The sequence below is a fragment of the Callorhinus ursinus genome, unplaced genomic scaffold, assembly GCF_003265705.2.
Source record: "Callorhinus ursinus isolate GAN/ISIS: 27379988/994484 unplaced genomic scaffold, GSC_fseal_2.0 scaffold26, whole genome shotgun sequence".
Taxonomy (NCBI): domain Eukaryota; kingdom Metazoa; phylum Chordata; class Mammalia; order Carnivora; family Otariidae; genus Callorhinus; species Callorhinus ursinus.
The window spans coordinates 5,337,509-5,848,614 of NW_027397088.1; the positions used below are offsets into that span (position 1 = coordinate 5,337,509).

At 41.2% G+C, this 511,106-nt stretch overlaps 3 protein-coding genes and 1 long non-coding RNA gene across 10 annotated transcripts in view; 1 reads left to right on the plus strand and 3 right to left on the minus strand.

Annotated features, from left to right (window-relative positions):
- Positions 1–147,926: 147,926 nt before the first annotated feature.
- On the minus strand, positions 147,927–201,888 carry LOC141370086 (uncharacterized). The gene is made up of 3 exons (XR_012373805.1): positions 201,796–201,888; positions 175,852–175,900; positions 147,927–148,831 (listed from the first exon to the last, which is right to left on the minus strand). It is a non-coding gene; the product is annotated as an uncharacterized lncRNA (long non-coding RNA).
- On the plus strand, positions 192,638–421,092 carry CDYL (chromodomain Y like). 7 transcript variants are annotated; one of them, XM_073877531.1, is made up of 10 exons: positions 192,638–192,783; positions 201,561–201,701; positions 213,680–213,769; positions 310,063–310,131; positions 350,100–350,766; positions 402,266–402,522; positions 403,829–404,001; positions 409,613–409,823; positions 418,417–418,560; positions 419,458–421,092. In XM_073877531.1, exons 2-10 carry the CDS (start codon positions 201,699–201,701, stop codon positions 419,614–419,616), a joined length of 1,773 nt encoding a protein of 590 aa, XP_073733632.1. In that variant the 5' UTR covers positions 192,638–192,783; positions 201,561–201,698; the 3' UTR covers positions 419,617–421,092. The 7 variants fall into 7 exon arrangements, with proteins under 7 accessions (XP_073733632.1, XP_073733636.1, XP_025746705.1 ...); XM_073877535.1 differs by lacking the exon at positions 310,063–310,131; XM_073877530.1 differs by lacking the exons at positions 192,638–192,783; positions 201,561–201,701; positions 213,680–213,769 and adding an exon at positions 272,801–272,920.
- Positions 421,093–453,103: 32,011 nt separating this feature from the next.
- On the minus strand, positions 453,104–462,385 carry RPP40 (ribonuclease P/MRP subunit p40). Its single transcript, XM_025891239.2, has 8 exons — positions 462,229–462,385; positions 460,511–460,655; positions 458,955–459,023; positions 458,269–458,364; positions 457,221–457,346; positions 455,325–455,523; positions 455,043–455,177; positions 453,104–453,323 (listed from the first exon to the last, which is right to left on the minus strand). Exons 1-8 carry the CDS (start codon positions 462,349–462,351, stop codon positions 453,125–453,127), a joined length of 1,092 nt encoding a protein of 363 aa, XP_025747024.1. The 5' UTR covers positions 462,352–462,385; the 3' UTR covers positions 453,104–453,124.
- Positions 462,386–471,251: 8,866 nt separating this feature from the next.
- The window catches only part of LYRM4 (LYR motif containing 4), a 264,652-nt gene continuing 224,797 nt past the window's right edge, over positions 471,252–511,106 (minus strand). Inside the window, exons 3-5 of the transcript XR_012373806.1 lie at positions 472,382–472,595; positions 471,620–471,788; positions 471,252–471,491 (exon numbers count right to left, since the gene is read on the minus strand). The gene's annotated coding sequence lies outside the window, so the exon portion shown is untranslated. The remainder of the gene's footprint in view (positions 471,492–471,619; positions 471,789–472,381; positions 472,596–511,106) is intronic.

Below are 511,106 nucleotides of genomic sequence, written 5' to 3' on the forward strand. Positions count from 1 at the left end.
CTTAAAAAAAAAAAAAAAAACATTTTTTATTTTTCATTTTTAGAGTCATATTTTATCCCTTCATAGTAGTTACCCTTATTTTTGGCATATATATATATAAGTTGCTCTCTCTTTAAAATTTTGAGATACAGTTTCTTCTAACAGATCAAAATATACTCTAAATCACTAGTGTATGGCTTTGTTCTAGTCTCCTGCCTGATCACATTCTCTCCCTTTTTTCTTTCTTTTTTAAATCTTCTTCTTTCTTTTTTCAAACAACTTATCTTATCAATTCCTTTTATAAAATCTTTTATAATTTTCATCTTTACAGTCATCTTCCATCCCTTCATTGTATCAACCCTAGTTTTGTACATATATGTCTTTCTTCCTTTAAAATTTTAGGAAGTACTTTTTTCTAACAAACCAAAATATGCCCAAAATCTAGTGTGTGGCACTGATCAATGCACTAGCCTGATCATATTTGATCATATTCTGCTTTTTTTGTATTGTTCTGTTTTTGTTTTTATCTTTTTTTTTCTTTTTTTTTTTCTCTTTCTTTTTTCTTTCTTTCCCTTTCTTTTCCCCTGCTTTCAGGTCTTTTCTGAATTGTATACAGTATATTTGCTGGGGAGGTTGTTAACCTGTTAGCATTTTGTTCTCTCATTCATCTATTCTCCAATGGACAAAATGACAAGACGAAAAAAATCACCTCAGCAAAAAGAACAAGAGGTAGTACCGTCAGCCAGGGACCTACTCAATACGGACATTAGTGCGATGTCGGACCTAGAGTTCAGAATCATGACTTTAAAGATACTAGCTGGGCTTGAAAAAAGCATGGAAGTTATTAGAGAAACCCTTTCTGGAGAAATAAAAGAACTAAAATCTAACCAAGTAGAAATCAAAAAGGCTATTGATGAGGTGCAATCAAAAATGGGGGCACTAACTGCTAGGATAAATGAGGCAGAAGAGAGAATCAGCGATATAGAAGACCAAATGATGGAAAATAAAGAGGCTGAGAAAAAAAGAGATAAACAACTACAGGATCATGAGGGCAGAATTCGAGAGATAAGCGATACGATAAGATGAAACAACATTAGAATAATTGGGATCCCAGAAGAAGAAGAAAGAGAGAGAGGGGCAGAAGGTATATTGGAGCAAATAATAGCAGAGAACTTCCCTAATGTGAGGAAGGAAACAGGCATCAAAATCCAGGAGGCACAGAGAACCCCTCTCAAAATCAATAAAAATAGGTCAACACCCCGACATTTAATAGTAAAACTTACGAGTCTCAGAGACAAAGAGAAAATCCTGAAGGCAGCTCGGGAGAAGAGATATGTAACCTACAATGGTAGAAATATTAGATTGGCAACAGACCTATCCACAGAGACCTGGCAGGCCAGAAAGGACTGGCAAGATATCGTCAGAGCACTAAACGAGAAAAATATGCAGCCAAGAATACTATATCCAGCTAGGCTGTCATTGAAAATAGAAGGAGAGATAAAAAGCTTCCAGAACAAACAAAAACTAAAGGAATTTGCAAACACGAAACCAGCCCTCCAAGAAATATTGAAAGGGGTCCTCTAAGCAAAGAGAGAGCCTAAAAGCAGCATAGATCAGAAAGGAGCACAGACAATATACAGTAACAGTCACCCTACAGGCAATACAATGGCACTAAATTCATACCTTTCAATAGTTACCCTGAATGTAAATGGGCTAAATGCCCCAATTCAAAGACACAGGCTATCAGATTGGATTAAAAAACAAGACCCATCAATATGCTGTCTGCAACAGACTCATTTTAGACCCAAAGACACCCCCAGATTGAAAGTGAGGGGGTGGAAAACCATTTACCATGCTAATGGACACCAAAAGAAAGCTGGGGTGGCAATCCTTATATCAGACAAATTAGATTTTAAAACAAAGACTGTAATAAGAGATGAAGAAGGACACTATATCCTACTTAAAGGGTCTATCCAACAAGAAGATCTAACAATTGTAAATATCTATGCCCCGAACATGGGAGCAGCCAATTATATAAGGCAATTAATAACAAAAGCGAAGAAACACATTGACAACAATACAATAATAGTGGGGGACTTTAACACCCCCCTGACTGAAATGGACAGATCATCTAAGCAAAAGATCGACAAGGAAATAAGACTTTAAATGACACACTGGACCAAATGGACTTCACAGACATATTCAGAACATTCCATCCCAAAGCAACAGAATACACATTCTTCTCTAGTGCCCATGGAACATTCTCCAGAATTGATCACATCCTATGTCACAAATCAGGTCTCAACTGGTACCAAAAGATTGGGATTATTCCCTGCATATTTTCAGACCACAATGCTTTGAAACTAGAACTCATTCACAAGAGGAAAGTCAGAAAGAACTCAAATACATGGAGGCTAAAAAGCATCCTACTAAAGAATGAATGGGTCAACCAGGAAATTAAAGAAGAATTAAAAAATTCATGGAAACCAATGAAAATGAAAACACAACTGTTCAAAATCTTTGGGATACAGCAAAGGCAGTCCTGAGAGAAAAGTATATAGCAATACAAGCCTTTCTCAAGAAACAAGAAAGGTCTCAAATACACAACCTAACCCTACACTTAAAGGAGCTGGAGAAAGAACAGCAAATAAAGCCTAAACCCAGCAGGAGAAGAGAAATAATAAAGATCAGAGCAGAAATCAATGAACTAGAAACCAAAAGAACAGTAGAACAGATCAACGAAACTAGGAGCTGGTTCTTTGAAAGAAAGATTGATAAACCCCTGGCCAGACTTATCAAAAAGAAAAGAGAAATGACCCAAATCAACAAAATCATGAATGAAAGAGGAGAGATCACAACCAACACCAAAGAAATACAAACAATTATAAGAACATATTATGAGCAACTCTATGCCAGCAAATTAGATAACCTGGAAGAAACGGGTGCATTCCTAGAGATGTATCAACCACCAAAACTGAACCAGGAAGAAATAGAAAACCTGAACAGACCTATAGCCACTAAGGAAATTGAAGCAGTCATCAAAAATCTCCCAAGAAACAAAAGCCCAGGGCCAGATGGCTCCCCAGGGGAATTCTATCAGACATTTAAAGAAGAATTAATACCTATTCTCCTGAAACTATTCCAAAAAATAGAAATGGAAGGAAAACTTCCAAACTCATTTTATGAGGCCAGCATTACCTTGATCCCAAAACCAGACAAAGACCCCATCAAAAAGGAGAATTACAGACCGATATCCTTGATGAATATGGATGCAAAAATTCTCACCAAAATACTAGCCAATAGGATCCAACACTACATTAAAAGGATTATTCACCACAACCAAGTGGGATTTATCCCTGGGCTGCAAGGTTGGTTCAACATCCACAAATCAATCAACGTGATACAATACATTAACAAAAGAAAGAACAAGAATCCTATGATCCTCTCAATAGATGCTGAAAAAGCATTTGACAAAGTACAGCATCCTTTCTTGATCAAAACTCTTCAGAGTATAGGGATAGAGGGTACATATCTCAATATCATAAAAGCCATCTATGAAAAACCTACAGCGAATATCATTCTCAATGGGGAAAAGCTGAGAGCTTTTCCCCTAAGGTCAGGAACACGGCAGGGATGTCCACTATCACCACTGCTATTCAACATAGTATTAGAAGTCCTAGCCACAGCAATCAGACAACAAAAAGAAATCAAAGGCATCCACATCAGCAAAGAGGAAGTCAAACTCTCACTCTTTGCAGATGATATGATACTGTATGTGGAAAACCCAAAAGACTCCACCCCAAAACTGCTAGAACTCATCCAGGAATTCAGTCAAGTAGCAGGCTATAAAATCAATGCACAGAAATCAGTGGCATTCCTATACGCCAACAACAAGACAGAAGAGAGACAAATCAAGGAGTCGATCCCATTTACAATTGCACCCAAAACCATAAGATACCTAGGAATAAATTTAACCAAAGAGACAAAGGATCTGTACTCAGTAAACTATAAAATACTCATGAAAGAAATTGAGGAAGACACAAAGAAATGGAAAAACGTTCCATGCTCATGGATTGGGAGAACGAACATTGTGAAGATGTCAATGCTACCTAGAGCAATCTACACCTTCAATGCAATCCCCATCAAAATACCATCCACTTTTTTCAAAGAAATGGAACAAATAATCCTAAAATTTCTGTGGAACCAGAAGAGACCCCGAATAGCCAGAGGAATGTTGAAAAAGAAAAGCAAAGCTGGTGCATCCCAATTCCGGACTTCCAGCTCTATTACAAAGCTGTCATCATCAAGACAGTATGGTACTGGCACAAAAACAGACACATCGATCAATGGAACAGAATAGAGAGCCCAGAAATGGACCCTCAACTCTATGGTCAACTTATCTTTGACAAAGCAGGAAAGAATGTCCAATGGCAAAAAGACAGTCTCTTCAACAAATGGTGTTGGGAAAATTGGACAGCCACATGCAGAAGAATGAAAGTGGCCCATTTCCTTACACCACACACAAAAATAGACTCCAAATGGTTAAAAGACCTAAACGTGAGACAGGAGTCCATCAAAATCCTAAAGGAGAACACAGGTAGCAACCTCTTCGACCTCAGCCACAGAAACTTCTTCCTAGAAACATCGCCAAAGGCAAGGGAAGCAAGGGCAAAAATGAACTATTGGGATTTCATCAAGATAAAAAGCTTTTGCACAGCAAAAGAAACAGTCCACAAAACCAAAAGACAACTGACAGAATGGAAGAAAATATTTGCAAATGACATATCAGATAAAGGGCTAGTATCCAAAATCTATAAAGAACTTATCAAACTCAACACCCAAAGAATAAATAATCCAATCAAGAAATGGGCAGAAGACATGAACAGACATTTTCCCAAAGAAGACATCCAAATGGCCAACAGACACATGAAAAAGTGCTCAACATCGCTCGGCATCAGGGAAATCCAAATCAAAACCTCAATGAGATACCACCTCACACCAGTCAGAATGGCTAAAATTAACAAATCAGGAAACGACAGATGTTGGCGGGGATGTGGAGAAAGGAGAACCCTCCTACACTGTTGGTGGGAATGCAAGCTGGTGCAACCCCTCTGGAAAACAGCATGGATGTTCCTCAAACAGTTGAAAATAGAGCTACCATATAATCCAGGAATTGCACTACTGGGTATTTACCCCAAAGATACATATGTAGGGATCCGAAGGGGCATGTGCACCCCAATATTTATAGCAGCAATGTCCACAATAGCCAAACTGTGGAAAGAGCCAAGATGTCCATCGACAGATGAATGGATAAAGAAGATGTGGTATATAAACACAATGGAATATTATGCAGCCATCAAAAGGAATGAGATCTTGCCATTTGCAACGACATGGATGGAACTGGAGGGTGTTGTGCTGAGTGAAATAAGTCAATCAGAGAAAGACATGTATCATATGACCTCACTGATATGAGGAATTCTTAATCTCAGGAAACAAACTGAGGGTTGCTGGAGTGGTGGGGGGTGGGAGGGATGGGGTGGCTGGGTGATAGACATTGGGGAGGGTATGTGCTATGGTGAGCGCTGTGAATTGTGCAAGAATGTTGAATCACAGATCTGTACTTCTGAAACAAATAATGCAACATATGTTAAGAAAAAAGAAAAAGAAGAAGATAGCAGGAGGGGAAGAATGAAGGGGAGTAAGTCGGAGGGGGAGACGAACCATGAGAGACGATGGACTCTGAAAAACAAACTGAGGGTTCTAGAGGGGAGGAAGGTAGGGAGATGGGTTAGCCTGGTGATGGTTATTAAAGAGGGCACATTCTGCATGGAGCACTGGGTGTTATGCACAAACAATGAATCATGGAACACTACCTCAAAAACTAATGATGTAATATATGATGATTAACATAACAATAAAAAAGAGGTGAGTCAGTACTCTCTGATTCACAAGAGATGATGTCATGCCATCACACAATCAATCCATCAATATACTGCTTATGGAACCACAATGCTGTGCCCAGTACATGGGGAGGTCATTTACTCCTTTAGGGCCAGGGATACAGAGAAGTTGGAGCAAGATGGGAAAATCCTCACTGGCCAGAACCATGCATGCATCTTCAAGTTCCCTTCACAATAGTTGCCTCCAGAGAGTCAATACTTTGTTCTATCATTGAATAAAATATTTCTAAACACCTCATTTGGCAACATTTTCAAGCCAGTGATAATACTTCAGTCTCACCACATTTTAGACCAGAAGTGGTATTAAACATCATATTCACGAGGCTTGGTGCCAAGGACTTTGGGTTGTTTTCAGAAGTCAAGTTCCCCGTCAAGGGGTAAACACTGCAGTTTCAAGGACAGCTGAAAAATCTGTCTCTGAGAACAAGAGGTTACTTCTGATTGGAGCCATCAATAATGCTTTGTTTTTACTTGTGTGCAAGTTTCATCTTTCATACCTAAAGGGAACAGGATAGAGCAGTGGTTAAATTATAAGCCTTGATGGCAAAGTATCCCTGTCCAGCCACTTTTTAGTTATGTGGCCTTAGGCACCTTCTTGCAGCCTCAGATTTCATCCATAAAACATAAATAATAACCTTGATTATTTCAAAAAGGATTGTTGGAATAATTAAACAAAATTGTGTGTACAGGATCTGGCACAAGATAAAGCTTCAATGATAATAATAATAACAGTTATTATTACTATATACTTTTGAGAACAAAGACTTTATGTCCTTAGAATATACAGGTCAATGTCTAGACACTCAGATATTTCATGAATAAAGAAATAATTCTGTAATTCTGTGGAACAATTTCTTCCCCAAAAGATTATCCACTGGTATATCCATTTTAGCAACAGGCTAGCATTTAACTAATTAGATATTTTTCAGGCCAAAGAAAACTATGTAACCATGATAGAATTATTCTTGAACCTGTCATTTGTGAGGGCATTCCGTTCAGGTCAGAATTTACAATTATTTCTACTGAACACAGAAATAAAACGAAATTCTTTCCCAGTAGCAAAAAGAACACTCAGAGACATCCTACCAGTTTCTTTGTCTCGTTTTGATCTCATAAAATACAAGGAAAAGAAAATAAATGAAAATAAAACACTTCAAATGTTCCATTGCCATGAACTCCAACTGTGTTAAAGAATTGAGCAGAATAGAAATTGTTGTCTCACTTGTCCAGCTCTTCCCAAGGCAAATAATTTGGAAGCAAGAATCATGGAGTTCCTGTGACATTAGACTCCCAGCACCCAGCAAACTATAAATCCACCGAAGACCTCAAGAAGTGATCCTCAGTAAAATCTTACTATTTAATGGCCATTCATAAAACAAAACAACAACAAACAAAAACCAGTGCATCACCATTGTGTGCCAGAGCCCTGAGAAGGCAAGATTAGCTTCCTCCCTCTGCCACATCTCCTCCCCAGTGCACTCTACCCCCGGAGGGGCAGCCAACAACCACTACCTCAACATGTCCTATGAGCAAGAACTTGGCAGCATTTTTCTTGTAAGGTGCTCAGTTTATGATGATGAGTGGCTCCCAGCTTCTACCTGCTTTTGCTCAGAATGCCTGCTCTTGACAAGGTGGGGCTTTCTCATCCCAAACATGTCCACAGGTCTTCAGGAAGCAGCCTGATGCATGTTGCCATGACAATAACCAAACCTAAAGGAAAGATGATGTTAGCATTCAGAAGATTGGGTTTCTCTGACTGTTGGACATTGTTTTGTATCTTTTATGTGGGAAGGGGCAATTAGGTGATATCTTAGAGGTGAACTGTAAGATACATCTACACAGCTGCACCTATCCAGTTAATTCAGAGTGAAACATCTGGTTTAAGTACCTCCCCCAACTAATAAAAGTCATACCAGAGAATCTCTGTAGTATTGGCTCTGGGAGGGCAGGGCAAAACCACGATACTGTGGCTGGCACTGTCCTTCTGGGTTTGAGCTCCCCTTGGTTCTCTCTTATGAGTCACAGATCAGTTCTCAGTTTATACTGGAGGTGTCCGACCCAGAACCTATAGATCAAATCCAGATACAGCTGCATTTGCTTGGTCTGCCTGGTGTTGGCCCATGTGGGGATTTTCAGAATTTTTATTATTTGCCAATACATTTTTTTAAAGATTTATTCATTTATTTTAGAGAGAGAGAGTAGGGGGGAGGGGCAGGGGAAGAAGGAGAGAGAATTCTCAAGCAGACTCCCTGCTGAGCTTGGAGCCAGACTTGGGGCTCGATCCTAGGACCCTGAGATCATGACCTGAGCAGAAACCAAGAGCTGGATGCTCAACCAATTGAGCCACTCAGGCCCCCCATATTATTTACAGATACATTTTTAAATTAAAATATCTGTATTAAATATCCAAACATCTGACTTCTCTTGAAGGCCCAGGAATTCTGATGATGTGGGGTCATTTCTCCTAAACAGCGGTAATCATTTGGGTCTGATCAGTTGCTATCTCCTTTAGAATGAGCTCTCCAGCCCCCACCACAACCTGTTTTTCACCCATCTGACCATTACATCCATGTGTACTACTTTCTGGGTACCCACATGAATATGCTGTATGTGAATCCTACCATGAAACATTGATTTGGTCACAGTGTTTCAGGCTAGCTGTCCACCAGGTAGGACTCCACTTCACTGGGGTGGTGTTGTTGCCTGACTCTGACACACCGGAACATAGATCACAAGTCTGAAGCACCTGGAACCCTACCTGGACTCTACCATACACACCCCTTGGTCCTTGTCCCATTGAATGTGCCCAGCAGGCTTGGCAGCTCTCAGCAATGACACCAGTGAGTAATCCCTTATCCCTGGGACTTTTAGGAATCCCCAGGACATCCTGAGAAAGAAAGTAACCAATTTCAACTTTATGAACCATTTTGGTCCTCAGGGGCCCAGAGTGCCAATGGTGGATAGCACTCACAATTTCAGCTATGCCATCTCTCTGGCTTCAAGTTGGGCTCCACTAAAAATTCCCAACAAACAGGAAAAGGCCTCTAAGAGGAAAAATATTCAAGAGCTTCCCTTGATAGCACATTCCAATGCCTGACAATCCTCCTTTATGAGGGACTATTTTCATATCCAACCAAAATCACCCTTGGAGCAATTTAAAGGCATTTTGTCTTAGTCGGTCAAGAGAAATGGGGAAATACTACTCACCACTCCCTGCAAAACATATTCCTTTTGTGGAAAAAATACTATTATTAAATCACCATGCAGCCTTCTCCTCTAACCACTAAATCCTATTTCTCAATCTTTTAATCATTCTTGAAGCTCTCACCTGAACTTCTCTGAGTTCTCTCCATCTTTCTCAATTCATACAACTCAACACTAGATGCCATATTCCAGCTAGTTTCTAAATAGTGCTAAATATAACGGGGCCTGCTCTGTGGTTTCTGATTGTGTGGTTTACTCTTATACTTGATTTCAAAACCAGAGCACTTCTCTTGCCAGTTCATGATCAACCCAAGATCCACATGATTTTTAGATATTTTTCAGCTCTACATGCATCTACCTTATCATCGCTCACTGTAGATTTGACAGGTTGGGTCTTTCCCCTGCAAACACAATGCCCTTTGTCTCTTCTGAACTTTGCTTTTATTGGTTTCTTTCCATGTCTCCAAGCTACCAAGGCCATTTTGGATTCTGAACCCATAACATGATGCTGATTCTTAATGTCCCCCATCCCAGCTTGATGAAGTCATGTGGCATTTGTGAGGTATGCTCTCTCTTTTATCACTGTCTGCCTGAGAACCCCTTTCCCACCTGCAGCAATGACCTTGTTAGCTCTTTGTCTAAGCTCTTCAATTCCTTATGCAACCCAATCTTTTGTGGACCTAGAACTTTGCTAGTCAGATTGTTGTTCATGGATAAAGGGCATCAGCCTTACTTGGAATCTTGTGAAAAATGCAGAATCTCAGGCCCCACCCCAGATCTACTGAGTCAGAATCTACATTTTAACAACACTATCAGCTGATTCATATGGAGATTGAAGTTTGAGAAGTACTGGTTTATATTACAGTTTTATTGATATAATCTATTTTGAAAAAAAAATGGAAATGTTCACCAAATCATAGCTAATAATAATGCATCTTATGTTTTTGCCACATTCTAGTTCCACCAGCCAGTTCTTGGAGTTACTAGTTTTATGAGGCAAATTTGTTAGAAAGTAAAGATTATATAGTTCTGATGAAAATTCATTTTAATTCAACATTTATTAACTACTGTGGACTGAGTTATTTGTTGTAGGCTATACAAATATACACAAGACACTTCCCATCTTCGAGTAATTTATAATCATGCAGTATGCATACATCAAGAACTCTAACATGCGTTGAACTATGGTAGGTGGGTTAAACAATGCGCTGTGCACTCAAAAGAAGGAAGGATGTAGCACGTATTAGCTCCTAAGGAAATATTTTTTTTCTCTTGGTGTGTTCTCAATAAAACATGGCTGGTTCTCCAGTATGTGCTACACAGTCCTGCCCCCACACAGATGGTTGATTTCACTGAGAAAGACAAGTGTAAGAAGAAAACTAGCACCTCCTTCCATCAGCAAATCTACCACCCAACCTGCCTCTATGTCCTCCCTCCTGCCCCAGTGGATGAATTATCTCTGCTGCCATCCAGGGCCTCTCACTACTGAATCCCATCTCCTCTTGCCTACTCAAGAACTTTGCTCTTGCAATTATCTTTTCTCGCTCCAGAATGATCAATTTTCTTCCTACTCTATCAGTACTTTTCAGCCAAGAATGATTTTGCACCCTCCAAGAAATATTTGATGATGCCTGGGAACATGGTTGGTTGTCATGACCAGTGGGGGAAGGCTACTGAGATATAGGCGGGTTAAGAGTGCCAAGGTTGAGAAACCCTGTATTAGATCATTCTCATTCAGCACAGAAATATGATGTAATCTCCCTGTTCTGGACTGAATCATGCTCCCCACCCCCAAATTCACATGTTGAAGCCCTAACCCCCGCAATATGACTGTATTTGGAAATAGGGCCTTTAGGGAGGTAATGAAGATTAAATGAGATCCTAAGGGTAGAGCCCTGATCTGATAGGATGGGTATCTTATAAGAGGGGAAAGAACACCAGATTTCTCTCTCTCTCTTTCTTTGTGCACAGAGAAAAGGTCATATGAGGACATAGTAAGAAAGTGGCGTCTGCAAGCCAGGAAGAAAGGTTTCACCATATACCAACCTTGCGAGCACTTTGATCTTAGTCTTCCAGCCTCCAGAACTGTAAGAAAATAAATTTCTGTTGTTTAACCACCCAGGCTGTGGTATTTTGTTATGGCAGCCTGAGCACAACGATACCATCCCCATCTTCAATAACCGTCTTCCACAATCCAAATACACAGCAAATGGTGAATGGAAAGACAAATCTGGTATATCCTTCTGATAGAATACCATTCGGCAGTAAAAAGAAACAAATAATGATACATGCTACAGCATGAATGAGTACTATGCTAAGTGAAAGAAGCCCAACGTGAAAGACAATATGTTATATGATTTCATTTCTACAAAATTCCCAGAAAAGGCAAATCTATAGAGACAAAAAGTAAAGTAGTGTTTGCCTGAGGATGAAAGAAGAAACCGGATTAACTGTAAATGGGTACAGACTTTTATTTGAGAGATGGAAATATTCTAAGACTAGCTTATGGTGATGGTTGAATAAAAGGGAAAATTTACTAAACATCATCGAATTGCACATTTAAAATGGTTGAATATTATGGTATGCAAAGGATACCTCAACAGAAGTGTTTAAAATAAAATAAAGTAAAATTATATCAAATTGAAAAGATGGTTTTTAAAATATTTAAAATCTCCTCTAATCCCTTTTCCTCTGCAACTAGCAGCATGTTTCTCAGCTCCAAACCCCTCCAGAGTGTTATGCAACCCACCATCCCACGTTCTCAATTCCATCCTCCCAGCCCACACCAACCTTCTCCTACCCCGCTCTTATACAGGCTCCAGCACCTCCACATGGCCAAATGTGATGGGCAACTTGCATTGTTATCCACAGCATTTCAGAGTTGAAATAGCTAGGCTTGGCTTGACTTCCCTCCTGACTCTCTCCTACTGCTACCCCTTCTCAGGCTCCTTGTGCTGGGTCTTCCCATCTCCTGACCTCTCAGTATCAGAGGTACCCCTGGGATCATCCACAGACCTCTTCTCTATCTACACTCACTTAAGTGGTCTTAATCTTTCATGCATTCAAATGCCATTACACACTGAAGAGCCCCAAATTTGTATCTCCACTCTGCACCCTTCCCTGCATCTCAGGCTGCCAAGGCTGATAAAGCTTCCCTTGGTTGTCTAATGGGCAAATCAAGCTTCAGTTGTCCAGTGTTGAGCTCCGGATCCCCTGTCATCTCTGACTTGTGCCTCCTCCAATTTGTCATGTCCCAGTGAACACCACCACCATTCACCCATTTGCTGAGGCCAAAACACTGGAGTCTTCCTTGACTTTGCACACCCACCCCCATCAGTGGTCCTGAGAACGGTCAGGCTCAGGTCAGCTTGAGGAATCGTCACATGTTCCCAAGGTGCCCGGGGCCACCTTTCCTGAGAGCACTGTAGTGAGAGAATCCACATGCCCTCACGCAGACTCTGCACATGGGACGCCCAGCGAATCTGCCCCTCGCGCAGTCACCAAGCGCGCAGCTGTGGCCACGGGCCTGCACGTGAGCCACAGCAGGACCGGCCACGGGTTCCACAGCCCCCACCTGTGCAGGCGCGGGACGCACCCGGGCAGCAAGGACAGGAGCAGCCGCCCAGGCCCAGGAAGGGGAAAAGGCAGCACTGCGGGAGGAGCAGTGGCACAGCCCGCCCCCGCCCGAGTCCTGACGCGGCCGCCAGATCCAGGAGGGAAGCAGGGGGAGATGGGGACCCCCGGATGGGGAGCTCCCCTCACCACAGGGCAGGGGTGCACACGACCCCCGCAGCCATCCTGCCGCTGCCGCACCAGCGATGACAAAGGGAAAGGCTAGAGCGGCCCAGGGGTAGCCGACGTGGCTCCCCGGCGCACAGCACCCCCAGGCCCCCGAGTCTGGCCATTCCCCAGCCGTCGGGTGCTGACACCACCCATCCAGGCCCTGCGGGGGACGGGCCAGCAGCAACTGCTCCTCCTCGAGGAAGGTCAAAGCCAGCCCAGGGCAAAGCGGTCACGGGCCCACCATGGCTTGAGGGCTGGCAACCGTCTAAGGCCGTGCGGCTGCACACGGGCCAGTGAGGAGACAGCAGAGGGTGGCCGGGGCTGACGTTCAGGACCAGAGGGCGGTGACCTTGGACCCCGCAACAGGAGCCAGAGCGGGACTCAGCGGCGGCCGGGGCCAGACAGTGTCCCCAGAGCCAGTCAACTTTCCTTACTTCGGGTCCGTGAAGGAACCGAGGTCAAAGAACCTCCGAATGAAACACGTCCTCGGCTGGAGTCGGTGTCCCACAGCCCAGCGGTGACCAACACAGTGGATTCCGTGATGTCGCCGCGCTGCAGCCCGAGTCCCCAGGCTCCAGCTGGTCTGAGAGCCAGCGCCAGGGCCCCGCCTGGCCTCGCTGCTCCCGCTTCGCCTCCCTGGGCTGCTGGCGGGAAGCCTCGTCCGCACTGCCTCCCTTCCTCCTCCTCCCCGTCCCGGGGCCCCTGACCGCAGACCTTCAGGCCACAAGCAAGGGCAGGACTCCTGTCCCCTCGGGATGGTCAGGGAGGGAGGGGGGGATGCATCTGACCTGCCAGCCAACAGAACCGAATCTTCTGTCATGCAGCCCCAGCGATTCCAGAGGTCTGTGCTCTGGAGAAACGCTCCGCGTGTTCCGGGACACCAGCGGGGGATGCTCACAGGAAAGTCGTGCGTAGCAGCAAACTCCGGGAGCGCCCACGTCCCTGAACAGAAGGACAGAGGAAGAACGGACGCACACACAGCGGGACCCAGACCGCAGTGACAGTGAGCACAGCCCGGCACAGAAGCGAGGCTGCACCTCACCTAACGCCGAGTGAAAAAGCAGGTCACAGAAGGAGACGCACAGAACAATTCAGACAGAAAATACATGCTGAGGGCACATGTTTGGAATCACAGTAGAGAAATGAGAGCCGGGAAACACAGGAGCCAGGAGTGGGGACGTCTGCAGGACGGGGAGGAGGGAGACGTGAGCAGGGAGGCACACACAGGGGCCTCAGCAGAGCTGGGGACTGTATTTCTGAAGCAAAGCGCTGGTACACAGGTGTTTCCTCTCATATCTTTTGACATTTTAATATCCCTGAAGTCAGGATGGTCTTTAAGTTGCTGTCAGCCAGGCAGCAGCTGTGATGTAGTTACATTGTCTTGGAAATACCTTACATAATTTCTGTCACTACTGCTTTCCTATTTTATGTATTCACAAGAGGAATATATCACAAAAATCTGTTCTGGTCTGAAGGATCACTTTTAATATGGATAAAAAAATTCTAAATGACAAGAAAAACAGGTAAGTTTGACCACCTTGCTCTCTCCTGAGAACTTCTCAATGGCTTTCCATCACATTGAGCCCCAAATTAAAGCTCTTACAGCGCCTTCCAGTCAGGATCTTTTTCCTTCCTCTTGGGGTCTCATCTGTGACCCTCCTCCCGGCTAATGGCTCTTCAGCCCTGGCCTCCTCGCTGCTCTCCAAGCATGCCAGCCACAGTCCTGCTGCAGAGCCTTTGCACCTACTATTTTCCTGCCTGATGTGCCCGTCTGCTAGATATCCCATAATGTTCTCTCTCACTTCCATTTATGAAGACACTCAATGAACCTCAGAGTCTCTTGACGTTGATGCCAACTTCCCCAATGTAGAAAATTCTAGAAAGAAGATTCATCTCAATTGAAAATTTCATGATCTGTCTAATTACGATCCAAGCTGATTTTCAAAATTGATTTCTTGGTCAAATGTTGCATCACCGATAAGAGAGAAGCTGACCTCATAGGCTTCCTGGTGTGACTCAGTGGGAAGTTCGAACTTCACCTCGGAGGTATTCTTGCCAAAACTGTTGTACTTCAATCTAATCATGAGGATAATAATAGAACCAGATTGTGGTACATTTTACAAAACAACTGGCCTGAATTCCTCAAAAATGTCAGGATCATGAACAACAACAAAAGAGGAGGAGAATGTTGTACATCAAAGAAAAGTGAAGAAATGTAATAACCAAATACACGGAATGAAACTCCATTGAATTCCGGAGGAGAATCTACAAGGGATCATTGGGAGACAATTAGGAAAATTTGAACATGAAGTGTACGTGAGGTTATATTGAATTATTGGATTTCTTAGGTGTGATCATGACATTGAGGACACGTCGGAGGACGTTGGTGCTCTTAGCATGTATGCATAGAAGCAAATCAGAGGGCAGATCATGACATAGGCAATTTTCAAATGTCTCAACAAAATAACGGGGTGGGGGAAACAAATGAGGCAAGATGTTAACAACTGACGGATCTGGGTAAAAAGCTTTTTGATGTTCATGGTATTATTCTTTCAACTTTTCTGTATGTTTGAAATTTCAAAATAAAAATATCTTAAAAATCAGTTTCTTCTGTATTAGAAACAAAACAAAAGAAAGATTTTTTAAAATATTTTATTTATTTATTTGACAGAGAGAGACACAGCGAGAGAGGGAACCCAAGCAGGGGGAGTGGGAGAGGGAGAAGCAGGCTTCCCGCCAAGCAGGGAGCCCAATGCGGGGCTCGATCCCACGACCCGGCGATCACGAGCTGAGCCGAAGGCAGCCGCTTAACTGACTAAGCCACCCAGGCGCCCCCAAAAGAAAGATTTTTAAAACCCAAAGAACATCATTGCCCTTTCAATGTTTTAAGTAACTTACATAATATAAAGAATAACAAAGAAAGTGTGTGTGACAACCACACAAAATTTCACCCCTGAAATTGACTGAGGAATATAGTGAGGGATAGGATGTTGATAGGACCTGGATACATGGTGTCAGAACTAAAATCCTTAACTTGCTTTCTGAAACCTAGGATGTCTCCCACTGAAGTTCTGCAATTTATTTCCAGCAATAATCAGCTGGATACATTTATAAAACTCTGTAGCTAGCAGGCCCTATTTAATTTTTGCCAATATATGCCATTAGTGGAGAACAAAAGCTTCTCAACATTAAAATATATTTTAAAATGACTTAAGTCAACAATGTCATAAGAAAGACTATAAAATATGGCAACCATTTCTATAGAAAACAAAATATGGAAACTAGTAAACATCGAAAATATTCCTCAAATTGGTTTCCATGACAGTGAGACATGTAACTATTTTATAACAAACAATTTAATTCAAAATTTTCTAATTATTATGATTTAAAACTTGAACAATCATTTTATGTTCGATAATCTGATTTGTATAATTCACTTAAAATGGCTTTGTTGCAAGTATTACTTGTAATTATTACTAATGAGAAAAAAATAATATACTCTTTTTTTTTCTTACTCGAGGAATGACCACTGCTCTCTCATTCACACAAAAGCACTGAATCATTATCAGTCCTGATGAGTAATGAAACAATAATAGTAAGGGTGATTACAAGAATAAAACAAAGAAGTTGTTGCAGCTGAGGCCGAAGAGGTTGCTGCCTGTGTTCCCCTTTAGGATGTTGATGGACTCCTGTCTCACATTTAGGTCTTTCATCCATTTTGAGTCTATTTTTGTGTGTGGTGTAAGGAAATGGCCCAGTTTCCTTCTTCTGCATGTGGCTGTCCAATTTTCCCAACACCATTTGTTGAAGAGACTGTCTTTTTTCCATTGGACATTCTTTCCTGCTTTGTCGAAGATGAGTTGACCATAGAGTTGAGGGTCCATTTCTGGGCTCTCTACTCTATTCCATTGATCGATGTGTCTGTTTTTATGCCAGCATCATACTGTCTTGATGATGACAGCTTTGTAATAGAGCTTGAAGTCCGGAATTGGGATGCCGCCAGCTTTGCTTTTCTTTTTCAACATTCCTCTGGCTATTCGAGGTCTTTTCTGGTTCCAAACAAATTTTAGGATTATTTGTTCCATTTCTTTGAAAAAAGTGGATGGTATTTTGATGGGGATTGCATTGAATGTGTAGATTCCTCTAGGTAGCATTGACATCTTCACAATATTTGTTCTTCCAATCCATGAGCATGGAACGTTTTTCCATTTCTTTGTGTCTTCCTCAGTTTCTTTCATGAGTATTTTATAGTTTTCTGAGTACAGATCCTTCGCCTCTTTGGTTAGATTTATTCCTAGGTATCTTATGGTTTTGGGTGCAATTGTAAATGGGATCGACTCCTTAATTTCTCTTTCTTCTGTCTTGTTGGCATTTTTAAATTAAGTACCAATTAGCTTTGTAATCTTTGAAATACTGCTTGCATGTTTTGTCTCCTTCTTCAGTCATTTAAAATAACCAGAGTACTTGATAATATTAGATTTGTGAGCACCTAAATGAATTTTGTAATCAATATTTAAATGCGGGGAAGATCCAATTTGGTAAATGTGTAAGTTCTTTTTCATTTAATCATTATGTAGCTAGTGTCTGAATATTTAGATAAATATTGATGGTTTGAAGATTAATAAATTGGACATTCAACTAAGTAGAAATTGTATCAAATGTTTCTCTCCATGCACACACATACACGCACGCACACACACACACACACACACACACACAACAGGAAAATTCCAGATTCTGCCAAGATTCACCACATCCAGCAACAGATGCCTGGGCCATATATAAAGGGCTAGTGGTCTAGGAGGGACCCTGGCATGAGAAGTCTGCCTAAGAGAGACATTCTGCACTGCATAGTGACTAACCAGGGCAGTCAGATCTCCTTTCCTACAGTTTGACTCTGAGATAAACAGAGTCAACCGTCCATGTGTAAAACACAGACAGAAATAGAAGAGCAGAGAGACACTTGTTTGCAAGGTGAGTGAAGTCACTGAGCTAAAGACAACACCTGTTTCCAGGGAAGAAGCAAGGGGGTGTGGTCACGAGAGGTGCTACCAGGTCCCTCCAACCACTGCTGGGTCTTGAACACCAATGAGCAGTCATCCAGGGCCCCATAAGCCCCTGCCGTAATTTTCTGTACCTTCCACTTCTCTCCAGAGCCTGCATTGCCATGGAGGTTCCCAACAGGACCAAAGTAAGGTAGATTGTAGCCTAAAGCCAGACAGGAAACACGGAGGGACATCTACCATGGTCACCAGTGCTGTTTTAAGCACCGAGGGTAAATAAAACATGGTTTCTTCAACCTTGAGACACTTGTAATCTAGCACTTACAACATAACATCCTAGGGGCGCCTGGGTGGCTCAGTCAGTTAAGCTTCTGCCTTTGGCTCAGGTCATGATCTCAGGGTCCTGGGATCGAGTCCCGTGTCGGGCTCCCTGCTCAGCAGGGAGCCTGCTTCTCCCTCTGCCTCTGGCCCTCCCCCTGCTCATTCTCTCTGTCTCTCAAAAAAATAAATGAATAAAAACCATAACATCCAAAAAGCATCAACAGTACATATGAACCAAGAGCTCTGAGGGCACCTGGAAGGGAATAATGAATGCCTTAGAGGCCAGAAATAGGAAGAAATGTGTTTGGGAAAGAGTCCACAGAAAATGGGCCATTTAGGGTGGCCTCGAAAATCACCATAAAGGATCTTACCAAGAGGCAGAAAAGGGGAGGGAGCTCACAAACAAATGGTATGGGGGCAGCATAGCCTGGGGGTAAGAACACAGACTTCTGCCCAAATGCCTATTTTCAAATCTAGACCCTACTACTTACTAGCTGCATGATCTGGAGCAGACAATCTAGCCCCACTATCCTTCAGGTTTCCCAGCTGTAAAATGGGTGTAGCAATAGTATTTACTCATAAGATGACCATGAGGAATAAGTGAGGTAAAATACTTAATGCTCCTAGATCAGTGCCTCACCCGTGATGGGCATTAATAATGTTAGCTACTGCTAGCACCATTTCCATACCACATGCTGATATAAGAACATACAACTTTCCCTCCTTCCTTTTGCTTTTGGTAATTTTGAGGACACTTTATTTTTTGTGTTCTGAGCTTCCATGAGTGTGTATTTTGGCTTGGCATGTCCAGGCCCCCTGTCTGCCCAGCATTGCACCATGCTCACATATGTGTTTTTATGCCTATCCCATCTGCCGACAGTATCTTCCCCTTCTTTAAACACTTTCCAAGGCAGGTCCATGGTCCACCTCAATGGGTCAAAGTGGTACCCTAACCAGGAACTCTTGATCTCAAGATGGATTCAAACTCAGCTCTATCCTTTGATACTTTTTGCACAACAAACTCACTGAACCTTAGTTCTTTAATCCATAAAATGAGGGCAACAACACCTACCCCATGGGGTGATCACTGTAAGGCTTACATAAAAATAAATAAGTATGCAGAGCTGTTTGACCCAGTGCCCAGCACATAATAACTGCTTAACAATTAGTAGCATTAACATATAAAAAATAATAACCTTGTAGCACTATACAAATTATTATATATTTGTTCATTTTTCTGAAGGGAGTCATAACTTTTATCAAATTATCAGAGAGATCCTTACTCCTGCTTATTATTTTCACAAATAGAAAGAACCTGTGCTCAGACCGGAATGCATATCTTCTACTGTTGTGCTAGGACTCTCCCTTAAGCATATAAGCTCTGTAATGAGTAAAACATGGAAGAGAAGCCTCCACAGACTTTGTCTTCCATTTATGGTGTCACTCACCCTGAGGAGATTCAGAGACAATGAATGTGGTATGGAAAAAAAATTGGAAAGTGGACTAACTCACCCCACCTTTCTTCTTTCCTCACACCCTCATCCCCAGTTCCCAGGGATCTCAATTTGGTCAGCATCCTATCCCAGCTAAAGTTATTTCCAGGAAAGGATCTGAGAAATATACTGGTACTGAGACCAGGATGAAAAAGAAGACAAGACTCCCAGGGATATTTGCATTTGAGTAGTTGAGCAAAACTAAAATCAAAGGGATGAAGGTCTAATTAGGGAATTATGAGCTTCAGGAATGTCAGCAAGGAAAAAAATGTTGTGTTACCAGGAAATGTTCCCAGGGCCACTGGGCTGAGAGTGCACAAGGCTTGTCCCAGGTGTGGCAGTCTGTGGCTGGCCAGAACAGGAGTGGAAAATGGAAATGAAATCTCATTGTTTGAAAAATTAAACTAGGATGTAAAAGACAAGACTAACAGCATTGAAAAAGAATGAAGGGGATATATATGAGTTGATATGGAAAGAGACATTAGGTGAGAGAAGAAAGATACAGATCAGTATGCCTAGAACGAATAAACGTATCATATGCTTGCATATACATGGAAAATTCCAGAAAGATACAAAGCAAACTGGTAACAATGGCTATCTCTGGGGAGGGAGCCTTGGAGAATTGAAGTCTGGGGTGGAAGAAAGACTTGTTTCTGCTTGTTCACTTATATTATTTTATATTGCTGAGTTTTGTTTTGTTTTGTTTTACCATATGTATGTATCACATTTTTTATTTAAAAAAATAAGTTTGAGAAGACAGCATGAGTAAATTCAGGGAGCCATGAAACCTTTTGCTAAAACCGACAGCATGAAATATTATTTTTAAAAAGACTGATGAGAGACCATAGTTAACAACAAAACAGGATGCCATGAATGAAACCCCTAGCCAAAATATTTCACTAGGATTCAGAATTCAGGTTAAAGTCTGTGATACAAAGTGTCATTAAAGGCAACAGAAGTACCAGGAAAATTGAGAGGAAAAATCCCCAAAGCTTGAGCTGGCTTTCTAAGCGATGTAGGTTTTTATCTTAGAAAGACCACCCATTACATTTCCACACCCATTTTTGAACAGAGAAAGGGTTTCAGGATGTTGTATTCCTCATTAGCCAAATTGGCCCCCTTGCCAAGCCTGCCTTCACTTGTGAGCCTGGGAACCAGCACTACACACACCAGCTGCCTTGTTCATTATAAATAGAATTTTCCCCACTAGCTTGGAGTGATAAGTACGAAGGCGGATCAAAATCAAAAGCCATAGAACATGTAGGTATTTGCACATTCACGGGACTCATCATCATACTCATGATTCTAGGGACCGCTCTCAGAATTTTTGCTCAGTTTCTCATGTTTCTGCTTTTGGGATTTGATGATTACAGTTGTTGATGGAGAAAAAGAAAACAAAAGCCCCACAAGTCCTGAAAATTAGAAAATTTCCCAGTGGAACACTCTATTAAGAAGTAGGGAAAAAAACTCACGTCTCCACCAGCCAGATACCACCATCAATTCCCAAAGGTGTTGAGAACAGCAAGAGAAAGTACTCCTGGAGAAATTACTTAGAAATATTCTGCTTCACCAAATACTACACAACTCAAACCAAAAAAAATGTTTTTTTTTAAGTTGGCTTTGAAAACACACTATTAACATCCAAAATACTCACATTCCTTCAGCATCACAAACGTAGTAAATAAATTTGTGAACTAAAAAGGCAACTGAGAAACTAAAAAAAGCAATTGATGAACATGTAAAGGCAGATGGATCTGTAAATTGGACAGTAGGTTTCACATTATAAGCAGTTGCCCGGTGAATTTCTTTAAGCATGTTGGCTCAAACATGCCAGTGACATTTGTTAAGATATAGATCCAGAGAACCAAATTAATCCATCAGAGAGTCTACTGTGTTTGGCACCATGGGACATAACAGGGAGATACTCCATCCTTAAGGAATTAATTTTTTGAGAGAGACACATATAAATGCACTGCAACAATCAGAACAACACAGCATAGTGAGTGAGATCAAAGGGAAAGCCTTTATTTTTTTTTTCAAATTGACATCTATGAACAGTTTACAATATGTGCCAGGCACTATGCTTAATGACTCAAATGTGTCATTTTACTTTCTTCTCACCCCATCTCCACGAGGTAGATGCTACTACTTTCTCCATCTCACAAATGATAAAACAGAGGCTTGGAAAGTTCAGTAATTACCACGTCCAAGGCTCAGACCTTTATAAATAATCCTTTGCCATTTTTGACAAACCAGACATAAGACTCAGCATCTTCTTGGCCAGAAATGAAGGGGAAGCAAGTTGTCCTGCCATGTAATCTTTAGATTATTCTTTTAATGTTAGGAGGTCATATACAATTTTATTTCTCTTCCTTGCTTTAAAATGTTCTGTTACTTATACAAGGAAAATTACATCAAATCAAAATATGTTTATTTCACATAATAAATCTGTTTAAGAAAGTGATGTACAAACAGAATAGTAAGTTAAATACACTGGGGGAGTAAATACCCAGTAGTGCAATTGCTGGATCGTATGGTAGCTCTATTTTCAACTTTTTGAAGAACCTCCATACTGTTTTCCAGAGTGGCTGCACCAGCTTGCATTCCCACCAACAGTGTAGGAGGGTTCCCCTTTCTCTGCATCCTCGCCAACACCTGTCATTTCCTGACTTGTTAATTTTAGCCATTCTGACTGGTGTGAGGTGATATCTCACTGAGGTTTTGATTTGGATTTCCCTGATGCCAAGTGATGTTGAGCACTTTTTCATGTGTCTGTTGGCTGTTTGGATGTCTTCTTTGGAAAAATGTCTGTTCATGTCTTCTGCCCGTTTCTTGATTGGATCATTTGTTCTTTGGGTGTTGAATTTGAGAAGTTCTTTATAGATTTTGGATACTAGCCCTTTATCTGATATGTCATTTGCAAATATCTTCTCCCAGCCTGTTGGTTGTCTTTTGGTTTTGTTGACTGTTTCTTTTGCTGTACAAAAGCTTTTTATCTTGATGAGGTCCCAATAGTTCATTTTTGCCCTTGCTTCCCTTGCCTTTGGTGATGTTTCTAGGAAGAAGTTGCTGCAGCTGAGGTCAAAGAGGTTGCTGCCTGTGTTCTCCTTTAGGATGTTGATGGACTCCTGTCTCACATTTAGGTCTTTCATCCATTTTGAGTCTATTTTTGTGTGTGGTGTAAGGAAATGGCCCAGTTTCCTTCTTCTGCATGTGGCTGTCCAATTTTCCCAACACCATTTGTTGAAGAGACTGTCTTTTTTCCATTGAATATTCTTTCCTGCTTTGTCGAAGATGAGTTGACCATAGAGTTGAGGGTCCATTTCTGGGCTCTCTACTCTGTTCCATTGATCGATGTGTCTGTTTTTGTGCCAGTACCATACTGTCTTGATGATGACAGCTTTGTAATAGAGCTTGAAGTCTGGAATTGTGATGTGCCAGCTTTGCTTTTCTTTTTCAACATTCTTCTGGTTATTTGAGATCTTTTCTGGTTCCATACAAATTTTAGGATTATTTGTTCCATTTCTTTGAAAAAAGTGGATGGTATTTTGATGGGGATTGCATTGAATGTGTAGATTGCTCTAGGTAGCATTGACATCTTCACAATATTTGTTCTTCCAATCCATGAGCATGGAACATTTTTCCATTTCTTTGTGTCTTCCTCAATTTCTTTCATGAGTATTTTATAGTTTATAGCAACAATGTCCACAATAGTCAAACTGTGGAAAGAGACAAGATGTACATCAACAGATGAATGGATAAAGAAGATGTGACACACACACACACACACACACACACACACACACACACACACACACAATGGAATACTACACAGCCATCAAAAAGAATGAGATCTTGCCATTTGCAATTATGTGGTTGGAACTGGAGTGTATTATGCTGAGCAAAATAAGTCAATCAGAGAAAGACATGTATCATATGACCTCACTGATATGAGGAATTCTTAATCTCAGGAAACAAACTGAGGGTTGCTGGAGTGGTGGGGGATGGGAGGGTTGGGGTGGCTGGGTGATAGACATTGGGGAGGGTATGTGCTATGGTGAGTGCTGTGAATTGTGCAAGACTATTGAATCACAGATCTGTACCTCTGAAGCAAATAATACATTATATGTTAAAAAAAAAAGGAAGAAGAAGGAGAAGATAGCAGGAGGGGAAGAATGAAGGGGGAGTAATCAGAGGGGGAGATGAACCATGAGAGACTATGGACTCTGAAAAACAAACTGAGGGTTCTAGAGAGCAGGGGGTGGGAGGATGGGTTAGCCTGGTGATGGGTATTAAAGAGAGTACATTCTGCATGGAGCACTGGGTGTTATACGCAAACAATGAATCATGGAACACTACATCACAAACTAATGATGTAATGTATGGTAATTAAGATAACATAATAAAAAAAATACACTGGGGGAACTAGGTATTGGAAAGAAGGCTGTAAAGAATGATCCTGTACTGCAAAGAACCCTTTTGTATGTATTTATTTATAATCCACCCCATGCCAAACACAGGTTTCAGGCAGCTTAAAAAGGTGCATATAATCCCAGAAAAAATAAAGTTCGAAAACAGCAATGGATTCAAGGCAAAGAGAACATAATGGTAGCCAGCAGTGAAATGAGTGCCCCAAATCTGTGAAGGTCTTTGCATTTCAGAGTTGGGACCTAAAGTGTGCACTCAGCTGTCTAGTAGCCAAAGCCTAGCATGAAACATGATTGGTTATATAGTGTAGTCGTGTATAATTTTACACAATGGGTTGATACTTTCAGAATGATTCCCACACTTCTTGACCTTGAGGAGACCCTCCATCTGCTCTGTGACCATGTCCCCTACAGTCACCTCCAGTGGAGGGTGCCCTTACCCCCGCTCCCACTTACCTCAGGATGCTCAAGAGTCAGTGTCATCCCCCACAGTCACTTGTATTTCCAGACCACTTTTTATCTACATTTTTTCTAAAAGCCACCTCTCCTTTGTCATCTTCCAGCCTCCAGGCACTTCCTCTCATCCTTCAAGGACTTTGGCACCTAACTCTCATTCTTTCACAGCACACCCATGCGCATCCGGAGCAACTCAGGACCAAAATGGATGCCCATTGAACAATGAGCTGCTTGGAGCCTGTCCTCATGATTTTCCGCATCCTGTTGCATTTCTCCCCAGCCATGCACTGTCATCTGCCCCACCCTGCACTCTTCACACTGCATTTCTGGAATTACCACACCAGACCTTCAGTGCAGCATTCTCCACCCTGTTCGCACACTAAAACCAAACGCTCACCAAATACCAGCACCTAGGCTCCACCCTCTGAAATTCTAATTTAATTGATTCAGAGTGGACCACAGATACCTGGCCATTTTTATAGCTCCCCGGGTGTTTCCAATATGTAACCAGAATTGGAATTAATGTTCTAGTAGTTAACGAATGTAGTCACTGTTCTTTCTGCTTCATTCGTTTATTCCACCTATGGCCCTGCCTTTAACCTTATTGGGTTTCCTGATTCATTAACCATCTCCTTGGCACATGTCCACCCATGCCCCTCCTCTTTTCCTTTCTCATGCCTTTTGTCTCCCTACCTAATTTCAATTCCATGCCTCATCACCTCAGCCACTTTTTGTCAGTATCTTAACCTCTGTTGCTCCACTGTATTTCTATTAACAACTTCCCAAAAAACTCCATGTTAAATGAACCCAACTGTTCCCTTCTCAGTGCCTACACCAAGACTTCTGAGAAATGCTTGGTGAAAAAAGAATCAATATTCTTCATGTACATTAAAAATTAAAAGAAAAAAATCTAACAAATTAAAAACAGAAAGAACTTCCTTAATTAAAAAAAAAATGGATGGTGTGCCTGGGAGGCTCAGTCAGTTAAGCGTCCGACTCTTGATTTTAGCTCAGGTAATGATCTCAGGGTCAGGAGATCGAGCCCCATGTGGGGCTCTGCTGTGAGCATGGAGCCTGCTTAAGATTCTCTCTCTCACTGCTGCTCATCTATCTATCTCTCTAAAAAAAAATTTAAAAATAAATAAATAAAATAAAATCTTATTAAAAATGGAATTTGCAACACACCATTTATACATAAATATCCCAAATGAAGCAATGTTAAATTTTTAGAATTAAATAACAAATTTAACACATTTTCTGGATAGATTATCAATATACCAAACTCAGTTGTATTTCTCTATCTTAGCAGCAAAGAGTTTGAATTTGAAAAATGAAAAAACTTTTAGGATACCATTTACTTCAATATTACAAAGCTGTAATCATCAAGACAGTATGATACTGGCACAGAAACAGACACATCAATCAATGGAACAGAATAGAGAGCCCAGAAATGGACCCTCAACTCTATGGTCAACTAATCTTCGACAAAGCAGGAAAGAATGTCCAATGGAAAAAAGACACTCTCTTCAACAAATGGTATTGGGAAAATTGGACAGACACATGCAGAATGAAACTGGACCATTTCCTTACACCACACACAAAAATAGACTCAAAATGGATGAAAGACCTAAATGTGAGACAGGAGTTCATCAATATCCTAAAAGGACAACACAGGCAACAACCTCTTCGACCTCAGCTGCAGCAACTTCTTCCTAGAAACATCGCCAAAGGCAAGGCAAGCAAGGGTAAAAATGAACTATTGCGACTTCATCAAGATAAAAAGCTTTTGCACAGCAAAAGAAACAGTCAACAAAACCAAAAAACAGCCAACAGAATGGGAGAAGATATTTGCATATGACATATCAGATAAAGGGCTAGTATCCAAAATCTATAAAGAACTTCTCAAACTCAACACCCAAAGAACAAATGATCCAATCAAGAAATGGGCAGAGAAAATATGAACAGACATTTTTCCAAAGAAGACATCCAAATGGCCAACAGACACATGAAAAAATGCTCAACGTCACTAGGCATCAGGGAAATCCAAATCAAAACCTCAATGTGATACCACCTCACACCAGTCAGAATGGCTAAAATTAACAAGTCAGGAAATGACAGGTGTTGGCGAGGATGCAGAGAAAGGGGAACCCTCCTACACTGTTGGTGGGAATGTAAGCTGGTGCAGCCACTCTGGAAAACAGTATGGAGGTTCTTCAAAAAGTTGAAAATAGAGCTACCCTACGACCAAGCAAGTGCACTACTGGGTATTTACCCGAAAGATACAAATGTAGTGATCCGAAGGGGCATGTGCACCCCAATGTTCATAGCAGCAATGTCCACAATAGCCAAACTATGGAAAGAGCCAAGATGTCCACCAACAGATGAATGGATAAAGAAGACGTGGAGTATATATATACAATGGAATATTATGCAGCCATCAAAAAAACGAAATCTTGCCATTTGCAAAGACATGGATATAACTAGAGGGTATTATGCTAAGTGAAATTAGTCAATCAGAGAAAAACAATTATCATATGATCTCACCGATAAGGAGGAATTTGAGAAACAAGACAGAAGATCATGGGGAAGGGAGGGAAAAATGAAACAAGATGAAACAAGAGAGGGAGACAAAATATAAGAGACTCTTAATCTCACGAAACAAACTGAGGGTTCCTGGAGTAGAGGGTGGTGGGAGGGAAGAGATGGCTGGGTGATGGACATTGGGGAGGGTATGTGCTATGGTGAGCGCTGTGAATTGTGTAAGACTGATGAATCACAGACCTGTACCCCTGAAACAAATAATACATTATATGTTAATTTAAAAAAATATACCATTTACTTCAAAAGATATCAAGTACTTAGGGATATTTGACATTGTATGCAATTGCCCATCTGAAATTAAAACACACACACACACACACACACAAATCTACACAAGAGGGGCGCCTGGGTGGCTCAGTTGGTTAAGCGACTGCCTTCGGCTCGGGTCACGATCCTGGAGTCCCAGGATCGAGTCCCGCGTGGGGCTCCCTACTCGGCGGGGAGTCTGCTTCTCCCTCTGACCCTCTTCCCTCTCGTGCTCTCTCTCTCTCAAATAAATAAATAAAATCTTAAAAAAAAAATCTACACAAGAAATTTTATAGTGGTTTTATTCTTAATTGCCAAAACCTGGAAATAATCCAAACATCTCTCAACTGGAAAGTGGATAAACTGGGGTTTAAGCCTTTAGTGGAAATTTTACCAGCAATATAGAGAAATTAACTGGATACACACAAAAACATGGAAAAGTCTCAAACGTGCTGTGATCATAGAAGACAGATTCAAAAGGCTATACACTGTATGAGTGCAGTTACATGACATTCTGGAAAAGGCACTACTTTAGCAACAGAAAACAGATCAGGGATCACCAGGGGCAGAGGTAGGAGGAAATATTTACTAACATGTAGGACAGGTAGATCAATGGGACTGTTCTATATCTTTTTTTTTAACTTTATTGAGACATAATTGACATATAATATTGTGTGAGTTTAAGGTGTACAATGTGATGATTTAGTATGCATACATATTACAAAATAATCATCACTATAAAGTTAACTAACACATTCATCACCTCACAGTTACCTTTTGTGTGTGTGCAGTAAGAACTTTTAAGATTTACTGTCTTAAGTTAATACAAGGATAGCTTTTGTATCAGCCCTGCTTCTAATGAAAAACGGAATTCTATCCCAACCAAGAGGATTGTAATGGTAGACGTATTACAAGTGGTGTGGGCCAGAAACAAGGGATACTGAAGCACCTAGAGACTAGCATCACCCAGAAGCCATGACCATTTTAAATTGTAAAGGGGCAAAGGATGGAAAGAAACTAGCGTCACCAGAGCCCAATAAGAGCTTCTCTCATGGAGGAGAGACCATCTCCGAGGGGATGTTGTCCCCACCAGAACTGTGGCACCAAACTGCTGGTGCCTCCCTTTGGAGAACCCAACCAGATACGATCTGCAGGTTAGCCCAGGTGGGCACAGAGAAAGCGGAGAGAAGGTCTGGGTGGAACCAACGGATAATAAGCAGCACGGTGTTTCTTTTATTTCTGTAAATTCCTATGTAAAGTCTCAGTATTAGAAATAAACTTATTCTACTAGTTAAAAGTTAAATAAAAAAAAAAGAAAGGATTTACTGTCTTAGCAACTTTCAAGAATAAACTATAGTATGGTAACTCTAGTCATCATGCTGTACATTATATCCCAGAACTTACTCATCTTGTAACAGAAAGGTTGTACTCTTTGACCACCTTCATCCATTTCCCCCATCCCCTGGCAACCATCAATCTATTCTGAATTTGATGTTTTCTTAGATTCCACATATGACTGAGATCTTACGGTATTTGTCTTTCTCTGTCTGACTTATTTCGCTTACCATAATACCCTCAAGGTTTATTCATGTTGTGTAAAAGTCAGTATTTCCTCTTTTCTATGGTTGAATATTCCATTATATATATATATATATATATATACACACCACAATTTCTTTATCCATTCATCCATAGACAATTAGGTTATTTCCATGCTTTGGCTATTGTATATAATGCTGCAGTAAACAGGGGGTGGAGATACCTCTTCAAGGTAGCAATTTCATTTCCTATTGTCCTATATCTTGACTGTGATGGTTGTTACACAAAAAAATGCATTTGTTGAAATTCATAGACCTGTATAATTATGAGTTAATTTTGCTGGATGTAGATTATACCTTAACTGTATAGTTGGTTTTGTTTTGTTTTTTAATTTTTTATTTAAATTCAATTAGCCAACATATAGTACATCATTAGCTTCAGATGTAGTGTTCAGTAATTTATCAGTTGCCTATAACACCCAGTGCTTATCACGTCACATGCCCTACTTAATGTCCATCACCGAATTACCCCATCCTCCCCCCCACCTCCCCTCCAGAAACCCTCAGTTTGTTTCCTAGAGTTAAGAGTCTCTCATGGTTTGTCTCCCTCTCTGATGACTTCCCATTCAGTCTTCCCTCCATTACGCTATGATACTCTGCATTGTTTTTTATATTCCACATGAGTGAAACCATATGATAATTGTCTTTCTCTGATTGACTTATTTTGCTCAGCATAATACCCTCCAGTTCCATCCACATCGATGTAAATGGTAAGTATTTGTCCTTTCTGATGGCTAAGTAATATTCTATTGTATACATGAACCACATCTTCTTTATCCATTCATCTGTTGAAGGACATCTCGGCTCTTTCCACAGTTTGGCTATTGTGGACATTGCTGCTATGAACATTGGGGTGCACGTGTCCCTCTCGATCACTACATTTGTTTCTTTTGGGTAAATACCTAGTAGTGCAATGCTGGGTTGTAGAGTAGCTCTATTTTTAACTTCTTGAGGAACTTCCATCCCGTTTTCCAGAGTGGCTATACCAGCTTGCATTCCCACCAACAGTGTAAGAGTGTCCCCTTTCTCCACATCCTCACCAACATTTGTTGTTTCTGTCTTGTTAATTTTAGCCATTCTGACTGGTGTAAGGTGGTACCTCATTGTGGTTTTGATTTGTATTTCCCTAATGCCCCAAGTGATGTGGAGCACTTTTTCATGTGTCTGTTAGCCATCTTTATGTCTTCTTTGGAGAAATGTCTGTTCATGTCTTCTGCCCATTTCTTGACTGGATTATATTTTTTGGGTGTTATTTTTTTTTAAAGAAAAAAGAAACATTATATTCCACATGGAAGTTAAATTTTTTGAAATCTCAATAGTAGAATTATTTCAAGGGAAAATTGTGACAATTCAAAATTGCTATTGTGTGTCTATAGTACTATGTATTCCTGTGTTTAAATAATAGATTTAAAATAAGCTATGATATGTGTTATCATTGTAAGACAAAGAAATAGAACCTGCATTATTCAAATTTTACCATTCTATGAGATGGTTTGGAATTTTGATAAGTGAATTTTATTTCATTTATTATTATTTTTTAAGTAGGCCCCACACCCAGCATGGAGTCCAATACGAGGTTTGAACTCACAACTCCTGAGATCAAAACCTGATCTGAGATCAAGAGTTGGATATTTAACTAACTGAGCCACCCAGGTGAATTTTCAAACTACAAAAAAGAATAAGAAGCATGAGGTCTGTCCTTGATGGATGCAAATTTTAGTAAATATTACAATATTTTACAAAATTTGATTAATATTTTTAAAATTGAAATTTACTCTTTTTAATTATGATTTATTAAAAAATAAAGAATAAAATAATAAAACAGTATTATATCAATGTTACAATTTGGTAGGTATCTAAATTATACCTTTTGCATACTGTTCAGATTTATTAAAATTTATTTATTAGTTACAGGTCACTTTTAAAGGATTTCTGTAACTATTTCTATATCTGTTGTTTCATGAGAAGGGAAAATTTGAAATTAAAAGTAAAAATATTCTTCTATCAATTATTAGAAAAGGTAAATAAAAAAAATCTGGCAATGCTAATTTGAACATGAAGACACCAAGATCAATTTGGACAGTCATTGGCAAACTTGCAGAAGTAAGGATTAAAAACAAGAGCAGTGGGGAAAAGATAATTTTTTCAACAAATGATGCTAAATTGATTGAATATTCACATAGGAAAAGAAAGAAAAAAACATTATTCCTCCTTTGTACATAAAAGTTCATTTCAGTTAGACTGAGACCATAATGTGATAAATAAAACAATACAGATTTTGGAAGATAATATAGGAGAATATGTTCATTACCTTGGGTTAGAAATCAGTCTGTGCAAAAGAAAAGAGTGATTCATTTGACTTAGTTAAACTGAAATCTATTCATCTAAAAATATCATTAAATGAATAGAAAGAGTGAGCTTAAGACTCTAAAAACTGATAAGATAAAGTGTTGACAAGGATGGGATTCTCAAACATGACTGGTAGGAGGGTAAGAGACACTACCTGGCAATATCTAATAAAGATGAAAATAATATATCCTATGATGGTATGGACTTCTAGTTATAGCAGAATAAAGAGGTCAGCAAATCCTTTCCTCAAAAAACAAGTATAAAACTGGGCAAAATAATTTAAAACAACAATTCCATGGCTCTGGAAGTTTACCAAAGGTAAACAACAAATGGAGAGATATTTATTCATGAAAAGCTGCTAGAACTTTGGGGAAAGAACAGTAAGCATCTACAAACATACTGCTAGAGGCAGCTCCGATCCCCTGCCACTTGGTCAGTCAGTTTTTATCAGGTAATGAAAAACAGTAGTTTTGCTGTTGATTATTGATAGGTTTAAAACACACATAGATATTATATGTAATATCTAAATCTGCATTTTATCTATGTTATGTATTATTATATATAATATAGACATAAAGTACGAAAAGCACAAAGGAGAGAAAAGGGGATGGATTTATAGTAAAGCAAAGTTGCTATATTTTACTGGAATTAAGTCAATATTAACCTGAAGTAGACAGTAACAAGTTAAGATGCACATTGTAACCGCTAGAACAATTACTAAGAAAATAATTCATGAAATATAGATAAAAAGTCAACTCAGGTGATATAAATGGGAATGGAGGAGTAAGGACATCCAAAAATCCTCTCCTCCATAAAAAACACAAGAACACCAGCAAAAAGTATCAAAATCAACTTTCTCAAAACTGTGGAGATTAATCAAAGGCTTGGAGGAGTTCGGGAATGTTTATTCAAGAAAAACAGCTGAATCTCAGTAAGAACAGTGAGTTCTCTGGCATTTTTAACTTGCCCTATTGTCATCCCCCTCTCCTCAGCTCTATGGTAGCCTTAAAAACCAGCAGCCCAAAATTGCAGTAAAATCTATCATTCCAGCAATCACTGGAAAAGTTGGAGCCCTTTCAAAATCCCATTCCCAGGAAATTGTCATTACTTGACTTGCCTGGTGGTTCCCTGGAAGATCCCACTCACAAGGCTTGTTTTTATTTGACCTTATTCAGAGCTTGCCCAATCAAAACAACCATTCCCTAGGGCCATCTGTTAAAAAAATCAGTGGCAATCATTTAACATTGCAGTTGCCTGAGATAGTAATAAGAGTTTGGGACAAATAAATAATTAAAAAATATATATATATTAAAAGAAAAGCTGGAGAATGAATTGTTCACAGAGGACTTTGAAAAATTCCAATAAATTGCTAGAAATTTGAGAGTCCATGGGCATGTACAGGGCTATGTCATGCTCAGAATTGTGTGCATCTCAGAAAAGACTGAGGAGGCCTTATGCTTTTATTTCTGGTTGACCTCGAGGCTCTACACAGCAGGAAGTGAAGACTAAGGCAGAGTTGTAAGAAATCTGGGTGAGTCCTGAGCCCTTCAGCAAAAGATGGAAGACTTATTGCTTCCAGGTATTTCAGGAAATCTCTTTCCAATTATTAGCTGACCAATAAGCTAACCATGCAGAGACTTTGGTGGCCACACATGACAGAGAATACAGAATTTGTAGAATTAATTCAGGAGAATCACTAAACAAACAGCAACGACAACAACTTCTGCACCAATAACAAAACAACAACAACAATGAGTGCCAGAAAGGAAGAGAATCTAATTTCCAGAGGTACCACATTATATTATTTTAAATTTCTAGTTTTAAAAAAAAGTACAAGACATGCAATGAAATAAGAAAGTATGGTTTATACACAGAAAAAAAACAAGTAATAGAAACTGTCTTGGAAGAAGCCCAGATGTTAGACTTACTAGACACTTTAAATTAGCTTTTTAAAATATGTTCAAAGACCTAAAAAGAGAAATATTTTAAGAACTAAAGGAATGTATGAGAATAATATCTCACCAAATAGAGAAAATCAATGAAAAGTTAGACTTAAAAAAAAAAAAAAGAACCAAATAAAAAATCTGGAGTTGAAAAGTACAAATACTGAAGTGAAAATTCACTAGAGGAGCTAAATTCAGATTTGAGTAGGCAGAAAAAAGAGCCAGAGAACTTGAAGAATAGGTTAACTGAGATGACTCTGAGAAATAAAAAGAATGAAGAATGAAGAAAAATAAGCAGAGCTTCAGATACCTGTGGGACACTATCAAGCATACCAACATATGCTCTGTAAGAGTCCCAGAGAAAAAAGAAAGGATCAGAAAGAATATTTGAAGAAATAACAGCTGAAAATTTCCCAAATTTGATGAAAATCATAAACCTACACATCTAAAAAGTTCAACATACACTAGGTGGAGATAAATACAAAAAGATCCACACCTATCCTCATTAAACTCAAAATTCTGGAGGACAAAGTCGAAGAAAGACTCTTGGAAGCAGCAAGAGAGAAGTGACTCATCATGTTCAAGGTATCCTCTAAAAGATTAACACCTGATTTCTCATCAGAAACCATGGAGGCTCCAAATCAGCGGGCTGACATATTCAAAGTGCTTAAGAGAAAAAAAAAAACAACTGCCAATTAAAATTTCAGCAAGACCAGCAAGACCATCCTTTAAAATGAGGAGAAATTAAGAAATTGCCAGATAAACAAAAACTGAGCGAATTCATCCCCATTTGATCTGCCCAACAAGAAATCCATCCTTCAGGCTGAAATGAAAGGACTCTACACAATAACTTGCATCCACATTAAAAAATAAAGGGCATTGATAAAAGTGACTACATAGATAAATACAAGACAGTATGAATGTATTGTTTATTGAAAGTGTTTTCTTTCATCTTATTTAAAAGATAATGGCATAATGCAATAATTATAAATCTATGTTGATGGGTATGCAATGTAAAAAGAGGTAATTTGGGGGCACCTGGGTGGCTCAGCCACTTAAGTGTCTGACTCTTGATTTTGGCTCAGGTCATGATCTCAGGGTCACAGGATTTAGCCCTATGTCAGACTCCACGCTCAGCATGGAGTCTACTTGTCCCTCTCCCTCTGCTCCTCCCCCCTACTCATGCTGTCTCTCTCTCTCTCTCTCTCTCTCTCTCTCTCTCTCTCTTAAATAAATAAATAAATAAATCTTTTTTTTAAAAAAAAGAAGTAATTTGTAGGACAATAACAGCACATAGGAAGGGGGAGGGAATGGAGGTATCTAGAAGCAAAGTGTTTCACACTATTGAACTTAAGTTCATATTAATCCAAACTAGATTGTTATAAATTAAGATGTTAACTGTTATCCCCAGGGCAACTAGTAATAAAATAAGAAAATAAAAATGTATATTAAAAAATGATACAAGAATTACAATAGTACACTAGAAAACATCTATTTAACACAGTATTGGGCAGTAATGGAACAGAGGAACCAAAAAGACATAAGACATATAGAAAAAGAAGCAAAATAGCATGTATAAATTCTATCAGTAATCTCATAAATTATAAATGGATTACATACTCCAGTCAAAGGCAAAGATCAGCAATACATATATTTTTTAAAGAAAACAAAAACATGATCCAGCTATATGTTGTCTATAAGAGACACATTTTAGACACAAAGACAGAGATAGGTTGAAAGTAAAAGAATGGAAGAGATATACCATGCAAACAGTAACCAAAAGAGAGTTGGAGAGTCTATGCTAGTATTGCACAAAATGCTTTTAGACAAAAGTTTACTAGAGACAAAGAAGGACATTTTGTAATCATAAGTGGGTTGATCCATCAAGAAGGTAAGACAGTTAAAAAACGTCTGTATATATGTGAAAACAAAGCCCCAAATTAGATGAGGCAAAAACTAATAGAATTGAAAGAAGTAGAGAGCCAACAATAGTAGTTGGAGACTTCACCCATATATAAACTCCACAATAACATCAAAATATGTGTTATCTTCAAGTGCACATGTAACATTCCCCAGGCTAGATACTACGTTAGGCCAAAAAACAAGTCTCAATAAATGTTAAAAGACTGAAATCATTTAGAAGATGTTCCCTGAACACAATGGAATGGAATTAAAAATCAATAACAGAAGGAAATTTGGAAATTTTGGAATACGTGAAATTAAAAACATACACTATTACATCACCAATAAGTCAAAGAAGAAATCACAAGAGAAATTAGAAAACACTTTCTGATGAACAAAACCAAAAACACAACAAACCAAAATTTGTGGAATGCAGTGAAACCAGTGCTCAGAGGGAAATTTGTAGCTATTAAAAGCTTAACATTGGAAAAGAAGAAAGATCTCAAACCAATAACCTAAGCTTCCACCTTAATGAACTAGAAAAAGAGCAAACTAAATTCAAAGCAAGCATAAGGAAGTAAATAATAATAAGGATTAGAACATTAATTAACAGAGCAATAAGTAAGTAAATAAGTAGAGAAATAATACAGAAAATCAATAAAACCAAAGTTGGTTCTTTAAAAAGATCAGTAAAATTGACAAATCTTTAGTTATATTGACCCAGAAATAAAGAACATTCAATTACTAAAATCAGGAATGAAAGAGGAAATATTACTACTGATCTTAAAAAAATAAAAATAACTGTAAGATATTAATATGTACACCAGTAAAATGGGAAATTCCAAGAAGGATGCAAGCTTCCAAAACTGAAGAAAAAATAGAAAATCTGAATAACCCCATAACTAGTAGAGATTGAAGTAGTAATAAAAAAAAAAATTTCTCACAACCAAAGTTCAGGCTTTACCACTAAATTCTATTAAAAAATTTCAGAAATAATTAACATCAATCCTTCACAAACTTTTCCAGAATATAAAAGAGGAGATAGTTCCCATCTTATTCTATGGAGTCAAAATAACCTGATACTGAAATTAGATTAAGGGATCTCCTGCATGCATGCACACACACAAACCACATTCCAATATTCCTTGCAATCATGGATGCAAATTCTTCAACACAATACTAACAAACCAAATTGGATAACATAAAAAGGATTGTGAACCATAACAATGTGGGCTTCATTCTAGGAATATAAGGTTAGTTTAATATAAAATCAATTAATAAGTAAATCATACTAAAAGAATAAAAGACAAAAACCATGATCTTTTAAACAAATACAAATAATAAAACATGACAAAATTCAAACACTTTTATGATAAAAAATAATAAACAAGTACACAACAAGCTGGGAATAGAAAATAAATTTCTCACTTGATAAAAGGCATCTATGAAAAAACCTTTAATTCTGAGATCAAGACAAAACAAAGATACTTGCTTTTGCCATTTCTATTCAACATCATATTGGTGGTTCTAGCTAGCACAATTAGAAGAGATGATGAAATAAAAGGCATTAACATTGGAAAGAAAGAAGTGAAACCATCTCTATTCACAGATGACATGATCATTTTAATAGAAAATCTAAAGAAATCCAAATATAGGTATGCATGCATACATGAAACACAAATGTTGCAGAATAATAGATCAATATACAAAAATCAAGTGTATTTTTATACTGGCAATGAACCATCTGAAATAAAATTAAAATAATTCCATTTATATAGTATCAAAAATAATAAAATAATTAAAAATAAACAACAAAAAAGTGAAACCAGAGAGAGAGACAACACATAAGAGGCTCTTAATCTTAGGAAACAAACTGAGTGTTGCTGGGGGGGCGATGGCTGGGTGATGAACATTGTACACTGAAAACTACAAAACATTGAAGAAATTAAAGAAAAATAAATAAATGGAAACACATTCCATGTTCATGGATTGAAAGATTTAATATTGTTAAGATGACAAAACTTCCCAAATTTGATCTACAACGTATTTTTGTAGAAATGGATGAGCTGATCCTAAAATTCATATAGAAGTTTGAAGACCCAGAATAGCTAAAAATTTTTGAAAAGAAAATACAAGAAAAAGTTGGAGTACTTACACTTGATTGATTTTCAAACTAATTGTATAACCACAATAATCGAGACAATGTAGTATTGGTGTAAGAGCAGAAATCAACTCTTGTGTTTATGGTTTATTAATTTTTATAAAGTTGCTAAGGCAGTTTAAGAGGAAAAGCATAGTTTTTTTGGTTTTGGTTTTGGTTTTGGTTTTTTAACAAATGCTTACAGGAAAACTCCTTATCTCACATACATGCATGCACACGAGCATGCATGGGTGCATGTGTATGAGCTTAGAACTTTATCTCACACCATATAAAGAAATTAACTCAAGATAGATAATACATATAAATATGAAAGCTAAAACTAATATTTCTAAAAGAAAACATAGAAGAAAATCTTTATTACTTTTGATTAGGTGAAGATTTTTTAGATATGATGACAAAAGCACAATCTATAAACAAAAATTTGGGAAATTGGTTTACATGAAAATTAAAAATTTTGCTTTTCAAAAACCACCATCAAGAAAATGAAAAGATAAGCTACAGGCTGGAAGATATTATTTATATATCTGTCAGAAAAGCTATAAAAGAAGTTGAATCCAGAATATATAACAAACTCTTTCAATTCAAAAGTAAAAAGATAAAAAACCCAATTTAAAAATGGGTGGAAGATCTTCACCAGCACTTCACCAAGCAAGGAGGCAAATGAGCATACAAAATAATGTTCAACATCATTAGGGAAATGCAGATTAAAACCTCAATAAGACACCATTACAATCCTATTAGTATGACTAAAATACTTGATAATCTCAAGTGCTGATGAGATTTCACTAGATATTTCACTCCTGCGGCTGGAAATGCAAAATGGTAAAGTCATTCAGAAAATAGTCTGGCAGTATTTTATAAAGATAAATATACACTTAACACATAATCCTGCAATCCCACTCCTAGGTATTGACCTAAGAGAGATGAAAAGATGTATTTACATAAAAACCTATATCATTTTTATAGCAGTTTTATTTATAACAGTCAAAAACTGGAAACAACCCACATGTTTCTACCAATGAATGGATTGAATGGAATACTACTCAGAAATGAAAAGAAAAAAACTATTGATCCATGCAACACAATGGAATAAATTGCAAATGCATTTTGTTAAATGAATGAAACCAGAACCAATAGGCTACATGTTACATTAATCCATAATATGACTGTCTGGAAAGGCAAAATTATATGGATGAAGAACAAATCAGAAGGTTCTGAGGGCTGGGCATGGGGTAGAATAAGGTTAGTTATAGTGGGTGCAGCAGAAGGGAACCATGACATAAGAATGGAATCATGACTCTACCATTTTCGAAAACCTGTAAGACTATACACTACCAAAAGTGAATTTTACTGTATGTAAAATTAAAAGAAATCAATCATAATGTGAGAGAAACCCAAAATGAAATAAAAATTGTAATAAATGAAGTTAACTATATTACAAATGAATAAAATAACCATGCTAAAGGGAACAGGGAGGAAAAGAACCTAAGAAAAAAGAAACTAAGCTACTTTAGGAAACTGCATTTTGTGCATATATTTTAAGGTTAAAGACAAAAAGAACTTTTATTATACTGTTAAAATACAACACTATATTTTAGTTAGTAAATTTGTTTCTCACAGGGGCATGGGTTAGCAATTCTGAAACTACTTTATGTGCATATTAAGGGTGAACAAATAAGTACATATATTTTAATTAATGAGAGCCAGGTCTCTCACTGTTGGAGAGAGATGTTACAAATAAAATAAGAGGAAGACCAAGATAAACCCTGGGGTGTTAATTAGAGTCAGAAGTATCAGTATGAACTTAGGGTTTCTAAACAAATACACATGTGTATGTATTTGCAAGGTAAGGGTAAGTAGATATACATGTATTTCCAAAATCTGTCCCCTGAGAGGACATACAAGTAACGACACCCAGAGAAAATGAGCACACCTAGTGCCTGATTTTGATTTCTAAATACCAATCTCCAATGAAAAAGAAATGATGAACCATCTGTGAAAAGGTATTGACTCAAGAACTAGAGTGGGGAAAACACAAGATGAGCATGGAGCGTTTCATAATGCCCAAAAGCAAAAAAGTGTTCAAAAAGTATGGCAGCCTGTGGAAAGGACACGGGGCCCAACCTGAAAGAGTTCCCAGGGGCCAAAACTGGAAAAATGAGTAATAAAATAAATAATGATACTACTGAATTATAAGCCATAGATTAAAATAAATATCCATGAGCTCACACTGATATAATAACAAATAAATGAGGGAGAAGATTTTTATAACAGAAGAATTATGAATAATAAATATAGAGCAATGGAGGGAATAAAAAATTGCCACCAGAAGACCACCATAAACATTGTTGCAGGCAAGTCTCCAATGGATACTAAAATTAGTGGTGAAAAGTTTTAGGAGAAACAGGAGATTTGCCTAGTCTCAAAGTATCTTCTCTAAGATACCTATTAATTCTAGAGGGGGGAAATAGTTATAGTGGAGAAATCCATCATGCACAACCTCAACCAAAAGATCAATAATAATAAGACCAATTATTATCATCAGTAAGAAGACATATTGACATCATGTAATCCCTAATATGATCCACTGAGAAAGGCACATCACTCTGTGAAATACTGGAAAACCCAAATTAAGGGAAATTCTATAAAATAATTGATGAGTGTTCTTCAGAAGTGTCAAGGTCATGAAAGAGAAGGAAAGACTAAGAACATTTAGAGCTTAGAAGAGACTAAGGGGACGTGACCACTCACTGTAGGGTGGGATCCTGGAATGGATCTTAGAACGGAAAAAGGACATTAGTGGGGAAAGCGGTGAAAAACAAATAAAGTCTATAATTCAGTAAGTAGTATTGTATTAGTGATAATATCATACTTTTGGCAGCTATACTACTGTGTATAAGATGCTAACATTTGGGAAAGCTGTGTATAGGTGATATGTGAATTCTCTGTACCATTTTGTAATTTTTTGTAAATCCAAAATTATTTCAAAACAAAAAGGTTTTTAAAATGCAATGTTGATATAATTTTAAAATGAAAAAATATATGAATTCTGATAAGCATCTGAAATAATGCTCAATATCATTAGTCATAGTCATAATGTAATTTAAAATTACAATGAAATACCGCTACTAATCCACTAGGACCGCTGAAATCCAAAACACTCACAACAGACAGAGAAAGAAAGCTGATGGGTGGTTGCCAAGGAATCACACTGGCTCTACCTTCAATACATTTCTACATTCAAGTATTGGCAAGGATGTGGGGAGAACGGAATCCTTATACCTTGTTGGTGAGATTGTAAAATGATACAGCCACTTTGGGAAACAGTGTGACAGTTTGCTGAAAAGTTAAGCATATACTTAACTTATAACTCAGTAATTCCACTCCTAGGGATTTACCCAAGAGAAATAAAAACATGTCCACGCAATACTCTGCACATGAATGTAGCATCATTATTTAAAATAGCCCCGAACTGGAAATAACCCAAATGTCTGTTAATTGGAAATGGATACACAAATTGTGGTGTATCCATACAATGGAGAATACTATGCAACAATTAAAAGAAAGAAACCGCTGATACATGCTACGACACAGATGAATTTCAACACACCACACACAAGAGCACACATTATATAACTTATATAAAATGTCCACAAAAAGCAGATCTATAGAGACAGAAAGCTGAGGAATGGTTGCCAGGGAATCACACTGGCTCTACCTTCGACATATCCTCTACATTCTGTCATTTCTTGCCTCCTCCATTCCACTTCCCTGGTCCAAGTGCCCATTATCTTCCATGTTAATTTCCATAGTCACCTCCTGAGGGATCTTCTGCTTCTACCTTTACCTCCCATCAGCCACTTTCAGCACAGCTAACACTTAGATCCAATTGTCTTACTATTCTCTTAGAATTCTCCAGTGGTTTCCCATTTCACTCAGGGAAAAACTGAAGTCCTCGGACAGCCCTGTATCTTCTCTCCTCTCCTCCAAATCCCCCATTACTCATGATGCACCACTGGTGCTGGCTTCCTTGCTCTTCCTCAACCATACACACTCAGACCTTTGCTCCAGCCCTTTCCTCCACCTGGAAGGCTCTTCCTGGCCTTTCTGCTTCTTCAGGTCTTTGTTCAAATTCCATCTTCTCAATGAAGCCTTATCTTGGCATCTTTATTTAATATTGTAACCTGCTTCCTCCATCTCAGAACTCTTGATCTACGTAGGCTGCCCTCCTCTTTCTTTGTTCCTTAACACTAACCACCTTCCAACACACTAAATGAGTTACTCACTGTGTGTATTTTAATTTATTATTATTGTTTATTATTTTAACTCCCCTTGTGAGAATGCAAGGTCCACAAGGGCAGACCTCTAACTCTACTTTGTTAACTGATACGTCCCAAACATCTAGAACAGTGCTTGGCACTTGGTAAGGCATCAATAAATATTTGTTGGAATGAATGAATGGCGCAGTTATATTCCATTTCTGTTATGTTTTGTTTTTCTTTACGTTGACATTCACGTGAGATGGTTGAGATCTTTTAAACAGAGGACTAGGACCCTAGAATTATAGCTACAAAATAACTGCATTCACTCAGGGCCACTACTAACTCAAGAAATGCCTTTGTGTAAGTTAGAAAGGATGTCCCTTCCTCCTGGGAGATGCACCAGGGTGACGGCTTGGAAATTGAAGCGTGGCCTGGATTTTGTCCTACTCACACCCTCAGCCAGGTGACGTTGTACAGTAGAGATCTGCCCAATTGTAGATGAGTTTGTACCCACACAGACTTGCAGAATCCAGCACGTGCCACTAGCTCTCTGCTCCCTCTACCCTATACCCCAGGACACACACAGCCTCCTCACCACAGCTGTGCTTAGGTCGTCCTGTAAAAACTTGCCACTCCCTGATGAGTGGCTCCTGTGGGCTCCCCCTCACACTCTCCCAAACCTAACCACTCAGAACTCCCTGGGCACCATGGCAGATCCTTTGCCCCAGATTTAATTCTTTCTCACTGCTCACTATTTTGCTTTCTAAATCCTTGCCTGGGACATTGTCTCTGGACCCCATTTGCTCAAGATCACTGTACTGGTCCACCATTCCTCTCCCAGCCTAAAATTCTCTTCCCCAAACCAGTCTAAAGTCAGTACTAAATCCTTCCTGATCTAGACTGCACTAAATCTCATCCCCTACCCCTTGACCCCAACCATGGTCCGCAAGCTGTGCTCCAGAAACCTCCGAGCTGCCCCTCTGTGCTGTTATGGGGTTGGACGATGGGGAAAGCGAGACTACGACACAAGGTCCCACAGCCCTGCTTTAGCAAATGCACCTCAACTCACAGTATTTATTGTTTTCAAGAACGACCTTTGCCTGGGGGGAAAAAAAAAGTTTTATGTTTAAACCACATTAGAATGTTGATATTCTATGCCTTTAAGATGGAGATTGTCATTTTAACTCAGAAAAAACTTTCAGCCCCAGTCATATTCTACTTAAAAGCATTTTAATAGAGCACCTATAGAACGTCTGGCTTTGAGTGATGGAACTACTTGGTGAGCCCTTCAAGATTAAAGGCTACAACATGCAAACTTTGGTAAGTTACTCTAGTATTATAAACCAGATTAAAGTTAGGGCAAGCCTACCACAGAAAATGACTGATTTTTAAATGCTTGATCTGCAACAGTTCTTTCTGAATGTAATTATATAGCAGAGCCAGAATCTCCTTGTAATCTAAGGATTCACTCCCTAGTTTATCTGTTCTGGAAGTCCCCCCATCTTGGTATGTTTGATGGGGCACACCTATACTTACATGGGACCCAAAATGTAAATGATACAAGTGACTCATGGTGAATAATATTCCTACTTGTCTGTTTACATTTGCCATCAGAACAGTGGGCAGATGCTCCACGAGGGCAGGTTGTTTGCCAGACCCTGAGGAGGCGGTAGGGGTGGGGAGCAGAGAATGGGAGTTGCAGAAGCCTCTAAAAATATCCTCTAACTCAACAATCAAAAATAAACAACCCAACTTAAAAATGGGCAAAGGACTTGAATAGACATTTCTCCAAAGGAGATACACAAATGGACAACAAGCATATGAAAAGATGTTCAACTTCTCTCATCATTAGGGAAATGCAAAGTAAAACCACAATGAGATAATACATCCTGCCCATTAGGATGGCTACTATTAAAAAAAATAATAAGTGTTGGCAAGGATGTGGAGAAATTGGAACCCTTGTGCACTGCTGGTAGGGATGTAAGATGATGCAGCCACTAATGGAAAACTATCCTCAGAAAATTACTAACACAATTATCATATGATCCAGCAATTCTACTTCTGGGTATAAACCTAAAAGAATTGAAATCAGGAACTCGAAGACACCTGTGTTCATAGCAGCATGATTCACCATAGCCAAAAGATGGAAACAACCCACATATCAATGGATGGATGAACGGATCAACAAGGTGTATCCATACAACGGAATATTATCCAGTCACAAAAAGGAAGGAACTTCTGACACATTCTATAACATGAATGAACCTTGAGGACATTATGCTCAGTGAAATAAGCCATTACTAAAGATAAATACTATATAACTCCACTTAGATGAGATACCTAGAGTAGTCAAATTTATAGAAACAGAAAGAATGGCGACTGCCAGGGGTTGGGGGTAGGGAGTCTGGTGACTTAGTATTTAATGGAAATGGAATCTCAGTTTGGAAAGGCAAAAATGTTCTGGTGGTAGATGGTGGTGGGTGGTTGCACCACATCATGAATTACACAGCGCTACTGAGCTGTATACTTAAAATTGGTTAAGATGGCAAATTTTATGTTATATGTATTTTACTACAGTACAAATATTGCAGGGGGGGAGGGGAAATGACCCTATGAACTTAAAAGGGAAGGCAGCTGTGGCCTGGGAGAAAAGATAAGTGAGAATACCTCATTTTGGACCCAAGTTTCAATGAGGAGCAGATCTTTTCAAAATCTGGTCTAGTGTGTGATCAGATGTGAAGAAGCCAAGGCTGGCAGGAATGTCAATTGGTCTGAACTTCCTGGAAGCCAGTGTGGAAATATAGATGAAAGGCCTTTTATATGAGCATGCCCTCTGATTAGCAATTCCACTTCTTGGCATTTTCTCTTAAGAACTAATCTTAGATGTTCACAAGATGTGTCTACAAGGATGAACGTTTGCTTCCGTAGCAAACACTTAGGAACACCTGAAGTATACAACAGTGGGAGATGGTAAAACAGATGAAGGTGTTAATCTGCCGCCACACAACTAATAAAAGCAATATTGTCAAAGAATATGCAGTGGCACGAGAAATGTTCTCAATCTATTGCTAAATGTTTAAAAAAAATTACAGAACGGTTAAGTACACTATGCATATATTTTTACCAAAAAATGTCACACATCTATTTAAAGAGAAGAAGTTACAGAACCAGTGATTTTATCTTCATCTATTTCTTTGTTTCCTCAATTTCCCATACCGTACATGTAGTGTTTATGTGATTAGACATAAAAATGCTACATAAATATTTTTAAGTTAAATGTGAGTGCCCTCAATTTCTAACTGAGGAACACTGGGCTCAGGGTTGATTGAAATGTGCCCCTGTCGGATTCAAAAAGGGGTGCAAAAAAAATGCCATTTATTTATTGTCTTAAGTCAGGTTTTACTGTCAAAAACCAGATTGTAAGAGGGGATTTAAAATGTTTAAGAGAATAAATTTTGCAATCACTTCAAAAGCACCTATTTGCATGCAAGCCATTGGTATGCTAATTTCCAATCATTCCCATCTTATTCATTAAAACCAGTCACCCAAGGTTCTCTCCAATCAATAATTGAGGGTAGGGATGGGGGGAGGGAGAGTGGAAAGAAGATGGGAAGGGCCTCCGGAGCCTGGAATTAGAGCTGCATTTCCTTTAACATCCATTCGGTATTTCAGACTTTCAATTCAGATGCTCATTTCCCTTATTCAATCACCCAAGAATGTCCACGCGGCAACTTCGATCCCCAAAGTTCATCTGAGTGAGCTAGTTCCCTGCTTGGACATTCAGTGGAACTTCTTATTTTGTATCTGTCCCAACATTAGTGGGGATTGGGTCTTGGAGCCACATTCTGGAACCCCTTCCCAGACCTTAACTGAAATGTGTGCCCTGTAATCCCTGCCAGAGAGAGAAAACTTAGCTTCGCACAGTCCAGAAAGAGCCTACCCGTGAAGTTCCCTCGGCCCGCCAAGGGGCTGCGGGGGCCCAGAGATGCTTGAGAGCCATGTGAAATCTTAGTTACATTCGCTTCAGAAGTGAACTCCATGTGATTGTATGCAAGGCTAGCAGTGTGTGAAAGCTTCAGGGCAGGGGAAAGAGAAAGAGATGACCCCTGTTGACTACGTTGGGGAGGCTGACTAGGCGCTTCTCACAGGGCAACTCTGCTCCTCAAGCATCCCCAGGACCTCCCATGGGTCCTGGCTGAGGAGCAGACAGGATCTGCAAGGCTCAATTCTAGCCATCCCCTGCATCAAAGTCTTCAAGGACTCCTGTGAGCTCCAGGATCATGGCTGCGCCCTAGAGTGTGTGCCTCCAGACCTGCAAGCAGGACTTGTGGTGGTGCAGTCAGGCCCTGCTGTCAGCTCCCCACCTCAGCTCCTGTTCTCACTGCCCAGGATACACCTTTCTCCTGTGTCTGCCTGAGAAACGTCAATGCCAGCTCTAAAACCAGCTCCAAAATCACTTCCTTCAAGCTCCTCAGACCAAGAGGTAAATAGGGTATGAACCTACAAACCAAGAAGATCCGAGTTTGATTTCTGGCTGTATCACCCACCAGCTGTGTGTACTCAGGCATGTTACCTTGTAAAGCCTTGTGTCTCTACGGGGTCAACTAGGAGTCCTAAAATCTACTCCATGGTGCTCCTTGGGGAAGTTGATGAGGATGCTGCCTTCAGGCTTCCCCCAAACCGTGAGACCCTGAGAGGCATCGTATTCATGTACATCCCCCTCGCTACTGGGGTAGTGGTGGGCCACAAGTCTGGCACACCTATCGATGGCTTTAGAGTGGTGATTCTCCACATGATGATGCCTTGGGGAGGTTTTTTTTTTTTTTAAATCCTGTTGCTATTTCTTCTTCCCTCCACCCCCCAAGCAGAGACTCTGCTTCTGGGGGAGAAGCACAGAAGAGGACAGGGCCTTGTTGATAGCGCCCTCCTCCACCCAAGGGATTGGGATTGCAAAGTACATCGGGGCTGGTTCAGAGACACAGATATGAACCACCCCACCTTCTAGGGACAGGAGTCCATGGAAAGTGGGAGGAGGAATGAAGGAGCTTTGGACAGGAAGCACCGTAGCTGGGGTGACACATGACCCACCCTGATTAAAGGACCGAAGGGCATATGTGTCAATACAACAAGCAGATGTATACTGGCAGTCGCGGATGGTGGCAACTGTAGGAGTGTATTCCCGTGCAATCAATCAACAGAACAGTGGAGCCAGGACACTCCCCAGGCAATGCCCTACTGACCATTACATTTGCATAAACAGACCACACTGGGCAGGCCAGTCAACTCAGAGCCTTTGAGTCCAGGGACCTGGGGTCCCTGAAAGGTCAGCCTGGCTGGGAGGCAGGAAGGCAGCAGCAGAAGCCTCCAAAAGCACCACCTCCAGGTTCAGCCCTGGCTCAGGTTACTTCAGCCCCCAGATCCCTGCCTCCTTCTGCCGAAATCCTAGCAAGGAATGTTCTCACGCACTTGCACTTGGGCTCTAGGGAAAGTTGTTTGTGTGTGTGTGTGTGGGGGGTGTCAGTTAACTCACCCAGCCACACCCAGGAGGAAAACCACAGAATTTGGCTGACACATTCCTCTTTTGTCAGACTTTGGGACAACGTGCCAGCCACCTACTCCCAAGAAACTGATAAGGATTCTTTAAATGCGGAAGAGGAGGCAGGGCTCAAGGGACACTCCAGGGAGAAGGCAAAGAGATTGTCATGGCCCAACCCCCAGGAACTGGTAGTGTGAGCCACACAAAACCATTTTCCTGCCTCCCTCCCTCCTTTCTTCTCTGCTCAGGCTCCCCATCACCTGCTCACCTGGGTGAGGCCAACTGCCACTGCTCCTGCCACCCCCTCGCCTTCCCACTCCTAGGAGACAGCTGTCACCACAGCTCCACCCTCCCCCCACCCCCTCCTCTCTCAAGGTTGGCAGGAGTGATTTTTCTGGCCTGTGTGTGGGGAGATTTAGTTGGCCCACCCTGGATTTGGAGACTTCTGGCTCCAAGTGGATGATCTCCCATCTAGACTCATTCTGTGAGCCTGGATTCCTCTCCCTTCCACTTCTGGGCCCGTTCCAGACACAAGCATCGCCTTTATCTGCCTCCCAATGACATCACCTCCCCACATTCTGAGAGCTTTTCTTCTATTGTTAGACTGTCACTGAGCTCTGCCCCAACTCTCACAATGCCACAGTTGGGCAGCATCCTTGAGCTCTTGAAAATGTAACAGAGAAATGTCTTGTAGAAAGAAATCAATATATGGGAAAATACGTAGGAAAAGTAGCCTCACAGAATTAGGGAAAGCCCTAGTTGGTTTAATTTTCACTGACCCAGTTTCATTGCTCAAAGCACAGCACATAGAGTAAGGGACAGTGACTTCACGCACACAAAAAGCTCCCTATGGTTCTGCAAATATCTTCTCTCTTCTACCGCCAATCCATGGATATTTAACTACACATGAGTGGGTGACAAAGAGAATTTCTCACCCTAGGAAGTAGCAGTTGAGTCTGCTAGTGACTTAAGACAAGTGATTTTCATAGGTACAATGGGGTAAAAAAATCACTCTACCTCATTTTTATACAAGAATTTAATGGAAGGGGCGAGAAGGGAGTTCTGGGGTGGTACATGGGGCCAATCACGCCTACATGTAACTTCCAGGAATCCACTTCCTCTGATTAAGCCCCTGAGTGAGCAGGAGGGGGATGCAGATCACCTTTCTTAGTGGACCCCAGTTTCCATGACAATGCACATCGGTAAAACTGTGGAAAGAAAGTATGAATGATTGTAAGAGTTTTCTGTTGACTGATAAAGCTGCAAATTTTACTATGAAGGAAGTAAGTGGTGACAGCTTCACCAATATCCCCAGGAGGAGGTCAATGCATTCATCAAGGGCCTGCTAAAACACTGACTCAGGAAAGATTACAGGAACTAATCATATCATCTACAGAAAACCAAGGTGAGGATGGGAGGGCCAGAAAGTCAGACTCTTGAGAGGCTTCCAGAAGAATCACAAGTAGTGAAATACTTGAGCAATTAAATTTTTAATATCATAACCTCTGTGGAACCAAAATTGTTCTGTATCCCCAAATCTTTAGTAAAGTCTGCTATCCAAGCAAAAGAGTTAGTGAGGCTTTTTTTCTACTTGAGAGCAGAGAGTTTGGGAAAATTACCAAAAAGCCTGATTTGCCATCTGGGTCAGGGTTACAGGAGCATGGGGTGGTGAGATTTGGAGCCAGAGGTGACTGGGGGTAGGTGAGCCCTCCAAAATTTGCATAAATCTTGAAGAAGGCATTAGACTTCGCATAATTTGTGGCAGAATAAGGCAATTGCATTTAATTCTTAAGGGTCAGGGTTACCCAACTAACATCTGGGTTACATATGTAATGTGAATTGAATTTGCATTGCATTTATGTTGATGCTTCTGATTTTCATATAGTGATAGAAGAGAAAAACATGGCTATTTAAATGTTCAGATCTGTGGTGTGTACTAGTCTACTAGCACAACATAAGTACTTGTGGTGTGCAAGGTTCCATCCTAGATGCTCCAAAGTGGTGCTTCACCATCTGAGATGAAGGCCCAGCCACTGCCATTCCCAATCCTTGCAGACTGTTGCATGGCCCTATGTTCGTGGCTTGTGTATGATCTGCACATGGGACTTGATACAAGAATTCAACAGCACCCAGTCTGGTCTAGTTCCCATTCAACCAGATGTTTGGGTGTGGATGTCATGGTAATGGCGCACTGCATGAAAATTTCTATATCTTACTCTCAAATTGCTGTGCTTACCGCATCCACTTCCATATGAGTTTGCTGATGGATACTGGCTCTGCACTCCAGTTTGAATAGCACCACTCTAAGACATGGACAGAAATACAAAATTCCTGCTCTCATACAAATAAAACAAAATTCCTGCTTTTTAAAAAAATATTTTGTTTATTGATTTATTTTATATATATAGAGAGAGAGAGAGAGCAGGGGCAGGGTGAGGGACAAGCAGACTCTGTGGCAGAGGCTGACATGGGGCTTGATCCCATGACCCTGAGATCATGACCTGAGTGGAAATCAAGAGTTGGGTGCTCAACTGACGGGGCCACTCAGGCACCCAAATTCCTGCTTTTTTGTAAAAAAAAAAAAAAGCTTACAAACTTTCCTTTAAACTAGTACACCTAGAAGCATGTTCATTACAAGACAAGGCAATCATAAAATTAGCTTACAGTACAAGGATGATTAAATCCAAAATGAATTAATACATAATATAAATTATGAGTTTTTAAAACAGAGAAATTTAAGGAAACAAGATTAGGAAAGAACGGAAGAAAACCAGGCTGTGGGATAAAAGAGAAGAGAGTTTTGTGAAGGGGAAAAACCTTAAGGGGGTCTTGAGGGCTGTTTAAGATCCATATAGTTGTAGAGAAATCCAGAAACATGTGAACAGAGGCACGGAGGTTGGAACTTTTCAAGTGAGTTTAAGGAACAGTAAGCAGATCTGGTGGGCGGGAAAGGGGAGTTGGTGCAGAAATGTAATGGGAAAGCAAGCACGAAGGACAGGTAGGGCCGGAATGTAGAAGACTTAAATGCCAGAAATACAGAGCTTAGGCTTCATCCTGCACATTTATAGACAACAGAACCAGAACCCAGCATTTTATGATGACTCGATTAGTCCATAAATTGTTCAATAAACACTGCAGGTACAAGGGACCGGGCTAGATGCTGAGTGACATGCAGGACATGCTGGAGGCAGGCAGATGAGCTCCTAGGCTGCAGCCCAAGGTTAAGGTATGGCTCTAGAGCCTGAACTAGGGCAGTCATGAATAAGGAAGAAATTGGATTAATCCAAGATGTAATTCCAAGAAAAAAAAAAAGGAGGGGTTGTCTTTAATTACTATTTGCGATTATAAATGAGAAGTACATTCCTCCATGTCCCCTACCCCCACCTGGCAATTCTCCATCATCCTTCAAGACAGCTCAAATGTCACCTCCTCTGCAAAGCTTTCCCTAAGAAGTGTTCTTTACTTTCTCCTCTGTGCTCAGCATACCGCTTACCAAGTTCAAACTTCTCACTAACAAAGTGAATGAATGAAAAATGGAAAGAGGAGTCACAGGTGACTCTGACGTTTTCAAGAAAAGGCAATTTGGCAAATGGTCACATGGGTACCATTTCTGGGCAAGGTTCCTATCAGAACCCACCCCCTAGGAATTATGCTGACAGAACGGCATCTTGGACCCATGTTGCCAAAACAATAAAGCAAATACTAAATAAATGTTAAGTTCATATCAGATAACAAAAGTATACACATATATGTATCTATACATATATCTATCTATATAAAAATCATTTTAATGTACTCTCTATCTATATAAAAATCATTTTAATGTACTCCATTTATTGTGACATTAGTGCATTTCATCAATGGAGAAATACTAGGAAAAAAAAATGTGGCTAGTTCAGTAGCTAAATAGTTTCTCTATCATGGTAAACCCCATCCCCAAACTGCTCCTCTGAAGGTGAATGGTGGGGTATCATCAAATTACCATGTCACTCTCATGGAGTATATTCATTCATGGACACAGTCTGGGTCAGAACATCATAGATACTAAGAGTGAGAAGAGAACTAGAAGCATAAATTGTAACAAAACAGCAGTGAATGGGGTGAATTTTTTTGTAGACCATACTTTTCTATTTATTTAATGAGAAAATAAATATGTACAAGAAATAAACATGATTTATGTAAAGAAATTGTTTTACATATATGAATATATATAACCCTACTTCTCAAAAATGTTTATATACATACATATATGTATGTATAAACATATATATATTTATAGATATAAATGAACTCTCATTAATAAATTTTAAGATAACTCATTGGATTTTTAAGATTAAACACTGAACTATAATAAATTACATTTAGGCATTGAAGACTTATGTTAACATAGTTTCATATTAACACAGAAGGAAATCTTCTTTTCCTATATAAAGTAGCGGTTGTCCCAACCCTGGGGGTAGGGGTGAAGGAGAGATGCACTGCAAGGGAGGAGTAAGGGGTTGTCTCTGAGATTGGAGTGGATTCTAAAGTACAAGGAGAGGGCAGAGCTGGGAGCTGACCTTAGAAGTCAGGAAAGGAGTTCACCTAGGTTCACCCAACCAAAGGGCACAAAGCTGGAATGGATGCTGAGGAACACAGAATGGACCCCTGAAATGAGTAGGGATAAGTCTCGGACAATCTCTGGAGTTCATTGTTAAGCACATGACAAGGCATGTCGTACTGTAGGGTGGCATAGTTTGGGATGGTATGGCATGGTATAGTGTGGTATAGTCTGGTATTGTGTAATGTGATATAGTGTAGTGTGACATGGTAAGGCATGGTACAGTGTAGTGAAGGATGGCATGGCAGGGTGTGGGACAATCTGGTGTGTCATGGTGTGGTGTGGTATAGTTTGGGTGGCAGGGCCTAGTGTGGCACGCTATGGTGTGGCATGGTGTGGTCAGGTGTGGTGTGGCAGGGCATGATGTGGCATGGCTCATGGTATGGCATGGAGTGACAAGTTGAACCAATATGCAGATATAGGATGGACTGCAGAAATGTCCTGTAGGCAGCTAGAGAGAGATGCAGGAAAAACACCCAAGGGAAAAGTAAGACCTGGACACGTGATGTGCATCTTCCTCTAGAGGGGACAAGTAATTCCATAGTTATAGGAGGGCCATCTGCTAAGCACCTATGTGCAAGGATGCAGCCACATGCTTTACATACATTATCTCACCAATCCTCATAACTAGATGCTGTACAATAGCACTTGAGAAAGTGAGGCTCAGAGAGGTAAAGTACTTTCCCCAAAATCACACAGCTAATAAACGATGGAGGCATATGTGAACCCAGGTTTACCTGAGTTCCGTCAGTGTTTTTCCAGGGGGACTCCTATCTAAAAAAGGCTTTTGCAGAAGTTTCCAGAAGATGCTGTACATGTATCCAGGGAAAAATAAGGGAATGATTCCAATGACTGCAAACCACTTGTACCAGTTAGCAATAATATTTGGTGGTAGATGATAGAAAGCCCCAAATGGTGGCTTAAATAAGATGGGGTTTATAAAACCACTGGGTGGCCTATGCCTGGGAGAATACTTCACACTGTGCTCTGGAGAAGCCATTATAGACACCAGCTGCCCTTGTGGTTTGTTTTTCTCCCTTGTGATGAGAAATCAGACAAGGACAGGCCAGGGCTGGTATGACAGTCCCCCAAATCATTAAGAACCCAGGTTCTGTCTAGATTTTCATTCTATCATCCGCATGCTCATGCTTACAAGATGGCTGCTGGGACTCCAGCCATCACATCCATGTTTTAGATAGGAAGAAGGATGAAAAGGAGCAAAAGGAACAGACCGTATGAGGCAGCTCCCTTTACATTGCTTTTCTGAAACCTTGAAAACCCACCTGGTCCCCTCCATTCATACCTAATTGGCCATGCCTGTATTCCATCCTTCATTCTTACCTAAGATAAGAGGACAGGAAGTGTAGTTTTTTTTTTTTTTTTTGACTGGGCATATTACTAATCCCAAACTGAACTGGGATTCTATTAGTAGTGAGCAGGAGAGAAGGGCACAGAAACCAAGAGTACAAGATCTGCCACCTTACTTCAGTGACAGTGACCCAACTCTGCCTGGACACTCTATGGCCAAGTGCTGATCCATTCACAGCATCAGCCCCAGGCACAAAAAAACCCAACCTCTGACCAGAGAATTTCATACGAAATCCCAGAAATATTCGTAGAGAATATGGACTTCATCTGAGACTGGAGACAATAGACTTTAAACCATGCACGTCCTCACGAAGGGAGTGAATAGAGGGAAGGGTTCGAGCTACAGTCCTGTTCTATCACTAGGACCATGACTCGTCTTTGAGGAATTTGGGGCTTTGTGTCCACAGACGTACCCACTTTACCGGATTAGGTTCTGAAAGGAATAAACCTTGATAAGGCGGTATTCTTCAAGGGGACATTGCTTATCTGCTTTGTGTAGCCTGGACTCCAGAATCCTGGCAGAAATTGTCCCTTGGGTACAGGCCAACCAGATATCCATCCTTAACAATACGTGGAAATGTCCTGTTATGGGTTGAATCATATCCCTCAAAATTCAGATGTTGAAATCCTAACCCTCAGTACCTCATATGGGACTGTGTTTGAAGACAGGTCCTTTAAAAGAGGGAATTGAGTTAAAATGAGGTCACGAGGGTGGGCCTTAATCCAACATGACTGGTATCCTTATAAGAGGAAAAGATGAGGTCACAGAGCCATGCAGAGGGAACACCGTGTGAGGACACAGGGAGAGGTCAGCCATCCCCAAGCCAAGGAGAGAGACCACAGAGGGAACCAGCCCTGCCAACACCCTGCTCACGGACTTCCAGCCTCCAGGACTGAGAGGAAATAGATGTCGATTATTTTATCTGCCTGGTGTGGGGTATTCCTTACGGCAGCCCTAGCAAACTAATACAGGTTCTTTCACAAAAGAAATCACTAAGAATGATTGAACCAAACATGAAAGAATGCAAAAACCATGCCATGGACTGAAGAGTTAACTTAAGCATAATGTTCACATATCAAGCTACAATTTACACGCTGTGGAGTTGTTACTAACTTTTAACCCCTCTTGCTGGGAAATTGGACCTGCCTGGGGTAAATGCCTCTGTCTTAGTTTGGCTCGGATACGTTGATCCTCTCCTTCTGCCTCGTCTTTCTTTGATTCTGGATTTTTAATACCAGTTGCAGAGCCTTTCATCTCACTCTCTGCTATTCTTCAAAGCTCCGTTTTTAAGTGCAGTTGCCATCAACTCTATTTCTAGACTCTGGTGAAAGCAAGACCTATACGATGCTGAAATGCACAACGCTCTCCTTTCCTTCCAGGCACTGGCTCCTCGGTGTTCTGGCAGCAGCTGCTTGTGAGCTGGGAAATGGCTTCTCTATTCATGCTCTTTGCATGAATGTCCTGTGATGGGGGAGGGCGAGGGGGTAATTGATACAGACCCTGAGGTTTTGCTGGAAAGAAAGACACTTCCTATTTGGACACTGTTACCAGTCAAACAACTTCCCATCACTCCTCAGGCTTCCTTGACTCAACTGATACTTCTTATTTGACAATATCACACCCCGCCTCCTGTCCACTTCCCAACTTCGGTCTTTAACTATTTTATACCCATGATGTGTAGGCTCCGGGAGGTTCGTCAACTCTTCCTCGCTGGTGATTTTTGAATCAAAGCAGAGGAGAATTCTATGAAAGCAGGCCAGAGGGACATGGCACAGCTCCGGGATCCCCAGGGCCCCACAGCCTTCCTGCTTGAGAGGGCCCCCACCAGCGGCCCAGACATCCCACCCCCACCCCCATTCACTGCAAAGCCCTGACCTCTTGTTTGTCATTTAGGGGGAGACATTGGTTAAATAAAGAGATTAACATTAGCAAAAAGAATACATTAGAAAGAGAGCAAATACACTGTGAAATAATGGAAAGCAGGATGAAATAAACAATTATAGATAAAAGCTAGAAAGTTTTGGGGCGCCTGGGTGGTGCAGTCAGTTAAACGACCCACTCTTGGTTTCGGCTCAGGTCGTGATCTCGGGATCTGGGGTGGAGCCCCGACTGGGGGTTGGTGCCCAGCGTGGAGTCGGCTTGAGATTCTCTCTCTCCCTCTGCCCCCCCACCCCATGCTCTCTCTCTCTCTCTCTCTCTCTCTCTCTCTCAAATAAATAAATAAATCTTTAAAGAAAAGAAAGCTAGAAAGTTTTAAAAGTAAATCCCTAAATGTTATAGGCTGAAGAATCACGTTAAAAGGGTGAAACAGGATTATCTAGTTCTTTCAGATTCAATGTTGCTAAGAGCATCCACTCAAAGAGGGTGAAGTGGCAAATACAAGAGGGAACCCTGGGAGCAATGGGGCCTGGGGCTGGAAGAACAGCGTGGAGAGGGGCGCTGATACGGGGAAAGCTGCAGGCCTCTCTCCCTCAGGGACAAGGCCTGAGGCCCAGGACTACTCGTGATAGGGCAAAAAGTATCCACCAGCCATGCCTCTGCCCTGTAGGCTGAGAAGTCTGAGGAGCCCCTTAACTCCTCCAGATGATTTCCCTGTGGCCCAGCTAGCATGTAAATCCAACACCCAGTTGGCAGGCAGGATAATTCCTCCTCAAACAGACAGGCCACCTGCTAGAACAGGGTGAGCGGCTCAGAGGAGCTAACCAAGGAGAATATAAAATCTGCTAATGAGGCCATTTCTAAACACACAAACTATCTTGGAGAGGGGGGAAAAGGGCTGTAATTCAACGAACAAATCAGACTTCAGGAAGAAGGATATGTAAAAAGGGTGCTGGGCAGGATTCTATTCCCAGCTCATCCCTAACCAGCTGTGGGACTCTGGGCAAGTCAGTTATTTACTACGTGTGACTGTGTCCTCATAAGTAAACGAGGAGAATAAACCACAGGAGCTCTACGGTCACTCTCAGCTCCTATGGCGCTGGGCCAGATCTGCTCATCTTCTTCACACAAGGCTGGCTACCTTTGCCTGCCCCACCGGTGCACAAGGCCGGCGCTGCTTCCTGCCCGTGGGCCAGAGTCCAGCCCAGAGCTGGGAGGCCAGAGCCTGTCCTGTCTGCCCAGGAGGGCAGGCTCACCACCGGCAGCCAGCACCAAGGAGCAAGGCCAGAAACCCAAAGCAGGTCAGGCTCCCAAGAGGATGCCACAGAACCGTCTAGGCCTGGGCTGAGAAGGCAAAGCGGAGTTGAACTTGACTGGGATTCAGGAAGGGGTCTGCAGGGGCCTTCCACGGTGAGGAGGATGAGCCCACAGATGGAAACTACAGGCAAAGCTGAGTTCCAGGACAGGCGGGGACCAGGTAAGGGACAAGAATGCTCCAGGTGGGGGTGCCTGGGTGGCTCAGTTGGTTAAGCGACTGCCTTCGGCTCAGGTCATGATCCTGGAGTCCCAGGATCGAGTCCCGCATCGGGCTCCCTGCTCAGCGGGGAGTCTGCTTCTCCCTCTGACCCTCTTCCTTCTCGTGCTCTCTATCTCTCATTCTCTCTCTCTCAAATAAATAAATAAATAAAATCTTTAAAAAAAAAAAAAAAAAAAAAGAATGCTCCAGGTGGTTCTCTGAAGACAAGAAGGGGCTCTCTGGGGCTCCTGCTGAAAGCTCTAACCACCACCCCCCCATCTTGTGGCAGGGGCTCCAAGCTCTGACCTGGGTGTGGTTGTCATTGAGATGCACTACTCAGGTCCCCCTCTGAAGAAGGACTTGCTACCGAGCTACAGTTGTGCCAGCCCACTTGTCAGCTCCTTCGGGATCTATTCTGAGACTGAACCAGGCAGGGGTATAAAGACCTGGCTGTCTCAGTCCCACACAGGACAATTTTGGGGGGCCTGTGTCATAGTTTGTCTTCTCCCTCTGCCCCTTGCTGCTTCCTCCCCAAACTCCATCCGGAGCCTGCTTCCACAGAACCCACTCTGCAACTCTGAATGGTTCCATGATGACCCATGGTCTCCAGCTTGCCTGCTGTATCTCCTGGGACCTCCCCTAGTGACAGGTCCTATGCTAAGGTGTGCTTCAGCCCATTCATATGGGCCGATAAGAGTGCACATCCCTTCCCAACTCAGTGATGGAAGTGCATAGCTTGAAATTGGCCATGGTGGGAATATTTACACTATAGAAATCAGCAAACACTGCAAATCAGGCCTTTTTTTTTTTTCCTGGAGAGATGGTTGTTAAACATTTATCAGCACACCATTACTTTTGGATAATAATAGCACTAGACTATTCATAGAGACCTACTTTGCTCAATGGCATATCGTGCAGAGAGCAGAAGTCAGGGAAGAGAAAGGAAAATCAGAGAAAATGCAGAGTCAACTTGCACAGGAATTATTTTAAGAGCAGACATTCTGAAGAGGGTTCTTGGGTACCCTGCTCTTATGGGGCATGGAGTTGAGCTGGCAGAAGCAGCATATAGAAACCCCAAACATAGCACTTCCCAACACCTGGAAGAAGTCTGTTCAGGTCCTTGGCATCATGGGTGCAGCTAGGCAAGATCGTCTCTCTAATTCAGGGATCAAAGACTTTAGCATACACCTCAAAGGCAGTTTGCAGGATCATTTCCTTAGTAGTGTGCAAGGCAGCCACCACCATACTAAAGACCCTTTCTGCTGTCTTGACAAGTCACTATCCACCCTCCATATCCTGCTAGTAAGGTAAACACATTATTTCCTTTCTCCCTTTCTAATCCCTAACAATTTAGAGAATCATTGCACACGTACCTCCACACATCCCCAGTGTGTCTCCAACTTGGCATCTCATTTTTGAAATATTGCTGACCGATAATCCAGGATAAGACCTGTGGATAGTACTGAACACAATTTCTGGAAGGAAAGTAAAGTCTTTTTAGTGAGGAATACACATTTATTTGACAAATACATATCCAGTGCCCAATGCAAGGCATTTTGTTGTCATAGTCTATGAGTGTAATGAGAGTTACCCACCGAAAGGGTCTGACTGGTGGGGTCCATGTACATGGAAGACAATGAAACTCTGGGCACTGGTAAAGGGGTGGAATATATTTGCTGTCCTTTAGGTGCAGAGAGAAATTTTCCATCAAGCTAGTACGTTCACCTTTAAGAAAATTATTCATAAGGAAGTGATTCGCCCATTTTCTGATGGTGTTTAGATATTGCTCATAGTGGAAACATCATAGACACTTGTTAAATGAATAAATAAGCCAATCTTGACTTTCAGATAAACCAGAGATGATTAATTCTGCCTTAGGATATGTAAAATAAGTAAAGACTTAAAAGATAGTCAAAGGGAGACCATATGTATGAGCAGAGAACATGCACATTAACTGAGAGAATGTATATGTTAAGAAAAGCAGGAAGCTCACCAGGGAATCAAATAAAAAATGGAAAGAAGATGTTCCTATCAGCTCAGGTGGACCACTTAAAGGTGACAAGGTAGGAGTGGACTTACCCAGTTTCCCATAACGTTTCCTTGAAAAAAGCAAGGATAAAGAACCTAAACTTCCTTGAAAGTGGGAAGATACAAGTTTTAAATTAAGGTCTCCCACAATTACATATTAAAATCTTTCATAGAAACCTAAACATCAGGGTCCTTATTTTTAGAACCTCAAATATCCAAGAAAGAACTCTTTAATCCTTGAGTGAGTGGTAGAAAATCAAAGGAAAGTCCTAACAGGGGAAAGCTGAATGAAGAAGATGATGTTGTCATTATGAACAAGACGCCAAAAGTTAGCCACATTTTCCTTCAGGGACTCTAACTTCTACAGAAGAGTGTATTCTTCCCTTTTGGGGAGATAGATAAGAAGCAAAGAAAGCTTGTGCTTTAATAATTCTGCCAAGGGGCCCAGTGGAGAGGAGACCTTGGTCTCTCAGTCCTGCAGGTGCTCACATCCAGGTGGACCTTGCCCCACTTGGGTCTTGCCAAATGGAGAAAGCCATTCTACCCAGCAAGACTGCAGCAATTCTGGTGTTTAAAGCCTGCTCCAGAAAAACCTTTGCCCTAGCCGAGTTCTTAAGCTCAGGAGAGAAAGCAAAGGAGAGCCATACATTAAGGGAAAATGTTCTACTGTGCCATTGAGAAGGAGAATGGTGAATTTGAAAATAAAGAGGGGTGCCTGGGTGGCTCAGTTGGTTGAGCAGCCAACTCTTGGTTTCAGCTCAGGTCATGATCTCACAGTCATGGGATCCAGCCCCCCTAGCTCTGCACTCAGTTCAGAGTTGGCCTCAGATTCTCTCTCCTTCTCCCTCCCACTCACTCTCTCTATCTCTCTCAAATAAATAAAATCTTAAAAAACAAAAAAAAGGCGGGGGGAGTAAAAGAGCAAGTAATGTAGGAGCCCAGCCTGGGAAAGAGCATGGTGAATCTCACAGAACAAGAAAACCACCCAGCTCTTTACTGGGTCAGGCCAAGTTCGTCCTGCTTTCCCTCCATTCTCTCCAGCCTCATGGCATGCTAGGCTATAGATGGCTCAAAGTACAAGGTTTATATGTATTTCATTTCCCAGAGAAAAAGCTTAAAAACCAGATGTTTCTGGTGGGCTGAAAATAGGCAAGGAAGGAAAGTAAGAGGAAAGATAGGGGTTGCTGGTTCTCTGGCTTTTTGTAGCCTTCAAACAGGAATGAAATGGTGGATAGAGTTGGGACATATTAAAATACAAAACAAGGGATCTTCAAAACTATCTGCAAAGAGGGCTTTGTAAATGTGATGTTATCGGGGCTTCCATAAGCATAAATAATCATCTTTCTTATCTGGTTTTATGGCTATACCTGGGTCAGCAGAATCCCCAACCCACCTCCACATCCCCAAATCCCCAGCCAAGATCTTCTTTTGTCATTTCAAACTTTCCCCTACCAGAGTGGTGGGAGGAAAGTGGCAGGGTAGGACCAGAAGAAAATGCTATCTTGGCCAGGGATTTAGCCTCAAAAAGAGTCAATGGCATGCACAGAGCTAGAACTAGAAAGATTTGAAAGACTCCAATAACAAAAATAGCCATCAATCAAGGTTCAGCTTAAAAATTGTTAAAAATCCGTATGCTGGGCGCCTGGGTGGCTCAGTTGGTCAAGCGACTGCCTTCGGCTCAGGTCATGATCCCGGAGTCCCGAGATCGAGTACCACATCGGGCTCCCGGCTCAGCGGGGAGCCTGCTTCTCCCTCTGACCCTTTCCCCTCTCGTGCTGTTTCTATCTCTCTCTCTCTCAAATAAATAAATAAAATCTTTAAAAAAAAATAAATAAAAAAATAAAAATCCGTATGCTGAAATGTAATGTAACCATTATGCTTGACATTGAGGCTTATATATTACTGTCACCATGTGCTATGTGTTAGCAAGTAGCAGGGCAGTATGGCCCCATTTTTGCAAAACAAGCATATAAATATAAATAGAATTTAGAATGTTGAACTAATAGTTGCTTAACTTTGATTACCCCCATATTATAATAAGTAATTCATTTATATATATAGTATACTGGAGACCTTATACAGAGAAAGAAAAGTTGTTCCAGTAAATCAAGTACTTTATCTGCACAGAGAAAACCATAGCCTTGAGAGTATTTAACCCAGGAGTTTCCAGAGTCCTCCAGAGTGGAAACCCAACCTTAATGGGCTCTGAGATAGCCCACTGGCAGGAACCAAGGGGGCAGGGTGACAGCCTGGTGGTTGGAGGGAGGGGAGGTGCAGCAGACACAAGCTCTACCTATAAGTATGTTTCCTTCACACCACCACTTTAATGCCAAGCTTCTAAGGTTGAGTCTTAGTCTAAAAATTAAGAATAAAAGGACTAACAGAAGAAAAATACTTAGGTAAAATCATAAATATGAGGTAGGAAGATTTTTCTTCCTACGTGAAAGACTAAACGTGAAAGACTAAAAATTTTTAATGGAATTATTATTTTTAAAAATTGAGTTGGGGGGAGGAAAAGATGGCAGAGGAGTAGGGGACCCTATTCCAACCAGTCCCCGAAATTGAGCTGGATATCTACCAGACCACTCTGAACATCCAAGAAATCACCCTGAGATGTAAGAAGATATATCTGGATCTCCACAAACAGAATACTGCAGGCGGTTGGTTTAGAGGTATGAAGCAGGGACCTGTGATTCCACAGGCACATATCCAAAGATAAAAGGAAGGGGGAGGGAGCCGTGGGGATCCTACATCATCAGTGAGCGATAGCCTCCCACGTTGGGGACAGGGCACAGACTTGCAGACCGGTAGCAGGGGCGGGGGGGGGAGACTTTAGGGCAGCCCTGGGACTGAAACCTGGAGCAGTGGGGCCCCACATGCAAACTGGGGGTGGCTGGCAGTTTTAGAAGCACAAAGGGCAGAGATGTGCCCCCAGGCGCCGATCTGGACACAAGGACGGGGAGCCCTGCTGAGGGGCACACAACCCAGGACACTGCAGTTTATAGCAACATAGACAGAAACAGAGATAGTGTGGCCTGGAGAGCTCAATGAAGAATAGAATGTGATCTCTCTGTTCTGAGGCAGAGGGTTGGAAATGATCTCTTCTGCTCTGACTCTCAGAAGAGACGCAGAAAGCCGCCACGGAAAGCCGCCAGAAAACAAAAGCCCCAAAAAACTGGTTTCCACTAAGCCCATACCCCTCCACAGGGGGCAGGGCAACTCTGCCCAAACAGGGTTGCCTGAATAACAACATAGCAGACCCCTCCCCCAGAAGACAGGCTGGGCAAACAAGAGGTGACAACCCTAAGGTCCCTATAAAACAGGTGCATCTTGCTTGGGTTCTGGTCAATAATTTGGACTCTGTACATTCCCTCAACCACCCTTCAACAGAACTAGGAGGAGGAACCCCCCAGATAGGAAAGACTCAGAGAATGTGACTTCTGCCACAGATTTACAAATGGATACAGATATAACCAAGATGTTGGAAATGGAATTCAGGGCAGGAGTTGTGAAGACAATAGCTAGAATGGAGAAATCGATTAATGGCAGCATAGAGTCTCTAAGGGCAGAAATGAAAGCTGAACTGGCAGAACTCAAAAATGCTATCAATGAGATCCAATCTAATCAAGATAATCTAACAGCTAGGGTGAGGCAGAAGAACGAGTTAGTGATATAGAAGACCAATTGATAGAAAAGAAGAATAAAGAGTAAGCCACAGAGAAACAACTCAAAATCCATGAAAACAGAGTCAGAGAAATAAGTTACACCATGAAACATTCCAATGTCAGAATTATTGGGATTCCTGAGGGGATGGAGAGAGAGAGGACTAGAAGATATATTTGAGCAAATGGTAGCTGAGAACTTCCCTAATCTGGGGAATGAAATGAACATTCATGTCCTAGATGCAGAGAGGACCCCTCCCAAGATCAAGAAAAACAGGCCAGCGCCCCAGCATGTAAAAGTAAAACTCGCAAATCTTAGAACCAAGGAAACCATCTTAAGGGCTGTTACAGGGAAGAGATTCCTTACGTACAGAGGGAGGAGCATCAGAATAACATCAGACCTAACCACAGAGATCTGGCAAGCCAGAAAGGGCTGGCAAGACATATTCAGGGTACTAAACAAGAAGAACATGTAGTCAAGAATACTTTATCCAGCAAGGCTGTCATTTAGAATGGATGGAGAGATATATATGCCCCCAACATGGGAGCAGCCATCTACATAAGCCACTGTTAACCAAAATAAAAAGTCATATTAATAATAATACATTAATTGTAGGAGACCTCAATACTCCACTCTCAGCAATAGACAGATCATCTAAGCAGAAAATCAACAAAGAAATAAGAGCTTTGAATGACACACTGGACCTGATGGACCTCATAGATATATAGAGAACATTCTACCCTAAAACAATAGAATACTCATTCTTCTCGAATGCACACGGAACTTTCTCCAGAATAGACCACATACTGGGTCACAAATCAGGTCTCAACTGATACCAAAAGATTGAGATTATTCCCTGCATATTCTCAGACCATAATGCTTTAAAACTGGAACTCAATTACAAGAAAAAATTTGGAAGAAATTCAAACACTTGGAAGCTAAAGACCACTCTGCTTAACAATGTTTGGGTCAACCAGGAAATCAAAAAAGAACTTAAACAATTCATGGAAACCAATGAGAAAGAAAACACATCAGTCCAAAACCTATGGGCTACTGCAAAGGCAGTAAGGGGGAAATACATAGCCATCCAAGCCTCACTCAAAAAAATAGAAAAATCCCAAATTCACCAACTAACTTTACACCTTATAGAACTACAGAAAAAGCAAAAAACAATGCCTAAGCCACGCATTAGAAGAGAAATAATTAAGATTAGAGCAGAGATCAATGAATTAGAAACCAGAAACACAGTAGATCAGATCAACAAAACTAGAAGCTGGTTCTTTGAAAGAATTAATAAGATCAATAAACCACTGGTCAGATTTATCCAAAAGAAAAGAGAAAGGACTCAAATTAATAAAATTATGAATGAAAGGGGAGAAATCACGACTAACACCAAAGAAATAGAAACAATTATTAGAAATTTTATCAACAACTATATGCCAATAAATTAAGCAACCTGGGAGAAATGGATGCCTTCCTGGAAGCCTATAAATTACCAAAATTGAAACAGGAAGACACTGACAACCTGAATAAGCCAATAACCAGTAACAACATTGAAGCAGTTATTAAAAACCTCCAAAAAACAAGAGTCCATGGCCTGATGGATTCCCTGGGGAATTCTACCAAACATTCAAAGAAGGAAAAAATACCTATTCTCCTGAAGCTGTTTCAAAAAATGGAAACAGAAAGAAAACTTCCAGATTCATCCTATGAGGCCAGCATTACCATAATCCCTAAACCAGGCAAAGACCCCCATCAAAAAGGAGAATTTCAGACCAATATCCCTGATGAATATGGATTCCAAAATTCTCAACAAAATCCTAGCTAAGAGAATCCAATAATACATTAAAAGGATCATCCACCACGACCAAGTGGGATTTATCCCAGGATGCAAGGGTGGTTCAACATTCACAAATCAATCAATGTGATAGAACACATTAATAAGAGGAGAGAGAAGAACCATATGGTCCTCTCAATTGACGCAGAAAAAGCATTTGACAAAATACAGCATCCTTTCCTGATTAAAACTCTTCAGACTATAGGGATAGAGGGAACATTCTTCAATTTCATAAAACCCATCTATGAAAAACCCACAGGGAATATCATCCTCAATGGGGAAAAGATGAGAGCCTTTCCCTTAAGATCAGGAACACATCAAGGATGCCCACTTGCACCACTATTGTTCAACATAGTACTAGAAGTCCTAACAATAGCAATCAGACAACAAAAAGAAATAAAATGTATTCAAATTGGCAAAGAAGAAATCAAACTCTCTCCCTCTTCTCAGATGACATGATACTTGATGTGGAAAATCCAAAAGACTCCACCCCCAAATTACTAGAACTCATATAGCAATTCAGTAATGTGGCAGGGTACAAAATCAATGCACAGAAATCAGTTGCTTTCTTATACACTAACAATACAACTGTGGAAAGAGAAATTAGAGAAATGATTCCATTTACAATAGCAACAAAAACCATAAGATACCTCAGAATAAACCTAACCAAAAAGGTAAAGGATCTATACTCTAAGAGCTACAGAACACTCATGAAAGAAATTGAAGAAGGCACAAAAAGATGGAGAAACATTCCATGCTCATGGATCGAAAGAATAAACATTGTTAAAATGTCTATGCTACCTAGAGCAATCTATACCTTCAATGCCACCCCGATCAAAATTCCAATGACATTTTTCAAAGTGCTGGAAGAAACAATCCTAAAATTTGTATGGAATCAGAAAAGACATCGAATTGCCAAGGAAATGTTGAAAAAGAAAAACAAAGCTAGGGCATCACATTGCTTGATTTCAAGCTATATTACAAAGCAGTGATCACCAAGACAGCATGGTACTGGCACAAAAACAAACATATAGACCAATGGAACAGAATATAGAGTCCAGATATGGACCCTCAACTCTGTGGTCAAACAATCTTCGACAAAGCAGGAAAAAATACGCAATGGAAAAAAGACAGTCTCTTCAATAAACGATGCTGGGAAAATTAGATGACTATATACAGAAGAATAAAACTCGACCATTCTCTAACACCATACACAAAGATAAACTCAAAATGGATGAAAGACCGCAATGTGAGACAGGAATCCATCAAAATCCTAGAGGAGAACATAGACAGTAACCTCTTCGACATCGGCCACAGCAACTTCTTTCAAGATACTTCTCCAAAGGCTAGTGAAACAAAAACAAAAATGAACTTTTGGGACTTCATCAAGATAAAAAGCTCTGTACAGCAAAGGCAACAGTCAACAAAACAAAGAGGCAACCCACAGAATGGGAGAAGATATTTGCAAATGACACTACAGACAAAGGGCTGGTATCCAAGATTTATAAAGAACTTCTCAAACTCAACACCCAAAAAACAAATAATCAAGTCAAAAAATGGGCAGAAGACATGAACAGACACTTCTTCAAAGAAGACATACAAATGGCTAATACACACATGAAAAAATGTTCATCATCATTAGCCATCAGGGAAATTCAAATCAAAACCACAGTGAGATACCACCTGACACCAGTTGGAATGGCAAAAATTGACAAGGCAAGAAACAACAAATGTTGGAGAGGTTGTGGAGAAAGGGGAACCCTCTTACACAGTTGGTAGGAATGCAAGTTGGTACAGCCACTTTGGAAGACAGTGTGGAGGTGCCTCAAAAAATTAAAAATAGAGCTACCCTATGACCCAGCAATTGCACTTCTGGGTATTTGCCCGAAAGACACAGATGTAGTGAAAAAAAGGGCCATATGCACCCCAATGTTCATAGCAGCAATGTCCGCAAGAGCCAAACTGTGGAAAGAGCCAAGATGCCTTTCAATGGATGAATGGATAAAAAAGATGTGGTCCATATATACCCTGGAATATTCCTCAGCCATCAGAAAGGATGAATACCCAACTTTTACATCAACATGGATGGGACTGGAGGAGATTATGCTAAGTGAAAGAAGTCAAGCAGAGAAAGTCAATTATCATATGGTTTCACTTATTTGTGGAACATAAGGAACAGCATGGAGGACATTAGAAGGAAGGGAAAAAGGAAGGGGGGGAAATCGGAGGGAGAGATGAACCGTGAGAGACGATGGACTCTGAGAAACAAGCTGAAGGTTTTAGAGAGGAGGGGTTGGAGGGATGGGTTAGCCTGGTGATGGGTATTAAGGAGGGCACATACTGAATGGAGCACTGGGTGTTATACGAAAACAATGAATCATGGATCCCTAAATCAAAAACTAATGATGTATTTTATGGTGACTAACATAATAAAATTAAATGAAAAAATAAATATAAAATAAAAATTGAGTGTGGGATAATGAGGTAAAATAAAGAGGAAAACTAGATGTCAATGAGATTTAATTGTTAAAAACACAAAATTAAGCACTGAAAGCTAAAAGTCATTGAGACAATATGTTTATAATGTAAAAGCAGACACTATTGAGGATAAAGAACAATAATAAAAATATAAAAGCTATGAAAGTAAAAAAGATTTCTGGAAAATGTCTTTACAGCAAAAGGCTTGAAAATTAGAGATGGTGGAAGGGGGAGAAGGAAAATATAGGAGGAATTATTTAAGCATAAATTGAGATACTAAAACAAGCTGCTACTTGAGCAAGGTTACAAGCTAACTGGAATAAGTTGAAATTCTCAAGGATTCCCTTGGTAATTTCTATTGTGATTTCCTCTTTTATAGTTTACAAATACATGAGTTTATCTCTTGTCATATTTTTTATTGTGTATTTCTAAATGAATTGCATTATAGTCAAAGAATATGATTGTGTTAACAAAGTCAGTATTTATAAATGTTTAAAGTGTGCTCAAAAATAATGTCTGATCTAATTAAACCAATTGTTTAATTGTGCTGCTGAAATCCTTTATATCTTTATTTTCTATCAAGTTAATCTTTCATTTTCCTTATATATTTTCCTTGTAATTCTCTTGGTTTTTGCTTTATATGTTGACATGTGTTGTTAAGAACATACAAACTTATGATTATTACCTCTTGCACAATTGTTCTTTTCTTTTTATGATGGTTCCTTTTTATCCTTTTTATATATTCATTTATAATGAATCTCTGTCCTAAAATTCATCTGCCAGTTTAATTTTTCCAATTAAATTTTCAGCTTAATTTTTTACTATTCTGTGTCATTTCTGAAATATGTTTCTTGTTAATAACACAAAGTTGAATTTAATTTTAAAAATCAAATTTGAAAGTCTATGTCTTTTAAAAGGCCTACACCTTTTTACATTTATTGTAATTACTGATCCGTTTGGACATATTTCTACCATCTTATTCCGTGTTTTTTCCTTTGCTTCCTCTTTTCTCCTTTCCTAACTTCCTTAAATTTTGTTAATGTTTACTTTATTCCTTCTTATTTCTTTTGCTGCTTTGGAAGGATATATTGTGTTCTGTTCTTTTACTTGCATTTTTCAATTTTTAACAATCCTAATTAATCATAAATAAGAATGTTAAATATTCAGTGTCTTTCTTCTTCTTTCAAACACGATAAGAAATGCTTCAACTACCCACTGAAAATATTCTTCCATGTGATTATTGTCTAGAATTTGAGTTGCACTGCTTTTTTAAACATACACACAAAAATTAGATTTTCTTCTTGTTGATTTCCTTTGGTGAAATATATTTAATTAATGATTTATGTTCACCATTGCTTCTTAGATCCTGCCCTTCCCTCTTGCTTCACATTTCCTCTGTTGAAATACATCTTTATTAGGTCTTACAGTGAGAATCTGTAGGTGAACTCATTTAATCTTTGTCTAAAAACATTTACTTTGCCTTCATGCATAAATAATAGTTTCTAGGTATAGAATTCTAGGTTGTCCATTTTCCATTAACCCTTTGAAAATATTACTCCAGTGTCTCCTATCATCCACTGTGGTTAAGTAGATGTCTTATGTCTTTCTAGTTATTTTTTTATAGGTTTAATGTTTATTTTTTCTATTAGCCTTTAATATTTTATCCTTATTCTTGATATTCAGTGTTTCACTACAGTGTGTCTAGGTGTGCAATTACTTTTATTGATTCAGTATACACTTTTAGTCTGAAAACCAATCGCTTTCTTCAATTTTGAAAAATTATCATCAATGTAACTTCAAATTTTGATGTTCACCATTGAGCCAATTCTTGCCTTCTTCTAGAACTCCTATTACATGATTGTTGAAGCCCCTTGATTTCCCTTCTGTGACTCTTAACTTGTTTTTCATATTTTCTGTTTCTTTTTCTCTTAATACTGCATTCTAGTGATATTTCCAGTTAATCAATTTTCTCTTCAACTGAGTGGTATAGAGTTTATTTCATTTATTGTGTTTTTAAATTTCATTTATTATTGTTTTAATCTAGGATTTCTAGTTGGTTCTTTTCCTATTTCTGCCTGCTTTTCATTATTTATTCATCTTTTATATAAGTTTTCTTTCCTTGGTTCTCTTTGAGTATCCAAAGATGTAATGGCTCAACATAATAACAGCTATTTTTTAGTCAGGTAGCAGTCCTGTGTGGGTGAATGGGTTGGTAAGCCAACTTTCCTCCAAAGAGGAAAAGGACCCAGCTCTGCCTTTCTATATGTGCTTCTGAGGGTACAATGGATGTCTCTATCGCAATCAATTTGTATGTGGAAAAAAATTTTTAGGAGAGTGGCTTGTAGGAAGTTTTTGTGGGCCAGATATGCAAATAGCACACCTCATTTCTACTGACACTTCTTTGGATGATATGGTCACAGTTAACTGCAAGGAAGGCTAAGAAATGTAGCCTACCTATCCGCTTAATAAGAACAGGAAGTAGAATCAGGAAGAAATAGAAAATTTGAACAGACAGATTACCAGCAATGAAATTGAATCAGTTAAAAAAAAAAAAACTCCCAAAAAACAAAAGTTCAGGACCAGAGGGCTTCCCAGGTGAAATCTACTAAACATTTAAAGAAGAGTTAATACACATTCTTCTCAAACTATTCAAAAAAAAAAAAAAGAAGAGAAAGAAAAACCCAGATTCATTCTACAAGGCCAGCATTACCCTGATACCAAAAACCAGATAAAGATACTACAAAGAAAGAGAACTACAGGCCCATATCTCTGATGAACATAGATGCAAAAATCCTCCACAAAATATTAGCAAACCAAATCCAACAATGCATTTAAAAAATCATTCACCACAATCAGGTGGGATTTATTCCTAGAAAGCAAGGGTAGTTCAATATTTGCAAATCAATCAACATGATACATCACATCAATAACAAAGGATAAAAACCATATGATCATTTCAATAGACAAAGAAAAGCATTTGACAAAGTACAACATCCATTCCTGATAAAAACTCTCAACAAAGTAGGTTTAGATTAACATGCCTCAACATAATAAAGGCCATAATATGAAAAACCCACAGCTAACATCATACTCAATGGGGAAATACTGAGAGCTTTTCTTCTAAGATCAGGAACAAGACAAGGATGTCCACTCACACCACTTTTATTCTACATAGTACTAGAAGCTCTCACCACAGGAATCTGACACCAAAATAACATAAAAGGCATCCAAGTTGGTAAGAAAGAAGTAAAACTTTCACTATTTATGGTTGACATGATACTATATAGAGAAAACCATAAAGACTCCACCAAAAAACTGCTAGAACTGATAAATGAACTCAGTAAGTTCACAGGGTTCAAAATCAATATACAGAAATCTATTGCATCTCTATGCACAAATAATGAAGTAGCAGAATGAGAAATTAAAAATCAGTCCCATTGACAATTGCACCAGAAATAACATAAACCTAGGAATAAACTTAACCAAGGAGGTGAAAGACCTATACTCTGAAAACTATAAAACACTGATGAAAGAAACTGAAAATGATACAACAAATGGAAAGATATTCCATGCTCATGGATTGGGAAAATGAATATTGTTAAAATGTACATACTACCCAAAGCAATCTACAGATTTAATGCAATCCATATCAAAATACAAACAGCATTTTTCATAGAACTAAAACAAATAATCCTAAACTTTGTATGGAACCACAAAAGCCCTAAATAACTAAGGCAATCTTGAAAAAGAACAAAACTGAAGATAGCACAGTCCCAGACCTCAAGATATACTACAAAGTTGTTGTAATCAAAATAGTATGGTACTGACACAAAAATAGACACAGATCAATGGAACAGAATAGAGAGCCCAGAAATAAACCTGTGATTATATGGTCATTAATCTTTGACAAAGGAGGCAAGACTATGCAATGAGAAAAAGTCTCTTCAACAAATGGTGTTGGGAAAACTGGACAGTTACATGCAAAAGAATGAAACTGGACAACTTTCTTTCCTACACCATACACCAAAATAAACTCAAAATGGATTAAGGACCTAAATGTGAGACCTGAAACCATAAAAATCCTTGAAGAAAGTACAGGCAGTAATTTCTCTGACACTGACCATAACATTTTTCTATCTATGTCTCCTGAGGCAGAGTAAGCAAAAGCAAAAATAAACTATTGGGACTACATCAAAATAAAAAGTTTCTGCATAGAAAAAGAAACAATCAACAAAACTAGAAGACAATCTACTGAATGAAGATATTTGCAAATGACATATCTGATAAAAGGTTCATACCCAAAATATACAAAGAACTTATGCAACTTGGGGCCCCTGGGTAGGTCAGTTGGTTGAGTGTCCTACTCTTGATTTCAGCTCAGGGTCATGAGACTGAGCCCTGTGTCGGGGAGTCTGCTTGATATTCTCTCTCTCCTTCTCCCGCTGCCCCTCCCCCACACTCTCTCTCTCTCTTTCTCTCTAAAATAAATAAATGAATCTTTTTTAAAAAAGAACTTATACAACTTAACACAAAAAAAGTAACCCAATTAAAAAATGGGCAGAAGACATGAACAGACATTTCTCCAAACATATCCAGATAGCCAACAGACGCATGAAAAGATGCTCAACATCACTCATCATCAGGGAAATGTAAATCACCATGAGCTATCACCTCACACCTGTCAGAATGTCTAAAATCAAAAAAAAAAAAAAGAAAGAAAGAAACAAGAGTTGGCAAGGATGTGGAGAAAAAAGAACCTTTATCCACTGTTGATGGGAATGCAAACTGGTGTAGCCACTGAAAGTATGGAGGTTCCTAAAAAAATTAAAAATAGAATTATCATATGATCTCATAATTGCAATACTGGGTATTTACCCAAAGAATATGAAAACACTAATTCAAAAAGATATACGTGCCCTTACATTTATTGCAGCAGTATTTACAATAACCAAATTAGGGAAGCAACCCAAGTGTCCATTGATAGATGAATGTATACACACACACACACACACACACACACACACACACACACACACGAATATTACTCAGCCATAAAAAAGAATAAAATCTTGCCATCTGAAACAACACGGATGGATCTAGAGAGTATAATGCTCAGGGAAATAATTCAGTCAGAGAAAGACAAATACCATATGATTTCACTTACGTGGAATTTAAGAAACAAAACAAATGAACAAAGAAAAAAAAAGAGACAAACCAAAAAATAGATTCTTAACTATAGAGAACAAACTGATGGTTCCCAGAGGGGAGGTTAGTGGGAGGATGGGAGAAATAGGTGATGGGGATTAAAGAGTATACTTAGTATGATCAGCACTGAGTAATGTATGGAATTGTACATTGTACCCCTGAAACTAATATAATACACTATGTTAACTCTACTGGAATTTAAAAAATGGGACGGGGTGCATTTTCACTAGCTAACTAGTCTTCTATTATTATTGTTTTGTCTAGAATGATTAATCTCCTAGGAGCTTCTTTTGTTCGTAATCTTCCTTAGTGTTCATTTTCAATCTGTTTAGAAGCTTTAGTTTGTATGCTCACTGGAAAGGAAGTGTCTTTCTCCTCGCCTCTCTTCTCTCCCTTCACCTACAATCCTTGCCTAGCAGTTTGGTGACACCCTTATGTGCCCGTCTCTCAGGTGTCCCAAACTTGAACCAGATATTATATTGGTGGCTCAAGACTTCCATGTTACAGAGAATGAAATATCTCAGATTAAGTCATTGGGGCAGCAGGTTGTTTGATCCAGATCCTGGTTACAAGATTGGGTCTGCTTCCTCTTACCTCTCTGCTATTTGTATAAGCCAGGGGCTCCAAAGCAGAATAAGCAATCAGTAGTGAGTTCTTCAAACTTCTATCAGTATAGGAGGAATCCCATTCCAGCACCTAGTTTCATGCAATGAGCTTAGCCCAGATCCCCTGCCCCAAGTGATCTGTTTTTAGTGCCCGTAACTTTGCAAAATATAAACTCTCATCCATTTTACCTACTTCAGGACTTAAGCACAGAAGGCCCATGACTTCAGCACATCCCTCTGAGTTGTGTTTCTGTTACACTTCTGGACCATGAAAATTTTGTGTTGTTTTCTAATGACTCTATAATTTGTTAATGTCTTCTTTTTGTATGATATCTATCACTGATATGTGATGTCTTTGAAGAAGATTTATTGTGAGAATAGTAAATTTACAATATCATTTGGACCTTGATAAAAGAAGAAAACAAAAGGGGCAGGAGTAGAAAAGGTGGGTGGAAATTAACTAAAAGTGGACAAGTAGTGTGATTAAGCCCATGGTTTCACTGTAGGTCACTTTTCATATTGATGTCCTGCATTCATGGAGAAGTAAGAGACACAGATAACACAGTGCTTCTACTCATAAGACCAGAGCATGCTCTTCAACTCCCAGATGTCTCAGCTTTTACCTCTAATGACAGGGGATTGTCTGTATACAAACAGCCCCAGGGCCCCAGAAGAGAATAAGTGGTAATTATTCTTGATTCCATAAGCTTCTTGATAAACATACTGATGACCAATGTCCATTGTAAAGTGCCAGTGTAGCATGGTGGGTGAGTGAAAGCATGGAATTTGGGCCAGATAGCGTGGGTTCAAACCCTGTCTGTGCCACTGTGACCTGTGAGATCTTGGGCAGGTTGAGAAACTTCTCTGAGCCTCCCCTCTCTCATCTGCAAAATAAGGGTAATAATAGTATCTTCCTCAAAGTTTTATTTGCATTAAATGAGTAAATATTTGCAGGGTGCCTAGCCCATAGCAAGGGCTATATAAGTACTTGCCAAATTAAAATATATACATAAGATTCAGGACTTTTTCATTACCTGTTTATCTCATCCACTGTCAACCATAACCATAGACTGGTAGAAATCTGTATCTTCCAATTTAGACCTTCTCCAGAACCCCAGCTGTTTATTTACAACTGCCTGTTGACTGTCTCTACTTGGTTGTCCCACCAACACAGCAAATATAGTAAGTCCAAAACTAAATTACCTTGCCCTGCTGATCTGCCTCTCTTCTCATGTTCCCTTCTTGGTCATCAGTATCATCATTCACACTAAAAGAAACCTGGAAGTCCTCCCAGATGGCACTCTTCACTTCACTTCCCCATTCCCCCAGCTTCCTTGCTCCCCTAACACACACCACCCCCTACTTCCAATAAGACCAAACCTTAACCACTGTTCCCCTTCCATACCCAGCCTCTGTTTCCATCCCCTCTACTACTTACTGCTTTGGTCCCAGTCCTCTTCAAGTTTCTTAGGAAAGAAGAGAGGAGAATGGATGCTGACTTCACAATAGTAGTGCCCACTAAAGAGCAGAACAAACACATTCCCGTTACTGATAACAACTCATCCCAGCAACCATGTCACACTGAAGGCAGGTCTCTCACATCATCTTCCAATGATAGGAAGCACAGTTCTTTGGTGCTGGAGCCAAGGGACAATGTTGTCTGACTGCTGAGAAAAGACCAATAATATAAACAGCCACCATGAACAAGAAACTATGTGAACAAGGATTTTGGAGTAGAGCCCAGTCAGGGCAGAATAAATATATTCTGAAATCACAGCCTATCTCTGATCCCTCCCTTTCCCTTTCCTGGTATAATTATTTGAATTAAAGAGTATGTGAATTTAAAATGTTAAAGATGTAGACAAAGTTCACTATCAAAATGTTGGATAAATTATCACTCCCACCAAAGTGGTGATAGATGCAAATTTCTCCAACCCTGGGCCCCCCGGGGCCAATGTTGGCTATTATTGGACTTAAGTTTTTGCCAATCTGATGGGTAAAATCTACATGCTATGTTGTATTGATTTGCATTTCTTCAATTATGAATAAAGTTGAATGTCTTTTCATATGGTTAAAAGTCATTTTCATTTTTTCTTTGCATGCCTACTTACACCCTCTGTCCATTTTCGGTTATTGAATGGATGATTCTTTTTTTTCACTGATTTGTAAGAGCTCTCTCTATATTAAGACAATTAACTCTTTGTGATATGAATTCCAAATACTTTTCCCATTTTGTCTTTTCCCCCCATTTTTGTGGTAGATTTTTCAACACAGTATTTTTTTTGTTTCTATGTTATAAAATATATTAATCTTTTTCTTTATGATGCATTGATTTTGTGTTTTGCTTGCTTAGAGCTTTGATGACTTGAAGGATTAAAGTCTGTATAAAGAGTGTTACTGGAAACAGCTACCTCTCCTCTTCCTCAGCCCATCCAAGCAGTCTGGCTTCTCTCCGCATGAGCCGAGCACCTCCTTCAGCAGGGCTGACACTAAGCTGAGGACTTTCATGATCATCCCTTTGTCATAAATTTAGAGTTCATCATATACCAGGTACTTTTTGGGCTCTGAAGATCGTAAGATTTAGAGGTGAAGAAGATCTAGCCCCTGCCCTCCAGGAGCTTAGTTTAGTCATGTGAAATAATACATAATATAAAGTACATGATAAAAGTCTGCACGGGTAGAGTAGGGCCAAAATAAAACATAACAAAACCAGCTCAGGAAATTTTATAAAGGTGGTGCCATTTGATTTGAGTCTTGAAAGTGGAACAGGGTTCCACCAGGTAAAGGAAGTAAAATAAGAAGGGGAATTGCAGACAGATGGACTGTCTGACTGCAGCAGGTGACTACAGTAATGGGAAATTGATTACATATGGGGGATTAATCAAATAAACTAATATAATGAGAATTATGGGGGGCATGTTTCTTACTGATGGAGTAAGACATTACAAATGTGGAAAGGGAGAAACTAGTTTGAACCCTGTGGTCTTATTTTGGAATTGAAGACATTAGTGTGAACTGGAAATATACATAGAAATAGAGATAGAGAGCTATATAGGGATACATACCTATAAAAAGGGATACATATCTAGATACAGAAATATACATCTCAAGGTTGAAGTAAATACAGTTGAAAATGTAAGTATATATACCAGGTACGTTCCCTTGTCCTGTCTGCTAAGAGATTCTAGAAGTCATGACACCTAGTAGCAATAAGAACACTTAGTATCTAAACTTTGGCTTCTAAATATCATCCTGCACTGAATGGAGTCAGGGTTTCTTGGAGAAATGACTGATTTGATGACTCAAGCCAGGAAAGGACAAGATGAGCCTGGAATATCTTTTTCTATCAGAAGGAAAAGAAGTGCCCCCAAAATTAGAGAATATTTCAAAAGGACACAGAAGCCAGCTTAACAAGGCAACCGCTGACCAAATCAGGGATAATCTGATCATCAAAATAAATAATGATAGTTACAGATCACACACGATTAGATAAAATAGAATCTCATGAATCCATACTGACATTATATACATAAATATGTTGAAATTTTGATGTGGAAGTATATATTCACGTTGTCTCAAAGTACATCCCTACAAAATGCTTATTAATTCCAATAGAAAATGGAGTAACTCTGCAGTAGAAAAGCCTGGCAGGTAATGACTTTAATCAAGTGATCAAAATAAGCTTTTCCAATGATTAAACAAACTGAAATCATGTGCCAGATGATAGGATGCAAAGAGACAAATACAGTATCATTTTCGTGCTATTTCTGCCAAAGATGCAAAGCCTGAATCCAGTCATGAGGAAACATCAGATAAACTCAAGCTGAGGGACATTCTACAAAATCACTGGGCTATCCTCTTCTAAAATGTCTAAGTCACAAAAGTCAAGGATTCTATAAAGGACATCATTGGGATGAGTAGCAAAACTTGAATGGAGTCTGTGGGTGAGAATTCTTTGTTCATAAGAAATATGCACTAAATTATTCTGGTGGATGGAACTTCAGGTTGACCAATTACTCTCAAATAGTTCAGAGGAAAAAAAGGCTTCATACTGTTTTGCAGCTTTTCTGTAAATTTAAGACTGTTTCAAAAACAAAAAATAAATAAAAGAAAAAATGTGAAAAATGTTGTCTTAAGATACAAGGAGATCATTGCAGGTGACTTCTAGAAAAGTTGTTCTTCCTCCTGAATAGATTCTTTCACTTCTGGATAATGTTGGGCATTGAGGTGAAATCCAGAATGGTGTCACTACAAGTCTGAAAGGAAAGCAGAGCCAAGAGGAGCCAGGCACATGGGTCCAGAGCCACTAGATTAAATCAGCCCAGTACCGAGCCTTCCTCTGAACCATTCCAGTTACAGGCATCATTAAAATTCCTTACCATTCAAGCTAGTTATTTTGGGTTTTCAATGATTCGCACCAAAAGCTTCCTAACTTAGTCATTGAAAAAGGATTCCAGTGTCCTCCAACAATGAATCCCACTCCCATCCTAACAAATACTTTCCATTTATAAGATACTTAAGTGGAAATCTTGCTCATGGGTAAATAAAGTGGATCCTGTTTACTAACAGGAAATGTGTGCATTGAGTATCTTCTAGAGCCTGTGACTTTCAGATTCCAAGTAAAAAGTGGACTAAAGAGTAAAGGAATATGCTTAGTTTATCACAGTGCGGCACCTCAGTAGGACAAGAATGAATACTGAGTAGTCATGTAAGTAAGTTGAAAACAGTTCAAGACAATTTTTACAAATCTGCAAGAACTTTCTCCAGTCTTTCCTTTTACCTACCTAATCACCTTATTTAATTCTGTTGAAATTTCTATAAATTTTATTCTTCCAGTAATTTCTTATTTTTTCCTCAGAAACCTTGAATAACCCCCCTTGCACACCTAAAAGATAAAGTCATGACACTTGAGATCCTTCCTGAGCAGATCCTCTCACATCTGTCCTTTCTTTCACAATATACTTTATTCTTCAGCCATGCTGTTCACATGGAGCTATGCTATATACTTGATGTTTGTGTCCCCTGCCCCCAAAATTCACATGTTGAAATCCTAGTCCCCAGTGTGATGGTATGAGGAGGTGGGGGCCTTTGAGAGATGATTAGGTTATAAAGGTGGAGCCCTCATGAATGGGATTAGTGCACTTATAGAGAACCTTTGCCTCATTCTGACATGTGAGGGCGCAGCAAGACAGCTGTCTATGAACCAGGAAGCAAGCTTTCACCAGACACTGAATGTGCTGTCACCTTGATCTTGGACTTCCCAGTCTCTGTAACTATGAGAAACAAATTTTGGTCCTTTATAAGCCACCCAATCTATGATATTTTTGTTATTGCCTGAACAGACTAAGGCAGACTACATTCCACCACTGAAGAAGAAATTTACAAGTATGGAAAGGGGAAAAAACTAGACCAAACCCTGCGGTGTTGTTTGGAATTGAAGACATTGATGTGAACTCTTAGATTTCAATATGTATAGATGGATATAGAAATAACTACAGACATAAGTGCAAGTATGTATCAGGATCTATTCCCTGTATACTGAGAGGACCTAGAAGCAATAGTACTCTAGTAATCAATGAGAGCACCTGCCCCCAGGAATCATCATGATCTTTTACTTCTTTCTGGTCATATATGCCCAACCCTACCATTTCCTGCATTAAAACACCTTTGTTATGCTCAGCCTATCAAAATTCCACTGAAATGAAATTATAAAATATAAAGCACCAAATATATGCCATCAATTATTATTTATCCCTGCCCCTCCATCAAAGGCTGGCTTAAATGTCATCTCTTTTGTGAAACTTTCTCTGGAATATGCAGGCAGAATTTACATTTACTACCTCTGCACATGGAAGTTTTCCTATACCTTCATGTAACATCAGTTTACCCTTCTTTGTAACTGTGATAGTTGTTTACAGGCTCATCTCCCCACTATATTGTGAATTTATGTGAGTGGGAACTGACTCTGTTTTTCTTTATCCCCCGAACCCCTAGCACAGGGCCTGGCAAATATTAGGTGATCAGTGAAGGCATTTTGAATGACTGAAGTTAATTGGCCTGCCTACAGAGCTAATGTACCTGGAGCTGGCCTAATTAGCACTGGGCTCTACCTAAGGAAACCATTCACAGGGACAAAGCCACCAGAGCCCTTTGTTCCAGCCCTATTTCTGTAGAAGACTATTTCACTTTGCTGAATAGGAGGCAGTCTTCAGAGAGGTGACTCACCTACTTAACAGGTCTTTCTCAGAAACGTTTGATTGGATTCTTTGCTTTTGCTGCAAAATAAGCCATACTCTATTTTACAGCTGGAGATGGTAAAAGCACAAAGTGAATGTTCACCTTTTTTATGACAGCTTCCTTGGAGTCTGGCTGGGCTGGGCAGGATCCCCAGCGTGGTGATGAAATAACCAAATTCTTGCTCCATAGGAAGGCTGTGGGGTTCCAAATATGTTGTACTAAGGAAAGCTCCTAACCAGCTCCTGGGGTTTTCTTCACTCACTAGGCAGACGAGGACTAGCTTCAGAGAAGTGCTTTGCAGTCCGAGAATCTTGGATGGTAGGAGGAAATGGTGAATCTTCCCACAGATTCTGACCTTGACAAAGGTCTCTATTAGTTTTCTATTGTTGCCAGAGCAAATCACATGAATTTGGTAGCTCACATTTATTATCTCACAATTCTGTAACTCAGAAGTCTAGGTACAGTGTAGTTTGGCTGGGTCCTCTTTTTAGAGTCTCACAGGGGTGAAATCAAGCTATCAGCAGAACTCCCATCGCTTAGGGAAGGCTCTGGAGAAGAATCTGCTTCCAAGCACAATCAGATTGTTGGCAAACTCAGTTCCTTAGGGTTTCAAAAATGAGGTCCCTGTTCCCTTGCTGGCTGTCAACAGGGGGCCACCCTTTGCTCCTCGAGGCCTTGCTTGAGTCTTTGTACATGGCTCCTACACCTCAAAACCAACAAAGACACACTGAATCCCTCTCACAACTGGAATCTGCCTGACTTCCCCCTTCTACTGTATGTCTCTGACTCCATCCAGAGAGAGATATCTTCTTTTTAAGGGCCCAGATGATTAGATTGGGCCCAACTGGGTAATCATCCTATCTTAAGGTCAGTAAGTTGAAGTACATCATCAAAGCTCCTTTTGCCATGTAAGTTATGCCCAGGTTCCAAGTATTAGAATGTGGACATCTTTGAGGCACCATATTGGATCTAATGTTTGACAGAGCCCTACATTTACATCACAGGAGTAGGAGCCCACCTGGCATAAATACAACTGGGCTTTCTCTTGCTAGAGCACAGCCGGTCTTTGATTTGCAATATGTGGGGAAAAAAAACCTTAAATCTCCAAATATTAAAAAAAAAATCTAGGCCTTTGCGCATTTGTATGAGACACATTACTGTTCATCTTTAGGCTTATGGAATTGTACCTACAGCCCATCCTTGACATTTAGGAGCTGCTGAGAAGCACAGGTAGATCCAGGAAAGTCCAAGAGGTGCTGAGGACCATGGGAAACCCGTTATTAGAACACACGGCAACACTAGGGGTCAGTTATTACAAGACTTGAGCTTAGAGTTAGGTCTAAAACAGGCTGAGGAGGGGATGCAAGGCAAAATTCCCATTTGGTGATAGCTCAGATGAAGCCTAGGCTCTAGGGTCATATCTAACAAGTGCTATAAGCAGATGATAGACACAATTTCTAATGTAGGCAACCAACTTTCATTAGCATCAGAAATGGGGAGATATAGCTGTGGGTATCTGATACAATCAAGGGAAATTGAGGTCCAAAGAAAGGAAATGCATTCTTGGGAAGAACATGGGTAGTAGGCAAGCACTATATAATGAATACATGTAGGAAGTGGGTTTCTAGGATCAAAGCAGGTCCAACAACAGAATCAGTGGGCTAAGAACAGATAAGCTCTGTAGTGCCTGTGCTTTGAGACTAAAACTGATCCAAAGGCAAGGTCAGGGGAAAGGTCAAAACTAGGGAGAAAAAAAGGGAGCCAGTTGCACTGTGGCAGGCCCTGTTCCAGGCACTGGAGATATAACTACACATGTCACATTTCTTTTGTCAAGGATCAAATGGTCTAGGAGGCAATAATTCAATTACATGAGAAGAGCCAAGAGAAGTAAGCAGCAAGGCTGTGGTGGCATATAGGAGGAACAAGAAAGGATTCTAGAAGTACTGGTTCCATGTTGAGACCCAATGGTCAAAGAGGAGTTAGGTAGTCTCCAGATGCCTCCAAAGCTAGGACAAGACTCAGAACGTGGAGAGATTATGGCCTTTTAAGTTTAGCAAGTAATTTAGTAAAACCTGGGTATATGGCATATGAGGTCTACTTTTCTGTCACTAAAACCTCACTGACCAATGTTTCATTTTCATTCCTAGCATTTGAAGAATATTTTAAGGATGTGTTACTTCAATGAAAAGGTCTGAAATTGTCTTCTCTATTTTGGCTAGAAATTTCGCTCTGCCCCCTCTCTCCACCATGGAACAATGTCAGAATTCAAGACTTAACCTATTAACCTGACATTTTCTTTCAGCACTGAAAGAGTTAGAGCCAAGACTGGTTCTTCAGACCCTTTTTCTATTTGCTGGGTTCACTTACTTCTTAGCTTCCTGGTGGCTCCAGGTGCAGTCATGACTGGTACTGTTCTTGGGCTCATGTCACCTGCTTAGAAATGATTCTCAGACTATCTGGCACAGCCTTCTGTTTCTCAGAAATGACTTCTGGCCAGAGAGACACATACTTTATTCTCTCTACTGAACATACTTCAGCAGTCTATATCCCACCACCACCAATTTGTCCAGCTATGGTCCCTGCTCAACTGGAACTGTCAGGACAACCATTCAACCAACATGGTCCAAAGCATAAAGTTATGCATTGCATTGCACCAAGTCAGGGATGCTAATTGGCTGAAACTTTGTTGAACCAGAATGCTAAGATAAGCTAGAATACTTGGGGTTTAACTATCTGCTTCAGAGTAATGTTAATTTTTGAAGAAAAATGTTGTTCTAATGTTGTACCCACTGTTCCATATGTGTTTTCTAATGTTGAGTGAAAAAAATCCTATTTGGCAAGTAATCAGCATTCCTTCCTTTATCTAAATAATGTTCAAAGATCCCCTAATAAAGGTAGCAAAGATTTCTTTGAAGTTTCAATGTACTTAAAATTATATATGGCTTGAGCTCATCCAAGCTTTGCGACCAAAATAAGCAAGAGTGACGAACAGAGTTAGTTAGGGATACTAACTCTGAGGAGTTAGCATCTGCTAGTTTATCTATCCTCCTATCTTGGTGCAATCATGGGAATGGAAGTACAGGCAAGCTATAGAACAGCCATAACTTAGGCTCTGTACTACTTAGTGTTCTTCAGGGAAACGGAACCAACTGGACGTGGTTGGTATATATATTTATTTATACACATATTTATTATATGCTTGTATTTATATAAATGTATATATATAATGTATATTTATACATATATACATGTATTTATGTATAGATAGATTTATTTTGAGGAATTGGCTTACATGATCATGGAGACTGGCAAGTCCAAAATTTGCAGAGTAGGCTGGCAGTCTGGAGACCCAGAGAAAATCCCATGCTGCATTTCCAGTTTGAAGGTGTGGAAACCCAGGGAAGAGCCAACGTTGCAAAGGCCATCTGTTGACTGAAGTCCCTCTTGCTTGGGAGAGGTCAGTCTTTTGTTCTATTCAGGCCTTCATCTGATTGAATAAGACTCACTCACATTATGGAGATCAGTCTGCTTTACTCAAAGTCCACCAATTGTTATGTTAATTTCATCCAAAAATACCCTCACAAAAACATCCAGAATAATCTTTGACCACGTATTTGGGCACAATGCTCCGGCCAAGATAACACATCAAATTAACAATTACAGCTTCTAATTAGGATGTTTTCCTTTTCCTTTATTGACAAAGGCCTCAGGACCAGCTGGTTTTCCTCTCCTCTTTATGGCTGTCCCACCTCATGATCCCCTCTGGTTCTTCTGCCCCCAAGCCTCGTCGAAGAAGGGCCAGCCTCCCCAACTATATTAAAAACAGGCATATAGGCCTATTTTGTTTGCAAGGTTTTTCTACTGATCATGACCAGGAACAAACAAGATACAATAAAAAATACAAATGTGGAGATTCCAGGCTGTGTTCTTCCCATCCTCGACCTAGTTCTTGATCCCCTTTCTGAGGTGGTAACTGAAAATGCCAGTCTTCTCTTGTCTACGTATATCCTTGAAGGTAGATCTTAACTAACCATTGGTCTTTGAACACCTGAAGTTCCAACAAGGTAAAACATAACCCAATGCAAGAGCCTTTAATCTTAAAAAAAGGATTGTTTGCATGTCTAAGGAAATTTTCAACTCCCTGCTCTTCAAGCTCTGTTCTTCAATCAAGAATACTCCTGTGGGGTATATTCTCCCTGGAGTCTTATCCCTAGAGAGGAGTTTATAAAATCCTTAGAACACTGGGTGTAACCATTTCAAAAAGCCTAAGTAGTCAAGGTTTCTAACTGGGGAGAAAATAAGAAGCTACTCCCCCTCTCTTCTCTTCTGCCTCTCACTGCATACCAGTAAAGTCAGGAATTTCCACCTTTTCCAAAGAGGAGAATGCTGTGGCAACTGTGTGAGGCCCTGAGCACAGCCCTCTGTTCCAGCCTGGTCACTGGCCCAGACCCAGTGCCCAGGGATCCCCATTATCCTGGTCCACTCCCCTTTCCAAAGCCAAGCCAGATGGGCAAAACAGTGGGAAGCTGTGACTTTTTCTCTCTCCTCCTCTTAACTGTTTGGAATCTTTTACAGTTATTCAGGAGAGGGAAAAAATAGGTAGTCTTAAGAATGGCAGAAACCATCAGAAGTGACCATAGTGTTGTTTGTGAAGCCCTTCCTTGTTTCATTCACTTTTTGACTGTGCGTTCTTTTCTATCTCATCTCCACCGATAACAGATGAGTCTATGGTCTCAACATTTGATGCCTCCATGATCCCAGCTACCTCCTCACTGACCTCCATCTCACTGCTCTCTCTCTACAAATCCTCTGCCCTTCAACCCATCTTCCATATGGTGCTCAAGCTACTCTTTCCTAAAACATCCCCTTCAGAGAGATATATCCCCATTCAAAACTTACAGTGGGTCCCCAGTTCCTACCCCAGACCTTCCACAACCTGATCATTTCCAATATGTCCACCCACTCTCTCATTGATTCATTGACTCATCCATTCAATATATATATTGAGCACCTACTATGTGTCAGGCCCTAGTGATATGAGTCTCTGCTCTGTGTGGGCTTACAGCCTCGTTGGGAAAATGGAAACCCCAATAAGTCATTTCAATGAAGTGTGATGAGGATGACAAGGAGGAAAGACAAGGCACCAAAATCCTCTCCCACATTTGTGTGGGCAAACCCTCTGTTCCCACTTGGCTGATCTCCTCTTTGACCACCGAAAAGGCAACACATTCCTTCCTCTGAGAATTGGCTCAACCATTTCCCTCCTCTATGCTGCCCTCCCACCCCAAACCCTATGTGTCTTTAAAGGCCCAGATCATATCCTGCCTGCTCTGTTGAGTTTTTTCTGACCTATGAAGCTCACAAGGAACTTTCATTTCTGTGTAGCCACAAACATAATGAATCCAAAGCATGGTTCTAAGCATCATCTCTGATGCCTTATAACCTGTATTCTGCATTCCAATTTGTCATAAGGGGATAGTCATCCCCAGCCCTCGTAGCCAGGATAGCTCATGTTGGGGGGCAGCAAGAAATACATCCCTACCCACCCCTTTTCCAATCCTCAATGAATGCTCTAGGCACTACACACATGCTGCATTGTTTCTATAACCACTCTGCAAATCTTTGTTACCTCTGTTTTACAGAGGGGAAAAAACTAAGGCTATAAAAGGTAAAGTAACTTGCCCATATTCACCCAGGTAGTCTGGTTGGCTGCAGATTATGGCCACAGGTCTGTCTCCTGCAGCACTCACCTGCTTTCCCTGCCACTGCTGCCTCCCTGGTCAGCACCCCTGAGGGTCAGGAGCTGCTTCCTCTCAAGGGGTAAAGCATGGTGGGAATCCCAGAGCCCCAGACTTGCTGACTTTCTAATTAGAGTCAATTATCCCTCCAGCTTCTGGATTGCAAAATACAGGCAAAGTTCCCGTGCCTGAGCACGTGAAGGCTCAGGACCCTTACTCAGGCTCCCCCAGCCCAGCCTCCCAAGCCTGTGATCTGACTTGTGTTGTTACTCATCTTCATTCAAAGGCAGGCAGGGCGGCGTGATGGCAGGTTGGCTCACAGATGCAGGGAGCCCAGAAGGATGAAAAGGAGTAGCAGCCGTGGGCGTGTGCCGGGTGGGGGAGGCAGATGATGACACTGCGCTAGAGTCAGAGATTCAGATTCCAACCCTGCCTCTGCTGCAATATTAAGAGCTACTGCATGCTTATATGTGGGGCACTGAGCTAAACACTTCACATGCCTGTCTCATATAATACTCTAGTCACTAAAGGCTAACGTGGAAGTAACCGAGGTAGCTCTTCCAGTGACATCTTATTTCATTGGGTGCAGGGTACAAGCTTTCTCCGCTTCTCTGCAGAGCCCTTGGGACAGGCTGTCAGGATTCCCTGGGCCCCAAGTAAAGCATGAAAAAAAGGCGTGCCACCGAAGGTGAAGACCTGTCCAGATGAGGAGGGATTCCAAGCCAGGACAAAGAAGTTCTTTCTCCACTTCCTAAAAATATACACATACCACGACTGCTGGCCCTCCCTTCATTCTCTACTAACTCTTACAGCTTCTTAGCTGTTTCCACGGTGTCTCTATTATTCTACTGGGCCATGGAGAATGTGCTGATTTCACCCCATATCTACACATACACATGGATGAACACACATGCACACACACACAGTCTTACTCTGAAAAGTGCAGAGTGGGAGTGCTGGAGGAGTCTCCAGAGATTCTCTAATGCGGCAATAAGAAAAATATCCTTCTATATCAATAAGTGTTTCTCCACACTAATCCACTCATATAAAAATAAACCTGGGAGTTTGGACTGGCCTGTCATTTCTAAGGTTGTGTCTCTCCCTACCCTTCTGATCCCTGGCTCCCCAAGATTCCCGAAGGCAGGACAGTGACATGCTTCTTGGTAATGCTTCACAATTTACTTTTCACATTGATCAATCTAACAGAATGCTAGCCCACCCCAGGAGGCCAACTTGCAAGTTGAAGGTAGGGTGGAAGGAGGCCACTCCAGCAACCACTTTGCCTCCCATTATCTTTGGATTCAAGATAGGTTTTTTCCCCCAGCTTTATTCACAAATAAAATTGTATATATTTAAAGTGCACAACATCATGATTGATACACATATACACTTTGAAATGATGACCATAATTTAGTTAATGAATGCATCCATCATCTCACATAGTTACCATTTTGTGTGTGTGTGTGTGTGTGTGTGTGTGTGTGTGTGTGTGGTGAAAACAATTAATATCTACTCTCTTAGTAACTTTCAAGTATACAGTAGTGTTGTTAACTATAGTTACCATACTGTACATTATATCCCCAGAACACATTTATCTTATAACTAATAGTTTCTGCCCTTTGACCAACCTCTCCCTATTTCCACCCCTCAGCCCCAGGCAACCCCCATTCTACTTTCTGTTTCTAGGAGTTCAATTTTTTTTTTAAAGATTCCACATATAGGTGAGATCATACAGTATTTGTCTTTCTGTGTCTGGCTTATTTCACTTACTTAATGCCCTCAAGGTTCATCTGTATTGTGTCGTGAAAGGCAGGAGTTCCTTTTTTATGGCTGAAAAATATTCCAGTCTATGTGTGTGTGTGTGTGTATAGATGTGTGTGTGTGTGACATTTTCTTCACCTTTTCATTGTTGGTGGACACTTGGGTTTGTTTCCATATCTTGGTTATTGTGAATAATGCCGCAATAAACAGGAAAATGCAGATATCTCTTGGAGATACTGATTTCATTTCCTTCAGGTATGTATTCAGAAGTGGAATTGCTGGATCATACGGCAGTTCTATTTTTAGTCTTTTGAGAAATCTCCATTCTGTTTGCCATAGTGGCTGCACCCACCAACCTATATTCCCCCCAGCAGTGCACAAGTGTTCCTTTTTCTCCACATCCTTGCCAACACTTGTTATCTTTTGTCTTTTTGAAAACTTTAGTCTTTTGAAATAATGGGTGTGAGGTGGTATCTCATTATGGTTTTGATTTGCATTTCCCTAATGATTAGTGATGTTGAGCGCCTTTTCATGTCTCTGTTGGCTATTTGTATGTCTTCTTTGGAAAAATGTTTACTGAAGTCCTTTGTCCATTTTTTAATTGGTTCTCTGCTTTTATGGCAATTGAGTGATAGGAGTTCCTTATATATTTTAGAGATATCAGATCTATGATTTGCAAATGTTTTCTCCCATCCCATAGGTTGCCTTTTCATTCTGTTGATAGTTGTCCTTGCTCTGAAGATTTTAGTTTCATGTAGTCCCTCTTCTTTATTTTTGCTCCTCTTTCTTGTGTTTTCAGTGTCATATCCAAAAAAAATCACTGCCAAGACCAATGCCAAGGAGTTTTTTTTCTGTTTTCCTCTAGGAGTTTTATAGTTTCAGGTCTTACATTTAAGTCCTCATTGAATTTTGAGTCAATTTTGTGAGCAATATAAGATAGGGGCCCAGCTTTGTTCTTCTACATGAAGACACCCAGTTTTTCCAACACCACTTATTGATTACCCTTTCCCCATTGTGTATTCTTGGTACCTTCTTCAAAGATCTGTTGACAGTATATGTATGGGCTTATTTCTGTGCTCTCTATTTTGTTATTGGTTGATGTGCCTATTTTTTATTTCCCCTACCATATTGTTTTGATTTCCATAGCATTGTAATGTGCTTGAAATCAGGAAGGGTGACATCTCCAGCTCTGTTCTTTCTAAAGATTGCTCAGGTCATTCAGGGCATTTTGTGGGTCCCTATGAAGTTAGGTTTACTTTTTCTATTCCTGTAAAAATACCATCAGAATTTTGATAGGGATTGCATTAAATCTGTAGATTGCTTTGGGTAGTATGGACATTTTAACAATATTAATTCCCTCATTTTGGAACATGGAATATCTTTCCATTTATTTGTGTCTTCTCCAATTTGTTTTATCAAAGTCTTACAATTTCAGTACAGGCCTTTTACTTCCTTGGTTAAACATATTCCTACATATTATAAATGAATTGTTTTCTTAGTTTCTTTTTCGGATATTTTGTTATAGTACATATAAAGGCAACTGACTTTTGTATGTTGATTCTATATGTTGCAACTTTACTAAATTCATTGATTAGTTCTAACAGTTTTGGGTTTTATGTTTTGTTTTGTTTTGTTTTTTGGTGCAGTCTTTAGGGTTTTCTATATATAATATTATATCCTGTGCAAACAGAGGCTTTTACTTCCTCCTTCCTGTTGTGGATGCCTTTTAGTTTTCTTCTTGCCTGATTGCTCTGGCTAGGACTTCCAGTACTATGTTGAATAAAAGTGGCAAGAGTGGGCATCTTTGTCTTATTTCTGATCTTAGAATAAAAGGCTTTCAGCTTTTCATAACTGTGTTACCTGTGGGCTTTTTATATGTGGTCTTTACTATTTTGAAGTACATTCCTTTTACACCTAATTTGTTGAATGTTTTCACAATGAAAGTGTTGAATTTCATCAGATGTTTTTTTGCATCTATTGAGATGATCATATGATTTTTATCCTTCCTTCTATTAATGTGATTTAAAATTGATTTGTGTATGTCAAAGCATCCTTGCATTCCAGCAATAAATTCCACTTAATTATGGAGTATGATCCTTTTAATGTGCTGCTGAATTCAGTGTGCTGATATTTTGTTGTGGATTTTTGCATCTATATGCATCATGGATAATAGTCTGTAATTTTCTTTTCTTGTAATGTTCTTCTCTGGCTTTGATTCACTTGGTAGTTTGTATGTTTCTAAGAATTTTTCCACTTCTTCTAGGTTGTCCAATTAGTTGGCATATAATAATTCATAGTGGTCTCTTATTATCCTTTGTACTTCTGTGATATCAACTGTAATATCTTCTCTTTCATTTCTGATTTTATTTGAATCTTCTCTTTTTTCCTTAGTTAGACTACCTAAAGTTTTGTCAGTTTTGTTTATCTTTTCCAAGAAACAGCTTTTAATTTCATTGATCTTGTTTACTTTTTAGCATCTATTTTATTTATTTCTGCTCTGATCTTTGTAATTTCTTACTTCTATTAACAGTGAACATAGTTTGTTCTTTCCTTAGGTACTTGAACCACAAAGTTTGGTTATTTGAGATATTTGTTTTTTCTCAATGTAGGCATTTATCTCTATAAACCCTCTTAGAACTGCTTTTGCTGCCTCCCTTAAGTTTTGGTATGCTGTTTTTCCATGTTTGTTTGTTTCAATATGTGTTTTAATTTCCCTTTTGATTTCATCTTTGACCCATTTGTTGTTCAGGATTATATTAATTCCCCATATTTGTGAATTTTCTAGCTTTCTTACTGTTACTGATTTTTTTTTGTCCCATACCATTGTGACCAGAAAAGATACTTTATATGATTTCAATCTTCTTAAACTTGTGAAGACTTGTTTTGTGACCTAACATATGATTTATCCTGGAGAGTGTTTTGTGTGCACTTGAGAAGAATGTGTATCATGTTGCCATTCAATGAATATTCTGTTGGATCCATTTGGTCTAAAGTATACCTCAAGTCCAATGTTACCTCATTGATTTTCTTTCTGGATGATCTATCCTCTGTTGAAAGTAGGATTTTGAAGTCCTCTGTTATTATTTCATTACTGTCTATTTCTCTCTAGATTTGTTAATATTTGCTTAGTTATATTTAGGTGCTTCAATCTTAAGTGCATATATATATTTACTGCTATTACATCCTCTTGATTAATTGACACCTTTATCATTATATAATGACCATTTTTGTCTCTTGTTACAGTTTATTTTACTCAAAATCTATTTTGTCTGATATAAGTATAGTTACTCCTGCCCTTTTTGTTTTCCATTTGCATGAAATATCTTTTTATATTCCCTCAGTTTCAGCTTATGTGTGTCCTATTATAGGCAGCATATAGTCGGGTCTTGTTTTTTATCCATTCAGCCTCTCTGCTAATTGATTGGAGAATTTGATCTATATTTACATTTATACTAATTATTAATAGGTAAGGACTTATCATTGTGGTCTTATAAATTGTTTTCTGGCTGTTTTGTAGTTCTTTTGTTTCTTTTCCCCTCTTATGTCTAACTTTGTGACTTGATAATTTCCCATAGTGGTATGCTCAGATTGCTTTCTTCTTATCTTTCATGCATCTACCATAGGTTTTTACTTTGTCATTACCACAATACCTATGTAAAAAAATCTCATGGTTATAACAGTCTATTTTAAGCTGATAACAACTTAACTATCATCACATACAAAAATTCTACCCTTTTACAAACGCTTCCATATTTTATGTTTTCAATGTCCCAATTTACATCTTTAATACTGTATATCCATTAACAAATTATTATATCTATAACTTTTTGATATTTTTGTCTTTTAACCTTTATGCCAGAGTTAAGTGATTTACATACCACTGTTATGGTATGTAATACCATACTAGAATTTGAATTTGACTACTTAGTTTTACCAGTGGGTTTTATACTTTCATATGTTTTCATGTTACAATTTAGTGCCCTCTTATTTCTCCTTGAAGGACTTCCTTTAGCATTTTTTGCAAGGCAGTTCTAAAGGTGATGAACTCTCTTAGCTTTTGTTTTGTTTGGGAATCTTTATCTCTTTCTCATTTTTGAAGGATTGCTTTACCAGTTAAAGTATTCTTGGTTGGCAAGATTTTTTTTCCTTTAGCACTTTGAATATATCACCTCACTCTCTTCTGACCTGTAAGGTTTCATCTGAGAAATCCACTGATAGCCTTGTGGGGATGCTTTTGTATGTGATGAGTTTCTTTTACTCTTGTTACTTTCAAAACTTTCTTTTTGATTTTCAAGTTTTATTATCATATATCTCAGTGAAACCCTCTTTGGGTTGAATCTCTTTGCAGACCTATGAGCTTCATGTACCTGGATGTCCATCTCTCTACCCTTGGAAAGTTTCCAGCCATTATTCCTTTAAATAAGCTCTCTTCCTTTCTCTCTCTCTCTTTTTCTGTCTCTTTCTCTCTCTCTTTATCTCCCCCCCTTCTCTGTCCACCTTCTGAGATGCTCATAATACATATATTGTTTCACCTACTGGTATCCTATAATTCATGTAGGCATTCTTCACTTTTTCATTCTGTTTTTCTTTTGTTTTCTGACTGGATAATTTCAAAAGATCTGTCTTTGAGTTCACAGATTCTTTCCTCTGCTTCATCAAGTCTGATATTGATGCTCTCTTCTGCATTTTTCATTCATTCAATGTATCCTTAACTTCTAAATTTTCCGTTTGGTTCTTTTTTTATGATTTTTATCTCTTTTTTGAACCTCACATTTTATTCATGTATTGCTTTCCTGGTTTCATTAACTTGTCTATCTGTTCTCTTGTAGCTCATTGAACTTCCTTAAACAATTAATTTGAATTCTTTGTTGGACAATTCATTGATCTCCCTTTCTTTGGGCTGGTTTACTAGAAAATTGTTGTGTTCTTTGGCTGGAACACACATTTTCTTTGATTTTTTTTGTGTTCCCTGAAGTCTTGCAGTGGTCTTTGCATTGAACAAGGTGTCACCTCCCCCAGTCTTTACTGACTGGCTTGGGAAAGAAATAACCTTCACCAGTCTGTCTGGTTAGAGAATCGAGGCTTTCATGGAACTTTTCTATGCTTGTAACCACTTCACAATTTTTGTTGAAATGCACAGAATGTTGGAGGTCCCCATGGGCCAGTTAGGTGAACCACAGGTAAGGCATCCCCAGTGGCTTGTGGGTGGATTTCCTGATGGAGTCTGTGAAGTATTTAGTAGGATGTATGGCAAAACCGTTAGTAGCATTCTTTTAATTGGTGCTGAGCCCCAGTTGTTGTGCTCCCAGCCTCACCCAACCCCTCAGTTATGCAAATCACCTCATCTGAGTGGGGTTAAAAAGAATGGGGCCTCTTAGGAAGTGTCCTACACAGCTGGGGAAGTTGGTGCCTACTCATACACTGTTGCCTTCCCCCATGGGAGAAATGCAGCCAAAGGAGTCGTTTTTGGCACTAATCAGTGCCAGCTTGGGAGAAGGGTAATGCAGGAAAGTGAAACTGTTTTTCTTACCTTCTTCAATGCATCCAGTCTTTGACTTTTTTTAATCCAATAGTATGCTGGAACTTCCTTGCTGGACTCCTAGACTCCCACAAAAGTAGTTTCACCTATGGGTGATTGTCAAACCAATGTTCTATGAGGGGATGAGAGTAGAAAACTCCTATTCTGCCATCTTGCTGGCATTACTCTCCTCACAATTTGTTTTAGATTTCATGATTCTCAAGTACCTTATAAGCCTTCTTCTCAGAGATGGCTTCTGCATATCTTTAGGGGAGATTGGATCAAAACATCATTAATTCTAGGGGAATCTTAAATTCTCCTTTACTCTTTAGGATGTAAAAACCTTCTAATGACTTTATAGATTTGGGGACTTCTCTTCCTGTCAGTTCAAGGTACCTTTGATAATTAACATTTTCAACTAATTTTCTTGAAAGTTCCCTCCCTCTTGTCTTTCTTATATTTATTTTTTTAAGATTTTATTTGTTTATTTGAGAAAGAGAGAGAGAGAGCACAAGCTGGGGGTGGGGGAGGCAGAGGGAGAGGGAGAAGCAGACAGTCCCTGAGCAGGGAGCCCAACATGGGGCTCCATCCCAGGACCCTGAAATCATGACGTGAGCCAAGGGCAGCTGCTTAACTGACTGAGGCACCAAAGTGCCCCTCTTTCTTACATATATACTTTTGTTCCTGCTTCTTTTGTTTTTCTCTCAGGATAATGTAGCAGTTAAAACCAAGGGCTTTGGGACTGAGTTGCTTGGACTCCAACCCCTGCTAACTAGCTTTGCTTGCACTGAGAATCCATTTCCTTTTTGTTAGATGGGAAGATGTTAATATCTACTCAGATGGATTAAAGATTAAGTGGGATAATGCTCACAAAATGTTTAGCAGAGTGACTTACACATACTAAGAGCTTTGTATTTGTTATTTATTGTTCTTTTTCATGCAGAATTATAGGCATTCATTGTTCATGAAGGTTACCACCCTCTTCCCCCACCCCTCTACTCCCCACCCCCACCCATCTGTTACAGGTTTTAGCTATAACCTGCAACAAAGACAAATAGCGTAGCAGAAGTCTATTCAATAAATAAGTTACCTTCTTGGAACCACTTAAACCTAGAAATGATGGGTTTCCTTACAGAACCCAGGGCTGACCCAAACCTGATTAGAGCATAAATAGCTCTGACTATGGGAATCTCAGGGCTAAGTGAACACAGCTAAAAATCAAATAATTTCTTCATCTACAAAATGAATAATTTATATTATCCTTTGATTCTGGCTCATGATGTCTTCTTTTTCCTTCTTCCTAAACATGTGCCTTTGCTAAACTTTGTCTTCTCTTGCTCCACACTCTTCCCTCTGGGGCCAGTCTACATCCAGGGCTCACTGCCAGGTCTTTGTCTCCTGAAACTGTTGCTTCAGCCCCAACCTCTTTCCAGACTTTCAGTTCCAAATTTCCACCTGTGGGATGCTTCCACCTCGATGTCCTACCAGCAGCATCTCAGACCTAGCAAGTAGAAAATAGCTCATTATCTGCCCACACACATCAGCTTCTTTTTCCATTTGTGGCATCCTCATATCCCTTGTCACTGGGTCTTAAGAACCTCAGCCATCTCTGTTTCCACCTGCACCCCTCAATACCTATTTTTCTCTTTCTTTGAACATCAGTTGCCCCTTGCTTTCTGTGCTCTACCAGCCTTGTCTGTCTGGCCCTTCTCACTCCAGCCTAGATCTCCTGTCCCAACCCCCTAACTCATTCCCTGGGCCACAGCCAATCATTTGTCCAATCCAGCCTATATACTGCCACCAGACTGACCTTTGACCCAAGCACACTTCTGTATCAAATCATTCACCTTCCTCATTGCCTACGAAGCAAAGCACACTGTTTCTGGTTCTAGCATAAACCTCCTCAATTCCACTTCAACTTAACTCTCTCCTTCTGATTTTCCACAGACTCGGCCAAACAAACATCACCTCAATCTCCAAACATGTTTTGTCCTTGTTGCCTTGTGCATTTGCAACCTTGCCTCTCAAATCCAACTTCATCCCCCATCTCTATTTATTCTTCAAGGTCTAGCTCAGCTTCTTTCCCTTTCATGAAGTCTTCCTCCACCTCCCAGTCAGAAATACTTGCTTAGAAAATTTCATTCCTTTGAGTCTCCAGAGCTCTTTGAACTCCTTTGGATGCTTTCAAGAATTTAATTCAACAAACACATATTGAACACAAATGAAATGAAAGAAAGGTGTTCTTAGGAGCTGGGGGAAGGGAGTGGAGGAGCAGTTCCTCTTCTCTCAGTATCTCAGTCATCAGACCTATGAGTCAACAGCTCCAAGATATAACAAAGCTATTATAGAGTTGTGAAGAATGTGTTATTAGAGTAAGGAATTACTCAGCATCCCTTTCTCTCTCACAGTCCCAGTGCTGGGTCCCTCCATTTTATAATGAGGTTATAAAACTCCATTGCAAGAAGCCCAGGTTTCTGTGGGAGCATGCCAGGTTCTATGGTTTGTTTTGGAAGAAGAGGTAAGCTTTGGATATTTCTGTCTTTGTTGATATTTTGTGAGATTTTATGAGATTGTCTCCCTTTATTATGTTTTATAATTGTGATAATATCATTTCTGAATACAATTCCTTTCTCTGCCTTTATCCAAATTATACCTACAAATACTCAGAAAATGCTCATTTTCTCCCAAATACAAAGACTGTGCTAAAGAAGGAACTCAGTGGAATTATCACCAATCAGGGGGAAATGCATTAGATTTGTCATATTGTGGCTTAGGTAATAAACAATGTAAAATGAATAATAAAATGTTATTATAACTCTTCAGAACCTCTATTCCTAACCTGAATATATCAATATTTCATTTTTATCATCTTTTCTCAAATGCTCCTCTCATGTCCTCACCCCAACTTTACCTGACTGTGTTGCCAGATCAACCACTGCTCCCTGCTCCTGCATAAGACATGCCACAATGCCCGTGAAACTGGGCGACAAGGAAGCTACTCACTGGCACACCCACATATACTTTTTCTTTTTTTATTTTTAGTGTGATTTATTGCATTGAGATTTATGTACTTTTATATGAATAAAACATACACATAGAGCTTAATGAATAATAAGAAAGTGAACTCCTGTGTAACCCTCCTTGAGGTCTCTCTGTCAGTACCCAGGAGGCCCCCTTGGGCCCCTCCCCAGTGCATACACACCTAACCCCCACCCTCAGTATCAACAGTCTGTCTTGGCTGCTAAAACAAAACACTGTAGACTGAGTGGCTCAACCAACAGACATTTATTTTTCACAGCTCTAGAACCTGGAAGTCTGAGATTAGGTCACCAGCACGTTTGGGTTCTCATGAGAGCCCCTATCCTGGCTTGCAGATGACCATCTCCTTACTGTGTCTTCAAATAGCAGAGAGAGGAAGAGGAAGCAAACTCTCTGGTGTCTCTTCTTACAAACCCATCATGCAGGCTCTGCCCTCACCACCTCACCAAACTAGTCATTTCCCAAAGGCCCCACCTCCTAATACTATGACACTGGAAGTTAGAGCTTCAATGTGAATTTGGGATCAGGGTAAGAAATACAAACACTCCACCCATGACACCCCCAGAGGTAGCCAACTATGTATCCATCCCTAAATTGACATACCAGAGTTCCATTTTACCTGCTTTTCCACCTGAAAAAAAAAAATGTGATCAAATTGTATGTTTTGTCTTGCTTCTTTTGCTCAATATTATGTTTTGGAAATTTACTCCTCTTGTTTTGTGTCTGTAAATTTGCTCATTTTCATTGTTAATATAGGATTTCATTATCTGACCATATTAGAATTTATGTATCTATTTTATAGGTGGTGAGTATTTGGATTGTTTCCTAATGCAGCTGAGGTTAACAATGCTGCCATGAACGTTCTTGTACATGATACCCTGCTGCACATTTGCCTAAGTTTCTCTGGGTACCTAAGAGTGGAATTGCTGGACCATCTCAATCTCACTGCATAATGCAAGCTGCTTTCCAAAGAGGTATTAGCAATATGCAACTTTCACCAGAGTTCCTGCTGCTCCAAATTTTTGCTGACAACAGAACTTTATTTTTTGCCTATCTTACATGTAATAATATCTTAGTGTGCTTTTCATTTGCATTTCCCTGATTATTAATAAAGTTGAGCCTCTTTTCATATTTATCAGCCATTATGATTTCCTCTTTGGTTTTATGCTGTCCAGCTGTTAAGCCTGTTTTACCATTGGGTTAGTTCTTTTTCTTATTGATTTGGTTAAGTTCTTTATATATTTGACATCCCAGTCCTTTGCCAGCTTATGTCTCATACATATCTTCTCCCACTTTATGTTTTTTTTTACTATGATAAAATACACATAACATAAAATTAACTATTTTTAAGTGTACAAGTTAGTGGCATCAAGTACATTCACATTGCTGTGTAACCATCACCACCATCCATCCACAGAATTTTTTATAATCCCAAACTGAAACTCTGTACTCATTAAACAATACGTCCCATTTCCTCCTCTCTCAGCTCCTGGTAAACACCCTTCTGCTGTCTGTCTCTATGAATTTGCCTATTCTAAGTACCTCATATAAGTATAATTATACAGTATTTGTCCTTTTGTTTCCGGCTTATTTCACTGAGTATAATGTCCTCAAGGTTGTAGAATGTCAGAATTCCTCTCCTTTTTCAGGCTGAATAATATCCCCATTGTATGTATATACATCACGTTTTGTTTCCATTCATCCTTCAGTGGACACTTGGGTTGTTTCCACCTTTTGGCTACTGTGACTAAGGCTGCCATTAATATTGGAATGCAGTTGCCTGTCTCTGCTTTAAATTATTTTGGGTAAATACCCAGAAGTGGAATTTCTAGGTCATATGGTAATTCTCTGTTTAATTTTTTGAGTCATGCCATACTAGCCAGTATTTGCTTTTAATATGAAGGTTCTATAATTTCAGAAAAGGAGCCCCATCCCCTAGGCTCCAGTCATATATGCCATACTTTTTCTTGAGTTCCTTAGAAACCAGTCTTGTATCATAGAACAACCTGATGCCAAGCTAGAAGGTGCCCTTAGAGTTCATATAGACCAATTTCCTCATTTTATACAAATGAATAGGCAGCCAGAGCAGTGATGCAACTTGCCCATAGCCACACAGTCTACTGGGAAGAGAATCAGGGCAGAGCCTACACCACAGCCTGTACTGTACCCGCTGGATCACAGAAGGTGCACCTGTGAAAGGTACTCAAATCTTTCTCTTTTTTAAATTATTTTAATTAATTTTTTTTAATTTTATTGTGTTGTGTTAGTCACCATACAATACATCATTAGTTTTTGATGTGGTGATCCCCGATCCATTGTTTTTGCATAACACCCAGTGCTCCATGCAGTACGTGCCCTCCTTAATACCCATCACCGGGCTAACGAATCCCCCCTCCCCCCTTCCCCTCTAAAACCCTGTTTGTTTCTCAGAGCCCACAGTCTCTCATGGTTCATCTCCCCCTCCTATTCCCCCCTCCTTCATTTTTCCCTTCCTTCTCCTAATGTCCTCCATGCTATACCTTATGTTCCACAAATAAGTGAAACCATATGATAATTGACTTTCTCTGCTTGACTTATTTCACTTAGCATAATCCTTCTAATCACAAGGGACACAGGGCCCACAAAGAAGGAACTGCTTTGAACTGAACTTGCCCTCACCCAGCCTGGTTACAGAATTTCAGCCCTATCCCCCAGGGCAAGTCAACTTTCCCAAGGCCTGGGTGCTGGATCTGGCAGATGCTCCACTGGCCCCATAAGCCACCACACCTAGGGCCCACCCTATGTTGTCCATTGCCAGTCAACCAGTTCACCTCAAAAAAGGCCAGGCCCAGTACATGGCTTGTTTCTTTATTTTCCTTTAGGGTGTGTCCTGCCCTGCCTGTTGGTCTGTATTATTCTTTCTCAGTGGTCTGTTCTCCTACTGAGTATGAAATATGCACATAGGAGCTTATACAGGGTTTGCAGTTTCTCTATAACCTGTCTCAGTGGTGGGCTGAGCTAGCACCTAACAAAATGTGAAGTAAGTGAAGTCATCTTGAATTTTCCATTTAATTTTCTCTCCTTCCCCACTTAGGCTGTCTCCAGATCCCTAAAACTCTGAGGTCGTACCCAGGATATTGGGAGCTTCTCACTGCAGCACCTGACCTCAACAGGACCTCCACAGGCAGCACCTTTTTCTCCAAACTCACCCTTTGAAACTGCCTTGCTCCTTGTCTCCCTCACTGTCAGGGAGCTACCATATTGGAAAGTGGACCAATACATTTGTTTTTTTAACAACAGTAATAATGAAACTATCTTCCACGCTGTCAAATGGGCTTTGTTGTACAAAAATCAATTTCTTCTTCATTACCTCCAATGATCCCAACCATAGTCCTATAGGAAGTATGTGAGGAAAAGACAAAAATCTTCATTTCATTGATGAGAGCACTGATCCTCAAGAAGATAAGTGATTTGCCCAAGAGCACACAGCTAAGAGTCCAGACCTCAGGATGCTTTCATTATTTATTATGGAGCTCTGGAGTGAGTAATGTCCAACAATAATTAAATGGATAAATTCTCATAAGGTTGATCTAATAAGGTTGAAATCAGGTTAAATAATAAACATTTCAACACGGGGTTCTTGGAGGTATAATGGTTTGGCAAGGGAGTGCCTTTTAAGCTGAGAACATTGGGGACTTGGGAAGACCTGTGGGACCCAATAGGAGGTTCCTTTTATATGGCCTTTCAAGTCCCACCATGATGGTAGCTGCCTAAGACTCAGGAAGTCAGAACCGTACCACAGGCTCTCCTATTCCAGACCGCAAAATCCCTCATGCATATCGAATTCCCCTCTCTCCATAATAGAGACCACCTCCTGTACAGCTGGCTGACCCCCACCAAGCCCTTGCTACAGAAGCCATGAGGGAAAGGACAAAAGATTAGCAGGTTAATATTCTTCTTCTTATAATCCAAGAGAAGGCTATCAATCAATTTATACCCATTTTAATGTTGCCATGAGAAATTAAAGAACTGTTCTATGTGTTATATTCATTACAGCCCTTTTACAGTTTATAATTATCTCAACTGAATCTCCCAGTAGCCCTGAGAGAGAGAGCACACCACTATCTCCATTTATCACAGATAAGAAAACAGAGCCTCAGAAGATTAGGTGACATGCCTAGTTCCAGGATGATTCAGAGGCAGAGCCAGGCTGGAATTTGGTCTTTGACACTCCTGTGCTTTCATAAGGCCAAAGTACTCTGGGGAGTAACATGTCTGGGGGAAACCTTCACACAGTGATGTCTGTCAGGACTCTAGGCAGCAACGTGACCATGCTCATTCATGCCGCTCAGAGCTTTATCCTGGTTTGTCTGGGACTTTCCGGTTTTCTCAGGGAATATAGTTGAATATATTCAACTATTTGATACATTTCAACACACACAAAAAGGAATGCATGTTTCCTAGAAATTAGTCAGATATTCTTATGCATATATAGCTTCCAAAATATACCCAGATAATCTAGACAAATCTTTCCTTGGTAATGTGGTCTATTAAAAATCAGTACAAACCGACAATCATTGAAGATTATTGTACAAGATACCTTATTGTGCCTATGTATATTTCATTCTTACATTTTGCCCTAATTGGGTATTCCATTTACAAATAAAATGTGTTATAATATTTGTGTTTGGCTTATTTATTCTTTATTTGTAAAAATGGAAAGATTTTGCTGGTTGGTCATCTCTCAGTTAAACCCTTCTATGGACACTGGGTTGTTCAGGTCATGGAAGCCATGACAGGGGCAGAGGTTCTTAACTCTTTAGGGCCATGGATGCCTTTGGGTGTCTGGTGAAGCCCACAGTCTCTTTCTCAGAGTAGTGTTTTTAAATGTACAAATGAAAACATGGTGATGAGTATAAATGATATCCCAAGACATCTGCAGTAGCGGCAGTGTCAGATAAAAATATCTGACTTCTACTGACCAACTACTACTGAGAGTACTGTGGTTGGTTGCCTACACTCATAAATGAAAGAAATGAGAAATTTAATACAAAGATAGAACTTCTCTTCTCAGCCAAGGGCACAAACCCCTTGCTATCATATTAAGAATTCCTGACCTAAGGGTTTTACCATGTACCTGGTTAGTGAATCCTAATTACAGTTCAAGTTCCTGGGACAGCATTTTCTAAAATGCGTTCATTGGAGATACTGGTTTTAGAAAATATTAATAACTATCTGTTGTGGGTTGAATTGTGTCCCCCCAAAAGATACGTGGAAACTTTTATCCCTGGTACCCGGGAATAGGACCTTATTTGGAAATAGGGTTTTTGCAGAGGTAATCAAGTTAAGAAGAGGTTGTATTCAATTAAGGATGGTCCTAATCCAATAGGACCGGTGTCTATGCAGCTGTCATAAGAGAGGAGAAGAGACGCAGAGACACACAGGAAGAATGCATGTGATGTCTGTTCAAGCCAGACACAGGAATGACTGATGCGTCTCCAAGCCATAGAACACCAAGGGCTGCTGATAACACCAGAAGCTAAGGAAAGGACATGGAACAGACTTTCTCCCTAAAACCTTCAGAGAGCACGTGGCCCCGCCAACATCTTGATTTTTAATGTCCAGCCTCTAAAACTGTGAAAAACTAAATTTCTGTTGCTCTAAGCCACCCAATTTGTGGACTTTGTTGTGGCAGCCCTAGGAGACGAATACGCTATCTTTAGAAAAAAAATTATTTGAGGTTATAAAGTTTGGAAACCCATGAGCATTAAGTTTCCCTTGATAGAGAACATACCCTAGGATATCAAAGATTCTGGAGAAGATGTACAGGTAACTTAGGGTGCCCCCCAAAGTATATTTAGCTGAAACACACTTTGTCTGTGGCACAGCTAAAGAATGTTATTTAGTGGAATACTAGATATCCCAGGAGTACAAAAAACAACAGTCAAATTGACAAAGGGACTAAAAACCGTATAGGAAAGTGTGAGGAAATCATGCACTAGCAGCCCAGAAGCATAGAAGGATAGAACAGACAGATGCCTTAAAGATCAGTTCATCTCTGCCGCTCATTGCTGCACATTAGGAACGTGAGGCTTAACTAAAAAATGTGTTTGCCAAAATGCAGATAACACAGCCCTAACATTTGCATAATTGGAAGAAAAACTGATCATTACACACTGAATTCTTTCAGTTGGGGTCACAAGAATTTCCTTCCGAATAAACCCATCTTACCACTCTACAAACCCATCCCGCCTAAAAGCTGGTTCTACCTTCCAAACAATTTAACCAAATTTCTACTCATGGAGACAGGTGTTTTAAATTATTCATGGGGCAATGTGACAACCCCTCGACAGCCTCCACCCCCCACCCCAGCAGATAAGCAGCAACTTCCACTGCCACTCCACCTGCCCCCGCCCCCCACCCCAGCAGGAGCAGATAGCCCCTATGTCTGCATGAGCAGTGAGCATGGTTGATGGTACAGCAGGTTCGTGAGGGCATCTCTAGGAAGATCTTGGGCTCTGGGTGTGACTGAGTGGGCACAGTGTTTCAGGTCAGGTTGCTGAGACACAGAGCCTAGGATTGAGATGATTGTCCCAAGTGAGATTTATCCAGGGAACATTCTTAGGAGGAAGGGAGGGTGGCAGGATAGGGAGGGGATGGGTCTGCCCTGGGACACTCACTTCCTCCACAGGATCCTTACATTTCAATCTCTGTTCACAAATTTCCCCAACTCCAATTTGTAAGCCACCAAGCCATGCTGCATTTGAGCCAGTCCATACAGGCTCAGGAGAGATTGTCAAACATCCAAGAGTTTTCCAAGCTGGTTGTTAAACTATTGGTGGTTTGACATTAGTCACAGAGGGAGTATCTTTACACCATGGAAATCGGCAGACTTTGCAAATCAGTGTTGTTTTGTATTTTTGCCAGAGTACTGGCTTCCCGGTACACCCCTACCCCCGGACTCTATGGAAGTCCTTGCTTCCCTCCGACACGCTCTGCAACATTCATGCTGAGACTGTGGACCACCACCCCATCTGTCTTTCTAACTTCAGCTTGCTGGGTCTGTAAACCTGCTGAGGGAATCAGAGTTCTTCTGCCTGATTTAGGCCTTTTGTGAGCTCGTTTCACATGAAGTGTGAAGGGAAAATGAAGGTCTTATTGCCAGAAACAGGGGCTCTGAGAAACTCTGGGTGCAGCGCCTTAAAAACACAGCTCTTCCAAAGCGGCAACCGCAGGAGTTTTTCAGCTTCATCATTTCATGCCTGATATCCAGTGGCTCACAAAAGCACCTTAGAACCAGAAAAGAAAGTGCAGGCTGCACCATCCTCATTTCTCTGCAGCCTGCGGGAAGCAGGAGGCTCTATTTCCCTGCAGTGTGACCACAGCCCGTCTGCCAGCCTGCCCCCACTTGGAGCTCGGCCATGCCTGGTGGGAGTGTCCTGATTTCGCTCCAGATGGTGGGAAGCCTGGCCAGTGGTGCAAGTTTCCAGCTTCCGCCGCCGTAAGAATGAATGACTCTAATGTGTGCCTCTTTAGCCACTTGACTCACTGCCCCCTTCCTTCAGTGTTGACATTCGGCCAAGATACCCTCCTGATTTTCTAATCATCCCCCTGCAACAGCCTTGTAAATCAGCTGTCTTCCACTCACCAGAACACATGAATTTACGCCAGATGAATGGAAAAGAATACTGATTTAAGTCCCTTTTCAGGCAAAATGTGCAGCAACAAGGAGCCGGTTAGACCTGTTGCAAATTCTTGCAGGCTGCCCATTTGTGAGTCATATTTACATGACCCTGAATTGCCGGGTTTGAGTTAATTGCACAGTTTGGCCTACTGCCTCTACAATTGGCTCCATTTGGTTATGAGGCCACTAAATTAATGATCTGAGGCCACCAGCCCATTCAGATCAAGGGGCAGAAAAATTGAAAGGAAAGCAACCAGCCGAATTAACCAACAAAAAGACCAATTTGATGCTGCCTGGGAAATGTAACCTCTATAAATTTGGGGAGATGGATTAGTTTGAAACATGAAATCATTGATATTTGACTATTTTAATCTTTTTAAAAAAATGGTAGTTTTTAATACTTCAACCTAATAGTTGTGTCCCCTTGATTTTTAAGTTATGGCTAATATAACATCTCAGGGTTGCTTAGGCTGAGAGTGGGGCCGAGCACTGCCAGTCAGTAGGAGAAAGAAATAGATAATCTCTTCTATCTCGTGCCCTGGTTCGAACATGTTCTTCTCAAGTACAGTTTAGTGAAAAGAGCTGTGGTTTAGGACTCTCGAGACCTATATTTTAGCCCCAGTTGACTTCCTCTGTGGCCTTAGACAAGCCATTTCTCCTTTAAGCCTCCCTCTTTTCAACTAAAGCAATATCATAAACATTCTCATGATGCCAAAATGAGCTGAATATGGGAACACGGCTTTTTTTAAAGTGAAAATTCCTACATAGATAATTTATAAAGCCTACACACAGTGTGGTTAGCAACCCCTATTGCTATGTGAGTGTGTGTACTCCCTAGGAGAGAATAAATTTTGAATGCAATGGTAACTGATTACCCTTTTGTTCCAGTGTCATTTCTGATAGCAAACAATGCCAAAACAGTAACAAATTGCCATTGTATTTTCCATTAGTCATCAGAGTGTAAAAGATTTGATAAATAGCAAGAATACGCATTGGCTCTCCGGGGTGGGAAATTTGTGTTACTGACAGGAGCAAATTACATTTCTGTGAGAAAGATGGTGTCACGGTTCTTACAGATTATTTGCATGGCTGCTGAGACATAAGAAAACACCAAGAAGCTTTCAGAGGCCACGTCTGTGAGATGAATCGTCTGGTGTCCCCAGCCAGTGGCCCCCTTGTTCCAGCATTTGTGTGACATGGCTGGGCATCTGCTCAGGCATGAGCCTCTCTGTCCAAGAATAGCTTCAAATAGCTTCCTTGGTATTCCCCAACTGGCCGGGGGGCACGATGCTTTGGGGATGGGAGCGCAAGGGTGTCATGGGTGTTCCTTGGGCATCCTCTGCTCTGTCCTCTTTGCTTCCATGCAGCTGCCTCCTATTTTTCTGCTCTAGTGGCAGCCCGAGCAGATGTCTCCCTCCAGAGCCACTGCCAACCCCACTCCATGGCAGCTGTCCCAACAGCCCCCGGGAGAGCAGCATGACCACGGGCACCCACCCGTGAGCACGGCACATCTGCAGAGCGTGCCCTGCCCCTGGCTTCGCGCCTGTGGGCTCAGCTCCCTGCTGGATAAGAGGTTCCCGGCAGGGACCACTCCGCCACGACCCCTCTCCCTTCATTAGGGAGGCTACGGTCCATTTGATTTTTCACCTATGCGATGTTCCACTCTGCTATAAGCAATATGTCTTTTCTTGAATACACACTGCTTTTTAAAATTTCCAGGCTTAAGGAATATTATTTAAGTCCTTTTGATGACCTTTCCAATATTAGAATGGGTTAGCCCTCAGATGTTAAGAGGAAATATTATTTTAAAGATGAAATAAAAGAACACCGAATCTTTGAGGACATTATGCTAAGTGAGGTAGGCCAGTTACAGTACAAATCCACCTATAGGAGGTACCTAAGATTGTCAAATTCATGAAGACAGGAAGCAGAATGGGAGTTGACAAGGGCTGGCGGGGAGGGAGAAGTGGGGAGTTTCTGTTTTACACATAGAAAGAATTCTGGAAATCAGTTACACAACAATGTGAATACACGTAACACTACCGTACAGTTAGAGGTAGCTGTTACGGTAAATTTCATGTTATGTACATTTTCCACAATTAAAATTTAAATAAAAATTTTTAATTTTTTAAAATATTCTTTATTTTATTTATTTGAGGGAGAAAACAAGTGGGAAGAGAAAGAAGCCAGGACCCTGGGATCATGACCTCAGCCAAAGGCAGACGTTTAACTGACTGAGCCACCCAGGTGCCCCTAAATAAAACTTTTTTGAAGTATACCAAATCTAGGAGTAGTGATGTCCCCACAGTTACAAATATTGGAGGGACTGAAAGTAAGGAGGTGTAAAAAAGAATCCTTCAAACAGAAATGTCCAAGATTGTCTAAAATAAGTTGTCCCATTTTTACCAGTTGGAAATTTTCCCTAGGAATCCTGGTATTCCTAATTGAATTTATAAAATTATTACAAAAGCACAAAGCCAAAAAGAAGGTAGATGCTCTGATCAGAGCGTTCGTTTCCCTCCCTGAAATTTATATTGAAATCCTAACCCTCAAAGGTGATGGTGTTCAAGGTGGGGCCTGTGGAAGGTGATTGCATCCCAAGGGTGGAGCCCTCATGAATGGGATTAGTGCTCTTATAAAAGAGATCCCACAGAGCTGCCTCACCCCTTCTGCCAGGTGGGGACACAGCAAGAAGTGGGCGAGCCAGGAGAGAACCCTCACGTGACCAGACTTCCAGCCTCCAGACCTGTGAGAAATAAATTTCTGTTGCCTATAAGCCACCGAGCCTGTGATATTCTGTTAGAGCGGCCCCCAACAGACTGAGACAGCTGATGTACATAATACCTAACAACACTTCGGTGGGGAAAAAAAAAAATCCAGCCCCTTCTCACTGTGGCTTTCCTCACCTACAGAGGCTTAGATTTAGAGATGGGACCTGCCCCAGAAGTTCAAGGCACAGAGTCATTCAATCTGTAACAGGATACGCCTCTTCATTCACAGGACAGATGAAAGGGTAGCCTAGTTTTCCATCTCGCCCTGCCTCCTTCAGGATCAAAATTATAATTATAGTTCTCCTCAATGCTGGATCGAACTCTTTCATCTCAGTTTTGACCAAAATGGAAACCAGCATCATGAGGATTCCTCAGGACTGGTGGGGAAAGGAATTTCCCCTGCTCTTGCCAGAGTCCCAGGGGGAGGGGAGCATCCTCCCAGGGGTGAGTAATCGCAGTTCCATGGCACAGAACAAACAGCATCGCTTTTTTCTTTTTTTTAAGATTTTATTTATTTTTTTTGACAGAGAGAGACACAGCGAGAGAGGGAACACAAGCAGGGGGAGTGGGAGAGAGAGAAGCAGGCTTCCCGCTGAGCAGGGAGCCCGATGTGGGACTCGATCCCAGGACCCTGGGATCATGACCGGAGCCGAAGGCAGATGCCTAACGACTGAGCCACCCAGGCACCACACTCGCTTTTTTTTTTTTTTAACGTGGAAGGAAATCAGCTGAAGAAAATTGAGATGGAAGCCAGTCCACAACACAGCAGCCCAAGGTGATGTCGTTTCTTGGCATTTTGAGGGCTCTCCAAAAACTGAATTCCTCCAGAAGTTAATAGGAAGACTCTGGACCGCACTTCAAGAAATCAAAAGCAGCAAAAGATGTCTTGGACTAAAACCAGACAGGTGCCAGACTGCCCTCGCTTTTGCCGGAAACAACTCCCGAACTGGCCCGCTCGCCACTCCCACCTGCCCCCTCTAGGCTCACAGGGGGGCTGTGCCCAGCAGCAGGAATACCAGAGGCTGCTTTTGTTGCTTGCATCCTGCTGGGTCTGGGCATTTCTCTGCCCTGTTCCGGCAGATGGCCACCTCAGTCACGCTCCTTGGACTTCCAGCCAACCTCTGGTCCCAGACCACCTTTGGGCCCTGACTTCCAGCCAGGCCTGGCCTGGGGATGGCTGCCTCCGACTTGCCAGTCAGACTCGGGTGTTTCTCTGGACTCCGTCCTATCCACACCTGCTCTGAAACCCTGGCCTTGCAGTGATAGACTTGGTCCCAATTCTATGAGCTAACTCTTGAAAAGGTGACCACAGTTCAGTTTCTTGTTGCAGAGAGACAGGAAAAAGAAAAAAAAAAAAAAAAAAAAAACAAGAGCAGAGAAAGAAAAGAGGAAGTGATAAAAGAGAGAAAGCAAGACTCTACGATGTTTCACATGAGAACTTTCTGGGTGCAAGTATAGAAGCAATGGTCAACAGAGTTTTGAAGAATGAGCACCAACAACTAACCACACCAACTACTCCCTGGGCCAGTAAACAACCCCTCTGTGTTCTCAAAGAAACGAGGTGAGTGTTCTCCTCAGCCTACCACTTACCCCAAAATTGTTGGTTTCTTGTGGGGCTCTACACCCCTTGAGAACAACGTTCTCCTGCTGTATCCCTAGCACGTGCCGAAGGAGACTTGGAGGAGCCACCCATGCTATACCTGTTGAATGAGTGAGGCATCCAGGGCAGGGGGTTGGAGGGGTGAGCTGCAGAAGCAGTGGGTGAGCCCGGGCTGGCCCTGTCAGTCATCCATGTGCCTGTAGCAGGCAGGCTTGGGTTTTCCCTGGAAGGACCGTGAGCCCGGGACCTACTAGTGCCAAGGTGTTTCTGTCAGGGCCAAACAGCCTGAGTCCTGTTTTCCCTGATGATGAGTTTAAGGGACTAGCAGATCTGCATGGCTGCCGTTTTCCAGTAAATGGGCCAAGTACTCGCTTCCCCTCCTCCTCTTCAATCTCACCCCCCTACCCCCCGCCCCGCTCCCAGGGAGCCGTCAGTCAGGTTGTGTATATACTGTGCCAAATAAGGTGGGTCGTTTATGAGGTGGGCTTATTCTCCAAGCACAGAAGCAGATTCCTGGGCATGTAATTGTGATGAGTGTAATAAATGAGCTGCTCTTCCTGCCGAACTGTCCAGTGAAATGAGATCATCACCTGCCAGACCGGGCCATTCACACCCAAAATGGATGGTCTTCATGCAGTCCCAAACAAAGAACCATGTGACTCAATGCTCTCCACAGAAGACACTACCAGAGTACAGGTTGGGATGTGAGAAGCTTTGAGTCAAAGTACCATTGCAGTTTTTCCTCTTCTTTCAACTCCTAACACTAGTTTTGTAAGTTTTCTGTTTATCCAGATTAGCATTTTTGAAGCAGCGTGTCTTGTCACCCACGTTAGCAATCGCTTATGCAGGCCTGAGTGCTTGCTCTCCGGAAGTACAACGATGGGAAGCAGGACACATGTGGCTTAGATTCTGCCATGGGGATAAAATGCTCCTCCTCCCTTTCAGAAGGAGCTACCTGAATGAGAGGGGAATGAGGAGGGCTAGAGAAGGAGCTCTGAGCTCCTGGTAACAATATTGTGGAATCATCGCTCTAGAGAACACATAGGGAACACAAACCTTTCATAGATTGCATCCCATGCCATGAATACTTGGATTAACCTGTTTGTGAACTTTAAAAACATTTTCAATGACCTGGAGACCATGCCGTGATGCTGTGCATAAAGTAGTCAGCATTGCCATAAATGTGGCCTCGTCATCTGAGTTCAAATCCTCCTGGTATATTCTGCAGACTCATCACTTAAGTTAGGCAACCAGCTAGAAAACACTGTTGCAACACAAAAAATCCATTCCAAACCTCCACAAAGTGTTGTTCATGGGGAAGATCCAGCTGTGAGTCAAAAAAAGATGAGCTCAAAGGATTTGGGGGTTGACATTGCCTTTGTCTTCCCAGAATGTAGCTGACTGCCTGGCAGATAACATTGTAGCAAGAGCTCTGCCTGTAGCTGGTCCAAAGAACTGTTGTTTCTGCTTTGAAATCTTGGCATGACCTGCAAGTTTCCCTCACTCTCTTCCCCCATCACTCAAACCGCAGCCAAACCGGCTTTCTCATTTTTCACGTGGCTGCTCCTAAAATTCCGATGTTCAAATCCAAGCAGGGTAAAGTACCTGCTGGACAGGCATCAGCCTCAGCCTTCTCATTGTTCTCCCAGCTCTGGCCCATCTGTGGGGCCTCCTCCCATGAAGAGGTCCCTTTTTGTCTTTGACCCAGACCAAAATCCTCACCAAGGAAGAGGAAGGTCACTGTCATGGGCAGGCTCTGCTTTTGTCATGGGAAAATGGCCCCTGAGCTGACCTCAGCTAGGCTGGACAGCCCATGAACCTCCAGCTGGGGCACTGAATCACCTAATAACTCCCTCACCTAATGGCCTCCTCACCTGCCTGCCTCTCAACCCTGTCCTCTTTTGCCTAAGCAACTCCTGAGAGCCCCTTTCTCAAAAGACCAAATTCTGTTCCTTACCATGGGACTCGGAAAACCAGAGCCAGATAGCCTGGTGTTCAAATTCTGACTCTGCCCTGGTGTGACTTTGGGCAACTTAGTACACTTCTCTGACCCCTCTCTGATCCCCAGAGAGATACCATGGCAACACTAATAGACATCTCCTGAAGGCACCTACCACAGTGCCTTGTCCACCAGGGCCATGCTGATCACCTGCCCATTTCCACCTAGTGCCCAAGCTTCTGGGCTCTAGTTAATGCACTTCTGATGCTACAGCCGGTAGAGGCTTCTTGCTTCATTCAACTTTAATTTGCCTCACCATCCCATGTGTGGCTTCTCAGCTCTCACCATGTAATAAATTCCTTGTATTAAATTCTCTCTGTTGAAAACATTTTGGATGACTTCTATTTTCTAGCTAGACCATGAGTGATGGAGTGGCCACCTCCCATCTCCCCAGTCTATGAATCCAGTTCATTAGGCACTCCCAACTCCTGAGAACACTGCACCTGAGCATGATCCCCACCGTATCCTCTATCTGCTATTCCTGACCCTAAAGCCCCTTATGCATATCAAATTCCCTCTCCCCATAGTAGAGATCACCCCCTGCATGGCTGGCTAACTCCCTACCAAGCCCCATTCTGCCTTTCCTGGCTAGGGAAGCGTTAAACATTTTCCCACCAGGGAAAACACCCCATTCTGGCCGGACAAATGAATCCAGCCACCGTAGTGATGTAGGCAAACAGGAGCTGCCATTATGCTAAAATATCAAAAGTAAATGACTTCACGTGCCCTCTGCCTCCAGGGACTCACTGAGTTGTGTATCATGGCAGCTAAGAATTCTGGCTGGAAAGGGATCAAGATAGAGAACTGAACGCCAAGACCCAAGCTGATACTTCTTCCTTGGAGCTTTGACATCATCTGTCCTAGAGAACCTTGGATTTTATACAGTAAGTTATACAGTAAATTTATACAGTAAATTCTTGCACCCCCAAGCCTTCAGTCCACCTGACAATACAGTCTTCTCTGAGACAAGGACAAGCTGATGGCAGTGTTCTCAGCAAAGTCCCCGTGCATTGCACAATAAGGACATATTGCTCCCTAATCAGTTCAGAAACCTGCTTGGAGGAGTCTGATATGTCTCCATGCCCACACATCCCTTGTCAAGGAGCCTGGTAACAACCTGATAGCTGTTTGAAACTGTATTTAATACATCCTCCATACTATTCACAAGGATCTGGAATGATTCCCTAACTGGTCTGGGCACATTATTTTTCCATGCACCTCCCCTTTAGAAATAATCCCTTTTCATCAAAGAAAGAAACAGTTTCTTAAACTCAGCTCTAACCATGACAAACACTGGTTCAGTGGCAGCCTGTGATGCAAGCCTAAAGAAAGCTTCCCCGACATCTTTAGCATTAACAAGTTTCCAATTCTCTGCCCCAGCTGTCTTCACAGAGGCTCCTCACTGGTCAGACACCAACAGATGGTGAGCAGATTGAAACCTGCCCTGGCCACTGGGGACCGGAAATCTGGGGGCTTGCTTTCCTGACTCCTGCCTTTACTGAGATGGAGGGCAAGCCAAAAATATCTTGGCACGGTTAACAAGAGAGCATCGTAAGTGGCGCTCAGTGGAGAACACTCAGGAATTCACTACATTCAAGTGCTTGTTTTCAAGAGAATCTACTACAGGTCACAACAGATGCCTGGTAATGTTTAACCCTAAGGCCTATCATGAGGCTGGGTTTCTGGGCTGTGGTTGTTGATTCCATGGCTTCGGGGAGTGGCATTGTAGAGACACCAAACGCCACTGACATTTTGATAATTAAACTCTAATTCTGTGATCTCTCCTATGATATCTTAGAATTTTCTCAAAATGGAGTCCTTAATGATTAACTTTGGGATAAAGACAGTCTTCAGAGAAGAAGTTCTGTGTCCAGAAAACATTAAATCCTGCCAAAATCTGTATTAGTTTGCTAGGGCCGCCATAGCAAAGTACCACAAACTGGGTGACTTACAGAAGAGAAATTTTATTGTCTTACAGCTCTGGAGGCTAGAATTCCAAGATCAAGGTGTCATAAGGATTGGTTTCTCCTGAGGGCTGCAAGGGAGAAACTGTTCCATGCCTGTCTTGATGGTTTGCTGACAATCTTGGCATCCCTTGGTTTGTAGATGTTCTCCCTGTGTGTGTGTCTGTGTCCACATTTCCCCTTTTCAGAAGGACACCAGTCATATTGGATTAGGGCCCATCCTACTGCAGTATGAACTCATCTTGCTAATTATAACTTCAATGACCCTATTTCCAAATAAGGCCACATTCTGAGCTACTGGAAGTTAGGACTTCTACATATGAATCTGGAGGGGACACAAATAGCAGCCCCCGCTCTGGCTCCTTTAAATGAATGTCATCTTCACATGCAAAATATGATCACTTCATCCCAACATCCCCCAAGTCTTAAGCCATTCCAGCATCAACTCTACGTCCAAAATCTCAACTAAATATCATCTAAATTAGATATAGGTGAGACTTGGTGTATGATTCATCCTGGAGCAAAATTCCTCTCCATCTGTGAACCTATGAAACCAGACAAGTCATCTGCTTCCAAAATACAATGGTGAGACAAGCATAGGATAGACATTCCCACTCCAAGAGGGAGAAATTGGAAGGGATAAAAGGATCATGTATCCCAAGAAAGTCTAAAACCTAGCAGGGTAAATTCCATCAGGTTGTAAGGCTTGAGAATAATCCCCTTTGGCTCAGTGCTCTGGGGTGATCCCAGAATTGCCAAGGCCATTTCCCTCAATGAATGAATGCCTTAGCTGTGTCTAAAAGGGCCCCTTACCAGGCCTCCCAAATATGGATCCATAGTCCATTGACTTTACACTCAACACAATTCTCATGCTTCCAACAACCCATAGCCTGGGTTTGCAACTCGAACACTTGGCAGAAGCAGCACTCAGGGTTTAGAGGCAACCAGTAAACCACTGCCTATTGCCACACTCTGTTAAAGCTATCAGGGAAATCAAGATTTCCCAAGCATTGACAAATCTATCATTGGCCAAGCTGCAGGATCTCAATGTATAACCAATGCTTTCAACACTCTTTCAGAGAATTCTTGCTTTCACCTCCAGAATCAGAGTGGGAAACACTGTCCTTCTGAAGAAGCAGATTGCTATTTTAAGTGGTGTGAAGTAGATCTGTGCTCTGCTTCTTAAATTCAAAGATTTCAGAGACTCTTTAGGATGAAATGGATGCATTTGCTCTCATCACAACAAATGAAAAGGAAGCATCCTTCTCTACACTATGAGTTAGCCCAGTAACCATGATCCAAAAGCAGCTGAATGTACTAACCATATATTGTCAGAAAGAAGTAAATACCCATCACTTGAGCAGGACAGTCTAGCACAGGGCTTCTCAAAACATTTTCCACAAAGCACCTGCAGAAGAATCACCCCAGTTGTATGTGAAAAATGCATATTCCTGGGCCATCCCCTAGATCTACTGCAGCAGAATCTCTGTAGTTAGAGCCCATTTTAAACTAGCCCCTAGTGATTGACAATTCTTATGGGCGATTAAGTTTGAGAACTACTGATCTTTTAAGAGCCCAGCTTCAGGGGGCACCTGGGCAGCTCAGTTGGTTAAGCATCTGCCTTTCACTCAGGTCATGATTTCAGGGTCCTGGGATCAAACCCCATAGGAGTCTGCTTCTCCCTCTCCCTCTGCCTCTCCTCCCCACTCGTATGTGTGCGCTCTCTCTCTCTCTCTCTCTCTCAAATAAATAAAATCTTAAAAAAAAAATCCTTTATTTAAAAAAAAAGTCCAGCTTCTGGTATCCAACCAACTAAGGTCTCAGAATCGGCTCTGCCCATAATTAATTATTTGCCCTTAAGAAGACTATTGAACTTTCTGAGCTTCAGCATTTTTTTTTCAGCTGAAGAAAAGGAATAATAATATTCTGCACAGAGTGCTTGAGACAATTAAATGAGATAATGTATATGAAAGATAAAAAATAGATGTTAAGAGCATTTGGGATTCATCAGATGTGGTTTTATATTCACAGGGCTGTTTTCAACAAAGGAGATGAGACATATAAAGCACTTTAGGGCTGGAAAGATATAGTTTGTTGAACTTATCTCAAAGGACTATTCTGAGACATAGATGAGACAGGGCACGCAAAGCCCCTAGCACAATGCTAAACACAATCTTAGGAGTCAGTAAATGTTGGCCCTTTTTACCCTGCCCCCTGCCCACCAGCACGGTAACAGCTGGGGAAACCAGCAAGTGTGCAGCTCAGGCAGATCCAGCATACAGTGTGTGGTGAAAGGTAGAGGCAGAAAGGTAAAGGCAGGACCATGGGACGAGAGCCAGACCTACAAGAGGGCCTTGAGTCCCAGGCAAGGAAATCTGTAGTTCATTGTGAGCATATTAAGTATCCACCAAAGTTTTCTGAGCATAAGAATGATGAAGTTAATCTAGGAGAAGAGACAGAAAGACTAGGTTAGGAGACTATTGTATAGGTCAAACAAAAATTATACAACTTTGAACTAAGCAGGAGTCAGTCCAGACACAGCTAGCACACAAGACACCACGTATCAACTAGAAAATGGTGCCCCCTTCCCTCCATGTTGGGCACAGGGCCTGGAGTGTAGAGCAAAAATAAGAGGTCGGTCCCATCTGCCCCCCTGGCCAGGGCCTGAGTGTGGTGATCAACACACATGACCATCTGCAATAGCTTTGATGTCAGTAGGAACAGAAGGAAGAAAGATGAAACATTTTCAGGCTAATATATAAGCTATTAACTTATATATTACCCTGAGAATGTTTCTGCCCTTTTCTCTCATGGTGTTATCAAATTGTCTTAAACTCTTCTTTGGTTGCAGCACCTTGGCATGCAAACCCCGGACAGTCTGTTAGAAGATGTCTGGTTGAGAACTTTTTATTGTAGAAAATGCCACAGATTACAGTAGCATAATAATATTTTAAATGGCTGGACATTGTCCTTTAGGTAAGTATTATGAACTAACTCCTTCCCAAGACACTTGACACCACAAGGACATTCCTTTAGCCTAAGATGAAGTCAGCTAGTCAACAAATACAGTATTTCCCTCATTATAAGGAACCATCATTGAAATTATGCACAAGGAAATATACTGTAAGTGAAGTCCTTACAATAGTCCACATGCTAGGAGTCCTTGAGGCTGGGTGGGGACAGCCTCTGCCTTCAAGGCTTATAGTCTAGTAGGCAGACAGACAGTGAATGCATACAATGACTATGAAAGTACAAGAGATGAGTAGACATGCTGAGAGGTGGTGAGTCATTGAGGAGTTGGGACAGGGACTCCATGGACCTCAAAGCCAAAGATATTTACTAGCTGGCCCTTTATGGAAGTGTGTCCACCGCTAATTTAGAGGATCAGTTTTCTTGAAGAAAGTTGCTAGCTGATTTGCCGTCTCTCTTCTACCTCCTTTCTGGGTAGATAGGGCCAGAAGAAACGTCACCAGAGGAAGAACACTTTGGAGAGTTGACTCTTTAAAAGGAACCTGTGAAAGCAAAATGTGGTCTATACATTCAACAGAATATAATTCAGCTTTGAGAAGGAAAGAAATCTTGCCACATGCTATGACATGGATGAACTTTGAGGTCATTAAGCTGAGTGAAATAAGCCAGTCACAAAAAAGAAAAAAACAAATGTTGCCTGATTCCACTTACAGGAGGTACCTGAAGTAGCCACATTCATAGAGACAGAAAGTAAAATGGTGGTTACCAGGGGCTAGAGGGAGGGGAAATTGGAAGTTGTTATTTAATAGAAATAATTTCAGTTTTGCAAGAGGAAAAAACCCCAGGAGATCTACTGCACAGAAATGCAAAGATATCTAACACTGTTAAACTATACACCTAAAAGTGGTTAAGGTGGTAAATTTTATGTTATATGTTTTTCATCACATTTAAAAATTTTTTAATTAAAAAAATGAATTTATGGAATCTGGAGCTATGATACAAACACATTTAGGGTTGTTTAGGGATTCATATGAAGCATCAAGCTAAGTTTGACAATTTCTAATTCTGGATAATTTATCTGATAAATCTGGATAATTTATCATGAAAATTGGATTGAGAGATAATTAAATCTCTCTGTATTCTTGCACAACTCTTAAGAGTTATGTTAATGGTAATAATCATTATTAGCAAACAATCCCTTGGTTTTACAAGCACACTTGAGTTATCATTGACCAGCCTGGCCAATGTACACTAAAATCTCACCAAAGGACACTGTTTAAGGTCAACACTGCTCACCCCTCCCTCCTTCTTAAAGCTCTCACCTACCTGGACTCCGTGGCACTGCTTCTTCCTGGGTTTCCACGTTTCCACCCACTGTTTTAGCTGAGCTTTTGTTTCCTTTGATTGCTCATCTTTCTCAAACCCAGCCATTAAATGTATGAACTCCTCAAGGCTCTATCCCAGACCACTCCTCTTCTCATTCTCTAACTCTCCCTCTAGATAATCTCACCCACACTCATGGCTGCCATGATTTCTACACTCAAATATATATCTCCTTTCCAGACTTTCCCTCTGAGTTCTAGGTTCCCATCTGCAAATGCCTGCTTAATATCTCCCCTTGGATATTGTATGATTAAGGTACAGAGAGACCCCAAAATAAATATCTTAAAAGAGGGAGAAGTGTAAAAACAAAAAAAAAAAAGAGGGAGAAGTGCAGTTCCCTCTCAAACCACGATCCAGAGATAAATAGACCTGGACTGATAGAGAGGTTCTGCTGTCCTCCATATGAAGTTCCCAGCTCTGGATCCAAGATGGTTATTCCAATCCCATCATCACATCTATATCCTGGCCAGCAGGATGAAGCAGAGGCTGAGAGAAGCATGAGTGGTTTCTTCTTAAGGACATCACCCGAAAGTTGTACACATCACTTCCACTCACATTCTGTTGGCCAGAAGTTAGTTCCATGGACACACGTAGATGCAAGAAAGGTTGGGAAATATTGTCTCTAAGTGGGCAGCCCTATGCCCAGTTAAATTCAGGAGGACTTATTAAAAGAATCAGAGGAGAATGGCTCTTGGTAGGATGTTATCAGTCTCTGCTGTAGATACCTCAGAAGTGTTTCGTGTTTGATAAATCCAAAACCAAAGTCATGATCACCATGCAGAACTTCTGTTCATGTTTGATCTGGATGAATGACCACCACCATCCATCCTGTTCCTCCAAAACCTCAGCCCCTGTATGCACTCCCGTCTTCCTCACCTCTAGATGCAATTCATCACTAAGCCCTTCCATTTCATACTTGTAAAGACTTGTTCTCTCCATCTCTCCTGTCATCCCAGCACAATATCCACTCTCTCTCACCTGGACCACTGCAGAGGTACCTAAATGGACACCTGACCTTCCCCCTGGTACCCTCTCCCCCACTGTTGATACTACAGCCACGATGATCTTTCCCCAGTGCCAGTAAGGTATTTCAGTCTCCCCATTAAAACTACCCATTGATATTTAGTGCTCTTAACACAACCTACAAAACACTGCATGTTGGGTCTCACTTTACTATGCAGCCCCATCCATCTCCATGCCTCTCCTCTCTCTGCGCCGAGTCACATCCAACTTCTTTCCACTCTGCCTGTAGCTTGTTTCTTCCAGTATGGTCACTCTGGCTAGAATCCTTCCCTCCCTGCCCCATCCCTACCTGTGATGGTTAACACCTAGCTTCCTTCAGTCCACAGTGCAGCGATCACCTACTAAAGGAAGGTGTCACCTTCCCAACTGGGTCAGTTTCCTCTTTGAGGTTCTCACAAAGCCACATGAAGCCACATGACCATTCACTATGGCAGGTTCATACTTTGGTTGTGGTTTTCTGATGCCTGTCTTTCCCATAAGACTTTTTAGCCACATGAAGATAAACACTGCCTTTCTTCCTTTCTTTCTTCCTTCCTTTCTTTTTCTTTCTTTCTTTCTTTCTTTCTTTCTTTCTTTCTTTCTTTCTTTTTTCTTTCTTTCTTCTTTCTTTCTTTTTCTCTCTTTCTTTCTTTCCATTATATCTCCACACACACACAGCACAGTACCTTACAAATACTAAATTCTCAAGATGAATGAATGCAATAATTTAGAACAACTGAAAGAAAGTGAGTCTGAATTACTTAATCTGAATTATAACATTTTATGAAGAAATTCAATATTATTGCTAATAAGTAATTTGATGAAAGGGGTCTTATGGAGCTTCTTCTATGTACTCAGCTTTATTACAACACTGAAGACTAGGAGGGGAACAGAAAGAACATAAGACATGGTCTGCCAGCATTCAGTAACAGTTCATCAAGCACGTGCTATGTGGAACACATAGAACATAGAACACAAAGAAGAAAACAAAACATCGTAAAATTATAATTTCCAAAAGATAGCATATGACTCAGAGTCAGATAAATGTTAACATAGATTCCAGTGAAGCCCAGATGAAGACAGATCAGCACAGCAGAAGAACTGGAGAAGCCTGTGAACCAGGTCATACCTGAACTAGACAATGAAGGGTAAGGAGACAAAAGTTGGGTGTAAAGGAGCGGAAGGGCCCTCAGCAGGAAGGACAGCCAGGCACACTTGCGTGGGGGAGAATGGCCTTCCAAGGGTGGGAAGGGATGCCCTGTCTACTAGGGCACAGTGGGAGCTAGGTTAAGGACAAGGTTATAATATTACTTGAAGATAGTGGGAAACTTCTAATATTTGTTCTTTATCCAGAAGATAGTGGGAAACTGTTAATAGCTTAAGAGGAAGTGGCATAAGAGAAAGAGTTTTAGAAAGACTGGTTGGGAATAGTGTGCAAAATGGACTGGAGGTGGTCACCTGGGTTTTCTCAGCTATGAACAGTTACCCCAGCATGGAGAGATTGTGCCAGGCTGGCTTCAATCATAGGGTAATGTATCCAGGGGGCAGGAAAACTAAAGAAGCCACACTAGGGACCCACACTGCTGGCTGAGGAGGGAAGGGGGTATTGTCTTCCTCACAGGCTTGAGGTGGAGGAAGGGATCATTTCTGCTGCAACTGTCCAGATTCCAAGTGCTGAACTTATGACAGCTGAGCCTGGGCACCAGGACCTGAGGCTTTCTGGGCATGCAGTCAATGAACAGGGAAAGACTTGCCCTCTTTCTCACAGTCAAAGGATAATGTTTCATAATCGTGGGCTAATTCAATGCACAAAACACTCCAAACTCAAGCACTTTCTTCCAGTCTTGAGATGCATCTGCATCCCAGTGGGATTTTTATGTATGGATAATTCTTGATAAAGAAACTGCCAGGTTCTCTAATGAGTTGGATATTTTTTGTGAAGAAATTACCCCCATTAATGAAGTTTCAGGAGCCCTCCAATTCCCCAATTCAAATACACAGGAGGATTAACTGGGGTTCAGAGTTGCAGAAGCACAAGAAACATCCAGTATAAATAATTGAGATTTTATTCTATTATTAATGAATAGAATTTTTTCCCAGTCATATAGGAGTGACATTGATCTAGCATCCATGCCACATGGCGATGTCTTCTTGGTTTATTATTTCTAAAAAAAAAAAAAGTCCCCCATATACCATATCTAAACATCCGTACTACGGAATATAGCATTTGATTTGATTTTTACAGACTTGCTTGTATATTTTCATTTTTAAGTGAAGGTATATCTGACTCATCAGAAATTAATGTGAAGTCAAAAAGCAAGAACTTCTTTTCTGATAACTGTTAACAAGTTATAAATTCCCCATGGGGATTTACTTTTAAAGGGCACCAGGCCCTAGGGGCTATTTCAGAGAGGTCCATTCAAGGACTACAATAGTGTTTCTTAAATAGAGATAGTAAGAAAGGTGACAAAATAATTTTCTAATAACAAAATAGACGATACACCAACAGCTCTGCTAAGATATTGTTAGGCAAACTGAATTTTTGAAAAGAAAATAACCCCACAGGAAATTTGGGAAAGGATATGAACAGGAAATTTACAAAAAGGTAAAATCCCAAGTACCCTGAAAAAGGAAAAGAAAAGGATGGTCAATACCTCTCGTAGGGAGAAAAATGTAAATTAAAATGGGATACTATCTTTCATTGAACGTGTGACAAAAAGAGTGATAATATACAGTGCTGTGGATGATGCAGGAAACATATATTCTTATATACTCCTGGAGGGCATGTCTTTCCTTTATTTGAGCATTTGTTAGAGTCTTTGACAATATCTATTAAACTTTAAAATGCCCATACTCCCTTGAACCAGCATTGCAAACTTTGAAAATCTACCTTTTCAGAAATAAAAGCCCTAGTATATTTTTTAAAAGACATAAAAACAGGGGCACCTGGGTGGCTCAGTCATTAAGCATCTGCCTTCGGCTCAGGTCATGATCCCGGGGTCCTGGGATCAAGCCCCACATCGGGCTCCCTGTTCTGCGGGAAGCCTGCTTCTCCCTCTCCCACTCCCCCTGCTTGTGTTCCCTCTCTGGCTGTCTCTCTCTCTGTCAAATAAATAAAAATAAAATCTTTTTAAAAAAAGACATAAAAACATGTGTATAGAAGCCATTTTTGTCAAAAAGAAGAAGTGTTTTAATGTCCATCAAAGAAAACTGAGCCATACTATGAAATATTACACAGTTATTTAAAAGAATGGGCTAGATCTCTATGTGCTGACATGGAGCAATGTCCATGATACACTGGTAAGCACAAAGAGCACAATACATGTATAATAATAACACACTTTTGTTATCACACACACATACTCACACTTATTGAGTCTTAATTGACTTACAATAAAATATACTCTAAGTGTACCTTTTGATGGATTTTAATGTATATATCTCTTCACCACCACCCCAATGTTCAAAACTCAATCACGCAAAAATGTTCTTTTGTGCCCCTTTTCAGCCCCAGGCAGCCACCGCACCGCCTTCTGTCCCTATAGATTAATTTTGTCTGTTTTAGGATCTAATATAAATGGGATCATACAGTGTGTGCTCTTTCATGTCTGGTCTCTTTTGCTCAACACAATATTTTAAGTCATCTGTATTATTGCCTGTATCAGTCATTCATTCTTTTCTATTTCTGGGTATGATTCTATAGTAGGAACATTCCACAAGCACCTCTTGATAGATGTTTGAGTTGTTTCCAGTTTATTATATAAGCTATTATGAACATTTGTATGCAAGTCTTTGTGCAAAAATGTCTTCATTTTTCTTGGGTAACTATTTATGAGAGAAATTCCTGAGTCACATGGTGTCTATTTAACATTGTAAAGAGATGCCAAACAATTCTTCCACCACCAATAATGAGTTTTCCAGTTGCTCCATATTCTTGTCACACTTGGTATTATCAGTCTTTTTTCACTTTATCCATTTAATTGGATGTATAATGGTATACCATTATGGCTTTAATTTGCATTTCCATGAAAACAAAGGATGAGCATCTATTCATGTGTTTATTGACCATTTGTATATCTTTTTATATCTTTTGTGAACTGTCTTTCCAAGTCTTTTGCCTGTTTTTTAGTTAGATTGTCTTCTTATTGTTGAATTATAAGAGTTATTTATATGTCTGGACACATGTTCTTACATGCATATATTGTAAAATATTTTCTTTAAGTCAGTACTTTAAGTTTTCATTTTCTTAATGGTGTTTTTGATAAAACAAAATTGTTTAACTTTGATGATAAAACCCAACTTTTTTAATAGTTTCTTTTATGACTAGTGCTTTTTCTGCATTCTATTCAAATGATCTTTGCCTACCCCAAGTTTGCAAGAATTTTTTCCTATGTTTTCTTTTAGAAGTTCTAAGTTTTACATTCAGGTCTAGGATCTATTTCTTTTTAATTAGTGTGTATGATGCAAGATAAGAGTAGAGGTTCATTTTTCTTACAAGATATTCCGTTGCTCCAGCCTCATTTCTTAGAAAAACTATCTTTTCTCCATTGTATTATATGTACTGAATGACCTATTTTTTAAAAAACCACACAGGAAAATATAGAAAGATATATATACATCAAATTATTTTTTTAATTTAATTTAATTTTATTATGCTAGTCACCCTAAAATACATCATTAGTTTTTGATGTAGTGATCCACGATTCATTGTTTTTGGATAACACCCAGTGCTCCATGCAGTACATGCCCTCCTTAATACCCATCACCAGGCTAACTTATCCCCTCACCCTCCTCCCCTTTAAAACCCTCAGTTTGTTTCTCAGAGCCCATAGTCTCTCATGGTTCATCTCTCCCTCCGATTTCCCCCCCTTCATTTTCCCCTCCTTCTCCTAATGTCTCCTAATGTCCTCCATGCTGTTCCTTATGTTCCACAAAGAAGTGAAACCATATGATAATTGACTTTCTCTGCTTGACTTATTTCACTTAGCATCATCTCCTCCAGTCCCATCCATGTTGATGTAAAAGTTGGGTATTCATCCTTTCTGATGGCTGAGTAATATTCCATTGTATATATGGACCATATCTTCTTTATCCATTCATCAGTTGAAGGGCATCTCGGCTCTTTTAATGTGGCAGGATACAAAATCAATGAACAGAAATCAGTTGCTTTCTTATACACTAACAATGCCACTGTAGAAAGAGAAATTAAAGAAACGATTCCATTTATAATAGCACCAAAAACCATAAGATACCTCAGAATAAACCTAACCAAAGAGATAAAGGATCTATACTCTAGGAGCTACAGAACACTCATGAAAGAAATTGAAGAAGACACAAAAAGATAGAAAAACATTCCATGCTCATGGATTGGAAGAATAAACATTGCTAAAATGTCTATGCTACCCAGAGCAATCTATACCTTCAGTGCCATCCCAATCAAAATTCCAATGGCATTTTTCAAAGTGCTGGAGCAAACAATCCTAAAATTTGTATGGAACCAGAAAAGATCCCGAATCACCAAGGAAATGTTGAAAAAGAAGAACAAAGCTGGGTGCCTGGGTGGCTCAGTTGGTTAAGCAACTGCCTTCAGCTCAGGTCATGATCCTGGAGTCCCTGGATCGAGTTCTGCATCGGCTCCCTGCTCGGTAGGGAGTCTGCTTCTCCCTCTGACCCTAACCCCTCTCATGTGCTCTCTCTCATTCACTCTCTCTCAAATAAAATAAATAAAATCTTAAAAAAAAAAAAAAAAGAAGAAGAGTGAAATTTGGCCAGAGGCACCTGGGTGGCTCAGTTGTTAAGCGTCTGCCTTCAGCTCAGGTCATGGTCCCAGGGTCCTGGGATCAAGCCCCGCATCGGGCTCCCTGCTCCACGGGAAGCCTGCTTCTCCCTCCCCCACTCCCCCTGCTTGTGTTCCCTCTCTTGCTGTGTCTCTCTCTGTCAAAGAAATAAACAAAATCTTAAAAAAAAAAAAAAAGGAATGAAACTCAACCATTCTCTAACACCACACACAAAGATGAACTCAAAATGGATGAAAGACCTCAATGTGGAATCCATCAAAATCCTAGAGGAGAGCATAAGCAGTAATCTCTTTAACATCGGCCACAGCAATTTCTTTCAAGATACATCTCCAAAGGCTAGTGAAACAAAAGCAAAAATGAACTTTTGGGACTTCATCAAGATAAAAATATTCTGCACAGCAAAGGAAACAGTCAAACAAAACAAAGAGGCAACCCACGGAATGGGAGAAGATATTTGCAAATGACACTACAGATAAAGGGCTGGTATCCAAGATCTATAAAGAACTTCTCAAACTCAACACCCAAAAAACAAATAATCAAGTCAAAAAATGGACAGAAGACATGAACAGACACTTCTCCAAAGAAGACATACCACATTGAGATACCACCTTACATCAGTTGGAATAGCAAAAATTGGCAAGGCAAGAAACAACAAATGTTGGAGAGGTTGTGGAGAAAGGGGAACCCTCTTACACAGTTGGTGGGAATGCAAGTTGGTACAGCCACTTTGGAAAACAGTGTGGAGCTTCCTCAGAAAATTAAAAATAGAGCTACCCTATGACCCAGCAATTGCACTCCTGGGTATTTACCCCAAAGACACAGATATAGTGAAAAGAAGAGCCATATGCACCCCAATGTTCATAGCAGCAATGTCCACAATAGCCAAACTGTGGAGAGAAGTTCTTTATAAATCTTGGATACCAGCCCTTTATCTGTAGTGTCATTTGCAAATATCTTCTCCCATTCTGTGGGTTGCTCTTTGTTTTGTTTGACTGTTTCCTTTGCTGTGCAGAAGCTTTTATCTTGATGAAGTCCCAAAAGTTATTTTTGCTTTTCTTTCACTACTCTTTGGCAATGTATCTTAAAAGAAGTTGCTGTGGCCGATGTCGAAGAGGTTACTGCCTATGTTGTCCTCTAGGATTTTGATGGATTCCTGTCTCACATTGAGGTCTTTCATCAAATTGTTAACATTGATCGCCTTTAAGAAAACGGGATTGAAGGGGAGTTGAGGGGTAATTAATATATTTTCTTTCTTTCTTTCTTTCTTTCTTTCTTTTTATTATTATTATTATTATTATTTTGGTAAAAAAAGAAAGGTAATGTATTATCATCTGAAATAAAAATACTACAGAATTGCAGTGGTACTGCAGAAATGAGGCAATGGGGCCTGGACTAGAGAATGAGGTGATAGAGACAGGAGATGTTCTGAAAGTGGGAATGGTGGATATGGTGGCTTATTGAATATGGAGGAGGAAGGGGGGAGGAGGAAAATGAAACTGAATCTAAGTTTTGAGCATGGAAAAATCATCATGCCAAGAAGGAAACCATTAAGAAACTGGGCTAATGAGCTGATTTTATAGAATGAAATGATGCATTTAGCTAAATTTGAGGAGACTGCAGGATATCTGAGTAGGAATGTCCAACTGGCAATTAAAGATAAATTAATGACTTTGTCTAGAATAACCAAATATATCCAAACAAAAGTCTTTGGGATATATTTGTAATTTTCACATTTTTGAGCACCCTCCATGCACAGGCACTGTGTCTCTGGGCCAGGCACAGGGGGCATAGAAACGGATATGGCACGACCTGCCCTTGAGAGCCTACTGAGTTGAGGAGAGAGATTGGTACATGTCTTAGTTTGCTCAAGTTGCAGTCACAAAATACCACTCATGGAGTAGCTTAAAAAGCAAACATTTCTCACAGTTCCAGAGGATAGGAAGTCCAAGATCAATATGCCAACAAATGCAGTTCTTGGTGAGGGCATGCTTCCTATCTTGCAGATGGCCCCCTTCTCACTGTGTCCTCACAAGGTGTGGGGGGAGGAGGTAGAAAAAAAGAGGGTGGGGGGAGAGAGAGCAGCTCTGGTGTCTCTTCCTCTTCTTATGAGAGCACTAATGGCAAGATCTTATGTAACCCTAATTGCCACTCCTAATACCATCACATTGGAGGTTAGGGTTTCAACACATGGTGGGTGGGGAAATGACAAAAACATTCAGTCCATAACAATACACAATTCGCTGTAATACTTGTTAATAAATGGATATGAGTGGTTCGGAGACCTCAGATAAATTGTATTTAAATGGTACTTCTCAAGTATTTAAGCATGCTTGGAAATAGTTCCCTTAATTATTTTCAGCCCTCTTCCCAAGTCTTATTTACACCGTTAATTTATTTCACAAACTCTTTTTAGCAAATAATGCAAACAGATCCAGTGGAACTTAGCAAGAATAAGTGGAGTCTAAATTAAAGTAAGCTTCGTGCATTGATTTTCATTTCTGCTTTTTCAGATAAGGCAACAGAGAAGCCATCAGGTATGAGAAAGTGTATCTGTGAATACAGAACAACTGGAGAACTAACTATTCCTCATTTTCTTGAAAAAAGATAATGGAAATGTCCTCATTTGTGGGGAAATGGACCCTCAGAAGAAAATAATCCATGAGGAAATCATTAACATTCATGGAGGGCTTACTACATGCTAGACACTGTGTTAAGATAGCCTTCGTGTATTATCTCATTTAATCATCACGAAACTGCTGAGGGCTTTATTACATTGCCCACTTTACATATGAGGGCACCAAAGCTCAGAGAGGTTAAGGAACCTGCCCCCATAATAAATGAAAGAGTGGGGACTAGAACTCAAGTCTCTTTTACTTTAAAGCTCATGCTCTTTTTTTTTTTTAAAGATTTTATTTATTTGAGAGAGTGAGAGAGAGAGAGCATGCACGCACACGCACGAGTGAGAGGGGAGGGGCAAAGGGAGAGGGAGAAGCAGACTTCCTGCTGAACAGGGAGCCTGACACAGGGCTCCATCTCAGGACCCCGGGACCATGGCCTGAGCTGAAGGCAGATGCTTAACCAACTGAGCCACCCAAGGTGCCCCAAAACTCATGTTCTTAATCAAATAAATAAGAATAAGCATATAAATTGCCATCACTTACTGAGTGCATACTACATGCCAAGAGCCATGCTAAGAATCTCTTAATATACAAATCATTATCTTTTTCCAAGTATTCTGACATTAACTCACCTGAACTTCTTGATGAGATCTGAGGAAGACAGCATAAAAGAGTGAGTACATAAGAATAAGAAAAATGTGTGGAATGAGGTAATTTTTGTTTCAGTTGTTATTTTAATAATGCATTTTTCCATTGAGCAATGTTTTGTCATGGGAAAGAGTAGGAGTTTGTTTACTACCCATCCCACATACTATTAGATACTAAATGAACAGTCAAGGGCAAAAAGCCCCTGACTTTTCTGAGCCTCAGCTTCTTCATTTATAAAATGGGACAACAACAAAAATAAAAAAAAAAACCCACTTTGACCACGTTCCTCTTCGAGGTATTATAAGAATCAAGTGAGATGATGTCTGCCAAAGCATGTATATATGTGTGTAGATATATATATATTTTTTTAAACTATATGTTTAGGTCTAAGGCCAAAAATGGCTTCCTCACACTGTGATATTTACATGAGTTTGATCACTCAGATGCTATAAACACCATGTAAAAGAGTAGGCATTAATCATTAAAACAGCTTGGTGTTGGCATATGAATACACAGATGGAGAAATAGAGGAGCTAGAAATAGATCAGCCACAAATGGGAATTTGGTGTATGATAAAGTGAATTCCAGGCACTGGGAGAATGAGAGATCAATGAAAATATCAGACCAATTGGGCAGCCACATGGACAAACCACAATTTCAGTGCCTACTTTATCACTTAAGCTGACATAATTTCCAGATGTTTTACAATTTTAAATATAAAAGTAATCAAACTTCAAATTCTTAAAAGACAGCAAGGAGAATCGACTTATTTTTGGAAATGAGGATCTTTCCAAATAAGACACAGAGATACAGAGCCATAAAAAAAAAAAAAAAGATTTCTGGTTTTGACTATATAAAAATTTAAAATTCCTTCAAGGGCAAAAAAAATTTTTAATCAAACAAAGTCAAAAGACAAATGACAAATTGGGAGAGAATACGGCAACATATATATATGACAGATAAGGGGCTAAATCCCTTAGGATTAATTAGTTAACAAATATTTAATGAGCAACTACTATGCACCTAGGCACTATTCTAAGCTTTGGGGGATTCAAAATAATTAAAACTCCCAGCCTTGTGGAGCTCATATTCTGTTGGGAGGGATGCAAAGTGATCTTGGATACTAGTGGAAAAATTTTAAAAGAACAAAGAACATAAATAATTCACATAGCTGGTAACACCAATGGGGTTTAAACATGAAAATACATGTACTCTCCCTCATAACAAATAAAATGCAAGTTAAATTTCAATAGGATACCATTGTCATCCATCACACTTTCCAACATCAAAAGTATGATAATATACCATTTGGCAAAGGTATAAAGAAACAAGCATTCTCTTGCATTTGAGGTGGGAGTGTAGCTTGGTTCAACTTCTTTGAAAAGCAATTTGTCAATATCTATCACAATTACAGATGCATGCACTCTGCCCCAGCAATTCTGCCCGAAAAATTGGGCTACAGGCATATTTGTATATGTGTGCAACAGTATGTATATATGAATGTTCACTGTAGCATTGTTTCTAATAGTGAAGGACTTATAACCCATACAGATACCCATCCGTAGGTGAGTGGTAAACAAATATGGAAGATATTTAAAATGGTACAAATTATTAAAAACAATATAGTTGCTGAAAAGAATGAGGCCAATGTATATGTATGAAGGACTCTTCAAAATATATTGTGAACAAAAGTAAGGTTTTGAACAGTTACATGCAATACTGAGCCACTAAATGTTTAATAATATAAGCAAAATTGTAAGAATATATATATGTACATAAAACAAAAATTTTACAAATATGGAGCGCCTGGGTGGCTCAGTCAGTTGAGCAACTGACTCTTGGTTTCAGCTCAGGTCATGATCTCAGGGTCATGAGATTGTGCCCCGTGTTCGGCTCCTTGCTGGGCATGGAGCCTGCTGAGATTCTCTCACTCCCTGACCCTCTGCCCCTCCCTGCCTCCCACTCACATGCTCTCTCTCTCTCAAAAAAAATTTACTAATATAAAAGATGTATTGTGCACAATTTACAAATAATAAAATATGCAATATTCTTCTTTGTAAATTCCATCCTCTAACATTAATGTGACCTGATATTTCTTACAAAATCCATTGTCAGTTTGACGATTCTATCACCAACAGTCGTGTCTCAAAATTGGACCATGAGTAAAGCTTGATTACTGTTTGATCAGCAAAAAAGTCACTCATATCACTGACGAAGGAGTGTGGTTCAAACATTAAGATTGGTTGATATTTCATTTTTATCCATGAGCAAAATGGAAGTGAAACAACAAATATATATGTTGGAACTTCACTTGTGTATCAATGACATGAGCAACTTTGCTGAATCGGATCATAATTTTGGAGAACTGGAAGAATATTTCCTCAACGTTGTGCGCTCTTCACAACGTAATGGAGTCAGACACAACACTTTTACATTAACCTGCATTATTACATTTCCCCACCACTTTCTTAATTCTAGAACAAGAGTCAGAAAGTGACAGCCCTCAAGCCAAATCTAGCCCATTGTCTTTTTGTATATATAGTTTACAACGCAGCCACATCATTCATTTACCTCTCACCTGTGGCTGCTTCTGCATGATGACAGCAGAGCTGAGTAGTTGCAACAGAGATCATCTGGCCCACGAAGCCTAAGATATTTATTATCTGAGCCTTTACAGAAAGAGTTTGTGAGCTCCTGGTCTAGACCATCAAGAAAACAACAAATCAAGCTCTGATTCGTAGTGTTTGCTGATTTCCAAAGGTGCAAGTATTTCGATGACAAATTCCAAGCCACCAACATGTCCTCACTGAATGCACAGTTGGAAAGAGATGCAAATACCACATCATTATATTACATAGTATTTCCACACTACATATACGGTAGTCATAAATAACCTCAAGAATATAGAAACAATAAAATGTAGTAAAATAATTAAGACACCATGACTTTTGAGTATTTGTTTCTAATGTAATTTATTTAATTATAAGTCATATAATATAATTTTTAAGAATGGCCATGTTTAACAACCAGCTCCCAAAATTTCTAAAAATTTAGTAGTTGGCTCCTATGTGCCCATAGGGTCAGGTCCAACACACCACTGGATATGGTATGCTGTCAAATGTGTGGAAAACGTGCAAGCAAGGACATGGTTGCATATCCATATCAGCTTCTAAATGCACAGAGCATCTCTGGAAGATGCATAAGAAGCTGAGAACAGTCATTGCCTCTAGGGTAGCAACGAGGGGTCTAGGAGTTGGGTGGGGTTGAGATTTATGTTTCATTCTATATTATTTTGTAAAGGGTTTGAATTTTTTATCATATGCCTGTGTTACCCTTCAAAACTTGCTGTTTTTTTAATAAAGTAGGTTACTAAATCATTTTTCCTCAGTTTCCCTTTTGCCCTGGAGAGTCTCTGCCCCAGTAGAATTCTCTGACACGACCCCACCTCTCACGGGGTCTGGAGGACTAACCTCCTGAGGCCAAAGTTCATCAAGGCAAGGAGCCCTGGAGGCTCAAGGACAGTCCTGGTGAACCAACGTTCCTCCTAGATGAAAACACAAGCCTGAAAGCAACCTCAGGAGATTTGGCCCCATTGCATTGCCATGATTGCTCTTCTTCCTCCTTCTCTGTTTGTTAATCTTTCCTGGAAAAGTTAAGTAAGCTTTTCCCTTTAACCAATTTCTCTGGCATTTTGAAGGGCAAGCCACAGCACCCTGCCTGCCAACTACTTCCAATGTGCCAAGTCTTCCTGACTATATTTACCTCTGTGCTCCAATGCCCCAGGCTGCATCTGTGCTCACAGATCAGCTAGTGAAGTGACTGCCAGCCCAGGTCCACACACGGTCCGCCAGACTGCTGACCCTAAGCATCTGCTCTGTGTAGACCAGCCTGGCTATGATACGGACTGCTTCCACAGGGATCACCTAAAAGACTAGCCAAGAAGAGAAAATGAGACCTCATCCAACAAGACCTCCAAAGGTCACAGAGCACCCCATGTGTGTAGTTGCTGTTTTGTTTACTCCAACCAGTTACATCAGATTTCTGGCTGTCTACCTTGGGCTGTTTCCTGGTGCTTGTCCTTGGTTCTTTTCTGTTCTTCAGGTTTTTGAACCTCTTTCTGCCCTCACCTGATCCTAATGTATGACCTGCCTCACATTTCCCAGCATGGTCCTGACCTGGACACTGGCCCTGTGATGATAGCTCGTCTCCCATACATCCAGTCTGCCTGGACCATTCCTATCCAGATGTCCAGCTTGGCTTTCATCAGTCCCCTGGTCTGTCCTCCAAACTCCAGCCCTAGCTCCTTTCTTCCCCTTGAATCCATAACCAGATATGCTCACACCCTCATCACAGACTCCAGACTATTGACTCACATCCAAGTTCCAGCAGCTAAGGACACACCCAGGTGTTTGTTTTCTAGGTAAGATTTCCTCAGTGATGATGGGCAGCAACAGGTATGTCGATGGTCTTCCTTCAGGTTTCTGACAGTTTGTTTTCCCAGCCCCAGCTTCTAGGCTAGATGACAGTAGGGGGTGTCTTAGGTAAGGTTCCCCTGAAGCAGACCCTGAGATACAAATTAGTATGAATTTGTATCTTGAATGTGTATGAATATGTGATTTATTGGGATTTGTTCCCAAGAGATATTGATAGGAATACAGGGAAAGGAGGACAGGGAAATGAAATAAGCCAAGTAAGAATGCGAGATTTCGTGTTCCAGCTGTCTATTACTGCATGACAAATCACCCCAACTTGGTGGTGTAAATCAACTGCCATTTTTGTAATGCCTGCAGATTCTATGAGTCAGGAATTTGGACAGGGCAAAAGGGACAGCTTGCTTCTGTTCCATGATGTCTGCGGCCTCAGCTGGGATCACTCAAAGTCTGGATGACTCAGCAAGTATAGGCTGGAACCATCTGGAAGCTTCTTCACTCACATGTATGGCTCTCGAGCTGGAATAACTCAAAGCTGGGCCTGTCAACCAGGGGGCCTATGTATATGTTGGGTTTAAAAAGCAAGAAATCCAAGAGGCAATGTCTTAGAGAAGAAGCATTCTAAGAGACCAAGGAAGAAGGTATAAGACTTTTTTCTGAGCTAGTTCAGAAGTCAGTGACAAAATCTATTGATTCAACTGCATTCTATTGGTTATAAACAGTCACTTGGATGAGCCCAGATGCAAGAGGAGGAGAATTAGGCTTCAAACCTTGGTTATAGGAGAGCATATGGGGTGGGATGTACTGCTGTGGTCATCTTTGAAAATACCACCTGCCCGTGGAGGAAGCCTTTGACTCAATCCCAGTTGAGGAGGTCCACAGAGAGTATTAGGCCATACCTTGGAACTGTCCCAGTCAGAAGCAAAGGAACTGGGCTGTTTATACCCGCACATTCATTTGTCATTGGCCACAGGCTACCCTTGGGAGAACATAAATATCTAGACACTTCTATCTCTCTGTGAGTGCAGAAAATCAGTGTGGGGGCAGCCCTGTGATGTGTGTGGCAGAGACACAGGCACTGGCCCTTGGAATTGAAAACAATGTGGGAACAGATGTATATAAAACTGGAAAGGGTTCCCAGGTGATATGAACTGTCTTTGTCCTTTTCGGCTGCTATAACAAAGTACCATAGATAGGGTGGTTTATAAATAACAAATTTATTTTTCAAAGTTCTGGAGGCTAAAAGTCTAAGATCAGGGTGCCAGCATGATGAATTTCTGGTGAAAATCCTTTTCCAGGTGGTAGATTGTCATTTTCTGGTTTTATCTTCACATGGCAAAGAGTAGAGATGAAAAACAATCTTTCTAGTGACTTGTAAAGGCACTAATCCCACTTTGAGAACTCCGCCCTCATGACCTCATGTATTCTTAATCACCTCCCAAAGGCCCCACCTTCAAATGCCATCACATCGGAAGGTAGTTTCAACATAGGAATCTGGGGCAGGGCAGTGGGGGGTTGTGGGGGGCAGACACAAACATCTAGGACACAACATGGGCAAAGAGCACTGACATAGTCTGCTACAGAAGGAATAGAAAACGCTAACAGAGTATCTCACATCATCACCCAGCACTCATTTATTCACTCATTCATTTGGTTGAGCAGGTTCTAGGACACAAAGCTGGGTTAAGATAGACCTGAACCACCTAGTAGTTCACAATCTGGCAGAGCCATAAAAACGTAAAGCTATCCATGGGTCACCTGGGTGGCTCAGTCGTTAAGCATCTGCCTCCTGCTCAGGTCCTGATCCCAGGGTCCTGAGCTCCCTGCTCAGCGGGGAGCCTGCTTCAACCTCTCTTCTCTCTGCCCCTCCCCCTCCCCCGCTCATGCTCGCTCACTTTCTCTCTCAAATAAATAAATAAAATCTTTAAAAATCAAAAACAAAAACAAAACCCATAAAGCTGTCATTGCCATCAACTACAACATGGGCTGAGATCTCTGTATGTACCCGTCGCCTAGGCAGCAGTGTGAAGTGATGGTTGTGCCCTGGTGCTTTAGAGTCGAACAATTCCTGGCCCCACTCTGGCTATAGTGTAACCTCTTTTGTAAAATAGGGATGAGTATTTACTCTATAGAGTGGTGGTGAAGATGAAATGAAGTTATGCGTGAGAACTATTAACACAGTGCTTTTGGCACACGGGCAAGTGTTATAGGTGTTAACAATTGTCATCGTTATTTTAGTGAAGGCGCAAGAAGGGGAATTATCCACCTAACAGGGTGGAGGGAGGGACAGACCAGGGGACAAAAGATCTGACACCTGAGCTGGGGTGTGATGGCAAGGGCAAAACTTTGCTTCTCAGAGCTATTTATGATATGTGTTCTTCATGCTTAATCTGGGACACGGGGCATGGCTGGAGAGAAGCCACCCAGCCTGACAGGTGGCTGCTACTCTACATCAATGGTCTGAAAATTCAAACTAGATGCTCAGTGCAGTCTGGCAACCCTCTTGTCTTTCTCTAGTCAGCCCTACTACCTGCTCTAAATATCCCTCGTTCGTTTCTTAGCTGCTGTGTAATTTAACTCTTGGATTTCTTTTTCTATTTCTCTGACCACAGTTGTTATTTTTTTAATAAGATATCTCCCATAACTAATAGACATATAATGTATATGTATATATAGCACAGATCTATGCAGTTTTTTAAAAGATAATAAAATGAACACACATCTGCTTGCTACCCAAATTAAAAATAAAGAAAATGTTACCAATATCTTTGAGGTATCTATGTTCTAATTGTATCTCCTTCCTTCTGCCCAAGAGGTTACCACTATCCTGAAATTTATGTTTATCATTCCCCTGCTTTTCTTCTAGTGTATATTGTATATTATTTATCTATTGCTGTGTAACAAATTACCCCAAAACTTAGCAGCTTAAAGCAATAAACATTTATTACTTCACAGGTTCTGTGTCCAGAAATTTGGGAGAACCTTCACCGGGTGGTTCTGAATCCGTGAAGTGGTACTCAGGACTTCTACCAGGGCTGGTGTCATCTGAAGGCTTGACTGGGGCTGCAGATACATTTTCAAGATGGTGTGCTCACATGGCAAGAGACATCAGGTCCCCTTTTTTTTATTCCCAAAGATTTTATTTATTTATTTGCCAGAGAGATAGAGAGCACAAGTAGGCAGAGAGGCAGGCAGAGGGAGAGGGAGCAGCAGGCTCCTGGCTGAGCAGGGAGCCTGATGCAGGACTCGATCCCAGAACCCTGGGATCATGACCTGAGCCAAAGGCAGCTGCTTAACCGACTGAGCCACCCAGGTGCCCCCATCAGGTCCTCTTTATTGGGTTATCTGAATGTCCTCAGAACATGACACTTGGCTGAGGGGAAGGAGGATACCTCACTGTCTTTTATGACTTAATATCAAAAGTCACACACTATCACTTCCGCTTTATTCTATTCATTAGAAGTGAGTCATTAAGTTCAATCCATATTCAAAGGAAGGGGAATTAAGCTCCATCTTTTGAAAGGAGTGTCAGAATGTAAGAACTGTGTGTATCCCTAAAATATATATATCCTTTTTTAAACCTCTACCTAAATGGAATCACAGTCTAAGTGTTCCTCTGTGACTGGCAATTTGATTCAATTTGAGTCAATCTTATATTTTTGAGATCCATTCATATTGATACATTGTTTGCAAGGGCTGCCATAACAAAGGACCACAGACCGGGTGGGTTAAACAACAGAAATTTATTTTCTCACAGTGGTAGAAGCTAGAAGTTCAAGATCAAGGAATTTTACAAGGACAGAAGTCAGTCCATAACAGAGTTGTAGTTTGTTAATTTTTACTGCTCTATAGTATCCTGTTGTGTGAATAGACAAAAACATATTTGCTATTCTACTATTGGCAGATATTTTTCTTATTTCCAGTTTTCTATCGTCATAAGCAATACTGCCACATGCCTCCTAGCACCCTTAAACATGTAAAATATATGCATTTTCATATTTACTAAGTTAATGCCTATTTTTTCCAAAATGTTTGCACTCATTTGCTCCCGCACCAGCAGCATACCAGAGTTCTCATTGCTCCACATTCTGCCAATATTTGATATTGTCAGTCCTTCTAAATTTGCTAATCTCATAGGTGAGAAATGGTATCTTTTGTGGCTCAAATTAGCATTTCCCAGATTTTCAACAAGGTTGAGGATCTCTTCATTTCTTTTTTTTTTTAATTTTGTTTATTTATTTAAGAGGGGAGGGTAGAGAAGGAAGGAGAGGGACCAGCAGACTACATGCTGAGCGCAGAGACCAAATCAGGGCTCCATCCCACAACCCTGAGATCATGACCTGAGCGGAAACCAAGAGTCAGATGCTTAACCAACTGAGCCACCCAGGCACCCCGATCTCTTCATTCTTAATGAACACTTTTTCATTTCTTTTTGCCCATTTTTCAATTGGGTTGTTCATTTTTTCCTTATTGATTTGTCAAAGTTCTTTACATAATGGTATTGCAAATATTTCCTTGTGGCTTGTTTTTTTACTTTCTCTTCCCACATTTCACAAGTCTTGGTTCTTATTCTTTTGCCCATCTCTTGATTGTGTTTCTCTTAGGTCCAGTTCTCTCCTCATTCTACATACCATCCTTAATTGATCAGACCCATGAATAAACTTTTCACCTACATATGCTCCTGAATCCTAAATCTATACCTTCAAAACAGCTCTGCTGAACACCTTAAAGTTCACTGAACTCTCCATGATTTTTCTACCTTGTGAACTTTTGCACATGCTAACCACTCTTAGTGAAATATCATTGCCCACTTCTTGCCTCCACTCCCCCATACACTTTATATCACTAATTCTTACCAACCTGCAAGTCTCAATTCTCAGGTCTCAGCTAAGGGACTTCACACTGTGCTCGCACAGTGCTGCCTAATTGCCCCACCATCGTACTCAGCACATTGGATTGTGATTATCTTTTTCTTGGCTGTCTCCCAGACCAGATTGTAAATCCTCATAACATTGAGCCTAGTACCATGTCTGTACATACTTGACATGCAATAAATATTTGGTGGATTAATTAATTTCTGTGGGTTAAAAATTATGCTCACCAGACACATAAGTATGCAAATCATTTGTATTTTAAAACATGACCATAAGTTGTACATATTAATCATCCAAATAAAGTTGAAATAACCTCTGAGCCCTAGTCCTCCCAAATAAATATATTCTAAACATGCAAAACAATAGTTAAGATTGATCAACAGCCTCTGTTCAGCCAAGACCGCAACCCTCTGAAGGGAAAATCCAGACAGAATTTTCTGGGATCCCCTCAGGATTATTTCATCATGGACCTCTGTCCCCCCGCAACCTTGACCATACACACTGCATTTCCTTCAGAGAGAAATGGGAACCGGGAGAATTGTCTAACCTGGTCACACCTGGGAAGGTGGGAGCTCTTGACACACCCAAGGAGAAACTAAACAAATTAAAGGATGACGACACTACTTGGCAATGATTCAGTGGTATGGTTTCCCTGAAGTCATTTGTTTGGCATTGCTACATGTATGGTCAAAGTCAGAAATGTCAGCTTTGTACGGAATGAACAGCTGCAGGGCATTAAAGGGTTGTCAATGGGACATTCTAATGAATGAGCTGAACTCTTTTTTTATTTCATTTTCTGGTCCAAATGTTGTAAACTGAATTGTTGTAAGTTGCTATTTTGTTTTCCTTTCCTGGAAGGTAAATCTTTCCAAGCAACCTTCTCTTAACTGAGTATCAATCAGTAACTTCTTAGTTTCTCCAGTGCAGGTTTCTCAACCTCAGCATCATTGACATTGTAGTGCACATCATTCTTTGTTGTGGAGAGACTGTCCTGTGCACAGTAGGATGTTTAGCAACTTCCTAGAACCACTAGATGCTAGGAGCACCCTCCCCCCAAGTTGTGCAAACCAAAAATATCTCTAGACATTGTCTCTGGGATCCAGAGTCTAGAGATATTTTGATTTGCCACATTTCACAAGTCTTGGTTCTTATTCTTTTGCCCATCTCTTGATTGTATTTCTCTTAGGTCCAGTTCTCTCCTCATTCTACATACCATCCTTAATTGATCAGACCCATGAATAAACTTTTCACCTACATATGCTCCTGAATCCTAAATCTATACCTTCAAAACAGCTCTGCTGAACACCTTAAAGTTCACTGAACCCTCCATGATTTTTCTACCTTAGCCACTGGCTAAGGTTGCCTTGGCTTTAATCTCCTTCTCGAATAGGGGGGCAATAAATAAATGAATACTTTTTAGGTCCTTTTCAGATGTCCTAGGGAAAAATAATAAATAGGTGGCATAAGCTTGTTATACTGAATGTTTGAAAATGATTTTCTTCTCATAAATTCAGCCTTGGTTCACACTTAGCATTTTGTAACCTTACTCAAAAGTAGGGAGTGATTCCCATTAACTGAAAGTTCACATTGCTAAGCCACATATTTGAGGACACTTATAACCTGTGTTTGGAATCTTGGGGAGAATTATGCTAAGCAGAGAAAGAGGTTGGACATTCTAAATGAGAGGAATGGCATTGGCAAAGATGTGCTGGGGAAAAGGGGAAAGGAAGGTTCACAGCACTGTGGCTGGAGCAGAGAGTGTCTATACAGGAATATCCAGAGATACAGCTCTGCTGTACACCAGGTCACACCATTCTGGGGAAGCCTTCCCTGATCCCGCCCACCTATGTGATTATGCCTGCCTCTGAATTCCTGCATTGTGTGTGTTTCCACCTCCTTTATCACAGCTAATTTACACTGCTTTGTATTGCCAATCATTTTCATTTTTGTATTGTACTCATAATGTATGGTCCCAGTTCAATGGTGAATTTCTAAAGGACAGTGACAGTATCCAGTGTGAAAATATACACAGAGTAGGTGCCTAAAAAGTGTAAATTGAACTACTGATTCCTCAGAAAACAGGGAGGGGATGCCCAAATTACACAGTTGGGTTATGGTCACCTCTGGAATGAAAAAGACTGGTTAAACTTAGCTGTAAGTCACTTACACTGATCAAGAGCAGAGGAAATAATAAAGAACTCTAACAGCATTACTCAAAATTTAATTTGAAAACCATTCCATCAGTTCGGATTATTTGAACACAGTCTGGTGGTATTGAAGTACTTTTCACACTAAGTGAGGGAAAAAAATTCTTTTTCCTATGTAGCAGACAGGACCAAAGAAATGCCTACAGCTGGTCACACGTGTATTACCGTCCCCATTTAGACCCAGCTCCGGACTGAAGTTAATGTCATTTCATCCAGGCCCCAATCAGTCAGCCTCCCACACATAACAGCACGTAAGTCTGGACCTGTTATTTTGTAATCTTGCAATGACCTTTGGAATCACCTCTTTTTATTTGAGGAAGGCCCCTGTAAAGCAAGGAAAGCTGATTGTAAATGTTGTGTTCGGGGACCTAGGACAAGTTCATCTTCATACATGTCCCTATCCTAACATTAACAAACCTGAAATAATTGCTTCACGTTGACATTCTGTCAGCGAAGAGTGCATTTAAATCGACAGGAGTGGAATAGGGTGGGAGGTCCCTGAGATGCGACAAACTCCACCCTACATTAACAACCTCTGGGTCTGCCTTTATGCCAGTGCCTTCCTTTGAACACATTATGGCCCTCTCCAATCTCATTATCTTGGGTTGAACTCCTTGACCCAGAACAGTCCCTCCTCACAATTATGGTGCCTCAAGACACTTGAGAGTGAGCCAGTCTCCCTTTAGAGTACATTAGTGCTTTTTTAAAGTAAATAAATATAATTGTTTACTTTGTCAAACAATTAATTAAAAATGATGAAGGCAAGGGAAAGAGTGATAGAAAGAAAAAATATAGTTTTAAGGAAAACTTGTTGAAAACTTTAGGTGGACAATTACTCATTCTTCCATTAATTTTTTATGTCAAAAACAGATTTGAGGCATTTTAAATAAATGACATGTGAACTATAAAAATATTAAATTAAAGAACAAGCAATGAGGCATGAAAGGGGAACAAAAATTCTATCAGAAAACCTAGGTAAAAGGAAATATCCTAGTCCAGTCAGGTTGCTATAATAAAATACCATAATAGACAAGGGGGCTAATAAACAACAGAAGTTTATTTAGCACAGTTTTGCAGGCTGGGAAGTCCAAGATCATGGCGCCTGCAGATTCAGTGTCAACTAAACCAGTGTCAGATTCACTTCCTGGTTCATAGAAGGTCATCTCATGCTACATCTTCACATGGTGGAAAGTGTGAGGGTGCTCTCTGGGGTCTCTTTTATAAGAACACTAATCCCATTTACCAAGGCCCTCATGACCTAATCACCTCCTAAAGGCCCCACCTACAAATACCATCACATTGGGCTTAGCATTGAACATATGGATTCTGGAGACACAGACTTTCTGTCTCTTTCAGGAAGCACAAATCCTAGCTCCATCATACCAATCGGGGAAACAAACCAACATACCAATCAGGGAAACATTCCAATCAGGGAAAGCTGATGAGCCCCATTAGAGGTTCCCAACCCTGGCTGTGCCCCAGATGCATGGAGGGAGGGAGCATTTAAAAAAATCAGTTATCTGGGTGCCTGGGTGGCTCAGTTGGTTGAGCGACTGCCTTCGGCTCAGGTCATGATCCTGGAGTCCCAGGATCGAGCCCCGCATCGGGCTCCCTGATGAGCAGGGAGTCTGCTTCTCCCTCTGACCCTCCCCCCTCTCATGCTCTCTCTATTTCATTCTCTCTCTCAAATAAATAAAAAAATAAAAAATAAAAAATGAAAATCAGTTATCTGACCAAACCCAAACTTACTAAATCAGAGTCTCTAGGTGTTAAGCCCAAATATCTGTCTACTAAGAGTAAACATCAAGAGAGACAACCTTTTTCTTGGCTCTGAGACAAATTTATGACATACAGTTTCTTAAAGGTCACTGGACAATGAAATGCTCCATATTCAACAACAGTGTTTATCATGTGGCTATTTCTCACACTGACCTTCAAAAAGGTTGAGAACATAAGGCTACATCATAGCCTGGGAAAGACCTTTCTACTCTGGAGGCAACCTCATGCTCATCTCATCTGACCGAGTATCAGGACTGCAATAGAGGAAGGAAGATATAGACTATACCTTGGGCAAAAAATAAAACAAGATGAAACCAGAGAGGGAGACAAACCATAAGAGACTCTTAATCATAGGAAACAAACTGAGGGTTGCTGGAGGGGAGGGGGGGAGGGATGGGGTAACTGGTTGATGGACATTAAGGAGGGCACATGATGTAATGAGCACTGGGTGTTATATAAGACTGATGAATCACAGGCCCGTACCTCTGAAAACAATAATACATTATAGGTTAATTAATTAAATTTAAATTTTAAAAAGTTAAAAAAAAAAAAGAATATACCTTGGGCTTCTCCTCCCAGGCTTGTAGCGAGGAGTAAATATATGAGACCATGCACACAGTAAGTGCCCAATAAATGCTAGCAACTATTACTATCATTATTCTCAAAGATCAGTGTTGTTACTGGACTTTGGCTCAAGCTGAACATTTAAGATAAGTAAAAAGAAAAACAACAAAAACAACCCCTTCTTCTACTACACCTCCCTTGTAGTACCACTCACTAGCACAGAGTAAGGTTTTGAGTGCTCAGCATGCTTCATGTCACTAATTTTTACAGCCACCCTGTGTGTAGATACTATGATTGTACCCATTTTATAGATGGAAAGACCGAGAAATGAACATGTTAAATGTCAATGGTATGTGGCAGAATTGAATGTCCAACTTCAGGCTCTCTGACTCCAAGTTATATGCTCTTAACAACCAGGTTTTCTACCTCTGTTAGAAGGTACCAACATAGGTTGCTTGTTGAGACAGGAACCACATGCTCCAGGTTTTCAGAGGGAGGCGTCCAAGCTATAGTTTTGTTCTGAAAATTAAAGCCTGAACCACATCCTATCTTATCACAATTGTCCCTATGTCACACTTTTCAAAAAGCAGCTTTGAATGAGGTCAGATGCCAAACACACACACAAGTTTTGCTCTGATGTTGGCCTTTGGGAAGAGGATTTGTCACCTATCTACATATTTGATGAAAAACCTATCAGAAATCTCAGCTAATCCCCCAGAATCTGAGTCATCAGATAATCTCATCAACTTTCCCCTTTGCTCAGAACATAACCTGTGACATCCTTTTTTGGAAATTTTCTCAACTCTTTCAAAAGGGGCGTCATCCCAGAAGTCATTTCTTTTAAAGTTTCACGTTCAGGTGAGTATAAAGGTTGAGAATGAAATACGACTGGTTGTCAAAACTTGAGTCTAGACAATAAGTATTTATAAAGTCACGCTGGAGGTGACAAAGGATCTCCTGGGTGGTTCCACACTATTCCTGAAATACAAGCCAACTAGCAGCACAATGGGCAAGTTTTGATGATGTTAATGCACACCACCTTGAAAAGAGTTGGTACCTGGATTGTTTTTATTTACATTCACAAGGACAAGTCACTAACAGGGGGAGCATCCAGATAGAACTAATATTCCCTAGACGTCCTCCTCTGCAGGGATGTTGTCAATTTAGGGAGAATGATGATATTTTTAAGACGACACTAAGGTGAGATCTGAAAGCATTTGAAATTCTGGGACTCTCCTGGCAGCTGCTGGACACCAAACTAGAAGAGTCCTTAGAAGAAGCAAGGCTGCGTGGGGATGCAGGAAGCCAAACTGCTCAGGCAGCTGCTGGAGCCAAAGCCAGCCACTCCCCACCCCCTCCCAGCTCCGGGAAAAAGCACGAACTCCAGAAAGAAAGGGACAAAGGGAAAACGTGGAGAGGTGGAATTCAGGAAGGGAGCTGTGGCTAGCCCCCGATGGGCCAGAAAGGGAAAGAAAGGTTACAATTGAGTATGGCATTGGTTTTAGAAATAACTGTAGGAATAATTGAAAAGCAAACCTCGAATGCCATCTTTGGGTGTGAGATAAAACCAAAGTCTCTTTTTAAACTCTCTTTATAAATACGTTTGATTAAAATGGTTTTGACAGTAGTAATGTCCTCAGCAGGTCATATTCATGGCTGGAAAGACTAGGAGCGAAGTCTGTCATTTAAAATGAGCAAATTTTCTCTAATCCCTAAAATACTTTGACTACCAGGTCCAGAGAAAACCAAGGAACACACCTTCTGTGTGGAAACCATATGCAAATTCTAGGACACAAGTGCGTCATTGATGCTTACAGAAATTCTAGAACAAAAGACCTATCGGCTGCTGTCAACCATTTCAGAGCATTTAGGAAGAAATGGTCACTAGAAACTAGCATGGAGCAAGTCATGTCAACCTCTTTTAATAAAGAAAGGCTTATTTTTCATTTAATTATGTTAAAATCATATTCTTTTTAGGTTATAAAAGTAGTATCTCTTCATTATTTTTTAAAAAGCACTAAAAATATTAACAAATAGGTTAATGTCTCACGCCATGATCCCAACCCTTAGTGATGACCACCATTAACTACTTGATAGACATCTCTCCACATTTTTCTCTGCATTTATACTATTTTACAAACATATATAGATCATACAGCTGTAGCCTGATTCTTAGTGATTCAAGTCACTGGACGATGATCTCTAAAGTAAATTAATTTTTAAGTAATTTCAGTCTAACTTCCATGTTCACATATGCATGTCTTATTTTTTTTTTGAAACTGAGCATTCCACTAGGAAAACTTAACATCATCATTTTTGATAGTGAGCCAATATGACTGTTCTCATATACAAAAAATAGAAAGCATGAATCATTAAATAATCTCACAGTTATTTGTATAATTAACAAAAATGATCATATGATTAAGCAATTATTGAGTCCATACTAACCTCTAGGTACTGTAATAAACATCTTACATATGTTAACTCTAAAGAACAACCCTATGAGGAAAGCAGTAATATCCTATTTCAGATAGAGAAAAGAGGCTCAGATAAATTAAATAATGCTCCCAAGGTCATGCAGCGAATAATTGTAGTATAGTCTATATCCAAACCTATTCAAACCAAAATCACTATATTCCGTCCTGATACCTACCATTCGAGTAATCAGGTTATAGTTATGAACATATTCAGATAAATAAATCAGCATACTTAAAATTGTTTTGTGATGTGACTATGTATATATGGAATTATTAGCGGAAGTAATAAGTTTAGAGTCCACCCTCTGGCACTTATCACCAATGTGACCTTGAGCAAATCTTTTAACCTAAATTCAGCTACAAAGTGAAGATACTATCTATCATAACACTGTGGGGCTAACATGAGGATATGAAATTTCTCTTTGTAAACTATAAAGAGCTATCTAATAATATTATGTTTGGATATATTTATGTGGCAACCAGAAGCTTGATCACAGCAGGCTTTCTAACTTCTACCTTTATAATTCTATCAGAATAAAAGCAAATGAAGGATTTTTTTTTATTTAAATGGAAATCAATAGCATCTTTTAGCAATATTCTAAGTCAGAGGACTATACCTTGAGACCAGTTCTACACTCCCTCCTGGGACTCTCAGCTGCTTCCCTCAAATTATTCACTCTGTTTTGCTTTTACCCAGGATGTCAGCATCGAGAGCAGTGGTGGAAAAAAAAAAAATTAGCGGCCTTTCCAACCTTGTTTCCCAGCCATGCTTTTTCCTATTCTGATAATAAAGTGTTAAATTAATTTTTATTTTATCAATATAATGCATGCATATATTTTAAAAGTCAAACTTGAAAAAAAACCTTTTTGTGAGAAATTGTAATCTCCTACATAACTCCCCACTTTCACCTCCTAAATACTACAATTTCACCTCCTAAATACTACAATTTTCAATTCCTTTAGCTCTTTCTTCCAGTATTTACCCTCACATTTCAAAGTGATATGCTTATTCTGCAGTTTATTGATTAATCCACATTAGTCTATTATTGACTTCTTATTATGAAAATTAAGATATAGTTTTCATAATCCACTTTCCTTATCTTTCAAAGAGGGATTCATAATAATTTTTAATTGTGTGTTTTTGAGTCAATATTAAACTAATATGACTATTATTGTCAAGACAAAGAGCAAACTATGAGTACTATTTTCTCTCTTTTAAAAGAACAGAAAATGGCAAACAATAGAGAAAAATAATGAAACCAAAAGTTGGTTCTTTGAGATGAATGAAATTGATAAGAATCTAAGAAGACTGGCCAAGAAAACACAAATTGTCAACATCAGGAATGAAAGAGAGAACATTACCATAGAATTTACAAATATTAAACACATAATAAGGGAACAGTATGAACAACTATATGCCAATAAATTTGACAAATTAGATAAATGGTCACATTCATTAAAAAATACAGATTACCAAAACTGATACAAGAAGTAATAAACGATATGAATAGGCTTATATCTATTAAAGAAATGGAATTGTAACAAAAACCCTTTATATAAATAAATATTCAGGTCTAGATGGCTTCACTGACAAATTCTATCAAATATTTAAGTAAGAAATAATACTAACCCTACTCAAATACTTTCAGAAAATAGAAATGGAGAAACATTTCCATCTCATTTTATGAGGCCAACATTACCCTGGCACACAAAAACATTATAAAAAACAAAACTATGGCTAATATTCTTCATGAACATAAAGATAAAAATTCTTAACAATATATTGACAAAACAAACCAAACAATATTTTAAAAGGGTAACACATCACGTCCATCATGTTCAAGTGGGACTTATCTCAAGAATTCAAGGTTAGTTTGACATTTGAAAATCAATCAATGTAATTCACCATATCAACAAAATAAAAGAGATAAACCATATGATCATCTCCACAGATGCAGAAAAAGCATTTGACAAAATTTAACACTCATTCATAATGTAAACTCACAGAAAAGAGGTAAATTCTTCAATCTAACAAAGGGCATCTATGAAAACTTAGAGTTAACATCATCCTTAATGGTGAAAGACTGTTTTCTTACTAAGATCAGGAACAGAGCAAGGATAACCCCATCACTCCTATTCAGCATTAAGCTGGAAGCCATAGCCAGTATAATAAGGTAAGACAAAGAAATAAGTCATACAGAAATAAGAAGAAAATAGAGATATAAATAAAGAAGAAAAACTATTAACTTGCAGACATGATTGTCTACACAGAAAATCCTAAGGAAAATATGAAACAACTACTAGAATTACTAGAACTAATAAATACATTTAGCAAAGTTTCAAGATAGAGGGTTAATATTTAAAAAATCAATAGTATTACTAAGTATGATCTGAAAAAGAAGGTTTTTTTTTAAATCCCATTTATGATAGCATCAAAAACAATAAAATACATAGAAATAAATTTAACCAAGAAAGTGAAAAATCTATACACTAAAAACTATAAGACATTGGTGAAAGAAATTGAAGAAGACATAAATAAGTGAAAAAAATATGTCATGCTCATGAATTGGAAGAGTTAAGGTTAAAATGTCCATATTACCCAAGGCTGTCTATAAATTCAATGCAATCTCTATCAAAATTCCAGTGCCATTTTTCACCAATAGAAAAAAAAAATCCTAAAATTCATATGGAACCACAAAAGACCCAAAATAGCCAAAGCAATCTTAAAGCTGGACGCATCACATTTCCTGATTTCAAGCTACATTGCAAAGCTATAGTGATCAAAACAGTGTGGTATTGGCATGAAAATAGACACATAGATCAATGGAACAGAACAGAGAACCTGGAAATAAATCAGAAACAATCACATATATGGTCTAATATTTGACAAGGGAACCACGAATACTCAAACGGGAACGGATAGTTTGTTCAATAAACGGTGCTGGGGAAACTGGATATTCATGGGCAAAATAATGAAATTGAACCCCTGCCTAACACCATTCACAGAAATCACCTTGAAGTGGGTTAAGGACTTAAACATAAGACCTGAAACCATATATAACTCCTAGAAGAAAACATAGGGGAAATCTCCTTGACATTGGTCTTGGCAATGATTTTTTGGATATGACACCAAAAGTAAAGGCAACGAAAATGAATTCAACAAGTGAGACTATATCAAACTAAAAAGCTCTGTACAACAAAAGAAGCAAACAACAAAATGAAAAGGTAATCTAGAGAATGGGGAAAATATTTACAAACCATGTACTGATAAGGTATTAATATCCAAAATATATAAAGAACTCATGCACTTCAATAGGAAAAAAAATAAAAATATTAAAAACCCATTTAAGAAACGATCAGAGGACTTGAATAGACATTTTCCAAAGACATACAAATGGCCCCCAGGTACATGAAAATGTTCTCAACATCACTAATCATCAGGGAAATATAAATCAAAATCACAATGAGATTATTACCTCACATCTTTTAGGATGGCTGTTTCAAAAAGACAAAAGCTGGTGTGGATGTGGAGAAAAGTAAACCCAGGTGCACTGTTGATTAGAATGTATGTTACTACAAGCACTATGGGAAATAGTATGCAAGTTCCTCCAATATGAAAAAGAAAACCACCATATGATCCAGTAATCCCACTTAGGGGTATATATCTAAAGGATATGAAATCACTATCTCAAAGAGATTTCTACACTTCCATGTTTATGGAACATTATTTATAACAGCCAAGACATAGAACCAACCTAAGTGCCCACTGAATGATGAATGGATATATATGGTATATATACATGTGGCATATTTGTGTGTATACATACACACAATGGAATATCATTCAGCCATCAAAAAGAAGAAAATCCTGCCATTTGCAACAACATTGATGGACCTGAGGGCATTATGATAAGTGAAAAAAGTCAGATAGAGAAAGACAAATACTGTATGATCTCACTTATATGTGGAATCTAAAAACAATGAATTCATAGAAACAGAGTAGAATGGTGGTTGCCAGGGGCTGGAGGGGCAGGGGTGGGGGGATGGGAAGATGTTGGTCAAATAGTACCAACTTGGTGACTATAGTTAACAATACTGTATTGTATAAGTTGTTATGAGAATAGAGCTTTAATGTTCTCACCATAACAACAACAACAAAATGGTAATTATGTGAGGTAAAGGGCATGTTAACTAATCTTATTGTGGCAAACATTTCACAATTATATCAAATCATTACATTGTATACAATGTTATATGTCAACTATATCTCAATAAAACTAGGGGAAAATAACATTTCTATATACCAGCAATAAACAATGGGAAAATGCTTTTTTATTTATTTATTTGTTTGTTTGTTTGTTTTGGGACAATGATTTTTTTAAACCTTAAAATGTAAATACAAAACCATTAAATGCCTATGAATAATGACATGACACTGAAACTACAAGACATAGCAGAGAGAAATAAAAAGAAGGCTTAAGTAAGTGGAGAGATATATCTATTTGTGAATAAGAAGACTCAATCGTGATAAAATGTCAATTGTTCCAAAGTGATCTATAGACACAAGACAGGCATTTTTTTGTAGAAAATGATAAGCTGATTCTAAAATTCTGAAATTTATAAGGAAACTCAAAGAACCTAGAACAGTACAATTTGGGAAAGAAGAAAAAGTTTGAGAATTTATACCACCAGAGTTTAAATCTTACTAAATAGCTACAGGAATCAAGATAGTTTGACATAGTTTAATGGAACAGATTAGGGAGCCTAGAAATAAACTCATGTATAAAATGCTCAATTGATTTTCAACAAAATCAACAAAGTAAGAAGATGCCAAAAGGACAGTGTTTTCAAACAAATAGTGCTGGAACAACCAGATATCCATATGGTCTTACTTCAAACTATAGACAAATGTTAATTCATATACCTAAATGTAAAAACTAAAACTATAAAACTTCTGAGAGAAAATATATGCTATCCTGGGGTAAGCAAAGATCTCATACACAGGACACAATAAGCATTAACCATAAAAGAAAAAATTAGTAAATGGAACTTTATCAAAATTAAACTCATCTTTTTTTCTGAAGACATTGGTAAGAAAATAAAGCAGGCCACAGACTGGGAGAAAATATTTGCACTATGTATGTCTGAGGAAAAAAAATCTGTATCCAGAATACACAAAGAATTCTTGTAATTCAATAACATAAATATAAACAACCTATTTTTTAATGGGGGAAATATTTGAACACTTTAGAAAGAGAAGGTACACAAAAGTTTGTAAGCATATGAAAGGATTCTCCACAAATTATTCATCACAGAAAGGTAAATTAAACTAACAGGAGACATCACAACATGCCCATTAAATTGGTTAAAATTAAAGATTGAAACATCAAGCATTGACAGGCATGTGGAGCAACTAGAACACATATATTTTTCATAGGCATGTAAAATGGTATGGCCATCTTGGAAAACAACTTGGCAGTTTCTCATATAGTTAGACATACACTTAGCATATAACCTATCAATTTCACTCCTATACACTTAGCCAAAGGAAATGAAAATATATGTCCACATAAAGTCATATCACCTGTGTTCATAGCAGCCTTATCTAGAATTGTCCCAAACTGGAAGCAGCCCCAATTTTCATTCAGTAAGTGAATAGAAAGCAAACTCTGGTACATTCATAAAGTAGAACTCTACAAAGCAATAAAAAGGGATGAATTACTGATATATGTACCAACATGGATAAATCTCACAAACATTATGCTGAACAAAAGAGGCCAGATCCAAAAGATTATATACTGTATGATTTCACTTATATGAAATTCTAGAAAAGATAAAACTATAGTAATCGGTGGTCACCAGGGTCCAGGATGTGGAGGAATAGAATTGACTGTAGAGAGGTTCAAGGAACTTTCTCAGGTGATGGCAATATTCTGTATCAGAATTGTGGTAGTGATCACACGACTATCTTCAAAACCAGGTTTTGTCAATCTTGGTGGTACTGACATTTTAGGCAATGAGGTTTTTTGGGGTTTTTTTCTTTTTGGTTTTTTTTTTTTTTTTTGTCTAGGGACTGTTTTGTGCATTTCTGCATGTTTAGCTTCAACCCTGGGCTCTTATCTTGTTAGGTGTAAGTAGCTTCCCCTCACTCCCAAGTTGTGACAACCAACAATGTCTTCAGACATTGCTGAGTATATCCTGGGGGGTCAAATTAGCTCTGGAAACCACTAATCAAAATTCACAAAGTAGTAGATTTAAAATTACCAATTTCTATTGTACATAGGTTATACCTCAATAAAACTGATTAAAAATATGTAGGAGGCAACTTGGGACTACAAGCTTCACACCTAGGGGATACGATTTCACTTTTAAATATTTTAAATATCCTTCAGTCTCTATATTTACTGAAATAATTTTTATGCAGATTTTTAAAAAATATTATTCTATTATTGTCTAATATTCAACATTGCTATTGAAAAATCATATGCAATCTTAATTCCTGCTCCTTTATGAACTTTTTCATCTTTCTGAAAGTTTTTACCCTCTTTTTTCCAATCACTGTGCTAGGTTTTGTGGGCCTTTTCAAATTGGAAAATTGTGTTCTTCAGTTCTAGAAAATTTTCTTAGAGGATTTATTTTAAATATTCTTCCAGTCTACTTTCTGGGTTTTTTTTCCCTCAGAACTCCAGAAGGATGTTGGACTTCTCAACCACAGTCTTTGATTTTCTCATCTTCTCTCTCAGCTGTCCATTCTTTTGTCTTTTTATTATTTTCTAAGAGATTCTCTTTGTCTTTCAAGTCCTACTGGAAATTTTGTTTCAGTTTCCATATTTTTAATTTCAAAGAGCTCTTGTTCTAAAATTGTTCCTTTTTTCCAAGGACATTATTGTAATTTCACTTTTTTCTTCTGATTCGTGCAGGTGTGTCTCCTCCAGAGACAGCACCAGCTTCAGTCTCTTGTATTAGAGGCTGTGCTCAAATATGTGGTGATCCTTAGCTGTTGACCCATATTTAACTGGAAATATGAAATTCCTAAGATTGAGTGTCCACTCTGTAGTCATGGGCAAAACATGCTGACTGCAGTCTTCTGGAAATGATCAAGCAGTAGAAAGCTGACTTTTCTTTTGGGAAAATACCAATGTCTGAAGGTGTTTTCTCTGGGAACTTAGAGTTCCTCCAAGGATTAATTTTCCATCCTTAGGTAAAAGGAACATCTCTGGTTTCCAGTATTCTAGACAGAGGGCAAGGGAAGCAGGCTGGTGGGGGTCTGATCATCACTTTTCAAACATTCACTTAATGTTCCTATTTTAAGCTTGAATCTCATCCTTGGCTTCCACTGTGTCTGTGTCCAAGTCTGAATCCAGATTTTAAAGAAAATGATTCTTCCTCTGAAACAGAATAATAGAAATAAGATTGTCACTTGGTGAGCACGGTGGAGATAGGCATCAGGGAAGTATCGTCAAACTCCAACTACAAGATGAATCATTCTATCTGCCCCCCCCCCCTTTATCTCTTCTTTCTAGGGAAAAGAAATTGGCATCAAGGTGGAATAAATTAGATGAAGAGTTGCTGCAATTTGGGAGAAGCTCTCTAAAGCAAGTCTTGAGTTGAATGAAATGTAAAATTTTGTGGGATAAAGGAAAAGCTAAGAATTGATAAAAACTAAGTGGAGCCAAGTAAGAAAAGGCCAAAGCTATATAGCCCAAAGGTGTAGAGCAGAGATCCTTAGAAGGACAACTTGGCTGGAATAAAGTGTGTGAGTCAGAAAAAAGGAAACATTTGAGATAGAGAAAGTGGCTTAATGAGATTTGTATCAAGAGTCTGTCAGTCTCAACTACAGACAGGCTCTTTCCACTAAAGTAGCCCCATGAACTGGAGAAGACATGCACTTACAGGCACTTTATGAGCCTCTGGGATGAAAGGAAGTGCTTTTATGGACATGTGTCTGTGGGAGGAGGTGGCTTTCCCTGGAGCAAATGGATAAAATGGAGAAAGAACTATTGGGGTTTTGCTCCTGCCCTAAACTCTGGTTCATTTGTCCTCAGGAGTAAAATCAGACTTTGCAGAAATTCAATGTGGGTATAAGCTAAAAAAATTTAAGTTGATAATAAAATCCCTCAGTTGCTTGCCCTCATCCCTCTTCCTCCAATCCCCTAGGGCTGAGGAATTACATTTTAAAGAGATCTTCTCCTAATGCTGCTTCCCAAGGAAAGGCAAAACTAAAGTCTTGACTTCAGGAGTTGTTTTTCAGGGTGAGGTGCTCTGCACCCCAGGGTTCATTCACCCCTTCCTCCTGAGCTCACTGGAACTGACACAAGCTGGACTCTGGTACACTCCTTGAAGAAACGCTGAAACCCTCTGAGGAGACCAGCTCAGAGGCCAAATCAACAAGACAGTTGAAGAACACTACCTCTTCAAAAGAAAAACAACATACAGGATTTAAGATTCCACCAGAATATTAACACACAAAGGCAAGAATTTAAAACTAGCCTCATACGCATACTTTTTTAAAAACAGAAAATATTAGCAATGTGGAAGGAAAGAAAATATCAATATATAAATAATAGGTACAAAAATACAATATTTGAAATAAAGATGGTATAAGGAACAAAATAGAAATAGCCAAATAACAAATTAACAATTTGAAAGATCAGATTGATCAATTCTCCCACAAGGAAGAAGAAAGGCCAAAGAAACAGAAAATTTAAGAGAAAAGTGAGGTGATATAAATCAGGTCAGAAGTAAAAATAACTAGTAACATATAAACAACAAAAGTCCTAGAGAGAGAAAATAATAAAATGGAAAGGAGAAATAATTTCAAAAAATAATAGACTAAATTTCCCCAAATTAAAAAAAAAAACCTTCACACCTAGATATGTTATGAAAATTAAGAATTCCAAAAAGATGATTTTAAATGTTTCCAGAGGCAAAAAGCAGATTCAGTCTGAAATCATATTTTCCAACAGCAACAATGGACGCAATAACACAATAGAATTATATTTTTTAAGTATTGAAAGAAAAGAACTTTAAAACCTAAAATTTTGTAACCAACTAAACTGCCATCCAAATATATAGGCCTGGTTTTTAAAAAATTTCTCAGGCACTTGGGGCGCCTGGGTGGCTCAGTTCAGTATCTGCCTTTGGCTCGCGTCATGATCCCAAGGTCCTGCTATCAAGCCCTGTGTCAGGCTCCCTGCTCAGCGGGGAGCCTGCTTCTCCCTCTCTCTCTGCCCCTCTCCCGCCCTAGCTCGTGCGCAAACTCACGCTCTCTCTCAAATAAATAAATAAAATCTTTAAAAAAATATTCTCAGGCACACAAGCCTCAGTTGTTTCACCAAAAGACTGCATCAAAAATAGTTTTATATAAAATACTTTAAAAAGAAGAAAGACAAATATAGGAGATGATGCAAGAGATATATAAAGCAGAGGGGAAACAACTTGGAAGAGTTGTGTTGTCTAAAAAAAAATACCTAAGATTAAAGAAAAAGATAAAAATATCCATAATAGCCCAGACTTTCAGTATAGATAATGACTATATATGATAGGGGTTGGCAGAGGTTGGGGAGAGACGAAAGATGGAAGTTTTTGTCTTATTGAGAGGGATATTGACATAAGTTTTTTTCAAAAGCAAGAAAATATTTTAAAATATATAGAAAACTTGAGACAAAGAAAATATAAACAGATCCAATTATATCAATAATAAAAATAAATGTATTTGGACAAAACTCACCACTCAAATGACTAAGAAATTGAATATTTTAAATCCGGGTGTATGCCATTTATAAGACACCTCATTAAGAATAAGGACATGCAAAGGTTGAAAGCAAAAAGATGGAAAATGGCATTTTAGACAAATAAACCAAAAGACATGTAGCATGTTAGTATCATTTCAACTAAACTCTAAGAGCACGAGCATTAGGGGATTGAGAGGGCTGCCATAAAATAATAAAAGTTTTAATTCACCAAGAAAAGAATAACTTTAAGGATAAGTGCCCATAAAATAGCCTCATATATATTTAGTAACATTTTTAGAATTAAGGCGAATTTATCATGACTTTTCAGTTACTGGTAGATCAAGTTGACAAAAAAAAAAAAATCAGAGAGGATGCAGAAAATACGAACCACTCAATTACAAGTTATGATGAATTCAAATAATCTCTCATTTAAAGTTCTTCCAAATAATAGGGAGTTTACATCTTTCTCAAGCACACACAGAATATATTAGAAATGTAATCATGTACTTGGTCATTAAGAAAGTCTCAATAAATTTCAAACTTAGGTATAAAGTAGACTGGGAACTCTGACCACAGTGAAATTAAATTAGAAGTTAAAAATATAAATTAAAAATGTCCACACATTTAGCAGTATTGCTAAACAATTCATGGATAATAGGGGAAATATCAAAGTGAAAACTTTTTAAGTATATAAAACTGAATGACAATAAAAACACCATATATCAAGACTTCTGGGATGCAACCAATATGTACTTTGAAGCAAAATTATAGCTAAATACTTATATTTGAATGGAAAAAAAATCTCAAAATTAGTGAGCTAAATGTTATTCTTAAGAAGTTTGGGGTGGAGGGAAACACAACAAAATCCAACTCCCATTAGAAAAAAAATCAAAAAATAAAAATAAAAGCAAAAATCAACACAAAAGCAAAAATTCAATAGAAAGGAGATAAAAGGCTAAGAGTTGGCTCTTTGCTAAAATGAACAATATAGATGAATTTCTCAAGATTTATCGAGATAAGATAAAATTACAATAAGCAATATTAGGAATTAAAAGGGAGAATAACTACACATAAAGTAGACATAATAAATAATAAGACATTTTGATGAAAATGACGTGCCAACAATTTCAGGAACTTAGACAAATTCCTACAAAAACATAACTTACTAAAACTGATACAAGAAAAAAGTTTTGAATAGTAGTATAATTATTAAAGAAACTGGCACACTGGCTAAAATTATTCCACACACACGCACACAGTACCTGACCCAGAGGGATTTACGTGTGAGGTCAAACTTTCAAGGAACAAATGACGTCAAGTCGATACAAGTTATTCCAGACCATAGAAAAAGGGAGATTACTTCCCAAGCCCTTTTACAAGGGTTGACATTGAAGAAGAATGGGCAGTGGAGAAAAGAAAAAGAAATCCCTTCCCTCACGGAACTGAAGTTCTAGGATAGCTGCGGGAGGGATGCACAGTAATTAAGTACAATATGTAGCATATTAGATGGAGAGACAAAGAAAGACACACAGATGGAAAAGGGGTGGCACCATTTTACACAAAGGGTCAGGGCAGGCCTCTCCCGTGAGGAAGAGCTGAAGGAGGTAGAGAAAGTGATCATGGCTGACTGGGGAAAGGACAGGGCAGTCTGAGGGCGCAGCTGTGACCGTTGACTTTAAGGAATGAATGGAAGAGAGTGTGGCTAGGATTAGGTGGCCAACAGGGAGTACAGCAGAAAATGAGGGGCCAGGCCTAGACTTTGACTAGAGAGAGAGGCAGAGGGAGAAAGAGATAGAGAACTTCGGCTATAGCCCTCTTAGGAGAGCGGGCCTCACCTCCACCATCCCAAAGTCAGCCATGACACAAGCCCCCAGGGGCAGTTTGAAGGGACACAGAAACAATCCTTCTCAGATGGGCATGATGCAGGAGAAGCAAGAAGACAATTTGCAGACAGTACCACAGAGACGGTGCACATAGCCAAGACGGGAGTACATTTTGATAATAGCTGTTTTAATATTGCCTAAAAAAAAAGTAGACTTATAGCCCTCATTGAGGTTGGCAGCATGGGGATGTAGGTTAACTTATAGATGGAAAAAATTGAAGCTCGGGATGCCTGGGTGGCTCAGTCGGTTAAGCATCCTCCTTCGGCTCAGGTCATGATCCCAGGGTCCTGGGATGGAGTCCTGCATCGGGCTCCCTGCTCAGCAGGGAGTCTGCTTGTCCCCCTGCCTGCCACTCCCCCTGCTTGTGCTCTCTCTCTCTCTCTCTGACAAATAAATAAATAAATAAAATCTTAAAAAAAAAAAAAAAGGAAAAATTGAAGCTCACAAGAGTGACGTGCCTGGCCCAAGGTCACACAGCTGGGAAGTGACAGCTGGGATGAAGTCCAGACCTTCCGACCTGTGGTCCAGGCCTGTGCCCACTCTGCCGTACCTCCTGGCTCAGAGTCTGTGGGATGCACCCCTCAGACCTCACCTTATTTCTACCTGTAAGTCCTTATTCTCTGTTATTCTTTTTTCCTTCTTGCAATTCGTCTTCATACGCCACTTGTCTTAGGGTTGCTTTTATGAACAGCCTGAGTTAACCTCAAAGCTGTAATTTCATTGACAACAAAAACAGCCTTACTCCATGCATCTCTTTCAACTCTCTGAACATATTTTTGTTCAAAATAATGTCTTCAGCAGTTGGGGAAGAGCAAAGTCCACTACCCTCCCCACCGCCTCTAACACAAAATAAGCCGCAGCCACGGATAACCATGGTATTTGAGTCAGTTTGTGAGACTGGGTGTCTCTCATTGCTGTGAGCCCAGCCCAGGCGTCCTGCCGTCCTGTTCCTGCCTCCCTAGAGCTCTGGGGCCTGCCATGTCCTGGGAGGAAGGAGCCCCCACCAAGCCGAACATGCTGTGCCGACTTTATAAATAGCCCTTCAGAAGAACGGGCTCTCAGATTAAGCTCCTGCCAACTCCCTTCTGGTAGCCTTATTTTATTTTTTAATATACAACAGCCACCTTGTACTGACCCCACCCGATGGAAAAAAACAACAATAACAACAACGCTGTGTGGGACTCAACAGCCCTGCATCCCACCCACCTGCCCTCCTGGGCATGCCCCACAGTTATTCAGGTGAGAGCTGGTTGAAAAACCTTGAGACCGCTCTGGAAGAACACAGGTGGGTTGCTGAGGCAAGAAATTTCACCAAAGACCCCTTGCAGGGTGTGGGGGTGAGGGGCACCCCCAGCCCCCCTTGGTTTGTCCTTTCTCTCCTTCTTCCAGCAGCTCAGTCTCCAACAGGTAGAATCTGATCTCCTCCCTGCCCCATACCCAAAAGCTGCTCTTAAAAAGGGGAGAAGACATGATTTCTACAGGTAAGAATAATCCACACATTGGACTAATATTCACATTTGTATACCACTATACAACTTACACATGGAATCTTCCAGCAGCCCTGTGGGACAAGCTGCGTGGTAATAAGTCTTCCTCCCAAACTCTGGCCAGGCGTCTACCAGGTCTTGTGATGGGCAACCACCCACTTGCTCAAGCAGCCCAACCGGTCTGCAGGCAGCGCTCCTGCCAGAAAGTTCTTTATATAAAGCTGAATCCCATCTCCTCCGACCTCAGCTGGACCCCCACCAGGGGCTTCTGGCTGAGCTCTCACTGAGACTTAGAAGCTTCCCAGTCCTGTCATGGCAGCCTCCAGACATCACAGGAGGACCAGCGGCATCCCTGGGTGCCCCCGGACCAAGCCACCTGGTTTCTGTCAACCACTCCCCTGTGTCTGAGTTCGGAGCTTTGCATCAGTTTCTCTCTCTTCTCTCATTGTCCGTTTGTACAGAGTTCCCCGTCTGATTAGTTAGAACACGAGCTCCCGGGCCAGTGGATGTCTCCTGCCTGGCACTGAGCATGTGCTCGTCCGTGGTTTACCTGCACAGGCCTCCCAATGGCCCCATGAGGTCTGACAGCTGAGGGTGCGGAAGCGCTGAATTGCACCAGGCGATCTGACTGCCGAGCCAGCATGCCCTGCACTTAGAAGGCTGAGTGCCTGGCACCTAGAAGGCGCTGAGCTTCCATGAAAAGCTGTGGCTGGGGCCAGTAAGTGCCAGAAGTAGTAGCCACAGCAGATAGAATAGATGATCCCACACTCCAAGTTCATAATCGGTTGAGGCCATCAAAAAGGAAAATAAAGGAAGTGCCATTTACGATAGATTAAGGAATGTTTTGGATTCCAACTGGGTCAGACAGGTTGGGGGAGGAGAAGCATTCCAGGAAGAAAAAACAGAACGAACAAAGGCACACAGGGTGTGTCTCGGGAACATCAGCTATTTAGGGAAAAAAAGAAAAAAACGTAGGAAAAGGAAAAACTAGGAGATTGGGCTGGATGGAGGGTCCTTTAACAAATCCCCATGGCAGTCTTGCTGGCCTGGGCTCCCCACCAGGCCAGGGTCATGAGTTCTAGAGCTCTCAGTGGAGGGAGGGGATCTGGAGCTGTTTCCACATTGACATCCATCCTTTCCCTCCATTCACCTGCAACATGGCTCCTGGAGGAGGATGAGGCTCTGGCAGCCCGGAGAGGTGTCTCCTGATCCTCAGACAGCCCCCTCCCCTTGACAACCAGGCCCAGCGTCAGCCCAGCCCATTGCCCTAGACAGCTGTACTTTGGCACCAGCTCACCCTTTTCATTCATTCCTTCTTGCTTCAGCTCAGATTAATGCCAATAAAATCTTAGCCACGAATGGAACAGATACACACAAGCATTTTCACTATTAAAAGAATGTCTTCCTTATATGAACATTCATAATTGAGGGTCAAATACAACCAATAAGCAGACTTGAAGCCAGCCATCCCTGGTTGACTCGTACAAAATAATTCATAGACAGTTCTCAGGCCTTCAGCCACAAGGCTGTAAACAAGCTTCCAGTTTCTGAATGAACCATAATGGACACCAAATAAAACCGTTCATCTTAAAAATCATCTCAGAACCTGCGAGTGCCTTCTAAAGCACTCAGATTCAAATGGTCATGTGCTATCGCACAAAATGCCGACCATAAAACACCATGTTTCTGCTTTTTTTTTTTTGTACTTTTTCAATGAAGTGTCTGGGCATTTCAGTTTGGCTGAGAGAGTCTTGGGATGCTAGTAATTATGTTGGGTAAACCAATGCCCCAGGAAATGTCGCAAGCCAGCTGTGCTATTATTTGAAAAGTTCCTCTAAGTTACCCTCTCTAGCTTTGTAGGTTGGCAAGTGATAACAGTTATTCAGTCCCACTGCAGACCAACAGGATTAATTGAGTTTCCATCATGTTTCCAGGATTCCACTCCAGGACATTCCTGAAGAATGCCACTACCTAATATTTTACCCAGTTGATCCTGGAACGCACACTACGATTTCTCAGACCACACATCCTGATTTGGGATGTCAGAACCTAGAGTTACTGTAAGTATGGGGTGAGCAAAGAAAACTATGAGTTCACCCTGCCCTGTGTGAGTTTGCATCTACGGAAGGATGGAGGAATTTCTATAACTGTTAACAACCATAGCACAAACAGCAGATAAAGAGTGACAGGGTCTGGGGCAAACAAATTACAAAAGGGGAAAATAACTGTAACTCAGAGAAAGGCTCCGTGGAAAAGACAGCATATGCCTGCAGCTTGGAGCAGAAGTAGGATTTCAAGAAGTAGGAGGGAGTTAGGAGAAAGAGTGTTCTTGCTTACGAGGGAAAATGGAACGTGCGTGGTGTATGGGAGGAACAGTAAGTCATGCTCCCCTGTGCCTTGGAGAAGGGTCAGACTCCAAGAAGGCAGGAAAAGTGGGCTGGTCTGATTTTGCAAGATCTCGAATGCCATGACCACAGAGACTGGTTAAGGTTTTCCTTTCCTCCTGTGACTCAGCTAGCCTGCATTCCCCAGCCTCTCTCAAAATGAAGTCCTGCCATGTGACTCAGTTCTGGCCAACAGGATGTAACAGAAGTGATGTAATGTACTCCGCTTCCAGGCCTGGCCTCAGTCCCACCTCCTGAGGCCGCAGCTGGGCCTCCATCCAGGGGCTTCTGCTCTGTCTGCTGGTTTGAACGTCAGCACCCATGGCAAGCTTGGAGCCACACAGTGGAGATGGCCTCACCCTTGATTGGTTGTGTGATACAGAGCACAATACCACCTCCCACACCAGCCTGCTTCCAAGGGGACTTTTCCTGAGCAAGAAGGAAACTCACATGGTGTGGGGTCCCTGAGATTTCAGGGCCCATCGCTGAGCTCTGAAGTCAACATGTCTCCACTAAAATTCCAGGTTTGGGGGTTGTATGCTCCTCCTCAGGCCCCCGAGAGCTGGGCTTTTGGATGGTGAGCCCTGTGGCAGTGTGGAAGCTGGTGTTGACCATGGCAGGGGGCCTTGCTCAGAGACCACGGAAGGGCTGATAAGAGACAAGATGTGAGCTCAGGCAGTGACGTGGGAGGAGGGAAACCAGGGGCTGATTCTCATCATCCACTCACTTCTTCCTACTCAACTTTTATGCCCCTGGTTATTGAAACAGATTTCTCAAAGGTCACCACTGACCTCCTCGTCCTTAATCCAGGATTCTTTCTTCACTAGCATCGTCAGCCTGTGGCGTGACACCTTGAACCACTGCCCGCTTTCTCGGCCTCTCTTACCCCTCTGCCTCCCTGGCTCTTCCCATCTCTGAACCCTCTGTCTCTCTCTCCATCAACTCTTCTGCCTCCACCAGACCCTCACAATAAGTCATCCTTAAGCTTCTGGCATGGAGCCTGCACTTCTCGCTTCTAGATACATGGAATCCCTGGGGGGGTCTCATTCACCATCTGGCCTCTACCTTCCTGCTCATGACCCCTGGAGCTACCTCACCCACCCTGACTTTTCTGAGCTCCGGATCAAAGTGTTCAGTTTGCTGTGTGAACAGCCCTGCACAGATGTCCTGCAGGCACCTCAAGTGCAACCTGTCTAAAACAGAATTCATTCTCTTGTCACTGCCCTTTCACTACTCCCCATCCTCCAAGTGATTCTGCGCCTTCTCCATCTCTGGTTGTGGGAAACCAGCGGTGAGTGGTTCAGCGGCAGGCGTGACATGAAGAGCTTGACTATCTTGCCAAAATCAAGATGTGACATCCAAGTTTTAAGAGCTCCACCTTGAATCCCAACCCTTTTGGAAAACTGATCTAATTCTTATTCCAATTTCCTGGCCTATCATCCCATTGTCTTGATTCCCATAAAAGCACCCCTCTCCAACTCACATGGCAAGGTGTCTACTCCACTCACATTTCAAGGCAGATGGCCCTTTCTTGTCATCTCCTCACTTACCCTGGGTTTCAATTCCTTCCTAGTCAAGTTGCTTCTCACTTTTCCAATCTGAAGAAGTTTCCTTTTCAGAGAGCAGAAGCCAAAGATCATTTGAACAATTTTGCTCATTCTCAGTCATCAAAGGGCATCATGGCATTTCCACCAGGTTGTAAGCCTATCCCTTCCTTGATCTTCCTGCTCAAAACATAGCTTTCAACCCTTTTCATTCCCTTCATATTTTCACATATTTTAAGTTCAATCCATGCTCTACCTGAATTAGTCATGACTCTTTTGGTCACAAGTGGCAGAAATCCAAGCTAAGGAGGGATTTAGGGGTTCGTGGGACCAAGCCATAGGCAGAAGGCAGGCAGGAGTAGAGAGGGCTTGTGGATGGTCACTGGGCCATGTCAGGGCCATGTCAGGGCCTCAGAGCCCACTGGGTTCACCCTCTCTGCTCTGGTCAGTTTCTCTGGTGTGCAGACTTCTTCCAGCCAAACCCAGTTCTTTGTGGGGTGGATTCTTGTCAACAGCAGCTCTGACTCATCCTTGACAGCTCTTTAACCAGAAAGTAAGGGCCTTTCTCTGGGCTCTGGTGTGAAAAAGCCCAGGGAAAATTCTGGTTAGCTCAGCTTGACTCAACCTGATTATACTTCTTAGAACAGTCACTGTGAACAAATTGGTGAGGTAATTTACCCATCCTGGGTCACATACCCATTTCTGGCATCAAGGAAATAGAATCTCTGCCCAGGGTGCTGGGCAGAAAAAATTAATAGATGTCTGCTCTATTAGCTTCCCTGCAAACATATTTCCTTCAATGTGTGTGCCTTTCCTGACCTGTTCTCCATCTCTAGTACGGCAAACCGTTGCCAGTTACCAAGTGGTCTGTTATGAACGCAGACCAGAGAAATCAATCTTCTCCTTGCGCTGTGAAGAGGAGAATATTACAGACTTCCAGTCCAGGAACTCTGCAGGGGACAATGATCTCCAGTGATCACTTCTGGCCATAATTGTCTTCATTCCTGTGATCCTAATTCAAGGCTTGCTGCCCTTTGGCACCACCTCAACTCCTTTTCTGCACTGCTCCCCACTGACCCTTGCTCTAACTACCAACTTCCCAGCTGCCAAAGTCAAGCCCAAAGTTCCCCTTTTCTCCTAAATTCTCAGTGATGACACCTTACTTAGGAATATCCTCCCCCAAAGTCTATTCTGCAGAAGACTAAAACCTTATGTAGTTAATAACAGCTAAATGCTTGGGAAGAAAGCAGACTGACAAGTAATTCACCCCCAAGCGTGAATGGCAATTGCCCTCCAACGGCATCATTAACCCTACGGGATTTCTAATGGGTCGAAGATCGCGATGGCCTGCATTGCATCCCACCAAAAATCTGTAGTTTGAAGTCCTAACCCCTTCAGACTATGCCTCAGAACTCGACCATATGTGGAGACAGAGTCTTGAAAGAGGTAATTAAGTTAAAATGAAGTCATGAAGGTGTGGCCCTAATCCAACATGACTGGTGTCCGTGTAAGAAGAGGGATCAGGACACAGACACACACGGGGAGCAGACCGTGTGAGGACCCAGGGAGAAGCTGAGGAGAAAGACCAGAGAGGCTCTGCTGACATCTTGACCTTGGACTTCCAGCCTCCAGAACTATGAGAGCTAAATATCTGTTGTTTCAGCCTCCCTGCCCTCCCAGTCTGTGCTACTTTATGGCTGCCCTTGCAGACTAATGCCTCTCTCTTCCCACAGGCCTAGAAAAATGGCAAGCTGCCTTCTCTCTTCAGAAAGGCTGCAATTTCCCCTTCCGGCAAATCATTCCTGAAGTGGATCAGGGAACCCCACTCATACTTTCAAACACACACGGAAAAACAGGATGTACATACCAGAAATATTTCGCCTCCTTCACTCTCTCAGCGGAATCTTTATAACGCAGAATTGAGATGATCCTTTCCCAAAATGATGAATAAAGTTGTTAAAAAAAATACACAATCCAGGACTTGAGGACTTGGTTTATAAAGTACGACGTGGCATGCGGGTGCTTTGTGATGGCCTGGGACCGGACGGGTGCCCCAGAACCAGAGTGTGTGCACCCTGGGTGGACATTTGGCTATAAACCACGTGGAGAGCACAAGTCGAGGTTGGCTCTGACCAGAATATCAAGTAGGCTGCATTTAGCTGCCAGACCAAAGGTACTCATCTCTGTCTGTAGGGAAATAGACGTTTCCAACTTAAAGTTTGTAGCACTCATAATCATTTTGGTGAGATTTTCCCCAGACGGTCCCTGGGAACCATCAGCACAGATGTTTCCTGCATGTTGAAGGCACGGATATGGAATCTTTGAACTCGTCCAGTGACGAGGCAGGCTGAGACGGCCAGAGGAGAGCAAAGTCGGCCACCGCCAGCCGGGCAAGGATAGGGCTGGGCAGCCAGACTCTTCGTGGACAGAGCCAGCTGTCCCTTTAACACAAGGGCTGCTTCTTTTTTCTTTTTAAAAGAAAACACTAATAAACGATGGACAGGACACAAGGGTCTGGCCAAAGCAAAACCCTGTCAGAACAATCAAGACCCTCACCTGGCAGGCCCAGGGGACAAGCTTGGGAAGTTGGGTGGTGAGGCTGGATGCTGAGAGGGGCCTTCCAGAGCCCTCCCACGTTGCAGCGGGGGACAGGTCCTGGGATACAGAGTGACTTGGGTTATCTCACACAGTTAAGAAGAGAAAGACTTAGTCAAATCCAGACTTGAGCATATTTTCGCTAATTCACACTTTCAGTTCTCTGCTTACTCTTGTCTTCTGGAATCCCCCTGAGCACTTTTTGCCCAAACATGTGTCCCGTGGGTGCCTTCTGACTGCCTCTGCCTGCACCCCAGCAACCTCAGGGGCCTGCCTTCCCACACACACCTCCTTCCTTCCTTCCCTAACCTCACTTATACTGAGTCACTCTCTCTCAGGTTTGCTCCCTCTCGGTCACACTCTGTCCCTGGACACTGTCACAACTTCCTAGCTCCCTGTGTTTTGGGTCACATTGGCTCTCCCTTATGCATGGATGCCTTCCAGAACCATCTCTCTGCTACAGTACCTCCGCAGCTAGCATGTTACCCTTTACAACTGAGGCAATGGAGTACAGTATCATGAGGCAGGACTTTGGGATCAGAAGATCAGGTTCAGGTCCTGGCTCCGTCAATCGCTGGCTGTAGGATCTTGGGCAAACCTCTTTACATTGTGAAATCTCCAATATTACGTAAAAGACACCATAATTATCCTTACTGTTAATGTATAGCCGACTTGGAATCAAACCCTTGGATTCCTGTTCTGACCCTGTCTCTTATTAGCTGCATAACTTCGGTCAGGTTCCTGAACCACCTTGGCCAGTTTTCTTTCTGTACAATGGGGATGACAATGATAAAACCTACCTGATGATCATTCCGTACAATGGACTTAAAACAGAGTCTGGCATATAGGAAATACCTTAGAAATGTTTGGTATCACCATTTGCAAGCTATAAAGTACAATACAGAAGTTACTTATATAATTTTAAATGACCAGTTGCCCTCCAACATTGCCATATCATACGGGGAAGGTCTCTTTTGGTTGCAGAGAAACCTAACTCCAAGCATCTGCAATAAAAGAAGGACATCTGGGGACTCATGCCATGGCAAAGTCCAGAGGTAGCTATGGTGTTGGACTTTGTAAAAATCTTGCCTAGAATGGGAGGAGGTAGAGAAGGCTGCAGAGAGAGGCAGGTCCAGCTCTGTGTTAAAGTTATCAGACAGAGACTTGATTCCTGCCTAAGTTTATATGCCTAAGTTTATAGTCAAAGGGCTCAATTCAGAACAAGAATATGAGATAGTACAAGTAAATGGATATGGCCCATGCTGTTCTGATTGTAGCCAATGAGGTTTATCCGAGGCGCGATTATTGCTAATTGAAAACTGATCACATGCAGAGGACATGCACCATCTGGCACCCCGTGCTTTTTTAACCTACGTGCTTTCTGTGTCCAGTCCTATCGGGAGGGCTGTCAGAGGCCCACCCCCCACACACGCACTTTGCAGGGAGACACACACTGATGCACAGAAATCCTCCCACCGCGTGTAGGGAATCACGGGGCCCTCAAGATGGGAAGAGCGGCCTGGGAGAAAAAGGGGGAGAAAAGAGCAGGAGAGAGCGTCAAGGGTGGCAGTGAGAGTCCACGGGCTGCTCAGGCGTCTGGCCACTGTGTCCGCTGGAGACACCAAAAAGAGGCGATGCTAAACTCCCGTCCCTCCAGATCCCTTGGCAAGTCCACTTATTTCCAGCATAACTGAGATGTTTATTTCAATTTCTGGAAAATTACATCCTCTCTACCTTAATCCACCCACCCTTCGCCAGCCCACCCTAATGTGCGCTGTGGTTACAGGATGTGAAGCCAAGAACTGCCTTGGGGTCCAGAGGACACACTTCATTTGCTGGGGAATGAATTCATCCACGTGCTTCATGTAACAAATGTAAGGCTCTTTCCAAGCGATGGCATTGCATGCTCTGAAATTATTTTTGCCTGTGCAAGATCATATGGGCCCAGAGCTAGGCATTTTACCACGGAGTGACTGGGGACAGCTGGTCCTGACTTCAGGGTCAGAAGAAGAGATAGTGTGATGCAGGGGAAAGCGCGGGACCTTTCAGATCAGTCGCCCCTCTTCCACTGACTGGAGGATGACCTTGAACAAGGCTCTAGGCCACCTGAGCCTCAGTTTCTTTATCTGTGAAATGGGGATAAGTGTGTCTGCTGTGTCTACAGAGATGACACCCAAAAAACAAATCATGAAGACTAGGTTTATGAAAGGTGTTTTCTGTTAAAGAGCCTGAGCAGGTGGTTCTGGCTCTCCCACTTGACCCACTCCCCTGCCCACCTCCCCTGTGACTTCTCAGCCTGGAAGGCCACTTCTCTTCCTTTAGAAACAATAATGAAAATAGTAATATCCAACACTAGTAAGTGTGAGGTGGTTTTACATGTAATCACTCATTAAATCCCTGCCAGAGTTCTAAGGTATCTATTATCATTCCCATTTTACAGCCTAGAGAGTCCAAGTAACTTGCCCAATGTCACACAGCTAGGATGGGGTGAGCCTTTATGAGAACCCACGACACGGGAAAGGTGCCCCACAGCATCCTTGAGGAGCTTCTGGGCTTTCTGCCTGAAGCAGGGCAGTTTCATTTCCCTGATGAGAGGACCAGTACCTTGCGCGCAAGCCGCACTACCTGTCCTGGGGAGCCATGCAGGTAATGGCACCGAGGCCACGGTGAACCCCACTCCACAGCGCCTGCTTCTGTATTTTCTCTCACAATGAGAACAGAGTTTGAGATGCTTCGGCCACATGCTGAGTCAGCTGGGAGGGGGGCGGGGGTGGGTGGAACCATGGGCTCAGGGTCAGAAAAGCACACAGATAAGCATCAGCTGAGCACTCTGGCTTCGCTGCCACCTTCTCCCAAAATGTATTTCTAAGTAAATGATGAATGGCAAATCTTAAGGACGAGGACCTGGTTTAAGGGCAGTAGATTTACTAAAACACCACCATGGGAGGAAGCAAAGGTTTCTGAAGGTGGAAAAAACGAGAGGAGTGGAAAAGAGCAGAGATTCTGTGACTGATGGAAAGAGTATCTGACCGATGGAACCGTGGGCGGGGGAGGGGATCAAGAGCGTCCCATCCGAGGAGAATTCCACCTTCAATTTCCTGTTCTCTTGCCTTTTCTGACTCCAAAAGGTAGTTCTCTCTTTTACAGAGTATTTCCTCACACCCCAGTCTCTTCCTGCAAAGTGATTTTATAACTTCAACTTGTGCCAAAGGATATAAAACACCCTCCCAGCCTCCCCTTCTTGCTCGGCAATGTGCTCCGGTGGAGAAGCTGCTGTATTAAATGTGCCGGTGCGGAGGGCATGGTATAAATCCTAGGAGTGCTGTAGCCTAAGCAATCGTGCTTTTCCATTACTAAAACAAAGTTAAGAGATGAGAAAGTAGTATCCAGGGTATAGGACCTCTACATCTTCGGCAGTGAATTCAAACCTCAGCGCCCAGACTGCATTTTAATAGTATCAAATTAGCATAAAGGACTTCCCCCCCCCGTCTGTGGTAAATAATTGACCCAATTCTCCCAGGCACATTTTTTAAAACGCAGAACCCATTTGTGTTCATTCAAGGCGACACAAAACAGTCTATTTTATCTAGTAATTCACGGTGTCTCTTCACTGCACTCCTGTAAACTCAACATCGATACAATGTACCCTTTGCAGTGGGAGTTCCCAGATCCGCCAAGTTCTCCCTTAACCTCTGCAGTGCAAAAATGTCCAGCAGAAACCTCGCCAAGAGCTACTCAGGGGTCAGCAGGTGTAGACCAGATGCAGGCTCAGCCTTCCACCACCGGCTCATTCACGCATTTTGATAAGGAAAATGCAGGGCAGGTTTTCCAGTTTGTCTTACCTTGAGATTTGCAAGGTGGGAAACTCCCAAGAAAGGAGAAAGAAAGCAGAGCTGAGGAAGAGAAACCACGAAAAGCAGTTGTGACTCAGCTGTGTTTTGCTTTTGTATAGCATTGCACCATCTCCCAGGGGCTTTCCTGCGTTTTGTCACAGCAGCCTTCTGAGGTCAGAAGGACGAGTATATAGACCCCTATGTCACTGATGACCCAGCCGGGTGAAGCGCCCTCCCACTCAGCCACACTGGTGCCCATGGGTTCCCACCCCGGCTTCAGTGCCTGTCCCCTATGGTGCACTGCAGGGCCAGGGGGGGTAATGCCAGGAAAAGGATGAGTCTGGCCCTTGCCACCTACCCTGGTAGAAGTGAGAAACTTCAGCTTCTTCACAGCCTAAGAGCCCAACAGCCCCACTGTTCCCCAAGCATCACATAAGCCAGAAGGGTCCCCACATCCAGCGTAAGGGTCATCTTGCGTTGGGTAGCAGGAGGCCTGTGGCTAGCCATGCATATCCTTCAGTCACCTTTAAACAGTTGTTGGAGGCCTTCTGTCACTAAAGCTCCCTGGGTGGTCCCTTTAAAGTTCTTTGCAGGGGCACCTGGGTGGCTCAGTTGTTAAGCGTCTGCCTTTGGCTCAGGTCATGATCCCAGGGTCCTGGGATCGAGCCCCGCATCGGGCTCCCTGCTCGGCGGGGAGCCTGCTTCTCCCTCTCCCACTCCCCCTGCTTGTGTTCCCTCTCTCGCTGTGTCTCTCTCTGTCAAATAAATAAATAAAATCTTTTAAAAAAATTTGTTTTAAATAAAAATAAAGTTCTTTTCCATTTCTGCAGAATAAAATAGTAAGTTGTGTTGGTCTGGATCCTACAAAAAGCAGTGGCCAAGATGGAACTAAATAGAAAGAGGAAGGGGTCCAAGGAAGGTGTGGGGACTGTCTTCATGCCCCCACCACCCGCAGTCATTGAGGGGAGCAGCCCATGGGAGGTGTGGCCTCGGCACAAACCCAGCACAGGACTTGGTGCCCCAGCTGGGGTCTTAGTCATGGATGCTCCCCCACTACCCAGAGCAGGGGGTCTGCAGAGCTCACTCTAGAAGCCACCATGAGGTAGATAACAGTTTCCAGTGTAGATAATGCCCTCTTGCAACTGTCCTATCCGTTCAGAAAGGCAGAGAATGACTAGGTTTTTCAGAAAGTGTAGAGGGCTCAGTCACCATGTAGGTAATGCCTTCGACATCAACATCCAGAGCAAGAACACAGGGTAGATGCCCAAACAGTGCTAAATAAATGTTCGCTGGTCCTCTGCAGCCCAGGGCCCACCTCCACACACGCCGCACCCCAGAATCACAGCAGTTGCAACAGTATCCTCAAGAAGAGGACATAGTTGTCCATTCCATACCTGGCGTCAGTGGATGGTGCCCAAGACAGAAGACCAGAACTTCCCAAAGAAGGGAAATGCAGAGCAAGAGTCCCCATCACCAAAGGGCAAAAATCAAAAGCTGACTTCATTTAGGTCACTAACTGTTGTAGCTTGGGAACCAGTGACCTTTGACAGAAGACTCTGAGATGTGGCCTCCAGTTGAGCCCTGAGCCAGCCTCCTCCGGTGGGACGTGTGTGGAGCCAGCTTTGGTCCTCACTACCCCACAACCACGTGCACGCGAGCCAACTCCTTCCTCCCCGTGGACCTGTGGCTCCAGCAGGGCCCGGGCTGGGCGGCACCAAGAGAGGCAGTGAGCATGCAAAATTTCAGGAGGCGTTGCTGTCAGAGTGGTGTGACTGCAGGGCGGCAGCTGGGAATGAGGACCCCTCAAACGCTCCGCCCGGGAGGCCTCTCTTGCCTCCCCTGGCGCAGCAGTCAAGCTGGTGTACTGGCAGCCCCTGGAGTGCCTCCTTCCGGTCCACCCCACTGGACTGAAGCCCACCCACCCTTCAGGGCTATCCAAGTCACCCTTCTCCACTGGCCCTTCCCTCAGCACCCACCAACTCCCGTGCCCACTCCTCCAAGGTTCCACCCGCCATCGGTTCACAGAACTTTTCCCATGGTACCTTTGCATTGTCCCTTTTCGTGTGGACACCCCCTCTCTCCCCACTGCCAGTCTGCAAACACCTTACAGACAGAGCCTGTCTTCCCAGCTCTGCTCCCCCTTCACACCCTCTGCAGCTCTGGCTGCCAAGCGATTGAGGAGGCTCCGCGTGCCTCTTTCTCCGCAACTCTGACAATTTGCCAACAGGGTTCCGGCGACCCCTGCGACCTAATCCCACTGTACTTACAGCTTGGTTCACAAGGGGGAGGATGCTATGGATTAATCACGAGAAAGCACATAGCAGAGTAGAAGTGAAGCACGTGGGGGCTTGCATCCGATCTGGCGGCATTGTCGAGAGAGAATCCCTCTGGGAAATCAGGTCTCATCTCTGAGGAGAGTCTTCTGCATCAAAGCCTTTTCACTTAAAAATGCTGCGTTACAGGAGAACTGTCATCTTGACTCATACCTGCAGCAATTACTCTACACAAATTCCAAGGGACAAGGTAGCATCAAGGTCGACTCTCCCTTGTCTTGGAGGCCGTGTAAGGTCAAGCACGAGTTGACAAATGGTGTCCAAATCAAGAGGGAGGAAAATGCCCCCAGTGCTTTGGAAGCATTTATCCCATGAAATTCCACTGGGACTTTGCACATTCTCCAGCACATCAGAAAATGGAACTCTAGCAGATTCTGTCAGTTCTATCAATTGCAAGAAGGGGAGCAGAATTGGTTCTTTATTGGTGTGCAGCAAATTGGCTGCAGGTCATTGGGGCTCTGTGATCACTTCTCAAAGAGGTGTGCAGGCTCCCCTCTGGATTTCCTTGCAGTTTTTTTTGTTTTGTTTTGTTTTGTTTTGTTTCGTTTTGTTTTTGTTTTTACTGTGACAAAATACACATAAAACTTTACCATTTTAAAATGTACACAGTTCATTGGCATAAGATGCATTCTCAGTGTTAATGCAACCATGACCACCATCCATCTTCCCAAACTGAAACGCTATACCCATTAAACAAGTCCCCGTTCTCCCCGATGCAGCCCCAGGCAACCCCCATTCTGCTTTCTGTCTCTATGAATTTGGCTACCCTAGGAGCCTCATCTAAGTGGAATCATCCTGTATTTATCCTTTTGTGGCTGGCTTACTTCACTGAGCATAATGTCCTCAAGGTTCACCCATGCTGCAGCCTGTGTCAGGATCCCTTCCTTTTCCAGGCTGGATTGTATTCCAGTGTATGTACAGATTCCTTGTGTTTTGCATATGTCCCTAAAGTCAAGGATCTCAAGATATCTTCTGCATGAGAATCCCAAGGGGAGCTTGTGAGAAAGGCAGGTCTCCTGGTCCCACCTGCAGAGATTCTCCTGCAGCGAGTTGGCGCTGGAGGCTCGATGCTGCTGGTGCATCAAGCGCATTGAGGACATTAAGAAGCACTGCTGGGCAGATGGAAGGATGAGGGGGCTGAGCAGAGAGTAGCCGGGGTGCCCGGCCAGGGCAGGGACCAGCAAGGGAAGCCAAGCTGCTGAAGTGTAAGATGCAGCAGACACGACCAGGCAGCTTGAAGGAGTTACACCGGGACCCCTCCTCCAGCCCTCAGCCAGCAGCCTGGGACATGATGGCACGTGCCCCTCCGCCCACACTGCCAGTGGGTCATGACCTATCGTGTGCATCACGGGCTCCGGCTTTGAGTCCTGACTCTGCTTCTCACGAGCCGCTCGACCCTGGGCAAGTTACTCAACCTCTCTGGGTCTTATTTTCTTCATTTCTAAAGTGGGGTTAAAAGCATAGTACTCACCTTACGCTACAGCGTTGCCGTGAGGATAAAATGAGCTGATCGTTTACAATGCTTAGTGTGGATCTGAATGCACAATAAGTGCTCGTGAACAGTAGCTTTCCTCCTGCTAATGTTTTCATCTCTTCCACTTATCTACGGCTGCATAACAAACTACCCAAAATGTAGTGGCTTAAAACAATAAAGGCATTTATGTTGCTCCCAAATCCGACATCTGGACAGGTCTCGGCAAGGACAGCTCCTCTCCAGTCCATTAGACATCAGCTAGCGAGGCTGGAAGGCTGCTGGCTGAAAACACCTGGAAGCTGGGGCCTCACCTGTCAGGTGTTGCTGGTTGTCTGCCGGGGCCTTGGCCAGGGCCATGACTGGAGCACCCACGTGGTGCCTTCCGTGCTGCCTAGAAACGGGAGCAAGCATCCCCAGAAAGAGAGAGCCAGAGACAGAGAGCCAGAGGCAAAAAAAAAAAAAAAGACAGAGAACCAGAGACGGAGAGACAGAGACAGAGAACCAGAGACAGAAAGCCAGAAATGGAAAGCCAGAGACAGAGAGCCAGACACAGAAAGACAGAGACAGAGAGACAGAGAGACAGAGACAGAGAGCGAGGCAGAGACTGTATAGCCTTTGAAAGCAGCTTTCCGAAGTCATCCAGTGCCATTTCTGCCACATTCTCTCTCTCTGCAGTGAGTCACCTGAGCCGGCCCATATTCAAAGAGTGGGGAATTAGAGCCCACCTTTCAATGGAGAAATGCCAAAGAATGTGTGGAAATGCTCCAAAACCACCACGTTACCTGACACCCGCAGGGTGGGCCAGTTTCTTCTGATCTTGTTTCCCAGCTTCATGGGGTAATGAGATCCAAACCCTTGCATTTACTGTGCCTTATCTACAATGCTTCATCAGTCCTTCACAGCCTGGTCCAGCACCCCTGAGGCCATGTGACTGTTGGGCAACCCCTGGCCCCATCATGATCAGACACACAGGGGGAAAGTTGGCATGGAAAATCACATCAGGAGAGCAAGCGTGTGGGAAGGGAGAAGACAGGAATGGAAGACAGGTAATGTCACAAGCTCCGTCCCTCCAACACTTTCTGCACTATGCAACCAGCAGCACTCTCGTGCAAAAATGTGCCACGAGTAGGGTTGTGAGAGTCCAGCCCAGCTCAGCTGCCTCGGTGCCCTGTCTGCAATTCACCTTAGCAGGTGGGGTCTAAAGCTCAGAGGTGGGTACCACCCCAGGGTGACAGACACAGAGAGGGGTATCCACAGTGGTGGGGAGTCATGGGTTCCCTGGGGACGGGAGGGCCTGAGCAGACGGCCTCCTGGCCACCCCAGGCAAAGGAGGGAATTCCAGACTTCTGGCCTGCGGCGCTATGGTGGTCGGGCTTCTGAACTGTGTCCAAGAGCCCAGGGAATCCAGGACTGTGTGACAGTGACCGAGGAACCCCATGGCCCACCCGGGCAGCACTTGTTTCTGCAAGTCTAGTCAAAATGCTAATGTGAAGCCTGGTGCCTCTGCTTCCCTACCTTGGGTCCGGAGACCAAACCTTTAGGAGGGGTGCTTCAGTTCTTCAGGAAACAGGAATCCCGCCTGAGCTCAGAAGGAAGCAGATCTTGGAAGTGGGCCTCTCCCATTAACACGGTCATCCCCAGCCACAGGGAATTTTGCTCCCTAAAGGACATTTGTCAACAGTTGGAGACATTCTGATCGTCACAGGTAGGAAGGGGGTGCTTCTAACATCTAGTGGGTAGAGGCCAAGGATGCTGCTAAAATCCTACAATGCTGGCGCGAGCCCCACAACAAAGGGTTACTGGGCCCAAAATGTCAGTAGTGCTGAGGGCTAGAAACCCCACATTAATTTAAACTCCCCCTCCCAGGTAACCTGCAGCTCCCAAGGCTGAAGAAAAACCAGGTCCAGCTTACAGACCTGGGAGCCTCTTTTCTTTTTCCTGCCTGAAGACCCCACTCCAGAGGTGAGGCAGCTTTTAAGACCATTCAAAGGTCATAACATGATGTGGCCTACCTACCCTGGCCTTGCAGGGGACGCCCTGTCAATGATTCTTCCTACAACAAGGACAGCCTGATTTTCCATCCTGCTTATACCTTGAAGCAGTTGCCATCTTCTTCACAGAAGGAAAAACGGTCCCAAAGTGAGGCCTCCCTCAGGTAAGACCACCATGACACATTCACTGAGTGCCAGCTACATGGGAAGCACTTAGCACCCCCTAAGTTTATGCCTCCCCTGTCCCCACAGGTCTCATCCATAGTCCGGACCACCATTGTGGCCCTGAATCATCCAAGAATGTTTCAGTTAGGGTCAGTGGGATCTATTTATTTTGACCAAAAAGGGTGCTATCCTTTAGAAAGATTTGCACCAAAGGGTTGAAACTTGACCAGACAACTCAAGCAGCATAGTCTATTAATTAGTCAGGGTTCTCCCGAGAAAAAGAATCAATAAGATGTGTATAGAGAGAGGGAAAAAGGTTTTCTGTTTGTTTGGTTGGTTGGGTTTTTTTTTAAGGAATTGGCTCACACGATTGTGGAGGCTGACAAGTCCGAAATCTGCAGGGCAGGTGGGCAGGCTGGAGACCCAAGGAGGAGTTGATGCTGCAGCCATCTGGAGGCTGAATTCCCTCTTCCTCAGGAGACCTCAGTCTTTTTTCTTCAGGCCTTCAACTGATTGGGTAAGGCCCACTCACATCAGGGAGGATAATCTGCTTTACTCAAAGTCTAGCGACTAAAATCTTAATCCCATCAAAAAAATACCTTCACAACAACATCTAGACTGGTGTATGACCAAACAACTAAATAGTCTGGCCGAGTTGACACATAATTAACCGCCACAGCTACTTACATAGAAAATTCATTGTCATTAAAATAGATTATTTTAAAGCACTTAGTTGTAAGTACTGAGCAAAAGAGTATACATTCTTTAGGATCTTGGTTGACATTCTTTCTATATAAACTCCTTAAATGACCCTCTGCAGCACTAAGCTCTTTAAGTTAACTAAAAAAGGTAGCTTATAAACCTGACAGGATAATCTTGGATAATAATAATGGTTTTTTAAAAGCCTATACAGACCTAGAGAGACAAATATGAAGAATCCTCCCGTAGCCAATTTCAACCACCGTCAATGTTCTACCTTACCTGTTTTATATGCCTGCTCTTCACAAACATACATAGATACTTTCTTCTGCAGCTTGAAGCAAATCTCAGCCATCATGTTGTTTTCCTCATAAATATTTCAATATGTATCTTTAACAGATAAGACTTTCGAAATGTAGCCATAACACCACTGCCCCACCCAACAAAATCAACAGCATCTAATAACAGATTTGATGTTAACTTTTCCCCAATTGTCTGAAAAATATCTTTTTCCAGTTGGTGGTGGGATACTCTGAAAGGAATTGACCTTCTGGAGAATCAAAGTAGAGAAACAAAAGAGTTTTTGCCTTTGGACTTCTCAGCTGAAATATTCCTTCCTCCCTACCTCCACCCCACCCGCCATTCTCTAAGCAGAGCCAAAGGTCAAGGGGACACTTTCAGAGTGTGGTGAGGAAGTGGGGGGGTGTAGTGCGGACTTCTCCTCCTGGAGATCCTACCTCCTTGGACAAATAGCCTTTTCTCTGTCCCCATTCTATGAGGAGCCAAGAGATCAGAGGGCACCCCTTGACTGCCAGCAAGACCCACTGCAGAACCTCGGTGACTCTGTATGGGCCACGAAAGTTCAAGGATCTTCGGACATACTTAGAATGGGCTGTCTCCAGAACTTAGGTCTTGCGGGGGTGAGGAAAAGAGGCACACTCGATTATTTACAGGTACAAATACATAACTATCTTACTCTGAAACCCTTTGAAGGCTCTGGATGTGCAAAATCATTCATGTACATATTTTTGAGCAAAATTTATGGAGTGACACCCAGAGAGGTTGGGACCTTTGTGGGACAAGCCAAGGCTGAATGTAACACAACCTGTCAGTCTCCCTTCCTAGAGTTCTGTGCACTCAATATTAGGATCTGTGTCCAAGCTACAGGTTCTAACAGAAATAACACTATGTGTTAATTACAGGGTTTTTTTTAAAAAAGTAATTTTGTTTCAATCCTATTAGCTCTGCAGATAAAAATAGTTTTTCATACTTTTATTAAACTTAGTTTCCCTTGTGTTTGCTTCCCCAGGTATAAAAATTAACTCATCTGCTTATAGACATTTTAGGAATCCCTCCCCATTTTTATAAAATAAGTTTTGGATTCCAGAAGGATGATTTTTCAGGCAGTATCACTGGTTTTAAAATCAAAGCCTCTGGAATCGGATCCCAACACTTATATTCTTAATAGCTATCAGCCTGGGGCGCCTGGGTGGCTCAGTTGGTTAAGCGACTGCCTTCAGCTTGGGTCATGATCCTGGAGTCCCAGGATCGAGTCCCGCGTCAGGCTCCCTGCTCAGCAGGGAGTCTGCTTCTCCCTCTGACCCTCCTCCCTCTCATGCTATCATTCTCTCTCTCTCAATAAAAAAAAAAAAAAATAGCTATCAGACCTCAGACAAACTCATTAGCCTCTTTGATGTCATTTCCCCACCTACAAACAGAGGACAACAATATCTCTGTCACAGGACTATAATGAAGGGGTAACAAGATATCACATTCCCATTCAACAAACACTTATGGAGTGCCAGGCACTGTCCTAGGTGTCAAAGATACAGCTGTAAACACGTCCTACAAGGTTCTTGCTCTCAGAGCTTTCATTCTGTTTAGGAAAGCCAAGAATAAGAGAAAAGGAAATATCAGATAGGAATAAGTTCTACTCTGAGAATTTGGTAAAACACTTTGCATTAGAGAGGGTCTAGGTGACTCCAGGGAGGCTTTTTCAAGGAGGTAGCCATTAAGCAGAGACCTGTCATATGAAGATCTTGGGGAAAAAGCATTTTAGGCAGAGGGAAGAGCAAGCTCCAATGCCCAAGGGCAGGAACAAGTTTAGTGTGTTTGAGAGGCAGAAAATGAAGGTGGGAAATATACAAAACATCCACCGTGAGGTAGATGGGGGCTGAGCATGAGTCTTGTAGGCTTTGGAAGGGGTTTGGATTCATTGTCATTGACGCCCAATGCATTAGTAGGTGTATGCTGCTCGCAATGATCACTGTGTCCACTTTGCAGAGAAATGACTGGAAAGCGGTAGGAAGAGGAGCAGTGGGGCTGGGCAGAGACTGTTAGAATAACCCAGCTGAGACAAGACAGTGGCTTAGAGGAGGATGTGAGCTGTGCCATCGGGGAGAAGTGGTCAGATTTGGAAGACACTTTCAAAATAAATCTGCCAAGACAGGTGGATAATAAGGAGCAATAGAAAGAGATGCATCAGGAATGATTTCTGTGTTTAAGGTCCTGGAGAGTGTGTAAGATGGTGGTGCCTTTTACTGAGACAGAAAAGACTCAGGAGAAACTGTCATGAGGAAGTAGAAAAGCAAGAGTTCTGTTATGGCCACATAAGTCTGAGATGCTTAATAAAGAGCTAAGTGAGCATGTCAAGCTAGCAGGTGGGCTTAGGCATCTAGAGAAATCAAACTATTGGGAGTCTTCAGTATATAGATGGTACTGAAAGCCAAGGTTGCAAATGAGATCATTAGGGAGAAAATAGGAGTAAGCATCGACAGTGGGGCTGGGAGGGGGATCCAGAGCTGAGTCTTAGAATATTCCAAAATCTAGAGTGGGATATACGGGGAAGGAGGAGCTGATAAAGTGGCGGGAACTCTAGAAGAATGGAATGGAAGGAAAGCTCAGAGAAATGTTTCCAAAAGGAAGGAGTGGTCCACCTTGCCAAATATTGCTGAAAGACACAGCAAAAAGGGATGGCAATGGACCATGGGACTTGGCAAGACACAGGTCTTTGTTACCTTTGGTAACAATGGTTTCAGTGGCACTGTAGGGTGGAAGGCCTGCCTGAGAGGATTCAGGAGAGAAGGAAAGGTGGAAAAGTGGAATAGACAATAGGGTGTCATTCTTCTGGGAAAGAGAGCAGAAAAATAAATCAGTAAGTAGAGAGGCGCGGAGATGACAGAAGAGTCAAGGACATTTTGGCGGTCCCTTGGGAAGAATGCAGTAGAGACGGAGAAATTGGCTGGATAGAAAGGTGGTCTTTGTAAAAGTTTTCATTTTGTTAATAATCCGTGTAAATATGCATTTATTTATACTGTTTATTTCACCTAAGGATTCTTCAGCTTAGAGTCTATTTCTCCGGTACTACTATAATACCAGAGATATATTTAAAAGTTACACTTTTTAATAAGACGACTCTCTAATCCTCCATTTGTGAGAAAATGTCCCCAAAGGACTGGCTTAATTGGATATATGAGATCCTTAGACATGCAAATGCTCACAGCCTTAAAATTATTCATTTCCACTATTCTCTACTACACCAGATAAAACACATGGTCACTCCCATTTACGACCTCAGCTCCTGACAAGCTGAATTACTCACAATTCCCCAAAGGCCACATTGTTCCAGACTGCTGCACCTGGGACCCTCACCGCCCCCATGTGTCTACCCCAGGAACACCCCCCCGTCACGTTCTCTGGAAAGCGTCCCTCCCTTGGGTCTGCACTAACCTCTGTAGATCCCTTCTCCTTGTTTTCTTTTCATAAAGGGAATGTGGGACCCAAGAGAGCATTATGAACCAAGGATTAGGAGGAAGCCAACTCTGAAACTGAAGTTCGTTTAACAAAAACAGTAATGATTTCACAAAAATCATGTGGATGCTTGTAGAAACTACAAGCAAAACAGAAAAGAAAAAAGAAGAAATCAACATTCAACTATGATCACACCCCCAGAAACAACTACCGTTACCATTTTGCTCAATGTCCTCCAGACTCTGTAATCCCGCATTTTCCTGCATAGCAATGAGCTGTCCTAAGACAGCAGAATTACTCCTAGATAACTCTGTCTTTGGCTTACTGCAGTGACTACCACAGGGGGCTTGCTTAATTTTCTCTTGTATTCTCAGTGCCTAGCACAAACACCGGCACTGTAGCAGGCCCATATAGGTTTGTGAAGTTAATGAATAAAAGCATATCTGGCCACAAAACAGCAACATCAAGAATAATGCAGTTACCTGACATCGCTGGCTGATGAAGAAATAGAGACTCAGGAAGAAAAAGGAACTCACCTATTCTGAAGGGGGAGGATGGAGTACTGGATGGTTTGTGTTCTTTGTTCTAAAACAGATCCAAAGAGAAGTGACATTTCAAATCAATGTGACAATATATATTTTTTCAGTTTTTATTTAAATTCCAGTGAGTTAACATACAGTGCAATATTATTTTCATGTGTACAATATTGTGATTCAACATTTCCATACATCACCCAGTGCTTATCATGACAAGTGCACTCCTTAATCCCCATCACCTATTTCACCCATTCCCCCCACCTACGGCCCCTCTGGTAACCACCAGTTTGTTCTCTAGAGTAAAGAGACTGTTTCTTGGTTTGCCTCTCCTCTCTTTTTTTCTTTGCTCATTTGTTGTGTTTCTTAAATTCCATATGTGAGTGAAATCATTTGGTATTTGTCTCTTTCTGACTTATTTCACTTAGCATAATACTCTCCAGGTCCATCCACATCACTGCAAATGGCAAGATTTTATTCTTTTTTATGGCTGAGTAATATTCCATTGTGTGTGTGTGTGTGTGTGTGTGTGTGTGTGTGTGTGTGCGTGTGTGTATCACATCTTCTTTATCCATTCATCAATCAAGGGACACTTTTGGCTGTTTCCATGATTTGGCTATTGTAGAAAATGCTGCTATAAACATTGGGGTGCATGTATCCCTTTGAATTAGTATTTTTGTATACTTTGAGTAAATGCCTAGTAGTGCAATTGCTTAACCATAGGGTAGTTCTATTTCTAACTTTTTGAAGAACCTCCATATTGTTTTCCACAGTGGCTGCATCAGTTTGCATTCCCACCAACAGTGCAAGAGGATTCTCCTTTCTCCACATCCATACCAACACCTATTGTTTCTTGTGTTGTTGATTTTAGCCATTCTGACAGGTGTTAGGTGATATCTCATTGTACTTTTGACTTGTATTACCCTGGTCATCAGTGATGTTGAGCATCTTTTCATGTGGCTATCGGCCGTCTGTATGTCTTCTTTGGAAAATGTCTATTCATGTCTTCTGTCCAGTTTTTAATTGAATTAATCATTTTTTTGGATGTTGAGTTTTGTAAGTTCTTTATATATTTTGATACTAACCCTTTATCAGATATGTCATTTGCAATTATCTTCTCCCATTCCATAGGTTGCCTTTTATTTTTGTTGATTGTTTCCTTAACTATACAGAAGCTTTTACTTTGATGAAGTCCCAATAGTTCATTTTTGGTTTTGTTTCCCTTGTCTAAGGAGACATATCTTAAGATAGAAGTTGCTGCGATCAGCATCAAAGAGGTACTGCCCATGTGCTTGTGTTCTCCTCTAGGATTTTGATGATTTCAGGTTTCACATTTAGGTCTTTAATCCATTTTGAATTCATTTTTTGTGTACAATGTAAGAAAGTGGTTCAGTTTTATTCTATTGCATTTTGCTGTCCAGTTTTCCCAACACCATTTGTTGAAGAGATTGTCCTTTTCCCATTGGATATTCTTTCCTGTTTTGTCAAAGATTAATTGACCATATAGTTTTGGGTTCATATCTGGGCTTTCTATTCTGTTTCACTGATCTATGTGTCTATTTTTGTGCCAGTACCATAGTGTTTTGATCACTACAGCTTTGTAATATAACTTGAAGTCTGGAATTGTGATGCTTCCAGCTTTGCAAATCAATGTGACAATATATTTTAAATAAATATTGCTGAGAAAATTGGTAAATAATATAAGAAGAAACTAAAGTTGGAGCCTTATTTCATGCCTTATAGAACCATATAAGAACTAGAAGACCATGTAGGTAAGCACAGAATAACAAAAACGTAGGTATAAAAGGAAGCATCAATTGCTTGACAGCACAAAATGAGAAAGACCTTTAGAAAATTGAAAGACAAATGGAAAATTATTTGAGTACTGAATCAATAGCCTTGATAGTTCCTGTGAATCAATAAGATAAAAACACAAATTGGTAATAGGCAAAGGAAATGAAAAATGTAATTCATAAAAAAAGAAATACAAATTGACAATTTATATCAGATTTTATAAGACTATATATATTACAAGACCTAAAGTCACTAGGATTTAAGAAAGGCAAATTTTAAAAAGACCCCCTTTTTTTGTCTACAGGGTTGGCAAAAACATAAAAAGAATACTAATCATTTTGATGACAATATTTTTTAAAAAATAGGTGTTCTATGCTGATGGTTGAATTGTACATAGGAATAACTCTTCTATGGGTCAAACTGGCAGTATGTGTCAAAAGTCCTTAATGTCTGAATGCTAGTTTACTCATTCCAAAATGCTAGTTTACTCATCATTTCCAGAATTAAGAATTTGTCACAAATATTTATTTTTTTATTTTAATTTAATTAATTAACATATAATGTATTATTTGTTTCAGAAGTAAAGGTCTGTGGTTTGTTAGTCTTATATAATACACAGTGCTCATTACAACACATACCCTCCCCAATGTCCATCACTCAGTTACCCCATCCCTCCACCCCCTCCCCTCTAGCAACCCTCAGTGAAATATTTAGACTTATGTGCAAAGATGTTAACTGTGGTAATCTCTGCTGATGAGATTATGGGTTATGTCTCTCCCTTTGTTCTTTTCATTGTTTTCCAAATGTTCTGAATTGAACTTACATCTCATAAGAAGAGTTAAAAAATAAATGAGGACTTTCAGTTAAAGATGGCAGATTGAACGTTAATGTTTACCTCCATTTCCTCCCTAAACCAAAAAAAGTAACAATAAGGGGATTTTTAAGGCATAGAACCAAAAGGATAGAAAAAATAGGGGATGGGGGGGTGGTGGTTTAGCTAACCTGAGCCAACAGTAAGGAAAGCGAAGGGGCAGCCTGATTCATCATATACCTTCAAAGGGCTCAGGAGTTGGCAGAACCAGTTTTCTTTAAAAGCAGAGAAAAAGACAGGACTAACAACTGAAGGTTTGGTTGAGAGTTTGTTTGAAAAGCATTTAGACCCCACCAGCTTTTCTTCCCAACTCCACAAAGGGAAAAGACCTATAGGTCTTTTCTCACTAGTGAGGTATAACTGAACATCTCTGGACTAAAGAGCATGAGGCAGAAGTGAGGGCAGGGAAACTATGGAAGAAAACAACTAAACAAAAATGTACACATTTAATACCTGGGACCCTAGCCTTCTTTCTTTCCTTTTTTTTTTTCCTTAAGATTTTATTTATTTGTTTTAAAGAGAGAGAGCACGTGCATGCATGCTTGAGTGAGGGAAGGGGCAGAGGGAGGGAGGGAGAGAGAACCCAAGCAGACTCTACACTGAGCCCAGAGCCCAATGTGGGGCTCGATCTCATGACCCTGAGATCATGACCTGAACTGAAACCAGGAGTGTGACGTCCAACAGACTAAGCCACTCAGGTATCCCCTTCCTTCTCTTTTTGACTCTGGGAAGACTGGCAGCCAGGCTTACAATCTCAGTGCAGAAGATTCAAAATTCTTCTCTTGAGAATCCAATCAGCCCAAAAGAAAATAATCATCAGAGAGTTTCCTAATGAAATAGCCAAGCCAAATCACCTTACAATAAGACCCACTGTCAGTAAAGCCTTGGGCCCACCACCACCACCATCACCATCCTAGAGAGAGCACTTCAAACAGATTTTTGGTGCACACTCTTAAACTATGAGCAGAGTGGCAAGGATCCCCAAATGTTTGAAGAAAATATTTATCCTGTTCCATTGATTCTAAAATGCAAATGTTTGACATCTCTGAATGCACATTTCTAAAGTCCAGATAGAGTTACAAATTGATGGTATTGTAAAAATAATAGCCAGGAGGCAATCATAATACAACTGTACCAAATAATTTCAAGGACACCTTCTCATAATGTCAAAAATGCATGAGCATGAAGGGTCTTAGAGGCAATAAAATATGTTGATCTGAAAAGCCAGAGACCAAAACAAACTAAGAAAAGCAAGTAAGAAGAGAAAACATCTCCCCAAATCATCATTAATATCTTAGAGAGAGTGTAGAAAACAGTATTCTGGTTTGTTTAAAAAAAAAAAAGTATGAAAGAACATTCAAATAATTCTTGGAAATTAAAATAAGATAGCTTAAAATAGAAATTAGGATGAGAAAAATTCCCAGAAAGAAGAGCAAAAGAGAAAGAAGTAGAGAGGAAAAAAATTAGAAAACTCTCCAGGATTTAAAAAAAAAAAAAAAAAAGGAAACAGAGAAGTCACCAGCAAAGTGATCTTTCTCCCAGTGATCAATCTCCCAGAACTGAAAGATGGAGTTTCTAGATTAAAAGGGACCCACCAAGTCTCCAAGGAGGAAGCAAAATAGATCCACAACAAAACACATCATTGTGATATTTCAGAACACTAGGAACAGAGAATAGACCCTACAAAGTTTAAAGGAGAAGAAAAAAAAAAACCCACAGGTGTCATGTAACAAGCCAGAAAATAATGAAGCAAAGCCTCCAAATTTCTGAAGTAAAATGTTTTGAAACCTAGAGCTTTATACTCAGCCATCAACTAAATGAGATGGTAAAATAAAGACTTTTTCAGACTTGCAAGGAAAGAGGTGAAAGAATTAATCAAGATAATAGATGAACTCAGATATATACTGGTATACAGAACAACCAGTCCAGTTTGGAGGTAATCAGAAGATCCAGAAGAGATTCCTTTGAGAAGCTGAAATTGAATATATCAGAAGAGTTGACATCAAATTAGTGACAAGTATATAGAAAACTAAGCAAATGGGGGTACCTGGGTGGCTCAATTGGTTAAGCGTCTGCCTTTGGCTCAGGTCATGTTCCCAGGGTCCTGGGATTGAGCCCCACATTGGGCTCCCTACTCAGTGGGGGTCTGCTTGTCCCTCTCCTTCTGTGTTCTCTCTCTCTCTCTCTCTCTCTCTCTCTCCCTCTCTCAAGTAAATAAATAAAATCTTTTTCTAAAAAAGCCCTTTTAAAAAAATAAAAGAAAAAGAAAACTAAGCAAATAAAACAAGATGGCAATTATTAACTCTCAGGAAAACAAAAAGATATAACAGAAAGAAATAATTGTATATTGCATGATTCAGCATCCATTGTCATAATAAACTCTGAATAATGAGCTAACCAAAATTATAATTTAATTATATTGGAAGAATGGAGAGGGTGAATTGTGTGCTAGGAAATAGGTGGGTAATAGAGAATAAAGTCCTTGTATTCCATGTGTGAGGTAAATACTTAATTTCCAATTTTTTTAAATAACAAAGAAATAGGTTACTTACAAATTTAGAAATGAATGTCAAAAGAATCAGGTGGGCATTGAAAGTGGATGCTTCTGGAGAGTGGGACAGAGAACTGCTGTATCTTATAATCACCCATGTAGAATTAGTTCTATATTTGTATCCTTATGCATCTATATCTTTAATAAAAATAAAAGCTAAATTAGAAAAAAAAAAGAAAAAGGAATGGATGAACATGGGCTTCGGAATTAGAAGTGGGTTTGACTACCACATATGTTTGTCATTAGCTGTGTGACCATGGCTAGTCACTGTCTAAGTCTCAATTGCCTCATTTGTAAAACAGCAATTTAAATAATCTATCACCTAGGACTGTTGATGGGATTAACTGAAATCATACCTTTAGAATTGCAGGCACATATTAGTCACTTTGATAGTTCTTACACACCCCTCCACCAGTTGGATCTGATCACTACCTTCAACGAGTTTGGAATTTGAGAAAAGAAAATGGGTATGTTAGATACTTTGGAAATAAACCCATGCTTTTTGTTTTTAGGTTTTAAAGGAAAGTTTATGGATTCATGGTTTAATTTCTGGATTTTAAATATTGAGTGCACCCAAAAGCATATCATAGCTTCGATAACTTCATCCATTTCCTGTTAATTCCCTACCACCTGCTCTAGCCTCACTTTTCCCTGGCTTCAGCAGCAGCAGTCTAAAAGAGGCCCCGGGGCCCACACATACCCCATTTAACAAAGTGAATTTTAAGAGCCTTTGTGGCTATAAATAATCAGGAACTACATGGAGGTAAATAGAGATTTTGAAAAATATTTGTTCCTCACTGGAGGTGATTTCTGATCTAATCGTAAGAATAAAAGGGAAATGTTCAGAAAAGGGGAGGGCTTTGGAAGAAATATGGACAGTTGTAAAAAGTGTTTTGGGTTAGGAACAAATATTAAAGGAATTTTTAATTCCAAGCTACCAGTAGAAAGTGATAAGTCCACTACTACAGTAACTTATGCAGTTATGAGGTCCAGACCCTGGCAGACACTCCATCTGAGTTTCCCCTTTGCCACTCTCCTACTGTTAAGTAACCAATGATCTTCACTTGCCAAGTGTGATGCTCACTGCTCCATCCTAACTTTCTGAGACATTTCAGCAGCAGTTATCACAATGGGCCACTCTCTCCTTGGAACACTTTCTGTCCTGCCCTCATGACACTTGCTCCTGGTGGCCCTTCTTGACCATCACCCTGCTAATCATCCTCCTTGCTTAGACCCTGCAAGTCTCCTCATGGTTTCCTGATGGCATTCTTGCCTACCCTCCCCCTTCACTCTTCCCTCATCAGCTAGAGCTGATCATTAAAAACATAAATCAGATCACCTTCCTCTTAAAATGTTCCAATAATTTCCTGCTGCAGTTAAACCAAAGCCTTACACCAGGGCCTACCCAAAGGTGTTATATAATCTGACCCTTCCCCCATCAATCACCCCCACTGTTGTCACATTGCTGGTGTCAGGTCAACAGTCCCATTCTAAAAGAGGTCTTCCTGACCACTCACTCTACAGGGTCCCCAACTCATCACTCACTTTCAGATTACCCCACTTTATTTCCTTCATGACACTTAACTACAAACTAAAATTCCTGTTTATCCATTTATAACTTGATAATTTTCACTTCCCCTATAGTGCAAGCCCCATGAGGATGGAGACCAGGTTTGTCTTGCTCAGTGTCTGGCTCAGAGTGAGAACTAATTAAAAATTATTTTAACCATTCAACTGATAATCAGAAGAAAAAATAACAGCCCAAGAAAGAAAGAATAAGACAAACAAAAACAAAATATCCTAGAGGAAACAGACAATAGGGGCGCCTGGGTGGCTCAGTCGTTAAGTGTCTGCCTTCAGCTCAGGTCATGATCTCAGGGTCCTGGGATGGAGTCCCGCATCAGGCTCCCTGCTCCGCAGGAAGCCTTCTTCTCCCTCTCCCACTCCCCCTGCTTGTGTTCCTGCTCTTGCTCTCTCTCTGTCAAATAAATAAATAAAATCTTAAAAAAAAATGAAACAGACAATACAGGCAACAGAAGAGACCTTCAAAACTTCCTAATCAGTATCTAAGAGAAAAGTAATCGATTATGCACTTATATAGTTTATACAGAAGAAGAGAGAAGGAGAAAAAAAAACAGGATGCTCACCAAAAATATTGGGTAACATGAAAATATTCTTGAATTTTAAAAATTTAATTGACAAAATAACAGATTCAATAGAAGGGCTAGAAGAAAAACATTGATCTCTCATAGTATAAATTAAAATGCAGAGATTGGGGTACCTGGGTGGTATAGTTGGTTAAGCATCCAACTCTTGGTTTCGGCTCAGGTCGTCATCTCAGTGTCCTGAGGTCGAGCCCCATGTTGGGCTCCATGCTCAGCACAGAGTCTGCTTGAAATTCTTTCTCCCTCTCCCTCTGCCCCTCCCCCTGTTGCTTTCTCTCTCTCTCTCTCTCTCAAGTAAATAAATCTTTTTTTTTAAATGCAGAGATTTAGGGAAAAACAGATTTAAAAGGTAAAGACTTAGGAGAATCAATTCAGAAAGTTTATTATTCACTTAGTAGATGTTCAAGAAAAATAGAACAGAAAGCATGCAAGACAGAAAATTATTAAAATTTTTCCAGAGCAAAAGAAAGATACCAGTCTATAGACATCACTAAGTCATGAAAAGGATGAATTAAAACACCACACACACGGGGCGCCTGGGTGGCTCAGTTGGTTAAAGCGACTGCCTTTGGCTCAGGTCATGATCCTGGAGTCCCAGGATTCAGTCCCGCATCCGGCTCCCTGCTCAGCAGGGAGTCTGCTTCTCCCTCTGACCCTCTTCCCTCTCGTGCTCTTTATCTCTCATTCTCTCTCTCAAATAAATAAATAAATAAATAAAGTTCTTTAAAAAAAAAAAAACACACCACACACACTCACTCACACACACACACACACACACACACACCCCTAAAGCCATCATCTTAAAATGCCAAATATAAAGTTTCCAGAAAAAAAAATAAGCTTCCTACAAATGAACCAGAATCATATTGGCATCAGATTTCTTATCATCAACATTCAATGCCATAAAAGCATGGAGTATCATCTTTAAGTTTTGAGGAAAATTTATTGTAAATGTAAAATTTTATATCTTACTGAGTTGTCGATCACAAGTAAGAATAAAATCTGGACATTAATGTATATGGAAGGAATCAGATATTTATCACACAATGATTGTCTCTGAAAGCGTTTTTCAAGTATGCACCATAGTAAAACAAGAAAGGAGTGTAAGACAGTGACATGGTATGCAAGGAATAGTAGTCTCAACCTCACAGAGAATGAAAAGAAACCCCAGAATGATAGCTGTGCAGCAGGCCTAGAAACAATAGGTCTAAATTAGAACCTAGGAAAATGAGAAAAATTCAGCAAGCTCTAAAAAGTGTATTTGTAAAGAAAATGGATTCCCTGAAAGAAATGGTATAATTTAAAAGTTGGATAATTATATTTACAAGACAGATGCATAAAGTAATAGTAAAAGTAAGTAGTTAGAAATAAGCTGTCCCTCTTCCCCTCTCCTAGAAATTATTTTTCCTGATGATTTTTTAGTTTTCTTCTCCTTCAAGAGCTCAAATTTAACCTAGGATCTCATTTCCTTCTCTAGTTTTGCAATCACATACGTGGTCTTCACTGAACACATATTTATATAATCTCAATATTATAAACTCTAGATGTTGGCTTTTGGTTTTTAGGACCAACCTACAGGCAAAGCACAAAGGGCATATAAGGTTATAGAACAGAATGTATGTTATAAACCAAGACTTTGAAATGTAACTGTACAGATCACGGGGGTCAGAAGATACGAGAAAGTGGAAGGGAAATGCTGAGGAACCAGTTTTCTCTCTCATATAGTGAGAATTCAGGGGAATTGCTAAAATTGATAGGTTGAGATATAAAGTTCACAATATTTTTTAAAGATTTTATATATTAAATATTATTAACATTGTTAAATATAATTACAGTAGTAACTAGGAGAAACTAAAAATAAAATGTGACTAACAAAGTAAAGAAGAATAAAGGAACGAAAGAAAAATTCATCACTGTTATGGTGGGTAGACAAAAGATACTGTCTAAAAACTTATAAATCAAGAAATAGATGTAAATTCATATCATTTGGAATTGTGGCAGTGACTCCCCAAATGGTAAAAAGAGATAGTTTAAAAAGTTGTCTCTAAGGAGAACAGGATGAAGTGACTAGAGAAGAAGAAAAATTTTGACTTTTCATTTATCTCTTTCATACCATTTAAAATCTCTCTTGTACCATTACCATGAGAAGGTATTATTTTTGTAAATTAAAATACACATGCAAAAATGAACATGCTGTTAAAATTGAGATCATAAATTCCTAGGTATGAGTTAAATACCTTCTTGGCTGCCGTTCCCCATTGATTGGATGATCTATGAGAGCAGCCGTGACATTCCATGAATCAGTGACCTGGGCCCTCTCCAAAGCTCTGCAGGAGAGGCTACAAATTTGACTTTGGAAACTTCCAACACCATCTCCTCTGGAAGTACACTGTCATGTTTCTGACCCCAACCTTATAAGGAGAGAAAGTCTCAGAGCATTTCTGCTCCTTCATCTGATTTGCACTACCAGAGAAAGACTCTGTTTTGGAAATAATCCACAGGACAGTGTTTTCCCTAAGGCCAGCTTTGGCAGAGGTTATCTTACTTATAGGATTTATACTGCATTTTTACATAAAGTATCCCATGTAATGCTCATGATAGTGCAACAACCCTTAAGGTAGGGAGAATGTGTATTACTACTTCCACTTGACTGATGAGGAAACCAAGTCCCAGAGATTTAAGTTACCAGCCGAAGAGCTCTCAGCTACTAAGTGGTAAAGATGAAAGCTCAAACATGTTTCTGACCCCAAGGACTGGTCTGTCTTCCAAATTGGCTGCCTCTGGCATCTTTAAAAACCCATTGATTCAACCTTATACAAATCTTTAGAGGACAGAAAAAAAGAGGAACACTTCCCAGCCTGATTTTATGTGCTATTGCAAGCTTGGAATAAAAACTCAGTGAAGGACAGTATTGGAAAGGAAAATTGAAGACTGATCTCATTCACCATTGTGAATGAAAAAAATCCTGAACAAAATATTAGCACACTGAATCTAGCAATTGAAAAAAATTCATGACCAAATTGAGTTTATTCCAGAAGTAAAAGGTTAGATCAACACTAGAACATATATTGATTAAATTTATATCATTAGTAGGAGAAAAAACCATGTTGTGATCTGAATTGATGTAGCATAAGCATTTGATAAAACTCAAAAGAGCATTCATAAGACAAAAAGCAAATAACAATAATGATAATCCTTTACAAACTAGAAAGAGAAAGAAATGTCCTTAATATGAAAAAGGATATCTTCAAATTAACAAAAGCAAACCTTGTTCTCATTTGTGAAATACTAACACATACTCTTTAAAATCAGGAATAATATAAGATTACACACCATCCTTACTTCTACTCAACACTGTATTAGAATCCTAACCTGTGCGCTAAGGCAAGAATAAGGAAAAGAATACAGATTCAAAAAATAAGAAACCAGACTGTCATTATTTGCAGACCTTATGTTCTATATAGAAAACTCCAAGTATCTATAGATTATTAGCATGAGTTACAGAGTTTAGTAAGTTTGCTAGGTATAAGATCAATATGAATCAACTGCATTTCTACATACCAGCAAAAAAAGAAGTTAGGAAATGAAGTTTTAAAAAATTCTTACAATAGCAACAATGAAATAAGGTACTAGGAAATAAGTCTAACAAAAGTTGTGCAAGACCTTTTGGAAAAAGATATAAAACTTGGATGAAAGACATTAAATAAGACCTAAATAAGCAGAATGACATAATGTTTCCATGGATAGGAATATTGAGTATCTCAAAGATCTCATTTCTCTCCAAGCTATTTTATAGATTCAATGAAATCCCAATAAAAATCCCACTAAGATGTTTTGTAGAATTTTATAATCTAATTCTAAAATATATAAAGAAGAGCCAGAAGCCAAGTACACCTGAGACAGGTGAGTGTGTTCCACCAGAATCAAGATGTATTATAAAATTTCAGTAATTAAGACTGTGTGTTTAATAATACAAGGATGAAAAACAGACCAATGGAACAAAGAGAGCCCAGAAACTAATCCACACTTAAAACACAATCTATGATAAATCTGGCATTGCAGATCAGAAGGGTTATCCTACAAATGAAAATGGATTCCTGCCTCACACCATACATAAAAACCAATCCCAGGGGGATCAGGAACTAAAACAGGAGAAGTAAAACTTGGAAACTTTTTAAAACAATACAAAAGACTATCCTAATGATCTTTGGATAGGGAAAGATTTTTAAACAAGCAATTGAAGCACACACCTTAAAGAAAAAAATTAATAAAATTGACAAATAAGGACTTCTGTTCAATACAATCACCATTTGAAAAATGAAAAGACAAGCTTCAATTGTATGATATGACAAACAAAGAATTTTTATCCGGAATATGTGAAGAATCCTAATGAATAAGAAACAAAAAGGACAGGAAATATACAGAAGACATAAACAGGCATATCTGTGAAAAGGAAACATGAATGGCCAATACATATGAATGTATACACGAAGATGTGCTCAACCTCATAATTAACCATGGAACTGCAAATTAAGATGACAATAAAATAGCTTTTCAAACACAAAAACCCAACAAAAGCCAAAACTGGCAAGAATGTAGAAGCACAAGGGGTCTCATGTGGGGCTGGCAGGAGCACACGCGGGCTCCATCAGAACAGAGAACAATTTGACGTTCTATGAACTAGTTTGCTCAACTCTTGTTCCAACCTCCTTCTAGTGGCCACCATACATTGCAAAGGGCAGAATCCTAAAATCTACATTTCCAAGACACCTCTATTGCTGGGATTCCAGATACGACTGAGGTTGGACATGACCCATGTGCTCAGTGAGACCTGAACAGAGTTCAGTGGGGGAAAGATGGGGCTTGGGGCATTTGTTTTGTTGGCAGGAATTATAATGGTGGTTTCTCAGTTTTAAAAAGGTGGTTTCAGAGCAGAGGCAGCTTGGTTTTGGAGCCAGCAGTTCTAACAGTGGCTTCCTGATTTAGCTGAAGTAGCTTCCTAATTGTACCTAAGGCGGTATGGCTTTGGAGCCAGAACTACATTGGCAGCTTTCGATTCAAAACATAGCTTCCTGTTGACGGGATAAGCTGTAGCTTTCTTGGTGGCCAAGTCTTTTGATGTAGCTTACGAAATCATTCCAAAAAGCTCAGCCTACAATCTGTTCCTTCTACCCTCCTAACAATTCTGTAAATGATCAATAACCTATAGCAAATCCCTTTCTCTTTTAATGAGTCAGGGTGTATTGTGTTCTTTGTAATTGTACCTTGAACTGTACCTAGCAAAGTTGTACTTGCATAAACCATACATCTGTGCAATTATACTCCTAGATATACACCCTGGAGAAAATCATAGATACACAGACCACAAATATGCATGAGGATATTTACTGCAGTATTGTTTCTAATAACAAGAAACTGGAAGCAATCTAATGTCCATCAAGAGTAAAATGAATAAATAAGTTGTGGTATAGTCATACAAGAGAATACTATACAGATATGAAAATAAATGACCTCTAGCTTCACTTATTGACATGGATAAGTTGCAAAATTAGCACTGAATGAAAATAACTCACAAAAAAATATATCCACTATGATTTCACTTATACAAGTTTGAAACTAAACAACATATTGTTTGGAGATACATAGGTATGTGATAGAACTGTAAAGAAAATCCAGGACGTGGTCAATAGAGAATTCAGGATAATCACTGTCTCTGGTGGGAAAAGGCAGGGGTGGTATTGGAAAGGGAAACACAGACTCTGCAGAGGTATTGGAAGTGTGTTGTTCTGAAACAATATGAAGTGCACATTATCACTCATGAAGTGTTCTTGACAAACCTGTTTAATTTTAATCTAATCAAGCTTTTCATCTTTATAATTTCCAGATATAGAAATACAGAGAACAGAGGAACAAGCTAAACAGTACCACAAGGAAACCATCAGACAAACCCACAATGTGGGACCTTCTTAAGAGAAGTGGTCCAATCACTTCAGCACATCAATATATTTGGGAGAAGGGGGAGGAACGACGGTTCTAGAGAAAGTGGGATGTTCTTGGTTGGATCTTGTTTTGAACAAACCAGATATAACAAGACATTTGGGGAACAACTGAGGAAATTTAAATATAGTCTGGAAAATTGTTAGTTTAGTTAGATGCAATAGTGGTATAGTGGATATGTGGAAGAATGTCATTTTTAGAGAGGTTTGCTGAAGTATTTAGAGGTGAAGCTTCTGCGTGGATGTAACTTAACTTTTAAATAGTCTTGAGAAATATTATATATGTGCATATACATATAAGATGTTTACATATAAAGCAAATATGGCCAAATATTAGGTATAGATTATATGCACGCTCGCTGTACTTTACTTTCTACTTTTCTGTATCATTTGAAATATTTTATAATAAAAAAAATTAAAAAGAAGGATAAGAATGCAAAAAAATAATGGAAGTGCTAAATAATACAATCAAAAATTTTTCAATTAAGCAAATATTTGACACATACATATACACAATATTTTTAATATGAGGATAAAATTGTCCTGGTCAGGTGGTTCTCAGTATAGATATATGTACTAAGCACAGAAAAAGAGAAAAAAGACCAAGTTACCAATAGATAGAAAATGACATCAGCTCCTGAACAGACCTATTTGCACATTCCTTTCACAAAAACATTTCACTCTGAATCCGTTGTTTCAAGCCTTTCTAGGTGGTTTGGGATCAACCCACCAGATTCTGAGTCTTCTGGAGACATTCCTCTTGCTGGTAAGCATACATCAAAAGAAATGGTAATTTGAAAGTACCTACTAAACTACTAAAAAGTTCAGAAGTAAATTCTTCATCTGAACCTCAATTACATGTAAGATTAAAGGTTGAAAGATTTCTTTTTCAAGGTAATTCTTTTCCCTAAAAAAGGAGTTGAATCTCCCCTTTGAAGGACCTTAACTCTCAGAATCACCCACAATAATCCGTGTTTCTAGGTTTCACCCATCTTTGTTAGGTGATTAGATCCCTTTAAAACTAGTATTTTCTTTATAAGGCAGGAGGAAGATGGACAGGAGGCTTTCAGATTGAAATTCTCTTTGTAGAATCCCTGAAGGGAAAAGGGGACCTCTCACTTCCCATCAGTGCTCAGGCCAGCAAAAACAATTCTCCCCAGGATACATACCCCTAAAAAATTGCAAGGTAATCCTGAATTCCATAGTCCCTGGCCTCTGCTCACCCCTTATCCTTCTCAGTAACTGCAGTTAACAGTATCAGCCCCATCGACCACCCACTCCCTCCTTCTTGAAGCTCTTCCCTCCCTGGACCATGAGACTGCACTTGAGCATATGCTATCTCTCTGGCCACATCTTCCACCTCCTTTACTCACCCTGCTTCCTTCCTCCGGAGACCTAAGGCAGGCATTTCACAAAGACTCAATCTCCTCTTCCTTAAAAGGCTCACCTCCTTTTATGGTACATATACACCGTGGAATATAACTCAGCCATAAAAAATAATGAAATCTTGCCATTTGCCACCAACATAAATGGAGCTGGAGAATATAATGCTACGTGAATGAAATAAGTCAGTCAGAGAAAGACAAATATCGTATGATTTCACTCATATGTGGAATTTAAGAAACAGAACAAACAAGCAAAGGAAAAAAAGAGAGAGAGACAAACCAAGAAACAGACTCTTAAGTGTAGAGGACAAACTGATGGGGGTGGGGGGATGCGGATTAAAGAGTACACTTCTGATGAGCACTGAGTAATGTACAGAATTGTTAAATCATTATAGTGTACACCTGAAAATAATATAACACCACAGGTTAATTATACTTCAGTTTTAAAAAGAAAAAGAAAATTGTATTTACTACTTTATTAACTGGAAGTTCCCACAACTTCTTCAGGACCACAGCCAGGCAGTGATGAAGTGTCCACTGGTCTGTAGACAAGTACAAAAAACACAGTGATATTGTATTGATTTAAAGGACTTTCTTGGGGCGCCTGGGTGGCTCAGCTGGTTAGGCGTCTGCCTTCGGCTCAGGTCATGATCTCAGGGTCCTGGGATCGAGTCCTGTGTTAGGCTCTCTGCTCAGTGGGAAGTCTGCTTCTCCCTCTTCTCCCTGCTCCTGCCCTCTCTCTCACTATCTCTGTCACTATCTCTGTCTCTGTCTCTCAAATAAATAAATAAATAATATTTTTTAAAATTTTTAAAAAGACTTTCTTTAAAAATGGTAATTCTTTATTGCTTTTTGTTTGTTTCAAGATGCTCTTTCTTTTCTTTTATGATGTAACAATTGTAATAAATGGTAAGGTTGTTTTTTTTTTTTATTTTATCACTCAGGAAAATGTAAACATGGCAGGACTATTACAATCTCCCCTTCATTTTTATCATGTTGTAAGTTAATTTTTATATGGACAATAATTCATGTTGTTAAACAATTTAAAAATAAAGAAGGAAAAAGTGAATGGTCTCCCTGGCATCCCACCTACCTCTGTAGTATTTTTGTAGTTCCTTTATGCATAGAGATATATATTTTTCCCCTTCTCCCAACCTCTTTAGACAAAAGATATTATTTTACAGCTCTACCCCTTGTTCTTTTCACATGAACATGCTATCCTGGATTTTATTTTTTTCTATTGCCACATAGAAATATTTTTTGTTCTTTCTTAATAGAAGCATAGAATTCAAAGTAGGAATAAACTATTATTTATTTAATCAATCTTCTAAAAATAAAATCTCACCTCCCTTCACAGCTCTACCTATCTCCCCCGTAAAGATGACTCTCAAACTCACAACAGTCTAGACCTAATCTCATTCTTGAGTCGTGGACCCAAATTTTCATCTACCCGCTGGACACCTGCACCTAGCTAGCTCACAGGTGTTTTAAATTCCATCTGCTCAAAATTGAAAGACAATCCCCTGCAAACTTGTTCTTTTTCCACTCTTTAATTCATTTCTTCATAAGAAAAATATATTGTGAATTATGATATATACATAGAGAGCTATCATAGTATTATGACTGGGTATCACCATTGACTTAGTTTAATGTCTCCATCCTCCTTCACTGTTCCTAGTGCTCATTTTATTGGTTCTCAACTCAGGAGGCTATTTATAAACACAAGTTCCAAGGCCCCATCCCCAGGTTTGGAAACCACTGCTCTGGATATAACATTTTCTAAATCAATCAGACCCAGGGAGTGCTGGTAGCACATTGGATAGTCCTTATAAAACTGCTTTTGCAGAACTATGTTTGTTGTGATGGTCTCAGTTTCTCGAAGGATGCTACAAGAAGCAGCCTAGTCAAAACTGCTCTTGTGCTCACTACAGCGGTGTGGTAAAAATGCTCATATTACATCACAGAGGGGGCCTTTTATGAGGCAGAGTCCCTGCCTGACAAGGAAACAACCAGAGGAGAGGCAGACTAGAGGCTCAGCAGAGGGAAACACATGTTGAATTTAGTGACCCACTTGTTCCTTGAGGAGAACATCTATTTCTACCTAAGAGCATTCCTGGAAGGCTATGGACTTCAAACAACATTCTGAACAGACTCATCTCAGGGGACAAAGCAGGTAGGGAAGGAAAGGAGGCAATGGGAGGAAGGGAGAGGAAATCAACCCCATCCCTACTTCAACCAAAAGCTCCACTCACATGCTGTACATATGGAGCTGCCATGTTTTTGAACAAAAGATTCCATCTGAACAAAAGGTTCTGTAACTTTAAAAGAGTTGTAAAAACTACTATTGTAGGGAAGCAGAAAGTGGCAAAGTAGATTGGGAACAGACTGCAGAAAGCCTTGAATCCTAAACCAAGGCACTGAGATTTTTCACTTCAGGCCAATGGGGAATCCCTGCAAAGTTCTATGGAAGGAATAGAATGGGGAGAGCAATGTTTTAAAAGAGACTAACTGCATTACAGTGTTCACAGTGGAGACCAGAACTGGGAGATAAAATGTAGGCACCAAAGGACAAGTATTTCGTAAGGGCCTGAACTGAAATTTTTTTAAAAAGAGAGAAAAATGAAAGAGACATTCCAAAAGGAGAAAATTTTGGACTCCAATTCATCATAGATTTGGAGATAAAGGTACAAGTCCAAAATTACATCCAGATTTTAGATCAAATGACAATGTCGTTAACAGATACAAGTCATGTCTTAGACCACTTAGGCTGCTATAATAGAATACCATAGACTGGACAGCTTACACAACAGACATTTATCTCTCACAGTTCTGGAGGCTAGCAAGTCTAAGATCAAGGCACTGGCAGATTTGGTGTCTGGAGAGAGCTCACTTCCTGGATTACAGACAGCTGTCTCTTTGCTATGCCCTCGCGTGGTGGAAGGGGAGAGGAAGCTCCCTGAGGTCTCTTTTATAAAGGCACTGATCCCTTTCAGGAGACTCCACCATTGACCTAATCACATCCCAAAGGCCCCACCTCCTAATACCATCACATTAGGGGTTAGGTTTCAAAATATGAATTATGGAGAAACAAATATTCCATGGACAGCAAGCCAGGTGGAGATTCATGGAGAAAAGATGAGGCAGCCTATTTTAAGTCTATGGAGTTGAATTGACAACAGGACACAAGGGTCACCACTTACAGGCAGTCAGTCTTCACTTTCATTGATTCACATCGTCATTTCTATTTTGTCACCGAAGACGATCAAATCTGCTTCCTAAATCTTTGGTTTACTTCCATTTCTAGGACATCGCATAGCCCAAGCTACCGTCATCTCTCTCCTGAACTAATCCCTTCTCTAATCTTGTCTTTACACAGCAGTTACGTGATCCTTTCAACGTGAAAATCTGATTTATTTTACCTCCCTGCTTTAATAAGTTTTCAATACCATCTTATTGATCTTAGGGCAAAGATAAAGTTATGCTAGCTAGATGCCTTATTCCATTCCTTATCTATCTCTCCAAACTCCCCTTACACAGTGCTAGTTACGTTTTGAGTATTTCCAAGCTTATAAGGCTGAACACTCTCCGCCCACCCTGCAATCTCCAACCCCGAACCCTGCCAGGGTTAGCTTCCATTCTCCCTCCCAATATGACATCAATAATCTCTTCCTTGGGACCCTCTTGAACCACTTGCCTACTTTAATTCCCCCTATCTTGGGACCATGTACCTAAAGTCAAGACAAAATGGGGATATAAATAAGATACAAGGAATATTTTGTTCCTTCTTTCAAGGTTTGATGACAGTTATCTTCTCATGATAATGTGATAGGTAGCTAAGCATAAGTTTTCTGTGGTGGCATGTATGTGCCCCAAGAAATTGCCTGTCCAGGAAATGAGCAGAAACTGGGGTGCAGCCCATTCTGGTGACCATTGTTCCAGCTACCTAATCATGCTAAATGAATGATATCATGGTTTCATGTTTATTCTACTCTGTCTGGCAGTTCCTGGTGTTATAAAAAAGAAGAATCAGCACCTGAGTCTAGGGATTTGTATTAAGAATGAGATCTAGACTAAGAAGTGGTTGTGGGTCTCAGGCTAGAAGATCCTAAAAGAAAGATGAAAGCTTTTATCCGAACAGCCTCTGCCACAGTGGAATCCCACAGTCAGCTAGAAACCCCTAACCTTTCCTAAATTGCAGCTACCAATATCACCACTGAGTCAGCCAGAAGACAAAGAAGAGAGAGGCCACAGAAAGCCTTCCAGGAATTGTTCCTTAAACGATGAGTCAGGGAAGTGGAGATGCATTTATCTCTGTATGAAATACAGGGGCTCACTCAAAGTAGGCCTGAATCAATGTTTGCTTGTTGATGAATAAACAAACATTAACTAAAACCAAGCTCATCACTGTCCGCTCTGAATCAAATCTTCTTCCTGGTCTCCACACTCTGTCTTTCCACATTTTCCCAGGCTTCTAGGCCCAATGAGTGCTCTTGTAGACTCACAGTCCCCAGGTAGAGCCCTAATCATGCCATTTCCCTGATCAAAAGCCTGCCATGGCCCCCAGGGCCTACACCAATGATTTGAAACTCTAGCTGTACATCAGAACCACCTAAGATACTTTTCAAATATTCAGGGAATATGGTCCTTCCCTTGAAGATTCTGATGAGTAAAATAGAAAGTGAACTCATACCCCTATGTCTTGGAATATGGTCCTTCCCTTGAAGATTCTGATGAGTAAAATAGAAAGTGAACTCCTACCTCCTATGTCTTTATTATGTGCCAAACATTTTATAGACACTATTTTATCCTTTTCACATTCCCCTGGAGATGTAGTCCTATCATGGTTGAAGATGAGAAAATGAGACCCTGAGATCAAGTAATTTGTCCATGGTCAACATACTTGGCAATACAATTCAATGCCAAGTCTGTTGGATTTTTTATTGCACTATATGAGCTCTGGCCATCCAAATCCCTTATCTTGGCATTCAAGACCTTAAAAAAATCTGACTTCTTAAATGGGTGAATTTTATTTATACAAATAATACCTTAATTAAAAAGTTAATATTATTCTAACAACACTTGTTATTTGCTTTTTTGGTAGTAGTCTTCCTAATGGGTGTAAAGTAGTAACTCATTAATCTTCAAACTTTCTTGTTCATTAATGTGTTTATTTAAAGCTATAAGTTGGGCTTTCAGTACTGCTTTAGCTATGTTACACAACTTCTATCATTAGTGTTTTATTTAGTCCTAAATATTTATTTTTTAAACCAAGTGTCACTTAATCATATGTCACCTAGTTTCTAAATATGTGGGATTTTATTTTAGCTATCTTTCAAAAAACAATTCCACAGTTGCATTGTCTGAATGGGATTGATTCTTTGGAACTTACAGCCTAATACATGTCTCCTGTTGTAAATGTGCCATGTATATTTAAAAAGAATGTGTTGTCTGGTTTTTTTTGGATACATGTGTCCTATTTAAATTGTATTTTCAGCTCATTCATATCATGCTATTTTTATTTCTATTTGATCCACAGTTCCTAGAGATGCATGTTAATATATTTTCAACTACAGTTGTTAATTTATGTATATTTTTCTGTTTATTTACTTGATACAGTACATAAGATTGTACTGTTAGGTACATCTATGTTTATAATAATTACATCACATTGATTATATCTACTATTCTTTAATTAAACATTTTAAAGCTCTAAGATAATATACAAGCAGAAAACTGATAAACTTTTATGTGTATTTAAAGAAATACTTATAAAATGAACACTCATTTAACCATAACTAAGGACGAGAAATAAAACATTGCCAACATTTAAAAATCAAGAGGGAACAACCCAAAAAATCTAGTCTTTCCCAGCAATAATCTACCTTTCTCACCAAGCCTTCCACACACCATGTGCCTCTTAGGGATCAGGCTGCTCATGGCCATGCATTAATTCTGCCCTTCATTACACCCAGCTGTCTTCACACATTTTCCTTCACTGTGACTCCCACTGGGGGACCCCTCCCCCCAACCCCACCTGCTGATGCGTCAAGCTGCCACTAAATGGGACCTTTGTGGAGAACTTTCTTCATTGTGTCTGCTAGATGGACCCTCTACCCCTCTCCTCTCTATATATCTTTACACCTTAAAAACATTTCCCTTCATCCCGTTTCCCTATTCTCCTTGTATTATAGTTATTTTCTTTGTCATCTACTAGACATTGACTCCTTGAAGGCAGGACCAGGGTCTTGCCATCTGATTTTCCTATAGCTTCTGATTCAGTATGAGGTATATGGTAAGTGTTCAACAAATATTTTGAAGAAATGAATGGAATCTCTTTTTAATTCCCTATGTTTCATTAGCATGGCACCTGGCACTTTTACCTTTAAAATATGTCTTTATCTTAATTTCTTCTCCATTTCAGTCGCTACTGTTTTATTTCAGGCCCTCACCCCCTCACATTCAAATAGCTGCAGGAAGAAAGAGAGGGAAAGGAAGGAAGGAGGGAGGCAGGAATAGGAAAAGAAGGGACTATGCTCAGAATTTCTCCCCAGACAAAATAAATCAGAATTTCTAGAGAAGGGGCCAAGGGAGCCATAATTTTTCAATGTGCCACCAAGGTTGAGAACCACTACTTGTTTGGTCCCTCTTAATTTAATCAAATTTACCTCTAAACCTTGATACCAGAAACAAATCTTTTAAGAACAGAACTCTCAGTGCACACTTTACTCCTAAATCTCCCCAGCCAAAGACTTATAGATGTCTTACATAATAGATATTCAGTCAAGATAGATGAATGAATGAAAGAAGGAAGAAATCGAATGGCTTTCAAGCCTTGCATAATGGGCCCCATCTGTATACTATATTCAGCTACTTCTTCCAGTAGGCACCTCTTCTTCACTCCACACATTCCCCTCGGTTCCACAGACATGCTCTGTTCCTATTTTTGTTCTTCGCTTCTCCCACCTGGAAGTTTCCTTTCTCCTCTTTCCTTTCTCCTCCTTACATTCTAACCACACTTCAAGGCCCTTCCCACATTTTACCTCCTTCAAGAAGCTTTTCCAGACCTCTGCTCTCACCCCTTTCTAAATTCCCATGGTGGAAATAAGCCTTGCGATTCAGCACAAAATCCCACACAACAAATTTATCACCACTGCTAGTCCATGTCCTGGTCTCCGAGACAAGATCACAAACTCCCCAGGGCCAAGAACCACAGCTGAGGATTCTCTCCCCTCCACCCTCTACCCCAGTCCCCAGCCTGTGTGGAGAAGAGATGGTGTGCTAACTGAATGCTTTCTCTAGAAGGGCCACTTTAACCCAACCCTCTCCTGTTGCAGATGAGGAAATGATGAAAGTGATTTATTAGAGGTCCCACACCTAGTAAATGGCAGAGTTAAGATAAAAATTACTCAAGCCTACTGAGCCCCATAGCTCTTGTTGTTGCTTAAACATGACTGTTTCCTTGTTCTCTCCTCCTGGGTTCCCTCCTTGCTGTGTCTTGTCACATTAGGATCTCCTCAGATTCCTACGTCTTTCTCAGGGGTGGGTCATTCACCCAGTAGATTTGGTGACAGAGCCCAGAGAACAGCCCAGAACCGCAGTGCTCAGGGTAATTCACACACTGGGACTATTTTCTGAAAATCTTCTTTGATCATTTTTTTGTGTGTATGTGGGTTTGTCTTCTGGGAGGATGGAGGAAGTACTTATCTGAGCTGGCCTGGTGAGAGGCTTCAGCAGAGGCTATAGGAAGGCAGGTCATCATTACAGTAGAAAATTTGAAAACAACAGTTTAGTAGAAAGAGACTGCTGCCATCAAACTGAAAGATTTCAGGCTAGGAGCGTGTGGCAGCAAGAGAACCAGAATTCTGCACTCGAGCAATAATATCTCTGTTATCCCAAGTCACTGGCAGATGTTGAAGTAATTTCCATTCCTGGGGAGGGGCAAGGGGGAGGCAGAGATGCCAGAAATTCCTCTGAATTTCTTCCTGGGCAAGGCTGTTGGCAGAGTCTCAGGTGAAGGTAGAAATAAAGAAGGGGAGTGAAGAAGACAGAAAGGGTTGGGTCTACACAAGTGGTTGCTATCCCCATTCTCAGCAGTTGATGGGTTTGATTAGAGAGCCAGGACAGTTGTGGATGGGTAGGGCCGCCCTCCCAGGCACAGCTGAAGGGCAGTTGTGACCAAGACAGCTGCTGAAGGTGGGTTCTCTCATGCCCTGTGTCCTGTCACGCTGGGATCCTCCAAGCCAGGCAGAAAGAGGCTTTATTTATATACTCACTCACGCCTGGGACAACTCTGCTTGTCTCAGAGAGAGAGAAAGAGAAGTTTTAGAGTGGTAAAACCAGAGGGTTGGAGAACTTAAAATGACTCCCGTTTATGAGAAATGGGATGAGAGAACAAAGAACAGCATTCACCACTCATTTGTTACAGCTATCCAGGCCCTGAGAACTAGGAGTAGGGGGTTCTTTCTAGTCTTAGCTCTACCACTAACTAAGTATGTGACCCTGGGAAACTCCATTAGTGTGGAAGTGGTTCATCATTCCTGCATTTATCACGTGACGACATCAAGCAAAATGGCCCCTGGAGGTGGGACTGATGATTCTCTAGCTTCAAAGAAAATGAGGGTTTGTAGCTTCAAACCCTCATTCTACAGTCAGGAAGTGAGGGCTCAGATCACATAGCCAGCTGCAGACAGAGCAGGGTTGGAACTGCCTCCTCAAATCTGGTACTTCTCTGCCTACCAGACACCTCCATTCCTTACATACATGACCCCCAGCTGTGCTTTTAATAGGAGCAGTGAGAGAAGGATCCTTGAACAATATGGCTGGAGGAAAACCAGCCCCCAAGAAGGCAGACTACATGGCATCACTCCCAGGTGCCAAGGAAGGACCTCTCTGCCCCTTTCACAGGGCTCCCTCACAGAATTGAGGAAGAGTCATATTCCACCATGTGGGTGATTAAAGACAACCTGGTCATCTGTATTATTTGAGCTTCTCACAATTGAGTAGATATTTGCATATTATTTAATTAAAAAAATAATTGAGTACAGATTCTTACAACTTCTACCATTAGAGTCATTTCTTTCAGCTTAAGTAGTACTTGATTGGTAAAACACAAAAATCCCAGTGGTGGACAATGCATACATAACTCCTCATGGATAACAACAAGAGCTCACGTTTATTGAGAACACACCATGTGGCAGGGCAGGTATGCCATTTCATTTCACACTTCGGACAATCTATGAGGGACGTGCAGCTCTTAGCAGCATCTTACAGATGTGGATCCTGAAGCCTGCAGGGTTAGGTCATTTGTCTGGTCACCCAGGGAAGACAGGGAGCCAGTGTGCAAACTCATGTCAGGTTAACCACACGGTCCGTGTCCCGAACCCCAACCTCACATTGCCTCTCCATAGGTACCTATACCTGGCTTCAGTATGTCTCTAATGCCTTTTCTGAAATCAGGTTTTGACAGTGGAAGGGGGGGGATAAGAGTAAAAACATCAGAGTGCCTGGATTCAAGTCCCAGCTTCACCACTAACAGCATTACTTCAAGGAAGTTCACTTCTATAAAACTACAATTCCTCATCTGTCGAATAAGAATTATAGAATCTTGCTCACAGAGCTGTTTTGAAGATTAAATTAGAGAATACGTATGCAATGCTCCATGTTATGCCTAGTATATAATAAGCTCTCAATAAATGTATTATCATGATGGTTCAAGAGGCCAAAGACCAACCTGGGCCCCTTTACAGCTTTGCTGCTGGTAAATCCCGGCGGGAGGGGTCATGCTCTGTAGCCATCACCACCTTCAGCTGAAAGCTGAACATTCCCTGACTTAGAGTGGGAAGGCAGCTTCCAAGAAAAGCACGATTTGGTCTCAAATTAAACTATGACGTGAAAGATTAGGTGCCATTCATATGGAGCCCAGTCAGGATAGTTGGACAAGTTGGGGGATGATATTAGCCCATTAAGGTCATTGTCATACATTTCTCACCAAACCTCAGTACCAGCCAGGAGTGTAGGGCAGCGTGGACTACCACTGAATTCCTTAAGCCTTCTTACTGATTTAGGGAAACCTCATTTCTCCCAGTTCCCTGTGTTGGCAACAGTGATCTTAATGTACCATCTGAGTTAGGGTTCTGCTCAGCTCTATATGACCTGAGTTAAAATAGTTTTCAAGATGAGCGTCTTAAAAGTCGAGCGGAATGACCTCAGGTTTTTCTATTTATCCAAAACCGATTCCAAAGGGTATAGGCTTTCCAGCACCATCTCCGACTACATGTTTCCATATACTCTCTGCCACAAGCATGCCAACCCACTCCCTGTTCTGAAAACACAACATACTTGCCCATGCCCCTGGATCTTTGTTCCTGCTCTCCCTACCTCAGAATGATGCACTTCCTTCTCGCTGTTTGAACACCACTTGACTTCCTCATTTTCAGAACTTTTGTGTGAGATGTTCAGCCATGTCTTTGTCACCCTACTACACTTGAGGACAGGGGCCATCTCTTGTCATCGTTACCTCCACTAGTCTATTAGAAAAGGTAAAGAGAGGCACCGAGTTGGTCCTTAAGGTGTTATGCCAACAAATATTCATAACCGCAAATGGCAGCCTTCTGACCCTCATGGTGAATATCAGGCCACTTGGCTTCCTAACTCTTCAATATATATTACAATACTTCATTACACATGGCAGGCAAGCAAAATATTGACATCTACTGTGGTGAAGAAGAGCAGGTTTGACAATTTTGAAAATTGTGTTTTATCCTTTATCATTTTAAATGCATTGCTACTTTGATGCAGTGCTTAATGGTATTTATTGCTTCCGCCGACACAAACACAGAATGCTGGCTCACTCTCAATTTCAATATGGACCTTGAGAAAGTAGTTAGATGCTGTAAGACTTTGTTTTCCAATTACTTTAGTAAATTCCCCTTGTGGGGATTGTAATTGCAGGTGGTGATCAGAGAACGCAGAGACCCCAGAAGAATTTTATGGCATTCCAGGCAGGACACAGACCAGCCTGGGGAAAAGCAGGAATAAGAACGGGCAATACAGGGAGTACTGCTAGGAAGAGATTTCTGAGGAGAAACAATGGTAAGACCTTCCAGCACCCGAAGCGGTTCGGATGCAGTAGGGCAGAACTCCTAGAGGGACCCCTTTTATTTAAAAGTAGTCATTGTACTGGTACCTGTGCAGAAATGGCTGGACAGAAGCATTCTGGTTATTCCATGGCCGTCATTCCGGAGCTGTTCCGGCGCCGACTCCTCTCCTGCGTTTCTCCTTCCATTCTCCGAATCTTCTCCCATCTGGCTTCTCTAAATTAATTTTTTTTTTTTTTGTAGCTAGAGCTTCCACTTTATTGCAATGGTTACTTTAATGTCTCTTATTGCTTTCTTTAATAACTTTTAATGACCTAAGAAATAGTTGGCTGGGTTCCATTTTCCACTTCCTCCAAGTCAAATGATAGCACATCCTACACCCTGTGTTTACAAGTATTAGAGAAGGCAGCACTAATTCTTTCTGCTTTATCTCCACTAAGGCATGCCTGGATTTTTTGACCGGGCAAAATAGAACGAGAAAGTGGTTTTCTAGCTTGCTAAGAAATAACAAGCAAGCCCTGATGCCATGAGAGCTAGCCACCTGCAGAAATCATCTGTCCATTCTTTCATTGATTTACTATATATGGTTTTGGGTGCCTCCCATCAGAAAAGCATGGACCTTGGGGCTTCAGGGGAGACAGCCAAGAGTAAAACAAAAACACTGCCTCAAGGCGCTTTCATTCTGCAAGCGGAATAAGACAGGTATCCAAATCAATATGATACAGGTTGCCGGAGACAGGTGTCCCAGTAGAGGCTACAAAGAACTATGGGAGGTCAAATGAGGGAGAGCTTGCATCCCATCAGAAAAGAGTGGGGATCCAAGTCAGTTTGGGGAATGTTGAGTTTGAAATCAGTGGGGCATTCAGATGTAAGCACCAGAAGGCAGTGGGGACATGAGTCAGAAACCAGGAAGAGAGGGGTGGGTGAGAAGTAGAGTCCAAAGTCCTGTTGGAAAGAATGTGTTCTCAGTTCCCTGACTCCTGTCGGACTACAGGGATGCTTTTACTGCTACAGTTTCCAGAGCCCATGTGCAGCTGGGGCTTTTATTTTCCTACCAGAGAGACTTCCTGCTGCGGCTGAGGCACCCATGACCTACAGTCAAGGACTTCTGCTTAGGCACAGTTGTCTTCCAATTTTTAAAATGGAAAGTTTTTTGGTTTTGTTGTATTTCTGATTTTTAAGGTAATACCTGTACAATTTTTTTATCTTAGAAGTATCAAACAAGTTTTTAAAAAGTCATTCATTCATATTCCTACTACCCAGAAATAATATAACTTAAAGTACCAAGTTTGCTATGTAATTAATGCAATTAATGCAAATTAATATCTACATATTAATTGTTTTTTTACTTGAATATTTTTAAAGATTTTATTTATTTATTTGTGAGAGAGTGAGAGCGAGAGAGAGAGAGAGAGGGTGCATGAACAGGGGGCAGGGGCAGAGAGAGAAGCATACTCCCTGCTGAGCAGGGAGCCCAATGTGGGACTCGATTCCAGGACCCTGGGACCATGACCTGAGCCGAAGGCAGACACTTAACCCACTGAGCCACCCAGGCGGCCTACTTGAATATTTTTTAAAAACAATTGGATGATGTTAGACATAACTTTTGGAATTATTTCCTCTTTAACTCTGTAAATAATACACCCTGGTCTTCCTTGACATACACAACTGCATCATCATTTAGGGTTCTGGCAGAGAATTCCAACCCCTTATTGATAGATACTCAGGTTACTTTCACTTTTAAACTGCTTTTAAATGATACTGTGATAAACATCCTTGTGCATACAATTTTGTGCATGTATTTTGGCATTTTTTTCCTTAATATACATTTTTTAAAAGTGGAATTCCAGGATCAAAAGATATGTGTCACTGGATTAATACATATTGTCCTTGGATGAAATTTAACATCAGTTTACACTTTGTCCTCATCTTGCCTCTTTTAAGAACCCCTCACATGTCAGGTGGTACAGTCCCCATCCATACACCGATCTTGACCTCCATTCTTACAAGACCTGAGCTGACTATTACCTAATTGCTTTAATCAATAAGATATTCACTTTGTATGGCTTTTAATGACCCATTTTCGTGAACATGAAAATGACATCTGGAGCCAAAGGAATGATGCTGTAATGAAGACAACAAAGCCAGGGGAACTCTGATGGGCTGACCCTTGGCTGATAAACCTCAAAGCACACCATTATTAGCCAGGATGAGGCATTTTAAGTTAAGATCAGATAATCTGTCCATCTGCAATGTGAGATTTTCTTGATCTTTCATTAGCACAATTTCTTGACTGAAATGGTCACCAAAATTTCCATTTTCAAGATCTTTTGTCATTTTCCCCAACATACCTTCTATTGCCATTATGAAGAAAGAAAACGGTCTCTGCCACCAAAGAAAATTTGGATTTGGACCAAATCCTCCCCTCTGTTCAACAGAAGCATAGGTTCTTTGGCTTCTGTGTTCCTTTCTGCAGTCTATTTCAATGACAATAACAACTCAGGATTATGACCCAATAATTACTAAGTCCAGTAAAGCTAAAGTCCGCTGCATTTCAGCCACAAGCATCAGATATTAATCTTGCAAAGCACATCTGTGGGCAAGCCATGGGAGCTATGGAAAATTTACTGTGGGACTCTAGGATCTTATTTCATGTTCTCACCTTTCTCTGAAGAAAAAAAAAAATGTTACTTATGAACACTGAGTAAAACTCTTACAATTTCACAAGGTTACGAAAGAAAAAAGGAATCCGATCCTGAAAATTCAGTCTAAAAATATCTATACGCTTAAAAAAATGTAACCAAAATGAGTGATTACTGATTGTTTTCTTTCCATTAGTTTGATGTTTGAATTCGTACCTTCCTATTGTGAAATTTGATTTTCTATTATCATCTTACACATAGTAGGCATTCAATAAATGTTTATTACAATGAGCTGAAGTTCAGACACTTAGGTCGATATCTTTCACACATGCCTGATAATAGTTTATAGTTGGAAAACCACGTTGACAACAGCCATTTCAGTGTAGAGGTAATACCGAAGGGAGCTCTCCTAAGACACTGGAGGTAAATTATTAAATTCTAATTTAACCACAGCCAATATTACCAATTTGTTTTAAATAACTTGTCCAACTCTTAGAAGGGAACAACGATTAGGGAACAAGTAGATCAAGAAAACGGAGAGTAAATGGCAGGAGTAAAGGGATACATATTTGCAATTCTGGCTTCCTGCAGTGAATAGTCAAAAGCTCTCCTACCAGAAAATAATATCTTGAATTGAAAAGCATTCAGCTCATGGTGGATTTCTAACCCTATTAAATTTCCTCCTCCCAGGTAGCCTATTTACTAAAGCAGTGTGAGAGCTGTTCATACTGTCATTGAATAAACACGTTTCTCTTGGAAAAAAAAAAAAATAATCCAACTATATTCCAACACGTAAATAAAGGTTTCTTCTTAAAATGTTAGCTTTGTTTGAGGTTGTTGCTTTTCTTTTCTTAGGAATTCTCTTCCTTAATTCTGTTAGGAATTAAAATATACCAACAAATGGAATTAGTTACACAAATCCATAAAATATGCTTTTCATAATATGCAAATATCTTCCTATGTTCTCAAGATAACAGCACACTGGAAGGATGGGGATACAGAACACTATCATTTAAAATGCCCAAAAGTGTTTTTTAAATCAGAAACCCTATTCAAACAGCCCTGTTTCTCACTGCAATGTACTTTGCCACTCTATTCACTCAAAACTTCTTAGTGAGCATTTATACATCACTCCTGATGTCTCACTAGTTCCTTGGGTGACTTCCTCTGGAGAGTAAACAGAGTTGAACAGACAAAACAAAATAATGCATCCTCTGTCCATGTTATACCAATGTGCTTTAAGAGAAGCATTTCAGACATACATTTTCTCATTAGTGGGAAATAATCTAGTTAGTATAATAACTTTAGCTTAAATATGATTCTAGAAATCTTTTCAAAGATAAGGTAATCTTTTTCAAAACCAATGGGAAATTTTATTTTTTTCTTTCCTTTTTTTTAAGATTGTATTTATTTATTTGAGAGAGAGAATGAGAGAGAGAGAGCACATGAGAGGGGGGAGGGCCAGAGGGAGAAGCAGACTCCCTGCTGAGCAGGGAGCCCGATGCAGGACTCGATCCTGGCACTCCAGGATCATGACCTGAGCTGAAGGCAGTTGCTTAACCAACTGAGCCACCCAGGCGCCCCCCCAATGGGAAATTTTAAGAGTATATGCTACAGTGACCAACTCATCTGGTTTGCCCAAAACAAAAAGTCCCACATCCTGGGAGCTCCCCTGAGACCCAAACAGGGACAATTGGTCACTGTAGTATAAATAATCTTTAAATGCAAATATCAGAAGGGTCAAGACCACTCTTTTTCACTGAATTTAAAAGTCTTTATTGAGTGCCCTGCTGTGTATAAAGCCCCGTGCTGAACAGGAGCTGGTCAGGGTTCAGGTAAGAGACAGATGGTACAGCCAAACAGGGTGATTTGAGGAGAGTTTCATGAAGAGGTTATGTACAGAGGTATGGGCAGAGTTAGGGAACCCAACAAGATGTCGGGCAGGATCCTGGGCTAGCAATAGTGGCAAGACGCTAGACCTGAAGAGGTAAGGGAGGGAATAATTATCAGAACTCAAGGCAACTGCTCAGTGAGGGCAGTCCTCCTGAATTCACCATAACCGGGAGGAAGGGAACCTCGACCTCTCTCTGCTCCCACCCTCCAGATTTGCAACAATGCCTCCCCTTGTCTGAATCCAACTAGAAAGCAGAGGAAGGAAGCCTTCAGATGGAGTTCTCATCTGTCAACATGCCAGGCCATGGAGCAGAACAGAGAGTGGGTCTGCAGGGGTCCAAAGAGACATAAGCCTGGTCTCTGCTTTTAGCAATTTAAAATATGGGAGAGGGGTGCCTGGGTGGCTCAGTCAGTTAAGTATCTGCCTTCAGCGCAGGTTATGATCTCAAGGTCCTGGGATCAAGCCCCCGTGTCGGGCTCTCTGCTCAGCAGGGAGTCTGCTTCTCTCTTTCTCTCTCCCATTCTCTCTCTCAAATAAATAAATAAAATCTTTTTAAAAAATTAGATTTTAAAATATGGGAGAAATCTTAAAGCATTGTTTTTTGTTGAATTTTATTTTAGGTAGGCTAAACCCTAATGTGGGGTTTGAACTCACGACCCTGAGATTAAGAATAGCATGCTCTACTGACTGAGCCAGCCAGGCGCCCCTTAAAGCATTATTATTTTATTATATTTTATTTTTAAAGATTTATTTATTTGAGAGAGGAGAAAGAGAATGAGTATGAGGGGGGAGGGGCAGAGGGAGAGGGAGACAAGCAGACTCCCTGCTAAGTGAGGAGCTCAACACAGGGCTCAATTCCAGGACCCTGAGGTCATGACGTGAGCCGGAAGCATGAGTCAGAAGCTTAAATGACTGTGTCACCCAGATGCCCTTTAAAGCATTATTTTAGACACACGCATACCATTTCCCTGAGATAACTTGCTAGTACCAAAAAACTGAGTTTTGAGATCTAACTAGTCCTTGTTGAAGTAAATAGAAATTGAGTTTAGTTCTTTATGCCTCTGGGCTTGGTCTGTCTTTAGTTAAATTAAAATGAATGAATCCTAAGAGTTAAAGAGATATTTGTCTAAATATTAAAGTATTTACCTCTGCTACTTTCATGATTGGGCCTGAGTTTGAGTCGTGCATCTATTCGCTCCCTTAATAACTCCAACAAAATAATGTAAGGGTATCTATTGGGTGGCATGGAGTTACACCATTGGGTTGGCTCTACAGTATTCTGCCAACATTTTTACTCTGAAGCAACCTGCTCTTATTGAAAGTGAGAGTCTTCATGCTTTTCCAAAGTGTGTCCATTCTTTGTCAAAGCTGGAAACAAATGGGCAGATCACCCAGTAATGCAAATAACTGTATTATATACTGTCTGCAGCATCACTTTTCTACGTGGCAACTTAGGTTTACAGAAGAAACATTACAGGAAATCATTACCAATGTGATCCCCAAAATGCTTCTCTAGTATTATCCCCTATGCCACCATTAGTCCAATTTCTAGAGGTTAAAACACCAATGAATGGGGGCTCCTGCTCAGGTCATGATCCCGGAGTCCCGGGATAGAGCCCCACATCGGGCTTCCTGCTCAGTGGGGAGTCTGTTTCTTCGTCTCCTTCTGCCCCTCCCCCCGCTCATGTGCGCTCTCTCTCTCTCAAAAAAATAAAAAAAATTTAAAAAAAAAAATGAATATATCATAAAATTAGCTCTCATTCTGGTAATATTCAAACTGCTGAAATTCCTCACACAATCACAGCATCATGGCAGCCAATGTCTCTCGAAAAGACCTCGAGTTCTCATGTACAAGGTGCTCATTATCCTTAACGTGATTTTGAATGGGTTACTCTGAGACTCCATTCCTTCCTTCATAAAATGAGGGAACTAAAGGATAACTCAATGATTGTCGTAAGGATTTCAGAGTAACATAATTTCAAAAAACACCTGACAGGAAGTAGGCCCAAAACTGATGTCCACACTCACACTCCCTGCCTTATCCTCTTACACATTATATATACATTTAGATACAGAATTTTAGTATCTTTATATTTTAGTAACTTAAGAAACGTATGCCATAGAATCTCTGAATGTTATCTGCTCATCTCTGCTCTTTGACACTGAGTAGCCATCGGCAAATATGTGGGATGAGTTGAGACAAGTAGGACATTCCGTCGAACAAAGGGTTTTCAGAGAAGTATGAGTTTTCTTTGTTTTAACGCAAGTAATGAAGTTTAGCCCAGCAACACGCATTCAGGTGATGGGGGGAAGGGCAGAAATCTTACATATTTATTGAGAAGAAAATTTTAGGGGTCCTCTCAGACACAAAAAGAACTTCTTGCCCATCTGTGAGGTAGATTGGCAATACACATCCCTTCAGAGACTCAAGCTCACCTGCTGTGGAGAACATGAATCAATACAGAACAATGAGGAAAATGGCCAAGTCATCCAAGTCATCCCTCTGACCAAATATCGTTTGTTTTTTTTTTCCAAAGCTTGGTGTTTTTTTTTTTCTCCTTCTCTCTCCATTCCATCCAGTCCCCCAGCCCCACCAAAAGAAATTAAAATTTTCAAGTATCTCTATTTGATATTGTGTTCAACGTAAGCCTTGAGTAGTCATGGATTCTCTTTCTTGAATTTTCGCTGACAAACTGCTTCCAGCTGCCCTCTTGGGTGGGACGCCACCACAATAAAATGCAGTGTTTGCTGAGGATTTCAGCGGCCACCTGGGGGCTCAGTGCACTCAATGAAAGCTATTTAAGCAAGGCTAGTGGTGAAATGGTGAAAAATGGTATGTTGACGTTTTTTCTGGTGTTTGTGGTTTAGGACTAGTTGGTTTCAGTCTTGCTGGCTCTTCCCTCCGTGTGACCAGCCTTTTCCACATTTAAAGCCTGTTACTGCCTCCCCTTCAGGGTCCTGGCAGCAAGCTCTGTGCTGTTGACAGAAGCCATTTGTGGAGTAGAAGGTTCATATTTTAGACTACTGGCGAGGACTGATTTCACAGTTAGTCCATGGCTCTGAATTTATGTTTAATTTTTTTTAAGGGTTTTCTTTTTCAACTAGCTAAAAAATGTTTCTTCATTAGGTTATCACTCCACCTCACATGAAATGTCCCTTGACTGCTCCTTCTTTATCTCCAGTCACACACGGGAAAATGAGCCGTGTGTCCATATGATTAGCCAGAGACCCACATCTGAGTCACATTTGCTCGCTCAACATCCCAGTGGCTTCACTGGTAAGATGGACTCCGTCTCAAGCTCAGCCCCTCATATGTCACCTTTCCCATCTCTGTAGTCCCCTCCCTAGGCTTGGTGGCAGCTCTCAAAGACAGGCATCTTTGCATATGTCTCTCTCACCCCAGCTTTATTCTGTTCCCTCCCTCTCCTTACACTGCCTTCGTCCTTATCCCTTGTGGTTTCTGGACATTTCCAGTTATTTCTGCTTCAAGGTCCTGAGCAAACTATTGGCTGAACTAAAAAAAATGGCTGCGCCCGAAGGTCTGAGAAAGGACATTGTCCACTCTACTCCTGATGGGGAGTCCTGGACTCTTGCTTATAAGGGGAAAGGAAGTACATTTCACTGAGGACTTGTCAGGAATTCCAGCAAGCCCTTGGACAGAGGACTTTGGCCACTGGGAGAGCTTTCTGCTTCCAACTGTAAAGAGATCCAAGAGCTATTCATCTTTAAAGAGATGTCATGGGTTCAGGACCTTTCCGTGCATTTCACATCTTGTCCACTCCAAAGCAACAAGGTCAGGTGGCCATTTGAAGTGGAAAAAAAGATTTCTCTCCAATCCAAAGCAGGCTTGGGTACAATCTAGAAGTGACTTAAACAACTTGGATATCCCATTAATTTAGTACAAACCCATATGTACGCAGGCCTGGACCTGGTCTCAGTTCTATTTCCCAAGCCCAGTCCCAGCTGTGAACCTTCCCAGAGCTCTTCTTTCCTCCTAAGTCCCAATCTCCCTCGAAGTATCAAGTCCATTGAAAATCAACTTTATTTAATATCTATTGTGCAGCTACTCAGTCCAGTATGGTAGTCAGCCACGTAAAGTCATAAATTATAACACACAGTGATCAGAATGATTGAAGTGGGACAAAATTCCCTCTTCTCCAAACACAAGAACCCCACCTCTGTAGCATCCTTCTTTCCACCCCTGGAATGTCCCCAAACCAGACTCTCCCTTCTGCTGGCACACAGCCTAGATCAAATATCTGAAAGAGGCCCTGCTGCCTCTTCTTGCTCAGTCCTCCTTCAAGCTTTGTGTAATCTACTTTCCCTGAAAGCTCATTTTGCGTGGCTGCACTCATGCATGCTCACACACACACTCACACATGCTCACATGCAAACACACCAGAATCAACAAGTCATGCTGAGAATATGGAACCCATATGCATATTTCCAGACTATTCTCAGACCTCTTGTATATCCATAGTCCAAACAGACAGGGTTACTCAGTCTGTTCACTGTTTTGGAGGAAGGAATGTTTGTCACACCAAGACGTAAATATCAACATGCAGAAGACTCAGTCCTTCAGGAATTATGGATCCGTCATTGAAAAAGGTGAATGACCCAATCACCTTTTGACCATTAGGATTAAAAGGTAGAGATAGTAGTACAGATAACCTGAAACATCCAAAAATCCAAAAGCTTTTCTGGTCTGAAAGCATCAGCCAATTTTCTTCCAACCAACATATTTTCCTGATGATGTTTGGATTGAGATGTTATTAGAATAAGTCTCTACAACCACGGGTAGTCTACAAAATGATCAAGGAGAATTCTGGGTGGCACAGTGAAACCAGCATGAGATAAAAAGCATCTGCTGAAGGTAAACTCTAGAATTGAGAATGGAGACTTAATTCTGTGTTTTTCCAAAACTGTGTCCAGATAATATAACTTACATGCTCCCGAGTGAGGGAAGGAAATTCTTTGGGAGACAAAGCTGAGTGGCTTTGGCACTGGCACCAAATGTCTTCTTGTCCAGCAAGTCAATTTTAAGTCTTGTTCATGAGCTACACTGGATTGGATTACGGGGGCCAGAAGTAAAGTCAGTGAAACATCCATTGTGTTTCCCGTAGACATTCTCCTCCACTAGGCAGTCAAAGAAGCTAACGTGCATTCACAGTGTGTCTGTCCTCAGATGGAGGAAAGGGGCTACAAAAAAAATTATATATATATATAGCATATAATTTAAAAAAGAATATAAAAATATGTAATACACAAAATATATATGTTAAAAATATAAAATATATAGTATATCTAGCATAGTGTATATATATTTATATTTAAATATATATTATATTTATATGTTATATAAATATATATCTCACAGACTCCCTGACCTTAAGGAGCTTAACATCCAGACAGATGTGCAAATCCAATGCCTCTGTCAAAGACAAACTGCTGAGTGAGAGCAAAGGAAAGAGTATCACCTGAGCCAGAGGACTCAGGGAAGGAAGGTTCCAGAGAGGCAGTAACATGTGAATCCGATGCTGAAGAAAGAAAAAAAAAAAATTCAATGAGACAGAAGGCAAGGAAAATCAGTCTGGTCATGGGCTCTGTAAGAGCAAAGGACTGCGAAATGCACGTTCTACAGGATAAAAGAGACACAGGCTCTCTGATCAGGCCCCTGCGTGCATGAGATGTCTGTCGCTGGAGATGTCCCTGGAGTTGAGCGGAGATTGGAATCTGTCGCCAGGCCATGCAGGACTTTTAATGCTGGGCTAAGAAGTTTCGTGGTTACCCTGAAGTCAGAGGAGCCTGCATCTGTTTTTCAGGAGGAATGTGACATGATCCCATCTGTGCTACAGGAAGAAACCTGGTGACCCCGTTGTAGGAGGGTGGGAATGGAGAGGAGCTAAGAACATGGAGACCACGTAAGGAAATGGGCCTCCGGCAAAATCCAGGCCTGCCGCTCTCCGGACCCAGGCGGGCCAGGGAAACACCCGCATGCCTCACCCCAGGCTGACGGCGCTTCTGCGTGGTGGGTGCTGCCCCTCTTCATTTGTAGCTCCTATTTGGCAAACCTGCTGGGAGGCTATTTCCCCAGAATGTTACATGTGTTTATTTGCAGTTGTGAGATTACCGGAGAGGGGTATTTTCTTCATCGTGTGTTTTCCAAGTTTGGGCATTGACCAAGCTTGACTTTGACCACTCCAACTTGATGTTTTGCATCGCGGGTGCTCTTCCGGCTGTCCTGTGAAGGCAGCATTTGCGGGTGTCTCCTGTGTGTGGAACATTGCACTTTCGCTAATACAATCTGTGATTATGCTCATTTCTTTCAAAGCCACTTAACACTTTTGGCTGATATAAACCTTGTAGTTAACGAAAGCTCCCAGGTTATCGCATGAAGTGCTGTTAAATCATGAATCTCCCATCCTCTCTTCATTTTTAGGAATAGCTTAGATATAAGTCCTTCCTACAGTGGTAAGGGGTACTAATGTATTAGATTTCCTAAACAACCAGCATGGCTTTTAAAGGGGGCTGTCATGATCTAATTCAAGTGATGAGAAACCAGGGTCTGGGCCAGGCATCAGTCTAAGGTATATGCTTTGTGAGCAGAGAGGGGCTTTTTGACCTTGGCACCCTCTACCTCCCAGACTTCCATCATTAATCCACAAAAATATTCCTTGGAGTATTACCTCTTGCAAAAATGAATATGTAAAAAAATTCAGGGTAGCAGTAATGTGTGGAGGGGAAGGAGGGAGATGGTAATATTTATTTTGGGTGTCAAATGCAAGGAGACCCTTTTATTTTATATCCTCTTGTAATGTATGGAGTACTCCATGATAAAAAATTTTAAGTATATAATAACTTAAAAGGGATATGTGGGGTTGGTTTAAAGTGGGAAGAAAATTCTCAATATTCCTTCAGTTTTGAGTTTAAAAAGAAAGAGGTAGTGGAGAAAAATGAGAGAGAAGGCATTAAATAAGCAAAATGAGAGGAAGATAAAAAGATTTAAGATGGAAAAAGTAAAAAAGAAAGAAAGTGAGAAAAAAGATAGAAGCTGGGAAGACAGGCGGAAATGGTGGGGTTGGGAGGAGGTTTTGTTTGGCTGGTGGGCACAGAGGGAGGCAGGAGATGGGCAGATGAATATGACCAAGTATCTACACCACTGAGAAGAGATGGGGGTTGGGAGCAACGGGAAGATGCCTCAGATCCTCCAAAAGCTCTCAGCAAATTCACCCCACCCTTTGGCTAATGGCCTCAGCCATCTGAGGTAGTCAACCTCCCCCTATTGCCCAGACCATGGTCCACAGGCAGGAGGCACTGAGCCAAGGTCCTGCCAAAGTGTCCCACCAGGCGTTCCCTCCCAGCTCTGGTGCAGATTCTTGGTAGGCATTAAGTGTCTCCCACGTGACTCAGACTGCTGTCCTTCCTTCCCTCCCCCAGGGCCTGAGCAGCAGCCTGCCAAACTATAATCAACAAGAGCCCTACAAGTCTCAGGAGGAATGGCGACATGTTTCCAGCGAAACCGGCCAGGTAGGTGTGCAGACTCTCCAGGACTTTCTTGGTCACAAAGGGACTCCTAACTTCAGGGTAAAAGTCATGCTCCCTCCTCCCCCACCCTCTCCCCAACCCCCAGCATGGCAAAATTCCACTTGAGTTAAAGAGTTACGTGTTTTTAAAAAGTGAAACCGTAAAAATGTATGTGACTCAGGTAAGTAAGGTAAAACAAGTGAGTTGTGTTAAAAAAAAAAAAAAGAACAAATGGATAAATAGGTGCATGAGACCAGTACAATAGACAGTCTAAACTGTGTGGTGGACACCATGAAATGGCTTTTTTTTTCTTCAACCTCTGCCTTCAAATCTTCCTTTCCTGTCTCTTCTTGACTCCTTGGTCTGAACACACAGCTCTTTAGTCATTCAGCTTCAAGAGCAGCTTCCTTCTGGTCATTAAGACTCTATTTTGTGTATTAAAGCCAGGCTAAGTCAAAGAGTAATTTCACATCCATTCACATCCAAAGACTTTTCCCTTCCATCCATCCCGGGCTAGACTTATGGCCCCAGGGTCCATCTGGGAGGGAAGAGGGGAGTTCTCCTTTTGCATGGTTCTCCCCTTCTCTCCCTCTCCCTGCTGCTTCTAACCCCTCAGGAGTTGGGGGGATGGAGGGCGAGAATAGGGCAAAAGCACTTTCACTTGACTCTTGCAGCCTCCTCCTATCTTGGTAGTTGGTGCTCAAGTGCCTAGAGGGCCCACCCACGTGAATTCTTCTGGGGGCCCAGGAGTCTCTCCGTGGCACTGTTGTCTGACGCTGGAGATGCACCCAGGGTAATCTCTTCTCATGGGCTCACCCCCAGGCTCCTATCCAGCGATGCCCATCCCAGCCTGAGGGTGGGGGATAGGAGACTCCTCCCCAACCAGCCACCTTGGGTGGGGCACCAGCAAGATGGCAAAACTCAGTTTCTACTAGCGACAACTTTGAAGCTTCTCATTTGGCTGTAAGGGACCAGTAAGTGAAGCACCCCAAAACACACACTCTCTTTCTAGATCTTTCTTAGGCATGGATTCTTTTGGTAGTCTTATGTCAAAAGACTTACAGACCCCTCTTAGAATAATGTTTTTAAATTTATAAAATAAAATATGCAGTATTACAAAGGAGACTTCTTAGATGCGGCTTGCAAAAACATTTTAAAAATTTGTACTCTGGTATGTATGCTGCTTTATTAACACATTATGTAACAAGTTCTAGCAGTGATTTGTAAGTGGTGATGCATATAAATGATATTTTGAGGTATCTGCCACAACTGTATATAATATGAAAACATCTATGGTCTCTACTGGTGCCAAAATTATATTCGTTGCCACACTACTGTGGTCTGTTGCCTACATTCATAACGGAAGGAAATGCTATATTTCAGCCAGAAGATAGTAAAAATAAGAACAGGCCATTTTTCCCATGCATGTTCATAAACCCCCTGAATTCTATCCACAAATCCCTTAGGACTCCAGATCAGGAAATCTTGCCCTGGATGGGGACTCCTGCTCTGGAGAACCCTCCTCCCACAGCCTTCTGCTTATATAGGTCAGAGAGGGTAAAGGGAGGTGGCTGCAGGGCCGGTTTGGTGGCCTTTTGGTGAGGCTTGCAGCTCCCTTGAGATTGGAGAAAATGAAATCCAAGAGTCGTCAGCTTTGGGACACATAATTCCAAATCGACATGAACAAGTCCACTACCTGACCTGTTGCTGCAAGTGTAGTTTATGTTCTACATTCATGCAGATATTCTGGGATTGGTACCCAAGAAGCTGTCAAGAGTAAATACCTCCAGGGAGTGGAGGTGGAGGTTGGGATAAAGGGAAGGGAATTACTTTTCATATTAAGCTGTTTAGTACTGTCTGAAAAAAAGTTTAAGATATTTTGTTTATATGATAAAAACTGACTTTAAAGCAAATTTTAAATGCTTTTTCTAAAGGAAACTATTTGTGATTTGAACTGATCTAAGGCTGGTAAGGATTTTCTAAGCATAAAAGTAATAGGAAAATGATGGAGCAGATTGACAGATTTGGCTACACACAAAGATAAGGGAAAACATAACGATATCACAAGCCAAAAGAAAAAAACACAAACTTGAAGAAATATTTGCAATAAAAATTACAGAAAAGGAGATAATAGTCTTATATTATGAAACAATCTTAGAAATCGATGGGAAAAATAGTCACGTGCTATCAACAGCTGTTCTGGACTTTTCAGTACCCTTTTTTCTTTCTGCCCTGATTCCACCATATCCACCTACGGAGAATCCTAAATATATAGATGAAATCCCAAGATTCCATGGTGGCTGAGGCCACTTCCACTTCTCTTTTATTCCCAGTTCAGTCCAAGATTTGGTTACTGACTGGGCGCCTGGGTGGCTCAGTTGTTAAGCATCTGCCTTTGGCTCAGGTCATGATCCCAGAGTCCTAGGGTCGAGTCCCACATCAGGCTCCCTGCTCAGTGGGAAGCCTGCTTCTCCCTCTCCCACTCTCCCTGCTTGTATTCCCTCTCTCGCTGTGTCTCTCTGTTAAAAAATAAATTAAAAAAAAAAAAAAAGATTTGGTTACTGACCACTGGTGCTTCAAGGCAGATAAGGCTTGGAGAACCCTGGACCAAACTGGACCTGAACTTCTACACGGGAAGGAAAATAAGTTAATCTCATAATCTCCCATCTAGGATATACCTAGAGATAGGTGATACCCTTCCAAAAGGATGCAAGAAAATTTCTTGAGAAATAAAATGCTATGTTTATTAGAATCTGGCTTTCTGGAATGGCATCATACCACATGCTCAACAGAATGGCCTTTGGAGACCAAACAAATGGATTCAAGTCCTGGCTCTTCTGCCTTCTACTACCTATGAAACTTGGCCAAGTTGCTTATCTAAATATTGGTTTTCCCATCTGTGAAATGGGAATAATGCCTACCTCACAGGGTTCTTGTAAGGTAGATAACATGAGATAACACGTGAGATCCTTAGCTCATAGCATATATACAAAAAGACTCCAGAAGGTTCAAAGAGATAAGGGTTTAAATAAAACATGAAAGCTTTTTGAAATATAAGCTAACGTCTTTATGAGCTTGGATTTCTTAAGTAAGGTCCAAGAAAAGACAAATGATCAAAGAAAATATACCTGAGTTAGACTACACTGAGGTTTAAAACTTCAACACAAAAAGAGATATCTTTTAAAGAGTGAGGACAAACAAAAACTTGGAAGAAGATATTTGTAATATATAAAATAAGCAAAGCATTAGTATGGAACATACAAAAATTCTTCTAAACAAACATTTTAATGAAAACCCAATAGAAAAAAATGAGCGAAGGGCATGAACAATAACCCACAGAAGAAACCGCCATAGCCAACAAATAGAGGAAAAGAAGTGCAATTGCACCAAAAACATGATAATGCAAATCCAGAGTGAAACATTTCACTCCCATAAGATTAGATAAATGTTTAGATTCTGATAAAACCAGGCACTGGAGAGGATTGTGGGAAATCAAGGATTTTCATGCACTGCTAGTGGGAATGTAAATTGATTCAATCACTTTGGAGAACAATTTGGCATTATCCAGTAAAGTTAAAAATAATCACAGCCTCCGATCCAATAATTCTACTTCTGAAGAAGCCCCTATACATGTTGCCCATGTGCACAGAGAGACATATAAAGATGTTTACCATAGTCTTGTTTTATAATAGAGATTTACTGGAATCAACTCAAATGTCCATCTGTAGAAGGATGAATAGAATAAATTGAGGTACATGCCTACAATGGAATACTATATGCAAGTTAAAATAAATTAACCAGACTTACACTACATCCAAAACTAATGATGTAATGTATGTGATTAACATAACAATAAAATTTTTAAATTAATTAATTAATTAATTAACCAGATTTATGTGTAGCATAAGGAATCACAAAAAATATAACTCTGAGTACAAAAATGCTACATATACTATGATACCATTTATGTAAATATTCTTAAATACTTAAATACTAGACAATACTGAATATTGTCTAGAGATGCACATCTCCATAGTAAAAGTATAAAAATATGAACTTGGGGCACCTGGGTGGCTCAGTTGGTTAAGCATCTAACTCTTGATTTCGGCTCAGGTCATGATCTCAGGGTCATGAGATCCAGCCCTGTGTTGGGGTCCGCACTCAGCAGAGTCTGCTTGAGATCTTTCTCTCCTTCTCCCTCTGCCTCTCCCCCTGCTTGTGCTCTCTCTCTCTCTCTAAAATAAATAAAATCTTTAAAAAATATATGGACTGGATACATACCAAATTTCTAATGGAAAGGAAATCGGGCAGGAAATATAGAAAAATGATTATTGTACTTTCCCATACTTTTTTTAAATTGAGGTATAATTGATATATAACATTAGGGTAGTTTCAAATGCACAACATAATAAATTGATACTTGTGTATATTGCAAAATGATCACCACAATAAGTCTAGTTAGTATCCATCACCACATATAGTTAAAAAAATTTTCTTGTGATGAGAACTTTTGAAATCCACTTTCTTAGCAACATTCAAATAAGCAAGACAGTATTATTAACTATAGTCACCATGCTGTATAAGTCACCATGCTGTATAGATAAGTCACAACCTCATGACTTATTTATTTTATAACTGAAAGTTTGTACCTTTTGGCCCCCTTGACTCATTTTGCCCATGCCCATCCCCCACCTCTGGCAACCACTAACCTCTTTTCTGTATCTCTGTGCTCCAGGTTTTGTTTTGTTGTATTTTCCTATATTTTTTAAACACTTTTCCCCCAAAAAAGTAGTAAATGGAAAGTACTAAAGAGAGTGCATGACCTTTATTTATTAGGTCCTTATTAAATTATAGCAATTTTTGAAATTTTCTATCGGTACAGGTAACTAAAATGTACTTTGGCCCTGTGTCACAACTATAGGAAGCTGGTAGCTTTTCCCCACCCAGCACACCAGCTAATGGCAGGCTCCGTGTTTTGTAAAACAACATGAAATTAGTGTTGAGCCTCATGTTAATCCAATGGCTCTCAACTGAGGGCAATTTTGACCCCCAGGGGACACTGGGGATGTCTGGAGACATTTTGATTGTCACAACTGAAATGGGGAGCATTGCAACTAGAATGTAGAGGATTGAGGCCAGGGAAGCTGCTGAACCTCCTACAGTGCATAAGAGAGCCCCCTGTGGTGAAGAATTATCTGGTACAAAATGTCAATAATGCAGAGGTTGAGAAACCCTATGTAAGCCCGTAGAAAGTAAAATAAATATCCATCGAACTGAATATATTAAATTTGACCACTTTTCTGACGAGTTTTTTTTCTAAATTATCAGACCTGTGAAACCACTCCTTCTTTCTAATACTGGACACTAGGGCTAGATCAGAGAGCATGGGTACCAGAGCTGCTCCTCCCCAGACCATAACCCTTAATTTTTTTCCTCTGTCTCCACAGTAGGCAAGATGCCATCTGCCAGAGGGAGTGTACTCTCTATAATCATTTTAATTGGGCAAAACATTATGGAATTTTTTTCCAACTCTAAAAATTTATCAGCTTTGCATCCTAATGCAGTCCAACCCTGGCTGCTTCCAAGCTAAAACAACATAGGCATTTCTTTTCAGCTTCCCAGGAATAGTTTAGCTGGTCAGTTGGCCAGACCTCAAATCCACAACACTAAACCAACTACCTTCTATTAAAGTTCAACTGGCCAAATCACACATAGAGAGTATATCAATCATGATTAAATTCAGCTTCATAGTTCAAAACCCCAAAATACAATGACTTAAATAAGATAGAACTTTATTTCTTTCACATTTAAAAGATCTAAAGGTAAGGCAATTCAGGGCTAATTTGCTAGTTTCATGACATCATCGTGCTTCTCTGAGCTCTTTGTGGCCCTCCTTCTCATAGTCCCAGATGGCCACTGAAGATCCAACTAGAACATCTACATTCAAATCAGCACGATGGAGAAGGGGGATGGGCATGGCCCTTCCCTTGTCAGGAGACATCCAGAGGGTTCCTTGCAGCTCAACTATTTATCTCTTTGATCAGAACTTAAATACTTGGCTATACCTAAATGGTAAGGGAGGCAGGGATACAAAGATTTCTAGCTGGGCAACAATGTGCCAAGTTATAAATCAGGATTTTTTTTTATTAAAGAAGAGAAGAGTGGACTGTGGAAGGCAGCCAACAATTTGGCTTCCCAAATAATCATGCATATGCCTTTTCCCCTACATAGACACATGCATCTCTATCTGCAAAAGAGATGATCCCGAAGTCTCATCCAGTTATTGCATTTCACTCAAAATCCAGAATCTCTGGGTAATGTCATTTCCATCACAACCAGATGTGGCTCCTCATGGTCTGATAAATCACAAACCAAAAAATAAGTGATCTGCGTTTACATGCAATTTAATTGCTGAAGTAGGAGCAGAATAACCACGATAAAACTCCCTTCAGAAAGGGTAGGAAAAGGAAGTCCTGTGGATATGGATCTATAGCAATTATTGAATCCTGCTGGATAGGAATGACAAGCACTCCCTTCCTGGCAGTGAGTACATGCTTTGATTGGCCCCGCTGGTAGCTGCTGCTTTGGAGGAACTCCCTTGTCCAATGTCCACCATGACCTCTGGCTTTGCCCTCTGGGAGATTCTTCCTCGTCCACTTTCCTCCATAGCTATATTTGAGTCATGGACATTGGAAGATATGATCTTCTTTGGAGCTGCATGGTTTCCACAGCCATTTCTCTCTTGTGCAGGTGCAGGAACCCAGGGATTCTTTTAAGAATTGAATAATTAGAAGTTTTTGCAAGCCAAGCTAGAGATTTCTGTCCAAATGTAGGAAGCTTCCAACCTATTTGCTTCCAGTCAGTTCCAAGTGTGAGTTACTACAGCCTAAAACTGTGTCTGGAAACTCTATGCCTGAAAACTCTGATCTTTTATTTATAGGTCTTTATGCTCTGCCAACCCTTCCTTCTCAAACTGAAGTTGACTCTTCTTGAGACCTTTCAAAGCAAAGAATGAAAAAGTTGGGTGGGATGGCAATACCCTTCATCTGTCTTTATGGCCAGACTTGGCACTGAATACATAGGGAAGATGCTTGAAAAGGGCTTGTGGCCACGTTCTTATCTCCTGCCAAGGCTGGATGAGCTTGCAGTTGCTTCTTACTACTGCTTCAGTCTGGGCAAAAAAGTAATTGGATTTTTCACCCCGGCAAGACTCCCAGTTATAGGACTCATAATCGATTTAGATCACGGGCAGAGACAATCCCTTAGCAAAGCTGTATTCCCTACCATTTCTGCTGGCAGGCAGGATAGCTCCAGCCCATGTTCCTATCTTTATTGTAGTAGCTGGTTAAAAGCCACAAGAAGCAAACAATACAAACCGAAGTCTTATATTTCCTAAGTTTTCACCTAGCTACACCTTCAGTTTGCATGCTTTCTTTATGTGATTCAGCAGGTGACAGTTGGATCAAACAATTTGCTACAGCATAACAAGAGTCACTAACTTTTCAGCCAACAATATCCGTTTCATCACTGCTCAATACCTGAACTTCCCCTTCTCTACTAAGCCAAAGACGTTGTTGGATTTTATTGCTTATATCACCCAATTCCCCGGTGCCACATCTCATATTGATAAGGATGAGGTTTAGCTATATCAAATATTAAAATGCAAAATAAAAGTGGTTTAAATATAGAACAAGATGCTACACCTAAAGATGTGACTAGTCATATGTAGAATATCATAAGTAATACATATTCACTTACTAATTGTAACGGTTCCTAGAAATAACATAAACCTGAGAGTTAGATAACTTAGATAGAACTTAGATAAAACTCCTTTTCCTATATATAATTTTTAAGTCTTTTCTCAAGTTGGAACAGGATTTGAGATGATGTTCCTCATAAGGAGAACTCCAAAGATTTCATGATTATGTAGACTAATTCCTGACTCAGACCAATACAGATTGGCCATGGAAGGGTGGGAGACGTCATCATTGATGCCCAGGACAAAGGTCAGATGGGAATTGGAAGGGGGACATTGGGAGGAGGGGAAGGAGAGAGGTGGCTGGAGCCCATCAGTTCAGAACCTGACTATAAATTGCTAAATTGTGAGAGAAAAAGAGAGATGTTGAAATAAATCAGTCTTTCAGAGTCCTGCTGCCACTGGTTATTATAATAACCAACATTTTTTGACACTGTGTAGTAAATGGCAATGTATTAAGTTCTTTATATGCCATAATCTTCAAAAATTTATGATATTTGTATGATGACCGCTTTACAGATAAGGAAACTGAGACTTGGGTTAAATAATTTACTGAGGGTCATAGCAAATGGCAGAGCCAAGACTTGAACTCAGGTCTCTCAGAGATCAGAGGTAGACTTTGACCACTGTGGTATATTGTTCCTGAGGGATTTTGAGGTTTTAGGGTTTTTTTCTCAAAGGAATGACTCTTAAGCATGTTAAATTTTCAGTACTAGACAGTCTTTCATCACCTATATAATAAGTCTGGTTTCATCAGGAGGAAAGTCACTCCAGCTCCAGATGATTAACTGATATTTTAAAACTATGTATTATGGTCTTGATGAGCAGAAGGGGAGAGGCAAAAGGTTAAGAAAATGAATAAATAGGCCAAGTATGGTTTTGAACACCTTTCATCCTACTCTCAGAAACCCCTTTTCTTCCTTGTTCCTTCCTCATCAAATATTGAGTGTCCTCTCTGTGCCAGTTAATGCACTTATGACTGGAAATGTCACCAGGCTCAAAGCCCTGCTCTACTCCCAGAACAGGACATTAAGTGCTGGGAGGGGTGGGGTCAGGTGCCGCATAAGCACGTAAGAGGCATGTCATGCCCAGTCTTGGGGGGCAATGGGAGGAGAAAAGCCTTCCTTTAGGAGAAGTTGCCCAAGCAGAGACCTAGAAGGATAAACAGATGTTAGCCAAGTGCTGGCAGGCAGGAAGACCACCTCAGCCAAGGAGACAACATGTGTAAAGCCCAGAAGCAAGATAAAACATGCATTCAGGGCATTGGTGGGTATAACTCAAATTTAGAGGCCACTAGTAGGGATGGGAGAAGAGTCAGCTTGAGGCTGGGTTCAAATCCTGAAGGTCCTGGTGTGCCTCACTAACCGGTTTGGATTGTATCCTAAGGATAATGGAATGTTGAACACAAGAGGGATACATCCAATTTGTGCTTTAGAGAGTTCACTCTAGTTTCAGGGTAGAGGACAGTTTGAAACATGATGTTAAGTGGAGAAATCACTGAGTAGTCTATCAAGCTGATGGAGTGTTGAGATGGTGATGACCAGGTCTCAGGTGTAACAACAGGAATGGGCAGCAGCAGACACACCAAAGTGCTGCTGTAGAGGGGAAGACTGCAGACTGGATGCCTGCTTACAGATGGCAGGTGAGCCACAAGGAGGAGTCTAGCTCCATACTTGGTTCCACTTGGAAAATTAGGTGGGTGAGTGGAACCAGGGACAGGAAGAAGAGGGGCAGGTCTGGGGACAGATTAATATCAAATAGAAGTCACAGGAGCCCAGAGTTCACCAGAGAGATCCGGCCAGGAAAAGAAGGTGTATGGTTGTGTGCATGCCAGTAATTAAAGCCAGGGAAAGGATGAGCTTATGCAGAGAGTAAGGTTGACCTTCTTCCCTGCAAGATGTCACAGGCCTTCCTTACCTTGTGCTGCACTCACACTAGCCAGGTCTTCCCACTGTGGTGGCCCCCCACCCAGTCTACTCTTTGGAATCTTACCCCATTCTAGAATAGTTGCCCTGATCCATCCCCAAAATTAGATTCTTTGTCTCAGGATCTCTCTCCTAGCTACTCTAATAAGTGATTTAATGGTAAAAACTCATAGACATTAATGAATTATTACCTGAAACATTTTTGAATTTTAATTAGAGAATCAATAGGATTTGAATCCACAGAAATCTCAGAAGTTTCTTTCTTTCTTCTTTTCTTTCTCCTTCCTTCCTTCCTTCCTTCCTTCCTTCCTTCCTTCCTTCCTTCCTTCCTTCCTTCCTTCTTCCTTCCTTCCTTCCCTCTCTTTCTTTCTTTCTTTTTCTTTCTTTCTTTCTTTCTTTCTTTCTTTCTTTCTTTCTTTCTTTTTCTTTCTTTCTTTCTTTCTGAATAGGTGGTTATTACTGAGGTGTACTGCCCCTTAGGACCCCACCACTACCACTGTAACTCCCATTTCCACAACCATGGATTTGCCAAAAATTGAGTATTTGGTTTTTTGCTTTGAAAGCACAGGTATAAATTGCCTTTCCAAATTCTGATCCTTTTTGTCAAAAAGAACCTGGATAAGCATTTACTGTATTTATTTGCAAAATGGCAACTCAGGTTGTGGCTATTTTAGTGCTTAACATTGCCAAAACACAATCAGAACATGCAGCTACTTTCCACCAATGCAAGGCCCGTAAGTTAGAAACACAGCAGGAAGTGGCAGAGAAGAAACCACGGTGTTTTGGAAGTCAAATGTGATACCCCAGAGAAGCTTCGGTACAGCAACCATTAGGGGCTCCTACCCCATGTTCTTATCTCATTTTTCATACTGCATTGTAATTCTTCTGTTTGCAAATCTTTCTTCTTATATGTTATGTTTCAAGAAGAGAAAAATCATATCTTGTCCTTCTTTGCAATCCCTGTCCCTGTGCTTTGACACAATGCTGTTTATAGCAGGTGCTTAATAAGTATCTGTTGAGGGGCGCCTGGGTGGCTCAGTCAGTTGGGCATCTGACTCTTGATTTCCACTTAGGTCCTGATCTCAGGGGCATGAGATTGAGCCCTGAATTGGGCTCCAGTCTCAGTGGGGAGTCTGCCTGAGATTCTCTCTCTCCCTCTCCTTCTGCCCCCCAGCCCCACACTTTCTCTTTCTCTAAAATAAATAAATCTTTAAAAACTATCTGTTGAGCAAATGAATGAATGAATCTGCAGAAAAATAAGCCTTTCAGAGCATGTCAGGTAGCTTCTTGATACACCAAATCACATGGGCAGATTTTCCAGGAGGTAGACGATTTCTACCACTCCACCTTCCACTGGGAAAAAAGTATGAAAAATGTGTACTAATAACACATGTTATGTGGCAAATATCAAATGGCTTCTGGTGAGAAAGAGGATTGAGTGAACAAAAATGGAAATTGATCACAAGGGTTGAAATAGAGATGGTAACTAGTCATAGTGGTGACCATTTCACAGTATATACAAACATCAAATCATGCTATCCCCATACATTCTATGCCAGATATCTGAAACAAATATAATATTATAAGTCAGTTAGACCTCAATACATTTTTTAAAGAAAATTTAGAAGCAAAACTGAGGTAGGATGGCATTGAGAGATGTGAGGAAAGAAAGTCAAGAGGATGAACAAGCATAGGAGGGGGAGCTGGGAAAGGAAAAAGTATGTGGTTGGGTGGGAGAGATTAATGGCGAAGATGTGAACTTGGTAAACTGTGAACTGATGATGGAGCTGAGAAAGATAAAAAAGAAAATGTGCCAAAAGCCAAGAAGTCTCTTGGCTTTGATGAACCATCCCTAAAGGCTTCTACAATCTTACTCTCTCTGCTATTCAAAACTTTCTAAAATTCTTCTCTTCCTAGAAGTCTTTAATAGGAAAGGAGAAAACATTCTAACGTCTCTAGTAGAACTGTAAGACTAGCAGAGATCTTAGCAATCACCGAGTACCTTCAATTTGCAGATAAGGAAATTGAGGCCTGGGGGATGGAAGTTACTTCCCCCAGGGTTGGGCCATTATTGGAGCCTGAGCCAAAAGCGCCGTCTGTGTATTTCCAGATCTGTGCCCATTCCAATAGATACTCATTTCCTGTTCCTATTTCTCCCAACATAGGACATCTCTGTCATCTGAATAAACTGAAAGAAAGAACGTTTATTTTTTAAAATGAGTCAGCAAACATTTCCACGTGAAGAAATAAACAAGAGGTCTAGGAGGGAGAAGCTGTGCTTTGATTGCTATTGTACTTCTAGGACCTAGCCCAGCACCTGGCAGCGTGATTTTCAATAAGGTTTGAATGGATGGCTGGAGGCATGGACAGATGGACAGAAAAGATGAGTGGATGGATAGATGGATGGATGAATGTGTTCTACCAAGACTGCTGCTGCTACCCAGATATTTATTGAATAGACATGTTTTCTGATCTTATGAGCTATTTGAATCAATCTGCAATTGTATATGGACAATGACCCCAGGTTGTTTTAAAGAACACTCAGTATATATTGATAAAGTGAATGAATGGGATGCTCTCAGATAAGTTATAACCTCATCAAAGACCTAAGATGTAGACACAAGTAGAAGTAATAAACAATACAGAACAACAGTCTGCTAAATGCCAGATAACTCTACAAGCAGGTACGGGCTATAAGTAGAGTGATTCTATTATTTATTTTTTAAACTGGGACCCTTTTGAGAGTGAAGCGTGGCTACCACTTTGTCTTCTTAAAATGAATAAGCATGATACACTAGATGGCTGTGAAAAGTGCATGTAAGAGACAGAGACTAGAGAAAGAATGAAACGGAGATTTTGTATGTGCCATACAACTGTAGAGATGAGTTTGCTATCTCACCAGAAAAAATCAAAACTGTCTTTCTAGCATTTTTAATTACAGAAGCAAAATGAGCAAAATGCCCTTTTTACTGGTCAAATGAGGATAGTGCAGAAAGCTCTTTTTAGTGACAGAAGTGTTGCTAACAAGGGTAGGTCTACACCCTTCCTATGTGAAGTGTAGTCTGCGGGCCAGCAGCGCAAGCATCCTGTGGGAATGTGTTAGAAATGCAGACTCTCTGGCCCCACCCCAGACCTACAGTCCGACTCTGCCTGTCCATGAGGTCCTTGGGTGATCTGTAGGCACCTTAAAGTTTGAGAAGCGTTGGTCTACAGCGCATTAATCCTTCCAAAAGAATAACATTTATTTAAACATTTCAATACATTTTTCCTTCTTTGTTCCTGCTTCCCTTTACAAAATGTGTTCAGAGTGTACTTCCTTTAGCTTTTCAGCCATTTCAGTGTCTGGAACTTTGATGATGATAATGAGGAGAGGACTGTTGTTTACAAAAAAAAAAACAAAAAAAAACCAGGAAAACTGTGGATGAAACACCCTCTATCCCCTCAAAGGCACTCTCCTGTTCAGGGCTGAGGAGGGAAAACATTCACATTCACAAGATAAACTGCTCCATTTTGGTACAAGACCAGCTTTAGCGTCACTCAACCAATTCTGGTTTTAAAACTTCTCTCAGTAAGAGGGGGAAAATGATAGAAGAGGAGAGCATTCTTGGAAATGCAAACTAATCCGGGAAATCGTTACTTTCGTTCATTGTAAATGCTTCACAGAGGCTTTATCTTTTCATAAGTTGAAGGAATAGTCACATGCTATGGAGGTGGCTGGCTCATCTTTCCTGCGACTGCTTTGCTGGCTCTGGGCCCAGCGTGAATTTGGTAATACTGGGCAAGGCCACAGCTGTGTGCCGGCCTGCGTGGCATCTCTATTTTTGCAGCCATTAAATCGCTTCTCCTATCTCCAGCATGTGTTGCTGTACATGTGACCCGATGAATCCCCTGTAGAATGAAGCAACAATAATGGGCAGGGCAATTAGCTCAGGGACACCAGGCCTTCCTAGCAGCCTCTTGCCCATGTTAATATGTGCAATGTATCCTGGGCGGGGTGCTTCTGAGAATTCCACTAATGCCCCATTACCATCCCTGAGGCTGGGAACTGTGGGGTGAGAGCTTCGTTTCCTTCCTGCCCAAGATGAATGTTGTGAAGGGTGATGAGGGGGTTGGGAGTGCCTCCAAATGAAGGTCTCTTATGGCTCTTTAAAGCTGTAAGTCACTCAATCCTAGTCTCTTTTGCCTGCTGGTAGGACAACTTTAAAAATGTACATTTCTGAATTTGCAGTTAAGCAGGCTTTCATCCTAACTTCGGTGAAGAAGAATTAGAACAGGGAAGATTTCAGTGTAGGTGTGGGCTGAAATCAAGATGAAATTGACTAAGCACCTTCTTGGTGCTCCGCTAACATAAGCCATCACCTGCCCACTAGAATTTTGTATTTCAAAAAGCATGGGGGAATCTTAAACAATCGAGGCTGCCATCCCGAAAGGTCAGATAGACAGGATATATCATAGTGAAAATCATGGAATCTCAGCCCTCAAAGAAGATCTGTAGAGCTCCCCTCTCCCTTTTGAGGGAAATGGTCTATAAAAAGAGGACTGTAGCTGCCTGCCTCATCATTGTGCAGTAAGGACCAAGTCAGACAGGATGGGAGACTACATTTGAAACTCCACAAACCAAAATAATACATATTTTTAGTGATCTTCGTTATTATTTTAATATTTTTTAAAAGATTTGTTTATTTATTTGAGATAGAGAGAGAGTGCGCTCAAGTGTGGGGGAGAGGCAGAGGCAGAGGGAGAGAGATACTTAAGCAGACTCTGTGCTGAGCTGGAGCCCCACGTGGGGCTCAGTCTCATGACCTGGAGATCATGACCTGAGCCGAAACCAAAAGTTGGATGCTTAACTGACTGCGCCACCCAGGAGCCCCTTTGTTATTGTTTTAAACTAAGAAAACAGGCTCCACAGTCACTAGGTGCTGAACTCCCCCTTAGAGGTGCTCGCCCACCGTGAGCTCAACTGGACTGGATCATTTTCACAAAAGAAACTTGTCCTTCCCCTCGATCTGCCAGTGGTCAAGGCACATGTGCTGGAGAATACAATCTCGAACTCCCTACTGTCCAGGCCATTAGCAAATACTGATTTTTGAAAAAATAGTGTTTATGGGACTACCTGTAGGGTATGCAAATTATTCATTCTGCCGGATACCCTAAAATTTACGTTGGGACCAAACCTGATTGTCAGAGTACTTTGTGTTCAGATCACAGGTATTTGCCTCCTTGTAGAATGGACTTGAATGAACTGTGCATACATAGAGGGTTGCTATCAGATTCAACCCAAAGAAATGTATCACTGTATTTAACACAGAATTTTTACTGATAACCTAGTCTGCCGCCTTGCCGGATTCCTCCTTACAAGGACCCAGAAGAGAAATTCCCCTGGGGTTGCAGCTTCAGGAGAACCATGGCTTATACTAAACATCCTTTTATCTTATGAACAGAAGCACTGATTTCATAATTGGGAGTGTTTTCTTCTTTGCTCAGGCCACTAGGAAACTGAGAGCCAAATTTGTTTAGCAAGTGGAATACATTGCTCTGTAATAATTTATTCTTGGCTTTGATTTCCTTACCCTCTTTTCCCTTTGACAATTTCTTTGCTTTTTTTTTTAAGATTTTTATTTATTTATCAGAGAGAGAGAGAGCACAAGCAGGGGGAGAGCAGAGGGAGAGGGAGAAGCAGGCTCCTCACTGAGCAAGGAGCCCGATGTGGGACTTGATCCCAGGGCCCTGGGATCATGACCTGAGCCGAAGGCAGATGCTTAACGACTGAGCCACCCAGGCGTCCTGTCTTTGACAATTTCTTTTATCTCTTTGTATTGCCTATGTTTTGTAAACAACTCATTTTTTTAAAGATTTATTTCTTTATTCTAGAGAGAGAGAGAGAGTTCAGGGGACGGGCAGGGGGAGAGGGAGAGGAAAAGAATCTCAAGCAGGCTCCCCACTAAGTGTGAAACCCGCCTTGGAGCTCGATCTCATGACCCTGAGATCATGACCTGAACCAAAACCAAGAGTCGGACGCTCACCCGACTGAGCCACCCAGGCGCCCCTGAACCAACTCACTTTTATAATTCTGTTGTGGTAACTTTGTAAATTTCAGTTGGATTGAATTGAGTCCTTGGTATCATTTGCCAATAAAGCCTCAGCTAAAATCTTTATTCGGGGTACTTGCAGCAGCTGGGCATTGGGGATGATGCTCAACTATGATTTTTCAGAAGCATATATAAATCATGAATGTAAATAGATCACATTTCCAAGACCATGAAGTTGACAGATTTTTATATCAGAAGATGTATTTAGCTCCATAAGATCTCTTGAACTTATAATCAGATATTCAAGGTTAAATAAGGCACTTGGCCTTTGACATTTAGCTCTTGGCCTCATCAACATGCAAAATAGTAAAATCTCTGTTGGACTGTATCATTTGGATTTTGTGACAATTTGGACAAAGACTGTTTGAAGTTTACTTTTTGTTCTCTGGATACTTTAAACAAATGAGTATAACTTGTAAGAAGGAATATTTGAATATTAAAGAGTTATTTCTGAACTACTTTTATTCCTATGTGCATATTAAAGTGTCATTAGATTACCTTCATAACCCAGCATTGGTCTGGCTAGTACTTTGATATGCTGATTACAAACCTTTCCTATTTACTAAATTAATAATTGATTACTCTAATTAGAAAGTCTAACACTGATGGTGATAAATCTGTACTCTTGAAAAATGTCCAGAACGTTTCTAATATGTATGGTCTTGACAATCATGTCAGCTCTTGTAATTGCTCTAAAATTTAAGTAATACATGGTAGGTGCCTTTTCTGAAACATTTGGAGATATTTGCTACTTTTTTGTTGAAATCCCCATTCTCTGGAATTCTGTAATATCGCACCCTCTTTCTTGTCTTGTTCCCTCTCTGATTAAGTCTTTGTCTTGTCAAGCATCTTCTCTTCCTCCTAACACCCTTGGACTGAAAGAATTTTCCAAGTTCAGCACTCGGTCTGACCGCTTCCTTCTTCACGCTTGCTAGTGTAACTAATCCTTCTTAAAGCATCAACTATCACTCCTAACAGCTGACTCTCACTTTGAATGTTCACTTGAGTTCCAACTGCTCAGCTCAGATTATTTACTGGATACTTCCACTGACACTTCAAATTCATTGGGTCAGCCATTAATAATTACTGTCAACTTTGTTAGTGCTATCATTACACTTAACAATAACAAAAAAAATCTTTTGTATTGATTGTATATACTACATGTTACAGTAGTTGCTTTAAAAACAAATTTCATTCCATCCTCTGAACTGTCCTATGGGTGGGTTTTATGACCTTCACTTTATCTATTAGGAAACTGGGAATGAAAGAGATACAGAAGCTTGCCCTGGTCTTTCACCAAGTTTTTCTCAACATTACAAAAATAAAATTTGAACTCCAGTCTGTCACATTAAGCCGCCTTCCAAACTTATATCTAAAATTAAATTCTCTTTTTTTTTCCAAAATAAACTTTTGCGAATGTCCCTATTTTTGCCTACAGTACCGTAATTCTCCTACTAAATATAGAAGCTTAAAACGTTGGATACTTATTTGGTCTTCCCCCTCCTTATCACTCTCCATATCAAATCCATCACCAAGGTCTGTCCTGTTGCTTCTTTCTAGCCTTTCTTTCTTCCATTCTTCCTTTCTCTACTTCACAGACTTATTCATTAATGTCTCCAATAAATTGCTCTCGTGCATGCCTTCCTTCCCTGATTCACTACTGTTGAACCTTCCAGAGGGTAGCCTTTGCCTTGTCATTGGCTGGTCCAAAGAAGCCTTCAGATGACCACATTGTCTTAAGGTCCTTTGCCCAACAGGGTAGGACTTCCACAATTCAACCAATTTTTACACTTTTATCAGCCTTCATTTTATTTTCATTTCAATCTTCTGCTCTCTTCATTCTCCCTGAAGTAGGCATTTTATTTTCCTTCTAAATTTTGTTCATAGTCTTTCCACTTCGAAATATTCTTCTCCCACCTCTTGCCCTTGAAATGCCTAACTCAAGCTTTAGATTTGGTTCTGCAGTTTTTACCATCCTCAAAATTTGCCTACTGTATTTATTATTACTTATTCAGCACAATTATGTTGCCTTATGTTGTAAGGAAAATTCTCGTGTGTGTGTGTGTGTGTGTGTGTGTGTGTGTGTGTGTTTAAAATCTGTGGTCAGATTTTAAATTCCTAGAGGGCAAGGATGGATTTCAAACACCTCCTATATCATTTGGAGGTTTGGAATGAGTTATCATATAAATCATCTACAAACAATATAATATTCAAGGAAAGCAAATTACTTTGATAGAGGAAATGAAAAGAACATGGATTTTAGAATTTATAACACCTGAATTCCAATCCAATCAACTGTGCAAATTCAATCACTTCAAATTCTTTAATAACATGAAGTTACTTCTGTCTACCTCATAGCTACAATAAGCTATATAATACAATAAGCTAGATATTCAGTGAAGTATAGAGTATGTATGCCAGTACCTGCCATCAGTGTGTACTGAAAAATGAAATTATTATGGTTATTTGATAACTGAAGAGAATCACTGTCTTTTTAAGCTCTGTATGAGCATAAATTATTAGTTTGGGCCACAACTGTATCTATAATTGATTGACATGAATAAATATATAGAATATAAACTCAGACTATTTCAAGTAAGTTTGTTGCTTTGTTAATAGGAACTTACATAGAAATATGCTCACCATGATGACTAGTCAGTTTCCCCCTGCCACTCTTCCCCTTCTTGCTTTTTGTATTTTGAGGGTATAGAACTAGGTGCATAAAGTTATGTATCTAATGACCTCCCTGGTCAATTAGACTTTTTGTCATTAGATATGCAGTTTCTCTATCCTTAATAAAGTCAATTATTTTTATAGTAAAAAAAAATAAGGTTGTTGCATGTTTCTATACTTAGAATCATACTATTTTAGAGTGGAAATGGTCCTCATCTAAACCATGATTCCCCAACACAGGTCTGCAAGAAAATGAGAAATACATTTTTTTTAAGATTTTATGTATTCATTTGAAAGGGAAAGAGAGCATAAGCAGGGAGAGGGGCAGAGGAAGAGAGAGAAGCAGACTCTCTGCTGAGCAGGCAGCCCAACTCGGGGCTTGATCCCAGGACCCCGAGATCATGACCTGAGCCAAAGGCAGACACTTAACTGACTGAGCCACCCAGATGCCCTGAGAAAAACATTTTTATAATGATTTTTTTTTGGTAAAACTAAATAATACAATTTAAAGGATTACCCTACATTTTGTGATTATGACTCTCCTACTTCATGTATGCGTTAAAATTCCTTTGTTTTATAAAACAATGTTGATGATACATAGTAGAGGGTAGCAGTTGTGAGTTTTGTGGTGACTGATATGACTTTCCTTGATGAAACAGAAAGTTGGCAAACAGATGATGATTTCCACAGTAGTTTTAAAAAGGTTACAGGTCCAGGTTATCCCCAAATGCTTAGAAACCCTAATCTAACCCAAGCTCTTTGTTTCAGAGTTAAAAATTATTTGACCTACAGAAGTTACATTACTTGTTCAAGGTCACATACCTACTGCAGACCCACTGTGAGAATTCAACTCTCTGAACTCAAAATGTGCCTCATCCTTTAAGTGAAAATTGATCTTTTCTACTGATAGAAACAGGAAACTATTTGCCATTTGACTTTTGAAGAAAATGCATTGTGTAAATTTTATTCATTTATAATAAACTTATTAAAATCCTCCCAAAGGATGATTTTATCCCTAAATGGAAAAAACTTGATGATAAGCTATAAACCTTTAAAGGATATTTAAAATAGTTTCCCAAGTTTTTAAAAATTTCATATTTTCCATTTATTTTCAAATAAAATTTATTTCCACCCAAAATAAATTTTCTTACATAAAAACTATGGAAAATATAGGAAGAAGGAATAAAAACTGTATTATTCCAGAATCATGTTAATATTTGAGCATAATTCCTGCTATATATTTTTCTTTTTTTAAGATTTATTTATTTATTTGAGAGAGAAAAAGAAAACATGCAATTGGGGGAAGGGTAGAAGGAGAGGGGAAGGAAAGAAACAGACTCCCCTCTAGGCAGGGAGCATGACATGGGGTTTGATCTCACAACCCCTGAGATCATGACCTGAGCCCAAATCAAGAGTCAGATACTCAACCGACTGAACCACTCATGAGCCCTCTGCTATATATTTTTCTATGTACATCTTTGTATAGTTGAAATTATACTCCAGGCTGCCTGGGTGGCTCAGATGGTTAAGCATCTGCCTTCAGCTCAGGTCATGATCTCCAGGTCCTGGGATTGAGCCCCACATCAGGCTCCCAGCTCAGTGGTGAGTCTGCTTCTCCCTCTGCCTCTGCCTCTCCCCTTGCTTGTGCTCTCTCTGTCTCTCTCCCTTTCAAATGAATAAATAAAATCTTAGAAAAAAAGAAATTATACTCCATGTGCAATATTTATATTTCTGGGTTCTTTATTTTAATTATTTTAAAATTTAAAAAATAAGTAATACATTCATATAGTTTCAAGCTCAGAAGGTACAAATGGCTATAAAGTGAAGATTCTCCTCTGACCTAACCCGCAGTCACCTACTTCTCTTCCTTAACAAATATTAACATTTCCACTTTTTTAAATTTTTGGTATGTGTATCCTTCCAGAAATATTTTATGCTTATGCTCAGGTTCTTTCATCCCATATTAAGACATAAGCATTTCCTCAGCTTTTTAAAAAATATTATTAAGGGCTATATAATATTTTATTTTGTAGATATTCCATAATTTATTTAGTCATGCTTACATATTACACATTAAAATTGTTTTCATTTTTTTATTTTTAATAAGTTTGCAGATCCTATAGCTTAAACTAAATGAATCATTGATCTTTTTTATTTTAGACATTATAAGGCTTTAACAGTAACTTTCCTTGAACAGATCAGTTTTATTTTACCTCTATTCCCAAAAGCAAATCTATTGTTTCTTCAATTGAAGCTAGTCAATCAACCTGGGGTTGAAACAATCTTTTGTCTACATGAGCTGATTTCAGCTGGATACAGTCCTATTCTCTCAAGAAAGAATACCCACTCCCCTAGGTGCACTGTAAAAACCTACTGTAAGGATGCACCAATAGAACAAACTTTTCAGTTTAAGATGAACAAGGACTGAGATCTAATGTAAAAAGTATGGTGAATATAGTTGATAACACCGTATTGTATAATTGAAATTTGCTAAGTGAATAGAACTCAAATATTCCCACAAAAATTTAAAAAAGACAAATTTGTGAAGTATTGGATGTGTATGTAATTAAGTAGAGTGGGGGAGTCCTTTCACAATGTATGTGTATGCATATCAAATATGTCTATCAAATCACCACTACGTATGCTTTAAATATCTTACCATTTTGTATGTCAATTAATACCTCAATAAAACAAATTAAAAAGAAAAGAATGCACCAGTAGAGTTGATGGTATTTTGGCCTCACTATCCTCGCTGCACCCTATACTGGGAGCTCAATGGGTTCACAGTATAATTGGCTAAAACTTCATTCGGAGCTCTCTCTCCAAAGGAGAGAGAAGCGATGCATTCAAACATAAACAAGGCCAAAGACATGAAAAACAGCATGGCAATTAAAAAAAAAAAAAAAAGATTATTCAAGCGGTAAACATACCAAGAATAAATGTTTATGCTGCTTTCAGAGGACTGTGCAGTGTTGATGGGCTTAGTGCTAAATACTGATGTCATCGGTTCTTCACGAATTGGTCAGAAAAAAGTTTTGCTTCATTTAGAGGAATATTCATGGCAATGCATAAAGAAAGGAGAAGTCTCGGCAAAATAGGGGACAGGCCATCCATTTCTAGTATAGAGGAAGGTATATGTGAAACTGAGCTATTCAGGGTGAGAAATCTGAACCTAAGCTATGACAAAATTAGCACAAAGAGTCTAAAAAGAAACCTGGCAAGAATGGAAAATACCTGGTAAAAAGATTTGTAGTAAAGAAGGAAAAACATGGCTTTACTATAGACGGAAATATCAAATATAAGCTAACTTTCAGAAAAACAAATAAATCAGCAAAACTTCACTTTATGCTTTTTGCTGTAATTCTCTCCCAACCAACCCAAATCCCATCCCTATCCTACCCTTCATAAATAAAGTCCACTGGCCTTGTGCCATTCCTTGATGTGGAAATTTAACATGTTCTCAATTTGGTGTAAAGTGTTATGCAATTGCAGGATCTAGCTCACCCTTCTGACTATATTTCCAAATATGTGTTATAATATTAAGCTAAAACTCTCTTTTATAGAGATGTTCAAAGTGACTTTAGAAAAAAAAGTATAATGCAGAAAAAGCACTCCTGGAGACTGAAGCTCAGGTTTGAATGATCTCAATCCATGATATTGGCTTTGGGTGACCTTCAAGTATCTGAGCACTTAGGGAGGTGGCAGAAGCAAAGATAAATCCTCCTTGGAGAAAGATAGCATTATCCTGGACTTCAAACATTTCTACAATTTTGCAAATACCATATCTCGTCCATAATAAAAAATAGACACGTAAGGAGTAAAATAACATGAACTGAAATCAATAGAAAGAGCAGACAATAGAGACAGATTCACAGAGACTACAAATAGGAGTTTGAGACATTAACTTCAAAGTAACCATATTATTACGGTCAAGGAGATTTTTACAAATCAAACAAGATTGAGGATTTTATCCAAAACAAAGAAACTATTAAATCAAATGGATAGTCTGGATTAAAGAATACAACAACAACAAAAAGATTAAGAGCAGGTCAGACACAAATGAAGAGAGAATTAGTAAACTGAAAGATAAGTCAGAAGAAAGTGTCTAGAATGAAGTAGAAAAACAAAAGAATAGAAAAATCAGAAAAAATAGCAAGTATATAGGACTACAGTGAAAAATTCTAATATATGTTCACTGAATTTCAAGAAGGAAAGAGACTGAGGCAGCAGCAATGTTAAAAGATAATGGTTGAGAAAATTTCCCAAACTGGTGAAAGATGTCAATCCATAGATTAAATGAATCTTTTGAACCCTAAGAAGAATAAATACACAAATCCTTAGACACATCATAGTAAAACTGCTGGAAACCAAAGACAAAGAGAAAATTTTTAAGATAGTAAGAGAAGACAGATTCCCTTCAAAAGAAGAAAAATATAGCAGATTTCTCAGTGGAAACAATGGAAATCAGAAGACAAAAAAATATGTAAAATACTGAGAGAAAATACAAAATAAGAAACACTCTCTCAAACAACAAATCCAAGCCAAATAATGTTTTCCACAACATTTGTCCCAGAATAGTCAGAATTTGGACTGCCAAATCCCTGCATTTTGCCCCCCACTTCCAACACAGAACAACCAGAAAAACCAGAAAAACAACCAATTCCAAACCAATCACATAAGATGCTCTGCTTCTAGCTAGCCCGTTTCCAACTTCCCCATGCCAACAACCTCTAATCAGAGCACACCTGACTACTTCCCTTTTTCTCAAAATAAGTTTTCACATTCCTTTGACTGCCTTTGAGTTTCTTCCCCATACAAGTGATCGTGGCTAACTTCCTTGCTATAGCAGCTCTGAACTGTTCTCATTTGAGTGGTCTTTTGATTTATTCCCATACTTCTAAAAGTAAAGCCCCAAAACAATCTGAGCGTTTTTTGTTAATTGGGCTCCAATTAATCAAGTTCTTGCTATACTTTAATACAGCCCTTAGTAATTGAAAAGGAACCATTTAAGATAATTAATATACTAATTACCAATCATTCTAATATGTCCAATAAATCAGGTCTCTTAAGGAGCTCCTATATAACAATAGACCAGTTTCTGCTTTGTATATTCTTAATACTGAACACACATGTGTAAGTCATTAGACTTCTAAATGCCTAATACATATGACCTATGAACTTCATATATCTATTAATGGTCAAGTGTTTGTAATCTTTCCTTTTCAAACTAAACTGTAACATCATCAAAACCAATCATCTCAACGATTTAGACTTCCAGTTATAAGATGAATAAGTTTTGGGTACTTAATATACAGCATGGTGATTATAATTAACAACACTGTATTATATATCTTAAGGTAGCTAAAAGTAGATTTTAAATATTATCGTCATGAAAACACTGTATTTATGTGAGGTGGTAGAGGTGTTAACTAACTTTACGGTAGTAATCATTTTATGATATAAGCGTATCATATCATCATGTTGTACACCTTAAACTTACGCAATGTAGATCATATCTTAATCAAACTGGAAGAAAAAAATCTTGATGATTTTATATAAAAAAGCAATTGCCAACCTGGAAGTCTACACCAAGTGACATAGCCTTCCATAAAAAGGTAAAATAGACATTTTCAGACAAACAAAAGTGAGAGAATTCATCATCAGCAATCTGCAATAAAGAATATATTAGCTGTTCTTTAAGCACAAGGAAAATGATTCCAGATAGAAGGTTAGAACAACAGTTTTTTTTTAAAAAAAAAAAGAAAAGCAGCAATAAAAATGGTTAAATATGTGTGTGAATCTAAATAAATATTGGCTATATAAACCAATAATTATAATGCCTTTTGGCATTTGAAATAGAGAATTAAAATACAAAACTACACTTAGCATAAGATATGGGTCAGGAGGATATTGAATAAATGGTGTAAAGTGTTCTTAGATTATTGTGTTATCCAGGAAAAGGATAAATGTATTGATACTACACTTAGTTAAGAGAAAGATGAATATTATAATTTCTAGGGTTACCATTATATATATAAAGAACATATGACTTCCAAGATAATGAAAAAAATGACAGAACATTTTTTTGAAGTTCTCAATCAATCTGAAACAAATTGATGACAGGGAAAAAAAAGACATATAGAATGAGCAGGATAAATAGAAAATACTGAATAATATGATAGTATAATAATATTACTACACATATCAGTAATTACTTTAAATGTAAATTGACTATACCCCAATTAAAAGACAAAGATTGTCATACTGGATTTTTAAAAAATCCTGTTTATAAGAGACATACGAAAAATGTAATGATACAGAAACTTTAAAAACACAAAGATGGAACAAGATTTATCTATCATACAAACACAAATCAAAAGAAATTTGGTTGTAAATATCTTAATATCAGACAAAGTAGACTTAAAGTCTACTAGTGTTAATAATACTAGCAATAATTGATATACTAGCCTCTTATTGATATATTAGTATTATATTAATGCATTAATGTATTTTATTAATATAATACTAATATATCAATAAGAGGCTAGTATATTGTCTATTAATACACTGGTATTAATAATACTAAAGTATTATTAATATCTTTATAATGACAATATGCTTCATTTACCAGGTGGTTAAACAGTTTAAACTTGTATGCACCTAATAGAGTCAAAATATATAAAGCAAAAACTAACTGAACTAAAGAGACAAAGACAAATTCACAATTATATTGGAAGTTTTGAACACATCTGTTCCAGTAACTGACAGAGGAATTGAACATAAATAGAACAGCGTAAATTGTAAACTGAAATATATGTGGATATAACAGTTTAAATTTGTATGTACCTAATAGAGTCAAAATATATAAAGCAAAAACTAACTGAACCAAAGAGAATAGACAAATTCACAATTATATTGGAAGTTTTGAACACATCAGTTCCAGTAACTGACAGAGGATTTGAACATAAATAGAACAGCATAAATAATAAACTGAAATATATAGATATAGATATATCTCCATATATAAAAGTATATTATAATGTATATTTTTATATAAAAATACATTATTATTACTATTATATATACTATACTATTACTATATTATTATTATATATATTTATAGTATTATATAAATAATATAACATATAATTTATAGATCATTATATAACTTACCTAATAAATTATATGTTATATATATAACTTATATATAACTAATATATATATATATATAAAACACTGTATATAACAACTGCAAAATACAATCTTTTGAAGTACCATATAGAAAATTAAGATATTTGGGACATAAAATAAGTCTCAACAAATTTCAAAGGACTGAAGTTCTACAGATCATGTTCTTTGACTACAGTGCAATTAAGCCAGAAATCAAATAACAAAGTAATGAGAAAAATCCCAAAATTTTGAGCCTAAGAAACTTACTTCTAATAATCCACAGGTCATAGAAGAATTCACAGTGGAAATGGAAATATATTTTGAAGAAATGATAATGAAAATGTAAAATATCAAGACTTGTGGGACATAGAGTAATTTATAGATTTATATACATACATTTGAAAAGAAAGACAAAGTCAATAAAGTCATTTAAAGAACTAAGAAAAATAACAATAAATAAAACCCAAAGTAAAAAAGAAATAATGGTAGGCACGAGCCTAATGAAATAGAATAGACACTTCCAAAACACAGAATCAAAATGTCCAAAATTGGTATTTTCAAGCCTCATAGATTAATACAGCTCTGGAAAGACTGATAAAGAAAAAGGAGAGAAGTCACACATAATTTGAAAAATGGAAATGGGACATTACTACAGACCCTACCCATATTAAAATTTCTGAGCAATTTTATGCCATCAGATTTGGAAATTTAGATAAAGCGGGTAAATTGACATAGAAAGAAACCTGAATATTTGTTCATTAAAAACTTGAATCTATAAAAGAGGATTAAAGAAGAGACTTATCATTTAATGATGTACTGTATGATAACTAACATAACATAATAAAAAAGGAGTAGATTTATGATAAGCACTAAGTAATGTACAGAATTGTTGAATTATTATATTGTACACCTGAAACTAATAACACTGTATGTTAATTATGCTTCAATCAAAAAAAAGAAAAATATTGAATCTATAACTTAAAGCCTTCCAACAAGAATGTCTCGGGACTAGATGGTTTTAGAAGCAAATGCACACAAATAGTAAAGGAAGAAATAATGGCATTCACAAACAAACTAAAAATTGAAAAAGGGGAAGTATATACCAATTCCTCTTATGAGATGTGTATAACTTGAAATCAAAACCCAACAAGGACATAAGAAAGGAAAATTTCAGGCCAACCTTTCTCATAAGTGTAGATTCAAAATCCTAAACACATTATTAGCATAACAAATTTAACAAATTATAAAAAGGATAATGCACCAAAGAAAATGTGGCTTATTCCAGAAAAGGAAAATTGGTTTAAAATGAAAAATAATAGGGGTGCCTGGGTGGTTCATTCGGTTAAGTGTCTGCCTTCAGCTCAGGTCATGATCCCAGGGTCCTGGGATCGAGCCCCACGTCAGGCTCTCTGCTCGGCGGAGAGCCTGCTTCTCCCTCTGCCTCTGCTGCTCCCCCTGATTGTTCTCCCTCTCTCTCTCTCTCTCTCTCTGCCAAATAAATAGATAAAATCTTAAAAAATAATAATAATAATATAAAGTCAACATGTTTACAAAATGAAGTAATAAAATCTTGTGATCAATTCAATAGATGACAAAATTCAATATCCACTCATGATTTAATTAAACTTTTTGAAAATTAGTATTAGAAAGGAACTTCTTTAATCTGGTTAAATATGAATACAAAATTACTTTAGCAGTTATCATTTCTAATGGTGAAAACTTTCCTTTTGTAATAAAAATCAAGAAAAGATGTCCACTCTCACCATTTCTATTTAATGTTGCATTGGCAATAAAGGCAGTGTCCACAACCACATGGGCATGCTGAAAATGTGTCTGGCATCAGCAAAGCATTCATGAGAAATTTATTTTGAAATAATTTGATATCTTAAAAAAAAGTATCAAAATTAATGCAATAGTGCAATTCCCTAACTACTCTGCCCCAACCACTTGTTCTTCATAGAGCTGTGCTTTTTAAAAATACCAATTAGATTATTGCTTAAGACACCAAGGACATTGTTATGACCCACCAAAGTCACCTGCCTCTTAATCATATTTTATGTCCCTCTTCCTGTTCTTTACATTCCAGCCCTGCCAGCTTTTTTCAGATTTTCAAAGATGGGCTCCTTATATATCTAGGCCCTTCCACAGGCTTTTACCCCAGGCTGGGACCACCTCCTCCATCCTCTTACCTAGCTATCTCACTAGTTTAGGTATAACCTAGTCAAAACCCAAAGATGCCACAGTAGCAATCAGCACATTAGTGCCATATCTTGCTTTCTAAGATGATTCTTTAGTAAAAGGAACCAGAGCTACATGGAGAAATGGCTGATTCTAGAACTGAGGCAGAAAATATACAAGATGAGGCTGGAACATCTTATAATGTCAGAAAGTAAGGAATTGGTCATGTACACATACTTACATACCCCAACCATGATTAGGGTATGTCAAAGGGGCACAGGAGCCAACTGAAAGAACTCCTACCGGCCAAAGCTTATGATTTGTAATCCTAAGTATAGAATAAATTTCCATGAGTCCATATGAATAGAAGTGATTGAATAAATTAACAAATTGACAAATCTCCTACACAGAATTCCAAATAATTTTTGTAGATACTCTGCCCTCAAGGAGGAGGAGGAAGATAGCTCCTCATTACTTAATGTGGGCTTTCCATTGTAACTCCCTCCCAAACAGTATAGAGTAGAAAGGGGGTGGGGGGAGAGCAACTTTACGTTGGAGAAACCTGCCAACCACTACTTTAGCCAGGCAATCAAGGTCAACATCAACAGTGGTAAGTCATGTTGATAGTACATACCTTTGATCTGAAGTGATGAGGAAGGCATTTTACCTCCATGGTCTTCCTCTCAAAAACATCTAACAAACATCAGACAAATCCCAGTTGAGGGTCACTCTACAAAATATTCAATCAGTACTTGTCAAAACTGTCAAGGTCATCAAAAACAAGGAAAATCTGAGAAACTGTCATAGCCAAGAGGAACCTAAGGAGATACAATCACTAAATGTAATAGAGTGTCCTGAATGAGATCCTGGAAGAGAAAAAAGACATCAGGTAAAAAGTATGGAAATCTGAATAAAGTAAGGACCTTGGTTAATAGTGATGTACCAGTATTAGCCTCATTAATTGTGACAAAGGTATCATACTAATGTAAGATATTAATAGCAGAGGAAACAGTGTGGGGTGTATGGGAAATTTCTATACTATCTTTGCAATTTTTCTGTAAATCTAAATCATTTATTTTTTAAAAAGTTTACAAAAACAACAATGAAAAAATCCCAAAATACTGAATGGAATATAGTATACTCTCTACCTTCCATAAATTATTCAAAAGTTTGCCAAGTACTGGCTTGAGTATAGAAATATTATTCTTAAGCTGGGGAGTAGATACATAGGCTTTTGTTGTATTCTCTTATGTCATTTGGAAGTTTAATACTTCATTTTTTAAAATGCTAAATTATAAAGCAATTACATGGAAGTTGAGATGTTGATTCTCCTATGATGGCTACTTAGATGCTTTTTTTTAAGGTATCAAATTATTTGAAAATAATTTTTCAAAGATCCTGCTTTGCTGGTATCCAAATATGTCTAGAGTAGCCAAGGGATGATGACTCTGTCTTTGGGGAAGCAGCTGACCAGGCTCATCTCCAGATCATATGTGCTCACAGCTTCCTGAAATTTTTCTTGATTTATAATTGAGACTTTTTACCTGACAATTTAATGTCTATCCATCCCAGTAGATTATTAGCTGCCTAAGAGCAGGGATGATTGTATATACCTTGGTTAGCAAGGGGCCTGGCACACAATAAGTGGTTGATAAATATTTATTGGGTGAATGAATGACTTTAACTTAATGGTTCAAAGCTCAGGCCCTAGAGTTACCTGGGCCTGAGTACAAATTTCAGTTTGCCCACTTATTAGGAATCAGGCCAATAATAGTGCCTATTCCCAAAAGTACATTACAAATGGACATGCTAGCTTAGGGTTCTTTGCAAATGAGCTATAATTTTTATTAGGTGTTTGTTGAATTAAAAAGGTTAACATTTGTAAAATGCTTATAACAGTTCCCAGCTTCTTGTTTGTGTTTATTTTTTTTTAAATGTTGCTGTTGACCAAATTAAACTGCATTCACTTTGTGCAATCTGTTAGCGATAGTCTTTGGAAATGCGTTCATAGTCTTTGGAAAGAAGATGCCTAAAATACATACTATAAGTCCTCATTAGTTCCAAATATATTATTCTAGAATATGTGATAATTCAGAAAGGAACCTGGTCTGAACACCTCTGTAGTATTTATGGAGAAATAATTTGTACTACCAAAAAGGGATCATTAAACCATGTAATAAAATGGTTTTTTGGCAATACCATTCATATATGATTAGCAATCCAACCGTGCAAGGGTCTGTCACCCATCTCCCAAATATTGGTTTTCAAAATTTTTGATCTGGATGAAAATGTAAGAAACATATTTTACATTATGATCCAGTATGTAATAATATGCATGTATACGTGTGTATGTGTATGCATGTGTTTATATATATACATTATATGTATATATATAAATATGTGTGTATGTATAATGGAAACAATAGTCACTCTAGTCACCCTAGTAGGGTAATGAATGCATTCTGATTCTTTTTCCAAGTCCCCATTCCATTCTATCCATTCCATTTTGTCTCATTTAAAAAATGCTATTCAAGATCTCCTAAAATGATCTAAAGATCCGCTAATGGTTTGAAATCTGTAGCTTGATAAAAACAATAACAATAAAGAAACAAACAAAACTGTTCTAAACCACTGCTTCTCAAACTTTAGCATGCATCAAAATCACCTAGAGGACATATTAAACAGATTTCTGGGTGCCAGTAGGTGGGTGGTAGGTAGAGAATTTGTACTTCTAACAAATGGAGAGTGAGTCTGTTGCTACTGGTCTGGGGACTACAGTTTGAAAACCTTTGCACTACACAATACTAGTGATTGAAAAAAAACAAGCACCAATACATGGTTCCATATGCTTGTGTGGTCCCAGCTTTACTTTCTAGTTCATTTTGAATCTCTTATCTCTGCTTTAGATTCAACCCCCACCTCTTCTGGTCCTGGGCTAATTCTGGGTTCTACTGATTTTGATGGGCCCGGTGTTTCTATTTTCTTTGAGCCAGAATGTCCACACTCATCTCCTGCTTAGTGGCTCTCTCTTACTGATGATTTCTCTCCCTAGAAAAGGCCAGAAGGTAATGAGTTTACTGGGATGGTCTCACTTGAGTGACAAACATAATTATCCACCACAAGAATTCAAGGGACATTTACATTTGATGCTTTTTTGAAGAATCCAAAATGAATTAGTTACTGCCCTGGTAAAAAGTCGACCAGAATGTCATGCTAGTACCTCAAGGCTGTTTCCTCTCTATGACTTTTGGTTATTTTCTTTTTCCAGAAGGCAGGGTAATATATAACATTATAAATGAATACTTTCTCAATCTTGATTGTTTCAATCAAAAGAAGGTAAAACAAATACATACTAGAAGGGTTCTTTTGGTAGAATCACCATTAGCTAAATAGAAAAAGGTACAGCAATGGGACGCCTGGGTGGCTCAGTCCAGTGTCTGCCTTTGGCTGGGGTAATGATCCGAGGGTCCTGGGATTGAGCCCAAGTCGGGCTCCCTCCTCAGGGAGCCTGCATCTCCTTCTCCCTCTGCCCTTCCATTCCACTTGCACTCTCTCTCTCTTTCAAATAAATAAAATCTTAAAAGGGGGGGGGGAACAGCAATTAAACCCCAGATCTAGTTGAGAAAGAAAATAACCCTTAATTGTGAATTGATGTTTGGGCAATGGTGGAACTTTAGCCTAAGAAGAAATTGGTGGAATCAAATGTGAGGAAGTCTCAGGATTGATATCACTAGGGCAGAGATTAAATAAACGGTGGCATTGGGCCAGGAAACAACAGTGTGGCAGCTGGATTACATACCAGAGAGAATAATACCTGGGACCAAGATGGATGTGGAAGGGAGAATGGGGACATTGACTATTTGGCCAGGGGAGGAAACAGGAGCTGCAACCAGGAATCAGAGATTATTGGTTGTCCAGAAAAGAAAAAGGGCAATGGTATCCAATTTAAGTTTTGGGGGAAGGAAGAACTGGTTGGTTCCAAGTTCAGTAAGGGACCGAGCATCTGAATTCATCTTATGACTGGTTCTCTATGTTTCTCTTTTGCTTCGCGGGCTTGAAATTTCTTACTTACTTTTGAGTCGGTGATTGAATTAGGAATTTCCCCATGTTTTGTGGAGTGAATGTTCTATAATAAGAATGGTATTTAATTTCTCTTTGGCTACAGTGTGCACAAACATAGGTCACTTCATAAAAACCACAGTTAAATTTGGGGTTTTGGAGAAGGTAGCCAAGGTAGGTTATGCTTTTGGGGTGCAAAATTAATGAAGGGAATCATTAGCAGCAGCTTTTCCACAGCCACCCAACCTGTCTTGGGCTGAGAGTAGTAGTAACTGCTAGATTTGGGATTCTTTTGTCTTTCCAGCCCCTCCCTCCACCCCCTCTTGGGCGCCTTGGAATTCAAATGTAGATGAAATGCAGATTCTTGGGAGAATGGAAGAAGTGGTTGGTTGGTTGAATGGGAAAAGAGGAGACCCTCCAATTTGAGATTAGTCATTGTCCGGCTGAGATGGGAAATGGCTTCGACTCTGGATCTGAAGAGCCTTCGGTTAAGTGGTGCTGATAATCTATTACCAATTGTTCAGATAAATTTGGAAAAGGAGTAAACTGCCTTATGTTGGTCTCCACCGCTGGCTCGAGTCAGGTAAGAGCTGAGGCTTATTGTCGTAGATGTGTATTTATGTGTGTATGTCATCTCACTTGTTGACCACATCTATAATCCTTAAGGTTTATATATTTTACCAGTACATACTATTGTGCTGCATGTATTTTTGGTACAATGCAGATATCTTCCTTGATGTGTTTTGGGGATGTGATTTCACTTTTATTCTCAATTCACTGAGAACCTATTTTCATAGCACCCACACACGTGGTCATGGTAACTACTGTAAGATTCACTATTTCATGAAAGGTTGTATAAATTCAAAGACATTATATGGTCTTGGATATATTTACTTCTGTTATGAGCACCGATAAATGTTGATTATTTGAAAAAATGAAAGAAGAAAGCAAAATCTGCTTAAAAGTAAGACAGTTTGAACTAATTGAGGCAAAATAGATACATAAGGAAAATAGTATTCAATAAAGTGGTGGGTGTTTTCTGTGGAGGGCAGATGAGAAGGAACAACATGGACAGTAGAAAACTTGCTCAAGTTCTCAGTCACTGATTTGGATATCTTAGTACTGGTCCCCTCCGCCAATGTTCTTAATTACGATGGAAAGCAACTAATTGTTGGAGGAGAGAGGTAGCTGGAGCTGAGTTTAGGAGAATGGCTTACTCTCACTTTGTTATGGAGGTGATCTCTACCCAGTGGTTATTCTTTTAATATTGATGACTAATCATAGCAGCATAAATAATCCAGGTCACCAGGATTAAAGTTCCCTGTAAACTGGCTTTTTGGAGTTACCTTTCTTAAATCTGTAATCCCCCCCCCCCTTTTTTCTCCACATTGACGGAAGTCACCTTAGCACTATGATTGTATATATACGCTAAATGCACTAGCTCCATATCTGAGTATGGTTGCTGTGGATGTCTTCCTGTCCTTGTTTCTTCTTCCCTTCTCCTGGGTAGCAGTGGTAGTATGGGAGACTTTAGAGACAAGGTATTTAACATTACAGACCATTAAGCACTTGGTGGAGCAACTTGAGAATGTTTAACAAATTTTGTTTGGATGGTGGCAGTAATTAGGGTGGTGGCCCTGAGAGAAGAAATGTTTATGTTTATATTTGTATCATCCCACTGCATATGGGTTTATATATGTGAGATGTGTCTGTTCATTTTGTATCGAGGATCCCTTTTTTATTTATATTTTCTTACACTTGTGTGACTTTTTAACCATCTCCTGCAAGTACCTGGGCACTTGCGGTAGGTAGGTGAGCAAATTGCTTTGAGACTTCACAGATTATATTTAAAGTCCTAGTCCTCGCCTTCAGGGAGTTTACAACTTTCATTGATGAATTTGTGTGGCTAGAGAGACAACAGTTAAATGCAGCAAATACTGGCAATGTTAAGCGAGAGGAAAACAGAGCAAATATTTGGAGGAGACAGAGAGAATTTGACTGGGCCATGAGGGAAAGGGGCAGAGCTTGAGAGGGTAGGCCATTAATTTGTGATTCTGTTATCAAAGCATTTGATAATGGAAATTGGATGTGTGGGTGTCAGACTTTGTTGTGAACATTGGAATTCCAACTCACTGAATAAAACTTATTTCGTATGTGGAGAATGGTGCTAGGGTTGGAGAGTCAAGTTTGCAGATCTGGGAGAAGGTCACAGTCTAGAAATGGGGGTGGGAGTGAAGAGTGGACGAAACAGTTAAAACACACTGAGATGAACCCTTCCCTGGGGCACACCTGAGGGCTTCAGGAGCCCCTGGAGAGGGAGTAACTGATTTTGCCCTGGAAGGCAGAAGGCTATGTTTTGAGGTGACGTCGGAGCTGGAGTTTAAGGTTGAAAGAGAGCATTCCGGGCCCAGGGAACTGCTGGTAGAGGCACCGGCGGGAAGAGAATGGTGACTCGACTTCAAGTGACTTAAGGGCAAGTGCTGTGCTTGTTCCCGGGAGTGGGGAGGGCAAGGAAACTCCGCGGAGTCTGTGAAAAGCCCTGTGGTTATTAAACTGTATGTTTGGGGCCCAATCGAATTGGGTTTTAAAAAGAAAAGGTGGGAGGAGCGCGGTGAGTGGAAGGTCGGTTAGGAACCAGCGCTTGATAGAGCACCAGGAACGCAGTGGCAGCAGAGGACCCTTTGGGGAAAATGTAGGCTCTGGAGGTGGCTTCCAGGCGTAGGGAGTAGGAGAGAATGTGAAACGATGTCTCTGTAGTGTCCTGTGGAGAAGTTCGGGAGGACGGTTTGGAGTTGCCGGCTGTTTGGGGGAGTCAGGCCAGGAAGCCCCTTCCTCATTCAGCACGGACGGGGAAACGTCCAGTCTCCCGGCAGGTGTGCCCTGGGAGCTAGCCATGCGGGCCGTCCCCACTTTGCCCATCTCTCCTATGAAGTGGAGGAAGGGCCAGCCCATGGCTGTTCTGACCCAAGGGAGTGTCGTATCTGTTGTCCTCACCGTTCCCCCCCAAGGAGAACCACCATTGACAGCTTCGTTCCATTAGAACTCAGACCTCCCCGGAGCCCGGATTCTGGCCCCTCCTCCCAGCTCTCGGTCCGAGGAGGTGGACGCTCCAAGAGGAACACGGAGGCCTGGCGTGGGGGAAGCTGCGGGCAGAGTGGAGGCAGCCGCGCCCTCGCGCCGCCCTCGACTGCGCCGGGCTCCCGCCCCCGGCTCCCACCCCCGGCCTGCGGCCCAGCGAGCGTGCCCGGAGCGCTCCGGGCCACACGGAGGGGCGCGTGGTTCGGGCTCCGGGTCTTGGCGGCTGCCGCAGGGGAGGCGGGCACGTGTTAGGGCGGGGGGTTCCACCTGGCCACGCCGCCCGCCCCTGCGCGTTAGCTTGGCCCGGGACGGGCGTCCGCGGCTGGCGCACGGAAGCTGGAGCTCTGCGCTGTCCTGTAGGGAGGCTGCGCATTTGGCGGCTCAGCCGCTGCCGTCGGGGCGGTGGGCTTCAGACGCGAGGAGCTCGCTCCCACGGCCCCCTGCCCAACTTCGGGCCCGCCAGTGCCTGCCCCACTGAGCACCACCGCCGTCCGCCTCGACCTTCGAGGCCGCCCAGTCCCGCCCGGCCCAGGTCCTGGCACCCACGTCGAGGCGGGCCGGCCGGCAGCGCGGCCGCCGAGTCCGACCCCCCGGAGAGGACTTGTACAAGTCGGGGCCCCGCCCACCGCACCCGCGGCCCCGCCCACGCCTCGCCTCGGCCCCGCCCACCGCTCCCTGGCTCCTCCCCTTCCTGCCGGCTCGCCCTAGGCGGCAGCCCGCCCGCCTCGGCCCGGAGCGGAGCCCACTGCTCCCCTCGGCCGCCCCGCCCCGCCTGCCTCCCCGCCCCTCCCGCGCGGGCGGTCCGAAAACCCGGAGCGCGGGAGCGCGGCTCCGCCGGGCCCGGGCGGCCGCACTGGGCATGCTCAGTAGCCGGGGCAGGTTTTTTGGTCGCAAGTAGGAAGCTTTTTGCACTACACCGGAGAGGGGGAGCCACGGAGCCAGCCGCGCTGCCGTGCACCGCCGCCGCGCCCGCCCCAGCCCGGCCCGGCCCCGCGGCGGGGCGCGATGAGCCCGAGCCCGAGCCGGCCCGCCGGGGAGTGAGCGCGGGGCGCGGAGGGCGCGTTGCGCAGCTGCTCCTGCGCACAACCCCGCCGCCGCCGCCGCCGGCCCGCACTGGCAGTGAGTGTGAGAGGCTCGTCCGTGCTGAGCTCCCGGCGCTGGGAGCGGGAGCAGGAAGCGCAGGCCACGCAGGGACCCAACTGAAACAAAGTGTCGGCCGCCCGGCGGCGGCGGCGCCTCGCCCCGACCCTGCCCCTCCCGCCCGCCCGCAACTCCGCCGCCCACCATGGCTTCCGAGGAGCTGTACGAGGTACCTCCCCTCCCCCTCCCGGACCCTCGGGCCGCCCCCGCCCGCCGCCCCGCGCCGCCCCGCGCCGCCCCTCCCCGGCCCGGCCGCGTCCAGCCCGACGGCCCGGCTCTGCCGCGGGCGCCCGCCTCGCCCCCTCCCCCTCCGCGGCCGCAGTTTGCTGGACGGGAAATGTGTGCGAGGGGAGCCCGAGCCACGCTGCTCCGAGGGGCCCGGCGGGCGGGGGGGCTCCCCGGAGTTGTCGGGCGCCTGGGGGGGCTCCGGCCGTGGGGAAGTAGCGCTGACACCAGTGACTTGCTCAGACTGAGCCCAAAGTGTTCTTGGCGAGGGCAATGGGTGTGAAGCCCCTGTTACAGCTTGGCGGGGTCTGTAGGCGGTGCGGGGGTGTTTTTCCTGTCCATTTAATAAAGCATTTTGGAGAGGGTTTTGCCTCCGGTTTGGGGAGTGGGGGGCCGAGAGGAAGAGTGCAACTGTCTTCGACTCTGTTGCTAGCCAAAGCGATGCATAATAACGCACCGAAAATGCTAAACGTTGACCACATGCTTTAATTAGGTTAGCATTGTGGCCAGAGCCAGGAAATTTAAATTTAACGCTGATACACCGTCATTCATTTGCGTCGCAGCGTTGCAAGTAAGAAGGGGCACAATCAGACCTATAAGTTATGAACGATAGGTTTGCCAGCTTCAGCTTCAAGTTTTGGAGTTATCTGTTTGGATCTTTAGACATATTTTGTATGCCTCGGTGTAACTTCTTGACGTATTTCAAAGTAGACTTCCTGGGAGTACAGAAGCTTGGAAGGCTTTCTGCTCTTTTGGATAAATGATTTTCTGTTTATATATATTTATAAATATATTTTCGGAAGAGACTTAAAGCTTCCGTATACTCTCTGGATTCACCTTTATGATGCGTTTAGGGACCTGGGTGTTTAGGGGCTTAAGTTAGCGCATGTAACAAGTAGAGCCCCATGGCCCTTGTCAACCCCTAATACGTACCAGGTGAACCTTCTGAGGTGTCATTATTGCAATTGGCGTAGAATGGCACTCTATTCCCGACAATGATAGCCTTCTAGCAACTTTTTGTTGCTTATTAAAAGCAAGTGTTTGCAGAAGTTCTCAGGAGGAGGCTGCCTTCTGCAGGAATAATGGTAAGATTGTTGCCTCCCCTTACATTGTATGTGGTCAGTGTACCTTAGCTGGCACTGAAAACGTTCCGTTCTCCAGCCATTTTATACATTAGCTGTGCCCTAGTGTATTCAAGATACTATTTTCGGTCATTTGGCTATTTTAGTAAAGGGGAAAAAAATCTTGTCAAGAAGTTTCCCTTCTAGGAGGGAAAGTGGTGTGCATGGGGAAGGTCCATAAGCAGAGGCTAAGATAGATGCAGGTCTTCCAGGCTGACAAACAGTTGGAAAAGTACAGATGAGGGATTTTGGTTTCTACATTAGATTGTTCTTTGCTAGTTTAGGTTTGAGTATTCACTGTATTAATTTTTGTGATTATAAACACATAATCACTTAAGTCATTCCATTAGTGTTTGGGTGAGGGTAGCACCTTATACATCAGTTGTATCTAATGTGTGTAGAAGTATCCCTGAAGACAGTACATTTACCACCAGTGCTTTATGAACTAAATTTAGTTCTTTATTCTTATCTTCAGGTTTTCTAGTCACTACTTTCCTGGCAGAATTCATGTATAAGTCACATTTTGTTGAAAATTTGTGTTCATTCAGCATGTTCATTGTCTTCTCTATGGTGATTCCATAAGGGGAGATAGGGAGGCCTAAGGTATGAGGATGGTTCATTGTCCTCAACATTTATTGGGGAAGAAATAAGTACATTGCAAAGAAATGATACTCGCGTACAATTGACCTTCGGATTCTGGGTTTTGTGTTAGTTTTGAAAAAAAGTGTTATAGAAGTATAGTTGAAGTGATAGTAAATGTTGTGATGGTATCCTTCAGGATAAGTTCTCTAACTTCTTGATCTTTACTTGTAGGCAACACTGACTTCACTATGACTAGAGTACAATTGAAAGTTGATATTTGAAAGTTCTGCATAGTGGTTAAGAGCCTGGGTTTAGAGTCAGAAAACCTAGTTGTTGAATTCCAACCCTGTCACCTTGGGTAAATTACCTTGACAGCTTTAGTTTCCTCATCTGCAGAATTGGGATCAGTGCTTACCTCACAAAACCGTGAAGTTTAGATGAAAGAAAATGTAAATCATACTCCACAGTTCCCACAGTGAACACTCAGTAAGTGATGGTTATTGTTTTATTTTAACTGATCTAACATGCCTCCCTGAGGCCTGGTTTTGTTTCTAAAGATAGAGAATTGTATTGTTTTAATTGAGGCAATATTACTTGTGAGGCAGAAATGATATGCAATTGTAAATAAACACTACAGTCTAACAGGCTATTTGACAAGGCTGGGAAGAACACTAAGGTACATTAGTAATAAGGTCATGGACATTAGTTGCCTTGTTTTGTTTGGTTCTGCCTAAATTAAAACAGAAGTTTCATGTTTGGCCTCAAACTCTACAATTCTGTAGGGATATATTGACAAAGGAGGAAGTTCAAAGTCTTGCTTCTTGATGTAACCTGGTATAGTAAGAGCACAGGTTTGCAGTAGCTGTGTGAACTGGGGTGAATTATTTGATTGCAAAACTCTAGGTTTTGTCACCTAGAAGAAATGAGATCTCCAGTACTTAGCATGGTGCCTGGTATATGGTAATAGGTCCTCAGTAAATGTTTAAAGTGGTTATTGTAACTGTGTGAATAAAAAATAAGGGAACAAGATGGGGTGGAGAATCAGCCTTACAAAACTGGAAGAGTGTCTGTTGAAGATAGAACGGATTTACTAACTGTATCTCTAGCATCTGGGATTAGGAAAGACAGATTTTTTACTTACTCCTGCTGAGTACTTCACAACTTTCACAAAAAGATAAACATCGTATAGATCAGGGGTCCAGACTTTATGTAAAGGACCAGGCAGTTGATATTTTAGACCCTGCAGTCCATGCAGTCTTTGTTGCAACTACTCAGCTCTGCTATTGTAGGGCAAAAGCAACCGTAGACAATACCTGAACGAATGAGTGCCATTTTCCAATAAAACTGCTTATGGACAGTAAAATTCAAATTTTATGTAATTTTTACATGTCATAATCTTGTTCCCCTCCCCAATCACTTAAAAATGTAAAAATCATTCTCAGCCAATGGGTTCCATAAAATCCACGGGCTGGATTTTGTTTTCTCACCTCTGCTTTAGATGACCAACTGCTCAGGGACTGAGATTGAGGCATGTGGATTGTGGAGCAATGAAAGTCCTCCCAGCTCCAATCCCAGCTCTAGACTAGGTTCCACTCTTTCCTTTTGTATAATGAAGGTAATAGCTATGTGTCTTCAGAAACTCTCTCTCCTGAACTTCTCATCAGTAAGATGTGACGCTTATATGACCTTAGCATGTAAAAGCAATTTATAGTTGATAAAGTGCTATACCCAAGGGTTAAATGATTATATTATTCAAGGAAACATCTTTATGTTCTTCCATTCTGGTTGTTTTTTTTTTTTTTTTTTGTAAGATTTATTTACTTACCTATTTGAGAGAGAGAGCATGAGCAGGGAGGAGAGGGAGAGGGAGAGGCAGACTCCGCTGATCAGGGAGACCGATGTGGGGCTCGATCCCAGGACCCTGGGATCATGACCTGAGCTGAAGGCAAATGCTTAACCGACTGAGCCACCCAGGCACCCTATCTTCCATTATTAATTAAAGAAAAAAAAAAAAACCTATCTAGCTCTCACACCTGAAACCAAACATATTTTCCTTTGATATTTGGGATTTCAAAGAATCAGGTAAATTGATTATATCACCAAAGAAAACTGAGATCAAAAGGACTTTACCTACTGGTCAAGTTACCACCATAAGACTTCATTCATTTGGGACTGAATAAGGAATCCACACTGTGGGAAAATGGAGATGCATTCTCCTTATATGTATATCTTAATAGTTCCTTCTTTCTCAGTGGATGTGGGGTTTTTCCCTTGAAAACTATTATAATAGCTAATTTAAATTTTAGTAAGATCTCAGTGATCTAGTCCTGGCCTTCTGAGAAATTTTTATCTAATACATGCATATTCCAGTCTATCAAAAATGGAAGTAAGTTTTTAAGAACGAAATTGTATTTGGCTTATTTAAAAAATGTCTTAAAGTTGATCAGTTTGGAAGGATAATCAGGATTTGGGGGAAAGGTAAGTCTTGAATTTTTCTTACTGCTTTGGGATATCATTGCTTCTGTCTCCTATGCACCACATGGATTTTATGCATTGACCAAAAGCACAGTTATAAATAAAATCTGCTTGTGTAATTCAAATGGAAGTCACAAAGATCAAGAGACCTTCTTCAGTGGATGTTGGTCAAGATAAACCCACATCTGTTGTGTGTGTGCTGGCTTTTAAAAAGATTGACCAAGATAAGAAGAAGAAAAGAGAGTTGTTTGACTTCTGGAGTTGATTGTGGGGCAGTGAAGTCAAATGTGTATTTTGAAAATTAACATCTTGAATGTGAATTGCTGAGGATATTATTTATTTGCCTAAACAGTGTGGAGACATCCCACGTGCTTAACCTCTGAATTTGCTTTCAATTCCTGTGTACTAGAGTAAGTGTTTTTCTGTTCTTGCTATATCTAAGAATCATTAAATTTTTTTCATGCTCTGTAATAATTTGTAATCAAAGATATTTTCATGGTGTATAGGAAATACTTTATTTGCACTGTTCTGATTCACAGTTTTGAATATCTGTGATGCACAAAGCCAGTATGAGTCAAATTTTTGTGAATAAGTAGTTTTTATATTGTGTGTGTGTTTCTAGGTGCAACAGCATCATCTGGGGTCCTTTTAAAATACAGATTCTTGGGCCCAAACCATGAGAGTGTAGTTTTCAATGTTTGGGTGGAGACCAGAATCTATATTTCCAAAAAGCTGCCTTATGAAATGCAGGTGGATGTAGGAGCCTTTCGATTGCAATGGTCTGTGTTTCTGACACTGAGGCTACACTACACATTGAGGTGGGGAGGGGTTGGGATCTTCCTTTGCAGAAGAACTCCAGGTGGACCAGACGAGTCCTTTTTGCAGGCTCTTTGTTGCTGGTTGTTAACTGAGTCATTCCACGAAGGGAGTATTAAAAACACTAGGTAGCTAGCTAAGGGTGCTTTAATGTCTATTTTGTGTCTTCGTTGTATGACATACTTGTCCATCAGGTTGTAAGATTGATGCTTACAATCTTTAAAACTAGGAATTTTTTTCTCGTCGTTATTTTCCAAAGTTCATGTATTGCAGTAATTGCATAATTGTTGAATTACACTTCAATAAAAGAGTGAATTTTAGGACTGACTCTCCATTCTTGACCTCTTCCCTCCAGAATTCCCCCTCCTCCCCCAGACGTTATGCCTTGTGCTGTTCCTTTTACACTTGTTTCCTCCTCTGCATATGTGGTTTCAACTCTTGGATAGGAGAACTTCTAACTTTACTAACTTTCCCACACAAACTTAATTCTCTTTAGCCTTTTAAGCTGTGCAAGGCCTTGGGGATCTGTGTTCTCTGGGAGTCTGGGAAAAGTCTTTCCCATTTGTATGAAAACTTGTACAAGTCTGTGAGAGTTTTTCTGAGGGAGAGGATCAGTAGCTTTCATCTGTTTCTCAAAGGGATCTGTGGCCCAAAACAAGTATTAAAATTGTTCTTGAGATCTTTGAGCTAAGATTTCACTTTGACTGCCCTTCATTGACTGTTCTGACATTTTTTGCCAAACTCAGCTCGGCCTTAGCCAGAGTCCACAGTAAAATCTTATCAAAACTTCACTGATTGGATTTGGAAGTTGTACACTATTTCTTTAAGTGGCTGTTCTCGAGAAATTATACATCCATGAAGTCTAAAGTTAATCCAAAGGGGAGTGGGAGGTACAGGCTTCAAGTTATGGAATGAATGAGTTACAGATCTGAAAGATACAGCATAGAGAATATAGTCAATGGTATTGTAATAGCGTTATATGGTGAAGATGGTAGGTACACTTAGGGTGAGCATAGCATAATGTATTCACTTGCCCAGTCACTAAATTGTACACCTGAAACTAATGTCACATTGTGTGTTGACTGTATTTCAGTTAAAAAGGAAGTTAAGCAGTATTTTAGCTTCACTTCTGACAGTATAAAGACTTTAGAATCCTTTAACTCTGATCCCACCCCCCCAAGTTTATTTACATGCTGTTATTTTCCAGTGTTTATTTGTGTCTATGGAAAAAACCTTAACAATAGGACATTATTATTGTATACAGACAATATTTGTTTAGATTTACTTATATCTTTACCAGTTTCTTTGATCATCAGAACATCTGGGATTCCTTTCTTGGGTATATCCTTTATAGATTTCTTTAGTGAAGTATTATTGGTGGAAATGTCTATTTTTTTTTTTTTATTGTGCGGACATGTCTCTATTTTGCCTTCATTTCAGGACAATAGAATTGATTCCAAATAAAACCAGTTAATTGGTTAATTTCTTTAAGCATTTTGAAGATACTTTTCCATTGTGTTCTGGCTTTCCCATTGTGGTGGAGGAGGTTGTTGTCAGTATAGGTGTAGTTACCTTACAAGAAATCTGTCTTCTGTCTCTGGTTGCTTTTGAGATCCTGTGTTTGACTTTGGTGTTCTCTAGTTTTATTATAGTGTATCTCTGTGAGACTTTCTGTTGATAAGGTTTATATACGTTGTGCTTCTTTGGGCAATTTGTGCCTTATTGGTGCTCAAAGTGTTGTCCATTTTATCATAAAATACTGCTGTTCTTCTATACACTTCTGGAATTTCACCAAGTGGTTATTTATAAGGTCTTCTCATTTTCTCCTCCCTATCAAGGGGTAAGAACCCTCTCATTTCCATCTTTTTGTTTTAGCTTTGTTTGCATTCTGGGTTTTTCCTTGGATCTGACTTCTAGTTCACTGATGAAGTGTGCCTAATCTGCTATTTAACCCACCCATTGAGTTTTTAATTTCAACAATTATATTTTTTACTTCTACATTATCTGGGGATCCCCTACCCCAAGTCTGTAGCTTGCTTTCTTAGTCTTTGGTATTTGTCTACTTTTATGATTGAATCATTCTTTATGGTTGGGTTGGAGAGAGTTACGGGGCATTTAGATATTTTCCTTGCTTCTTGCAAGCTCAATAAAGCATTAAGAAATACACTTTATTGGGCACCTGGGTGGCTCAGTTGGTTAAGCAACTGCCTTCGGCTCAGGTCATGATCCTGGAGTCCCGGGATCGAGTCCCGCATCGGGCTCCCTGCTTGGCGGGGAGTCTGCTTCTCCCTCTGACCCTCTTCCCTCTCGTGCTCTCTATCTCTCATTCTCTCTCTCTCAAATAAATAAATAAAATCTTTAAAAAAAAAAAAAGAAATACACTTTATTGAAGATCTAGTTATTTTGTAGTGAGAATGCCCTTTTGGAATCTTGTTAGCTTTTTTGCCAGAATTGGAAGAAACCTTATTGCTTTTGAATATGTGGTGTCATGCATGGGGATAGAAGGCTAGAGCCAACACTTGAGATTTACCTAGAGATACTGAAAATGCAAATAAATTATAAACTAGATTTCAACAGGACTGATTATGAAAATGGATATAATAGTTACAGAACTAATGATTCTAAGGCAAAATGTTCAACATCTTTGTTTTGTCAGCCTTGATATATAAGCATGTTTTTTCTAACTTTTTTTAATCTGAGGTTGGCCTGTTCATGTGGTCTGAGATACTAAAGCCATAGTTGTCGCCTTAATTTGTCCATACCTGCACGGCCCATCCCTTCCTACCTTTGTGTTGCCATTTTTCCAATAGGTGGATCACCCAGCTCACTAGCTTCAGTGTCTGTCCTCATTCAGGACCTCATTAGAGTTCACAACTAGCAGGAATCATCCCCTCCAAACTCTGTGTGAATAATGTACTTTTTTCTTTTGCACTATTGACTTACTAATTTGCACTTTAAGTGTTACTTTCTCTAGGTATTAAATAATATCATAGGTATTTTTTTCCAGGAATGGTTGGCTATTTGTTGTTTTGTTGCAGTGCTTAATCTGAGGACCTGAATGTGACTGGAGTTCTATTGTTTGAAATTATTCCATATATGTGAGAATTGTGCATTTTGTTTGGAAAAAACTGTACATGGTGTTTTGGAGGAAAATAATGTTCGTCATAGTATTTGTGTTTAGCTGTTGGTGAAAAGTGTTGGGGGGAGATGTCCAAAAATACTCTCCAGTTGGAGAAGTTAGCCACAATATATTTAGGAAATGCCTTTGTATTTTGTCTTATTTTCGTTTATAATGGACTGCAATGTGAAGTTTTTAAGAGGTTGATATTTTCTTAGTGTTTGTTGATAAAGCCCAACAGTGTTGATGTGCAGGTAATGAATATCTCTGGTTACAATATACCCATTTTTCATCAGTAGTGTGTTTAGGATTAGTATGTTTAGGATTTTAGGGCATCATAGAGTTGCATACAGAAGCATTTCTTATTTTAACATGTAACTAATTTGGGTGCCTCAGTTCTTTAGAATGCAAGCACCAGGACCAAATAAAAGTCTTCTTGGCTTGTAGAATGGGGTCACACCCCTTAGACATTGAACAGCTCTGGGTCTCTCTTGGAGACTGTTTTCCTTTATTTTAGACATGATATGCTTGGACTTCACCAACTTCCTTATCATGTTAGGAACAGATACGTGGTAAGAGAAGCAGAGCTGTCAAAGGCCTGTGGGTTGACAGTAATAAAATTGCTTGGGAGATGAGCTGGTGACGGCACCTCCGGGTCATGGAAAGCAGGGGCTCCTGAGCCCCACAGAGTATGTGAAAGGCATGCTTATGAAAAAAAAGGCATATGTTGAAAAGAGCTGTCAAAAATGATTTTTTAAAAAGTTTTGGCATGTAAATAACAAAATTCAATTTACTTTAATGGTAATTTTTTCCCAAAGATTCCACCCAACTATTCCTAACAACAGAAGCAAGAGATCAGACAGCCTCATGAGAGTTGGAGGTGGAAGTTGGGGATTGAATGGCCTGCTGTAGTCCTGGCCTGTCTTCAGATTTTCACGTTACCTAAACCTTTGTGAAGTTAACAGTGTCTGCCATAGAAAATTTTTTGGTTTGATATTAAATGTCTTAAACGTATCTACCAGTACATACTTCTCCATAAAACTTTGGGTCAGGTTGATGTTTTGGGAAGATGAGTTAGTGTTCTCATACAACTCTTGATCTCCCGCTGGGCATGTGCATCCAGTGCAGGAGCGGGGGCTTGCTGTGTTATCTTCCATGATGACGCTAGATAAAAGAATTATTTCTGTTGGAATGGGGGCCTGTCTGGCTGTAGAACTCTTCCCTACCCATGGGCTAGGCCAATACCCCCTTAGTAAACTTCCTGTCTTTCATCTCCTCTTTCCCTCTTGAATGTTCTTGTCTGCATGGCCAGCTCTGGTGCCTTCATCATTTTCATCCCTCTGCCACATCCCCTTTGAGTTGAGGCTTCGTTTGTTTTGACTCTTGACCCCAGCCTCCATACTTGCTTGTTGCCTTGGTAAAGCTCTGGCCCAGGAAGCAGTAGTCTGGCTGCTCACTTTTTCTTACTTCGCTTTTTGTGTGTGCAATCCAGAGGGAAATCCTCTGTCCGTCTTACCTCAGACATCTCTGGTGGAGGTTAGCCACCTCTCCACCCCTTGGCCAGCAAACAGGTCCCCTGTCTTAATCCTTTAACTTCTCTCTTGTATGCAGATGAGCTTTTGAGTTTAAAGCAAGAGGTTAATGATTATTTTATTATCATTTTTTTAAAGATTTTTTATTTATCTATTTGATAAACACAGCGAGAGAGGGAACAGTGGGAGAGGGAGAAGCAGGCTTCCCACAGAGCAGGGAGCCCGATGTGGGACTCGATCCCAGGACCCTGGGATCATGACCTGAGCCGAAGGCAGACACTTAACAACTGAGCCACCCAGGTGCCCCATTTTATTATCATTTCTAAGGATGGAGAGAGAGTGAATATGGCAGAGGGTGCCAACTAGAATATGATTTGTGGCATTCTTCCCTCAGAGTGTAGATGTGACGAAAATTTTCTCCAGAATTATTTTATATGCCATCATTCAACACCACTAGCTTCAGCTCATAAATGAGATTTTTGAGAATGTCTTGATTAAATTGATGGATACATACCTAAAAATGTATTCCTAGGGGGGACAATCCTAAGTAACTGTAGGTTGGGACTGCTTAAAAATGATGAAGTTGCAATGATTATGTAGAATGAGTTTAAAAGATTGTGGAATGAGGGGCGCCTGTCTGGCTCAGCTGGAGGGGCATTCAACTCTTGATCTCTCGGGGTTGTGAGTTCGAGCCCCATGTTGGGTGTAGAGATTACTTAAGTAAATAAGTATTTAAAATAAATAAAAGATTGTGGAATGAGATCTTATCAAGATGTGTGGGTCCACCTTGGCAGGAGGGAGTTAATGTGTTAAGACCAGACACGTTCAGTTTTTCTGGGAACCTGATAAAACCAACAGAAAAGAGATTGTGGTCACGAGTGGACAGCTTTACAGCAATGCTGCACCCCTGCCTTTGTCAGAAGATGGCCTGGGAGAGAAAAAGACCAAAACCAGGAAGTGGAGGGTCAGGTGGAGAAAGGATTGTTCTAAAATCCAAGTCCCTTATATGCATAATCCCACTAGAAGGAAGGCTAAAACCTCGAAGTCTTTGTTTTGGCTGATTTCTGTTGCAGTAGAGGGACATGCCTTAGAAGTTGGTAGCCTTTTGTTTTGTTTGTTTTTAAGATTTTATTTATTTATTTGACAGAGAGAGAGATAGCGAGAGCAGGAACACAAGCAGGGGGAGTGGGAGAGGGAGAAGCAGGCTTCCTGCTGAGCAGGGAGCCCGATGTGGGACTCAGTCCCAGAACCCTGGGATCATGACCTGAGCTGAAGGCAAATGCTTAGCGACTGAGCCACCCAGACACCCTGAAGTTGGTAAGCTTTTACAAAGCCTTACCTATCGTGGAACAGGTCTCCCCTTGAAGAAGAGTGTTCCCTTAGAGCTTGAGAAAGAAACATTGGAACAAGTAAGGACATTGATGTGACCAACGCTTTGAGAACTTCAGTTTTTCCTTGGAGGCAATAGGCAGCTGAGCCCCTCACTCTCCTGGGTGATTGGGGTGGGAACTAAAAGTAAGGTGGAAATTTCCATCCTTCATGTGCTTTTTCACCACTTCCACCACTCAGAAACGTGACCCCCCATTTCTCCAGAGCCCTTCTACCATACAAACAGGAGCTCCCTTCCTGCGCCCCCCTGTTAGGGTTAGTTCCAGTCTGGTTCCATCCCCCCTCCAGGCATCTCTCTGAATCCCTGTGGGCAGGAACTCTAGTGGTTCAAACTGTAATACCTACTACCTACAGAGAAGGAGTGGCTTAAGACCCCTGTGCAGTGATTTCTCAGCTTTTGCGGGGGGAGGTGTATGTCAGAAGCTCCTGTCACTGAGCATGGTTGTAGGATAAATTAATGATCCAAGATTTGTTTCCAGATTAGTTTTTCTTTTGTTTCTTTAGCTCTCTTGCATTTTTGGCCTTTTCTAACTCTGGGTCAAGGGCAATGAGACTGAGAGTTGCTATCTTTACCACCTGCCCACTCTGTCCTTCTCATCCAACCCCTGTTGGAGAGCCCTACCCAGCTGCACTCCATGTAATACGGAATCGAACTATTCAGAAAAGTTTAGTTTCCTGTTCTTAATGAAAAAGCCAAGTGAACATAGAATCCTTCTATCTTTCTAAAACAGTAAACTTTCAAACTAAATTCAGCTACTCTTTGCTTGCCCCTCCCCCCCACTTTTCCCTGTGGTTTGTTTGAAAATGGATTTCTCACTCCTGCTGTATACATCATTATCGATTTAGGACATGCCATCCAGTCAGGTTTTTGCTTATGTATCATATATAAAGCATCAATAAAGCCAAAAGAGCAACAAACAGAAAGATGTCTTCACCCTCCTTATCTGTTTTGGATCTATGTTAGCAAAAAACTAGTAAACATCCTTAAATGATTTGTTTGTTAGAAGTGGCATTTGAAAGATTTCTTCAAGAAAGTTTACAAATGATACTCATGAAATCTTTTAAATAGGAAGATAAATTTAAAAATCTTCTACCTAATAAATTTTAATGAGCATTTGATAGTGTGACTCAATACTGTATTTAAGTATGCATAGGTGACCTTTTGTATTAGCATGCTGTATAAAAACTCCGAGTTCAGGAGGCATTACCTCTGTGGTTTAGGGTTTACTTTAAGTTGTGGGAGATGTTATTGTCCTATAAGACATACAGCTGCATCTTAACCAAGAGAAACCCACTCATTTTCCTTGCTATGAGGACTAAAATTATAAGGTTTCTTAAACTCTTTATAGTATAAGTTAACAGATGATGGTAGCTCCATTGTAAAAGATAGACAGGATCCTGTTCAATATTTTAATCTGCCTTTTCTTCTATGGTCACCATACTTGAGATCATTAAGCAGAACATAGAGCAGATGTGACTTAAAGCAATGACATTTTCTGATAGTTTGTGGAAGCCGAACAGGAAAGCTCAACTAATTACCTGTAATTTCAAAGGCAGCCAGTAGGCTTCCTGTGCCCAGCTGCTTGAAAATCTCCTGTATGGGCCTAAAAAATGAGGGGCTAATTATAGGGTAGAAAATGAATAAGCTTTGCATGAGATTAAATAAATTTGCGAGGAGAATGAACCTACTGCTCTATCATGGATAGTGATTTTTGAGTGTCATCAAAGATTTCAAGTTAAACAGGTATTTATAATGAAGCATAAAACATTGATGAAAACAGAAAAGATCAGAGATTCCATTTGTCCAATATTTTTGTCCACAAAAAATAAGCAGGTGTTCACTTTGGAAGAGAATTTGAAAGTTTCCTCAGAGATGAATGTAAACGATGATTTGACGTTTGCTATGATGCTTTTTAAAGAAAGAGAACAAAGTAAAGGGTTTGGAGGCTACATTAAAGAAGACATGTCCAATATAAACTTTAAAAGACTCATGCACACTGGAAAGCAGTAACATTCTCAGAAACAAGAAAGGAACAATGTCAAATAAATGTGATTTTTGTCACCAATAGCACCGTTCATTGTATAACTGATTCCATAGGGATCCACATAGATTTAATATGTGGAAATTAGAAAGTTTGAGAATCATGAGATGCAGAGGGAACAAACCTGAGGCCTGAGTGATGGGTTTCTTTATTAGGATGCTTCATATTGTTTGTGGGCAGCCACTTTTGATTTACAACATATCATCAGCATAACTCACTAGACTTATAGTTCTGAATTATGTTAGTTCATTCCAAGATTCATTTCTCCCTTAGGGTGTAAAGAATTGGCGCCATGAAGGATATTCAAAAGACTGTGTCTGAGGGCAGTCGTAGACAGAAAGTTCTGGGAATGTTTTCTGTTAACTGCCTCTTTGAAATAAGAGTGTGGCCTCTTAAAGTCAGTACTTGAACCAGCTGACATCCGCTTGGCAGACAGGTCCTTTGAATTTCATAGTGTCAGAAATTACATGGTCTCCTCACCTTAACTTGTGGTTTGTGTGTGAAGACCCTACGTATGTTTACTGAGAAAAGAAGAGGGAAGTCTAAGAGGGAAAGAAAAGTTACTCTTTGCTCTGCCACCCTAATCAGCTACCACCCTAATCAGGACCACCATTTTGGACATCTCTATGCATAAGTACAGTTAGAAGAATGGGTGTATACAGAGAACAGTTACTTCATAAAAATAGAATTCTATACATGCTTTTCAGTAGAAGAAAGGAATATGAAGGAATTGTAGAATTTTATATAAACACCTTTTTCCCCCATTTGTCCATTTTTCTTTTGCCTTTTTCTTACTGATTTGTTGGAGTTCTTTGTAATGGATGCTATCTTTGTTACATATCTTGAGGACATTTTCTCATCTGTGATGTGTCTTCATTTAAAAAATTTTGAGTCTGTAACAAAGTTACATATTAACTAAGCTTTACATTTTAAAGTAGACATTTATTTTCCCCATTTTGTTTCTTATTGAAGACATCCTTCCTTCCCCGGGTTCATTATCTTCTATCTTCATCTAGGAGTTTGTTACTTACAGGATGAACATCCACCTGCTTTTATGTATGATATGAAGTTGGGATCTGATTTCTTTTTAAAAAAAAATTATTTATTTGACAGAGAGAGACACAGGGAGAGAGGGAACACAAGCAGGGGGAGTGGGAGAAGGAGAATCAGGCTTCCCACCGAGCAGGGAGCCCAACGTGGGGCTCGAACCCAGGATGCCAGGATCATGACCTGAGCCAATGGGATCTGATTTCTTTTTAAAATGTGGGTAACCTATTGTCACCATTTATTAAATAGTCCATCCCTCCCCCACTAGTTTGCCACCTCTGCCATAATGTAAAGCTTTCATTTACGTGTGGGTTAGTTCTTTCTGCTCAGTTGGTATTTGGCTTTTTTTGATCACACCACGCTGCCATAATTAGTATGGGCTTATAATACGTCTTGGAAACTTGCCCTACCAAATATCTTTATCTTGTTCTGTTTTTCTAAAAAATGTCTTAGCTCTTCTTGGTGGCACACTCTTCCACTTAAACATTGGAATCGTCACGTTGAATTACACAAGAAGCCACGTTGGGGTTGGGGTTGATGCTGCAGTGGACCTAACAGATACAGTCCCTGCCCCAGGGGCCTTATATTCTAGTGGTGGCAGCGGACCGATTAGGGTACTGCTGGTGGCTTGGGGTGTGTGTTATTTTTATGTAAATTGTTAGAGAAAAGCCTCATTGATAAGGTGACACTTGGGACTTGAAAGCAAAGGAATTCCCCCCTGAGGTCGGCATGTGCTTAGTAAGTTTGAGCAGCAACCTGGAGGCCAGTGTGTCTGAAGACGGAGGGAGAGACTGGTAGATGAAGTCAGGGTGGTAGTGGGAACCGTGCAGGGTCTTTGCAGGTATGCTAAATACTTTGAGTTTTATTTTTACTAAGATGAGATGCCATTGGAGGAATGATGCAATCAAATGAACATTTTTAAAATGTCATATAGAGAATAAACTGCAGGGGGACCAGGAGGAAGCCAGGAAATTGATTAGGAGGTTGGCAGAATGATTCGGGCAAAAGATGGTAGTTTGAAGCCTGGGTGCTGGGATAATGGGGGAGAAGGGGGTAAGTGAGCAGTGATTGCACTGGGGGTGTATTTTGAAGGTAGAGCTGAGCAGGATTTATTCCTGGATTGGACATTGAATATGAGGGAATGAGAAGAAAAATGGGAAGAACCCGGGTTTTGGGACTTGAGTAACTAGAAGAATGGGATTTGCTGTTTATTCAGGCAGGTGTCACTGCAGCTTTGGTTTTATTGGGGGTGAGGGCTGGTGTTGGATAAATGGGAGTTGGAGTTTAAACACGTTAAATTTGAGATGCTTTATAGACGTGCAGGTGGAGGAGGGGTTGAGCAGCGACAGGCTCTACAAGTTTAGAAGTGAGGGCGTTATGCTTCGGTGGGGATTTGGGGAGGTATCAGTGTACGTATGTGGTTTTGAATCTTCAGGGAGTAGAGCGTAGGTAGAGATGTGAAGGTTGAATCTTGGGGGCAATCATGTGTAGAGCTTAGGGGAGATAAAGGTAAAGTAGAAGGAGACTGAGAAGTGAGGTGGCCAGGAAAGTAGAAGAAACGGGAGAGAGGCATCCTGGAAGCCACGTGAAGAGCATTTTAAGAAGGAGGGAATGACCCTGTGTGTTCTGTGCTGCAGCTACGGACTGAATTGATTAAGATTTGGCAGCATCTGTTTGGGGGCGTCCTGGGGATGAGAGCCTGGCCTGGGCTCATGAGAGAAAGGGAAAGGAGGAATTGATGATTGTAGGCAACTCTCACGACCAGTTTTGTGAAAAAGGGAACCAGGAGGGTGAGGTAGGCCCAGTTTGTTTTTAAGATAGGAGCACTTAGAGTGTGTTGTGTGATGATGGGAAAGAGCTAATAGGAAGGGGGGAATGAATGAATCAAATCGGAAGCAGGAGGGAGGGCACTAACTGGAACTCTTTCCCCAGTTGGCAGGAGGGAAGCAGATCCAAGAGCATGGGGCGGGACGCACGTTCTGTCATTCGGTCTCTCTCGCCTCCTTTTCGTTCTCCAGTAACGCTACGAACTTTTTAAAAAGTTTCTGCGCAGGGGCGCCTGGGTGGCTCAGTTGGTTAAGCCTCTGCCTTCGGGTCAGGTCATGATCCCAGGGTCCTGGGATCGAATCCCGAGTTGGGCTCCCTGCTCAGCGGGGACCCTGCTTCTCCCTCTGCCTCTATCTACTGCTCTGCCTACTTGCGCTTTCTCTGTTAAATAAATAAATAAAACTTAAAAAAAAAAAAAGTTTTGTACAGACTTTCTTGGGTTTATTCCTAGAAACCATACTTTTTAATCGCTGTGTTGATAGAATCTCTTTAAAGTTACATTTTTTAAATTAATACTTGTTCACAGAAAGGCTATTTATGTCTGTTTTAGATCTGGCAACCTTGTTGAACTATCTTGTTGTTTGAAAATTTGTAGATTCTTTTAGATTCATATGTAATCATATTGTGCAAATAGTGGTAGTTATATTTTTCTTTTCACACTCATACCTGTTACTTCTTTTTCTCTTATTACATTAGCCTGGGCCATCCAGTACAGTTTGAATAAAAAGTTAAAACAACAAGCATTCTGACTTTATTATTAATCCTAAAAGTCCTATAAAATTTTATTAAGTAAAAGCTGTAGGTCATTGCTAGATACGCTTTTTTAAAATATGGTTAAAGTTCTTTTATTTCTAGTTTGTGAGGAGTTCTTAATCATACATGGTTAATGAATTGTATTGAATGTGCTTTCTGCATTTATTAGAGATTGTCATTTTACCTCCTTTACTTTTACTATTTGATATGGTATATTAATATATTTTCTGATGTTGAGCTATCTTTGGCTTTCTGAGATAAACCCAGCTTAGTCATAGTGTATTACGTTATGTACATCGTTACATTCTTTTCAGAATCAGTGTTGGAAGAGTCACTTGAAGGAGAGGTAACCAACTTTATTTTTTTTCTATTCTGAAACAGTTGCAGAATCTTTGGACTTTTTGTTTTTTGAGGATTTTGGTTTACTTGCCTATAAAATCATCTGGGCCTCTGTTCAGACTTTTAAGATAGGAGAGGAACCATTTGATTATCCATTTAAAAATCAGCTCTCATTGATTAGTAATGCTATTTGTTAAGTCAGTTGTGGTCTAAAGTTTTTTATATTAGAATATTCTTAGAACCTTTAAAAATCGTACTGATTCTGTGATTATATACCTTCAGAAGAACCACTTTTTAGTTTTATTGATTATATCTCTGTCATCTACTTTATTTCTTGCTCTTTATTTCATTCTGCCTCTAGGTTATCAGATTCTCTTCCTAGGTTATTGAGTTGAACGATTAGCTCACTTGTTCTTTAATGAAGGCTATAAAATGACCTATAGTATAGTTTTGGCCACATCATAAAAGTTTCATTTATTTTTTCAATCTGAAGTCTCTTTAGATTTTCCCTTTGTTTATTAAAACATATTTTTGATTAGTATATTCATGTGTTTTTTAAATATTTCAGAGAGAGCACTAGTGGGGGGAGGGGAGAAACAGATTCCCTGCTGAGCAGGGAGCCTGACGTGGGGCTCAATCCCAGGACCCCGGGATCACAACCTGAGCTAGAGACAGACGCTTAATGGACTGAGCCACCCAGGCACCCCTATTCATATGTTTTGAAAGCCAAAAAGTATTTTAAAAAAAAAAAAAAACTTAGGAGCATTTTTGTGTGTATTTGAGTACTTAAATGTATTAAATATTTTAAAGGTAAAGACCTTTTTCATTATTGGTTTCTAATTGAAGTGCATCATGATCAGAGAATGGTCTTTATGAATCCTTGAAAATCAGGGAGGTTTCCTTTTGTGATCTTGTAAAAAAAAAAAAAACTATTTTGGGATTAGAGTTCAGTATTGGTTCAGGGTTCTATTAAGTATTGACTATACTGTTCAATATGTAGTACTCCTCTGTTAATGAATTTTTCCCTTAAAATTTGTTTTTAGTGTTTTTTTTTTTTAAGATTTTATTTATTTATTTGAGAGAGAGAGAATGAGAGATAGAGAGCACGAGAGGGAAGAGGGTCAGAGGGAGAAGCAGACTCCCTGCCGAGCAGGGAGCCCGATGCGGGACTCGATCCCGGGACTCCAGGATCATGACCTGAGCCGAAGGCAGTTGCTTAACCAACTGAGCCACCCAGGCGCCCAGTTGTTTTTTTTTTTTAAGATTTTATTTATTTATTTGACAGACAGCAAAAGAGGGAACACAAGCAGGGGGAGTGGGAGAGGGAGAAGCAGGCTCCCAAGGAGCAGGGAGCCCGATGCGGGGCTCGATCCCAGGACCCTGGGATCATGACCTGAGCCGAAGGCAGACGCTTAACGACTGAGCCACCCAGGCGCCCCTAAAATTTGTTTTTATATGTTATATATGCTTGCTTTAATTATTGTATTAATGTTGGCTAGTATTTACTAGTTATCTTTTTTCCCTTTTAACTTAAAAAAAACTCTGGTTTTGTTTAGAAGTGTCTTGTAAGCAACACATAGCAAGTTTAAAAACTTCAATGCGATGTCTTTTATGAGTTTCATATATTTGTTACGATTTATGAAATATTTGGACCTGTTAATGTTTGCTGTTTATCCTTCTTTGTGTATTTTTTTCTTTTCAGCTGTTAGTTTGAGAGAATATTCTGTATGGATTTGCTGGTTATTCTTTTGCTGGTTTGGAAGATACAGATTCTTTGACCTTGTGGTTACCATTAATTTCTTTAAATTCTGCTTAACTGTTTTCCTGAATAATCAAATTATTCAGTAATTTCTCATCGTCTGAAATGTGACAAGGATGTCAGCATTCTTTACCTTTTGAATATATCTACTCCTTCATTTTATGCTCATCCAGAATTTTAAGGTTTTTCTCAGTGTACCAAAAATGAGATCTATATTCAATAGTTAAGTTAGCCTTTTTTGAGAATATAGCAAGGACACAACACACTACTAACTACTGAAATCTCCAATTTCACCCCCACTAGATTAAGATTGTTTTGTATTTATTCTAGCCTTGAAAAATACACCAATATTTTTTTTTTTGTAAATCCCAGGTTATTTAAATTTTCTAACATTACATTTGAATACTTGTTTATCCCTTCCCTTCTTTGTGGGCTCCCCCCCTGAATTTTATCTTTTTTTTTTTTTTAAGCTATACTTCACATACCATAGAATTTCTCCTTTGAGTGTACAGTTCAGTAGTTTTTAGTATATTCACAGAGCTGTGAAACCATTATCATTGTCTAATTTCAGAACGTTTTCATTAGCTGTCAATTCCCATCTCCACTGGCAACCATTAATCTACTTTCTGTCTCTATGAATTTGTCTATTGTTTTTATGTCTTTATGAGTTTGGACACTTCACATAAATGGAATCATACAGTATGTCATCTTTTCTGTCTGATCTCTTTCATAATACGCTAATAACTTAGCATAATATGTTCGTGGTTCATCCATGTTGTAGAATGTATCAGTACATCATTTCTTTTTATGGCTGAATAATACTCTGTGGACATAGCGCATTTTGATTATCCACTCATCAACTGACACACAGTTGTTTTTACTTGTTTTCTGTTATGAATAATGCAGTGAACATTCATGTAGAAGTTATTACATGGACATAATACTTTCAGTTCTCTTGAGTGCATATCCATGAAATCAAGTCTTTATAATGATTATTTTAATGAAGATTTGGGATAGTAAATTCTTGGTATTTGTATGTCTGAAGATAATCTATTATCACTCTTGATGGCTTTTTAGCTGGGCATAAGTTTTATTGGTTGACAAATAAGTTTTATTAGTTTTGTAGCTGATGAAAAATTTTTCCTTATTTCCTTTATAGGTCATTTGAGTTTCTGGTAGTTTAAGATTTCTTACCTTTGATAATTCTGCTGTTTTATTACAGTGGGTTTAAGAGAAGATGTGATATACTTTAGATCTGAGTATGTTTAGTCTTTTTAATGTTTATGCCTTGAGGAATTGTTGTCAGTGTTCATAAGTTATATAGGTCTGTAATTTTCTCTCCTTGTTTCATGTCAGAATTATGCTGGCCTCATAAAAGGAGTTAGGAAGCATTTCCTTATTTTCTGAAATTGGTTGTGTTATTTTCTGAAGTTGGTTTTGATTCTTACATGAATGTTTACTAGAATTTATCAGTGAAACCATGTGGTACTGAAATTTTCTTTATGGTAAATTAGACTATAAATTCACTATTTTTAATAACAAAGGTATTCAAACTTTATATTGAGGTTTGGTGTTGCATCTTTTAAGGAATTTGCTTTATCTAAAGTGCTGAATTTATTAACAGTTTCTGCTCTTTATTATTCGTCTTCCACTTTCAATTTTTCTTTTTAGTTTTGTAAGATGAAGTTTAGGCCATTGGTTTAAGACTTTGTTTTCTAAGATGAACATTTAGTGCTGTACATTTCCTTAAAGCCCTGTTGGTGTATCCTACAAAATTTGATATGCTTTTATTTTAGTTTAGTTCAAAATATTTTTTAATTTCCCTTGTGTTTTTTTTCTTTGATCCTTGGGTTGTTTAGAATTTGGATATTTAATTTTTAGATATTTGGGGGTTTACTAGATGTTTTATTTTTGATTTTTGATATTTGACATTCTGTTGTAGTTAGAGAACATTTTCTGTAAGATTTCAGTCTTTTGGAATCGTAGACAAGTGTAGTGGCCTAGAATATAATCCATCTTGGTTGAATGTTCTGTGTGCCCTTGAAAAGGTTATGCAATTCTTCAGTTGCCGGCAGAGTGTTTTATAAGTATCAGCTAATTAAGGTTGATGTCATTTAGATCTTCTTTATCTGTACTGGTTTTTGTCCATTGAGAGAATCTGCAACTATGAAAGTGCATTTGCCTATTTCTTCCTTTATTTTTGGTTTTGTTTCGTATATTTCGAAGCTCTGTCATTAGATGCATGCATATTTATAATGTTGGCATATCTGCCTATTAATCTTTTTTTTTAAGTCATTATGCAGTGTCCCTTTTTGTCTGTAGTAATACTCCTTGAAGTCTTTATTTATTTGAAAGATTTATTTGAGAGAGCAAGAGAGTGCTCAGGGAGGGGCAGAGGGAGGAGAGAAGCAGACTCTGCTAAGCGTGGAGCCCGACGTGGGGCTTGATCCCTCAACCAAGAGATCATGACCTGAGCCAAAATCAAGAGTTGGACAGCCAACGGACTGAGTCACCCAGGTGCCCCTACTTTGTTTTATGTTAACATATTAATTCCAGTCTTGGTATGTGTTTATTCAGCTTCTTAGTTTGTTTTTGTCTTTATATTTAAAGGGCTTTTTGGGAACTAGAATATAGTTGGGGTTTGTGCTTTCTTAAATCCAATGTGATATCTGTCTCTTGATTAGAAAGTTTAATACATTTATATTTAAAATAGTTATTGGTATGGTTGTATTTGGGTCTTTCATTTGTGCTTCTTTAGGGAGAGAGTTTCATCATTATCCCTCCTTTTTTGGTTTTTGTATTAAGGTGTTTAAATTCTATTTTAATTCTTCTCTTGGTTTTCTTTGCTTTTTTGAGGGGGTGGTGTATGTTGCTCTCTAGGGAATACAGTATGCCTCTTAGCTCTACTCCAGTCTACTTAGTAGTAATATTGAATCATCTTGAGTAAAACACAGGATTTTCCCAGTAGTATATTTCCATTTTCTTCTCTTATTCTTAGTGTTATTGTCCTAATACTGTATTATATCCAGTAATACACTTCCATTTCTTCCTCTTATCCTCAGTATTGTTGTGTGTTATGTCCATATACCTTGTTAACCCGACAATAGTGTTGTAATTTTTGCTTTAAGCTGTCATCTTTTATAGAAACTAAGAAATTACATATTATATATGCCCACATAATTACCATTTCTGGCTCTCTTTTTTCTTGTAGATCCAAGTTGCCATCTAGTGTAATTTCCATTTGGAATAGAGAACTTTCTTTAGCATTTCTGGTAGTACAGATCTGCTGGTGATAAATTGTTTTTTATTTGAAAAAATGTCCTTATTTCACCTTCATTTTTAAAATATTTTTTTTCTGGGGCGCCTGGGTGGCTCAGTCGTTGGACGTCTGCCTTCGCTTGGGTCATGATCTCAGGGTCCTGGGATCGAGCCCCACATTGGGCTCCCCGCTCTGCGGGAAGCCTGCTTCTCCCTCTCCCGCTTCCCCTGCTTGTGTTCCCTCTCTCGCTGTCTCTCTGTCAAATAAATAAATAACATCTTAAAAATATATATATATATTTTTTCCTGGATACTAGATTCTTTGTTGATAGGGTCTGCCCCCCACCCCATGTAGCAATTTGAGTATATGGTCCCAGTGTTTTCAGACTTCCATAGTTCCCAATGAGAAGTCAGACCATATTCTTAATGATTTTTGTCATTTTCTTCTTTTTCTTTTTTTTTTCTTTTTTTTTTTTTTGTATATGACATGTTTTTTCTTTGGTTGCTTTCAAGATTGTCTTTGAATTTTAGCAGTATGACTAAGATGTGTGTGAGTAGTTTTATTTGTGTTTATTTTGTTTGAGGTACACTGAGCTCCAGGGGGGGCTTCAGAGGTTACATCCTCACATACTTTTCTCTCCTTTCTTTCCTGGGCTTCCAGTTATCATGCTGCCCTCTATTGTCATGCATGGTTTTGAATGCTATTCATTTTTCATCCATCTCTTTTTCTTTTATTCAGATTCTTCTGTATTCACGTTCATAACAGATGGCAGAAGAACGCATCAATCTGTTTAGCCAACCTAGTGAGTTCATTTTAGTAAATGTTTTATTTATTTCTCTGTTGATACTGCCTTATCTGTTTACTCATTGATACCATATTGTCCTTCAATTCCTTCATCAGATTTTTAAAATTTTTGAAATATTTATGGTAGCTGCTTCAGAGCCTGTTAAATACAACGTCCAAGCTATCTTGGAATTGGTTTTTATTGACAGTCTTTTTACCTGCTCATGGGTCACACTTTCCTGTTGTTTTCCTTGTATAGTTGAAAATTAGGTATGTTATGGTGACTCTGAATTCTTGTGTTCTTCTGAGGATTATTGGGTTTTATTGTACAGTTAACTTGTTTGGAGTCAAATTGTAAACTTAGTTTTCCCTGTGTTATGCAGCTGCTTAGATCTCTGTTCTTATGTCTTTCTGCTGATGTTTCTTTAGCCTGATGCTCTGTGGGTCTCTCCCGTGTCTGTAAGATTTACAAGTCAGCAAGCATATGGATAGAGATGGACTTAGTCTCTGAGGTTTTCTTTCTTTAGGGGATTTCCCTAGTTTCTAACTGTTCTATCAGCTTTGGGCTCCATTCTGATATTTCAAGCTTTCTACTACCTTAGCTGAGCACAATTGGGAAAAAGCATCAGATTCACAGATTTGGCTCCATGTTACTCTTTCAAAAGAAGATTTCTTTCTGGTCCCTGACTGCCTTTTCAGCAGGCTGTTTGTGGTTTCCTCTGAGCATATGTAGTTCAGCTGTCAGCCGGCGATTTTAGCATTTTATGCTCTGAATTTGAGTGTCATTTTTGCAGTTCTTGTGTTGTCAGAAAACTAAATTTCTGGTTGCTTCCCCAACTCTAAACTCTTGATACCTGGCACCTTTAGTAAGGCTTTGGGTTTTTTTTTCTGCCACCACTTTTGCAGTTATAGTTCTGGGGTTTGCGGTGCTCTGAAGTCAAGAAACTGCATACTCAACAGTTGTTACCTCTTAGGGTTATAGCATTTGAGATTTACCCTTTCCCTAGCTTTTGTAAACACTGTCTTTAGATAGTTTTTTTTTAATTCAGTTTTCATGAGTGTTATCTGTGGGTGTTCGTATGACCTCTTCACTCTTTCTCCCATTATAGAAAATTGACTCTTTTCATTTGTTTTGAAATACTAGGGTACAGTTTACCTGATTTATGAGCATGTCTTTCTGCTGTGCTTTCATTGCTGGTGGGTCGTTGTAGTCATCATTCTTTTTTTTTCTTTTTTCTTGTAATTTGTATGAAGTTCAACTATCATCCTTTTTCTATTCATTTTTATTTGAAATTAGTCATTCTGTATTTTAGGAAGGGGGATGGGTCAGGAGAGGTTTTCTAACGTCACAGCTCCAGAGCTCCCTCTTCTGTCATATTTGAAAATACGGCTTGGGACTTCCTGAGGTCTGGCTCTGTTCTGTGGTCCTTATCCTTCCACTATCATCTGGACTTTCTCTTTTCATTTTCCCCACTGTCTCTGTCCCTCTCAATTTGTATTCTATTCCCAGCAGTTTTCCTTAGTAGAGGGGGAACTTTAGCTTGCTGGTTTCAAGAGCTCTTCGGCCTAGACAGCTCTAGGCCCCTTGGATGTGACTAGATTCCTTATGTTCACCTGCAAATCGAGTGTGCAGAAGTTCTTCCAGTTTTGACTGCTGTTCTCACCATGGCTCCATGTTTTCCAGTGAGTACCTGTTGACAGGGTTGAGGTTCTTCTGTTCCCATCAGTCAGATGCCCTGTTGCTTCCCTCTCTTTCTTCCTGCACGGATCCTGGTACATCTCAGTCTTGCAGCTTTTGGTGATTTGTCCTTTCTCAATAGTATTCTGTAGTTGGTGTGGGGTACCTTGTTTTCTTTTGGCTAATAACTGAAGATTTTTGGTTTTTATTAGGGCATTGGAGAGATTGAAAACCTGTCCTCATTCTGCCATAGTTCCTTCCGTCTTGAGGTGAAGCAGGGCTTTATCCTGCTCTGAAGGCTGGAATGTGGGTGAGACTCCTGTCCCCTCCTCCAGCTGAGACTGATGGAGATGTGTTTCCTTATTCTGTTCTCGAGCCACTCTTTCACTTGAGAGAAAGCCTGCAATCTCACCTCTGTATGTGGGCCTCTGACATAACTTCCCATGGGCTGTCTCCTGATCTCTAGATCACCAGGCATCAGTGGATGCCCTTGGGGATTTATCTGGCTTCTGATTTGGCTTACCTTTCTTGGTTTTTGGATTCTTATCTTTATGTTCTTGAAGGTTTCTCTTCTTGCCAACTTGTGAGTGATGCATTCTAAAAAGTATTCTTAAAATATCTTAGTTTTCTGTTTGTATGTTTATTGTTCGAGAAGGCCTTTGTAAGGTATTTTGCTACCATTCTGCTGAAAATGAAAGTTTCATTTTTTTTCTTGAAATTAGTCTCTTTTTTCCATGTTTTGTCTGTCTGGTTGCTTAGCATACATCTTTGCTCTCTTAACCTTTGTGGTTTTTGAAATACCATTGTTTTCTGTTCAGGTTCTAGGAGTTTGCTGTCTTCCCCTTTAAGAAACCAGTTCAAGATCTGTAATTTTCATGAAGCTTGGGTTTTTGGTCTCTTACAGACTAGCCAGTACAGATAAAAGGGAGAGAGGAAGTATAACACTTGTGTTATTAGATCTAGGAAAATACAGGTCACTCCCCACGTTTCATGAGTTCGTAGAATATCATAGCGAGAAAGGTCTTTGGCAATGATCTTGCCTCATCCACTTTTGACTTTTACACACAAGGATACTGTAACTGACACTGAGAAGCTAACTGTTGAATTATGATGAAGTGCAAGACTCCAGGAAGGTACCTCAGATTCCTTACATCACTGCAAGGCAGATGTCAATCACCTCTGTTTAGAGCTGAAGCAAAGAGTTAAGTATTGAAATGGAATTACAGCTCAGCTCTCAGAGACCCCTGATACCACCGTTCTACTTCTCCAGGTCAGTGGTCTGAGAGCCAGGGAGAATGGAGTTCTGACCCCTAGTACCTTGTAGGCGTACTCACCTCCAAGGAGGTGATGGGTCATGCTGCTTGATTTGTTCAGATTTTTAGTAAAATCAAATTGTGTCTCCCATGATTAATCTTAGTGGGACCTACCCATCACTCTCTCCCCATCCCTGTAAATGACACACCGCACTCGCTCCCTCTGATCTTTTTCTGGCACTGTTTCTCAGACTTGACTAACATCCAAACAGCTGGTAAAAGAAGAATTTCTTATGCTCATCTCTAGATACATTCTCCATCCCTTACTAATTATAGAAATTCCCAGTCCTTTGAGAAAATGTCTTTCAGTGGCAAATTAACCCTCAAGAAGATTAATTAGACTTAATAATTGGATTATTTTTTAGTTCATCACTTAAATGAAAACATAAAATTGAAAAATGTTATAGAACTATTGGCCCATTTAGCATATATAGTTGTCTCATTTCCATGCTTTATCCTGTGGTCCAAGTTATTCTCCATACTCTTTTCCTACCTTTTTTTAGTTTCCTTTTAGAAAAGGGATGATAGAGATTTTCCTTGACTATTCTGAAGGTAGTTTGTACTCATTCGACATTGGGTTGCACATTAAGTTCTGATTTTTTTTATTATGTTAATCACCATACAGTACATCATTAGTTTTTCATGTAGTGTTCCATGATTCATAGTTTGTTTATAACACCCAGTGCTCCATGCAGAACGTGCCCTCTTTAATGCCCATCACCAGGCTAACCCATCCCCCCAAGTTCTGTTTATTTTGAATATGATTAAAGAGAGAAATTGGTTAACAATGGTTTTAGCTAGAATAAAGATTTGAATCAAAATGTCAGACTGCACACAAAAGTAGACTAGAAAGTGCTTTTGATTGGGAATAACGTATCTAAACTAATGCGTATCACAAGACACTAAAACTATTAATATGCGAATCGGCCAGCGAATTAGCTTTTTTTTTTCCCTTTAAACTGATAAGTTAATTTTGCTTTACTTTTTGAACTTCTAAAACCAAGCCTGATGCTGCCGTTAATCCAGCTGTTGCGGCAGTACAGATGTATTCCGCTCCTTTAGGAAAAAGAAATATGGTTGGATAAAGGACTGTGATTGGTGTGACGGCTGGGGGGCGTGGTGCTAGGACCTGTATCAGGCATGGTTCGGCCAGGAGGCCAGGAGGCCAGGACTCAGAAGTCGCAGGGGTCATCTGGGGCGGGGAGTTTCATCAGGAGTTCCATCAGTAAGTGGTAAGGGCTGGTGGAGAGGACGACCAGTGCCCGGGGAGGCAGCCGTGGCAGAAAGCAGCTCCTGCCCCGTGGGCTGACCAGGAGGGCATGGAAGGAACTTGGCCTGATGCCCACCTCTGAGGAACGGTGTGCACCCCCTGTTCCCCAGCGGGTGCCTCCCCCGCAGCAGGAGGAGGAGATGGGAAGAGGAAGGGTACCTTCCGGCAGTGGCCCTTCGGCTCCCTCTGTTGGCAAAGCCCGAGCACGGCAGCCGGCGGAGGAGGAATGCAGCTCCAGCGTCAGAAAAACAGGACAGAGCAGAGAGTGACAGTAAGTTAATAACTCCTCCATGTTGCTCCCGAGTGAGCTTTCTAAAATTTAAAACTGTTCCTAGCATTCCCCTACCCAAATACCTTAATGGCTCAACATTTTTTAAAAAATTCTTTTTAACGTTCTATTATGGAATTATTTGATCCTTACAGAAGAGTTACAAAAAATGGTCAAGGGTGCTCCTATACCCTTCACCCAATTTCCTGAATTTTAACATCTTCCATAACCGCATAACCACAGCACAGTTATCAAAACCAGCATCGGGACAGACTACAGACTATATTCAGATTTTGCCAGTTTTCCTATGAATGTCTTTTTTCTGTTAGGATTTGGCATTGTATTTCGCCGTCAGGTTTCTTTAATCTGTGATAGTCTTTCCTTTCTTGACCGTGTCACCTTTGAAAAGTATTTGTAAGTTATTTGTAGAGTGTCCCTAAATTCTAGTTTTCTGTGTGTTTTTTCACGATTAAATTCAGGTTAGTGCATATTTTGGCAAGGATTCCGTATGAAGAATGTTGTGTCCTTCTGTATTAGTCTGCTGGAGCTACCATAACAAAATACTACCGACCGGGTGGCTTAAACTACAAATGTTTTTCTCGCAGCTCTGAAGGCTGAAGTCCAAGATCGGCAGGTTTGGTTTCTTCTAAGGCTTCTCTCCTTGGCTTACTGATGCCTGCCTTCTCTCTGTGTCCTCATACGGTCTTTCTTCTGTGCATGTATGTTCCTGGCTTCTCTCTCTGGGTCCGAATTTCCTGCTCTTACAAGGACACCAGTCGGATTGCATTAGGGCCCATCCTAACAGCCTCATTTTAACTTAATTACCTCTTTAAAGGCCCTGTCTCTAAATATAGTCACTTTCTGAAGTTATAGGGGTTGGGGACTTCACCATATTAATTTGGGGGGGGGCACAGTTCAGCCCATACCACCTTCTCAGTGCATCATCACATCAGGAGGAGGGTATGTGATGTTGTTACCTTATTACTGGTGATACTAAAATTGATCACTTGCTAAGGTGGTGGCTGCCAGGTGACACTTTTGTACGTTGTAATTAATACATATTTTGGGGGAGGTCACTTTGAGACTATGCAAATGGAACTGTTGCCCACTGACTTGAACACTCCATTGGTGATTCTTACCTGCCGTGGTTATTTCTGCAGTGTTTAATGGTGATTTCTATTTCCCTTGTTTCTTTCTTTTCCCATTTATTAGTTGGGAGTTTTTCTGTAAGGAAGAGCTGTTGCTTTCCCCCTGTATACGTTCGGTTGTCTGTGTCTTTATGGAATCACACATGTTTTAAAAATTCCATGGGCTATAATCTTACACTCCCATTCTGTTGTTCCGTTGTTCTGGTTTTGGCCACTGGAAGTTCCTGTGTTTGGCTCCTGTGTTCTTTTGTCACGGTCCCTCCCTCCTTCCTTTTTTGAGCACTTCCTTACTTTTCAGCCACCACAAGATGCTCAAGGCTCATGTTGAATTTTCCTTGCCCCCGCACTGGAATCAGCCAGTTCTCCAAAGAGTCCTGATTTTAGTCTCATTGGAGAATGACATTTAGAAACCTGGGTCTGGGTACAAGATGTGCTTGGTTGCTACTGAGGCATCATTGTGTCTATACCCTCCTAGTGGACAGAGCTGTATATGTATGTGTATGTATAATGTATATATTATATATATATATGTTTGTACACTTGCGCAACAGACCCACACATCTTTACATGGATCTGTGTGTGTATTGAAAAAACAAATTCATACTGATAACCTCCATTTCCAATCCAGCATCATAGCATTCACTGTAACTATACTTTCCTTATTTGTGGCTTCTTCCTCCAAAAGTGAGAAACCTGGTCCTCCTTTATAATACATTCACTCAACTTTAGTAGTTTGGAATTGCTAGCCCAAACAATGTGAGAAACAGCTTTACTAACTAGACCAGACATTGGTGGACTATGGTCCATGGGCCAAATCCAGCCCACTTCCTGTTTTTGTAAATAAAGTTTTATTGGAATACAGCTTGCCCATTTGTTTGTATAGCATCTCTGCTTTCTCCTCACTACAATGGCAAGAGAGACCATATGGGCTGCAAAGCTGAAAATATTTACTGTCTGGCTCTTTATAGAAAAAGCTTGCTGACTTCTAAACTCATGTATGGATTTTATATACAGTTCTTTTTGTCTTTGTCCTTACAGTGTCCTAGTAAGAATAACTGTTTTCCAAAGTGACTTTTCCCTTCCATCTCTTTCTGTGTAGTAAAGTTATAGGTTAATAATTAGTAACATAGTTAGGTTCATCTGTTCCTGCACGTATTCCATTTTAGGTTCCCCCATATCCTAGTTGATTGTAATTGTTTATTTTGGGGGTGTATGAAACATTACTTTGGCTCTAGGAGTGGGAGCTGTATGAAAGAGGATGCTGAGAGATGGCCCTCCCCACTCATTCCTGCTACCCCATTCCCATTCTGCCATGCTGTCTACTCTTTTTCCACCCACCCTCTGTGGGTGACCAGTCTCTTTAGTTTCTGATTTTCCTTCATGTATGTCTTTTGTACAAGTTAGCAGATACATGTGTATTTTCTTACATCATCTTTCTTACAAGAAGAGTAGTGTGTTATAGGTATTCTTTGTGCTTTGCGTTTTTTCACTTAGCGGTCAGTACATCTTGGAAGTCATTCCAAATCAGTTCACAGAGATCATCTCCCCTTTTTAGAATACCTGTATAGGAGCTCCATTGTGTGAATGTTTGATAGTTAATTCAGGCACCCTTCTGTGTGTGGCATTTAGAATGTTTCCAGTATTTTGCAGTTACATACAGTGCTTCAATGAATAACCTTTGCGTGTGTAGTTTTATATGGCCTTCAGCCATATAAACCTTCAGTATAGGTTCCTAGAAGAGGAATTGCTGGGTTGAAAGCTAAGCTAATTGCAGATGTGATTTTTTTTTTTTTTTTAAGATTTTACTTATTTATTTGACAGAGAGCACAAGCAGGGGGAGCAGCAGAGGGAGACGGAGAAGCAGACTCCCACTGAGCAAGGAGCCCGATGCGGGGCTCGATCCCAGGACCCTGGGATCATGACCTGAGCCGAAGGCAGACGCCTAACCATCTGAGTCACCCAGGTGCCCCACAGTTGTGATCTCGTTAGCTGTTGCCAAATTCTCTTCAAGGAGATTGCCCCACTGTGCATTCCCAGTGTCAGGGTCTGTGAGGGCCTGTTTCCCTGCAGCCTCACCAGCAGAATGTATTGTCATACTTTTTTCTAATTATTTTATTGGTGTTATCTCCATGTTTTTAACTTGAATTTCTCTAATAATGAGTTTCAATAATTTTTCAAATTTGATATTTTGTATCTTTTAGTGACTTTTTAATATGTACATTAATATTTTTAATATCTTTTTATGTGAATTGCCTGTTCCTGTCTTTTTCCCATTTTTCTATCAGAGTTCGGTTCTACGTCCTTTAATTTTTAAGAGTTTTTCTGTATTGTAGGGATGTCAGCCCTTTTGGTGATATTTTTTGTCAACGACCCCTCCCCCCAACAGACACATTGTCTTTTGACTTTGATTATGGCATTTATTTTTACCCTAATGACTCCCTCTTTCCTGGGGGTTGAGGTCTTAATTAATATACTGTTCTCTAAACACACAGTTGCTAAACCTTTGCTGTACCCTGTTTGCAGTGTACTTCCTAACAAAGTCTCAACTCAGGTATTGGCTCCCAAATGATTCCTCAACTAGAATGAGTTAGTTTAAAGAAAGAAATTATCTTCTGCTTTCTCAGAGGGTGCTGCTTTTAAAAGATATTTGATCCTCACAGTACCCTTTGATGATTCTCTGTGATTATGTGACTACTACTAGTTAACGAAGTCACAGTTTCTTTCAAATTTCATCACTGCCATGTCTGTATGGAATGATTAACTGTTAGACTTGAGACTTAGTTTTCCCAATTCATTATGATCTCATGAATGTATTTCCACCAAAATCTTTCTTTGCCTTAATAAAATTTATAAGGTATAATAAAATTTGTAAGTCCCGATGTTAACTTGAATGGCCATTTCTGTACATTCAATTATTGCAGACAGCTCCTTCAATAAATAGCGAAATGGTTAGTCAGTGCATACCATCTCTTGTCAGGTCAGCCATAGAGAGGCCAGTTTCCTGGGAGCTAATGAAGCTTCAGATTCAGGTCCCCTCACTTGCAAGGGCCAGGCCTGGAGACTTTTTCATAGTTGTCATTACAGAAAGGACATTTCTGCATGTTCATTAATTCTTTAGTGATTAAGAAGGATTTCCTCTGGAGGGATTAATTAGCAAGTATATGTGGTAGAGATGAAGCCTAGTAGGCCATGTGAAAAACTCCTATGTTGCATGGATATTACTTCAGGTAGAAATGGCAGTTGTTTATTTTTAATAAACTTATTAGACTTAAAAAGTTTAAGACTAGAACGCCAGATTTAAAATGGTGTTTTTAAAAGCACCTCTGCAGTGGTGGCGGGCTGTCACCACCAGGTTATCAATTAACTTCCCTCAGCTGCTGCTCTCTTCCAACCAATTACTGAGTAGTAGTTGAAGAGCAGAGGTGGCCAATGGTAATTGACCCTCTCTGTGTACTTGCCACCTTGCGATTCCTAGAAGTCAGTTAACTGTATACTCAGAAATGGTCTACTAGCTTTTAATACACAGGACGTGTAACCACATTATTCTTGTTCAACAATTGAAAATGCTGTAGGTAAGGCTTGAAGCCCCCTTTTACTCCTGCTCGTGATCTCACTGCTCTCTGTCGTCTCCCTCCCACCACATCCCACTTCAGTCAGTCAGCATTGGTTTCCAGCTCCTCTGGAGCCTTCCGGGTCATCTGTGCACCTTTCTCTACACAGTGTGGTCCGCAGACCAGCCGCAGCAGCTCCTCGCTGGGCCCTGGTTAGAAATACAGAATCTCAGGCACCACCGCAAACCTGTTGAACCAGAATCTGCTTTTTTTTTTTTTTAACATAACAGCTTTATTTATAATAGCAAAAAAACTGGAAACAACAGAAATATGGCATATCCAACAACGGAGTGCCGCTGCAGGGGATATATGAACTATATACATTTGTCAACCAGAATCTGCCTTTTAACAGGATCCTTGGGTTTTTGGAAGTACGTGGTTTTATATTACTTGTATTAATGAACATAGAAAATGCTGCCAGTATGTGTTGAAAATTCACACAAATGGCCCGATGCTGTAACATTTTTCCATCAACAAGGTGCCCTAGAGACAGTCTCTCCACGTTGGTGTTATGGTAGTCCTGTCTCATTCTTTTCTTAGCTGCCGCCTGACTTCCCTTCTGTACTGTTGTTAAATGGCTAGTCATTTCCCTATTGAGGGACATTTAGGTTGTTTGCAGCTTTTTGTTTTTTTGAGACATCCAGTGTTGCAGTGAACTCTCCAGGGCATATCTGGTGTGCATGTGTCAGTGAAATAACTAGATGGAAGGGTGTGAACATTTTTAATTTAAAGATCCTGCTAGGGGCGCCTGGGTGGCTCAGTCTTTAAGCATCATCTTTGGCTCAGGTCATGATCCCAGCATCCTGGGATCAAGCCCCACCACGGGCTCCCTGCTTGCCGGGAAACCTGCTTCTCCCTCTCCCTCTGCCCCTGCCTGTGTTCCCTCTCCCTCCCCCTGTCAAATAAATAAATAAAATCTTAAAAAAAAGATCCTGCTAAATTTGCCTTGCAAAGTGGCTCTATCAATTTGACTTATTTTGTTCAGTGATCAATTTGCATAGTCTTTATTCTTTATAGCATTGTTTTAATTACTGCAGCTTTATATGTTTTCATATCAAGTTGCCCAATTCCCCACTTATTGTAATATTAAATTATATTGGCTTTAAAAGAAATTTAAAATTTGTCTTCTATAGGAAATGTAAAATAGTTTGTCAAGTTCTATGAAAAATTCTCTTAGAGTTTCCATGACAAGACATTGATTAATTTGGGTGGAGAAGTTAAGCCTTCTGATATTTATTCCTGAACATGGTATTTCTCTCAATTTATTGCAGCCTTAAGTCCTTTAATAAAGCTTATTACTGGTTGCATATATGTATGCTTGTATACATATGTGTGGGTTGCATTATAGTTTTGCTTGTTTTCTTTTAGGTTTATTCTTTGCTAATTTTCCTAGGTATTATGAGCTGGATTTTTGAAAATATTTTTTATTTGTTTATTTTGAATTTGTCTATTATATATATTTTTACTGAAGTATAGTTGACAATGTTGCATTAGTTTCAGATGTATAACATAGTGATTCAACAAGTCTGTTAGGCTATGCTTCCCGCAAGGGTAGCTTAACCTCTGTCACCATGCAATGCCATTAAAGTACTATCAACCATATCCCTGTGAAAAGATTGATTTTTAATTGATTCCCAGTGTATAGAAAATTATCTGTGGGAGGTGTTTTTTTTTTTTTTATGTCAGTCTTGTACCTGCTTCTTCTGCTGGACGCTAATAGTTTTAATTATCTGTTAGATCTCTAGGATTTTCTGAGTAGGCAATCATATGCCTTCTAATTAATTGTGGTTTTATACTTTTTTCCTAGTATTTATACATCCCTTTCATTTTCTCATCTAATGGAGGCTGAGAATTGCCAGGACAGTGTTGAATAAATAGTAGCATGATAAGATAACACTGCTGTCATCTTCTTCACTTATTGGGAGTACTTATGATAATTCCCCATTAAAGTATGATAGTTTCCAAAAATACCTTGTAGTAGATATTCTTCTATCCAGATTTTCTAGCAAAGAGGCCTTTATTACTTCTTAAAATTATGAGTGGGTTTTAATTTGATGGTATGCTTTTCTAGCATTCACTGATAATATGTTTTCTCCTGCGTCTTGATGGCAGTGATAGATTTTCTGATGCAGAATTATCCTGGTATTCCTGAGGCACACTCTTACTTGGTCACCGTTTATTCTTTTGCCAGTGATGGATTCTGTTAGCTAAATTATTTGTTTAGAAAGGTTAAGTCTCTGCTATAAGTGAGATTGACCCACACATTTTTTTTTCTTTGTGCTATCCAGGTTTGGTTTGATACCAGTTGTTCATAGAATGTAATTATTTGATTTCTGACCTTTTGGTGGAATTTGTCTTCACATTTCTGCCCCAGACTCAAACAGGATTGTTAGTGCTGTGGTTCGTTAAGTATTTTTATTTCTAATAACAATGAGCATTAGCTTTTGGCAGGTCTGTGTGGCATTCAAATTGTCTTTATTTCCACATTTAGTGGAAATAAATTTTTCTTAGCAAAGCTTTGGGAATAAAACAGCATTTCCTGAAAATGTTGGAGTAATACATTTTCTTAAAATTCGTGTAAACAACTGTTTTTATGTTTAGTGAATTATTTTAGAGTTGAAATAAATTGGTGGAGAAAACAACCCTTAAGGAACTGACTTGAACCTGTTAGAAAATGAAACTGGGGGTTTTATTGTCCTATCAAGTACAGACAGTGCTAACCAGAGACAGCAAAGGAATTTATAATTCAAGGAAATTCTACTTCAGCTAGCTATGACGATTTAATATTAGAAGAGTAGGGCAGACAGGCAGATTTAGGATTGGGAGCAGATCCTCTGGATCTGCCATGTGGGATTCATGTCAGCTTGTTCTGGAGTTGAGGTGGAATCCATTTGAAGAAGTGGGAGAGAATGAAGAGAGCAGCCAGGTCCGTGGTAACAGACCTCAGTCCCGTACTTGACACACATTCCCAGTTTCCCCTTTGTGTCACTGTTCCATCTGCCCAGCCTTCGATCTCAGAATCACCGTTTTAAGCCTGTCAGTAGGAACTCCAGTTTGGGTAGTACTCGCTCATATACACTAGTCATAATAAATGTTTGCAGATGGAAAAGGGGACATTTGTTTTCTCCTCCTCCCTCCTAAACTTTCACAGCATACTTGCATTAGCTCACTAGGTTGCCTTCCACATAGTCTAGCTGTGCACACTCAGATTGAATACCTATTTCCCTATAGCTAGATCAATGTTGATTATTACCAGCCTTTAAGTTTTGTTAATCTAATGGACAAAAAATTGCTTTGTGATTGTTTTAATAATGAGATTTAGCATGTTTTTTTTTCTTTTGGTCATTAAAATTTTTTTCTTTTCCAAGGCATTGCTCGTTAATGTTCTTACCAGTTGGTAGGCATTCTTCATGTTATAAATAGTAGTCCTATGTTGACAGTGTCTTTTCCTAACCTGCTATCTGTCACAACTTAGATATATGTATCTTTTGCTCTACAGAATGTTTTGATAGTTAACTGTCTTGGTCAAGAAGTTCTTTTCCTACGGCGACGTGATAAACACCCTCCTGTATTTTTTCCCTAATATCTTTATAGGTTGGTTTTTCTTTTAGCTAGTTTATTGTATTGGGGAATAATATTTACAGTTTGGGAACACAAGGATTGCACTTAAAATATTTTCCATATGAAATAGCCAGTTGTCCCGCTAGGTTGTTGAATTTCTGCTGTTTGAAAATGCTACCAATTAGCATATATTAAGTTTCCATAAATTTCTGAAGTTTCTATTCCGTTCCATTAAATAATTGATCTGTTCTGCAGCAGCTTCACAGAGTTGCTTGCATAGTATGTTTTGATAACCTAGTATGCAAGTTTCCCTCAACTTTGTTCCTTTTGGTCAAAATTCTTTGGGGCATTTTTGTGGGTATTTTTGTATGTGTATGTAAGTTCATTTTAAGAGTTTTATTTTGGAATGGGGCATCTGGGTGGCTCAGTCGGTTAAGTGTCTGCCTTTGGCTCAGGTCGTGATCTCAGGGTCCTGGATCAAGCCCTGCATCTGGCTCTCGGTTCAGCAGGGAGTCTGCTTCTCCTCTCCCTCTGCTGCTCCCCCCGCGCGTGCGCTCGCTCTCTCTCAAATTAAATAAAATCTTTAAAAAAAAGTTTTATTTCGGGTTTTGTAGGTAGTAAAGGGGCTGCGTTTCATCTTCTACAAAGACAAAAATACAAAGCTCCCTGAGAAATTAATACTTAGCCAAGATTTATTTTTATTTTCCATGGGCTGGATATTGTTTTAAGTGCTTTGCAAATACTGTTACCGGAGAAGCAATTACAACCTTCATTTCTCAGTGAGCAGAAAGTTAGCCTGATGGAATGACTGTAATGAGAAAACATTAACAAGCCAACAACTGTATATTTTAGTAGAGACAGTATAAGTGATATACAAGGATAGGTCTGAGATAGACCTGCCGAGGTTCCAGTCTTACTCCCTCCATGTGCCCATCCAGTTTGCGTACAGCCACATTTAACATGATTGTCCTTACGTATCTGTGTTCTGCTTTCTGCAGATTATGAGCATTTCCCCATATCATTAAAGTTATTTTATAAATGTAACCAATAAGTGTTTTATATCATACTTACAATATTTCAAAATCTACTTACCCCTTATCGGCAATTTATTTTTTAATTACATTTTCCTTTTGTAATTATGATACCTGCAAAAGAGTATGTCACATATGAATTATGGAGTGTAACAATCATGGGAACACCTGGGAACTACCTAATTTCAATGAGAGCCTTTCTAACAGTCATGTATGGAACTGTATGCTCTTTCCATAAAGGTCTTTTTTTTTTTTTTAAGATTTTATTTATTTGACAGAGAGAGACACAGTGAGAGAGGGAACACAAGCATGGGGAGTGGGAGAGGGAGAAGCAGGCTTCCCGCGGAGCAGGGAGCCCTGATGTAGGGCTCGATCCCAGGACCCTAGGATCATGACCTGAGCCGAAGGCAGATGCTTAACAACCGAGCCACCCAGGCGCCCCTTTCCGTAAAAGTCTTAATTAAAGTTACACAGTTTCTCTGATTGTCCTCCCCCTTTTAAGAGAGGTTTTTGTTTGTTTGAAAATTGTGTGAAATTACTGGATCAGAAGCCATGCACATTTTCAGCTTTTGTTGGAGTCAAGTATCCATCTCCCCAGCAGTACCTGAAAGGGTATCCCAGCATTTCCTTACCAGTGTTGGGTATTACACATCAAATCAAATCAAGAACGTAGCTCACCTGATAGAAAAGTTGTCTTTTAGTTTGTATTTCTCAAATCCCTGGAAGCTAAATGGTTTTGAAAATTTTGGCAGTCCTTTTATAGTTAGATTTTAAAATATCTTTTCTCTATTAACTCTTCATATTAAGGACATTCACCTTTTGTGGCAAATATATTTTCTCTGTTTTCTTTATACTTCTTTGCTTTTTATTTGAGTTTTACTTTTTTAAATGTAGGCAGATCCATGGCTTTTTCTTTATAATTTGAACTTGAACAGTTCATTCCCAAGTGTAAAATTTCTATTTTTATCATCTTAAAGCTTTATTTTTAAATAGTCTCTGTCCCCAGCATGGGGCTCAAACTCATGACCCCGAGATCAGGAGTCACAGTGCTCCACTGACTGAGCCAGCCAGGTGCCCCAAGTTTTAAACCTTTAAGTTTATAATTTATCTGGAATTTATTTTGCCCTATGTTGTGTCTTGATGGTCTAAATTTCGGTCAATTAGGCAATATTTCCAGTGTTATTTATGCCTCATGCCCATTTACCAGAAGTTGAAGCTTCCGTGTGTGTTAGAATCTTTTGGACAAAAGCTGTCAGATGTAGATGAATTTATCTGTCTCATTTCTTGGGACAAAGCATTTCTCTAAAGGAACTTTGAAAAAATATCTTTGTAATATTTTGAAGTGTAGATTTAAACACTGTCAGTTCTTGTCTAATGGCTACCACTAATGTTACATTTTCTCAGCCTTTATATCTTTGAGTAATGTAGTAACTATTAAAATTTAAAATAGGAAACACCAAGAAAGGGAGTGGGTAGTATAGGTGATATTGATAAACCTTTCTAGGAAAGAGCATTTGTTCCTAGGAAAGGGAGGGAATCTTGAAGCCTTTTAAAGGACTCTTTGAGACCTTCCTCCCTGCGTATAATGTATAATTTATGGACGGTATGCAGGTGAATTAAGTTGCAGTCTTTTACACCTAGTGGATTGTGTGTTCAGTGGGGGTGCTGCTACTTTCTCTAGTGTAAATCTGAGGCTGGAGATGTGTTCATTAGACTTGCAGAGTTTACTGACCGTCAGCCATAATTTGTCTTCCATGAGCAAACGGATCTTTCTTTTATTGGTGCCCTGTTTTCCTACTCATGTTCTGCTTATTGTACTTTATCTAGGGGCTTTTATTACCATATTAACTTTTCTTTTTCAAGAGCAAGAAAGCAGTTGTATTCTTTAGTAAAAACACTAAATTGGGAAGATAATAAAACCAAACTCTTACCACAGGTTTTTAGCATTAAAATCACAGATTTTAAAAATCATATTAACTTGAGTGTCATTCTTTTACCAGGTGGCTGGAACGGGACCCCAGGACTATGTTTGTTGTTTGTTTTCTAGGGATTGATCCCCACCTGCCTTTAAGTCCCAAGTGTCTGTCTGAAGATTAACACAAGTGCTGTATAACTGCCGTGTTCTCTGTGTCCATCCCTGTGAGTTGGGAATGCAGCTTCCCCACCCCCACAAAAATGTCCTTAAATCTAAATCTAAATATACTTTGGTAATCATAGTACTACCTGGATTTTTCTTCTTTAAGGTTTTCTGTTTTTGGTGTGTGTAGGTCTTCAGAGTTTTTTCTGAATAGGGGACTTATTCATGTTGGATTTAGTGTTTTATAATAAATCTCGGTCATATTCTGAGATTTGGTGATGCTTTGTTTATAGTCAGTTAATAGAAATACATGGAATTATTTATATTTTTTTATTTTGGGGTCTAGAGCTTCCTTTGCTTAGGTAATACCGGTTTTCAAGCTGGAAGATGACGTGATCTTCTCGTAGTTCACCGTTGGACAGAGAGAATTGGAGGCCTGGTTGAGGGGTTTGCCCAGAGTCACACTGGTCAGGCAGACCTGAGCCCAGCTCCTGTGACATCCCCCACATAGTGGTGGCTTCTGTCCCTTTTCTTGCTGCTTAATTGATAACCTCCATGTAGTGGAGCTCCTCCCTTTAAAGGTGTCGTCATGACAACATCATGAGGTTTGAGATGGACACAGTTTATAGATAAGTATCAGAGAGTTTAGTCACAATGCCATTTCTTCCTTCACCTCTGCTTCTCGTTTCTCCTCTTATATAATCTAGCATCAAGTGTTTATTCCAGTGGTTTTCAAGGAGGGAGGCAGATCGTGTTTATTCTCCAGAGGACATCTGATAATGTCTGGGGACATCTCTGATGGTCCTCACTGGGTTGGGGTTGTGTGCTCCTGACATCCAGCGGGTAGAAGCCAGGGATGCTGTTTAACATCAGACAGTAGAGAACACTCCCCACAGTAAAGAATTCCCCAGCCCAGTATGCCAGTCATGCTGAGGTTGATAAAACCCAGGTTATGGGAATGTACCAGAGATCAGTGGTGGAGTGGGAGGTCCAGTGTAAGGTGAGCAGGACAAGGGGGTATTAATATTAAGGCTGTACAATGTCTACAGTAGCCAAACTGTGGAAAGAGTCAAGATGTCCACTGACAGATGAATGGATAAAGAAGATGTGGTATATATACACAGTGGAATATTATGCAGCCATCAAAAGGAATGAGATCTTGCCATTTGCGATGACATGAATGGAACTGGAGGGTGTTATGCTGAGTGAAATAAGTCAATCAGAGAAAGGCATGTATCATATGACCTCACTGATACGAGGAATTCTTAATCTCAGAAAACAAACTGAGGGTTGCTGGAGTGGTCGGGGCTGGGAGGGATGGGGTGGCTGGGTGATAGACATTGGGGAGGGTATGTGCTATGGTGAGTGCTGTGAACTGTGCAAGACTGTTGAATCACAGATCTGTACTTCTGAAACAAATAATGCAATGTATGTTAAGAAAAAAAAGAAGATAGCAGGAGGGGAAGAATGAAGGGGAGTAAGTCGGAGGAAGAGATGAACCATGAGAGACAATGGACTCTGAAAAACAAACTGAGGGTTCTAGAGGGGAGGGGGGTGGGGGGATGGGTTAGCCTGGTGATGGGTATTAAAGAGGGCACGTTCTGCATGGAGCACTGGGTGTTATGCACAAACAATGAATCATGGAACACTGCATCAAAAACTAATGATGTAATGTATGGTGATTAACATAACAATAAAAATTAAAAAAATACTAAGGCTGTAGGCAGGGAGACTGAGGAGAAGGGACTGTTATAGGTGAGTAGTGGTGGGACGGCAGGCTGACTGTTATTGCCTCCCTCTTATGTTCTCTGTGGTGGCTGGTCCTGCAATCGTACAGATACACAGAAACCTCCAAGAACCTCAGTAACCTGAGAGTGCATAAACACCACCAGAAGTGGATGAGAAGTTTTCAAGTCATGGCACTTTCCCTGTTGCTCCAGGGCCCTTGAATATACACCTGTGACGTGGAAGTGATTACTAAAGATACCCAGTCCACTCTTTGCCGGGGGGGGGGGAGGGGTCAAATAAAAGATGTTAAAGACAAACCTTCACCAGTGGTTGGCTCTAACGCCAAGGATTTTCCCTTCCCACACACTGTGACCTTGTGCGTATTACATACCAGGCTGACAGCATTTACTTAGCAGTTCAGTATTCCAAACCCATTCCTCATCGTGGAAATAAAGAGCAGTTCCTCTGGTGGCTGTATTCTGCTGTTCCCTTTTCTCTTTCTGGTAGCGTCAGACTTCTCAGGGTGCTGAGATCAGGCACTGGGCCTCCCCAGTGAGGGAGATGGAGCATTTAGCACTCTGTGCAGTCCTTTCTAAGAAGAGGCTGTGTAGACAGGGAGACTTTCAGGAGCTAGGTGAAGGAAGACAAGATCAAATTAAACCACCAATTCCCTGGTGAGGGCATCGGCAGGTGATTAGAAACCATGTCCACGGGGTGGCTGAGCTGCCTTACTTGCATGGATGGACGTCGTCCCCTCAAACACCTGTGAAGATAAAAATGCAGTAGGTAGTAAGATACAGAGGCTGGCTTAGAATATGCCAAATGACCAGAATAATGAAACATCCTAAAATCTGTGTAAAAAAACGAAAGAAAGGGAGGAAAGAAAGTTAATAAAATCCAAAAGGTCTTACCTCCCATCCAGAATGTAAAGTCCATAGTGAGAACTACCTTACATCTCATTTAGCTCTTGGCACAGAATAGATACTCAGAGTTAATAGCAGTCGAAGCAGTTTAAAAATTTTCTTATCTTTCTTTTGATTGTATTAATCTTATTAATAATGTAATGTAGATTCTCATTTTACCTTATCACTATTCATCTCTTTCTCACCTTTTCATCTTAATGAATTGTAGTGCCTTTGTGGGCCAAGGGAAGGGTCAGAAAGACAAAATGTGAATCACAGAGGGGAGGGGATGATCACTATCATAGAGTAATTCTTTATATAAAAGTGCTCCTTGGGTTTTCATGTGTTCTTAAAAGGTGTGGTTTACAAAACTTGATAAAGCACACTCCTTTGGGATTATACAGATTAAAATACGCATGTGGATCATCCATTAGGTGATCACAGCCATATCATAACTTCCCAAACTTTACTTGTTAGCTGGTTTTTGCAATACATGTGTACCACCAACACAGTTGTTTCTTTAAATCAGCTTACTTTCCCTTTTAAAGGTGAACTTTCTCACTGCCATACATGCCGGGGTCATTTAGCTTAAGTAGAAGTATAAAAACACAAAAACAAAGCAACAGTATTAGTTTGGGGGAAAAATACAAAAGCCATAGCAAATTTATTTACAAAAATGTATACCTGAAGATGTTTTTTTATCAATGGGAATATAGTTGTTTCATAATCAGTCAATAATAAAGGGATAAGAATGCTTAGTAGTCCCTAGTGAAAGCAAAAGTGAGATGCTCTGTGTCAGTAATACTACTGAATGATTAATAGTTTTGTAATTTTGTCAGCCAGACTTAGAGCCGGTTCACATGTACACAGTTGGAAGTATGTAAGATATTTAACCATTTTCTTTGATAGAGTTAGAATACCAAGAATTTCTAAAACAGGTGATGAAAGCGACTTTGGTTTCAACGAGCCACAAGAAGCCATCCTCCATGAAATAGTCTGAATGTGTCAAGTTTTCCAGGTAGCAGTCAGACAGTGGAAGGGGGTCCCATAGTCACTCATTGTTGCCATTCTGGTATGGAAAATGAAACCTTTATTATGTCTTTCTGGTTCTCTTAATATGTAAAATATTTTTACTGGGTCTTTCAATTTATCTCTAGATCACACAGATAACAAAAGATCCCCATATGCTTTTATCAGTCTCTAGGCCCAGAGCTCTACTTTTGTGCTCACGGGGGAGTTCATTTCATCTTACATGTAGAATACTACCTTATGTAAGGATAAATCCAGATGGCTTAAATGAGCCAATGTCTTTGCAGGGTATGATGATTTGTGAAGTTTTGCTTATTTGTGCCTAGGCTGACATGGACCTATCTGTCCACCGGAGTGAGTCTCTCTCTTCTTGCAATGAGTATAGTAGTGTAGACTTTCAGAGCTTTGAAATTTCAGTATTAAATGGCAGTGGGAGTCACTACCCATCTCTGTAGAAAGTAGAGACAGGAGGATTCAGCATCTTTCTTTAATAAGTGTTAACATTTTGAATTTGCTTCTCTGTCTAAACATGGAGTAGATTTCATAAGTTCCCACAAGTGTTCATATTTTCATGATGATCTTTACCTTTAAGATTGTTTTTAATAATTTAATCTTATCCATAATAAGTTTAACAGAAAGAAGAGATATTCAAAGAACAGTGCCAACTCCATTTCCCAATTATGTATACTTGCATAATAAAGTAGACCGAAAGTTACTCCTAGAAGTCGGCAGTATCAGTGATGAGTGCATTCATACATGTTGTGAGATTGAGTGTTCAGAATCTTGGCTGGCCTTTGGGCATACAGAGTGTCCCATCTATGTGTACTTTTTCTTCCCCTTTCTTACGATAACTATAATACAAAAGTTGCCACTATAATCATTTTTTTTAAGTAGGCTACACACCCAGCGTGGGGCTTGAACTCAGGACCCTGAGATTGAAACCTGAGCTGAGATCAAGAGTCAGGCACTTAACTGACTGAGCCACCCAGGTACCCCTGCCACTATAAACATTTTAAGTGTACAACTCAGCGGCATTCAAAGTGTTGTACAGCAATCACCACTATTTCCAGAACTTGTCATCACCCCAACAGAAACCATAACCACTAAGTAATAACTTCCTATTCTTTTCCCCCCACTTCTGGAAACCTGTATTCTACTTTTTGTCTCAATGAATTAAGTGGAAATCATATAATTGTCCTTTTGTGTCTGACTTCCTTCACTTAGCCTGCTGTTTTGGAAGTTCATGTTGTAGCATGTGTAAGAATCACATTCCTTTTTTTGGCTAAATAATAGTTCATTGTGTATATATATTCCACATTTTATTCACTCATCTGTTAGTGGTCATGTGGGTTGTTTTCACATTTTGGCTGTTGTCAGTAATGCTTCAATTAACATTAATGTACAAGTATGTTTGAGTCTATTTCCAGTTGTTTTGGTTATATATCTAGGAGCGGATCATAAGGGTTGCCTGGTGGATCATTGTTGGGTCATATGGTAATTCTGTGTTTAACTTTTTGAGGAACCATCAAACTATTTTACACAGTAGCAACACCATTTTACATTTCCATCAACACTCACCAACACTTATTTTCCTTTTCTAAAATTATAGTCATCCTGGGCGCCTGGGTGGCTCAGTTGGTTAAGTGACTGCCTTCGGCTCAGGTCATGATCCTGGAGTCCCGGGATTGAGTCCCGCATCGGGCTCCCTGCTCAGCAGGGAGTCTGCTTCTCCCTCTGACTCTCTTCCCTCTTGCGCTCTCTCTCTCTCATTCTCTCTGTCTCAAATAAATAAAATCTTTAAAAAAAATAAAAAAATTAAAATTATAGTCATCCTGATAAGTATGAAGGTGGTACCTTATTGTGGTTTGGATTTACATTTTCCCAAAGATTAACGATGTTGAGCATCTTTTCATATGTTTATTATCCATTTGTGAATCTTTGAAGAAATGTCTAGTCCTTTGCCCATTTTTTAATTGCCTTGTCTTTGTTGCAGTCTTTGTATATTCTGAATATTAAACCCTTAACATACATGTGATTTGCAGATACTTCCTATTTGGTAGGATGTCTTTTCATTCTCTTGATAATGTCCTTTGAAAATAAAATCTTTAAAAAAAAAGTTTTAAAGTTGATGAAGTCCAGTGTGTCTATTTTTTCCCTACTGCCCATGTTTTTTGTTGTCATAGCTAAGAATCCATTGCCAAAATCCAATGTTGTGAAGATTTATCTGTATTTTCTTCTAAGAGTTTTATGGTTTTAGCTCTTATGTGTTAAGATTATTGATCCATTTTGAATTATCTTGTATGTGGTGTGAGATATGGTTCCAACTTCTTTCTTTTACTTGTGCATATCCAATTATCCCAGAACCATTTGTTGAAAAGACTGTTCTTTCCCCCATTGAATGGACTTTGGCACCCATATCAAAAGTCAGCTGGCCAACAGAGACATGAAAAAGTGCTCAACATCACTTGGCATCAGGGAAATCCAAATCAAAACCTCAATGAGAGACCACCTCACACTAGTCAGAATGACTAAAATTAGCAAGTCAGGAAATGACAGATGTTGGCGAGGATGCAGAGAAAGGGGAACCCCTCCTACACTGTTGGTGGGAATGCAAGCTGGTGCAGCCACTCTGGAAAATGGTATGGAGGTTTCTCAAAAAGTTGAAAACAGAACTCCTGTATGATCCAGCAATTGCACTACTGGGTATTTACCCCAAAGATACAAATGTAGGGATCCGAAGGGGTACGTGCACCCCGATGTTTATAGCAGCAGTGTCCACAATAACCAAACTATGGAAAGAGCCAAGATATCCATCAACAGATGAATGGATAAAGAAGATGTGGTGTGTGTATACACACACACACACGCACGCATGCACAATGGAATATTATGCAGCCATCAAAAAAACTGAAATCTTGTCATTTGCAACGACGTGGTTGGAATTAGAGGGTATTATGCTAAGCAAGATAAGTCAATCAGAGAAAGACATGTATCATATGACCTCACTGATACGAGGAATTCTTAATCTCAGGAAACAAACAGGGTTGCTGGAGTGGTGGGGAGTGGGAGGGATGGGGTGGCTGGGTGATAGACGTTGGGGAGGGTATGTGCTACGGTGAGTGCTGTGAATTGTGTAAGACTGTTGAATCACAGACCTGTACCTCTGAAACAATACATTATATGTTTAAAAAAGAAGAAGAAGAAGAAGAAGAAGAAGATAGTAGGAAGGGAAAAATGAAGGGGGGGAGATCAGAGGGGGAGACGAATCATGAGAGACTGTGGACTCTGAGAAACAAACTTAGGGTTCTAGAGGGGAGGGGGTGGGGGGATGTGTTAGCCTGGTGATGGGTATTAAAGAGGGCACATATTGAATGGAGCACTGGGTGTTATATACAACCAATGAGTCATCAAAAACTAATAATGTAATGTATGGTGATTAACATCACATAATAAAATTTAAAAAAAAGTCAACTGGCCATAGATGTATAGATTTATTTCTGGAGCCTCAATTCTATTCCATTGGTCTCTATGCTTACCTTTATGTCAGGACCACACTGTTTTGATTACTATAGCATTGTAATAAGTTTTGAAATTGGGAAGCTTGAGCCTTCTAACTTTGTTCTTCTTTCTCAACATTCTTTTGGCTCTCTGGGGCCCTCTGCAATTCCATATGAATTTGAGTATCAGCTTTTCCATTTCTGGGGAAGAAAAAAAGGCTGTTGGAATTTATGATAGAGATTGAATCTGTAGATCACTTTGATTATCTAATGGTGTTGTATAGAAACATTGATTTTTGTGTGTTTATCTTGTGTCCTGCAATTCTGAATTTATTAGCTCAAGTAGCTTTCTTATGAATTCTTTATATCTATTTTCTTTATACAAGATCATGTCATCTGTGAATAGTGATAGCTTTATTAATTCCTTTACAGTTTGGATGCCTTTTTCTTTTTCTTTTTCTTGTCTAATTGCTTTGGCTAGATCTTCCAATACAGTGTTAAACAGCAGTGGTGAAAGTGGGGCATCCTTGTCTTGTTCCTGAAACTTTGTCTTCAACATTGAGTATGAAGTTAGCGGTGGTTTTTTCATAGATACCTTTTATCATGTTGAGGAAATTACCTTCTATTTCTAGTTTGTTGAATGCTTTTTATCATTAAAGGGGCATTGGATCTTGTCAGTGTCTTTTCTGCATTGATTGAGATGATCATGTGTTTTTTCTCTGTTCTATTAATGTGACATATTACATTGATTTTTCTATGTTGAGCCACCCTTGCATTTCTGGGATAATCACAGTTGGTCATGTACATAATCCCTTTAATATGCTGTTAGATTCAGTTTGCTTGTGCCGTCAATTCTTCTTTATGGATTCTGCATTTGTGAATTCTCCTACATTCTGATAAACTTTATTTGTAACCCCAAAATGAATATAGGGCATTTTCATGATTATTCATGGATATGCCTGTATTTGTACCTTCCCATTTGAAATTGACCAAGGAGACAATGCCTTCTAATTTCAGCTCTCATAGAGATGACCGGAGGATGGAAACAGTAGGGGGCAGTGCAACATAATGCAAGAAGCTCTGACTCTGGGGCCAGTTGGAGTTTGAATCCTAATTCCAGCACTTGGTTGTGTAGTCTCAGGCCAGTCACTTAACACTTCTCAACCTTACTTTCTCTTTGGCAAAATAAAATCTGTCAAGAAAAGTCATTTTAGAATTTAAGATTATAATCTATGGGAAGGGTACGTGTGTGTTTATACTTCTGGAGGAACAGTGAGTGGTTCAGTATTCACTAATTCAGTATTTGTGGCAACTTCATAAAACATAACTACTGTGAATATTGATAATCTGTATTTTGTTCAGGATTTTTGCATCTATATTCATAAGAGATAGTGACCTGTAATTTTTTTTTCTTGTCTCTTCTTTATCTGGATTTGGAATCAGATAATGCAGGCCTCATAGAATGAGGTAGAAAGTGCTTCCGCTTTATTTTTGGGAAGAATTTAAGGTTTGTTGCTAATTCTTCTTTAATGTTTGGTAGGGAAGCCACCTGGTCTTGGACTTCTCTTTGTTGGGAGGTTTTGATTGCTGATTCAGTCTCTTGTTATAGGTCTGTTGATTGAGATATTGTGTTTCTTTTTGAGCAGTTTAGGTAATTTGTGTATGTTTCTAGGAATTTTTTTTTGTTTCACCTAGGTTATCCAATTTGTTGGTATATAATTGTCCAACGTTTTCCCCTAAAATATTTTTGATTTCTGGAGGATTGGTGGTAATGTCCCCACATTTCTGATTTTAATACAGTGCACTCTATTTATTTGAATCTTTTTTTTGTCAGTCCAACTAAAGGTTTGTTTATTTTATTGACTCTTTTTAAAGAACCAACTCTTGGTTTTATTGGTCTTTCTCTGTTGTTTTTCTGTTCGTTTTATTTATCTCTGCTCTAGTATCTTTTTATTTTCATTCTTATGCTATCTTCAGGTTTAGTTCAATCTTCTTCAGTTTCTCAGTTTTGTAAAGTTAGGTGTTACTGATTTCAGATTTTTCTTCTTTAGTGTAGGCTTTTAGAGCTCTAAACTTCTAAGTACTGCATTCACTGCATCTGATACATTTTGTATGTTATGATTTTGTTTTCATTTGTTCCTGAGTAACTTTTAATTTCCTTTGTGATTTTTTTGTTGTTTGTTTTAACTTCTTCCACGTATTTGTGAATCGTCTAAGTTTACTGTTTGCTATTGATTTCTAGCTTCATTCCAGGAGATCGTTTGTATGACTTTGATCTTTTAAAATTTGAGACTTGGGTTAAGGTCTAGTATCTGATCTGTGTTGGAGAATGTTCCATATGCACTTGAGAGGAAGGTGTGTTTTGCTGTTAGGTGGTGTTCTATAAATGTCTCTTAGGTTTGGTTGGTTTATAGTGTTGTTCAAGTCTGTTTCCTTATTGATCTTGTGTCTGGATGTTCTTTATGAAAAGTGGTGTATTGAAGTCTCCAATTATTGTAGAACTGTCTGGCTCTTTCTTCTGTTGATGTTTGCTTCATGTATTTTGGTGCCCTGTTGTTTGATACATATATGTGTATAATTGTTGTATCTTGATGAATTATCCTTTTTGCCAATGTCTCTTGTGAACAGTTTTGACTTAAAGTCTGTTTTATCTGATATTTTGTAGCCACCTGGTTATGATTTGTATATGATATCTTTTCCTATTTTTTTCATTTTCAGTCGTGTCCTTGGATCTAAAGTGAGTCTCTTGTAGATAATATATGGTTGGATCATGTTTTAATATCCATTTTGCCAGTCTTTGCCTTTTGATAGGAAAGTTTCATTTACAGTAAAATATATACTAAGAAAGGACTTAATTCTTCCATGTGCTGTGTTCTGTATGTCTTACACCTCTTTTGTCCCTCATTTCCTTGATTATTGCTTTGTGATTAGTTGATTGTTTTTGTAGTGAATGATTTTGATACTCTTCTCATTTCCTTTTGTGTATGTGCTATTTAGGTATTTTCTTTATCACAAGGATTACATTTAACATTCTAAATTTATAATACTGTAGCTTGATTTGTTACCAACTTCCATAACATGTAAATGTCTGCCTCTATGCACCTTCCTCAGCCCGCTTTATGTTGATGTTATGAATTATATCTTTATTCATTGTGTCTCTAGTAATAGATATATAGTTGGGTTTTTTGCATTTGTCTTTTAAATCATGTGTGAAATAAAAAGTAGACCATACAACCCCAAAATACAGTAATACTGGCTTACATACACACCTTTACCAGAGAGCTTTGTTTTTCAGACAAAGCACCACCACTCCTAGTCTTGGCCTATTGGCTCTGTGATAGGGCACTCCTTCAACACTTAAATAGTTTTGCACTGAAGTAAAAGTTAAAGGTCTTCTTAGGTCTTTCTGAGCATGCATCTTGCCTTGCGCCTGTGCATGGCTTTCTGTCTCCCCATTTACAGTGCTTTTGACTTTCCTGATTTCTCTCCCCCAGCTTTTTTTTCCCTACGCTTTAGCGGGGAGTTTGTTATGTGTCACAACTGTAAACTTTTGTCCTGGGTTTCTGTGGGGTTGTTGGTTTACCTTGCAGTGTTTCTGAGCAGTGACCACCACTTTTCTGGCCTAAGTTCAAGCTTCTTGTGTCACTCCTTTAGGCAGCCCACCCTCTCAGATTAGACCATACCTACATGATAATTTGTGAAGAAAGTCTGCTCTGCTCTGTCTAGAATCAGAAACCGGGGACCACACCAGGAATGCAAGCTGCCTTTGTTAAAACTGCTGCCATGCTGGGGAGAGGGTGGGGCAAGACCAGGTGAAAACACCACAAAGCTTTCTGTTTTGAAGTTAACCTTCTTCATTATTCGGTGTGTGTTCACTGAATTGCTGTAAGCCTTTGCCTTCTTTCCAGAGTTCTGACAAACTTGGTTTTAACAGTCTCTGCTTGTTTTTTATTTCTCTGGGGGGATGAAAAGTCAGAGCTGCCTACTCTGCATTTTCTCGAGCCTGTCTGTACTTCTGAATGGTTATGGTGGAAAGTCATTCAAGATTTTAAATGTTCAAGGTGTGCACAAGAGTGTCTCTATAGCACAAGGGCCCGTATAAGTTGGGACCACATTACCCCTGTAAATTTATGTTGGCGCTAGGTATGGCTTTTCTGATACACATTGAAATATTAATGTTAATAAATTGAAATGGTCATCCTTATGCCACCTAGAAATTATCTAGGGTCGCCTCCGTAGGACATATATTATGCTCTGGGAAGTACTTCCCTACCATACATATGGAACTCGGATGGCACTGGCTATTTTGTTTCATCAGCCCCTGCTGCGTTCTAGATTAGGCTGCACTGTTATATATCTCGACAGCCACCTTTACTCACACTTAACGACTCATGCATGCTTTGTGGTCTTAAACTTTTTTAAATTGGTGCTTTTGAATCTGGGAACTTTTTTTTTTTTCTTAAAGAGGGAGTCAGGAGGGGTGAAGGAGGTGGGGGAAAGATCATAAGCAGGCTCCACACTCGATGTAGAGACCAACACGGGACTCGATCTCACGACCCTGAGATCATGACCTGAGCCGAAATCAAGAGTCAGATGCTTAACTGACTGAGCCACCCAGGCGCCCCTGGATCTGGGAACTTATAAATCGATGTTATTCATAGCCTTAAGTTTCCAAGTCTGCTACAAATGCTACCCATAACTATGTAAAGTAGAAAAGAATACTATGGAACCAAAAGGAGGTTTTAGTTAATTTATTTTATACATGTACCCCCCCCCCCGCCGAGGGGTTGGTGTGATAAACCGGTGTGATAAATTCTCAGTTTGATTTAGTTTCTTTTTGTTTTTTTTTTCATTTGTGTATCTCCCTCAAGAGTCCTAGGAATTGGGCCTTCTACTTCCCTTTTCCCATGATATCACTTGTCACGCATTCACTATGGAGCATGGCTCTCACTGTCTCCTTTCCTGTTTCTGCAGTACAGTTTGTTCTTTACAAGTCTTTTAAAGGGCTTCCCATTGAGAAAATATTTTAAATCTGTTAACTATAAGAGGCTTTTTTCTCTGCACACCACCATGCAGCAGGGAAAAAATAAGTCATACGTATGTTATGCAGAGGATGGAAGGCAGCAAGAACTACCCTTAGTGACTTCAGGGCGGGTTTGGTCGTTGGTGTGCCTGAGAGAGAGAAGCTTGGGATGCCACCTGAGAAGGTGCTAGTGCTGGATGTGGGGAGCAAGGTGAAGAACAGAAGGGGAGCACCTTCTCTGCTCCTGGCTCCTTGCTAGAGACAGCCCTGGGAGGTTATAGACCTTGTCCTGGATGTATCACTAGAGCTGGAAACCAGAAAGCCTGATGGAACAAATGGGGTTTGTGTTACGGTGCCCCTGGCGTGGAGTGGGGGGCGTGGGTGTGTGCGTGTGCTTGCTCACACATCTGCCCACATTCAGCTTGTTCACCTCTCTATCCCCAGTGTCTTGACATTCCCTTGTTGAATAGATCAGTATCCAGATCAGTTAGCTGAACCATTCTGGGAGGCGTGCACCTGAGCAGGCACTGCCACATGTTCTGGGGTATAAATTGGCGGTAATTTTATTTTACCAATTTGACTCCGTACACACTCCTCACAGACTTTTATAATTAGAGCAACTGTATAATTTATCGTTCAGATGGAGGTGCGTGAGAGGAAAAGGGGACTAGAAATTGTTATATAATCATCTAAATATTTTTGACCAAATTTATTGTAGGCCTGTAAAATAGTTCTATTGAAAAAACTATTTTCAAAAATAAAATTATCTGAAGTAAACTTTCGTTTGTTAAATAACTAAATTGATCATTCGAATATTTTAAGAGTTAGTAATTATCCTTGGTATAGTCTCACATACTTTTATCACGTACTGTGTTACTGATGTTATGCTGAAGGTTATTTTTCACCAACATGATTTTATTTCCAAATTCTCATTATACGGCCTGCAAACTTCTTCAGAGTTTTGTTTTTTGTTTTGTTTTGTTTTTTCAGTAATAAGTTTGAGATTGCCAACATTTTGAGTTTATTTTCCATGTACCATACTTTTTTTTTTTAATTGAAATAATACTCTGGGTACTAAGGTAGCTAGTAAGTTCAGAGCAACTTGTGCTGAAGGAAGGATATTTTCAGTCTTTTTTTAAAAACTGAAATGAGAAATATTTCAGCTCAAATACTTTCACAAGAACAGTTATTTTTACCTCCATTCAGAATACCTCTGTTCAGCAAATAATTTTATGAGATAAAAATTGTCAAATAAATGGCCTCTGATTATTTTGATTGTATTTGTGAAATTTAGATATAAAATTTTTACTCTGTTTATTCTGTTCCATTTCTTTTTACAGAATATGAATTTAATTAAAAATGAGAGCTCTATAAAATGATTCTTTGTATAAATTAATATATTCCAAAGCACTCGATGAATTTCAAAATTATTATACACCTTCTTAAACTCTGAATGTCTGATATTTTTAATCCCTTTTTTAAATTAGGGATTAATTTCATTGTCTTATTTGCAAGTTTTGCTCAATAATTGCAGTTTGCCAAAATCTTCAAAAGCTGACTTAAAAAAAATTGTTTGGTAAAGTTTTTGACCAAAGATATCCAGCTGATTTTGAGCATAATGCAACCAAAATTTTATATTCTCACCAGAAAAAAAATGTCTCATTTTTGTAATACTGCATTGATTTTCAAGGTAGCTTCTTAAAGGTTTAAGCAAGTGAGCAGCAAAAAGAGAATGCATGGTGCCATGGTGAAGTATTTTTTAATTCAGCTTCAGCCTTTTAGAAATTTGTTTTCACTGTGTATATATAAAAATCTGTATTCATATTAAAATCAGTGTTCTACATTGAGCTTTTACAGTATTGTTCACAATAATACCAGTTGTTTAGGTAAAATTCAGCAAACTTTTTCTTTTGTATAGGGCCAGATAGTAAACCTTTCATATTTGTAGGGCCAAGGTCTGCTGTAGCTACTCAGTTCTGCGGCTGTAACCTGAAAGTAGCTAGAAACGATATATAAACAAATGAACACAACCGTGTCTCAATAAGACTTTATTTATGTACCTCGGAATGTGAATTTCCTATAATTTTCACATATCACAAATTATTACTCCTCTTTTGACCTTTCTCTAACCACTGAGAACTGAAAAGAAAAAAAAAAAAGTCTTGCAGTCCATGACAAAAGAGGTGGCAGGCTGCATTTGGCCTGCAGGTCACACTCTGCTCAACTTTGTGCCATGAATTGGATTTAAGAAAAAAAAAAAGAAAAAATAGAACCACTAAGGAAATTGGTTTTCTGTGTGAAAACTGGTTACTACTTGTAAAGTCCTCCCATAGCTTTTAAATGAACCGGTGTTCTGTTGACTTTTTTATGTCCAGGAGAAAATTTAGGGAAAAAATGAGGACAGTTAATTAGAATACTTATTTGATCTAAATGAAAAGTCATGCTTCAGAAAGAAGCACACTTTCTGTAATTGCGTAAATGGAAGTTCTTCTGTAACGCTGCTCCTGAATTACCTCTCTTTGGGCACTCTTTGTTTTAAATAAAAAAAACAGGTAGCTTCTCAAGTGGATGCTATTGCTTGTTGAGCATATGTCTGCACATGTTTTTTAAACACCCAGTTTGGTCCCATGGAGCATGACAGATATGGGCACACCTTTGCAAATCACACATTCATCGTGAACTTTCTTAAGTGGCAATGAAATACTTATGAGATCTTTTTATTAAATCTATATTTAATTTTTAGTTCATTGCTAATAAAATGGCTTATTGCAAAATACGTCATCAATAAAATAAAAAATTATTTACACCATTTAGTGAATGCCAGAATCATTGTAATAAGAAGGATCAAACTTACTGTCTGTATGTAACTCCTTCCCACAAACTTCATGTGCAGGAGTCATGACACTAGCATACCTTGTTCCATCCGTGAGTGCCTCGTATGCTTTAAAGGAAGCAGTAACTGTAGACCTAGAAAAGAGTCTGTAAAATAGGTGGTTTACTGCTGGTTGACTTTTTTTTTTTAAGATTTTATTTTTTTTTTTGAGGGGGGGAGCACAAGCAGGGGGAGTGGCAGGCAGAGGCAGAAGGAGAAACAGACTCCACAGAGCAGGGGGAGCCTGATGTGGGACTCGATCCCAGGATCCTGGGATCATGACCTGAGCTGAAGGCAGTCGCTTAACCAACTGAGCCACCCAGGCGCCCCTGCTGGTTGACTTTCATGTGCAGCCACATGGTAAAATGGGAAGTCTGTTCACTGCCTGTGTGTCTTGCACTCTACTAGATGAGATTGTAGCAGAAGCAAGATACAGAAAATAGAGGCATATTGAACCGGAACTGGATTATTTTAACGTGATGGTGAGCCGTAATACTTAATGAAAGATGAAAAATGGACATATGCGAAACCAGATTGGACATTGAGACAGGCGTAAGCCAAGACAGTCTTAAGCAAACCAGAACATATGGCTCTCCTATTTCAATACATAAATTGAGCTTTTCTGTAACTTGGATGGCTCTTCTCTTTCCTTTTCCCAGTTTGGCCAGGAGAGTAGCTTCCTAAAAAGGTCCACTTATTCCACACGTTACTTTTATACAACCCCGCCATGCAAGCTAACAAGACCCAAGCCCAGTCACGTCTATCCCATGCTTAGAAACCTAGCATTGACTACCCACGGATGTCACTCATGGTCTTACAGTGATTGTGTGCACCACAGTCTTGAGTGTGTGAGGGTAATTGCAGATGTCTGGTTTCTGTCCCAGAGACTTAGATTCAGGACCGCTTGGGGAAACACTGGCTTGTGGGAAGTTGGGGCCCTTATCAGCCTGTCTTCAGTCTCACCTCCCATTGCTCTCCAGTGCCACAGTCTGAAACCACTCAGATGTTGTAGTTACCTGTGCCTGTTCCATGGACCTGGACATCCTCTTCATACTCTTGCATCAGCCAGGAGGGCTGTTATCATACACCTTTGAGTTGAAATTATGTCTGTTGCTTTTTGATTCCATTTTTCTCTAGACTGAGCATCTTGTGATGGCAGGTTCTACGTCTCTAATCCCTCCCGTATTCTTAACCTGACACCTGAAACTCCTGGCAGCTGTTTAGTGATGATGATTATAGGTATAAAGTTCAAAGTAAGGATCTTTCCGTTGTTCACTTGTCATGAGCTGAAAGTTAAGAGTGAATCAAAGTAGGATTTGTGTAGTTACTTCACGTAGCTCATTGTACTTATCAAGTTCTGCCTTTAAAACGTCAGCTTTCCCTAAGATTAATCAGTGTGCTGATTATTAATTTCAGACTTTAAAAATTGTGCTTTAGAGCAGATGAACACCCTTAAATGTTAACTGCTGCTTTATCTTAAAATGTAATAGCAACTATGTCTTTCCACATGCAGGATAGGGCTCAGCAATGACGGCTGGAAAATGCTGGAAGCCTCCAGCCCTGTGGGGATAGCACAGGGGCTGTCAGCGGGAGTTCTTGAGTTTTTTCCGCAAGTCAGGATTGCTGTCAGGTTGGTTAGGGAATATCTGCTCAAGCTTTCCTGAGAGTCTGTGCCAGTGGGATATGTGTCACAGTTTGAATTAAGTTCTGGTAAGAGTCTGGTTAATAACCAGTGTTGGAACTGCAAATTTCCGTTACTTGTTTATGCTGTTGCTTACCAGTATTAAAGTTTTGTAAAATTTAACCATCATTACCTAATATCCTTCTAAATTCAGTAGGCTTTCTCCAGGAAAAAAGCAATCTGTATAAGATAGGATTTTTTTGTCTGGGTGTAGGGGGTGTATGATATTCCATGATCTCGAACAGCATCTGACAAATAGTAGGCACTCAGTATTTGTTTAATGAATAAACGAACTTTATGGTAAAGTGTGAGTATAGCAAATTGATTCTTTGATGCTTTAATTTTTTTCTTACTGGCAAATTCTTACAGAAATTGGAGAGTTTTGTGAAAATGTTTAAATAGCCAGAATTATCTATGGTATCCTTTCTTAAACCATCAGTTTGAAATCAGTTGCTAGTACTTAGAACTAGATTAATACCTCCTGTTACGATTTAGAGAATATTCTCTCTTTGACAAATGCATAAATGAGCAAGCATGTAAGAACAATGTGCAGCTTCTTGTTTAGAATGATAACAATGAAGGTCTTCCCTGCAGGAAAGCATTTGCATCATGAGTGGCTGGCCTGAATTTTTCATTCAAGTCAATGAAAAGGCAAATATTTTGATCAGGAGAATTCTTATAGTGTATATAAATAGCCCAGGACAGCTTTGGTTGTGGCTATTTATATCTTCCCAGTGGTTTGTGTTTTCACTTTTATTTGATTTTTAGGATGCACTACGTGTTGAGGGTCTTAAGCCTCAATTGTGTGGGTGACAGTTTGAGACAGTTACTTTGAGGCTTCTCTCTGAAACCCCTTAGGGCAAGGGGCAGAAGATTATTGCATATAGGATATCTGAAGCTTATTGTTTACTTTGTTAAGATTTGACTGGTTTTCCCCAACCTTTCTTTGTAACCTCAGATATTAAAAAGATAGTATTTTAATGTGTTAGGCCCTAGTTGTTGTTAGTGTATTGTGTCCATATTTTTATTGATCAAATTTTAAATTTAATCATGTTTACCTTAGAAAAGTGGTCTTTTTTTTTTTTTTTTAAAGATTTTATGTATTTGTCACAGAGAGAGAGAGAGCACAAGCAGGGGGAGTGGCAGGCAGAGGGAGAAGCAGGCTCCCCACTGAACAAGGAGCCCAATGCGGGACTCAATCCTGGGACCCCGGGATCATGACCTAAGCTGAAGGCAGATTCTTAACCAACTAAGCCACCCAGGTGTCTGGAAAAGTGGTCTTATTTCAGAATGTCCTGATTATTTGGGGTCATCTAGATAAAACTCTGTTTGACTTACTCTTAATCTTTTCTTTGAATTCCCCTAGCCAAGTATTGGTATTTCTTAAAATCAATAATTGGGTAAAGCACAACTTTATGGGTGAGGGGGCTTTGTATTAGTGTTGAAGCTTTTTTTAAAATGTGGGGTGATACGCCAATTACTAGAACAGATAACACTGATTTTTGACAAAATGAGTCTTCGTTGGAAGCGTATATTAATGATTATCTGTCAAGTACAAGTGCTTTTTGAGGGTAACAAAATTATAAACAGGAAGCTACAGAAAGGTCAGTACTGAGCAACATGGTATTTATGCAGTATGTTTTTTTCGAAGATTCTCAACAATCAGGTGCTCTCTGCGTGGTATGTTACTCATTTATTTGGGGCAGTCATCTAAATAAGTGTTCTTATTTTCTTTCTCACATCAGTGCTTTTGGACATAAACTTCACTGTTCAAAGAACTTCATCCATTTATTTGTTATTTTTAATATAAAATTTCCCCCAAATGATAAAATCGATCATGCCAGAACGAAGTCCCTCCCACTGAGTTTAACCAGTTAGGTAATTCCTATGATTTTGCACCTGCTAAATGCTCGACACTTAAAAGTTTAAGGGATACGGCAAGATACAAAACAGGTGGACTGCCTGCCCTCATAAAGCTCACATGTAGACCCCACAAGATCAGGAAGAAAGACATTCCATGATAGAGAGAGAGGGTGCTACAAAAATAGTACATGTTCAACCTACTTCATAAGATTGTGTGGGTAGAAGGAATATTAATAGTGTGAAAAGGCCTTATCAGTAGTTCATACAATGATAACTGGTAACCTTTTTTTAGGATTAGTTTATTGAGTCCTTACAGTGCGTAATCTAGTGCCATTATTGTGATTAATTCCTTGATTAATTCAGCAGATTATTACTGAATGTCTTCGTTCTAGACACTAGTGATATAAGCTAGGTTTTAAATAGAGAAATCTCTGCCCTCATTCTAGTTGAGGTGTAGTTGAAGAGATGTAGCATTTAGTAGTATCTCTCGCAATTGCTACTGTATATTTTATTTAAAAGTTCAGTTTGGCGATCTTTTGCCAGTTAACAGAAAAGTTTATATTTTAGTGAAGGCTATGATAGGAAACTCAGTGTGGTTTCATTTTCCCATTAATTGGTCTTGGGACCACTTAAAACAGCAATTGCTTTTGCTCGGTAAGTATCAATTTTAAAAGTACTCATGGAGTTTCTTATATTCCTTTCCTTATAAAAATTCTGTAGCTCTCAATTTATAATGGTGTTCAGTAAGAACAGTAAATATAATTTTGTGATGACAGTATAGATCAGGAAGTAGAAATATGTCATTTGATAATTGAAAGCAGTCAGGTTGTGAAAATCACACACTGGAATTTAGCTACGTTGATGAAATGCTGACTGGTAAATGAGGTAAATAGTTCTCTATCTGGGAAAAAGGAGTGGAAGAGATACAAGTAATTTGGATACTTAAAAGATTATCAAGAGTTAAAATGTTTGAAAAAGGAGTAATTTGCATTAACAGGCAATACAGAGTTCTTAATTGAATGACTAGAAAATCCTGCTGATTGGCGGGGAAAAACCTTATGATTACTGGGGGAAAAGTAATAGGAATCAAGCAGTGTCACAATGACTTATTAAGATCAGCTGTGTACTAGGATCTTTGGCTAGTGAAGACTTGACTGACTAGGTTTTGTGATTTAATCTTGAGGCCCTTACAGATTTCATGCAGCCGGCACTGTCTGCTCACGGACTCAAAATGCTGACATTCCTTTGGGGGACATAACTCCATGAGTGACAGTGACAGCACTTATTTGGATGCGTGGGCATAGTTCTTACAGAGGACTTGGGGTTCACTTTCAAAGCCAGAGGACATCATGTTTGTTAGAAGGTAACCTAGGCCTAGCACCTGTGAGTGAGCTCAGTTGCTAATTCTCTAATGTTAGGCAAGTCACCCAGCTTCTTGGTGCTCTTAGTTTCCTAAGAAATGGATATTAACAGGAGTGTAGGACTCCTTGGAGGTGATTCAAGACCTAACCCAGTGTTTGCACACAGATACATGAGGTGCACAATGATTATTAGCTGTCAGTATTGGTATCGCTGAAGGTTTTTCTCCGAAGTGTGAGCACTTCACCATATTGTAGGGGCTCTGCTCTTGGAAGGGTTTAGGCTCTTCCTGTGGTTGGAGTGAGCCTTTGCATTGCCTTCACCGTGGCAGGCAAGATTCACGGCACTTCCTCCTGTCTTGTGGGTGCAGGAAGCTAGCTAGAGTCTGGGGATTGTCTCTTGCTACGGGGTCTTTGAGAAGGTAGAAACACAGATATCATTTGTTTGCACTCCCCACCCCCCGGACCAAGCAGGAAACTGTAATCCCTGTTGAACTCTTCATTGCCTTTACTGATGCTTTGCATCCACCTGCCTCTGGACAGTCACTGATACTGACAGACCTGGGAATGTGGCTCTGCATATAGTCAGGCTTTCTCAGCCTTGTTTCAATAGAACCCCGCAGCCATCATTCTTCATATTTAACCGTGAGAGACTTAACAGTCAAATGTAGAGAATGGTCTGATAGCGGGGTAGACGGTGTTGAAACCACCCACCAGCAACTGAAATGATAGACTTAAGCTGTGGTGATAGGGATACTAATGAACAGAGTGCTATTTTATACCCTTTTCTAGAACAGTCCCCCTAACTTTTATTTGTTTGCTTTTACATTGACTTTTTGAGGTGCTCAGGCCAGTTTCTCGTTGAATGGCTTGCCTCTTGGATTTATCTGATTGTTTCCTGTTGGTGTTTTGTAACTCATTTCTCTACCTCTTGTGTTTTCTGTAAATTGGAAGTTTGGGTTAAAGGCTAGCTACTCTGTGCTGTCACATCCCATTACCAGGCCCCCAGTGACAGGTTGTCCCGCTGGTGGATGCTGACCTTGATAGCTTGTCGCCATTGAGAAAGGGATGCATTCCCCTCTGTTCTTAGTACATAACCTGGCAGGAATGTACTTGGCATCAGGCAGAAATCCCATTTCCATTAATGTTTCAGCCTATGAATTTGGCATCCCCTGATGGTCCTTGCTGAATCTTCGTGGGTATTGCAATATAATGACTTTCTAATCCTGTCATTTCTTCTGTATTTAATAGGTAGAATTATTTTGTAAAGAAGAGCTTTCTCTCCTCAACTGGGGTGAACTACAGTTTCTCCTGGAAAAGGCAAGGCTTAATTCTCTTTTACCAATTTTCCAAGTTTAGATTTGGTGTAAAAGTTAGCTTCATTGATAATAAGTGCAGGTTTAAAATTTCTTGTGGGTCTCATTGTGGGCTCTGGATTTTTACTCCATGATTCTGATACAGTCATTCTTTTTTGTTTGGATTGCCTCAATTTTCAGCCAGCAGGAACTGTTTCTAGTGGGTTCCTTTGTTCTTTTGACATCTGCCCACACCCCCTCATTAGTCTTTGAGTTTTCCTTGCATTTTGGCACAGTACGGCTTTCCCTGCATTTCCTCCATGTAACTGATGACAGTAATTGTAGATAACCATTGCCGAGCACTTACCGTATGTGAGGTACTGCTTCATATTTTAAAAGCATTACCTCATGGAAACTTCATAGCAGCCCTGAGGATGGGTACATTTATTCTCCTCTGTAAAAGGAGCACCTCAGACCTCAGAGAGCTTAAGAAAGGGTGATATGATTTATCCAGAGCCAGTTTTTAAGTGGCAGAGCCTGCATCTGAATCCACGCTTCCAGCATCAAAGCCTCCAAAGCAACCAAATCATGTGTTACTGACCCAGGTCAGTCCATATCCAATCCCCCTGCCCCTGTGCAGTACCAGAGGATTGCTTGAATCATTTGTCTAATCAGCCTGATTACTTTCTTGCTTTGAGTCCTTCTAGATTATTGCATCGACTCTCTGCCAAGATCTTGCCTTTCTCCTTCCAATATCTATATTCCTTCCAGAAGCATTTTTTTTTTCAAAGGCAACTGTCACTTCTGCTTATAAAGTCCAACCTCTTCTGCCTGGCACACTGGCCCTTCAAGGTTTATCCCCTGAGCCAGCCACACAGGCCTTTCCCCCACCACCACCCGCCCACAGCATGCACAGGTGCAGAACAGAGCAGCGTGCAGTTCTCAGAACCCTTGCTCACTCCTGTGCCTTTCTTTGCACACCTGGTTTCTTCTCCTTGGAATCCTCCTTTTTTTTTTTTTAACTTGGCACAGGTGGGCACCTGCTGGGAATGTGTTTTCCTGATTCTCAGTGCAAGGTGTGTCTGTTCCTAGTATGCCTCTTGAAGTGTCTCCCTTGGTTGCAGTCCGCTCTGTGCACATGGCCTCCTCCAGCAGGGCCACTGGAGAGCAGAGCTCTGCCTGACCTGTAGCCCGGCTCTTCCAGCCAGCAAATTGGGTGTTTTAACCCTCACTACAGAAGACCCTTGATACACATTTGAGCAGATTTATTTCTGGTTCTCCTCACTGGGATTGTCACTTGGCCTCTGTTTATTCCAAGTGACTGCCATCTTGCAGGGTGTAGCTCAGAGCTCATCTTCAAGACATTTTTCCTCTTTATGCCAGTTTTCTTAAAAAACTCAGCATCTCCAGTTCCCACCATCCTATTTATGTGATTTTATACAATTTGATATTTCACCAGATCTCACAGTTGTAACGTGAAAGTTCTTTCCATTTCAAAGAACTCTGTGTACCCCATAGGCCCCCAGTGAATCATTTCCATTGAAGAGGTGACATGGGCCCATACTCAGCTGGGAGCTGTGTGTGTGTGCTCTCGTTTTAGAAGTGTTTTAGAGAATAAATACACCAAGTCTTCCAGCATGGTAAGTGTTCTCAAGTGGTGAGAAATTGAGTCACCTGGGATAAAATGCCAAGCACTCTCACGGCCCTTTGTGAGTAGAAAAGTAGTTCTAAGATTGGCAGGTGAAAGCTTATTCCATTCAGCATATATCTGCTGAAAAGGTAAGGTTGGCCTCTCAGTGGCAGAACCCGGAAGACTCAGTTCCAGGAGGTCATCACCCCCCAGATCTGTTTACCCTCAGGGTGTATGTAGCAGGCAGGTATGTCTGAGGCACCCACACTGACTTTTTTTTGCTTTGGGGTAGAGTCAGAGAAGTCACAAACCCCTCTGAAAGTTATTTCTGGACCCTTCTTCTCAGAAGTTTTCTTGACCACAAACCACAGTTAGAACTGTATATCACATTCCACTATACACATATATAAGTATATAAAATGTAAAGTTTCAAAGAACATTCACCTCTCTGTGTATAACATACTCTGTTCTATTTTGGTTCATTTTATAAAAGGTCATCAATGGAATTGATTTAATGAGTCCCCACCTGCAGTTAGAAAAATATAACTCTCAGTGTGCAAAGTTGCCAAGTTGTAGAACCCTTGTTTCATCATAGTCAAGTTTAGCATTGGAGTGTCTCCTGTTGAGACATAGCTTTTATGCCCATTGTCCATTTGTTGCTAAGAAGGACAGGTTGGGCCTGGGCCACATGCTTATCTTAGGCAGTTAGAAGAAGAGAGTTAAAATTTAATTTCTGACTGATTAAAAGTACTGAGATCTGAACCACATTATTCATATAGGCCATAGGCTTCTCACTTGCTCTGTGAGCACACAGCCTCTGTGCTCACAAACATATACAGAAAGCATCAGGGTATAGCAATGAACCAAATAAAAATTTTTGCCTTCTGTAGAGGAGATAAGCAACCAACAAGGTTATAAACTAAAATATGTGGTATGTCAGGTCATGATAAATGCTAAGGAGAAAAAATAAAGCAAATGGGGGGATATGAAGGGTTGAGATACAGCTTGAAATTTTAGGTAGCATAGCTGGGGTATTAAACTCACTGAGAAAGTAACTTCTGAGTAAAGATCTGAAGGAAGTGAGGCAGTTAACCATCAGATATTCAAGGACGGGACTCTACAGAGAGACAACAGCAAGTGCAAAATCCCTGAGAGAGAAAATGCCTGATATGTGGGAAGAGCCGAGAGCCGCCTGGTATCAGGAGAAGAGTGAGGGGTGCCATTGGAGGACTTAAGCTCTGTAACCTGAAAAGTCTCAAGAGCAGAAGCAGGAAGACAGGTGGTAACATGAACCAGGATGATGGCCACGGGAACGTTGAGAGGTGCTTGGATCATGGAAAGACTGGAAGTGTTCTGAAAGAAAAGAGCCGAGGATGGCACCAACCAGAAGAGGAATTGGTGACCAAGTTGGGAGCTTGGAGGTTGCAGCTGGGGTCGATGGAGGTCCGGGGAGCATCAGGAGCTCAGTTTGGGGCAGGTGAAAATTTGATATGCCTTTTACACCAATTGGAAAAGTCAAGAAGTTGTTTAATTTTCAGGTATTTCCTCATTATAGTTTGAAAGAGAAACTATAAACCCTTTCTGACAAGTATAGTCATGATATTTTTTGTCCATGGCATTCCTCCATGCTTTCATTTGGGGCTAAATTCTTGGCAGTTCCTTTCTCAGCCACCCTGGAGGAAGTCTACTGAGTTGGAGAAAAATTAACAGATGTTGGTGAGGATATGGAGAGAAAGGACCCCATGCTCTGTTGGAGGGAATGCAAACTGGTGCAGCCACTATGGAAAAACAGTGTGGATGTTCCTCAAAAGTAGAACTATACTGCAATCCAGTATCCAGTAATTGCACTACTGGGTATTTATCCAAAAAATTCAAAAATACTAAATCAGAGGGATACATGTACCCCTGTGTTTATAGCAGCATTATCTATAATAGCCAAATTATGGAAACAGGCCAAGTGTCCATCGACTAAGGAATGGATTAAGATGATGTGGTGTGCACACACACACACACACACACTGGAATATTACTTGGCCATAAAAAAGAATGAGATCTTGCCATTTGCAACAGCATAGATGGAGCTGGAGAGTATTATGCTAAAGCAAAATAAGTCAGAGAAAGCCAAATACTGTATGATTTCATATGTAGAATTTAAGAAACAAAACAAACCAACAAAGGGGAAAAAAAGAGAGACAAACCAAGATACAGACCCTTAACTATAGAGAACAAACTGATGGTGAAAGAGGTGATGGGGATTAAGAAGGGCACTTGTTGTGATGAGCACTGGGTGATGTATGTAAGTGTTGAATCACTGAAAGTAATTCACCTGAAAGTAATATTACACTGTATGTTAACTATACTGGAATTTAAAATAAAATTTAAAAAAAAGACCACCTCTCTGGTGAAATGGCATGATTTAAAAATATAGGTTTATATCTGTTCATCTAAATACTTGTCTGTTTCACAAATCAGCTGGTCCCATTTCCTTATTTTGTATTGTACTAGCTCACTGTTCCTTGTACCCTTCACTGTTTTCCATATCCTTCAAAAATTACACTTATTTTTTAATGCAAAAATTTCATCTAGAAGCCTTATTCAGTTTCTTTCCTGACTCCTCTTATCTCAAAATATGCTCCTTATCCAAAGTGAGACTTTTATTCCTCCCTCAGATATAAATAGCTTTTTTTTTATTAAAAAAAAAAAAAGCCATACTTACATAGAAAATTCAAGCAGTAAAGTAAGTTACAGTAGGGATGGGGAAACTCGTGTAAACTCTGAATCAGACCCAACCACTGTTTGTTTCCTTGATCATTCTTCCCAGTGATCTCCTTATTCATATGTAACAATGACTGACATAAGTTCGGTCTCAGCAGGTGCCAGGCACCAGAATGCTTTACACCCACACACATCAGTTATTCCCCACAGCAGCCCTTGGAAGGTAGCTACCCACTGCTACCCACCTGCCCCGCCGAGCAGCCAGGCCCCTCCAGCCACTGTCTATGGAGTTGCCCCCTACAGAGTGTCTGTACGTATCATACATGTTTCTGTGTAACCTGCCTTTTTTTTTTTTTCAATTTGGGGATATGGTAGAATTCTTTCACTGTTTATACATTGACTTAAAATTTAAGGCCAACAGCCTGAAGGTGGGAAGCGTAGACTTTGGAATTAGGTTGCCTTGGTTTACACTAGGACTGCCTCAGTTCCTTCCTTGTCAAAAGGGGATGGTAGATAAGATTTACCTCCCAGGGTTTTGCAAGAATTACATAAGTAAATATGTGTAAAACGCTTAAAATAGCAATTGCCAAATAAGCAATAGGTAAATGCTAATTACCTGCGATGGTAATAGTATGTTATATGCTCACATCATTCGGGGCTTACTCACTAGGGAATCATTTGTTAGAATGCTCTCAGACTAGTGCCAGAGTTCAAGTACATTTGTACATATTTTTACTGATGATGCGATTTCTTGAAGTCTTGTTAGGTGTTTGATTTGGTTACTGGGCAGTGTCTTGTTACACTTAATAATTTCTCTTTTGTGATGTTTTCATTGAGTCACAAAAGTCACACAATAAAAGGCGTGTTCTGTGGAACAGACCTATCCTTGGATTACAACAGCAGGATAATTTTATTGCAGTTGTGAGCTCAGTTCTGTGAGCTGTATGCTTCCACATGTAGTCTTTTCTTCCAATTACAGTCATCTCGGATGACTTGCTCTCGTGTGTTGGGGGTCCTGTGCTCTGGGTGCACTGCTGAATGTAGGATACACTTCATTTAACCTTCTCAGCACCTCGGGTTGGTCGTCCTCGTGTTATTTTTTTTTTTATATTTTTTTTTTTTTTTTTTGACAGAGACACAGCAAGAGAGGGAAGGTCGTCCTCATGTTATTGATGAGGACATGGGCAGGGTTATGCACCTGCCATGCTTTCCTGGTGGAACCAGTGTTGCTGTCCAGAGCTTTCTCCCTCCCCTTTACCACATTTCTTCTCACTGTAAGGGAGGCTTGATTTCATGGTGGCTCTTTTCTGTGCCTGTTACATGAAAGGACCATTTTATTATGGATTTTATTAGATGATTTTGATTAGTGCTAGTTCTGAAAACTTGCATTTTCAGGGACTCTCTGCCTTATTTAGGAGATCGTTTTTTTTTTTTTTTAGGTGTCTCCATTTATAGAGCGCTTTTCAAAATTTAAGTTTGGTGTTCGCTGAACAAAAGGGTATCTATCTGTTCACTAGCATCACCTCTCCTGACGCTTTGCTTGTCCTCTTAGCACCTTACGCTCTGACTGCAGGGAGCAAAGGAAGGTCCTAAATGTCTGTGTCAGGGCTAGACTGATACTATGACTTTTGTAGACACAAAATTAGTAAGAATCTTAATAACAAGTTTATACTTCCTGTTTTTTCTTTTGAACTATAGCTTTCAAGTTTTATGACACATACCTAATGCATATGGCTGTTATTGCCACTCTTACAACCACATTCTCCCTCCCTCCCTGTCCCCCCACCTACTAGGTAGGAGCTTACGTTAAGGGCTCATGATACTGTAACCTACAGGTGTTAGCATATGGGTGGTTAGGAGCTTGTTGCCAGTAATTAGAATGGTATAGAGTGGGATTAATTCATTAGCAGCAGTTACTTATTTTTCTGACACAGAGGACCTAAAAATACAAAACAGTTAAGACCTATAAATGTCAATGAAGAACGTAGTGCTATGAGCAAAATGTTATGGAAGAATATATGTATTCTTTCTAGTTATGTGTATCGGTGGCTTCTACAGTGCTTTGATTAGCATCCTCCAGGACGTTCACCCAGGCCTGAAAGGCACTAAGGTGTGAACAGGGTTGTAGTTGTCTCGGCCAGGCAGGTGCTAGAGAGGAGGTGACCTCAGAACTCCTTCCTGGAGCTTGGTGTGTCACCCATCCCTAGTGGTGTTTGTGGTCATGCGTGTACCCGAGCTGGGGCTGCTGTCGGGGCCCTGGCCACATTTGAGCTCCACTTTTCTGCATCTGATTCCTTTGAGGATCAAGAGGGCCAGTACATTATGACTCCCCTCTTTCTCCAGTAATAAGAGGAAGCTTGTAGGATAAGAAATGGAAACCTACATCTTCGGACATAGTTCACACTCTGTGTAATGTGTCTAAGGATATATTTCCATTAATAAAGCTATTACTACATTATTTTGAAGGTATTTAGTTTTATGAAACTGCTCTCTAAAAAGAATAGAAAGGAAAGGTATGCTTCTGGGTGCCCTTGAAAACTGTTCTGTTGAGTTGGGTTTGTTGCCGTGTGCTGTTGGAGATCTGTCTCTCTCTGCTCAGTGCGGAGTGGCTCCCTGGTGTGTTTCTGTCCCCAAGCAATTTTGTCCCTCCACTCAACAAAACTTTTAAGCACCTGGGTTACAGGTACATGAATCTGGTTAAGTTATCTTGACCATCTCTTAAAATCCAGCAACGAACACTTTAGTATATATTTCCCTATTAAGTCACAACAAGCTTTCCATAGCTCTGGTAATAAACAGAAAGTAAGGGAACTCTTAAGAACCAGAGACGAAAGAACTGTCAGAGTGCTGGATAGCCCTCCTTGGGTTGGTTACCAAGCAGGTCTGAGTCTGTGCCTGGTCTGTGTTGTTGTTTTAATATCTCAGGTTAAACAAAACACAGTAAGGTGATATAACACTGTAATTATCCTTCGATTAAAAAAAAAACCTATATGGTGGGAAGTAAAAAGTCCCCCTTCCCTGCAATTACATCTGATTTCCTGGTGTAGTCTGTACATACTATCTTTGAAAGAAATGTTAAGTGTTTGTGTTCTTGTTTGGTGTGTGTGTGTGGAGGGGTGAGCTTATTCTGATTTTGGCTTAAACTTATAAAGTCGGCTATAAGACCATGAATAAGACATGAACAAGATTCATCTGGTGACAACTTACCCTAATTGTGTTTACTCTGTCCATGTAAACTTAAAATGCACAGTATAATAGTAAGTATTATATCAGAGCATTGTTTCATGTAACTAAGCTTATAGCTATAAATGTGATCTAATAAATAAGGATCTCAAAGTTTTCTGCTTTTGGGGGCAGTCCAGTTAATACATGTGAATATGTACTATCAGGCATTATGCTCAGTAGACTAAGTTTTTGGATCAGGACTGTTAACCTAATTTGCTCATCCTTAGTTTATAATTCCTAGATCGCTTATCATTCTTGGCTTCAAAGAGAAATTCCCTAATGGTAATTTTTTAGATTATCTATGGCAACTCTGGTTTAACTTGGTGCTATAGACCCAGCAATTCTCAGCTAGTCAGTGTCTCTTGGTCTGAGTGAGACATCTTTTCAGATAGACTGCTTTTAGTAAAAACATCTTTCCCTACTTTATTGAGTCAGGTGATTCCTTATGCTTTTTGGATTAGAAAAAGTCAATTTTATGCTCATAAAGGATGATTCTCCCAAAGGAATTAGCAGCCACTAGGTATTGCTTGATATTTACATTTAGTGGCATTCTTCTACAAATGATCTAGCTTCAATGCAACCCTTTCCTGGTGCAAAATGATACTTCTTATAAGCATAAGGTTATGTTGTTCCCAAAAAGCCATTTTGTGTCACAAACATCTAAATTAGGAAAACAATACACTTTGCAAGTATTTATAGGTCTGTGAAACAAATATTTAACACAGAAGCCAGTCTCAAACTGAATTGGTTTTTAATGTTTCTGTGTTGGGATAAATTCAGATCTTACTTCCTTGCCTCATGCAGACCCCCCAAAGCCTTGTCTCACGCCAGAGAAGGTCCAACTTAAGTCAAATATGTTTTTCAGAAAAGTGAACTGAGGGACTGGAGAAATAATATTGGAAAAGTTGGAAAAGGTATGTCCAAGAAGGTATCAGTATTGATTTTTTTAAAGATTTATTTATTTATTTTAGAGAGAGAGCATGAGCAGAGGGAGAGAGAGAATCCTCAAGCAGACTCTGTGCCAAGTGGGGAGCCCAGTGCAGGGCTCAGTCCCAGGACCCTGAGATCATGACCTGAGCTGAAATCAAGAGTCAGCCACTTAACGGACTGAGCCACCCAGGTGTCCCTTATTATTATATTTTTTTAAAGTTCCTCAGATTGAAGCATTAAAACCCAATCGAAATTGAGCCCAGACTCTGACAGAGTAAACTGCAGAACATGAAAGGCAGAGGAGAAGATCTTGAAAAAACACAGAGAACGCACGGGGAAAGATGACCTCAGAAGGACTAACCAGGGCACTGAGCACAGACGCTGACAGCAAGTGATTAGTGAAGCCAGAGGCTGGAGCTGAGAACGGAGCTGCCAACCTGCCCTGCTTTACTACTGCAAACTATCATTCAAGAAGCAAAATGAAATGGACGCTTTCAAACGAACAAGCCCTGGAAGTTTTACCCACTGGTAGATTTTCACTAAGAAGATCATCAGAAGTTATTCTTCAAAAAGAAGATAGGTGATCAGAACTAATGCTGTCTTCTGCCCTTTTATTACTTAGGAGGGAGGAAGTAACTTTAAATTTTAATAAAACAGATAAGCATGTTCAAGTTTTAAGGGTAACTACTAAAAATATACAGAATGTAGGAAAGAAGGGAACGAATGATAGGAAAAGCAAGGGCAAATAGAATGACATGGTCAAAGTAACTATAAATACAAATATATGTGTAATCACAATAAATAAAAGAGGATCATGTCTTAAAAGTCAGAGCTTGTCAGATTGGAAAATATAACTTTAAGGCAATAAAGGGACAAACATAGAAGGGTCATTGTATAACAGTGATAAAAAGAACAATTCTCCATGAAGTTATAGTAATTTTAAACTTGCTTGCCTTTGGTAATAGAGCTTCAAAATATAGAAGACAAAGCTGATGTAATTTTAGATCTGCAGTCAGTGGGAATTAAGTGACTCTTCCATAAGTTATTAGTAGATTGAGCAGAGAGAAATTAGGAAGGTTAGAAGATTTGCATACTAGAGTTTCGGTTGAGCTCTGCCTTTAATAAGTAGATAAACATTCTTTTAAAATACAAGAGACATATTCAGAAGCTGCCTACATAATAAACCACAAAGCTGCAAATAGGAACCAATGCCAAATTACATTGTACCATGTGCTCTCATAATAAGTAGTTTATTATAATTTAAATTAGAAATATTGATTAAATTAGAAACTACATTTCTAATTTTGTGCTTTCTGAAAATTTAAAAATTGTCTAAATAACCTACAGGTCAGTGAGGAAATCACAGTGGAATTAAGAGAACACCTAGAAATAAATGGTGATCAAAAATTTTGGAATTGAGGGGTGCCTGCGTGGCTCAGTCAAGCATCTGCCTTCGGCTCAGGTCATGATCCCAGGGTCCTGGGATCGAGCCCCGCATCGGGCTCCCTGCTGCACGGGAAGCCTGCTTCTCCCTCTCCCACTCCCCCTGCTTGTGTTCCTTCTCTCGCTGTGTCTCTCTCTGTCAAATAAATAAATAAAATCTTAAAAAAAAAATGGAAATGAGTGAAGTGTCCAACTTCTGAGTTAAAGAACAGCAGAGTAAAAGTCAAAGAAAAAGAAGGGGATGATAAAAATAAGAATAGAAACTAACTCCAAACAAGAATACCAGTCCAAAAGTTAGTTCTTTGAAGACATGACATGTGACAGAATTTATGCAGTAGCAGTAGGAATGAGCACGCGGTTATGTCTACAGGTGTTTTTAATATAGAAAACTATAGACAAGTTGTGTGCCAGCAAGTGTGAGAAGCTAATGCTTTGTAATTTCCTAGAAAATCTATAATTTGAAATGGACTCAGGAAGAGTAGGAAACCATTAAAGAAATTCAGTCACAACCATCTGTACACCTCCCACCCTACCTTGATACCAGGCCCAGGGAGCTCACTGATGTGTTCAACCAAAAATTCAAAGAAATGGAGTCTCTACATTTTGTTTAGATATTTCCAGAGAAAAGAGACTGGATTGATCTTCTGGTCTGGTTTTTTCTTTCCATTTTAAACTATTTATTATGAGAAGTTTCAAATTGTATCACAGTATAAGAAGCTCTTGTGAACCCATCATCCATCATTCATCATTCATCATACAAGAATAGGTCTCATATTTTAAAAAAACGTATCTGCTTACTAAAGGCAGGGTTCACTAGCTCAAACAAAACTCCAGTATGCAAATCTTGTAACCTTTCCAATTTCTCTCTGCTTGATCGACTAGTTACTTACGGGGGCGGGGGCGCGGGGGCGGTCACTTAACAATTTCCCCTGACCACAGATCTGAGATTACATCAGATTTGTCTTCCTCTGCGTATTTTGAAGGCTGTGTTACCTACCAAAGGTAAACAAACCTGCAGTCAACAATTAGAATATTTTGTCGTTCATGTTTTGTCTATAACTCCTCACGTATATACCTTTTTGGTTAGTTTTGTTTGTCATTTCTGGGATCTTTTTTTTTTTTTTTTTTAAGATTTTTACTTATTTATTTGAGAGAGATTATGAGAGCAGGAACACAAGCAGGGGGAGTGGGAGAGGGAGAAGCAGGCTTCCCGCTGAGCAGGGAGCCCAACGCAGGGCTCAATCCCAGGACCCTAGGATCATGACCTGAGCCGAAGGCAGACCCCCAACGACTGAGCCACCCAGGCGCCCATTTCTGGATCTTTTAAAGGAAACCCAGGATTTGTCATTTCTTTCATAAATACTTCAGTAAATATCTTAATCTATAAGGATTTAAGAACATAATTATAATACTGTTACTGTACCAACAATATTGACTAAAGATTGACTTTAAAATGCCATTTTTATAGTTGGTTAGAATTAGAATTAGAATTCAGATTATGACTCTACTTTGCATTTGGTTGACATGGCTCTTAAATATTTTTCAGTTTTCCCTGTCTCTCTTTCCCTCATCCTACTCATTTATTGAAGGGACCAGGTCATTTATCTTGTAGAATTTCCCAAGTTTGGTCTTGTAGATTGTATCCTTGTTGTATCATTTAAATTCATTTCCACCTCCCCTATATTTACTACAAACTGATAATTACTAGATTTAGAGGCTTGTTAGATTTGAGTAAATCACTTTGGCAAGAATACTTAAGAAATGGTACTGTGTCCTTCCTATTGTGTCATATCAGGAGGCACATGATGTCTCATCGTCCCACTCATAGTAATGTTAAGGTTGATTAGTAGATTCAGGTGTTATCATAGCTATGAACACAGACACAAAATTTTCCAAAGTATGAATTTAAAAATTTAGCGATATATTAAGGAAAGATCAGGAACAAATTGAATGTATTTCAGGAATGCAAAGATGGTTCAACACTTGAAAATTTAATGTAATCTCAGTTAACATAACAGCATCTTGATAGGTTAAACACTTTTTAAAAAAATCTACCACCGTTTCTTGATAAGAGCTCTTAGGAAATTAGTGATAAAGATTAGCTACCCAGCCTTACTCTAAACATAGTAATAACAGAATGTTGGAAGTATCCTAATTTTTAAAATTGGGAACAAATGAAGGTAGAAGCCCTAAAAAGCAAGAAACAAAGCTAAACTTATGCACAAATATGATTTCATAGAAAAGATAGATTTTTAGAACTTAAGAGTTTAGTAAGGGTAGACAAACAGATAATCAACTGCATACCTATATCAGAATACCAATTTGAATACATAATTTTAAAAGATTTACAATAACATCAACACTACAACCACAAACTTAAAATATGCAAGATCTGATAAAGCTTTATTGGAGGAAATTAAAGAGAACCAAATAAATGGAGAAGTTCCATGCTTGTGGATGGGAAGGCTTGTTACTCTAATGTCCAGTTCTCCCAAATAAATCTATGAATTTGGAATCATTTTTATGAAAATCCCAGTCAGGTGTTTTATTCTTGTTTTTTGCTGCCTTCTCCCCCCCCACCCCCTTTTTTGGGTTATCATTGTGTGATACTAGTTGATCTTGTAATTTATATGGGAGAACATTGTGCCAGAAATAGCCAAGATAGTTTTCAAATAGAACAAGGTAGAATGACTTAATGAACAAAATGCTTATTATAAGGCCATTTTAGACAGTATGATATTGGTGTTGGAAGCAAACAGAACATAAAAGTGAGTCATGTAGAAACTTGTGAGAAAGAAACAAAGTTAGATTTCCTGTCTCACACTGTACAGAAGCCATTTCTATGTGTATTAAAGACTATCTTTATGACCTTAGGGAAGGGAATGAATTTTTTAAGCAAGACATCAGAACCAACCAAACACTATAAAGAAACAACTGAATTTAGTCAAAGTAAAACAATAACAAAAACCTCATAAAGGCCACCATAAACAAATTGAAAAAGATAATCCACAGAATGGGCAAAATATGTGAACTGGGCTTCACAGAAAAGGAAACCAGAATAGAAAATAAAGTTTTATAAGAATTCTGTCCTCAGCTGTTATTGGGGAAGTGCAAATTAAAACAAGTTAGCATTCTATACCAGTCAGATTTTAAAATAGTGGTTTGCTGGTGAGGGTGAGGAAACTGTGTTGATTTGGAGTAATAATGGATAACCAACCACTTCACACAACAATTTGATAATACCTAGTTGATTTAAAAGTGCTTCTACCATCTGATTTAATAATTTTTCTTCTAGATATATACTTTAGGAGAATAGTCATGTGCATAACAATTATTAACAAGGGTACTTGTTACATTGTTTATAGAGAGAAAAATTGAAAGCAACTCAAATGTACATGAGAATGGATATGTAGCTGAGTCAATTATTCATACTGTGGAATACTGTGCAGCCTTGAAAATGAATTAGCTAGGTGTACATGTATGAATATGGATTACTTTCAAAAACTGATGAAGATTATAAAGTGTATAGAGTTTGAAACTATGCAAAATAATACACACACAGTAATACACTTCTTCAAAAATGTATGAGAATGATAAACGTCAGATTTGAAATAGTGGTTACCTCTGAGGAGTGGATGGGAGATGAAGTCACAGAGGGATGCTCAGTGGGTTTCAACTGTATCATACTACTTTAAAAAAAAATCCTATGTCAGATACGGCAGAATGTTAGGGTTGATCAGCTAGATGGGCAGTCAGAATAATAGATAATGCATTCCCCCCCCCATTTTTCTGTATGATTGAAATATTACTTTTGGGGAGGCCGGAGAAAACATTGCCGTGAAATGAAGCAGGGGTAGTCTATCTGGTAAGAAATACTCCTAATGAAGTATAGACTTTTAAAACATTATTGAAGGGCAAGGGCTGGGAGTATAAATCTGTTTGCAGCTGGAATGTCACACGACTACATCACCTGTACCAGAGCTAAGGGGTCGCTACTGGTAAAGCAGGATTCCACAGCCAGGAACTGCTCCTGGACATAAGCCAAAATGAAAATACTCAAACTTTCTTTTGGTCCCATTCAGACTGTATTCTCTGTGCTTCTTACTTGAGCGGGGGCCAGTCTTAGCATGTGGTTGGCTTTGGTCCTGCAAGTGAGCAAAATATTTATAAGGCAAAATCAGATTAATTCACCTGGAAGAGAAAACTTAAGGCTTATTCATGGACAAGTCCTGAACCTGTGTTGACCTACGGGTTTTCTAAAATCAAATGGTGCTATTCTCCACTTTTACTGCCAAACTTGTATGGTTAATGCTAATCTTCGCTTCTTCACTATCTTCACGATCTAATCTTCACTAACCAACCCTTAGTGCTGCTTGAGGGTGGTATTCTTCTCCAGCGTGTTAGCTGTATACCTGGTCCACAAGAAGGCAACAGAAATCGGAGTCTGAAGCAGTGTTTCAAAGACACAAAGCACTGTGGCTTGCTTCCCCAGAATGAGCAGCTTTGCAGTTAGTGACTAGTCGCAGATTTCAGCAACATCATGACCCCATACCACATTGTATTTGCATAAGAAGTATTTTAAATTCTTCCATATCACCGCAGTCCTCAACCTTAAACCCTTCCCTCTCCCAGCTTCCAGTCTTTGAAGAGGCACCCAGAGTACTGGTTGTCTGTTTTCCACTGGGCACGGGAGGACCCATCACTTTACAGATCTGTCCAGTTCCTATAGGCCCCATTTTTAATTTCTCTCAGTAATGTTTTGAAGGTTTCAGTGTAAAATTCTGGAACTTCTTTCATAAGTTGATTTCTGAGTATTTTCTTCTTGATATTTTGAATGGGAATGTTTATTTTCATTTTTGGATTGTCCGTTGCTAGCGCATAGAAATACAATTGATTTTTATATACTGGTCTTATATCCTTCAGCCTTGCAAAACTCATTTAATTAGTTCTCATAGTTATTTTGTAGATTTCTTAGTTTTTTCCTGCACAATCATATCGTCTGCAAAAATAGAGATGCTTTTATTTACTTCTTTCCAGTCCATATTTGTTTGCCTCTTTTGTGCTATGTAGAGCCTACAGGGTGATGGACAATAGGAGTGCTAAGAATGAAAATCTTGCTTTTAGTTCCTAGGATATTTAGGGGAATGTCTTCAGCCTTCCGCATTAAGTGTGGTATTAGCTGGGTTTTTGTAGACTTCCTTATCAAGTTAAAAAATTTCCCTTCTACTTCTGCTTTGTTGAGAGTTTAGTCATGTCTTTTTTTTGTCAAATGCTTTATCTGTGGCCATTAAGATGATCATGTGGCTTTTGTTCTATATTCCATTAGTATGGTGTATTGCATTCGTTGATTTTCAGATTGGAACTGACCTGCCTTGCATTTGGCAGATAAATTTTGCATGGACATGATGTACAATCCTATTTATATGTTGGTGAATTTGGTTTGGGATTTTTGTGTCTATGCCTATAAGAAATACTGTTCTCTAGAGGGTGCTTTTTGTTTAGTTTTGTTTTTATGATGTCTTTGTTTGGCTTTACTATTGAGTAATACTGGCCTCATAGAATGAGTTGGGAAGTGGTCTTTCCTATTTTTGGACAGTATTTTTGTAGGATTTTTTTTCTTTTTTTAAACATTTTGTGCAATTCATAAGTGAAGCCATCTGAGCCTGTACTTTTCCTTGTGGGAAGACTTTAAATTACTAAATGTACTTATTTACTTGTTAATCTATACAGATTTTCTCTTTCTTCTGGAGTCAGTTGTGATCATTTATATTTTCCTGGAATTTCTCTATTCATCTAAGTTTCCTACTTTGTTGGCAGCATTGTTCATAATACCCAGTATTTCCTTTGTAGTCCTTTATTTAATTTCTGCCAGATAGATAGTGATGTCCCCTCTTTCATTTCTGATACTACTTGTGTTCTCTTTCTTCTTTTTTTGGTTAGTCTAGTTAAAGGTTTATCAGTTTTGTTGATCTGTTTGAAGAACCAACTTTTGGTTTCATTGATTTTTTTTTTTGGCTTGTTCTTGTTTTTGCTGTTGCATTGATTTCTGCTCAGATCTTTTATTATTTATTACCTTGTGCTTGCCATGGGTTTAGTTTTCTTTTCTGTTCTTGTTTCCCAAGGTAGAAATCTTAGATTATTGATTTTTTTTTTTACTTTATTAACTTCTTTTCTGAATAGGTGTTTAAAGCTATAAAATTTCCTCTAAGCACTACATCAGCTGTATCCCGTAAGTCTTTATTTTTCCCATTTTCTTTCAATTCCAAATACTTTGGTTTCCCTGTACTTTTTTCTTTGACCTATTTTTAGAAGTGTGTTGTTTGATGTCCAGTTTTGGGAAATTTCCAAAATTGCTGATTTCTAATTTAATCCCTTGTGGTCTGTGAACAAGATTTTTCTGTCTTTAGCTTTCAGTAGTTTGACTGTTATGTGTCTTCAGTAAGGATCTCTTTGTATGTCTTGAATCCTTTCCAATTTATTAAAACTTGTTATGTGGCCTCAAACATGGTCTGTTGTGGTAAATGTTTTGTGTGCACTTGGAAAGAATGTGTATCTTTTTGTTCCTGGATGGAGTTTTCTGTAAATGTCATGTCATATAGCACTGGTTGATAGCATTCAAATTTTCTACATCATTGCTGATTTTCTCTTTCATTCTATCAGTTATTGGTAGTTGGATATTAAAATCTCTAACTATCAATGTAGAATTCTCTATTTTTCCTTTCATTTATATCCATTTTTGCTTTATCTATTTCAAGACTTTCAGATATACGCATACATTCATAGTTATATCTTTCTGAAATATTGACCCTTTTATCATTATAAAATGTTCCTTTTAGTCTCTAGTAATATTTCTCAGCTAAAAGTCTGTTTTGTCGAATATGAATACAGTCACTCTCATATGGTTACTGTAGGCATGATATATCTTTTTCTACCCTTTTACTTGTAAGCTCTTTTCTCTTTGAATCTAAAATGAATCTCTTACAGATAGTGTATAGTTGCTTTTTTTAAAAAAATCTGGTCTCTGACAACCTCTACTCTTTGTTGGGAGTGTCTAATTCTTTCACATTTCATGTAATTATTGATTTGGCTGGATTTAGTTTATCAATCTGCTAGTTGTTTTCTGTTCATCTCATTGTTTTGTTTTTGTTTCTCCTTTCCTATTTTCTCTTATGTTAAACTCTTTTTTTGCCCGTACCATATTAATTTCTATGATTTTTAAAACTATGTCTTTGGATTATTTTCTTGATTGTTCTAAGGATTATAATATGTATTTTAACTTATCACAATCTACTTCAGTTTAATACGACCTGAATTCCAATCAGCCATATCACCTGTACTCGGGTATATCTCCACCCCCCCCTTTGTGCTGCTACAGTCATATGTAATTGTATCTAATTTGTTAGGTGGGTGTAGTGCTATAATTTTTGCTTTATACAATCTTCTTTCATTTAAAGAAATTGAGTAAAGAAACAATTTTTAACCAGTCTTTTATATTTACCCACATATTTACTGTTTCCAGTGCTCTTACTTTCTTTTCCTGGTTTTGCATTTCTGTCTAGAGTCTTCTTCCTTTTAACCTGTAAGACTTTCTGAGTATTTTTTTCAGGCAGTTCTGACAGCAGTGGATTTTCTCGGTATCATTTATTGGGGAATCTCTTTGTTTTGCCTTCATTTTTGGAAGATAATTTAGCTGGATATGGAATTCTTGGTTTCCTTATGGTGCTTTGAATATGTCATTCCCCTGTTTTCTGCTTTCCATTGTTTCTGATGAAAAGCCAACCATTAATTGTATTATTCTTCCCTTATACATGTTAACTTGTTATTTTCCTTGTTATTTTCCCAACTGGTTTTAAGATTTTTTTTCTGTCTTTAGCATCCGCTGATAATCAATTAAGGAGCTCTTTGGAGATATAGTATATTAATTGGGCTTTGTTGAGCTTGACTCTGTAACTAATTGCTTTCCATCGTATTCAGAATGTTTTCAGCCATTATTTTAAAAATATTTTTGTGCACCATCTCTCTCTGTGTCTCTTTCATCGTTTTTTCTCTCTCTCCTTCAGTTTGGATAAAGTCTGTTTGGTCTCTCATTCTTCTCCCATCTCAAATCTGCTAATGAATTTTTCATTTCAGTTGTTTTTCAACTCTAGAATTTTTGTTTTATTTGATTGTCTATTTCTTTGTTATTTCCTATTTGAGTCATTTTCATCATGTTTTCTTTAAACATGTTTTTTTTCCAACTTTTTAAATGTATTTTAATCAACTTGAAGTATTTTTCTGCTAAATCCAAATTATGGGTAAACTGAGAGACGGTTTCCTTTGGCAGTTTTTACCTGAGTGTGACTCATACTTTCCTGGTGTTTTACATTTGTTTCAGGGTTTTAATTTTTTTCTGGGAATTTTTTGTCATTTTGGTTTTGTGTGTGTGTGTGTGTGTGTGTGTGTGTGTGTTTTAAGCCACTTGTTTGGATGTAATCTGAACAATCTTATCAACCCTACATTGTGTGGCCACTGATTTCTCTGCTCAGCTGTCTCCTTCCCAGTTCTTATCTTTATTTTTTGGCCAGACTTTCTAGGGGTCAGTCCTCTGTCTGCATAGTTTATCTGTGAGCCAAGTTTTGGTCTGGATACCTCGAGCCTATAAGGCTTCCACCCTCTGCATTAGATTTATGTTTGGTTTGGGCATACATTCACAGTTCAGACAGCTTTCAGGGCTGCCCCTAGGTTTGACTCTGTGCTAGTTCTCTCGAGTGTCCACTGTATGCAGGGCATGTAGAGCAATTTCTTTCTTTAGTGTGCATTCCAAATATCTGAATCAAGTGGCCTATTCCACATCTCCTCTGAATGTCTTTAAAATGAACTCTTCTGTCTTCTCACTCCCAGTAAATGTCAGCTCCCCCTTTTCGTTTACTCAGGCCAGATATCTTGGTTGGCCTTCACTCTTCATGTTCTTTCATATCTTGCATTCAGTCCATCAGGAAATCTTATTAACACTCCTTTCAAATAGACTCCAAATCCAGCTGTACCGTATCACCTAGTCCACGTGACACCATCTCTCACCGGGGTTATCACAGTACCTAGCAGCTGTTCTTCCTAATTCCACAGAGTTGCTGGAGTCATGATTCTGAAATGTAAAATAGATACCATTCTTCTGCCCAAAACCTTTCCATAGCTTCCATCTTACTGAGAGCAAACCCCAAATATATAATGGCTACAAGGCACTACGTAACCCCCTCCAACCCTCCACTCCCAACTCTAGCCTTCTTGACCTAGTCTTCTTCATTCGTCCCTTGTTACCTCCACTTGAGCCTCCCTGGCCTTCTTGCTGTTCGTCACTCACACTGCAGTGGCTCACCTCCTCCTGAGCACCCTCTCTGCCATTACCTTGTCCTCTTGCTGTGGTTTTCTCTTCTTAGTGCTTATATATATGTAATATATTCCATATCTATTTATTTAGTCTGACTTTTTCACTTGAATGTAAGATAATAGAGAGAAATACTGTTTTTGTTTCCTTCTGTATCCCCAGTAAAAGAAACAGCCTGATGTAGGGTCTCCATATGTACTGGTGGCATTGATGGGATTGACTGTGATTAGTGGAACTGGATTTTAGAATCCATCTGGTTCAGGGGCCTCCAGCCAGATTGTCACGGTCTCGAGATCAGAATCTCTTATTTGGCAGATCTCAAAGCTAGTTTGTCAGACTTAGAATCTGCAAATATTGACTACTACTTCCATGATAGTTTGTAGCTTGTGTAAAAATTACATTTGCCAACGTTGCTTCTCCCCTTAAATAGTATTACCTAGATGGGCTTTGGAGGAAATATAAAGGGGTACTTTCTCACAGAAAGTACTCGATACCCAAGTCTGGTTCATGCTGTCTCTAACATTCATGCTGTCTCTAATGTTCATGCTAATGGAAGAAACCAAGGTTCCCATTACCTTCCCGCACTGACCCTGAATTCCTCATTGGCATTATGACAGATGCTACTAGGAGCCTACATTGTGGAGTTGGAATATGACTTCCATAACAGCACCTGGGATCTCTGTGCAGGAGTTGAGATTTGGGGTTTTGGCCAGAGCAATTATATTCTGGTTCCTAAATGCTTTATTTGTTTTTCATTGGTCTGAGTATGTGTGTGCAAGAGTATTCTTGTGTAGTTTTAATAGTCTTTCGTGGGCTATAGAACAGTTTGCTGCATTTCATCCCAGAATGGGTTTTATTCCTGTGGTGGATGTACTCATTCCTGTTAGCAGAGGACTTAGGAGGTTTTCAACACAAAGGTACCCTCTTGATGAGTCAGCTTGTAATTTATGAGAAAGATTTTCATCAAACTGCATCAGTGAAATCTGTCACAGATGTTACTTTTACTGTGTGCCTGGTATATTCCAAACGTATTTAACTTAATTTTGGCATGTCTTGGCATTTAAGTTTGGCTTTTTTGATAGAGCATTTAAGGTTTAAAAGTGCACACTTTGGCAAGGTTTTTATAATTTAAAATATGTGGAGGCTTGCCTATAGCATTGTAGTTTCTAACTTTGCTGTTTTGTTATGAAAATAGGACCAGACTCCCAACCTCAGAAATCTTGGTTTATCTATTTTCAGTTCCTGAACAGTTTCATCTTTGTCTCTATTCATTTAATAAAGCCAGACAGTAAAGCATAGCAGCAAACATTCTGATTCCGAACAGAAATTTCTTTATTATTTCTTCAAGCTCCCTCTTTAGCATTTTTGGTTTGTGTTGTCAGTGAAAACAACAAATGCTTTATTCTATTTTGAGGTATCTGAAGAATAATACAGTTGTTATGAATATGTTTTCATAGTTTTTCAGTTGTAGCAGCTGTGCAGGAAAAGTTCTGATTCACCCTTGTTTATACAATACACACATATAGATTTGATTCAATTTGTGATTTGTTTGTCAAGTATGCAAGAAGCAAGTGGTTTTATTTGTACCAGATACCATCCTACTCTTATTCAGAACAAAACACCAGAGATGTGATTTATTGGTAAGATTTCTAAATGACTTAACCTTTAAAAAAAATTTTAATCCATGTTTACTTGTGTAAGTCACATAAGAAGTCACCATAAGATATGGTGAGTGTTGCCACTTCTAGTAAAAGGAATCCCTTTACTCTGTATGCAGGTAGAATTCTGAATCTCATGTTGAGGAAGAAGATAGTAGATATGGTATCCACACACACACACTTTGTGTGTGTGTGTGTGTGTGTGTGTGTGTGTACCGAGAGGCATTACATTGCTCAAGTATCTGGTGTTCTTATGGGAGGGGGAAGATATGGATAGTGATGATACTCCTGTGCATTTTTTCACGGGGCAGGTGGAAATCCACATTTGCTAATAACCTAAATCATGCATTTCTCCTTTGTTTTTCATTAGAAAACTAACTTACCATTTAACTCCTTTGGAAAACATGGCCACTGAAAATTCCTATACCTTAATTCTGTCACCTACCTCAAGAATGAATTGATGAAGACCTCATAACAGGATTCTGCCAGTCATTATTGAAAGAATTCAGAACTGAGATGCAGTGTGCCTGCAGGTACCCATCTTCCAGTGAGCAGGGCTCTGAGAACCTGGTTGAAGCCATTGAGTAGGTACCTTCTCCAGGGGTTGTGGTCACAGACTCCACAGCCTGCAGATTGCATCTCATCTGCTCCGCTGTGTGTGCCTGTGAGCATCTGTGAGCATTTCTTCAAGTTATTTCCTTGAGTTTATTCCTTAGCTAAATTCTCACGTATAGAGTAAGGTTGTTTTAAACCCTCCTGATGTTCATTGTTCAATTGCCCTCCATAGAATAATGCATGCAGCCCCTCAGCAGTTAAGCAAGTAGCTTCTAAACACCCTTGTGAGCCTGACAGACAAAGTGACCTCTTACTTTGGTGAGGTTAAACGTTGTCCTAGGCTTATTGCCGTTTGTATTTTCTTACACGAATTGCTTACTCACAGTTCTGCACCTGCTCTATCACAATGCTGACCTTACTGATTTGAAGGGGCTTTTTCTGCAATGAGATTAATAGCCTCTTAATCCGTACTTCTCATAGCTTGTCAGTTTTATTTGATGGTGGTTCTTTATATATATATATATATATATATATATATATATCTAGTCACATGTGTTTAGTGCTTCTGCTCAGACCCACCACTGCCAGCCTTGGGATTAGGCTTGGCAAGGCCTTCCACACACCTCTGCTGTAGGAACTCGCGGGCTCTGTGCAGGGCAGGGAGCGCTGCCTGTGAGGAGGATGTGGGTCTCTGAGAGCCCAGCAGCAGTTTCAGATGTTATCTGCCAGAAGCATCTCTTCATTCCCTGACTCATCCCAGGCTGAGAGCCGCCTAGGTTTTTTCCTGTTAAGTTGGTTCAGTGAGGTACGACTTCCATACAATAGAGGCATAAATGTACAGCTCGACAGATTTTAACAAACGTGTGCATCTGTACCACTGCCGTCTTGCTAAAGATAGAACATTTTCACTTTAGTTTCCTTGTGCCTCCATCCCCCTCCTCCCCCGCCTCGCTGCACACCCCACCATGGCCCCCACCCCAGCCACAGGCGGCCCCTGACCCATAGGTTGGTTTTGCTTCTTCTGGGGCTTCCTACAAGTAGAATCCTAAGAGGACAGATCCTGTGGCATCTTGTGTCCTTTGCAGCATGATGGTTTTTGGATTCATCCACGTTGTTGCATGAATCAGTAGTAGTGCTTTTTTATTGGGAATGGCAGTCCATGGTGTGAATGTACTGGATTTTGTTAATCCACTTTCCTGTTGACGGGTACCGGGGCTGATGCATTTTCCTGGCGATGATGATAAAGCTGCTGTGAACATTCTTGTATAAGGCTTTTTGTAGACCTGTGTTCTGGTGTCTCTTGGGCAAATCCCTAGGAAGAGAATTGCGGATGTAGGAACCGCCAGTTTTCCAGAGAGATTGTGACATTTTCCACACTCACCCGCAGAGCATGAGAGTCCCAGGTGTTGTGCATCTTCATCAACATTTACTCTTGTTTTCATTTTAGCCATTAGAGTCAGGCTTGAATTTAGATTAACATAAGCCATCCAACTTTGGGCTTCTCTTTCAGGATTGTTCTGGCTATTTTAGGTGTAAAATTTTAGAGTCAGGTTTTCAATTTCTATTTTAAAAAAAGCTTTGGGGATGTTTGTATTGGAATTGTGTTGCATCTATATCAATTTTGGAAAAATTGACAACTAAATAATACTGAGTCTGCCAAATTATGAACATGATATGTCACTCAATTTATAGGTATTTAGTTTCTCTTAGCCGTGTTTTGTCATTTTCAGTGTAGATGTTTTAGGCATTTTTATTAACTATATTCCTAATATTTTGCTTTTTGATTATATTATAAATGGAGATTTAAAATTTTTTCATTTTCTAACCATTTAGGACCATTATATAAAAATTGATCGGATTTTTTAAAAAAATTTTGATATTCACTTGATTTTTAAAAAATTTAATCCTGTGACTTTTATTAAATTCACTTATTTTTCCTAGCAGTTGTCTGTAGATTCCTTTATTTCTGAGTTTTTAAAATCAAGAATAAATATTGACTGAAAAGTCACCTCACCATTTTTTAATTATGAAAAATTTTAAACATCTAAATTGAAAGAATTTTACAATGAACATTCATATGCCCAGTACATGCTCTTCCACGAACATTCCATTTTTCAGCCCAGTTTCCATCCATCATCTCATTTGTTGACATATTTTAAAGTAAACGCTGACTTCAGGGCACTTCCCCATAAAAAATTTCATTAGCATGCGTGTCATTAACTAGAATTCCATATTATTTATAGCTTTTTTCTTTTGATACAAAATTTTCCAACAAGGCAATGCACAGGTCTTAAATACGATACCAGTTGCTGAGCTTAACAAAGGCACACATATACCTGTGCATTCCAGAAGTGCTTATTAAGCTAGAAAGCTGTCAGCCCAGGAAGTTCACTGATGTCCCCTCCCAGTCAATTCCCTACCAACCTTTGTTTTTGCTTCCATTTTTTTGTTTAAAGGGGTGTAGGGTTTTTTTGGCTCTTTCAAGAATTTCCATTTAAATGGAATTATGCAATGAGTGTTCTTTTGAGTAAGATTTTCTCATTCAGCATGTTTTTGAGGCTCAGCCATGTTCTTGCATGTATCACTAGTTAATTCCTTTCTGTTATTATGTGATATTGTCTGTACTTACCACACTGTGTGCAGTCACTTGTTGGAACTTTGGGCTGTCTCTGGTTTGGGGCCGTTATGAATAGAGCGGCTATAAATAGCTTTGTACAGATCTTTTTGTAGACATATGTTTTCATTCCTTTTGAGCAAGTAATTAGGATTGGAATTACTGGATCATAGGTAAGGTATTTGTTTAGTTTTATAAAATGCTGTCAGACCTTTTACCAAAATGGCTGTACCTTTTTAAAATCCTCCCAGCAATGGGTGAGTATCTCAGTTGCTCATCATTGGTGTGTTTTCTTGTTATCCATTTTAATGGATGTGTGGTAGTATCTCATTGTATTTTTTAATTTGTATTTTCCTCAAGAACGATGATATTCATCACTTTTCAATGTGTTTATTGGCCATTCATGTGTCTTCTTTTGGGAATGTGTGCCCACATCTTTTGCCCACTTCTTACTTCTGTATTGCCATTATTGAATGCCTGGACTTTTTTATTAGACATAGGGACCAGTCCTTGAAGATATCTTTAATGGATAGTATATCCCAATATATGGCTTGTTTTATACATTTTGTCAGTATTGTGTTTTGATGAAGTCTGGTTTATCAGTTTTCTTTCTTTCATGTTAGTGCTTTTTTGTCACCTAAGGAAGCATTGCCTTCCCCGAAGATGCAAAGTTGACATCCTGTAGCTTTTATAATTAAGCCTATAAAACATCTTGAATCAATTTCTGTATATAAAAGTCGTGATAATGATTGTGATTCACTTTTTTTTTTTTTAACTTGTGGATAACCAGTATCCCAGCACTGAATACTGAAAGGACTCAGCCAAATGGATTGCTTTGGAAGCCTTTCTCACCAAAAGTAAATAAACGAATCCTTTGGCCGTGATCTGTCAGTGAGAGTCTCCTTCGGGCTCCCTTGCTGTCCCCTGTTTCATTGATCTCTCTGTAGACCCTGGATCAAGGACCGTACTGTTGCTTTATGGTAGTAGGTCTTGAAGTGATGACATACGGCTACTTTTTCTTTTTCAAGATTTCCTAGGGTTTCTTTTCAGGTTTGTTGCCTTTCCGTGAGTGTTAAAATCTTTTTGGCAGTTTACACACAAAAGTTTGCTGGGATTATTATTGGGATTGTCTGAATCTGAGAAAATGTATTGTTTAACAATATTTATTTATTTTAATTCATGAACATTTTTTCTTTTACTTTTATTGAGATAGAATTGACATACAGCAGTGTATAAGTTTAAAGTGCACAGCATAATGACCTGACTTACTTATTTTGCAAAACGATTACTGCAGTAAGTTTAGTTAACAGCCATCATCTTATGTAGATGCAAAAAAGGAGAAAAAAATTCTTGTGATGAGAACTTCTAGGATCTACTCTCTGAGCAACTGTCAGATATACCATACAGCAGTGTTAACCACAGTCATGTTATACATTAATTCACCAGTATTTCTTTATCTTAAAACTGGAAGTTTATACCTTTTGACGACCTTCATCCAGTTCCTGCACCTCCCTCACCCCCTGCCTTGAACATTATTTAAGGATGTCTGTGTAGAGGACAGCAGCAGTAGTTTCTCTTGCCAGGGGTTGGGGCAGGCACACTCACTGACCGTCCTAAAAAATTGAGCTTTCTTAGCTCAGTGTCCTCTCCTGTACCATAATCCATTGTATGGCCTTCATGTGTCCTGAGGGAACTGGGGGCTCAGGGAACTGTAAAATAAGATGCTGGTACTCTGACTATTCCAGTTGCTGTGAGTAGTCAAAGTCCTGTTATCTAGGACTCCAAGTCTCTTGCTTTCTGCCACATCCATGAAACTTGGCAGGCTCATTTGTTAGCTTGCAAATAGTGTAAAATCACAGGTCACAGTTCTTAACAGTTTCGGTTATGATGACAGGACACAGACAAGGCTATGATTTTCTCAAAGGGGAAGATGAAAGCCTCCTGGGTCAACTGAGGAGATTTGAGGAAAATCCAGGAATATCAGTAGCTTGACATGTTGACCAAATCCCCAACCTGGCAATAAATGGTCGTCTCCTTTAATTGTGTGATAATGAGGAAGAAGTGGGAGATGCTTGCAGACTGACTCCTGACTACATGGTCATGTTTGAACATGGCTGCCAAACACCACTCAGGTTATGGTACCTCCTTACTGGGCAGGAGGACATCCTCATTGGTTTGGTGGGCAAAAAGCTAAAGGAGGGAAAGTCACAACCACAATGGGCAGAAAGCAGGCAGATTGTTAGGACTTTGGCTGGTTTCCTTGGGAGATGAGGGGTTGGGACTTGTTAAAGCAGAAACAGCTGGGCAGCCTTGCTACTCCGTTTCTCCAACACTGTGTCATGCCAACCTCCGGTCCATTGGAACATGACAATAAAAGGCTCAGGTTTTTTTGCAGAGGGTCCTGGCTGCCAGGAGAGAGGTTTGGCCCTCTCAGAGAGATTCCCCAGAGACAGACAAATACCAGTGGGAAAACACTGATGATGCATTGACTAGTACTCGTTGGGCTTTTGCTGCCTCACATTGGATTTCCAATGCTGATGAAGGTGATGCATTAGAGAAAGAGAAATCCTAAAAGTTTGAGATAAATTGTTACCATTCGCCCCACTGCCTGGAAAATTCTCCCCTGGCCTTTCTGCTAAAACCATGTGAGGTGTCAGGATAGTGGAGCATCGAATACCCATAGTTTAGTCACACGCCATGAAGTTGCTGCTGAGCAAGTCAGGCCTGAACCAACCAAAATGTGCAAACTCTATTGCCCCAGCCGGATGAGACTGCTGAAACAGTAATGGCCTGCCACCTGACACAGGGCTTAATTACAGTGGACTGAAAACACTGGAAGTGTGGTTGAGCCAGGAGCAGCCACCATGCCACTTGAATGGAAGGTGAATGTGCTTATTTACTGGTGCAGCACCTGACCCTCTCTCCACCTCTACTTTGACCCCAGCTGCTTTAGGGAGGTCTGGCTGAGCCTTCCCTGTCCCCAAAGGGGACTGCAGGCCATACACACCCATCCTGGTATTCTAGGGAACTTTGGAAAGGGGAGGAGCTCAAACATTTGTGACTCTCTTGGGTAAGGCCACCCAAGTCACCATCCTTTCCAGTCTAGCAGGAGTAGGTGGTATCTGAATCAACTGATGGGCTTTCGCCAAGCTTTGTACAGTGGGGAAAGAAGTTAACATGATCTCCTGGGTAGAGCCCATTGGGTCAATTCAGTGTACTGTTGCTATATATCCGAATGTATAGTAGGAATTGATGTGTTGTTATATACTTTGGACTTCCCTGTCCTTGTAAGTTTCAAGGATTCTCCCAATCAGACAGAACTGTGTGTAGATTGTATGTAGTACATCTTTGGGGGTATGTAAGTTCATCCACAGTTTGCCAGTAGTGGGTGGGTTAGGATTTAGACTGAGTGATCCTGCCCTCTGAAATCACAGCGGGTGGTGTCCTGTTGGCAGGCATGTCAGAAGCCTCGGTCTCCAAAGCCCTGTCTGGGTTCTCATCACCAGCAAGAGTGGCTCATTCGCCCCCAACAAAATTGAGAGGTCTACTTGCTATGTAAAGGTTTTTAGGACTCCATGGGCAGACGCGTGGTCTGGAACCCCGTATGCACTCGACAGTAATTTTTCTCTCCTTAGCCTCACATGAAATAGGAAGTCCAGCACTTTATTGGGCTTTGGCTATTGGAGACAGTGTGCGCCTCACTTGGGCATTATTCTCCTTGGCCCTTTATATAGGCCAACTTGCAAATCAGCATCCTTTGAGGCCAAATCTAGCAGGTTGTGTTGGAAGCTGTCCAGAGGTGTGCAGCTGTCTTGGCTGCAGGCACCCCCCTTTTGAAAAGCAGCTAGCTATTATTAGCTTGTCTTACCTTGCTACCAGGCTCTTGTCGAAATTGAATGCCTGTCCCCTGGAGGTCTTGTGACTCTCAGGCCCGGTACTCTCAATTTGAGGTGGTGAATTTGGAATCAGTGACTAACCCAACGGGAAGGACCCAGCAGGCCTCAATTGTTAAGTGGAAATGCCATGTTGAAGAACTAAATGCCTGGTCCCAGTGGCATGTTAACTTTATGTGAAGTGGGAGGAGTCTGTATCCCCCACTCCTTCACCCTAAGCTTGAGCCACTGGCTCAGTGGGACCCTTGCTTCACAGGGTTCCCTGAGATGCCAGGCCTGGTTCACTAATGATTCAGTTGAGCTGAAAACCGGTGGTGTGCATCAGGTCCCGCTGCTGCACCTGCTCTTGAGGTGGGACGTGGCCTCTCTGCTCATTAGGCATACCTCAGGGCAGTGCTCGCGCTCTGCTTGGTACTCCCCTTGGTGAGCCGTGAGGTTTGGATGGACTCTGGGGCATGGCCTAGCCTTCCGTCTGCCGCTCGGAAAATGATGGACTGTTTTGAGCTCTTCAGGTCGACGCCCCTGGTAAGTGCCTGCTCTTGATGAGACTGGCTGGCATCCGGCTGCTAGGTGAGCTTGCACCGTCCAGGCTGTCCTTGTACCAGACGTGACCGCACATCCACCGTCACTGACTGGACTCCTTGTAAAGACTTCTGTGTTTCTGGCGCACACCTGACTGCTGCATGTCCAGTGTATGATTCCTGCCAAATGTTTACCCAGTTTCCCTGACAGAGGGGAGCCACATCACGTGGGCCTTTGTCCCACCTGCCCCACTGGCAGGCTGATTACAGGAGACCTTTGCGCCTTCCTCACAGCTAACAGGTGCCTCCCCACTGATGACACTTTCAGGTTATGGTGTTGCTGTTCTAGACTGACCATCCAGCTTTGGTCATACCATAGTGACCCCTGAAGCTAATCTGTGCCGTGTTTCCAAGCTGTCCAGACCATGTGCAGCCTGGCAGTGATGCACCTTTATCTCAAATGCCACTTAGTAGTAGACTTTCAGTTAAGGTGTTCGGTGGGCCTTCCATGTTCGCTACCATCCACAGATGGTGTGTGGCATCGCGGAGCCCTGGAGTAGCCTCGTCGGAAACCCGTGCAGAAAGGTTTCTGACTCTGCCTCCTTCATCTCGTCCCCTCCTCCTCTACACATAGCAAAGCAGTTGGGTCACTGAATACCGCTTTCCCCAGGAAGGGATCATTTCCTCTTAGCTGCTTCCTGGGTTATGACTAGGACAGAAGTTGTGAGACATTTTATATACACCCATTTTGAAAATTCTGAATTCCATCCTGATCATTCCTGGGTATATTTTTTCCCATAACAGCAACCGCAGACTGCCCTGGGTGACAGCCCAGCCAGTGGGGACTTGGGAATTTGAATTTAATTTTGCCGTGGTCCCCTGAATTGTCTTGTCGGACTGATAGGGGGAGCCTAGATTATTAGGATAATGATCACTTAGTTTAGTCCTCTGGCCACTGAGTTCCCAGCAGGGCACACGTTGGCCAACGTAGAAGGACGTAGTGGATCTGTGTAAGCTGCATAAAAATGCCCTCACTTCTCCAGCACATGGCCCTACCTTGCAGAGGACTGGGTGTGGGTAAAGTGTGATTGGCAAGCAGGTGCTGTAATGGGAACATGTGGTATTGGAGAGAAGGCACCAGTCCTGACACGTGGGGAGAGAGCACTTTACATCTCCGGAGGTACTGGAAAGGGAAGGACATTAAAGATCCTTGTCCTTCAGAACCACCCCTAGAGTCGTCTTCAGTAATGGAAAAGCCTTGGTGTGGTTCTCCCAAATTTTTGCAAGGGACTTAAGTGTAACTTTTGGATCTGCCTTCCCTGGCCAGAACATATTATGATGAATTGGTGCATTCCTCGTAACCGCACTGAGAAGATATCAGAAGCCACGTAGAACAGTTCCTGCTCCACAAAACACCTGTTAACACCTTCAGATGTCAGCCCACCTCCATTCTTAGGGCCATCACTGTCATTCCATGAGTGCAGATGACTGCCACCTGGCTGGTTGACTAGACATACTGGACAGGTTGGACTGACTGTTCTCAGGCAGCCCCTCCAAAAGCAAGGACAAGACAGTTACTTGAACTTAACCAGCTGGAAAGCTATGTTGGAGGCACTTTCAGCCGATGCCGCCATGATAGAAGGGCCACTGGGGGAACCCCAGTCACTGTAAACAACACTTTCCAGGACCAACATGTGCACCGTTGCGACTGCGCGCGTGTTTCTCTCCCACAAACATGGTGACTTACACCCTGAAGGTGATCACTGAAGACCTTGAGGTGTTTAAGGAAAACAGCCAGTAGTAGGTCATAGAGCCCTCATAAGACCGTGGAGATCTCCAAAATGAGGCTCCTCTTGATTACTCAGAGCAGGTTGCTGGAGGGATAATTGACTTACTGTGTATATAGCCTGCAGACGGCCCTACTGTCAGAACCATAGAAAGGGCAGTAGGAAATTTGTCGCTGCCTTTCTCTGAAGTGAGCAGTAAAAATGCCTTGGCTGGAAGATACTCAGTCAGCCTCAACTCACTAGTCAGGGTTGTATAAATGCTAGACTTACTCTGGATTTCCTCCTTGTGGGCCAAGACAGAGCTCGTGCAATTACTAATGCATCCTGTTGTACCTGTATTAATGCCCCAGAGCAAGAGGAAAAATCAATTCAGAAACCTAAGGAGAAAGCCATCTGGCTTTCTGAGATAGATCCTGAGAGTTTATGGGATTTGTTCAGCCAGCTGGGTCCAGGACACTGGAGGCATGGCTAAAGACAGGACTGCAGGGTAGCTCATTCTGATGCCTGGAGTCCTGCAGATAGTAGCTTTAATTAAATGTTGTATGAGACAAATTGAATGGATTTGGTCCCAGCCTCTAATGGTCAGATTGATCACAGCAGCTGATGGAGTGGTATACTCAGGAAAATTTGCCAGAAGCCAAGACACTGTGAATACAAGGGATGGATACTGTTGAGGGGACAGTTCTCAAGGGATCTCCGTATGCATTTTCCTCTGCGTTTCTGTATGTCTTGGGAACAGAGACTGTGCATTTGTCCTTGACTCTCTTCAGTAATGTTGGTATAGCAACAGTCTTGGAGATAAAAATAGTGTCTCCCTTCAGACCTTAGGGTAGATTTGCTTACAGCTTTGGATGATCATGTTAGGCCAGGTAGAATTCACCAGAGAAGCAGTCTGGTCCTGTGCTTTTTCTTTGTGGGGAGTTTTTGTTTTGGTTTGGTTTTTTTGTTTTGTTTTTGTTTTTTCACAAATTCAGTCTTTTTATTTGTTATAAATCTATTCAGATTTAGTTTCAGGAGTTTCTGTCTTTCCTGGAATTGCTCATTTCATCTAAGTTATCCAAATCATTGGCATACAGTTGTTCATTGTATTATAATTCTTTTTATTTCTGTGCTGTTGGTAGTTCCCGCTTTCATTCCTGATTTTAATAATTGGAGTGTTCTGTTTTTTCTTGATTAATATAACTAAAGTTTGGTCAATTTTGATCTTTTCAAGGAAACTTGGTTTTGTTGTTTTGTTTTGTTTTTTATATTGCTTTTCTGTTCTTTGTTCCATGAACTTCTACTCTAATTCTCATTTTCTTCCTTTTGCATGCTTTGGGTTTAGTTTGCTCTTTTCCAGTGTTTTTTTTTTTTTTTTAAGATTTTATTTATTTGAGCAGAGGAGGAAGGACAGAGGAAGAGGGACAAACAGACACCATGCTGAGCACAGAGCTGGCCCCGGGCTCAATCCCAGAACCCCAAGACCATGACCTGAGCCGAAATCAAGAGTCTGACACTTAACTGACTGAGCCACCCAGGCCCCTCTTCCAGTGTCTTAAGGTGAATGGTTAGGCTACTGATTTGAAATTTTTCTTCTTTTTCAGTGTAGGCAATTTACAACTATAAATTTCCCTTTCATCACTGTATGTTGTGTTTTTGTATTTATCTTTTGGGATTTCCTAATTTCCCTTGTGATTTCTTCTTTGTCCCACAGTGGTGAATTTCTCAGATTTTTCTGTTAATTTTCATTTTCACTCAACTTTATTGGCAGTAAGACTGTATGACTTCAATCCCTTCAGATTTATTGAGGCTCATGTTATGGGCTGGCATATGGTCTATGCTGGGGAATGTTCCATGTGTGCTTAAGAAGAATTATATTCTGCTGTTGCTGGATAGAGAATTCCCTGGATGTCTGCTGGATCTCGCTTGTATATGGTGGTGTTCTGGACTTCTGTAACCTTGTTGATCTTCTGTTTACACTATCCATTACTGAATGTGGACAATGAAGTCTCCAACTCTTACTGTTGAATTGTCATTTCTCTGCTTATTCTTTTGTCAGTTTTAGCTTCATGTATTTTGTTGGTTCTTATTAGATATGCTTGAAACAGTTACATATTTCTATATGTTACAGATCCAGCAGCACAATTGCATATGTGTTGTTTTATACAGTTGCTTTTTAAGTAAGAAGAATGCAGAAAAATATGCATTTTAAACTTTTAGAATTACATAATTATCTTTACCAGTCCTCTTTGGGTTTTTGTGTGTGAATTCTGGTTGATCTCTTTCCAGCCTGAAGAACTTCCTTAGGTATTTTTTGTAAAGCAGGTCTGCAAGCAACAAATTTTGCTTTTATTTATCTGAGAGTATCTTTATTTTGTTTTCATTTTAGGAGAGGGGGTGGTTTGTACTCTTTTTTTACAGCAGTTTTAAGATTCACAGCAAAATGGAGCAGAAGGAACAGAGTGTTCCCATGTACTTCCTGCCCCTATGCAAGAACAGCCTCCCCCACTATCATGGACATCCCCGACCAGAGTGGATGGTGCATTTGTTAAAACTGATGAAGCTGCACTGATGAGTCCTATCACACAAAGTCCATAGTTTACATTAGGGTTTACTCTTTGTGTTGTACATTCTGTGGGTTTTGACAAGTCTATAATGACATTTATCCCCCATAATAGTATCATAGAAAATAATTTCACTGCCCTACACCTTTTCTGTGCTCTACCTCTTCATCCCTCTTTCCACAGTAATCCAAACACTGATCTTTTTACAGTCTCTATAGTGCTGCCTTTTCCAGAATTGTCAGACATTTAGAATCACACAGTATGTACCCTTTTCTGTTTTCAATTTTGTAAAAGAGCATTGCTGGATATAAGATTCTTCACTGACATGGTTTTCTTTTAGTACCTTGAATGTTGTCCCACTGCCTTTTTCTTCCATTATGTCTGATAAGAAGTTAGCTGTTAATCTTATTCGAATTCCCTTGTAACTAAGGAGTTATTTTCCTCTTGCTGCTTCCAGGTTTTCTCTCTGCCCTGATTTTTGGTATTTTGACTACTACCTGTGTTTCTGGATCTCTGCATTTATCTTAAACTTGGGGGAAGTTTTCAGCCATTTTTACAAACATTTCTGCTGCTTCATCTCCTTGTGTTCCCCAATGCACAAATATTGGTGTGCAGATGCATGTCTCACATTTCTGTGGTTCCATCCATCTTTTCTTCAAGTTGATTGATTTTTCTGCCAATTCAGATCTGTTGAGCACTCAGAATTAAAAAGTATTTCCTTTCAGGGGCCCCTTGGTGGTTCAGTCTAACTGAGCATCTGACTCTTGATTTCAGCTCAGGTCATGATCTCAGAGTCGTGAGCTTGAACCCCATGTCAGGCTCCACACTGGGCATGGAGCCCGCTTAAGATTCTCTCTCTCTCTCCTTCTCCCTCTGCCTCAGCCCCACATCCTCTTAAAAAAAAAAAAAAAAAAAAAAAAAAGTTTTTTCTTTCAGTCATTGTACATTTCAACTCCAGAATTTCCATTTGGTTCTTTTTGCATTTCTAGCTTGTTAATGATATTCTTTCAGGTAATACCGTCTTCTTACTTTACTTCTCTAAGTATGGTGTCCTTATTTGAAGTCTTTGCTGGTATCTCTCTTTTCCCAAGCAGTTCCTGTTGCCTGTTTTCCCCCAGTGTTGTATAGGCCACTTGGTCATCCTTTGTGTTTTCATGTCTTGTAATTTTTTGAAAGCTGGACATTTTAGGTTATATATTGCAGCAGTTCTAGATATTGGTTCGTCTCTCCCCTCTCTGGGACTTACTTTTGTTGTTATTTGCTTGATGGTTTGTTTTGTGACTTGACTATTTTAGTGAAATCCATTACCCCTACTCTGTGAAGACTTCCATGGACTCCTCAGTGGGCACAGTCTTGAGCAAGTCCTGGAATAACAGTGCTTTCATAAGGCTCTCTTTGGCTATCTCTTCCCTGGTTCTCTAAGCTGCTAGCTTTATTTGGTATTACACCTAGCCTGTTAGAATCAACTGATTACTGGTTAGCTACTCTCTTGTTTTGTTTTTTGTTTTTTTGTTTTACAATGTCTGGTACATTAATTGCTTAGCAGTCTGACCCAATTAAATTTGGGTAGGAATAGTTTCTGAGACCAGTCTGAGATTTATACGTATCCTAGGGGGGGCTCTTATTAGCTGGCCTTCCCTGGTGACTGGGTGAGTTATGGTTTAGCTTGTTGCCCTTCATTATCATTTTCAAGAACATCCTTAGGTTTAAACTTACCCATACTCTGTCTCAAACAAAGTCATTTTATTTTGGGAAATAGTTCTTTTTTCTTGTGGATTACCTCTCCCCCAGGGCAAAATCTCTGAACCACTAGTCTGGGTGCTGAGTAGAGTGGTAGCCTCTGATTTCTCAGCTTGCCTCTGCCAACATAAAACCTCTCCCTAAGAGTGACTCGGGGCAGAATTGGTTGCAGTCCCCAATATTTTTGCCCTGTTACCCCTGGGATAAAGCCTCCTTATGGATAGGGGTCAGGTAGAGGAAGTGAGTCCCTGACCTCTCAGTCATACTCACAAGAGATTTTTACCTCTTCTACTTTGAGTGAAAGAGGAGAAATGCTGGTAGCCTGTCTGTCCTAGTAACATTTGAGAAGACTTGATTGGTAGCCGAGAGAGGGAAGAGAAAGCCTGTATTCTTAGCTACACTCGGAGTGAGCTCCTGTCACACTAACTGGAGGGTAGGTGGGGAAAGAAGTGGGTTTTGGCTCAGATGCCATGAGCTCTTTGTTCTTACCGAGTGTTAGTAGACTTTCTTGAATAAGTATTCCTTCATTTGCTCTATGGCCTTAGGACAATTTCCAGAGACTTTAGGGTTTTGTGATTTTTTTTTTATGTTTTTTGGAGTTTGGGGGGGTTTTGTTTGTTTTGGGGTTTTTTTGGTAATAGTGTACCAGCTTTGCTTATTTGGTTGAAGAATGTGTTTACAGAGCTCATTTTATACTGCCATCCCAGAGTTGGAACTCTACCTTTGCTTTCGAAGCATATTTTTTTTTAGATAAAGAATTCTGAGTTGACAGGTTTTTCCTTCAGTGCTTTAAATATGTTTCCTTTGTCTCCTGGCCCCCATTGTTGTGGTGCTGTCTGTGATGTCTTCTCCTCCTATCCTCTATTCACTGGCTAGTTGGTGTTACCCTTTGTCTTGGTTTGTTTAGATTTGATTGTGATGTCCATTAGTATGGTTTATGCTGAACACCTGCTTCCTTCCAAGAATCTGGAATTTTGACCCATGCTAGGCAGAGGATGCCTCTGTGGCCAGCCCCTAACAAAAAACTCTTGGGCAGGAAGTCCTTAATGAGCTTCTTTGGTAGACAACATTTTGCATATGTTGTGACAACTTGTTGCTGGAGGAATGAAGCGCATCCTCTGTGACTCCCCTGGGAGAGGACCCTTGTAAGCCTGCGCTCGCTTTCCCTTGGACTTTCCCCCACATGCTTTTCCCTTTGTTCATTTTGCTTAGTGTCCTTTCACTGTGTTAAATCATAGCCATGAGTGAAACTGCATGCAGAGGCCTCGGAGTTCTAGTGAATCCTCAAACCTGGAGGTGGACTTCGGTGCCCCCAACACACCCATTGTTGTTTTCCACTAGCCTGTTGTAGTTCAGGAGTCCGACTGGGATTTGAGAGGGTTTATAATATTGTTTCAGGGGACTCCCCCTTCTGTGGGGCCCTTCTGTCTGTGATCTTCACTAGATTTCTAGCATTCTATCAACTCCTGACTCGGGCCTTCTGACCCCCAAAGCCTGGAAGACTGCACTTTTTTTTTTTTTAAGATTTTATTTATTTATTTATTTATTTATTTGAGAAAGAATGAGAGACAGCACAAGGGGGAAGAGGGTCAGAGGGAGAAGCAGACTCCCTGCTGAGTAGGGAGCCTGATGTGGGACTCGATCCCGGGACTCCAGGATCATGACCTGAGCCGAAGGCAGTCGCTTAACCATCTGAGCCACCCAGGCGCCCTGGAAGACTGTACTTTCTATGTGAGTCCTACCAGCAGCCAACCAGGGAGTGCAGAAGCCCTTGGGTTCCCTTGTTTAAAGGGTTTAGTCCCTCCAGTGTCTACCAGCTTTTGGTTTCTTTAGTGTTGTCAAATATTTATGTTTATATTACTCCTTTACTTCTTGCAGTGGAACTGTCTGCCTGTGTTTTTAATGGTTAACAAATGTTCTTAGTATTTCAGGCAACTTTTTCTTTTCTTAATAGTAAACACAACTCTCAAACGGCTGGTGAAACACTTTATCTTCCTCATATAAAGAGCTGTTGCTTTTCAAAGGTCCTGTAGAATTCTTTGATAAAAGCAGGGTTTTTGTTTATTCATTTTTTCCATAGTGATGCTCTGTTGTTCCAAATTTTCCAGCCATTGGTGTAAGACCCAAACCTGAGAAAACCTTTCAGCATTTCTTGTGGTTTCAAAGTTATCCTGGCAGCCTGCTCCCACTGTTCTGGCTGGGAGGAATCATAACAAGTATTGCTGACAAGGTTATCGATGATAACACAATGTGCCAAACTTTTCCTACTGTATTTTGCAACTTTGGTCTTTTCCTATAAGCCAATATATTTGCATGCCTTGCCCTGATAAAATTTCTAGGCTGTTTGGTATTTAATGTAGCAATAGCAGAGTTACTCTTTCTTCCTACTCATCCTGAGCTCTTTAACCAGTTTGGGCTTCTCTGTGGGTTTTTGTTTCTGTGTTAGGGAACCTTTGTCCATCCTTGTCTGGCTTCTGTGACTCTGTAGCACATTTCAGCACATTCCTGGGGCCACAGATACTAGGATGTGCTCTGAGGTAGGTGAAATGAATTAGGTGTTTGGAATGATCTTTTGATTAATTTCACAGTTTTGCAAACCATCAGAGGACGTTGTAGTGTTAAGGAAAGCCTTGTCTGATTTGTGTCACTTCTTGGCTTTTTAGATTGAGTTTTAGAAGGAAATCCTAACAGAACTTTGGTCAGTTTACTGTGCCACAGGTAGTCAAGGCTATTGTGATTTGGATTCACCAGAATTTTACGGCACATGTGATTGTGGGTAACATAACAAAACAATCTAGGTAATTTGGATAAGATTTTCATGCCTTTCTTCATTTTGTCTTGGGCTTTTAAGAATCTTAGTAGAACTTGTCTGCGGTTCTATACTTCTGTGTTAATAAGTTTGTTTTATATAAAATTCTTTGCTTTGAAATTCTGTAACTAGAGGTGGATACCTGTGCGTATACTTTGAAAAGACTGTTTACTGAAACTCGTTTTCAGAAACGGCTGTGTTAGCAAGGAGAGGAAGAACACGAGGGGAAGGGACCGAAAACCTGAAGGAAAATTTATTTATGTGTTTCTCTTGGAATCAAGGTTTTCCTCCCTCACCACCATAAAAGCTCTCTGGAAATAATTTTAGGCTTAATAGTACGGTCAAATATTTTTGAATCTGGGTAATGATGCCTTTTTGTGGGAGACTAATTTATTTTAGCCACTCAGACTAAGAATCAATAGGACTTTTCCTTTAAGCTTTCAAAGGGGGGAAGAAGGACATCTGTCAACTGTACTTCATGCTTCTGGACTGGAAATTGAGTTAGAAAGAAAACAAGTATTAAAATGTAGTTTCCTCTTAGGAGAGAATCTGTTTACACCTTGTCTTTAAAACTTTTAAACTATTTCTGCTATGAAATTGATTCATGTGGAATTTTCCAGAAATACGTCTTTTACTTATATTGAAATACTTAAGCCCTTATATAAAACTTTTCACAAGCAAAGGAGCAGGGGAAAAAAATCACTTTTAAAGTTTTCCATGCTATATTATGGACTGTGTGGACTTGCATATGCAGATCCAACATTAGTTATTAGATAATAATCTACAGAGATTATTAGTTATCTCTGTAGAGACCTGTTAGGCATGAAATCTGCCACCTGCTGAAACAAGTCCTTTCTTTACCCTTAGTCCTTTTTGCACGGAAGCAGTAATGTGTATTTAATTTTAGGGTTTTCTGTAGTTAAGGGCTTTAATTCCCTATATCCCAGGTAGACATATTGGAGAGTTTTTTTTTGATGGGGGTGGATTTTGAGAGTGGGGGAAATGATGAGGTAAGGTATTCTCCCATTCTCCAAAAGTGTCTATTGTTGTACTCTAAATTACCTTCTGTTATTTTGGAATGTTGGAGAACTAGGTATACCATTATGGCATCTGACCTGACCTGTAGATTTGCCAGAAATTTATTGATGTTCTTGGTAATTAATGGGCTTAGACGTTGAATCCTTAATTAAAGAGCTGCTCTGTGGCTGTAGGCCTCTCCCTGCAAGGTACAGAGATGCATGCTGCCGCCGGGGAAGCAGACTGATGGTTTTTATTTTAACTATAGAGAGGTTCCAACAGATTCTAAATATTTCCCCAATAACATGGGGTTATTATGTCAAATAGATTTTGTTCACGTGAGTCATCAAAGATCTCCCATTTACACTTAATGTGAAGGTAGTACATATGTCACAGTAACTATCTTTTATGGCAAATTCATAAATTAGTGAATTCATAAATTAGGTATGGGATATATTGATCATCAAATTCAAAGATTAGCAGCATCTTCCTTTGAAGATGTTAGTGTAAAATTAGGTTCAGGGACGCCTGGGTGGCTCAGTCGTTAAGTGTCTGCCTTCGGCTCAGGTCATGATCCCAGGGTCCTGGTATCGAGCCCCGCATCGGGCTCCCTGCTCGGCAGGAAGCCTGCTTCTCCCTCTCCCACTCCCCCTGCTTGTGTTCCCTCTCTCACTGTATCTCTCTCTGTCAAATAAATAAATAAAATCTTTAAAAAAATAATAATAAAATTAGTTCAAACCAATATTTGGAGGTAAATAAATAACCGACCATTCCAGACCATTTTGTTACTGATACAGCATCACATTCTCTATGGACCTTTCTCTGTTTTTTGTGGGTTTTTTTGTTTTGTTTTTATTTATTTGTCAGAGAGAGAGAGAGAGAGCACAAGCAGGGGGAGCAGTAGAGGGAGAGGGAGAAGCAGGCTCCTCACTGAGCAAGGAGCCCGATGTGGGACTTGATCCCAGGACCCTGGGATCATGACCCGAGCTGAAGGCAGATGCTTAACGACTGAGCCATCCAGGCATCCCAGACCTTTCTCCGTTTTAACCGAGTGCTTCTCACTGATACTTGAAATACTCACCGTTTCTTCCGTGAGCCAGTTCCACACGTCAGAGGCTCCGAGCCCTTTGTAGCTCGTGTTTACCACAGCCTAGCTAGTGCCCAAGGAGGGCCTGCCGTTGGTACCCTGAGGATGACCAGGCAGAAGGCTGCAGATGACTGGTCCTATTCCAGCTGTAACTGAGAACCAACTCAGGTGGTCAGGGTCTGAGGTAAAAATAAAAACAGAGCCCCCTTTGAATCACAGTAAAATAGGCTACTTAATGTACATCCATGTATTCTGGGCATAAAATTTTAGCATCTTGTCTGACTTAATTTCAGGGAAATTGCTAAAATCCCCAATGTTCTGTTCATATGCTTTTTTCAGCTTAGGAAAGAGATAGTCATTTTCTTTATCTGTGGTTTTTATTATTTCTGATGCTTCCTTATGAAACTTGCCCCTTTTTTTCCCAGATAATACATTGACACCTCTTTCTTTTCTGTTTATAAACAGGTTGAAAGGATCGTTGACAAAAGGAAAAACAAAAAAGGGAAGATAGAATATCTGGTTCGGTGGAAAGGCTATGACAGTGAGGACGACACTTGGGAACCAGAGCAGCACCTTGTGAACTGTGAGGAATACATTCATGATTTTAACAGACGCCACACCGAAAAGCAGAAAGAAAGCACACTAACCAGAACAAATAGGACCTCTCCAAACAATGCCAGGAAACAGATCTCCAGATCCACCAACAGCAACTTTTCTAAGACCTCTCCTAAGTCACTAGTGATTGGCAAAGACCACGAGTCCAAAAACAGTCAGTTATTTGCTGCCAGCCAGAAGTTCAGGAAAAACACAGCTCCATCTCTCTCAAACCGGAAGAACATGGACCTAGCAAAATCAGGTATAAAGATACTTGTGCCTAAGAGTCCCATTAAGAGCAGGACCGCAGTGGACGGCTTTCAGAATGAGAGCCCTGAGAAACTGGACCCCGTCGAACAGGGTCAGGAGGACACAGTAGCACCAGAAGCAGCAGCCGAAAAGCCAGTCGGAGCCTTATTGGGCCCTGGTGCAGAGCGAGCTAGAATGGGGAGCAGGCCCCGAATACACCCATTAGTGCCTCAGGTGTCTGGCCCCGTGACTGCAGCCATGGCCACGGGATTAGCTGTTAACGGAAAAGGTGAGTGTCCAGGTGAGCTGCTCAGCAGGCAGCGGCCCTGTCGATGCCACGGGCTGTTTCTCAGCATGCTGGCGATTTTCTCAAGGTGTGTAGGCACCCCTTTCTTACATGTTGGTCTTACTCTAGAGAGCAGGCTGATGGAAGTCTGGGGAGGCTGTGGACTGGAACCTCTGAGAGCCGGTGCAGCCTCTTTCTTTTTTTTTTTTAAAGATTTTATTTATTTATTTGACAGAGAGAGACACAGCGAGAGCAGGAACACGAGCAGGGGGAGTGGGAGAGGGAAAAGCAGGCTTCCTGCAGAGCACGGAGCCCGATGCGGGGCTCGATCCCAGGACCCCGAGATCATGACCTGAGCCGAAGGCAGACGCTTAACGACCGAGCCACCCAGGCGCCCGCAGCCTCTTTCTTTACTTGAAGCCTTTGGCATTTCTCTCTTCAATCAGCACTAGCTGTCTCTGTTTAATTTGTATCCACAAACCGTCCCACCACATCGACTTGCTTTGAACAGTGTCTCCTCACTCTAAATCCGTTACACGTGGTATTTTCCTTTATAGCAGGTTTCTTTGTGAACCTTCATACAACTTAGTATGTATAAAGTCTCAGGTTAAGGGTCCATCTGAATTTTCTAAATGTGACCAGTATTGATTAGAAGTCACGAGCCTTATTTTGCTGACGTATTTAAATAACTGGAAATGCCTTTCAGGTGAAGGTACCAGTCACCTAATAGAACCTACGGGACTTTCATTTGTTCATCTGTAATCATCAACTGTTCAGATCCCATTGTCCCTTTTTCAGAGTAGGAGTCCACTCAGCAGGGGTGGGTATTTTCTGTTGTGTTTCAGCTCCTGGATTCTGCAGCTTAGTTGGTTGAGCCCTGGCCTCCCCAGTTCCTAAGACTGCACAGCTGGGATTAGCACAGACAGCCCCCTTCCCCTGACTGTCCCCATGCCTCGGCGAACCACCGATTTTTATAGAGTTCTGTTAGGGGTTTCTCTGATGTGAGCCCCCCTAGTTTGGCCTCACTTTGGTCCCTGGTCATTTCTTACCTACCATAGTTTTCTCATTGGTCTCCCTGCTTCCTGCCTGTTGATGGTTTCTGTCCATTTTCTGTAGTTCTTGGAGGGTGCTGGGGCAGGGGCAGCCCTGTCAGCAGTCCGATCTGGCCACCGTTGTTTTAGTTAGCAGGCATGCTCCTGAGTCTCTGCTTGGTCCTCACCGCTCTCAGCTCCCTCTCTTCCAGGAGCATCATGCCTCCCCTGTGCCTCGGTCCTCTCTGGAGCTCCCACTCTACCTTCTGGTTCAGGACCCACATGCTCCTGCATCCTCTGGTCTCATATGCCGTCCATGTCCTCTGTGCTGCAATGTTGTAATTGTATCTGTCTGAGTGTCCCCGCCAACTCACCCTTAGTGAAATAAAACAAAATAAAATGATGTTGGTTTGGAAGGAGGGGAGCTATTTCCCTTAAGGAGAACTGTTCACCTGAGACACTGCTCTATCCATCTTGTTGTGGTGCATCAGTGAGTTTTGGTTTAGACCTTTTGTGTAGCAATGAAGAGGGAGGGATCTAAACTGAAATCTGGGGTTTCCCTCTGGACAATAAATTGCCATTTGGCCAGTATTTTTCAGATAACACTTTACCCAAATGCTGCTTTTCTTCCTTACTCCAGAAGTTTCACCCTCACCTGGAACTTGTATGAGCTTGTTTATTACTGAGTTGACTTCCCAAATTGTTGGCCTGCTTCTTTTACCTCACTATAAATGAAGGATCATAGAGGCTCAGAGGCAGAAGAGATGATTAGCCATAGAATTGCGTGCTCTGTTTCACAAAGAGGGCAGTCGAGTCCACGGAGACTGTGGTGTTCAGAGAGAACTGAAGGCAGAGATGGAATCAGAACACGTTCCTTACTTCCTACTCCCGTGTTCTCAGCTTTGCTTGCTGCCTCCACTGGATGAGGAGCATCTACTTCTCTATTGATGACTCAGGGCCAGGCACCCCCGCTGGGCTGTGTGCAGCAGATAAGGGCTGGGTGTCTGCTGACTCCAGGGCTGCGGTTGGCAAGCCAGCCCATGGGCCAAGCCCAGCGCCCCGCCTGTTTCTATACAGCCCGCAAGCTAAGAATGGCTTTGACACTTTGTAATGTTTGAAAAAAAATCAAGAGGAATAATATGTAATGACATGTTGAAAATATAAGAAATCCAAATTTCTGTATCCATGAAGTTTTGGGGGGTTTTTTTGTCTTTTGCTTTTTAGAGAAGGGAGAGACAGAGACTGTTTTTCTGTTTTTGGAGAGACAGAGATGGGGGAGGGGCAGAGGGAGAGAGACTCTTAAGCAGACTCCACGCCCAGTGTGGAGCCCAATGCGGGGCTCCATCTCACAACCCTGAGATCATGACCTGAGCCGAAATCAAGAGTCAGACGTTTAACCAACCGAGCTACCCAGGAGTCCCTCCATAAATAAAGTTTCATTGGAACACAGCCACATTCATTCATTGACTTTTGGTCTGTGGCTGCTTTCTAGTTACAAGGACAGAGTTGAATCATTATGACTGCGTAGCCTGCAAAGCTGAAAAAATTGGCAGTCTGGCCCTTTACAGAAAAAGTTTGCTAATCCTTGCTCTAGGAAGTCACAGTCCTAGGGCCGTATTTTTGGAAAGTAAGGGAACACAAAAGGCTTCAGAAGATCTGTGGTTCCACTTTGTCCACAATAGTTGTGTGTATATACACTTTTATGGGTGGCGTGGGGTCATGATTTTCAAAACTTTTTTGACCCTAAAATTTCCACATTTTGTCTTTACCAAGTCGTGCAGGCTTGGCTGCCCTCGGCAAAGCCTCCTGTTTTGTATAAAAGGAGGGTAATGGCTTCTGTTTAAATAAGGAGTTAGTGGTTTCCTTTTTTATTCTTCTTCCCATTTTGAAAACATTTTTTCATGTCCATAAAGGTGGCTTTGGTTAAAACCACCAGGGATGCATAAGCATCAATTCTTGAATTATTTTGTCTTGTTCTGTGGCATTAGATTCATTGATTAGGATGGGAGTACCACCGTACGTGCAGAGCCTCATGACCTCCTTTCTCTCCTGGCCCTGAGTCCTATGTACTGTGGAGAACACTCTCTCCACTTAGAAGAATGGAAGCCACTCAGGAAGGTTTTTTAGGACAGTGGTAAGTAACATGGCCATGATCTAAATCAGGCTTGCAGATTAAAAGGGAAAAGAACCATCTCCTCTTCCTTCTGGAGCCTCCCATTGGAGTGTCCTTTCTAAATGAAATAGGATGGCAAAAGCAAATGGTGTCTTAGACAGTATGGCCACCTGTGGGCAGATGCTTAAGTGGGGCAGTGCCTTTGCTTCTCCTTACCCTTTCCCTTTGTAGAAAGATGCTTTTGTTCCCTCCTCTGGAAAGTAAGCTCCAGGAAGGGATTTTGTTTTGCCAGGGCTAAAACCTACTATGTCCAGAGCAGTACCTGTGCATAGTAGGTGCTCTGCCAATGTTTGTGGAGGGAACAATTCAGGAGAATGGGTGCTCACTGAAGACAAGGATTGTAGTAAGTTCTTTGTAGCCCTGTGGCTGGGTCACACTCAGTGTGAGGGAAGAAATGCTATTGAAATGACCAAGTATGGAGGTGAGAAGTATAGGAACATTCTCCAAAACCTATTACTAGCCCTTGGGGTGTTTCTTTCCTGAGAGAGGGTACTGAAGCTGTGTCAGGCTATTGGTCCACACTCATAATTTCTTAAAGTAGTTGTTTGTTTTTACTTTCCACATCAATTTTAGGGCTACATAAGAAAACTGATTTGTTTTTTTAAAACTAATTGAAGCAGATACTTGTGGAGTCACTGGGAAATGAATCATCTTATTCAAAACATTAATCATGTGTGTATGAGGGATATTTTTGCCACCAAACACAACAGATATTTAAATATCTGTTAACCAAGAGAGTAAATGTTTCTGGAGAATTTTAACACACACGATTGCTTTTACAGAATAACCATATGTATATTTGGTTTGTAACTGTTTTAAGTATGAAACAAAGGTTTAAAAAGACGACTATATTGTTTCAGAAATATGAAAAATTTTAAAGCTTAGGTGATATGGTTGTCTTCTTTATATTAATAAGTTAATGATAGTATTTTCTTGGTCTTTTAATTGCCTAACAAATTAATCCTACAAAAGAAGCAACTGCTTTTAAAAACAGGATTATTGTTACTTTGTTCTTTTATGAACTCAAATATATAATTGTTCATCATTTGACAAGTATGATACTTGAGAAAACACTGTTAACACACTTTTTAAAAAAATGAGGCCTTAAACCCCATCAGTGTTACTGCGTAGGGTTGCTGCCAGAGATTAAGCCAAAGCCAGCAGATTCAGGAAGAAAGTGAAGAGGTACCTTAACATACCACAAGTCTTTCATCCTATGAGCATTTCCATCCAGGGAGGCTCCCGGGAGAAATTGTTCAGGAAAATTTGGTTTCTTCTGAGGAGCTGGAGTGTAAATTCCCCTTAGTAAGAATATGAAGCTGATCATCTGTCTCCCTTCTGTTATTATCGGGGAAGTTGTTGTTCCAAATCAGTAGCTCCACCCACACAAGAGGCCCATGGTCCCCTAGGGCCATTTATGATTGATGTGCTGAGATTAGAAGTTAACTCCAGGGAAAGTTAAGAAATCAGGAGACCAGTGGCAGGAGCTGCTCAGCAGGCCCCAACAGGAGAAGTCTACCCGGAAAAAGAGCACAGTTGAAGCTGTCCCTAGCAAGCAGTCCATTGACTGTGCCAGTGAGGGGTTGATCACAAAGGACTTGCATTGGAAACCAACAAACATTTTCTGGAGCCTGTTGTAAAATGGGTTCCATGCTGGATACTTCCGTGTGTCTTATCTCACCAGGAACAAACCTACTTATACGTAGAAAGATTACAGAAGCTAAAATTGAACCAAAGTGGAGTCAAGTTTTGAGGCAAGCAGATAGCAGCTCTGCGCCGCACAAAGCAGTGACTGGGGTGCCTCAGGCAGAATGATGTGGTGGCCCAGACAAGATTGTTCCTTCTTCGTGAGGGGGAGTTCAGTGGGCTGCAGAACTCTTCTCTGCTTAAGCGTCGAATGGCGTTTTAGGCACAAAGCTCTTCGAGAAGATCTACTCATCCAGCAGCAGTCTGTTAGCGTAAAAAGTTGGTCACCTCCAGGAATCTTTGAGGACATACCAACCATAATCGTTTCATTTTAAAAAGTTAAAAATGGGCACCTCTTTGCCACTGATGTAGAGCCAAGGCCTTTAAAGAATGGGGTACTTTGCTTTGCCATTTGTTTGGTGAGTCAAGCCCTTTTCTTTGGGTATGGATCCATGGACTAGAGTTCGGTTGTGTGGGAAGTGCATCCATAACACAGCATCTGCTGTTGCCATTGCAGATTTCGTTGAGTGGAGCAGAAACTTAAGTGCTTACAAATCTGAGTGTACAGTCCTGGAAAATTTTTTTCATTTTTCCCATTTCCTCACTTATACCTGATTCAACAATTATTTTCACTTAGAGCCTTTCCAGAGCATTAGACATCATTTCCCTTGAGGCCACAGCTCACCTCTTGTAATCATATCTCCGATCTTATGTAAAAATGATTAAATATGATAACCTGTTCAGCTGGCTTAAGTTCAGGGGATAAAGCCAGCCTGCTCCTGACCAGCACATATCCCAGCAGGAGCAACACTGGCCTGCTACCAGAGGACACCCCCCAGCCCCTACATTTCCAGGGTCTGATGGCATTGTTCAGGGGTGATTAGGGCTTGGGGGAGGGGGTGACCCAGCGAACCTACTTCAGAGCCGTTGTGACTGTTTAGTTTTCCCTTTTCATCTCCACTCTCTTGAGTATTTCTTCCTATACCAGTGGTTCTCAAAGCATGGTGCCCCAAGCAGCCGTGACAGGGGGACTCTGGGGGCCTGTTAGAAATGCAGGTTCCCAGCCAAGCCCCCCTCACGCCTCCTGAATTGCAGTGTCCCCTGGGCTCAGCAGCCTATTTCCCACAAGCCCTCCGGGTGGCTCTGGTACTTGCCAAAGTGTCGCAACGACCCCCCTGTACCGTGCTTTATTTTAAATTTGGTTTTCTAGAGCAAGATGGGACATAAATAAAAACACTACTAAATTCTTCTGTTTATAGTATATTTTAAGATTTCTTATGGTTAGATCCTATTCTCTCGTGAGATTGCTTGTTAGCCTTAGTATATCTTGATTTAAAATTGTCTTCGGGCTTTTGTGATTTGGTTTAATAAATATTTATAATTAGAAATTTTAAATGGCAGGAAAGCATTATAAAATAAAGCATCTCAAAGAAGAAAAGAAAAATAGAAGCAGCCCCCAAGCCCCGCCTCCTCCTTTCCAGAGAGAGAGAACTGCTGTTAACGGTTTTTTCCTTCCAGAAATTTTATAAACATGCATATTTTTTAAATACATCAGTGAGTTCATACTTGTCATACAGCTCTCCAACTTAGGCTTTTGTTTTTAATTTTGATATATCTTGGATATATTTTCATATCCACACAAGTAGCCCTACCTCATTCCTCTAACATGTTTGTGGCTATTTATTGTGCGAGTATATAGCCTACGTACCTGCCCCCCCCCAATTCAGTGTCCGTATTTCTCAGCAGGGGGCGCTTTGGCATTTGGGCCTGGATGCTTACCGGTTTAGCATCCTGGGCCCTGCCCTTAAGATGCTGGTAATGGCCTCAGGCATCGTGACAGATTGCTTTGTCCTTCCCATCTACCTGCGCCGGGCTTGTGTCTGGGTGCATCCACTATGTCAGAACCTCAGCGTAGATATTAAGAATTTTTTTTACACACAGATGAATACATTTTATCAGTGTTGCAACAGCAGAAATGTTAATGCACCTCCTGTCTTAAACCTGAGTAATCCATAAATAGTATGAATTTTTATGCAAGTAGTTTAGAAGTACGTTGAGCCTAATAGGAAAGTTTACCATTACCGCCTCCCCAAGGGGAACATTAATAGTTTGACAGCTTTCCTTTCAGACCTTGTACATATTTATACTCTTTGATATGGAATCATACTATATACATCGTTCTGGTATCTGCCTCTTTCGTTTAACATCATGTTGTGGAGAGCTTTCTATTTTAAGACACAGATCTCTACCTCTTTTGAAGTTTTAAACTTGATTTTTGTCTTTTTGGGTGCGATTTCATATTTATGGAGAAGTTTCGAAATCAGTCCAAGAAGAACCCATAGGCTTCATCCACGCTCCCCAGTTGTCTACGTTCAGCCTCACTCACTGACGTCCTCCCTCCTGCAGGTGTGCGTCTGTCCATGTGCTCACATGTGTGCGTGTGCATGCCCCCTGCACCCCCCTCTCACCTGTGTGAGCCTTAGCTGGACACTTGCTGCTGTCAACAAGAGTCCAGGGCTATAATGAAGATTTTGCTAGATGCTGCCAAATTGCTCTCTAAGCAAGCTGTAAAGATTGTGAGTGCCCATTTTCCTATTATTCTTAATCAACTTCTAAATACCTGTCAGATATTTAAAGTAGAAGATGGTATCTCCTTGTTTTAATTTTAAAATGTGGAAGTTCTGGTTTCACAGGTTAGAATTATTTGCATTTATTTTTCTGTTAATTCCCTTTATATATCTTGCCTCTTGGGGTGGGGGGGACATAGTCGTTCAACCTTTTCAAACTGTGAAGACTTTGTGAACATGTGTGTCCTCCTCGCCCAAGGACCACGCTGATCACGCGTGTTGGGGCCAGAAAGTACATCCTTTCAGCAGCGTTTCAGAAGAGCTCACTGACTTTGGCTCTCCCAGCACCCACTCCAGGACGATAACTTCCATGCCAGGGGTTAGAAGGAATAGTGCCATCGAGTCCCCACCCTAGGGGATTTACAACAGTTTAATGAGAAAACCTCAGATTAATTTGCATTAATCTTACGGTTCCTGTTCAGGTTCAAATATACTAAAGTGTATTTTATTAACTTGGAGTTTTATAATTTAAAAGAAATTTGGGTTCTTTAGGTCATATGTCAGAAAAGAATCTTGACTACAGTTCCTGCTCCTTTTGAACTTTATAACTGACTGGCACAGGGGCAGAATAAAAACAAGTCACTGATTCAAGTGAAATTCCCTTTTTGAAAATATTTGCTCTTGTTAGCACCTGCTGGTGAGGACTGAATACCTGTTACAAATCTCACTTGTCTCTGGGCACCTGGGTGGTTCAGTCGGTTAAGCATCTGCCTTCAGCTCAGGTCATGATCCCGGGGTCCTGGGATGGAGCCCAATGCTGGGCTTTCTGCTCAGCAGGGAGTCTGCTTCTCCCTCTGTCCCTCCCGCTGCTTGTGCTCACTTGGTCACACTGGTGAAAGGGCTTTTTTATAAGCCTCATTCATAGTGTTGCCAGTACTCTCTTAGTTGAGACTTTCTCTCTCTCTCTCTCTCGACTGAAACTGACTCAAATTGGCTTCAACAAACAAGCAAACAAAAGTGCCATCTATTGACTCAAGTGAGCAAGATCCAGGCTTAGGTGGCTCCATTGCCTAGGAAGTAACCAAGCCCCAGCCCTTCTCTCCACCTCTAGGCTTCATTCAGGCAAACCCATCCCACGGGGAAGGCAGATGCTATCTACAGTTCTAGCTGGCATCCCAACCCTCACAGCAAACCAGGCAGAAAAGAGTTTCTCTTACCCAGAAGTTCCAAGAGAGGAGATCGGCTTCCTCCAAACTCTGGTTACCCAAGCACAACCCAGGACGATTACCAGTAGGAGTGGAAGAGACCGAACTCCTGACAGTCTTGACACAATTAAGATTACCCTTAAAATACAACAGTGCTTTCCTAAGTTACAGAATATCATGAGTGTTAAATATGGAATAGTAAATGAATAATAATTTTAATTCATGTTTTAGCTTTTGGGCAGTCCTCTCAAACCGTACATGATCTTCTTCTCCCAGTACACCCAGATGTTGCTCACCATGAGACTGAACTCTGTGTTCACCTTTTCGTTTTCTATTTTTGTGTGTCATTGTGTGTTGTTCTTCCTTCATAGCTATTAGAGTCCTGTGTTTGAAGCGGGGGGAGACTGGGTGCTGTGTCTGTCTCGTAAGTTGGTGTGTCACCTTTTACAAGGCAGTGACATTTTTCATTACAAATGAGGAAAGGCTATGTTTGAGTCGGTTTATTAGGGACCTCTTAAAAGAAGACCCTACGGAGTCCTGTTCCCCAAGGTGCTTTTGCTTCGGGTGGAGTCTTAAGCAGCTTGGACACCTAGGCTATGTAGAGGAGCACTGATTCTTTAGGGGAATCGCCAAAAAAGTAAAATCTGGCGGAAGAGATCCAGGAAAAGATCCAGAACAGACAAATTCAATAAAACTTTAGATGATAGAATGGGAAAGCACTGTAGCAAACATTGTCATCTTTAGAATCTTTGACATTGTCTAGTCCCATTGTTTACATATAATAGGTGCTAAATTAACATTTGTATGTGAGCGAGTGAGTTGTCAGAGCAGTTTTCTTCACTTCTGCTTTCATCATTAGTGTTTGTCTTCTAAAAAAGGCTCTGTGTGAAAAAGAATGAGGTTTGTGGGGGTGGTTGGGAGAAATTGCCGAGGAAGTAAGAGCCGGGGCAAGTTTTGAGCTTGCTTGCAAATATGGAATGATGTGTAATTCTTGGAGCTGGAAAAACTCAAGAAAACATCTGTAGGTTAATGGTGTAGAACATCTTTTAAAAATATCAGTGAATAATTTTGCTCTCTATGACAGTATCCAGGAGGCAGCTTTATGGGTAATAAGTAGGGCCCCTCACCCAGATTTATGCACTTCCAGAGCTCTGTGTCACTAGAATGAGCTTCAGACCACTAGAGCCTTTCCAGTGCCTTAGGTTTTTGGTCATTTTAAGATGAAAATAACCTCGCTGTGTGATTCTGTGCGTTTCCTCTTTGTCATTCCCAAGCTACAGCCTCTAAGAAAGCCCTGCAGCCTTTCTCTATAATTCTTCCCAGTTGAACTGCCTCTTCCCCTTTCTCATCTGCGCCTAACTTAGTAGCACCCCTCCAGTGCTCATAGCTGCATCTTCCTCAAGTTCAACCTCCTGAAGGAGGACTTCCCGTTCACCTTCCTGCCCTCCCTGAAACCAGACACCTGCCCTGCTCACGGGTCCTCCGCCTTCCCTCACGGTCTCTGGAGTGGAGAGTGTTCATCCTCCCCCAGACCTAGATGAACACCCTGCCCTGTTGAGGCCTGTGTTTTCTGACTCCTTCCTCCCCCCCTTACTGTCCGTTTCACTGACCTCTTGGTCCTCTGTCAGCATTCCCCAGAAGACAGGCTTTAGGGTCCCACCTTTCCTTGTCACCCCAGAGGACTGGTCTCCACGTGGAAGCCACGACAGCCACATCACTCATCCTGGTGGCAGCTAGCGTTTACTGTGTCCCTGCGTCCCTGGGTTCACTCCATGCGTGTGTTGCTGCTCACCCCAGCTGGGACTGGTGAGTGATGCCCATTTTACTGATCACGCCAGGCTGAAAGACGGGAAGGACTAGAACTCATGAGCACCTTTTCTTCAGGGTTCCACTTGTCTCCACCCTGATTCTGATTTTCCTTTTAGGCCACACTTGTGGGACATTTCGTTCAGGATTGCCTGCTCTTTTCCTTTCCCACCCACCCCCAGTGTGGCTTGGAGCCACACTGCAGGGGCTCTTGGTCCCCGGGCCACGGTCACTCTAGGCCACTCCCCGCCACATTTAATATGAGCGCCATGTCGTTGTTTTTGCTTTCATTTTAATTGTGGCAGCAAACACATACACCTGACGTTACCGTCTTAAACATCTTTAAATGCATAGTTCAGAAACATTACAAGTGTATTCACATTGCTGTGCTCCCGGGCTCGATCACATTTTCACCTGACACAGTTGAAACTCTACCCTTTAAACACTAATGCTCCCTCCCATCTCCCCCACATCCCAGCAAACACCATTCCTCTTTCTGTTTCTGTGGTTTTGACTACGTCGGATAGGCTTATATCACTTCGGGATGTCCTGGAGCTTCATCCATGTTGAAGCCTGGTACAGGATTTCCCTCTTTTTGAAGGCTGTGTAATATTCCATGGCGTGTATAAACCACATTTTCTTTATGCGTTCATCTGTCAGCTGATGTGGGGTTGCGTCCACCTCTTGGCTGTTGTGAATAATGCTGCAATGAATATGGCTGCAATAAATATCTCTTCAAGACCTGGCTTTGAATTCTTCTGGATAAATACCCACAAGTGGAGCTGTAGGATCATATGGTAATTCTGTTTTTGATTTTGGGGTGCCTCCATACTGTTTGCTGTAGCAGCTGCACCATGTTACTTTCCTGCCACACTTTACATCCTCACCCCAGTACTTGTTTCTGGAACACTACTACTTTTTGTACACCTTTTATCTCTCTGGGTATTTCTTTTCCCAGTCACCTTTGTGGCTGTTCTTCTGCCCCCCCTTTAAGAGGCACAGCCCCCAAGACTGCTTGCTGGGCACATGCACACAAGGATATTTATTTGGTGCACAGGGCCTTTGGGAGGATGCTGACGGCAGCAGCTGGGGCCAAGGGCCATCCGCTGGGGGTTCCAGCTGCCCTGCCCACCCCCCCACTGCCTAAGCACTAGGGTCCTTCTTCCCAGTCAAGGTCAGCAGGCTGCTCCATTCCCCTGAGCTCCTCTGCTTCCACATGTCCTTTTAAGTAGAGTTGACATGCTCCTCTTTTTTTTTTTTTTTTTCTTTAAAGTAATCTCTACCCCCGTCATGGGGCTTGAACTCATGACCCCAAGATCGAGTCGCATGCCCCACCAGCTGAGCCAGCCAGGCACCCTGACACGTTCCTCTTTACAGCTCTGTCCCCAGAGGTTTCTCCTCCTTGCCTCGCAGTAGGTGGCCACCAAATGTGGGAGGTGGATAAAGCCTTCTCTTCCTTCGTGGCTCATCCTAACGTGTCTTCATAATTACTGTTTTTCTGATGTTACTGAATTTCAAAGTTACCATTTTAACTGTGTATTAAGAATAATACAATATTGTTTTATCTGGGCAAAATCTAGTTAAGGAATTCATTCAACTTCACTGAACAAATGCAGTAATAAAAGAATGAGCTGTGTACTGTAAAATGTATACAACTGCTTGCCGTTATCTGAGTGTTTGGGGACAAGAGGCTTCTAATTTACTTTCTCCCTAGGAGCCTGGGTTCCCTACGGCTCTCGGGTCACCCCACCTTCTCCCACTTCCCAGGGGCTCTGTAGGGGCTTTGGCCCCTACAACTGTGCTTGCTTCACGTTACGTGGCTCCAAGCGTGCTTGCTGGCTCCTGATTAACTGTCTTCTGTGACTTTGAGTTCCTGAAATAGTTTTTCCTCTGGTTTTAAGGCACATTTTAAACCTTGCTTTGAATTTCTGAGTGAATACGTTCCATGCCATTCTCTGACCATCACAGCCTCTGCACAGGGGTTTCTGGAAGGTCCCTGCCTTGTTATCAGGCACTTAGTGAGCGTTTGCTGTGTGCCAGACTCCATGCTGGATGCTGATCATCCAGAGCCCAGTGAACGACAGCCCCTGACTTCTAGGAGCTCATAGCTTGGTAGGACCGGTGTCCGTGAAAGAGCCTTTGTTTCTGACTCTAGGGATCCATTTGAATGGCATTGCAGTTGACAGGAAGTAGCAATACTGGTAAAACTGCCTCCCTGCTGAAGTCAAGGGTGAAATGGTCCAGAGTGCACAGAGCCATAGTGTGCTCTTGGCCAGGCCACGGTGCTGAAAGTCCAGCCTGAGGGTTATAGGCAACATTCCTTAAGGCAAGAGCAGTACATCAGACTACTGAAAAGGAGATCATAATAAACTAATCCTTGTGCAGACCTGTTCTTGCTGAAACGATGACATCTAATGAGATAAACTATCTCTATAAAAAAGTGATTACCCTCATGTAATAAATACCCATCTCCCCTAGTGGTAAGGATCTAATGTAACTGCCTCTTGGTCTAGGACCATAAACAGGCTCTGCCAAGGCATTCAAAATACGAAATATTAAGAAAACACTTTAAATCTTAACCTCCGGGGTATTTTTTCCTCCGGGTTATTTTCCAAACTGTGTATTTGCACTTCCGTTCTCCATGCCACCGCCCTCCCCACCTTTTGGGAATATGAGCCTTTATCATCCGTTTATTTATGATAACATCGGGTCTGCCCTTCCTACTTCATTATTTAAGAGTTGACTCTGCTTAAAATATTTTTTTAATAGGAACATACTAGGCTCTCAGAATACCTGAAAACAACCTCCTTTCTGCCCAGTTATCTCCATCATGGCCCACTCTAATTTTTGTCTGCAGTTTAAGTTCTTATTTATGTATGTGCAGCTGAGGGTGGGAAGTGCGCTGTCAGGGAAAAGATGTAAATCTGTTCCCACCGTAGAGCCGCAGCTTGGACTTAGGACCGTCTTAGACACTTGGAGTTCAGCTGTGTGCTGTAGATGGCCCCCTCCACCTCTGTGCTGAGAAGGAGTTGTCACAAAGTCCATGCTCTGAAATAGTGGCAGTAATCCCTAGCAGGTCTCCTCAGCCCCCAGGTCATCCACTGTGCCCCTGCCAGCCTGAGACGCACCACCCACCCCAGATTACCTGAATTTCAGAAGTAGATGTTGGATAAAAATAGTAGCCCCGGAGCGCCTGGGCAGCTCAGTCGTTAAGCGTCTCCCTGCGGCTCGTGATCCCGGGGTCCTGGGATCGAGCCCCGCGTCGGGCTCCCTGCTCGGCGGGAAGCCTCCTTCTCCCTCCCCCACTCCCCCTGCTTGTGTTCCCTCTCTCTCTGTGTCTCTCTCTGTCAAAAAATAAATAAAATCTTTAAAAAAAAAAAAAAACAGCCCCATTAGCATGGCTATAAAAATGATGTGTATCACAGTCTCTTAATGAAGCCAGTTTAAATGACTGGGATACTAACCTGAGTTTCTGTCTTCTCAGTCCCCTTGAGACTTGATTAAGAATATTAAACCCTCTGGAGTCCTTGGTGACCTAAGTGCTGTCTTAATCACTCTTCGACAGCTCAGTGTCTACGTGTCAGACACCTCACGCTGAAGACCCCCGTCCTCAGACTCACAGGACTGTTTCTAGTGTTAACAGTCACTGTCCTGGGAATCCTGTGTCCCCGTGGTGGTTGGAGCCTTAAAAAAAACTTAGTGGGTTCTAATTAAATTTTAAAGTCAAATAGTAAGATGACATGGTGTATGAGAAGGCGAACGCTCAATTTTAATTAAGTTTTATATTGCTAACGGAGGGAGGGTTCTGCATTTTATCCAGTAAATGACACTGCCTGTCGTCTGGATATGCGGGGTGACTTTTATTAAATGTAACACACATCGTTACCAGAAGCCCTTAAACTGGACAGAGATTGTTTATCGTCTTGCTGATACAGTTTTAAATTATGTATTCTGTGTTAGTATCATAATTGTAGCACTTTCTTCTTTGGATGACACTTTTCAGCAAAACTTGGTAGCTATTTCTTATACTTGGCATTCCCTCTGAAGGTTAAATGCCATTTTGGTTTTGTGGGAACACTGTGCAAACGTAATGTGAACATTAGGCACATGATTACGGGGGCTCACGCTGTTTAATTGCCGTGTTGCCAGAGAGCTGAGTGAGGTCTGCCAGCGTCGTCACCTCATGTCTTCCCAGCAGCAGCTCACATGTAGGACCACACAGCCCACACCAGCCTTGGAACAGGTGACGTCTCACCCAGAGTGTGGCTTTGGAGACACTGTTTCTGATTCCTAGAATTCCAGTTGTTTTATGGGCTCTGAAGGGAAAGTGGGACGCATGCCCCCTTTTCCCATCACACGTGTGTGCTCCGCGGTTTCAGGCGAAGCTCACCCGATGGGGCAGGATGGCCTCAGCTTTATAACAGCAAGTGAGGAGGAGTGGCGTAAGAGGAGTCTCAGTCTGGTTTTTGTTTTGTTTGGGGAAGGAGGGGTTGCCCTAGTGAATTTTCCACTTGCAAAGTAATCCCGTTTTCACGAGGGATTTTCTGATATGCATTTAATGAGCAGTTGCACACCGGGTTTTCTGCTGCTTTCATCTGGGTAATCCTGTGACCGCCTAGCGTGGCACTCTGCCATGATCTCCAGAGTTGCTCGCGTTACTGAGTATAACCAGTCCACGTTAGAAACGGGAGCTTGAGTAAGTCTGAGGGTGGCCCCTGAGAGCCTGATTACCAGAGGGACGGCATGTCCCCAGGATGCCCTACACAGAAAACAGGGGCTCCTGGAAAATGCAGAAAAAGCAGTGGCAGTTCCGGTATCTGTTTCCTTGATTTCTGGAAGAATTGAAAGAAAAGCTGACTACTGGAACTTGGCTCAAGGACAGTTTTGAAGTAGTCCTCGATGCTCAAAACTGGATTCTAAAATTTCAGGTTTTTGCTGTATATTTCGAGTCTGTTGTGTTCGGTCAGTTCTCTATCCTGACCTTTGAGGTAGCTTTTGTCCTCATCGTAAAATGATGCATTAAATGTTTTCTCTTGAGCCCGTGCATTTCAGCATGTGATTCTAATCTTCAGCCAAAATGTCTTTGTCAAGTGAGTGGTCCATGCTATGGTGTGGTTCTGTCTTGAGCTCTGAGTCCCCTGCCACCCTGGTAGGTATCCCTAATTGAAAAGACAAACGCCCCTGCCTGTTGTCAAGGGGTCCAAGGGCCATCATTCTTCAGTGTGCACAGGGTGTGGACCCCTCTCAAGGCCAAACACTTGGAGCACCCTTGAGAAAATACTTCTACCCCAGTTGAAGGAATATTGTGTTGAGAGTCCCTGCATCTCTCAGTCCTGGCTACATGTTAGGAATGAATACCTGGGCTTACTGGCAGAGATGGATGTCGCCCCTCCTCAGGGATTGTCATGGAAGGCTGGCTCAGAATCACAGCTGAGGAAGGCGATCCTTGGCAACAGCCTGATTACACCTGATGGGAACGGAGCCTGAAAGCCCCATGGTGGGAGTCCCATCAGTCCTCGTAGATGATCACGAGGGTGAAAGCATAGGATTTAAAAATTGTTTACTGCATAGACTCGTAGTATGTCCTCAGACCCTAGTTTGAGAAATGGTCATCTGGACTAAAGCTGGATATTGGTCTTAAAAATTTGCTTTAGGAGATATTTAATTTCAGTGTAGTTTGCTTAGCCTTTCACTTGGCAGATTGAGCTAGCTGCTTAGTGACAACACCCCAGGAGAGCCACTCGGGCAGCTCTTGAGGCTGGTCTTGTGCCATGGGCCAGCCTTGCACAACCTCAGGCACTTGTCTTCCCGTGGCGGCCCCTGCGCGTGGCACACGCTGGAATTGTGGACCGGCTGGCCTTCCTCCTTGGCTCCCCAAGGTTGCAGGATCTGATTCCTGAAGCATAAAACCCTCTGTTACTTTTGAGCTATTACTTAAAAGACAGTGCCTGACCTGTGAGCTTACCATGGTCTTTCCTCATTTTTCCCTCTCCATCCATAAAAAAGTGAAACTTTACTTCTGATGGGGCCACCAGGAGCCCACACAGCCTTTTAACATTTTGACCCACCGTAAATCCTCCAACCCGCAGCTTTCCCATCCACACGGAAATGTGCTGTGTGTGTCTTTAACTAATACCGTGACACTTTCTTTAGGGGGGGTCGCCTTTCAGGGCACGTGGTCACATTCTGTGTCTGTCTAGATGCCCAGTTCTTTACTGGGTTCTGCTCACCTGATTAATCCACAAAGGGTTCTGTGCCTTAAATGACAGATAACAGGCCCGTGCACAGAGTGTTAGAGTATGCATGAGCAAACTTAACCACCCCAGACACACCCCACTCCTCACCACCCGGAGCCGCCAGAGGTGCTCTCAGTCCTCTGAAAACATTTGTCATTCGTGAGAGTAAGAGAAATCTTCTAAAGGAACCCATCAAGAAAGGGAGGAGAAGCAAGTATGTAAGGGGGGAAGAAAGATGTGTTTGTCACGCCATTACTTATGCCCTTGCAGTCGGCTTTTTAAAGTGATAAATTTCATCATGAGCATGGCAAACAGTGAGTTTGTTTACCGTGAGCATTGTAAACAGTTGAGTTAATTATTGGCCTCCTCCATCCTGGCAGGGAGAACAGGGAACTCCGTCTTCCCGTCTCAGTGAGTGCTACCTCCATCTCTCTAATAGCTCAAGCTGCAAGCCGCAGGTCGGCCATGCCCGCCCCTCTCCCTCATCCTTACCACCCAGCCCGCCACCACGCCCACCTTGTTCCAAGCCAAGTGCGCCTGCGTCCATCTCTTTCCCTGACCTGTGACCATTGCCAGCACCTAGTCCAGGTGACCAACATCTTTTTTTTTTCTTTTAAAGATTTATTTATTTTAGCCAGGGAGGGGCAAAGGGAGAGAAAGACTCTAAAGCAGACTCCCCTCTGAGCACAGAGCCCAGCGCAGGGCTCAGATCTCATGACCCATGAGATCATGACCTGAGCCAATAGCAAGAGTCAGACAGAACCAACTAAGCCACCCAGGCAACCCCAGCATCTTTCTTAATTGTCTTTTTTTGATCCATTTTTCACTCAGTCACCAGAAGGATTTTTGGAGATATTAAGATCCTGCTGAAATATCTTTCCTGGCTACCTCATGTACTGGGGATCAGATTCAGCTTCTTCCTGTGATCTGCAGAGCCCTCCATGGCTTGCCCCTTCACTGCATCTGATTCAGGTGCACTAGGCTTCCTCCAGGTTCTGGAATTTGCCAAGCTCTCTCCTTCCTCAGGGTTTCTCGCGTGTACTTCTGTTTCTTTGTCTGGTTAATTCCTTATCCTCCTGGCCTCGGCCCCCGGCCCTTCCTCCAAGAAGCCTTCCCTGATCTTCTCCCACATTCCTTCCCCCACCTCCAGAGTAGACCATCTGTGTTCTGTGACATCCACAGTTACACTTGCAGACTTAGTGTGTTTATTAATGTGATTTGCTGGAGGTCACTTTATATACTTATTCAGCCCTATATCTTCAGAATCCAGAAGAGCACCAGACAATGGCTACCTGCCTAGGCTTGTTAAATGGCCGTTTGGATTTTCTTGTCTTTCTTCCTACCAGATTATCTCTAATGCTCTGCATTTAATGACCATTTACCTTTGTACTTTCTGTTTTCTTCCCTCAACTTGATTGATTAAACATCCTGCATACTGTGTGGCAAGTATTAGGAGGTCCTCTGACCGGTGACATACATGTAACTAGTCCCAGTCCTCCAAGAGCTGGTGTTTGCTAGGATGAGAAGCCAGCTACAGAAGCTGTCACATAAAGCAGTGTACAAATGCTTGTGTGTCTGGCTGAGATCAACAGAAATTTAGTGAAGAGGGAAGAGGTGCCTCCGGGGACCTGGAAGGATTAGTAGGGTTTTGTTAAATGGCAGCAGGACTGGGAGGGGTGGTCTAGGTAGAAAAACATGAGCAAAGGACCAAGAGACAGTAGTGGAGTGATCCTGGTGATTTATACACGACTTGAAAAAGACCTAAGACAGTTTACAGGTTGGAACTACAAGGTTTGTTTTTTCCAAGTGAAGACATCAAGACAAATGGAAACGAAAACACGATGAAGCTGAGTGTGTGATAATACAGAGAATGCACACATGACACTGAACATTGTCAGTGGGCCACAGATGTGGCTTCAAGCTGCTTAGTAGCATATCCTGAGAGTGAGCAGGTGAATCAGATTCACAGAGCGCATGCACACCTATACACACGTGCGTGCAAGCACACACACACACGTTGCTCAAAGTACAATTAGGCACAGTTTTAAGACCTGAAAGAGTTTTGCCTGGCTTAGTGAACACCACCATCTTCACAGTAAGTATAAGGTTCACAGGGTTGTTTCTTAAAGGGTGATCTTTGTGACCAAAGGCATAAACCCAAGCAATTTGGTTATCTGTTCTAGAGAAAAATGATAGCTCACAGGCTCAGTGTTCCATGTCAGAGAGGATGGTGTTTCAAAAAACCCACTGAAACAAAAATAAAATATCAGGAAGGAATCCATAATGTTAAGATGCATTTAAATTTAAGTAACTTCTTGGGGCAGCTGGGTGGCTCAGTTGGTTAAGCAGCCAACTCTTGATCTCAGCTCAGGTCTTGATCGCAGGGTCTTGAGTTCAAGCCCTGCTTTGGGCTCCACACTGGGTGTAGAGCCTAGTTAAAAAAAAAAAATTTAAAGAACTTGTTAAGTAACTTCCCAGTTGTAGTAACTTGCCGTATATAGTGTTGTTAGTTTTAAACCTGTAACTATTATGGGACATCTGTCAAATTAATATTTTCCAAAAGTCAACACATGACTTTTAAATACCGTATGAATATGTGTCAAGTATTTGTTTCGGGAATCAAAATGATGGTAAAGTTGGTTCAGAGAAAATTGAAGAGACTGGCTATAGTCACTGAAAGAATGCCTGAATAGTCACAGGGTGAAGTACAAGACGAGTGACTGTCCCTCAGGGCCATAAAGCCAGCCTTTGGGTTCTCTTCTCCTGAGCAGTTGTCCTTTGAATCTCTAAGGCATGCTATTCATTGTATATCACTATGCATTTTCAAAAATTAACATCTACCCTTACAGAGTTATAGAATATCATAATCAATGCCAAATTCTTAAGTCAAACGAAAGTACATAGCCCTAGAGAAGGCCATAATCTTTGGTGGACACATCGCACGGTGCTCCAGCAAGACCTTGAGATAATACATGGGCATCCTGTTTTAGCCTTCAGCCTGTTTCCAGTTTGGAGATTTTTTCCCCTCGGACCATTACGAAAAATGTTGGCTTTGGTTTTGGAGAATTTGATCTGATCCATTCTTTCCAGGAGTAAATGGATAGCAGGGCCACCTCTCATTTATACAGACAGCTCCAGCCCATCGTCATCTGTATGTGGCCTTGAGGGTCATCTGTTTTCGGTAGGGGATGCTTATGAGAGAAGTAGCATCCTGTTCATCAAAGGAAGAGACCAAAAGTGCTGGTTGAAAGAGCTGATCGTCAGGGGCCAAATCATGTAGGGCTTTGTAGGGCAGGGTAAAGGAGGTTGGATTTTTTTCGGTATGGTGAAGGGGTTGAAGTGGAAACATGATGTGAACCATTTGACATTTTGACATTGATTGCTAACTATAAATGAAAGAAAATCTCTGCAGTGTGCTATAGTCTTTGACACTGTTCCTTATTACTTAAGAATTATTTCAGAGTTGCTTTTAAATGTCATTTTTAAAGCTTTCTGTTTAGCAGAGTGGCATATGCAAAATACAGTGCTTATACAAATAATATTTAAAAGGCACCAACATCCCATATTATCAAAAAGACCCTAAAGAGTTAGTTATGGTATTGTGTGGAGAGAGTGATGGTGGAAGAATGAGTTCTTTGTGTTCAGCACTGACCCTGTGAGGTGATACACCATTCAGACCTCCAACTCCCACAAAGAGGGGTTTTTGTGCTTATACCCTTAGCACCTGAATTAAAGTGCAGGCGTGCTGGGTAGTTTCCCTCCCTCTGAGGAGCTCATGGTAAGATGTAATGGCCAGCCACCATACAAAGAACACTGGCCTAGCAGAAGCAGTGCAGGAAGTGTACGACAGGGCAAGTGGACTTTCCACCATCCATAGCCTGCCTTTCACGCTAGGTTCAAAGAACACTTACCAGATTGGCCTGAATGTGGAGGAGGGGCCCCCAGGGGAGAGGCTGTGGCCAACCTGGTGTTTTGTTTTGGGTTTTGGTGATTACACATTTTGAAAAACCAAGCAACATCTGTATCTAGGTTCCATTTCACTGTGTCATAAAATAAAATCACTCTGGTGGAAAGAAACAAATCCTAAATCCTAACCAGAGCAGCCTCCCAAGGTAACAAAAGAAATATCTGAGCTTTTGCTGAGAATTCAGTCATCCTCTCCATCGCTGACCTCACCTGAAGATTGATAGCTGTCGGGTGTTGTTTTATTTGTTGTTGTTAATGGTGGTTTTTCAAGAGGAGCGATTATGTCTTTCAGTTGATGGTCTTATTTGTATGTGCGTAAGGACATGGTTTTAAGGAGTTCATGAAGCCCTTTAGTTTCTTTGCGTTGAACAGAGCAGTATGGACCAGAAATACCCATGAATATCAGAAACATACTTAACATAGAGCAGTGTCAGCGGCGCAGTTGGGCCAGTGCAGACATATGACAAGTTAAACAGCCATTCCCAGGGAGGTCTTCCCCCCACCCCACCCCACCCCCCGTACACAGGAGCCCAGAAGTATGAGACAACCTTTCTGTAGGCAGAGGCTACTTTCTTACTAGGAAATGGAGTTGGGTGGTGATCAAACCAAGATGGCGTCCAAGGAAGTTGTTTTCAGTGTATTGTGGAGGAGTGGGGAGGAGCTACATGGAGCCCTTTCTCAGCTACGTCCTTGAGAGAGAAAGCCTTGTTGAAGGCAAGTGGCTGCCTGCTGCCCCTGGTCTTCCAGACCGAGCAAAGATGACCCAGCCATCTGCCTGCCCACCCACAGGTGAAGAGAGAGAGAATGTTCTCTCCAAAGTAGTAAGAGGCCAGACATTCCAAGTCTGCAACCAAGTGAGAAAGGCGGAGGGTGGATGGGTGGAGGGCGCAGGGACAGAGTCTCGAGATCTTAAAACAGGAGGAAGCATTCCCATAGCTTTCACCTTGCTGGTTCTTGTAACTTAGCAGGGCCGTACACTGTGGTGAGCAAGAAGCATTTTAGCATTTTATCTCAGGGTGAGTGGGACCAGGAGGCCAGAAACTGGGACTTCCTAGGGTCATCCTGGTGGGACAAGCCTTTAAAGAGATGATGGTATATGGGAGACAGAAGAAATGGAAGCATATCAAACTTGAATGACCAAATGGAAACAACCAGAATAATTTAAATAATAAAACACACTGGCACCACAAGACATGGTGTACAGACACACCTCAGAGATACTGCGGGTACAGCCCCAGACCGCCACAGTGAAGTGAGTGTCGCAGTAAAGCGAGTCACATGAATTTTTTTGGTTTCCGAGTGCATGTAAAAGTTATGTTTACACTGTAGTCTGTTAATGCAATAGCATTATGTCTAAAAAAAACAGTGTATGTACTTTAATTTAAAAATACTTCATTGCTAAAAGATGCTAGCCATCATCTGAGCTTTCAGCGAGTTGCGGTCCCTGATCACAGGTCATCATAACAAATATGATAATAAAATAGTTTGAAGTATTGCAAGAATTACCAAACTGTGACACACACAAAATGAGCAAATGCTGTTGGAAAAATGGCACCGATAGACTTGCTCAACCCAGAGTTGCCACAAAATTTCAATTTGTACCAAAAAAACACAGTATCTGCAAAGCGCCGTAAAGCAAAGCAGGATAAAACGAGGTGTGCCTGTATTTTAACACTGCCAGTATTTTAACACTGCCAAACGCCTCCTCGCATTGCCATGCATAAGACCAGTGAGGGAGTAAGGAGAAGGCTCCTCTTTATGTTCCTGTTTTCAGGCTCTTAGCATTATGCAGAACTCCTGTTACCACGGAGAACTGAAAGTTAACTGTACTGCCCCATTTATGAATGAGAAGTTGTTTTAACCATAAGTGTTGGGTTTTTGGAAACTATCAAGTAGGACTGATATTATCCTTTCCAAAAATGTGGCATTGCTTAAAATTGGGGGAGATAACTGTGTTGGGGGAGACACTATGAGTCAAAAGGGGGGCCTTTGGAGTCTGGTGGCCACCTGTTTTGCTTCTCAGCTTAAAGTTGGCATAGTTTTTAAAATACTGTTTAGATTGTGTGCTTTTCATGTGAAAATAAAAACTGAAATCAGCGTTTTAAATCTCACGTGACAGACATAAATATCTCAAAATTGTTGATTTCAGAACTTTACCATCAAAAGACTCAGTCAAGGTGGACTTCAGAGCCAGCTCAGTGAATTTTGCTGATGCATGCCAAATTTCTTACAAGTCCTTACCAAGAATTAGTTTCTAATCAAGAGTGGGAGAGCCTCTTTCAAACATCACATAGACTCTTAGTTTTAGTTTTCAGGCAGTGGATTTATTTTCAAAGATGACATGCCTGTTAGTATGAAGAGATAAGCAATTACTGATTTGATTTGTCTTCTCTCTGTGTATACAGAAAGGAAGCCCACCTCTTTGAAGTAGGCTTTGGGGAAGGTACTATATATTAGAAGATTGTTGGAATGGACATCTAGGTGGTGAAAGCTCTGAAGATAGATGTAATGTGGAAAAAATCTTGAGATGTGGGAAAAGAGCTTTTGAGAAGATTTATAGGAATCTTGAACGGTATGAGATTAGTCTTCATTATTCTGAGAGCATAGAACTTATTCCACTCCCAGAAACATCAGAATCTTGTTGGGACTGGGGTGGGGAGAAGCAGCAAAAACACATTTGATTTCGAGCCAGGGTTTTTTTTTTTTTTTTTTCCTTTTTAAGTTTGTGGAAAGTAAGCAGACCCTGTATTCACACTGATATCATATGATCAAAGTCAAAATTATATGGTTTTCAAGATACAGTTTTTCTCTTAAAATCACCATTAATTTCAGTTGTTTTTAATCATGCTAATGGTTTTCAAGTACATTAAAGTTTCAAATATAATTAATATAATTAAGAGGACAACTGAGAAGGGCACCTGGGTTGTTTAAAAAAGTAGGGAGGGATGAGAAATACTGGTGGAGTGTGGGAAAAGGAATAACTTTGTTGCTCTGGGACTGTGAAGGGGACAGGGAATTGTTTTGAACACAGACTTCATACCTGCCCCTCAGGTAGGCATAAGCACAAAGTACAAACAGCGTCCTATCAAAATACAGATTACTGAATTACCTGTTGAATGGAAGGTGGTTCATCCCTCAGTAACATGACTAGCTCCTGACTGTGTTTGCTTGCTTTAAGAAAAGAGGTCAGTCAGAGGTTATCTATTTTCGGAGCCGCTGTGATTTCCTTAAACTAGTCCCGTAATCCCTTTTTAAGTAAATAGTTTTTAAATACGAGCCCTAATTCTAGGTATAAGTTGTTAACTTTAGTGATTCCATGACATCGCCACACTTTTTCTCCTTTTAACAGAGAACAGAAAGTCTGGTTGCCCATTGACAAAACAAATTTAGCCTTTAAAAAATAATCTTTGCTTTAAAATCCTGCTAATAGCTGGACTGTTAACCTCCTTCGAGTCTTCCAGGGACCGAACTCTCTCTCCACTTCCTTTCTACAATGATACTGGACATGAGAGGACAGTCCAGCCTAGGAATCCGCACACTTTCTTCTATAAAGAGCCAGATAGTGAATATTTCAGGCTTTGGGGGCCTGAAACAGAGGCCATACGGTCTCTGTTACAACTATTCGTCACTACCCTGTGGCCAAGGAAAGTGACCATAGACTGCATGTGAACAAATGAGTGTAGCTGTGAACAAATGAGTGTAGCTGTGTTCCATAAAACTTTGTTTATAGAGACAGCAGCCCGGATTTGGACCACACACCCTCGTTTGCCGGCCCCTGATCTAGCCTATTGGCTAGAGTTCTTTCCCATCTCCTTCCCCACAAGCCACTTTCACAAGGATACTTTGATATCCTACAGCTAGGGCACTCAGCCCTAACGATCTTGCAAATACCCTAGACTCCCTTGCTTCTGTCTCTCATCTACATGAACAGGATGCATGTTGCTATTTCAATGGCTGCTTCTTACTGATTTGTCAAAGTCCAAACATAATCTGAATATAAGCCCTGCATACTCTGCACGGGTCTCTGGTGTGGTCTCTTTGTCAGAAGTGTTACAAAGGTCTCTTTCCAGTTTTTGCTTGATATTTTTTTTTTTTTAATTCTCTGAAGGTCTTTTGATGAACACAGTTCTTAATTTAGTGTACTCCAGTATATCTGTCTTTTCTTTTACTTGTTATGCTGCTTAACAAATCCTCCCTAATCCCCAAACTCATTCTCTTAAATTGTCTTCTAGAAGCTTTCACATTTAGATCTGTAATTTGCCCTGGTGTTGTATGTGTAGGAGTCAAGTTTTACACCATTTTTGCCACTGCTGCATGACCACCTTAGGCATAAAACCAGGGACTGTCTGTATACAGGTCACTTTGTTCTGGATTCTGTTCTGTTTTCTGCCCTTAACGCCGATTCCATTGTCTTATTACAGTATCTTTAAATCTTGTAGATACCTAGTAGAGAAAGCCCTCCTACTTGGTTTTCTTCCAGTGCCTTGGTTATTGTCACTTTCCAGGTCGCTATACAGTGCAGTTAGCTTTTCATTTTCCACTCCCCAGGAAGAAACGTACTGGAATTTTGATTGAGATTACATTCAGTCAGATCATTTAGGGAATTTGGCATCGTTACAAAAAAATGAATGTGTCTTAAAATTTTCTGAGTTAGAGGCCTTATTACATGTCTTACATTAGATGGATTCCTTCAGGTTGTTTTTTTTTAAATATATTTTCGATGTTATTATAAATGGTGTCTTTTAAATTTTGTTTTCTTTTTATGTTTATTGTCCTCTTCGTCCTAATCTCTGAAAGAAAATTGCAAGATTTCATCATTAAGAATAATGTTTGCTGTAGAGATTTCAAATACTGTGTATCAGGCATATCAATTATCCATCGCCATAATACTGCTGTGTAACAAACTATCTCAAAACCTCAGAGGCATATAACATTATTTACACATCTTAGGTTGTTGGATGGGCAGCTCTGATCTCAGCTGGGCTTCCTTCCAGGTCTGTTTGGCTGTCTGAGATCAACAAGACAATGAAGTACTGAAAATTTCCACTGGACTTACTGTCTTTAGAACCTACTTTTTTTATTATAGGGACATATTAGTATTGAATTTGACTCATTTCTAAAGGTATAATCCAAAGATAAAAATACAGTGATAGTCTCTTAAAAGTATTTTTTTTAATTCTAGAGTTATAAAAGATGAACATATTTGTTCTGAAAAAGAGTCCAGAAGTTGAGAAATAACTTCAACTCCAAAGGAGATATGAAAAGAGCAAACTAGAATAACTAGAATATTATGCATGTAATAATTGTAGCATGTGTCCATTGACTGTTTTTTTTTTTAAGATTTTATTTATTTATTCGAGAGAGAGAGAATGAGAGATAGAGAGCACGAGAGGGAAGAGGGTCAGAGGGAGAAGCAGACTCCCTGCCGAGCAGGGAACCCGATGTGGGCCTCGATCCAGGGACTCCAGGATCATGACCTGAGCCGAAGGCAGTCGCTTAACCAACTGAGCCACCCAGGCGCCCCCATTGACTGTTTAATGTATGACTGTTGTAAGTGCTTTACCAACATCAGTGATTTGATTGCATAAAAGCCCTGTGCCATAGCTGCTGTTATCATTCCCATATGTTGATGGGCAAAGGTAGCAACTTGCTCAAGGACACATAGCTAGTTAGTTGACAGAGCTAGGAAAGGAACTGGAAATAATCCAACTCAGGACCCCAAGCTATACTGCTTCAGATAAGGGTAAATATTTAAAATCTTCTTCTGATCTTGAATGGCCTCAGCTGGGGTGGTTCAGATTGGTTCTTTCCTCCTCCAGCAGGCCAGACCAATCATATTGTCACAGCAGTATCAAAGATACAAGAGAGCAAGCTCCTGTGCAAAGCCCATTTCAAACCTCTATTTCCAGATTCACTGGCGACAGTCAGCCAGTCCACAATGAGAGAAAAACAGTTACATGACAGAAGGCATATGGATACAAAGAAGAGTTAACAGTTGGGGCCATCACTAATTAAGGAAGTTCCATTCTATTTCTAATTTGTTAAAAAAAAATTTTCGTGAATGGATATTGAATTATTTGCATCTTTTGAGATTTTGATTTTCTCATTTATTCCACTAAGCAGGTGAATTTGCATTGGATTCTCTTCCTTGCCCCACCCAAAACACCAGGTCACCTTGCATTCCTGGAATGAACCCAAGTTAGTCATGATATTTTATATTTTTTATATGTGGCTGGATTTGTTTTACTAAAATTGTGTTATAGATACAGGATCCTAGTTCATTGTTGACATTGACCTCTAATGTTTCCCTTCATGTAATAGTAATCTGACTATTCTTTTTTTTTTAATTTTCACTATTTTTAATCTTGTAATACCTTTTTAGCAAAATGCAAACATTTATATCAACAATTGTCTGTTGAGGCTCTGCTATTTGATAGGTGCTTTTTTGTTGCATTTACAAAAAATGAGAAAGTTATGCAACCATCGACTTTTTTTTTTTTTTAAGATTTTTATTTATTTATTTGACAGAGAGACACAGCAAGGGAACACAAGCAGGGGGAGTGGGGGAGGGAGATGCAGGCTTCCTGTGGAGCAGGGATCCTGATGTGGGGCTCGATCCCAGGATGCTGGGATCATGACCTGAACCGGAGGCAGACGACTGAGCCACCCAGGCACCCCCCCATCAATATTTTTAATTCCAGAACATTTTCATCACTCCAGAAAAGAAACCCATACTCAGTAGTCACTCTCCTTTCCACCTTCATCCCAGATGCTGGTAACTACTCATTTACTTTCTGCCTTTATCAGTTTGCCTATTCGAGACAATTCATATAAATGAAAGCAGATAAATGGATTTAGTATCTGTGTTTTTTACCTACCATAATGTTTTCAGAGTTCATCCACGTAACATGAATGAGTACACCATCCCCTTTTTATGTCTGAATAATATTCCATTGTATGGACATACCACATTTTATTTATATCCCCTCAGTTGATGGACATTTGAATTACTTCCACATTGTAGCTGTTGTGAATAATGCTACTGGGAACATTTGGATACATGCTTTTGCTTGGGCACATGTTTTCAGTCCTCTTGGGTCTATACACAGGAGTGGAATAACTGGGTGATACATTAACTCTTATGTTTAAAAGTTGAACTGCAAAACTTTTCCAAAGCATCTATAACATTTTACATCTCCGCCACCAGTGGAGGAGGGTCCCACTTTCTCTGCATTCTTACCAACACTTGTCATTGTTATTATAGCTGGGGGTTTTGTTTTGTTTTGTTTTGTTTCGTTTTTAATAGACATCCTAGTTGGTGTGAAGTGGTATCTCATTGTGGTTTTGGTGTGTGTGACTAATGATGTTGAGCATCTTTTCATGTGCTTATTTTCCATTTGCATATCTTTGGAGATATGTCTGTTTAGATCCTTTGCCTGTTTTTTTAAGTTGGGTTTTTGTGTGTGTGTGTGTGTGTGTGTCCTTTAATTGTTGAGTTTTACAAGCTCATTATATATTCTGGATATTACAAGACATTATGAGACGTGATTTGCAAACATTTCTCACATTCTGTTGGTTGTCTTTCACTTTCTTGATAGTGTCTTTTGAAGCAAAAATACTTTTAATTTTGATGATATCTAATGTATTTTTTCTTTGTCTTCTTGTGCTTTTAGTATCATAGCTAAGAAACCCTTGCCTAATCCAAGGTCAGAAAGATTTATACCCTTCTTCTAAGAATTTTATAGATTTTGCCCTTTCATTTAGGTCTTTGATCCATTTTGTGTTACTTCTTTTATATATGGTATACACTATACAGATCCAACTTCATTCTTTTGCATATGGCTGTTCTGTTGTTCCAACACGAGTAATTGAAAAGAGTATTCTTTCCTACATTGAATGGCCTTGGTACCCTTGTCAGATACCAGTCAGCACAGATATATGAGTTTATTTCTGGACTCTTAATTCTAATCCAGTGATCTATATGTCTGTTCACATATCAATACCACATTGCCTTGATTAGTGTAGCTTTGTAGTAAATTTTGAAATCAGGAAGTATGAGTCCTGTTTTGTTCTTTTTCAGAATCATTTGCTATTCTGGGTTCTTTGCAATTCCACATGAATTTTAGAATCAGCTTGTCCATTACTATTAAAAGTCAGCGGGGATTTGCATTGATCAGTTTTGGGAAAACTGCCATCTTAATGTTAAATCTTCTAATACATGAACATGGAATGTCTTTTCATTTAGATCTTTAATTTCTTAGTGAGCTTTTGTTATTTTCAGTATACAGGTCTTGCACTTTTAAATTTATGCCTACATATTTTATTCTTTTTAATGCTATTGTAAATGTAAATTGTTTAATTTCATTTTGTTTCTTATTGCTGCTATATGAGAAATACAGTTAATTTCTATATATTGATCTTGTATCTACCGTCTTGCTCTGCTCATCCATTAGTTCTAATAATTGTGTATATCTATGTGAATTCCTTTAGGATTTTCTATATTTATAGTTACCTCTCATCTGCAAATAAATAGTTTACTTCTTCCTTTCTGATCTTTCATTTCATATTTTCTTACCTGATTGCCCTGGCTAGGACCTCCAGGTCAGCGTTGAATAGAAGTGACTAGAGTGAACATCTGTCTTATTCCTGATCTTACAGGGAAAGTGTTCAGTCTTTCATTACTAAGTATGATGGTTGCTGTGGATTTTTCACAGATACCCATTATCAGGTAGAGGAAGTTCCCTTCTATTCCTAGTTTTTTTAGTGTTTATTGTGAAAGGGTAGTGAATTTTCTAATATACTTTTTCTGTATTTTTTTAAATGGTCATGTGGTTTTTGTCCTCTCTTCTTTTCTTACGGTTTATTACATTGATTGATTTTCATATAGTGACCCAACCTTGCCTTCCTGAGGTGAATCCCACTTGGTCATGGTATATAAATCAATTGTGTATGCTGCTGGATTCAGCTTGCTAATATTTTGTTGGGGGATTTGGGATCTATATTCATAAGGGATACTGGTCTTTAGTTTTCTTGTATCACCCTTGTGAGGTTTTGGTATCAGAGTGGCTTCATAAAATGAGTGTGGAGGTGTTTTCTCCTCTTCTGTTTTCTTGGAAAAGTTTATGAAGGATTGGTTTTAATTCTTTTTTATATGTTTGGCAGACTTCAGCAGTGAAGCTTTTCCTTGTGGGAAGTTTTTTGATTATTCATTTAACCTCTTGGTGCAGGTCTTTTCAAATTTTCTATTTCTTCTTGAGTCAGTTTCAGTAATTTATATTGTTCTAGGAATTTGTCTATTTCTTCTTTTTTATTATTACTTATTTTTTAATTTTATAATGTTAATCACCATACAGTACATCATTAGTTTTTGATGTGGTGATCCACGATCCATTGTTTTCGTATAACACCCAGTGCTCCATGCAGTACGTGCCCTCCTTAATACCCATCACCGAGCTAACCCATCCCACCACCCCCCTCCCCAAGAATTTGTCTGTTTCATCTAGGATATCTAATTTGTTCACATACAGTTGTTCATAGTATTCCCTTATAATCCTTTTTATTTTTGTAAGGTCATTGGTGCTATTTGCTCTTTCATTCCTGATTATAGTAATTTGAATATTTTTTTTGTCCTGGTCTGTCTAAAAAGTTTGTTGAATTTATTGATTTTTTTCAAAGAACCAACTTTTGGCTTCTTTGATTTTTGCTCTTGTATTTCTAGTGTATATTTAATTAATTTGTGCTCTCAATTTTATTGTTTCCTTCTTCCTGCTTGCTTTGGGTTTAGTTTACTTTTTGACTTTTAGTTTCCTGTGGTGGATACTTAGGCTTAATAGTTTGAGATCTTTTTTGATGGGAGGGTTTACCAAATTTCCACCTGTTACTGATTTCTAATTTCGTTCCATTGTGTTCGTAGGTCATACAGTTGTTGAGTAGGTTATTCTACAGATGTCTTTTAGGTCTAGTTGGTTCATAGTGGTGTTTAGTCTTCTTTCCTTGCTGATTTTCTGTCCTATCTAGTTCAGTATCCATATTGAAAGTGGGATATTAAAGACTTCAGTGATTATTGTTGAATGGTCTATTTTTCCTTTCACTTCTGTCAGATTTGCTTCATTTTAGGGCTTGCTTGTTAGATACATGTAAGTTCATAACTGTTATGTCTTCTTGATGGTTTCACACTTTATTATTACAAAATAGCCTTCCTTTTCTCTTATAACTATTTGTTTAATTTTTTTTAATTTTATTTTTTTATTTGTGAGAGAGAGTGAGCAAGAATGGGAGAAGCAGGAGCTCAACACAGGGTTCACTTCCCAGGACTCCAGGATTGTGACCTGAGCCAACCAGGCACCCCTGTTTGTTTTAAGTCTGTTTTTGCCTCTTTTGGAATAGGTACTCCAGGTCTCTCTCGGTTATCGTTTATGCACCAGGTGTCTTTCCCAATCTTTTAACCTGTTTGTGTCTTTTTATATAAAGTGTTTCTTATATAGACAGCATAGAGTTAAACCAGGTCTTTTTATCCTTCTGCCAATCTCTGCCTTTTAAATTGAGTGTTTGTAGTTACTGATAGCCCACACCTTTTTTTTCCCCTTTGTTACCCTATTATTGCCTTCCATTATTCATGTTAAATAGGTATTGTTTAATGTACCATTTTAATTCCTTTATTGTTTTTTTACAATATCTTTTTAGCTCTTTTCTTAGTTGTTGCCCTGGAGATTACAGTTTACATTTTAGTCTATGAAAATGTTAAGTTCATTTTTATATAAAACTTTACTCTTGCATTACATTGTTCTCTCTTCTCTCCTTTGTGCTGTTATTGTCATACAAAATCCATCATTTTACTTTATATGCTCATCAACACAGATTTATTATTATTGCTTTATGTACTTGTCTTTTAAATTAGATGAAAGAGAATTGTGAACTGAAACACATTTACCCTGTCTTCCATAATTATCTTTTTAGTTACTTTTGTCAGTGTCTTATTTCTTTGTGTGGATTTCATTTGCTATTTAGTGTTCTCTCATTTTAGCCTGAAGGACTCCCTTTAGTAGTTTTGTATGTATGTATGTATTATAAAATAGGTCGGCTAGCCACTGAATCTCTGTTATCTGGGAATGTCTTAATTTCTCCTTTACTTCCAAGTATTTATTACGCTAGATATCAGATTCTTGGTTGACAGTCTTTTTCTTCCAGTACTTTTTATATTTCATTCTACTGCCTTCTGACCTCCATAATTTCCACTGAGAATTAAGCTGTTAATCTTATCAAGGGTCCTTGAACATGACACAATTGGTTCTCTATTCCTGCTTTCAAGATTCTTTCATTGTCTTTATCTTTCAACATTTTTATTATGATTTGTCTAGGTGAGGATCTCTTTCAGTTTATTTTGTTTGGAATTCCTTGAGCTTCTTGGATATACAGATGAATGTTTTCCATCACATTTTGGATGTTTCTGGCCAGTATTTCTTCAAATATTTTTTTCTGCCTTTGTCCTCTCAAGATTCCCATAATGTGTATGTTGGTATACTTAATGATGTCCCAGAGGTCTCTGAGGTTCTGTTCTTTTTCTTTTTTTTTTTTTTTTTTTTCCTCGGACAAAATAATCTCAGTTGACCTATCTTCAGGTTTGGTGATTATTTCTTCTGCCAGCCCAAATCTACTATTGAGCTGCTCTAATGATTTTTTTTTTTTCATTTCTGCTGCACTTTTCAACTCAAGGATTTCAGTTTTCTAAAATAGTCTATCTTTATTGATACTATTTGGTGAGGTGTTTTTCTCATACTTCCCTTTAGATCCTTTGATACTATTTTCTTTTGTTCTTGAACATATTTGAAATAGCTGATTAATATCTTTGTTAAGTTCAGTGTCTGGGCTTCCTCAATGACGGTTTCTGTTGACTGCTTTTCCCCCTGTGGTATGGGTCATGTTTTCTTTATCTTTGCATGTCTTGTGACTTGTTAAAAACAGGACTTTTAAAACAATATGGCAACTCTGGAAATCCGATTCTTCCCTTTTCCAGGGATTGTTGTTATTTCTAGTTTTAGCACTGACTTTTTCTTAAGAGTTTCTGGTCTTTACTCGATTGCCCCATTTGTTCATGCACGTTGTCCACCTTTTCTAGTAGATTCTTTTACATGTATCTTAGTTATTTTAATGGCCCTATATGATAGTACCATTATCTGGGTTATCTCTGAGTCTATTTCTGTTGATTGCTTTGTTTCTTGACTATGAGTTGTATTTTTTCCTTGATCTTTGTGTATTTTTATAATTTTTTATTGAATGCTGGACATCTATAAAAACAGGAGAGACTGACATAAATAATATGTACACCTAGAAATGAGCATGGTTCTTCTCAGGCAGCTAGGGTTGGGGATTGAGTCATTTTACTCAGGAGTTGAGCTGGGTTTGGGTTTTGCCTTGGCTGTGGTTGCTGGAAGATTTTTCTCAGTGTGCTCTTCTGTAAGCTTTCAGTTGTCTCTATATGCCTGAGTCATAGAGGACTCCTCTTTCCACACTTTTGCCCCTCTCCTAGAGGAAGATTTCTATTGGTTTTTTACTCAATTCTTTTTTTTTTAAAGATTTTATTTATTTATTTGAGAGAGAGAGAATGAGAGATAGCATGAGAGAGGGAAGAGGGTCAGAGGGAGAAGCAGACTCCCTGCTGAGCAGGGAGCCCGATGTGGGACTCGATCCCTGGACTCCTGGATCATGACCTGAGCCGAAGGCAGTCGCTTAACCAACTGAGCCACCCAGGCGCCCCCACTCAATTCTTTCTGGGCTATTGTAGGAAGGTACAAGATGAAGTGGGAGCACGACAGTTCCTTTTATTTGGAGTAGAAATTTGGTTATACTCTACAGGTATCTAAGCAAGATAGTATGTTCCTTTAGTATCTAGGATTTGAAATTAATGGCCATGCACTATTAAAATAGAAAAATTAGATTGTAATTGATTCATTATCTTCCTAAAGCAATAGTTGCAGAAACTAGTTGTTCCTAAAAGTCAAGGTAAAGATTATGAGGAAAAGTGTTGAGAGAATTCAGTCCTCTGTCAATAAGGCAGAATCATTATTGCAGGCAATAAAATTCTGTATGTAATAAGTAATAAGATTTCACTGGTGGAGAATTATACCTTGTAGATAGTTGTTACCCTTCTTATATTTTGTTTTTCTTGCCAGTCCTTCTTTATTCTCAGCACAAAAGAGGAAGGTGAATCTCATTATTTTCTATTCCTTTTTTTGGTATTTCAAGGTGACATTATAGTGTACAGATTTTCGGTAAGTTCTTTTCTTTGGAATATTTGACTTATTGTCAGAGCTGTTAATGAGGAAATAAAATATACTAAATTTAAAGTATCACCTATCTTACTGGATTTATTTTTGAACTTATCCTGATATGCTTAGTTAGAATAATAGGATTTATATTGCTAGTAATTTTTCATTTTTCGTTTTGTTGTGTCGTAGTAAAACTAAATTTAATAGCTTGAATTTGCATTTGTAATTCAAGATTGATCATGCTTGAATAAAGTTTCCCATTAACCTCTTGAAATAATATACTTCACTTTTAAGGATTTCAGTTTCCTCAGTGTTTTTAACTTTCATTTTAAAATGTTGGTTGCTGATAGCTTTGTATATTATCACCATATGTGTTGAAGAGCTGAGTAAAGATGGACGCCTAAATTTCCTTTGGTCTATTAAGGACTTCATTGCTTTTCTAGATTTAGGAATCCAAATCCCTTTAGAGATTAATGCTCTCTAAGGAGCTCAACACAACTCAAAATGAAGATTAAAACAGAGGATTCTTCTGCATATAATAATGCTGTAGAATACTGACCTTTATACCTCAGAACTTTAAAACATGGCCAAGTACACTTGATTGCCTCTAGTTATACTCTGAACTGATTGTAGATGTTTGCATAGTTTACAGTGACATTGCTTATTGGAGTGTTTCTGTTCTAAAAAACAAAAATCCCTAAGTTCTTCTTATTCTCCTTCTGTCACAGTGTCATTCAGCAAACTCTGAGTGACCTTAATAACAAGGTTAGTGCTCAGAACCAGAGGCACAAGCTTGATGAGGCCTGGATCCTAACCTCAGGGAAGCACGTGACCACTTTATGTACATTAAAACTGCAAGATTGGCTAGCAGAAAACAATTTCTGGCCATAAAAAGAAACAAATGATGTATCTTATGAGGGTTTTGTCTATAAACTAAGCCCCTTAGAATTGGCTATGGATCTTTGTGCAATGTATCTTTGATTATATTAACCCCTCTTCAACATGTAAAGGATTTTACATCCTTGTATTCTCTGGTTTCTGATCTCAGGAAAACAAAACAAAAAATAGCACTGAAGTGGAAGTAATCACCATCCAGTCCATGATTTGGATCTTCTCCAGGACTTTGATTATAATTACTAATTAAACACATTCTAACTAATTTAGGGAAAGAGTAAATATAATTTCAAAAAAAAACAAACATGAAATTACCAAATGATCCGCTTCTATATCAACAGATATAGATATTTCTATATAATCCATAGAATTATCAATTCCACCTCTAGGTGAACTATCCAAAGAATTGAAAGTAGGGACTCCAATATTTATGCATTCATATTCATAGCAGCATTATTCACAGTAGCCAAAAAGTTGGAAACAACTCAGAAATATCCACTGATGGATGAATGGCTAAACAAAACATGGCTTATATGTACAATGGAATGTCATTTAGCCTTAGAAATGATGCTCTAACATATGCTGCAACAAGGGTGAACCTTGAAGGCATTATAAATAAGCCAGACACAAAGGACAAACTCATACAATTCCATATAGAGGAGGTATCTAGAGTAGTCAGATTCACTGACACAAAAAGTAGAATGATGGTTTTTGGGAAACAGAGAGTTCTTGTTTAATGAGTTCAGAGTTTTGGTTTGGCAAGATGGAAAGCATTCTGGAGATGGATAGTAGTGATGGTTACACAAATAGTATGAATATACTTAATGCCCTTAAACATAGTTAAAATGGTAAATTTTTGATATATGCACAATAAAAAAAATATTTTAAATTGTTTGCTTATATTTTATTTGAGACTTCTGCAAAAGATATGGAGAGATACATAAAAGCAAAATTAAGATTAGGCTATTTCTGAGGTATCAGAATGCCCCTTCCCATGCCTGGCTAGGTAGTAAGAATTTTGAGATGGTAACGTATAGTTGAGAGGTTTGTTTTAATAGGAGCTCCTCTCTTATGGCGGGCAGGTGGTGGGAGTGGAAGGGGGTTGTAGGTAGCCCTCTGGCCTGCTGGATAGGGGCTCCGTGTGGGGCTCTGTCGTTTCTGTCTGAACAAGCCCCACGGTGTGGCATGTAGTTTTCTGCAGCACAAAGTCCACAGATGACCTGTGGAGGCAGAACTGCTTCTGGGTGTTGTGGGTATGCCCTGGGAGCAGTTGGGGGTGCTGCAGGCAGAACCTTTCCTGGCTGCCCCCCAGCAACTTCCCACGGTACTTGGGGTGAAAGCAGGAGTGGTTCAAGTGAAATGGCAAAGCCAGTTTCTTCACCAAATTATAGGTCAGTTTTTAAATTGTGTACATGGTGGGTTTTTTCCCTTTTGATAATCACACCGGCATGATACATACCTGAACTGTTCCTCTGAAGAGTGGTGCCGACCTCAGGCGATCCTGTTGTAGGTAGAGTTAGTAGGTAACATAAGTTCCAGCCTGGAGACGGGTGTGTGGTAAGCGCAGCGAGGAGGCATTTACCAGGCGCATGGGCTCTCTCCTCCCCAGCGTTCTCTCTGCCCACATGACTAGACTCACGGTGTGATTTTCTCCGTTTGTGAGGAAGCGGTCCCTTCTACCCTTCCTCCCAGGTTGGTGCCAGTAACCTGACGACTCTAGTTTGGAACCCTGACCACTGAATAAGCAGTGGATTAGACATGTGTTGGGAGTTATAACAGCCCTTGATTTTTTTCTTTTTCCGGCTGGCTTAGAATACATTCTCTGGCCCCTTGGAAGGTCCTTCACACTCCTCCTTCTCTAGACTGGGTGTTTAGGCGTTACAGGCAGGTGGGTGAGCTGTTGAGCCCCTGCAAGCCTTCTCCATTGCCTCCAGCGTTCAGTCTATTTTCTTTTTAACTTCTTATTTTTAACTTGGTATACCCCTTAAAAAGGCTGATTTCAGCTAGTTCTTTTCCATCTTGGTTTCTTTAATGGCAAACCTTCATCAGAGTCCTTTGAATTTATATCTGGCCATCCGTTTCTTTGCTAATAGCGTAGTACCCTAATAGTCCATATTCTATTTTTTTATGAGGTATCTTCAGCACATTTATTGAGCACTTACTATGTGCAAAAAGTACTTGAGCCAGTTAAAATCCAACTCTGTGAAGTCTTAAATAACATTACTGGAAGTTTTTCTCATCTTCTGGAAGACATTTAAGACAGTCATTGTCAATAATCACTCATTTACATCATTTACCTTCGGCTCTTTAGCTTTCCCCGAGTGTATCGTTACGCCACAGCAGGAAGCTGGGCATGATGGAGACCACATTTGTGCATCGAGTGCACGGGCCTCAGTGTGATCTCCACTTTCTGCTTCCTCACCACTCAGTGACCTCAGGCAAGACTGTTAAGCTCTGGATCTTGAGTTTTCATCTTGTAAAGGGGGATTTAGTGACAAGCCCCATACTGCACCCTGCAAGTATGGATGAGCCTGTGTGTGTCCGTTGTGGTCCCTCAGCCTCCATTTGTTTCTCTGACCTCTTACCTCCCTCTGAGAGAGTAGTCGGATTGATCGCTGGGGTTCCCCCCCTTGCTTTTGGTGAAGAATAAGAAGAAAGAGTTGTCAGTGGATGGGGAATCCACTTTGAGGGAAGGTGATTAAGTGGAATATGGACATTTTACCTTTCCTAAATGATATTACTGAAAAATTATAAATCCAAGTAATACAAGAACCAACCATTAGGCTGTTTGAGGCTATTTAACTGTGACATTGTGAGCATGTTTCCTGAAATGCAGTCTTTAAAGAGGAAAGCAGTAGGATCTTGTCTGTATTGACCAGCACCTGAAAACTCCTTTTTGGTTTCCAGATCCTGGATTTTTACTGTTTCCTTTGACTTACTAAATTTGTTATTGGAGAAAAACCAGTCACGTTGAATATCTTTGAGTATTTCGAGTTTCTATACATTTCCTGATGCCCCTCTTTAATCTGTTTTAGCATCTCCTTATATTCTTGCCAGTGTTCTTTACTTCTAAGAATCACATATTATTTTTCTTTTTTCACATTTCCTTATTTGTTTCAATTATTTGGACTTTAATGACCCTTCCTCTGATTTGGAGGAAATGTTACTGCTAATCTGGTCTCCATCTTCTGACTTAGGCGTTTCCCTTTGGGTTACCCTGAATGTCCTGTTTCAGACCACAAGTATGCTACATCAGTGGAAGATACCAAACCCATTTACCCTGCAGCCACGGTCCTCAGCCCTCAGTGTGCGTCAGCATCGCATGGGAAAGGTGCCAATGCTCCACTCCCAGAAGCCCCTGGGAGCTGGGAATGTGGCCCAAGGAGCATTTTGTAAAAACCTGCCTCATGATTCTACTGCCTAGTCCTGTTGAGAACCCCTGCTACCAATGGCAAAACATTGTAATTCCCATATCAAAGACTATATTGTTGTGTATATCCTGGTTCAGAATTCTTTGGTTTAATCAGGCTGATCTCATATAGGTTTTAGAAAACTGGCATCAACTAAAGGTTATTTAAAGTTACATAGTCTCATCAGTTGCTACTTTTTATCCCAAAATAGTATTTTTCTTTTTAAGTCTCCTCATTGCTTTTTCATACCTAATATTTTTAGGTTGGTTCTTTCAGAAAGTTAATTATTACACAGGATGATTTTAATTGAAGAAACCACAGCTTATGTTCTTTTTTCTGTTGATTTTCAGAATGCTTCCTAATTCTGTGTACTCTCAGCTTTTTTAACTAATTCATTTCACGGTTTTCCCTTCATCTGCTTTGAGTATATTTCTAGCATTTGTGAGTTATTTAGTAGTTTCACGGAAATAATTTGTATGCTTCACGGGCTAAAATGCCTTTTATGCAGCCTCCATTCTTAAGTATTCTTTTGCTCTTTAGAGAATGAGTTGTTCGGAGTATTTCTGAGTGCTAATACTGTGCCAGTAGCCTCTCAGTACAAAGTTTTGGAACCCGCTCGGCCAGCTAGCGTGGCCCTCGCTCATATTAAATAGCTGGGATGCAAATGCTTGTGCCTGGAACCTGGAGCAGAGTGCCTGATTAATTCTTAGGAGATAATGTCAGAGATGCAAAAGAGCCCCAACTTCTGGAAAACCTTAATTATTCGCCTGATAAGTTTTAAGTTTGAGGGTTTTTTTGGTTCTTATAGGGCAAATACCCAATAAAAAGGTTTGGGGAAAACCATTGTGGCCATAAGAGTTGGCCGTGGCTAGTGTATGGTCGCGAAACTAGAAGCCAGGGAGCAGTGAGGCTGATGGAGTGGTCAGGATACAGAATAATCACTGTGAAAATCAGGCAAATCAACAGAGCAATGCAGGGGCAGGGCTGAGGAGGCATTAACAAACTGGATGTGAGGGTACAGGGTGATAATGCATCTGTCCCTTCTTCCCATTGCCACATGAGGGAAGACATGACCCCAGAGGCCTGTGACCCTGCAGGTCTCTAGCCAAAGTCAGGACAGTGACCCAGTGTCCTGCTGCGCAGGGTGGCAGCAGGCCAGGGAGGGGAGACCTTGGTGACGCTGCTGAGAAAGCAGAAGCATGCAGATCAGATTGGTGGGTGCTTGGATCCCAGATTTATTCATTTATCAGATGCTACCCAGGAGTCACGTGCCATGGTGGGGTCCAGGCACAGAGGTGTCCTCCTCAGGGCAGTCAGCTCCTCACAGCCCAGTGTGACAAGTGCCGGAGGGTTCAACAGGCGACACCGTGGCCCGGTTGGGGCCGTCAGGGAGACCCCTTGTGAGGGCCATGCACAGAAGCACTGCCCAGGCTTTCTCTCTGGTTGGTTGCTGCTTGCACGGTGCTCGGCAGTCTGAGCAGCCTTCCCAAACTTCTCCAGTGTAGCCGCAGTTAAGACACACATGTTATCTGCTGGCCTGGGTGCCGCTAGGCCACGGTCTCTGGTGTCTCCTAGTCTTTTCTAAATACAGGAACACTGATTGGTATCCACGAAATGGATTTTGTGTCCCAGAGCTTGCAAAGCACTGTTGTGTAGAACGGGGGAAGGTCATACAGCACCCACCCACCTGTCCACCCCTCGACAAAGAACCCCAGAGCTGATGAACAGTGTAGGTGTAGGGTAGCCGTACTGAAATGGTTAGGAGAAAGGGGCCTTCTCATCTAGACCCAGTGTGGACGACAGTCGCTGCAACCGCTGGAATAGGAACGCGCCTGCCTCGGGCATTAGGATCGTGGAATGACTCTGGCAGTTTCGCCTGGCCTGGGCAAGTAGCTCATCTGGGAGAACATTGCTGTGGTTTCCAGCACATTTGTGGAAAGTGTGGTGGTGGTCACCAAGGATAGTCTGGCCTTTCCTCACATTTGCTGTGCTCCTTGTACTATTTTTCAGGGTCCAGAGGCTGGAGCAGCAGTACATAATGACAAGAATACATGGTCGGGGCTGGGCGCTGGGGAGGCAGGGAATCTGGTGAATCCACAGCATAGCCAAACATTGGGAATGGACGGGACAAGGGAGATGTGTTTGTGCAGCAGAAACTGGACAGACTTGGGGCGCCTGGGTGGCTCTGTCAGTTAAGCGTCTGCCTCCGGCTCAGGTCATGATCCAGGGTCCTGGGATCGAGTCCCCCATCGGGCTCCCTGCTCAACGGGAGCCTGCTTCTCCCTCTCCCTCTGCTGCTCCCCCTGCTTGTGCTCTCTGTGTCAAATAAATAAATAAAATCTTAAAAAAAAAAAAAAAGAAAGAAATTGAACCAACTTATTCTCTTTTTTTTAAGATTTTATTTGTGAGAGAGAGTACAAGCTGGGGGAGGGGCAGAGGGAGAGGATAAAGCAGAGCCCATCGCAGGGCTCGATCCCACAGCCCTGAGATCATGACCTGAGCTGACATAAGAGTCAGATGCTTAACCGATGAGCCATCCAGGCACCCCCAGACTTACTCTTAATGATAACGATTCTTATATTTCAATTTGATTACATTAAATGTGTATGATGAAGAGGCCCCATGTCTTAAGTGGCTAATTTACATTTCTAAGTTAGGGTTTGTCCTAACACTGTACAAAAATAAAGCATCCCCAAGCACAGCACTTAGGGGCCTCAGTGGTGATGTAAAAGTAAGCTTGCACTTGATCTCTGAATCCGAAATCCAGAGCTGCAGGTGGTCGTCAGGCACATCTTACCAGTGGTGAGGGACCTGTCCTGTGGGCTAATCCTGAGGGACCTACCAGGGAGAGTCTAGGTAGGCTTCGAGTCACAGGAGAACAAGTGCAGACAGATTCTAAAGACCATTTGCACTCTCCTAACCCCTCCTGCAGGGTGACAGGTGAGGACTACATGTCCCCTGACGTGGGACAAGAAAGATGTGACTGTGGCCAGCAATGTGATCTGAAGGGGAGGGGAGGAGCTCCTCACATAGAGGGTGGCTGGGATGGCCTTTCAGGTACCATTGCCCTTAAACACAGGTCTCCTGGGGAGGATTGTGGTGGCGGGTATTGCTCTTTGAAACAGAAAGGGATGTAATTAGCTTGAAAGTGAACGTGAAGCTCTAAAGACGGATTCGTGGGTAGAGATAGAGATTTGGGAGCAACCTGCTGTTGAGAAAAAAGGAATGGATCACACAGAGAAAGCTGAGCACACTTACAGGCTTTGGAACACAAACACACAACACTTTGCTGTCTCCAGTTGGAGAATCTCCCTTCAGCTCCGGAAACCTTGGGGCCCTTTGCTGTGGAAGCCCACTCTGGTGGGGTGAGGACAACAGTAGTAGCGTTTGGGTGGAGCCCCTGCGTGGCATAGGAAGTTCTTCTGGGAAGGATTGGACTAATGAAGACCAAAGATCTCTGAATGTGGAGTTTGATTGTACACATTTCCATCCTCATTCCCCATTGAGCAGTTGCTTGTTGGTTTATGTACGGCCTCTTGAAGCAAATCGTTAGTAGATGGCTTTATTTTTAAGGCCAGGTCTAAAACGTGACTGTGAATAAATTCTTTCTTGACTGAGGCAAAAAGAATAACTTTGATACTGAGCAGTGGAAAGAAAACCTACAGCCAGTTCTGCTTAATGCAACGTATGCATTCTTGAAAATTACCACTCTATGCAAAATCATGCACTAAAAACCACCAGACTTAGGTGGGAAATGGATAGGAGCCCAGCACTCAAAAACTGTGTCATTGGCATGTTTAAAAATAAGGAAGGACCCTAATAAAAGTGGTACTATAGTTGGACATATGAAATGGTTAAGAAAAACATAAATACTACAATAAATGTGGCACTTTATCATGAAAGAGGCATGCAGTTTGCTGGTGGAAGTGGGCGTGGGAAGGGTTATTGTGAGGCAGTGGAAGGGGCATCTTGAAAGCACACAGAAAGCAGGGGTGGCTGGTGGAGGTGTGTGTTTTGTGTGTTCCTGCCCAACTAGGGTCACCTGAGTTGTGGTCGTACATTCAGCTGTCTCCCGACAAAATCAGGCATAAACAGAAGGTGAAATTTGCAATATGCTCAGAATTGTTCCTAATAGATCAGTCATGTTGGAGCAAAACATTATAGCAGCCCTGACCATGCATTACTGTCTTTTATGAAGACAGCTCAGAATAAGCATATATGGCCTTAGACCCAGAGATTCCCTACAGACAGGGACCTGTATTTGAAGGAAGTGGAGCAAAGAGACTTTTATAATTATTTATAAAGTGTTCATTCATTTAACAGGGTATGGATAAAAGGGATACTAATGTTTAAAGCCTCCCTTTTACTTCCACGTTCATTGGAAAAGTTTTCTGTTAATGATTTCAGTTTGCAGATTATATAATCTGAATAAAATGGTAGGCATTTGTATGGCTAAATAGGATTAGGTTTAGCAGATGTGGAGGACAGTGTTTTGAAATGCTAAACTCTGTAAAGGAGGGTTAATAATTCTATAGACACTGTAGTGCTTGTTCTGTAACTTTAGACTAAAGAAAGTAACAGCTGGTTTTGAACTTTTCCTGCAACTCAGACCCATCACTGCTTTAACAACATACTACATTTACGAACTTTGGATTAAACAACCCTAAACTATAATACACTTAGAGAAATAACAATAAATCTTTACCTATTTAAAAATAATATCCCAGAAATGTTTGTCTGGATTTTGGTTGCTATAGTCTGTTTTCAAGTAGTCCTTCCCCTGACGTCAGTAGTATATTGTAGAAATTTACAAAGTACGAAGAATATAAAAATCACCCATATCTCTGTCACCAAGAAAGAGCCATTACTAACATTTTCACATATTTGCATTTCTAATAAACTCACATGTAAATATTGTTGATTACACTACTTACACCTTTTGATATCTTTCATTTTCATTTCTGTGCTGTATAATTTTGGGAGTAACAAAGTAAAAGAACACAAGCTTGAGAGACAGATCTGCAGATACAGCCCCACTTTCAGGTGTCCCCCGATGGATTTAAATCAGATTTATGTTAAAAGCTTGGCATATGTAACATATAATGTAAATGGTAGCTCCTGTAACACACTTATGGACCTGGATGTTAACAGGCTTCATGAACATCCTGATGATGTGTCAGGGGGATGGGTTGGTCATTGAACCATTTCCTTACTATTAAAGTTAGAGCTCTTTACAGTTTTTCCATTTTAAAAAGTTATTTGAATAGCTTTTATATGTGAAAACATGCCCTCATCTAATTTCTTTTTCTTTTGTTAGAAATAGAATTCTAAGAGTGGAATTACAAGGGCAGAGGTTGGTGGACACACCTTATAAAAATCGCTCTCCAGAAGTGTATCCATTTATGTATGTGTGCCCTTCACCAGTCCTGATCTAACTGCCATATTTAAAAAGGTTTCCTAGGGCGCCAGGGTGGCTCAGTCAGTTAAGTGTCTGCCTTCAGCTCAGGTCATGATCCCAGAGTTCCGGGATGGAGTCCCACATTGGACTCCCTGCTCCACGGGGAGCCTGTTTCTCCCTCTCCCTCTGCCCCTCCTCCCCTACTCGTGTTCTCTCTCTCTCTTCCTCGCTCTCTCAAATAAATAAAATCTTAAAAAAATAAAAGGTTTCCTAATCCGTAGGTAGAAAAGGTCATTTCATTTTTTATTTATGAGATCAATTTTTTGTGTTTTGGTGTTTTTATTCCTTCAAATGAATTTTTCTGTTCTCATCTCTGTGTTTTATTTTGAGTAAAGACATAGACTGTTTAAGAAAATTAACTACTTGATTTTTCATTACCACTTATTGAATGATCCTTACCGACTTATATTTATCTGTAATGCCATAGATTGTCATCATCATAGGAACTAGTCCTAGGTTAATTCTAATTGGTCATCTTCTACACTAAAACCATGCCCTTAATAGCTATACATATATAATTAGCAAGGTGCATTTCACTCATTTTCTTCAAAAATTTCTTAGCTTGTCTTCCAGCCAGATCTTAGCCACTGAGATTGCAATTGGAAGTCTGTTAGAATTAAAATCGAGATAGATCACTTTATATTATTTGGTGTTAATAAAATGGCACTGTGGTGTCACAAGTCATAAGTAAATTGGCCTGTGGTTTTGTTTTGTGTCATCAGTGTCAAGTCCTACATCAGAGTTAAATTCTCTTCTTCACAAAGTGAATCTGGTAGATGTCCTCCTTTTCTCGGAACTTTGAAGCCGTGTTCCTCTGTGGTCCACGGCTCCTACCTTGCCCAGTCCCAAAGCACTTTTCAGAGGCAGTTGTTCAACTTTACTTTTATCTTTCCTCAGTTATTCTTTCTCTTTGTTTCTGTTGTGTCCGAGATCAGCCTTGAGAATTCGTATTTTTCCAGAAAGTGGTCGATTTCTTGAGGATACTATCATGTATTATGTAGTGCACACAGAGTGGTTTTTACTCACTCTGGTTTGTTTGGTGTGGTTTGGTTTTTTTTTTTTTTTTTTAAGATTTTATTTATTTATTTGAGAGAGAGAATGAGAGAGAGCACGAGAGGGAAGAGGGTCAGAGGGAGAAGCAGACTCCCTGCTGAGCAGGGAGCCCAATGTGGGACTCAATCCCGGGACTCCAGGATCATGACCTGAGCCGAAGGCAGTCGCCAAATCAACTGAGCCACCCAGGCGCCCAGTTTGGTGTGGTTTTGTGAGGCAGCCAGTTATTGCCTCCTACTTATAGTTAATTAAACCTAGCTACAGTCTGTGCAGGTTCACTTTTCCCCATATGTTTACCACTTCCAGTGCTCTGCATTCTTGGGTATGTCCAAGCTTCTGTCAGCTCTCATTTTCCTTGAAAAACTTCCTTTAGCATTTCTTGTAATGCAGGTCTGCTGGCTACCAATTTTCTCTGCTTTTGTCTGGAAAAGTTTTTATTTCTCTTTTGTTTCTGAAGGACAAATATGCTGCATGTGTGTGCTGTATGCTATTTTTTACTTCCTGCACTTTTTTTTTTTAAGATTTTATTAGAGCATGAGTGGTGGGAAGGGGCAGAGGGTGAAGGAGAAGCAGACTCCCCGCTGAGCAGAGAGCCCGAGGTGGGGCTCAATCCCAGGACCCTGAGATCATGACCTGAGCTGAAGGCAGATACCTAACCCACTGAGCCACCCAGGCGCCCCTACTTCCTGAACTTTAAAGATGCCATGCCTTTTCCACGGTCTTCTCTACTTTCAAAGATAAATATGCAGTTGTTAGGTTGTTCTACCTGTAGGTCTTTTTCTCTCTCTCTACTTTGAAGATTTTCTCTTTATCACTAGCTTTTGCAGGTTGATTATGATGTGCCTTACTTTTGTTTTCTTTGTGTTTATCCTGGTTGGTATGTGTTAAGCTTCTTGGGTCTGTAAGCTTCTGGTTTTCATCAGATATGGAAAACTTTTTTTTTTTTTTTTTTTTAGATTTTATTTGACAGAGAGAAACACAGCGAGAGAGGGAACACAAGCAGGGGGAGTGGGAGAGGGAGAAGAAGCAGGCTTCCCGCTGAGCAGGGAGCCCGATGCGAGGCTCGATCCTAGGATCCTGGGATCATGACCTCAGCCGAAGGCAGATGCTTAACGACTGAGCCACCCAGGAGCCCCAGATATAGAAAACTTTGAGCCATTATTTCTGCAAATGTTTTTTATACACATGCACACACTGTTTCTTGGACTCAAATTATACATATGCTGGATTGTTTGATGTCATCCTAAGGGCACTTGGGTTCTACTGTTTGGTTTTTCTTTTTTCTCTCTGTGCTTCATTTTGGATAGAATCCAGTGATAGGTCTCAAGTTCTCTGATCTTTCCTTGTGTAGCATCTAATCTGTTAAACATACCAGTGAAATTCATATGTTCATGTTGTCATTTAAATTCTTGAGCACACTGAGGTGACTTACAACCATTTTGGAAATGTGCTTTTCTGTTACTCCATCCATCGCCTCTCATTTTTAGATCTCTATTAAATGATTTAATCTTAATCATAGGTCCGATTTTTTTGCTTTGCATGTCTGTAATTTTTTGGCTGCTAAATGTTGTGACTTTTACATTTTGGGACACTGGTTTTGTACGCTTTTAAAAGTGTTAGTTTTGTTCTGACAGCCAGTTGTTAACTTGCAAATCAATTTGATCCTTTCAAGGCTTATTTTTAAGTGTTGTTAGTGTAGTTCTAGAATATCCTTTGTTCTAGAGCTAGATTAGTTCTACTACTGTTATGTGCCTGTTCCGGGATCTCAATCCAGTGCCTGGGTGTTCAGTGAAGTCTCTCCACTCTGGCTGGTGACACTCCCAGCCCCACGTGCACTTTGGCAATTATATGGCTTATAGGTAATTTTTTCCTCAAAAGTTGTCTGCCAAACCTTGTGGAGTTTCACCTTGTGCATACTCAGATTGGTGTTCAAGAAAGACTCAAGAGGATCCCTAGGCAGTTCTGGAACTTTCTGTGGAGCTCCCTCCTTTTCAGTACCCCACCCCACAAATTAGAGCCTCCTGAGTTCCTCCTGATTTTAGGACTTTTGCTGGGCTGTCCCTTGCCTATACCTACAGTGTGGAAATGGCCTCCAGGCAAAAGCCTGGGACGTTGTTGGGCTCACCATGCTTGGTCCCCTTCATGCTGGGAACATGGTCCTGCCCTGCCTGTTGTCCAGCATCTGAAACAGTTGTTGGGTAGATTTTTTTTTTCCCCCCAGTTTTCTACTTCTTGCTAGAAGTGCAGCTACTATTTCTTAGGGTAGAAGCAGAAGGCACGTTTCATTTTTAGAGAGACATGCTTTTTGAAGCAGTGAATTCTAACAGGTTAACAAACACATGTTTGAGGGGATTCTTTGTGCTCTCAAGCATGTTAAAAGAATACCATTTATTAGGAGAGGCACTAAAATGGGTTTGTTCCTTGCTGGCTTTTCACCAGTAAATCCTAGGAAGGCATTTAGTAGTCTCTGAATCCAGATCCTGAAGGAACAGTCAGCTCACTGAGAACATTTGCTCCACTTTGTCATCAGAGCTTTTGCTCTAGGGAGTCACAGTAAATTTTCACACAGTTTACATGTGGAGGGCATTTTTCCCTGAATCTCAGTGTTTACCTTTTAGGTTGGTCATTAGCAGTTGATTCTGCTTTAAAGCATACTACTTGCTGTCCCCAGATTGGCACCAGGTGATCAGCCGTGTGACGTTGGGCAAGCCACTTAACTTCTCATCCCTGCGTGGAGGGAGCCGGGCTGATGGGACTTGAAGGGCCCTTCCATTCATTTCTTCAGTGAATATTGAGTGTTCCAAGCCCTGAGGGTACATTAGCAAAGGAGACAGGGACCCTGCTGTCACGGAGCTCAGTGGAGTAGGGCAATAACATATACACCATGAATCAAAAATCAAATGAGGAAGACATACCTTTGGTGAGGAGGGCTATGAGGAAAACAAATGGGGGCAACGTGAGTGGTGCTGGGAGGGGCCCACATTAGAGGGGCGCTCCATAGAGGCTCGTCTGTGGACGTGATGCTTGAGCTGCCATCCAAATGAGCAGGAGGAACCAGCTGTTTGAGGCTGTAGGGCAAGGACATTCTAGGCAGAGGGAGGAGCAAGTACAAAGGCGTGGGGTGAGCACAAACCCGGAATGGGTGAAAGACCGCCATGGCTGGGTTGTCATGAGTGAGGGGCTAAGGGGTACAAATGACAGTGGGGGAGGAGCTCGGGGGGGGGGTTCAGGACCCAGCTCATGCTGGCAGTCTGATTCCAAGACTAGGCCCTGCTGTGAACACTTCTCTACCCACATAGGGCACATTTCGATGTCACGTGGCCCCAGAGGGAAATAACAGAGGGTCCCAGGAGTCCTGCTGGGGTGGGTGTGGTGTTGAGGCACTGGCAAGGTCACAGGGCCTAAAATCAGCAGGGACCATGATGGCAACAGTGAGCCAGTGCAGTTTTAACAAGGAGATGAAGGCCAAGTTCAACAGTCCTGATCAGCATGAGCCAGCATGAATCCATTTCCACATTTGCAGAACCACGGATAGCTCCGTAAGACCTGTTGCCTCGAAGAAAAGAAAATGGGCTTATTGTGAAGCGCACATTTAAAGGGGACATGGACCCCATAGCCTAGAAATCCTGCTTCTGTGGAAAGAAGCCCCCAGGAAATCTGCCTCTAGGGTTAAGGAATGAGTGCCTTTTAAACAGGGAAATAAAAGAGACTGAGAGAAGCAAGAGCAGTTCAGGGGGAAAGGGGGCCAATCCAAAGTCAGCAGGCTTTGTCCTGGCCGAAGGCAGCCACCCCGCCCTCAACAGCCCTTCCCCTGTTTGCTGGGTCCTTCTCACTGTGTTCTGATACAGCGCCAATTAATTCATTTCGGGGTTAGTAACTCTTAAAAATCCAGACACTCTCACCTGTTGTTCCGAGCATACTGGCCTGTGTTGTCTCCCAGAACCCCCTCCTCCGGGGCACACTGCAGCCTCCAGTCCGTCCCCACTCACTTGCTTTTGTCCCATCACCCTCGCCTCCGAGTCAGACGGCCACCGGCTTGCCTCTCTGCGCAGGATGGCTCCCCATGGGGTCTCTTTTTAGGCAGGGAAGTCGTCATTGTCAGCTGTCCCCTCCTCCAGATCAGCGTCCTCTCACCTGGCAGTTGTAGTTCTGTGCTCCTTAAAACAGCATGTTAACAGATTCTTGATTTGAACAGGCATGCTTTTTTATTTAACAACTTTTATCTGTCTTTCATTATATCCTGCAGTCTGGCTTTTTTACCCTTAGCACTGCAGTGACACTGCTTGCCCGAGTTTATTAATGGCTTCTAACCTCCTATCCATTGCCTCGCCTCCATTCTCCTCCACCTCTCTGTGGCGTATGCCACCGTTGACACATCCTCATGGCCACAGCATCTTCCCCTTCCTTTGAGGGGAGCCTCTTACTGCCTTTCTGCTTCCTCGCTGCCTCCTGGCCCTGCACGTGGCTCTCCAGCTCCTCGCTCTTCCCTTTGGAGCTCCTGCTTCTCAATTCAACCATCATTTCCAGGCACCAGCTCCCAAGTACTCATCTCCACCCTGACTTCTCTGGCCCTCACTTCTGATCTCTGGGGCATCTACACCTGAATAATAGCTGTAGATAAAATTGTTCTCCTCCCCTGGCTACGTGAGACTCCCCTGTGGTGCCCCATCTCCTGGGCACCCAGGCTTAATGGTTTCAGGGATATCTGTGATCCATTCCCTGTTACCCAGGAAGTCCTCTGGTCATGTTGCCTCTAGCTGCAGTGGAGTGTGTTGAGGATGGTGGACAGAGAGAACATAGATGAGGAAGGTTCTGATGAAGGAGAGGTTGAAAGTTAAAGAAGAAGGATCCTTGCTAGCCTCCTCAGATTCAGGATACCCTGTGTTCCTGGTAACAGCAGCCTATCAAATGCTCTTTCAATTGGAAATACTTGCCAGCATTGGAATGACAGGGGCCAAGGTAGTATTAGCATTTATTGCAGTGTGGATCGGTAAAATGGATTATAGAACATCCATTCAGTGCACTGGTATGCAGCCTTAGAAAAGAACAAGGAAACTGACCCATTAAGACAAGTTCTAAGATACTGTCAAATGATAAAAGCAAGATAGGACAAAATACTATGTCTAGTGAACTACCACTTGTGTTTTTTAAAGGAGGGTGGAAATCTTTTTATTCTTACTTGCTTATGTATACGTCAAGACACTGTGGAAGAATCCCAGCAAACCAGACTCAGTAGCTAACTGGAGGGTGAGGGTCCTGGGCAGATGGAGAGCAGAGGTGGTGGGAGGCCTCTTACCATTAATAGATCTTTTTACATTTGTAGATTCTTGAACCGTATGCACATATTAGAGGCTATAGCCTCTTCCGAAATTTCAGAAAATTGAATTTATTTTTTTTTTTTTAAAAACCTCTGAAGTATTTCTACCAATTGAATGAAAGTCCTCTTGTTTTACCAAGGAGATTATTTGACTTCTCTAGATGTCCATTCCTGAGTGTTTTCTGGTGGCCTTGGCTTATTTTCTTTCGCCGTGGAGGAAATATTTCTGACCCTCCAAGAACCTCTGCTAATTTTATTAATAAAGCTTGATCCAGTTTTCTTACATTTCTTTCCCTTTCTTCTCCTACCCAAAGGCTCTGTATATTCATTACCAGGTGAGATAATACTCAGACAGTTCATATGACTAGGACTATAATTATTCATTAATACTTGAATTCTTACTCTGATGTAACTTGATAACTCTAGGAAAGCATTAAATGAATCTCTTGCCTTTATTATAAGAAATATTAAGATCAGGAGACCATGTGTTTAAGACATGGTTTAAGACAACCACATGGATGCTGAGAACTGACATAGGAGGGAAAATTAGCAGAACACTTTTATGTGGCAGGAAAGAGCATTGTCTTGAAATTGTACTTAGAAGGCTGTTTGAAAATGTGGAACTGGGACCAGTGGGCAGAGAGCAGTCACATCCCAAGGCATCAGAAGAAAGAACTGAGAGGCTTGAGTGCCCCCCAAGGGGGCGTGGTCTGCAGTGGCAGCTACAGCACCACCACCTGTGGACCAGCAGAAACAGGTGGTCACGTGGCGCATCTGTACACACCGATCTTGCATTCAGAAAAAGACATTTCAACTGAATGGCTGTGGCTCGAATAATAATATTTTCTTGAACCAATTTCCTTTTTTCCTTCAACTTCTGAAGCCTGGAATAGGTACTCTTCGTGAGACCCCTTCTTTTTTAATCCCATTCTCGAGAGGTCTCAAATTTTGTAGCTTCTTTTCAGCAAGTACTTTCTATCTTTATTTTTTAGGCAAAATAAGCAAGAGGATGATTTCCTTGTCAGACTTTGAAGGAAAACAAAAGCCTTTAAAAGCAGACGTTTTAGGGGCACCTGGGTGGAACAGTCGGTTAAGCGTCTGCCTTCGGCTCAGGTCGTGTTGCTGGGGTCCTGGGATCGAGCCCCGCATGGGGCTCCCTGCTCAGTGGGGAGCCTGCTTCTCCCTCTCCCTCTGCCCCTCCCCCTGCTTGTGCTTGCTCTCTCTTTCTCTCTCTCACTCTCGCACTGTCTCTGTCTCTCTCAAATGAATAAATAAAATCTTTTTAAAAAATAAAAGTAGACTTTTTAACAGCCTTGCTTTTAATACATGAAGTTGGGGGTTCATAATAAGCACTTTTACCCAATTCAGAGGTGACACCGGGGAGGGACTTAGTAGCTGGACATCACAGACCACTGTGATTTCAAACTCTCGGCAGGTTCGTCTCCGTTTATGGATGCGTTAACAGCCAATGGAACAACCAACATACAGACATCTGTTACAGGAGTGACAGCCGGGAAAAGGAAATTTATTGACGACAGAAGAGACCAGCCTTTTGACAAGCGGTTGCGTTTCAGTGTGAGGCAAACAGAAAGTGCCTACAGATACAGAGATATTGTCGTCAGGAAGCAGGATGGCTTCACCCACATCTTGTTGTCAACAAAATCATCAGAGAATAACTCACTAAACCCAGAGGTGAGAGACGTTCCTTGAGCTGATTTGTGCTTCATGTTTCTCCACGCCCTTGTGTCCGGGGCCTGCTTTGCCGAATCAGTGCTCTTTGGGCCTTTTCTAACTCGCCTTCTGGGCGGTTGCGCAGTCCCACCAGAAGGTAGGAAGCAGGGGTGAGGCTGGGCGGGCTTGCTCCCTACCGCACTGCGCCTGCGTGCTCGTGCCAGTGCAGCTGGGGCCGAGCATGCCTGGGGTCTACCTCCATGCCCCGGGGTGGGGCTGTGCTGGGCAGGGGGAGCGGCCACCTCCAGGTCACCAGCTCTCAGCCTGCGGGCCAGGGGGGCCTATCCAGACTCGCATATGAAGTGCATGTGGGCACATGCTTTTCTTTAGCTTTGTTCAGACAAGATTAAAACGGCCGGGGTCCCAGGCCCTTCGTTCCTACGGATCCTCAACATCGTCGTGGAACTTCGTTCCCGCTGCAGGGACCTGGGCACATGTTCGTTGCCGGGAGTACCAGGCAAAGCTGGCTTTCAGGGATCCCAGGAGATAGGTGCTTGCAGAGGTTCAGAACAAACTCTAAACTATCTAAGATGGGAAGTACTGGAACCCGAGCTGTGCCCCCATAAGATTCTACATTCTGGCGGTTGTTTTCCACTTGTGAGCAGCTCAGTCAAGTTTTTTTCCAGACAAGAAAACCAAACTACACAAAGTTTATATGTCTGGCCAAAGTCACATGACAAACCAGTTCAGGGCTAGTTCCTGGTACGTTTTTAAACTGCAGAGTCCCTTCATTGGTTATTTGTAAATGCTTCTCTATAGAGATCATTTTCGGTGGTCTTACGCCCTTCTAAAACGACTCCGTGCCAACGTGCCTATGCACCAAACTTCTGGGGTTTCTGTCCCATGTGTGGTAGGCTAGTGTTAAAAGGGGGAAAAAAAAAAAAAAGGGCAGGGAACCCTAGTTTCTTTCAACTGGTTGAATGTGCCACCTGCTGTCCAAACTGTAGAAATGCCAAGTGGATATCCTGTGTAACTTGCCTCATCTACTGAGAGTCCCAATGATTAGAATATTACGGTAACTCAGATTTCCGTGTCTTTCTAGTTATGCTCTGTTCGTAATTAGTTACGTAACTTACACTATCCCCAGCATTCCCCCTCTCTGGTTATAGAAAAGAAGAAGTTTGTGAATTATTTAAATTGTGGTAGACAGAGGGGACGGTATCCGGCTTCTTCACTTTCTCTGGGTCCAGATTATCCAGGAACAAAATGCTTTTAGGGTTCCGTATCAGAAATACTCTTTGCCACTTTCCCTTCTGGTGACTTCCAGGTAATGAAAGAAGTCCAGAGTGCCCTGAGCACAGCTGCTGCCGACGACAGCAAACTCGTGCTGCTCAGCGCGGTGGGCAGCGTCTTCTGCTGCGGCCTCGACTTTATTTATTTTATCCGGCGGTTAACAGATGACAGAAAAAGAGAAAGCACTAAAATGGCGGAAGCTATCAGGTATGCATAAATGATGTTTTTTAATGGTTGGTTTGAGTGTCTTGGTTTGAGTGGATCCATCCCTGGGAGAACAGGCTCCGGCAAGCCTTGTGAGTAAAACACATGTCTCCTTCCACTGAGAGACACTAGTATCAAAATTAATTAAATCATCTGTCTTTTCTGTGGGCCTGGCATAAATTACTACTTGCCTTGAGCAAATAACTGATTTCAGGGCTGGCTCAAACCCAGTGAGTACGCGGGGAATGTTCTAATGATTCGCGTGGACAATAGCATATAGCCACAGTTTCCATTATTTGTACTATGAGCGTGTTCTGTCTTTAGCCCTTAAATAAAGATGCGTTCTCTTTCACATAATAACTTACCATTTGCTTGACTCTGAAAGAAATTGGCCAGGCTTTATGACAAGCTGGTCCCATAACATCCCATGAAAAGTTTGTTTTAGTACAAGCCGTACACATTCTTGTTCAAGTTCATCCCGAGTTCCCGAGTTCCAGCTACCCATAAAACTCGATCATGTAGAGTGAAAAGTAAGAGTTCCCTTTCTCTCACATGCTCCCCTCCCCCAGGGACCCACCGTTCATTTATGTGTTCCCAGCCTTTTTCTAAACACTGTCAAATATTCATTCCATACATACTAGAAATAGTATAGATTTATTTTTAGTTCTGTTAAATAAATGGAATTATATTGTGTGTTCTCTTGCAACTTACCTTTCCATTTAACAGTGTGACTTTAGAGATTTCCATTTCTTCTGTTTGGGGATTTTCCACTGTTATAACATTGCAAAAAGCTTCCCCAGAATCACGTAACTCTGCTGTAAGCATACCCAGGGACACATTCTGTTTCCGTATTCCTCACTTCTCATGCTAATCACTGTAAGTATAATTTAAAAAGATCTAATTATTTAGAAATTAATTTTATTTGAAGTAAATGAAACCCAGTCACCAACCAGGAAGACCATTGTACTGCCCTTCCCACCTCCCTAAAATAACATATCCCTGGGTGACCCCTAAGAACCCCTTGCATATGCGTTTGTCTTGGTGAGGTACAGGAGGACAGCAACTTAAGACGCACAGATGTGCAAAGTAAACTTGGTCGGATCTTCTCCAAATCCCCACATACCTGGAGAGTTGAAGTTGAGCTTCTTTGGATGGTTATTGGGCTCTTTGTGGCTGACACCCTATGACCTGGTCTTGGGGCATGGGGCTGCCTAGACCCCAAACCATCCTTAAAGGTGCATGTTGGGATTAGTGGAAGTTCTGTGTTGGTGGTGCAGAGTGAGGCAGGGCATCTCTCTGACAGACTTCCCCAAGATGGTTCTGATGGGTTGCTGCCCTAATCATCCCATCAGAGGAGTCCTGGAACCCCATACCTTGGGGTTTCAGGACATTGCCTTGGCCTTTTATAACATTTTTAACAATTTTCAGAATTTATATATTTTGTCACCGTATACAGATGTATGCATGCATGCAAGAGGTTCCTTTTTTAGGTTATCATATGATCATTGTTTTTTCAAAAATAGTTTGAAATTTTATAATCTGTTTTAATTAAGTATTGTCTCTGGTCTCCTAAATAATTTCAAATTTGTAGTTTACTGGATAAGACCATCTTATTACTCAATTTCAAATTAAAGTGCTTGATCAATACACACAATTAACTTGACAGTCAGCACCTCTAAGACGCCGTGTAGGTATTCCTGATTGTTAACCTATCCCATCCTTTCAGGATGAATTCCATGGGTTTAATTTTCATTCTTTAAATACAAACTGTTGTGCCTCGGGCAGTGACTTTGTAGATTTTTCTGTAAGCTCACATTGACTTTACACATAATACTGTGATTTGGGGGAGTTCTGCTCTAATAGAGAATCAGATTCATCTGCCCGGGCCTTCTGCGTTCTGGCTCTTTTCTCCCCAGAGGCGCTTCCCTCAGCTCCACTCCTAAACCTCGGGGTCACAGCCCTGGTCTGGCCCACTCCTCCCAAGCTGAATTGCCCTTGACAGTGGCTGAGGCTTGCATTGTTGGTATTAGAAACCTCAGAGGAAAGATGGTTGGAGAGACCGCATTTGGGGAACCTTTAGGTAACTTCAGCAGCTGCCCACTCCCATCACTTGTCCAGACCCTCCCTCTCCCCGGTCACTCTCCTTGCCCCCCACAAAGTAGCTTTTCTAGGAAAAGGCCAAATTTTTAGGGAAACCCAGTTGGTTCTTCTTTAAATGAATATATTTTTATCAATGTGAATTTTTCTTCATGTACTCTGGCAAGATACAAAAATAATGAGTTATACCAGATTCACTTAACCTTTGCTCTTGCTCATTTGCATTTAAATTAATTTTTACATGTGTAAGATCGGCTTTACACATAAAGCTGTATGTTTTTTATTTCTGTGTGTCTTGTCTTGAATTTCTTAAAACTTTGGGGCAAAGAACGTCGCTAGAGCAAGTTTCCCCCCATAAAAAGTGGGAAATAGGAAGATGAGGTTTGAATTTGATTGTCACGTGTCTACTACAGCTAATTCCATTATCAGGACTACTGGTCATAACCAGCTTGCAGATTCATTATAATAAAAACATTCACATTAGTGATAAAAACAAAATGATAATAAATCCGTCTATAACATTAGGCTTTTGAAGTCTGTGGGAACAGTCGTTGCCTGTTAGTGTCTGAAGGACTGGGAGCCTCCTTGCCCCAGAAGGCAGGCATCTTCTTCCCCCATGGAGTGAGAAGCAGAGATGTGGGGAGACAGCAAAGCTGACAAGCACCTGACCTCTCCCCATTCAGTCCTGTCCAGACCTTCACAGTGAAAGGAGAGCTCCCTTGAAAACCTGCAGTGAACTCTAGCTATTGAAACTGCAGATCCTGCTGGCTTTGTTTTCCCCAAACAGTTCCTACACTCTTGTTCGTAGGTAATTTTCTAACTTTTTTGGTGATATCCATGAAGTAGTGAATAGTCTTCAAAAGAATGGATAGAAGTTTGTTGTTTAATTAGAAGTCTTTTTAAACTCCTTCTATGACAAATATAACCTCTTCCCTTCCCTGCCATACCCACCACAGACTTTATAGCTCAGTTCACATACAGTTCCCAGAAAGCTGAAAATTAAATTCAGTATGTTGCATTGACCACATTGGAACATTCATGCATTTTGATTTTAAGTTCTGAAATAGACTTGCCTTTACACCCCCTAAAAGCAGTGGCCCAGCCCTCCATGAAGGCCAGGCTCCTGAGAGGCGTCCCGGGGCCCGAAGGCAGCCCCCGCCTCCCTGTCTCTGGTCGCAGTGTGGCCAAGCCTTTGTGGCTCTGCAAAGTTTCTACTAAACAGAAAAAAAAGTATTTCTATGAAGTTTGTTGTTGTTTAAAAAAAAAAAAAAATTTTTCTGTAGGCCATGCTCCTTTCTGACATCTCAGAGCTCACATACCCGAATGTTCGGCTGTGTCCTCTGAAAGGGGAAGATGATCTTCGCTGAGCGAGCCAGTGAATTCCTATCCCTCCCAAAAGCAGCCACCGATTTCGGATGAAGTTATCATTCCAGGCAAAAATAAAAATAACTTGGGGAGGGGGGCTGAGGAATCAGCTTCAAACAATTCTCCAGGCTTTGATTTTGCAATATCTATTTTAGAAGCATCTTTTTTCTTTTATACAAACATATAACGTGAGAAGGAACACTGCCTTGTGGAGTGATTGATTCCTTTCACCATTTCTCTATAAAGTGACTCTCTTACTGCAATATTTGCTCATTTCTTTCATGTTACTCTGCCATCCCATTCATGGTTTCCAGATGTTGTTAGCACTAGCACAGCTCCCCCTCAGCCCCTGTTCACATGAGGCAGATGAAAGCAGGGTGACTCCAGGGCACCTGGGGACAGATTTTGAAAACGTCTGCTCTGTATCATGGAGACCTTTTCGAGAGTCATCAGTAACTGAGCGTTGTAAATGTATTTCCGTCATGTCATTGACCCAGAATCCTCAAAAGGTGGCACAAGTGAAGTAGCTTCATGTAAATTGTCTATATTATTTCAAGAACCTATTTAAAAGGTTGTCTGGCTCTTTGTATCATTAAAACCCAGTGTGATCTTTCTAACAACGCCTTAGGCTCTCATTTAGAAAGTCTTACTGCAACTCATTCATTTGAATGAGTCAGTTCTTAATGTAAAGAGCCCACCAACCATAGTGTAAAGAGCCCACCAACCATAGGGGACCTTGGGGGCTGGGCTGAGGTCTGCACTGGCTGCAGGGTACTTTTGAGAATACTCCCTGGAGCTAGGCATGCAAGCTGCCAAATTCTGCAGTGCGTCCTCTCTTCTGTTCTTCGCGCGCGCGCGCGCACACACACCAAACCTCCCTAACACACACACACCAAACCTCCCTAACACACACACACACACACACACACACACAAACACACAAACCCCAAACCTCCCTAACCTGCTCCCCCTCCAAAAACTATATGATCCCTCAGTGTCACTATTTGGGGAGATGGGGAGACCACTTAAGATGTTAAGTCCTGATTTCCAGAGGTAATCTGAGTAGATCTGCTGTAGCTTTTAAATTGCTGAATTGCAGAGAGCAACCAGATTGTTATTTCTGGTACTGAAGATGGGGGTCAGGTTTAGAATTCTGTAATTCTGAGCTAGAACTCTGACTGCCTTAAAGGAATTACCTTCTGTTTTTGTTGGTGCATGTTTGTCTTTTTCTTCACCATGTTAAATCATAATGAGCAGCAACCTCTGAACATAAAATTAGATTCTAGTGGTAGGAAGAATATGCACATTCCCAGTATGGCATGGCACCAACCTACCCTAAATTGAAAAGCAGCCTCTCCAGTCTGATCCTAAAACAAATCCAAAAAGAGCATTGACGTGGTTTTGAAATCCACATCCTCTGTGAAGGCTGCCCTACCCCTAGTCATGCTGTCCTTTGCAGTCCTGCTGTAATTGTAATCTCCAGCACACAGTGCGGTACACAGGGGTGTACAGGCAGTGTCTCTGCTGCTTACTGGCCTTCCTTGGATCTCCAGTCTTAAACCAGCCTGGAAATTTCTTGTTTCTACACCCCCAAGTCATTCCATCTAATTCTGGACAAACTCAGGAAATCTCTGGTGTTTCCAGTCAATGAGTTGCCTGAAATCACATACCAAGTCCAGACCCCGATCCTGTGGGTGATAACCCCAACCTCTTGGTCTTTGCTCAACACCAGGCAGTCTTGGGAGGCCCCGTGCCAGGTTTTCTTTGGGAGAGCTTCTAGATTGGTCATCGGAAACCCACAGTGTTTATTGGGCTCCTTATGTCTTAAAGGGAAAAAAGGTTGTGGAGAAAGATGGATTAGTCCTAGAGCCCAAGAGCCAGCTGCAAATCCAAGAGCAGCCTCTGACTGGACTTCACCCGTAGTCTTTACACAGGTCCTGTAGCCACTCTAGCATAGCGTCCACGGAATCATCGGGCCTTTAAACACACAGTAAATAAGACCATGGCCCACTTCTGGGAGAGCCTTCAACAAATCTCAACTTACATTGATTTCTGTAGAGTTTACCTCTTGGTATATTGAATCTGTAATAGATTTTTCTGTTGCTCACATACACAATGTTTTGAGTAATTTCCCATTTATTTTTCATTTTAGAAACTTCGTGAATACTTTCATTCAGTTTAAGAAGCCTATAATTGTAGCAGTAAATGGCCCAGCCATTGGACTAGGAGCCTCCATATTGCCTCTTTGTGATGTGGTTTGGGCCAATGAAAAGGCTTGGTTTCAAACACCCTATACTACCTTCGGACAGAGTCCAGATGGCTGTTCCACCGTTATGTTTCCCAAGATTATGGGAGGAGCATCTGTGAGTACCTCTATTTTTTAAAATTATTCTAGAAGACTTCCTGAAGAAATCCAGTTTGGTCATTGATTTTCTAAATATATATAGGGTGTCATTTTGTGGAGACTTCCTACCAAATGCACTTGTAGTTCAATTCTCTTCATTAACTCATAGTCTTAATTCATGAAATCATAGGAGGTTTTTCATATTTTGGTTCATAGAACATTTATTGATACTGGCTTGCATCATTTTCTAGAGAAGGACCTTATTCAGTGAGCAGTCTCTCTCTGCATAATTGACACTGATATCCGTTATTAGTAAATACCCAATTTGTAATCCAAACAACAGAGTATGCCACCAAAAGTTTCTTGACGTAAGAACCTAAGAGCTGCACTTTTAAGAGAAAGCAATGAAGGAGCTAAGTTGATTAGGATAAGAGAAGTCTTCTCATCTGATTGTGGAGCTTTATTTTTTTTTAACTGTTTAAGCCATGCATAATAAGAGTTAGTGTTTGTAGCTTTTGATTTTTTTCAAGCAATTACGCACATTGCATTTCTTACTCCATGAAGTAGGGCAAGACGTGTCACAGGTTAGGGTCTTCAAAAGCCAGCACTGAGGTGGAGTTTGTCATGGTGGAGCAATATTCCATAGTCCACACCTGTTGCTAGGATAGCAGCGGTTAGGGGGCTGGACAGAGGAAGGCAGGCCCAGCAAGGCTTGGGCCACGTCTGGGGAGCTCTGGGGCATGTATGGCCTGTCACAGTTGTCCCACAGTGGACTGAAACAGCTGGTTCCTTTATGTCCATCATCACCGAGCGTGGGCTGCCCAGGAAGAGCGCCATGACCGTGGATGAGGCGGCTCTCTGCAGCAGAGGGCGTCCCCGAAGGAGCTGAGGGCTGGCTGCTGACAGCACTGCCAACAGCTGGGACAGCAAGCCCTCCCTCGGACGGACCTCAGCGGCACATCCCCATGTCCACCACAGTCCACCCTTTGGTCCTTCCTATCCACCTCGTCATACACATTGAGGGGAGCTGCTCTTCCCGGGGAAAGGTGTAGAGAAGGATTAGCCACTGATGACTGTACAGGCAAGAACCACCTAGATGTTCAAGTTGGCGGGTAAAAGTATAATGAGAAAATGGATGTTTGCATCCTCTCATTATTTGTGGTGGGAAAAATAGTTAACTTTACAGTAGAGAAGACTGGCAGGCATCACCTTACTGAGTGGTCCGAGTCCCCAGAAATAAGACCCGTCATCGGCCCCCGACCTGCTGCAGCGAGAATGACATGGCGTCGCTCGGCCAGAGTCCTGCCCCGTGGGCGTCACCTCTGTCGGGTCTGGAGAGAGGACCAGACAAGCCCGGACTGTGGCACAGTCTGCAGATGCAGGGCCCTGCCAAAGGGCCACAGAGGTTGGGGAACTCACCGGAAGACCTCGGCACCGCCCCACACTGGAGGGGACAGAGGGGCCTGACAGCTCCGTGCAGATGCAGGGATCTCAGACGCAGTTCAGGGTCAGAGGAAGGACTTTCCTCGGAAAAGTCGCAAACTTTGCAGACAGTCTGTGATTTGACTCGTAGTATTCTGTTGATGGTAGTTGTCCGGTTTTGATCATTATGAGATGTCATAGAAGATGTTAATGTTGGGAGAGTGCTCAGTAAAGGGTTTATCATCTCTCTACTGCTTTTATAATCTTCCCATAAGTCTAAACTTACTCCCAAAACAAAGTTGAAAGAGGAAGGAGTTTACTGGGCCCACACAGCCCCCATTGCCCCATCTGGTCTCAGAGCCACCCCCGTGCTCGTCTTCTCCCTTCCTGTCCGGTCCCACCCACAGCTGCCACCTCCTCTGGCCTCAGCGACCCTCCTGTGGTGGGACGCTGCTCCCCCCACCCCAGAGTTGCTGCACTTGTGTGTTGGTGGCTGTGGCCCGGCGGGACCCCAGGTGCACCGGTGGTAGTATTCATAGCCTTACCCTGGGTGGGACCCTCGCTGCATCCGTTGGCCAAGCGTGCTCCCTCGGGGGCCAGCAGAGCCCTGATTTAAAGGCAGGAGGCAAACGGCCCTCAGATCATTGGTGGGGAGCAGGGGCGGGGGCAGGTGCAGCCATGCCCCTTCCCTCCCCTCGTTTCCCAGTCCCGACTGTTCTTTCTGTTGGGGACTTGGTACTGTATCAAGGTCTTTGATGCACTGCATACACGGTAACTCAGAAGGGGGTGCCACCTCCAGGCTGGTACTCCGCCTGCACTCAGGCCATCCCAGCGCTCTATCAGCAGCAGCCTCTGGAAGTGTCGAATATGACACGGTCAGAGGACCCATGGTCATGGGCCCGCTCCCTGCAGCCCCTTTGCTGCGAGGGGGATCTGGCCTGGCACACCCTATGCCTGCAGACCGGGCACGTTATGAGCCTCGGAGAGTGGTGCTCGTGAGGACCTCAGGCAGGAAAACAAACCCAGACCAGAGTGAGCATCTATTCCTGTGACAACAGTCAACCAGCCACCAAGCGGCCGACTAGCTGGTCTCAGGAGTATTGCCAAGCAGGTGGCTCGGCATTACTATCTTGCTGGAGGCTGGATGTTCTGCGGTGGCAGTAACTGAATCAGCCTCAGTGAGTCAGAGCCCATGCCCTTGAGCTGCATGTCCCACACACCCCACAGCCATTCCGTACACCTGTCTCTTGTGCCAGCGCTGGGGCAGCCGGCGACTGCGCTGGTCTCCCAGAGCTGTTCAGTTCCTCTCTGTGGTGCATGCTCCCTGCTGGACACTGATGTCACACAGCCATGTACACACTTCCCCAGCCATCGACATGCCAGACCCCTTGTTCCCAACCTTCCAGGCCCCTGACCAGCCAGCCAGGCCCTGGGTCACTGCGTGTTCTCACCTTGAGCCACCTCTCCTTCCACAGCAGGTGGTGGACAAGGCGTATCCCCTGTCGGGGAGTGTTTCCCTTCGGGGGAGGCTCCCAGGCACTTGCCGGCTGTTTTTCAGTCTGCACACCTGAAAACAGAGCCAGCCCACCCACACCCCAAGCTCGCTCATCAGGACTCCCCCATGTGGCCGGTGGTGTGAGCTGAAGCAGGGCCCTCGTGCAGCAGTGGTGGGTGATGTGGGGGTCTGGGCCCCCCATGCGGCTCACCTGTGCCCTCTGCTCTCTGTGCCTGATCCCATCTGTGCACCTTACGTCTCACCTTACACCTAGCCGGCCTGATGGGACTCCACTCTTGGGGGACATTTCCGGTGTGTGGTCATTCGGTGTCCCGTGGCTAGGTGTTCTGCCTCCGCCAGGGTTCAGTAAACACTCCAGAATTGTTTTTAAGAGGCACATTCTTCTCTGCTGTGAACAGCGCGGCCTCGCTCCAGAACCCCAGGGGCCTGCATCGTGGTCATCTCTCTGGCATGTGCCCCAAGCTCCTGGAGGCCTCTCATCCCACCCGCTGCACAGTCAGGCCTGGCGGCTCTGACATTTCGGCTCCACTCAGCCTGGCCACCATCCCCTCCGTGCTTCTAGGAGCCATCCCAGTAGCCAGGTCACACCATCTCCTGGGGCACTTGCCAGGGAGTTCTATCTTGTATCTCAGGAGAGCTCCCAAATCAGCAAACTCCCCTGTCCAGCTTTGTGTTCTGGCTCCAAGTCAGGCACCCTTAAAATTCAGCTCCCTGTGTCTTCTTGCAGCTTCTTGGAGGGAGGAAGCAAGTTACAGGCCTGGGGGCCGGGAGAGGAGGTCAGCAGGACTTGAGGGAAGCGATGCCGTCTTGCGGAGAGAGACCTCTGCATTGTCTCCAGGCAAGACGGCAACACTTGTTCTTGATGGGGGACAGAGGGGTCTGAGGAGTCTGGGGTTCAACTTGGGGGTGTCCACCTGGAGTCCCTGTTCCAGGTTTAAGGGTCTCCTTCTTCCTCCCCTCCCCACCGAGCCCAACAGGTCCTCCCTAGTGGGTGACTCACCTTGTCAGACTACTAAGTGCTGGATCTGGATCTGTGCTTTCTCTGCCTTCTTGCTACCCAGGAGCCCCTCTGCTTGCGTCAGTGGCAAAGAGCAGGTACTGTGCCCTCATGTGTGAGGGTTTTCACACTCGAACCACCGCCAGGGCCGGGCACTCTGGGTGCTCCACCAGCCCGTGAGGGGTGCTCTTTGCCAGCCAGCCAAGGGAGCAAGCTCCCAAAGCCCTCTCATCACCACTTTCTCTCCCATTCCCACCCGTGACAAAAACCGGTAGTTTTTCTGGAAGCAGAGGCTGAGATGGATTTGGGCAAGCAGGACACAGGGTCCACCTCTGTGGCAGGGTAGGGAAGAGGCAGGATTGGGCAGAGGGCACGCGTGAACCATGCACCACCCTGGCAGAACTCCTACCCTGGAGCCCACAGGCAGCCCCCGCTCTTCTGGGGGCTGCATGGCATCCAGAGCCTCATCTGCGGGTGTGGCCGTGCCGAGGAGCTCTCTCAGGAGGGCAGCAAGTGTTTCCTGGGCCGAGGCGTCCGGGCGGCACATCCATGTCCACCCCAGGGTGGTGCTTCGCGTTTCATGGATGAAGAGGTGGGCCCCGTCAGGGTCATTTGTCTTCTTTTCACTACACTGCACCCACCCAACAGTTACTACTAGCTGGTTCTGGTGGTAGAGTCGTTGTCGGGAAAATTAAGTTCATTTTGAGTTATTATTGTAAAAGATTGTTTCCTAACAGCTACCGCCCGTTCTGGGAGTGAAGACTCCTTGTCGTGGGTAAAAGCCACCTACATGCATCCTGAGTCATTACTCTAGGGGGGACTGAAAGAACTGCGTGACCCAAGGAGGTGTCTGATGTTGATGCAGATACACAGGAAGAGCGGATTGGGGGAAATCCTAAACCTGACATTTAAACACATTCTGGGCAAAGACATTCTGAAATTGAAGTCCTTGGGCCAACAGCTGCTAAGAGGTGGAATGCTTTGAGCCCATTGCATTCAGAACCATAAAGCGTGGGAAGCCGTGACGAAATGAATGGCTGCTTATCCGGCGGGTGCATTTTCCCCTCCCTGGACATGTCTTGAAAACACATCACATTTTGCTTCTCCTTGTGATCTCCGGTGCCACTCGTGATTCTCCTCTGGGGTGCTGGGTGCCCCCTCCCTGCGGTCACACGCTGCAGCATCTAGAGACTTGACGGTCACAGTGGAGGTGGAGCTGGGTGCTGCTCGGCGTCCCGCAAATCACAGGACAGCCTCCTCAGTGCGGAGCCGTCCAGACCAGAATGTCAGTAGTGCCTGGCTGAGAAACCCTGCCCTGAAGCAAGAGCAGACAGTTTAAAATCAACTCAAAGGGCAGAACATTTGACTAAAACCTGTCTGCAGAAAGTAAGTAAATGCTGCAGGGGTGAGGCATGCTGTGACAGTGCTCGTTGGAAGCGACCCCCCAGATGCCGAGTCCCGTTGGTGAGCTTCCGGCAGGCTGAGGCAAGGCTGGGTTTTCCACCCAGGGTTTGTGCACAACTCTGCAAGAAGGCTAAGCCAGGAAGGATCCTGTTCCCAGGATCAAAGGAGCAAGCTGCCAAAGCCTCTTTGGAGCGAAGCTGTAGTCACAAGATGTGCAAGTTAGTGTCAGTATCTTCTACAGTTTAGCCCTCCTTGTCCCCAGTAAACATTCAGGGCATGCCCAGCCCTGCATGGTCATGGTCCCGTGGCTCCAGCGCTATGACAGATACCCGGCAGAGCCTCACTGAGGAGAACACGAAGCTGGTGAACACGGGCTCCCACTGAGAAAGCTGGCAGCTCTTGTTCCGGATGGTGCAATGCTGGAGAGCAGGCCAGTGAATGGCCGATGTCCTCACCCCGAGTTTGCCAGAGAGGCTGCTGCTCTGGGGAGTTGGGAGCCTGACCCAAAGGAGTAAGTGGCAGAGCCACTGCCTCCATGAGGTTCAAACTCCCCAACCCGGGGGCACCTGGGTGGCTCAGTTGGTTAAGCCTCTGCCTTCTGCTCAGGTCCTGATCCCGGGGTAAAGTCCCACATCGGGCTCCTTGCTCAGCAGGGAGCCTGCCTCTCCCTCCCCCACCCCCGCTTGTGCACGCACTCTCTCGCTCTCGCTCTTGCTCTCACTCTCTGTCGGACAGATCTTTTAAAAAAAAAAAAAAAAAAGCTCCCCAACCCCTCCCACCCAAGCTGGTCAGGTTTCCTCACCACACCTCTTAATGTGGTCTTTTGGGCTGAAAGAAAAAGGAACTCTACTTTCCTCTGGCATTTCTCACTTGTCTGGGTAGTTACACTATAACTTTTTTAAAAAACAGTTGGCCATCTTGGAACAAAATGGCAGCCAGTAAATTTCCAATAACTGTATCTTTGCCAATCTGTTTCTTGGGTAGAAGTTAGAAACCTCTCATGTTAAAACTACTGGAAATGGAGCATATGGGAACATGCTCATTCAAACTGAGTGTATTTAATCTTACTAATCTTATGGTATCATTTGCTGACTGTAATTTAAACCAACTCACCGCCTGTACTTACATCAGGCGTTTTAACAGCCTTGAGTCAGTCCCACTTTCGTGCTCTTGGGTGAAGTCAGAATTGCCCTTTGTTGTCCTGCACGTCCAGCCATCAGGAATAGAGAAGACTAAGTAGGGAAAGACTCTCCAGGGACTATAGCCACGGAGTTAGCCTGGTTCCAAAAGGACGACATGGTGGCAGTGGCAGCTCACCGCCTGGCGGGAGACTGTTCTGATAGCCCAGTTGGCTAGCACAGGCATGTGGGAATCAAGGAAAGGGAAAGGGAGAAAGAGAACAGTGATAGGGCTCTGCTCTACGCCTAGAGGGCAACGAGTAATACTCAGAGAAGTGACAGGGTGGGGGGACAGGCCCACAGAGGGGCTGGAGAGGGAACACGGGAAGGAGGCTTGCTCTCCCCCACGCCCCACTGGCTGCTGGCACACGTTCGCATCCACGCCCCGAGCTAAGGCCCTGTGGTTCAGGCTGGTCTTGAAAACATACTTTGCACTTCGCTTAGGTGATGTAGTTGTGGTGTGGTCTTCACTGTGTGTTGGGAGTGAGAGAAGCACAAACTAGGAAAACCGTAGAGCACTTCCCACCAAGTCCTTCTGTCAGCACTCCTCTCACACTTTCTCATCGCATTTGGATCGGTCTTCTAAAGAGCTGTCTTAACAGCTAATAGTAAGGTGAAGTCAGGCTTCTAAACGCATTGCTTATTTTAGACCTTCTTTTCACTGAGAAGAGGATGTTCAGTACAGGGGTTTTCAAATAAAACATCTCCAAACTCTTCAAATATCTGTGACTTTGTCCAAGACTTGGCACAAAGAACAGGTCCACGCTGGCACCAAAATAAGTCATGAGTGTGAAGGACTTCAGTCCTTCTTGTGGGGACCCAGCTCTCCACCCTGTTTTCCATCCTCTGCCTGTGTTGAAAGGGTAGTGAGTCAGCCAGACATTTCCTTTGCCAGCTCTTTTTATTTGGGTGTCATCCACGCTGTGCTTTCATGTGCAGCAAATGTCTCGATGCATTTACAGGAGGCTTTTCTTAACAATAGTTTGCCTCTTTACCTAGTTTACCTTGGGAGGAAGGTCACCTCCCAAGAGTATGCTTTACCTGAGTCGCAGTAGATTATGGTCAGGTTTTCATTGTGACCACCAGAGTCTTTGGGAAGCTTAGCAGTGCAAGATAAACTTGCAGGGAGAAAATTGTCACATCGGAACAGCACAAAGTTTCCTTGTCAAATAGATTTTCTCCCTATTTTGATATCTGTGAGCCTGTGATTTGAATGAGCTAAACTCCATGCACATCATGTTGAGACCTTAAGTGATACAGAATCCAAAACAAAGTCAATTTCGTATGTATACATACATATACACATACATAATATCCTTTCTCTTTAACAAAAATAAGTGTTAATTTCCTCCATTGAGTCATTTGAAGTAACTATAGTCAGACCCTTCTAAGGAGACTACAGTAGTGGTCATTTTGGATGCGTTCACGTCCTGAATAGTTGCTTACTTTAATGTCCAAGTGGTAAAATGTGGCCTTCCAAGATAGACTCGAGCAGAAACATTCACTGCCCTTAGAACATTGTCTGTGTATATTGAGAAGAAATCACCATTGGCCTCTCAGATACAGAAAATCTTGAGTAGTAGTTCTGTGACTGATTTCAATCCCTAAAACTACGCATTTTCTAGCTTTGCTTATGCCTCAGTTTCCCAGGATACTGTTTTGTGTATTGAGTGACTTCCCATGTGGGAACGGCTGCCACTGGGAAGGAGGAGGCACCCGGAGAGGGACATGCCAGGAACTTCAAGCTCACAACAAGTAGACCTTCTCTAAGTGAGATTTCTTGGTTATGCCCACGTGATTCTGTATTACATCATAAAATAAGCCTTACTTTTTTTTTTTTTTTTTAATTCCCTGTCAATATGTTACTTCTCTCCATAGTTGATTGTGCCTCGTTGGGTTGCTTCGCCATGCACAGGTTCCAGAATAGTGCACTTTAGCTGGAACCCTGGAGGAAGCACAGTGAGTCCCCAGAGGGGCCCGCACGTTCACACACCTGTCCTCAGTTTGAATTTTTTTAGATGAATTTTCAGGTTGAGTCTTTTCTGCCTGCCTCCCGCTCACATCTCATACCAGTTTCAACTCTTCTTCCTTTCAGGCAAATGAAATGTTGCTGAGTGGACGGAAGCTGACAGCCCAGGAGGCGTGCGGCAAAGGCCTGGTCTCCCAGGTGTTTTGGCCTGGGACCTTCACCCAAGAAGTCATGGTTCGCATCAAGGAGCTTGCCTCCTGTAATCCAGTTGTAGGTGGAATTCATTCTCTTACATATGTTACCTTTTTTTCTCCCCCCTATGACCTTTCGAAAGCTCCAGAGAGCTCACCCATGTAGCAGTGTTTCCGGAGTCCCCTGCCTCTTCCTCCCTGCATGGCCGCCTGCATGTGAAATGCCACCGGAGCTAAAATTGGTTCCAGTGCTCCAGATGGGCTCACCTTGTCCTCCTGGTTGCAGAGGCCTAAGAATGAAAGGAATGCATTTCAGAAATGTAGGAACTTCAGAATGTCCTATAAAACTGTCCACACACCATCTATATGGTTCTTTCCTGGTTCCAAAGCTCTTTCCCATAATCTTGTTCGCTTCCCCCCCACCCCCCACAGTGGATGTAAGCTCCTTTTTGATAAATTTGCTGGATAATATTCAGTCTGGTAACAGAATTGCATGTAGCAAATTAGAAGATGAAATGTTACTGAATATTAACTGACATGACTCCCAACTAGACTCCTGACATAACAGCCCTCGTGATTAAGATTAAATTTTGGTTAGAAGATCCCCTCAGCAGGTGTCCATAGAGTTTTCAAGGAGCCTCCCAAGGGTCGACGCCCAGCACCAGGGCCTTGCTGGTCTGCAGCAGGAGCACGGGGCCCAGGCTGGTTGGTCTCGGTGGGGAGGGCCAGGGTGCAAGCAGCACAGCGCTCCTGAAACAGCTCAACAGCTGAGAAGTCGAGAATTTGCCCGCTACCTGGTGTGGATATACCACAGCCCTATCTCAGGCCTGATGTGTATCACGAAAAAAAATGTCTGGTAGCCTAATTTTAACAGGTAATTACTCAAGATGGATAACTGCCTCTGTAAATTTGGGGACAGATAGAGCCAGTACTTGCAGACTCACACCCTTGCTAACTCACTGCTCGTCCGGTCCAGGTGCTGGAAGAATCGAAAGCCCTTGTGCGCTGTAACATGAAGATGGAGCTGGAGCAAGCCAACGAGAGGGAGTGTGAAGTGCTGAAGAAGATCTGGGGCTCGGCGCAAGGGATGGACTCCATGCTGAAATACCTGCAGAGGAAGATAGATGAGTTCTGATTGGCAGGTGCCTGCTGGTGACACTGGAATTCTAGAGCAGGACATCTGTCGCACCAGGTTGCCCTCCTCCATCCCCACAGCCTGAAACAAGTTCACTCTTAGCTCACGCTTGGAAGCAGGACTTGCGACGTCCAAGCTATTTATTATCAAGGAGTTTTTAAGTACTGTAACTTTAAAATAAATAACTACAAAGCTCCTTTGTCCGAACGTCATTATTTTATACTTAATATACACACAAGTATAAAAGTATAATGGTGAGCTCTAGACTGCTCTTCGAAGCTCTAATTTTTGTTATCTTTAGCTAGTACTGTATAAAAAAAGAAACGAAGTGTGTTTTGCTGGTTTTGGGTGGCAGAAAGGTCTGGAATAATGTTTTCCTGATTTTTTCCTTCTAGAACACAGAATCTAAAGAGGTATTAGCCAGCCTCCTCTCTCCTGCCCCAGTTAGAGATAAAGATCTGAGATGTGCCTCTGTCTCAAAAGGTACAGTACCTCAGAGATGAAATGTCCTGAATCAAAAGGAAAACTTACCTTGTAGGACAAGTATTTCTTATGAAAAACCGACTGACAAACATACCCGTAAAGTACACAGGATTCATGCTGGAAAATCCATTGATTCTTCCTTTGTAGTATGTCCAGTTCTTACCCAGTTAACATGAAGAAACCACTCTCTTCAGAAGAAAGCTTGTTTGCAGTATTAGTGAATCACTGAATAGCTTAAGTATGAATATCTAAGTTATAAGTTAGTCTTAGTGGAGTTTAAAGAGTTTTTCTGACCCTTTTGAAAAAATAACTACATAAGTGCTTCTTGTTGCTGGGTGAGAAATACTACTTTATATACAGTTTTGGTTTTCTATTTGCAGATATGATTGATGTATTACACCAAAAAAAATATTTTTATGTTTATAAAGTGTAATTTTTAGGTTCACTTAGAATATATTTTATTTAATAAGTTAAAATTCTTTTGGCACACTATTAAATGCAGAAACTCCTTTAAAAAAAAAAAAAAGAACTACCTTATATTCAATGTTTAATGTTCCTGGTCTCTGCTTTCATGTCTACGCACTATGCGGAGTACAGTGTGGTGTCCAAGAGTGCCCTGTGTAAATAGACATTCACATTCCTTTCAGGAGTGGGGACTGATTCCTGATTACAGACGCCTATTATTAGTTAGGCTTCTGAGCTTGCAATCATATTGAATGTATGAAGAATGAAATAAAATCAAAACCTTATTTTTGTACAGTTTGGAAGTTTATACTTAGAACCGACCACCTCCCAGCCATGTGGGGAGCTGTACAGTGTGTAAATCCGCCTTTACCTTGGATTGGTTGGTGCAGTATTTTTGCATCTGTGGGACCTACTTTTTCGTTCAGTAGTTTGAACTATATATAATAAACTGTACAATCTGTAAAGTTTTTATAGAATAAATATTCAGCTGTGAAAACTGGTTAAATAAAACTAATATTTCTTAACACATTTGAAATGTTCGTCTCATTCTTCACTCCTGAAGTTTCTCAGGGGACGTTTCATCTTTTTTGTGAGATAACGCCCGTGGGCATACAGCTTCTGTAGAGTTTAGAGAGTAAGTAAGCCTGTGGGACTGTACCTGGAAAGGAGCTAGAATATGACAAGTATCGTCCTCCCAAGCCCCGTCTCCGGTACTCCCCCCAGGCTGCCATTTTTTTCTGAACTTTGTGTCTGTCTCCTCCTCGCTCCTCTGTCAAGAGATGCATATTCCTACATCATTCCCTACTTCTGCCTGTTTCTGAACTGTACACTGTATCACGTGAAAGCTTCAGCGATTACTTTAGTATTAAGAGAGTTGGAACTTCTTTCTTCTTTGCCCAGACCTATAGGGGAGGTGTTTTCATTGCTGTTTCATAGATAGAGAACCTGAAGTATGAAATACTTCACATTGGGGTGGGATCTGGCTTCAGTTCAGGTCACTGTGGCACAGCCGGCATTCTGGCCACAGCCCTATACCATCTTGTTTCCTAGAATTTACAAAGAGGGAACTAATTCAGTTGGGTTCTCCTCAAATTAGGGATCCGACTACACCATCATGGATTTTGCCTTCCCCGGGCCATGTTGGCCACCTCCCCTCTTCTCTGAAGCAAAACTTTCATGTTCCAACTTCTGGCTCATGAATTGAGCCCAACTAGGAGGAAGAACTGACAACTTTAAATCCTGACGTCTGTGCCCAGTGTTGGTGACGGTGGCAGGAGATGCTGTCCTTCAGATTGGTGGAAATCTATATTGGTTCAGCTTCAGAGGAGAGTTTGACCAAATCCAGCAATTCCATGTATAAGGATTCATCATAAGGAATGAATTCTTGCAGGACATATGAGAATTAAGATTCATAGGCAATTAAATTCATCTCAGGGTTTTTCCTAACAGTGAAAAGCTGGAAATGGCATACACATTCATCAGTAGAGTTTGAGTATGCCACACCACACAGTGAATACACAGCTGTTAAAAAAGAATAAAGTATTATAAACCTTAGGTGAAAAAATCATGTTATAGAGCAACCTCTGTCAAAAACACCCATTATATGCTTAAGAGCTTAAAAGCTATGCACAAAAACCAGGCTCCCTTCTGCTTATGAGGTCCTCTCCCCCAGTGCTTCCCAGCTGCTGGGTTTAGATACTGCTCAGCCCTTGGCAAGTAGAGGTGAAAAGCCGGACAGAGACGGGCACTGCTGCCCACTTAGGCCTCTGAGTAGGGTCAACCCTTCTTGGTCTTCATTGCTCAGCTGTGCTAAGGGTGAAACAGCTAGCACGTCCCCTGCAGGATGTGCCAGGCACTGTTGCAAACACTTTTGGGTATTAGCTCATGGGTTTTTTTGAGGGAACTCCCATTTCCAAGGAATATTTATTAAGGTGCCATAAATACACAATCACTATAAAATGAGAGCTCCCAAATCTTTTGGTAAGCTGATTTAGTTCCTGGCAACTCTGATAAGACCAGTGAAGACAAGAAATCAGAAGAACACTGGACTTTGAAGATCTTTGAAGGAAATCATGCCCATTACGTAGGAGGAGAGAAGCCTGGAGAGCTCCTGGCCAGGCCGCTCCTACTCCTCGGCCTCATTGCTCGGTTGGGAGTGAAGGAGGGGTAGCCCAGGTCTCCGGGCAAAGTAGGAGCCCAGTGGGCCAGGGGCCAGCCTCCATGACCAACTCTCTCCCTTAGCCACACCACAGAGGCTTCAACCCACTCCTACATTACTTATTCACTTATACTAGTATGAACAAATGTTATTCTTTAAAGGAAGGAAATTGTGTACATTGCAGGAGAATTGGCACTTAACCAACCAAATACAAGCACATATCTTAGGAACAGCCTGGGGATATGGGGCTCTGTCAGCTGAGTCTGTCACTGCTCTCAGGAAGCTCAGTCTCATCTGCTTTCCCCAAATCCAACTAGCCCATCTGGTGGCCTCTCTGTTACTGACCTTTCTATCCTCCCATAACCAGCTTTGCCCAGTCCATGCCTTTCCTGCCCTAGAGTGCACTCTAGAGGCCTGCAGAACATGCCAGGGGGAGCCCTGGTCTTCACAGGAATAGAGACTCAGGGCAGGTTAAAGTCCTCCAAGAGGCCTTAGCCCTGGAGTAAAGCCCAGAACTGCAGAGTGGGAGAGGATCTGTGACATGGCGTGCATCTGTTCATACACAAGAAGACTGAAACTAGAGGTGTCAGGTGACCCTTTCGTCATTATACAGCCTGTGAGGACAGCCTAGAAGTGGCCTGGCATCCAGGAATAGCTAGTGTTCTTCACACTCCATTGCTGCCTGCCCGCCTGCCTTCAGCGCCTTTACTGGCCAAAATCAGAATGAGATGAACACTGGCTACAGGTAGTGTAGAGTGGTGGTTCTCAAACTTTGTTGCACATTAGAATCACCTAGAAAGCTTTGAAAACTCTTAATGCCTTGACTGTACCTGAAAACAAATCACAATCCCTGAGCTGGGATCCATGCATCTGGGGTATTTGACCCAGGTAGCTTAACTTCTCTGTGCCTGGGAGTGGTAATGGTTAGGAATGGGGCCTGGAGAACTCAGTGCATTCTGGTATCTCATGGACCTGATTCTGTGGGTGGCAGTGGGGCAGAGTGGATGGTTTGAGGCTGCTTGGTAGCTTGGGATTTAGGGCTTTTTCCATTGGAGGCTGGCCCTACCTAGAGAGTTTTGATGGTTTACAAACTATTTCTGCATCTGGAGGGGCTGGACCAGTCCACAAAACCTTCAATACTAGCATCTAGAAATAAACATCCCCAATCTTTGGCAACAGAGGAAGGACTGACTATATCCCAGGAAACTCCTCTCTCTTCTCTAGAGAACATTCCTGACAGTATCTCTGAAGACACTCTGAAAATGGACTTGAACATTGGTTTAAAAGTTACTTTTTTGGTGAGGTGGAAACTTAAGTTAAAAGCCAACTTTATGATCTTAGAGCCATATCATGTCCTTAGAAGACTAATAAGTTGTTTAATACAAACATTTTTAAAATTAAAAGCTAAGGTCTAATGAGTTTTGACATTAATTCCTATTTTCCTAATTTTACATTGTATTCTAAAACTGGGAGATGTATATCAATATCCATACAGACTATATATATAATCACGCATGTGAAACACCCTGGATAAAACAACTAGACATAAGATTACAAGGAAATAGAACACCTGAACAACGGTATAGACCATACAGGTAACTAGACTTATTGTGGGGATCATTTCATAATGTATAAAAATACTGAATCACTATGATGTACAACTGAAATTAATAAGATATTGCATGTCAAGTGTACTTCAATTTAAAAATGTAGACCTAACACACACATCTATAGAACTCTTCACCCAGCAGCAGAATACATATTCTTCTCAAGGGCACATGGAATATTTTCCAGAACAGAACATAGGTTAGGCAATAAAACAAGTCTGAATGAATTTAACAGGATTCAAATCATAGAAAGCATATCCTTCAACCACAGTGGAATGGAGTTAGATATCAACAAATTTAGGAAATAGAAAAATATGTGGACATTAAACCTCACATTCTTAAAAAAAAAAACCTTCACAAGAGAAATTAGAAAAGATCCAGAGATGAATGAAATTGAAAACACAATGTAACAAAACATAATAAATTAATAACAAAACACCTATATTTAAAAAATAGAAAAGTAAATAGACACCAAATCAATTACCTAACATTCTACCTTAAGAAACTAGAAAAAGAAGAGCAAACTAAACCCACAGCAGAGTGAAGGAAATAAAAATGATTAGAGCAGATATAAATGAAATGGAGAATATAAAAACAATAGAAAAAATCAAGGAAATTTCTTTGAAAAGCTTAATGAGACTAATCAAGGAAAAAAGAGATACTACCCAAATTTCTAAAACCAGGAGTGAAAGAGGGACAGTACTACCAACCCTATAGAAATAAAAAGAATTATAAGGGAATTATGTGAACAGTTGTATGCCAACAAATTAGGTTAACTACATGAGGTGAATTAATTCCTAGAAAGATGAAAACTACTGAAACTGACTTAAGAAGAAATAGAAAACCTGCATACACACCTATAACAAGTAGAGATGGATTCAGTAATCAAAAAGCTTCCCACCAAGAAAAGCCCAGGACCAGGCTTCATTCATTAATTCTGTCAAATGCTTAAAAAGTAATCAATACCAATCCTTCACAAATCCTTGCAAAAAATAGAATAGGAAGGAACATTTTCTAACGTATTCTATGTGGTCAGTTCTAACACCAAAACCACACAAAGACATCGCAAGAAAACTATAGATCAATGTCCCTTATAGATGCAAAAATTCTCAAAATAATCTGGCACTGTATAAAAATGATACACCATGACCAAGTGGGTTCATGGTTGCAAGGTTGGTTCAACATAAAAAAATATATATAAAGAATAAAATTATATGATCATCTCAGTAAATGCAGGAAAGCATTTTTAAAATCCAACAACCATCAAAATAAAAACAAACTAAACAGAAGGGAATTTTGTCAACCTGATAAAGGCCATCTATAGAAACCCAGAGTTAACATCATACTTAATGATGCAATTGAAAGCTTTCACCCTAAGATCAGGAACAAGACAAAGATGTTTGCCTTTGCCACTTCTATTCAACACTGTACTGAAAGTTCTAGCCAGAACAATTAGACAAGAAAAAGAAATAAAAGACATCCAAGTGGTAGAGGAAGAAGTAAATCTATTTGCATATAACATGATCTTATATGTAGAAAACACTAATCCACACACACACACACAAAAAAAAACTTTTAGAACTAATAAGTTCAGTAAGGTTGCAGGATATGAGATAAATATACAAAAATCAGTTGTATTTCTATACAGTAGCAATAAATCTGAAAATAAAATTAATTTCATTAACAGTAGAATCAAAAACAATAAAATTCTTAAGAATAAATTAACCAAAGAAGTGCAAACTTGTGCACTGGAAACTACAAAACACTGCTGAAAGAAATTAAAGAAGACCTAAATAAATAGAAAAACATTCCTAGACTGGAACACTTACCTTGTTAAAATGGAAAAACTAAATTTATCTACAGATTCATTGATAACCCTGTAAAAAATTCCAACCTCCTTTTTTGCAGAAATGGACAAGCTAGTCCTAAAATTCATATAGAAATGCAAGGGACCCAGAATAGCCAATTCAATCTTGAAAGTGAAGACAAATTTGGAGGGTTCACACTTCCCAATTTCAAAACTTACTACAAAGCTACAGTAATCAAGACAGTGTGGTACTGGCCTAAGGATACACATATAGATCAATGAAATAGAATTGAGAGTCCAGAAATAAACCCATACATCTATAAGCAATGATTTTCAATAAGGGTGCCAAGATCACACAGTGGGAAAAGAAAAGTCTTTTCAACAAATTATTCTGGGACAATTGGATACCCACATGCCAAAGAATCAAGTTGGACTCACCATATACAAAAATTAACTCAAAATGGATCAAAATTTAAATGTAGGACCTACAACTATAAAACTTAGAAGAAAACATAGGTGTAACTTCATGATCTTGAATTAGGCAATAATTTTTTAGATATGACATTAAAAATGCAGACAACCAAAGAAAAACAATAAACTGAATTGTATTTTAAAATTTTTTAAACTTTTGTACTTCAAAGAACACTACCAAGAAAGTGAAAAAGCAACTCATAAAATGGAAAGAATTTGCAAATTATATGTGTGATAATTCTAGTGCCCAGGAACTATACAAAAAATCTTGCAACTCAACAATAAGAAGACAACCCAATTAAAAGAAAAGGATCTGAATAGACATTTCACCAAAGATATACAAATGGTCAATAAGTACATGAAAAGATGATATCATTAATCATTATAGAAATAAAAATCAAAACTATAATGAGATACCACTTTACAACACCAGGATGGCTGTAATGAAAAATAACAAATATCAAGGAAAATATGGAAAGATTGGACTCTTCCTACATTGCTAGTAGGAATGCAAATTGGTGCAACCACAATGCAAAACAGCTTGGCAGTTCCACAAAAAGTTAAACATAGAGTTACTATGTAATTCTGCAATTAAATATACTCCTAGTTACATACCCAAGAGAACTAAAAACAAGTTCTCAACCAAATACTGTACACAAATCTTCATAGCATCATTATTCATAATAGTCAAAAAGTGGAAACACCCCAAATGTTCATCAACTGGTGAATGAATAAACACAATCTGATAAAGAGGAAGGAAGTATTAATACATGCTACAATGGGATTGAACATTGAAAACATTATGCTAAGTGGAAGAAAGAAGCCAGAAAGAAAAGGCCACATATTGTATGATTCCATTTATATGAAATGTCCAGAATAAACAAATCCATAGAAACAGAAAGTAGATTAGTGGTTGCCAGGGAACTGGAAGTGGGGGAGGGAAGACAGAATGGGAAGTGACTACTAACAAGTACACGGTTTTCTTTTGGGTTAATGAAAATGTTCTGGAATTAGTGGTGATGTTTGCACAACCTTGTGAATATACTAAAAACCATTGACTACCATACTTTAAAATGGTTAATTTTATGGTATTTTAATTGTATCTCAATTTTTTAAAAAGAGTATATATCCTCTAAACTAACATAGGGAGAAAATGGAAAAATACTTAATTGATCCAAAATAAGAAAGGAATGAAAAAGGATGAATAATAAACACAGTTGACATGGTGGATTTTGCTCAAAATATTAATAAAAAAGATTAAATGAAAATGGACTGAATGTATGAAAATATCTGGAAACACATATATGTTTACAAAAAAACATGTCAAAAATTGAGAAGTTTGAATAAAGAGGTAGAAAATATATAATGTGCAAACATCAAACAACAACATCAACAAAACCCTGCCATCACCATATTATCAAAATACTACTAAAGCAAAAACCATGTTAGAAAAAAGTATTACTTTATAATGAGAGCAGACTGAGTTCTACTGAAAGTTAAACACCAAATTTGTGTGCCCTACTTAACTTATCCTCAAAATATATAAAACAAAAATTGACAGCTCTACTACAAAAAAAAAAGACAAGCACAAAACCATTATAGGAGATTTTGACACTACTCAGTAAATGATAGACTCTGACCCTCTTATATTTTCAGTGAGGATGTGGAATCTAACAATCATGTACCTGATTTTGAGTTATTTTATCTTTGCAAGTTCCTGAGTGTGAATATGGTAGGCAGTTTCTAAATTGGCTCCCAATGATCCCAACTCCCAATACTGACACTCTTGTGTAATCTCCTCATCTTCTGTATGGAATGGACCAAGTGCCTTGTTTTTAACAAATAGATTATGGCAAATGTGATGGGGTGTCACTTCTGAAATCTGGCTATGAAAGACTGTGACTTCTTCCATCTTGCACACACTTGTTCTCTTGCTGCCTCATCTTGTTTACTCTGGAGAGGCCAGCTGCCATGTTGTGAGGTGCTGTAAGGGGAGGCCCATGAGCCATGAAACTGAGGGCAATTTCCACCAACAGCCAGTGAGGAGCTGAGGCCCTCAGGCTAGCAACCCAAAGGGAATAAATCCTGCCAGCGCCCTCATGACTGAGCTTGGAAGAAGTCCTGCAACTAGTCCAGCTGTGAGAAGACTGAAGCTTGGCCAACATTTTTTTTTAAGATTTTATTTTTATTTTTCAACAGAGAGAGAGAGACAGCGAGAGAGGGAACACAAGCAGGGGGAGTTGGAGAAGCAGGCTTCCTGCCGAGCAGGAAGCCCGATGCGGGACTCGATCCCAGGACCCTGGGATCATGACCCGAGCCGAAGGCAGACACTTAATGCCTGAGCCACCCAGGTGCCCTTCGCCAACATTTTGACTGCAGCCAGTTAAGAGACCCCTCGCCGGAAGACCCAGCTAAGCCATACCTGGATTTGTGTTCCAGAAACTATGAGATACTAAACACTGGTATTTTAAGCCACTAAGTTTTGGAGTAATTTGTTATGCAATGGAAGATAATTAGTACACTCAGGATGATCAGTCTCACAGCTTACTTTGGCATCTGATAAATATATACATAAGAAATATATATCTACATATAAATATAGAGATAGGATAGGTAGGATCTTAGACGAAATTTTCATTTTAACATCCTGTTTATTCTTCACATTTAAATATCCTTTTATGAGGGATTGGATACATAAATGTTTTTATGCTCATACAATGGAATTCTATGCAATCCTTAAAATGAATATGATATTGATGATGATGTAGTAGTAGTAGAAAATATTCATACGATATTTATTAATCTCTTAGAGTAGTAATTATTAATGATCTCTAATTGTATTAGAATTATAATCCACTCCATTTTTCAGATGAGAATACTGAGTTTTAGGAAGGTTATATAATTTCCCTAAAGTCATCACATAACAAGTGTTGGGGCAGGTGTTTGACAGCAACCAAACTACATAAGAACAGCTTTCTCGGGGTAACCTGGCTGGCTCAGTTGGTGGAGCATACAACTTTCTTTTTAAGATTTTATTTATTTATTTGACAGAGAGAGAGAGGGGGAGAGAGAGCACAAGCAGGGGATGAAGCAGGCAGAGGGAGAGGGAGAAGCAGACTCCCCACTGAGCAGGGAGCCCGATGCGGGACTTGATCCCAGGACCCCGGGATCATGACCTGAGCCGAAGGCAGATGCTTAACCAACTGAGCCACCCAGGCGCCCCATAGCATGTGACTCTTGTTTGTGGGTTCAAGCCCTACATTGGGTGTAGAGATTCCTTAAAAAAATAAAATCATAAAAAAAAAACAGGGACGCCTGGGCAAATATATTTGGGCAATGCCCCCTTTGGGAATCTGGATTATGGTTCCTGAGATAGAGACAAAGGAGTGTTCCACTAACTGGTGTATTTTATAACAGTTATGTTAACATGCTTGTAAAAATCAAAACAGTACACCAATTTATTTGAAAAGTAAATTGGCACTAGAGATAACCAGTGAGAGTCAAATCAAAGTTTGATGTATTTTCTGTGCATGTGTAACTGTCTCTCACCACCCAAATCTATTTGCTTCCTGATTTGGATAATGAAAGTCAGACACTGAGCTTGAGTCAGAAGGGATAGTACATATTTCAAATGAATTTGGTTCCTTAGTTTAAGACAGTGAAGAGCAAGAGTTTATATAACAAAGAATTTATATAAAAGTCATCTGACTTTCGTTGGGGGCGCCTGGCTGGCTCAGTCAGTAGAGCATGTGACTCTTGATCTCAGGGTCATGAGTTCAAGACCCAAGTTGGGTGTAGAACTTACTTTAAAAAAAACAAAAAAACTGAACCATAAAATTCAAGTGTAAAAAAAGTCATCTGACCTTATTTGACTCTTAATCTTAAGCTCGATAGTGAAAGTTTGAGTAGCAAGGATACCTAATAATGGCTTATGTGTAACAAGAATACAAATTGCTTCTAAAATTCAAGAGGCCATAAATGTCACATTCGCTTATACTTCTAGATAAAATCAAGTCTGGTTCTTAGTTGCTTATGAGAAATGAGAGAATGAGCAAGAATGACCAAGAGAGCAGCTGGAAGGGACCGAAACCACCTCGGGACTCCTGGAGAAGGCTGCACAGCCCCTCAAGGAGCAGGGCAACGCATCCACAACCTTCGGGAGCACCCCTCCCTCGACCAGAGGCATCATTTTAATAAAAGGAAAAACAATCTGTTGATTTTTACACCTTGCTGTAAATTTTTGCTGGTAGCAATCTGTTCCTTGTGACAGTTTAACACTGAGGTTTTTGTTTCCCTTTATTACTAGAAAGTTTTCCTATCTGGAGCTTTAAATCCTCCTGCAGTGAGAAACTATTACATAAACACATAGTTTGGAGAGAAGAGAATGACCTGTAACTCTTGCTCTCTAAAGATGGGTGATCATCACACCAGCGCCAGTCCTCAGCTCCGCTACGGGAACTCTTAGCTGGGCCTCATTCCCAGACCATAGCAGGACAGAAGAATATCCCATTGGCACTGAGAAGGAGGCTCCTGTCATGGGCCCTGCAGATTCTGAAGTTCAAGTCAAAAGCTTCAGCGACTGTTGCATAATAGTCGTGGGAATGAGGTAGACACAGACCTAAGAGGTTTTCCTTCCTTGTACCTCTGGCAAGTCCTCCCTTCAGGTCGGACCTTCATGGAATCCTGGGATGCTGAAGGAGGTGTTAGCAGCCACACTGAAGCTCCAGAACCAGTCCTCCGTGCGTTGGTCTTTCTCGTGACCAGGATCCTTGGAAGAACCATGGCTCCCGCAGAGTGGGTAGGTTTGGAGAGAGAGATGCTCGTAGGTGAGTTGATTAAAGTATCACTCGAAACACTTCACTGCAAGCTACTTGTGTGCACAAACGAGTGTGTGCAAACATGTGCATGCGTGTGTGTTGGGAGGATGCTTTCTTAACAGCTTCATTGAGGGATAATTTGCATACAATGAAGGGCACATGTTTAAAGTGTACAACATGCTAAGTTTTGACATACGTATACACCTGTGACCTCGTTTCCATAATCAAGACAGCAAACATCCCTCACCCCAGTTGCCTTGCCTCGCTTTGTATCTCTTACTCCAGCCCCTCCCCACCCTACCTCTCCACAAGCAGCCCCTGATTTGCTTTTTGTCACAAATAAGTAGTTTTGTAACTACTTATAATACTAGTTCTGAGCCCAGCAGGCAAATACTTTGTTTTTGGAGGTGAACTTTTTATTGCGTGTTTAAAATTCTCAGTTCCGGGCGCCTGGGTGGCTCAGTCGGTTAAGCATCTGCCTTCGGCTCAGGTCATAATCCCAGGGTCCTGGGATCGAGTCCCGAATCGAGCTCCCTGCTCAGTGGGGAGTCTGCTTCTCCCTTTCCCTCTGCCTGCTTCATCCCCTGCTTGTGCTCTCTCTACCTCTCTCTCTGTCAAATAAATAAATAAAATCTTTTTAAAAAATAAATAGATAAAATAAAAGTCTCAATTCCCAGAGAACGAGAGCAACAGAGACCCACAAAAGGCTGGTGTGGGGCACCTCCTGGGGTAACTGTAGCCTCAGCTTGGCTCACGTGCCCTGGAGCCCCTGCCCGCAGGACAGCCCCAAGCAGCCCCTACCATCTTGGTGACAAGGCTCACTGTCTTTTCTGGCAGGCTCGGGACAGTGTGGGACTCCTGGCCAGTCCTGGCACCAAAGCAAAGAGTACCAGCAATAGAACATTGGAGACCAGTCGTTGCCACCTCACATCTCATCCCTGGACGACCTAGCCGCCACCTAAGAAGTACTCCCCTTCTCTCTCCTTTCTGGGAGCTTCACCCTTACTGCTCTGCTCCTCCACATACTAGATCTTTCCTCCATCTGCTCTGTTCCCAGTCCCCTCGGCCCCCAAAGCCCTAGGTCAATGTCACAGTGTCTCTCCACCTCAGTCTGCATGAGGAACTACATCTCGGACTGGGCTCTGCCCACAGGACCGCACACCTCCCCCCCCTCAACCCTCGGGGGGCCCTGCGCCTGGGAGATGCCAGGGGGCTGGGAACCTGTGCCGGCCTGCCCCCGCACTGCTGCCCAGCCTCTTCCAGGGCGGCAAGAATGTTCGGACGAGGGGTAACCATGGAAATTGTCCCACATACATACTGTGTCCTGCTTTGGGTGAATGACGATGAAGATAGTGCTTTCCCACAAAATAGGTGATGACATCTATGAAAGTGCCTAGTTCATTTCTGATAGAAACAGGCATCGGAGAAGTAGGGCTAAGTAGCCATGGGTCGATGATAAAATCTCCTTAGGAGACAGGTACAAATTTCTTCAACCGGACACAAAAAGGATGAGCCCCCCCCCCCCAGAAAGATGGAGACATTGGACAATAGTAAATTGAAGAATCCCTTTCGCCTCCCCCCAGTTTTGATATATCATTGGCATATAACACTAAGTTTGAGGCATACAATATAATGATTTGATACATGCATATATTGTGAAATGACCACCACATTAAGTTAACATCCGTCACCTCACATAGTGACGTGTTGTTTTCTTGTGATGAGAACTTTCAAGATTTACTCTCTTAGCAACTTTTAAATATGCAATATAGCCATGTTAACTATAGTCACCATGCTACACATTACTTACAAATGGAAGCTTGTAGCTTTTGACGCCCTGCACCCAATTCCCAACCCCCACTCCCTGCCTCTGGCAACCTCCCATCTGTTTCTGTGAGTTCAATTTTTTTAGAGTCCACATAGGAGTGAGGACATACAATATTTGTTTTTCTCTGATTTATTTCTCTTAGCACAATGCCCTCCAGTTTCATCCACACTGTCACAAATGGCAGGATTACATTCTATTTTATGGCTGAATAATATTCATATGATTTCATATATATAATTCATATATATTATATATTCATATATCCCTATATATATATATATATATATATATATGTAGACACCTATATCCATTTTCTTTATCCAGTCATCCACTGATGGACATTAGCTTGTTTCCATGTCTTAGCTCTTATAAGCAACACTGTAATGAACATGAGGTACAGATAGCTCTTCCAGAAAGTGATTTTATTTCTTTCAGATATATACCCAAAAGTGGAATTGCTGGATCATAGGGAAGTTCTATGTTTAATTTTTTAAGTAACCTCCATCCTGTTTTCCACAGTTGGCTGTACCAATTTACATTCCTACCAGCAGTGCACAAAGGACCCTTTTTCTCCACATCCTCACCAACAGTCATTCTCTCTTGTCTTTTTGATCATAGCCATTTTAACAGGTGTGAGGTGCTATCTCATTGCGGTTTGGATTTGTAGTTCCTGATGATGAGTGGTATTGAGCACTTTTTCATGTACCTGTTGCCATTTGGATGTCTTCTTTGGAAAAATGTCTATTCAGGCCTTTTGATCATTTTCAAACTGGCTTATTATTATTATCATTGCTTTCTTATTATTATTTGCTGCTGAGCTGCATGAGTTCCTTATATATTTTGGATATTAAATGCTTACCAGATGTGTGGTTTGTAAATATTTTCTCGTATTCCATAGGTTGCCTTTTCATTTTGATTGTTTTTCTGTGCAGAATCTTCTTAGTTGGAAAAATAAAAAAAATAATTGTCTTTTCATCAATAAGAAAGTGAAAAGGCCACAGATGGAGAAATATATTCATAATATATATAACAGACACAGTAGTCATATCCAGAATATGTAACGAGTTCCTCCAAATTAAGAAAAAAGGCTGATAACCCGATTGAAAAAAAGACCATAAGAGATGAACAACCTAGAAGTGGATGGTGGTGGTTGCACAACAGTGTGAACGTCCTGATACCATGGGAATTGGATGCTGGAAAATGGTAAATGTTATATATGAATCATCATAATAAAAAATAGTCTAATAATTAAAGAAATGAACAGATGCCTCACCAAAAAAAAAAAAGGGAAGGATATCCAAATGTTCAAAAGGCATATAAAGAAGACTCAACCTCATAAGCTATATGACAAACTTAACCCACAGTAAGAAACCAGCATACACCTACCAGAATAGCTAACATTGAAAAGACTGTTAATCCCAATTATTGGGGAGAATAGGAGCAACCAAAACACTCAACCACTCATTCCCACTCATTCCACAGTGGAAATATAAAAGAGCGCAACCAATTTGAGAAACTCTTTGGGAGGATCCACTGAAGCTGAGCATACCCTGTAATCCAGAAATTCCACTCCTAGACATTGACTCCAAAGAAATGGGTACATACTGTCATGAGTGATGTGCACTCGAATGTTTATAGCAGCAATATTCATAATAGCACCAAGTGGCCAAAAACAGGAGAATGTATAGATACATGGTAATATATCTATAAAAGGAATTCTTACAGAAGTGAAAATGGATTAGCAAGTGGGTTGCTATGCATAGTTGATGAATCTCACCAACATGATGTTGAGCAAAAGAAGCCAGATGCCAAAGAATGCATCCCGTATGAGTCCATTTATATGAAGTTCAAAAGCAGGTAAAACTAACCTATGGTGTTAGAAGTCAGTATACCGATTACATTAATGCTTAGAGGGGGGGTGCTTGCAGGGAAGGTGACTCTGGTAATATTCTGTCTCTTCATCTGGGGGCCAGTGATCCCAATGTATTCACTTTGTGATAATTCACTGAGCTATATTCTGAGGATTGGTGGCTTTTCTCTATGTATATTATACTTCCATTTTTTAAAGTTTATTTTATAAAGCTCCTACTGATAAAGAAGCATTATATTTTCTTTAAAACAAACTCTCCTAATTATCATCCTCACTTGATCTTCCTACCCCATATAAAATAATAAAAAGCCAGAAGGCTTTTAGTAGACTGGCTGCCATGTACTATGTTTATGCATATATTCTTTGTGACTATTAAAAAAAAGAGCACTATGGATTCTGGAATTAATGGATAAAGGGGAAGGGTCGATCTCTAAATCAACAAACTGAACAACGGGTAAAATTGGGAAATGCTGAACAGAAAACTGGGACTGGCTGTATTTTCTTTGGAATCTTTACTTATACTCATGGAATGAAGGTCTTCATTTAGTTAATTAGAAACTTGGTAGAGAAGATAAAAAAGATAATTTTTAGTGAGGGAGGGTTGCTTTCTTAGAGCCAGAACTGATCCCATATGGACCCATGTACTGAGCATAGCCCAAAGCCAGTCTCGGGCAAAGCAAGGGCCAAATTCAAGCCAAGCATCTTGAGGCAGCTTGCCTTTGCTGGGCCTGTTGACCTAGTGAGACATTCTGTTTTATTCCCCTCAGTTCCACATAACAACTACTACTTATCACAAGTTATGCTAAGCCTTAGTGACCCAAAAATAAATTAGATATGATTCCTATTCTGGGGCACCTGGGTGGCTCAGTCGTTAAGCGCCTGCCTTCGGCTCAGGTCATGATCCCAGGGTCCTGGGATCGAGCCCCGTGTCGGGCTCCCTGTTTGGCAGGAAGCCTGCTTCTCCCTCCCCCACTCCCCTTGCTTGTGTTCCCTCTCTCGCTGTGTCTCTCTCTGTCAAGTAAATAAATAAAATCTTTAAAAAAAAAAAAAAGATATGATTCCTATTCTCAAGAGCAGGAAGTTATATAAAGCGGATTACAATTCAAGGTGATGATACGAACGTTATGAGTTACACCAGCCATAGATTATGACCCTGGACAAGTTGCTTAACCCCTCTGGGCCTTAGTTTCCTTATCTGTGAACTGGGGGCTAAAGATAGTACCCACGTCACAGGGTTGCTGTAAGGATGAAGTGAGATCAAGCGTGGAAACCAGTCAGCCAGGTGCCTGACATGCACGGTACGGGCTCAGTGCATGACTTTGCTCCGTCTGTGATGATGGTGACCAGACCGTGGTTATAATGATGGGATGAGGCCACCCAGGAGGTGAGGGAAGCATTAAGACCCAGCCTGGGAACTCAGGGATGCCTTTCTGGGGAAGATCTTAAAGGATGGATAGTTTGAGAGGAAACGGAGGGAAAGGAGAATGGCGGGCAGACAGGAGGGACAGGAACGTCTCAGAACCATGAGCTGGCTGGGTGAGCGTGGGAAGCCTGCAGCTTTGGAGGACGAGCTGGAGGGTGGAGGACTCCGTGCAGGAGAAGAGTCTGGAGCTGGGCCTTGGAGGGCCTTGTGTACCAAGCTGGTGAGCTGCCATTTCATCCCGGGAGTGGCAGGGAACCATGGAAAGGATTAAAAAAAAAAAAAATACCTTCCAAGTAAAATGGCGGGACTTGATGTTTGATAGGTTACGTCTGAGGCGAAAAAGGAGGCCCCTGGGAATGGAGGATGTAGGAGGAACACCAGGCACGGCGGGAGGAGGGGTGTGCGAGGTGTCTCAGACAGGTGGGGTCTGAGTTACCTGCGGAGCGGTCTGTGACCCGTGCCCAGCGTGCAGTTCGGTGCGCCCAGCGGAGGCTCGGGGACACTGGAGAGACGTGAGTGGGCAGGTGGGAGGTGGCGCCAGGGTGATGAGTGAGATGTCCAGGGAACGCACATGGACGGACGGGGACGGTCTCCTGAGGCCAAGCAGAGGGGGCTGGGCCGCACTGGGGCTTCAGGAGGGAAGATGGGCCTGGGGGCCCAGCAGAGTGTGGAGTCCGGCAGAAGGCACATTAAGATAAGGACCAGAAAGGGCCCGGGATCATCCGCTCAGGCCGCCGTAACGCGAACCACAGACTTGGGGCTTAAAGAACAGACATTTATTTCTCACGGTTCCAGAGGCTGGAAGCCCGAGATCAAGGTGACAGCAGCACGGGTGCCTCCGGAGGCCTCTCTCGTCGGTTTGCAGGTACCACCTCTCCCCGTGTCCTCCCTGTGTCCTCACGTCCCTCTGTGTGCGTCTGGGGCCTGATGCCCCCTTCTCAGACAGACACCAGCACACTGGGCCAGGGCCCACCACTCGTTTTATCTCAGTGACGTCGTCAAGGTTGTATCTCCTCCAGTCACGTTCTGACGTACGGGGGTTAGGACTTCAACATATGAACTTGGAGGGGACACAGTTCAGCCCATAACAGGCCTGTTGCGGTGGCAAGAGGAAGCCCTGGATGAGCTCCCAAGAGCCCTGGAAGGTTGGAGGAGGTCGGGCTGCAGAGACCCGGTGCGGTGAGAGGCAGGGAATGGGGCAGCCTGGGGCCAAAGGGGCCAAAGCCAGGGTGGAGGCTCAGCAGGAGCACGTGGGAAAGCCTGAGGGGCAACGTCCACAGAGCAGGGGAGGGAATGGAAGGTCAGGGTCACAGGGCCCCTCACTGTGTGTGGAGCGGTGGGAGCACTCTGGCTGCAGAACACGCGTCCACCTCAGGGCCAGGGTGGCCCACGGTGAGCACCCGAGTCACATCCTCTTGAAAGGAGGGGCCCACTCAGACTTTCGAACCCAGATTCCTCTTGACTCCAGCCCCCTCCGGAATGGTGACTTGTCCCAGAGGATCGAAGGAAAAGCCGGTCAACCCGGGGACAGCACCAGGAGACTTTGTCCCAGCGATTTTACAGCACAGAAACTTTGATTTTGTGACTGAAGAGATTATTTTCTCCTTAGTCTCGAGATATTTTCTAAATTAAAAAAATTGTTTCGTGTGCACTTCTCATGATGAGCACTGAGTAATGTATAGAATTGTCGAATCACTATGTTGTATATCCGAGACTAATATAACACAGTAAGTTGACGCTCCTGGAATTAAAATTTAGAACAATAAAATTTAAGAAAATTTTCTTGCCACTTCCACGAGATTGCTGGAGCCGTCAAAATCAGAGAGACAGAAAGCAGAATGGGGGCTGCTAGCGGCTGGGGGAAGGGGGGAGGGAAGCGTCAGTGGTTAAGGGGGACAGAGTTCCAGTCTGGGAAGAGGAAAACCTTCTGGACACAGCTGGTGGTGGTGGTCACAGAACACTGTGAATGCACTTAATCCCATCGACTGAACACTCAAAAATGGTTAAGATGGTGAGTTTTATGTGATGCGTATCTTACCACAGTTTAAAGAAATAAAAAGGATTTTTTTTAAAGTTTTCTATAATAGAGTTTTTTTCCTTGATATGGATATTTAAATGTTGGAGACAAAATGTCTCTAATGCTCTTGATTAGCAAAATGTTGGCTTTTTGGTTTGGGGTTTGTTTGTTTGTTTTTTTCCCCAAAAGCATCATCGGGCAGGAGACTTGCTGGACACTAAGTCTACCAGGAACAAGTACCAGCCTTTCCAAAGCATGAAAGGCGGGTTAAGGAGTTCATATATCAGCAAAACCTTTTCTACTAGCAGTTCAAGCCAACTGCCATTTATTGCGCACCTATCACGTGTTTGTATTACTTTTTCATGCTTTGCTTTGTCACGAATGACATCGTGTGTGATGGGCTGACAGTGAGGTGTCAGGGAGTGACATGACTTGGGCGGCACCCGACCCTCTGATACACAGGCCCTTCCCCTGAAGATGCCAGGAATGCTCCCCCTGGCCCTCCCCTCATGTCCCCTTTGTGTCTGGGGTCTCCTTCCAACCTGGGAAGCAGATCAGAGTTCCTCCCAGGTCCCTGACGCAGAGGGCCAAGCGCCTTGCAAGTCTGAAGATAAAAAAAAAAAAAAAGAACAACCTGCTGTGGCTGGCCACTGGAATTCCAGAAAATTCTGAATGAAAACAGCAGTTGCAAAATGGAATGGATTTACAAATTGCAGCTGATTATTCACTGGCTGTCTCGGGTGTTGGCAGGAGAACTCGAAAATCGGCTGCTGGAGGATCCAAAGGCAGCAGAGGAGGGCCGGGGAAGCACTGGCCTAGCAGCTGGCCCCCAGCCCGTCCCCACACAACCTCAGGCCCTAGTTGGCTGAGACACAGGACGGTCAGGCCCCGAAGTCTGCATAAAGCAGCGGCTGAGGGTGGCTCCAACGTCTGGGGCTTCGGAATATGTGTTATTATCCTGGGATCCGGGTCCTCCAATGTCCAATACTCTGAGCCAGTTAAGGCTTTTGGCTCTGGGGTCCTGGGGAGCCAAGAGTACTTTCCAGGCTCACCAGAAATGCCTGTGTTATTTCTCCAGTGGGTCAGCAGACTGTTGTGGATGCCAGGTCTTTGATGGAATGAATTTTGGATGCAAATCAAATATTTAAATTGATATTTTCCCTCTCTGGCAGGGCCCTTCCAACTGGTCCTGTCGACTCGTTTTTTACATAAAATTCAGGCTCCATAAATATGCATTTTCCTTCTGGACTATGCTTGAGGCAGACAGTGGCTGCATTTGAAAGCTCTGAGGCGACTGGTCTCCCCAGAGAGAGGGGCGCGGGTCCCCTCAGCTAACCCACCTTGCTGAAAATGTACTTGTCAGAAAACCAATTAATTTGCCTGTTGCCTCCACATGGTTATATATTGTTTAATCACAGAGGCCTTGGGTTTATGCCAAGCAGCGACTTGCTGTCTGCTATCTTTTAGGAAAGAAGTAAGACAAATTCATTCACATCTGTCTCTTTTTCAGTTTCCTGGGCTGAAAGAAAGCAAACGGTGTTTATGAACATCCCAAAGTGCTGTAAAATATCCATCTTGGTGAAAACAAATATCGTGCTTTCCTTTGAAAAACAGCATTTTGTGAAAGAAATTCTTACCCATACATCTACCTCAGATAATTCTAGATATTTCAAATGGCTCCCCTTCCTGCCTCCACTATATATATATATATGTATAGAGAGAGAGAGAGAGACTCAAGAAATGCGAAGTTGCCTTCTCCACAACTTGCTCTGGGAGCTAGGATCTGGACCTGGACTGTGAGTCTCCACACTGGCCGGTTGCTGTTGACACGGGGAACACGAGGGGCTGAGGGAAACATGCTTCCAGAAAGGCTAGGTATGTGGTAACCTCACTCCCAAGGAATCCAAAGAACCCCAGAGCCAGAGTCTGCTGCAGCTCTTGGAAAGAGCGGGTGGGTATTTTCCTTCAGGGGTGGGATCCAGGAGGGGGTGAGTGCTCCCGCCCTGCCCTTACCCAGGATGCTCCTCTGTTGCCCTGCTGAGGGGCTGGAGCCTCCCTCAAGTGGGACCCAGCGTGCCAGCTTCTCAAGAGCCTCTAATTCAGGAACTCTGACCCCCAACACACTCCTTTCTCCTTCCATCTTCCCGCCCATTGTGCAGTCTGGCAGGAGTCAAATTTTCCTACTTCCTACTTTTTTTGTTTGTTTGTTTCATTCATTGGATGTAGAAGAATACCCAAGCCCAGTGTCCCCTTTATGTAGGCTCTGCCATTGGAGCGTCAACTGCTCAGTGTTCATACTTGCCATCAGGGAAGGACCAAGCTCTACTTATGTCGAGAGTGAAGTGTCTGCCTCAGCACAGCCCACTCAAACATCAGACACTGAGTCAGGCTCCTTGGAGCAATATTCCACACTAGAGGGGCCCAGTGTACAAAGGACACCCACCGCCTCAGGGAGGAAGAATGACTTAAACCTCTGGCCATGAGCATAAAAAAGCTAAAGAGAAGCTCAATGCACAGACTTGCCGGAAGGGGACACCATTCATGAGCTTACCTCACAGGGTCACTGGGAGAACCACATGGGCAATGCCTGCAGGTGCTTGCAACTGCCTGGCACAGTGTGTACTGTTATTTTAATCTCCTTGTACTGTGGACATTGGTCAGAATTCAGTCCTTGGATATCACATGTGGATCTGTACAAGGTACAGAAGAAAAATCCAAGAAGTTGCTCAGCCTCCTAGAGCCAGCTGGGTGAATTCTGAGGTCAGCAGTTTCTCCCTTTGAAATCTGACGGGGAGGGGGAAATGAGAGCTATGGTTCAATGGGTGTAGAGTTTCAGTTTTGCAAGAAAAAGTTCTGGAGATCTGTCACACAGCAATGTGAACATAGTTAATGTTACGGAACTGAACACTTAAAAATGGTTAAGATGGTACATTTTATGTTACAGGCAGATCTCATTTTATTGCATGTCATTGGATTGTGCTTTGCAGATATTGCTTTTTTTTTTTTTTACAAATTAAAGGTTTGTGTCAAGCAAGACTGTTGGCACCATTTTTTTCAATAGAATTTGCTCACTTCACCTCTCGGTGTCACATTTTGGTAATTCTTACAATATTTTAAACTTTTTCATGATGACTTTATTTGGTGATCTGTGACCAGTGATCTGTGATGTTACTACTGTAATTATTTGGGGGTACCACGAATCATGGCCATATAAGACGCAAACTTAATAAATATTGTGTATGTTCTGGCTACCCCATCTCCCTCCCTCTCCTTGGGCCTCCCTGCTCTGAGACACAACAATATTGAAAGCAGGCCAATGAATAACCCTACAATGGCCTCTAAGTTTTCAAGTGAAAGGAAAAATCACATGTCTTTCACTTTATTATTTTTTTTCCAAAGATTTTATTTAATTTGACAGCGAGAGACACAGCGAGAGAGGGAACACAAGCAGGGGCAGTGGGAGAGGGAGAAGCAGGCTTCCCGCGGAGCAGGGAGCCCGATGCGGGGCTCGATCCCAGGGCCCTGGGATCATGACCTGAGCTGAAGCCAGACGCTTAACAACTGAGCCACCCAGGCGCCCCCATTGTCATCTTATTTTAAGAAATAGTCACAGTCACCCCACCTTCAGCAACCACCACCCTGATCAGTCAGCAGCTGACCCTCCACCAGCACAAAGATTATTAACTGAAAGCTCAGATGATGGTTAGCATTTTTTGGCAATAAGATCTTTTTAATTAAGGTACGTACATTGGGGGGCGCCTGGGTGGCTCAGTCGTTAAGCGCCTGCCTTCGGCTCAGGTCATGATCCCAGGGTCGTGGGATCGAGCCCCGCATCCGGCTCCCTGCTCAGCCAGAAGCCTGCTTCTCCCTCTCCCACTCCCCCTGCTTGTGTTCCCTCTCTCGCTGTGTCTCTCTCTGTCAAATAAATAAATAAAATCTTAAAAAAAAAAGTATGTACATTGGGTTTTTTTAAAGATTTTATTTGCTTACTGACTTACTTACTAGAGAGAGAGTGCTGGGGGAGGAGCAGAGGGAGAGGAATAAACAGACTCTGTAACCGACTAAGCCACCCAGGCACCCCGTACATTGGTTTTTTTAACGTAACCCTATCACACAATTAATAGACTACAATATAAACATAACTTTTATATGCCCTGGGAAACCAAAAAATTCATTTGACTTGCTTTATTGCAATACCCACTTTATTGCGGTGGTCTGGAACCGAGCCCGCGACGACTCTGAGTATGCCTGTACCTGGTTTTCGTCACAATTTAAAATTATTAAAAAAACAAAAACAAAATCCTGAGGGGGCTGCTGCCCAGCATGTAGAATCAGTGCTGATGGTCACGGCTCCATCTTTCTATCCCTTGTCCATGAGACTGCAGCTCCCAGAGTAGGCCCCTCTCAGAAACCCACGGCCCACCGGGTCTGCACTGAGGTTTTGAAACCACATCCCAGCATGCTGACTGAAGGCAAATGTACTCCGTGGTAGGGACATTTCGTAAACAACCTCTCTCTTTTCTTGACACTACTGCTCACCTAGTGACCACCCGGAGCTTTCCTCACTTGGCCCATCTGAGAACTGAGGCCCCACAGCTTTCCAGGCCCTGAGCCTCAGGGCCCTTCACCAGGGTTAGTCTGATAGGGTCACAATAAGAAATACCTCAGACTGGGTGGTTTAAACAACAGAAACTCATTCAGTCGCGGTTCTGGAGACTGGAAGTCCAAGATCAAGGCGTCACCAGTGTTGGTTTCCTCTGGGACCTCTCTCCTTGGCTGGCAGATGCCACCTTCTTGGTCTCCCATGTGTGTCTGTGTCCTAATTTCCTTTTTTAATAAAAACACCAGTTATATTGGCTTAGGACCCACTTATATAATTTCATTTTACCTTATTTACTTCTTTAAAGGTCTCATTTCTAAATATATTCACCTTCTGATATGGGGTGGGGGGTGGGTACAGTTTAGGACTTCAGCATATGAATTTTGGAAGACATAACTCAGCCCATAACAACCAGTTCCCTCCAGCAACCTCCTGATGACCCCAATAGTGACTTCCTTTTCATTGACCTTATACCCCAGTGGTAACCTTAATTTTAGGAAAATTCCCAAAGGTGACCCAAAGGGACGTTGAGGCGCCCAGTCCTGACCAGATCAGAGTGCCTGCATAAAGGCCATGTACCCAGCACTTCTCTTCCATTCAAAGTTTCAAAAGTTGCCAATAATTCTTCTAGGTCTGGAGATGGATGGTAGTGATGGTCACACAATATCGTGAGTGTGGGACTCAATGCCACTAAACTTTTAAACGTCAATATGGATAAGATGGTAAATTTCATCTTATGTATACTTGACCACATTTTTTTTTTAAAAGTGTTAGAGAGGATGAAAATTTAAGACCAGGCCCACTAGGGGCGCCTGGGTGGCTCAGTCAGTTAAGCATCTGACTCTTGATTTTGGCTCAGGTCATGATCTCAGGGTTGTGGGATCAAGCCCAACGTCAGGCTCTGAGTTCAGCACAGAGTCTGCATGAGATTCTCTCTCCCTCTACCCCTCCCCCTGTTCTCTCTCCATCTCTAAAATAAATAAAATCTTGAAAAAAAAAAAAAAGAGAGAGAGAGAGAGATTGAGAGACCAGGTCCACTAGTTTAACACATTAGCCCAAAATGAACCAAAGGCTCCAGGCTTTTTGCCCCTGTGAGCTTCCTCCTCCACTTGATTGCAATTGCTTTTAAAAAATCACCCAGTGTGCCTGACTGGCTCAGTAGGTAGAGCATGCATCCCGATCTCAGGATCATGAGTTCAAGCTCTGTGTCAGATGTAGAGCTTACTTAAAAGCAAAACAAAACAAAACAACTTCACCTTCCTTACAAAACTTTAAGTGTCCTGTGTTGCTTACTCCTCAGCTCCCAAATCTGCATATAGCACCAGAGGTAGATTGGGAAGGAGGAAGGAGCATGGCTTTGGAGTCCAGCAATACCTCAAAACTAGATCTGCTGAGAACCAGGCATGTGACCTGGGCCAAGTTACTTCCACTTCTCATCTGTAGAGATCATAATATAATTGGGGTTTTGTGAATATTAAACAAGGTAATGAGTGTGTTGACAAGCTAACTCTCCTTGAAAACAGAGAATTTAAATTAATAAATGAACTTGCCAATTATTGATTCATTTAACAGCCTGAACACCACCATTCAAAATATCACCATTTATATGCAAGCTATATGTGTAATTTGAAATTCTAACTGGTAAACTCTGCTATTAGTCTGAAAGGAAGAGAAGGATGCTTCTCAGGTAAATAAAATATTACCATATGATGCCTGTTACTGTTACTTTGGTGGCCCCCAATGAACCACACCTTCTAAGATTCATGCCCTTGTATAGTCTACCACATTGACTCAGGGCTTGGCCAAGAGACTAACTTTGGTCAGTGGGCCATTAGCAAGTATATTAAAAATAGAGCCTTGATTAGCACTCTCACAACGGAGCTTGTCTTCTTGGAATGTTCCTTCTTAGAAAGCAGTCACCATGCTGTGAGGAATCCCAAGCAGTCACACACAGGGGCCCATGAGAAGGAGGCCATTTTGGACTGTCCAGGAAAACCACCATCAGGTAAAGCAGAAGGCCTCCTGGTCAACAGGCAGTGTCGTGAGAAGTAATGGATTATTTTAAGCCATTAAGTCATAGGGCTGATTTGTTACCTAAGAATGGATGGTTGAAACAATTCCTTTTCTCCTTCCCAATCTCATTTTGGTAATCACACAGGAATAAGGGAATTTGTAAGAGAGAGCATGTCTTCATGTTTAAAATCTCCAGCTATGGGGCGCCTGGGTGGCTCAGTTGGTTAAGCGACTGCCTTCAGCTCAGGTCATGGTCCTGGAGTCCCGGGATCGAGTCCCACATCGGGCTCCCTGCTCAGCAGGGAGTCTGCTTCTCCCTCTGACCCTCTTCCCTCTCGTGCTCTCTATCTCTCACTCTCTCTCTCAAATAAATAAATAAAATCTTTAAAGATAAATAAATAAAATAAAATCTCCAGCTATGAAATCAAGCTTAATTTGTAATTTTGGTTTTACTGCTTAACTTAGCCATGTAGCCTGGGGAAGATTACTTAATTTCTCTAATCTAATTTCACTTCTGCTTTAAGTGCCTTTAGTGGGCATTTACCGATGGAATGTGTCTAAAATGCTTAGCCTGCCCGAACACACAGTACGTGCTCAGTAAATGTCATCTATTATTATGAAATCAAATATACTGGCTGGTACTTTTATTCTGAGAAGTTCAGAACGGATCCAAAATGAAACAGGGGCAAAGTTTACCAGGTGAGAAATAGAGACAAGCTTTAGAAGTTCAGAAGGCATTATCTGCCCATAACTTTTTCCCTCAGGAACAAAGACATTGAGGCCTGTTACAGGCCTACAAGAAACATCACAAATTCTGTCTGCTTACAGACCCAAGAGACTGCCCTACATTCTCAAGCCCTCCAAATCTTATCTGGGTCTCTCACCCAGAAGAGTATCAGGCAGCATGGCCTAAAAGCCAAGAGACTTACTAAGATTTACAGAACGTACTGCCTTGAAGCTGCCAATTATTATCTGAAATAAGAGCCAGATGTGAGTTCTTCATAAATGAAAGGGCTCCAACTTACATCATTAGTTGAGGGAAACAAAGAAAGCCTGCAGGAATATACTTTTGTGTGTGTGCCTCTTTTTCCCTCAGAGAGAGCTCGTGGATGCTAATAGAGTGATAGCCCAGATTTCCAGTCCCTGAATTTCTTTCCATTTCCACCTTTCTCACTGAGGCTTTCCCTGCTAGTGGTGCTCAAGTGATTGTGATGGATTTCGGCAGTTCCTTCACACTTGGTTGGCTGCTGCAACCTTCTACCCTGACCCCCCTAATATGGATATTAAAAGAGAATGAAAAAAATCAATCCTACCCCAGGCCCAATTGCCTTTTCCATGAGTCTTCCCTGTCCTAAAATAAGGATAGTCACTCTGTAAAAGCAATGCATGAATAGCTAGCCCATAAATGGGGCACCAGGCTATATTTAGGAAAATGGTTGTTTCTATAAATTAATGCATTCTCCTAAGAAAAGTTTTCCATCATCATTAGGGGAAAATGGCTCCAACCAAGCTCTAGCCAAAGAGAGCTGGTGTCCTGTTGAGCAATGTATTCTCAAACTGTTAAGTTTGGGCCCAAGGGGTGGGGGTGGGGTGGTTGAAAGAATAGCTCCAAGACCAGGAAGCTCCCAAGTGGCTTTCTTCCCCAGGGGAAGAGTCCTAGGTGAACTGAAATTCCATCCTTTCCAGAATGTTCACTCAGCTACTTCATGTAATAGTCTACCACATTAGCTTGAGTCAAGAGCTAATGAGGTCAAGGTAGAGACAGCAGTCCTCCTGAGTAGCTTTTCCTCAAAAGGAGAAGTCATGTCAAACAATTTGTTCTGTTCTCACAGTAACAGTAACTACTGAGTGTAAATTAGATGCTTAATAAACACTACAACAGACTGAAGTAATTCGTGAGGGAGTATCATGGTTAGTTCCGTGTCAGCTTGACTGGATCATTTCAATATCCAGGTATTTGGCTAAACATTCTTTCTGGGTATGTGTCTCTGAATGAGATTAGCATTTGAATCGGTGGACTCTGTAAAGCAGATAGCCCTCCTCAATATGGGTGGTCCTCATCCAATCCCTTGAGGGCCTGAGTAGAACAAAATGGTGAAAGGGAGAATCTGCACTCTCTAGGCCTGATTCCTGGGCTAAGACACCTGGGCTTCCCCTGCTGGACTGGGACTTACACCACTGACTCTCCTAATCCTCAAGGGTTTGGGCTGGAGTGAACTACACCACCAGCTCTGCTGGGTTTCCAGCGGATATTGTGGGACTACTCAGCCTCCATAACTGTGAGAGCCAATTCATCATAATACATATTTATAATATATAAAAATATTTTCACTTTATAAATATATATTCTATTGGTTCCATGTCTCAGAAGAATCCAGGGAACTTTGTGGTGAAAATGGCACATAGCTTTAGAGGCAACATGCCAGAAGGAGGAAGAAAACACCAACCTTGGGCAATAGGAAAACGGGACAAATATTTCTTCAATTATAAGAGATGAAAATAATCATCTTTGACCTCTGGTCATTTCCTCAGAAATGGGTGGATCACACTTGGCTTTCTGCCAAGTAATTTAATTTGATTTATTAAGATGAATACAGCAGTAACTTTGCATCCTAGGTGTAACCTCTTCCCCTAATCTGGATTCTGAAGAATATGCTTTTAGCGGTCCCTCTGGTCCCCAAGTCCCAGCGAATAACATCAAAAGAATTTGAGCACAATCTTAGCTCCTTAAAAGGGATGCTTCTGGCATAGGGGTGTTTTTTTTGTTTGTTTTTTGCCAGTTGCTATGTTACCATTTCACTGCTCTAAACTTAAGAAAACAGCCTTGGTAATTTCTAGCTCCTTTCCTTCTCTCCTTTCTTTTTTCTGGAAACCTTTCGACACTTGCTCCTTGAAGATCTACAAGTCTATTTTCCTATGCATATAAATTCATCAACTCAGTCTTTAAAAAATCCTTTTATATCAGATTTTTATTTTTCATCTTATATAGAAAATAGTTGAACATCATATTAACTGGCAGATATAGTTTGAAAACACTAATCAACCCCAGATTATTCCAAAGAATGAACAGCAGTAAATCTTATTTCCAACTTCAACTGACACCTCCTAAATTAGGTTCCTTATTACAATACCTCCTCTCAGTTGGCATGCACTCATACAGATAATCAGAGGGACATACTGAAACAAAAACACCTTCTGACTTCCGGCTTAGGCTGATGGTTTACATTGTGTTGAGGCAGACAATGGAGCGGTTGGAAGCTTTTAGTGTTAATATCGCCAAGTTGTAAAGCAGCCCTGGAGGCTGTTCTAGGCCCACTGCAGTTCTACAGAGATTTTAGAATCAGCTCGTCAATTTATATAGACACATAAATAAATAACCTGTTGGGATTTGGACTGGGATTGTATTGAATCTATATTGAATCTGTATTTTGGGAATATGACATCTTAACAATCCTGAATCTCTTGAGCCACGAACAAGGTATATATTATTGTTTATTTAGGTCTTCTTTATCACAATATTTTGTAGTTTTCAAAGTACAGGTCTTTCATATTTTTTGTCAGATTTATTCCTAAGTACATTTTTTAAGCTGTTATAAGTGTGGATTTTTAATTTCAATTTCTAATTGTTGCCACATATACAAACATGATTTTTGTATGTTGCTTTGTATCTTCCAACTTTGATAAAGTCACTTATTAGTTCTTTTTTTTTGAGCTTTTATATTTGAGTTTATTATGCATTTAAAACACTGCTATAGTTGAATATTAAAACAAAAACAATAGCAAGTAGTGAGCTATGATTATAGTCCTTCACTCAGTCACTACTGCATATAAAATGCCAGCAGTGTTATTCACTGGCCCCATTAAGAGGTCTACTTATTAGTTCTAATACATACTTGGTAGACTCCATTGTACATTTTTTTCCATTGTACATTTTCTACATGTCTGAAGATAATGTCACCTGTGAATAAAGGCAATTTTTTCTTTCCAATCTGGATGTCATTTCTTTCTTGCCCAGTTGTGTAATCTAGAATCTCCTGTACAACATTGGCTAGAGACCTCCCTATTTGTTCCTGATGTTAGGGGGAAAGTATTCAACCTTTTACAATTAAGTATAATGTTAGCTCTAGGGTTTTTGTAGATGCCCTTTATCAAATTGGGGAAGCTCCCTTTATTCCTAGTTTGCCTGAGTTTTTCTCAGAAATAGATGGTCAATTTTGTCAAATGATTTTTCTGTATTGAGATGATTATGCAAATGCTAAATCAACCCTGCATTCCCAGGATAAATCCCATGACTATGATATATTATCTTTTTATTATATCATAGGATTCAATTTACTAAACTTTTCCTTAGAATTGTTGTACCTATGTTTATGTGGAATATGGCTTTGTAGCTTTTCTTGTTTTGTTTGGCTAATAATTTTGGTCCCAGAGTTATGCTGGCCTCACAGAATGAATTGGAAATTATGCCACTTTGATTTTTTGGAAGTTTGTGTAGAATTGGTATTATTTCTTCTGAAGTTTTTCGTAAAACTCATCACTAAAGCCACCTGGGCCTGGATTTTTGTTAAAGGAAGGTTTTAAAACTCCAATTTCAATTTTTTTAAATAAAGATTTCATTTATTTGAGAAAGAGAGCAAGAGAGAATGCACAAGCAGGGGGAGGGGCAGAAAGAGAGGGAGAAGCAGGCTCCCCGCTGAGCAGGGAGCCCAAAGTGGGTCTCTATCCCAGGACCCTGGGATCATGACCTGTGCTGAAGGCACATGCTTAACCAATTGAGTCACCCAGGCACCCCTGCAATTTCTTTTGTAGGGCTATTCAAGGTATCTATTTCTTTTTTAGTGTACGCTGGTAATTTGTATCTTTCAAGGAATTTGTCAATTTCATCAATGATGTTGAATTTATTGGCATAAAGTTGCTCCTAATATTCCTTTTAATATCTGTAGGATCTGTACTGATGTTACTTCTCTCGTTCCTTATATATATTCCTTGGTCATTGCGTTTTTTTCCCCTCACCAATCTGGTTGGAGGTTTATCAATTTTATTGGTCTTTTTTTCCCAAAGAACAAACTTTGGATTCATTGATTGTTCTCTATTGTTTTTGTCTTTTATTTCATTGATTGCCTCTTTGATCTTTATTATTCCTCTCCTTTTGCTTACCTTGTATTTAATTTGCTTTTCTTTTTCTAGTTTCTTAAAGTGGAAACTCGGGTCACTGATTTGAGACCTTTCTTCCTCCCTAATACAGGTATTTAATACTATAAGTTTCCCTCTAAGTACTGCTTTAGTGGTAACCCATAATTTCTTATTCACTTCAAATTACTTTCCAATTTCTCTTTAGGTCTCTTTGACTTGTTAGTTTCCAAATATTTGAGATTGTCAAGGATCTTTCTGTTACTGATTTCTAACATAATTCCTCTGTGGCCAAAGAATATACTTAGTATGATACTTTCAAATTTGAGACTTTTTTAATGGGCCCTAATGTGGTCTATCTTCATAAATATTCCATGTACACTCTCATGTTCTGCTGTGGTAGGTGGAATGTTCTATAAATATCAACCAGGTCAAATTGGCTATTATCATTGTTCAAATAGACTACATTTTTGTTCTGCCAACTTGCTCCATCGGTTTTAGAAAGTGGATACTAAAATCGTTGATAATTGTGTATTTGTCCATTTTTTCCTTGCAGTGTGATCGGCTTTTGCTATCATTTAGGATTGCTATCAGTTACATTCATTAACAGACCCATTATCAGTATGACATAAGCTTTAATCCCTGTTAATATTCCTTGCTCTAAAATCTTTTTTTGTTAATATACACATTCCAGCTTTCTTTTGACTAGTGTTAGCATGGGGTATCTTTTTCTATCCTTTTACTTTTAACCTACTTGTATCTTTAAAGTACATTTCTTGAAGGCAGTGTTTTTTTAAATCCAATCTGATAATCTCTGCCTTTTAATTGGAGCATTTAGACTGTTTACATTTAATAGGACTATTGATATGGATAGGTTGACCATATGCTTAAATGACCTATGGATAGGTCATTCCCAGTGCTCTCCAACCCTTTGTGTAGATCTAGATTTCCATCTGGTATCATTTTCCTTCTGCCTGAAGAACACCCTGTAATTTTTCTTGTAATGTGTTATCTGCTGGTGATAGTCTTTTGCAAGTCTGAAAACATCCTTACTTCTTCCTATTATTTTCTCAGTGGTACCTAGTCAGCTGTTATGTTAGTCAATCCACTGAACTCTCAATTATGGTGTTCCTTATTCCTAGATTTCCACTTGGTACTTTTCCCAATCTACTTGACCATTTTTACAATCATGTTCTTTAATCTCCCCTATTTCTTTAAATATAAAATATATTTTATATTATGTCTGGTGAATCTTAAGAGCTTAAGTCTTTGTCGGCCTGCTTCTTCTGTCCATCATTTCTGCTAGCTCTTGTCTATCTTATGTTTGTGATTTTTGATTGTGAACTTATATCCTTGAAACTGTTTCTGAGTTCCTCCAAAGACACGAAGTTTTGCTTCTGTCAGTCACCTGGAGGGCACTAAAAACCTGGTATCACTTTAAATTTCTGGTGTGAGACTTTTTTTAGACTACCCAGATTGTTCAAACAAACCAGCTTCAGGGCTGCTTTGTGGCAATACACACACACACACACACACACACACACACACACGTATATTCCTTCTCAGGGAAGATGGAGATGTATTCTCTCAGGATAGGCAATCTTCCTTGCTATCTGGGGGGGGTGGGGGAGGACAAGGGGAGATTGGAGAGGGAGGAGGCAGGCAGATTTGTTCATAGTTCACCCTTAGTAAGTCTATCTTTTTGGGGTCTCAACTTCATGAGATCTCCTATTATCCCTCCCACTTTGGGCAGGCCCTAAGCTTTGTCTCCTATGCTACTGCCCCTTTCCCACTCCAGATGATGAAAAACAAAGTTTAGTTAGGTATTTGGCAAATGTCCCTAAGGGCAAAAAGTGGCCCCAGTGTCCTAATTACCTCTTTGTGCTTCTACTTCCATTTAAAATTTTTTGAGACTTATTTTATAGCTCACTGATCCATTTTTAAAAATGGTTCTTGATATATATTCCAGAAGTTTTAGTTGTTCTCAGCTGGTCTTTATCAGCCATAGTGCTAGGGGAAAAAATTCTTTCAACTTGTTCTTTACAATATACAGTATCCAAATACCCCTCTCTTGATCCGGAGGCAAGAGTGAGAACACACACTTAGGAACCAGCTGGCCTGAGGTCAGGTCTCAGACTCACAAGCAGTGTGACCTTGGTAGCTCATTTATACTCTGTGCTGTTGATGCAAGAAATAAATGAGGTAGGGGCGCCTGGGTGGCTCAGTTTGTTAAGCGTCTGCCTTCGGCTCAGGTCATGATCCTGGGGTCCTGGGATTGAGCCCCGCATCGGGCTCCCTGCTCAGCCGGAAGCCTGTTTCTCCCTCTCCCACTCCCCCTACTTATGTTCCCCCTCATGCTGTCTCTGTCAATTAAATAAATAAATAAAATCTTTTTTAAACAAATAATAAATGAGGTAAAATACAATCAGTACTTAAAGCAGGGCTGGCTCTGAGAAGTATGATATAAGGACTTATTTTTATTATGTGAAAAAGTTGTAATCATACACCCGAGTAACAGCACACATCTTACCCAATGGTCTAAGAACACCTGTTCCCTGGGCACCCTAGTCCACTCTACCACGCAGTAACCCACACCTCTGTACTTACAGTGGCACTGACCAGGGGTAATCAACTATGAGCTATTCACTGGATGTCAGTCCCAGCTACACTCACAGGATGGGCCCTAAGAATGCTAATGGATGCTGATCTAAAAAATGCCATCATCATACAAACCTGAGTGAACACACAGTCCTTTACCATTAACAAAATCTGAAAGAAAGCATGAACATAAACAAACATGATTTTAAATTTTGTATTTTTTACGGTGGACAGTCATCATTCGCCCCAACAGCCATCTGAAGCCAATAGTCCTGATTATTAAAAATCACGAAGTTGTATAAATGTTCTCCTCCTTTTCGAAAACCATGTTCATTTTCTCTCCACGAAACAGGACTGTCTGCAAAGCCTTGTACTGACAACGTAATCCAAGGAGCTAACTTGGGCTCATCAAAGTAGTGACTGAAAAAGAAAGATAAATCTTAACAAACAGGGAGGGCTAGGAATGTTCACATTTTTTTACTTATTCGGGATAAGTGATATTTCTGATGTTCCAATGAAGCTTAGGCCTTAGCTTTTATTTATAAGGATTAAGAGATGCAAATTACATTCCTGATCCTATGTGGTGTATTCAGTAAATGTTAACCAATTACAGAATGCCCAAAACCAACTTCAGCAGTTCCTACGCTTACTGTGGAACATCATTTAAGATGCGAAAACAAAACAAAAACACAAAGTGTACAGGAATAGTTTCCCTCCATTTAACAGTGCTGTTCAGTCTGTTAACTGAAACACTGCAGAATAATTTACTGGATTTAAAAAATAATCCAGGATGCCCGGGTGGCTCAGCTGGTTAGGCGACTGCCTTCAGCTCAGGTCATGGAGTCCCACGATCGAGTCCCGCATCGGGCTCCCTGCTCAGCAGGGAGACTGCCTCTCCCTCTGACCTTCTTCCCTCTCATGCTCTCTCTCTACCATTCTCTCTCTCTCTCAATAAATAAAAATCTTTAAAAAAATAAAAAAAAAATTAAATTAAATTAAATTTAAAAAAATCCAGTCTTCTTGGGGCGCCTGGGTGGCTCAGTCGGTTACATGTCTGCCTTTGGCTCAGGTCATGATCCCGAGGTCCTGGGATCAAGCCCCACATCGGGCTCCCTGCTCCGCGGGAAGCCTGCTTCTCCCTCCCCCACTCCTCCTGCTTGTGTTCACTCTCTCACTCTCTCTCAAATAAATAAAAATCTTAAAAAAAAAAATCCAACCTTCTTATTGAGGAAAATGAAAGTACTAAACTAATATATGAAAAAGGGTATTGGGCTTAAAAAAGAAAACCCTCAAGATTTAAATCTTAAGACATTTACAAAGTGAAGATTGATGGGTGCCTTGGTTAAGCATCCAATTCTTAATCTGAGCTCACGTCTTGATCTTAGGGTCATAAGTTCAAGCCTGGCATTAAGCTTATTTAAAAAAAAAATAAAAAGTGAAGACTGAGAAGGCGTTATGTTTGCTTCATGGTCTTTTCAATATGGAATCAGAGTTTTCTGACAGTAGATAAAATGTAGCGTCTTAACAAACAATGAATCATGGAACACTGCATCAAAAACTAATGATGTAATATATGGTGATTAACATAACAATAAAAAAAAATTAAAAAAAAAATGTAGCGTCTTATTTATAGAGTACCTTCTCAAATGAAAAACCCCATACTGCCTTGTCCAATCCTTGGCATGTTAATGACGCCTAGGGCTTCACAGGATGTCAGGGCCAGAAGAGATCTTAGACATGATTTGGATTCAAAAGTGGTCAACTTGTTTTCAAAATAAAACATCTGCAGAACTCGAACATTTAAAACAGATCATAGTGTGTCCCACAGAGTACTGCTGTTTTCTTAAGTGATAGTACAACTTCCGGAGCACAAGAAAAATGAGTAATTTGTTTTCAAGAAGCTTAGTTAAACCCTGCTCTTTGTCTTTTCATAAGGACAAGTATTTGGCAATACAATTTTCCTATCACCAAGGACAGTTAAATCATTTAAGATGATAATGTTACCACACTGTGAGCCCAAGCAAGGAAAAAAGTGGAAACATGTGTGAGAGTACGCTGCAATCTGGAACAGTAGCGCTGCCCCTAAAATGTCATGTGGGTACAGACAAGCAAGATATAAAAGGCAAAAAGCGTTCTCACCACAGCTGTTCCAAGAGGAGACAGATCTTCTCTGGAAGTATGAAACCAGTGATTGTACACAGATAAGCTTTGGCCACCACTGTGCTTGGCTGAGGACAGCAATAGGTTGATATGAAGTTACTAGGCTCATTATTTCTGTCACACACACACAAAAGAAAGAAAGAAAGAAAGAAAGAAAACATATTTACATTTCCCGCATGATTCATTTTCAAAGTATAAACCCCTATGAAGAACAAGAAGTCAGCCAGAGCCTGAGCCCATAGCCCAGGAGCTGCTACGCACAGTTCTGCGTGGCTGAAGACGGCGCCAAGCCAGTCCAGAAGCTCTGGAGCGCTGCAGGCCGTCTCTGGCGCCCCCCGGAGGGCGCTGCTTCGCAGCACCGGGCACGGCAGCTCCGTCACGGTGCTCAGGGCTATTTTTGGCTGATGCTCCTGAATTCGGTAATTGGAAAAGTATGACATCATTGGGGATTCTTCCGCACCTTAAAAACACACCATACAAGGTCATCTGACTCCTGAGAGCAAGTTCAGTGAATCCCTGAAACCGCCCCATTCCCATGTGAGATTTCTGGGGAGCAGGTGAGATGAAGTAATGCAAAAGGGAGTGGTGCAAAGCTGTATTCAAATTAAAATCATTTAAGTTGCTTTCGGCTCCTTGTGCCAAAGTTCCCTAAACATTCATTTCCTTTCCTTTTTCCTGGAAAAGCATAATCCTTTCAGATGCAACCCCATATTAGTTTCAGCATTTGCTCTAGTAAGAAAATTTTGAGTTACTGAATACAAAAAAGTGCTACTCGTGGCTAAATAAAATTAGTGAACTCTACAGAGAGGAGTTTATTTGCATAATCTCTGTAAAGGAAACACAAGAGGAACTGAATGATGGCAGAATCTCATTTAAGCTTGTCTTTAAAAACCCAGTAAAATCCAACTTATCTTCAAGGATTTTCCAACAGCCTTGGAAGACAGAAATAGTGGCCCCCTTGGGAGCAAAAGTCAGGCTTGCTTCACGTCCAGTGTAATAGAAATAATCTGCTCCCTTCCCCCAGCCCCAACCCTCCGCCCCAGAGCAAAGGCCCGCAGGCTTACTAGCCAGGATGTAAGACTGGAGTTCCTGCAGCTCAGGATTCCTCTCCTGTAATGCAGCCCATGGCACATGTCGTATCCCCTGGCCCACTGTGTGTCACCCTGTAGGTAGTGGGACCTGCTGCACTACGGCCACTACTGTGAGTAATTCAATCCCAAGTCTTGTGTCTTCTGCCAGCATCCATGAGACTGTGCTGGCTAACTACTTGGCGTACAAGTGAGGAAAATCTTGGACTTTCTCCAGTTCTTGACAAGCCCTTAGAATAATTAGGAGCCTTAGGAACACAGAGCTCTCCAGAACCAAAAGCACACATGGTCCTCAATGAAGACTTCATGCAACTGTCTGTCAGTCTGCTGCCCTCCTGTATCTCTACCCTAAGGAGAAGCACTAAAGCATTACAGACTAAAGACTCATAGGGGCAGCCTGGAGCACCCTGTGACCAGAAACGTCCCACACAGAGCAGATGCATAGGCATATTTCCAAAACGGACCTATGTGCCTCCCTATCCTCCAAAAATGAATATGACACCATCACAACTGTGATGATCTGACTCGTTACAATCTTGTGATGGACCAAAGCTACACTCTAAAAGGAGCAAGGTGCATGGAAGTTGTCGGCACGTCACCACGTTTGGTGACCAAACACCCCACTAAATTTCACGTTCTAATAAATTCCAAGTTACAACAAATTTCGTCTGACATTTAATGGCATGCCTGATTTGGACCCTGAAATAATCAACAGTTTGTGTTTATAATTTGTGTTATTTTAAAACATACCGCCAAGGCTGTTTGAGGTAAGGTGTAGGAAGGAAGGGGAGAGACATATAAAAGTTAACTGCTCTGAAGCCACTCTCAAGATCTCTGGATCGACACATAACCCAAGGAGGTGGAGGCAGATGGCCGCATGCCTACATCATCCCAAACTATGGCTCCCGGGAATGGCAGGGGGCCCGAAGCAGCTTCCCGAATAATGTTTATGCACATATGTACACAATATCCTAGACCACAGGGATGAATCACAATTCAATACTCCATTACTCCCCTTTAATTAATGACTAGATTTCCAAATCACTGTACGGTTACATATTTTCCATACCTGTATGATGCCAAGCCAAAAGAAAATCAAATTTCAATGGCTTCTTTTCTCTGAAGGACCAAGATATTCTTTCATACTTCTTAGAATTCAGGTTAAAGGATAAATCCATCAAATCAATGGAAACAACTTAAAAAATGGAAAGAGGAATAAACAGTCCATTCATATACACACAGCCTACCCTGTGGAAAAAGTGCTGTATTAAAAAGCATCAGAATTTTTGGAAGTTTTATGACTAGCAAAAATTATTTTGTTCTTGCACTCCTTTGGTTTACCAAATCAAAACTCTGCCTTTCATGGGCATTTCTAGCATTGACAGTAACAACAAATTTTTAAATTCATACTTTTCCGAGGTCAAAGCCCAAGGGCAGAGGTTTGGGAGGTCAATCCTAATCTACCCAAGGATGTGACAGCCTGTCATTCATGTTCAAGCCGGACACTATCGGCAGAACCATATCTCTTCAGTCATGGGGGTGGGGGTGTCTCTACTAGTAATCATAAAAAACCTGGGGAAAGTAAAGGAAATTCTTTATTAAGAACAAGCTGTAGACTCTTATCTTGGGTTCATTACTTTGATTTTTGACCCAAAACATATATTTAATGGACCATTCCAATTCTGTGATCCTTGTAAGATGCAGCCCACAGCCGAAAAGAAACAGAACAGCAAACTTAGTCTCTCCAAAGCTCAACCTAGAGCCCCGTGGATCAGAAGTTTTAAAGACAAGAAAAAGCCATACTCCTGGGCGCCTGGGTGGCTCAGTCATTAAGCGTCTCCCTTCGGCTCAGGTCATGATCCCAGGGTCCTGGGATCAAGCCCTGCATCGGGCTCCCTGCTAAGCGGGAAACCTGCTTCTCCCTCTGCCACTCCCCCTGCCTGTGTTCCTTTTCTCGCTATCTCTCTCTGTCAAATAAATAAATAAAATCTTAAAAAAAAAAAAAAAAGCCATACTCCTTCTGAACAAAGAGAACAGTGGCAATTCAAACATTTACACTGAAATTGCTACAGGAAGATTACTGACTTGTTAGAAACTGATGAGAGCGTAATACTTACTAAACTTCATGATTTTTCTGCCAGAATACTGAGATGGACGACCTTGAAGACCAGTTTCTTCGTAAGTATCTTTATCCAGTGATAAAATTAATTTCCCTATAAGTCAAATAGTTTCCATAAAAGAGATGTTAAAAATATGACATGTTCTCTGATTAAAAGAAAGCACAGCCCATTGAGCAGTTAAATATGAGGGTAATAAACTGCATACAAGGATCTTCTTTATGATACAAGGATATTATTTATACATACATCCTATTTATGTACAAGAATATTTTAACCTATTATACATACAAGGATATTATTTATGACAGTGAAAACAAATTATCTAAATTTCTATTAAAGATGGAATAGTTAAACAAATCATGGTTACCTCTTCACTAGAATACCTTCAAAATATTAAAAATAGTAAGTCAGAACCATATGCCCTGATATGGAAAGATGTCTATGACATATTGAGATAAAAGAAAATTGAGAAACAATGTGGTACAATGTGATTTATGTTAAAAAAAAACCAAAAAACAAGCTTTATGTGTGTTTATAAATTCATAGAAAATGTCAAGAAGAATAAAAACCAACCTGTTAAAAACAGTTCATTCTAAGAAGGGGACTGAATCTGGAGATTTGACTTTTTTTTTTTTTTTTTACAGTATTTCTTTTAAAATTAAAGAAAAAGTGAGTGTTGTTACCGTCTGGCAGCAGGGCCACAGTATTATCTTCATCGATATTTGTATTGTATGTTAGTGCACAGCACGAACCTGTAAGAAGTCCAGACGAGAAATTAAAAAAAAAAAAATCACACCTGCAGAAAGTTAGTGGATTCTCTTCGCATGATAACGTATCTGCCAGGTGAGTAAGGGTCAGTATCCACCACAGCTCCAGCTCCCTCAATAAACCTAAAACCTGGGGCGCCGGGGTGGCTCAGATGGTTAAGTGTCTGCCTTTGGCTCAGGGTTCGAGCCCCGCGTCGGGCTCCCTGCTCAGCGGGGAGTCTGCTTCTCCCTCTCCCCACTCGTGTTCTCTGTCTCAAATGAATAAATACAATCTATAAATAAATAACCCTAAAACCTGCCAAGGGTGAGCTCGAGGACACAGATGCCACACAACAGCTAGTTCATGCCCCCACCCAGGGCCTATTTGTGCCAGGTGACTACCATCAAGCAGGAAATGGACTCCGGGTGTGGTGTGTACCGCTGAGGGTGCTGGCCGAGAAGCACAAAGTAGAATACTAGGTCAGTGCACGCTCCTGAGAGGAAGAGTTCCAGGTACAGATTCAAAATGTTCCAGGACCTTGTGTGAGGTTAGGAAAGCCACTCAGTCTCTGTGAACCTCAGTTTTCCTCACCTGTAAAATGGGGATCAGAGGCCTAACTCACAGAGCTGTTGCAAGAGTTCAACCTGGTTATGTAAAAGTGCTTGTTACAGCCAGTGGCCACACTATTAACAAAGTAGCACCAAACTTCAAAATGGATGAAAGGACTCAAGTTGACGGGACCAAAGACAACACGCATGGCCAGCTTCGCAAGCGGGGCCAGCAGCACCCGAATGAGAGGAACTGCAAGTCACTGGACTCTTCAGGGTTCCCTGCAGACAACGAACACGGAGCCTACAGCAAGAGAAGGGGCTTGCTTACTTCTAAGTACAGTGACTTACGTGGTGAGGAGGGAATCCCTAACGACAGTCTGAAATACGGTTTCAAACAAGTGCTCCCTAGGAAACAACTAGAACAAAGCCGCCAACCAGGCAGACATCAGTGGAAATGGGGTGGGGTGAGCAGAGAGGGTCAGAGCCACAAACTCGAAGCAGAAGACACTGAACCATAATGAGCACACCACCCAGTGAACAGCTGGGTGGCATCAGGAGATGAACCTTTCGAGACGGCTGAGTGGGGACTGCTGGGAACACAGTGGTCTTTGTGGCCACGCACCAACAGCAGTGTATCTGAACACACAGATCCCAAGGCTCTCTCCTCTCCCTGAATCCTTGTTTTAAGATGAGGGATAGCTTTATGTTACAACATCCCCATGCCACACTCGTGGACAAGTGTCATCAGAAACCACCACCTAAAGAGAGCACGAGAAAAAGTAGGGTGAGCATACTGAGGGAGGGGGAGTGATGCACGCACTTGACCACACAGACTACCGCCACAGGCCCTATTTAAGACACGAGAAGAGCCATGGTATCGTGATGTGATCTAACTATACTTCCTCATCTTGCCACATTCATAGACACAAGATTTTTCTTACCTTTCTTCACAAAGGTGTTGATGAATTCGTGTGTAATTAACTCATGAAGAGGTAAGTTCTTCACAAAGTAATAGGGTCCAGTTTCCATGACTAGGTTTTTCAGCTCTTTTGACAGAACCCCACATTCAGGAATCAGAAATGAAACCTATTGGAATGTGTAACATAAACCAGTCTTACTTTCATGTAGATCAGCCTCCAGCTTTTTAAGAGTGCTGTAACATATGAGGGCTGCTAACTATTCCCCCACGGGTTTCTATAAAACTCTTACATTAATTTACCAGTCTCAGGAAAAGAGAAATTTGACAATTCACGTTTGTCATTTCCGTATCCAAACATTGAAGTTAAAGAAGCAAAAAAAAAATTTAATGGCAAGCTTTTGCAAATAAACAATATGTTTTATACCCTGTCCACTGCTCTAATTAATTTTTAAGGCAATATGGTACAGTGGAATATCCCTAAATTTGTTTAACCTGGTACCAGGCTGGAATCAAAAGGACTGTCCCTTAGGGCATAAGGAAATTAGGGACATCAATCATTAAGAGGCTCCATGAAAGCAGAAGTGGTCCAGGCTGTTTCTATTTTCTAGACAGAAAAATTCTACAGATCAGCCTGGAAAAGATAAGATACACACCCCGATTGCTGCCCGTGATGAGCTTTTGTCTAAAGCAGAGATGTTAAACCTAAACGGCTTCAGATGTTGCCCAAGTGCTCCCCACCTTGAAAAGCACTCTCCCAAAGCTCAAACATCAGTCTATTCCTAAGGGACCGGCCTCACCGCCTGTGTCTCTGAGAAACTGCCATGACAGTCAGGTCTGGGTGGAGATGAGGCTGATGAATTTAAAGTGTAAAGGGCTAAAACCATTTTCAGGTTGAGTTTTTGGAGACCTCGCCACTTACATGGGTTGGTGAAACCGAGCCATTGGACACCTGAGTGGCATTGGGGTTATTCTCTTCTCTTGCCGGATGCTAGATAATTAACCTCACTAAGGCCTCAACTTACACAAAGCACCCCCACGAGTGATCACATTTTCACGAAGCAACACCCATGTTAGCACCCCTGTAAAGCTCTTAAGTTGTGCTCGCAAGCAGGGCCACCACGGCGCATTTCTACACAAAGCTGCCGAACTGGAGCGCTTTGGCTGGAGACCACAAAAGACAGCAGGCAAAATGGGAATGTTCTCAGATCTAAACCTAGCTCCCATAGTTTAGAAAAGCACGTGTTTCCTGGGTCCGGACTCCGCAAGACGCTCCCACGAGGAGGGAGAAAGAATCAAGACGTGGAGAGGAGCGCCGAGTCCGGCCCCGATTTTCCGCCGACCCGCGGCTCCACGTCGCACCCATCACTCGCTCTTTAACTTCCCAGGCTCGGCCCCCACTCTCACGTCCCTCCCGGGAAAGCACCCCACCAGGGGCGGGACCAAAGAAGCAAGCGCGCTTTGGAGTCGGCAGGGGGCACGCCGCCCCGCCCCTCCCCCCCGAGAGAAGAGGACACTGCCCCCGCCCCCGGAGCATCCTGGGAGTGGTAGTCCTGCAGCTCCGCAAGCGAGCAGTAAGGAGCAGTGAAGAGATTACAATTCCCAACATGCCTGGCGAGGGGCCCCGCCCCTCTGCGAGTCGAGGGCGGACCCGCCACTCAAAGCTGAATGCGATTTTGCCCAGACCTCCCCAGCTCCCGGGGATGAAGCGATGCCCGAGAGGCCTACGGCGGCCGAACTCACCCTGTAGTTGTGATAGTGCGTCTCCACAAGATGCCGGTGGCGCGACTTCTCGTGGCCGAAGTTGGATTTCTCGCAGACCAGCAAGTGCCGGGGAACCTCCCGCAGCCGACGCAGGGTGGCCATGCTCTCCCTGGCTTCGGCCCCGGGCCAGCCCGGCGCGCCCCGCCCGTCCTCTTCGCCCCGCCCCGCCCCTTGGGCATGCGCAGTACGGAAGCGCCGAGCCAGTTGCGCGGGGCCCGGGCTCCGTTTAGTAACTTTAGCAGAGGTTTGCCGTGGGTACCTGAAACCGCAAATTCATTACCTAACATGGAAATACCTGGCACCTGGAAACCTAGAACCTGCCTTTTCAAACCCATCTTTCTTGCCTTGCCCTCCGTCCCTCCCTTGCTGCTGTCTCTTGCCCGTAAAGCCTCTCTCTGGTCCTTCCCAAAAGGTTAAGTAACTTTGTGGGGGAATAGAATGCACAGTTTCTGTTGGCCCTACAATACGACTCCTTCGGAACCACTTTAAGATCCCTTCTTAAAAATCCCGTCTGAGCGGTTGTTGGGGGTTGCAGTGAGAATTCATTTTTCCATAATTTTTCTGATCAGGTTCTGCATTAGTACATGTGTCTCAAACTGGAGTTATGTACAGCCCCAATTCTGTGCAGAAAGGATGCAAAACAGCAGACTGTGGTACAACATTCTGGAGCAGCAATTTTGCTTTAAGATTCGGAACAACCGAAGTTAAGTAATTTACAAGGTAAGTATTTAAAAATTTTAAACTGAGACAAGGCTGGAGGAAGATCTTCTGCCAGTTAATGTCAGTAACCTGAGCCTGAAATGTCAGCCTGTCTCTGAGGAAACTAAGAAAAACATATTTCCCATTATTTTAAACAGGAAAAATGATCAGAAATAGCAGGTCAATTGAAAAATTCTGCCAATTTTCTGAATCACAGTATGGCACCCAGATATGTTACAACTGTCATATTAGGATATAAAATGCTTAAAACACTACTTCTTGGTCACCTCACATTTAAGTAGCAGTGGCCTCTCTTAGACCAACTATCCGACGTATATACCTTTGCTGATACTCCAAAATTTGCAAAGTGACTGGTGTGATTTTATGGTCTACTAACCAACGTGAAGGTTTTCTTGCAAGCCATTTAGTTTAAAATGTTTTATTATGGGGCGCCTGGGTGGCTCAGTCCGTTAAGCGTCTGCCTTCAGCTCAGGTCATGATCCCAGGGTCCTGGGATCAAGCCCCCACGTCAGGCTCTCTGCTCAGCCCGGAGCCACCTTCTCCCTCTCCCTGTGCCTGCCGCTCCGCCTGCTTGTGCCCTCTCTCTCTCTGTCGAATAAATAAATAAAATCTTTTTTAAAAAGCGTTTTATTAAGTTTTGAAAACTCAATATAAATTATATCAGCTGAAAATATACATATGAACAGCCACTGTGCAGTTTGGGTATTCATAACTCAAGTGTTCTTCCAGGGAAACAGTACTTGAGGGTATGTTCTGGGGTGGGGTGTGCCTGTGTATGAAATAAAAGGCAAAAATCTCGTTTATTTTAAAGACTAAAGCTGTAACTTTAAGTAAATTTGGGACAGAAGAATCCTTTAAGCCTACCTCCACGGTGTTCTGGAGTTCTGTCTGTAATGATTCATTCATTTCTCCCTGCCTGCTGGGTCATTTCTATCAGCATACACACGTGCCTTAATGTTGTGCATTCCTCTGCATTCTCACCGTTGTGTTTCTCTGCTCCATCAGAGCTTCCTCTCCGTACATTGTCTCCTGACCCCATTCCATTCTAGCTTTCCTCCAGACTACCTCACTGACTTGGCTTTTATCAAGGTCACCAATGATTTCCATTTTGGCAAATTCAAGGCCAAGTTTCTGTTCTTATCTCAGTCTTTTAGATGCACTTGATACAGATGATACAGTTGAGCACTTTGTATTAGCTATATTTTCTTATTTTCTGTATTCTTATTCTCTGATGCTCTGGCATCTGGGGTCTCACTGACCAGGGTAGGCCTGACCCCTCCCAGGTTAGCTAATTCCTAAAGATAGCAAATAACTTGAGCAATGAGCATGCCTTTCATTTGCAGACCTACTAATCTGGAGTTGACACCCTGAAACACCTCTTCTGTAAACTGTTACACTCCAGACTCCTTTTCCCCTGCCCTAATAACCCCAGGGCTGGGTTCTAGATAACTGGGGACAGTCCCTACACTCCAGCGCCCATGGACACTCTTCAAACTAGCCAATCCTAAACCTACTTGGTCGGGTTACCCTGCCTCACCCATTCCTTCCCATAATAAAAGCACTAAGGGTTGCTCTCCCCTCACTCCCCCTGCCAACCCAGATGTGCTTGGCTTGCAGTGGTGGCTCTGCATGACCTGTCATTCCTCCTGATTCTAGGGAACTGTGAGTAAAAACTTCTTCCTTTAGGACAGTCATTTCTGTGCATGCTTGCCATACCTGTTAGAACAAATCTGTGGGTACATTTGAAAACACTCCTTGAAACAGTTCCCTCTGGAGTTTTGAGAACCTCCCTGCTCCTGGACTCCCTCCCATCTCATTCTACCTCCCTCCTGCTTCACTTCCTCTGGTCTCTAGTGATCCTTACCCTCCCCCATTCTCTTTCCTGCCCTTCCTCCCCACCCATCCCCCCCCCCCAGTGATCCCACGTGGTCTCTCAGCTTTCAGGACCATCTGTCCACTGAGAACTACCAGGCCTGGGTCCTCATCCCTGGGGTGGGGGGAGGGGGGCACCCAGGCATCATTCCTGACTTGTCTAACCTTCTCCCCCCCCATACATGATCCCACTGCAAGTCTGTGGCTTGTTGGCTCTGCCTGCAACAGGCATCCTGGTTACAGCCTCTTCTGTCACCACTTCTAAACCAGTTTCAGCCACCTTGCCCTCTCTTGGTCTGCTGCCAAACACAGGCTCCTAACCACCTCCCTGCTTCCTGTCTGTTGCCCTCCTACAGTCTGTTCTCCACTCAGCAGCCAGGCTGATTTCTCAAAAACCTGAACAATGTGATACAGACACAGTTCATTTTAATGCACGTTACTTTACTGCGCTTTGCAGATACAGTGTTTTTAAGAAATTGAAGTTTTGTGGCAACCCTGTGTCGAAGTCTGATGGTGCTATTTTTCCAAGAGCTTCTGCTTCCTTTGTGTAACTGTCATATTTTGGTAATTCTTAGAATATTTCTAACTTTTTCATTATCATATTTGTTACAGTGATCTGTGATCAATGATCACAACTCTGAAAGCTCGGGTGATGATTAGCATTTTTTTGGCAATAAACAGTCTTTCAATCAAGGTATTTACTTTTTTAGACATAATGCTGTTATGCACTTAATAGATTACAGTATAATGTAAGCATGACTTTTTTTTTTTACAGATTTAATTTATTATTTTAGAGAGAGCGAGCAGGGGGACGAGCAGAGGGGGAGAGAGAGAGGAGAAAAGAATCTCAAACAGACTACATACCGAGTGTGGAGCCCAACATGGGGCTCGATCTCCCAACCCTGAGATCATGACTTGGGCTGAAACCAAGAGTCAGACACTTAACCAACTGAGCCACTCAGGCGCCCCTAAGCATAACTTTTATATGCACTGGGAAACCAGGAAATTTATTTGACTCACTTTATGTGGTTGGCTGGAATCAAACCCGCAATATCTCAGAGGTAGGCCTGTATATGCTACCCACCCCCTATTTAAACCCTGCCTGGCTTTAAACTGGCTTTTCACTGCAGTAGAATAAAAGCTTATAGATTACCTGGCCCCTGCCTCCCTTTACAGCCTCATCTCCTACCCTTCCTTGTTCATACAATAATTTTCTGAATTTCTGGTATCTAGAGCTGAAAGAAATCTTAATTGACCAACAGATACTAGATCACAGATTCGAGAACATAGCAAAAGTCTAAGGATGATGGGCCAGAAATGGCAAAAATAAATAAGTAAGAAAGAAAAGCACAGGAAATGAAACATAACTGATTTGTGTATATATATATATATATATATATATATATATATATATATACCCAAAAGAATATAGTAGCAAAATAACTTTTAAAAAAACCAAGCCAACAAAAAATAAATAAAAATTTTCTTTTTTTGCAAAAAAAAAATACCTTTTTTTTAATACCTTTGATTATATTCTAACAACACAAAAATATACTTAGTAAATCTACAAGGACAATTTTAGACCGCATTTTGGGGCTACAATGCAATAAAATTAGAAGTACAGAAACAGAATTTAAAAATGCTCAACTCTGTGAAAATGTTAGAATATTATTTTACATAAATTAATGCCTGGGTCAGTGTACAAATTCAAAACACAAATACAGTACCTGTAAATATACAGTTGACCCTTGAACAACGCAGAAGTTAGGATGCTGACACCCCCCCCACTCCATGCAGTCAGAAATCCATATCTAACTTTTGTGTTTTTTTTTTAAGATTTTATTTATTTATTTGAGAGAGAGAGAATGAGAGACAGAGAGCATGAGAGGGAAGAGGGTCAAAGGGAGAAGCAGACCCCCCGCTGAGCAGGGAGCCCCATGTGGGACTCGATCCTGGGACTCCAGGATCATGACCTGAGCCGAAGGCAGTCGCTTAACCAACTGAGCCACCCAGGCACCCCATATCTAACCTTTGACTCCCCCTCCAAACTTAATTACTAATAGCCTACTGTTGACTAGAAGCCTTACTGAGAACATAAACAATAAATTAACACATTTTGTGTATGTGTATTATATACTGTATTCTTACAATAAAAGAAACTAGGGAAAAAACATTAAAATAATGAAGGAAAATACATTTACAGTACTGTACTGTAAAAAATCCACAGATAAGTGGACCCGCAGACTTCAGACCCTGTATTATTCAACAGTACATGCAAATATATTGGATCTATATTGGTGAAAGGAGAGAACTCTCCAACTCTGAAGCTCCTGGGTATGTTTGTTCTTCGGTACGCGTGCTAACCTGAAATCACCTAACATCACCCCATTACAGGTGGGAGTGGCAGGGAAGATGGTGCTGAGAACTGTAGCTGTTGAAGACACCGGTAGTAAATCAGAGGCCTCCCCCTCCTGCCAAGCCTAAACTTGACCTCACAGTCCTTTCCAGCCCAGGGCTCCAGGCATCCGCCACAAATGGACGGGTGTTGGTGTATACAAGGCAGCCGGGGAACTGGATCCAGCAGCCACAGCGGAAAACATCAGTGGCCCCCAAGAAGGGTATGTGATCCACCCCCCAAGCGAGGACTGGAATCCCTGGCATTCTGGGAAGGGCTCAGAGCCAGACTGCCTCCTGTTCTCTCCCTTTGGCTGGTTGGAATTTGGTGGAGCACGTGCACATATTAACAATGGCAACTACGTGGACTGTGTTCAAGTGTACGGTGGAAGTGTACAAATGAAGTGTACAAATGAAGGCGTACTTTAAAAACAGAACACAATGTCATATGTCAATTATATCTCAAGAAAGCTGGGGAAAAAAACACAGAACAGTCACACCGTCTGACTGAAGCTCTGTCACATATGTTCAAATAACAATTTTGGAAGAGAATTTGGAAATGGTTGACATTTTTTATAAAGCCCATTCTTTTATTTTGTTTAAAGGGAAAAAACATATGTTTAGAAGTAAATTGGGATGTAAAAAATGTAAATCTTAGCTATCCAGGGACTTCAGATGTCTAAAATGAGGCATTTCTGTGTACCTCGGATTTTGCTATAATGTGAAAACTATTAATCCATAATGCAGTTGATGAAATAATATACATTAACAGAGAAAGGAGTAATCACTATAATTTTATATATAATTATCAATAATTATGTAATAATGTATATATTACGTATACAATATTGAACACCTATAATGAATCAGGCACTACTCCAAGCACTTTATATTAATTATCTCACAAGAATCCTCTCTGAGGTAAGTTTTAGTATCTTAAACTTAGAGGCTAATTAGTAAACAATGCATAGAATTGAATAAGAGACTTTATTTTTAGTTTTTTAAAGATTTTATTTACTTATTTGACAGAGAGAGACACAGCGAGAGAGGGAACACAAACAGGGGGAGTGGGAGAGGGAGAAGCAGGCTTCCCGCCGAGCAGGGAGCCCGATGCGGGGCTCCATCCCAGGACCCGGGGATCATGACCTGAGTCCAGGGCAGACGCTCAACAACTGAGCCACCCAGGCGCCCCTGAATAAGGAACTTTAAAATGTGAAAGACTCTCAAAAAATACAACGTGGAAAGAGAAAGGGAAGGGACAAGTATATTTGGCACATACATCTGTAGAAAGTCGAAACTTGCAAAGCTAAACATTATACTATTTAGAGATACATATGTGGCAAAATTATAATGAAAGTGGAATAATAATTGTTTAAAATTTCAGATGAATGACTCTCTAGGAGGGGAGGCAAAGAATTGTATTTGGGAAGGGCCATGCAGAGGGCGTCAAAGGTAGTGGTAAAATTTTATTAAGCAGGTGACAGATACAGAATGTCTATTTGTATACCATATAATTTTGTATGTGTAAAACAATTCATCATTTGTAAAAATTTTATTTTTTTATTTTTTTTTAAAGATTTTTTATTTATTTATTTGAGACACAGAGATACACAGAGAGAGAGAGAGAGAGAGAGCATGAACAGAGAGAGAGGCAGAGGGAGAGGGAGAAGCAGGCTCCCTGCTGAGCCAGGAGCCCGATGCAGGGCTCGATCCCAGGACCTTGGGATCATGACCTGAGCCGAAGGCAGACGCCCAACCATCTGAGCCACTCAGGCACCCCTCATTTGTAAAAATTTTAAACCGCTTTCTTGAGATACAATTCATGTCCTGTATAATTCATTCATTTAAAGTGTATAATTTAATGGTTTTTAGTCTATGCACAGATGTGTGTAACTGGCACGAGTCAATTTTGGATCCTTTTCATCACATCAAAAAGAAACTCCCTGTAGCTGCTAGGCTCCCACCTGACTACCCTGGCCCTAGGCATCCATTCATCCATCCCTCTAGATTTGTCTTTTCTGGACAGTTCATTCAAATGGAATCCTATAATATTCAGACTCTTGCGACTGGCTTCTTTCCCTCAGCATAATGTTCTCCAGGTTCGTCCAAGTTGCAGCAGGGTGGGTACTTCATTCCTTCCTATATCTGGCACAATAAAAATTTGTCTTGACTGCTGGTGCTTGGAGAAAAATAACTTAATTAGAAGGAAATGAGAACGATGACGATTTCTCTGCAGATTCTAACGGCTCTTAAACTACTTCCGGCATCTGTAGAAGTGGATGGCACTGGTTCTCGTTCCACAATATGACTTCCTTTTTTTCCAAATCTGTGGAATACTAAACTGTGGGGTGAATGTTTGATTCCCCCAGTGAATGTGACTGAGGCAGAGAGTGGAAGAAGAGTTATTTTATGAGGAAAAGCAGACAAGAACTGCTGGAAGAGGTACAGCAGGAGGGGCGGGGAGGGAAGGAAAGGGAAGGGGCTGGGAGGGAAGTGTAGTGGCGGGAACTGCTCCACGTAGAAGGAACAGAGCTCTGAGCAGAGGAAGGCAGAATAAAAGGTGGGAGGACAGTTGGGACAGAGGGAAGGGAGATGGCGACGAGGTAAGAACTTTGAGAGAGAGAAATCCCCAAGTTCTCCCACAGCGGGAAGCGTTGCCCTGGGGCTGGGGAGCAGGGCGTGGCTAAATCCCAGGAAGGAATGGGTATACCGGCGGCGGTCAGTGTGCTTCCGCACATCCGTCCACAGCACCAGGTGTGGAACTTACCTGTATTTGGCCTCCGTGTGCATTGGAAGTATTCATTTATCCAATCAACAAGCTCTTAATTAAGCTTCTACTGTTTGCCAGACACTGTGCTAAGCCCCAGAGAAACGATCTCTCTGCCCCAGCTTTGAGGGACTTGCCAGGTCATGGGAACAATATTGGTTATTTCTTTTCCATTTCCCCACAGTTCTAGAAGAGTGTTCTTCGTAGAATGGGCAATTTTGCAATTATTGTTAGTAATCGAAGAAAGGAAGCTTTTCACATTCAGAGTTTTTATGAAAATGCAGTATGTTAGAGGTAGAACTATGTATCTTTGGCTTTAAAGTTAAACAAAATGAAAAAAACTAATTTTATAATACTAAATGTTCACATTGATGTCAATTGGAATTGTTTTTTCTCATAGAGTATCTGCACTTAGGAACTTGAGAAAGGTGGGGGGAATATATAATAAGTGGCACATGCTTTATCGTTTCCCTGCATCTCACAATACTGTGATGATTAACATATACATGGATTTATGGATCTGAAAATTTTTCAGTGACCCATCTGTTTACATTTAAAATGTGGCTTTCATCTCCTTTATTGCTCTTGAATTCGGTCATATCCCTGAGTAGCCACGGAAGCACTGCATGGAGGCTGGGCTTCTCTCCTTGAAGATGTTGTTTATTAGAAAAAAAAAAGAAAGTTGCCTTGCATCAACTAACGACCATCATGCTTTCACTAGAGAGTGTTATTATTTAGTGTTTTTGTGAAGATTTGCTCTCTTCACAGCATCCCAGCCCTGTCTGGATGCAGCGCATGGTCCCATTTCTATACCAGTGACGGCACTGAGGACTTTCAGTCTGATGCTTGGTGTGGACTAAGTCCTGGGAACGTATTGGAATTGTTGGAAGTAATGTCCCTTTTTGGTAATGCACATGCCTGTGAAAATTAGCTGTAGTGTGATTCTAGACTCAATTCATTATACTCTTTTTCCCAGCTGTGGCCTGCAATTTGTATTTCTAATATTAGAAACTAAAAATGCTGGTAAAGCCACAGAAAGAAAAATCCTTTGGTTTGTGAGAGCTTCAAACTTCATTTCAGCCTTATTCCTTAATCACCCTGGAGGAAGGGGATCTAATGTAAAATGGAAATATCAGGACCTGGAGCCAATCTGTGAGAGGCTAAGTAGTAAAGGTCTGGAGCCAAGAACCATGTCTTCGCATTGCTTCTGCAACCCTCGTGCAAAACGATACCAATTCCTAACACGATGTTGAAATGATGCGTTTTATTTTAAATATTAAATCTTAAATTTAAAGCCTTATTAAATCCCTTATTCACAAGTGGAACCAGTAAAATGCCAAGTTCTTTCAAAATTTCAGATTTCCTAATCTTCCTGTCCTCTGCTCTTCTGAGGAGGCAGCCTGCGCTTTGAAAAGGAGGCAGTCCTTGAAGAGAGCAATGTCCAGTAGAAGCAGGAAGTGAGCCACGTCTGTAGTTTTAAATCTCAACACTCACATTAGAGAAAATAAAAACAAACAGGTGAAATTGATGGTATTACTATGAATTTATTTAACCTCATATATCTAAGATATTATTTTAATGTGTAAGCAATATAAAATTATTAATGAAATATTTCACCTTTTTGTATTAAATCTTTGAAATTCACTCTATTTTGCACTTTCAGCGCATCATAACTTGGACCAGCCACATTCTAGGTGCTGAGCACTCACATGTGTTGAGAGGCTGTCACATTGGAAATGCAGCACTCAGGGTTCCTCTTGACCTTGGGGAGGTGACTCCTCTTGACCTTGGGGAAGTAAAGTGCCTGAAAACATCCCCTTCCCTTCCAGAGGCATCACCCCTTCCCCACCAACCTCTTCCCCTCAGCCCAAGGTGAGAAGAGACGGTGCCCCAAGAGGAAGTTTCCTAGAGTAGACCATGGCTTCCCAACAAACTGTGTCTTGGGGTGGGTCCATTCCCCCTTCCCAGAGGTCAGACAGCAATAGAAGGAAGATGGAGCCCCCAAAGGAGGGAACTCCATGTCTTTAGATCTGTCCACAGCCTTGACCTCCAGAGTTTAGATTCGGAGGGAGAAAAGGCAAACTTATTTCGCAGTCTGGCCCTGGGCCCTCGCAGTCAGACTCTGGTCGCCCACTTCCTCTTGCAGTGTGGGGAGCTGTGTGAGCTTAAGCACCATTCACATACATACACGTCTGCATGTATTTCTGTTTAACTTGAGAGATGCAACTTTCAATAAAGGAAGAAGGAAATCAGCACCTATAGGTTGCCTACTGTTTGCCAAGTAACCTGTAATTAATAGATCATTGAATCTTGACATCGTGTCTGCGATTGGTGTATGTACTAGTTAGCTATTGTGTAACAAACCACCCCAGTACTTACCTAGCTCATGACTGAGCTGGTCAGCAGTTTAGGCTGGGTTCCGCAGGACCAGTCTGGTCTCTGCTGGGCTCCTTCATGCGTGTGTGGTTAGCTGCTCGTTGGCTGGGGGCTCTGCTTCTGGGGGCGAGCTGGCTGTCAAGTGGGCAACTTGGCTCTCTTCCTCATTGTATCTCATCCTCCAGCGGGCTCACATGGGCTTGGAGACAGCTGTATTCTGAAAGAAAAAGCAGAAGCATCTAAGACCTTTTGGGCCCACGCCCCAAACTGGCACAGTCATCATACCCACTGCGTTGTTATTGGCCAGAGCGAGTAAGACCAGAGGAAGACAGTCAGCCTCTGAATGGGAGCAGCGGTAAAATCACATTGCAGAGGAGGGCGTGGGCCACAAGGAGGAATGAAGAATCGCTGGTGTTTTTGCAGTCAGTATTAGGCCTTTTCCTGCAAGAGGTTTACGTAACTGTCATCCAAGTCAAGAAACTTGTCCAAAGCCCCACGGCAACTAAATGGCTGGGCTGGGACCCCGTCTCGACTCCACCTGACTAAAGCACTCCCCCGCCTCCACGAGGATCATGCTGCCCCTGCAGCTTCCCTCGTCATCAGAGGTTCTGCTAGTGAGGCTTCTGCAGTAGAAGCAGAATTCCTTTGAGATCGGCATCCATCTCGTACCCTTCACCCTGGGAATAATCCCCTTCAGAGAACACTGAGTATCTTGGAAACACTTGAAATAATTTAGGGAAATGGCTGAGGGCTGTTTAGGAAATCAAGTCTTCAGCAATGTAGCTTTCCTTTCTAATCATAGGAGAAATTTGAAAACATGTATAATGTGCTCCACATGTTTGCAAATTCTTTTCATCCCTTTTTGGTATCTGTAGGCTATTAATGATTTTCTTTTTTTATTTTTAAAGATTTTACTTATTTAGTAGGGAGAGAGAGAGGAAGCACAAGCAGGGGGAGTGGCAGGCAGAGGGAGAAGCAGGCTCCTCGCTGAGCAGGCAGCCCGATGTGGGACTCGATCCCAGGACCCTGAGATCATGACCTGAGCCGAAGGCAGACGCTTAACCGACTGAGCCACCTAGGCGTCCCGGCTATTAATGATTTTCAACACAGACTAAATCAAACTGCTGTGCCCGAAGCAACCCCTTATTCTGAAAGCAAGTGACATAAAGATGGATCTGCTAAGAAGACATTTCCTCCTGTTGCAGTTTAGACAGATAGCGGAGTAATCCAAAGTAGCCCTTTGATTTTAACAGGGCAGAACTGTTTTCTAAAACCCTGGAGCACACATGGAAATCACTTACAGCTGATGCATCCCTGGCCCCAAATCTGTGGTCCTCACCCGGGGCTCCATATGAAATCACCTGGGGGGGCTTTTGAAATTCCCAGAGCCCAAATTAGGACAGATCAATTACATCCGAATCCCTGGAGCGGAGCCTGGGCATCAGGTAATAGCTCTTCAGGTGATCACAGTGTGTGGCCAAGGCTGAAAACCACTTCGTTAAACCAATTATCATTGGCTGAACTAGTTGCAAATAGTTGATCAAATAAAGTATGAAAACATTTGCTGCCGAGTGTAGCTTTTCAGTCATATCTGCCATCACCTGCTCACTAGCCTGTGCACAAACAAGCTTCTCCTACTGGGTTTGTTCCTGTCAATACAGTGCCCCAAGTATTGTGTATACAATGTGCAAGGAACCGTGCTAGGTGTCCTGGTGTTGGTACACATCTTAGGAAGGGAGGACTTCTCTGGAAAAACACTGCATCATAAAAAATCAAAACCACGTGACTTACCAAACTGAAGCAAAAATGGAAAGACCCTAGGAGCTCACCCAAGGTTTAGGACGGTAATACTTTGGAATATAATCCATCTGATGATCCATGAGCAAACGGTAATACTTTGGAATATTAAAATCCATCCGATGATGCCATGAGCAAACGTGTTTTACGTAAACACAAAACACAACAAAAGGCTGCTGTTATTCTGAGACACTGAGTTAGGATTTTTATGCAAATATGTAGTATTTAAATTTTAATTGACATAGGCGCGCCTCAGTGGCTCAGGGATGTTAAGAGGCTGCCTTCTGCTCAGGTCCTGATCCCAGGGTCCTGGGATGGAGCCCAAGTGGGGTCAGGCTCCCTGCTCGGTGGGGGGAGTCTGCTTCTCCCTCTGCCCCTTCCCCCCAGCTCATGTGTGAGCACTCGCGCGCGCTCTCTCTCTCTCAAATAAATCTTAAAAATTTAATTGACATATAAACTGCATCCTGAAATAGATGCAGAAACTCTTCATGTAAAGCTCAGTGAATTATTACAGATTGAATACATCTGTGTGACCAAGAGCTTGAACCAGCTTTGCTCAGTCTCCCTGACAATCACTTTCTCCTTCCCTCCGTCACAAAGGTAACTGATGTCCTAAATGGCTAACACTGTAGATTCAATAAAGATCTCTCCAGAAAGTCTCTTGTGCTGCCGCTTTGTAGTCAGCTCCTCCCCCACCTTATCCTTGGCAACCACTGATCGTTTTTCACCCTTATAATTTTTCCTTTACTAGAATGTCATGTAAATAGAATCATGTAATATGTAGCTTTTGGGGTCTGACTACCTTCACTTAGAGAAATGCATTTAAGATACATCCCTGTCCTTGTGTGAATCAAGTTTGCTCCTTTTGTTGCCAAGGAGTATCCTACTGTATGGATGCATCATAGTGTACTTATTTGCTCACCAGTTAAAGAACACCTGGTTTATTTCCAGCTTCTGGCAGTTATGACTAAAGTGGCTATAAATATTCACACACAAGTTTTTAACATTAGTTTTCAATTTACTTCATTAAATACTAGGAGTGGAATATCTAGGTCATCTAATGTTTAACTTTACAAAAAACTGCTCAATTATTTTCCAAACACTGTACCATTTTGCATTTCCAGTTCTAGTCATTCCAGAGCCTCAAAAGTACTTGCTATTTGCAATTTTATTTTTATTTTAGCCATTTCTAATAGGTGTGTGGCATCCCACTGTGGCTTCTGCTTCATTTTGAAGGAGATTTTTGCTGAGGGAATGTGGAATCCTGTGTTCATATTGACATTTCCCCCTGCACTTTGAAGATATCATTTCATTGTTGATTTGTCTCTTGTTCTTGAATGATACATCATCCATCATTCATATTATTATCCCCTCTACATAGTGTGGTGTCCGTCCCTGGCTGCTTTCAAGATTTTCTTATCATGTTTGGATTTTTGCAGTTTGACTATGATGTGCTTAGGTTTAGTTTTATTTGTATTTTCTTTTGAGTTTTTTAAAAAACTTCTTGGGGGCTCCTGGGTGGCTCAGTTGGTTAAGCGACTGCCTTCGGCTCAGGTCATGATCCTGGAGTCCCGGGATCGAGTCCCACATCGGGCTCCCTGCTCAGCGGGGAGTCTGCTTCTCCCTCTGACCCTCCCCCCTCTCATGTGCTCTCTCTCCATCTTTCATTCTCACTCTCTCAAATAAATAAATAAATAAAATTTAGGAAAAAAAAGAATTAAAAAAAATAATAAAAAACTTCTTGGACCTAAAAATTTAGGTTTTCTACCAAATGTTGGATTTTAAAATTTTGACAAGCTCAAAAGTTAATTCCTTTTCCTTTTGTCATCTTTTTAACTTTTTTTTTATAATTTGCATTTCTCTGCTTAGTTTCCACATCTGTTCATTAATTATAAGACTATTTTCCTTTACCCTCAGCAACATATTTATAATGGCTGATTTCAAATCCTTGTCTGCTAACTGCAACATCGTAGATATCTTAGGGATAGTTTCCACGGCCTGCTTTTTGTCTTGTATATAGAATACACTTTCCTCCTTCCTCACACATCTCATGATTTTTTAAAATTGCATACTAGACATTATCAGCGATAGTTATAGAGACCCTGGATTCTGTTTTATTCCTTTGAAGAGTGTTATTTTCCTAGCACAGACTTAACTTGGCTAGACTCAAAACCTCACCTACAGTGGGCACAGCTGAAATCCTCTTTCAGGCTGGGCCCCTAAAGGATGCTCTGCACATATGTAGTTTAAAGATCTAGCCCTTATTTAGGGGAACTTACATATGTATTTTGGAATTTACCCTTTTGTGGCTCTCTCCTTTCCAAAAGTTCTCCCCTAAGTTTCTACCTACTTTGCTAACCCCAAGTATGTCCTCTCTGACACCACCAGTAAGACTGTGGTTTTCCGCCTACATGGGCCATGCACAGATTGTGAAGTGCATTGAGGCAAAAAGACTCAAGTTTGCAAATACTTGCTGTTGCAATTCCCATCATTCAAGGGTAGACTTCCCTCCTCTTCTGCTTGTTTTATTGGAAATATATACACATACATCATGTGTATTATGTATAGGTACATATTTCTATATAACTATATATAATATTTTGTCCAGATTTTATCATTGTTATCTGTGAGAGTGTTAGTTCACAGGCTACTTCATCATTACTGGAAGACAGACCTCAGTTTCATTTTTCCATTTGTTTTAAGATATATAAATGGAATTATATAGTTTGTAAACTTTTGCATCTGATTTCTTTCCTGCACCATTATGATGGTGATATTCAGTGCATTGTATATAGCCATAGTTTGTTCATCTTTTAAAATATCATTTATTTTTTAAAATTGTGAAATTTACCACTTTAAGCATTTTTTAAAAAATGTACTGTTTAGTAGTATTAAGTACACTCAAGGTTTGTGCAATCCTCACCTCCACCCAACCGTAGAATTTTTTTTCATCTTGTAAAACTGAAACTCTGTACCCATTAAACAATAACTTCCCTTTCCCATTTCCGCTCAGTCCCTGGTGATCACAATTCTACTTTCTGTCTCTGTGAATTTGATGATTCTAGGTACCTCATATGAGTGGAATCATACAGTATTTGTTTTTTTCTGGCTACCTAATTTATCGTAGCACATGTCTGAAATTTCGTCTCTTTTTAAGGCTGGATAATATTCCATTGTATGTATTACTGCATTTTTTCCAATTCATCCATTGATGGACACTTGGGTTTCTTCCCCTTTTTGGCTATTGAGAATAATGCTGCTATAAACAATGTGTGTAAGTATAGTGTCTTAGTGTCCTTGATTTCAATTCTTTTGGGTAAATGCCCAGAATTGGAATTACTAGATCATATGGTAATCATATTTTTAATTTTTTAAGGAATTGCCATATGCTTTTTTAAAAGTATGTTATTTATTTATTTTTCAGAGAGACAGAGAGAGAAAGAGAGAGGGAACACAAGCAGGGGGAGTAGCAGGCAGAGGGAGAAGCAAGTTCCCTGCTGAGCAAGAAGCCCGATGCAGGACTTGATCCCAGGATCCTGGGATTATGACCTGAGCCGAAAGCAGACACTTAACAACTGAGCCATTCAGGCGCCCTGCCATATGTTTTCCATAGTGGATGCATCTCTTTACATTCTCACCAGCAGTGCACAAGTGTTCCAATTTCTCCACATCCTAACTAACATATCTTTTATTTTTTGTTTGCTTGTTTGTTTGTTTTAAATAGTAGTCATCCTTTGGGTGTCGGGTGGTACCTCATTATGGTTTTGGTTTATATTTCCCTAATGATAAGTGATACTGAGTATCTTTTCATGTGCTTCTTGGTCATTTGTATATTTTCTTTGGAGAAACACCTATTCAAGTCCTTTGCCTATTTTTTAATCAAGTTTTTGGTATTGTTGAATTCTGGATATTAATACTTCACTATAAATTTGATTTGCAAAAATTTTCTCCCATTCTGTGGGTTGCCTCTTTACTCTGTTAATAGTGTCCTTTGATGCACAAATTTTTTTCATTTTGATGAAGTCTAATTTATTTTTCTTTTGTTGCCTGTGGTATCATATCCAAGAAGTAAATGTGAAATCTAATATCATGAAGGTTTTCCCCTGTGTTTTCTTTGAAGAGTTTTATAGTTTCAGCTCTTAAATTTAGATGTTTGATCCATTTTGAGTTAAATTTTGTATATGGTGTAATTTCTAATTTTAGTAATTTGAATCTTCTATCTTCCTAAATTAATCTAGCTAAAAATTTGTCAATTTTGTTGATCTTTTCAAATAGCCAACTTTTTGTTTCATTGATTTTCTATTCTCTTATTTATCTCTGCTCTAATCTTTATTTCCTTTCCTCTACTAGATTTGAGTTTAACATATTCTTCTTTTCCTAATTCCTTAAATTGTAATGTTAGGTTATTGATTTGAGAGCTTCCTTTTTGATATAAAAATGTAGAGGTATAAATTTCTCCCTTAGCACTGGTTTTGCTGGGTCCCCTAAGTTTTGGGGTGTGGTGTTTGTTTTCATGCATCTCTAAGTATTTTCTAATTTCCCTTGTGATTTTTTATTTGACCCATTTGTTGTTTAAGAGTTTGTTGTTTAGGGGTGCTTGGTTGGCTCAATTGGTTGAGGGTCTGACTCTAGGTTTCAGCTTAGGTTATGATCTCATAGGTCATGGGACTGAGCCCTGCATCGGGCTCCACATTCAGCACAGTCTGCTTGAGATTCCCTCTGTCCCTCCCCCTGTTTGTGTGCATTCTCTCTTTCTCCAATAAATAAATAACTCGTTAAATAAAAAAGAGTGTGTAAATTTCTACAAATTTGTTAACTTTCTAGTTTTTCTTCTGTATTAATTTCTAACTTTATCCTGTTGTGGTCAGAGAAGATATTATATATCATAGTTATCTGGTTAAATATATAAAGACTTATCTGTGTATTAACATTTGTGGCTTATCCTCCAGAATGTCCCAAATATACTTGAGAAGAATGTGTATTCTGTTACTGTTGAGTAGAATGTTCTGTATATGTCTATTACCCCTAGTTGGGAAATCATGTTGTTCAAGTCCTCTATTTTCTTGCTTATCTTCTGTCTGGTTATTCTCTCTATTACTGAGAGTGTGGTATTAAGGTCTTCAATTATTTTTGTAGAATTCTATATTTCCCCCTTTAATTCTGTCAATTTTTGTTTCATATATTTTGATGATTTGTTGTTATGTACCTAATGTAGATATGTTATATTGTCTTGCTGTAGGATGAGGTAGTCTACAAGATCTGCTTCACTTGAAGTAGTCACTTAGATCCAGTAATTGATTATGCTGTTCCATCAGGCCTTGCTGACATTCTGCCTGCTCGGTTTGTCAATTACCAATAGAGTGTTGCTGAAGTCTCTCACTATAATCGTGGGTTCATCTATTTCTCATTGTAGTTCTATCAGTTCTTACTTTGCATATTTTGACACTTTGTTATTAGGTGTGTATACACTGAGGATTGTTATGTCTTCTTGCAGAAGTTATCACTGTGATATCACTGTAACCAGCTTGAGAAACAGAACCTCTTACTTGGATGCGAAACACAGAGCTGAATGGTGCTGCCAGTGCAGAAGTAGCATAAGATAACATCTCCTGCCCTCATGGAAATTAAAAACTATTTTGGGATACGAAACTGGAAAAAAAATCTATAGGGCAAGGTGGCGCCTAATCAAGTGGGTCTTAGAGATGTTCAAGGAAGGGAAAATCACAGAAGGAGGAAATTGAGATCTTAATGGATGGGTAAGATTTAGTAGAGGAAACAATGGTACCTTCATCATGGCAGGGTAATGAATATAGTCAATTCAGAGTTACCGGTGCATTCATTCTAGTTTTACTCACATTCATACTTTTCTACCCTAACTCTGATGTTGGGAGAAATTGAACTCAGGTAAGTCACATGACTTATTTTAAAAATTGGTATGCTACAGTAACTAAAATATTTCACAAGGCTTTCCATCCAGATTACAATAGAATTACCTTCTATCAGCTTGTTTGAGTTGGTTAGCCACACTTTTTTTAATTTAAATTCAATTTAATTAACATATAGTATATTAATAGTTTCAGAGGTAGAATTTAGTGATTCATCTGTTGCATATAACACCCACTGCTCATTCCATCAAGTGCCCTCCTTAATGCCCATCACTCAGTTACCCCATCCTGCCTACCACCTTCCTTCCAGCAACCCTCAGTTTGTTTCCTAGAGTTAAGAGTCTCTAATGGCTTGTCTCCCTCTTTGTTTTCATTTTATTTTTCCTTCCCTTCCCCTATGTTCATGTGTTTTGTTTCTTAAATTCCACATATGAGTAAAATCATATATTTGTCTTCCTCTGACTGATTTCGCTTAGCATAATACCCTCTAGTTCCATCTATGTCATTGCAAATGGCAAGATTTCATTTTTTTTGATGGCTGAGTACTATTCCATTGTATATATACCACATCTTCTTTATCCATTCATCCATCAGTGGACATCTGGACTCTTTCCATAGTTTGAGCTTAGCCATACTTTTTAAATAGAAACAATGCACAGCAGAGTATTTGGAAATCAGTCAAGCCACATAAGCAGATAAGGCCACAGTGTAATTAAAATATAGTTCTCTAATACCCCTGACTTATCCACCACATAGAACAGGACCATTTGGAAAATTATATTCTGACATCGCAGCCCTGATAGCAGCACTGGTGGTATGGGAGGGGATTCACCCACACATTGGAATTGGGTCTGGAAGCCCTAAAGGAGATCAGGATTTTAAGGGGACCTGCAAAAAGTAGCATGAATTTCAAGGACTCCTTCATTGTTTGAGAACAGATCCCTCTTCTTCCTTGTCTAATCTCTGAAGGAGGTAAAATTTCCCAAAATGCTATTAAAAGTCAGCTGTACAGACCAGGAGTTAGTACATTGTTTCGGTAAAGCCCAGAATAATGTCAACACCCACTGGAACCCACAAAGTGGGAATCAACACAAGGCAGGGGGCCGTGCAGGTGTACCTGTCCCCCTGCCCATCCCCCCAACTTTCCATTCTCAAGTGAGGCAGATTGCGGTCCATTCACTCCACGATGAAGGCTGAGAAAGGAGAAAAAGGAGGAAAAAGTTCATCTCAGAGCTGAAAGGCATGCAAGGACGCAGGTTGGACACTGCAAACTCTATGGGCAATCTTTGCCATCTACAACATCACCTTTTTGTGTTCTTCTCATCACCAACCAACTTCACAAACTATGCAGATTTCATGTCAAATAACAGAAAAATATGAAATAACTGGTAGCATTAGTGCCAATTTAAATGAAAGATTGCAAATAAATTTAAGTGAAAAATGGTCAATGTTTCTTTCCCTTCCTTGTTTTTCCAGGACGGGGGTTAACTCAGCTGAGTGCTCGAAAGGCACGATCTCCCTCACGAGTGTTAAATGCGCTATCACCCCAGCATAAGGATCAGGCTAAGGGGCAGGTGCATCCGTGAAGGGCCCGGGCGGATTTACCATGCTCATGATTATGTGTTCACAGATCTTTTCTGTTTTTCATGTGTGTAATGCCCTTAATATCAGGTCTGGCTACCACAGTGGTTAGCTGTACTATTAGTTGAAATTCATGGAAGGGTATTTAGGGCTCGTTAGCAGAGGCTGGTATGTAAATTAATGCAAAGTATATGTAAATAGGTCTCGAATTCAAAATGCTGCCTCTTGGGAAAGAACAGTCCACACCTGAATGGCGTGCTCCCCACACTCACTACTCCGAGCATCTGACAGAGACAGCGCTGCTGGGAGGGCCCACTCGGGGTCTCCCATGTGGCTGGTACGCTCCGGGCCCAGGTTTCAGAGGGAGCAGAGTGACAAGGCCATTGTCCCCAGAACACAAAGCCTTCACAAAGGTGGCAGAGGAGTGAGAAAAAGGAGCCCCGGGCCAAGCCAATCTCTAGCCCCTGCTGGTGCCAGCTAGAGGGGGAGAAGTCTGACCTGTCACGGATAAGGACCTTCAGGAGGATCTCACAGCGGCCACTGGAGCCCTGGGGACATCAGCCATGTGCGCAAGTCTCCCTCCACAGACTTGCCAGGATAGTCCCGTGCAGGAGGCTAATGATTGAGGGAAATGAAAAGTGTTTCTCCTCAACCCCTCTGGAAAACAGTATGGAGGTTCCTCAAACAGTTGAAAATAGAGCTACCATACGATCCAGCAATTGCACTACTGGGTATTTACCACAAAGATACAAATGTAGGGATCCGCAGGGGTACGTGCACCCCAATGTTTATAGCAGCAATGTCCACTATAGCCAAACTATGGAAAGAGCCAAGATGTCCATCGACAGATGAATGGATAAAGAAGGTGTGGTATATATACACAATGGAATATTATGCAGCCATCAAAAGGAATGAGATCTTGCCATTTGCAACGACATGGATGGAACTGGAGGGTGTTACGCTGAGTGAAATAAGTCAATCAGAGAAAGACATGTATCATATGACCTCACTGATATGAGAAATTCTTAATCTCAGGAAACAAACTGAGTATTGCTGGATTGGTGGGGGGTGGGAGGGATGGGGTGGCTGGGTGATAGACATTGGGGAGGGTATGTGCTATGGTGAGCGCTGTGAATTGTGCAAGACTGTTGAATTACAGATCTGTACTTCTGAAACAAATAATGTAACATATGTTAAGAAAAAAGAAAAAGAAGAAGATAGCAGGAGGGGAAGAATGAAGGGGAGTAAGTCGGAGGGGGAGACAAACCATGAGAGACGATGGACTCTGAAAAACAAACTGAGGGTTCTAGAGGGGAGGGGGTGGGGGGATGGGTTAGCCTGGTGATGGGTATTAAAGAGGGCACGTTCTGCGTGGAGCACTGGGTGTTTTGCACAAACAATGAATCATGGAACACTACATCAAAAACTAATGGTGTAATGTATGGTGATTAACATAACAATAAAAAATTTATAAAAAAAAGAAAAAAGAAAAGTGTTTCTCCTGACATGTCAGGGTCCCTGCTCTAGAATCTGTGATCACTCTGCCCAGGGTAAGAGAGATGTCCTTTCAGTCACCAGCCCAGCAAAGTGGGCTTGCACTGAGACCAAGCAGAAGTCCTGAGTCCGGTGACTTACACATCAGAGAGAAGGGGGGAGGGGAGGAGGGGCAGAATAAGCTCTCCACGGATGGTCGCATGAAATAAAAAGTGCTGTACTGAACCGTCCTGGACGAAGGTAACCTCCATGTCAAAAGGTGTGCGTGCACCTTCTAAATTGCATGATATATTGGCAAACACCCTTACAAAGACATAGTACCTGTGAATCTCCCACCGAGAGCAGGTGAGAAGGCACATTTGCAGCTCCTCTCTGACACCAAGTATTTTGGGTTTATTTCATCTCTGCCACTCTGATGCTTAAAAATGTGTGCTTTTACGTCTGCCTTCGGCTCGGGTCATGATCCCAGGGTCCTGGAATCAAGCCCCGCGTTGGGCTCCCTGCTCAGCTGGGAGCCTACTTCTCCCTCTCCCTCTGCTCTCCATGCCCCCTCCACCCCACTCATGCTCTCTCTCTCTCTCTCACAAATTAGTAAATCAAATATTTTTTTAAAGTAATAATTTGGGTTGCCTGGGTGGCTCAGTTGGTTAAGCACCTAACTCTTAATTTCAGCTCAGGTCATGATCTCAGGGTCGTGAGATGGAGCCCCTCTTCAGGCTCCATGCTCTGTGTATGCCTGCTTAAGATTCTCTCTCAGCCTCCACCCCTTAAAAAAAGAAAAAGAAAGAAAAGAAAAGTAATCATTTAAACAATTTTATCACTAAGCATAAATCATGGCATCTTTCTAAACGAGTGAATAACTTTTTTATGGCTCGACTGAAAATACATGCAAACTATTTCTGACGCTTGTTCTTAGGAACCTGTTGCTTTAGCTGTAGAAGATAACACACCCGACGATAAACCACCAGAAACACTTGTGGCCCCTGCTCTTCAGCAACTGAGTGATCCTTTGTACTCCCGACGCTTGGAGGAAGCCGGACACTGCTGCAACAGGGTCCCGGCGCAGGGAGGCAGGCAAAGCAGGTGGGATCATGCCAGTCCCGCCTGCAACCGGATGGCAGAGGGGGCAGCACTCAGCATACCCATTAGTGTACTTAGCATCAGGGAGGAAAAAATAATAATGCATCACTCTGGCAAGTCCCTCAGTTGCGATATTCATTTAGAAATAGATTTGCTTCAAGTGCTCTGGCGCACAGTATGTCTGCAATTCTTCTCCCTTTTTACTGAGGAAAAAAAAACAAACAAAACAGATTTTAAAACATCTCCCAGAGCTGCCAGCTTAGAAGGGCATGAGATATCCAAAGGAACTGATATGCCATGTATCTATGGAATAGACAAGCAACATAGACACATTCTTTTGTGGGGTTCTTTTTGAGTTTTACAAATATTTTTATTTAAAAGCTCAAAAAACAACAAATTTTATCTTGAACAAACTGTTCCTGTTATTGGCTGTCTCCTTTTATGTAAGTATTAATACCAGGGATGCAAGAATAATTCAACAGATCAAGGTAATTTTCTATACAGAGTAAGATAGAACAAACAAGTGAGCACTTCAATTGATATAGGAAACCATTTGATAAAATTCAACATTTGTTCAGACACATTTTTTTAACCTAAAAAGACTAACCAAATTATAAAGGAATATCTGAAAAATGCTCAGATTTCTCGGGCTCTGCACCCAGGACGTGCATGGGAAGTACAGGGAGCCAGATGTTTGCAGGTGCTTGCTAACAACCCCCTCCCGGCAGCAAGATGGCAGTCTCCCCACGTGACAATCTAAGGAGGCAGGGAAGTGACAAAGGAAGTGTGTGGTCGGTTCTCAGTGGAAAGCCAGCGTGACTCCCCTTCAACTGAACACGTCTTCCCGGAAGCAGAACTGCAGCTCAGGGGCTGCGAGCCAAGCCGGGAAGGCAGAGGAAAGGCTCAAAATGGCTCAACTGCTCCTTCACCAGTATGTTCAAAACACGTGCAAGTCACAGACCAAGAGCTGAGAAAGGGGAGGGATGATGGCTGAGAGCTGGGAGGGTCCACACGCTCACAGAACAGTGCGGGCAACTGCAGCAAACACCGTGGTGGAAAATCGTCATCTCCTCCCTGCAGTTATCCCTGAGAAGAGTAGTGACTGGCAGGCAGGGGAAGAGAAAGTAGAATAGATGATAAATTAATTGGTATGGAGGGCAAATCCCAGAGGCTGCCTATTAGTTTCAAGCAGGTAAGCTGGATACGCATTATCCCGGCTCTTTTCTGAGTAATTTCCCGCCCGGTACACCGGGAGCTGCTATCACGGCAGAACCAGGGCCAGCCGTGCAAAATCCTCGGTGAGGACAGCTTCCTGCCTGCCGTTCCCTAAGGCCCAGTGGTACTGAGCCCTCCACCAGCCTGGTCATTCCTCTCTGGCCTCCAGGTGGCTGGCAGGGAATCTTGGTAAGAGTCTGGGTGGCCGCTGCTCTCCATCGTAGATCATCGTATTGTAACAGAAACTCCTGATGAAAAGTCTGTGAGACTTAAAAGCCTAACTCACCCCTTATGTGATTTGGGGTGTAAGGAAAACAGCGGGAGGTCTTTCGAACATCACTTAGAACATTACAGAAAAATAACCCCACCTTCGTAAGACCAAGCCTTGGTACCTCTACCGCACAAAGCAGGATAAGTCCAAGATGGCATGAAAGGTTGTAATACACACTATCTTGCCCATCATAACGATGTCACTTTACATGACCCCGTGGGTGTTTAAAATAAGCATTAGAACATAAAAACTTTCTTCACAAGGAAAATATTACAGATCAGAGGAAAAATTTCTAGAATTTTTACATTTTATGATAATTAAATTATATGCTATATTGTATTCCTGTGGGTATATCATCAGCACCTCCATAATAAATACTTTTGATTTTCAGCTCGAAAAACACAGATGCTTTAAAAAACAAAACAAAGCAAAACAAAAAAACCTCACCTAGAAACACAGAATTTTTGTTGTCTTAAGCTAATAAAAGTAGTAACGCCCCAGTATCCGTTAAGGAAAAAGCTTTCAAACAAAATAAGAATTCTTGGCAGGGATTAGAGAAGATGGGAGCTTTCACATATAAAATAATAGAACTAACCCACAGTAATCAAGATTTTGATTAATTACACAGGAGCTTATTCAGTTGAACAGGAATACTCACTTGGAAATCAAACTCCCATCATCATCCCCAGGAGCATTTCTGGAACTTTCCCTCTGGACACAAGTTTTTATCTTCCAGTATAGACAAAACCCAAAGCAAACCAGGACCCACAGCAGACAGGGGAAGAGGAGCCCTGGCTGGGACAGCACTGAAAGAGACTTGGTGCCCGGATGTCACATTTCCAGGAGCCCCAGTGGATGAGGGCTTCCACCAGAACCGTCCCCACACTTAACAAGAGCCCTCAGGGACAGTTAACTTACTTCCCCACCCCATCAAAACCAACACAAAACAACCAAGAAAGAATACCTGTTAAAGTTTTTGTTCCTCGTGTAAATCATCCAATTGTAAATTCAAACAATGGAAAAACAAATCTCCCTGCTAGCTGGCAAAACCAGTACTCTTTAATGAGAACAGGCTCTATGCTCCACAATCTCACCAGCAGGGATAAGCACTGTTCAGTGTGCTATGTGTCCATCCATAGATGAATGGACTATCTGTGGACAATGGAATATTATTCAGCCACAAAAAGAATGAGATCTTGCCATTTGCAACAACATGGATGGATCTAGAGAGTATAATGCTAAGTGAAGTCAGAGAAAGACAAATACCATATGATCTCACTCATGTGGAATTTAAGAGACAAATCAAATGCACAAAGGAGGAAAAAAAGAGAGACAAACCAAAAAACAGACTGGTAACTGTAGAGAAGAAACAGATTGTTCCCAGAGGGGAGGAGCAGACAGGGATGGGTGAAAAGGGTGAAGGGGACTAAGGGGACACTTATGAGGAAGACTGAGTAATATACGGGATGGCTGAATCACTATTTTATAAACCTGAAATTAATATAACACTGCATGTTAACTAAACCGGAGCTAAAATTTAACAAAAAAGAAAAGAGAAAATTAATTCACAAGGAGCTCTGAAAAGCGCTATGCAAAGTGGCTGGTTGTCTCATCTCTCATATGACTGAATTATCCGTTTAAGACACACAGTATAACCAACTTAAAAAGAATGGCAAATCCGGGACTCTGGCACCCCCAGATCTGAGCCACGGGAGCCACAGAGTACTGGGTAGAGAGCACTAGCTAGGATAGGAGCTCTGCCACTCGCCCCCTCCGTGCCATCAACAGGCTGCTTACCCTCCCTCAGCATTCACTTCCCAATCTGCTAAATGGACATCTGTGGGTAAAATGAATCAGGAAGGCAGAGAAAGTCTTGCGATGACAGTAAATGCTACCGTTACTTGTCGGTGTTAGTATCATCATTTATAATCTGCTCAAGGCAGTGACAACCTTATATTCTCCAAGACAAACACACAAGACCCATTCAAATCAGTAATCACCTTCCACAGTCCATCATCCAAAGCAACTCAGAAAGTAAGATATCAGATGCTTACCCATCAGAATTTATTTTTGTTGTCTTAGTTTATTTCTAGAGAACCATCTCTCCTCCCCACAAACTCAGGAGCAAAGAGAAGGAAGAGCAGGGAGGGGGAGAAATGCTCCAGGAACAGTCCGATCTCTGATGTTTCGGCAGATGCAGAAAAGGGGCTGGCCTCTGCTCGTATCCCCCAGAGGCTCCTGACAATGCCATCAACTTAAGCTTGGGTTATTGTGGCCACAGCAATTCTGAATGCCGTGGGGGTGCCACATAGCTTCTTCATGTGAACGCCATGGCGAGACCCCGCACAGCAGTTGGCACACCTCAGCAGTTCGCACACTGGACAAAGTCCTGCCATCTGGGTACGCCGGGCACTCCGGGCACACACAGCAGTACGTACACGTTGCACAGCCCACACCTGCAGCTGTTTGTGCAGCACCTGGCCATGTCCTGTGCCACATCTTTGGGGCATGGAACTCAGGATCTTCGTGTTCCCTGTAAAGTGCAGGGAGCACAGCCCAACCTGACATTCTTTATCACCTCTGTCATCCACCACGGGAAGTTTGATGGGCTCCACTCTGTCTTGAGCTGCAGGCTGGGTCCTTCCAGCTGACCTGAAACACAGGTGTCTGTGAAGGTGAGGAAACTCCCAGTGGCCCCCTGCTGGCCCTGGCTCTTGCCAGAGGGAGAGGCTGGGGTCATCCCTTCAGGCAAATTCTGCGGGTCCTGACCACGCTGCCCAGTGTGGAGGGAGTTTCCTTTCGGGGACACACCATGGGGCAGTTGGTTCTTTCCGGGGCTCTCCCACAGCTGCTGGTGCTGTGGGTGGAGGACGAGGTCATGGGGCCACCCTGGGAGGCTGGGCAGCAGGTGGTGGTCTCCAGGCCAAGTAGGGGACTGGCAAGCCTAGGGTTGTTCTGCTGGCCTTCCACCTGACTCCTGGTCCTCGTGGCACTTATTTTCTGTGTTAGAGAACAAAGTAAAAGTGAGAATGGCAGGTTCCTGAAACTCTGGAGCCTTGAGGTAACAGAGACCCTAGGCTCTACCTCACGGGACGGGGAGGGACTCCCCTATGGTGGGATCCGCTGAAGCAAGGGCTTCATGGTGATGGTGTAGCCCTCAGGCTGGGGTGTCTTATAGCCCAGGAGGTGACAGGTGGTCATCATTTTGTCATGCTTCAGGCCCATCAGTGAGTCCTGGGTCTCTCTCTACTTGTAGCCCATGGGCAGCATCGACTCTATCTGCAGGGTGTCCTTATAGTCAGGGAGTGGCTGGTTGTATCTGGCTTCAGGTCCTCTTCAGGGCTCATGTTTACTGATGGATCCTTCATGATTTCTTGTAAAATACCTCTGTCACTGGGACTGAGGATCAGGAATTATTAAATTTTTTAAAGCTTCAGCTTTATTGAAGTATAATTGACATATGAAATTGTTAAGTTCTTGAAAGTGTACATTGTGATAATTTGCTACATTATACATTGCGAAAAGAGTCCTCCATCTAGTTTTTTTTAAAGATTTTATTTATTTGAGAGAAAGAGAGAGAGAGCACACAAGCAGGGGGTAGGGGCAGAGGGAAAAGTAGGCTCCCCACTGAGCAAAGAGCACGACACAGGGCTCGATCCCAGGACCCTGGGATCATGACCTGAGCGGAAGGCAGACGTTCAACTGACTGAGCCACCCAGGCACCCCGTCCACAAGGCTCTTTCCCTTTCATGTGGCTGTGGTGCAGTGGGTAATCAACCACCTTTCCTTCACTAGCACATTCGATGGCCAGATGGAGTGTTTCCTGGGTCCCAATCACCTCAGATAGCTTCAGGATTTTGGGGTGACTCATGGCCTTCACGCTTTGACCTTTGAGGAATCTGGAGGCTGGAGGAGCCGATCTGGTGAATGACTTTCATGGCTACTGTCCAAGACAGGATGCGCCAGATCAACTGCACCTCAGCAAAGCCACCTGGCTGATGGTCTAGAGGAGATGGTCATTGTCAACATGGGTTTCCTCATCAGCAAAGGTGGCTGAGAGGCCCTGCAATGGTAATCATAGTAAGAAACAACACTAACAAACAAATTTTAAAAATAGATGAGAAAAATGTTAAAAATGACAAAAAGAAAAAGGAAAATAAAAAATGATGCAAAGATGGGATGCCTCCTGGCTGGCTCAGTCAGTTATGCATCTGTCCTCAGCTCAGGTCATGATCCCAGAGTCCTGGGATGGAGTCCTGCATCGGTCTCTCTGCTCAGCGGGGAGCCTGCTTCTCCCTCTGTCTGCCACGCCCCCTGCTTGTGCTCTCTCTCTCTCTCTGACAAATAAATAAAAATAAAAAAGAAATTAAAGTTAAAAATAAAACAAAATCTTTTTTTTAAAAGATTTATTTATTTGAGAGAGAGAGAGTACATGAGAGGGGAGAGGGTCAGAGGGAGAAGCAGGCTCCTTGCCGAGCAGGGAGCCCGACACGGGACTCGATCCCGGGACTCCAGGATCATGACCTGAGCCGAAGGCAGTCGCTTAACCAACTGAGCCACCCAGGTGCCCAAATAAAACAAAATCTTAAAAAAAAGAGAGACTCAAAGAAAAAAATAAGAGTATGAACCAGGAAAACACACAAAGAAAAATGAGATCATAAAAATAAAGGAATAAAGAAAATGAGAAAAAAGAAAAATGAGGAATTAAAAAGAAAATATCGAAAACTTTAAAAGAAAAAAGAAAAAAAGCAGAGGAGGAAGAAAATAACAAAATAAACAAAAAGTCAAAGAGAAAAAAGCTAACTGTGGTCCACGTCCCTCAAGTCACCAAAAATCTGCTTCCCAGGTAAAAGGACCAAAAGCCTTCTGCCCAGCACGGACTCCCGCGGGTATTGGGGTTCCTGAATAGTGGTTCCTATGAGGTCATAGCATAGTTACAACCGAGGATGATCCACAGTGCTTTTCTCACTTGTTGCTCTCAAGAGCACTTTACTTTTAGGGGCACCTGGGTGGCTCAGTTGGTTGGGTGACTGCCTTCGGCTCAGGTCATGATCCTGGAGTCCCGGGATTGAGTCGTGCATTGGGCTTCCTGCTCAGCAGGGAGTCTGCTTCTCCCTCTGACCCCCCCAACGCTTGTGCTCTCTATCTCTCTTTCTCTCTCTCAAATAAATAAAATCTAAAAAAAAAAAGAACACTTTACTTTTAAAGAAAAAAAGGGGGGTGGACCCCAAAGGGCTTTTTGTTTATGTGGTTGATAGCAATCAATATTAACTTATTAGAAATTAAAATCTGTAGGCTGCTTTGGTGGCTTTTTCTAGTTGGAAAACCTGTAATAATCTTTGGGTTTTAAAAAAGTTCATAATGTTGACAGTATATTCAATTCCTTTTTCTTTAAGCTCTGAGTGATTGGTCTCAAAATGATGCCACGACTTAACTGACAGGATGATGATATAACAAAAATGTTCTGTTGCATAAGACACAATAAGGTGCATTATTAATATACATAAAGCCGAAGGGAACAAGGCTTTCGCTATATTTTCACTTGTTATTTGCAGTTTTGCCCAGAGTCTTTGGAAATTCCTATCTTCTATGTGCAGTTCAGTAACCTGTAAGTGTAGAGGTTGCAGCTGTGGGTTGAGAAAGTTACTCTCTTTTTTTAAGCCAACAAGCCAGAAAATTCTGTGTCTGTATTATTCAGCATGGGTATGGGCATAGCACCCGTGCCTCAGGGGAAGGAGGTGAGAAGCCCCTTCCTCTATTCTTCCCCTAACACTCCTCTTTTCTATATGTAGATTCAAGTTTCTGACCTGTATCATTTCCCTTCTCGCTGAAGAACTTCTTCTAACACTTCTTGCCAGGAAGATCTACTGGCAAATTCCCTCAATTTTGTCTGTCTGAGAAAGTCTATTTCTCCTCCACTTTTGAAGGATAATTTCACTGGATACAGAATTCTAGGTTGGTAGGGTTTTCTTGCTTGCATAATTTGTAAGAAGTCTGATGGCAACTTTATCCTTGTCCCTCTATAGGTAAGGTATTTATTTCCTCTGGCTCTCTTCAAGATTTTCTCTTTGTCTTTTATTTTTCTGCAGTTTGAATATGATACATCTTAGTGCAGTTTTTTGATATTTTTCTGCACAATATTCTCCGAGCTTCCTGGATCTGTTGCTTGTTGTTTATCATAAATTTTGAAAAATCCTCAGCTACTATTACTTCAAATATTTCTTCTATGCCTTAGTCTCTTTCCTCTCTTTTTGTATTTCCATTATGTATGCATTACACCTTCTTAAATTGTCCTGCCGTTCTTGGATGTTTCCCTCTCCCTCTCCCCCTCCCCCCTCCCCCCTCCCCCTCCTCTTCCTCTCTTCTTCTTCCTTCTTCTTTTTTTTTTAAAGATTTTTATTTATTTATTGAGAGAGAGAGCGAGAGAGAATGGTAGAGAGAGAGCACGAGAGGGAAGAAGGTCAGAGGGAGAAGCAGACTCCCCGCCGAGCAGGGAGCCCGATGCGGGACTCGATCCCGGGACTCCAGGATCATGACCTGAGCCGAAGGCAGTCGCTTAACTGACTGAGCCACCCAGGCGCCCCCTTCTTCCTTCTCCTTCTCCTCCTCCTCCTCCTTCTCCTTCTCCTTCTTCTCCTTCTTCTCCTCCTCCTCCTCCTCCTGCTCCTTCTTCCCCTTCTCCTCCTTCTCCTGCTCCTTCTTCTTTTTCATTCTTTGTTGTCTTTGCTTTCTAGTTTGGGAAGTTTCTACTGATGTATGTCTTCAAGTGCACTGACATTTTTCCTGTCATGTCCAGGCCACCGATGAGCCCATCAAAGGCATTCTTCATTTGTTACAGTATTTTTGATTCTAGCATTTCCTTTTGATTCTTTCTTAGTTTCCATCTCTCTGCTTACATTACCCATCTGTTCTTGCATGTTGTCTACTTTTTCTATTATGACCCTTAGCATATTAATCATAGTTATTTTAAATTCCTGGTCTGATAATTCCAAAAACTCTGCCATATCTGAGTCTGGTTCTGATGCTTGCTCTGTTTCTTCAAGCTGTGTTTTTTTCCCTTTTAGCATGCTTTGTTATTTATTAGAAAACTGGACACAATGTACTTGATAAGAAGACCTGAGGTAAATAAGTCTTTAGTGTGAGGTTTTGTTTATCTGGCTAGTAGTTTATCTGTGTTTACTCTTTGCTATAGCTGTAGGTGTTAGAGGGTAAAATTTCCCCTGTGTCCTTGGTTTTTTCTCCTCTGTTGTCTCTGGGTTTTCCTAGAGACTTTTTCAGTAAGATCTGAGGCTTGTAGTCCTTTCCATTATAATCTGTTATTGTGCAGGAGCCTTGCTGCTGTTGGGGGGAAGGTATGGAGGGAGGAGGAGTGTTCTCAGAACTAGTGATTAGATCTCAGTTTTTAATGAGCCTGTGCCCTAGGCTATGACCATCACAAAGTGCCTCTCAGGCAACCACCACACTCCCCTGCCCTTAGGTAAGACAGGGGAGCTTTGGGGGGCTGCAGTTTGGTATTTCCCATGCCTCAGGTCTGTTAAACTCTGGTAAATCCCAATGTGGTTAGGCTCTAGCAAAATAGTGTTCCTCGAGGGCAGGCTTTTGTTAGCAAGAACAGAATGCTCTGGTTCTGTGCATATTTCAAAATGGCTACTTCTCCCCTCCCCTGTAGAAGACAGGAGGGAGTTTTTCTCTGATTTCCACTCTGAACACCTGGTAGGGCTCCTACCTCCTAGACATAGGCTCACAAAAGTGCGGGGTCCCATAAGTAAGACGGAACAGGACCCCGTTTAATTTCTAATTCCCAAGTCTGTGCACACTGGGCCTCCAGCAATTTGTCAACTAAAGTTTTTCTACCTCTGTACTGGCTCCAGTGGCAGCTTCTGTTCCTAGTAAGTAACGAACTTCAGTATTCACCAATCTTGGGGCACCTGGGTGGCTCAGTCGTTAAGCGTCTGCCTTTGGCTCAGGTCATGATCCCAGGGTCCTGGGATCGAGCCCTGCATCGGGCTCCCTGCTTGACGGGGAGCCTGCTTCTCCCTCTCCCACTCCCCCTGCTTGTGTTCCCTCTCTCGCTGTCTCTCTCTGTCAAAATAAATAAATAAAATCTTAAAAAAAATTATTCACCAATCTCTCCAATTTTGGGGAGAGCAGTTTGCCCTGGACTTTACTTCTCTGATGAATCTAAGAAAAATGGCTGATTTTCAATTTGCTTGGTTTTTATCCTGTTGTAAGGACGAGAGTGACAATTCTAACTGAAAATCAGAAGTCTCGTGTTGTTTTTCTTTTTTAAGTTTTTTCCTACAATAAAGAATGATGCTACACACATTCTTATACATGTTTTTTGATGCACATGTACACGCATTTCTGTTACCCCAGGAGTGAAATATCTGGGTCCCAGGATGTGCTAATTTTTAGGTCTACTATACAATGCCAAACACAATGTACTCCCTCTAGCTGTAAATGAGACTTATTGTTCCATATCTTCACCAACACTTGGTATTGTTAGTCTTTATAATTTTAGCTGTTCTGGAGGATGTGTGTAAAATATCATTATGATTTTGAGTTTACATAATTATTAAGGAAGTTGAAGACCATCTGGATATCTTGTTTTGTAAATTATGTATTCAGGTCTTCAGCCCATTTTTCTATTAAACTGCACCTTTCACTGATTAATTTAGAAGAGTTCATTTCCTATCTGGACGTGAGCCCTTTGTTAATCACATAGATCTACTCCCACTCCGTGAATCACTTCTTCACTATCTTAATGATATCTTTTAATAAACAGAAATTCTTATGTTTTTTAAAGATTTTATTTATTTATTTGTGAGAAAGAGAGAGTGAGAACACACGCAGAGGTGGGCAAGAGGGAAAGGGAGAAGCAGGCTCCCCACTGAGCAGGGACCCCCGCCCCTACGGGGGGCTCAATCCCAGGACCCCAGGATCATGACCTGAGCCAAAGGCAGCCACTCAACCAACTGAGCCGTCCAGGTGCCCCAGAAATTCTTAATTTAAATGTAGTCCAATTTATCAATCTCTTCTCATATAGCAGATGATTTTTGTGTTTTTTTTTAAGAAATCTTTATCTACCTCAAGGTCATAAAAATAATTTATCTTATGAAAAGTTTTTTTTTTAAAGATTTACTTATTCATTTTGGGGGGGGTGAGGGGCAGAGGGAGAGGGAGAGAGAAAGTGCCCCTAACCCCCATGATATTCAAGGGCCAACTGTACTTGCTTTGTTATAGATCACATGTCCACATGCATGTGGGTTTGTCTGGGGGCTCTGATCTCTTCCATTTATCTAGTTTTTTTCCTTGTTTCTATATTACTGCCTTAATTCCTATAGATTTGTATTAAGTCTTTGTATCTATGGAGTAGTTTCTCTTTCTTAGTTCTTTAATTATATTTTGGATCTCTTGGCCCTTAGCATCTCATTTAAATTTTAGAATGAGACTATAAATTTCCATTTTTAAAACACTGCTGGGATTTTAATGTACTTAGTAATTAATTTTTAGTTGGATATTATTTATTTTCACAATGGTCTTTTTGTTTCTGATTTTTCCTGTTATAATTATGATGTTTTGCAGGTGATGATAGGAGAATTGCTAACTATTAGAAAGCAGGGACAGTATGTTATATAATCTTTTAAATCTAAAACTTATCCTGCAAGAAGAAACCCCTTTTAATTAATTAAAGTTTATAACTGGGTGTTCATGCAGATTTGTTAGCATAAACATTCAATCAAGATTGGTTGGTTGATCTGGCATGTAATGGGAATCTCCAAATCCCAAGAGGGACAAATGGAACTTTTGATTGTTTCCACAGAAACAAACTATGGCAGGGTTCTTAAACTCCCAGGGGTCTATGGACATACTATCCATGAGCTCAGATTTCTCAAAAATATCTTTAGATGGTAATCTGAAAAAATTGACATAAGAATGCTCTGGATATTTTGGATGACCTTTATTTTTATAACCAAGTTGTGTAATTTCTATGCCAAAAATTACAATAAAGAAAACCAGAGAGTGATATGTTAAATTTCTTTATGTTTCCATATCAAGTGTTACAGATTCACCAAAAACCTATAAGCCTCACTTCACACCACTGACATGAAATAACTACTTGATGAGGGTTTTAAGTTGCCCCGTGTTTTGTACATCAGTCTGGTGTAGAGTAACTCATTAGACTTTAATAATAATTGACTTATTAGGGATTTTTTTTTCATATGAGGGTATATTACCACAATAATAGTGAATATGCTTTCAGGAGAATCTATTCCAGTTTTATAAATTGACTAGTGTGACAAATATTTTAATTTCATTGATGATAAATGTGTTGTCCTAAGACTGACTCCAGCAACCCACCTACCAGAGCAAGCATGAAGCCGCCCAGACACTTCACTCTATATGTGAGTCAGTCAGTGTCCAAAGTTGGACTATCCATCAGGCATTTGAATGTAAGAGTGGCTTCCAGGTGAATCTGACTGCTGGCTCATTTCTCAGAGGCACGGGGGCTCAGGCACATCTTTCTACAGTAAAACTGCCCTGTGGTTCAATATCCTGGGGTGTTTACCTTTGCTGTTGGGGTTTATAGTACTGTCTAAATTGGGGGCCGCTATGATGGGACTGAGGAGGGGGTGTATCTACTCATTATGTACAGAAATGATCCAGGGGTCAAGGGCAGGGAGAGCCTTTGGTTGAGCAAGCAGAGTATACAGACTGTTTCAAATACAGAAGCACAGTGGCATGTTTGTTCAGCTCAAAGGTGTAAATCCACGTCCCATTTTAAATAAAGTGATATGAAAAGTGTGAGGAAAATGTTCAGGCACATGGCAAGGTTTGACTTTTGGGCTCAATATCATTTGTCTTGGGGAATGATGAGGTCGTCATCTATTGGCCCTGATGCTCTGGGCAACAGGGTCCCCCCCACAAGAATGTAGGCCTTTATCAGTTCTAGGGGATGAGCTGTAGATGTCAAGTTATATTCGACATGCTTTCCAGAAATCTGCAGCTAAGACTCCACAGGCAGGAGTAAGCAAGCCCTTCCTGGTGCAGAGAGTAACGATAGAAAAGAGTGCCCCATTCACAGGTCTGTGTTGTGGGGGTTCTAATGGATCTGTTTTAAGGGAACTGCTTGGTGAGCAGTGATGAATCTGCTGCAGATCAAGTAAATCAGGGCTGGAAGTAGGACAGGGCCTTCCATGCTGGCCTGGGGCGGAGTAACTCAGATGGACACCGGCTGAGCCAGGAATGAGTCTTCCATGATGGAAACTGGTGACTGCCTGAGGTTCTCATCAAACATCACTGGGTTTATAGACATCTATAATCAGTCCAATAATTAACATGCCTACTGCTAATTATTTGTTGAGGTTTTTTTTTTCCTTTTAGTCAGAGGAAATGAGAGTGGGAGAGGAGGAAAAGGAAGAAACCCCAATGGGCGACAAGCCCACCGATGATTAACAGTATCCTTGTGGCATTATTCTGACTCACAGCTTGCTTAAGCTTGGAGTTTAATTGCTGTTTTCATGTTAAAATTGCTCATTTGGTTGCTTAGGTTCTTTCATAAATGCTTTAATTAGAAAACTATGGTGCAGGACTTTAGGACTTATTTTGACCTTCCCTCCACCCCTTGCCCTACTCTCCACCGTTCTAAAAAAATGGAAAACAGTTTGGTTGAATATATACTATTTATGTTCCATGAGAGCAGGGAATACGTGTGTCGTGTTCACTGCTGTATTCCTGGGGCTCAGTACAATGTCTGGCCCGTAGTTGGTTCTCAGTAAATATCAATGAGCTAAATACTACTTTCCATACTGCTTTGCTTCAAACTTCTGAAATAATACTAATAGCTTCTAAGTTACAGCAACTTCTAGTAAGTGATGGGTAAGTGATGTGGAGAACTAAGGCAAAAGAAATATAGAAAAAAATTAAACTTCCTTATAACTTACAGCCCATTGACAAGTACTTGAGACAGGCAGAGCGACCTCCCTCAGCCTCAACTCCCTCCATGTGAATACTTTGCTAAGAGCAAAAGGCAAACTTAGCTTGACCTTAGCCCAACCCCCAGGATCTTGTAAGTCTTCTTTGACATATAAAAACGGCTTTCGAAACATCCTTTATCTCTACTCCCACAGATAATATGTTAACAATCATCTTCCAAGCATATGGCCCCCTGATATACACCTGAAGGGTCTCATGACTAAGGGTTTACTAGATAGTAATAAATGACCTTTTCCCAACAATAGCGAGACCCCTCAAGGTCCTGGAAACCTTGCTTCCAAACTCCTTGAGACTTATGCTCTCCCTAACTCCCTCCCAACTTGAAAGTATATATTCAGCCATCCTCACGACCTCAGGGCGGCCCTTTCTGCCCATGGGTCTGTCCCCGTGCTTTAATAAAATCACTCTTTTTTGCACCAAAGACAAATCAAGGATTCTTGAGGCACCCTTCAAGAATTCTTTCTTGACCATTCACTCCCAGACCCCAACATTTCACAGCAGTAAGCTTCATGCCAGTTTCCTTTGCAGCATTACACATTTATTTTTAAAGCACAGCAACTTGGGGAGCCTGGGTGGCTCAGTCGGTTAAGCGTTCGTCTCTTGATTTTGGCTCAGGTCATGATCTCAGGGTCGTGAGATGGAGCCCTGCATTGTGCTCCGAGCTGGGTGGGGACCTTGCTTGGGATTCTCTCTCTCCCTCTGCCCCTCCCACCACTTGCATGCTGTCTCTCTCAAATAAATAAATAAATCTTAAAAAAAAAAAAAGGCAGCAACCCCTTTATTTAGATTAAGGAAAACAAATGAAAATAAGCACTTTGTCGGCCCACTCATTCTGTGTTCCGGTCATATCAGACATCCTTCATTTTCACCCAGAAGTAACTCTGATAAATGATCTGCTGGCAGTATTTTAGACAATCCATAAACGAGATGTTTAATCAGCCTTGTGGGCTTAACCCAAACATTTAGAACAGGTCAATAGAAATTAGCCAAAGTCAAGTCTTCTCAAAATCTGGGAGATGATGTCCTTCAGAGACCTAGATCCCAGTGGACTTTGAAAGGACCCTCCTCGGAACGACCCACCTGACTTCCCAGGCTTTAGCATCTGCCTCTGTTGACTCAGAGGAGCTCCTGAAACAGACCTCAGCTGCCTGCATTTTGACCTCAGTCCATGCTTTCTAATTGATTAAGTGCTTCTTTCCAGCTTCTCTCTGATCTCAGGCGGAAGACACTGTGGGCATAGCGGCCCCTGTGGGAGCCGAAACTAGGACTCCAGCAACAAGGACTGTCCTGAGCCAGCAGGAACCCCAGGAGTGACCGCAAGACAATAATGACCTGACCTTCACCACCCACCGGCATGTACCCACCGACCTCTGTCCCGCATTCTCCTTACGTAAACCTAGAAGGATTTGCAGCACTTTGGAGACAGTGTTTGAGACGCTAGTCTGCTGTCCTCCCGGTGTTGGACTTATGGAAATAAATTCCTTTCTTGCTTCATCACCCCTCGTCTCTCTACCTGTGGATTTTGTCAGTAGCGAGTGGCCAAATCTGGTCTGTTCGGGACCCCGGAGCCAGGCGCAGTCCCATTGGTACAACTTGAATGCATCGCATACCCACAGGCCTTCTGAGAAAGTGGCTTCTCTCCAGCCCGGTTCAAGGAGGAGGTGTGGCCCCAAGGGCTGCTAATTTATGGGTGGTCTCCATCATAGGAAGTGGACTGGCATGAGATCTCTGCCCAGCAGGAAGAAGAATCACTATCTTAAGCAATCGGATTCTTTCTTTGTGGGGATGTGAATTTGAGACCCTGTAGAGACCATCAGAACTTGCTGATCTGGGCAGAAGCCTAAGGCAGGCAGAGAGAAAAGTGGCAGAAGGGATGAGTCTGGAAAAGCCACGACCAAGCATTGTCTGGAGCAGCTGAGTCTTCCTAATAGCAGCCCGAGCTCCAGAAGGAGCTAAGGTTCAGTCTCGAAAAGACAGCAGGTGGTGGAGTCCCCTGGTGGCTGCCCAAGGGCCGGGGCAGATCTGTCCACCGATGACCTTCCTGCCAGGCCCCAGAGCCCCATACGGAGGGCAGTCTCTGTTCTTTCCCCTCCTGTGGCCTCAGCTAAACTGGAAGAGCCTAATCAACACGCATATAAATAAGAACTCCCTGGTTCTAAAATTCTAGAATTACACTGAGCACAGTAAGAACTCATTAATGCAGCCCACGTGTTCCAAGCTTCTAATTATTCCTTTTGGACGAAGCTTATTTTGCTCAGCAAAATTTTCTTACAGATAGCTCAAATTAAAGAGAGGGCAGAAGAATTATTTAAAATATTTCAGAGAACAAGCTACTAGTTTAATATGTTAATTTAAAACTACTTTATTTATTTAAAACGTATGACCTGGGGTGTCTGGTTGGCTCAGTCAGTTAAGCATCTGCCTTCAGCTCAGGTCATGGTCCCAGGGTCCTGGGATTGAGCCCCACATCAGGCTCTGCCCTCAGTGGGGAGTCTGCTTGTCCCTCTCCCTCTGCCCCTCCCCCAAACTGTGCGTGCATGTGCGCGCTCTCTCTCTCTCTCTCAAATAAATAAAATATTTTTTAAAATGTATGACCCAAGGAACTTCACTTAGATAGAATGAATAAGTATTGTTAACATTTATGCTTCTTTTTTTCAACAAATATTTACTGATTCTCTCTCTGAGCCAGGCTCTATGCTAAGCATCAGAACAGAGAAACAGAGAATCAATCAAATATGGCATAGTACTGTGCATTAATTTTTAAAATAAAATAAAAGATCAACATAAGAAATATCTCAGTGTTGGTTTTTGCCACCCACAAAATATATATCTATGTGTATACACATATACAAATATATATATGTGTGTGTGTGTGTGTGTGCGTGTGGATGGATAGATGGATGGATGGATGAAGGGATAGGAAGGAGGGAGGGAGGGAGGAGGAAGAAGGATGGAGGGAAGAAGGAAGGGAGAAGCTTGCCCTCAAGCAGCTTAGAGACCAGTGAGGGAGACAGAGAAATGTATGAGCCATTGCATCGCCAAGACAGATAAACACAGTATGTTAGCACAGAAGAGGGGCATCTCGGTCACCCGAGGGCTGGGGTCCAGAGAGACTTCCTGGGGACAATTGGTAAGGAGGTTTGAGGATGAATTGGGTGACCAGATGGAGAGAGAAAAGAAGGCACCTCAGGTAATGACAAACAGTGGAGTCACATGGCAGGCATAGTGGGAAGGACAGTCAGTTCTCACCATCCACGGTAGTTGTGTTGTGCGAACTGAGTGCAAATACTGAATTAGTGAACAGCGGAACACTGCTCCTAGGGAAACACAGGGTTAGGTTCCTGGGAGCCTCTAGGCACAGTTTTGTCAATCAAAACCCCATTTGTGCTATATGGGTTCATGTGCCAGCATCCTTGCAAAAAGAAGCCTGTTTCATCAGCATGGAAAACCTGCTCTTCCACATAACACCTTTCCTGCATAATGTGTAGCAGGTGTTTTGAAAATTCTTCCCAGGGCACCTGGGTGGCTCAGTTGGTTAAGCATCCAACTCTTGATTTCAGTTCAGGTCAGGATTTCAGGGTCCTGGAATCAAGCCCCATGTTGGGCTCTGCACTCAGTGGGGAGTCTGCTTGAGGACTCTCTCTCCCTCTCCCTCTGCCCCTCCTGCTTGCACTCACACACACTAACTCTCTCTCTGTAATAAAGTAATAAGTCTTTAAAACAGAGTCTTCCAGAGCCTCCTGATCTGCCTCCCTTGCCTCCCATGCAAGTTTAATGCTTCTCACACCACATCACCTTTGAAACAGGCAAGTGAGCCAGCCCTAGCTGAGAAGGGTTTAACATTTCCCTGGCCATAAATTTCTTTGGTTTTGCTCACAACACTGCCCATTATGCTTTTTTTTTATTTTAACCAACTGCCATCTCATGAATCCACAGGTGTAGCTGCTTTTTCAGCTTTTTCATAGCTTCATCACCCACTAAAGATGTTACTTTAGCGCTTTCTGGAATGGCCTCGCATACAAATTGGTCATTTCTTCTTTCTTTTTCTGGAGGTATTGTATCACTAATTCATTAACATTGAACTCATGGCTGATGGTCCTGTAGCTCATCTGAATGAAGTTCATCTAACACATTACTTTCTCTATAAATATAGCACATCCAGCCTTCTTGCACTTAGGAACCCCAGATATCACTTCAGCCTATGCTTGGGGTCCATTTTAAACAGTGAAATCACCAACAGGAAGCACAAAAATATGAAAAATGTGGCACTAAATAGGCCATGAAAAGGACACTTGTTTACAGTATGAGCTGAAATGAAAAGCAGAGTGTCATCTGGTTCAGCCTCAGCTAGGAATGTGCACATTGAATGAGTCAATTTTTCCCCCTCTCTGCACATCTGTGAATAATTGCAAAAGTGCCAGGAGTATTGATTTTGGAATTACAAATACATTGTAGGGAGTAGGCAACTGGCAAATACGGAATCCGCAAATAAAGCAGATGTGCTGCCCTGCTAGCGAAGTGGATGGAGGCTGCTGTAAGCGGGGAGGCTTGTTCCTGTCTGAACGTCGTGCACTGCCACCGAAGGGTTTTAAACAGAGAGTGACATGATCTTTGCTGTAGAAAAAGCACTTTTCTCTAAATGTAAAGTGTGGTTTGAAGAGGGGAAGACTGGAGACGGGTCGGGGATGGCTGTGCTGGGGGCGGGCGAGAGTGAATGAACTCAGCCAGGGCAGAGGTTTGGGGAGCTGGTCTGAGAGCCATTAGAATCCTGGTGTCAGCGTTGGGTTGGGTGTGCGCGGTGAGGGAGGAATTGAGGACAACTCCCAGGGTTCGGGCTTGGGCAAACAAGTGGGGTAGGGCCATGGGTGAGAGCTCTAGCCTCCGAGTCAGAGATGCTTGAGTTTAAATCCAAATTCCAGGGACACCTGGGTGGCTCAGTTGGTTAAGATTCTGCCCTCAGCTCAGGTCATAATCCCAGGGTCCTGGGATCGAGTCCCACATCGGGCTTCTTGCTCAGCAGGAGTCTGTTTCTCCCTCGGCCTGCTCTGCCTGTCACTCTTTCTGCTTGTGCTCTTTCTCTCTCTGACAAATAAATAAATAAAAATCTTTAAAAATATTCCAAATTCCAGCAACTCACTAGCTGTGTAGCCAAGAGACATTCTCCTTCACTTCTTTGAGTTTCGCTGTTTTCTTCTTTATATATACAGATTCTATATAATGCTCAGAGTTATTTTGAGATTGAAATAAGTGCTGGTGTTTTCACTTATATAAGGAAAACAGGAAAAGCAGCAGCATGTGGGGTTAGGGGGAGAAGGAAAAGAGTCCCACTGGACACATAAGTTGGACGTGCCTGTGGGCATCCATGTACAAAAGCTATTTGATATGCTCTCAAGAGGCCAGGAGCAGAGAAGCTGGGGCGAGACATACAGACTTGGAAGTGATAAGCAGGCAGGTGGCTACAACAACCACAGAGGATGGGTAGTTCCAGCATCAGAGGTCTACAAGACCAAGCCTGAGGAATTCCAGCACAGAGGAAGAGGCTGGAAAGGAGCTCAAGAACGAGCAGCAGGAGAGGAAACCAGGAGGAAAACCAGGAGAGTGTGGGATAATGGAGGGCAGGGAAGGAGAGTTTCCAGCAGGGAGTGAGCTCTATTAGTGTTCTGAAAGCATAAACCTAAAGTCATAGAACTTTTGAGCTGGAAGGGACCGAGAAATTTTTTATTGTTTTTTAAAGATTTTATTTACTTATTTGACACAGAGAGAGATAGAGAAAGGGTTAGAGAGACAAGTGGGGGAAACAGTAGAGGGAGAGGGAGAAGCAGACTCCCCGCTGAGCAAGGAACCCGATGCGGGCCTCGATCCCAGGACCCTGAGATCATGCCCTGAGCCGAAGGCAGATGCTTAACCAACTGAGCCACCCAGGCGCCCCTGAAAATCTTTTAATCTAATCCCCTTATCTCTTCTGATGAAGAGATCTGTGATCCAACAGTCTTGCACAATTCACAGCGCTCACCATAGCACATACCCTCCCCAATGTCTATCACCCAGCCACCCCATCCCTCCCACCCCCCATCACCCCAGCAACCCTCACTTTGTTTCCTGAGATTAAGAATTCCTCATATCAGTGAGGTCATATGATACATGTCTTTCTCTGATTGACTTATTTCACTCAGCATAACACCCTCCAGTTCCATCCACATCGTTGCAAATGGCAAGATTTCATTCCTTTTGATGGGTGCATAATATTCCGTCGTATATATATACCACATCTTCTTTATCCATTCATCTGTCGACGGACATCTTGGCTCTTTCCACAGTTTGGTTATTGTGGACATTGCTGCTATAAACATTGGGGTGCACATACCCCTTCGGATCCCTACATTTGTATCTTTGGGGTAAATACCCAGTAGTGCAATTGCTAAGTTCCAAATATTTAAATATTCCTATTCCTTAGGTCCTTGTATACAAATTAACTTAGAAAATAATTACTTTTTGGTTTAAATGTTTAACCTATTTGCTCTGTTTTTAAAACTAAGTTTTATTATGGTATACTTTACATATATTAAAACTAAAATGTAGAGTTTGTTGAGTGTTAAAAACTCATTCAGTTTTGGGGCACCTGGGTGGCTCAGTTGTTAAGCATCTGCCTTCAGCTCAGGTCATGATGGGATCGAGCCCCACGTCGGGCTCCCTACTCAGCAGGAAGCCTGCTTCTCCCTCTCCCACTCTAAAAGTTTTCATCACAGGAGAAAAAATTTTTTTCCTTTATTCTTTTTCTTTTCTTTTTACTGTATCTAGATGAGAAGATGAATGGTAGCTAAACCTGTTATGGTGATCATTTCACAATACATATAAATCAAATGATCATGTTGTACACCTTAACTTACACAGTGATGTCTGTCAATTATTGCTCAATAAAACTGGAAAGAAAACTTAAAAGTTTAAAAATGGCAGGAGTCATAACTCATGTTGAAGATAAGACAACAGGTCCAAAAAGGAGTTGCTTATGCTAAGCCCCATATCACCAAACTAAGATGTAATTACAGTTTTAGCTTTCCCAGAAATGGAACCTTAAACCAAACAGGAATTGCCTGATCAGCACTACTTAGGTAAGCTGCCTGACAGACCCCTGCCATCCACTAAAGGAAAGTGATCTTGCAGTAACCAACTGCTTTTTCACCTCATATAACTTCCTTGTTCCTGCTCCCTCCTGCCTATAAAAGTCTTTCATTTTGTACAGCTCCTCAGAGCTCCTTTCTATCTGCTAGATTGGATGCTGCCCGATTTATGAACTGTTGAATAAAACTAATAAGGTCTTTAAAATTGACTCAAAACTGAATGAGGTTTTTTTAAAGATTTTTTTTTAATTTTTATTATTTATTTGACAGAGAGAGAGAAAGACACTGAGAGAGGGAACACAAGGAGAGGCAAAACAGGGCCTGCTTGCATGGCACCTTGAGTGAGCTGGAGTTATAGGCAAGTCTTGTCTGCTCACAGCACTGCCCAGGTCCTCCCAGGGCTCATGCCTCACCTCCCTACACTCTGCAGCTAGGGCATTCTTTTGGTTTTTCCTCAGTTATCCAAAATCCTTATCTAAAAAGTTTCCTTTATCATTAATTCTGTCACAAACATGTTGACATTTTGTCCAGACAAACAAAAATCAAAAAGATCTTTGAGTTTTCTATCTTCATACATTACAACTTGAAAACAAGACTAGAGGAAAGAATGTGTAGAAACGCATAAAGAAAGTGATATGTTAAAGCTGGGAGAAGTCTTAGAGCTGAGCTCCCAACAGTCAACACCTGCCACATTCCAAGGTCCTAGTTGCTACAGGTGGCTGATGGCTGCCATATTGGACAGTGTAGACATGGATCATTTCTGTCACCATGGAAGTTCTTGCAGGGGGCACTGTTTCAGAGAGTGCCTAGGTCACAGGCCTTTTTTAGATTTTATAGATGAGTAACTAAGTCCTAGAAGTTGTAAAAAAATAATCCAGCTGGGGCGCCTAGGGGGCTCAGTTGGTTGAGCGTCTGCCTTTGGCTCAGGTCATGATCCTGGAGTCCTGGGATGAGTCCCGCATCGGGCTCCCTGCTCAGCGGGGAGTCTGCTTCTCCCTCTGCCTCTCACCCCACTCTCGTGCTCTCTATCTCTCACTCTCTCTCTTCAAATAAATAAATAAAATCTTTAAAAAAAAATCCAGCTAAAAAGGGTGCTTGGCTGGCTCAGACAGAAGAGCTTGCAACTCTTGATCTCCCGGTAGTGAGCTTGCACCCCACGTTAGGTGTAGAGATTTCTAAAAAAAAAAAAAAAAAAAAAAAAAAGAGTAATAATCCAGCTAAGAGAAATAGCAAGCTTGTGGCAGAGCCAAGAACTGAAAACCCAACCAGTTAATTCCACTCCTGAGCTCTTTCTCCCACATATAACCCCGCGGTAGGTCCAAGCTTGGAACGCCAAGGGTGTTACTGCCACTGTAGCTTAAAAACTGGTGTCAGAGGCAGAAAAACAATTCCAAATAATTAAGACAATGGACCCCCTCCCATGCAATGGCTGCCATTCACTCGCTGCCCAGGCTCTGTACCTTCCATGATCCACAGCCTGTCCGGGGGCTTCTGGGGGCCTGAGAACCAGTCTCCTCTCTCTTTCACTTTCTCTCGCGTGCCCGTGCCCAACCACTCACCAAATTCCATTTCTTTTCTTTAAAAGTTCTAGAACCTACTCCATCCCCCTTACCATCTTTGTTCTAGTTCTCATCATCTTTTTTAAAAATTATTTTAATTTAATTTCAATTATTTTAAAGTGTGACATTCATTAGTTTTTAGTATATTCACAAAGTTGTATGACCATCACCAATGTCCAATTCCAGAACATTTCACCTCCCCAAAAAGAAGTCCTACAGCCATCAGCAGTTAACCCCCCCTTTGCCCTGCTGGCCTCTCCCTGACACCTGCTAGTCTACTTCATGTCTCTAGAGATTTGCCTGTGGCAGACATTTCATATAATGGAATCACACATTATGTGATCTTGTGTGACTGGCTTCTTTAACTTAGCATAATGTTTCCAAGCTCCATCTTTCCTGTAGCACCTGTCAGTACCAGTACCTTATTTCTTTTTAATGGCCATCTCATATTCTGTTGTTCCATCCTCAGTTGGTGTACGTTAGGGTCAGTTCCACTTTGAGGCTATTATGAATAGTGCTGTTATGACGGATGCTGTACAAGTTTCTGTGTGGACACGAGGTTTCAATCCTCTTGGGTACCCCATCATTTCTAAATAACATTAGTGGATAAACCTTGCAGTTTTCCCTGCCTCCGGGCTTATCCTCTCACTTCATTCTCCAAACCAACATTAGAGTCTTTTATTAATTTTTTAAGATTTTATTTATTTACTTGACAGACACAGCGAGAGAGGGAACACAAGCAGGAGGAGTGGGAGAGGGAGAAGCAGGCCTCCCGCCGAGCAGGGAGCCCGATGCGGGGCTCGATCCCAGGACCCTGGGATCATGACCTGAGCCGAAGGCAGACGCTTAACGACTGAGCCACCCAGGTGCCCCTAGAGTCTTTTAAACACGCAAGTCTTCTATGTGTGTAAATCAGATCATTCTGAGCCAGTTTTTAAAAGCTTTCAATAACTTTCTATTGCACAGAAGAAAAAAACAAAACCCAAAAACCTCAGTGTGACCTACCTCTTCAACCTTGTCCCCAGGGTGATGATGGGCCCCAGGGCGACTGGCCCGTTTCCACCAACTCACGTTTAGGTAAACTGAGGCTACAGGGAGGGCCACCAAGGAGCAGTTGTCGTTGGTGGTAGTATCAGTTTGCTACTTTCTTGTGCCCCCCAGTTTCTGCCTGGGGTGCTTAGACAATGGGGACGGGGCAGACAAGCCTGCCCTACTGCAGCGTCTCTTTCCTCCCCTCGGGCCATTCCTGAGAATCCAAGTCTCAAGATCTCAGACTGCTAGAGCTTCAAGGAGCCTCGGGAGCTTCCAGTCCGGTGACTTGTGGGCTGTGCTCAGGGAGCACCCCAGGTGTGAGGGTGGAGGACAGGAGACCAAGTGGGCAGGGCTCCGTAGCATGTGGTTTTGTTTGAGGAAAATTTTTATCAGCTGAAAGCAAAAAGAGACTTGAGAACAGATTTATTTTTTTTATCCATGTTGATTGATTGATATGTCTCTTTTATCTCACGTATAGGCTAAACCTCCATCTCTTTTCCCCCCGCCATGTATATTTTGTTGATATGTGGGTCATTTGTATTGTAGAGATTCCCAGAGCCTCAGTTTGTATCTTCATTTGTTTTTGTTGTTGTTGGTTTTTTTTTTTTTTAACACGTTCCTCCTGCCTGTTTGTCTCCTGTAAATTCTTCATTAGAGCCAGAGGTTTGAGGAGATTCAGGATCTGTTTTGTGTTCGTGATGGCGCTGGGGGACAGAGCAACTTCACAGACGGTGGTGTTTCCTCCTACTGGGAAGATCCGCAGTCTGGTGGACTTTCTGGTGATGTTAGCAGCCATTAAAGCTCATTGCCAAGTCCATGGCCCATCAGGAATTGCAAATCGGGGACGTTCTAATTCTGTTACTCCTTTTCCATGTGTTAGCTGGAGTTCTTCTGTAACCCTCTTCATTTACAGACAAGGAAACCAAAGCTACAGCCAACAGAGCTCTTGCTTCTGCAAGCCAACCTCGCTGCCCCCCTCTGAGCATCGCGGAGCGGCAGGTGGTCCTGCCTCCTGGGGGAGGCCTGGCGAGGCCAAAAGGCTGGCAGCGACTTCAGGCCCCCTGAAGGAGGAAAGGGAGCAGCTGAAGAACAGAAGGATAAATGCTGGCGGGAAAAGCTGACAATGAGCTTTAAATCAAAGGTAATAATAGAAGCGGGTGTGCGCGAGCTGGGGCCTGGGGCAGAGGTCCAGGAAGAGGAATCCTCTTGTTGATGACTCGCCTGCCGGCCGGCACAACCACACACAGGAAGTGCTGTCTCCAGAAATGTCATCACAGACGAGAAGAGGCTGACCAGGCTTTCAAGAAACTTTGGCGGAGAGCTCCCAGACACAGAAGACTTAGGGGAGGGAAGGGAAGGATGATGCGGGCAAGGAAGTGGAGGGGCTTTGCGAGGCAGGAAGCCGAGCTGTCATCCCCCCCCCCCCCGCCCCCGACCCCGTCCCTTGGCCCTCGGGGCTCCCAGACCCAGCCTGATGGCAGAGGCTGTGGGATCCAGCTGCAATTTTTCAAACCAATTAAGGAGAAGCGCCATGGCCCCAGGAGAGCATGCTGTGGGCCTCTTCTGAGTCAGCAGGCTCAGACCGGGACCTTTGGGGACGACATCTGAAGGCTCTAATTGATTCCCCTCAGAGTTAAAAATAAGAAGTAGCAAGCAGCTAGTCTTTTGACTTTAAACTGCTGCAGGAGGGTGGCTCTTTTTCAGCAGAGGTTTTCCATCAGAGATGCCAGAGAGCGGTGTCCCTGCTTGGCTTAACTGTTGGTATAGAGGCCCCGCACATCCCCTTTCCATTTGCACCGTCTCCTTCAGGAGGCTTCGGGTCCTGAATTCATCAGTTAGCCAGAAGTAAGTTCCATTTGACGGGACAATACGGCCATTCAAAACAAAGCAGCCCAAATCTCTTGGCTGAGAAAAGTCACAAAGACTCTGTGTTCGTCTTAAACCTGAAACAGTCACTCTTAAGACAGTTGAGTGAAAAGCTGTGAAGTATAACAGAGAAAGTGGGCCAAACCATCCCCTTTGGTCATTTTGTGATCCGTAGACCAAACTATTGGCTGTGAAGGTTTTATTCTGCCTCCAATTTCTCTGGCATTGTGTAGATGTTTCTTCAGAAAAAAAATAAAAAGCTCCTATTCACCTCCAAGTTTGAGAATCAGAATAGAAAGGTCTGGGCTTGCAGAGTTGGAAAAGGAAATGAAATTGGAGCGTTCACTGTCCTTAGGAGTGATAGCCAGACTTCTCTCTTTCCCAAACCATGAACGCCAAAAATATTTTTTCTGCTTTTCTATGGAAGTTGGACAGCAGCAAAATCATCACAGACTGTCATTTATGAAAACACAGCTTAGTACAATGTAATCCATATAAACACAGGATCCCAGTATGGCCCAGTCCTGGCATGGTGTCGCCTTCCAAGAAATAACAAGCCTGACATTACAAAAGTAGGGTTGAGAGGAGTCCAAATCTGTATTTAGTCTCTTGAGGGAACGTGAAAGAGGAAACAGTTTTTAGACACAGCACAACATCTACAAAAGGTTCTATTTCTTCATCTTTCTCTCCCCTGGCGCCCAGGCCTTCCATCAGAGCTTCCCACGGACCCCACGCGGCCCCTCCCCCTTTCCCCTCCTTCCTTTCTGCCGGTCTCTTCACTCTATCCATCCACTGTGCCTTTCTGGATTCTATGATTTACTTAGCACCTGGATTCTGTTCAAAATAGCCCCAAAGAACCAGGAATTGATCTAGTAAGAAAGTGGGAGGTGGCAGGCAGAGGAAAGGTTTAAGGTATATATATGCAATTTTGTGCTCCGCTTTTGTTGGATCTTTGTGAGCCTAGCCAGGCAGGAAAGCATAGTTACTATATCTCCCAGAGGGGCTTTGCCTCATCCCTAATCCCATAGCTGTTTTTCCTCCTTCCAGTTGATCAGGATTCCTGACCAGGACTTCTGAAGACACTCACTTTCTGAGGGTTTCCAACATTTCTCTTTGCAGACCAGGGAACAAAGATCCTGGCTTAGGGGCTTAATCCCTGTGTCTAGCAAGATGAGGGGAAGTTGTACTTCTTTCCAGGGGCCTCTGACCACTAAATGACCCATGCTGCCACAACCAGAGTGGACGGGGGACAGTTCCAACCCCTGAAAGTCTGAGAAGGCTAGAGGTGTCACTGGATTGGTATCACCATCCTGGGACCCACCTCAACCATTCCTTCCCACAGAAACCACAACAAAGGCTCTTGCCCACAGCTACTCCCTCTCCCTCTGCCTCCAGATCGACCCTGGTGCTCCCCCCCCCGGGGTGTGTCGTGCCCCCTCCTCTTGGGAACTGTGAGTAGTAAACCATCTTTTCAAAGGGCAGTGTCTCCTAATCTGTTGGCTTTAATATACCTCAAATTTTCTATTAATACACTTTTTTTTTTTAAACAGCTAGGAAACCTCTTATCCCCCTAAATGTCAGGGGTTCAACTTCAAGAGGGTGAGGCTTACCTGCTTTATTTCAGGATTTCCATGTGCACCCTGGTGCCTAGCTCTGACTTCTATTGGATTTTTCCAGGAAGGTGGCCATGGTTTTTCTTTCTTTTGTTCGTTCATTCTTTTTTTCTTTCTTTCTTTCTTCTTTCTTTCCTTTCTTTTTCTTTCTTCTTTCTTTCTTTTTTCTTTCTTTTCTTTCTTTCTTTCTTTCTTTCTTTCTTTCTTTCTTTCTTTCTTT

Bases quoted from the DNA above. Each gene is read 5' to 3' on its own strand.
- CDYL (XM_073877530.1), top strand. From the start codon at position 272,816: ATGCTATTCATTTTTCATCCATCTCTTTTTCTTTTATTCAGATTCTTC. The intron at 310,132-350,099 runs GCAAGGCTTAAT...GTTTATAAACAG, and splicing joins TACAGTTTCTCCTGGAAAAG to GTTGAAAGGATCGTTGACAA. The intron at 402,523-403,828 runs GTGAGAGACGTT...GGTGACTTCCAG, and splicing joins ATAACTCACTAAACCCAGAG to GTAATGAAAGAAGTCCAGAG.
- RPP40 (XM_025891239.2), bottom strand. From the start codon at position 462,351: ATGGCCACCCTGCGTCGGCTGCGGGAGGTTCCCCGGCACTTGCTGGTC. The intron at 457,347-458,268 runs GTAAGTATTACG...CCATTTTTTAAG, and splicing joins CAGAAAAATCATGAAGTTTA to TTGTTTCCATTGATTTGATG. The intron at 455,524-457,220 runs GTATGGAAAATA...TGTGTTTTTAAG, and splicing joins TTTGGCTTGGCATCATACAG to GTGCGGAAGAATCCCCAATG.